A 546547-nucleotide genomic window follows, 5' to 3' on the forward strand; every position below is an offset into this window, starting at 1 on the left:
TCTCTGCCACTGCCCTGCTGGCTGTCTGCTCACCGCTCTCGCAGGGCCTCTCCACCAGACACCCTGCTTGCTGCTCATTGTGCCTCTCTGCCATGCCAGCCACTCAGTCACCAGCTATCAGACCTCTGCACATCAGTCTTAGTAAATTTCAGCTCTTTATAGGCTTGGCAGGAACAGTGGCCCCCCTCTTATGTGATTTCAGCTCTCCATGATTTTTAGCTTAGCAGGCAGGGCAAAATCAGTCCTACCACAACTGATTTCAGCTCTGATTAGCCATTTAACATAACAAAGGCTCCTAATAAAGCCTATTTAGCTCTAGTCTTTGAACAATGGGGAAGAACAGGTTAAACCAGTCTAGGAAAGACCCTTGAGGGTCTACAGCCTCCTAGCCAGAGATCTCTGTCCTCACCCCTCCTAATAGCACAGAGCTGTGACATTTGAGCCCCTGGCTTAATGAGGTTCTTTCAGCTGAGGGTGGCCCCTTCATTTGGGACCAGTTAAGCACAGTCTTGCTTTCCTATATTCCTACAATAATTACAACATTGGCAACCATATTTCACTACCTCTGCATTCAGTAGTCAGGTGATTTGTACCTAATGCCCACCAAAATTGATGACTTTAACACTGCTGTATCTGATGAATATGTAAATAGAGCAGGAGCAAACTGTATATACATAAACAGCCCCAAGTCTCTCCCACTCCCAGCTAGCTGCCAGGGAAGCATTCATTCAGACTCAGCTTACAGACGTTCTAAAATCCTGGCCCATAGCTAACAGAAATACTCACTCCTTTGTATTCCAGTGGCTCTCAATAGCAGGAGCTGGATCTTGTTCCTTCTTGTGCATCATCAACAGCACCTTGTTTAATGTGTTCCTGTGACGAGGCGTGAGAAGGAACAGCAGGGTTTGAGCTTCAGAGCAAAGTTCAATTTGTGGGACTGACAGGTTAGGGAAATAACCATTGTTCAATGAAAGGCTTGAACCTGTGAGCTGCTGAGCAGCCTCTACTCACATGTGCCCAGTGTAAGTTGAGTGTGCTCAGAGCCGTGCATGATCAACCCCAAAAGGAAGACACTTGGGGGCCCAATCCTGCAAATATTGGCACACACAAGTAACTTCTGCAAGCCAGGAACCTACATATGAAAATTACCGTGAGGCAACAAGCCCTGGAATCCCAGGCGCTCACTTGGAGCGTGTCACTTTTCAAACCAGAATTGCACTTTCAGGAATTAAAAGACATACAGAAACTCTGAGCAACTGGATTTTCTCAGAGAAGGGCAGGATGGGGGAAGAATTGCAAGATACTTATTATTTATTCAAAACCTCAACTTAAGATAATGGGGCTACTCCAGAACTAGCCTACAGCACACAAAGTTACATTTCTGGAGTAATCTTTGAACAGCATCTGAAACATGCTAGACCCTGGACAAAAGCTGAGAATGATTATTAAAACCATATTACTTCAGAGAACTAGAACAAGTCAATGTTACATTCTGCTTAGACTGGAATCTCTTTAGGGCAAGGGCCTTGCCTGCATATGTGTGCAAGCAGCGCCCAGCACAATGCAGCTCTGTAAGCATGCGGACTCACCCCTGCAGCACCTCCTGCTGGTCTCTCAGGGAATTAGCTCAATTTCCAGCCCAGAGCACCCTCTGCAGGCTGGTGATCCACTACCGCTTGGCCCCTGGGTCCTTCTCTGAACTCTGGTGCCCTGTTAGCTGGGTTGCTTCCCCTAGCAGTAACTCCTTTCTCTTTGGGTCTCCCCTTCTCAGGAACCCCCCACCCACTATCCCCACCTCACCTCAGTATAAGGCAACTGCCAATCATCATCTAGCCCCCAAGCCCTGGTGCAGACTGCAGTATCAGCCTACTCATCACTGGCAAGGTTGGGTTTGGACCTGCTGCCTTTGCCTACCCCTGGGCTGCCCTCTGCAACCCCCAGTACCTGTTGGCCTTATGCTAGGCCACCGCCTAGGGCTTTCCAGGCTGGAGCTCCCCTGCCTTTCCCCAGCCCTGCTCCAGTCAGGTGCCGTGCCGTGCCGTGCCGTGCCGTGCCGTGCCGTGCCGTGCCGTGCCGTGCCGTGCCGTGCCGTGCCTCTAGCTCCCTGCAGCCAGGCCCTTCTGCCTGTACAGGCAGAGGGACACTGTTTGGATGCCTTGCTCCCAACCTTTTTATACAGGCCAGCTGTGGTCTGATTGGGGCATGGCCCAGCTGTGGCTGCTTCCCCAATCAGCCCAGCTTTTAGAGCTGCAGCCCTCTTCAGGGCTGCTTTTTAAACCCCTCAGGGCAGGAGCGGGTAACCACCTGGCTACCGGCTCTGATGCCAGTCTGGGCCTCTGGGTGATACTGTAACACAAAATAATAATAAAATAAAAATAATTAGGCCAAACACCAAAGTGAAGCCTGGTGCCTTGCTGCTCAAAGTGAATGTTAATTTTGTTTTTTATTGAATGTTTTCTTAGGACATGTCTTCAAAAACTATCCAGCCGCTGACATTCACTGTTCAAGAGACAGCGTGCCTGGTATCAGAGAAACATGACGTCAACCAGTGTGAATTCAAAGAAGATGGGGTTGTCATAAACAGATAGCTAAGGGTTAATGTCTCTTTCGCCTGGAAAGGAGTAACCTGAAACACCTGACCAGAGGACCAATCAGGAAACAAGACTTTTTCAAATCTGGGTGGAGGGAAGTTTGTGTGTGAGTTCTTTGTTCTTTGTCTTGTGTCTGACCCTCTCAGCTATGAGAGTGATTTTTCTATCTCCAGTTTTCTAATCTTCTGTTTCCAAGTTGTAAGTACAAAGATAGGAAGACCATAGTTTTGGTTTTTTTTTGTATTTACATGTGTGTAGTTGCTGGAATGTGTTAAATTGTATTCTTTGTGGATAAGGCTGTTTATTCATATTTCTTTTAAGCAATTGACCCTGTATTTGTCACCTTAATACAGAGAGACCATTTTTATGTATTTTTCTTTCTTCTTATAAAGCTTTCTTTTTTAGACCTGTTGGAGTTTTTCTTTAGTGGGAATTCCAGGGAATTAAGTCTGCAACTCACCAAGGAATTGGTGGGAGGAGGAAGTCAGGGGGAAAATCTCTTTGTGTTAGATTTACTAAGCCTGACTTTGCATACCCTCTGGGTGAAGAGGGAAGTACTTGTGTTTCCAGGACTGGAAACAGGGAGAGTGGAGTCCCTCTGTTTAGATTCACGGAGCTTGCTTCTGTGTATCTCTCCAGGAACCCAGGGAGGGAATACCTGGAAGGGAGAAGGGGGGGGGGGGGAAATGGTTTATTCCCCTTTGTTGTAAGACTCAAAGAATTTGGGTCTTTGGGGTCCCCAGGGAAGGTTTTTGGGGGGACCAGAGTGCCCCAAAACACTCTAATTTTTTGGGTGGTGGCAACTTTACCAGGTCCAAGCTGGTAACTAAGCTTGGAGGTTTTCATGCTAACACCCAAATATTTCCCAGATTTGAAATATGTTATGACAGAGGTAAGGCTCACCTGCTGCAGGGAGACATCTCCGTCCCTAGGCAGCGAGTTATATGGGCCCGTGGTGCCTGTGCTCCACCACCAATGTTTGGGCTTATATTTTCAGAGCTGGCCCATCCATAGGACGGACCGTGGCAATTTTGGGAGGCACCACATTTCATGGGGATGCAGGATCCAGGGCGGCCTGGGGGATTAGCCGGGGGCCTGGCACTGGCAGCAGCAACCCGACCCCAGCCCGCCCTGCTCTGACCTGCCTCTTCCCCCCTGCTCCACCCTCTCCCTGCCCCCATTCCACCCCTTCCTCAAATTCCCGACCCACCTCTTTCTGGCTTCCGTCCCCTCCCCCGAGCGACGCCAGGAGCTGGCGGTGTGGCACGGAGCGGAGAGGAGCAAGGCGGGCTGGGACCAGGTTGTTCACTGCTGCTGGAGCCATGCCCCCTGCTAACATCCCAGGCCATGCTGGAACCTGCATCCCCCTGAAGCATGGGGCCCCTCAAAGTGCAGGGCCCAGGGCGGTTGCCCCAGTCTGCCCTATGGATGGGATGGCTCTGCTTGCATCCATTCTGGGCACCACCAAAAATTATACAAACCTGGCACCCAGGTCTCCATCTGCTCTTTTATCTCACTGATCACCCAGCTGCACCTTGAGTTGACCAATAGTATCTCTCAGGTCCCCAAGCCTCAAAGAAAATGTATATTTCAACCAGAGACATAAGGAAGGAATGGGGCTATGAGACAGTGCCTTTTCTGCTGTAGCCTGCTTACTGAATCATACATACATGTTGTCACGGAGTCCCCGGGCGATGCTCTGGAACTGCTCCCCACCAAGCCAGTCAGGACTTGGGGAGCCTCCTCTCCCTTGGAGCAGACTTGTTCAGGGCAAGAAGCTCACACGTCTTCACCTCCTGGGTCTCTCCTTGGAGCATTCAGCATCCTCTGCCCCTCCGTGCGCTTCCCACAGCGAGTCCACCCCAGCGGGGTCCTGGGGAAGCCACCGGGTCCTGCACCCCGACTTTGCAGTCAGACGTGACTCTTAGCCAGCCAGTAAAACAGAGGTTTATTCAATGACAGGAGCAGGGTCTAAAACAGAGTTTGTAGATACAGCGAACCGTTCCCCTCGGCTGGGTCCATTCTGGGGGCCAGTGAGCCAGACCCCCAGGTCTGGCCTCCACCCTTGACCCCAGCCAGCTCCAGACTAACCACCCCTCCCAGCCCCTCCTCTCTGCTCAGCCCCTTTCCCGGGCCAGGAAGTCACCTGATCCCTTTGTCTCCAACACCTTCAGCTGGCACCTTTGCAGAGGAGGGGCCCAGGCCATCAGTTGCTAGGAGACAGAGTGCCAGGCATTTAGGTGCACTGGCCCTTTGCTCTGGCAGATACTTAAGAACTGCCATGGGGACACTGAGGCACCAACACAGTATTCAGAGCAAACATTAAGAACATTCCCAGTTCGTCACACATGTCACGGACAAAATACATTCATTCATCCAACCTCTAATTATAGGTCTGCATGGTTTTTAAACTCTGGTTTGCTATTGTCAGCTGGAGCACTGTTCTACCGGGAAACCCTCACTGAAGTCAAAAGAAGAGCAGGAAGAACCTCATGTATAACATTACTTTCTACACTAGCACTTTGACAACTCTAATGAGATCAGGGACCCCGGTGCCAGGTGCTCCACAGACACAGTCAGACAGTCCCTGCCCCAAAGTGTTCACCATCTAAATAAACCAGACAGGCAAAGGCTGGCCAAGAGGGAGCGCTCTTATCCCCGGGTCACTGGTGGGTGATGTGACTCACTCAAGGTCACACACCAGGTCAGTAGCAAAGTGGAGAATTCGACCCCACTCTCCCTATTCTCAGCCCAGCGCTGTAACTGCAAGACCCTGCTTCCAGTTCCGTAAGCATGCTCTGCCCTAACAGCAATCCAGCCTCGCTTGGCTCAACTGAGTGTAGATTTTGGCCCATTCTCTCCCTGTCTGTATCTACATTTACCCATATGCTGTTCTCTGTGGGGCCCTCTCACTCAGCTGGAGTAGACAAGGAATCCCACAGACCACATAGTGACAGCTCACAAAGTCAGGTGGTATTGAACACGAGCCAGAGTTACACAGATTGTGAGCCCCTTGGGGCAGGGACCTTCCTCTGTACAGCACCTCACATAACGGGGTCCTGATCCACTGTGATGTCCAAACCAGGCTGGAGGCTGGGCCTCTCAACCTTCTGCTGAACTTTGTGACCAACCCACATTGGGAAGCAGGTCTCCACACGCGAGTGGCCTGAGCGGTAGTGCTCCCGGACAGTAAGATGCTGAGGTCTCTTTGACCAGCTGCAAGGGAGAGAAAAGACTGCTCTGGATTCTTCTCCACTGAACAGGACCCCCCTTCCATCATTATCAAATGTGAGGTGGCGTCTGAGGAGGTGAGTGGCCTAGATGGCCTCCTCTCTGCTCACGGCTGGGCTGATGCAGGGTTAAGGGTTTCCCTCGCTGAGATCCTGGCCAGGTATTTCACACTGACCAAGTGTTCCCAGAACAAGTGTCCAGCTCATCTGCTGGCAGCGAGTTGGCAAAGGCCTCCTGCCCCGTGAGCCTGGAGGTGGAACCTACAGCCGCCAGCAGAACCGTAGGGAGCAAATTCTAATCTCACTGGGATACGTAAGAAAACTAAAGCTCTATACAGTGCCTGGGAGTGCGGCAAGGGCTGTGGGGCTGGGGAGGCTCCTCACCACCTGCCTTTGTCCAACAGTAACATTTACATACGTTGTACGATGCAGACACTGAATGGCCTCTGGTCCCACACACCAGGCAAAGGCCCCGGCATGGCCCCTCCTTCTTATCCTAGAACAGGGACCTGCCCAAGGTGGGCGTAAGGGTTACAGACAGCAAAGGGGGAGGGGATAAGAGTTGTTTATAATCCTGCACCTTCAATGACACACCTCTAGCATGCTGTTCCTCCAGCAAGCAAGCTCCTGCCTCTTCCTGAGCCACAGAGCGATGTCACCCTCTGCCCAAGAGCTCGTTGGCAACACTCACTCCTGAAGGCTACACTTCTCCCCAAGTAGCCACCTAGGCCTTCAGTGACACTGGTCGGATGCTCTCTGTTGTTCTAAGGAGGCCACGTGCTACAGGGGAGCGGGCACTGGGCTGGGACTCAGCAGCTCAGGGCGCTACTCTTTGCCCTGCCACTGAACAGCTATGGGACCTCAGGCATGTCACGCTGTTACCGTCCCACCCTTTGCCCACGTTTATCTTGAGTGTAATCCCCTTGGGGCAGAGATGGTCTCTCAGTGTGTGTGTACAGTAACAACTGTAGCCCTGATCAAAGGTGGGGCCTCTAGTCATTGCTAACCAACGATATACAAAAGAGAACAAACGAACGTTCTCTGAGCTGCAGGAGCCAGTATCAGTCTGTGTGGAGATGGTAACCCCTGACCTCTTTTCCCTCTAGCCTAATGTCATCGTACAGGGCCGCAGAGGAAATATTAGTAGGTTTATTCATCGAAACGCCTGGAAGCTTATTCAAATCGGTCTTGCCCATACCAGCTAAGAAGATCCAGAAAGAGAGGAGATGAAAGCGAGCTGATGCTACCAGACCCAGCTGTGGCTCCATTTCTCCTCCACTGGAAGCACCGTTGGAAGCAAGGCTCATAACAATCTGAACAGCTTCAGAGTATCTGCTGCTACATACCGCATAGCACCTGTTTCAGTGCTGCTCTACGGGGCTCCTCTGCATAATAAACTGCCATGCTGCAAACCTATACTGTTGTCCTCTTCTTCCATATTCTAGGAGGAGATTAGGGATGTGAACCAGAGTGAGTCACCTCACTGTGCTACTGGCCAATGCAAACCCTGAACTAGGAGTCACACGCCATCCTCATTAAAGAGAACCAACTCCTGCTCTATTGCAACAAAGATCCAGACACTAAGGCCCAACTCATTAATAGTGATGAGCAATATTGGGTGCTCAACACAGATGGCCTCAAAGAAAGTTTTCAGAGAGTAGTGAGCCTCCACCATCTGAAAACGAGGCCCCTTCAATATCTCTCTTGTTGGGCATCCAAATTTTGCGCCATCCAAAACCAACAGTCACTTGAGAAAATTTAGGGCCCAAGGTATGTAATACTTTAGACTGGGACTTTCATTCATCTACCACTAGATGGCACCAGGTGGCCTCAGGTACAGTAGAGGGAATGGGTGTAATTAGCACACACATCACTGGGGATCTTAACTGGGTTAAGAGTCACATCCATCGTGGATTCCCTCAGCCTCCCTGATTTACTGCAGGTTCCAGCCAGACAGTGGGTAACACCCTCTGCCCTACTAGTTTTATGACCCAGGTAGCCTCATAACCCCCAAAGAAATCACTCCCTGCGGGTTCAGTACACTCCAGCAAGGAGGGACTGACAATGTCCTGTGTTAAAGGCTTGATGGTCACAGGTCCCTTTGCAGACCCTCTGCCATGGGGGCAATTTTTCCCTAAAAAACAAGATGGGGCTGCTCCAAGGTTTCTCCCAACCAGGCACACCCATAGAGAGTTCAGGCTCCCAGCACAGCTTTCAGCATGGTGTTGATAATGAAAGAGGACTCCACAGCTCCCTTCCCACCTTCCTGTACACCAACCCACAGGGACAAAATCCCAAAGCAGGGTCATTAAAGGTGCAAATTCCATCGGACTGAAAACCCTCCAGCTCTTTGGTGTGACAACAAACCTGATTCTGCCGCCCTTATGCTCTAGCCTTAAAAATCTATCAGCTGAAGTCATGAATGATATGAAGTCTCATGAGAGGCAATATGGCTGCATCAGGCACTCTTTAGTGACCTGAACATTATAAAGTGAAAACATGGACAAATTGCTATGGATGAGTAGAAAACAACCCAAGAACATAGGAAAAAACCAGGAAGGCTAAGACACAAAAGTTGTTACACTTAGCAAGGGACATACCAGGCAATAAGAAGAGGTTCTATAAATACATTAGGAGCAAGGATAAGGGGAAGGAAAATGCAGGTCTGCTATGTAGGAGGGAAAGGGAGCTAATAACAAAGGACATCAAGAAGGCTGAAGAGTTGGATGCCTATTTTACATCAGTCTTCACTAAAGGGGTTGATTGTGATCAGATGCTAGGGGAAGGAACACAAGCCAGACTAGGGAAAACAGATTAAAAAATATTTAAATAAATTAGATGCTTTTAAGTTGGCAAGGCCGGATGCTATTCACTCTAGGGTACTTGAGGAACTAGCTGAAGCAATCTTTGAACCAGTAGTGATTATCTTCCAGAACTCCTGGAGGACGGGTGGGGTCCCAGAGGACTACAGAAGGGAAAACATGGTACAGTACCTCTCTAAAAAAGGGAACAAAGAGGACCTGAGGAATTACAGACCAGTCAGCCTAACTTCGATAGCTGGAAAGTTACTGAAATATTTATTAAATGATCTATTTATAAATGCCTAAAGTAGAACAGAAAAATAAGTAGTAGACAAAATGGACTGGTCAAGAACAAATCATGCCAAATCAGCTTAATTTCTTTTTTGGTTACACTACAGGCCCATCGCGTGGCGTGAAGCAGTAGATGTGCTATATCTTGATTTTAGGAAAGCTTTTAACACAGTCCCACATGACATTTGCAAAAACAAATGAGAGAAATGTGGTGAAGATGAAATGTGTGCAACACTGGTTGAAAATATAGTAATGAATGTTCACTGTCAAACCGGGAGGATGTATTTAGTGAGGTTGTCCAGGGATCTGTCCTGAGTTTGGCACTATTCAATATTTTCACTAATGATGTGGCTAATGGAGTGCAGAGTATGCTTACAAAATCTGCAGAGGACACCGAGCTGAGAGGGGTTGCAAGCACTTTGGAGGTCAGACTAGATGATCATAATGGTCCCTTCTGACCTTAAAGTCTATGAGTCTACGAGGATTAGAATTCAAAATCACCTTGATAAATTGGAGAATTTGCTGTAAGTGAGAGTTAGGTTAGATATTAGAAAATACTTTAACTATAAGGATAGTTAAGCTCTGGAATGGTTTCAGCATTAACTTTTGATACCCTTCCCCCATCACCCTAGTTCCTGGGCACCCACAATTTACGCACACACTAAACATTCCAGGAAGCACCCACCAGTCTTATGGGGTCCCTGCCAGGCCAAAGACTTTCTAACACTTCCACGAAGGTTGCGCCCCCCTTGGGCAGAAGGCCCTGTCCGTTTGCTGGATCAGAATCCGTGTCAGTTTAAACTCAGTCTATTTATACCAAAAGCCCTTTCTCTGATTGTCTCTGGAAACCCCAGTTTGAATCAATCTATTGAAACCAATCCAGGAGCATGTGCCTCTCTAGAAGGGTTCAGTTTTAGTGACTCACCTTAATCACCCCCCGAATCTTTGTAGTTCTGGGAGGAGGTCTGGTACCCCTTCCCCAGGGAGTAGGAAACTATCACACTGAAGCCATTCCTAGGTTTAACACATTGGTCCCCAAAGATCTTGCAGGGGGTCGCAGTAGCTGTCACATGCAGTTCTTCTCCCTCAGCTCAGCATCTGCTGCTGAGGAGTAAATGTGATGGCTGCCGTGGCCACAGTCAGACACCAAGAGGACCATGAGGCCTCTCCCCATCCAGTGCTGAGAAGGGACGTCATGTCACCCCACTAGCACACCCCTGATTGTCACTCTGACCTTGGGGGATTTATTGTTTGTACATTTGGGTTTTCCCAAAAGCTGCTGTTCCCTTGAGTAGGAAACATCTGTTGGCAAATGTGCTGGGCAAGCAGAGATGGGAACTCAAATCAGCTCGGATTGTGGGATTAGGCTGCACACCCCACGCTCAGAAGAGTGTACGACTTTCACTCTCCTGAGGTCAAGAGCCCTTGTGGCTCCGTCAGTGATACTCCCCACCAGGGAGATATCTGACTGCTCCCACTCTGCTAGTGATCCTGCTGGGACAAATGTACCTGCATCTCTAGGCACCCAGGTTATAATCACTGGAAACCTCACCTGATGTAAATAAGCACAACTCCATTAATTCAATAGATCAAGAGGCACTGTTCCCAGCAGGGAATTTATCCCAGAGGTAGGGTATGATTTTTTCCCATTGTTCATGAAGGAATGTCTGCCTTGTGAGATTGTGTGTACAGAGCGTGTGTGTGAGTGTGTTGGGCGAGGGGGACAAGACTGAGAACTATGAGCATACATTTGAGACTCCTAGACACACTTCGGTGCAACACTCGCTTGTCATTATATGACTAAACTCCTCAATGAGTTTGACATGTGAGAGGAACTGGGACCAAGTGAATTTGGAATTTTCATGCAAAATATCATCTGATGGACAGAGAGGAGCAAGAAATCTCGTCCAAATGATAGAAGCTGCAGAGAAGAAGGTTCTTTCGCTAACAATGATGTGATTGTAAGAAGGGGAAGAGATGAGAGAGCTTCCAAGCTGTCACTGAGAAAGGAATTTGGAACCCCATCAAACATGTAACTGAAGCATTGCTGCCGACCTTCATAGCTTTCCTACAGTCATAGTGAAGGCCAGCAAGGACCATTGTGGTCATCTAGTCTGACCTGCTGCAGAACACAGATCAGGCCAAAGAACCACAGCCAGTCATTTCTGCATCAAGCCTGTAACTTCCATTTCTGTGAAAGCATCTCTTTTGAAAGGAAATCAAATCCTGACTGAAAGCCTGCAAGTGATGGAGAATCCAGCATATCCCCAGATAAGTGGTTCCTGTGGTCAATTATCTTCACTATTTAAAAAAACGCACCATATTTTTGGCCCCAAATCTGCAGTTGTACCAAAGGACAGACCCCTGTGCACACATGGACCCCACTGAAATCATGGGGTGCCACACAGGTACCAGGGTCTGTCTGTCTGCACAATATTGTGGAATTAGGGTTTTACATAGCACAGCAAAGAAATGGACAAGAAACCCTATTCCAGTGAGCAAACCACTGCGCATCTTACCCAACTAACTTCTGTTTCCTGCATTTGCAAAAGAAATACCATCACGTTTGGGAAACAAACCTGCAACTGCCATAACGTTCCAGTGCTGTGTAGGTGAGGGTGAGAGAGAGACCCATTCGGAATAACCTCAGCACTTAGCTCATTCAGGTCGGAGTTCTTTACTCTAATAGCAGAATTTATATTACATTTTACATATTCAGACATTGTCTAATTAACCCTCCGAACACAGCAGAGACCTAGGTCTAGATAAATATTACAAACTGCATTTCAGGGAGTTATGCCACTTACCTTTGTCTCCTCTAACGAGAGCATAACGCGAGAAAGGAAAGGCACTTTAGTTCTGTGTAGGCTGAATCACAGACTGTCCAACACAACAGGACACAACACACACGTGTAAGGTACTATGGGTATGTAGTGTTCTGGGATATTTGTATCGTGTGTGTGATGGGCACAGGGTGTTTGAAATCCCCAAAGAGCCATTTCTAGGGGAAAATGCATGGCAAAATTATTTATCATCAGTGATTTGCATCACAGCAGCCCCTGTTCAGGGCCAGCATCAGAGTCCCGTTGTGCCAAGCACCGTACCCAGGAATGAAGCCTGGAGTTGGCTGGTAGCCTCCATTGATGAGGACAGTCTTTAAGGCCAGCCAGTACTGAGATGGCCCCACGGTCCCCTTTAAACCAACGTGTCTTAAAAGCACTTCATGCAGACTAGGGGTCTCATTAGCTGAAGGCTTCAGGAGGACACACAAAACTCTATGGAAACAAGTGGGGATTCTGAGGCTTCGATCTCTGTGCTCTGGATCCTCCGAACTTTGGAAAGGGAGTACAAGGCCTGTAGGTGCAGCTCCCTTGCTCTTCCAGGGAAGACAGCTGGGGAGTTGTGGAGGAGCCTGCAGCATGGCACGGTTGTGGGGACCATATGAGCAGTGAGGATTTTATTGGCATCAATACAGGCTGTCCCTGGAGGGAAAGGCTGGATTCCAGGATCTGGAGAGTGGGGACACAGGGAAAATGTGCTGGCCAGCTATGTAAAAGGCACCTGCCCTCCAGCTCTGTCAGACTGGGGATACAGGGAAGATATGCCAGCGAGATCTGGAGAAAGAGGCTGCTTGAGGGACCTGGACTGCCATGAGGGATAAATGCTGGTCAGTTTCCTAAGGGCAGGTTGTGCTGCAGACGGAGGAGGCTGTGCTCCACAGGACAAACCAAGAGGAACCCCCCCAATTTCAATTAAGCTGGAGTCTTGTTATAAACAGGGGTCAGTGCTCTAGTTTGTCCTGGACAGCTGCACGGAGAAAGCACAGACACCCGACAGCTACAAAAGTAACATCTTGTTACAGATGCACCTGCAAGAATGAGATTGCAAATGTTTGTGTAACCCACACACCTCCTGGGTGTGGTGTTCTGGCCCATCTAGTGGCACTCAGGAGGTGTGTGGGTTACATGTGCAGGCCTCTTGGCTGAGCAGTGCTAAACCTTCGGGCTGTGACGGAGCTGCAGTGGGACTCTCAGAGCAACTACTATTCAATAAAAGCAGCAAAGAGTCCTGTGGCACCTTATAGACTAACAGACGGAGCTGCAGTGGGACGGAGCTGCAGTGGGACTCTCAGAGCAACTACTATTCAATAAAAGCAGCAAAGAGTCCTGTGGCACCTTATAGACTAACAGACGTTTTGGAGCATGAGCTTTCGTGGGTGAATACCCACTTCGTCAGATGCATCTGACGAAGTGGGTATTCACCCACAAAAGCTCATGCTCCAAAACGTCTGTTAGTCTATAAGGTGCCACAGGACTCTTTGCTGCTTTTACAGATCCAGACTAACACGGCTACCCCTCTGATACTTGACACTATTCAATAGAGCATCAGAAATTAAAGACTGGGGGCTGAATTCTTCACTGCCATGTGCCTCAGTCTTCTTTCATATGACACTAGCACCTACACATACAAACCAAGATCTATGATGCTAGCAGCTGTACACACACATAGCACAGGAGAATCATTGCCCTTACGAGCGTTCAATCTAAACAGGCCATACAGACGAAGAGTGGGAGAAAGAAAGGGCCATGAGTACAGAAGGGGAACTGAGGCCAGAGAGATAGAGTAACTTGCCAAAAGTCACACACAGACTCGACAGACTTTGCAAACTATTCTCCAGATTCAATCATCAACATCCAAACTTTGAATCAAATACAATGCTGCATTTAACCTATACCCCAGGGGGGCACATGCAAGAAGCACTCCTTAGACTGAGAGGGAAAATTCGGCTGGGCAAAACATGATTTTGGGATTAAGGTGTTACAATAATAATAATAAGACTCAAGTATCAGTCAAGTTAATAGGGGAGTATTAAAGGACACTTCAAGAATTTCTAGCATTTCAGCAACTGACTGATAAAGAAGTAAGTGGTCCGAGCGCACTGCCACCCAACCCCACGTGGCACAGCACCAGCTTTAATTCACATACCACACAGGGAGGGATGGAATTGTCAGTTACAAACCCCGTCCGTCCTGCCTGGATTACAAAACCGTCGCTAAACGGTCAGCCAGAATGTGCAAGAAATGAGCTGAAGAAAGAATCCTGAGACTTCCTGTTCTCATCCCGCAGCAGAATCCTGATGAAGGGGGCTTCACAGCCAGCAATACCGGCCACACTGTTCACTGTGTTTTGTGTAGGAGGGCCCCACTCAGGGGACACACAGAACGTGCTCTAATCACACAGAAGAGATCTGATAGTTTGCTGTGCTTAACAGAACTGCAGGACCAGTGGATGAAGATGGGATGGGAAGTGGTCGATGGGATACTACTGGCTCTTGGTAACACGTTTGAGACAGTGTCTCATGAAATCTGATTCTTAAAATTAATTGAAATTGGCTTGGGTAGGGACACAGCTATGTGCACTGAAATTGGCCAATGTAAATATAGAATAAGGAAAAAATGGTAGCAGCCTACAGAAGAATCAACCCAAAGAGAGGAGGATTGGTTTGGAAAGGGGGCTATGGGGTATGATTAGGAGCAATGGGATAACATAAGAAGGAATAGGTTAGGCTAACTCATAGGAAGACTTCATGATAGTGAGATGTCTCCAGCTTTGGAACAGGGTCCTCCTCTTGGACAAGGGGCAGCTCCACTGCTAGGGATACAAAAGAACCGGTTGGCCTGTCAGGAGCAGTCCGGTGTGTGATTATCCATTGTCGATGAACTGTATGTTCCTCTTGGATTTAGCCAAAACAACGACCTATGCCTACTGAATGGCTCTAGGGGAATGCTTGCTGTGTGATTTCTGGACTGAGAGCTGTGGGGTAAAGCTCTGGTTGTCTGGACTTTAGGGTAGAGCTGTTTTCTTGATAAAAGTCAGTGTAGATAGAGCAATGGCAACTTATAGCAGCTGAGGTTCTGGCCCAACACATCCTCAGCTGGTTTAACTTGCCCTAGCTCCATTGGCTTTCATGGATCTATGCTGACTTACACCAAGAGAGGTACAGGTACCTTAGCCTTTCCCAATACAGGGGCCCCCAGCCACCCCCCGCCATGGTTTGTTTAGCAATTAGTGCACACGATTTCAGCAATTTTTTAGAAAAAATCCTCCTTTTCTCCTGACCAACCTCCCTCTCTGCCCGCCCCAGCAGGGTGGCCAATGGAAACATCCTGCAGATGGATGGGGAAAAGTCACTGGTTAAGGGAGGACCAAAGCAGGCAGCCAATGAGGCACTAGCCCACACGGAGGAGGCAGTGTATAAAAGGGCTTCCCCCAGGGAGAGACTGGGCTGCCCACCCAGCTCTCACTGAATGCCACAGGGCACAGGATGGAGACCTGCCTGAAAGTCCTGCTGCTCGTCGGGGTGGTCACAGCAGCCTCCACACCACCATCATCCCCTCAGCTAACCCACGAGGATGCGGTTTTAGCTGCAGTTCAGATCTACAACCAAGAGCCAGGCACAACACTGGCCTATCGGCTCCTGGAAGCTGAGCCGCAGCCAGACTGGGTGAGTGACCTGGGGAATCGCGTTGTGGCCTGTGTATATTCGATGCTGCTTGAGCTCGTAGAGCATGTCAATGGAAATCGCTGCCTCTGATGCTAGACTCCTGTACCTACAGATGGTATTTGCACCCTCGTTATTATCCAGGGCTGATTTCTGGTGGTGCCATGAAAGACAGTTTCTGTTCACAATCCAAGTAGGCAGAGGATGGGGAAGGGGAACAACAGGGAATTTATCGACAAGCCAGCTGGAGTCACTGAAAGCAGCGTGGCCAAAATTGGTTCTAAAGAGGGAGCGAAATATGTGCAGGGACGGGTAGCAGCCAGACAGCGATTTCCCTGTATTACCAAACAGCAGCTTCCTGGTCCCAGGGCACATGAAGGGCCTGAGAGCAGCAGTTCATTCAGATTCAGCAGGCAGAGAAGGTTTCCTTTTGAATGATACTGTGAGTAATTCAGGGCAGGGACCATCTTATTCTGTGTTTGCACAGCACCTGGCCCAAAGGCGGTGGCCAGCCACACGTGTTCAAAGAGAATGAGCAAACATTCAATTTGGGGACATAATCATACTTTTAATGAAAGTTTTGATCCCGTGAGCTACTGAGCACCCTCTGCTCACAGCGAGGTCAGTGGAAGTTGAGGGGGCTCAGACCACACCAAAGTGCTCAGAGTGTTTCATGATCAGGCCCAAAAGGAGGACACTTGGGCTCCGATCCTGCAAACACCTGCACATACAAGTAACTTCTGCAAGACAGGAACCTACATACAGAAGTGACAGTGAGGCAATAAGACCTTGTCATTTCAGACCAGAATCGCACTTTCAGGAATTAAAACACATGCAGAAACACTGAGTGACTGGATTTTCTAAGAGAAGGGCAGAGGACCAGGGTGGGGGGGAAGAGAATTGCAAGATACTAGTTATTCGTTCATGCAGTAGAAACATGGGCCAGAGCCTCATCTGGTGCAAATCAGCCCATTTGAGACAATGGAGCTACATCAGAGTTAGGCCACAATATATGAATTTACTTTCCGGGATTTAGGTTTGAACAGCATTTGAAAAATTCAAGGCCCTAGATTACTGCTGAGAATGATTATTAATAACTCTTTACTTCAGTAGAATTGAACAAGTCAATACTTACATTCTCCTTAGGGCAAGGGCCTTCCCTGGGTATGTGTGTGAACAACACCTCACACAGTGCAGCTCTGATGCCAATCTGGGTCTCTGGGCGATACTATAACATCAAAGAAAAATATTTACAAGGCCAAAGTGGGGCCTGGTGCCTTGATGCTCACTGTGAATGTTAATTTTCCTTATTCGTTGAACTTCTTTTTAGGACGTGTCTTCTAAAACTATCCAATCGCTGAAATTCACTGTGAAAGAGACAGTGTGCCCGGTATCAGGGAACCGCGACCCCAACCAGTGTGAATTCAAAGAAGACGGGGTAAGGATCACGCCCTGCACGGAGACACCTCCCTCTGCTCTTCTGTCTCACTGATCACACAGATGCCCAACAACATCTTTAAAGCAGAGACATAAAGGAAGGAAGGGGGCTACGGTACAGTGCCTCTTCTGCTGTATCCTATTACTGATCCTTACATCAAGGTCACAGAAAACATATATTCATTCATCCAACCCCTGATTATAGGACTACATGGCTTTTAATCTCTGGTTTGCTGTTGTCAGCTGGGGCACTGTTCTACCTGGGAACTATCCTTGAAGGCAAAAGGAGAAGGGGATGCAGCTTGTGTAAAATATTATTCGTGGTACACTGGCACTTTGACATCCCATATGAGATCAGGGCCTCATGGTGTCAGGTCCTGCACAGACAGTCTCTGCCTTGCCCCAAAGTGTTCACGATCTAAACAGACCAGACCGAGAAAGCCTGGCTGAGAGGGAGTGCTCTTATCCCCGGGTCATCAGTGGGTGACGTGGCTCGCTCAAGGTCACACACCAGGACAGTGGCAGAGTGGAGAATTCAACCCAAGTTTCTCTAATCTCAGCCCAGCGCTGTAACTGCCAGACCCTGCTTCTCATTCCGTAAACATGCTTTGCCCTAATAGCAATCCAGCCTCGCTTGGCTCAGCTGAGTGTAGATTTTGGCTCATTCTCTCCTTGTCTGTATCTACAATTTACCCATATGCTGTTCTCTGTGGGCCCCTCTCACTCAGCTGGAGTAGACAAGGAATCCCAGACACCACATAGTAACAGCTCACAAAGTCAGATGCTATTGAACGCAAGCCAGGGTTACATAGATTGTCAACCCCTCAGGGCAGGGACCATCTTTCTAGTCTCTCTGCAGCACCTCACATAACGGGGTCCTGATCCACCGTGATGTCTAAACCAGGCCCAAGATTGAGCCTCCCAACCACCTGCTGAACTTGTGACCAACCCACATCGGGAAGCAGGTCTCCACACGCGAGTGGCCTGAGCAGTAGCGCTCCTGGACAGTAAGATGCTGAGGTCTCTTTTCTCTCCCTTGCAGCTGGTCAAAGACTGCTCTGGATTCTTCTCCACTCAACAGGACCCCCCTTCCATCATTATCAAATGTGAGGAGGCGTCTGAGGAGGTGAGTGGCTTAGACAGCCTCCTGTCTGCTCACGGCTGGGCTGACGCAGGGTTAAGGGTTTCTCTTGCTGAGATCTTGGCCAGGTATTTCACACTGACCAAGTGTCCCCAGAACAAGTGTCCAGCTCCACCTACTGGCAGTGAGCTGGCAAAGGCCTCCTGCCCCACAAGCCTGGAGGTGGAACCTACAGCCGCCAGCAGAACCGCAGGGAGCAAATTCTAATCTCATTGGGATATGTAAGAAACTTAAAGCTCCATACGATGCCTGGGAGCGGGGCAAGGACATGGGGGCTGGGGAGACTCCTCACCACTTGCCTTTGTCTGGCAGCGACATTTACAAACGTTGTACGATGCAGACACTGAATGGCCCCTGGTCCCACACACCAGACAAAGGCCCCAGCATGGCCCCTCCTTCTTATCCTAGAACAGGGACCTGCCAAAGGTTTGCGTAAGGGTTACAAACAGCAAAGGGGGAGGGGATAATGGCTGAGTTTATAATCCTGTGCCTTCAATGACATGGCCCTTGCACCCTGTCCCTCCAGCAGGCAAGCTCCTGCCCCTCCTTCAGAGACACCGAGCGATGTCACCCTCTGTCAAAGAGCCCAGCAGTTACACTCACTCCTGAGGGCTACTCCTCTCCCCCACTAGCCACCTAGGCCCACAGTGACACTGGTCGGATGCCCTGTGCTGCTCCACAGAGGCCATGTGCTCCTGGGGAGAGGGCACTGGATTGGGACTCAGGAGACCTGGGCTCTACTTCCTGCTCTGCTACTGACCAGCCGTGTGACCCCAGGCATGTCACACTGTCACCCCCTCACCCTTTACCCCTCTGTCTATCTAGACTGTAAGCCCCTTGTGGCAGAGACTGTCTCCCACTGTGCATGTGTACAGCGATTACCACAGCCCTGATCTAAGTTAGGGCCTCTAGTCATTGCTAATAACAAACAAAACACAAGAGAGAACAAAGTAACAGTCCCTGAGCTGCAGGAGACGGGTTCAGTCTGAGTGGAGATTCTAATCCTGACCCCTTTTCTCTCTAGCCTAATGTCGTCACACGGGGCCGCTGGAAAAGATTCTGGAAAGGACGTGGTGGGGGCATTGTTGCTGCTGCTCTCAAAATCATTGGCTAAGAAGATCCAGAAATAGAGAAGATGAAAGTGAGCCGATGCTGCCAGATCCATCTGTGCCACCATTTCTCCTCCACCGGAAGCACCATTTGAAGCAAGGCTTAAAACAATCTGAACAGCTTCAAAGCATCTGCTTCTACCTACTGCTTAGCCACTCTTGCAGTGCTGCTCACCAGGGCTCCTCTGCATAATAAATTGCCATTCTGCAAACCTATACTGTAGCCCTCTGCTTCCATATTGTGAGAGGAGATTGGGGACATGAACCGGAGTGAATCACTTGGCAGTTCTGCTGGCCAATGAAAGACCCAGAGTAAGAGTCACATGCCATCCTCCTTAAAGAGATCCATCCCCTGCCCAATTGCAGCTGAGATCCAGACACTAAGGCCCAACTTGTTAAAAAGGGACTACCAATTTTGGGTGCCCAACACAGGATGTCCCCAAAGGGGCCTGGTTTTCAGAAAGTGCTGAGCAACTTCCCTCCAAAAATGTGGCCCCTTCAAGATCTCTCTAAATTTGCAGACACCCAAAATCAATGGTCACTTTGGAAAATTTAGGATTCAGGGCATGTAATGCTTTAGAAACCCTACGGGAATGGGTTTAAATAGCACATGCAAGCCATGGCTTCAGCCACTAAGGATCTTAATTGGGTTAACAGCCATAGAGAAGGAATACCTGGCCATGGTGTAGGCCCTTAAAAAACTGCAGCCATATCTGTTGGGTGGCGCTTTACTGTGTACACTGATCATCCGCCCCTGACGTGGCTTCACCAGATAAAAAGGGGCTAATGCTAAGCTCTTGAGATGGAGCCTGCTCCTCCAGGGTTATGACATGGCGGTTGTCCATGTGAGGGGGAGTGCCAATGTTATAGCCGATGCTTTATCACCGGGCGGGAGCCCTCAACCTCTCCAGGTCACTGACTAAGAAGGGCTGGTTCTAGGCACCAGCGTCCCAAGCCTGTGCTCGGGATGGCCCTTTTCAAGGGGTGGCACCCCGGCTGTTTGGGGGCAGCACTTTTCAAGGGACGGCATTCCGCTTCTTTTGGGTGCTGTTGCTGCTTCAGCGGTGGCACTCAGGCTTTTTCTTTTTTTTTTTGCTTGAGGCAGCAAAAACCTGGAGCCGGCCCTGTGGCTAAGTGACCCCGCTCAGTTCAGACTCAAAGGCGGGGGGAGATGTGACGAAGCAGGGGGGTTTCTTGTTGTTTTCAATGATTTGCATGCAGAGGGCGTGGGACTCAGTTTCCCTGGGTATTACTGGTTTAATGAGATGGTGGGAGAGGGAGTTTGTTGTTACAGACGGCCAGCGAATGGCCTGGAGAATGGATACCCCAGCAACTGGTGACCAGGAGGCCCAGCTTGGGAGTCACAGCCGGTTCTGGCCAGTGCGAGGACAATGGACTGTGGAGAGAGGACCCCGGTGACCTGACCTGACCAGAGAGGGAACAAAGGATGGATGAGAGGAGCAGCTGAGAGAAGAGGACGACCAGGATGCCTCTTTTCCTGGGACAGAAAACAAAGGACAGAGATGAGACTTGGGGGACGGTGATATCAGATGCCCAGCTGGAAGGACGGGGTTCTGGGCTGGGAGGAGAGAGCAGCCAGAGCCCACCTGAGGCAGGAGTAACCTAGATGTATTGTGCTGAAGGGTTCTAGGCCTGCGGCCCTGAGAGTTTCCTATGCTGTGTTTAGATGCTCAATAAACTGTTCTGTTTTATGCTGGCTGAGAGTCACTCCAGTCTAGAGATCAGGGTTGCATTATTCACTCTGAGTGTGGAGGCCCCAGAGGTCCAGAGTGAGTAGACTCCCTGAGGGGGCCCATGGCAAAAGGCAGGCATGCTGCTGAGGACTCAGAGAGGTGCAGTTCCAGGAGGCGGAGGGGCCTACGGCTTAACCCCAGAGGGAAAGTGGACCCCTGAGAAAGGCTGTCACACTGAAGGGGGTTCCTGCCAAGGACCATACAGAGCCAAGAGAGAGCATGAGTCCTTTGAGTTCATGACAAGAGGCCAATATGGCTGGATCAGGTGCTCTTTAGTGACCTGAAAAATCATAAAGTGGAATCATGGACAAATTGCTAAGGATGAGAAGAAAAGAACAACCCAAGTATGTAGGGACAAAACCAGGAAGGCTAAGACACAAAATATGTCACAGCTAGCAAGGGAAGTGCAGGTCTGCTATTTAAGAGGGAAGGAGAGCTAATAATAGACAACGCCAAAATGACTGAGGATTCTGATGCTTTTTTTACTTCACTCTTCACTAAAGGAGTTGATTGTGACAAGATGCTTAGCAAGAAGAGGGGAAGGAACACAAGCCAGAATAGGGAAAACAGATTAAATAGTTAAATAAGTTAGATGTATTCACATTGACAAGGCTGGTCGCCATTCACCCTAAGGTATTAAGGAACTAGCTGAAGCAATCTTTGTACCAGTAGTGACTGTCTTCCAGAACTCACGCAGGGCAGGTGGGGTCCCAGAGGACTACAGAAGGGAAAACATCGTATCTCTCTTTAAAAAAAGGGAACAAAGAGGAGCTGAGGAATCACAGACAGTCAGCCTCACTTCCACACCTGGATACTCAAACAGACCATTAAACAATCCATGTGTAAGTGCCTAGAGTATAGAGAATAGCATAATGAGTAGTAAACAAAATGGATTTGTCAAGAACTAATCATCATGCCAAATCAACGTAATTTCTTTTTTTGTTAGGCTATTGGCCAGTGCGTGAGGTGAAGCAGTAGATATGCTATATCTTGATTTTAGTAAAGCTTTTGACACAGTCCAACATGACATTTCATAGAATCATAGAAGATTAGGGTTGGAACAGACCTTAGGAGGTCATCTAGTCCAACCACCTGCTCAAAGCAGGACCAACACCATCTAAATCATCCCAGCCAGGGCTTTGTCAAGCCGGGCCTTTAAAACCTCTAAGGAAGGAGATTCCGCCACCAGGGGCAGCTCTAGACATTTCGCCGCCCCAAGTCGCAGGGGGCGCTCTGCCGGTCCCGCGGCTCCGGTGGACCTCCACCGAAGCCGCGGGGCCAGCGGACCCTCCGCAGGCACGCCTGCGGGAGGTCCACTGGAGCCCTGCCTGCCGCCCTCCCGGCGACCGGCAGAGTGCCCCCCACGGCATGCTGCCCCAAGTACGCGCTTGGCATGCTGGGGCCTGGAGCCTCTCCTGTCCACCACCTCCCTTGGTAACCCATTCCAGTGCTTCACCACGCTCCTAGTGAAATAGTGTTTCCTAATATCCAACCTAGACCTCTCCCACTGCAACTTGAGACCATTGATCCTTGTTCTGTCATCTGCCACCACTGAGAACAGCCTAGTGCCATCCTCTTTGGAACCCCCCTTCAGGCAGTTGAAGGCTGTTATCAAATCCCCTCTCACTCTTCTCTTCTGTGGACTAAACAAGCCCAGTTCCCTCAGCCTCTCCTCATAAGTCATGTGCCCCAGCCCCCTGATCATTTTCGTTGCCCTCCACTGGACTCTCCAATTTGTCCAAATCCTTTCTAGAGTGGGGGGCCCAGAACTGGATGAAATACTGTGACGAACTGGGAATGTTCTTAAGGTTTGCTCTGAATATTGTGTTGGTGCCTCAGTGTCCCCTATGCAGCGTTTAAGTATCTAGGTGGTGGAATAAGGGTGTGTGATTGCTGCAGAGGAAGTGGCCAGTGCACCTATATGCCTGGCCCTCTGTCTCCTATCAACTGATGGCCTGGGCCCCTCCTCTGCAAAGATGCCAGCTGAAGGTGTTGGAGACAAAGAGGTCAGGTGACCTCCTGGCCCGGGAAAGGGGCTGAGCAGACAGACGGGGCTGGAGGGGGTTATTAGTCTGGAGCTGGCTGGGGACAAGGAGTGAAGTGCAGACATGGGGGTCTGGCTCCCTGCCCCCCAGAATGGACTCGGCCGAGGGGTCCGGTTCACTGTATCTACAAGCTCTGTTTTAGACCCTGTTCCTGTCATCGAATAAACCTCTGTTTTACTGGTTAGCTGAGAGTCACGTCAGACTGCAAAGTGGGGGTGCAGGACCCTGTGGCTTTCCCTAGGACCCTGCTGGGGCGGGCTCGCTGTGGGAAGTGCACGGAGGGGCAGAGGATGCTGAATGCTCCAAGGAGAGACCCAGGAGGTGAAGACTTGCCCTGAACAAGTCTTCTCCAAGGGAGAGGAGGCTCCCCAAAGTCCTGACTGGCTTGGTGGGGAGCAGTTCCAGAGCATCGCCCGGTGACTCCGTGACGAATACTCCAGATGTGGCCTCACCAGTTCTGAATAGAGGGGAATTATCACTTCCCTCGATCTGCTGGCAATGCTCCTACTAATGCAGCCCAATATGCCATTAGCCATCTTGGCAACAAGGGCACACTAGTGACTCATATCCAGCTTTTCGTCCACTGTAATCCCCAGGTCCTTTTCTGCAGAACTGCTGCTTAGCCAGTTGGTCCCCAGTCTGCAGCAGTGCATGGGATTCTTCTGTCCTAAGGGCAGGACTCTGCACTTGTCCTTGTTGAATCTCATCAGATTTCTTTTGGCCCAATCCTTCAATTTGTCTAGGTCACCTTGGGCCCTATCCCTACCCTCCAGCATATCTACCTCTCCCTCCAGCTTAGTGTCATCTGCAAACTTGCTGAGGGTGCAATCCATCCCATCATCCAGATCATTAATAAAGATGTTGAACAAAACAGGCCACAGAACCAACCCCTGGGGCACTTGGCTACATATCAGCTGCCAACTAGATATCAAGCCGTTGATAACTACCCATTGAGCCTGACAATCTAGCCAGCTTTCTGTCCACTTTATAGTCCATTCATCCAATCCATACTTTTTTAAACTTGCTGGCAAGATTAATGTTGGAGACCGTATCAAAAACTTTGCTAAAATCATGATATATCACGTCCACTGCTTTCCCCATATCTACAAAGCCAGTTATCTCATCATAGAAGGCAATCAGGTTGGTCAGGCATGACTTGCCCTTGGTGAACCCATGCTGACTGTTCCTGATCACCTTCCTCTCCTCCAAGTGCTTCAAAATAGTTTCCTTGAGGACTTGCTCCATTATTTTTCCAGTGACTAAGGTGAGGCCGACTCGTCTGTAGTTTCCTGGATTCTCCTTCCCTTTTTTAAAGATGGGCACTATATTTGCCTTTTTCCAACCATATGGGCCCTCCCCCCATCACCGTGAGGCTTGCATAAGCAAACGAGAGGAATGTGGTTTAGATGAAATACTAAAAGGTGCGTGCAACGCTGGTTGAAAAAACACACTCAAAAAGTAGTTATGAATGTTCACGGTCAAACTGGGAGCGTGTATTTAATGGTGTCCTCCAGTGGTCTGTCCTGGGTCCATTACTATTCAATATTTTCATTAATAAGATGGATAATGGAGTGGAGAGTATGCTTATAAAATCTGCAGAGGAGACCCAGCTGAGAGGGGTTGCAAGTACTTTGCAGGCCAGCATTCAAATTCAAAATCACCTTGATAAATTGGAGAACTTTTCTGAGATCAACAAAATAATATTCAGTAAAGACAAGGGCACAGTACAACACCAAAGAAGGAAAAATCAAATGCACAAATACATAATGGGGAATGACTGGCTAGCTGGCAATACTGCAGAAATGGATCTGGGGTTACAGTAGATCACAAACTGAATATGAGCCAATGACGGAATGTTATTTTGAAAAAGCTGAATATCATTCTGGGATGTCTTAAGAGATATGTCATATGTAAGACCCAGGAGGTAATTGTTGCATTCTACTGGACACCGGAGAGACCCCAGCGGGAGTGCTGTGTCTGGTTGTGGGTGCCACACTTTAAAAAATACATGAACAACTTGGAGAGACACCAGAGGAGAGCAACGAAAGTGATAAAAGGTCTAGAAAACCTGACCTATGAGGAAAGGGGAAAAAACTGGGCATGTTTAGTCTTGAGAAAAGAAGACTGAGGGGGAACCGATAACAGTCTTCAGATGTGTTAAGGGCCGTTGTAAAGAGGATGGTGATCAATGTTCTCCATGGACACTGAAGGTAGGACACGAAGCAATTGGCTTCATCCGCAACTAGGGAAAGTTAGGTTAGATATTAGGAAATATTTTCTAACTATAAGGATAGTTAAGCTCTGGAATAGTTTCAGCATTAACTGCACTTTTGATACCCTTCCCTCTCCGACCTCGTTCCTTGGCACCCATAATTTACGCACACACTAAAGATTCCAGGAATCACTCACCAGTCTTGTGGGGTTCCTGCTATGCCAAAGTCTTTCTAACACTTCTGTAAAAGTTGGGGCCCCCCTTGGACAGAAGGCCCTGTCCGTTTGCTGGATCAGAATCCGTGTCAGTTTAAACTCAGCCTATTTATATCAAAAGCCCTTTCTTTGCTTGTCTCTGGAAACCCCAGTTTGAACCAATCTATTGAAACCAATCCAGAGGCAGATACCTCTCTAGAATGGTTCTGTTTTAGTGACTCACCTTAATCAACCCGTGAATCTTTGTAGTTCTGGGAGGAGGTCTGGTCCCCTCCCCCAGGGAGCAGGACACAATCACACCGAAGCCATTTCTAGGTTTAATGCACTGATCTCCAAAGATCCTGCAGGGGGTCGCAGTAGCTGTCACACGCAGTTCTTCTCCCTCAGCTCAGGGTCTGCTGCCGAGCAGTGAATGTGGTAGCTACCGTTGCCACAGTGACCCACCAACAGGACCATGCCACCTCTCCCCATCCAGTGCTGGGAAGGGACGTCATATCTCCCCACTAGGATACCCCTAAATGTCACTCTGACCTTGGAGGATTTGTTGTTTGTGCACGTGAGGTTTCCCAAAAGCTGCTGCTTCTTTTGCAGGAAATATCTGTTGGCAAATGTGCCAGGATAGCAGAGCTGGGGACTCAAATCAGCTGGAATCATGGGGTTAGGTGCACACCCCACATTCACAAGAGTGTACGGCTTTCAGTGTCCGGAGGGCAACAGCCCTTGCAGCTCTCTGTCAGGAAAACCCACTGCCAGGGAGATATCTCACTGCATCCACTCTGCTAGTGATCCTCCTGGGACAAATGTAACTGCACCTCTAGGCACCCAGGTTATAATCAATGGAAACCTCACCTGATGGTAACAGGCATAACTCCATTAAATTCAACAGATCAAAAGGCACTATTTCCAGCAAGGAATTTATCCCACAGGTAGGGTATGATTTTTTCCATTGTGTGTGATGGCATGTCTGCCTTGGGAGACTGTGTGTACAGAGAGAGAGAGAGAGAGAGAGAGAGAGAATGTGAAGGTGTATTGTGGAGGACATACTGACAACTTTGTGCACACATTATAGACTGCTAGACACACTTCTGGGCAACACTCGCTTGTCATTAGATGACTAAACTCTTCATTGAGTTTGACATGTGAGAGGCACTGGTAAAGCACAGGGACCGACTGGATTTGGAATTTTTATACAAAATATCATCTGACGGATAGATGCTTGGTCCAATTGACAGGAGCTGCAGAGAAGCAGGTTCTTGTGCTAACAATGATGCCATTGTAAGAAGAGGCAGAGATGAGGGAGCTTCCAAGAGGCAGAGATGAGGGAGCTTCTTTTGCTGAGAAAGGAATTTGGAACCACATAAAATATGTAACTGAAGAGTTGCTGCCGACCTTCATAGCTTTCATAGTCATAGTTGTTAAGGCCACCAGGGACCATTGTGGGCGTCTAGTCTGACCTGCTGCAGAAAATAGGACAGGCCCAAGAACCACAGCCAGTCATTTCTGCCTCAACTCTGTAGCTTCCATTTGAGCGAGAGCAGCTCTTTTAGAAAGAGATCCAGTCCTGATTGAAAGCCTGCAAGTGATGGAGGATCCAGAACATCCCGAGGTAAATTGTTCCCATGGTCGATTACCTTCACTATTCAAAAATGCCCCATATTTCTGCTCTGAACAGTACAAGTGCTCCAACTTTTAAGCCTCAAATCTGCAGTTATTCTAAAGGACAGAATGCTGCACCACATGGACCGCAATGTAGACACAATGGGGTGCCACATGGGTGCCAGGATCTGTCTGTCTGCACAATACTGTGGAATTGGGGTTTTACTTAGCACAGCAAAAAAAAGGACTAGAAACCCTATTCCAGTGAGCAAACCACTGCGGGTGTTACCCAACTAACTTCTATTTCCTGCATTCGCAAAAGAAATACCATCGCATTTGGGAAACAAACCTGCAACTGCCATAACATTCCAGTGCTGTGTAGGTGAGGGTGAGAGAGAGACCCGTTCTGAATAACCTCAGCACTTAGCTCGTTCAGGTCAAAGTACTTTGCTCTAAAAGCAGAATTTGTATTACATTTTATGTACTCAGGCATTGTCTAATTAACCCTCCCAGCACTCCTGAGACACTGGGTCTAGAGAAATATTATAATCTCCATTGCAGGGAGTTCCAGGCACAGTTATGCCATTTATCTTTGTTTTCTCTAACAAAAGTATAACCCGAGAAAGGAAAGGCGCTATAGTTCTGTGTAGGGTAAATCACAGACTGTTCAACACAACAGGACACAACACACACGTGTAAGTCACGATGGGTGTGTAGTGATCTAGGATATTTCTATTGTGTGTGTGATGGGCACAGGTGTTTGAAATCCCCAAACAGCCATTTCTAGGGGAAAATTCATGGCAAAATTATTTATTATCAGTGATTTGCATCACAGCAGTCCCTGTTCAGGGCCGGTATCAGAGTCCCATTGCGCCAAGCACCATAACCAGGAATGAAGCCTGGAGTTGGCTGGTAGCCACCATTGATGAGGACAGTCTTTAAGGCCAGCCTGTACTGAGATGGCCCCAGGGTCCTCTTTAAACTAACCTGTCTTAAAAGCACTCCATGCAAACTAGGGGTCTCTCATTAGCTGAAGGCTTCAGGAGGGCACACAAAGCTCTATGAAAACAAGTGGGATTCTTGAAATCTGAGGCTTCGATCTCTGTGCTCTGGATCCTCCAAACTTTGGAAAGGGAGTTCAAGGCATGTAGGTGCAGCTTCCTCGCTCTTCCGGGGCCGAGAGCTGGGGAGTTGTGGAGGAGCCTGCAGCATGGCATGGTTGTGGGGACCATATGAGCAGGGAGGATTGCGTTGAAATCAGTACTGGCTGGTCCTGGAAGGAGGGGCTGGATTCCAGAATCCGGGGAGTGGGAGACACAAAGAAGTTGTGCTGGCTGGCTATGAAAACGGCAGCTTCCCTCCAGATCTGGGAGACTGGGCGTACAGGGAAGATATGTCAGTGAGATCTGGAGAAAGAGCTGCTTGAAGGACTTGTACTGCCACGAGGAATAAATGTGAGTCAGTTTCTCAAGGCCAGATTGTGTTTCAGACAGAGGAGCCTGTGCTCCGTGCTCGGAGGATTTCATTGTAGTGCAGACACACTGGTCACCAGGGCTGTCTCCAGGCACCAGCTCAGCAAGCAGGTGCTTGGGGCGGCCAAGGGGAAGGGGCGTCACGTCGGGCTCTTCAGCAGCAGGTCCCTCAATCCCTCTTGGAAGGAAGGACCTGCCGCCGAATTGCCACCGAAGAAGAAAGCGGCACAGTGGAGCTGCCGCCGATGGTGATCATGGCTCTCCCCCTCCCCCGCCCGCTGCCTGGGACGGCAAAAACCCTGGAGCCGGCCCTGCTTGTAACACAGGGCAAACCAAGAAGAACCTCCCAAATTTCAATTAAGCAGGAGTGTTGGGATAAGCAGGGTTCAGTGGTCAGGTTTGTGGTAGAGAGCTGCACGGAGAAAGCACAGAGACATCGGACAGATACAAGAGAACATCTTGTTACAGATGCACTTTCAAGAAGGAGACTGCAAATGTTTGCAGGCCCCTTGGCTGAGCAGTGCTAGACCTTAGGACTGCAACAGAGCTGCAGTGGGACTCTCAGAGCAACCGCTATTCAATAGAGCATCAGAAACTAAAGACTGGGGGCTGAATTCTTCACTGCCATGAGCCTCAGGCTTCTTATTTCATATGACACTAGCACCTACACATACCAACCAAGATCAGTTATGCTAAGAGCTGTACATGCACGTAGGACAGGAGAATCATTGCCCTTATGAGTGTTCACTCTAAACAGGCCATACGGATGAAGAGTGGGATCCCTAGTCAGAGATGGGGAACTGAGCCTCAGACAGATAAAGTGACTTGCTGGAAGTCACACATGCAGTTGACAGAGTTTGCAAACTAATGGCCAAATTCAGTCATCAAAATCCAAACTGTGACCAAGTACCAGTCTGCATCAAGCTATACCCCAGGGGGGCACATGCAAGAGGCTGAGAGGGAAATTTCAGCTGGACAAAATATGATTTTGTGATTACGGTTTTACAATCATTATAATAAGTACATTAAATTTTATCAAGGTACAAGGATCAGATGAGCTAACAGGGGAGTGTTATAAGACACTTCAAGAATTTCTAGCATTTCAGCAACTGGCTGATAAAGAAGCAAGTGGTCCGAGCTCACTGCCACCCAACCCCGCATGGCACAGCACCAGCTTTAATTCACATACCGCACAGGGAGAGATGGAATTGTCAGTTACAAACCCCGTCCGTCCTGCCTGGATTACAAAACCGTAGCTAAACGGTCAGCCAGCATGTGCAAGAAATGAGCTGAAGAAAGAATCCTGAGACTTCCTGTTCTCATCCTGTAGCAGAATCCCGATGAAGAGGGCTTCACAGCCAGCAATACTGTCCACGCTGTTTACTGTATTTTATGTAGGAGGGAAAGTATTGCGAGGGCCCCACTCGGGACACAGAGAACGTGCTCTAATCCCATAAAAAGAAGAGGTCTGACTCTTTGATTGTTGTGCTTGACAGAACTGCAGGACCAGTGGATGAAGAGAAAGTGGTCGATGGGATATAACTGGCTTTTGGTAACACATTTAAGACAGCGTCTCATAAAATCTGACTCTCAAAATTAATTCAACTTTTCCTGGGCAGGGACACAGCCACATGCAGTAAAATTGGCCATCTGTGAATACAGGATAAGGAAAACATGGCAGTAGCCTACAAAGGACTTAACCCATGAGAGGGGGATACATTTCTAAAGGGGGCTAGGAGTATGACTAGGAGCAATGGAATAACATTAAGAAGGGACGGGTTAGGCTGACTCATAGGAAGATTTCATGATAGCAAAATCTCTCAGGCTTTATAACAGAGTCTTCCTAATGGACATGGGGGAGCCACATTGCTAGGGATACAAAAGAGCAGGCTGGCCTCCCAGGAGCAGTCCGGTCTGTGGTCATCCACTGTCGATGAACTGTACGTTCCCCTTGGATTTAGTGGTGGCACCATCAAAACCAATTACCTGGACCTACTGACTGGCTCTAGGGGAATGCATGTTGTGCGATTTCTGGACTGAGAGCTGTGGGGTAAAGCTCTGGTTGTCTGGACCTTAGGGGACAGGTCTTCTAGTGGTGTAAATCAGCATAGAACCATAGCCACCACCAGAGCTTGTTTTGAAATTGGTGCACATGATTTCAGCAAATCCTCCTTTTCCTCTGACCGACCTCCTCCCTGTTCCTGCCTTGGAGGGTGGCCAATGGAAACGTCCTGCAGATGGACGGAGAAAAGCCACCCGTTAAGGGAGGACCGAAGCAGGTAGCCAATGAGGCACTAGCCCACACGGAGGAGGCAGTGTATAAAAGGGCTTCCCCCAGGGAGAGACTGGGCTGCCCACCCAGCTCTCACTGAATGCCACAGGGCACAGGATGGAGACCAGCCTGAAAGTCCTGCTGCTCGTCGGGGTGGTCACAGCAGCCTCCACACCACCATCATCCCCTCTGCCAAGCCACGAGGTTGCGGTTTTAGCTGCAGTTCAGATCTACAACCAAGAGCCAGGCACAACACTGGCCTATCGGCTCCTGGAAGCTGAGCCGCAGCCAGACTGGGTGAGTGACCTGGGGAATCGCTTTGTGGCCTGTGCATATATGATGCCGCTTGAGCTCGTGGAGCAGGTCAATGGAAATCGCTGCCTCTGATGCTAGACTCCTGTACCTACAGATGGTATTTGCAGCCTCGTCGTTATCCAGGGCTGATTTCTGGTGGTGCCATGAAAGACAGTTTCTGTTCACAATCCAAGTAGGCAGAAGATGGGGAAGGGGAACAACAGGGAATTTATCGACAAGCCAGCTGGAGTCACTGAAAGCAGCATGGCCAAAATTGATTATAAAGAGGGAGTGAAATATGTGCAGGGACGGGTAGCAGCCAGACAGCGATTTCCCTGTATGACCACACAGCAGCTTCCTGGTCCCATTGCAGAGGAAGGGCCTGACACCAGCAGTTCATTCAGATTCAGCAGGCAGGGAAGGTTTCCATTTGAATTATACTCTGAGCAATTCAGGGCAAGGACCATCTTAATCTGTATTTGTACAGCACCTGGCACAAAGGGGGTGACCAGCCAGAAGTGTTCAAAGAGAATGAGTCTGCCCTGAAAAAATCATGGGATTGGCTTACAGTTCTTGAATTTTCTTAAAGTAATACTTTTGTTTTTCCTGTCTGAGTTCTGAGCCTTTACAAATAAATACTGATTGATCATTGAAGGCTTGGATTTCTGAAGCTTTAAAAAGACTTCAGAGGAGAAATTCTTTGAATTCAGTGCCCTCCCGGGGTCTCCGTGCGCAGAGAATTCAAATTTAGCAGTAGAAGCAGGTTTATAGACATTTGATAGTCCCTTAGTGTCATTATTTATTAAGTGGTAACAAAGTGCTGGCACTGTTCTTCCCGGAGAGACCTAATTGAGATATTATTTATATCCCAGTAGCATTAGAGTTCAAGCCAAGACCACGGCCCTTTTGTGCTAGGTGCTGTGCAAATACATAGCAAGAGACAGTTCCTGCCTAGAACTTTGCAATCTAAATAGATAAGGCAAAGGGTGGAGAAAAGATGTATTATTATCTGCATTTTAGAAGGGGAAACTGAGACACAGAGCAATACCTGGCAATCAAAATAAGCATACACTATCCTATCTTCTAATGTATGTAATTTTTAATTAATGCCCTGTTTACTGACACCTATGCTGACTGGAAAAGTTGCCTGAGTTACTGTTTATGTTCAGTTCAAGCTTATGTTCCTTTTTACCTGCTCTGAAACATGAGTGTGCCCCAAATTGGCATCCCCTTGCTCAGCAGAGCTGCTCCCTCTGCGTATGCAATCAGAGCTGTTGGCCAAGGGCTTTGAAAGCGAAAAGTGATTTCAGGTGCCCAATTTGAAACACTATTTAAGCGTCTGATTTCCAGAACATGCTGAGCACCTGCCCTCTGAGCATCAGGCCCCATTCAGGATCTCAAATCGGGCGCCCACTTACAAGGCACATAAACTCACCAGCCACGCTCTAAAATCCTGGCCCATGGCTAACAGAAATGCTCTCTCCTTTGTACTCCAGCTGGCTCTGCGGAGCAGGAGCTGGATTCTGTTCCTTTTCTTGCATCATCAACAGCAGCTTGTTTACTGCGTTCCCACGCTGAGGCAGGAGAAGGAAAAGCACGGCCTGAGCTTCAGAGCAAAGTTCGGTTTGCAGGACTGACAGCTAGGGAAATGACCATCGTTTAATGACAGGCTTGTTCCGCTCTGGTCGCAGTGAGGTCAGTGGAAGTTGAGGGCACTCAGCCCCACACAGGAGTGCTCAGAGTGGTACCCGATCAGGCCCAAAAGGAGGACACTTTGGGGCCCAATCCTGCAAACATTGGCACATGCAAGTAACTTCTGCAAAACAGGAACCTACATATGAAAATTACCGTGAGGCAATAAGCCCTGGAATCCCAGAACCTCACTTGGACCATGTCATTTCTCACCAGAATCGCACTTTCAGGAATTAGAGCACATAGAAAATCCCGTCACTCAGTGTTTGTGTAAGAGAAAGGCAGGAGATGGGGGAAGAATTGGAAGATTCCAATGATTTGTTCTGAACCTACTGATGGAGAGACATGAGCCAGACCTGCATCTGGTGCACATCGGCTTCACTTGCGACAATGGAGCTGCACCAGATCTAGCCCATGGCATATAAAGTTGCCTTCCTGCATTAACGTTTCAACTGCATTTGAAATATGTAAGGCCCTAGACAGGAGCTGAGAATGATTATCAATAACTGATGGCCTCAGTAGACTAGAGGAACGGTTCTCAAAAGACGGGGTGGGCCTCGCAAGGGAGGCATGGGAATTCGTCAAGGGAGGCAGGAGTTGGGTGCTTTTTTGGAAGAGCTCTGGCTGTTAGCCCTGACGGATAGGGCTCAAGAGGGGAGAAAGGGAACAGATGGAGTCCTGCCACTCTGGGGCTGACAGCCAGAGCCCCGCCTCCCCGGGGCAGTCACCATCATTTTCCTGCCGCCGGGCAATACTGTAATACAAGATTAATAGAATTACAAGGCCAAAGTGGAGCCTGGTGCCTTGCTGCTCACAGTGAAAGTTTATTTTGTTCTTTCATTGAATTCTTCTTAGGACGTGTCTTCAAAAACTATCCAGTCGCTGACCTTCACTGTGAAAGAGACAGTGTGCCTGGTATCAGAGAAACGCGACCCCAGCCAGTGTGAATTCAAAGAAGACGGGGTAAGGATCATCTGCTGCAGGGAGACACCTCCCTCTGCACCTTAAGCTGACCAATAGCATCTGTCAGGTCTCAAAGCCTCACAGAAAATGTGTGTTTCCAGCAGAGACATAAAGGAAGGAATGGGGCCAGGGGCCAGGGCCCTTTCTGCAGTAGTCTGTTTACTGATCCTTACATCAATTCACAAACAACATCCATCCATTCATCCAACCCCTACTTATAGGACTGGATGATTTTTAATCTCTGGTTTGCTGTTGTCAATGGGGGCACTGTTCTACCGGGAAACCCTCACTGAAGGCACAAGGAGAAGGGGATGCAGCTTGTGTAAAATCTTATCCATGGTACACTAGCATTTTGATGTCCCTAATGAGATCAGGGCCCCATGGTGTCAGGTGCTGCACAAACACAAACAGTCCCTGTCCCGCTCCAAAGTGTTCACAATCTAAATAGACCAGACCGAGAAAGGCTGGCCAGGGGGGAGTGCTCTTATCCCCGGGTCACCAGTGGGTGACGTGACTCGCTCAAGGTCACATACCAGGACAGTGGCAGAGAGGAGAATTCAACCCAGGTCTCCTGAATGGCCCCTCTCACGCAGCTGGAGTACACAAGGAATCGCACAGTGACTGCTTGCAAAGTAAAGAACTATTCAATATGAGCAAAGGCTACTTACAATGAAAGCTTCTCAGGGCAGGAACCTTCTTTCTGGTCTGTGTTTGTACAGCTCCTCGCACAACGGGGTCCTGATCCACTGTGATGTCCAAACCAGGCTGGAGGCTGAGCCTCCCAACCTCCTGCTGAACTTGTGACCAACCCACATCGGGAAGCAGGTCTCCACACGCGAGTGGCCTGAGCGGTAGCGCTCCCGGACAGTACCTGAGGTCTCTTTTCTCTCCCTTGCAGCTGGTCAAAGACTGCTCTGGATTCTTCTCCACTGAACAGGACCCCCCTTCCATCATTATTAAATGTGAGGAGGCATCTGAGGAGGTGAGTGGCCTAGACGGCCTCCTCTCTGCTCACGGCTGGGCTGAGGCAGGGTTAAGGGTTTCCCTTGCTGAGATCCTGGCCAGGTATTTCACAGTGACCAAGTGTCCCCAGAACAAGTGTCCAGCTCATCTGCTGGCAGCGAGTTGGCAAAGGCCTCCTGCCCCACGAGCCTGGAGATGGAACCTTCAGCCGCCAGCAGAACCGCAGGGAGCAAATTATAATCTCACTGGGATAAGTAAGAAACCTAAAGCTCCATATGGTGCCTGGGAGCGGGGCAAGGGCAGGTGGGCTGGGGAGGCTCCTTACCACCTGGCTTCATCTGGCAGTGACATTTACATACGTTGTACGATGCAGACACTGAATGGCCCCTTGTCCCACACTCCAGATAAAAGGCCCCAGCATGGCCCCTCCTTCTTATCCTAGAACAGGGACCTGCCCAAGGTGGGCGTAAGGGTAACAGACAGCAAAGAGGGAGGGAATAATGGCCGAGTTTATAATCCTGTGCCTTCAATGGCATGGCCCTTGCACCCTGTCCCTGCAGCAGGCAAGCTCCTGCCCCTCCCTCAGAGTCACCGAACAATGTCACCCTCTGTCAAAGAGCCCTTACTCTCTTACACTCTCTTACACTTACAGGGGTTACACTCACCCCTGAGGGCTACTCCTCTCCCCCACTAGCCACCTAGGCCCACAGTGACACTGGTCGGATGCCCTGTGCTGCTCCACAGAGGCCATGTGCTCCTGGGGAGAGGACACTGGATTGGGACTCAGGAGACCTGGGCTCTACTTCCTGCTCTGCTACTGACCAGCTGTGTGACCCCAGGCATGTCACACTGTCACCTCCTCACCCTTTACCCCTCTGTCTATCTAGACTGTAAGCCCCTTGGGGCAGAGACTGTCTCCCACTGTGCATGTGTACAGCGATTACCACAGCCCTGATCAAAGTTGGGGCCTCTAATCATTGCTAATAACAAATGAAACACAAGAGAGAACAAAGTAACAGCCCCGGACCTGCAGGAGACGGGTTCAGTCTGAGTGGAGATTCTGACCCTGACCCCTTTTCTCTCTAGCCTAAAGTCGTCACACGCTGGGGAACTTGGGGGAGAAGCATTGTTAGTGGTTTATTTGGTTTCCTTGGCTAAGAAGATCCAAAGAGAGAGGAGATGAAAGTGAACCGATGCTGCCAGATCGAGCTGTGGCTCCGTTTCTCCTCCACTGGAAGCACCATCGGAAGCAAGGCTTAAAACAATCTGAACACCTTCAGAGTATCTGCTTCTATCAGCTGCTTAGCAGCTGTTGCAGTGCTGCTCCACAGGGCTCCTCTGCATAATAAATTGGCATTCTGCAAACCTATACTGTTGTCCTCTTTCTCCATATTGTGGGAGGAGATAGGGACATGAACTGGAGTGAGTCACCTGATTGTGCTACTGGCCAATGAACACCCTCGACTAGGAGTCACACACCATCCTCATTAAAGAGATCCAATGCCCAGGGCTGTCCGGAGGGAGGGGGGCAAGTGGGGCAATTTGCCCCAGGCACCGGGCCCCACAGGGGCCCTGTCATAGTATAATTCCCAAATCTGAACCTTAGCGTCTAAAATATGGGTACTGGCATGAATTCCCCTAAGCTTAATTACCAGCTTAAATCTGATAGGCTGCCACCAATCAGGACTTAAGTAGAGCGCCTGATAGACTCTGGTGTCCCCAAACCCTTCCCTGGGGATCCCCAAGATCCAGATTCCTTGAGTCTCACAACAAAGGGAAATAAACCATTCCCTTCCCACTCTTTACCTCCTCCCAGATTTTTCCCGCCCTGGGTACCCTGGGAGATCACCGTAATTCAAATCCTTGAATCACCACTCCCCCCTCCCTTCTTCCCTGGAGAGAGATACACAGATAAATGCCGAGAGCAGGTTTTTCTTCCCTTTTTTCCCAGAGGCAATACAGCTTCAAGTTCCGTGAATCTAACACAAAGAGGAAATTCACCTTTCCCTCCCTGCTCTTTTTCCCTTCCCCCCACCAATTCCCTGGTGAGTGCAGACTCCCTTTCTTCAAGCCTTAACTAGGAGAAAAAAAATCAGACAGGTCTTAAAGCAAAGCTTTTAATAAAAAAAGAAAGCAAAAAGTAAAAGGTTTATCTCTGCAATTTAGATGGTAAACAGTTACAGGGTCTTTTAGCTTATAGAAAATGGATAAACAGCCTTATCCAGAAAAGATACAATTTAAACTATTTCCAGCAGACTACACATTTGCAAATAAGAAAAACCATGTAAAAGCCTATTGTCTTTCTACCGTTGTACTTACAAATTGGAAACAGAAGATTAGGGAGCCTGGAGATTCTTGTGGTCCCTCTCAGAGCCAAGAGAGAGAACAGCCCAAGAACGAAGGACCCACCCTCAAACTTCCCTCCACCTGGATTTGAAAAAGTCTTGTTCCCTGATTGGTCCTCTGGTTAGGTGTTGTTTGTTAACCCTTTCCAGGTGAAAGAGACATTAACCCTTAGCTATCTGTTTATGACAGGCCCCCATGAAAATATAGTATTCTATAGTATTGCAACTTTTTTTTAATGGAAGGGGCCCCCAAAATTGCTTTGCCCCAAGGCCCCTGAATCCTCTGGGCAGCCCTGCCAACGCCTCCCCTGTTGCTACAGAGATCCAGACAGTAAGGGTCAACTTGTTAAAAGTGACTAGCCACTGTGGGTGCCCAACACATGATGTCCTCAAAGGGGCCTGGTTTTCAGAAAATGCTGAGCAGCTTCCCTCTGAAAATGTGGCCCCTTCAAAGCCTCTCTAAGTTTTGAGGCACTCAAAATCAATGGTCACTTTGGAAAATTTAGTACTCACGGCATGTAATGCTTTAGAAACTGGAATTTGCATTCATCCACCACAAGATGGCAAAATTGGCCTTGAGGCCCTAAAGGCATGGGTTTAAATAGCACATGCAAGCCCTGGATATAGTCACTGAGGATCTTAAATGGGTTAACAGTCACATCCATCGTGGATTCATTCCCTCAGCCTCCCTGATTTACTGCAGGTTCCAGCCAGAAAGTGGGTAACATCCTCTGTCCTACTGATTTTATGACCCAGGTAGCCCCAAAGAAATCACTCCCTGCTGGTTCAGTACACTCCAGCAAGGAGGGACTGACAATGTCCTGTGTTAAAGGCTTGATAGTGCTCAGGTCCCTTTGCAGACTCCCTGCCATGGGGGGAATTTTTCCCTAAAAAACAAGATGGGGCTGCTCCAAGGTTTCTCCCAACCAGGCACACCCGTACAGAGTTCAGGCTCCCAGCACAGCTTTCAGCATGGTGTTGATAATGAAAGAGGACTCCACAGCTCCCTTCCCACCTTCCTGTACACCAACCCACAGGGACAAAATCCCAAAGCAGGGTCATTAAAGGTACAAATTCCATCAGACTGAAAACCCTCCAGCTCTTTGATGTGACAACAAACCTGATTCTGCCACCCTTATGCTCTAACCTTAAAAATCTATCAGCTGAAGTCATCAAAATATGAAGTCTCAAGAGAGGCAAAATGGCTGCATCAGGCACTCTTTAGTGACCTGAATATTATAAAGTCGAAACATGGACAAATTGCTGAGGATGAGTAGAAAACAACAACCCAAGAACATAGGAAAAAAACAGGAATGCCTCTGGTATCTCTCTTTAACAAAGGGAACAAAGAGGACCTGCGGAATTACAGACAGTCAGCCTAACTTCCATACCTGGAAAGTTACTCAAACAGACCATTAAACAATCCCTGTGTAAGTGCCTAGGATATAACAGCATGATGAGTAGTAGACGAAATGGCTTGTCAAGAAGAAATCATGTCAAATCAACTTCATTCCTTTCTTTGTCAGGTTACTGGCCCAGTGGATAGGGTGAAGCAGGAGATGTGCTGTATCTTGATTTTAGTAAAGCTTTTGACACAGACCCACATGACATTTGCATAAGCAAATGAGAGAAATGTGGTGAAGATGAAATACTACAACATGGGTGCAACACCAGTTGAAAAAACATATTTAAAAAGTAGCTATGAATGTTCACAGCCAAACTGGGAGGGTGTATTTAATGGTGTCCTCCAGTGGTCTGTCCTGGGTCCATTACTATTCCATATTTTCATTAATGAGGTGGATAATGGACTGGAGAGTATGCTTAAGAAATTTGCAGAGGACACCAAGCTGAGAGGAGTTGCAAGTACTTTGCAGGACAGGATTAAAATTCAAAATCACCTTGGAGAACTTTTCTGAGATCAACAAAATAATACTCGGTAAAGACAAGTGCAAAGTTCTACACCAAGGAAGGAAAAACCAAATGCACAAATACGAAATGGGAAATGACTGGCTAGGTGGTAATACTGCAGAATATGAGCCAATGACAGGATGCTATTTTGAAAAAGCTGAATATCATTTTGGGGTGTCTGAAGAGATATGTCATATGTAAGACCCAGGAGGTAATTGTTCCGTTCTACTGGGCACCGGTGAGACCCCAGCGGGAGTGCTGTGTCTGGTTGTGGATGCCACACTTTAAAAAATACATGAACAAATTGGAGAAAGACCAGAGGAGAGCAACCAAAATGATAAAAGGTCCAGAAAACCTGGCCTATGAGGAAAGGGGAAAAAACTGGGCATGTTTAGTGTTGAGAAAAGAAGACTGAGGGGGACTCGATAACAGTCTTCAGATGTGTTAAGGGCCGTTGTAAAGAGGATGGTGATCAATTGTTCTCCATGAACACTGAAGATAGGACACGAAGCAATTGGCTTCATCCGCAACTAGGGAGAGTTAGGTTAGATATCAGGAAATACTTTCTAACTATAAGGATAGTTAAGCTCTGGAATAGTTTCAGCATTAACTGCACTTTTGATACCCTTGCCCCTCCGCCCTCGTTTGTTGGCACCCACAATTTACGTACACAATAAAGATTCCAGGAATCACTCAGCAGTCTTATGGGGTCCCTGCCAGGCCAAAGTCTTTCTAACACTTCTGCAAAGGTTGGGGCCCCCCTTGGGCAGAAGGCCCTGTCCATTTGCTGGATCAGAATCCGTGTCAGTTTAAACTCCAGTTATTTATACCAAAAGCCCTTTCTCTGCTTGTCTCTGGAAACCCCAGTTTGAACCAGTGCATGAAAACCTGTCCAGGGGCAGGTGCCTCTTTAGAATGGTTCAGTTTTAGTGACTCCCCTTAACTGAGAGTAGAATACCATAATCCCGAAGCTATTTCTAGGTTTAATACATTGGTCCCCAAAGATCCTGCAGGGGGTCGCAGTAGCTGTCACATGCAGTTCTTCTCCCTCAGCTCAGGGTCTGCTGCTGAGCAGTGAATGTGCTGGCTGCCGTGGTCACAGTGACCCACCAACAGGACCATGCCACCTCTCCTCATCCAGTGCTGGGAAGGGACGTCATGTTGCCCCACTAGGACACCCCAGATTGTCACTCTGACCTTGGGGGATTTGTTGTTTGTGAACTTGGGTTTTCCCAAAAGCTGTTGCTTCCCTTTGCAGGAAATATCTGTTGGCAAATGTGCCAGGACTAGCAGAGATGGGAACTCAGATCAGCTGGAATCATGGGGTTAGGCGCACACCCCACATTCACAAGAGTGTACGGCTTTCAGTGTCTGGAGTGCAACAGCCCTTGCGGCTCTCTGTCAGGGAAACCCACCGCCAGGGAGATATCTCACTACATCAACTCTGCTAGTGATCCTCCTGGGACAAATGTACCTGCATCTCTAGGCACCCAGGTTATAATCACTGGGAACTTCACCTGATGGTAGTAACTCCATTAAATTCTATAGATCAAGAGGCACTTTTACAATCAGGGAATTTAATCCATAGGTAGGATATGATTTGATCCACTGTGTGTGAAGGTGGGTCTGCCTTGGGAGACTTTAGATAAAAAATGTGTGTGTGTGTGTGTGTGTGTGTGTTGTGGTGGACAGACTGACAACTTTGTGCTCACATTTCAGACTGCTCGATGCACTTCGGCGCAACACTCACTTGTCTTTATCTGACTAAACTTCTCACTGCATTTGATATGTAAGAGGCACTGGTAAAGCCCAGGGACTGAGTGGATTTGGAATTTTCATGCAAAATATCATCTGATGGAGAGAGAGAAGCAAGAAGCCTGGTCCAAATGATAGAAGCTGCAGAGAAGCAGGTTCTTGTGCTAACAATGATGCAATTGTAAGGAGAGGCAAAGATGAGGGAGCTTCCAAGCTCTCCCTGAGAAAGGAATTTGGAAGCCAACAGATGTGTTACTGAAGTGTTGCTGCCGACCTTCATAGCTTTCATACAGTCACAGATGTTCAGGCCAGCAGGGACCCCTGTGATCATCTAGTCTGACCTGCTATGGAACACAGAACAGGCCAAAGAACCTCAGCCAACCATTTCTTCCTCAAGTCCGTAACTTCTGTTTGAGCGAGAGCAGCTCTTTTAGAAAGAGATCCAGTCCTGACTGAAAGCCTGCAAGTGATGGAGAATCCAGAACATCCCGAGGTATATTGTTCCTGTGGTCAATTATCTTCATTATTAAAAGATGCACCATATTTCTACTCTGAACATTGCAAGAGCTCCAACTTTTAGGCCCCAGATCTGCAGTCATTCCAGAGGACAGACCCCTGTGCACACAGGGACCCATAGAAAACAATGGGGTGCTAGATAGGTACCAGGTTCTGTCTGTCTGCACAATACTGTGGAATTGGGCTTTTACATAGCACAGCAAAGAAATGGACAAGAAACCCTATTCCAGTGAGCAAACCGCTGGGCATCTTATCCAACTAACTTCTGTTTCCTGCATTTGCAAAAGAAATACCATCCCATTTGGGAAACAAACCTGCAACTGCCATAACGTTCCAGTGCTGTGTAGGTGAGAGCAGGAGACCTGTTCTGAATAACCTCAGCACTTAGCTCATTCAGGTCGGAGTTCTTTACTCTAATAGCAGAATTTATATTACATTTTACATATTCAGACATTGTCTAATTAACCCTCCCAGCATTCCTGAAACACTGGGTCTAGAGAAATATTATAATCTCCATTGCAGGGAGTTCCAGGCACAGTTATGCCATTTATCTTTTGTTTCCTCTAACGAAAGCATAACCCGAGAAAGGAAAGGCGCTATAGTTCTGTGTAGGGTAAATCACAGACTGTCCAATACAACAGGAAACAACTCACACATAAGTCACTATGGGTATGTAGTGTTCTGAGATATTTGTATCATGTGTGTAACAGACACAGCATGTTTGAAAACCCCAAAGAGCCATTTCTAGGGAAAAATTCATGGCAAAATTATTTATTATCACTGATATACATCACAGCAGTCCTCGTCCAGGGCCTCAGTCAGGAATCAGAGTGGTGGTCAGGGATCGGGGCGGTTAGAGGGCGGGGAAAAGGGGGTTGAATGGGGGTAGGAGTTAGGGACAGGGGTCCCGGGAGAGCAGTCAGGGACAGGGAGAAGGGGTTGTTGGGTGGGGCAGGGATCCCAGGGGGTGAATCAGGAATGAGAAGAGGGGTTGGATTGGGCAGTGGGGGGAGGGCAGGGTTTCCGGGGGCGGGCAGGAGACAGGGAGAAGTGGATGGGGCAGGAGTCCCGGGAGGGCTGTCAGGGGACAAGAAGCGGGGGGATCGGATAGGTGGCAGGGTCGGGCCATGCCTGGCTGTTTGGGGAGGCACAACCTCCTCTAACTGGCCTCCATACAATTTCAGAAACCCAATGTGGCCCTCAGGCCAAAAAGTTTGCCCGTCCTGGTCTAGATAATACTTAGTCCTGCCATGAGTGCAGGGACTGGACTAGAGACTTCTCAGGGTCCCTTTCAGTCCTATAATTCCATGTTAACGCCACTTAACTTTGTCTCCAAATAAACCAGAGCCTGAAAAGTAGGGCCCTACCAAATTCACAGTCCAATTTTGGGCAGTTTCATGGTTATGGGATTTTAAAAATCATAAATTTCATGATTTCAGATATTTAAATTTCAAAATGTTGTAACTGTAGGAGTCCTGACTGAAAAAAGAGCAGTGGGGGGGGGCGTCACAGTTATTGCAGGGGATCGCAGTATTGTCACCTTTACTTCTGCTCTGTGGCTGATGGCAACAGGGGGAAGGATAGCTCAGTGGTTTGAGCACTGGCCTGCTAAACCCAGGGTTGTGTGCTCAATCCTTGAGGGGGCTATTTAGGGATCTGGGGTAAAAATCTGTGTGGGGATTGGTCCTGCTTTGAGCAGGGGTTTGGACTGGATGACCTGCTGAGGTTCCTCCCTTCCAACCCTGATATTTTATGATTCTGTGAACGCTGCCTTCAGAACTGGGTGGCTGGAGAGCAGCAGCTGCTAGCCAGGAGCCCAGCTCTGGTATGGTATTGCCACGCTCAGGGCCGGCACTTCCACTAGGCGACCCTAGGCGGTCACCTAGGGCAGCAGGATCTGGGGGGTGGCATTTTGCCACCCTCGGCGGAAATTCAGCAGCGGGGGTGGGCAGGGCCGGTGCAACCATTTAGGCAGACTAGGCGGTTGCCTAGGGCGCCAAGATCTGGGGGCACCAAAAAGCACCCCCCAATTTTTTTTAAGTGGTTGAGTGGCCGCTGCTGCTGGGATCGAGAGGGACTCGGAGCTGCCGGCAGCATCCGCAGCCGGCAGCCCAGGGTGTCCCCTGGCTCAGGGCGCCGCCGCAGCAGCCGGCTGCCCAGGGTTTATAGGGGGCAGGTTATGTCTGTTTGCGGTGCTCGAGCACCAGGAGTATTCAGGGCTGGAGGCCCTGCTCCAGCAATATTTGGAGCTGGTGCGCTCCCTCCTATCCCCAAACTCCCTCCCAGAGTGTGCACCACCTCCCCTTTCCCACACAGTCCTTCCCACCTCCAAAATCCCTCCCAGAGCCTGCACCCCTCACCCTTTCCTACACCCTCACCCCCAGCCTGCACCCAAACTCCATCCCAAAGCCTGCACCCCTCACCCCCTCCTGCACACCCACCTCCTACCCCAGCCCGGAGGCTGCACCCAGCACCCAAACTCCATCCCAAAGCCTGCACCCCTCCTGCACCCTAATCCCCAGCTCAGGGCCTGTACCCCAGAGCTCTCCCCCCAAACCCCTCCCAGAGCCTTAGACAAGTGGGGACGGAGTTTGGGGGGCAGGTTCTGGGCACCATCAAAATTTCTACAAGCTTGCCACCCATGCCTGGGTCAGCGTGCCACCGGCAGCCCAGGGGTTCCACTGCGCAGTTGCTACTTCACTTCTCCCGCCTCCCAGGCTTATGGCGCCAATCAGCTGTTTGGCGCCGCAAGCCTGGGAGGAGAATTAGAGCAGGACAGCGTGCTCGGGGAGGACGCAGAGCAGAGGTGAGCTGGGGTGGGGAGGTACTGCAGGGCTCCTCGGGCCAGGGGGAGGGGAGCTGCCACGGGGGTGGCGGGCACACTTCAGGGCGAGGAGCTGCTGCAGGGCTGGGGGGGCGCAAGATGGAAGTTTCGCCTAGGGCACGAAACTTCCTTGCACCGGCCCTGCAGGGGGGTCCTTCTGCTCCGGGTCTTCGGCAGAAATTCGGCGGCGGGTCCTTCACTCACTCTGGGACCTGCCGCCAAAGTGCCCAGAAGACACGGAGCAGAAGGACCCCTGCCGCCGAATGCTCAGAGGAGGAGTGCTGCCACCTAGGGCGGCAAAAACAGTGGCGCCACTCCTGGCCTTGCTACCCTTACTTCTGCCCTGCTGCCTGCACAGCTGAGCCTCAGCCAGCAGCCACCCCTCTCCGGCCACCCAGCTCTGAAGGCAGCAGCCCAGCAGTACGGGTGGCATGCATAGGCAGTGGGTATAACAGGCCATGGGAGGCTCTACCTCCCCCGGCACTGCTGCAGCCACAGGACCCCCAAGTTGTGGGTTTGGTGGTGAAGTTTTTACTTTATTATGCCCGATTCAGCTTCCAGGGTGGCTGAGAAGGCACATACCACCTCCTCGGCCACCCTGGAACCTGCATGGGGCATATCAAAAGTATCTTCTAACAAACACTTTTCCTTGGGGCAGGGAGACCCAGGCAGGGCTCCTCCAGGCAGGGGTGGGGGGGTGCTCATGGTTTCAGCCAGCCTGGGGCTCCTGTGGCCAAGGGGGGGGGTGTGGCGCCAGGCTTCTCCAGGTGGGGAGCTTGTGGCTCCGGCTGCAGGGGGGAGGAGGGGGTCTCAGGGCTCTAGCTGTGGGCGGAAGGGTCGGAGCCAGGGCTAGCCTCCCCAAAGGCTCTGAAGGAGGCAGCTGCCCTCCACATTCAGAGGACCTGTAGTGTGGCGAAGATATACCAGTGAAGTCTGAAGACAGGCTGCTTGAGGGACTAGGACTGCAATGAAGGATAAATGCTGGTCAGTCTCCTAAGCTGGAGGAGCCTGTGCTGCACGCTTGGAAATTCAGAATTTAGTGCAGACACCCTGTCAACCCAAGGCAAACCTAGAGGACGACACCCCCAAATTTCAGTTAAGCAGGAGTTCTAGGATAAGCAGGGGTCAGCAATCAGGTTTGCACTGGAGACCTGCAAGGAAAAAGCAGGGAGACATCTGACTGCTACAAAAGTAACATCTTGTTACAGATGCACCTGCAAGAAGGAGACTGCAAATATTTGCAGGCCCCTTTGCTGAGCAGTGCTAAACTTTAGGGCTGCAAGGAAGCTGCTAAGGGACTCTCAGAGCAACCACTATTCAGTAGAGCATCAGAGACTAAAGGCGGGGCCAGATTCTCCACCACAATGCATCTCATTCTTCTATTATTTTACATGACACAGCACCTACAGGTTTTAGGCAAGATCAGGGCCCTATTGCGCTAGGCGCAGTACATACAGATAGAAAGAGAACATACTTTTATGGGCATACAGTCTAAACAGGCAATTCAGATGAAAAGTGGGAGAAAAGAAGGATCATTATTTACAGATGGGGAACAGAGAGATAAAGTGACTTACCTGAAGTCAGAGAAGGAATCGACAGATTTTGCAAACCATTAGCCAAATTCAATGATCAACATCCAAACTGTGACTCAAGTATTATTCTGCATCTAACCTAAACCCCAGAGAGGCGCATGCAAGAGACACTCCCTGGGGCTGAGGGTGAAAGTTGGGCTAGAGAAAGGATGGTTTTGCGATTCAGGTGTTATAATAATACAAATCAGTAATAACAAGAAGAAGTGGATTAAAGAAAAGCATGACTCAGGGATCAGATAGGCTAATAGGGGAGTGTTATAAGACAGGTCCAAAACTTGTAGCATTTCAGCAACCGACTGATAGAGAAGCAAGTGGTATGAAGACACTGTTGCCCAGTTCTGTCTGGCACCAGTTTTAATATACGTATTACCCAGGGAAGGATGGAAATATCAGTTACAAACCCCGTCTGTCCTGCCTGGATTACAAAACCATAGCTAAACGATCAGCCAGAATGTGCAAGAAATGAGCTGAAGAAAGAATCCTGAGACTTCCTGTTCGTATCCCGCAGCAGAATCCTGATGAAGGGGGCTTCGCAGCCAGCAATACCGGCCACACTGTTCACTGTGTTTTGTGTAGGAGGGAAAGTATTGCGAGGGCCCCACTCAGGACACAGAGAACGTGCTCTAATCACACAGAAGAGATCTGATAGTTTGATTGCTGTGCTTGACCGAACTGCAGGAGCAGTGGATGAATAGGAAGTGGTCACTGTGATATAACTGGTTTTTGATAAAGCATTTGAAACTGTCTCAAGAAATCTGACTCTCAAAATTAATTCAGATTGGCCTGGGTAGGGATACAGCCATGTGCACTGAAAATTGGTCAACTGTAAATAAAGGATAAGGAAGAAATGGGGCATGAAGTTGTGGGTTCTGTCCAATGGGAAACGTTATGGTTTGATCCGAGGCTCAGACTTATTGTAGACAGTTTCATTAACGATCTGGAAGAGACAAAAAGAGCCAGTACACATTTGGGGATGTCTACGTGAAGCCATGATGTCAGAGCGCAGAGAGGTAACCATCCCTCCCTCAATGGCTTGACAGAAGCTTAGTTCATGAGTAACTTTGCTGACTTGAACAGACTTGGCGCTCAGTGGTTTGAACATGGGCCTGCTAAACCCAGGGTTATGAGCTCAATCCTTGAGGGGGCCACTTAGGGGTCTGGGGAAAAATCAGTCTGAGGATTGGTCCTGCCTTGAGCAGGAGGTTGGACCAGATGACCTCCTGAGGTCCCTTCCAACCCTGAGATTCTATTCTATGAAATAAGGGTCAGCAGGCTCAGGCCTTAGGATTCTGCTTTTGGCTCTGGGCACCTTGCCTCCAGAAAGGGACTGACCAACTTGGGAGGAATTCAGAGACCAGCAGTCAACCCGACCAGGGAGATAGAGGGATCAACCTGTGAGTAAAGATTAAAAGGGCTAACCATGGATTGCTAGCCTAAGGGATGGCTGAGAGAAGACATGATAGCAGCTGGCAGAGGGGTTCACACAAAGTGAAGAGGTGGGATATGGGGTATGACTGGCAGCAATGGCATAAAATAAAGAAAAGGAAAAGTTAGGCTGAATCACAGGAAAACCTCCTGATAGCGAGAGGCCTCAGGCTTTGGAACAATGCCCTCCAATGGTGACAGGGGAGCCCCATCGCTTGGGACACAAAGGGCATGAAACCCTGGAAAATGGCCTGTTGGGAGCAGCCCGGCGTGTGTTTATCCATTGTTCCTGCACTGTACATTCCCCTTAGATTTATGAGTGGCACCATCAGAAACAGCGTCGCGTGCCTGCCAATTGACTCTAGAGGAATTTCAGACAGAGTGGATGAGTAAAGCTCTGGCAATCTGGACTTCATAGATGTATTTCTGCAGTCGACATAAATCAGCACAAATCTGTGAAAGCCAATGGAGCTGTGGCAATTTATAGCAGCTGAGGATCTGGCCCAACAGAATGAAGACACGTACCCCAGCGTTCCCCAACAGAGGCCCGTGGCCACTACCCCCCGTTGTGCATTATTTAGCAATTGGTGCACACAATTTCAGCAATTTAAATTAAAAATCCCTCTTTTTCCTCTGACTGTCCTCCCCCTGTTCCTGCCCTGGAGGGTGGCTAATGGAAACGTCCTGCAGATGGAGGGAGAAAAGTCACCGGTTATGGGAGGACCAAAGCAGGTAGCCAATGAGGCACTAGCCCACCTGGAGAAGGCAGTGTATAAAAGGGCTTCTCCTGGGAGAGACAGGGCTACCCACCCAGCTCTCACTGAATGCCACAGGGCACAGGATGGAGACCTCCCTGAAAGTCCTGCTGCTCGTCGGGGTGGTCACAGCAGCCCCTGTGCCCTCATCGTCCCCTCTGCCAACCCACGAGGCTGCGGTTTTAGCTGCAGTTCAGATCTACAACCAAGAGCCAGGCACAACACTGGCCTATCGGCTCCTGGAAGCTGATCCTCAGCACGAGTTAGCAAGGGACTGATCCAAAGCCTGTTGAAATCAGTGGGAGTCTGGCCAGTGACTTTAATGAGCTTTAGCTCAATCCCCAAGACCGTGAAGGTTCAAATCCCCTGCAGTGTCCACATGGGGCAATTAGAAATGCGTCCACAGTCAGATCTGTGAGGGGAGCCCTTCCCAGTGCAGGGCTGTTGCCTTGGGTGAGAGGAGGATGGTAAATTATGCAGTGGCTGGGTTCAGGACAAGCATAGTGGATTAGGAAGAGGCTCAGAGGTGCATCCAACTGGGATAAAACTGAGCACAGGGTAATCTAGGTTAACATGTGGGAAAGAAATCTGAAGAGTGAAGTTCATTAGACTGGAGGTTTTTTGCAAAAAAAATTTGAAATGCTTCGGTTTGGTTTCTCAATATGGAATGAAAAAAAAACATACAAAACTTTGATTTTTGCGTAAATGCAATTCTAGTTTTCCAGTCAGTTTTAATTATTAACCTTCTTGTAGATAGGAAAGCCGAAGCCCAGAGGGATACCTTGCAATCGAAATGAGCTTATAATATCAAATGTTGGTATACTAATGTAATTTTTCATCAATGGCCTACTTGCTTGCCCTGACGTTGATTGCAAAAAAGTTTCCAGAGTCATTTTTTTATCTTCATTTCAAGTCTGTGTTCGCTTTAAAATGCTGCTTCTCCTTTGAAGAGTGAGCGCGCCCCAAAATAGCAACCCCTTGCTCAGCAGAGCGGCTCCCTCTCTGTAGGCTGTTGGCTTTGGGCCAAGATTTTGAAAGAGACGAGTGATTTCCTAGGCCCAACTTGTTGAGCTCCTGCCCTCTGAGAAACAGTTCCCTTTAAGGAGGCTCAGGACACCCAAAAACTCAAAGCACTCAAAATCATCAGCCACTTTCTAAAACCTTGGCCCATGGCTAACAAAAGTAGTTTCTATTTTTTACTCCTCTTAGCTCTTCAGAGACTGTAATCTCTTTAGGGCAGTGGTTCTCAAACTTTTGTCCTGGTGACCCCTTTCACATAGCAAGGCTCTGAGTACAATCCCCTTTATAAATTAAAAACACTTTTTTACATATTTATCACCATTATAAATGCTGGATGCAAAGCGAGGTTTGGGGTGGAGGCTGACAGCTCACGACCCCCCATGTAATAACCTGGCGACCCCCTGAGAGGTCCTGACTCCCAGTTTGAGAACCCCTGCTTTAGGGCAAGGACCTTCTCTTCGGATTTCAACAGTGCTTAGCACAATAAGGTTCTGATGCTGCTCAAGGCCTCCAGGATGATGATGTGCCATAAAATAAAGATAAATATAAAAGCCACACTGGAGCCTGGTGCCTTGTTGTTTACCACAAACATTTATTTTGTTTTTTCTTGAATTTCTTCTTAGGACGCATCTTCAAAAACTATCCAACCGCTGAAGTTCTCCGTTAAAGAGACAGTGTGCTTGGCATCAGAGAAACGCAACGTCAACCAATGTGAATTCAAACCAGATGGAGTATGGAACTCTGGGTGCATGGAGACATCTACACCTCTTGTCTGTCTCATCTAACGCACATCTACACCTTCAGGTGACCTATAGGATCTACTGGGTCTCCAAGCCCAATATGGGCACGAGTGAAATTGCATGAACTACAGTGCAACGATCATAGGCAAAGGGGCCAGCGTGACATCTGTGCATCCCAAAGTTCCACTTATGCCTTATTTTGAGTACTTTGATGGGGAGGGTCTTTGGGCTGGCCATCTGCACCAGGGTGCACGTCACCTGGCATGCTCCAAGTTTCCTAGGCATTGTACAGAGAAATATGGAGATAAGGACCCTGCACAGAACAGCTTATTCTAAACAGCCATTATAAAAGAGAGATGAAAGAAGGTAGGAATGAGATGCTGAAAGAGGCAAAAGTTGAATCATGTCCGACAAGTGTCTTGTAGCATCTTATCTTTTGTTTGATTTTTTGTTCCGGCTCTGTTTGGTCATCATTTAAACTGACATTTCATCAGGGTGAAACTACGGCTTATATATACCTCCTAGAAGATGCGAGTCTCAAGCAGAGACTGGAAGGAAAGAAGAAAAGCAAAGGCACAAAATGAACTCAAACTAGCTATGGGAATAAAGGGAAACAAGAAGACTTTTTATCAATACATTAGAAGCAAGAGGAAGACAAAGGACAGGGTAGGCCCACTGCTTAATGAGGAGGGGGAAACAGTAACGGGAGACTTGGAAATGGCAGACATGCTTAATGACTTCTTTGTTTCAGTCTTCACTGAGAAGTCTGAAGGAATGTCTAGTATAGTGAATGCTTACGGGAAGAGGGTAGGTTTAGAAGAGAAAATAAGAAAAGAGCAAGTAAAAAATCACTTAGAAAAGTTAGATGCCTGCAAGTCACCAGGGCCTGATGAAATGCATCCTAGAATACTCAAGGAGTTAATAGAAGAGGTATCTGAGCCTCTAGCTATTATCTTTGGGAAATCATGGGAGACGGGGGAGATTCCAGAAGACTGGAAGGGGGCAAATATAGTGCCCATCTATAAAAAGGGAAATAAAAATAACCCAGGAAACTACAGACCAGTTAGTTTAACTTCTGTGCCAGGGAAGATAATGGAGCAGGTAATCAAAGAAATCATCTGCAAACACTTGGAAGGTGGTAAAGTGATAGGGAATAGCCAGCATGGATTTGTAAAGAACAAATCGTGTCAAACTAATCTGATAGCGTTCTTTGATAGGATAACAAGCCTTGTGGATAAGGGAGAAGCGGTGGATGTGATATACCTAGACTTTAGTAAGGCATTTGATACAGTCTCGCATGATATTCTTATAGATAAACTAGGAAAGTACAATTTAGATGGGGCTACTATAAGGTGGGTGCATAACTGGCTGGATAACCGTACTCAGAGAGTAGTTGTTAATGGCTCCCAATCCTGCTGGAAAGGTATAACAAGTGGGGTTCCGCAGGGGTCTGTTTTGGGACCGGTTCTGTTCAATATCTTCATCAACGATTTAGATGTTGGCATAGAAAGTACGCTTATTAAGTTTGCGGACGATACCAAACTGGGAGGGATTGCAACTGCTTTGGAGGACAGGGTCAAAATTCAAAATGATCTGGACAAATTGGAGAAATGGTCTGAGGTAAACAGGATGAAGTTCAATAAAGATAAATGCAAAGTGCTCCACCTAGGAAGGAAAAGACGGTTACTCACCTTTGTAACTGTTGTTCTTCGAGATGTGTTGCTCACATCCATTCCAGTTAGGTGTGCGCGCCGCGCGTGCACGTTAGTCGGAAACTTTTTACCCTAGCAACTCCAGTGGGCCGGCAGGTCGCCCCCTGGAGTGGCGCCGCCATGGCGCCCAATATATATCCCTGCCAGCCCGCCCGCTCCTCAGTTCCTTCTTGCCGGCGACTCCGACAGTGGGGAAGGAGGGCGGGTGTGGAATGGATGTGAGCAACACATCTCGAAGAACAACAGTTACAAAGGTGAGTAACCGTCTTTTCTTCTTCGAGTGATTGCTCACATCCATTCCAGTTAGGTGAATCCCAAGCCATACCTCGGCGGTGGGGTCGGAGTGAGAAGTCGCGGCATGGAGCACTGCAGTTCCGAAGGCCGCATCCTCTCTTGACTGCTGGACCAGGGCATAGTGGGAAGCAAAGGTGTGGACCGATGACCAGGTCGCTGCCCGACAGATTTCCTGGATGGGCACACGGGCGAGGAAAGCCAGCGACGACGCCTGCGCCCTGGTAGAATGCGCAGTCACACGGCCCGTAGGGACATGGGCCAAGTCATAACAGGTCCTGATGCAGGACGTTACCCAAGAGGATAACCTCTGGGAGGAGATAGGAAGCCCTTTCATGCGGTCCGCTACCGCCACGAAAAGCTGGGGGGATTTGCGGAAGGGCTTGGTCCTCTCCACGTAGAACGCGAGAGCCCTACGGACATCAAGCGAGTGGAGCTGCTGCTCCCTGCCTGAGGAGTGAGGTTTCGGGAAAAAAAACGGGAGGAATATCTCTTGGTTGACGTGGAAGGCTGAGACCACCTTGGGGAGAAAGGCAGGGTGTGGTCTCAGCTGCACCTTATCTTTGTGGAAGACCGTATATGGGGGGTCTACCACAAGAGCCCGGAGTTCCGACACCCGTCTAGCTGAGGTGATAGCTACTAGAAAGGCAGTCTTCCAAGAGAGGTAAAGCAGGGAGCAAGTAGCTAACGGCTCAAAGGGTTGTCCCGGCTCATGGGACCCCACCAGGTTAAGATCCCAGGTTGGAGCAGGGGGACGGACGTTAGGGTATAAACGTTCCAGCCCCTTAAGGAATCTAGACACCGTTGGGTGAGAAGAAACAGAGCGACCATCCGCACCCGGGTGAAAGGTGGAGATAGCTGCCAGGTGGACTTGCAACGACGATATGGCCAGACCTTGCTGTTTGAGGGACCAAACGTAGTCTAGGATGTCGGCCACCGAAACTTCCATAGGGCGGAGATTTCTCTCCACGCACCAACAGGAGAAACGCTTCCACTTGGCCGAATATGTCGCTCTCGTGGACGGCTTCCTGCTGCCCAAGAGCACCTCCCTCACCGGCGTGGAGCAGCGCAGCTCGGAGCCAGTCAGCCACGCAGGAGCCACGCCGCTAGGTGCAGCGACTGCAGGTCCGGGTGACAGAGGGTCCTGTGCTCCTGGGTAATCAGGTCCGGATGAAGGGGCAGGGGAACTGGGTCGGCTATGGTCAGGTCCAGCAGCATGGGGTACCAGTGCTGTCTGGGCCATGCCGGGGCTACCATGATCACGTGAGCCCTGTCCCTGCGCACCTTCAGAAGGACCCTGTGGACCAGAGGGAACGGGGGAAACGCATAGTACAGGTGGGTCGACCACTGAATAAGGAAGGCATCCGCTATCGACCCGGGCTCCCTGCCCTGAAAGGAGCAGAACGCTTGGCACTTCCTGTTCCCCTTGGACGCGAAGAGGTCCACCCGGGGATAACCCCACCTCCGGAAGATGGAGAGGGCGACGTCCGGGCGAAGGGACCACTCGTGCGACAGGAAGGATCTGCTCAATCGATCCGCCAGCGTGTTCCGTACTCCGGGGAGGAAGGAAGCCATGAGGTGAATGGAGTGGGCTACACAAAAGTCCCAGAGTCGCATTGCCTCGTGGCACAGGGAGGAGGATCTGGTGCCTCCTTGCTTGTTGATATAATACATGGTCGTCGTGTTGTCGGTGAACACCGCGACACAGCGACCCTGAAGCTGATGACAGAACGTTTGACAAGCAAGGCGGACCGCTCTCAACTCCCGCATGTTGATGTGTAACCCCACCTCCTCCTGGGACCACAGGCCCTGCGTCCTCAGGGTCCCTAGGTGGGCCCCCCAGCCTAGATCCGAGGCATCTGTTGTTAGGGACACCGAGGGCTGAGGTGGGTGGAAAGGGAGACCCGCACATAACACGGACTGGTCTAGCCACCAGCCGAGAGAATCTAACACCCTCTGGGGGATTGTGATTAACATGTCTAGCGGCTGTCTTGACGGCCTGTAATGACTGATGAGCCACAACTGGAGGGGCCTCATGCGGAGCCGAGCGTAACCGGTCACAAAGGTGCAAGCCGCCATGTGGCCTAACAGGGTTAGACATGTCCGCACTGACGTCAAGGGGGCTGTCCGCAGTCGTTGAACGATCGCCGACAAGGCCTGGAACCGCTGCAATGGAAGCAAGGCCCTGCCCACAGTGGCGTCCAGGACGGCCCTGATGAATTCCACCCTCTGTGTGGGAATCAGGGTGGACTTGTCCGTGTTTATCAAGAGGCCCAGAGTGGCGAACATGCCGGTGATCACGCGGACATGGCTGCAGACTTGTTGTTCCGACGTGCCCCGAATCAACCAATCGTCCAGATAAGGAAACACGTGGATACGATTGCGCCGAAGATGCGCTACAACAACTGCCATGCATTTTGTAAACACCCTCGGGGCCGTGGACAGGCCAAATGGAAGGACTGCAAATTGATAATGAAGGGGGCCCACCACGAAGCGGAGGAAACGTCTGTGGTGTGGCCAAATGGCAATGTGAAAATACGCGTCCTGCATGTCGAGGGCGGCGTACCAGTCTCCCGGATCCAGGGATGGGATAATGGTCCCCAGGGATACCATGCGGAACTTCAACTTCACCAGGTATTTGTTGAGCTCTCGCAGGTCGAGGATAGGCCTGAGGCCCCCCTTGGCCTTGGGGATCAGAAAGTAGCGGGAATAAAACCCCTTGCCTTTCTCGTTTTCCGGAACCGCCTCTATAGCTCCTTTGCTGAGGAGCGTCTGCACCTCCTGTCGAAGGAATTGCTCGTGAGAGGGGTCCCTGAAGAGGGACGAGGAAGGGGGGCGGGAAGGAGGAAATGAAACAAACTGCAGGCGGTATCCCGTCTGCACCGTGCTTAAGACCCAGCGGTCCGATGTTATTTGGGACCACGCCGGGAGGAAAAACGAAAGGCGGTTGGAAAACGGGGGGGAAGGATTCATGGGGGAAACTGTTACTGCGCCCTCGGGCGCACCTTCAAAATGAAGGCTTAGGTCCAGGCGGGGGCTTAGAGGAGCCTTGGTTCTGCCCCCCTTGGTTCCCCGAATGCCTGCGCCTTCCATTCCTGCCGCGGCGCCTGTTAAGGTCCTGCCGCTGGCGGAATTGGGAATACGGCCTGCGCTGTTGTTGTTGCTGCGGCTGGAAGGGTCTGCGTTGCGTCCCCGGTGTGTGCATCCCGAGGGACCGCATAATGACTCGGTTATCTTTCAGGCTCTTAAGCCTGGGGTCTGTCTTTTCAGAGAACAGGCCCTGGCCTTCGAAAGGGAGGTCCTGTATGGTATGCTGGAGCTCCGGCGGAAGGCCAGAAACCTGCAGCCAGGAGATGCGACGCATTGTTACTCCCGACGCGAGGGTACGGGCAGCCGAGTCTGCAGCGTCCAAGGAGGCTTGCAAGGACGTGCGTGCAACCTTCTTGCCTTCATCCAAGATGGCTGCAAACTCTTGGCGAGCGTCTTGTGGCAGCAGCTCCTTGAATTTGTCTGCTGCCACCCAGGAGTTGAAGGCGTATCTGCTCAGCAGGGCTTGCTGGTTGGAGACCCTGAGCTGCAGCGCCCCAGCAGAGTACACCTTACGGCCGAGGAGGTCCATTCGCCTGGCCTCTCTGGATTTGGGGGCTGGAGCCTCCTGCCCATGACGCTCTTTATCGTTCACCGATTGAACCACCAGGGAACACGGTGTCGGGTGCACATGGAGGTACTCATAGCCTTTGGAAGGGGCCATGTACTTCCTCTCGACGCCTTTCGCAGTAGGAGGGATGGAGGCCGGAGACTGCCAGATGGTGTTGGCGTTGGCCTGGATGGTTCTTATGAAGGGTAGGGCGACCCTGGTGGGAGCATCTGCTGAGAGGATGGTGACGATTGGATCCTCTATTTCCGAGACCTCCTCGGCTTGCAGACTCAGATTTTGAGCTACTCGCCTGAGGAGGTCTTGGTGCGCCCTGAGATCCAGCGGGGGGGGGCTGTTGGAGGAGGTACCAGCCACCGCTTCATCCGGGGATGAGGATGAGGAGACCCCCGGCAAGAGAGTGTCTAACGGCGGGTCTCCTTCGGCCCTCGCTTCTGCCTCAGGAGCCAAAGCGGAGTCTTGTTGCTTGGACCCTTCCTCCCCATCCGGGGAGGGAGGGGGGCGAGATAATGAGGCTTCTGGTGCTCTGCGCTCCGCCGTCGCCGGCCTAGCAGGGAGCTGTTGGGGGCCCTGGGCCTGATGGTATGCCCAGGGTGTCCAGAATCCCCATTGCTGCGGGCCTTGGTCTTGTTGTGGCGGATCGCTAAACAGCGCCGCCTGCCGGTCGGTGCCCAGCGCATACCCACTGTCCGTTTGGGAAGATACGGACGGCTGTCTAGAGGGCCATGGTGGGGCTGACCCTGGATGGTAAGGGTCTGCGCGGGTCGGCACGGACGAACATCTCGGTGCCGGGGACCGGTGCCGGGAGTCATATCGGTGCCGGGATCGGGACCGGGACCGGGTTCTGTCACGGTGCCGGGATCTGGACCGGTACTGGGCGCCGCTTCGGTGCCGGGATCGGGACCTGCCACCAGCTCGGTGCCGGGAGGTCGACCGGGACCGGGACCTGCCACCAGCTCGGTGCCGGGAGGTCGACCGGTGCGGCGAGTAATGCCGGGACTGGCTCCTGGAGTCGCGGTGCCGGTATCGGCGGCTGGAGTCCGACCGCGATCGTCTTGATGTCGACCGGCGCCGCGAGTGCGACCGGTACTGCCGAGGGGAGCGGTGCCGGGACTGCGAGCGGCGGCGGGATCTGGAGCGACCGTGGCATCGGGACCTGGATCGTGAGCGTGAGTCCCGAGACGGTGCCAACATCATGGGCTTGCCTCTGGACACGACCCGTACCGGAGGTACCGGGGGAGGCAGCTGAGTGGACTCAGTCAGAGCTATGAGGTCCCGAGCCGAGGCGAAGGTCTCCGGTGTGGATGGGACCACTATCTCAACCCCAGATCTTATGGGGGAGCTTGGCGGCACCGGACTCGACGGACCCGCCGGGCCCGGAGTCGACGGTGCCGGAGGCGCCGCGGCCGATATTGAGGCCGGGCGCTCAAGTCGGGTCTGCCTGGCCGGAGTAGCAGACTTCGACGGCCTCGGCTCTGTCCCCGGTGCCGGAGAAGGTCGGTGCCGGGGAGTCTTTTCGGTGCCGGCGCGATCCGGTGCCGGCGCCGAGATCACGGCCTGCGAAGCCGCCGGGTCAAGTGCCGCCTCCATAAGGAGAGTTCGGAGTCTTTGATCCCTCTCCTTCTTTGTTCTTGGCTTAAAAGCCTTGCAGATGCGGCACTTGTCCGATCTGTGCGATTCCCCCAGGCACTTCAGGCACGCGTCGTGGGGGTCGCTGGTGGGCATAGGCTTCTTGCAGGCCGCACACTGCTTGAAGCCCGGCGAACCAGGCATGAGCCCGGTGCCGGGTGCCGGGAAGGGCTAAGCCCCCGGCGAAGAACTATTTACAACTTACTTAACTTAACTACTATTATCTACACTTAACAATCTAATTAACAACTATAATAGTACTAGAGATAATCGAGAGATAACGAGGAGAGCTAGGGACGTGGAGGACAGCTATGCCGCGCTCCACAGTTCCAACGACCGACACGGCGGTAAGAAGGAACTGAGGAGCGGGCGGGCCGGCAGGGATATATATTGGGCGCCATGGCGGCGCCACTCCAGGGGGCGACCTGCCGGCCCACTGGAGTTGCTAGGGTAAAAAGTTTCCGACGAACGTGCACGCACGGCGCGCACACCTAACTGGAATGGATGTGAGCAATCACTCGAAGAAGAACAATCAGTTTCACACATACAGAATGGGAAGAGACTGTCTAGGAAGGAGTATGGCAGAAAGAGATCTAGGGGTCATAGTAGACCACAAGCTTAATATGAGTCAACAGTGTGATACTGTTGCAAAAAAAGCAAACGTGATTCTGGGATGCATTAACAGGTGTGTTGTAAACAAGACACGAGAAGTCATTCTTCCGCTTTACTCTACGCTGGTTAGGCCTCAACTGGAGTATTGTGTCCAGTTCTGGGCACCGCATTTCAAGAAAGATGTGGAGAAATTGGAGAGGGTCCAGAGAAGAGCAACAAGAATGATTAAAGGTCTTGAGAACATATCCTATGAAGGAAGGCTGAAGGAATTGGGTTTGTTTAGTTTGGAAAAGAGAAGACTGAGAGGGGACATGATAGCAGTTTTCAGGTATCTAAAAGGGTGTCATCAGGAGGAGGGAGAAAACTTGTTCACCTTAGCCTCCAATGATAGAACAAGAAGCAATGGGCTTAAACTGCAGCAAGGGAGATTTAGGTTGGACATTAGGAAAAAGTTCCTAACTGTCAGGGTAGTTAAACACTGGAATAGATTGCCTAGGGAAGTTGTGGAATCTCCATCTCTGGAGATATTTAAGAGTAGGTTAGATAAACGTCTATTAGGGATGGGTAGACAGTATTTGGTCCTGCCATGAGGGCAGGGGACTGGACTCGATGACCTCTCGAGGTCCCTTCCAGTCCTAGAGTCTATGAGTCTATGAGATGGTATGGGACAGTGTCTTTCCTACTGTACTCTGATTACAGATCCTTACACCACACCTTGAATAGTGTGTGAAGTTCTGATTGCCCCATCTCAAAAAAAGATACTTTAGAAATGGCCAGATACAGAGAAGGGCAACAAAAATGATTAAGGGGATGGAACAGCTTCTATGAGGAGAGATTAGAAAGACAGGGATTGTTCAACTCAGAAAAAAAATGACTCTGAGGATATGAGAGAGGTCTGCAAAATCTTACTGGTGTTGAGAAAGTGAATAAGGAAGTGTTATTTATCCGTTCACATAACATAAGAACCAGGGGTAACTCAATGAAATTAATAAGCAGCAGGTTTAAAACAAACAAAAGGCAGTGCTTCTTCACACAACACACAGTCAACCTGTGAAACTCATTGCCAGGAGATGTTGTGAAGGCCAAACTACAACTGGATTAAAAAAAGAATTAGGTAAATTGATGGATGATAAGTCCATCAGTGGCTATTAGCCAAGACGGTCATGGATGCAGCCCCATGATCTTAAGCCTCTCACTGCCAGATGCTGGGGCTGGATCACTCAATAATTGCCCTGTTCTGTTCATTCCCTTTGAAGCATTTGGCACTGACCACTGTCAAAAGACAGAATACTGGGCTAGATGGACCATTAATCTGATCCAGTATGGCTGTTCTTTAGTTCTTACTCACGTCATAAACAATGTGCACTCGTTATAGCAGGAGGTGAATATCAGAAGTGGGGAAGGTCTGGCTGGGATCAGCTTCCCACAGTACAAATGCTGATCCAAAGTTACCAGAGTTTCTTTGCCATGGGAATCTCACCGAGAACAGTTTCCAGCAGTCCCTCGAGTTGTTCTACTGCTGAGGTCTCTTTTCTCTCCCTTGCAGCTGGTCAAAGACTGCTCTGGATTCTTCTCCACTGAACAGGACCCCCCTTCCATCATTATCAAATGTGAGGAGGCATCTGAGAAGATGAGTGGCCTAGATGGCTTCCTCTCTGCTCACGGTTGGGCTGACGCAGGGTTAAGGGTTTCCCTCGCTGAGATCCTGGCCAGGTATTTCACACTGCACAAGTGTCCCCAGAACAAGTGTCCAGCTCATCTGCTGGCAGCGAGTTGGCAAAGGCTTCCTGCCACACGAGCCTGGAGGTGGAACCTACAGCTGCCAGTAGAACCACAGGGAGCAAATTCTAATCTCACTGGGATACGTAAGAAACCTAAAGCTCCATACGGTGCGTGGGAGTGGGGCAAGGGCGGGGAGGCTCCTCACCACCTGCCTTTGTCTGGCAGTGACATTTACATACGTTGTACGATGCAGACACTGAATGGCCCCTGGTCCCACACACCAGATAAAAGGCCCCAGCATGGCCTCTCCTTCTTATCCTAGAACAGGGACCTGCCCAAGGTGGTATAAGGGTTACAGACAGCAAAGGGGGAGGGGATAATGGCTGAGTTTATAATCCTTTGCCTTCAATGACACGGCCCTTGCACCCTGTCACTCCAGCAGGCAAGCTCCTGCCCCTCCCTAAAAGCCACAGAGCGATGTCACCCTCCGTCCAGAGTCCACTCCTGAAGGCTACTCCTCTCCCTACCTAGGCCCACAATGATGTTGGCTGCTCTCTGGAGAGGCCACGTGCACCTGAGAATCAGAAGACCTGAGTTCTAATCCCTGCTCTGCCACTGACCTGCTGTGTGACCTTGGGCAAGTCACACTGTTGCATCTCTATCTAGACTTTAGCGCCTTAGTGCAGATACCCTCTGCTACTGTGTGTGTAGATACCGCACCTTGCATGATGAGGCCTCTAGGCATTAATAATATTAAATAAAGCACAAGAGAGGCACAACGAACTAACATTCCTTGAATGTATGGAGCCAGTATCAGCCTGCATGGAGATGCTTACCATTCTGTGCTCTTTTCCTTCTAGCCTAGACCCACTACAAGGTATAGAGCTAAAAAATTCTTTACAAAAGTTGTTAACTTTTTTTCATAACCAGAGCACGAAAACCGTACGGGCATGCTCTCCATAGCTGAGAAGATCCAGGGAGAGAAGATGTAAAAGTGACTTTGACCCTGATAGACCCAGCTGTGGCTCCATTTCTCCTCCTCTGGAAGCATCATCGGAAGCAAGGCCCATAATAATCTGAACAGCTTCAGAGCATCTGCTGCTACCTGCCGTGTAGCATCTGTTGCAGTGCTGCTCACCAGGGCTTCTCTGCACAATAAACTGCCATGCTGCAGACTTATACTGTTGTCCTCTTCTTCCGTATTGAGGGAGAAGATTAGAGACATGAACTGGAGTGAGTCACCTGACAGTGCTACTGGCCAAGGAAAGACCCCGACTAAGAGTCACATGCCATCTTTGTTAAGGAGAACCATCCCTGGCCCAATTGTAACCAAGATCCAGACACTAAGGCCTGGTCTGCACGAGAAGGAAAAGTCGATCTAAGCTATGCAATTTGAGTTACGTGAATAGCATAACTCAAATCAACGTAGCTTAGATCTACTTACCGCGGGGTCCACACTACGCAACATCAATGGGAGATGCTCTCCTGTCCACTCCCCTTATTCTTCTCGATCAGGTGGAGTACAGGAGTCGGTGGGAGAGCGATCAGCGGCCGAGTTAGCGGGTCTTCACTAGACCCACTAAATCGAACGCTGATGCATCGATCGCCACAGCGTTGATCCTCCGGTAAATGGAGACAAGCCCTAAGGTCCAACTTGTTAAAAGTTACTAGTAATTTTGGGTGCCCAACACAGGAAGTCCTCAAAGGGGCCTGGTTTTCAGAAAGTGCTGAGCCTCCACCCTCTGAAAATGAAGCTCCTTCAAGATCTCTCTATTTGGGCACCCAAATTTTGACCTACCTACAATCAACAGTCATTTTGGAAAATGTATGGCCCAGGGCATGTAATGATTTACAAACTGGGACTTTCATTCATCCACCACTATAGGGCACCAATTGGCCTCAGGTGCCCTAAGGGAATGGGCATAACTAGCACCCACAGCCCTGGCCTCAGTCACTGAGGAACTTGGTTGAGTTAACGGTCATGTCATCTCCACCGTGGACTCACTCAGCCTCCCTGATTCACCACAGGGAGAAAGTGGGTAACATCCCACACCCTGTTCGTTCACTGACATAGGTAGGCCATAACTCCTCGTCCCTAAAATAAATTAACCACATCTATGCTGATGACTAACAGATCCACCTCTCTGTTTGAAACTAAAATCTCCTTCTGTCCAAATTAAAATCTCGGCCTGTCTCTGTGACATCTCCTTGTGGACGTCCAGTCATCAGCTCAATCTGAACATGGTTAAAACAGAGCTCCTCATCTTTCCAGGACACTGAGCTAGATGGATCTTTGGTCTGACCAAGTCTGGCCATTCTTCTGTTCCCCACAAGCCTCCCCCGTTCCCCGGCACTCCGGCCCATACCTGGGCCGTCATCTTTGGGTAGGTGTACACTACCCACCGGATCGGCGGGTAGTGATCTATTTATTGGGGATCGATGTATCATGTCTCATGTAGATGTGATAAGTCGATCCCCAAACGTGCTCCCCATTGACTCCACCAGGGCAAGATGCAGAAGTGGAGTCGACGGGGGAGCGGAGGCTATTGATCCCGTGCCACGAGGACGCAAAGTACGTCAATCTAAGTCGATCTAAGATACATCGATTTCAGCTGCGTTATTCTTGTAGCTGAAGTTGCGTATCTTAGATCAATCCCCCACCCCAGTGTAGACCGGGTCTTTGACTCTGCCCTCTTGCTAGGTCCTCACATCCAATTCTAAACCTGTATAATGCCTCCAAGACATGGCCTTTCAGGTCCATCCACAGGGCTAAAAAACTCTTGGCCAAGTGCTCATCAGCTTGATTGCTGCCGCGTCCTTCTGTCTGGCCTTGATAAATGCGATCTTGCCCCACTAATATCTATGTAGATGCTGTGGCAAAGCTTGTTTTCCTAGCCTCTCTCTTTGACCGTGCTGCCCGCCTCTTTGAATCCCTTCACTGCCTCTCCCTTCTCTACCACTTCACACATGAGCTGCTTGTTTTCATTTTCAAGTCCCTTCACAGTTGATCCCCACCCTCCGTATCCTCTTCTCATTCGCTGCCAAGCTGTCGCTGCTCGCCTTTGGTGAGTCCATGTTGCTAGTCTCCATTGCCCACTCCTTTTCAAACAGGCACCTTCCTACATTCTCTCAGATTGCCCCAGGCACTCAAGAAATGGCCTGCATAAACATCTGCCAAGCCACCTCATTGTCCCTCTATAGCTCTCGCCTCAAAACTCTCCTTTGCCGGGTTGCCTACAAAAAACAGTAAGGCTGCCAAGGTGCTGAAACCTCCTCCTCTCCTGCTGACCAGCATTGTCTCATTGCTTCCTTGTCTGTCTGTCTCCAGCTGTTGTCCCTTGTCTTGCACTTAGACTGCAAGCTCCTTGGGGCAGGGACCATCTGGCTGTTCTGTGTTTGTACAGCCCCTAGCACAACAGGGTCCTGGTCCATGACTAGGACTCCTAGGTGCTGTGGCCATACAAATCATCATCATCATCATGAGCATGTAAAGAAATTACCAGCCCTGGGTTTAATGTACTCCAGCAAGGAAGGACTGATGGCATCGCATGTTAAAGGCTTGAGGATGCTCCGGGCCCTGTGCAGCCCCTCTGCCATGGGGTGAATTTCAGCCTAAAGAACAAGATGGAGCTGCCCCGAGGTTTCTCCCTACCAAACACACCCACTATAGCTCAGGCACCTAGCGCAGCTTTGAGCAAACCACACAGCTCCCTTCCCATCTACCCATACACAGAGATCAGCAAAAGGAACCAAATGCCACAGCAGGGTCATTAAAGATGCAAATTCCATCATATTGAAAACACTGAGGCTGTTCGGTCTGACACCAAAAATGATTCTGCCATCCTTTGGTTCTGGCCTTAAAGCCGTATGAATCTAGAGTCAGGATTGGGCCCTAGCATTGCAGACAGCCTGGAGAAATCACAATTTCAGTTCTTCGCACACTGACAAGGCTTCTGGGGGTGTCTTTCAAACCCAGAGCAGAGACAGCAGAAGCAGAGCGGGAGCTGGGCTCAGCATGAGCGGCAGCACTGAACATGCTCAGAGGCAGCAATTCCGAGGGGTGAGAGAAAAGCCCATCCTGCTGGTGAATTGCAGCTGCTGGACAAACACAACAGTGGGATCTGGAACATCGCTGCTCCCCAAAAGATTTTGTTTTGTTCTTTTGTATCACAGATATTTGTCTTTTCATTTACTATCTTAGGATGAAAACTCTCAAAGCACTTGGGAGCTGAACTTCCTCATTAAAGAGACTGTGTGTCTAGTGTCGGAGAAAGCTGTCACGGAGCAGTGCAACTTCAAAGGGGATGGGGTAAGGAATCACATGCTAGATGGAGAATTGTGATGTTTATAATGATTTGCATAACATTTGAATGTAGAAACCCCAATCAATAGCAGGGCTGCATTGTGCTCGGCACTGTACACACAGAGTGAGAATCAGTCCCTGCTCCAAAGAACTTACGGTCTAAACAAAGAGCAGGAGGTGAAACACATGAAGTGACTTGACTTGTCCAAACTCATACAGCAGTGCCAGGAATAAAGTCCTGATCTCCTGATTCCCAGCCCAGTGCCCTGTCGCTTCCCTATGAATTCATTGTTTCAATCTGATTTAACACTCAGGTCTCAAAAAATTCTGCAGATCACAGATCAGCTCAGACAAGGTTCTTCAGACCTTATACAAGGAACATTATCTCAGAGAGGTCCCCACCCAAAGCCCATGCCATCACTCCAGGTACAAATAACACAGAATGGTACTTTCCAATGGATTGGTCAGTGCAGTGCATGAAAAATTTCTGTTGACATTTTATGGTTATGAGTTTAAGTATCTAAGAGTTGGGTATCTGGGGGGTGGGAGGGAGAGTGACAATTTTCAGAGTAACGTTAACTTATCCAAATGACACCTATTGTGATGGGGCAAGGCCAGATGCCTACAGTAAAGTACTGAGAAACAGGTATGTTAGCCCCAGGCTAAACAAATCCCTAGGACCCTGGTAACCAAATGGTAGGTGCTCCAGGTTAATCAAGGCACCTGGGGCCAATTAAGATCTTTCTAGAAGGCAGTGGAGATAGCTACTTTAATTAGAACACCTGCAGCCAATCAAGGCAGGCTAATCAGGGCACCTGGGTTTAAAAAGTAGCTCACTTCAGTGAGGAGCCAGAGGAAAAGGAGTGTGTGAGAGGAGCTGAGAGTGAACTGCGGGAGGATTGAGGAGGACAAGCATTATCAGACACCAGGAGGAAGGTCCTGTGGTGAGCATAAAGAAGGTGTTTGGAGGAGGCCATGGGGAAGTAGCCCAGCGAGTCGTAGCTGTCATGCAGCTGTTACAGGAGGCACTATAGACAGCTGCAATCCACAGGGCCCTGGGCTGGAACCCGGAGTAGAGGGCGGGCCTGGATTCCCCCCCAAAACCTCCCAACTCCTGATCAGACACAGGAGGATCTGACCCAGACTATGGGTTCCACAAGAGGGGAAGATCACTGAGGTGAGCAAATCCACCAATAAGCGCAGGACCCACCAAGGTAGAGGAGGAACTTTATCACACTATCTATACAGTAATGTTTCTGATAAGTGGCAAATATAACATGACAGACTGTTAAATGCACAATGTTACACACACCATATTGAAGTCTAGCAGATTCAACATATATGTTGCATTTTCCTCATCCAGAGCTGCCAAAGCACTTCACAAATATTAATGAATTATTCCTAATTATGAGGGCAATTAACCATTGGAAGCACATCCCAAGCGCTGGGCCCTCCAGCACTTGGTGTCTTTATATCAGAACTAGATGTCTCTTTCTCAAAGTCTGCTTTAGTCAGCCCTGGGTTATTGGATTTGATGCAGCAATCACTGGGTGAAATTCTCTAGCCTGCATTATGCAAGAGGTCAGATTAGATGCTCACATTGTGGCCTCAAAATCTATTAATTTCATTGCGAGGCAGGTCAGTATTATCCTCATTTGCAGGTGGGTAAACTGAGGCACGGAGAGGGGAAACGACTGCAGAGCAGAAAGGTGTAAGGAGCTGTTACTAGATTGCAAACAGTGGTGCTCAGACTGCTGCCAGGTCTTTCTGTGCCCACAGGTGGGCACACATGGGGACAACGGCTCAGCAGCAGGAAAAATGTGATCTAGTGAGCTAAGGTTATGACTGAGAGCAAGAAACTCCCCTGATCAGCCCCTGACCCACTCAGCAGCCTTGGCCAAGTCCTCCAAAAAATCTGTGCCTCAGTTTCTCCATCTGTGACATGGGGATAAAAATATTCACATTCCTTCCTAAAAGTTGAGGGCTGTAGCTATAGCCAGATGGGGGCAGCAGTGCAGAGAAACATGAGGCCAAGAGACAGAAAGCACTGTAGCGGAAGGCGACAGAGACAGCAGACGCAAGAGCATGGAGTGAACTGGAGAGAGGCGAAATCAGAAGGAAGGGAATGGTGCTTTTCTGAGGGGGGAAAAAAGGGGGTTAAAGAGGGGAAAAGCCTAATGAAGCAGTAGTCTGGAGCTGGCCAGAATGTGCTGGACGTGCTGGAGAGGGAAAGGGGAGATTAAAGAAATGGAAGAAGGAAATAAGACAAGACACATTCACCTTCTAGGTGCCAGGGTTGTTTCTGCTCCTTTCTTGTAGATGGCCCCTAGCCCCATGCGTGTGAGCAGCTCCTCTTCTCCTGCTGCAAGCAGGCTGGTGGGAGCAGGAGGATCGCTCTTGTTGCTCCTCTGGTCAAGCAGTCGGGGCCTTGCGGGGTGGTTTGGGTGAGAAATCAGTGCTGCAGAGGCCGGCTATTTACTACCCTGTTTACAAAACGTACCCACGTTCCTGTGCCCCTAACCAGCAGTAGGAACAAAACCTCACGCAGGTCACTCCTTGCGGCAGAAATGCCAGGTCAGATAGGGCAGCCCCGTCCTAGGCAGCGGCAGTGTTTGCTCTGGCTTCTCGCCAAGTCTCCCTTGCTCATCCCAATCACTTAGCACACAGGACACAGACTTGTTCCAGCCCCTGTGTCTGGAAGTTAGTAGCTCCAGGCCCTCCCTCTGGCCGCATGGGCAGCTCTGGTTGTCAGCTGCCCGCTCTCTGCAGTCAAATCAGCTGTTATGCACCACAAGAGCCTGGGTTACTCCTACTGTTGGTTCCTGATCACTTCTGCATGCAAGACACCTGGGATGAGGGGCCATTAGCACCTTTCAGCATAGCGTTATGCCCAAGTTGTAACGTCCCTAGTTTAGCACCAGACCAGGAGGCAGTTAACAGGGACACAGCCTAGGAGGTACCAACAAACAGAATTTTGCTGCAGCTTCTCAGAGACCAAACTATCTGAACTCTGTGGAGCCAGGTCCACTTCCTGGCGTGTGCTACCGTCAAGGCACACTGCACTACAGGAGGATGCTGGCCGCCATGCGCTGGCTGATTTCCAGATATTTCAGAAGGGCGTGGGGCGGTCCCTGCTCCAGGGAAATCGGTCTGTACCTCAGCAGACCCACCCAGAGGCGCAAGGTCTGCTCCCAGCCCCAGGGCTGCGGAGATGAATGAACTGACCCTTGACTTCTTCTCTGCCTTTTTTGAGCTCTTATCACCTTCACTCCCTGGCAGCTGGCAAGAGACTATTCAGGATACATCTTCCCCGAGCAGCAGCCGGCCACCAACCTGATCACCTGCGACATAGTGGCTGAGGAGGTAAGGAAGGTTTCCACTCAGGTGACCAGCTGAGGGACCTGCATGGTCATCATAGGAGCCTGGCAGAGTCAGGGCATCCTTATCTAGCTGGGTTCCTGGCCACAGATTCCACATGGCATCAGCTTGGGGCATAGTCCCATCGGACAAACATCCACATGTGCCAAAGAAAAGTGCCATGCTAGGATCTACGGAGTTCACATGGGGCTGAGAGGTAGGCAGGAAAGGGGGGGTCTTGGGGCCCCTCTAGGCCACCTGCTTCTAGGTGGACCTGATGGGCTAGTGACTTTGGGAAGGTTATGGGATGAAGATCCTGATTATAGCAGGGGATGTTCCCATGCCCACTCAACAGCCCTGGCAAAGGTTCTTCTCTCTTCATATTCCCAGAGAGGTGGGGAGCAGCTGCAGTGTCTGGATCTTTACCTTTGGGCCAGTATGAAAGTTCTTCTCCAGAACATCAGCCCTTCCTCTCCCCATCCCTCACAGCACCCATAACGCATTGCCCTCTCCCAGCCAAGAGGGCAGGAGTCACACGCAGAGTCAGACCTCAGCTGGGGTGAAGGAGCAAAACTCCACGGAACTCTACAGAGCTGCAACGATTTACACCAGCTGAGGATTTACACCCTGATCCTGGGGCCTGCCCTCTTAAAAACTGCTCTATTCCCCAAAGGTGTGATTTCAACGGCAGGGTTTTCCCCCCACATCCCAGTGTGCAAGTATCATCTCCGGCAGGCCCCAGGATCAGGAGTGAAAAATCACTTGTGAAACTCAAGAGCTCCCTCTTAGGGCTGTGCAACGCACGTAGGGGCCGGCCAGTGCTGTTCTCAAAGGAGAACCCAGAAACCCCTAACGACATTCCCTCCCCCCTAGCTGATAAGTGCCAGAGAGAGGAGTGGAGTTCTCTGAGTGTCAGGTAGAGCGGCTCCCTGTTTTCCTGGAACCCCTTATGAATGTGCTTCTCTCTCTAGCCTACTTGTATCCAGCGGTCCTAGTTTGGAAGGTTTTTCAAAAAAGTGAGGAAGCAGCTCGGCGATGTTGTCCGCAACTCCTACATCACACTTGGAGGACGAATGAGATTCTCAGGCAGAACAGGGAGAAAGGCACAAACGTCCCAAACATCCCTACAGCCACTACTGCTTCTTGTATCTGAGCTGTGCGTCTGGCTTGGTCCTGTACCTTAGAGTCTCAATATAATAAATGGTCATTTTCAGTGGGTTGTAGGTCACTCGCCTCAGGGCCGGTGCAAGGAAGTTTCGCGCCCTAGGTGAAACTTCCACCTTGCGCCCCCCCAGCCCTGCAGCAGCTCCCTGCCTGCCCTAAAGTGTTCCACCCACTCCCGTGGCAGCTTCTCACCCCCTGGCCCGAGGAGCCCTGCGGTACCTCCCCACCCCAGCTCACCTCTGCTCCGCGTCCTCCCCGAGCACGCTGTCCTGCTCTAATTCTCCTCCCAGGCTTGCGGCACCAAACAGCTGATTGGCGCCGCAAGCCTGGGAGGCGAAAGAAGTGGAGCAGCGACTGCGCAGTGGAATCCCTGGGCTGCCAGCGGCGCACTAACCCAAGGGGACCCCCTGGGCTGCCGGCTGCTGTGGGGGCGTGCTGACCCAGGGGACCCCCAGGGCTGCCGGCTGCCGCTGCCAGCTCAGACTCCCTCTCCATCCCAGCAGCAGTGGCCACTCAACCACTTAAAAAAATTGAGGGGTGCTGCTTTTTGGCACCCCCAAATCTTGGTGTCCTAGGCAACAGCCTAGTCCACCTAAATGGTTGCCCCAGCCCTGAGTCGCCTTCTCGGTGTCCCAGCCCTCCTCCATGCCTCTCCTTTGTGTCACGTGAAGAGGCGGGGCAATGTGACCAGTGAGTCACCTGACCATGCTATTAGCCAATGGAAGGTACCAGCGAGGAGATGTCATGCTCTGGTCCCCACCCTTTCTAAGGGTAATACTCCAGGTCAGAAACTCAAGGCACATAATGGGTTTATCACCTGGCACTTCGACTACGACACCAGACTGGGAGAGCAACTGAGCTAAGTCAAGTACCAAGGGTTGATGGGGGACTAGGTGCAACTTCCATGTGCAGCTATTAATTGAGTCCAGGAGGATGAGAGTGACCCAGATGTGGTAGCCAGAGCTTGACTCACCAGCAGGTCCCACCCAGTAAGTGGCATCATCTGCATCCTAAACAACCAAATGCTGGCCAAGTTTATAATACCCCTAGCAATCTCTCCTCAAATGTCCATATGGGGAGTAGCTCCCTGCCTCATTGTGCATCAGCAACACAGGGCATGCGAGAACTCCACCCTCATCCCCACCTCCCCCCTTGCACAGGAAGAGAAATAAGAAGGAAAGGAGAAAGAAAAGAGACAGCTTGCGTGCAGTGACTCGTCCCCCCATAAATACATCCTCTGCACATACAACAGCTGACCACACATCTCGCTTGACGACAGAGCTGGCTTGGGAGCGGAGCGCACAATGGGTACATTGGGAGCGGAGCAGAGGGATGAGCACTGGGATTGGTGAAGCAGTCAGCTGGCAGGGAAGTGAACTACAGAGAGGGACTGTTAGACCTGTCCCCAGAGCTGCACATTCAAGAGGCTGAGATGTATCATTACAAGATAAAATTCACAGTAAATAAAGTTGCTCATCTCTGTTGTTGTTATAAACAACTCAAACAATTGTTAATGCCCTGGCTTTCCCTGCTGGAGCTAGCTGGGCCGTTTAGAAATTCAAAATGTACTCACCAATATGCATGCTGTGCTGTGTAGAGGTGTGCGACCAGGGCTTGACCCTCTCTGAGGGCGGAGGGGAGCCACACCGGCCCGCTACACTTGGTCGAGTCCAGCCCTCTGCTTCCGGGCTGAGCGACAATGCACAGTCAATTGGGAGCTCAGGCCTCTGTCTCAGGGCTGAGCAACAATACACAGTTAATTAGGGAGCTCAGGCCCCCTGTCTCAGTGCTGAGGAGCAAGGTATAGTCACTTAGGATAAAGCCCAGGCCCTTGTTCAGGGCGAGGCAACACTCGGCTCAGGCCCCTCAGGAGGGGCTGAGCAAACAACTAGTCTTAATGGCCTCCTCGGGCCAGGGAGAGGGGGAGTCTGCCACCCTTGGGAGGGTGGCGGGGGAACTCAGGCCCTCCCACTCCACTGCGTCCCAGCCCGGGGCCCTAGTAGCAGTTATCACCGCTGACGGTCAGTGGGGATCCTGACCGCAACACACTGACATAGGCAGCTTGACTGGGGTCGGCTGCCCCTGGGTTACTTCCAATTTCCCCCTCCGGGCCTACCTGGTCCGTAGTGTCACCTCCCGGGAAGTCCAGCAGCAGGGGCTCCTCGCGGCCGGGGCTGGGCGGTAGGTCCAGCAGCTCCTCCGGGAAATCCGGCCAGGCTGGGTCTGGGGGTTCCTCGGGGTAACAACAGGGACGGCGAGTCTCCGGCGGCTCCTCCGAATAGCGGGTGTGGGGAAGCTCCGGCGGCTCCTCCAAATAGCGGGTGTGGGGAAGCTCCGGCGGCTCCTCCAAATAGCGGGTGTGGGGAAGCTCCGGCGGCTCCTCCAAATAGCGGGCGCGGGGAAGCTCCGGCGGCTCCTCCAAATAGCGGGCGCGGGGAAGCTCCGGCGGCTCCTCCCGGCGGCGGGCGCGGGGAAGCTCCGGCGGCTCCTCCCGGCGGCGGGCGCGGGGAAGCTCCGGCGGCTCCTCCCGGCGGCGGGCGCGGGGAAGCTCCGGCGGCTCCTCCCGGCGGCGGGCGCGGGGAAGCTCCGGCGGCGGGCGCGGGGAAGCTCCGGCGGCTCCTCCCGGCGGCGGGCGCGGGGAAGCTCCGGCGGCTCCTCCGAATAGCGGGCGCGGGGAAGCTCCGGCGGCTCCTCCGAATAGCGGGCGCGGGGAAGCTCCGGCGGCTCCTCCGAATAGCGGGCGCGGGGAAGCTCCGGCGGCTCCTCCCGGCGGCGGGCGCGGGGAAGCTCCGGCCAGTCAGGGCGACTGCCCTGGGTCCCAGCTGCTTCCCAGTCCCGAGCTCCCTGTGGCAGGTCTGCTCCTGGCGGTGGCTGGGCTCTAACTGAGCTCTGACGGCCGGCTTTTATGCTTCCGGGTGGCCACCTGACCCTCTGAGGGGCGGGCTCATTGCTCCGTAGCTCCGCCCACTCAGGCGTCCAGCGGGGCTCGCCCTCTCCTGGGCAGGAGGGGAGCCACACTGGCTGCTACATGCTGTAACTGGCACTGTTTCAATTTTCCTGATGTCCCTAGAGAAAGCAGCTCCTGGAAACCTTCTGGCTCACTTTATGTCCCTAACGCTATTAAAATGGGATGTGCTTTTGGTGGATTTGCTGGGCACGTTGTTGGTTATGGTGAGGCAGGCTGGGTTTCTTTTCTTCTCAGTGGTTATAGAATAATGGGGCAGTCTGGTCACACTGGCATGCCGGGGGGAGAGTTACAGGCGTCTCGCTTCCTGGACCAAAAGTAGAAAAAAGAGCGTGTGTGACTGTAGTTAGACTTGGCTCTAACAGCAGCAATATCATAGCTCCTCAGCAATGATCCAACTCATTCATTGGGATCAGCTGCTTGGAAGCCACACTGAAAGGTTAGTAGCCACGCTGAAGGGTTAGTAGCCACGCTGAAGTCAGCCCATTATTTATTATTATTATGCAGGAGTGTGTTGGTGGTTGCCAGTGTCAGATCTATGAGCAATCACAGATCTCCTTGAAGCTGATGGGCGGGCTAGCCACCTTTCATCCAGTCTAAATGGAAGAAGCAATTCAGCTCCCTTAATGGAGTAAGAGAGCTGAAGCAATAGAAGCCACCACCCAAGCAATGGACCACACTGGAAGGCCTGAGCAAGAACTAATTCAGGGAGAATAAGAAAGGCTTCCCTGGGTCTGACTGCAAATGCGGAGGCTGGGCAACAGCTAAGCAGAGCGATCAGAGAGCCAGTAGCTACTTTCTGGTAGATACGGGATTTGCTTGGGATTTTTAAGCAAAGCTAATTGCTTCCCCATGCTAGTCAGGCCCAACAATGCCCTCCAATTCTCTCCTGGCCCCCACTGTTCTAAGCCCACTCCTGCTCCGAGAGCCCCAGAGCAGAAGTGAGGAGTTCAAGGAAACGCCTTCTGAATAGCAAAAAACCACCAAAACTTAGGGAACAACCTCTGATGGCACCACTCGGCGAGGGGGCAGCTGCTTGGCTCTGACTGAGCTTACGGTGTCCTGTGATACAGAGGGGAAACAAGACTATGGCTTCATTTAAACCCAGTGCCTTCTCCATCTCCTCAGTAACACACCAGGCCAATCTCAGCCCTGTGTGAAGGGGATGTGGTTTCTAAAGGCATACAAGCTGCAGCCTGTCTTCCCAGCCTGTGAAGGATGCACCGCTGTGCCTAGCATGTTCCAGGCCCTTCTTCCAGGGCAACTTTCTATTGGTTCAAACAAAAACTCACATGGGACCCATAGGCCTCCTTCCCTCTCTCTGCTCCATGGCTAATTGCAGAAGCCAAGCTCCCTCCTGTGGCTTTTCTCCCAGTTTGGTTCTCCACAGGCTGGATCCGCCTTTCCAGTCTTGCTCCAGGCCAGCAGCCTGTGGCCTGGCCTTCTCCAGAGCCTCCCATCTCTCCTGCCACCCTCTCCTTGCCAGGCCAGTCGCAGGAGCCAATCTCCCTCCTACAGCTCTCCTTCCGCAGCTGAGCTCTCTCAGCCTGGTAAGGAAATCCCCTCGCTCCTTCCCAGTTGGGTCTGAGAACTGACCCTGTGCCCGGTCGCCCAGGATCAGCTGTGGGGGCACTGATCTGTCACAGGCGCTGCTTCCTGTGCCAGGAGTCCTGCCCACTTACCTCAGGATTGAATTTGGCTCTCTTGACTCTGGCTCTTTTCCTCTGATTCTGTTACTCCTCCTCTCCTCCCACTTTTCCTTCTATCCTCCTGGAAACTTAGGACCCTACCTGCCCTCACTCACACCAGTTTGGCCCCAGTGTGTAATTCTGCTAGCTCCCAGTTGACATCATGTAAGTGAGAGGAAAACCGGGTCCTAGTTCCTGCTCAGTCTGCCTTCTCTCTGCTCTGGACCCACCCAACAAGAGACCATTTCTCTGTGCTCTCTTCCCTCCTGTCACTTTCCCTAGCTTGAGTATGCTAGATACAGGGCACCCTGAGTTCAGCAAAGTCTGTGCAGTGGTCACAGAAACTATCACATCAGACATTAATAATGATCCCCGGGCACTGGGGGCTGGATTTTGATCTCTTGTGGGCCTAGGAGAGAACTTGGCATGAGGCCACCTAGACAACAAGATTCCAGGATTGTCACTTGAGTGTCTGTTGAGTCAACGTCAAAGGATGGGAACAGCTACGAGCCCTTTTGGTTTAAAATAGCGCCAGGTTCAATCAGCACTGGGATTTCCTGTCTGGTGCCCTCCAGTTTTTAAATTCTCAGCTATTTTCCATGTTTTACATGTTATGAATTACACCCATATGGCAGCACATGGGCTAGTAGAAATAGTGATTTTTTGTAACTTCTGAAAGTGAAACACGAAGAGCAGAATTTCTAAATACGATAGCCCAGCACAGAACTGAAGGTCAGGGCAATTACTTCGGTGGGAGTTAGACACCTAGGTGCTTTCCAAAATCCCCCTAGACATCCATCTGAATTTTAAGGTGCCTAACTACGTTTAAAACTCTGACCTTACATGACCTCATGCTCTCTTCTGGCCTTAAAATCTACTAGCTCTGCAATGCTGCTGACAGCATGCAGACTCTGACTGTGAGAGGATTTGGTAACCGTGCAAGTTATCCATGGACATTAACAAGGTTTCGCTCCTGATATTGCAACAAATGAGAGTTTTGGTCAGCCGAAAGGGAGACAAAGAAAAGTTTAGGCAATAGCAGTTCAACGAGCAAAGCTCTTTCAGTAAATTTGCACAACTGACTTCTACTTTGTGCCTCTCCAAAAATCCCCCCACCCCCAAATGTAATATTGGGGGAACAAACCCCCAACTGAAAGAAAAACTATGTGTAGCTGAGAGCAGGAAATAACTCTGGATTCAGAGATTCTGAGCTTGTAGGGCCAGTGTGGGCTGCTCATCATCTAGTCTAGTCTTCTATGTAACACACGCCACAGGATTTCTCTGAAGAGATATCCAGGGATAGTGGGAAGGAAACGCCCAGGTGGAGCACAAAGTCTGTTACCTAAGCCACCACCTCACCCACTGCTCAGCCCCCTCACATGAACAGAGTAATTTGCTCTTTAATCTAAAAGAAGGATATTCTGCTATCAGCATTGACAGCAGGGTAAAACCAGTGATCGTAGGAGTGCAGATGTGCCAAGACTTTTAAAAAAAACAAAAACCAAAAAAATCATAGTGCAGTCATGATAAATTTAATAAACGTCATGAATTTAGTGACAGTCATGTGATTTTTTTTTTGATAAAAAAATACCCTGACAAACGGGGGGCACCAACCACCCTCCACAGCCCCCTTCGCTCTGCCCCACAACCCTAGTTCCCATCCATGTTGGGAGGAGACGTTGGGAAGGGTGCTGAAGGCAAGCCCATCCCGCACTCGACCTGGGAAGCAGCCCACTCCAGGCATTGTAACCTGGCGTACTGGGTTGCAGCACTGGCAGGTTTGGAGAGGCAGCTGAGCCAAGCCTGAGAGGCACTGCAATCCCGCATGCCTGGTCACAACTCTTGGAGAGGGCCACTGGACCCAGCCCCGCGGAAAAGAGCTGCAGGAGCTGCCACTGCGGAGTGAGTCACGGATGAAAAAAAAAAAAAAAAAAAAAAGAGAGAAATTCCTGGACAAACAGGAAAGTGACACTACCCAGGACTTTCTTCACCACCACAACAAACTTTGAGCCCGAACCGTCGTCAGTGGAGCTATTCCCGTGTGAACACTCAACAGTGACCACAAAGCGGGGATACGGTTATTTGGGTCTGGTAGGAGTTGAAATTTCCTTCTTCTCCAAGACACACTCACTCTCTTTCAGTGCGAGGATTCTAAAATGTTGGAGTCTGTTTATTATTGGGAGTGGGGTGGGCTAATTATCTAATTAGCAGCAATAATTAATTAATTATATGGTAAAGTCCACTGCCACCTCCACTTTGAAATCAAGAAATTCACTTATTTAGAGGTCATTATTAGCTGCCATTATTGTTACTACTTGTTTTCATAGATTTATAGATTCCAAGGCCAGAAGGGACAACGAGATCATCTAATCTGCCCTCCTATATAACACATGCCTGAGAATTTCACCCCATTTCCCTCATATTGAGCCCAGTAACTTGTGTTTGACTGAAGTCTCGTCCAGGAAGGCATCCAGGCTGGATCTGAAGACATGAAGAGATGGAGAATCCACCCTTTCCCTTTGTTTGTTGGAAGAGGGGAAGAAAGGAAGTGTTATCCCCATTTTACAGAGGGGAAACTGAGGCATGGAGCAACTAAGTGACATTCTCAAGGTCACACAAGGAGTCTGTACCAGAAATTGGAATTGAACCCAGGTCGCCTGATCCACTGCCTTAGCCACACACACACACCCACTCTCCCCCAAGTTTCCTTCCGTTTCTCTTTGCTGTAAAGGCCCCACAGTGCACTGACCAGAAGGGCACTGCTCCTTCCCAGCGTCCCCCCTTTCGGTCAGGTATAAACGCTGGGTTTAGACAGAGAATGAATAAAGCTGCTTTCCCTTCCAGGAACCAGGAAAACATGGGTGCTTGGGGCAGCAGCAAGTATTCTGTGTGATCAGAGAAGCAGCCAGTTTCAGAGAACCAAGGTCCCCCTCCACCAAACGCCGAAAAACAGCTCTTTACCTAGGAGAAGCCTTTTCCATTCACTGCACACACCCCTTCTACAACTTGCTTCACATTCCTCCTTCCATTTGTCTCTCGCTGGAAGAGGTTTTTAAAGGTCACAGGTAGTCCCAGGTCTCCATAATTATCTCGAGGTCACCTCTTTCCGTTCATAGGAAAGAAGGCTTCAACCATTCTAAGACTGATGCACAAGCCTCCAAGAACTGTCAGGTCGCAGACGCTGCGTCCTAATGCGATCCTGAGATGCTTAAACAGGGGAATCTCGAGTAGTAGAGAGATTATTTTGTCTCTGTATTTGGCACTGGTATGACCCACGGCTGGAATCCTGTGTCAAATTCTGGGGTGCACAATTCAAGAAGGATGTTGATAAATTAGGGAGGGTTCAGAGAAGAGCTCTGAGAATGATTAGAGGGTTAGAAAACCTGCCTTATAGCAATAGGCTCAAGGAGTTGCATCTATTTAGCTTAACAAAAAGGAAGTTTAGAGGTGACTTGATTCCAAGCTATAAGTACCTACACGGGGAACAAATATTTAATAACTGTCTGCTAGACTGAAGAGAAGGAGATGTAACATTATCCAGATGAATTTAGACAAATTCAGACTGGAAGTGTGGCAAGAATTTTTCAGAGTGAGAGTAATTAACCATTGGAACAATTTACCAAGGGTCATGGTAGATTCTGCATCCCTGACCATTTTTAAATCAATGTAAGAACATAACAACGGCCATACTGGGTCCATCTAGCCTAGTAACTTGTATTCCGACAATGGCCAGTGCCAGGTGCTTCAGAGGGAATGAACAGAATATTTCAAGTGATTCATCCCCTGTTGTCCAGTCCCAGCTTCTGGCAGTTGGAGGCTTAGGGACACCTGGAACATAGAATTGTGTCCCTGACCATCATAGTTACTAGCCATCGATGGACCTATCTTCCATGAACTTATCTAATTCTATTTGTAACCCAGTTATACTTCTAAGTATCTCCATGCATCTGAAGAAGTGGGTTTTTTAGAGACAAAAGCTGATGCCCAAATAAATCTGTTAGTCTTTCAGGTGCCACCAGACTCCTTGTTGTTTTTGTAGTTATACTTTTGGCCTTCACAACATCTCTTGGCAATGAGTTCCACAAGTTAACTGCACACTGTGTGAAGAAATACTTAGTTTTAAACCTGCTGCCTATTGATTACTGTGTTACATGCGGGGTAAATAACAATTCCTTATTCTCTTTCACCATCGCAAGACTGGATGTAATGCTAAGAGCTCTGCTGTGGGAATTATTTGGGCAAAGTTCTGTGGCCTGGGCTATACAGGAGGTCAGACTAGATGATCACACTGGTCCCTTCTGGCCCTAGAATCTCTGAATCTCTGACAGGCTCTGGGAAGGGTGAGCTGCTATCGGAGCCTTTCCCTGCAGGAAGGACCCTACACTACTGAAAATAGCAGTGTAGACATGGGAGGAACTGCTTGGGTGTGTCGAGAGCCATGTAGGCCAGTGGTTCTCAGCCAGGGGTCCGGGACCCCTAGGGGCCTCAAGCAGGTTACAGGGAGGGGGCCTCCGAGCAGCATTAGACTCGCTGGGGCCCAGGGCAGAAAGCCAAAGCCCCACTGCATAGGGCTGAAGCCTAGGTTCATGAGCCCCGCCACCCGGGGCTGAAGCCGAAGTCTAAGCAATGTAGCTTTGTGGGGGGCCCCTGTGGTATGGGGCCCCAGGCAACTGCCCTGATTGCTAACCTTAACGCCAGCCCTGGCTTTTATATGCAGAAAATCAGTTATTGCAGCACAGGTGGGCCATGGAGTTTTTATAGCATGTTGGGGAGGGGCTCAGAAAGAAGAAGGTTGAGAACCCCTGATGTAGACTACGTACCCTAAGGTTTCAGCTGGTCGTTACTCTAGTCACTAAGACGTGTCTCACTATCTACACTGCTATTTATAGCCGTGCGCGGGTGGCACGCAGTGCATGCATTCTACACGCCACCATGCCACGTGTGCAGTGTAGATGTACCCCTAGGGCACGGAGGCCTGTGCTTGCTTGCATAGGCTGGCAGGATTCCTATATCATGCTGCGCACAGAGGGATGGCAAGATGTCCTCCAGGACACATCCCCTAAGCCCTCTGTACTCCTTGTGCTAGTTCGAAGGGGAAGGGGGGTAGATTTAGTCCAGGCTGCACTTTGCACCAGTGCACACTATTGGCCAAAAGCCCTTTCATAAAACAAAATAGGTCAAAACTTGAAAAGGAGGCAATGACGTGATGTCAGAAAGCAAACTGCAGTGTACAGATGCTGACACGCAGAGGCCGTGGTTCTCTGCTCATTTATAGCAACATAGGAATTGCCACATGGGCTCAAACCAATGAACGATCTCTGGCGTCCTGGCTAAGGCAGCGCCAGATGTTTCAGAGAAAGGTACAAGAATGAGCAATTATGGAATAAACTGGCCAGAAGGGAATTTTCTTCTTGAACTTATACACCACTTTCTCCCCAGACCCCAACAGTGTTAACTCCTGATTCACACCAGCACAAGCGAGAGGAGAATCGGGCGCAGAAGGGGTTTAACTTTGCAACCTCGGATAGGGGTCGGGGCGTGCAAGGAAAATGGACTGAGTGAGCCGTGGAAAGAACAGCAGCATAGGGTTTTTAGAAGAAATATCGAAAGGAGCCAGATTACAAAAGCCTGAGGGCCGTTACCAGTAGGGTGGTCAACAGTAAGTCTAGTTTTTTTACACAACCACTCATCTGCAATAGTGTTGCAAGGTTATTTCTAAAGCAATCGGTTGTCAATATAATTACAGAACGTCAAAAGAAGGAACAGAGGGGAATTCTAGCCAACTGCCAAATAAACAGAGGGAAAACCAGACCAACTTCTTTCATTAGCTCAACTGACACTAACAAAAGAGAACTCTCCAGAGATGGCAATAGGAAGAGACTATCACCAGACAATGGGTAACACACTTGACAAAATCAGAAGCAAACACTGTGCTGAAGTCGAGCTGGAAACACTAATTTAAGAGAGAAGACCAAGGGCATACAGTGCATTTGTCAGATTCCTTCTTTTCCAACACCACATGCATTACCCCAAGATCGATTCCATTCTGCTATCATGAATGTTAGCTGGAGGAATGGGAGGTGAAAGAGAAGCCAACTGCAGTTAATGACACTGCACCACATCATGGACTTGGTAATTAAGAGTATGTCTACACAGCAATCAGACACCTGCAGCTGGCCCCTGCCAGCTGACTTGGGCTCGCAGGGCTCGGGCTAGGGGTCTGCTTCACTGCTGTGTCGGCTTCTGGCCTGGGACTAGAGCCCTGGTTCTAGGACTCTGGCAAATAAACTGTCAAAAAATGTCACCCAGTTCTATTCCCAACACTGTAGCAGATAAGCGCTGAGTGTCTAAGACAATATTTGGTACCAAAACTATGAATTAAGTCAGCTGTAGCAGACACCAGCAAAATCTGCGTTATTTCAACTCCAAAAGAGACATGAGGCAGCTGTGAAACTCGGACCCAGGCCATTAAAACAAACAGGAAACAAAATCAAATGCCATTGATGTTTGGGACAGAAAGAGGGCATCTGATAGAAAGCAAAAGGATAGTAACAGAATATGCCATTAGTTACTCCAAAGCAGTGTTTGTTGCCCTGTGGGGGGCATGCGTTATTGGTGGGCAGCTACGTAGCAAGGAGATTAGAGAGGACATGGACGGGAGATCTTCTAGGAAAACCCAGGTCCTCTAATAGGGATGATTCAATAGCTGGGGCTCTTCCCTGTAAGCTGCTGCTGGAGGTGGCATCTGTCAAACAAGATGCAACCTCCCTGTGGTCCTCCCACACAGGGCTATTATCTACCTCCGACACTTTGGGCAAGAATAGGGTAGTAGGCCCAACGTCCTGATTAAACTATAACTGGGTAATTAGTCGCTCTCCCTTAAATTCCCCTGTAGTTGTAGCTGGAGATGGAATTCTTCCCTTCTCCACTGCTGTGTTGTACTGTGCTCAAGAACTGCTGAAACCTACCCTAGGCTCTTCTCCCTTCTAGCTGCCAGCAATCGCTGTACATAGAATCATGGGACTGGAAGGGACCTCGAGAGCTCTCCTAGTCCAGTCCCCTGCACTCATGGCAGGACTAAGTATCATCTTACTACAGGGACTCAGTGTGTACTGCCAAATCCACTGGCTTTTCTCTCTGGACGCTGTTGCCAACACTCCCCTCCGTGCTGGTGCTGCCTTGTAACCTAGGGCTCCCACAGCACACAGAGACCTCCCCACACCGTGGGCCCGCTGCAGCAGGACGTGGCTGTGTCCGACGTTAATCCTGTGCTCGCTCTTCATTAACATGTATTCGACACAGCTGGAGCACGTGGGGTTATCTGTGTCCCCTATGCTAGAGCGTTTAATAGTCCAGCTGAGTAGTCAGGGTTCAGTGGAAAGCAGCCATACCCCTTCTCTCCTGGGTACATGAGATGGGAAGGGGGCCTGGAACTCTATTTTGTTGTTACATGGGATCACGGTCTGGAAAAGACTGGGATTTACAGGTCACTCATTTAGAAAGCAAACATATGCCCCACATGGCACAGAGATTAATCTGATTTCAAAAGCGCCGAGTCTCCTTGGAGTCAAACACATTCAATTTTATAATGAGAGTTGGTTGGGAAAGAAAGCATATTTAGCAAAACAAAATTCTCTAGATATTAACATTTTTGGTATAATTCAGTCTGGTGTCACTGGCAGCCTGGCCAGCGAGTGGCTGAAGGACTAGCCAGAACACAATAAATGATGTGTGATGATTTGTTCTGTCTCTCTGTAAGTGCTGATGGATCTATCGATCAAGGTATAATTCAATATTTTTTGTGAATTTGGGTCTTTCTTCCAACTAAAATGAAGTTTTGGGGCATTTTGAAAGTATTTGAAATTTTTCAAAATATTTAATTTTATTGAGGAAATCCCACTCCCTCCCTCCTCTTGTTTCCAGTGGGGGAAAAGTGAAAGAAAATTCCCAAAGGTACACACAAAATGAAACAAAATGGTCTTTACAAGAAATGAAATATTGAAATGTTTGTATTCAAAGTTTTGAAATGTTCATATCAAAAGTTTTCATCCCCCCAAAAATTTTGTTTTGCAATTTTTTGTCAAAACCAAAAACATTTTGACCAAACTGAATATTTTTCACAAGTATCTTTGCTTTGGTCAGAAGGATTTTTTCTGGCAAAAAGTAGGTTGACCAGTTCTAGTGATAACACCTGTCCCTTCCCTGCGTAACGTAGGACATTGTTCAAATTGGATTGAAAGCACCAGCCCGTAAATCAGCCTCCCATATTGCCCTTAACACCATGGCCTATTTCCTAACATATTTTTTATCAAATAAATAGAATTTGTCACAACATAAGAGAGTGATACCACAAACCCTTATGTGAATAGCTTGGTTGCCTGCAACAGAACTACCTGCGTGAGTAAAGACCACAGGATCATTGGCTTTAGACCAGTGGTTCTCAAACTAGAGCTGCCACTTGTTCAGGGAAAGGCCCTGGCAGGTCTGGCCAGTTAGTTTACCTGCCACAACCACAGATTCGGCCGATCGCAGCTCCCACTGACCGCAGTTTGCCTCTCCAGGCCTAGACATCCAATTTCTTTGTTGGTCTCTAGTTAGCAGGGGCGGCTCTAGGTATTTTGCTGCCCTAAGCACAGCAAGCAGGCTGCCTTCGGCGGCTTGCCTGCAGGAGGTCCCTGGTCCCGCAGATTCGGTGGCACGCCTGCGGGAGGTCCCGCGAAGCTTCGGGACCAGCGGACCCTCCGCAGGCATCCCGCCGAAGGCAGCCTGCCTGCCACCCTCGCGGCGACCGACAGAGCACGCCAGTGGCTTGCCGCCCCAGGCACGCACTTGGTGTGCTGGTGCCTGGAGCCGCCCCTGCTAGTCAGGTTATTCAGCAATAACCAGTTATTCACTCTTTATTTTTGTCACACTTCAAAATTAGATTATGTCACGCAGAGCTGTGAACAATTCCTTGCCCTGAGTGGTGTAGCAAGGTCAAACTCATCTCCGGTGCAGATGTGGCTAGGTCAAGGGAAGAATCCTTCCATCAACATAGCTGTCACCTCTCAGCGAGATAGTTTAACTACATAGACAGAAAAACTCTCTTCCATCAGTGTAGGAAGCAACCATACTACAGCCCTACAATGGCACCACTCAGCAGCTGTCGAGTAGACAGGCCCTTAGACAGCTATTCATATATGTCAGTGAACATGATTAGAATAGTGACTGTTAGCAAGTACAAGCCGGTCACCCCTGGTCCTCTGTCTTGCCATGTTCTTAGTAATGGAGGCAGCTCAAGCTGTGAGAGGCTGTCCGTTTTCTGGTTGCAGTTGTGGGGTGGGGGAGTGGGGTTTGTCTCCTCTCTTGGTATTTTTGCTCCCCTTATTGCACTGAGAGCTACAGGGTGAGCTTTCGAAGCCCCTCTCTTTGCAGGCACTGGCTCATTGGCTGACAACACTTTCCCGTGAGAGAAGGAGAAAGCCACAGCTTTGAGGAAGAGCTGCGCACAGACTGAATGAGCCAATCATTCCCCTTTGCACGAAGCTGCTGAAGAGGCAGTGTATATAAAGCACCCGGGCACTGCACTCCTACCTTACCTTGAAACAAAGAGGACCAAGGATGGCAAGCTGCTGGGCGGTCCTGCTGCTGCTGGTCACCGTGGCCGCCGCGGTCCCTGTGAAGACCCCTCAGCCCTACGAGAAGGCCATTGCCCGGGCCATCGCCTTCTACAACCAAGGACCAACGGTGAAATATGCCTTCCGCCTCCTTACAGCCACACCTCTGCCTGAAGTGGTGAGTACTGAAGGGTTCCCTTCGTCAGCTGCTGTTTGAAACCCAGGCACATACTCGGGGATACGTGATTCTCCCTGAACCTGGGCCCCCATCACCTCTCGCCCGGGTCACTCAGTGCCTGCTCCATAGCCCATGAAATAGACTCCAGCGGGGGTTGGATCAGACCCCTGGCCTTTCACTGTTCTAACACTGAGAGGCAGGGTGGGTCGGTGGCTGAAGCAGAGGCTTGGAACTGGGGGCACCTGGATTCTAAACCTGGCTCTGCCACTGACCTGCAGGGTGACCTTGGGCCTGTCCCATCCTTCAGCTGCCTTATGTAGTTAGATGATAAACTCCTTGGGGCTGAAATCTCTCTTTGTTTCTCACTACGTGCACGCACAGGGACTAGCTCAATGGCTCTCCGCCTTAGAGAAGGCTGTTAGATGCTAACAATAGTGACGATCCTCTCAACTTTGAGACTTCGCACTCCTCCAAATGTACAACTCAGCAGCAACCTCCTAAGGGCAACCGGTCCCACTCCACTTAGCAGCCTGTCCTCAATAAGAGTATCCAGCTCTTATCTAGAGCTTTGCATCAGTAGCTCTCAAAGGAGGCCAGTAACATCGTCCCCATTTTACAAATGGGGAAACTGAGGCACAGAGAGGGGACATGACTTGCCCAGTGGGCCAGTGGCACAGCCAGGAATAAATCCCAGCTTATTAGGCATTAACAAAGCTGGGATTGCTTCCTATCCCCAAAACAAAAGACACTGAAATAAAAATGCATTTCAGAAGGGTTAACCATGGCCGGTCGTGGTGGTGGGGATGCTGGTGGAAAAGGATTATCCTGACACACTGCACTCATGGAGACTTTGTACATATAGCATTATTGAAATATTCACAGCTGGCTGAATGGTGCAGTACTGTCCTACCAAATTCTCAGAGCTACATCTAAAGTAAATGCAACATTCACCTCACGCTGATGAACACCGTCGGATTGCTTCAATATGCATTTACCACAGTATTACTCAAACTGGGGATGCTGCTTGTGTAGGGAAAGCCCCTGGCAGGTCTGGACAATCGTGGCTCCCACTGGCCGCAGTTTGCAGGTCAATGGGAGCTGCTGCAAGCGGCACGGGCCGAGGGACTTACTGGCCACTGCTTCCAGCAGCCACCATTGGCCTGCAGCGGCGAACCGTGGCCAGTGGGAGCCGTGATCAGCTGGACGTGCGGACAGGGCAGGTAAACAAACCAGCTCAGCCCGCCAGGGGCTTTCCCCTTCCCAAGCAGCGACCCCAGTTTGAGAAACACTGATTTACCACATCACATCTCAGCTAAGGATTAGACACTGACATAGAGAATAGGAACAACATGAGTTATATAAATTGAGGTAAAATTGTATAAAGGGTACAACCACTACCTGCTGGAAGTTATGGACCCCCTTCCCCTATGGCAGGTTATTCTGTAATTGTCCAATAGGGGACTTTGATACCTTCCTCCAAAGTGTCTGGTACTGACCAATGTTGGAGACAGGAGACCAGAGTAGCTGGCTAACTGGTCTGATCCACCATGGAAATTCTCACAAGTGAGCTCACTGCAGAACATTGACACAAGGCTATCCCCTGCCTCCACCCGCCACCTCATTCCTTGCTTCATGCCAAGGGTTTCAGTGGGACTGCTCGTTTAAGAGTAGCAAGGTCTGGTCTCAAAGACTCAGGCTGCATTGGTACATGTCATGATCTGCTAAACAAATGCAGTGGTTGAGCCCGGCGTGACACTACTCGCCATGAGAAGGGTATCTCATTCCTTTACTGGTTCTCTCTTAGGCCCAGGGCACCATATCCAATGCTTTTCAGCTGAACTTCACCATCATGGAGACCACGTGCCCGGCGTCAGACAAAACCCCTGTGGAGCAATGCGCCTTCAAAGAGAATGGGGTAAGGAACAGCTCTGGGGGTGGAGATAGTGCCATGTTCTCTTGTTTGGCACACCTCTGCCGGGATGAGCAACAAGCTCTCCTGAGTCCCTGGGGGCTACAGTGGACACCTGGCAGGCTTTTACTGCCTTTGGCTTAACACTGTGATGTTATGAACTATAATGATCCAATGTGTCGTCACAGAACCTGCTGAGCCAGATTCACTGCTGTAAATGAAGCTGCAGGTTTCTTTTGCTTGTTCCACCAATGAACTTAGCCCTGTGTCCAGGGGGGATGGAACAGTTTGTATTGTGGGGGTGCTGACAGTCATTGACAAAAGTGTGTAATCCCTGCATATAATGGAAACCACTTTGAACTGGGGGAACAGCAACCCCCTCACCTCAGCACCCCTAGTTCCAGCACCTCTGCCAGTGTCATAATCACAACTCAGAAAGATCTGTTCTCAGCTTCACTCAGGCCTGTTAACCCACTAGCCCTAGCAGGGGAACAAATTACACCGAAGATCAGGAAAAAATGTGTGGCACAGTGTTTAGGGCTGTGACCCAAGACAAGAGATGGAAGCGCTGGTACTAGGGATTCTGAAAACGGGGCAGAACAGAGGGTTAGAAAAATTCCCACGCAGAACAAATGACGGGGAAAAGGAGCGAGTGACGTACAGGTTCTCTGCCACCTCTGCCCTCTGGGATATATGTGTGTCTGTTTCAGCTGAAGGGAAGGATGCAGGCTTCCAAGGTTCAGCAAATAATTTCACAGCCAGAATTTCATAAACGGCCTCTTGCTTTGGGGCACTCAGCTTCAGGCACATAGATGCCTGAAGTTAGGCACCTGCCATTCATCATTAGGCCCCTAACTAAGCTTTTGACTTTCAGAGGTGGCGAGCGCCCACTTGAAGCCCCAGTCAAAGTCAATGTGAGCTCAGCACCTCTGGGGGAAAAAGCACACCACCATAGACCCACCGTTCCTAACTTCCCTGAATGTCTTCAACAGCCCCCAGACTGAGTGAATATCAGAAGGGAAGGATCCAGGGAAGATCAAATAGAAACATATTAAAGAAGTCAGCAAAGAATCCTGTGGCACCTTATAGACTAACAGACGTTTTGGAGCATGAGCTTTCGTGGGTGAATACCCACTTCCTCAGATGCATGTAATGGAAATATCCAGGGGCAGGTATATATATTTGTGCTAGCAAGCAAGCTAGAGATAACGAGGTCAGTTCAATCAGGGAGGATGAGGCCCTGTTCTAGCAGTTGAGGTGTGAAAACCAAGAGAGGAGAAACTGGTTCTGTAATTGGCAAGCCATTCACAGTCTTTGTTCAATCCTGAGCTGATGGTGTCAAATTTGCTGATGAACTGAAGCTCAGCAGTTTCTCTTTGAAGTCTGGTCCTGAAGTTTTTTTGCTGCAGGATGGCCACCTTAAGGTCTGCTATAGTGTGGCCAGGGAGGTTGAAGTGCTCTCCTACAGGTTTTTGTATATTGCCATTCCTAATGTCTGATTTGTGTCCATTTATCCTTTTCCGTAGAGACTGTCCAGTTTGGCCGATGTACATAGCAGAGGGGCATTGCTGGCATATGATGGCGTATATTACATTGGTGGATGTGCAGGTGAATGAACCAGTGATGGTGTGGCTGATCTGGTTAGGCCCTGTGATGGTGTCGCTGTACTGGTTCACCAGTAACTGCACACCACACCATAATAACTCTAGCTCAGGTACCAATCCATGCAACAAACCTCGATGCCAACTCTGCCCACATATCTACACCAGCGACACCATCACAGGGCCTAACCAGATCAGCCACACCATCACTGGTTCATTCACCTGCACATCCACCAATGTAATATACGCCATCATATGCCAGCAATGCCCCTCTGCTATGTACATCGGCCAAACTGGACAGTCTCTACGGAAAAGGATAAATGGACACAAATCAGACATTAGGAATGGCAATATACAAAAACCTGTAGGAGAGCACTTCAACCTCCCTGGCCACACTATAGCAGACCTTAAGGTGGCCATCCTGCAGCAAAAAAACTTCAGGACCAGACTTCAAAGAGAAACTGCTGAGCTTCAGTTCATCAGCAAATTTGACACCATCAGCTCAGGATTGAACAAAGACTGTGAATGGCTTGCCAATTACAGAACCAGTTTCTCCTCTCTTGGTTTTCACACCTCAACTGCTAGAACAGGGCCTCATCCTCCCTGATTGAACTGACCTCGTTATCTCTAGCTTGCTTGCTAGCACAAATATATATACCTGCCCCTGGATATTTCCATTACATGCATCTGAGGAAGTGGGTATTCACCCACGAAAGCTCATGCTCCAAAACGTCTGTTAGTCTATAAGGTGCCACAGGATTCTTTGCTGCTTTTACAGATCCAGACTAACACGGCTACCCTCTGATACTTAAAGAAGTCAGTAAGTGATGCCAGCTGCTGACTGGATTTCACCTCAAATTGCAGCGGCTGCACAATCTAGTGGACAAGGCAGTGACATAGGGTGACCAGATAAAAAGTGTAAAACTGGGAGAGAGAGTGGGAGGTAATAGGCACCAATATAAGAAAAAGCCCCAAATTATCCGGACTGTCCCTATAAAATTGGGACATCTGGTCACTCTAAAGTGACAAGACACAGATTCAGCAATTTAGCACTACCGGAAGGGTGAGGTCTGATCCATACCTACCTGAACACCTGCTTCCAGATGTGAGCAGTGACGGGGGGATCCATCAGAAGAGAAGAGGAGACAGTTTTTTTCTGCTAAATGGATCTGTTTTGAGTTACTGCACCATGTGCTACAAGCCGAAAGAAGCACCCCCCTACTTCTTTCTGCTTTTCGCACAAGAAACAGTAAAAGAGATGAGCAGAAAAAAAGACCCTCCTGTCCTCCCATGGAAGCCCCCTGCCTCTAGGAGCAGGCATCCAGGAATGCGTAGATCTGACCTCAGCCCACCTGCGGAAGTCACCTGAGCTGCTGCAATGCTTCAGGGGACAGCAGTGATGGGCAACGTTCTCCTGTCGCTGTCGATAATCCCCCGCCCCAGGTAGGTGGAGGGAAGAATTCTTCCCTCGACCTAGCGCTGTCTGCACAGAGGGCTAGGTGGGTGCAGATACATCTCTCAGGAGTGCAGTGTTACCTTGAGAGATGTAGGAATGCCGCTGTAAATTTGTAGTGTAGACCAGCTCTCAGTCTACCTAGATCAAAGTGAGCTCGGCTGTCCCTACGTGAGCTGCAGCCACACCTCCCCAAGTGCCGTTTAGACAGACTGGAAACTATTGTCCCCTCCTCTCCCTCCCTTGCAGCTGGTCAGAGACTGCTCAGGACATTTCTCCACCCAGGAAACATGCTCTGTCGTCGCGATCACCTGTGACGTCGCCCCTCCGCAGGTGAGCTGTCCAACTTGATGATTCGGGGGGCGAGGGAGGGGAGAACTTATACCCTGAGCAAGAGGGGCTGGGGCAGCATCTCCCCAGGGTGAAAATGCCACTGGGGCATCTCCTTCTGCTTTGAGTGCATTCACCTGCAAACCCACCTCTGCCAAACTGAGAGAGGAGTCAAATCCTCCCCCTTTGTGGGACCAAGACACCCCAGGGAAGTCGGATGTGCAAGATGGCTCTTTGTCACTGCACGGCCGGGTCTAACAAAATGAGTGTCTGGGTTTCAGCAGAAGACTCCCTTAACCTCATGCTACAGACATTAGGCCCCAGGTTGGCTTCCCGGTCTCTCCCACGAAAGGATCTGCCTTGGCTGGGATGGGCCAATCCTCAGTCGAAGTCGTAGGGCCTTATCCAGACATCAAGTGAAACCCATGACAGTCTTTCCATTGAATTCAATGAGCTTTGTTTCAGACCTGGAGAGACAGTAGTACGTGATTTGGATCCCCATATGGAAGGGTTTCCCCAGAACATCAACCCTCCAGCTGGGAATCCCAGTTCCTCCCCGGCACAGACCCCATTAGTGTGGTGTCATCCAGCAGCCAGGAGAGCTGTCCTCCTGAAAGTGAGCCCTTCCCACATGTGCCCAGGAAGAGCCCCAGCTGCTATGGCAGATGCTTGTCCCGGGACGTAGAATTCCAGCCATCCCTTCCTGGCCATTCCCAACTCCTCTTGGTCTAGCTCCAGTCTCAGACTCCGCTCCCCAGAAGGGGCTGCGCAAAGCGTGTTAGAATAGGACTGTCCCCTGGTCCCCCAAACCAGCCCTCAGATATTTGACAAGGTGCAGATGATGAAGTTGAACATAAACACCATTAGAAGCCAGGTGAGTCTCCATGGAGACGCTAACACACTTCTTTCCCCCTCCATACAGCCCGTTCGCGTCACCAGGTGGTGGCCCCTTGTGAGGATAGGGGCAAAAATCGTCGGTCACGGCATTGACTACTACCGCAGAAGGGGTTAATCCAGAGATCGAGGAGGTTAACGCAAGCTTGGCAGACCTGCCCGTGCCCCACGCTGGAGGCTTACCAGGAATCACGCCGCAAGTCGGAACCACCCCAGGGATCGCACTTTTCCTCACGGCCTAGCTTCCCCCTTAGTCCAATTGCATCTGCCAGGGCTTCTCTGTACAATAAATGGCTGTTCACAGAGCCGTATGGTTGTGCATGATTCCTGCGCGCCCACGCACGTCCCCTCACCCCTCCCCTTCCCATGCTGGCCCCACCTGTGCTTGTGGTCAGTGAAAAGCCCCCATTAGGCACCCAGCTGCCCCTCTCCCCCGGCCCATTGCCAGGGAGGGCCAGAAGCCCAATGCCTGGAATGGCTTTAGCATCTGGACTTCAAGTCTAGCAGGGAGCTGAGTCAACGCATGAAGCCCAGGACGCGGGCAGAGCCAATGTAAGAGGCCCGTACCCTGGACTCACCCAGCTTAGTGACATGGACTGTGGGTGCCTCTGGCTTCCATCACTGCAGCTCCAATGGGGCAACCAGCCAGTCCAGGGCCCACAAAGTTATGGGGGCCCAACCAGGATATGATTTCAAATGCAGGAGTCCCAGGCTGGAGGTGTCTGGGGATTGCACCCCTGACAGGTTCGCATAGATAGGACTCAGGCATCTGGAAGCCTGTATACCCACTGCCTGAAGGTGTAGCCAGAACATAGATAGATAGAACCCAAGCGTCCGGTGATCTGCTGTGGGGGTGGGGGGCTTTCTGTGCTGGTGCTGCAGGGGGCTGCTCTCCATGGAGGGCTCCTGGATCTAGCCCACGTGTTCCTGCCACTACCAGACCCCCAGAAGCTGAGCCACAATGCTCTGCAATGGAGAGGGGCCCCAGAGGAGAGCAGAATCCGCCAGTCCTGCAGGGCAAAGGGAGTGGCTAGAATGAGGGGTGGCTCTGTTTGGAGTGGCTCCAGGCTTGAGCAGCCAGCAAGGACACACAGGGGAGGCACGGTGGCATTGCAGCGCTGGGGACACACGGGGGGCACAGCAGGCAGAGACAAGGGACATGGGGGCCCCTAGAGATGAAACACAAGGTAAAAGCATTGGCTCCTTTGTATGGGGTGGGGGTGGAATAGGGGAGGGGGAACTAGGTCGGAGCCAGAGGGGGACAGGGAGAGCAGCGGGAGCAGAACTGAGGGGCTGGAGTTGCTCAGGCTGGGGAAGGGGACGAGTGGAGCTCAGGGCATCTGGATCGGAGCTGGGGCCAACGCGGAATTGGAGTAGCTGAAGGTGTCTGAGGGGAGGAGCTGGGGGAGGGCTTGTGGGGGCTTGAACCAAGGCTGGGGGGTGGATCAGGGAAGATGGGATCAGGGCTGGACTGATGGAGGCTAGAGAGGGGTTGAGGGAGAGCTGGGGCAGGGATTGGAGCTGTGGCGGAGCGAACCAGGAGCTGGGGGGCTGAAGGATGATTATTAGTTACTTGTACCGCCTTTGCACCAGAGGCCTCCGGTGACATCAGAGCCCCAAGGTGCTACGTGCTGTACAAACCCAGTGTGAGCAACTGGCCCTGCTCAGAAGAACTGACAGGCTGAATGGCTGAGACAGACAAAGGGTGGGGGAAAGGAGGGGTCATTAGCCCCAGTTTACAGAGTGGGAGCTGAGGCTCCAGGCCAGACAGGGAATCTGGGACCTAGACCTCCTGATTCCCAGCTGTGTGCCTTAGCCCCAAGACCAGCCTTCCTTTCCTAAAGGCTGGAGGAGCTAAGGGTCTGCAAACTGACTCCTAATTGGGGTGGTGGTACAGGGGGAGTCTCCCTCCTTTTGGCATGTTACTACTGGCGTTCCAGAGGCAGCCTTTGAGGTTGAGTCTGTGACTGGCCCTCCATCACTGACCTGTCATTGCCCCAGGCCTCAGACTGGCCCCTCTCTCGCCCCAGTCTCAGCTGCCGTCAGGCCGAATGACTCTCCCCGCCTGCCTGGGGTCATACGGCTGTGAAGCCAGCAGTCGAAGGGTCTGGTTCCCTGCCTGTGCTGCCCCATCGTGTCAGAGCTCCGTGGAGGTGTGCAAAGGGACTGCCACCAGCTGGGATGAGCGGAGTGAAACGGGGGTGGGGGGGAACAGCTCGCGCTGGCCCAGCCAAAGGGGATTGGGAGCTGGGGGGGCAGCAAAGGGGAGTTCCCTGATGAGTTTAATCCCTGCCTGGAGGCCCCTGTGAAAGTGCTCCAAGCTTTCAACCCCCCATTGTGCCTTCCAGGCAGCCCCGCCTCAAAGGATGGCCAACCCGATGCTACTTTGGAGAACAGGCTGTATAAGTAGGGGCATTGCCAGCAGATCGAGGGACGTGATCATCCCCCTCTATTCAACATTGGTGAGGTCTCATCTGGAGTACTGTGTCCAGTTTTGGGCCCCACACTACAAGAAGGATGTGGACAAAACTGGAAAGAGTCCAGTGGAGGGCAACAAAAATGATTAGGGGGCTGGAGCACATGACTTATGAGGAGAGGCTGAGGGAACTGGGATTGTTCAATCTCTGCCCCAGCTCTCCCTCAACCCCTCTCCAGCCTCCATCAGTTCAGCCCTGATCCCACCTTCCCTGATCCACCCCCCAGCCTTGGTTCAAGCCCCCACAAGCCCTCCCCCAGCTCCTCCCCTCAGACACCTTCAGCTACTCCAATTCCGCATTGGCCCCAGCTCCGATCCAGATGCCCTGAGCTCCACTCGTCCCCTTCCCCAGCCTGAGCAACTCCAGCCCCTCAGTTCTGCTCCCGCTGCTCTCCCTGTCCCCCTCTGGCTCCGATCTAGTTCCCCCTCCCCTATTCCACCCCCACCCCATACAAAGGAGCCGATGCTTTACCTTGTGTTTCATCTCTAGGGGCTCCCATGTCCCTTGTCTCTGCCTGCTGTGCCCCCCGTGTGTCCCCAGCGCTGCAATGCCACCGTGCCTCCCCTGTGTGTCCTTGCTGGCTACTCAAACCTGGAGCCACTCCAAACAGAGCCGCCCCCCATTCTAGCCACTCCCTTTGCCCTGCAGGACTGGCGGATCCTGCTCTCCTCTGGGGCCCCTCTCCATTGCGGAGCATTGTGGCTCAACTTCTGGGGGTCTGGTAGTGGCAGGAACACGTGGGCTAGATCCAGGAGCCCTCCATGGCCAGCAGCCCCCTGCAGCACCAGCACAGAAAGCCCCCCCCCACAGCAGATCACCGGATGCTTGGGTTCTATCTATCTATGTTTTGGCTACACCTTCAGGCAGTGGGTATACAGGCTTCCAGATGCCTGAGTCCTATCTATACGAACCTGTCAGGGGTGCAATCCCCAGACACCTCCAGCCTGGGACTCCTGCATTTGAAATCATACCCTGGTTGGGCCCCCATAACTTTGTGGGCCCTGGACTGGCTGGTTGCCCCATTGGAGCTTCAGTGATGGAAGCCAGAGGTGCCCACAGTCCATGTTACTAAGCTGGGTGAGTCCAGGGTACGGGCCTCTTACATTGGCTCTGCCCGCTTGCTGGGCTTTGCGTGTTGACTCAGCTCCCAGCTAGACTTGAAGTCCATATGCTAAAGCCAATCCAGGCATTGAGCTTCTGGCCCTTCCTGGCAATGGGCCGGGGGAGAGGGGCAGCTGGGTGCCTAATGGGGGCTTTTCACTGACCACAAGCACAGGTGGGGGCAGCATGGGAAGGTGAGGGGTGAGGGGACGTGCGCGGGCGCGCAGGAAACATGCACAACCATACGGCTCTGCGAACAGCCATTTATTGTACAGAGAAGCCCTGGCAGATGCAATTGGACTAAGGGGGAAGCTAGGCCGTGAGGAAAGGTGCGATCCCTGGGGTGGTTCCGACTTGCGGCGTGATTCCTGGTAAGCTTCCAGCGTGGGGCACGGGCAGGTCTTCCAAACTTGCATTACCCTCCTCGATCTCTGGATTAACCCCTTCTGCGGTAGTAGTCAATGCCGTGACCGACGATTTTTGCGCCTATCCTCACAAGGGGCCACCATCTGGTGACGCGAACGGGCTGTATGGAGGGGGAAAGAAGTGTGTTAGCGTCTCCATGGAGACTCACCTGGCTTCTAATGGTGTTTATGTTCAACTTCATCATCTGCACCTTGTCAAATATCTGAGGGCTGGTTTGGGGGACCAGGGGACAGTCCTATTCTAACACGCTTTGCGCAGCCCCTTCTGGGGAGCGGAGTCTGAGACTGGAGCTAGACCAAGAGGAGTTGGGAATGGCCAGGAAGGGATGGCTGGAATTCTACGTCCCGGGACAAGCGTCTGCCATAGCAGCTGGGGCTCTTCCTGGGCACGTGTGGCAAGGGCTCACTTTCAGGAGGACAGCTCTCCTGGCTGCTGGACGACACCACACTAATGGGGTCTGTGCCAGGGAGGAACTGGGATTCCCAGCTGCAGGGTTGATGTTCTGGGGAAACCCTTTCATATGGGGATCCAAATCACATACTTCTGTCTCTCCGGGTCTGAAACAAAGCTCATTGAATTCAATGGAAAGACTGTCATGGGTTTCACTTGATGTCTGGATGAGGCCCTACGACTTCAACTGAGGGTTGACCCATCCCAGCCAAGGCAGATCCTTTCGTGGGAGAGACCGGGAAGCCAACCTGGGGCCTAATGTCTGTAGCATGAGGTTACAGGTGTCTTCTGCCAAAACTCAGACATTTGTTTTGTTAGACCCGGCCGTGCAGTGACAAAGAGCCATCTCGGACATTCGCCTTCCCTGGGTTGTCTAGGTCCCACATAGGGGGAGGATTTGACTCCTCTCTCTATTTGGCAGAGGTGGGTTTGCAGGTGAATGCACCGAAAGCAGAAGGAGATGCCCCAGTGGCATTTTCACCCTGGGGAGATGCTGCCCCAGCCCCTCTTGTTCAGGGTATATATTCTCCCCTCCCTCGCCCTCCGAGTCATCGGGTTGGACAGCTCACCTGTGGAGGGGCGACGTCACAGGTGATCGCGAAGACAGGGCATGTTTCCTGGGTGGAGAAGTGTCCTGAGCAGTCTCTGACCAGCTGCAAGGGAGGGAGAGGAGGGGACAATAGCTTCTAGTCTGTCTAAACAGCACTTGGGGAGGTGTGGCTGCAGCTCACGTAGGGACAGCCCAGTTCACTTTGATCTAGGTAGACTGAGGTCTACACTACAAATTTACAGCGGCGTAGCTACGTCTCTCAGGATAATGCTGCACCCCTGAGAGATGTATCTGTGCCCACCTAGCCCTCCGTGCAGACAGCACTAGGTCGAGGGAAGAATTCTTCCCTCCACCTACCTGGGGCGGTGGATTATCAACAGCGACAGGAGAACCCTGCCCGTCACTGCTGTCCCCCGAAGCATTGCAGCAGCTCAGGTGACTTCCGCAGGTGGGTTGAGGTCAGATCTACGCATTCCTGGATGTCTGCCCCTAGATGCAGGGGGCTTCCATGGGGGGAGAGGAGGGTCTTTTTTCTGCTCATCTCTTTTACTGTTTCTTGTGCGAAAAGCAGAAAGAAGTAGGGGGGTGCTTCTTTCGGCTTCTGGCACATGGTGCAGTAACTCAAAACAGATCCATTTAGCAGAAAAAAACAGTCTCCTCTTCTCTCTTGATGGACCCCCCCCCCACCGCTCACATCTGGAAGCAGGTGTTCGGGCAGGTATGGATCAGACCTCACCCTTCCTGTAGTGCTAAATCGCTGAATCTGTGTCTTGTCACTTTAGGGTGACCAGATGTCCCAATTTTATAGGGACAGTCCTGATAATTTGGGGCTTTTTCTTATATTGGTGCCTATTACCTCCCACTCTCTGTCCCAGTTTTTCACACTTTCTATCTGGTCACCCTATGTCACTGCCTTGTCCACTAGATCGTGCAGCCGCTGCAATTTGAGGTGAAATCCGGTCAGCAGCTGGCATCACTTACTGACTTCTTTAATATGTTTCTATTTGATCTTCCCTGGATCTTTCCCTTTGTTCTGATATTCACTCAGTCTGGGGGCTGTTGAAGACATTCAGGGAAGTTAGGAACGGTGGGTCTATGGTGGTGTGCTTTTTCCCTCAGAGGTGCTGAGCTCACATTGACTTCGACTGGGGCTTCAAGTGGGCGCTCGCCACCTCTGAAAGTCAAAAGCTTAGTTAGGGGCCTAACGATGAATGGCAGGTGCCTAACTTCAGGCATCTATGTACCTGAAGCTGAGTGCCCCAAAGCAAGAGGCCGTTTATGAAATTCTGGCTGTGAAATTATTTGCTGAACCTTGGAAGCCTGCATCCTTCCCTTCAGCTGAAACAGACACACATATATCCCAGAGGGCAGAGGTGGCAGAGAACCTGTACGTCACTCGCTCCTTTTCCCCGTCATTTGTTCTGCGTGGGAATTTTTCTAACCCTCTGTTCTGCCCCGTTTTCAGAATCCCTAGTACCAGCGCTTCCATCTCTTGTCTTGGGTCACAGCCCTAAACACTGTGCCACACATTTTTTCCTGATCTTCGGTGTAATTTGTTCCCCTGCTAGGGCTAGTGGGTTAACAGGCCTGAGTGAAGCTGAGAACAGATCTTTCTGAGTTGTGATTATGACACTGGCAGAGGTGCTGGAACTAGGGGTGCTGAGGTGGGGGGGTTGCTGTTCCCCCAGTTCAAAGTGGTTTCCATTATATGCAGGGATTACACAGTTTTGTCAATGACTGTCAGCACCCCCACAATACAAACTGTTCCATCCCCCCTGGACACAGGGCTAAGTTCATTGGTGGAACAAGCAAAAGAAACCAGCAGCTTCATTTACAGCAGTGAATCTGGCTCAGCAGGTTCTGTGACGACACATTGGATCATTATAGTTTGTAGCATCACAGTGTTAAGCCAAAGGCAGTAAAAGCCTGCCAGGTGTCCACTGTAGCCCCCAGGGACTCAGGAGAGCTTGTTGCTCATCCCGGCAGAGGTGTGCCAAACAAGAGAACATGGCACTATCTCCACCCCCAGAGCTGTTCCTTACCCCATTCTCTTTGAAGGCGCATTGCTCCACAGGGGTTTTGTCTGACGCCGGGCACGTGGTCTCCATGATGGTGAAGTTCAGCTGAAAAGCATTGGATATGGTGCCCTGGGCCTAAGAGAGAACCAGTAAAGGAATGAGATGCCCTTCTCATGGCGAGTAGCTTCACGCCGGGCTCAACCACTGCATTTGTTTAGCAGATCATGACATGTACCAATGCAGCCTGAGTCTTTGAGACCAGACCTTGCTACCCTTAAACGAGCAGTCCCACTGAAACCCTTGGCATGAAGCAAGGAATGAGGTGGCGGGTGGAGGCAGGAGATAGCCTTGTGTCAATGTTCTGCAGTGAGCTCACTTGTGAGAATTTCCATGGTGGATCAGACCAGTTAGCCAGCTACTCTGGTCTCCTGTCTCCAACATTGGTCAGTACTAGACACCTTGGAGGGAGGTATCAAAGTCCCCTACTGGACAATTACAGAATAACCTGCCATAGGGGAAGGGGGTCCATAACTTCCAGCAGGTAGTGGTTGTACCCTTTATACAATTTTACCTCAATTTATATAACTCATGTTGTTCCTATTCTCTATGTCAGTGTCTAATCCTTAGCTGAGATGTGATGTGGTAAATCAGTGTTTCTCAAACTGGGGTCGCTGCTTGTGTAGGGAAAGCCCCTGGTGGGCTTGGCCGGTTATTTACCCGCCCCGTCTGCACATCTGGCTGATTACGGCTCCCACTGGCCGCGGTTCGCCGCTGCAGGCCAATGGTGGCTGCTGGAAGCGGTGGCCAGTAAGTCCCTCGGCCCGTGCTGCTTCCAGCAGCTCCCATTGACCTGCAAACTGCGGCCAGTGGGAGCCACGATTGTCCAGACCTGTCAGGGGCTTTCCCTACACAAGCAGCGTCCCCAGTTTGAGAAACACTGTGGTAAATGCATATTGAAGCAATCCGACGGTGTTCATCAGCGTGAGGTGAATGTTGCATTTACTTTAGATGTAGCTCTGAGAATTTGGTAGGACAGCACTGCACAATTCACCCAGCTGTGAATATTTCAATAATGCTATATGTACAAAGTCTCCATGAGTGTGTCAGGCTAATCCTGTTCCACCAGCATCCCCACCACCACGACCGGCCATGCTTTACCCTTCTGAAATGCATTTTTATTTCAGTGTCTTTTGTTTTGGGGATAGGAAGCAATCCCAGTTTTGTTAATGCCTAATAAGCTGGGATTTATTCCTGGCTGTGCCACTGGCCCACTGGGCAAGTCATGTCCCCTCTCTGTGCCTCAGTTTCCCCATTTGTAAAATGGGGACGATGTTACTGGCCTCCTTTGAGAGCTACTGATAAGAGCTGGGTGTTCTTACTGAGGACAGGCTGCTTACTGGAGTGGGACCGGTTGCCCTTAGGAGGTTGCTGCTGAGTTGTACATTTGGAGGAGTGTGAAGCCTCGAAGTTGAGAGGATCGTCACTGTTGTTAGCATCTAACAGCCTCCTCTAAGGCAGGGGGCCCATTGAGCTAATCCCTGTGAGCGCACATAGTGAGAAACAAACAAACAAACAGAGATTTCTGCCCCCAGGAGTTTATCATCTAACTACATCAGGCAGCTGAAGGATGAGACAGGCCCAAGGTCACCCTGCAGGTCAGTAGCAGAGCCAGGTTTAGAATCCAGGTGCCCCCAGTTCCAAGCCTCTGCTTCAGCCACCGACCCACCCTGCCTCTCAGTGTTAGAACAGTGAAAGGTCAGGGGTCTGATCCAACCCCCGCTGAAGTCTATTTCATGGGCTATGGAGCAGGCACTGAGTGACCCGGGCAAGAGGTGATGGGGGCCCAGGTTCAGGGAGAATCACGTATCCCCGAGTATGTGCCTGGGTTTCAAACAGCAGCTAACGAAGGGAACCCTTCAGTACTCACCACTTCAGGCGGAGGTGTGGCTGTAAGGAGGCGGAAGGCATATTTCACCGTTGGTCCTTGGTTGTAGAAGGCGATGGCCCGGGCAATGGCCTTCTCGTAGGGCTGAGGGGTCTTCACGGGGACCGCGGCGGCCACGGTGACCAGCAGCAGCAGGACCGCCCAGCAGCTTGCCATCCTTGGTCCTCTTTGTTTCAAGGTAAGGTAGGAGTGCAGTGCCCGGGTGCTTTATATACACTGCCTCTTCAGCAGCTTCGTGCAAAGGGGAATGATTGGCTCATTCAGTCTGTGCGCAGCTCTTCCTCAAAGCTGTGGCTTTCTCCTTCTCTCACGGGAAAGTGTTGTCAGCCAATGAGCCAGTGCCTGCAAAGAGAGGGGCTTTGAAACCTCACCCTATAGCTCTCAGTACGATAAGGGGAGCAAAAATACCAAGAGAGGAGACAAACCCCACTCCCCCACCCCACAGCTGCAACCAGAAAACGGACAGCCTCTCACAGCTTGAGCTGCCTCCATTACTAAGAACATGGCAAGACAGAGGACCAGGGGTGACCGGCTTGTACTTGCTAACAGTCACTATTCTAATCACGTTCACTGACATATATGAATAGCTGTCTAAGGGTCTGTCTACTCGACAGCTGCTGAGTGGTGCCATTGTAGGGCTGTAGTATGGATGCTTCCTACATTGATGTAAGAGAGTTTTTCTGTCTATGTAGTTAAACTATCTCGCTGAGAGGTGACAGCTATGTTGATGGAAGGATTCTTCCCTTGACCTAGCCACGTCTGCACCGGGGATGAGGCTGACCTTACTACACCACTCAGGGCAAGGAATTGTTCACAGCTCTGCGTGACATAATCTAATTTTTAAGTGTAGATCAAGCCTAAGACAAAAATAAAGAGTGAATAACTGGTTATTGCTGAATAACCTGACTAGCAGGGGCGGCTCCAGGCACCAGCACGCCAAGCATGTGCCTGAGGCAGCAAGCCACCGGGGGTGCTCTGTCGGTCGCCGCGAGGGCGGCAGGCAGGCTGCCTTCGGCGGGATGCCTGCGAAGGGTCCCCTGGTCCCGAAGCTTCAGCGGACCTCTCACAGGCGTGCCGCCGAATCTGTGGGACCAGGGTCCTCCCGCAGGCAAGCCACCGAAGGCAGCCTACCTCCTGTGCTTGAGGCAGGAAAATACCTAGAGCCACCCCTGCAAACTAGAGACCAGCAAAGAAATTGGATGCCTTGGCCTGGAGAGGCGAACCGCGGTCAGTGGGAGCTGCGATCGGCCGAACCTGTGGTTGTGGCAGGTAAACTAACTGGCCAGACCTGCCAGGGCCTTTCCCTGAACAAGTGGCAGCTCTAGTTTGAGACCCACTGGTCTAAAGCCAATGATCCTGTGGTCTTTACTCACGCAGGTAGTTCTGTTGCAGGCAACCAACCTATTCACATAAGGGTTTGTGGGATCCCTCTCTTATGTTGTGACAAATTCTGTTTATTTGGTAAAAAATATCTTAGGAAATAGGCCGTGGAATTGAGGGCAATATGGGAGGCTGATTTACAGGCTAGTGCTTTCAATTCAATTTGAACAATGTCCTACGTTACGCAGGGAAGTGACAGGTGTTATCACTAGAACTGGTCAACCTACTTTTTGCCAGAAGATATCCTTCTAACCAAAGCAAAGATACTTGTGAAAAATATTCAATTTGGTCAAAATGTTTCTGGATTTGACTACAAATTGCAAAACAAAAGTTTTGGGGGGATGAAAACTTTTGATATGAACATTTCAAAACTTTGGATACAAACATTTCAATATTTCATTTTTTGTAAAGACCATTTTGTTTCATTTCATGTGTACGTGTGGGAATTTTCTTTCACTTTTCCCCCACTGGAAACAAGAGGAAGGAGGGAGTGGGATTTCCTCAATAAAATTAAATATTTTGAAAAATTTCAAATACTTCCAAAATCCCCCCAAACTTCATTTTAGTTGGAAGAAAGACCCAAATTCACAAAAAATATTGAATTATACCTTGATCGATAGATCCATCAGCACTTACAGAGAGACAGAACCAATCATCACACATCATTTATGGTGTTCTGGCTAGTCCTTCAGCCACTCGCTGGCCAGGCTCCCAGTGACACTAGACTGAATTATACCAAAAATGTTAATATCTAGAGAATTTTGTTTTGCTAAATATGCTTTCTTTCCCAACCAACTCTCATTATAAAATTGGATGTGTTTGACTCCAAGGAGACTCGGCGCTTTTGAAATCAGATTAATCTCTGTGCCATGTGGGGCATATGTTTGCTTTCTAAATGAGTGACCTGTAAATCCCAGTCTTTTCCAGACCGTGATCCCATGTAACAACAGAATAGAGTTCCAGGCCCCCTTCCCATCTCATGTACCCAGGAGAGAAGAGGTATAGCTGCTTCTCACTGAACCCTGACTACTCAGCTGGACTATTAAACGCTCTAGCATAGGGGACACAGATAACCCCACGTGCTCCAGCTGTGTCGAATGCATGTTAATGAAGAGCAAGCACAGGATTAACGTCGGACACAGCCACGTCCTGTTGCAGCGGGCCCACGGTGTGGGGAGGTGTCTGTGCGCTGCAGGAGCCCTAGGTTACAAGGCAGCACCAGCATGGAGGGGAGTGTTGGCAACAGCGTCCAGAGAGAAAAGCCAGTGGATTTGGCAGTACACACTGAGTCCCTGTAGTAAGATGATACTTAGTCCTGCCATGAGTGCAGGGGACTGGACTAGGAGAGCTCTCGAGGTCCCTTCCAGTCCCATGATTCTATGTACAGCGATTGCTGGCAGCTAGAAGGAAGAAGAGCCTAGGGCAGGTTGCAGCAGTTCTTGAGCACAGTACAACACAGCAGTGGGGAAGGGAAGAATTCCATCTCCAGCTACAACTACAGGGGAATTTAAGGGAGAGTGACTAATTACCCAGTTATAGTTTAATCAGGACATTGGGCCTACTACCCTATTCTTGCCCAAAGTGTCGGAGGTAGATAATAGCCCTGTGTGGGAGGACCACAGGGAGGTTGCATCTTGTTTGACAGATGCCACCTCCAGCAGCAGCTTACAGGGAAGAGCCCCAGGTATTGAATCATCCCTATTAGAGGATCTGGGTTTTCCTAAAAGATCTCCTGTCCACGTCCTCTCTAATCTCCTTGCTACGTAGCTGCCCACCAATAACGCGTGCCCCTCACAGAGCAACAAACACTGCTTTGGAGTAACTAATGGCATATTCTGTTACTATCCTCTTGCTTTCATTCAGATGCCCTCTTTCTGTCCCAAACATCAATGGCATTTGATTTTGTTTCCTGTTTGTTTTAATGGCCCGGGTACGAGTTTCGCAGCTGGCTCATGTCTCTTTTGGAGTTTGAACAACGCAGATTTTGCTGGTGTCTGGTACAGCTGACTTAATTCATAGTTTTGGTACCAAATATTGTCTTAGACACTCAGCGCTTATCTGCTACAGTGTTGGGAATAGAACTGGGTGACATTTTTTGACAGTTTATTTGCCAGAGTCCTAGGACCAGGGGTCTAGCCCCAGCCCAGAAGCCGACACAGCAGTGAAGCAGACCTCTAGCCCGAGCCCTGCGAGCCCAAGTCAGCTGGCAGGGGCCAGCTGCAGGTGTCTGATTGCTGTGTAGACATACTCTTAATTACCAAGTCTGTGATGTAGGGCAGTGTCATTAACTGCAGTTGGCTTCTATTTCACCTCCCATTCCTCCAGCTAACATTCATAATAGCAGAATGGAATTGATCTTGGGATAATGCATGTGGTGTTGAAAAAGAAGGAATCTGACAAATGCACTGTACGCCCTTGGTCTTCTCTCTTAAATTAGTGTTTCCAGCTCGAGTTCAGTACAGTGTTTGCTTCTGATTTTGTCAAGTGTGTTACCCATTGTCTGGTGATAGTCTCTTCCTATTGCCATCTGTGGAGAGTTCTCTTTTGTTAGTGTCAGTTGAGCTAATGAAAGAAGTTGGTCTGGTTTTCCCTCTGTTTATTTGGCAGTTGCTAGAATTCCTCTCTGTTCCTTCTTTTGATGTTCTGTAATTATATTGACAACCGATTGCTTTAGAAATAACCTTGCAACACTATTGCAGATGAGTGGTTGTGTAAAAACACTAGACTTACTGTTGACCACCCTACTGGTAACGGCCCTCAGACTTTTGTAATCTGGCTCCTTTCAATATTTCTTGGAAAAACCCTACGCTGCTGCTTTTTCCATTTTCCTTGCATGCCCACAACCCCCATCCGAGATTGCAAAGTTAAACCCCTTCTGTGCCCGATTCTCCTCTCGCTTGTGCTGGTGTGAATCAGGAGTTAACACTGTTGGGGTCTGGGGAGAAAGTGGTGTATAAGTTCAAGAAGAAAATTCCCTTCTGGCCAGTTTATTCCATAATTGCTCATTCTTGTACCTTTCTCTGAAACATCTGGCTCTGCCTTAGCCAGGATGCCAGAAATTGTTCATTGGTTTGAGCCCATGTGGCAATTCCTATGTTGCTATAAACGAGCAGAGAACCACGGCCTCTGCATGTCAGCATCTGTACACTGCAGTTTGCTTTCTGACATCACGTCATTGCCTCCTTTTCAAGTTTTGACCTATTTTGTTTTATGAAAGGGCTTTTGGCCAATAGTGTGCACTGGTGCAAAGTGCAGCCTGGACTAAATCTTCCCCCCTTTCCCTTTGAACTAGCACAAGGAGTACAGAGGGCTTAGGGGATGTTGTGTCCTGGAGGACATCTTGCCATCCCTCTGTGCGCAGCATGATATAGGAATCCTGCCAGCCTATGCAAGCAAGCACAGGCCTCAGTGCCCTAGGGGTACATCTACACTGCACACGTGGCATGGTGGCGAGTAGAATGCATACACTGCATGCCACCCGCGCACGGCTATAAATAGCAGTGTAGATAGTGAGACGCGTCTTAGGTGAGTAGAGTAACGACCAGCTGAAACCTTAGGGTATGTACTCTACATCAGGGGTTCTCAACCTTCTTCTTTCTGAACCCCCGCCCCCCCCGCAACATGCCATAAAAACTCCATGGCCCACCTGTGCTGCAATAACTGATATTCTGCATATAAAAGCCAGGGCCGGCGTAGCAAGCAGAGCAGTTGTCTGGGGCCCCATGCCACAGGGGCCCCCCACAAAGCTACATTGCTTAGACTTCGGCTTCAGCCCCGGGTGGCGGGGCTCATGAACCTAGGCTTCAGCCCCATGCAGTGGGGCTTTGGCTTTCCGCCCTGGGCCCCAGCGAGTCTAATGCTGCTCGGAGGCCCCCTCCCTGTAACCTGCTTGAGGCCCCTAGGGGTCCCGGACCCCTGGCTGAGAACCACTGGCCTACATGGCTCTCGACACACCCAAGCAGTTCCTCCCATGTCTACACTGCTATTTTCAGTAGTGTAGGGTCCTTCCTGCAGGGAAAGGCTCCGATAGCAGCTCACCCTTGCCAGAGCCTGTCAGAGATTCAGAGATTCTAGGGCCAGAAGGGACCAGTGTGATCATCTAGTCTGACCTCCTGTATAGCCCAGGCCACAGAACTTTGCCCAAATAATTCCCACAGCAGAGCTCTTAGCATTACATCCAGTCTTGGGATGGTGAAAGAGAATAAGGAATTGTTATTTACCCCTGCACGTAACACAGTAATCAATAGGCAGCAGGTTTAAAACTAAGTATTTCTTCACACAGTGTGTAGTTAACCTGTGGAACTCATTGCCAAGAGATGTTGTGAAGGCCAAAAGTATAACTACAAAAACAACAAGGAGTCTGGTGGCACCTTAAAGACTAACAGATTTATTTGAGCATCAGCTTTTATCTCTAAAAACCCCACTTCTTCAGATGCATGGAGATACTTAGAAGTATAACTGGGTTACAAAAAGAATTAGATAAGTTCATGGAGGATAGGTCCATCTATGGCTAGTAACTATGATGGTCAGGAACACAATTCTATGTTCCAGGTGTCCCTAAGCCTCCAACTGCCAGAAGCTGGGACTGGACAACAGGGGATGAATCACTTGAAATATTCTGTTCATTCCCTCTGAAGCACCTGGCACTGGCCACTGTCGGAATACAGGATACTGGGCTAAATGGACCCAGTATGGCCGTTGTTATGTTCTTACATTGATTTAAAAATGGTCAGGGATGCAGAATCTACCATGACCCTTGGTAAATTGTTCCAATGGTTAATTACTCTCACTCTGAAAAATTCTTGTCTTACTTCCAGTCTGAATTTGTCTAACTTCATCTGGATAATTTTACATCTCTTTCTCTTCAGTCTAGCAGACGGTTGTTAAATATTTGTTCCCCGTGTAGGTACTTATAGCTTGGAATCAAGTCACCCTTTATCTTCCTTTTTGTTAAGCTAGACGAAACTCCTTGAGCCTATTGCTTTAAGCAGGTTTTCTAACCCTCTAATTATTCTCGGGGCTCTTCTCTGAACCCTTCCTAATTTATCAACATCCTTCTTGAATTGTACACCCCAGAATTTGACACAGGATTCCAGCCGTGGGTCATACCAGTGCCAAATACAGAGACAAAATAATCTCTCTACTACTCGAGATTCCTCTGTTTATGCATCCCAGGATCGCATTAGGATGCAGCGTCTGCGACCTGACAGTTCTTGGAGGCTTGTGCATCGGTCTTAGAATGGTTGAAGCCTTCTTTCCTATGAGCTGAAAGAGGTGACCTCGAGTTAATTATGGAGACCTGGGACTACCTGTGACCTTTAAAAACCTCTTCCAGCGAGAGACAAATGGAAGGAGGAATGTGAAGCAAGTTGTAGAAGGGGTGTGTGCAGTGAATGGAAAAGGCTTCTCCTAGGTAAAGAGCTGTTTTTTGGCATTTGGTGGAGGAGGACCTTGGTTCTCTGAAACTGGCTGCTTCTCTGATCACACAGAATACTTGCTGCTGCCCGAAGCACCCATGTGTTCCTGGAAGGAAAAGCAGCTTTATTCATTCTTTGTCTAAACCCAGCATTTATACCTGACCGAAAGGGGGGACGCTGGGAAGGAGCAGTGTCCTTCTGGTCAGTGCAATGTGGGGCCTTTACAGCAAAGAGAAACGGAAGAGGTGTGTGTGTGTGTGTGTGTGTGTGTGTGTGTGTGTGTGTGTGTGTGTGTGTGTGTGTGTGTGTGTGTGTGTGTGTGTGTGTGTGTGTGTGTGTGTGTGTGTGTGTGTGTGTGTGTGTGTGTGTGTGTGTGTGTGTGTGTGTGTGTGTGTGTGTGTGTGTGTGTGTGTGTAAGGCAGTGGAGCAGGCGACCTGGGTTCAATTCCAATCTCTGGTACAGACGCCTTGTGTGACCTTGAGAATGTCACTTAGTTGCTCCATGCCTCAGTTTCCCCTCTGTAAAATGGGGATAACACTTCATCTCTTCCAACAAACAAAGGGAAGGGGTGGATTCTCCATCTCTTCAGATCCAGCCTGGATGTCTTCCTGGACGAGGCTTTAGTCAAAGACAAGTTACTGGGCTCAATATGAGGGAAATGGGGTGAAATTCTCAGGCATGTGTTATACAGGAGGGCAGGTTAGATGATCTCGTTGTCCCTTGTGGCCTTGGAATCTATAACTCTATGAAAACAAGTAGTAATAATAATGGCAGCTAATAATGACCTCTAAATAAGTGAATTGCTTGATTTCAAAGTGGAGGTGGCAGTGGACTTTCCCATATAATTAATTAATTATTGCTGCTAATTAGATATTTAGCCCACCCCACTCCCAATAATAAACAGACTCCAACATTTTAGAATCCTCGCACTGAAAGAGAGTGAGCGTGTCTTGGGGGAGAGGGAAATTTCACGTCTTACCAGACCCAAATAACCGTATCCCCGCTTTGTGGTCACTGTTGAGTGTTCACACGGGAATAGCTCCACAGACGACGGTTCGGGCTCAAGGTTTGTCATGGTGGCGAAGAAAGTCCTGGGTAGTGTCACTTTCCTGTTTGTCCAGGAATAATTATTTTTTTTTGCATCTGTGACTCACTCTGCACTGGCAGCTCCTGCAGCTCTTTTCCGCGGGGCTGGGTCCAGCGGCCCTCTCCAGGCGTTGTGACCAGGCATGCGGGGTTGCAGTGCTTTTTTTCTGATTCTTTTATTTCACCAAATTTTTTATTAAAAAATTTGCTTTGGGACAACTCAGGAAAAAAATGGGATCCAGCCACTGAACTGACAAATCGGTGATTTGCACAACTCTAGAGATGAGCTCACAGTTTAACAGCCAGTGTTTCTAGTTCAGACATAATTCTTTACTTGGAGTGTGAGGCCTGCTCTTCGGGGCAGGAATTGTCCTTTGCGATATGTCTGTCCAGCTCTTGGCACGATGGGGCCCTGGCCTCAGTTAGGGTGTTCTGTATTAGTGTTGTTTAGTATGTATTCACCATGATTATTACTGTCACTGGAGGCTTCCTCTGAGTTGAAAACGATTGCAAAACTGCACTTCCATGAAGCTTTGAAACGCGGCTCCTCAGATACCCTCTTGGAAGTATTTCTCCCTTCCAGAGACGGCCATTCTCACAGGGCCTCCTCTGCTTGAGTTCCCAAAAGAAAGAAACCAACAGAACTCCACTGGCCATCACATACAGCCCCCAGCTAAAACCCCTCCAACGCATCATCAAGGATCTACAACCCATCCTGGACAATGATCCCACACTTTCACAGGCCTTGGGTGGCAGGCTAGTCCTTGCCCACAGACAACCTGCCAACCTGAAACATATTCTCACCAGTAACTGCACACCGCACCATAATAACTCTAGCTCAGGAACCAATCCATGCAACAAACCTCGATGCCAACTCTGCCCACATATCTACACCAGCGACACCATCACAGGACCTAACCAGATCAGCCACACCATCACCGGTTCATTCACCTGCACATCCACCAATGTAATATACGCCATCATATGCCAGCAATGCCCCTCTGCTATGTACATCGGCCAAACTGGACAATCTCTACGGAAAAGGATAAATGGACACAAATCAGACATTAGGAATGGCAATATACAAAAACCTGTAGGAGAGCACTTCAACCTCCCTGGCCACACTATAGCAGACCTTAAGGTGGCCATCCTGCAGCAAAAAAACTTCAGGACCAGACTTCAAAGAGAAACTGCTGAGCTTCAGTTCATCTGCAAATTTGACACCATCAGCTCAGGATTGAACAAAGACTGTGAATGGTTTGCCAACTACAGAACCAGTTTCTCCTCTCTTGGTTTTCACACCTCAACTGCTAGAACAGGGCCTCATCCTCCCTGATTGAACTGATCTCATTATCTCTAGCTTGCTTGCTAGCATATATTTACCTGCCTCTGGAAATTTCCACTACATGCATCTGAGGAAGTGGGTATTCACCCACAAAAGCTCATGCTCCAAAACATCTGTTAGTCTATAAGGTGCCACAGGAGTCTTTGCTGCTTTTACAGATCCAGACTAACACTGCTACCCCTCTGATACTTGACAAAAGATTTAGGCGTTTTGGTGCCTTCATTTTCAGGTGCCAAATCTGAGATCCTTTAACGGGGCCTGATTTTCTGCAGGTGCTGAGCAGCTGCCTTCTGGAAGCCAGGCCTGTTTTAATTGCTAGACACTTTTGAAAACCTTGGCCTTAATTGAATTCTGAGCTTGTGACTAAAGAGGTGACATGTGAGACTGCTGGGAAGAGATGGAGCTTCATGTGAGGTGCGCCAGTCCTACCAAAGGCTCCACTCACAAGGTAGGGATCCTGGTGATGGTTACTCCCACGGTTACTGGCCAACTCTCGCAGTCTTGTTGCAAGTGTCATAACAGCTGGTGCTTTTCTTATAGACCCAGCTCATGGAAGCATCTGATGATGTGAGAATTGGGTTTTTCATTTTAAATCTATAAAAGCAGGTTTCTAGCCCTTGTGGGTGGGAGAAAAAAGCTTGAAATCGTAGTGCCCTGAGGCTCAGAAATCAAAAGGTTAATAAAAGAACTGCAAGGACAGTAGCTTTAAAACCTTATGATTTGCTAAGTCCATTTCATGATTGTCAGGGCCTTGACCTATGGTTTTGGAACGCTTGGGGCTGGCAATAGAGAGTCAAGGATTTCCTCAGGTAGCACTCCTAGATGATAAGCAGAGGGGAAACGCAAGACAGAATCCAATGCCCCCAAACCCCTCATCCCCAGCCAGAGCCCTCATCCCCCTGCACCCTTATCCTCTGCCCCAGCCAGAGCCCTCATCCTCCCGCACCCTAATCCTCTTCCCCAGCCCTGAGCCCCCTCCTGCATCAGGAACCCCTCATCCTCAGCCCCAACCCTCATCCTTCCGCACCCTGATCCTCTGCCCCTGTTCTGAGCCCCCCCGCAGCATGAACCCCTCATCCTCAGCCCTCACCCCTGCACTCCCTCCTATCTCCAAACTCCCTCCCAAAGGGTGCACTCCCTCCCCTTCCCATACACCCCTTCCCACCCCCAAACTCCCTCCCAGAACCTGCACCCCTCACCCCTCCTGCACCCTAATCCCCAGCCCAGGATCTGCACCCCAGACCTCCTCCCCTAAACCCCCTCCCAGAGCCTTAGGCAGGTGGGGGCGGAGTTGGGGGGCAGGTTCTGGGCACCACCAAAATTTCTACAAACTTGCCACCCATGGCAGGGGGTTGGCCTGAAAAACACCCAGTGATAGCAGTGCTAGGGTAAAGCCTTTTGGATGCAGCACAATGTTGTTCTGTTCTGGGGCCCTGAGAGGCCCCAACCAAGAACAGTGTCCCGTGGTGATAGGTGATGTACAGACACATAGTAAGAGTCCCTGCCCCGAAGAGCTTAAAGTCTACAGAAGACAAAGGGCAGGAGGGGAAACAGAGGTGTAAGCAGAGTCAGGATGAGCTCTACCCTGACAGTTGGTGGTGAATTATGGGGAGAGTGGAAAGGAATTTCAGGTATTTGCATTGGCACACCCACTCCACCTAGCATAGCCCACGACTGCCTGGGATGGTTTTGACAGCTCTGGGATCCCCAGTTTCTTTGTTATTAGGGCAGGAGGAATAAAGTGTTGTCACCCTAATTATGTGAATGAGGAACTATGAGACTGCTTTATGACAGAGATGACTCAAACTCAAATAAGTAGTACTTGCTAGACAAGGGACACGGGTTCCAAAACCCAGTGAATTGAGAGAGGTTGGGGATTGGTGTGTGTACCTGATAGTACAGGCTCCCTTTTGAGAGCCTGGAACACAAATTGCACATCCTCCTCTCTCCACTGTTGAAGAGCAGAGCTAATTTTGATTCCATTAAGAGTTCATCTAGAGGCTGCTGAGCTGAATTCACGTTGGGCCAATGGTGCAGCAGCACTGGGGCTCCCCTACTACAAGCTGAAATCACTAAGAGCTGAAATCACTGAGTGCTGTGTTAACTAGTGGTGGAGCCTGAAGACCTATCGCTAAGCGGCTGGCAGAGCGGAGCAGTTTGCAGCGTGTTGGAGCAGCCCATGGAACAGTGAGCGGAGTGGAGCGGTTTGCGGGAACGGCTGGAGTGGCTCAGGGGTCGGCTGGAGGAGTGGCACAGCTGGTGAGGTGGAGCGGGTCGTGGTGAAGGCTGCAGCAGAACTCCACAGAGAGGCGGAGCAGTTAGCCCTGGCCCACGTAAGGTGCCGCTTAACACCCTGTGTGTCCCCCCCCCCATTTCCACCCAGGCTGGGGGGGTAAAACTCTGCAGATAAACTTTTGAACTCTGGGGTGGCACTGACCAGAGACCTTCAGGTTGTTGGACTTTGGAGTGATTGGACTTAAGACCCTAAGGGGGAAAGGACATTGCCAAATGTACTTGGAAGTGGTTTTTTGCTTACAGTTTGTGTTATAATCCTGTTTGTGGTGTTTCTCCAATGTGATGCCGCATTATTTCCCTCCTTTATTAAAAGGATTTTGCTACACTCATACTCCATGCTTGCGAGAGGGAAAGTATTGCCTCCTAGAGGCACCCGGGAGGGTGGAATGTAAGTGTCCCAGGTCACTAGGTGGGGGCTCAAGCCTGTTTTACGTTGTGTTATTGAAACGGAACCCCTGGATACTGAACCCGGCCCTTGTTGCTGCCAACTCAGAGGGGCAGAAGCGTTACAGAGGCAAAGAGAAGATCAGTAGCTGAGCCGGCAACAGACCCCAGTTTCTCTGGCTATTAGTCCAGCGCTCTATCCCCTGGACCATTCTGCCTTCCAAGAGCTGGTCTAGTCTGTCTTTCCTCCATAGCAGGGGGCTTCAGAGCTCATTGGTACTCAGCTGTTCGACATGCTGGAACTGAACGCTATGCGGACATCCCAGGTCAGCCGGTGCTGCTCCAAGCGAAACTAGCTCACTGATGTTTGAGCTGGTCTCCAAGACAGCAGCAGACACCGCGTGTGGGCTCAGCCTCTTTCCTGGCGTTGGGGCTTGTCTGAATGATGCCAGCTGTGGTGAGATGCAGGGAGCAGGGCTGATGCAGGTGTCCCAGTGGAGACCTGGGTGGGAGGATGCCAGCAGGGGAGGTACAGATGAGCTGGAAACAGCAGCAACCAACAGTAGGAAGGCAATGGCTCCAGTCAGGCATGCTAAGAATTCGGGCTGGTTCACCATTGTGCAATGAATCACTCTCCCAGGAACATTTCTGGGGCAGTGCAAGGCTCCTTGTCAGCCTCTCTGACGAACACCAGGCAGGGTGAACTTACCTGGGATCCCATCCCGTTACTGACACAGGAGGACATTGCACTTTCCAGATGAGGACAAGACACACTCCTGGGGCTTTCGATTTCAATCTAAACACTCATTAATTACTCTTAAGGTCACACCCAGAGGTCCCATTCAGGATCCAGGTCTCATTGGACTAGCCCTGTTCACACGCCAAGTAAAAGACAGGACCGGCCGTGAAGAGACTAGTGCTATAGTAAAAAATGATCCATGCATACAGATAGGATAATTATATTCAGCAAATCATAACTTTTTCAATGACATCTCACATGACTTATCTTGCATAAAATGCATTATAATTATGTCATAAGCCTATCATAATAATATCACTGTGAAGAATATGGGTTGCAGTGTCACACCAGCCACCCGCGAAATAATTCTCTGGAGTAACTCAGAGGCCTTCCCCTCTAGTGTCCTGTCTCCGGCCATTGGAGATATTTGCCAGTGCCGGCTCTAGGCACCAGCGTTCCAAGCATGTGCTTGGGGCAGCACTTTTCAAGGTGCAGCACTCCGGAAGGGGGGTGGGGGGAGTTTCGGTGGCAGCACTCCCCTCCCCTCCTTTTTTATTTTTTTGCTTGAGGTTGCAAAAAACCTGGAGCCAGTCCTGATATTTGCTACTATTTGCCGTCGCAGATCAGCTATATGCCACTGGAGGCAATCTAATCGTACCACGTGGTTTGTTATGTTTGTTACAATAAAGGATGGTGGCATTTTAATTTATAATGTATTTGCCGTTGTTTCTTTACATCCCAGCACCGAGCTGTGGCTTTCCCGTCTGCGCTGGGGAGGGATAGATGACACACCCAGGTGAGGAATTGAACCTAAGGAAGGTACCTATCAGTATTAGCAAATGAAAAACACTAGGCAGGATCGGTCTCCATTCCTCACCCTCACCGAGGTTGCTAGGGGCTAGGAGTTCTCCTGCTGAGCTAAGAGCAATGGAGTTGCTGATTAGACCAGTGCACGCGCTGCAGCAAAGAAAAAGGAGGCCCATCCTTTTTGAAAGGGAAAAGACAAGGTGCATTGGTGAGCGCACGTGAGCGTAATCAAAGGTGTGTTGGTGAGCGCACACGAGCATAACCAAAAGGGTGTTGGTGAGGGTGCAAGTCACCAGGCTGACATTATAGCTCACAGCTAATCACACACACAACACAGCCGATATCTTTATTACAACACAAAGCTGCCCCAACACAAGCACCGGCAATGCGTTTTGCAATACATTAAATCAGACAAGACACAGATGGGGGCAAATTTTCAACAGCGCCTAAGCCACTGGCTGACACCAAGTCTTAGACTCCCAAGGGTACGTCTACACTACCCGCTGTATCAGTGGGTAGCGATCGATTGCTCGGGGATCGATATATCGTGTCTCATCTAGACGCCATATATCGATCCCTGAATGTGCTCCTGTCGACTCCGGAACTCCACCAGCGCGAACGGTGGTAGTGGAGTCGACAGGGGGAGCCACGGACGTCGATCCCGCGCCTTGAGGACCCGAGCTAAATCAATCTAAGATACTTCAACTTCAGCTATGCTATTCACGTAGCTGAAGTTGCATCTCTTAGATCGATTCCTGCCCCCCCTCCCCCAGTGTAGACCAGCCCTAACTCTCTTGAAAATGGGACTTGGACGCTTTTGAAAATTTTGCCCTGGATCTTCAATATCGGCAGCGATTACATTCTCTGGGGGCAAACTCAGGGCTGATTATATGCTGTGATCAAGGAATGCAATTGATTGTCTATGAATTGGTGCTTATTTCTATAGAGGATCGTGAGATTGCGCAGAAGCAGGCTTAAAACTAGTGTTAAATTGAGTGTTTTGCTGACAAAGGGAAGTGTTACAAGGGGAGGGCAGTTCCAAACTAGAGCACTAGGTGGCACTCTTTACTATAGCTCCGCATGGACCAGCAGCCCCACTGGAGCAGGTGCGAGGCCAGAGAAGCTGACCTGGGAACGTATGTAGCCAGCAGCATATGCTGGAGTAGCAGCAAGGGCATGGGGCAGAGAAGGAGGGAGATTGAGCCCTTCAACCTGACTGGAAGCCTTTTCCCCTTTACAGATTAAGCTGTTGGACAGCCAGAGAAGCCGAATCCAAAAGAGACGCGGGGCAAAGCAAAGCTGGAAAGGGCTGTCAGAGAAGGCAGCCCTGCCATGGGGAGTTACTGGGGCAGCAGGAGAAACCACAGCGGGTGGTTTCAGTCTTATTGGAATGAAGTTCTGCTCAGCTCCTCATACAAGTATTTCTGGCTCTGCCTATTCCCCTCAGCCTTCCCATCAGGACAGTTCCATGCAGCACGTCTCTTCCCTGCAGAGCCTCTGGTTCTGCAAGATTCTGCCTTGCGTTTCCCCTCTGTGTATCATCTCGGAGTGGTACCTGAGGAAACCCTTGACTCCCTATTGCCAGCCTCAAGCGTTCCAAAACCATAGGTCAAGGGTCCTGACAATCATGAAATGGACTTAGCAAATTATAAGGTTTTGAAGCTACTGTCCTTGCAGTTCTTTTATTAACCTTTTGATTTGAGCCTCAGAGCACCACGATTTCAAGCTTTTTTCTCCCACCGACAAGGGCTAGAAACTTGCTTTTATAGATTTAAAATGAAAAACCCCGATTCTCACATCATCAGATGACTCCAGGAGCTGGGTCTGTAAGAAAAGCACCAGCTGTCATGACACTTGCAACAGGACTGCGAGAGTTGGCCAGTAACCGTGGGAGTAACCATCACCAGGATCCCTACCTTGTGAGTGGAGCCTTTGGTAGGACTGGTGCACCTCACAAGAAGCTCCATCTCTTCCCAGCAATCTCATGTGTCACCCCTTTAGTCACAGGCTCAGAATTCAATTAAGGCCAAGGTTTTCAAAAATGTCTAGCAATTAAAACAGGCCTGGCTTCCAGAAGGCAGCTGCTCCGCACCTGCAGAAAATCAGGCCCCGTTAAAGGATCTCAGATTTGGCACCTGAACATGAAGGCACCAAAATGCCTAAATCTTTGGCAACTCAAGCAGAGGAGGCCCTGTGAGAATGGCCGTCTCTGGAAGGGAACGTGGCCGGGATGGATATAATGTGTGTGAGGTCTGCAAGCGAGGGGCAACTCAGCCACACACTTCAGTCCTTATTGCGACTTAGAGAATATCAAACCGAAAAGGCTTCCCCCATTTTGCAAGGGCTTTTTCACGCCTGCTTCTCAGTCATCCCAAAGCAAAGCAAAGCAAACCACTGAAAGAGACTAGCCAAGAATAACATGGACCCAAAAGCTCTCAAATTATCTGTTGGCTGAGATGGTGGCGTGGCAGGAAAGCAAACAGGCCATTTGAAGACGATGGCAGCACCCTAATTCGACGTCAGGCAGGCTGTGTTTTAGTCTTCTGGTATTGTCAGGGCCGCGGTAGAGAAGGACGACGGGAAGTACTCTACAGTCACTTTGGGGACGGTCTGGGCCTTGGGTTTTGGTTTCTTGCTGGGTTTTTTCGCCCGCTGGAATTCGAAGGAATCAGAAGCATCAATATTTCCCTCCCAAGGTCCAGTTTCTATTTCATAGTCTTCAACCAAACCATCCATCTACCCAGTTAGCTCATGATTGCCTCCTGCTGGAATGAATGGCAAATAATTTCCCAGGCCCTTGCTCAATCCTGAATGGGTCCTGGATTGAAACTAATTCTACCGCTGGCCTCACCTCTGGGGCTGCAGCTACCTCTCTGAAAACTGGACAGGGTCATTCCTCTTAACCCCGATTCTACCCCTTCCAGCCATGGTCAGAGTGAAGGACGGAGGAGCCTATGGTGACTCATTCCTCCATTTCCCTCCCTTCTCGCACCAGAGAAAGGAAAACCCAGTCCCACAGGGACATGTGCTGCCATCAAAGTTCGTGAGCATCTTCCACTGATGCCCACAGGAGCTGCAGATTGAGAGCAGAATATTGGTCTCTGTCTTGGGAGAGACTAAGATCCAGACACCTGGTGGGCCCACAATGCAGCTACACATCTCTACATGGGCCAACACTGAAGGCCTTAGATCTAGCAGCACCATGTGTAACCATGGGGACCGCCATGGCCTCCTCCTTCTGGTGGCCCCATATGTTTAAAGAAGAGTTTCCATGTAGGTTTGTCCAAGGATGAGATGACCAATAGCCAGCCAAGGAAAACATGGACTGATTCCCTCACTGACCCGTGTTGGTTCTGTATCAATTTCCTCTAGGGACAGTCAAGGGGCAACACAAGGCACTGTAACTTCATTACCATGGGGGCAGATTGTACCTGGCTCCATGACCCCAATGGAGCGCGCCTACCTAGAAAGGTAACAGCTCACCTGCTGCTGGGTGCATTTCACAGATGTCAAAGGTGCCTCTTGTACGAAGTCAAGAACTGACACGTCGGCGGAACAATCCCTTGTTATCTGGGGAGAGAACGAGGGAGAAGCACTTTAAAGAGGGTATCTGAGGAGCCCCTGTTTCAAAGCTTCATGGAAGTGCAGTTTAGCAATCGTTTTCAACTCACAGGAAGCCTCCAGTGACAGTAATAATCACGGTGAATACACACTAAATAACACTAATACAGAACACCCTAACTGAGGCCAGGGCCCCATCGTGTCAAGAGCTGGACAGACATATCGCAAAGGACAATTCCTGCCCCGAAGAGCAGGCCTCACACTCTAAGTAAAGAATTATGTCTGAACTAGAAACACTGGCTGTTAAACTGTGAGCTCATCTCTAGAGTTGTGCAAATCACCGATTTGTCAGTTCAGCGGCTGAATCCCCTTTTTTTCCTGAGTTGTCCCAAAGCAAATTTAAAAAAAAAAAAATGTGGTGAAATAAAAGAATCAGAAAAACTGTGCATCAGGTCAAATGAAGCATTTTGTTTGAGTTTTTAACCTGGTTCAATAAAAATGAAGTAAAATTCAAACCAAAAGGTTGTTTAGGATCATAAATAAAAAAAAAAAGTCAAAATATTTTGTAATTGCTTTTTCCCCCGACTGACTCCATTTGGTGAATTCGACACAAAGTGTTTCACTCGACCCAAATGTGTGTGAATAAAGTTCCTTTAGAAAAATGTTACCCAACTCTGCTGTCCTCAGCCTCCGTTCTAGCAGCGTTACCTTACCACTCCACTCTCCTGCTGAAACAGTTCTAAGCTCTCCCTTCCACTATTTCACTATATTCACCGTCATCAATAGAGACCTTGTCTACCTCAGCTGAAGCAGCCATTTCACAGAGCAAACACCTTGGAATTCAGCCCCTGTTCAGAAGCTGATTTTCCAAGGTTGCTGAGCAGTTGGTTTTATTATCTAAGGAACGTAAATTATCTGACCACAAATGGGACAATGCTGGTGTTTTGTTTATTAAAATGGGAACTATGTTTTTTGGAGTCCTGTTGTACCTTGGGTGACCAGATGTCCAAATTTTCTAGGGACACTTCTGATATTTGGGGCTTTTTCTTATATAGTTGCCAATTATCCACCCCCCACCCCCGTCCCGATTTTTCACACTTGCTATCTGGTCACCCTAGTTCTACCTCATACTGCTGGAGATGGAGCCTTCTTGCCTGAATTGTTAATTTCTTTGCAACAACATTTAAGATGGTTCAATTCGTTTTACTCCTTGCAGTAACTGGTGATTCGAATGCCTTGTAGCTTGGGACAATAGAGCCTTTGCAAAGCAACGTCTTCTTGAGGCCACTAGAGAGGCTGGAACATCTGGCTTAAACACGTCACTCGTTTTAAGTTCTGTGGCAGGTGTAATTCTCTGGCAATGCCACGCAGCCCCTGGCAGGTGTTGTTCTGAGTCAGGTTTGAGTACAGCAGGGGTAGTCAATTATTTTTTGTCACGGTCCAAATTCCTTGGTCAAGGTGTAGTTAAAGTCCAGACTCCAGAGAAGAAAATAACAATAATGATTTTGGAGTCTGTTCAAAAGCATCTGGTGGTTGGGATTTGGCCTATTAACTACCCCAGGATATACAGGATCCGAAACAGTCCACAGCTCAAAAATAAAGGGCAGGCGGCTTTGACAGTGAATACACTCCCAGCTCAGCACCACTGTCCATTGAGGATACAAAAACTTCACATGCCCAAAAGAAAGGTTCTGCAGCACCAGTGGATTCAACCGTGTTCCCTAGAGGTGACCACAAAAAAGGGGGGAAAAAGAAAAAACCACAACACCTACCCCTGGAATAGGCAACCTTGCAGACACAAGCCAATGGTTGAAGAGGGCTGGACACCAATTTCCTCCTTCCTTCGTTGGCACAATGTGCAGAGGGTCAAGAGAACAGGCTTCTCTTCTGCCACTGCTGGGCTGGGTGACCATGGGCCAGTCACGACCTCTCTCTGTCTGTTTGCCCTGCTATCCTTTCTCTGTCTTAGCTTCTTACATTGCAAGCTCTTGGGGGCAGAGACGTACTTTATGTACAGCACCTAGCACACTGGGGCCCCGATCTCGGCTGGGGCCTCCAGATAGCACCATAGTACAAAGAAACTCACCAGCCCATTCACTTACTTACCAAAATAACAGCAGGACTAGAAAGTCTGGGGAGGAGACCCTCTTGTACGTGCAAATAAGAACACAGGCCTGGGAGGGCGAATCATAGAAGGTTAAGGTTGGACAGGGCCGCCTGGGGGAGGGGCAAGTGGGGCAATTTGCCCCAGGCCCCGGGCCCCGCAGAGGCCCCCATGAGAGTTTTTTGGGGGCCCTGGAGTGGGATCCTTCACTCGCTCTGAGGGCCCTGGAAAACTCTCATGGGGCCAGGCCCCCCGGAGCTTATTCCGGTCCAGGTCTTTGGCAGCAGGGGCCCCCCACCGCCGAAGACCCCAGGCCCCCTGAATCCTCTGGGCGTCCCTGAGGTTGGGAGGGACCTCAGGAGGTATCTAGTTCAACCCCTTGCTCAAAGCAGGACCAACACCAACTAAATCATCCCAGCCAGGGCTTTGCCTAGCCAGGCCTTAAAAATCTCTAAGGAAGGAGACTCCACCACCTCCCTAGATAACCCATTCCAGTGCTTCACCACCCTCCTAGTGATGTGTTCCCATGCCACATCAATCCGCTTGGGTCAAAGCCCTGGGTCCATCATCGTGCAGCAGTACCAGCCCCACACACTTCGCCTCTGAGGTTGTTTTAACAAGACATGAAGATGGCACCTGGCCATGCAGAACGCTTTACAGGGCTGTTTTACATACAACAACTGCAGCCACTGGCATACAAACACCTCCCCGGCCTCCTAAAATGGGGAGGAGAATCAGGATGTGGCATGATGGATGTGGTGAGGCACGAACATCTCACCATGACTGGAGCCACGTGAAGCACGGGCAGGTTTGGTTTGCAGGGAGCTGTGCCCAGATTTTCCCTCTGAACTTCTGATTTGATCAAATGCTGCTGAACCTGCCTAAGTTCCCATCCAACAAAACCCACTCATTGTCCCCGATTCCCCTGTCATGTGACCCAGGCGCGCTGGACAGCGTGCAGACAGCTAGGAACAGATCTGTGCCCAGTGAAACCTGAAACTCGATGATTTGCCCCAATTTCATCCGTAGGAGTTTAGCAAAACTCTAGGCGTGATGTAATGCCAGGTCAGCAAGGGTGGCAGATTGGTGTGAAACTCCATGGCTGAGGCTGTACTGAAAGCTCCTTTCACCTTCAAAGCTTTCTGAGTTATAGCAACAGCCACAATGATAACTTGTGTGTATATGCCTAGCTCAGATGAGCAAGGGCGCCCCAACTAGAACAGGGAAAACTGGAACAAAATGAATGGTACAGAGGGGCAATCGGGAACTTTTTTCTCCCAGTCCCATGACAGAAAAGCAAGGACACATTCAATGACACTTTAAAGGGAGCACAAGGGAATGCATTGTTTCACCCTCACACAAAAGCCTGTGGAACTCACTGCCACAAGACGTCCCTGAGGCCAAGAGCTTAGCAGGATTCAAAAAGAGGGAACAGACATTTATATGCGTAATGAGGATCTCCAGAGTGATAGTGTTAAAAACAAACATGAGTTCTGGAAGGGATAGGAACCCTCATGAGTCAGGGCTCAAGCCAATTTCTGCTGGGGGTCAGGAGGACACTTCCACTGGGGGGCTTTGTGCACTTTTCTCTGAATCAGCTGGCACCTGCCACTGCTGAAGACAGGACTAGACAGACCAGGGGTCTGAGCCAGGCTGGCAGCTACTATGTCCAAGTGGTGCAAAGCTCCTAGCAAGAAAGGGGACAGTTTCAACAGACATGCCAAACCTGTCAGAAAAACGCAGAAATTGGGCTTGGTTTTGGCTTAATTGGCTTGGGAATTGCTGGTTGGCTAGTTTTTGGCTTGTAGCTTTTTTTTTTCCAGCTCCTGGGAAGCAGGGGCAAGGGGCAAGCGGGGTGGGGGGAGAGTCAGGGGTGCACAGCGGGCCCACCACAGTCCCAGACTGCACGCTGGGGGGATCTAGTTGCATGGAGTGTTGGGGTTCTCAGGGACTGGCTTGTTTTGAAATGGGATTAGCTTGAGTTTTGGCATATTGTGAAGGTCGGGGGGCTTATTTACCGTGTGAAAGTTGGCAGCTGTGTTTCACACCTACCCCGTTTGGCTGATATCTGCAGTCCTCGAGGCGGTAGCTAGCCGCGCTTTTCCGGCAGTTCGTCTCTTTGATGGTGAAGTTGATGCTGAAGTGCGTGCCCCAGTCAAATTGCTACAAGTACAAGGACAAATCTTTTAATGGCGTCACAAAGCGATGCCTCGTGCACAAGCCAGGGCTCCCCCGGCATCCGCTACACCTGCTCGTGTCAAGGAAGCCGCTTGCTTTTCGAGGAGCATGGCAACCCCACAGGGGGCTTTAAGGAGACCAATAGCTACTTGTGCGCGCATCCTGTTTGCAGTCAGGCATCTGTTAGGCACTGATCTCTGGGCGCATGTCTAATGGTGCACGCTCGTGCTCTTATGCCAAGGTGGTAGTATAGAGACCTGCACCACACACTCCCCTTGTTCACCAGCCATCCCTGCTTTCCCATCTGTTGCTGTGCCTGATTCCTGTCACAGTGGGTCAAGATGGGTGGAATTCCCTCACTACCAGGTGCATGCACACGGGGGGAGAGGGCAAGTAAGGGCACCCCCCAAAAAATAATCATCAGGGGCACAGAACTCTCCAGCCATGAACAGGGGGTGGGGAAGGGGGGCGGGAGAGCAAGCGCCTTCGAGCCCAGGTCTTGGTGGGGAAACAGAACCTGCCTGCCCAAAAGGAGTCTCTCACAAACTCCTCTGCATGCCTCTGCTCGCTGCCCTTCCTCCCCCGGCACCTCTTGGTGTCCTGTGATGTGTGCTGGGACCTGGGTCAGGCCAGGCCACCACAGAGCCACACAGACTGGTGGAAGACGCTAGGGAGCAGCAGCAAGACATCCACCGAAGGTGAAATTCACCAGGGAGCTGAGTGCCCACACCGGCATCTGTGCCACTTGGGTCCTGCCCAAACCTATTTTGAGGATTTCAATCAGGGGGCTCGAGGGCCACATCTGGGTATGGAAATTGTATGGCGGCTCATGAATGCTCATGGAATTGGGGTTGGGGTGCAGAAGGGGGTGAGGGCTTTGGAGTGGGGCCAGAAATGAAGAGTTCAGGGTGCAGGAGGGGGCTCCAGACTGGCGCAGGAGGTTGGGGGGGTGAGGGCTCCGGCTGGGGGTGCAGGCTGTGGGGTGGGGCAGGGATGAAGGGCTTGGGGTGCAGGAGGATGCTCCAGGCTGGGACTAAGGGGTTCAGAGGGCAGGAGGTTGGGGCATGGAGGAGGCTTAGGGTGCATGCTCCAGGTGGTGCTTACTTCAAGCACCTCCCAGAAGCACGTACCCTCTCCAGCCCCTATGCAGAGGCACGGCCAGGGGGCAGGCACTGCCCCACATCTCCCATTGGCTGTGGTTCCTGGCCAGTGGGAGCTGTGAGGGCAGCACTTGGGGCGGGGGCAGTGTGTGGAGCTCCCTGGCTGCCCCTATGCATAGGAGCTGGGGTGGGGGGGCATGCTGCTGCTTCCAGGAGCCGCATGGAGCTCGAGGGACAGATTAAAACATCTGAGGGGCCGGATGCAGCCTGTAGTTTGCCCACCCCTGATTTAAATGGTGCATAGGTCTCTGCCCAGGGGTGAACTTCAGCCAGCAGCAGGAGAGGCACTTGCAGGCAGCTGGCACATTGGGGCAGGGGGATTGTTGTGGGCATGGAGAGATGGGGAAAGAAACGAATGGCACCTGGCTCATTCTGATTCACATAGGGCCCTGCCAAAACTGGGACTGGCCCTAGCTGGGAGTGTAAATGATCCCATCCTCCAGCGGCTGTGGGTCGATTTACTTGAGTTTCCTCCAGTAAAATAACCCTTGGTCAAACAGCAACATTCAAGAGAGGTGTAACAAACATTTCACCGCTGAAGGAGGCTGTCCCCCTGCCCACACATTATCATTTTTCCTCTCACTCCCAGCTCTGCTGGCCCCTCCCCAAGCTGGTTCTGCAGCAGCCCGCGGCTAGGCGTGACCAGCAAAAAGGGACGCCGGCAGAGGCTGACCGGGCCCAAAAGGAAATGGGTGCAAAACGTAAGCAAACATTTGGCACTTCCAAGCAGCTCTGTTTACACTGGCAGCATAGGCAGAGCAAGGGCCTGGAAGTCAGGACTCCCGGATCCCGCCCCAGCCCCTTCGCTCGTTCTGTGACTGAGGCTGTTTCATGCCAGGGCCTTGGTTTATGCATTTGTAAAATAGGGATGGTACGTACAGGAGTCAGACATACAGTAAAGTTCTGCGCTGAAGAGTGTCTGTGTGACAACGACAGCTCCCGCCCCCCTTCAGAGTCACGGCTGCTGTGACGGAAATACCTCTTCCTTACTCCTGACACAGCTAATGGGGGAGGGAGCGGCAGTCTGCTCCTCCTCAGAGGGGTCTCGGGCTGCGTCAGGTCCACTCGGCCACATCTGGGCAAGCCTTTTGGAGCCCATGGGGCTTGAGTGGGTGGCACAGAGGGCCAAACGGTGGCTTACGGGATCTGTTACAGGTCACACGGAAGAAGGAAAGCCACCAGCTTGACTCTCAGAACTCTCGTTTGTAAAGAGAGCACTCTAACCAGTAGGGGGCGGTGTTCTGAACTGACGCGATAAGGAGAGGCAGCAGCAATCTAGAGGGCAAATTATGTTTCATCTCAATTAGTTGGGATCAAGTAGAAATCAGTTAAGTGGGGAAGAATCACAAGGAAACCAGAGGGAGTTATTTTAGCAGGAACCACCACTTAGGCTCCCACGGTGAATTACTGTTATCTGCTGGAGAGGAGTTATTATCTTAATTAAACTCACTTTATAGCTAACCTCCATTTGTGAAATAAACAGAAGCCTGAATTGGAACAAACAATGCTCTGGAACATAACCTCCACCGTTCTCTGTTCCCTTGTCAGTTTCCATCCTCTGTAAGCTCTGAGTTTGGAGGAAAAGTTCTGCAGTGGTTTAGTCAGATCTTGAGCAATCCTCTTGTGCAATCTTTCTTTGCAGTTGATGGAATGTGTTGGCTATTTTCCCTCCTGTCCTTTCTGGCTTACAGGCCCTGAGCTCTCTGACGCTTTCTCTATTCCTGTCACTTCGCCTTGTTTGCCTTACTGTGCTCTCTGGCTGTTTTGGATTTGTCATTTTCTTCCTTTTGCGACAGCTCCCTTCCCCACCACTGGCTCCCCACATACTGTGTCCCTTCTTTTCCAGTGCCTGTTGGTGCCTCGCCTACTACTGGCCTCTCCCCGCACCCAGCTCTGGGCAGCCTCCCTCCGGACTCCACCAGCTGTTTCCACGGCTCTGCTTAGCCTACTAACAACAGTGCTCTGTGTTGGGGGGTGAAAGGGGCTGTTGCCTGCTCTTCCCTGCTGGTTTTGATCCCCACCCTGCCTCAATGAACCAAAAAAGACATTCCAAGAATCAAGTGCGCCTAGGGTGACCAGATGTCCCGATTTTATAGGGACAGTCCCAACTATTTCTCCTATTACCCCCCACTCCCTGTCCTGATTTTTCATGCTTGCTATCTGGTCACCCTAAGTGCACCCCACTTCAATGGCTCCAGAATCTCTGGAGTTCTCTAGGTCCCCATTAAAACAAAACAAAACAAAATCCTTTCTGAACATCAGGAGGCTGCTCAGAAGCAGCCAACTTGCGCAGTTCCCATGGCTTATTTGACCCACCGGCCTCCAGCACACTTGGGGATTTGAAGCCCCCTTGATCTGGAGTCCAGGAGAGAGTGAATGCAGAGCCCTGAGAATCCTCTGCCCAGTCCCTCTTCCCAGCAGGGCCACAGAGAACTGGTTTGTCCAGCACTTTGCTAGAGAAGGAGGGCAGCCGAGTTCCCTAGGAGACGAGGAGTCACTAAGTCTCCACGGGAAAGTTGCACCAGTTTAAAGGGAATTTTGAAACCAATTCGGTGAACGTGGTGCAAACCCACACGGAGACATTTCCATTTCAAGGTGGCTTATTTCCATTTAGATTAAATCCCTTTCCGGTCTACTTAAAGCTACACTGAAATAAGTGCCCCCCATCCTGGCTTAAATTCACATCTTCCATTAAACCAGTTCAGCTCCCATGTAGACAAGCTTTGCCCATGGGGAGAATTCAGCAGGAAATCTGGCTTTATATAGGATTTGATTTATAGGCTTGCCTATATCACGCTCCTCATTGTATCTTCAGCACTTACATTCCTGCCTCCGTTCAGTTCCTGGAGTTCTTCCTGCTATTATACAAATACTGTAAAAACCCTCACCTCCCTCCCCCACCATCTCCCCCCCCCCACACTATGGGCTAACATCTATGGGGAAAAGGAGAATCCAAAACCAATGCATTCTTACTGTTTTGTGGAAGCTTTTGAGCTTAAACAGCCTGAACACTGCCTGCGTTCCAGTTTCTTGATTATAGGCCTCGACCGCAGAACGAGCCACATCTCGGGGGGACAGCAGCTGAGCCTCCAAAAGGGGACTGGCAGTAACGGACACCCCGAGAGACGCCAGCAGGGCCACCAGGAATAGCACCACCGCCATGGCTGCTGCCGCTCCACTGACTCCGGTGGGCGGAATACGCCGACAAAGCACTTCATTCCCAGGCTTAAAGACAGCGAGGCTAATGGGTCAGAGTCACTGAACTTACTGCATCAGACTTGGCAAGACGCATCCCTTTCAAAAACAAACCCAAGCCTTAGCGGCGCTCTCCAAGCTAGGCTTCGGGATGGTGCAACATATTTCAATGGGATTGATGCTGACTTCTCGGAATCCTAACTCTAAACAGCGATTTCCCAGGATCTGAGCCCAGGAGCACTTAAAGGGGGGTATTTATGCAGCTGGAAATAATTCTGGCCTTGGCTAAAGATAAAACGCTGCCAAACCCTGCGATGTTTGTTGACGTGCAGCAAAGTTTGTAGGGCTCCGTTTTTCTCCCCTTCCCTCCCCCCCAGCAAGAGAGAAGGTTCCCAGCTGGCCCAAAGCAGACTGGCCAGGAGGCACTGGAAACTCAGACCTTTGGGTGAAATCATTCCTGTACTGACAGAATAACCATGCTTTATGCAGATTAATATTCGGCTGGGAGGGCTGAGTAGAAAGTAGGAGCTTCATCTCCATTGGTCCGAGAGTCAGAACCACAAAGCTGCGCTGAGTGATGGCCAAACTCGCCTGGCAATCATGGGAGAGAAAACTTTGTAAGGGGTTTAGAGAAGCATGTGAGGTTTTTGAAGGCGTGTTCCCCTGCTGAAACCACCATGGAACATTCCACCTGGAGCTAAAACCACCTTTGCTAGCTAATGAGGTAGTGCGGGTTAGTGGATGGACCACAGGGCTGGGGGCCTGGAGTTCCACCACTCAGTTACTGTGGGGACAGGAATAGGCCCCATAATCTCAGGGCGCCTATTTTCCTGTCTTGAAAAACTGAGAGCATGCTTACAAGTCTCTGTTGTGAGTGGGTCCGTTAGTTAATGATCGCACGGGCCATTGGAGATGCAGGTGCTACAAGAACCTATTGCAAAGCCAATTAACTTCAGTTGTCTTTGAATCAGACTCCAGAAGGTGAGAGGTGCTAGATATTAATCTGAGTTCTCCAGCATACACAGCCAGGCAGGGGAAGGCTCCACAGTGCTAGCACATCAGGACAGCTGAGGCGGTCACAAGTGCTAGTAATTTTTTTGACCTTGCACCGAAAGGTTCAAAGACTAAACAGAGCATCCAAAGTGAGGGCCGATCCAGAGCACTGCCCAAACCCTCTTATCAAAGTCACGTCTACAACGCACCCAGAATCAGTGCACCCGACCGGCCCACTCCTCAGGGATGCCGCACAATCTGTGCACTTGAAACAGAGAATCCCAGCAGTGTAGGACTGGAAGGCACCTCAGTAGGTCATCTAGTCCAGTCCCCTGCACTTAAGGCAGGACTAAGACCATTCCTGACAGGTGTTTGTCTAACTTGTTCTTTCCAAAGATCATCACCTGCCTCTGAATTACAATTCACTGAGAAAGTTTGTTCCGTCCCCCCCATCCCCATTCCTTGCAGCAAAATCCCCCAAGATCCATTGTGGTAAGATCACTAGTTTCCCATTGTTCATCACCTGCTTCAAAAGGAACACCACCTCTGCCTTGTATGGTTCCCGAAGAAGAGAGTCAGCAGTTAACACTAGTGATGAGATACATGGGTTAAGTAGGGACTTCAGACATTTCAGCCCTTGCCCTACTCCCACCACCAGCTACTTGGCTGCCATATGCCCCAACGCTCTCCTAAATGCTTCAACTCTGGAATGGCCACGGATTGAAAGCCTGGACTGCTGGGATTATTTTATATGCAGGTGGCACTTTACAACAGCAACGGGCTCTTCCTCCTCAGCCTGCGAAGGACAAGGAAGGTCCTCTCCATCATACATGGACACTTCTAGGGGTCACCAAATGAAATGAATGGGCAGCAGGTTTAAAACAAATAAAAGGAAGTTCTTCTTCACACAGCGCACAGTCAACTTGTGGAACTCCTTGCCTGAGGAAGTTGGGGGAGGCTAGGACTATAACAGGGTTTAAAAGAGAACTGGATATATTCATGGAAGTTAAGTCCATTAATGGCTATTAGCCAGGATAGATAAGAAATGGCATCCCTAGCTTCTGTTTGTCAGAGGATGGAGATGGATGGCAGGAGAGGGATCACTTGATCATTGCCTGTTAGGTTCACTCCCTCTGGGGCACTTGGTATTGGTCATGTTGGTAGACAAGATACTGGGCTGGATGGACCTTTGGTCTGACCCAGTATGGCAGCTCTTACGTTCTTATATTATATGTTCTTATTTGTACACGGGGGTGCTTTATGGAAGTCACTGAGCTCTAGATTTTCACCCTAGGGGACAAATGGCATGAAGTGTCTATGGTGCCTTTTGACAAATGGAAACAGAGTGCAACAAGAGAAAAAGTGCAGATAGTTCCAGGAAGGGGAACATATGCACAGCATTTTCAATTCCAGTCTCGTTCCAGGCAGTGGACCCACTGAACGACTCTAGACTAAGATAGTGCAGAGGTCCCAAACTTTTCATTGCGTACCCCTTCCTGATCTACCAGCTGCCCCCATACCCTCACCCTTCTCACCATGGATACTTTGTGTGATACTACCTGTCTTTAGCCATCTGTCCACATTTCATGGTTACGTACACTTATAGTTACAGTGCAACGTATATCACCAAAAAAAACCCTTAAGTTCCGAGTTCTTTTAGACTGGATAGTTGCTAGGCAACTGAATCCGCCCTGTATGGTGACTGGAGGTGAGAGCTCTGTACATTAGTATCTGTATCTGTGTTCTCATTGGTACATCTTGAAATAAATTAGCTGCTGCAATTTTATATAACAAAGTCCCAAAATTTTAAAGCTTCAACTGAGTAGTCTATTAGGAAAATGAAATGAATAAATACATACATGAAATCAACCTTTACACAATTTCTCCCGTATACCCCCACATCCAGCGTGGGAACTGAAGCTAATGTAAGCCCACTGATTTCGGCCATGAATTTGGCCCCACTGTTTTCCTCCTCAGACTTTCCCGGACAAGGGCCTAATGAATCCACTGGTCTATTTTATTATCATATCCTGTTGCTTTGCACTAGGAGCCTTAGAGGGGCAGGAAGTTAACGAAGGCTGGTCTGAAATCCACATCCAGATACAGCGGCACACTTCCGCATGAGGATGGACTGGATGTTGGAGAACTTCCATACCCTGACTTTGGTGGGGGAGGCAGGAGGAAGGGATAAGGTGGGAACATGAATCAGTCCAAGGGAAAGGGATCGGCTGGATTTTCAGTTTGTGATTACACCTTGCTTCACAAGGGTGATAGGATTAATATCACTGGGTAAAGCAGAGTACAGGAGAAGCTTCTACCAGGGAGAGAAGCTTCTCCAATGCAGTTCAGTCCCATCTGCAATTGCAGGGTGGGTTCCTCCTCAGCCCCAGGCTCTGACATTTCACTTTACTCCTACAGCAAAGGAGGAGTATTCCCCATCACTGAGCAAAGACTGGGACCCAACTGTGCTGGAAATGGTATTAGTGTGTGTGGTGCTATGCAGGAATATGGACTTTGAGGAGAGAAACTCACCTTATACACCAAGCAGGATCTGACCCCAGGTCTCCACTGGTAAAATGCCAACACACGAACTCCCATCCCCTGCCTAAATCGTTGTTTTGTTTGCCTTCCACCTTCTTGACACACAAGATCTTCCAACCCCCACCACATTGTACAAGTCCAGGTCTCCCCTTGGAAGGCAATTTCTCAAACTGCATCCCCATGTGCTTCCAAATTAAAGTTAAAATCATAGAATATCAGGGTTGGAATAGACCTCAGGAGGTCATCTAGTCCAACCCCCTGCTCAAAGCAGACCCAATCCCCAGATTTTGCCCCAGATGCCTAATTGACCCCCTCAAGGATTGAACTTACAACCCTGGGTTTAGCAGGCAAATGCTCAAATCACTGAGCTATCCCTCCCTCTCATGCCAGCTAAATCAGTTTCTAAGTTAGGTCAGGCAGTGTAGATGGGGCCAAGCCAAATGGGAACCACAGTTCAGTCTAGGGTTTTAAACAACATTCTAAAGCCATCTGGTCACAACGACTGCCCCAGGACTGTGAACTGCCTTAGCTGGAGCCATGTTTAAGACCAACTCTTTAAGTGTTTAATCCTAGACAAGGCCACAGTTTGTGCTGCACTCAGGTTTACAATATATCCCCCGCCCTCCCGAGATCAGGTTTAATATATACGTCACTTCCGGGTGGAAAACCTCCTCCTTTCCATGTGATCGCTAGGGTAGAGCATGTTTCACGACTAAGATGACACTTGCAATATAGACACGTGGAACTGTCATATAGAACAGTTGGACATCACAACAGTCGGGCAGACTAAACATTTCTACTATTTTTTAATATAAAAAAAGGATGAAGTTACCATAAAAGTGCCCTTTTCACATATACACAACAGAGAACATGATTAGCCACGTGGGAGGGGAATTGGATCTTTGTGCATCAAAAAATACAATCAAAGCAATTCACGTTTCTATCGCTCTGCCACGCGATGACAATAAGTAGAAGCTGCAGAACCGGGGGTGGGATGTGCTTTTTTTTTTTTTAAAGCAAATTTTAAAATTATAAAAAAGTTTTGGTTTTCTTTAACTTAAAGTCATGATTATAGTACAATGCATTGAAACAAAAGGGATGTACAAGGTGAAAATGGCACCATTCCCACGCAGTTTACATCCCACTGGCTTCCTTAATGTTCATTTTCCAGAATCAAACATTTTTAAGTTCTCCTCATCCCACAGAGAATTTTCTCTGGTATTGAAGAACCCAGCTACAAAGGCCTGTTGGAGAATCAGGGGCTCAGTACGTGCTTGCATAGATAGTACCAAACTATGCTTCAGCCATCTTCCCAAACTCATTCAAAACAAACTCAATTCTTCTTTGAATAGTGAGTAAACCTCTCACTAGAGTAGTACACCTGCCACCTAAAACATGCACAAAGACTAGGATCATACTTGTCTTCAAAGAACAAGGTAACCTTGGTTCTCATTTCTCTTTTGTTCAGGAACACGGACCAACCATTCACAAAGACGACAGTCTCAAGCACAGGGAGCAGACTGACATACCACAAGGGGAATCCTTGGAGGGCTTCTTTTCCACTATAGCCTATGGGGATGTGGCCAGCCTGGTGGAAACAAGGCCCAGATCCCCTCTTCTCCTATCTGGTCTGCAGAGCTTTGGAACCAGACAGAAAGGCTAGGTAGTGGCTGCAGATCTGCTAGGTCTGGCAGATTCTTAGAAGAAAGGATTGGGTAGTGGTGGTCCTATTGGCATCCAGCAGGGGTGGATGGCATCCAGCAGCACTTCTAAAGGGCCTCCCCCCAGCCTAAGGGGAGGACCTACAGGTCTGGGACACCAAGTAATCACGGGGGACAACTAATGAAAAAACAGGATCGGGAGTGAGGTCATAGGGCTAAACGAAGGGAACCTGATGGGGACACCGAGCAGAGAACCCCGGACAAGGCCCACTGCTCCTCGAAGGCGTCAAGGGAGCCAGTGGACGCCGCCCATAGGAACTCTGCCCGGATGCGTGAACAGACGGAGGAACGGAAATAGGCCCTACAGTCGCAGGAAATCCCGTCAGCCAACCTCCTCTCCCTGGTGTTGGGTAGTGGTGGTGGTGGGGAGATACTAGGCTAAGACATTGCTAACCCAGAGGAGGGAGATTGCATATTGAAGACCATTTTGTGGACCCTGTTTATACCTTGGAAGAGCAGGAGGCATTAGACACTTCATTTCTCCTTTGAGAATGGGCGACTTGCACTACTGGGAAACAAAAGCCCCCCTCCAATACCACACAAGAGATGGGACCTGCAACACCTCTGCCACAGGCAGAATGCATGGTACATCGTCGGTACTTCACTAATGGTGTCAGAGCTGACACTGCCAGACACGTGCTCTCATGCCTGTTGAAAGCTGAAGCTGCAGAACTGAGCTGACTCCGTTATTTGCTGTAGCTCAAGGCAGCTGGTATGGATAGATAAGAACATAAAAGATTTGTCAAATCAGATCAGATCAATAGCCAATCAAGCCCAGCATCCCACCTCCTGCTGTGGCCATTAAAATTTAGACATAAAATGTTTTGATCAGGGTGAATCATCGCCAAAAACAGAGCCCTTGGTCACCCATCTAGTCCTATCATTTTAGCAGTTAATATTCAACCAACCTTCAATAGCTCAAGAAACCCTAATCAGATCATGTGTACAAAAAGGAGGAGTCAAAAGGCCTGGCTTAAGTCTTCTGTCCTGCCGCATGGACGTACACCCAGGTGAGCTTGTGTAGGCAAAGATTGAGAATGTCAAAGGAAAGGTGGCATTTACTATCATTTCCAAGAGTTGTTACAACTGGACACAGTTATCACATTAACAAATCTCCCAACTTCTTTGAAGCAAACCCCTTCCCACCAGCTGCTCTGAGACTTGGAGCAAAATATGCATTAGCTTGGCTGAATTCATAATCTTGATGCTTGTCAGCTCTGATGCTAACCAACCATGACAGGGTTTAGATTAATCCAATAAAGAAAAATCAAAGAGCCAGATTCTCAAATATTGGTTATCAGATAACAGTGAAAAAGCCCCCGCTGTCTTATACAAGTGGCCTCACATAAATACTTCCATATGCTTTTCTGCATTGTAACAGTCCTTCTGTTATCGAACACATCCGACTGCCAAAGAGGAAGCAAAAAGCATTTTGTAAAACAGAAGGCAAGTACGTCCCACATTTGCATGCCACTTGGATTAAGAAGTGGACTACACCAGCAGGAAATCATGAGGTCATGCGAGCCTTGCTTTAGAACTCCCCAACCCAGCTGTCTGGGCATTGCTTTGGGGAGGTACCACAACTGTACGAAGTGTGCTAAAAGCCTAGAGAAAACGCTCAGCAAGATCTGTAACACTGTTATGCCACGTCAGGCTCTAGGAAGAGCCTAGTCAAAAAATTTGAGTGGCCCGAATGTCTCAAACCCATTGGAAGCTTAAGAGTTGATTTAGCAACTTCATCCCTCCCAGGTTGTCACAGGCACACCCCATCCATTGGATAACTGATTCGAATATTAAATTTGTAAATACTATTAGTTTTCCATTAGTAACCAATCAGCAAGAGACCTAACTCTGCACTGTTCCATGCTAGCTAATGGGTCAACAGCCTCCTAATCACCATATTTGGGTATATATGGGCATATACACTCTTCTACCAGCTCCTCGGCGTGCAGTTCAAGGATGCTCAGAGCCAGATTCTCAGCTGGTGTAAGTGCGCCCTGCTCTACGGACTTCAATGCTTTGATCAATGGCTCTTCTACATGTATTTGAATAGAATGGTGACCAGACAGGCTACCTACCAGTTAGGCCTCACAAGTTCAGGGCTGTGCATTTCCCTTGCAGCAGCTGGTGCTATCCCAGACACCAGGCCAGAGGGACAGCACTCCTTCCACAGCTTTGGGGGCTAGGGAGACCCTCAACTGTAGGCGACCAAGAAACAAATGTGAACTCAAGTCTTGGTGAGAAGAGGAAGAAGTAATTTTCAAGGACTTTGCTTTACAAATGTACTATTGTGATTTCATTCTGCTGTGGATTTGGGATTTTAAAACCAGGCTGGTTCTCCTTCCTTGCCGCTTGTAACAGTGACCCGAAAAAGGAAGCAGTATGATCTAGTGGCTAGGGCACTGCACTGGGAGTCAGGAGACCTGGGGTCTGTTCCTGGCTCTGACACGGACTGGCTGTGTGACCTTGTGGACTCTGTGCCTCAGTTAACCCTCTCACCATTTAGATAGGAAACTCTCTGAGGCAGGGACTATCTTTTACCAGACACCTGTCCAGCACCCAGCACAAGGGGCCCTGATCCAGGCTGTTAACTGTAACACAAATACATTGTAAAGAGAGGATGCTGCTCACTTTGTGGGGAATAATGTTATAAGATATTCAAACTTCTGGGTGCACTCTGCATAACCTGTGTCCGAAGAGGTGGGAATGCAGGCAGCCAGAGAGCCCCTAGCAACATTTCCCGCCCGACCCTCCAAAGTGTTCTCTTTGCTACAGCTTGTTGGTTCAGCTAGCCAGGAAGTGAGTCTTGAATATGAGTCTTTAACTGTCCCTAAATCATAGCTGTAGTGGATGAGGATTCCTGCAACCCTATGGCATTAAAGACATTATTAAAGATGTGTTTGGAATACTTACTATCCAGATCACTCCTGTTCTAGCTAATCCTCAGAACTGCTCTGAACACGGTCAGGAATCTGTTCTCTGCAAACAGGCATAAGATTGACTCGGAAAAAGCACAAAGCTTCCCTAATTAGCAAACAGGCTGCTGGAGTAACCATTAGCCCACCAGCTGTTTATGGGCATGAAACAGGGTTTGGTCAGGCATTCCCAGTCCACTAGAACCATGCCAATCTCCCTGCCAAGTGAACTCTTGGAATGACCATTCAAGGCAAGGCTAATGGAGATGGCTTGAGAAACTATGAGAACTATCCCAAAGCGATTTGAGATTACCCAAAACACAAGGAGTTTAATTCCTCTAGGACTCCCTTGTTCGGTATATCTAATTCATTCCTGACAAGGCACATTCATTTACTCATCATGGTACAAGCAGATCTACCCCAAGTAGGTTCAGTGGAACTCTAGAACTGCACCTACCAATCATTCTGCATATTGGGGGGCAGTAAAGTTCATCCTTAAGCAAAGAAAAAGAGTCACAAGGGTAAAAGCAGTTTTGAAAGAGTTCTCCTTCTCCACACCCCTTGGGTTACTTCTGATGGGCCTGCAGGATATTTACATACTCAGTGATGCAAATACATTCTCGCTGAGGGGAAAAAATTGGGATGATGGATTAATAAAGAGGCAGGAGACAAATGATCCTCTCCCCTAGGAGAGCAACCCCATGACAATCACCACGGTTGCTGTATGGAAGTGGGCACCAAATGACTCGACAGCTGCTGAGCCAACGCAACGCCCCTGCTAAGAAAGACACAGAAACTCCAGTATTAACAGCAAGGGCGGCTCTAGGTATTTCGCCGCCCCAAGCACAGCAAGCAGTCTGCCTTCGGCAGCTTGCATGTGGGAGGCCCCCGGTCCCGCGAATTCGGCAGCACCCCTGCGGGAGGTCCACCAAAGCTGCAGGACCAGCGGACTCTCTGCAGGCATGCGGCTGAAGGCAACCTGCCTGCCGCCCTCGTGGCGACTGGCGGAGCGCCCCGGTGGCTTGCCGCCCCAGGCATGCGCTTGGTGTGCTGGTGCCTGGAGCCGCCCCGTAATAGACAGGGTCCATGGGCCCCTAAAGAAATGTGCACACTCAGACCCCTGCTAGTGAGGCTTGGCTGAGAGTGGAAAACACAAGTTGGGAAGATGAACAGAATGAAATTGCTGATTCCTTCCTTGCCACACACTTTACTTTCAAATGCAAATAAACCAAAAATCCCCCCTCCCCCAGCCACACACACTCACTCCTTCCCCAAGATACACAGTTTAAAAGCCTTGCAGCTAGTGGCAAACAACAATTTTATTTTTCTACCATCTTTCAGTTCATGGCCCGAAAACCACCTTAGTCTTGATGCCAATGTTTAAAAAAAAAAAAAAAAAAGTCTTAGCAGCATGGAAATGCCAAACGAATGTTTATCCTCAAGCACGATCCATTGGCTGGTAAATGTATACAAACAGGAAATAGATATTGATCCCTAGACAAACCACTCACATTTAGAACCACACATGCTCATATTATACATCTACAATACATGGTACCTGAAAACAGAGACGTCCACATCCACACCCAATGAAAAAAATCCAAGCAGCATTGAGGTTTTTTATATGAACAAAAACAAAACAAAAAACTCATGACGACGCGCAGAAATTCAGACTCAGGACTCTGTTTGAAGAGATGCAGAGCATGCTCAGCTCCCACTGAGTGACCAAAATTAGGGTGCTCAAGGTCTCACAGGATCTGGCCCTTGCAGAGGAAGATGCAAACATAAAAAAGCATACACGAAAAGGAATGGACTTAGATTTATCATTTCCCCATGTCCCTTTGTGTCAATGGAAGAGATTAGTGTTGGAATACAGCGTCCTTCCCTTCCCAGCTGCTCATCTCATCAGAAGCCTGTGCTGGCATTCTCACAGACTGACCAGGTCTTCACTAAAGGAGCATACAGGAGGAAGTAGGCTAAGAAGGAAGCCCTAGATTAGTGACAGATCATATTCATGCAGTGAAATACTGAAGAGCTAATAAATACATTTCACATCATTTTATAACATTATCCCCAAGTTCAAAGGGGTCTCTCCCAGGCCATGCTGTCCTTCCCTCATCCTGCTGCGTCTAGATATTGCACACCACACAGGCTGTCAGTGTCATGCGCTACTCTAACCCCTCTGTGATGGAAGTTAAGCAGAGTGCTGGCTTCATGCTTGGACTGACTAACGCAGTCATAGACCTACTTGGATTTTGAAAACGTTGTTGCTTCTTGATTTAGCACAAAAGAAGGTTTCAAAGAATTGTCCCCCTCTCAGACGTGAGAGAACTCTGATGACTTGTCCACAACCATACCATGTGCTGGCCACTCACATTTACCTCAACCAAATCATCATGGGATGATCTGCTTTCAAAAAAGGGGTAAAGTTTGTAACCTTGAGGCATTTAAAAAAAAAAAATCATTGTAAAGCCGGATCTCGGTGCCTGAAGTAGCTAGATGGGCAGCAATGTAGGACAAGACTCAGACTTGGACCCAGCCATCCACTCTTCAGGTCTACAAAGGTTAACAGGCAACATAAAGGCATCTGACATGTCTCCAGGGCACAGGTGCAAACGCGGACACTCCAAAGCATCTCTTTGTCAAGTGGCACGTGCCACTGCAGTTGCAGTAAGAACACAAGGATCCACATGTCCTTCCATTTGCAATCGTTACAGAAGAGGAGAAACAGGGATACTAAAAAGGCAAAGAACCAAGGAAGAAGGGGAAGAGAATGCCTTATCTTCTGCCAGTATAGGGCTACATGATAGGAAAACAACAGTGGGGAACATATGGGCACGGACTCCTGGGGAAAGACCAGACTGATAGCTTGGTCGCTAATAGTCTTTCACATTCATCTCTCCTTTAAGTGAAGGATGTGCACAATTTCACACTTTCGCAACGGTCATTGTTTGGCTGTAAAAAAATGGCTGCATGGCTAGGTTAACAGAGCATCAACCAAGCGTGCTGTAAAGATCTTTCCAGTGTAGCTAAACAGAAAAAGCTAGACACTGATTTAACAAAACCTTCAGCTGCGCTGAAAGTTTGTGCATGTTGTGATTTTCCCGGGGCCCAAGTTACGTCCCTTGCACAAACCCTTATTGTCTTTACCTATGCATTATCTCTCTGTTAAGGACTAGTCTGTATTTGAGCTTTCTTAAGTGAAAGACAGTTGTCAAACAGACCAACAATAGATGTAAGAGCTCAGAACACAGCAGGCCAAGTGCGTATTTCAAAACCCACAAAACATTTTTGTGAAATCAAAAACATCTGAATGCACAGCAGGAACTTTCCAAAACAAAGAACATGTGAGATGCTACATTTTCATCTCTGCGCAAAAGATCAAAAGGACAGATCTTGACCATACTGCAATCGAGCTGTTTCTAATATGTATTTTGGAAACCAATGCCTAAGTTTTGTGAAAGGAAAAAAGATTTAAAACAGATTTAATTGAAAAAAAAGATATCTGTATAATTAACATTTTGGCACTTTTCCTATTTAAATATAAGTTTGCTGCTAGTATCATTTATATTCAATTTTTTTCTCAGCAGTCTTTTAGTACTGTTAGATGTTTTAATCTATTTTTTTGGAGAATGTGAAAGGGGAAAACATTTGTCATCCTCTTAATGGTTACATCCAATTTTCCTGATCCAGCAGAATAAAGTAAATTACATTCAAAAGACGTAAATGAAACACACTGGTCATAGGGATAGATCCTCCGAAATTAAGGAAGCTACACATCTCCAAGGATTACCCACTCATGGGCTTCTAAGAACCAATACTGGTGAGAAACAAAACAGGAGGGGCTAAGAGTGGGTAAAATCCAAAGTGCCTGGTAATGAAACAGAATGAACAGGACTGTTTGCTATATTCAAGCTCCTGCAGTTAACAATAAACTGAATCGTGGCATTAGGGTCTTTTGCCCGGAACATACTGCATACATACTCTCACCCACTGATCTGGCCAATATTAGTTTATACAGGGTCAAACCAACATATAGACTCCACCACTGCTTCCCAACAGCATAACCAGAAGTAGACCACGTCTGGATCAACGCAGTACCTGAAGCAAAGGCTAGGAGAAGGAAGCATCTGCCTAGCCTTAGATCCACATAATGACCAAAGTGTGGGGGAAGGGAAGGGAGTAGGTTACACGCGCATGATCTGAACGGTGAATTATTCATCTGTTGTGGAGCCTCAGCCCAAAAAAATCGCAGGGCGACTTTCTTTTGAACCGTTTGTGTTCGCGAATGACACTTGAGCACCTAGAATGTACCTCTTGATATATCACATCATAAAACCCTCGCCAAACCTCTCCAGGGATTGTTGCTTGAAGACGGCCACCAATACTTCCTGTTCAGATGGTGAGGAGCGGTATGCACCCCACACCAACCCCTCCCTCGTGACACACCATAGGAGCCATGAATGTCCAGCGGTTGGTTTCTGGGTCGTACATCTCCACTGAGCTCAGGTTGGACTGTCCGTCATAGCCACCCACACAATACAGGCGGCCACAGTTGGCTACCAGGGAGACGCGGCTCCGTCGAGTGTTCATTGGGACAATCAGGTACCACTGATCCGCCATGGAGCTGTACACCTCGGCGATGCTGAGGAAGCCAGACCCATCGTAGCCGCCACAGACGAACATCTTGCTGCCCAGGGAGGCGGCTCCATGCCGACAACGTTTGTTCAGCATGCTTGCGACGGGGTGCCACGTGGCTGTGTGATGGTTGTAGTACTCCACCTGCAGTTAAGAGTGTCGACACATTGAGTGAGTTCTGGCATTAGTACCCCTGCATTGTGCATTGCACACGGACAAGAAATGATACCTGCCCTTGAGTCCAGGTAAGTATATGTCACTAAGATAATTACAGGCAGACTAGGAAATTTTTATCATGACTTCATAGATTTAGAGTTTAAGGCAGAAAGGGACCATCAATTCATCTAGTCTGGCCCCCTGTTTAACACAGGCCACTAAATTATACTCAGTTATACCTGTATAAAGGTATACAATAACTTGCACTTGGCTAAAGCATCTTCCAGAAAGGTAGCCAATCTTTGTTTGGAGATATGGTGGTGGTGATTCCAACACCTCCCTCAGTAGGTGGCGCCAATGGTTAATCACACTCAGTTTTAAAATAGCATGTCTAATTTTTAATTTGAATTTGTCTGGCTTCAGCTTTCAGCCAGCCATTCTTGCTAACCTTTCATATGGCTTATAGAGGCATAGAATCGTAGGGCTGGAACAGGAAATCGAATCCAACCTTGACATGCTAGAGGCAGGACTGAGTAAACCTAGACCATCCCTGACAGGTGTTTGCCTAACCTCTTTCTTAAAAAACTCCAATGATAGGGATGGGACTCTATTCCAGTGCCTAAGTATCCTTATAGTTGGAAAGGTTTCCTAATATGTAACCTAAATCTTCCTTGCGCAGATTAAATCCATTACTTCTTGTTCTCCATGTCTGCCAAAGGCAGGACAATTGATTCCCGTCCTCTTTATAATGGCCCGTAACAATCTGAGGACTTATGAGAAGACCCCTCCCAAGCACACACACCATCTCCTTTTCACAAGAAGAAACATGCCCAGTGTTATTCAATCTTTCCTCATAACCTTACGTCAGGTTTTTTAAACCTTTTATCAGTTTTGTTGCTCTCCTCTGGATTCTCTCATTTGTCCACATCTTTCTTAAAGTGTGGTGCCTAAAACTGGACAATACTACAGCTGAAGCCTCACCAGCACTGGGAAAATCACTTCTGGTGTCTTACATACAACACTCCTATTAATGCCATCCAGAATGATATTTGCCTTTTTTGCAACTCGGTCACATTGTTGGTTCCTATTCAATTTGTAATCCCCTATAGCCCCCAGCTCCTTTTCTGCAGTACAACTGCCTAGCCAGTTACTCCCCATTTTGTAATCGTGCCTTTGATTTTTCCTTCCTAAGTATATTACTTTGCACTTGTCTTTACTGAACTACATTGTGTTGTTTTCAGATAATTCACCAGTTTATTAAGTTGATTTTGAATTCTAATATTGTCCTCCAAAGTGCCTGCACCCCCTCCCAGCTTGGTGCCATCGGCAAATTTTATAAGCATGCTTCCTACTCCGTTATTCAAGTCATAAAAAAAATATGGAATAGTACCAGACCCAGGACAGACTCCTGCTGTCTAGCTATGTCCTCCCAGACTGACAGCGAACATTCATAATTACTCTTCGAGTATGGTTTTTCAACCAGTTGTGCACTCCCACCTTGTAATAATTTTATCTAGACTTGTACAAGGAAAACTTGGATCTCAAAATGGTTTTTCAACAAGAAAATACAGTCATCAGAATGTACCTGTGGTAGTTCTGGAGTGCATGGTCAGTCATCCCTCTTCTTGAATAGCAGCAATAGACCTAACTGGTGGAGCTCAAGGAGGAATATGGCAAAGCTGTGGTCCAGGCAGGCTGCTATGTTAGCCCAGATTCAGCTTTTTGGCATCCCAGGCTGACAGACAATAGGATTTTTTCCTAGTCTGCTAGGGAAGGCAGTAATAGTCAATATTACAGCCCGGTCTGAAGGCTGGACCTCCAGTTGACAAGCTAATGTTCCAAGAGCACTTAATGGGTGGCAAGACTAATTCAGATACAACAAACCGCACTTCTGTGCCCAGTAGGGCAGAAGAGAACCCCCATAACAGACTTTTCTGAATAAAAAAATAAGGAAGTCTATAAATTAGGACTGAGACTGCAATCACACTAGGAACAGCAGCTCTGCCCTGCACGGTCAACTCCCGCTGCATTCTGAATTTGTTTAAAGGGTCACAATAGTTTCTGAAACAACATCCCACAAACAGGCAAAGAAAGCAGATAGAATGATCGTGGCCACCTGGGAGTTTTAATGGTGCTAGAAACACGAAGGACCAAAGACACGAGGCTAAAATGATTTACTAAGCGAAGAGGGAGGAACTGGTGAGAACCAAGTCGACTAGTGCAGCAGTCTCACTTCTCGGCTCAGGCCACAAGAGAGCAGGATTTGCACTGTCTCAGGCTAGCCCCTAGTGGGTATTTGGGTGGCTCAGTTAGCAGTCCCTGCTCAGGAACCATCCAGGACTAGATCAACAGGTGCCGTTAAAGATCAGGACTAAAGAGCTGTGTGCTTAGATTAGGGAGCTGTGTAAGCTTTCCCACCTGCCCTTTTACCGATCTCTGGTCAGTATTCTTACTCCAACTTCATCAGCACAAAGTTACAAGAACTCAACGTGGTACAGAACGGGCTCTGAGATTCAGACTTACACTGCTGAAAATTTGTAAACCGTCGTGTCCTCCAGACACATAGATCCTGCCTTCGAACACGGTGACTCCAGCCGCGCTGCGATTCGAACTCATGGGAGTCGCTACCGTCCACCTTGCCAAGAGAAGCAAATAGCAGAAGTGCAAGAGTCTCTTCCTTCCAAAGGCAGAGCTCATGTAGCTCCACATAAAACACATTCAATGAGCTGCTCCATCGATTATACAAATGTTTCAGAAGACCCAGAAGCCTTTCAGATACTGAGTTTCCAGTATTTTTCACTCAACCATCTATAAGCTCTGGACAAGGCCCTTCATTCTCAGATTTTATTTTGTTTAAATAAACAAAAAAATTCCCTAGAATTTATCAGTGTTTATTACAAAGATTCATAATTGGGTGAATATCAGCACAATAAATTAACTTCACCAATTTCTGGGTAAATACTGGAGATAATATTGGGGAACGGAAGGATGGAAAAAAGCAACAATAGGGAAAAGTAAGAGTATTGAAAGTAAAAATAACGTAATGCTGTGGTTTATTTCATGAACTGGATGTTAACAGGATGTACACATGTGTCTTTGACTACGTCACCGTACTTTAACAGTCTTGTATTTACACTTCAACTATTTGGATATTAACAAACAGATCTCTCTCATGTAACGTACTGAATTTTCTTAAGACAAATCAGTATTTCCATGTACCTGAATGTAGGGAGGGCGGGAAATCAGTAAAACTGAAAACGAAGGGCCTTAGCTCTGTATCAAAACTTTACTCTATTCACTTCTCTCGAGCGAGTGCGCATGGTTTGAAGCCAAATATAGTGCTATACAGGAAATAAAAGGTTTTCCAGCATATCGTAGCTCATTGGTTTTAAAAACAGCACTCTCAACTATTATTTCTATGCTTCAGGATGTGGGTAGAGCCCAGTGGGAGAAGCAGTAGTACATTCAGAAGCTTACTTGTCTGTTTCTGGTGAGTACGTTTCCACGGAGTTGAGGGATGAGTTTCCATCATACCCACCGCATACATAGATCTGCCCATCCAGCACTACTGTTCCCATTGCACTGCAATGAAGTGCACAACACCAGGTTAGATTGCTTTGGGCAAACGATACATGTTGAATTACAAAACACACTTTTTCAACATATCTTGGCTGACACCTGGCGGATAAAACAGCTTAACGTGGAAATGGGAGTTTGACAATCAGGTCGATAGATACAGTACTGAACTACATATTTATGTAGCCTGCATGACCATAGCATCTGGCTAACACTGAGATGTTCATGAATAAAGTCTACTGCAGCCAATCAGAAAACAGCATGAGAGATGTAGAGAAATTGTTTATAACATTCTGCAAATGCGCCTCGATCCTGCCCTGAAAGAACCAACTCTAGGGTGCGTAATGTTTAGTCTTTGCTCCTTTTTAACTCTATCAACTGTGGCCACCCATGGAGCTGACTGGTGGCGGAGGTTCAGCAAGCTAGGAAGTGGTCTGAGATGGTCAACTCAACCAAGCACACTTTGGTCACTATTGACCTAATATGGAATCAACCAACCAGCCTAGGAGGGAAAGGCTCAGTATCCCATCACCAGTGTGCTAAACCACCTGTCTGGCCCCAAAACTGGTTTCACAGTAACAGACCTTTCTACATTAAGTCCCCATACAAATGTCCCCTTTTGTTCCCCTACCCCTTCCAACTCCCAACCCAAGAAGAGGTTTGGCCCTGAAAAGGGAGACATGCCATAGACTCTGTAGCGGGGTGAGCACCCGCTCTGACCTTGGAGGGGTTGGAAAAACCCTGCAGAGGGCTGGGGCTGGGCAAGGTAAAACCTTGGCTGATTGGGGGAAGTGGATGCAGCTGGGGCCACGCCCCAAACTGAGCCACAGGGCTTTATAAGGCGGCCAGGGAACCCAGAAGCAGCAGTCTCCCTCTGCCTGTAGAGGGAGAAGGGCCTGGCTGCAGGGAGCTAGAGGCAGGGTACCTGAGTGGAGCAGGGCTGGGGAAAGGCAGAGGAGCTGGGGAGCTCCAGCCTGGAAAGCCCCAGGCTGCGGATTAGCATAAAGCCAAGAGGTACTGCGGGTTGCAGGGGACAACCCAAGGGGTAGGCAAAGGCAGCAGGTCCAAACCACTTTGCCTATGATGAGTGGCTGATATTGCAGTCTGCCCCAGTGAATGGGGGCTAGATGGAAACTGGGCAGTAGCCAAAACTGAGGTGAAGTGGGGATAGTGGGTTGGAGGTTCCCCAGGGAGGGGAGACCTAGATTGGTGGGATACTGCCGGGGGCAGCATCCCAGGCAAAAGGGCACTGGGGTCCCGGGAAGGGACACAAGGGCCAAGAGGATAGGCAGATCACTGGCCTGCAGAGGGCGCTCCTTGCTGGAAAAAGAGCTAATTCCCGAAGACAACCAGCAGGAGGCGCCGCAGGGGTGAGTCCGCATGTCTACAGACTCCATGAAGTCCACTAGGGATTTTGCTCTTGCTGTTGATTTTGTGTGGAAGATGGTGATGGGCTTCAGTACAAAACCCTTATATAGACAGCAATTGCTTTACTGTACCAATGTCAACTCCATTAAGCTGATCAGCTCTCCATTGTATTTGACAGGTTAAACATTTGGCTCACAATGCACGTTAAGGAATGAGACAATGGGATTCCACCTTCAAATTAAACCTGCAGCTTCACATTTATGTTCTCCTCTTAAAGCGCCCCCCCCTTTCCTCTCAGCACTCATCATGCAATGAGAAAACCATTATAGACTGCAAAAGCCAAGCTCTTGGATACAATCCTTCAGGTGCACTCTGCTCTGTGTAAAACACCCTCTTATGGACACCCACTCTGCTTGGATTCAAAGGACTAAGTTTTAGCGAGGATGGAACGACAACACTCTCATGATGCACGCTTCAGTGAAGTGCGAGCAGAACAGGATCCTCGTGGCAGGGTTGCAGCCCAGAATGTTGTTTAGGGGATTAGCAAACTCAGCTGCTTTGTTCCTAATGCAAAGAGCAGAATAAGTCAGCTACGGAAGAAAAGCGGTCGTCTTACTGTGGGAAAAGCTCCATACAAGGAACCTCATAGCTATGCAAAAACAGAGTTTTCCTACTAGAGATTATGATATGCGTGGAAATGGTTTCAGGACTTTACACTCAAGATCGCCCCTGGAGCCAGACCTAAAGCCTTGGCCAGCTACCAGTCTGAACAGGGCTTACTTGGCACAACCTGCTTAACTCCCGGACTGCACACTACAGACTTTAGATTGTATTTGCTTGAACAGAGCAGCTAACCACTCTGAACGAGTGTAATCCCAGCAGAATCGCACTGATGCCACCAAGCATCTGGGTTACACACAGAATTTCAAGTAACAAGATACACGCAGTACGCTCTTCCCAAGCGATTAGCATTTGAAACCACATTAAAATAAGGCGCACAAACGACTATGGGGAAAACATGCTGCAAAGCTAGCAGAAGTGGGCAATTTAAGAACTCAGTGACCAAGGAGCAGGAAAAAGAAACCAGAGTAAAAACACTGAAAGCCACAAACACATTTAAATTTGGAAGGAGATAAACGAGCCACAGGCTGCTGCAGAAGGAGAGAAAGTGCTGCCAGGAGAGTTAATAGGTGGGTTTTCAATATTGTTGGCCACATAACGCTGTGCGCCTCTCCAAGTGCCACCACAACATAATTCCTAGGTTGGTGTGAAATGCATCAGCTTCCCCTTGCTCAGCATATAAACCACCAGCTCTTCCGCTCAGCCATAAGATCACTCAGGACTCATTCTGCAAAGCCTGGACTGCAAGCCCTGCATTGTGTGAACTGGCAATGCTTTCTAGTGGAGGAGTCTATATGCTCAGTGATGCATGAGTGCACCAGAGACACAGAAGACCCATGTGTTCATCACCTTGCCTGCCAGTGGATGAGCGTTCCCTACAACACATTTTCCACTGCTTTATCGAGTCTAGTTTTAAAAAGGTCCCAAGCAACATGGCTTCTGCTACTTCCTTTGGGAATCTATTCCACATCCTTGCATATCTACCAGCAATTCTTTCTGATATTCAGCCTGTCATCCCTGTCTCAATTTCATCTTATTTTTCCTTGTGCCACCACAAATAATTCTCCCTCCAGCACTTACACCAACAGAGTTCTGTCCCCGCCCTTGGTCACTGCGTAGCCACACCATACATATGTAGCTTTTCATCTTTTCTCGTACATCAATCCCTCTAGACTTGCACTGATGTCCCTCCGGTGAATCATTTTGGTAAAGAGGAGGCCAGAACACACATTCCAAGTGTGCTTGCACCAGAGCTATGTAAAGCGCAACCATTCCCTTCCTGTTCCATTCCTTTGTGCACGCAGCCCAAAACGTGTATTGATCTTTCTCCTATTGTACTGCACTGCAAACTCTGATCTCCCAGGTCGCCTCAGCCATTTTCAGCACTTCCTAGATTTTTCCCTGCCATTGTGAACATTTCATCTCTTCCCCGCTCAAATTCTTTGTACAGAATGGAGTGTATGTCTCACGTACCTTCGTTTGCTGTTCATGCTTCCCACTTTGGACCAAGAATCCATCTCTGGGTTGTAAACTTCCACTGTACTCAGTCTTAACTGGCCATCATATCCACCAATGGCATACAAGAGTCCATTCACCACAGCAACACCCACTCGGCTACGTGCCGTCGTCATCGGCTGGCACTTCTCCCAGCGATTTGCAATGGGGTCAAAGACTTCTACCACGTTCAGTGAATCACCTGCATAAAAATTTGCTACTCAAATTAAAAAAAGTGATAGGTTTTGGGTTTCTTTTTTTTCTGGTGTCTCTGCTGAACAGGGGGCAGAAGCAGAAAGTGATGGACTTTTCCCATCTGTTCATCCATGCATGGAAGGATAATGGCGATACAGGGTTTGCGCTCTGAGCATTAAGGGCAAAACCTGGACTCAGTGCCTTGAGTATCTGTAGGAATGGCCTGTGCAGGCAGCAGTAGAGAAGAGATCCTGCCCCCCAGGCTATGGAATGGTAGTGGAGCCTGTAAACGGTCCCTATTCGAGTCTCTGGGTTGGTGCAGCCTCCTCAGCCCCCGCATCTCCACATTCCTACATAAACGTCAGCAGGTGCAAGAAGACCCCATCAGCACATCGGCCCCATCTGCACCTAACCCCGATGGGGAACTGCTCAACACTGGAGGGAGTTCCTGTAAAACTGGGCTCCACAATCATTGCAGACTCCTGATATCCTGTCCCTGCCCAGCCCCTGCAATCAAACCACAGGCAGGACGCTCAGAGTGGGTAGCCGGGTTTGAGACTTAACAATTAACATAGCAGGGGCCAGGCAACTCCCTGGAATCACAGCAACAACATTCCTGCATGGCTGACTTCATTCTTCTAGGGTAGGGAATCCAGGTCTCAGGAAGCAGCCCTGTAGTAGCTGTGTGTTCATTGGATAATAGGATAAATGCCATGCAGCAGCCCATTTTAAAAGCTATTGTAAGTTTCTTGGGTTTAAGCAGGTTGACCGTGGGCCTAAAGAACTAGTGTGGACTCCAGTTTATCCGAAATCCCACTTGCTGAACCTGCGCTTTATCAAATCCCTTCCTTGTCCCACAAGGATCTTATGCTGGGGGAACAAGGCAGGGAGGCTCAGATAATAGAGCAGAGACTCCCGTCCAGGACTGCGAGGAAGACGAGTCCCCGGCCACAGGGGAGGCAACCCTCCTGCTGAATGGCTCCTGTGGCAGTGCGGGGAACCCTCTGCAGCTGGGTAGTCATGGGAAGGAACGAGTAGGGTAGTAACAGCAGGGCTGCAGAGGGCTCCTTCCACTGCCGCTGGGCCGCTGACATCTGATCCCTGCAGGCACAAGGTTCAGGGATGGCTGCGGTCCTGGAGGGGCAGAGTCCTGGTCAGGGGCGTTTGTGTCCGAAGGGATTGGGTGTCAATGGCTCTGTGGCAGCACAGCGAGTTCTCTGCATCCCCAGTGTCAGGGGAGCAAATGAGCAGGGCAGCGCAGAGACCCCTGGCCAGGACTGCGGGGAAGAGGCTCCTGTCCTGTCCATCATCCAAACTCCTGATTATTTGGACAAAACTTGTGTGCGCCCTGCTAATCAGATACTGGGGAGCACCGTCCTTGGAGTGACTCCATGTGTGCCTAAATCAAAGAGAAACTGAACAACTGATACGTGCTCTTGTTCCCATGATGAAGCTTTGCGTGGCACGAGCCACGTTTTCATGGTCAAGGTACAACAGAAAGGTTCATAATGGAAATGGAAACAGCCTTTACTACACAGGCTTTGCTTCTTTGAAAGAGACCAAAGAGCACTGCAATTATTTTACCTGTTGTATGCTTGAATGCAATGCATGATCCTGCCAATCGGGGCGGCTCTAGGGATTTTGCTGCCCCAAGCATGGGAGGCAGGCTGCCTTCGGTGGCTTGCCTGCGGATGGTCCACTGGTCCCGCAGCTTTGGTGGACCTCCCACAGGCATGCCTGCGGAGGGTCCGCTGGTCCCGCGGCTTCGGACCTCCTGCAGGCACGCCTGCAGGAGGTCCACCGAAGCCGCGGGACCAGTGGACTCTCCGCAGGCAAGCCGCAGAAGGCAGCCTGCCTGCCGCCCTCGCGACGACCGGCACAGCGCCCCTCGCGGCTTGCCGCCCCAAGCACGCGTTTGGCATGCTAGGGCCTCGAGTAGCCCCTGCTGCCAATATGTTCTTCTATTACTGCCTTCAGGGTTCTCCACACTTCCATTGGACCCCATGATTTTAAAGAGATGCATGCAACAGCTTTTTGTTCAGTGCAATTTCACAAAAACTGGAAACAACACCTCTGAGCCATCCAGCCAGCACTCCTAGAGTGATAAAGGTTCAACAATTGGCAACAGCCCCCTTCAGCATTTTATTGGCTAGATGGCATGAGTGTCAACCCAGGGCTGCAGAAAAAGGGAAGGGCAGGAGAGACTGCTCACCATTGTATGGGTGAAGAATGAAGTTTACAGTCTGATGCCGTTACTCAATAGACACATCACTGTGTAGTTGTGGGAAGTGGATATGCAAGGTACCTGCTGAATTAAGACCTCCAACAGCATAAATCAATCCTGCGATTGACGTGCAGCACCGGGGACGTGTTTTGAATGCCGGGAGGTGCGGCCGACGTTCTGGCATTAGGTGATAGTCTTTTGCTTCATCCACCAGGTCCCTGAAAATAAGACCAAACGTTAGAACGATAGTTTGGTGGGTCTTGGGACCACCGTTCAAACTGGCCCCTCTGCTGAATCTGCCAATGATTATGTCAACTGATCTCTTCTCTACTCTACAGAGCAAATCCTTCTAGGTGATGGTTTAGCCACATCAGCAGGGCAGCATGAGGGAATCGCTCTTCTGCTACATGTTCCCATTTCATGGAGAGAGGATTTCAGTCTCTGGGACAGCCAATCCAACACACTATCAGCAGGGAGGCCGAAACACACTGGACAACTCCTGAACAGCTCACCGGCATTTGTGGCAGCAGCGGACAAGGTCATCCTGTTGCACACGGTCAGTGAGGAACTGAGGTCGACAAAGGGGCAGTCGGATTTTGGACAGTAGCTCAGGTAAGCAGGGTTCCCTCTGATCTCGGTCGTACCGCACCCAGGCTAACGCAGCTTCGAATACCTGCCAGAAGAGAGAGGAGCCATTTCTTTGCTAGGTCTCTGCGCCTGGGGGAGACATGAGATTTTGTTTTCTCTGTCCTGAAGCAGCTCACAAAAGGAGGGATGAGGATAAACTTGAACAGATGGACTGTAATAAAAGGAACGTCTTGCCAAGGTGCACAGGAAAACAGAAGTTACTCAAGGGATCTAGCCCAGGGGTCGGCAACCTTTCAGAAGTGGCATGCTGAGTCTTCATTTATTCACTCTAATTTAAGGTTTTGCATACCAGTAATACATTTTAATGTTTTTAGAAGGTCTCTTTCCATAAGTCTATAATATATAACTAAACTATTGTTGTATGTAAAGTAAATAAGGTTTTTAAAATGCTTACGAAGCTTCATTTAAAATTAAATTAAAATGCAGAGCCCCCCGGACCGGTGGCCAGGATCCAGGCAGTGTGAGTGCCACAGAAAATCAGCTTGCGTGCTGCCTTCCACACACGTGCCATAGGTTGCTTACCCCGATCTAGAGCAAAGATAGTTACACTTTGCCACTCAGAGTACAGCATGTCTCAGCTGACATCCAGCTCATCACATGATTCCTTCCCCATTCTTAGCATACACCTTTCAATCACAGAGGCCATCAATGCCATTCCTGAATCCACCAGAGGGGTCCATTATAACGCAGGGCACTCTTCATAAGGGCCCAGATTTGGAATCAATTCCCCACCCATTTGTCTGAAATAGCCCCAACATGTTGACCTTCTGGGTGTGCAGCTGAGAATTTCCATTTCAGGGGGCACTGTTCCACTGGTCTAACCAGGCTACTGCCACTGCACCCAGAGATCCTGCTGGGCTGATCAGCAGCAGAAAAGAATTTAAACCGAGGTCTCCACAATACTCATGTGGAACAGCATTAATGCCTTTAAGGCCAACAGTTTACAGGGTTCGGCCCCTCTTCTCCCAAGAACTGAACTAAGAGTACCAGAAAAAGTTTTGCTTTGTGAACATCTGATTATTGGCATTTGTGGTTACTGCTGCCACCATGTGGTACAATCTTGCCACTGAAACAGGCCACTAACCATCATGCACACTTGCTAAATATTGAGTTGTCATGGAGAAAATTTGGATAGCCACACACATCAAACCAAAGTTTCCAAGCCTTTCATTTTATACTGGACAAAGCCAGAACCTCCCACTTCCGTTCTCTAGAGGGTTCTAGCAAAGTATTTCTCCAACAAATCAGCTGGTAGTCATATCTTTAAATGCAACTTGCACCCCAGAAGACCCTAAAACGTTGTACAGTAGAACCTCAGCGTTACGAACACCCCGGGATTGGAGGTCGTTCGTAATTCTGAACAAAATGTTATGGTTGTTCTTTCATAGATTAATAGACTCTAGGACTGGAAGGGACCTCGAGAGGTCATCGAGTCCAGTCCCCTGCCCTAATGGCAGGACCAAATACTGTCTAGAAAATCCCTGATAGACTTTCAAAATAAAAAAAGAAACTTTCAAAAGTTTACAGCTGAACACTGGACTTAAATACAGCTTGAAACTTTACAATGCAAAAAAAAAATGCTGTTTTAACCATCTTAGTTTAAGTGAAACAAGCACAGAAACCATTTCCTTACATTATCAAATCTTTTTTTAAAAAAACTTTCCCTGTATTTTTAGTAGGTTATATTTAAAACAATACTGTACTGCATTTGTTTTTTTTTTTGTCTCTGTTGCTCTCTGACTGTGTACTTCCGGTTCCAAACGAGGTGTGTGGTTGACCAGTTGGTTCCTAACTCTGGTGTTCGTAACTCTGAGGTTCAACTGTAAAACCAACTGCACGCTGCACCGCACTAAAATGCAACCAGCTCAGAGGTGGAGGGTGGCGGCCAGCCTGCTGCACAACAGTTAGAAGGGAAATGGTCACCAAGGACAGGGACAGAGTCCGCCCCTCACAAGGAGAGTCCTGGAATCATAACTGCTTCAGGCAGCGGGGAGGATCTCTCATTTTAAATTCCTACAAAAGATACAAAGCCTGTGCTAAAGTTTACCTGCCTCAAAAGAAGGCAGCTTGCTCTGAGCATGCCTGAAATTTGAACAAGAGGTTCTAAGGAGATAAGACGTTTCAGACCTGATGCTTATACCCCTAACCAGGGCCCTCTTTTTCCAACCCGGACTTTCTAGAAGTCTGATTTCTCTCTCTAGGAATAAGCCCCTAGCATCACCACAGGGGATGCGATGGCTTGAGCACTGGCAGCAGGATGCTGAGCCTTTCAGCTGCAGATCTCCAGTTCAGATTGGGATTGCTGCTGCTACGGATCAAAGTGGTGACGGTTATTTATAATGGCCTGTGTGAAGTGACTTGGTGTTGTTCAGTCCAGTTCCTTGTACAAAGGCCTGCATATTATGTAAGCCATCAACCTGACCGACCATCTCATTGGCCATTTCAGGAGGAAGATTCATTACAAAATGCTGTAGAGAATCTCAATCCTCGAAGGAATCCCTCCAGAATAAGGCTGAAACACTGTTTATTCTGTAGTTCTAGAGACTGCCTCCAGAGCAGAGATCCTGGCACCTTTCACCAGAACTGAAGTCACTCATTAAAGCAAGAGGCACAATCACTAGAGTTCAAGATGTCAAGGTTTCTCTGCCATGAACATTTCAGCACAGTTCAGTGCCATGCTTGGCAAATAATAGATGCTCCCCAGAACAGTGTTCTGATAACTAAGCTGAGAGAAGCCCCAATTCTTACAAGTTATGTACAGAATGAAAGAGTTGGAGCACCACTATTCTAGCCAAGGGCATACACCCACCATCCACAAGACCATCTTCTCAGCTTTGATCATTGAATGGACCAGTTCAACAACTTCTCACCCAGACGTGCTGTGCGACTGCCCCAGTGGTTTCAAATCCTCTGGTGGCAAAAGGTGCCTCTGCTATAACATATACCAGGTGGTGCACATACCTGCTCCTCAGACTTGACGTTGAGCTCTTCCCTTGAAACCAGCTCCAGCACGTCTTCGAAGGGTAGAGCAAGGAACTCTTCAGACATGGACACCTCCACAAAGTGCTGGTGGATGAAGCTATTGGCAGATTCGTAGAGCACGGCACACATCATGGTTTCTGCAAACTGACGTACACCCAGGCAGTTCTTAGGATGAAGCCTTGCGGGGGGGATACAAATTAACATTATTTTAATAGAGGAGTTAGCAATTTACACGGTTTTAATGCAGTCCAAAGAAGCAGTGAATGTGAAACTGAACCAAGGAAAAATGTAACCTTGTGAAACTGATGGATGCGCCACATTGGAGAACTCACCCTTCCAACAGACACCAGTTCGCAGGTTAAACTGGCCAATGTATGCACAGTCATGGACTGACACATGCCAAATTAAGAGGAAGGGGAATCGCACCATACGGACAATAAGCTCCCTTGCTGACATTCTCTGAACTACCAAAGACTGACTGGACCTAGAGACTGATGTACACTCCCCGGGTGGGTCTCCTAAAGTCAAGGCTGTAACCTGTAGGAGTAGCAGTGCAAGAGTCTACACAATGCTATTCCGTGCATAAGTCTGATTTCAGATTCCAGGAATGAAACCTGTTGGTTTGACAGCAAGGATAAGTGTGTTCTTCAGAAACTTACAAACCTTGTTTGTTTTCACCAGGCACTTTTGCTAATTACTGAAGTGAGATGTCGGCCACCTCTTCTTACTTGATTTTCCTGGCCAACAAAGCTTTATTGAGGATGTCTTTTAGCAATTAAAGGTCAGAATGCAGGAACAATCCCTGCAGAAATGAACTAGTGATCAGACCAGCTGAACAGGTGCTGCTGCATGCTATCATAAAGCAGCACAAAAGCACTGAAAATGTATTGCTTTAAACAACAGTGCGGTGCAAGGAGTTATCAGCACAGATGTTTCCTAAAACTTGCAAAAATGCTGAAAATCAAGTCCACGCTATGGGAGATTTGGAAACTCCCATCTAAGGGAGAAATTCTGTCACCAGATCTGTGCATCTCTATTCAACAAGAGATGACCATTCTGGTTGTTTCACAGTATTTACGGGTCATATAACTATGAGACATGTCAGAATACCATTGTTTGTTTCTCTTATTCTAACCCAAATGAAAATAGTTTGTGGAAACATTTGGTACCACTCTTGCCTCACCATTAAACTAGGCCTACAATGCCCAGAATCAGACTGACAGAGATGCCTCAACTTTGCCTAACTGGGGACCCACAAAGTCACCCGTACCACAGCAGGGCAAACTCAGTGGTTTGAGCCAAGACCATTCACTACAGCAGCAGCAAACAGAATGCTCTGTCAAGATGGAGCCATGCATGGTTGGCATTTCCAGGGACCACATCTCCATATTTAAGAGCTTACTGGCTGTGTGTTACCATTCAAAGACTCCATAAACTGCCTGTAGCCCAAAGGTCAAACTTTGGGCACCTTCCTTTTATGCTCCTTCCTCCTCCTTTCAGTCCTGATGCCTGAATGGAAATAAACCCTAGGCACAAGTTTCCGTAGTCTTCAGAAGGGGTCAAGGGGAGATCCACCACAAGGAAGTTGCCTTTTTGGATTTGATCCTTTGAAGAGAGAATCTTCATGGTTGCTTTCAAACTTTAGATAACCAATTCTGAGCATCCAAGAAATGACCACGGAGAGGATGGGTACAGAACCCTGAAGGTCTGGCAATGCCCAGCTCTTACAGGGCATAAAGATCCAAACATTTAAAACAACACTGTGGCACGTTTAATAATGGAGTGAACCAAGAGTACTTTACAACACAAAGAGTTAGATATTGTGAGTGGAGGGAAAGAGCAGCCTTTGCCTGCCAAGCAAAGGTTTACACAACCTTGGACTTTACCTCCTCACAAGCTGTGAGGTCACCAACACCCAGAAAATCCCCAGGAACACATAGTAAAATCAAAGTAGAAAACCGCACAGTCATCATATCCTTCCTGTAAAAACTGGAACTAGACATGCATGTTCTGGCTATTCCTGAGGCATGTGATCAGAACCCACTGGATTTCAAATGTATCTCATTATACATAAAAACCTTAACTATACCTCTTAAAATCATATTTAGGAGCTCAGTAAGAGTGGCCCGCCATTCAAACGTGCTCAGCATAAGCAACTCCCATTAACTTTAGGTGGAGCTGCGGCAGCTCAGAACCTTTGAGAAAAAAATCAGGCCACTTTCATTTAGGTGCCTAAAATGGATTTGAGTTTCTAAGCTTGGCCCCAGCACTTCACCAGTGCAATCCAGTTCTCTCCGTTTGGTACCAAGCCCAGTGTGCAAAAATTTATTTTTTTGCCAGGAAAAACCAAGTATGTAATGATTTGACTAACTATTTGAGCTAAGTATCTATGTTTTACACATAATAGAGAACCCCTGGGTTCACACGGAAACATCTGAAACAGGGCCAAAGTACTTTTCTTCTCTGAATTATGCATTTTAGGATAAGTCCATGTAGAATGAAAAAAACTGGTCGAGATGTTGCATTTATTAAGTATGTTTGGTGCAATATCATGGAATGAATGGAGGAGCTGTGGAAGAACATGGCATAGTAACACATAGAAACTAAGTTTATCTGACATTACCAATGGTGAACGTATGGCATATTTCCAGACACACAGAGTGCAGTAAAACATGTCAGTTTAGCATTTCCATTTTTGAGTCTGAGTGATCGGGATGTTTCACCTTTGTTTCAGAGAGTAACTCGTGCCCATCTAAGGTCTCATAGCCTGCCCCACCACCCACAGGTGGGCAACCAGTTCTACTGAGACATAGAACGAAGATACAGAGTCCTCCACCCTTCTCCTAAAGGACCAAAGGATATTTAACTTTTTCCTGAGCCCACCACAAGCAACTGGAAGGAAGGAACACAGTTTAGCACCTTGTCCTCTAATAGCACAATCCAACCACCCTGTTCCACAGCAAGACCAGAACCCATGACCCCACGTTCCAAGGGACCAGTCAAAGGCACAGGACACAGGGTACCCTTACCTCTCTCTAAGAAAGGTACAGCAGGCGTCTTTGATATTTTGCAGCTGAAGGAAACTTGCCCCCATCAGCAAAGACTGAACATTCTGCTGATCAATTGCTAGGTGTCCGTTGTAAGCAAAGTTGATCAGAGCCTCTAGTGCACTAAAAAGGGTGGAGAAGAACAGAAAAAGGGTCAGTTGCGTTCAGCTCTATTAGATTATTTCAACTTAATAACAATCAAAGATGCTAGTAGCAACATAAATTTATTTAAAAATGTGATTTATCTTAACCCTTTTAAGGCATGTTTCTAAACCGACACACTTGCATTTGTCTGCAGATATAGGCCAAAACACCATTGACAAGCCGTGTTGGCTGTGGTCCCTTGGCTGTCCCAGGGAGTTACCTTGGATCCATTCCTTGCATGACAATCTCATCCTGTTTGCATTCCATCATGTCATTTGTAAACATGGCATGAAAATAAGGGATGGAAGCTGCTAGCACGATCCGGTGGGCGCTGAATTTGTGGTCCCCTACCTATGAACAGACAGAAGGTGAACAAGGCAGTCAGCATAACTATTGGTCCAGATGATCCACTTCAGGGCGTTGACACCTTTCGGGGTAACCAGGGGGTTAAAAAGGCTGTGCAAAAATTCTCTAACTTGACCTCTAGAATTCGGCACTTAAATTAGTGCCTCATTTTTAGAGGCGCTGACCACCTACAACTGCAGCTAAAGTCATTGAAAGCTGCACGTGCTCAGCATCTCTGGAAAAAAAATCAAATCACTTCTATTTAGATGCCTACACGTGGAAATAAGTTTCTAACCGTACACACCAAAGCACACCTCCCTCCTATCCCAGTCTAATGTTTGGAACATTTTCAGTCTCCTTTATCAGCCAGTGTGACTGCCTGTTGTTTGGCATCTGCTGGACCCTGTTGTAGATTAACAGCAGGGTCATCTCTGGATTGTTAATAATCAACAACCAAGGTTGGTAGAGTCAGTTTAGCTACAATAACTCATTGGTTCAATAGTATGCAACTTCTCTAGTCCCAGATCTGTCTCCCTCACCTGCTTCAGTACAGGAAATACCAAGCTGTCTGAGGAAACTGTTATAATCATAATTTTTCATATCATCCATCTGCTGTCAGGGCACCTACGCCAGGAAAACAGTCAGGTCAGTTAGATCTGACATGAATCATGGATTCCAGTCATTCCACAGAATTCAAAGCTGGGCTAATCAATTCATTAGTTTTCTCTTCCCTCAGCCACCCATTCCTAGCTGCTCGTCAACTTAAATCCACATCTTTATTTTAGGGTTTACATTCTGTGATTTCAGCCTCTGCCATTTCCTTCATCATGGTCATTATACCCCAATGCCTCATCTGTTCATTTACCTTCATTCCCACATAAACTCACTTCCCCACCCCTAATATATCTGCTCATATTTATGTTCTCTGTACAGCCCTTAACCACACTTTATGCTCTGCCATATGCATTAGCGAAATGGTTCTGTGGTTACACCATATCAACACAACCTCGCTTCGCAGGCAGTTGGACGACTGGCTACAAAGAAGAGCCATCAAACTTAGCACTCATGTGATGAGCGCATTATAAATGCAGTCAAACAAACTGGGGAAGAGTCACACAATATACATAATTATCTGTAATCTATGCTTATTTGTCTTTAAAAAACAAATACTCTTACCTATGTCATTAGCAGAGGGCTAGAGATTTTAAAAGCTTATTTTCGCCACTAAGTTGCTTACCGCATCTCAACTTGTACAATAAAAGTTTCACTTTAGACTTTTGTCATCAACAATCAATTATAGAGATGTGAATTAGGTTTGTTACAAAGGATAAACATTTCCACACAAACAACATTTTCCACCTCTCACCTACTGATATAACCTTATTAAAACTGCAAATAATCAAGCAGGCCTCTAGACCAGGGGTGGGCAACCTTTTTGGCCCGAGGGCCACATCTGGGTATGGAAATTGAATGCTCATGAAATTGAGGCTTGGGGTGCGGGAGAAGTTGAGGGCTCTGGCTGGGGATGTGGGCTCTGGGGTGGGGCCATAAATGAGGAGTTCAAGCTGCGGGAGGGGGATCAGAGCTGGGGCAGAGGGTTGGGTCATGGAAGGGGGTCGGGATGCAGGCTCCGGGTGGCACTTACCTCAAGCACCTCCCAGAAGCAGTGGCATGTCCTCCCTCTGGCTCTTATGTGGAGGCATGACCAGGTGGCTCTGTGTGCTGCCCCGTCCACAGGCAGCACCCCTGCAGCTCCCACTGGCTGTGGTTGCTGGACAGCGGGAGCTGCGGGGCCAGTGGTTGCGGCAAAGGCAGCATGCGGAGTCCCCTGGCTGCCCCTATGCATAGGAGCCGGAGGAAGGAACATGCCTCTGCTTCTGGGAGCCAGACAGAGCCAGGGCATGCATGGAGTGGGGCAAGCCCCGGACCCTGCTCCCTGGCAGGAGCTCGAGTGCCAGATTAAAACAACTGAAGGGCCGGATACGGCTCCAGGACGTAGTTTGCCCATCCCTGCTCTAGACAGTAACATCACAAATAATTAGGAAGGTGAACTCTATAGTGTAAAGGTATTTCCCTATTATTTTTCTGTCTATAAATCGTGTTAAGTCATATGTATGCCATGTGTCACTTTCTAGTTCTACTGTATTATTATTTATACACATTTCCTGCTGTAGCAGGGTGGTTACCCTGCTTCTGCCTGGAAGGGCTTAAAGCAGCCTGGGAGAGGGCTGTGGCAGAGAAAAGCTGGGCTGATCTGGAAAGCAGCCACAGCTGTACCCAGTGTAATCAGGGCCCAGCTGGCCCTTATAAGAGGGCAGTGGGCCAGAAGCACAAATAGTCTCTCTCTGCGTTCAGAGAGGGAGAGGGACCTGGCTGCTGGGAAGTTTAGGGTACCTAGAGTGAGGCAGGGCTGGGGAATGGCCAGAGGGGCTATGGAGCCGCAGGCTGGCAACTCCCCAGGCTGCAGGGCCTTGTCCAAGGCCCCATATAGGTACTGGGTTGCAGAGAAAGGCAGCAGGTCCAAACCCCCCTTGCCTGTGATGAATGGCTTATACTGAAGTCTGCCCCAGGGAATAGGGGCTAGTTGGTGACTGGCAGTAGCCTCTGACTGAGGCAAGGTGGGGATAGGGGCTGGTGGTTCCCTGGGGAGGGGAGACCCTGAGACTGAGGGGTGCACTGCCAGGAGGCAGCACCCCAGATAACAGGGCACCGCGTCTGGGACATGGGCCAAGCGGCAGCAGGACACCGGCCTGCAGAGGGCGCTTCGGAGGCTGTATGAGCTAATTCCCTGAGAAGACCAGCAGGAGGCGCCACAGGGGTGAGTCTCACATTGCTACACCTGCCCTTCAGAGCTTACGCTGAACAAAACACCAGTCACTAGACAAGAGTTCAAAGGAGACCGAGTGTGGAGGAGAAAGAGGAAAGGCTGCTTGAGGAAGAAGGGAATTAGAAGTGGCTGACACAGGAGAGCCAGGAGAGTGGTCCAGGAGTAAGGGCAGCCTGAGAACATACAGGAAGCAGAGAGTGGGAAGAGTTTAGGAAGGGGGAAGTAGGAAATGAGAACAGACAGGTTGGGGAGGCGGTAAGATTATGCCAAGCAAGAACAGCGAACTTGAATCAAACTTGGGAGAAGACAGAAAGCCGATGAAGAGACCTGAGTAGGCATGTGGGTTGGCGTGACTTGGTTGAAAAGGGAAGAGGAAGCTTATTTAGCAACTGCACTTTGAACAGATTGGGCAGGGGGAGAGTTGAGAGGCAGTGAGGAAAGGTTACAATAATCAAAGCAAACATGGAGACAGTGAGGAAAGGACTGGTTTTGGAGGTATTAAAGCAAAAGGACATAGTAAGACAGCAGCTCGCACAGTTCTGCTGTGTTTGGGTTGCAGCCACAATACAGATTTCCACATACTTCTACAGTACCCACGTGCCTCACAAACTTCACCACAGATGTCCTGTAATGGGGCACAGGGTGATAAGTGACTTGCCCAAGGTCAGACAAGAAGCCTGTGGCAGGGCAGGAAACTGAATGTGAATCTCCTGAGTTGCAGGCTAGTTCCTCAGTCTTATTTAAACCCCAAAGATCTTTTTCTGTGGATGCTAAGGAGACCAGAAGGGTTCCTACTAAGGGTTTTATGAAGCCACTTTTGCTTAAAAGTGAACTCAAATCTTGCACTGAGCCTACCTGAGAGAACCCATTGAACACACACAAGTACACAACACAAAGAGGAAGGACATTTTCAGTTAAAGAGCCTCTGCACCTCAGGAAGCTAATGAGCATAACAGGCTCCTACTATGCAAATATTCTTTTATTGCATTTCCTTTTCCATCACAGTGAATTACCGAGCTCTGTGTCTAGATGTTGGAAGAGATTTTGCTTTTGCATAATCACTTCCATGTGGGTGAACAAATCCCGCCACAAGCATCAGGCTGTGGAATTACGCAGCGCACAACGAAGAGCAGTCAGAGTGGAAATGAGACAGCCACTAAGCCAGCTTTCAGGTGAGATACCGTTATCTATTGGTCTGAATGCATGACTGGGATGTGGGATCAGTTAGGCCAGGGGTTGGCAACCTTTCAGAAGTGGTGTGCCAAGTCTTCATTTCTTCACTCTAATTTAAGGTTTGGCATGCCAGTAATACATTTTTAGAAGGTCTTTCTACAAGGCTATAATATATAACTAAACTATTTGTTGTATGTAAAGTAAATAAGGTTTTTAAAATATTTAAGAAGCTTCACTTAAAATTAAATTAAAATGCAGAGTTCCCCGGACCAGTGGCCAGGACCTGGGCAGTGTGAGTGCCACTGAAAATCAGCTTTTGTGCCGCCTTCGGCACGCATGCCATAGTTTGCCTACCCCTGAGCTAGGCTCTATTCTCAACCTGTTCACAGATGACTTTGGCCAAATCGCTGCACATACTGTGCCTCAGTTTCCCTCACCTATATGACTGAGTTGAGCATCAATCACCTCCCAGAACCATTGAAGGTAAGTGTTTCTACGATAGTTTGAAGGTGTAAAATGTATTAAAAGTAGATCAAGAGTCAGAAGTGGTGGAAAGCAAGAAAAGTATCAGTTCCATGGGGTTTTGGTAAAACACGATTTCTCTAAAAACAACACCCAACATGATGGCTCTGATTCTCCAAAGCCAGCGGTCCCTGTGGTGCCACAGCAGGAGCCAGTGTTCTTTGAACTACTGCACATTTAGTACATGTAGCCACAGTAAAGTGGTTATTGCCACCCCTATCCTCTTAACTCAGCCCCTTTGTGCTGAAGCAGTAACGAACATATGATCCATCCCATGTCACAGGATGCCCTGTTATGCAAATGATCCCCTGTCCCCAGTAACACGTGTTTCCATCCACCTACCTATGTGGACCCCATTTGTTTTACTGACTCCAATAATCCATGTACAGGCCACCACTTTATAACAGCATCCCTGGTCAGATTACCTGTAGGATCCCATTATAGCCTGGATTCAGCTGAGTTTTGCTCGATTCTCTGTACCTATTTCACACACCTGCCTGCACAGCACTTCACCTGCAAGAATGTTAGTGACACACTGATAGCAGAAGACTGCAACTAGACTAGGTTTCCACCACACAACTTTTTCTAGAATAGGAAAGGAACCTGCTTATAATGCAACAACCTGTACAAGCACTGTAATTAAATCAGAACACACTGCCTCGTCAGTGTCCAGTTACACCTTGTGAGACTTTAGAACAAAACCTCTGAACTGAGCAGTAGTTTTGCTGGTGAAGGATTTAGAAAGAAACAACAGCAGGGTTGGCTGCCAGAGGTAACCTGGCTGTTGTTCAGCTAGTCTAGATTCCAGACCAGATGTCAGAGATGCCAGGCCTGTTCAGCGGGTTCGGCATTCTTCTGTGCCCATCCTACACTGCATTTGAATGTATGCTAGCAACAGTCATTTAAACAGCTGTTGCTAGCCCAGGACTCCAGATCAGTGCGGGAAGGAATAATTTTTATGTGAAACACATTCTAACAACAGCACCCACCATACCAGGACATCAGATACCAAGAGATCAAGCAGTTCTGGTATTGGTGACATCTCCAAATGATGGAACCTTATCTATCTACAGTACTTACGTGGCTCCCCACTATCACAGCATCTGAGCACCTCATAATCTTCAGTGAGGGACAGAAGTACCATTATGCCCATTTTACACACGGGAACTACAACATAAGGGATGTACCTTGCCCAAGGTCACACAGGAAGTCTGTAACAGAGCAGAGACTAGAATCCAGGTCTTCCAAGTCTAAGTCTTGTGCCCTTGCTGCTGGACCATACTTACTCTAATCTCCTATTCCTGCCTCCCCCCAAGGTCAGCTGGCTTATGCCCTGCTCCTACAAACCATGCCCGTTATCAAAGTGGCACTTCTTAGGGGCTGCCTCAATCAAATGAGGCACTCAATGGCCTGGGCTCAGAGTGTCTAGAAGATTCCCTAGCCCTTCGGGATAAAGACTAGTCAACAATTCCACTCCCCTGGCACAAGACACCTCTCTACGGTAAGGGTAAAGCTTGTCTGTGCAAGAGACAGGGCTTTCTCAGGTGCCCGTCTGAGACTTTGGAATGTACTCCCACAGGAACTAGGGACCATCACAAAACTCTTCCTCTCCAAGTCCTCCTTAGTACTTACCATCTCTAACAAACATAGCAACGTTGGTGTGTGCATTGTATATATAAAAATAAACTCCACTGGACCCACTTCTGCCCCCTGTGGGGAGGAGCAGAGAACACATGTGACAGTCATGCTGCTCAATGCACTACTAGATGACATTCAGATACTACAGTAATGAACACAGGATAAGCACCAATATAGAAGTGCTCCAGGATAGGCAGTGGTTCCTTCACAAACGCTTTTATCAAACACATTCTTTTGCAGAAATTGCACAGTGATCTTACCCCAAAACCACGTGGTCTCATTAAAACAAGTTGTCTGCAGTGTTGGTCCCAGGATATTAGAGACACCAGATGAGTGAGGTGCTCTGTCTAGCTCAAAAAAGTGTCTCTCTCACTAACAAAAATTGGTCCAATAAGAGTACCTCACTCATCTGGTCTCTCAGTAAAATGAGGTTTATTAGCGAGAGAACTGGACTATAATAAAAGTAATGGTCTGCATATCATATCAATTCTTGTTCATAACAAGAAATGGAGACTAATTTTTCCTGCACAAGAGTTCTTTTGATGATAGATGCATGCAACAGTCTCTCAATCGACCTTTACATCTCATCCAAATAATCATTCCCACCTCTAAGGGCAGTCTGCTCCTCTCTTTGTTTGGCCCTAACAAACATGGGTTTGCATGATAGTTATCAGCCTGGAAGAAACAACATGGACTGATCTGGCTTCAATGTTAAAGATACAGGATTTATAACATTCTTACAATTCATTCTTAACATTAATTCTGCTGTATCAAATATAAATTACAGATGGATCAAAGGCTATCGGACAAGCATCTCTAGCGAAACCAGAAGTGTCAGCAGATTTTGTTGAAGATAAAAAACCAACACCCCTCGATCCCCCTAGTTTAGGGTTCAGTAAAGCCATGTGAATGCCCCACAATTAGTGTGAGTGGTCAATACATGTTATTGGGGCCATTCAGTTTCTGTTTTGACTTTGTAGGGCATGGTTAACACAACAGTGCCATTTTTGGAATTGACCATTATGCCCAGCCTTTATCAGGGCATCTCACTGAGCCCAGTTTATATGCAGGCAAAGAGGAAAGGCATTTTCTTTTTGTTGTACATTTAAACAAACCAATAAATTGTAGACATTCGCTGAACAGAGCACTCCCTGGACTGAACGCATCCAAAGGGAAAAGGAATTAGATGGGCAGCTCAGCTGAAGTTAAAACAGTTGTTTCCAAAGAAAGTAAGAAGTGGCTAAATCTAAAGGTCTGGCGTTTTGCATAGTAGCACCCCAAAACGGGATTTCACCGGGCAATTGCTCTCACAAGGCAAACGGAAGCATTCTACTTCAAAACATCTACACTGTTGTGCCTTTTCAGTATCCGCTGTCCTTTGTTCCATGTTACTAAGTGATATTTCCCTAAAACAAGGTGCAACATAGGCAGGCCAGATGCCAGCCCTTGCCCAGGCTGCAGGCATTAGCTAAGAATTAACAAACTCATAGCTGCAGACTGGCCAGTTCACCTATACATTTGTTTTGCTCGAAACAGGCATCGGTCTTATAAGAATGCATCCAGTGTTTAGACTACGAAATGCTTACATGCATTCATCTCATGTAACGTGTGTATTTCACGCTATAAGAAAATATGTCAATTTTGCTTTATAACTTTGAAAATGTTTGTTCTAAAGTTGTGAACCTAGCCACTGGAATCATCCCCACACCCATCCAAAAGGACTACCAAAATCAGATCGGCCATCAAGGAACATCCCAATATAGAGTACTGGTTACTGGCCCTGTTGCACCATGGAAATGCTATGGACAAGGAAGCTTGTCCTGTGGACTTGGAAGCTGAATGAAGGAAATAAAACTAAGTCACAGGAAATTTTTTCCATCTTTTTTGACTGTTTGAACTCTGACAAGGCTAGAGACAAACTGAAGCCAGAGATCCTGGGTCCGTCCTGAGACACACTTTGAATTGACAGATCACTACAACTCTGTCACTCTTAGGATTTAGATAACTCGCTTGCGTGTGTATGTTTGCTTGCTTTAACCTGTAAATAACATTTCTTTTTCCCAGTTAATAAATCTTTAGAGAGTTTATTACAGGATTGGCTACAGGTGTTGTCTTTGATGTAAGATCAAGAGTACCAGCTGATTTGGGGCAAGTGACTGGTCTCTTGGGACTGGAAGCAACCTGAACATTTGGTGTAAGTGACCATTTATCAGTACGCCCAGTTTGTCTGGGTGGCAAGATGGACTGGAGAGTCTAAGAGGACTGTCTGTGAATCCATGATAAGACTGTTTTAGTGATCCAGAAGAGACACTTGTTACTGGCTTGGTGAAATAAAATTATAGAGCACACCACCAGTTCAGGGTGTCTGCCCTGTTTTTGACAGTCTGCCCGGAGGTAGGCACTCAGTCGTGAGCCACTCCAGACAGCGTGACACAAGGATCTTTTAAGATTTCACCCATACTTTACGTCAGAAGCTTCTATCTGCAATGACCTAATCTGTGTTGTGGGAACATCTGAGAGGTCATAAAAACACAGGCACTCATGTGAGTTCATACAGATTAGTACATTCACCTTTCACTTTTACAGACTAGAGTTCAAGTCGGTCTTCAGGCACAAACGAAATGCCAGGGCCTAAAGTGCTGTTGACAGGAGCCCCAGGAATAGACAGAACAGGGCACTACTGGTCAGGATTGGTAGAGCTGTTTGAGACTGCTCTGTACGTCGCTTGCGTGCTCAAATTAGCTCTTCTAACCCTTCCATTTCCTGAGCAAAAATATTAGTACTAAAGGGCAAGAAGTCTGGGAAGAGTTGACAGAAGGATAAAACTATTTTTAGAAATATTTTACAATCCATATTTACAAGTGTCTTGAAGTTTCCTGGAGAAAGACACAGTTTACAGGGACTCAGCGGAACCCATTACAGGCAGAATCACCCATGCAGTTTATTCCACTTCTGACACAGGATGTTATGCAATGCTCTTTTACTAGGAGTACTAGACTAATGAAAAATCATTCTCCCACACGCTTAAAATATTAATTAGTTCCAACACATAACGGAGCCTTCTTCATAGAAAAACACGGTAGGTGTAATAAAAAGAACTATTGTTTTCATTAAATAAGGAGGCTGCATAGCTGAGAAGCCATTAGTAAACCCCTTGGTGCAAAGATCTCCTTTTTGGGGGTGGGGGGGAAATGGGGAGACATCTTTAGGAGCCTTTGTTAACAGGACCACAGCTACCTAACATGACACTAGGACCTCTTTTTGCTATGATTTCTGGGGCTATTACATTCTGAAGGGAAAAGTCAAAGGGAAAAAAGACCAAGCAGTCAATTCTAGTGAAAATTAGAGCGGTGGTCTCCAAAGTAGGGTGCACGCACCCCAGGGGGTGCATAAGAGGATCCTTGGGGGTAAGTGGCAGGAGGAGTGCTTTTTTTTTTTTTTTCCCTTTCGTCTGTTCGTGTGGGAATCTGAGCAGCTTTATTTTTTTGCTCCAGCAAAAATGGTAGAGCCAGTGTGGCAGGGGGTGCATGCTCAAAATTTTTTTACTGATGGGGGTGCGTGATCAAAAAAGTTTGGAGAGCACTGAATTAGAGAGTCAGAAACAGCATAAGCTTAGGGCAAGTCTATGCTATCACGCTACATAGGCGCAGCTGTAGCACGTCTGATAAAGATGTACTATGCTGATGGGAGAGTGCTTGTCTGTCGGCATAATTACTCCACCTCAAGGAGAGGCAGAAGCTATGTCAGTGGGAGAGCATCTCTCACTGACACAGCGCAGTGTGGACCCCGCTTTAAGTCGATATAACTTACTTCGCTCAGGGGGGTGGCTTTTTCACACTCCTGAGCAACGTAAGTTACATCAATTTAAGTGGTAGTGTAGACAAGCCTGCAAACAGGAGGAAGGTAATCAAACATCCCAGTTTAGGGTATTGTCATATGTCATCATTCAGCCAATCACTATGTATAAAAAGATCCCCTCATGTGCGATCCAGGATAAAAGTAGTTAGACATAAAAAAAAATCCTCCATCGAACCCAATCGCCAGCAAAGACTCCATAAAGCATTGCATGCCTCTAATCTAGAGCAACAGAAGGAAAAACGGCTTATGGGAATTAGTAAGGCCAACTGATAGCTTTAAAACAGAGGGAACATGGCATCAACAATAAATTTAAATGGAACACACAGTGGTATTGTGCTTTAAACTCAGAGGAGACAGGTGGATTTTTTGGATTCCAATTTCTTAGATTCCTTTAGCTTTTCAAGGTATTATCTGCTGTGGATTGCCTCCAGCCTGGCATACGTGCAATTTTCCTGGATGGCCAGTGAAAAGGAATGCTGTTGATTAGTTCAAACTATGCAGAGAACTATGCCCCACTCATAACCTTTACTGCAAGATCCAAGGAAGATCTAAACCAGAGGTCGGCAACCTTTCAGAAGTGCTGTGCCGAGTCTTCATTTATTCACTCTAAATAAGGTTTTGCATGCCAGTAATACATTTTAACGTTTGTAGAAGGTCTCTCGCTGTCTATATTATATAACTAAACTATTGTTGTATGTAAAGAAAACAAGGTTTTCAAAATGTTTAAGAAGTTTCATTTAAAATTAAATTAAAATGCTGATCTTACGCCGCTGGCCCGCTCAGCCCGCTGCCGACCTGGGATTCTGTTCACCTAGGCTGGCAGCAGGCTGAGTAGGACTGGCTGCCGAGACCCCCAGACCGGCAGTGGGCTGAGCGGCTCAGCCTGCTGACACTCAGGGGTCCTGGCCCTGCCCACACAGAGTGGGTATCTACCTTCTTCCTGAGCTCATTCTCTTCCTCTCTGCACTGAGCTGAGGGTGAGAGTGCACTGACCACAGGGCTGGGAGTGAAGGAACAGGCTGGGGGTTGGGGTGCAGTGCCTGGCCAGGAGCTAGAAGGGGCTCAGAGTTGGGGCAGAAGATTTGGGTGTGGAGTGCTTACCCGGGCCGCTCCCATTTGGTGTGAGGGGTGCAGGTGGGAATGTGTGTGGGGGGGGGCAATGCAGGAGCTCCCATTTGGTGCTCAGGGTGGGGATGTGGGGGGGTGCAAGAGTCAGGGCATGGGGTGTGTGGGGGCTGGGTATGTGTGGGGGTGCTAGAGTCAGGGCTGGGGTCATGGGAGGTGCAGGGGTCAGGGCAGAGAACACAGGGTGTGTGTGAGGGGGATGCAGGGGTCAGGGCAGAAGGCTGGAGGATGTGGGGGGTGCAGGGGTCAGGGCAGGGGCTTGAGGGGGCGTATGGGGGCGGGGCAGGGATCGGGGTGGGAGCTGGGACTCCTGGGCTCCGGGAAGGGGCTGGTGTCTGAGGCTCGGGGAAGGAGTGCTGGGAGCAAGGACTCTGGATTCCTAGGTTTCCAGCTGGGCTCTAGTTGTTTGAGGGGGTGGGGGACAGATGGAGACTAGGGCTCCAGACTCCTGGGTTCTGCCCTCAATGCTGGAGGTGAGTGGAGTCTAGGGACCTGGGGTGGAGAAAGAGGCGTGACCCAGCTGTTCCCAGGGTCCAGCAAGCAGAGAGCTGCAGCCCCACAGGCTTGGGTTTGGGCTGTGGGACACGGCCTACCCTAGTACAGAGCTGAGCTCATCCCGGCACCGAGGATCCAATGCCAGGGCAGCCTGCCTGAGTCCAGGGAGCGGGGCCGGCCATGCTCGGGGCGGGCAGGTGCACGGTGCAGCTGGGACCCAGGACCCTTCCCCACTTACAGGCCTCGCAGGCGCTGCGACTCCTGTGGGGCTGGGTCCCTCTTCTTGCCCCTGCCGATGGGGCCGCTCAGACTCCACGGACATCAGATAGCAGTATGGACACGCAAACCCGGAAACACAACCTCCCGCTGGAAGTGACAGAGGTCAGGAAAGCATGTGCAAATGCCAGCGGGAGGGGCAGAGAAGAGCGGGCCAGGCAGGATTTTTAATGGCAAACTGCTGCCTGTTGGGGTCCCGGCCGCCGGCCCCGCTCAGCCTGCTGCTGGCCTCCGTTCAGCAGCGGTCTGAGAGGTGCCGGTGGCCGGGACCCCAGCAGGCAGCAGCTTGCCATTAAAAGTCAGCTCGTGTGCCGCCTTTGGCACGCGTGCCATAGGTTGCCGACCCCTGATCTAAACCGTGAGCTCTACTTCCTGTCTGCCTGTGAGGGTTTATATGAGGCAAGCTTATATCGACAAAACGCCTTGCTGCTAGTATACAGCTGAGCTATTGTTCGAAGTGGGTTGATTCCAAAGATGAAAACAGACTACCCATGTAATTCCTCTTAAGAACATGTAGAGAGAGACAGCCTAAAAATACTAGTTTCAGATGAATTCGAGAATCACCTGTTAAGTCTATTTGCCGTAGGTAAACAATGATAAGATACCCCAGGAGGACAGAAGTACATTGCTTCTGGTGATGCCACAGATTTAAATTCAAGGCAAAGTAGACCAAGTGTTCATCTCAGTGTTTGGGGGAAGAGTGCCTAGCTGAGATTAAAAAATAAATCTGATTACAGTCTCAAACAGCTGTAACTGGATCGGGGACATTTTTATAGTATTGCTTCTCTGAAGATATAATTCAGCCAACGTTCTTCCTCTTGGTTCTTAGCTTCCAAGTGTGAGGCCACCAGAATTCCTACAAATCCTTAAGAATGTTGACACTGGAGGGCAGCTGTAATAGGGTAGTAAGAACCAGGACACTGTGTGCCACCACATCCCCATGGCATATAAACACTGCCCTTAACACATTCTAGTGAGTCTTCAAAGACAGTCCTGTTGTCCATGGACCTCTCTGGCACTCTCGCTCTTCTACTGTGCCTTCCCCTTTTTGATCACCGCGGTAGGTTTCAATTGCAACATCTTTGCCTGAGCACTCTCGTGCCTTTTCTTAATGTTTCAGAATTTGTTCTGCTCCAGTTTTGGACTTTAATTCTGCCACTACAGTGACACTGATCTCCAATCATCCCTTCCTTTGTTCCTTTCATATCCAGGGCCCCATTCTACAAACCTGTATTTACATGATTATGGGTCTGCAGAATCAGGCTTATACAATGTAAGATTTGTTAAAGTGCTTGGATCAAAAAATTAAAAAATTGAGACTTGACTGTAAGCATCTGAAATTTGCAAAAGCCAAGGTAATGTAATGTAATTGTAACGTTAACATCAACTTCGTTTTTCTAGGGATTTGTTTTAAATGTATTGGGAGGTGTAGGTTATGGCGGAGGTTGGCTAATCCTTGAATGAATTGTTATTTTAAATTGTGAGGGTGACTCGAGCTGGAGATAATTGGGGGCTGGGGGAAGTTCTGTTAAGGACACTGGAACAAATCTGCATTGTTAAGAAAAGTTGCAATGATCTTTAGCGGCTGCAGAGAGCACACAGGGGCAGGATTGTGTTGTTGGGGTTGGGTTTTTTTAAGTCTCATCTGAAATTATACACATAATAAACTGCATGGAATTCCATTTATCTACCGTGGAAGGATGAAGGAGAGTTCTGATATCTTTATGAGTCTGTTTTCTAACATGCTCCACAACTATAGACAATCAGATCTGTGCATTTATTGATGTGAAACCCTTCTAACACTGACATAGCTGACTTTGGGATAAGCATGATTAGGATTGTCTGAACCACTGGAGCAGAGCCAGCAAGTCTATTTGCAGTCAATTTAATCTGGAGACATTTCCGATAAAGACTTTATTCTAGCAAGGTTACACATCAAGTGAAGGTGTATCATTTGAGTGCAGCATAAGAGTGGGATATCCTGCCAGACCTGTACACTTTCAAATATTCTAATCAGCCATATGTAATTAGTAGTAATCTGAATGAGGCCTTTCTACTGTTCCAGTCCAGGTGACAAACAGCAACAACAGAAATTAACTCTGGTAGAACTAACTAGTGTTACAGTGGTGGGAGGGGGGCATCGTTTCTGAAGGAGATATAGTTATAAAGAGCACATGTTCGGGCATGCTATTCTTCAGTCTTGCTCTGTCTCAGCTTGGAGATCGAGAGAGAGAGATTGGGACCTGTAACTTTTGCAAGACAGACTTCTGCAATAACAATGACTGCTGCTATGATTGGCTCCATTGTATATAAATTGGGTGCAGTCCTTGGGCTTCCAGCAATATGCTAATATGGCCCACGGACATATTTGAACCTAGGAACAAAGGAAAAAAGCAAGCTGTAGAAAGCAGACAAGTACAGATGACGTTTATGCTAACAAGGCATCTGCATCCGAAAAGGCTCAGTAAGAGTGCAAACCCTTGTCAATTGGTTTTGATTTGACTTAAAAGTCCACTGGGTCTCTCAAGCAGAGCTGAGCAAGAATGGAGTCTAACCTCATCGTAATAGCTAATTTCCCCAGTTAACTGTAATTCTTGGCACCTCCATAGCACTTTTCATTTGAGGATCTCAAAAACACCATTAGTAAAGCTTCAAATGCCCCTGTGAGAGATGAGCAAGAACGACCACTCTCATATTACTGATGAGAAAAACTGGAACAGTGAGATGAAGTAAACTGGCCAAAATCTCTCCAAGCACAGCATTTCTAATCTCTCAATTCATCCACAAGGCAAATCAATAGCAGAGCTATGGGACTAGAACACACCATCACTGGTTCCCAGTCCCCTGCTTTTACCATTAGACCACATTTTCTCTGTCCACTGTTCTTCCAAACAAACTGCCCCAGCAAGAACCACACTGCCAATACTACAACACGCCCACCAGCTTGAGAAATGAATTTAGAACACCAAGATCTCCTTCCTCTAGGGAACTGCTCCTAACATCACATGACCACCCAATAAAACTGTTTTTATACCCAGTTCCTGTACAGAACCAGATGGCCCCGCATACCAGAAAAATCAAATCATTAGGTTTCTGTTTAAAAAACATCACAGCTGTAACTAAAGAATTATTCAATCTTATCTGACTCAATGGGTTATAATCCCTGAAGACCTCAGTACTGCAGAGTTTGTGCTGTGCTTCTGAAGTTACTAGGCCATGCCATCTTTTGCTTAGCGGTGGGCTAAATGTATGAATTGCATCACTCCTAAACCTTTCCAAAGCCTCTAAAGAAGTTTAAAGTATCCAAATACTGTTCATTTTCCTGTACCTCTGCACTCTCTAGAAAGCAAGAGAAAAGCTGCACCTGTTGTAGCTGCAGACCAACCTGGAACACCTCATCTTACAAGATATCTAGATTGAACCTAATTTGCAGATAAGAAGTTTAAAGTAAGCACTAATTCTCAAACCATCCGGGGCACCCAGATACATGACAGTCAGGGCAGTATAAATGCCTCACAGTAGTCAATGGCAAAACAGCCGTCAGTTTCCAGATAGTGACATTCCTGGTAGTTGTACTTTATTCTTGGAGGCAGTCAAAAAAGCCTCTAGAAACCCTGAACTCAGAAAAAAAGAGCCCCTCTTTGCATCTGGTGATTCTCTGGTGTAAAGTCAACTGATCTACTTCACTGACAGTACTAATATTGGAAACCTAGGACATATCTTATCTGTTAGGAAACTTGCCCCAGTGTAACTAAAATTGATCTAGAATAGTTACAGTGGTGCAAGATTTCTAACAGACAAGGCTACAGAATAAAACAGAAACAAAGAACAAAGCAACCTGAAGAGATAAGAGCAGTGGGAGATGAAGGGACTAGGAAAGATTTGGTTCTATTACACATAAATCCCCATATATGGGAAAGAGAAGTTAACAGCACTGTGATAGCCAGGGAATACATCCAAGCAGCCACGCTCCAGTTGATTTTCTTTTGTCTCCTTAAAGACATGCTAAAATTTTTCTTCATGGAACCAAGTAACTTAGTTGCCCCAGGGAAGTACAGTAACGCCTCACTTACCAATATTTCGTTATGTTGCTGATCTATTAGGGAACATACTCATGTAAGTTGTGCAATGTTCACTTATAATGTCATTTTGCGGGTGGGGACTTGGAACTAGGGTAGGCTGCAAGCCCCCCATTAGCTCCCCTCCGCCCCCCCCAGCACCTCCCGCCTGTGAGGCCCATGGATCAGAACCTCCCCCATCCTGAACGCAGCAGTTTCGTCATGTTCAGGAGGCTCTGGGGGCAGAGGGGAGCGGAGTGAGGATGCGGCACACAGACTCCCCACCCCCCGCCTCGCTGCGCACCTCCTGCTCGCAGCAATCAGCTGTTTTGCCACACTCGGGAGGCGCGGGGGAGGCACTGATCCACGGGGCCTGCTGTGGGGTAGGAGACACTGGGGGATGGGTGGCGGGGAGCTGACAGAGGGGCTGGGCCAGCCCACCCTGGTTCCAAGCCATCACCTGCTAGATCTGATGGGCTGCTCTTCCAGAGAATCCCGCAAATAGTGGACAAAGTACTGTATTAGCAGGCAGAGAAAAAAACATCCCTGGAACCTAACTCCCCTACTTACATTAATTCAGTGGCTCTCAAATTTTTATACTTGTGACCCCTTTCACATAGCAAGCCTCTAAGTGTGACACCCCCCCTTACAAATTAAAAACACTTTTAAAATATATTTAACACCATTATACATGCTGGAGGCAAAGCGGGATGGAGGTTGACAGCTCGTAACCCTCAATGCAATAACCTCACGACCCCATGAGGGGTCCCAACCCCCATTTCGAGAAGCCCTGCATTAATACTTCTAGGGCAATTGGATTCGATTACCATCGTTTCGCTTAAAATCACATTTTTCAAGAATATGACTACAACGTTAAGCAAGGAGTTACTGTAATGGAACGGGCTGGGAGGAGAGGTGCCTAGCTTAAGGTGGGATCCACAATCTGGAACAGTTTGAGAAAGACTGGACTAAGGAATGGTGTTACAAGCCCCTGATCTTAGCAACCCAGACAAACCCTTTACGTTGGCGCAGAAATGCAAGAGCATGAGCCCTCAATGGGCACCTTGTACCCTAGCAGGGTGCGCTTCGGCCAGACACGCAGCTTAACTTCTGCCCCAGAAACCTTGTGTTCACAGAGATGATCATGAGGAGCAGCGACAGACTTCCCCAAACCCAGTTTAGAATAATCAGAGATTTGACAGATCCAGTCAAATCAGCATTTCTTTGTCTAATCGCAACTAAACCAAGCTGCCAGCTGCTGAAACAGCACCATGGTCTATTGAGCAATCTGAATTGCAGCGGCAGTGATTCTCAGATGAGAAACAAGTTGGAAGAGAAATGCTGGTACAATGTTAAAGTTATCTTACAGGTTTCTTTCGGCAATGATCATTTGAATATTGCTGTTTGTTAATTGTGCACTTTTCCATTAGTCAAGTAGAGGTGTCAAATACCCGGCCCATTTATGTGGCTTTAATGACACATTCAGATTCTTTCATTTTAAAATTCAAGTTTCTAGACACCATGGTTGTGAAGTATCAGAGGAGTAGCCATGTTAGTCTGGATCTGTAAAAGCAGCAAAGAATCCTGTGGCACCTTATAGACTAACAGACGTTTTGGAGCATGAGCTTTCGTGGGTGAATACCCACTTCCTCAGATGCAGGCTCGACACAAGCCTCCCAGAACCGTTTAGCCACCTTCCCACAGTAGTTTCCACACGAGTCTGGCGCAGCTCTTACAGCATAGTTCTCCCGGAGAGAGGAGACAGGGCTGGAAGGAACTATGCTGTAAGAGCTGCGCCAGACTCGTGTGTGGAAACTACTGTGGGAAGGTGGCTAAAAAGTTCTGGGAGGCTTGTGTCGAGCCTGCATCTTAGGAAGTGGGTATTCACCCACGAAAGCTCATGCTCCAAAACGTCTGTTAGTCTATAAGGTGCCACAGGATTCTTTGCTGCGTGGTTGTGAAGTTATTTTTTCAAACATGAGCCAATTGTAAACTGATGTAGTGTTGTCGGCCTGAGGCCACGTCTACACTACAAAATTAAGCTGACCTAACTTATGTCCGCATTCAGCCGCCGCAGTAATTACACAGCTTGTACGTGTCTACACTTTGCTTCTTGTGTTGGAGGTGTATGTCCTCACCAGGAATGCCTATATTGATCGTCAGCATGGGACAGCTCCTGAAAGCCAGTAACAGTCGACGTAAGCAACGCAGTGCCTACAATGACACCGCGTCGACCTAACCACATTGACCTTGACTCTATGCCTCTCGTGGAGGTTGAGTTATTAAGTTGGCATAGCGGGGCCGTTACGTCACCAGAAACCAAATTTAAGGTTGACACTTCCATAGAAGCAAGGCAGCTTACATCAACCTAACTCTGAAGTGCAGACCAGGCCTGAGTATGCAAGCAGATAAGAGGATGTCTGAAAGCTGAGAACTCCTCATGTCCCCTGACCTATTCATCTTATTGAGGTGTTGACTTTAGAACGACACAGTCAGCTAAGTAGTCAGAAAAGAAGAGGAGCAAAAAACAGAAGTGGTCCCAAAGATTAGCACAATTAATGAGCCAAGTGAGATACAGGAACTTTAATAACAATGTACAAACTTCCTATTGATGTCTACAGATCCAGAGTAAGGTTTTGTCCTAGATTCGTACCTCAGGCCCACAGACTACTGTTACATATTGAATTCAGCCTTTCACATAGGAGTTAAGACACTCCAAGGCTAATTCATTGTAATCCAAATAATAAAGAGAATAGTAAACCCAGAACACTTACATCACATTAAATTAGCTCCTCCTTCAGTTATGGCCTTAACACTCATTTTTGTCACTGATTTTATCCCTTCTATCTCTACTTACAGGAAGCAGAAAGTTAGGTACAGCTAATACCACTAAACCATTTAGGTCCTGTCCACCCAGCAACCACTATCATATGCTAGGGGAATCCCATTTACAGCCATTGTCCTCCAACATGGTTAAAGCACTGATCAACATCCGAGAAGAGACCATTATTCAACTGATCTGTACTATGGCCCACAACATTGTTTATTCCTGCTTCCCTTGAAAGATGGAATAGTGCTTTAATCACACCAGGGCCAGTTTTGGAAATCGGTCTGCAACACAATGTTTTTATTGTGCAGATAGTACCTTTTAGGTGCTGTCTCCATTACATCTGAAGTCAGCAAACCATAGTAAGCAACAACTGTTAAAATGGTGAAACGTGTACTAACATCCACCACCCAAGGGAACCCAATGACTAAAGCCTCCTCATGTTGTTTCTTCCATAGTTTGATGCTTGACACCCTCTCTGCTAGACATGCTATTTTGCAGGCCCTTTGTGCGGTTAACACATTTCACTGAATTTAAAGTTTCATCAATACATGTTAAAAAAGTGTTCTGTACAAGATCAGTGAACAAGTACATTTCATGTCAGCTATATTGAAGTGGCTGCTACCTCTATTTGAAAAACACACTCAAAGTTGATAAAATTTGCTTCCATAACACCCAGTACTGCATAATGAATAAAGCTGGAAAAGGCATCTTGCATTGAATGATCAGGAAGAAAGATTTGGCTTGAAGAGAATGAGGGTACATCTACACTACAAGATAAATTCGAATTAGCTTAAATCGATTTTATAAAACAGATATTATAAAGTCGATTGTGTGCGTCCACACTAGGCACATTAATTCGGTGGTGTGCGTCCGTGGTTCGAGGCTAGCGTCGATTTCTGGAGCGGTGCACTGTGGGTAGCTACTGTAAAAGAATGAGGCCAATAACGTCGATTTGCGTCCACACTAACCCTAAATCGATATAGTAATATCGATTTTAGCGTTACTCCTCTCGTTTTGTACGAGTACAGAAATCGATTTAAAGAGCCCTTTAAATTGATATAAAGAGCAATGTAGTGTGGACGGGTGCAGCGTTAAATCGATTTAACGCTGTTAAAATCGGTTTAACAGCGTAGTGTGGACCAGGCCTGAGAATGTCAACTCAGCTGCTAAGGGACGTGCAGGTCAGTGCTGAAAAGTGAGTTGGCAGCCGGAGGAAGTGGCAGAGAAGTAGGATATTTCACTATCATGATTAATTACATTGAGACATACTCTTAAAGAGAACATAGTGTTAATGAAATAGTCAAAGTCCTTTATTGACACAAAAGCTATTTCACAAGTATTGGCACTTCAAACTTCATCTCCTCCCCCTATGTATCAAAAGTGAGCTTGGGAGGACCGCTCAAGTCTCTGCCACAAAGACCACCAAGGGTCCCAACCGTGATAGTGGAATCTGTGATCTAGCTTAGGCAGATGTAATGCTATAGTGTCTAGACACAAAGGAATGCAGAACTGGACTAGTTTCATATAGGTTAAAGACACATCAGGTAGCAACTACTTTAGATGCTACTAACATCGCAGGGGTGAGAGGCTCCCCATCTCCATCAGACATCCACACATGCTGGGACACATAACACTATACAGATAGCGATCAACACTCCCTAAGAAACTTCCAAGCATGATCATCTAAGTTGTGGAGGGGATTCTCTGATTACGGCTAGCAAGCCTATCCCAAACATTTTATCTTAGACAGCACAACTTTGCTCATGGCCACCACACAGACAATGCACTGGCGAACACTGCTTAACCAAATATTCTTGTGAATTTTTCATTTAGATGTATCCAACCCGCACTACTCAGTGTAAGGAATGCAAAGTCTATTTATTTATGTAATCTTTTTCTAAGGCAGAGGTAAATAGGTGAAGAGTCTCAACCTGTGCAGACTGGGGAACGTTTCAGCGTTTCATTCAATAGTACAACGTTGTACTCACTGGACTCGTCACATGCCTTGGGCACGGCAATAGCAGCACTGTATATATCTAAAAACTCCTATTCTGTTATTAACCTTTACAGGGATTCTAGCATTTTTCTCTGAAGAATCTGCTATGGGCCACACTCAGATACTGATGTAGAGTGACCACTCTGTGGGAATTAGGGAGTACAGTGTCCATGATTCAGTCAGTGCTTGGACTCTTGACTGAGAGCGTCAAAAGGGGTGCCAATTGCAGCTGTAGATTTTTGTGATGTGGACACATCCACCAGACACTGGGCTGAAACCAAACCCATTTTGCTTAGGCCACTAAAAGAATTGTAACAATTTTTTGCTATCACCATCCTGGGCTACCTCTGAATTAGCAGCCTACAAACAACTGTATTGGTCTTCCACTATCTAATCTCTCTATGGCTCACATACTTGTTGTTATAACCTTAGTCCCAGATTTGGACCTTAGCGTCCAAAATATGGGGGTTAGCATGAAAACCTCCAAGCTTAGTTACCAGCTTGGACCTGGTACCTGCTGCCACCACCCAAAAAATTAGAGTGTTTTGGGGCACTCTGGTCCCCCTGAAAAACCTTTCCTGGGGACCCCAAGACCCAAATCCCTTGAGTCTCACAACAAAGGGAAATAATCCTTTTTCCCTTCCCCCCTCCAGGTGCTCCTGGAGAGATACACAGACACAAGCTCTGTGAATCCAAACAGAGTGAATCTCCCTCTCTGTTCCCAATCCTGGAAACAAAAAGTACTTTCCTCTTCACCCAGAGGGAATGCAAAATCAGGCTAGCCACTTCAACACACACAGATCTCCCCTGATTTCTTCCTCCCACCAATTCCCTGGTGAGTACAGACTCAATTTCCCTGAAGTAAAGAAAAACTCCAACAGGTCTTAAAAGAAAGCTTTATATAAAAAGAAAGAAAAATAAGTACAAATGTTCTCTCTGTATTTAGATGATACAACACAGGGTCAATTGCTTAAAAGAATATTGAATAAACAGCCTTATTCAAAAAGAATACAAATCAAAGCACTCCAGCACTTATATTCATGCAAATACCAAAGAAAAGAAACCATATAACTTACTATCTGATCTCTTTGTCCTTACACTTGGAAACAGAAGACTAGAAAATAGAACTACTTCTCCAAAGCTCAGAGAAAGCAGGCAGGCAGACAAAGACTGAAACACTCAATTCCCTCCACCCAAAGTTGAAAAAATCCGGTTTCCTGATTGGTCCTCTGGTCAGGTGCTTCAGGTGAAAGAGACATTAACCCTTAGCTATCTGTTTATGACACTTGTAGCATTAAAGAGTCAATCCTATGCCAACCCATTACCCTGATTTACAGGTTTAAATCAGTCTCTCTATTATAACCACCTCTACATTTTGTGTGTGTACAGATCCCTGACTGTGGGACCTAGAAGCTACTATAACACAATAAATAATATCGCCAAGCAGCAAAAACATAAGCTCCCTGAACAATATTAACTTGTAGCATGACTATTTTAATTAAGTTTCCTGCTTCACAACAGTGCTCGCATTAGAGAGAAATGCAAGACTGATAGCAGTGGGAACATCTCAAATTAACAAATATTTCCTATGGCACCTCAATGGAGAACACAAAACTATTTATGGGGCCACTCCTGGCATGCAAGGATGACTAGTGGCAAGTCATCTCAACAAATACTTAGGGTGAGGAGAGCTGGGCTAGATGACTCACTGGATGCCCCTTTCCACTCAAAGGCATATGACGTGAATGGAGATTAGCAAACTGTGGCAGGGTTGGATTTCAGCTCCCTTTTGTATGTGATACAATCTCTAGCCTGGGCAACTATTTATACAGAGCTGCTGCTTCTGCCTCCTGTGGGGATGAAGGCACATGGGATTGGAACGACCAGCTGTCACAGGCCAGTGCCTACAGGTATCATACACCTTCACCCAAGCTGCACATTGGTGCTGGGGTGCGCACCAGTCTCAGTCATCCAAGACAGATGAGCTCCACCAAGCCAGGAGAGGTCCAGGGGGTGCATGGAGGGTGCAGCCCCAACTCCAAAGTCTCCCCAAACTTCACTCACCATGGCACAGAAACCAACCAGGGCAGATGGGTCCCCTGGCTCTGCACCAAGGGGCAGAGCCCAACGCTGTGGGGGGGGGGGAGAGGAGGTTAAACCCCCAACATGCTGCATAAGGTCAGGGAGAAGGGCCCCCATAGAAGACAGCTCTGGTGGTGCAGACACAGGCAGGAGCTAGATAGTGGGTGTGGTGAGGGGTTAAGGAGAGCCACACCACCCCATGTCACCCCCCCAGCCCGGGGCTCCCCAGCCCATGTCACCCCCCCACCCCCCAGCCCGGGGCTCCCCAGCCCATGTCACCCCTCCCCACCCCACCCCCCAGCCCGGGGCTCCCCAGCCCATGTCACCCCTCCCCACCCCACCCCCCAGCCCGGGGCTCCCCAGCCCATGTCACCCCTCCCCACCCCACCCCCCAGCCCGGGGCTCCCCAGCCCATGTCACCCCTCCCCACCCCACCCCCCAGCCCGGGGCTCCCCAGCCCATGTCACCCCTCCCCACCCCCCCCCCCAGCCCGGGGCTCCCCAGCCCATGTCACCCCTCCCCACCCCACCCCCCAGCCCGGGGCTCCCCAGCCCATGTCACCCCTCCCCACCCCCCAGCCCGGGGCTCCCCAGCCCATGTCACCCCTCCCCACCCCCCAGCCCGGGGCTCCCCAGCCCATGTCACCCCTCCCCACCCCCCAGCCCGGGGCTCCCCAGCCCATGTCACCCCTCCCCACCCCACCCCCCAGCCCGGGGCTCCCCAGCCCATGTCACCCCCCCACCCCACCCCCCAGCCCGGGGCTCCCCAGCCCATGTCACCCCCCCCACCCCCCGCCCAGCCCGGGGCTCCCCAGCCCATGTCACCCCCCCACCCCCAGCTCGGGGCTCCCCAGCCCATGCCCCCCCCGTACCTTGAGGGTCACGTCGCAGAGCTTGCCCTGCCTCCGGATCTCGCCCATCACCCCGTAGCCCCGGCTGGGCAGGTCCCCCACCGAGAAATGCACCAGGTCCTCGGGGTCCAGCTCCGGCTCGGCCGCCGCCTCCAGCATCTTCCCCGGGCCGCGGCCGCCGCGCTCGCCGCAGGGAGGGCAACGCGGGAGCAGAGAGACGCCTCCGTCCGACCCAGCTCCACGCTGGCCCCTCCCGGCCGCCGTAACCAACCAGAGCCCTCGGGCCCCCGCCGGAAACGGACTCCCCTCGCTTCCGCATTCCCTCGGAGCACTTCCGGACGCGGCAGGAAGTGGCGGTAGTCATGGTAACGGTGTGTACACCCATCTGCCTCAGCTCGCCCCGGTGCCTGCGGCGTTGGGGACCTGCAGCGACAGGAGCAGGCGGCGGCGGCGGCGGGAAGAGCAGCTGCTCCCGGTCAGTACCGGGCCCTGGCCCCTTCCCGCCTCCCGGCGCCCCTGTCCCCCGCCCCCGGGCCCCTTCCCGCCTCCCGGCGCCCCCGTCCCCCGCCCCCGCCCCCGGGCCCCTTCCCGCCTCCCGGCGCCCCCGTCCCCCGCCCCCGTCCCCGGGCCCCTTCCCGCCTCCCAGCGCCCCGGGCCCCCGCCCCCGGGCTCCTTCCCGCCTCCCAGCGCCCCGGGCCCCCGCCCCCGCCCCAGGGCCCCTTCCCGCCTCCCGGCGCCCCCGTCCCCCGTCCCCGGGCCCCTTCCCGCCTCCCGGCGCCCCCGTCCCCCGTCCCCGGGCCCCTTCCCGCCTCCCGGCGCCCCCGTCCCCGGGCCCCTTCCCGCCTCCCAGCGCCCCGGGCCCCCGCCCCCGTCCCCTTCCCGCCTCCCGGCGCCCTGGTCCCCCGCCTCCGTCCCCGGGCCCCTTCCCGCCTCCCGGCGCCCTGGTCCCCCGCCTCCGTCCCCGGGCCCCTTCCCGCCTCCCGGCGCCCCGGTCCCCCGCCTCCGTCCCCGGGCCCCTTCCCGCCTCCCAGCATCCCCATCCTCCTGTCTCCCTCATCCCCATCGCCTGTCTCCGTCCCTGTTCTCATCCCCATCTCTCTGTCCCCGTCCCCATCCCTGTCCCCATGTCGCCGTCCCCATCTCCCAGACATCCTCATCTCTCTGTGACAATCCTCATCTCGTCCCCACCCCTCAGCCACCCCCATCTCTCAGCCATCACAATTACTGCCTCCACTTCCCCACTGTCCCCATCTTCGTCTCCACATCCCAACCATCTCCCTATCACCACCACCATCCCCGCTTCCCACCCATCCCTGTATTGCCACTGTTTTCCCCCTCACCCCAGCCATCCCTGTGCTGCCACTGTCCGCGCATCTCATTGTCTCTGCATGACCACCACCATCCACACATCCCAACCAACCCCTCATCGGCACCTCCTCCACCCTCACTAGCTGGATCACACCGTCCTCTTCCCCATGTCCCAGCCATCTCCTGTCTCATTGCCATTGCTCCCATCTCACCACCATCCTCATCCCTGTATCATCTCTGCCTCCATCCCCAATGTCCCAGCTGTCCCTGATCTCACATTGCCAAGGCTCCTGCACCCCATGTTCTCACCCCTGCATCACCTCCATTTCTGTACCCACATCCTAACGATCCTCATGCCATCTCTAATCCCACAGCCCTGTGACACCGTTGGCTTTGTAACCACGTCCCAGGCATTTAAAAAATCTGGTTGACTGCATGGCTTGGGAGATTGGTAATGGGCTATGGAGCCTTGCACTTCTAGGCTACTGGTTAAAAGCCTGTCTGAGTGATTGCTGGCAAAGTTGAAAGGCTATTTGGTGGCCTGTGTGGAATGACTTTGGTGGATCTCAATCAGTGGATAGGTGCCCATGTGACAAAAACAACCATCACAACTGACACTAATTGGCGTCCTTGTTGCAGTCACAGCAGAAAGGCCAAGGACTGAATGGGCTGTGGAGTCTGAACTCCCTTTCTTATCTGTAGCTGTGAACCTTCTGTCAATGGTAAAGAGTCACAGGAGTCACTTTCTTCTAACACTGAACAAGGAATTTTATTACAATAAGAAAAACTTCATTAGCCCCAAGGCTATTCTCTCCCTCTCTGTGCTTCACCTTAGAACTTCTGTTTAGAATCTTCTCCAGCTCCCTCTTCCTGTCTGGCTTCTTGCTACAACTTTAAAGAAATAGTGCACCTATCCTCACAATCTTCTTGTCAAGGTAGAAACTTATTGCTGTGGTACTGTGAAAGATTACAGTATCACTACCTCAGCGGTTCTCAAACTTTTGTACTGGTGACCCCTTTCACATAGCAAGCCTCTGAGTGTGACCCCCCCCTTATAAATTAAAATCACTTTTTTATATATTTAACACAGGGGTAGGCAACCTATGGCACATGTGCTGAAGGCGGCATGCAAGCTGATTTTCAGTGGCACTCACACTGCCCAGGTCCTGGCCACCGGTCTAGGGGGCTCTGCGTTTTAATATAATTTTAAATGAAGCTTGTTAAACATTTTAAAAAACTTATTTACTTTACATACAACAATAGTTTAGTTATATATTATAGACTTATAGAAAGAGACCTTCTAAAAACATTAAAATGTATTACTGGCACATGAAACCTTAAATTAGAGTGAATAAATGAAGACTTGGTACACCACTTCTGAAAGGTTGCCAGCCCCTGATTTAACACCATTATAAATGCTGGGGGCAAAGTGGGGTTTAGGTTTGAGGCGGACAGCTCACAAGCCCCGTGTACTAACCTTGTGACCCCTTGAGGGGTCCCGACCCCCAGTTTAAGAACCTTTGCACTACCTGAACTGTACCTGTTCTTTGTATAAAGAAAGGACTTCATTCTCTAGGACCATCAGTCGTTCGCTAGCACTAAATACATTTTAAAGTAATAACATAGAAACTGCATATTCATGTGTATCTGTTTCATCTTCTCCAGGTTTCCCCACAGGCCATTATCTGTATTAGTTGGTGAGTACTATGAGTCTGATGAGATGGTGAGAATTTTCCAATCTAAGGGTCTAATCCTGCAAATCCTTAGTTGGCGAAACTGTCATTGAGTCCTGTGGGAGTTTTGTGCATCTCAGGCTCACAAGATTGTATCCTAAATTCGATTAACAGTGTGAATTAGACACAGTGCCTGACATACCACCAGACAATGGTCATATGTCAATGCCATAATCCTCTTTGCTGGAGTGTTGATAAAGAAGGAAATCTTGAGGTGTTTGGATCCAGATTATGCTAGGAGTTTGGGATCTAAACTGAACTGGGTTTGGATTGGGTCATTTTAAATTCTTGAATATCAGCTGTTCGTGTGAGATTTTCAATGTCTTGGGCTAAAATTTGACAAAAATAACGTTTTTCATGAATTTCTGCCATGTTTAAACCAGAGTCAGAGAACACACCTGCCATTCTTTCTGGGATCCAGTTTGGAACCACGGTTGTAGTGGTGCATTTGGATCCGATCCCCATTCCAGAAAATCCTATTGGATTTGAGTTCAGGGTGCCAGGTTTGGGCCTCATTTAGTTTTAAGGAGGAATCTGAATGAAAAGAATATTGTCATTTGGTGCATTAAGAAAGGGTTAATTTAAACTAGAATTTGACCTTCCAGATTTCCTCTATTTTAGGAATGCACACCAAAAGCATTTGCATCCAACCATTACTGAACTCTGGGGAAAGAGAACCAGGGTGCAGAATATGCGAAACCAAAGAGCCAAGGAAAATGACAAGGGAATCATTAGGTACAATTAAAGAGAAATCCCCCTCATATGAAATGAATACATATCCATGCCCTGGGTTGTGTTTCTTGAGCCATTCAGATTGTTTGTAAAGTGCTTTGAGAGCCTCACATGAAAGGTGCTTTTCTGTGATCATGAGACACAGAAATGTCTATATTTTATTATTCATTTAAAAAATGAATCAGATGGATAATAAACCACCTAAAGCAGTGTAAGGAATGCAGAGCCTTGTTCTACGTGGTATCCGTAATGTCTCAAGTCATTTGATCGTAGGTGAACAATAAACAAATGATCACCCTAGAAAGCTGATATGCTAACATACAACACCCTAGGGGTATTCACTCTGTGTAATGGCCACTTTATCCAATCTATGCCCTTGGGAGGTGCAGAGCCCCTACCAAGGGGGTGTTCTGGAGTGGTCCATGAATAGATAGGGCCAGGCAGGAGGAGGTGTGGCCAGAGCATTCCTAGTTATTCTGAATTATTCCCTTTTGCTCAAGGCCCACAGTGCCCATACTAGTTGCACAAGTTAAGGCAACTCTCAGATTGCAGGCTCCTTGGGGAAGGACCACATTCCTCTCTCTGTCTGTATAGTGCTTAGCACAAAGTGGCCATAATCTTAATCAGAGAATCTGGGTGTCATAGTGAAATAATAATAATGATTAATAATGAATTGTCCATGGATCAGAAAATCCTATGTCTGACGTAAAACATTTTCATTAAAAGTTTGTGGCTAAATTGTTGCTGCTGTAGCACTGCGCCTTCAACACATCCTCCTGTTACTGTAAGAATTACATGGCTGGGTCTTTGCATTTATACTCTCTTGGTGACTTCCAGTGTTCTGTTTATAGGCAAAAAGATTATTTTTCCACCTTTCAGCATCACTTATTCATGCTGGGATCTGAAAATCAAGCTGGTCTCTCCCTGCCTCTCAATTCACCAGTGATCAAAAGTTTGCTGATAGAACCTACGGCCAAATTCTGCACTCAGGTACACCATTGTAAAGATGGCCTAACTGCATCAATGTCAATGGTTTTCTACCAGATTTGTATCAGAGAGCAGAATCTGGCTGTTAGCTGAGAGTTGCATTAATGATGCATGAGACAGAATAGAATCCATCTCATTCTCCTGTAGCTGTTTTGTTCTGCAGGACTAGCAGGAAGAGAAGCTCATTTGTGTCAGTAAACAACTAGGACTCAGATGCACAAGAAGAAATTGTAATGACTAAGAAGGTTTTTGCATGTTCTATTTTTACATGTTCACTTTAAAAATTTCCCTGCTTAGGCTTGATATGTGCCTATAGTTCCTCTTAATAAACCATGGTTAGAAACTACAGCTTAACATTTGTAAACAGTTTATTTTAAAAATTGATGGCACTGCAGCCTACCTTTTGCTGATGACAGCCTTTAAACTGTATTTTAGAGAACACAGTATTTTCTTGTAAATCTGATTTTTCCCTTTTTCCCCTTCTTTTAGTTACAATGAGTGCAAAAGAAAGGAAAGTACATGCATTTGTGCGAGTCAAGCCAACAGCTAATTTTCCTCAAGACATGATCAAGTATGGGCCAGACAACAAGGTAAAGGAACAAGAGACATCAGGAGCGTAATGGATCTAGACTCTGATTTAAGTTATGGTAGCAGAAATGAGGAGTAACCCTGTTGCAGTTACACCAGGGATGAATTTGGCCCAATATCTCTTGTAGCACATCAACATTCTTCATCTCTGTCTTTTTAGAGCATAGATATTTACATCAGGAGAGATGTTAAGAAAGGAGTCATCAATAACAAGCAGACTGATTGGTCCTTTAAACTGGATGGTGTTCTTCACAATGCCTCACAGGATTCGGTTTATGATGCAGTAGCTAGGGATTTGGTATCCCAAGCTCTGGATGGCTATAATGGTAATTTTTTAATTGATATTTGTGTTATTTTAAGAAATACCCATCTGAGGATAAGATCCCTTTGATGTTACATTGGAGAAATTAATGAGTTCTACTGAATTTATTCTTTTGCTTTAAAACTTTTCTAGGCACTATAATGTGCTATGGGCAAACAGGAGCTGGTAAAACATACACCATGACAGGAGCAACTGAAAACTACAAGCATAGAGGAATCATACCCCGAGCTATACAGCAGGTACTGAAGATTTGAATTAGAAAGGAGAGGAAGAAGGAGAAACTAGTACATCTATCTTATCATCTGTTGTCCTCCCAGTCCTGAGAAATTTGTTGACCGCCCCAAACCTGGGCTACAAGGTCACCACCAATCATTTTAACAGGAGATGGATGTTATATGGTCCTTAAAGAAGTTGTGGGACAATAAAACATCATTATGTTGCACCGTGATGTTCCATCGTGATTTTTCATTGTAACACTGTGACCTTGTGCCATGAGAGAGGTGACATTTCAGTGCAGTGGGATGACGTTGCATTGCGACATGCGGACTAGTCATCCTGTTGCAACATAAACATGATGTCATGACGTGCAACTTCCTTAACCTCTCAAAAGGGCACACTGTTGGGTGAAGATTCTTGTGTGCCTGCCCACAGAAGCACAGCTGAAAAGCAGAGTGTAGGGCTGACATAACCTGCACAAACCAAAGCTGGAAGGTGTTCTGCAACAGAACGTTTTATTGTTTGTTTCCAGTAGCTACTGTGTTAGGTGTTTTCCAAGCATAAAAAAGAACGAATTCCTGCATCCAAGAGCTGATCTCATTAGCTCATTGTTATATTGTCCTTAACTCCCGCCCGAATAATTTCTTACTAGTTATATTCCTTGGTGGTAGTGTAAGTGCTGTTCATGCAAATAGAAAAAAGCAATTCAGCCAGCAAATGGAATGTTCCTTATTGTTTAGAGAAATCACAGACAACTCTTGTTTTAGGCTTCCTACCCTTGACAGTGTCCCTTTAAAGGTATAATATTTTCAAAACCAGAATAATTTTGAAACTCTTATTAGAGCCGCCACAGTCCTGCTGAGAGTTTGCCATATACTGACTGACTGCTTTATAGTGAGTCACATCCTGAAAAGCCACAAATTGATAGGAACCTTGTTTGTGAACAGACTGTCATTGACAAGCATATGATCTGTGCAGGTGTTCAGGGCAGTTGAAGAACGCATCGATCAGTCCATCACTGTCCGAATGTCCTACCTGGAAATCTACAACGAGACTCTCTTTGACCTTCTCTCCACTATGCCTCATGACATGTCGGGTGACACTCACATGGCTGTAGTGGAGTACCCACAGGGTGTCTTTGTGAAGGGCTTATCTATGCATCCAGCCAGCCACGAGGAAGATGCTTTAAATCTCCTGTTTGAGGCAAGTTAAACAATGACTCGCTATTATTTCTCATAAACAATGACTCCTTATTTTTTATGTTCATTTTTGCTGATTTAGCTGAGGAAAGAAAAGTTGTCTGGGGTTAAAGCAGAAGATGGGAAGCATGGGTTCCCCTGGTGCAGATACTGTGGAAAACAGCATATGACTGCTGTCCGAGAACCCCTTTGCAAGTCCTGGTATATGGGCAGCGCAGGGGTGAAGCTGGAGGTGGAAGGGGTGTGTCTGGGATGGGACTGCATCACACAGTGGTGTGAAGATTCCAGGCAGCACTAGGGCCCAGAGGACAGGCCAGGGAAGCTGCTGTAACAGACAGGGCCCAGGGTTGTCTAAATTATGCTGGGGGCCTCTCTAGCCTTGGAGCAGGCCAGGATTGGGAGTGCAAGCTGGCTTGTTTCCAGTGCACTGGTGATCACATTTAGGAAGTCAATGAGCAGCTTAAACAGAGTGCAAAGGATAGTCTGTAAGGTATCCTAGTTAGCAGAACCATTGTCTGAACTGTGTTGTCTTTCCTTTTTGAAAAACTGCTTGCCAGCTGTCCTGGCTGGGTCAACACTCTCCCATACCAAGCGAATACACCTACCATTGACACTTTCTAAGACAGATGGGGTAGTCATGGCATGCCTACATCTAGTCAGTCATACAGAGGGGACACTCAGACAGCTGGGCAAGTGAAACTAGGAGTCATCCATACATCTGCACCAATTTCTCACATAGGTGCCTTAGCTTGGATGAGAGGAAGTTGAATAGTTAGCTCCCTATCTAGAAAGCATGTTTCACCAATAACTGACAAGCCCTTTTAAACCCTTCCTTTTTTTGCTTTCTAATTGCTGAGCCTATGTTCAGGTGTTCTGATAAAGCTCAGGCTGGGTAACTAATAACAATCATTCTTGACTTCTAGAATGGGAGACATATCATAGAATATCAAGGTTGGAAGGGACCTCAGGAGGTATCTAGTCCAACCCCCTGCTCAAAGCAGGACCAATCCCCAGAGAGATTTTTGCCCCAGATCCCTAAGTGGCCCCTTCAAGAATTGAGCTCATAACGCTGGCTTTAGCAGGCCAATGTTCAAACCACTGAACAAGACCTGAGAATCAGGAGAAATGCCAGAGCAGTTTTTGGAAATAACTAGGCACATAGACATCAAAATGATCTAAACAGCACCACAGTGATTTGTGTCTGCAAATTGTGGCTGCAAGAAGGGAAGCTGAGTTTTGAAAAATTTGTCCTTTGAGCTCTGTGCTTCCATTTCCTCATCTGTAAAACAGGGTAAGAATGACAGAGTCCTGTGGCACCTTATAGACTAACGGAAATATTGGAGCGTGAGCTTTTGTGGGTGAATACCCACTTTGTCAGACGCTGCGTCTGACGAAGTGGGTATTCACCCACAAAAGCTTATGCTCCAATACTTCCATTAGTCTATAAGGTGCCACAGGACTCTTCGTCACTTTTTACAGATCCGGACTAACATGGCTACCCCTCTGAAACTTGAGAGATAAAAACACTTCTCTAAAGACACCAACTTGACTGGGTTCCTGTTTTGGGGTGTTGACTCCTTACCATGAGGCAGGGGGTAACTCCTCTAGTTCTCAAAGGCTTTGAGACACAGGTAGGCCAGCTGCCTTTTGAGACCCACTACAGGTGCCTTAGTGGTGCCCTCTAGAACTTCAGTTCCTTTCTAACCATGCTCCACTGTGACGCTCCCTGTCAGAACTGCAGCCATCACAGACTGTCACAGCATCATTTTCAGTGACTGATTCATTTTCTTGTGGTTTCTTCCTATCCTATAAGTAATCTTGGGTGTCTGTTACATTTAGGGGAGATCTTTGCCTCATGCTTATCAAGGAATGGAAGCAGGCATGGACGCACTAAGTCTAGCCTGCCTGTTCCTCAAAGGGCCACATTTTTTGAGGGTTAGGGGAGCTCTGGCCCCTTTCACACTAGGAACCTGAGCCCCAAGGATGGGAATCCAGTTAATATGGAATATTCAGAGAAGCAGTATGACAGATAGTTAGTGATCCCTTACCTGTCTTCATGAGCGGAATATTTGTAATGTGCTTTGAGAGCCATGCTAGAAATGCCTACCACAGACAGATGTTGGGAGCGCCTCAGATAGAAGGCTGTGGATAAATGGCCAATTTTATTATGATCTCTACATATTAAAGATACAAGCATTGTTTATTTAACTGTGACTTTAATAGTCTTCCTTTCACATTTATTCTACTAGTATTTATTTTATTTTTTAATAAAAATAATGTCCTCAATTTTGACTTCATTTTCAGGGTGAGACCAACAGAATAATAGGTGAACATACTCTGAATAAAAATTCATCCAGGTCCCATTGCATATTCACTATCTATATTGAGGTAGGTCCGCTGGCAGGTTTCCTGAGGGCTCAGAAGTCTAGGGGTCTTTAGAATTTAAATGTGTACTCTCCTTCAGTTGTGTGTAATGTTAAATACAATGTTTTTCTCAGTCTCATTCCAGAATTTTATCAGATGCCAAATACACTGCTTCAAAAATTAACCTAGTGGATCTGGCAGGTTCAGAGAGACTGGGGAAGACTGGGGTAAGCAGATGAGAAAAAATGTTTGCTCTCTAAGAGATAAGTCCAGTTGTTAGAGTGATGCCTGTGGAGTCAGAGGACTTTCCCACTACAGTTAATGGAAACAGCAAAACTGAATTCCCTTTCTGCCACATTGAACATTTACCTCTAAAGGAGGCTGATAGTGAACAATAGTGAACAGAATTTATATTTCTGCTTTAGCCAACAGAATTTTATTCTAGCTTGTTTCTGGGAATCTGGTGTCAGGGACGAGAAGGGGCTTGATTCTGGTGTTGGATATACTCTTCAGTTGTGAATCCTTAAGTTTGTGTCAGCATCCCCTTACCACAGTTTTCAAAATCTGTGCTTGACACAGGGATCAACCCCCTGGTCAGTAGATAGGAAGAACCATGACAAAGCTCAACCCCACGGAAGCATCAGAGGATGCTTGGTTATCTTCAGTAGCTGTAATATCTTTTTATCAAGTCCAAATGTGCAAACGTCATCCTCCATGCAACTGTCTCCTGCTCGATCATTCCTTCCAACAATGTCATTGCTCAGTCGAGGCAAGAGCCTGAGCCATCCGCCTTTTTGGGAACTCTTTGTAATTCAGCTTCATTCTGCAACTGCACTGAAAGCAAAAATCCTTCTGCTTCTGGTGATACTATGGAGACTGATGCAATCGCCTTTCTGGAAGAATAGGGAACAACTTAAACCTTCAGTGCTCCCCTGTGATATACAACTATATTGTGCTGAGCAAGAAATCCCCAGGCAGCCTTGTGACAAAGGGAAGATTTCCCCTTTCAGAACTAGGAAAGCCAATATTCTGGCAGACTTGTTATTGCCAAATCACAGCCCTGAAGAACTTGCTCTCAAATTGTAGAAAGCCCTTCAGGATCTAGAATCTCATAGTTAGTCTGTGTTGGACTCATCATCTCATTTATCCTCCACTTCAATCAGAGCTGTAAGCCCAGTCAGGGACACACTCTATTTCGCAGTTCAACCAGAAAGATGCATGTGGAAACTTTTTGCCTTTTGGTCTTTCTTGCAGTCTGAGGGGCAGGTTCTGAAAGAAGCCACATATATCAACAAATCGTTGTCATTCCTTGAGCAAGCGATCATTGCATTGGCTGATCGTAAGAGAGACCATGTCCCCTTCCGGCAGAGCAAGCTCACCCATGCCCTTAAAGATTCATTAGGTAAGGACCTGGAATCGGAACAGAGGGACAAGAAAATATCTTGGGTTTCAGTTCTCATGGGGAGATGACGCCACGACCAAACACGCTCAGTCTATCTGATGCCTTGTCTACACAGTGATTTCATACATGGCCAGCCAGAGTGTGAATCTACAGTGCACTAGCTTGCTGTGACTAACACACTAACAGTTCCACAGTGCACTTTGACCTCCTATCATTTCAAACAAGCTAAACCAAGGCAAAGTGATTTCCAGATCACTCAACATCTCAATGATGCGCACCCACGTCAAACAGCAGTATGTCAAAGCACACTACTGAACTTACAGTGTGCTGTAGCGTTGTCCATATGGCCAGTTAGTGCGCGGCATGATAGATTCATGCCCTGGCTGGCCATGCACTAAATCACTGTGGAGACAAGCCCTCGGTTAATAGTCTAACATGAAAAATTAGCAGTGGTTTCTGTTTTTCTTACCCTAATGAAACATCAGGCATATGTACACACAAGCCTCACACTGATCAAGCGAGTAGAAACTTTACTAAATTTTTCTCAGCTGAGAATACTTTAAAAACACACCACAGTTGTTTCAAAGTTCTGATCCTGCAGGTGCTATCAACTCTCATTGAATCCTGCAGGAGTTGAGGATGATCAGGACCTGGGCAAACATGACAAATGAAAAAATTGTATTACATCTGGAATCTGTAGGACAGGTATCCACTTTAACAACACTGTGTGACACGGTCTGAATAGAGAAAGTAACTGAAGACAGGCTGTAGATGTCAGCAGTAAGGAACTGAAATCATACAAATTTAGGTTGGAATTTCAAAGCTGTCAGCATTGGCCCAATCCTGCTCCTCCCTCTGATTTCATTGGATTAAAGGCCAACACTGAGCACTTTTAAAATCCTATCTTTCAGCTTTTACTCCACTCTAACCATTTACAGTTTGCATTGCCGCATACTTCACACTAACTCAGAAGGCTGGAGCCAGAACATTGGCTATTCCCTTAACTCATTCCATACCACCATGCTTATGAACATTATCTTTCATGGTCACTACTGATAACCCTTCCTGTTTCCTTGGAGGAAAAATTACAAACTAGCTATGTTCATTGTAGTCGTGCTGTGTCTTTCATTCTTTACTCACTACAGAATGTAAAATTCTCCAGGAAGGAACCTAACACAGAGGAAGTCACATTCCTCCCCCTTGCTGCCTTTTTCAGGGGGAAACTGCAATACAGTCCTGGTGGCAAATATCTATGGTGAAGCTGCTCAGATAGAGGAGACTGTAAGTAGAGAAACAATGAGGAGTCCTTGTGGCACCTTAGAGACTGACAAATTGATTTGGGCATAAGCTTTCATGGACTAGAACCTACTTCATCAGATGCATGCAGTCAAAAATACGGTAGCAGGTGTGTGTGTGTGTGTATATATATACACACACACACACACACACACACACACACACACACACACACACACACACACACACACACACACACACACACACACACACACACACACACACACACACACACACACACACACACAATACATGAAAAGATGGGAGTTGCCTTACCAAGTAGGGAGTCAGTTTTTGCTACCACTCTGAAACCTGTAAGTGGAGAGAGTTCCTTCAGAAATGATGTCCTTCATTTAAAGATATTTCGGTCCTGTCTGCGCTACAGTCAGAATCATGCTAGCAATAACCATGATTAAATTGTAGCATGCACAGCACTGTAGTTTGAGGTCCAAGGAAGTATCATGTCGAAGTCAACAAAATCACTTGACATTGCATCAAATGCAGCATGGTGGGAACTATATGGGGCTGGTTTTTCCAGTCTGCTAAAGCCACTTTGTGGCCACATAAGCCATCGAGGATGCTAATCTCCCAAGAGGAAAATGAGACTCGCCCAGATAAATACTCAAGGCCAAATTCAGCCTGGATCTAAGCATGCATAGTTTCATTACGTGTTATTGTTATTTGTACCTTTCCAACAATGGGTGTGGAACTGTACAGCACACAGTGAAGTCAATAGTTATACTTAAGGCCCTGTGATAATCTGAGATCTTTTTTTGAAAATGCCCAGTAGTGCCACGCATGAAGTGTTGATTTTCATAGAATATGCCTGGCAACCGAGTCCCTTGTGAAGTGCTGCAATTTTTCCAATGGTGTGGAGGCAGAAGTGTGCATCTCTGCACGCCAGTCTTGTGCTCAGTGCAACTGATAGTGTGCAGCAGCATCACATTGGAAGAGCAGTGGGGTGCGGGGGCATGTGAGGCACAGTAGCCGGCGCTGCCACCACTTGAAACAAAAGCAGCTGTGGCCTCAGTGGGGAGGAAGAAATGGGCATTTGTGCTCTGGTCTTATGCTCAGTATGGTGCCTGGCACATGTCAATGTCATGTCAGAGCAGCTGCTGGGGGGACGTGGCAGCTGGTTTTATGTGATGCACAGTAGCCAGTGTGGCCACTGCTTGGAACATGCCCTACAAGCCACACACAGCACAAGTCTGGCATGCACGGATGCCTGCTTTCACCTCCCCACTGAGGTCGCAGTTATTCATGTTCCAAATGGCAGTGGCGCTGGCTACTGTGCCTCACATAAAGCTGGCTGCCACGTCCCCCCGAACTGCTGCTCCAATGGGACGCTGCCACCCACTGTGAGCCACACAATGCACAAGACCAGCACGCAGATGCCTGCTTCCATCTCCCCACTGATGGAAAAATCACATTAATGGGCTAATTTTGTGATTTCCGCTCAGTCTGTGAAATTGTGATTTCCATAGGGCCTTAACTATCCCACTCTACGCCAGGGCTGAATTTGGTCCTTGGTAGCAACTACACAAACAATTTGCTATGTTAGTACCAGCAATAACCTCCTCATGGTGAGATCACTTAGGCTTTGGAATAATTCTCCACAGGAAGTTGGTGGTAGCCTCATTGCTGGAGTCATTTAAAATTGGGCCGAACAAAACACTACCGTTTACCAGGGAAGGAGTTAACTAGCAGACGTTTTTGAAACTAAATGACCTGTCATACAATTTTCTCTGCTATTGGGCATCATTATTGTTATTTATTACTTGTGCTGTGGTGACACCTAGAGGCCCCAGTCCCATTGTACACACACATAACAGAAAGGACAGTCCCCACCCCAAAGAATTTACCATCTAGAGTCATCATCTAAAGATGAATAATCATCTAGAAGCAACCGGGCACTAGAAGACCTACTCCCGGAATAAGGATAGTGTAGAATGGTGGTCTACAATGATACAGCTTTTCCATATCTAGCTTCTGGGATCTTATAGTATTAAAATAGCAAAGGTTTTTGAGTCTGGTCTGGTGACCCAAACTCGCGTCCTGATTCATAGGCAAACTGTAATGTTTTTCAGCTGTCCTCTCTCCGTTTTGCTACCAGAATGAAATGGGTCACAACGGAGCCAGCCATCAATGAGAAATACGACCCAGAGGTATGTATATTTTTGAGGGGAAATGGAAGGAAGGAGGTTCTTTTTCTCACATCCAGGAAAAATTAAGACAACACTTCCCAAGCTTCGTCATCATGTGTATCACTGCTTAACAGAGAAACTCTCTCATGGACACCTTCCCTCCCACTGCGAGGATCATCTCCAGTCCTATCTGAGACCCTGCAGACCACCTCCTTTCCCACGGCTGGTCACACAACATCCCTGCAACAACTACAGCAATTATTTACATGGAAAAGTAACGTTAGAAAAATAATTGATATCTTTTAGCTTCTTTTAATGCACTTTAAAATAGGAGGAGACTTGGCATTTTGTGTCCAACTAGTTCTCAAACCACCAGCAAGTGCTTCTATGGACCACACTATGGGAACCACTGCTGCACAACGCACATGGCAGGAGAAAACCTTGCTGTACTGTACTGTCCGATTTCACGTGTCTGTGTACAGTAGGTGGAAGCAGAGAACCATGTAGTGCAGCTTCCGCCAAGAGTTTTCAGACGAGGCTGTGGACTGTGCAACAAACAGTCTTTTCCCCTTCAGCTCCCTTTCTTTTGCTGTGTGATGAACTGAGTGGAAACAAACTGAAATGTATTTAATGAGACTATTACATGTGGATGCTAAGTGGGAGCTTTGCAAAGGCACAAAGGGCAGTTTGGCAATTAATTCCCACTGAGTTTCAATGGGAATTGCCCCCTCAATAGCCAAAGCTTTAAAATAGTCCAGATTAGGGAGACATGCAGGTTTCAAGTATGCTGTGTGAATCCGCTAGCATAATGCATTCCTGTTAAAGTCAGTGGCGAAACTGGCATTGCCTTCAGTGAAAGCAGCACTGGGGCTCTGTGCCTTCTGTTTTCAAAATAATGCCATGTAATCCAGAAAGACCCCGGTATGGGGGCATCAGATCGGCGAAGCACTGACTAGATAAACAGGTGACTTTCCCTTCGAAAGCTTAATGTGACTTTACAGAGGGTGGCTCCAAGACACAGCAAACGAGGCTGCTGGAAGCTGTATTAAGGCCAAGTGATTTCCAGATCACTCACTCACCATTTCAGTGATGTAAGCCCAGCAGTGAATTCTCTGGGAGCTGCTACACAGCTGAGATTTTATTCAGCAGCCGTAGGTTTAGTTTGACGTCTACATTTGTGGGGGACAGCTCCAGTCAAGCCAATGGGGAGGCAAATTCCATGCCTGCCTTAGGCTTGGGGCAACGCCTCCCCAGCCCCCCACCAAACTACACACATGCCAGCAGCCAATCTGAAGTGGCTTTGGACAGTTCTTTCTCTAGTAGCACTTGGTCACTTGGCATCTTTTTGTTTTCCTGCTAGCGGATGGTCAAGAATCTGGAGAAGGAGATTATTCTTCTGAAGCAGGAACTAGCCATGCATGACAGCTTGGTAAGGAACAGGCTGCAGCCGTTAATTGCTGCCTGTGCTTTCTCTCTAAGCCATCTTGCTGGGGATCTTAGTGGGTGCTTTATCTTGATTTTAATTTATCTCTAGGATCAGTTATATCCATGCTTGTCAAGCTTTTGCTTTCCCACTGTGTCCCTGTGGAGTCCTTTGAGTTTAGACAGAGTTCTGAGGGATCCCCACCAGTTTTCCCTCTTGTTAATTTCCCATTCCACAAGGTTCCATGTCATAGTCATTAACCCACAGAGTCCTGGATGCCAGACAGCATAGCCTTTCAAAACCCATCAGTACCTGTCCTTAATTTGCTCAGAAGGGAGAGGCAGGGAGTGCACCACTCCCAGCCAACTCCAGAGTCTAGTGCCCAGCCAGTCTACAGGATGAGAAAAAAAGAATTAAACCTGCCATGACAAGGCAGAGCACAGCCAGGTGACCGTCAGGCTAGCATTTGCCCAGCTCATTGTAAATTGTTGCAGTTCAGCTGTTCACCTTTTCATCCCTAGGTCAACCGCTGTCTGGTGAATTATGACCCTCTGAATGAAATCCAGATAGCAGAGATTAACTCTCAAGTCCGCAGGTACCTAGAAGGAGCCACAGACGATATTGATGTGAGTAGCTACCTAACTGGCAGGGGCTTGTACAAATTGTTCAGCTGGTTATATTTGGCTGGATGCCAGGCTCTTTCAGCTAGAGGGAATGAAATCAGTTTGTGGAGGAAATGAATTTAGAATTAAAGGTGGCACTAACTTTTTGAACACTTCCCTGGTATTTACAGGAAAACTCTGGACACCTGCCTTCTCCTCTCATTCTTTTCTCCCCTTAAGTGAGTAGGAAGCTCTAGGAGGCTTCCACCTGACCTCAAACTCAGTGGGATGGTCTGCTTTGAACTTCCTTAAAAAGACAGTGTCAGAATTCTCCATCTGGGTAAAACCATGTCATAAGAACATAAGAGCAACCACACTGGGTCAGACCATCTAGCTCAGTACCCTGTCTTCCAACAGTGGCCAATGCCAGGTGCCCCAGAGGAAATGAACAGAACAGGTAATCATCAAGTGATCCATCCCCATCATCCACTCCCAGTTTCTGGCAAAGAGATGTGTTCCCAAAGTATTGTTCAAAAAGTGTTCCACCTTTTCTGGGAGAGGGGAACTTCTGGGGCACTACAGTCCCGTCTCTCTACTCTTTGCTTTTCTCCCATCCTCAAAGGTCCCAGATAATTTTCCTGCAGCTGATGGGGGTTGAGGAGAGTTGGCTTTTGTGGAATCCAGTGAATCTTTTAGGGTTAGGGATGGTCAGTCTAAGTAGGAGCAGGGAAGGACTAAGGAGTTTCTCATAGGGAAACATGTCCTTAATGGGGTCATGGAATCTTTTAGCAGGAAGGATGCATCTCTGGGAGTGGGGAGAATGTATTTCAAGACTTCCTAGAGAGGAAGGATGGTCCAGTGGTTAGACCACTCGCCTTGGACTTGGGAGATCTAAGTCCCAGACTCTATGTATGACCCCATGTAAGTGCCTTAAGCCCAGATCCGCAAAGGCATTTAAGCTCCTAACTTCTATTGATTGATCTGGGCCTTAGTCTGTACAATGGGGATAATAGCACTGCATTAAAGCTTGTGAGGGGCTCAGATACTCTGGCGCTGGGAACCAGATACGTACTTTAGATAGACTTAGCAGTGTGTGAGTGATGAGAGAGCAGCATGGCCTGCCTCCTGCGTAATGTTGTGTGTTACACTTTGGCTGATAATTGGCTAACAGTTCCTGACCTCTGGGGTCGTACAGGATACCTACACAGCTGGCACCTGCCTCAGCCTATTGGATAGACTCCTCTGTTCTTAAAGCCCACTCAAGAAGCATGAACAATGAGTGATGGTCATAGCCACATGGGGTCTGATTTTCCCGGTACAGGATTCAAGGGTTGAGTTATCTGTATCCTAAGGCTAGAGAATAGGGCCCTGGGATTCTAAGTATATGAACCAGCCTTATAAAGCAAGTTTTTTAAACATTGCACAGTGAATGTGACCACAGTGAATGTGACCTATCTCCCATTATATCTTCAATGTATGTATCTCTTCCTCAGATAATGAACATCAGGCAAATCCAAGAGGTATTTAACCAGTTCAAAGTGATTTTAAGGTAAGATATTGTAGCCAGGGTGTGTGCATTGGATAAGATTTAGAAACTCTCCACCAAGCAAGTGTCTGTCTGTGACAGCACAGCACGGTGTCATGACACCGCTGGTGATGTCATAGAATATGCAGAGAATAAGTTGTAGTTGTGAGACACTCAGCCCAACTCCTGATGGCTCGGTCAGGGGGAAGCTGCTGCTGGCTAACCCAGTGGCACCTATAGATCATGAGGCTGGTCTTTGGATGATGGGCTCCATGAGTTGGTTAAGTGTGCTCTGGTGTCTGATCAGGAGGGGTCAGATGCTACAGTTACAAAAGTAACATGATGTCACTGCAGGAAGATTTGGGCTTTGAGGAGGGAAGTGGCAAGTCTGTGGTATGTCACCGGGTGAGCATTCCTGTTCCACAGGAATCCAGACTGGTCCAGATCCATGTGTTGGTGTTTTGCATGGATTTTGTGCCTCAGGGAATCCTTTTATGGGGCTAAAATAAAGCATGAAGATCAGGTCTTATGGTGGTTCCACCCTCCAGGGATAAACTACTGTGGAGTCGTGTTATTTGGGCCATAAAAAAGGCTCCCTAAAGTATTTCAAAAGCTAGTGAAATGTATGCGTGTCTTAATAGAGGAGATTTCCAGGCCTAAGGGACAGCGTGGGAAAAGGGTGGGAAGAAGAAAATAGGAGGTCCGAACAGGTGCATGAAGGAGAGCGGCTTAGGAAGAATGCAGGAAGCAGGAAGGGGAGTAGGAGGAAAGGAGTGCAGAGGTAGACATAGGGGTGATATTAGACACTGCTTTCTTTTGAAGTAAGACACATTTACAAGTTTGGGGCTGTATGAAATTTTCTCTTGAGCACAATGAAAAGGGTGGTTATCTCTCCCCAGCCAACAGGAACAGGAAGTGGAAGCCAGACTACGAAACAAATACACCCTGATAGACAAAAGTGACTTTGCAGCCATTACTGCTGCTCAGAAGGTAGGGCTCTGGGACTTGACCTTCTGCCTCAAATTCTTCCTACGCTACTTGAGAGGAACCATTTAAATCCAAGGCCCTGAGCTACCATGGTGATGGGGATGACAGAAGAACAGAGCTGCTACAAGTCAGTAGAGCTGCACCAGTTAAGCAGATTTCGGTGCTGAACGGGCCATTTAGCCATGCTGTTGAGTCACTGACAGAAATCAGATTTTACTTATGAAATCCTCTTGCAAACTCCTCCTTCGTTGAATGAAGATAACCCAGAGTGTGTCATTCTCTGATATTATTAGTGATACCATGATTACAGTGAGATTTCTGGTATTTGTGAGGTGTCAGAATGAAGCATTCTAGGATACCATCAAAGAAACAGAAAATACAGTAGGATTTAATAAAGGCGTGAGGACAAAATTTTAAACGTTAGTTTAAACCTATTTCTGTGACGTAAGTCCGTACTTTCTCCAAACCTAGTTAGTGGGAACACTCAGCACATGAATCTGAAAATAATTCCAAGGGCTTTTTTGCTTCTCAGTTCACCTTTAAGATGATTTTTTCCGCCAAAATGCCATGAGGTGAATCTGGACTTAGATTAAGGAATTAGACAGACTTACCCCTCTGAGCAGAGTATTTAGTTCTCACAAGCTGGACATCGGCAGGGCTAATACTTCTGTATTCACATCTTCAGCCTCCTCTGTTTTCAGGCAGGCCTGGTTGATGCAGAGGGCCATCTAGTGGGGGAAGTGGATGGACAGGGCTTTGGGATTGGAGTTGTTCCTTTATCCAAACCCGGCGGGAAGAAAGTTAAAGCCAGGAAAGCCAAAGAGCAGCTTAGGTGAGTTGACATATAAAACAGCTGTTCCCTCTCCTTTAGTCAGGTGTCTTTCTCCATTCATGAAAATCTTCCCTATGGCAGTGACATAACAAGGGATTTATGGGCTGCTTTGCACCTACAGGGGTGAGTAGCTGCCCAAGGGAGAAGGCTGTGGAGAAACAGCCCCAATAGCCTTCGTGATATTCTGTGTTTGTTTCAATGGGGAGGTCCTGGCCTACTAGGATTGGTGTTGATACATGGTTGTGGCCTGATCACAAAGACGATGGGCAGTGGGTGAAGCTTCCCCTAGGGGAGGCTAGACCCTGCCCCACCCCTTCTGGCCAAGGCTGCGTCCCCACTTGCTGCTCTCAGCCCCTCCCCACAATGGCCATGGCTAGGGTGAGTGCGAAGGGGGCTGAGAGCTCCACCCTGGCCGGAGTTCCAGGCCCTGAGCCTCTTCCCCATTCTACCTCTTCTGCCCAGGGCCCCACCATAATCTGACCCCCTTCCCCCCAGGCCCTGCCCCCATTCCACCCTCACTCCGCCTCTTCCCCCCAGGCCCTGCCCCCACTCGCTCCTTCCCTCAAGCTGCCTGAAGACCAGAAAAGCTCTGTGCCCCTGCCACGGCCCCAGGGCCACAACAGGGAGTGAGAGCGCCTCTTGCCCTGTGGCTGTGGCAGGAGATTTTTCTGGGGGCCTCAAATCCACTGCTGCCCCACTGGTAGCATGAGATTTGGGCCTCCATTACATACCGCCCATGACAAAGACCAAACCTGCCCCTCAGAATGCATCTTTGCACAGTCAGTGTCAGACTCAAATCCGTTTGGTTTTGTGAAAGTCTGGTATTTGCAGGATTTACTGCAAACGACTTCTCATGTTTATTACAAGTGGCACCGAAGGACAAACCAAGAATGGGGCCCCACTGTGCTAGGTGCTGTACAGACTCAGAGTAGTAGATAGTCCCTCCCCCAGGCAGGCACAGAATGGGGAAGGGATAGAACACACCAGCAGAGTGACCAATGTGATGGCAGCACATGGCATGTTAGTGGCATGGTTTTGTTGTTGGGTGGGTTTAGTTAGAAGGTGATCAGCAAAATGGGAAGGGAAGGGGGTGAGAGGGACAAGGGAGGGGAAGCAGAGAGTAAGAGGAGCAGATGTGGAGTGAACCTGAGCTAAAGAGACTAGAGGGAGGGTTGGTGCAAACAGCCCATCAGCACAGGGCAGAGAAGGTCCAGTCAGAACAGTAAAACGTTCTCTGAATGTCCAGAGGCCCCTGTTCTGGCTGCTTCTGCTCCTGCTGGCTGGAGTCTCGGGCTGGTTTCTCCTTGCAGTTGTTCCCCAAGACCACATGGGGGAAGGAGGCACCACCTCAGTCCTAGTACCCCTGAGTGGGGAGCATCTCCCCTGCACGTTTTTGGGTCCAGGAGGGGTGCTGGGGTGTGCTGCCCTGGTTGATGCTAGAGTGCTTCCCCGCACTAACATGCAGCGTCCATTGTCATCTCTTTCATCTCACACTGGGTGTCCCTTGCTGAACAAACTCACGGAGGCCAGTTTAAGGAGACTCTTCACTCCTCTTCCTTAAACTGGACTGGGGGCTAAGCCAGGTCTTCTGGACTCTGCTACGGGGCTCCCTTGAGGGTAGATGGGTGTCCAGTGCCTGCTGCTTGCTCCAAGCAGACACTTGTATATTCAGTCTCTTAATGTGCCCTAGCCAGGCCCGTGTAACCTGTGCATGCGAATGGACTTCTTGAGAACCTTCACAAGAAGTTGATCCTGCGTGTGCTGCTATTCCTACAGATTTTATATTCAGAGAGGTCCCTCTAGGTTTGCAAGTAGGGAGCTGTGACAATAGAGACAATGGCTCCTGGCCCACTGAAGTTGGCAGAACTTTCACTGTTAACTTCAGAGGAGAAGGCTCAGACCTCCAGTTCTTGAATCAGAACTGGTTTCTGCAGTGTAGTTTTACTATCAGTATTTTGTCATATGCCGGAAATTAACCATCTCTTTCCTCTTAGCCCCACTACCAGGAAGGAAGGATTAGGAAGCCCTGTTTTGGGGAAAGATCTGGATTCTGTTTCCCCATCAAGGAGTCAGCTGGTAAGTTCCACAAAGGATTTGGATGTGAAGGAGGGACTACTACGGGAGCAGGATGCAGCTAGTATTGAAACACATCGCTCAGAGTCAGTGCCCAAGGAGGAGTCCCACCGACCGAGGTAACCTTTCTCCTTAATGAGGCACTTTCCATTTGCAAAGCTAAACAGGTGGGGTCATCCAGGCTGCAAAGCCAGACAGAGTGCCCAGTCGCTGAGCTGGGTCTGAGGAGGCTTGGTCTGTGATGGGGACAGGGGGACAGGGCCAAGGCTGAGGAAATAGTTCCGTTTAGCAAAAGGGATGCGGGTGTTAGCTGTCCTCACTCCATGGTATTTTGGCCTAGGTTTCCTGCTCTCACACCTTGCTGTTTGCAGTGGTGCTGTAATGGGGCACCATGCACATACATGGGGAGTGGCTTGTGTGTGCATTTCAGTGCAGTAATACATCATTGTGGTGTGTCTCCTGGTTTTGGTTCTCTTGGATTTGGCATTCCTGTCACTTGCCACCTGGGAATTGACATTCCATCCCCGCTTTGGATCCAGCTCCCACTAGCTTCAAAGTGAGCTGCAGGGTAAATTCCAGCCATTGCACCCAGCATCCACCCTGTTTCTGCTCTCTGCTGTTGAAAACACGTCCCTGCTGCCAGCAAAGGAAGCAGTCCCCTTGGACATGTTTTTCAGTAAGCGGTAGCAGCCCTAACATTTTGTTCTGAACTACTAAAATGTGACCATTGCTCAGTAACAGAGCTGATGCTGCTTTGGGGCTTTAGATTCACAAACGCTTAACACACATTAACTAATTAAGCCTCACATCCCCCTTGTGAGGTAAGGCTGTATTATCACCATTCTCATGATGGGGATATGAAGGCATCTGTCTAGCTGTGTCGCAATTTCTAGGGGATCAATACAGGGTAGGCTCCTTTAAGGTAAGAGATAAATAACTTGCCCCTGTCAGAAGAGTTCTCTGAAGGTGAACCATTATTTCCATGGATTCACACTCCTCACCCCTCTTGTAGGTTCGCCCAAGGGCATGGCTCCCTAGAGGAGACCGTGGGAGGTTAGCCCAAGGGCGTGGCTCCCTAGCGGAGACGGTGGGAGGTTAACCGAAGATGTAGATCCATAAAAAATACCAGCACAATCTTAGATCTTTGCTGACCACTTTCTGGTTCTCCTCCCCTGGGTTCCCAGACTGGCCTCAGAGGCAATAAGACTCAGAAGTTTGGATCCATAAGATCCAACATTCTGGGATGATTCAACTGAGACAGCTGCTAGGGAACTTTGCTTCTGCATAAGTAACCCTTCTTGGTGTGGTCGGGCTTGTCTACACTTAAAAGGCTACGCCTTTGCAGCTGCACTGCTGCAGTGTGTCAGTGAAGACGCTGTGTGTGCCAATGGGAGGGCTTCTGCCGTCAGCGAAGGTATGCCACCTTTGCAAGAGGTGGTAGCTATTCGACAGGAGAGGCCATCCCACTGACATAACACCATCTCCACTGGGAGTTAGGTAGGTGTAACTGCGGCGCTCAAGGGTGTGGAAGAGCGATGGAGTCATACCAGCATAAATTGCTTGTATAGGCCAAGCCATCCCGGGAGAGAAGGAGGCCTGAAGGTTAGCACAGTGAGCGCACCGTGAGGCTGCAAGTTCAATAGGTTCTGAAAGTGCCCCTGAGGTGTAATTTGCAGACACTGATTATCAGTCCACTCAGGTGCAATAAGTAACCCTGAAGCTGGAGCAACTGACCCTTCCTGTATTTTCTCCTTCTTTGAACCTTGGTGCAGTTCCCCTCCCTCTAAGCTGGTGGCATTTGAGGAGTTTAAAAACGAGCGAGGGAGTGAGATCAACCGGATCTTTAAGGAGAACAAAGCCATCCTCAGCGACAGGAAGAAGAAAGCGAGCGAGATCACCCGCAGACTGAATCTAATAAAACAGGAGATGGACATCACCAAAGAGGCCCTCGGGGCCCAGAAGAAGGAGAGGGAGGAGCAGGGTAAGTGGCATACAGAATGGATCGGACAACACAGATCTGAGAAGGGAGAGCTTGTTTCATTTCTCTGAGCTGTAACTGTTGGAACACGTTACAGGACACCACTGCTGTGCCACAGGCTGGAGTGGCAGCCAGAGGGGTCTGTGCTGTACCTCTGCATCCTGGCCTTGGGTTCAGCAGCCAAATCCACTGCCTCATCTCCTTGCACTTCAACCACACGGAGCCCAGTCACTCAGGCTTTCTGCAGCCGAAGTGAGTTTCAGCCAGACTGAATACAAAGATATAAGGTCTAATTCTCCACATGGACTTCAGCGGAGTTATGCTGGCATAAAATCGGTGTAATGAAATGGAGAATTAGGCCAATTCACTGTAAAACCTATTAGATGCAGGGTAGACATCATTCTATTTGATTTGATGGGTCTGGCTCAGTCCCTGACATATGAAACACCACGCTCCCCGTTTGCGTGAGAATGCCTCAGGCGTTAAACGCTCTAAAACAAAACAAATGGAAAGAAGACTCGAAACGGCACCAAATTCTAAGAGTCGTCAATTCTTTCAGGCCCTGATCCTGCAGCTTCTTGCTCGTATGTGTACTGCTACACCTGCACACTGTCATGCAGGTTCCTAGAGTCAGAGATTCTAAGTCCAGCAGAGACCACTGTGATCATCTAGTCTGACCTCCTGTATAATACAGGCCAGAGAACGTCCCCAAAACAATTCCTGGAGCAGAGCTTTTAGAAAAACATCCAATTTTGATTTAAAAATTGTCAGCGATGGAGAATCCACTATGACCCTTGGTAAATTGTTCCAACAGTTAATGACTCTCGTCATTAAAAATATACACCTTATTTCCAGTCTCAGTTTGTCTAGCTTCAGCTTCCAGCCATTGGATCATTATACCTCTCTCTGCTAGATTGAAGAGCTCATTATTAAGTATTTGTTTCCCATGTAGCTACTGACAGACTAATCAAGTCAACCCTTAACCTTCTCTTTGTTAAGCTAACTAGATTGAACTCCTTGAGTCTATCACTATCAGGCATGTTTTCTAATCCTTTAATCATTCTCATGGCTCTTCTCTGAACCCCCTGAATTTATCAACGTCCTTCTTGAATTGTGGACACCAGAACTGGACACGGGATTCCACCAGCAATGAGACCACTGATTTTTGCCCAATCATTATAGCAACTTTTTTACCAGGAGCATCTTCATGTAGGGTCCAGTTCTGCAAAGTGCTTAGCTCTCTTGGCTAGCTAATGAGCAAACTCTGCTCCTGTTGAAGTCAGAATGAAGTGAGGGTGTTTAGAACCTCCTAAGATCAGTCCCTTAGTTTAGTGACTTGGGTCTTTACTCTTGTATTTCATATCTACAAACTGGTGGGTTTATTCTGGAAGCTGGAAATCACTAAAGTAACATAATCAGAGGCAAACATTAGAGAGACAACTGCAAACTCTCCAGATGCAAAGGCAAGACAGGAAGAGTAGTAAAAGGCCAATATGGCTCCATCAGGAGCTCTTTAATGACCTGACAATCAAAAAGGAATCTCACAAAAAGTGGAAACATGGACAAATTGGTAAGGAGGAGCACAGAAGAATAGCACAAGCATGTAGAGGGGAAATCAGAAAGGCTAAGTTACAAATGAGTTACACTTAGCAAGGAACGTAAAAGAAAATAAGTTATTTAAATACATTAGGAGGAAGAGAAAGAGGAAGGAAAGTGCAGGTCCACTACCTAGCAGGGAAGGAATACAAATAACTGATGACATCAAAGCAGCAAAGAATCCTGTGGCACCTTATAGACTAACAGACGTTTTGGAGCATGAGCTTTCGTGGGTGAATACCCACTTCCTCAGATGACATCAAGAAACCTGAGGTGTTTAATGTCTGTTTTGCTTGTTTTTACTAAAAAGGTTAATGGGACCAGATACTCAACACAATATAAACAAGGGGGAAGGAACACAAGCCAAACTAGGAAAAGAAAAGTTTAAAGAATAGTTAGATCAGTTAGATGTGTTCAGGTCAGCAGGGCCTGATGAAATTCATCCTAGGGTACTTAAGGAAGTAGCTGAAGCAGTCTGAACAGTCAGTGATTATCTTTGGGAACCCCTGGGGGACAGGTGAGGTCCCAGAGGACTGGAGAAGGGCAAACATAGTACAGTAAAAGCTGTGTTATCCGGCACTTTGTCAAGCTGTATTAACCAGCATTTCTGATATGTCCCAGTACAAATCTTTGGTCTAGTAACTGGGACTGGTATACTGCCCAGGAGGTTATTTTCTGCACTCTACTTTTCTGTAAAAGAGGAAGAAGACAAGCAAGCAAGCTGATATCAAGGATTTATTCAAAAAAGCAGCTTCCAGGGGGTGTCATTGGGCTGACTCTGTAATGACCCTATCTCCTGTACCGTCTACATCTACAATAATTGCTGTTGATAATGATGACCCTGAGGCACTGCAAGATCCTGAAGTGCCTTCTGAATCATCAAAGAAAGATTAAAGTATGTTCAGTATAGTTTTAGTATTAACTGTATTTTTAGTCATCTGGGTGTACACCATGCGCTGCCCATAGTGATATGTAGTGTCATAAAATAACCTGCCGTAGAGAAAACTTTACCTGTATACACCTAAGTGCTTTGAGAAACCAACCACTCTGCAGTGCAGTACGACTACTGGATTGGTGAGTACCTGTAAATTATTTTGTACTTTATTCATGTTATCGTGTTCTAATTCTTTGAAAATTGGTTCCATTGGTAAGTATAACCAAAATTTTTGATTAACCGGCACCCCCCATTTCCCCAACATGCCAGATAACAAAGTTTTTACTGTATCTATCTTTAAAAAGGGGAACAAATTGGACCCAGACAATTATGGAACAGTCAGCCTAACTTTGATACCTGGAAAGATACTGGAATAAATTAAACAATCAGTTTGTAAGCACCTACATAGATGATAGAGTTATAAGATTAGCCAGCATGGATTTGTCAAGAACAAATCATGCCAAGCCAATCTAATTTCCTTCGTTGACAGGATTACTGATCTAGTGGCTGGGGGGAAAGCAGTAGATACGATGTGTATTTTGATTTTAGTAAGACTTTTGACAGAGTCCCACATGACAGTCTCAAAAGCAAATTAGGGAAATGTGGTCTAGATGAAATTACTGAAAGGTGGGTGCACAACTGGTTGAAAGATCCTAAGCAAAGAGTAGTTATCAGTGGTTTGCTGTCAGACTGGGAAGGCATCTCTAGTGGGGTCCCGCAGTGGTCAGTCCTGAGTCTGGTACTATTCAATATTTTCATGAATGACTTGGATAATGGAGTGGAGAGTATACTTATAAAAATTTGCAGATGACACTAAACTGGGAGGGGTTGCAGCACTTTGGAAGACAGGCTTAGAATTCAAAACAGCCTTGACAAATCAGAGAATTAATCTGAAATCAACAAGATGAAATTCAGTAAAGATAATTGTATTTAAGAAGAAAAAAATCAAATTGACAGCCAAAATGGGGACTAACTGGCTGGGCAATAGTACTGCAGAAAAGGATCTGGGGGTTATAGTGGGTCACAAATTGAACATGAATCAACAATGTGATGCAGTTGTGAAAAAGGCTGATCTCATTCTGGGGTGTATTAACAGGAGTGTCGTATGTAAGACACGGGAGGTAATTGTCCTGCTCTACTCAGCATTGGTGAGGCCTCAGCTGGAGTACTGTGTCCAATTGTGGGTACCACACTTTTGGAAAGATGTGGACAAATTGGAAAGAGTCCATAGGAGAGCCACAAAAATGGTAAAAGGTTTAAAAAAATCCAACCTATGAGGAAAGGTTAAAAAAAACTGGGCATGTTTAGTTTGAGGGGGGACCTGATAACTGTCTTCAACTATATTAAGGGCTGTTATAAAGAGTGTGGTGATCAGTTGTTCTCCATGGCCACTGAAGGCAGGACAAGAAGCAATGGGTTTAATCTGCAGCAAGGGAGATTTAGGTTAGATATTAGGAAAAAAATTCTAACAATAAAGATAGTTAAATTCTGGGCTAAGCTTCTAAGGGAGGTTGTGGAATCCCCATCATTGGTGGTTTTTAAGAACTGGTTGGACAACCGCCTGTCAGAGATGATTTCGATTTATTTGGTCGTGTCTCAGCTCAGCGGACTGGACTTGATGACCTCTCGAGGTCCCTTCCAACCTGACATTTCTAGGATTCCATGGAACTATGAGCAAGGAGAGGTTTTCAATGTGGGAGGTAGCTGGATGCTAACGGTCTCTGGGGGGTGACTAGTTTATCTCCCATGTCTTGCCTTAACAGGCCAGTCCTGCTCTCAGTGACATCAGTGAGAGTTCTGCAATAGGAACAATGAGTGCAATCCCTAAGTGATACCTTCACACAGTCTGTCTTGCAAGAGTTATCAAGGCAACCCAATCGGCCCACTCTTAGTCATGTACCTCTTGGATTAGGGAGGTATCATAGAAGATTAGGGTTGGAAGAGGAACTGTGATCTCAGCTAGTTCAGTAACCACTCCATCCCCATGCCACTGGGAGTAGAACAGTGTATCTAAGGAAATGTCAGTTGTGTGGTCAACCTCCATGTATGATCCCTGTTCTTTGGCACTCTCCTTCCACTCGTGAGAACCTGTCATGTCCTTCTCACCTTGCAGGGGAGTATGTGAATGAGGAAGGACAGATCATAATTGACGAGGAGGAATTTTTACTGGTCATGAAACTTAAGGATCTGAAGAAACAGTACAGGTCTGATTTCGATGAACTGCGGGACCTGAAAGCAGAAGTCCAATACTGTCAGCATCTGGTGGATCAGTGCCGCAACAGACTAATCTCAGGTACTCATGTTGCTGGCCAGAGGTTTGGAAATGGCACGCACTTTTGCTGGTGCGTTCGATCACACTCAGATCTCTAAGCCCTGCACTGTGCTCACAGAACAGGTGGGCATATTTTTAAATGAAATAATTTGTCCCTGCAGAATTGGAAGCCTCTAAAATTCACGGACCCTTGAGTCCCAGGGACTCTTGAGTCCCAGTGACCCTGTAATGTGATTTTGTTAATCACCATTGCAGCTCATATTCTATAAGTGTTACCCAATTTCTAAGGAGGCACGTAGCTCCTACTGATTCTGTCCTCCCATGTTAACACAGTTACTTCTGGATCAGATGCCAAGATGCCACTAGTAATAATTGAATTCAGCGAGACCAGGATTTCACCCCTCATTTTGTTTGACACAGAGACTTGTGGTGCAGCACATCACTGGGCCAAGGCTTGAACGAGGTGCTCCAGTTTTTGCACCTTTCCGAAGCCCGTAAGAGCTCAGTGCGCCTCAAGTCCCAGTGTTGCAGGATGGGGCCCTGTGTCTGCGGGCTTTGGGCCATACATTTTAGCATGGGTCCCTCCCCATTCGGATAACACTTGTTTCTGGTATGAGTTAACTTGGGCAGATATGCAGCACCCCATCCCAGGCACCCAGTTTGGGCCTGGTTCTATACTTGGGTCCTGGATTTGACCCAGTATTTCTGATGACATTAGATGTATCCATATCAAAGTCCTCAGCATTTGGAAGCTGCTCCGTTTTCTACAAACATGCCAGGGCACAAGCTTGCATCTCTCAGGAGCAGCCCACACGGAAACAAATGCCTTGTGTTATTCAGGTACGTGCACATGGGACCAATTCCTAACCATTGGCTCAAGCGGGATCAGGATTTGGCCCATATTTGGAGCAGCTGATGTGCAAACAATGGTGTGACCATTCGTACGAACACACTTGGTGTTTTCATGGAATGCAGAGGTGACTTGTTTGGACCCGGGTATAAAGTCGGTGGTGTTATAGACATGTCAGTAGTGCCCAGGAAAAGCAGGGCTCCATGTTTGGCTTTCTTCATTCTTCCATGCTTTCCAGGACATAAAACAAACGCAGGACATTCCTGGGGGATTACTGTGCTTCTCAGGGCTTAATTCCCTCGGATTAGGCCCTAAAGCAGAGCATGCCAGAGGAACGAGGCTTTAGAGACGTGTGCCAGGAAAATGCATATTATATTAGTAATAAGAACACAGGTTCCAGCAACGCTGCTCTGCCTCTTGTGCATTCTCAGTTACTATTATGGGATGGCAAGGGGCTATGATGCTCGTTTAGCACTGGAGGCGAAGTCTGACCAAAAATGTGCTGACTGCTTAAAATTGCTTCTTCCAAGTTTCCAAATGTCAGACTGAAAACTGTTTTCATCTTTAGCAGTATAGGAAGAGCAACCTCTAGAGGCCACTCAGATTGTTCTGATCCGCACGTTCCCTATGGCTCTTGCAGGGGGCAGAGACTGTTTAGTGCCTGCTTCCTATTTAAAGGTGGAGGAGTATGACCAGCCCCTAAACAGAATATTTCAACTGATTGCGCCACTCGGGTCACCAACTATGGTACAGATTTAGATTGCTGTGGAGGTGCATGTCTAGTCATTGTGCAGCACGCCAGGAAAAATGCAAACCTGACCCCCTTTGTTACCACAGCCCTGGTTATTGTCACCCCCCCACCCCCCTTGTCTTACAGAATTTGAAATCTGGTACAATGAGTCCTTCCTTATCCCTGAGGATGTGCAGGAAGCGATAAAGCCTGGAGGCAACATCAGACCTGGAATGATTCCCATGAACAGAGTCCTGTGTCTGGTGAGCTGTGTTGGGGAGTCCTGCTTTCCTCCCTGCTTGACAGCGGTGTGTCATCTGTCGTCACAGGCATGACCAGTGCTTGGGGGAGGAGGGAGGTTTGCAGCTCTGGCCCTTTTGGGGGTCAGTGAGGTGTAGCACTGGAACGTCAGCCAGGAGAAGCAGACGGCAGCTCCTGGCACGTGTCTTGTTTTTATGGTATTGTTTTCTTTTATTCATGGTCACATGAACAAACCATCTATTGATCCAAGGGCATGACCATCCACTTGATGTCAACAACCAGGCACGTGGTCAAGAAGGCACAGGGAGTGACTGAGGGTTGGTTCTAGTCTCTATCATTAACTAAATTAAGAACATAAGAACAGCCATACCGGGTCAGACCAAAGGTCCATCTAGCCCAGTATCCTGTCTTCTGACTGTGGCCAATGCCAGGTGCCCCAGAGGGAATGAACAGAACAGGGAATCATCACATGATCCATCCCCTGTCGCCCATTCCCAGCTTCTGCCAAACAGACGCTCAGGACACCATCCCTGCCCATCCTGGCTAATAGCCATTGATGGACCTATCTTCCATGAACTTATCCAGTTCTTTTTTGAACCCTGTTAGTGCCTTGGCCTTCACAACATCCTCTGGCAAAGAGTTCCGCAGGTTGACGGTGCTGCATGAAGAAATATTCCCTTTTATATGTTTTAAACTTGCTGCCTATTAATTTCATTTGGTGACCCCTAGTTCTTGAATTGTCATGTCTCCACCTATTGGCCACTGCCACTTAGCCAGACTGCTGCAGAGAGATGCAATCCCTGAACTTTTCTCCTGCCTGAATATGGGCAGTTCTCCTAACAGTTCTCATTCTCCAACCCTTTTCTCATTAATATTGCTCTCCTCTGAACACACTCTCCATGCTTCTTCTTTTTTTAAATGTGAGATTCAAAACTATAATGCTGTTTGACATTGACCTGGGGCCACCAATCCCAGAGAAGCTCAAAACACTTCTCATTCTATAGCCATACGGAACCACTGAAATGCAGCTACCTCTGGGGTATACCATGACAGCTGAGACCCAAATAGTATTGAGAAGGGTGGAGTTAGTTTGTATTACATATTTGCATTATCCCTGCTTAATCCTGCAGATCCTGACCATAGCAAGGGGATCTGGCAGGTTTATTTTTTTAGAAGAAAAATTGAAAAGGAATGATTTTACCACCAAATGTTCCCTTATTTGGAATATAAAGCTCAGAGTTAAGCATTACCTCCCAAACTGCTCTAGAAAGACACATTAGAGGGTTTTTCAAGGGCAATCATGGTAAGTGCCTTCCCTCCCTATTGAATTACTCCATCTCCAGAGTATAAAGAGCAGGTATTAAGTGAGGGCAAATGAAGCAGGTTTGTTCTTAAAGTTATCGTTGAACTACAGACAAATACTTATACAAGGATCATGGTAGATTTAAAAAAAAAAAAAAAAGGAGTTAACTCTGTCCAGAACAGCCCAAAGGGGATAAACACTCAGAGTGAATGCACCTATTGAAGTCAATGGCAAAACTCCCATGATGCCAATGGGACTAGATTTCACTGTTCACATAGACGAGAAGACACATCAAAAGTAACTTCTATTAGAAGTAACGTAACCCTGTCTAGTTCTAGGACTATTCAGAAGTTGGACCAACCTCACCTCACCTAGTCTTGGTTCACCAGGAAGACAGTCTCTGGGCTTTTTTCCCAACACCTCTTAAAGGAGAAAACCAGCTAAGGTCATGCAGCCTAGACTCGGCAGTTCAGATGTCCTGGCTTCTCCTGTGCTGTTTACCATCTCAGAAGGTCCAGTCCACCAAACACCTCCTTAGAGTGTGTTTTCTAGCTCTGGGCTCCCAACTTTGAATCACAACCTTTCCCCACACAGGCTTCCTGAGTGGTTTCCAACCCTGGACTACTTGTCCTCCTTACGAGTCGGGCCCAAAAGGTGCGGAAAATGTGCCTCGCAGCTCCCTCTGACTTTTGATACTACAGGTTTACATCACAAGGTTGTCCCTGTTAATGCAACCCAGTGCAGCAGTTGCTTTGCATTGCGTTATTCTTTTCTATTCAGCAAGCCCCAGCTCTGGCTCTGTGGGAGCACCACCCAGGCCTGGGCCCTTTGGTTTATAGTGGTGTATTTGATCGTGTCGTCCTACTTTGAAACATTTTGCATTTGTCTGTATTGAATTTTAATTTAATGATTCCATGCCATTGCTCCAGTGCCCTGGAGCACCCCCTTCTGGGCAAGCATGCTTCTGCAGCACCCTATGTGCCTGTGTTTCCCCACAAATTAGGGTTTCCAAATTTGGATTACATCAGGATTATCAGCATTTATGCCCAATCCAAGTTTCTTTATTGGTACAGTGTCACCTTATCCCTCCCCCAAACAGGAGGATTTACCTTGTTCTAAAAGCCAGCATCCACGGACAACAGCAGTCTCTCCTCCTTACAATTCTCCCCATTCACCCATTCTCAGGGCTTGCTCCCTAGAGACCAGCTTCACCCCTAGCTCAGGAGTCAAACTATCTTTTAATATTATAGGTTCTGCCACCTTTTCCTTTTCCCTTTCCCAGCTGGAGCCCAGGACTCCAGGTGCCTTTTACCAGGCCCAAACACTCTCCTTACCCTTCTGCTGGAGGTTTCAGCAAGCAGCCCCTCACCCCTGCTGCTGTGTCCCTCTTGATAAGGCCGAGGTGCTTTCCATTTAGCCCAGTTGGGCAGCTGGTAATCAGTCACAGGTGCACTGGCCTCTCCCACTCCCTTTTAAAGGGCCAGTCACCCTCTGACATTCATACTGTAGATTTAAGCCCATTCTCCACCCAATTTCTGACCCTTCCCATTTTTATATTGTTCATGAACTTTACTCACGTTCTCCAAGCCGTTCATGAAAAGACAAAATATATTCCTGAGTGATCACGTGAGACCTGACCCCAATGCACTCCCAATCATTGTCAGATTTGGGTATCCTTCGAACGCACATTTCTCTTCAGTGTCCTCATGCCCTGCGTGCTGGCGTGCTGGACAAGGCGAGTTTCAAAGGTGGGCATTAAAGGAGAGGGCTGTTCGGATAAACGCAGCGGTGGGTGTCTGTCCAGCAGCTCCAGTTGAGTCAAAGCCCACCAGGCACGTGTGGCATTAGACTTTAGACTCTGCAGATTAGTCCTTTTTCTGCTCCAAGACGCCCCACGCCGTTCTTCTGGCCTGCAGCGGAGAACAGGGTGTCCTGGATGTAGCTAGCAATAGAGCGCAACTGTGAGAAGAGTTGCTCCTTGCCTACACCTGCTGGTGTGGCTGGCCAATAGAGAAATGACAGAACCGCCTGTCAGAGACTGCTCAGGGTTCCTTGTATATCCCAGGCACTGAAAGGGGAAGGGCTTTCATCTCCAGTCCATGTCTTTCTAGCCTCTTATGTGGCCCCCAAGATCATACTGTCCGAGTGCAGCATCACAGGAGACTAACTTCCATTCATGTGAAGAGCCTAGATTGCCCTTCATTGATGAGAGAATCAGCTCTTCCATTTGCAGTCGCAGATATCTCTGCAGCCTCCTGTGTAATCCCTCATTGTTCATATAGGGTTGGCATTATGGGGCGCATTCACCAGCAGAGCGTCCCCTCAGGTCAGGACACAGCACTGCAGGGACTTTTCCCACTCTGTCGCCCCCCTCCCCCCCTTTGTCAGCTGATCTGTTTCTGCAGTTATCTGTTCAGCCCTCTGGACAGTTCACAGGTAAAGCTCAATCCCATTCCAGGGTAACAAAAGTCTAACCAAAGAATCAAATTAAATGTCCAAACAATGATTCTTCTGCCCCTCTTAGGTTATGTTGCATTTCCCCTCCTCGCAGGCCCTGCAGCGTTCCTTCTCTGCTCCCGAGGCGGAGCACGGCCTCCCAGGGCATTCTCCCCAGAGGCCCTGCGTCTTAGCAGGTTTCCCCTCCCCGGGACATCCCTGATTCTCCCAACCCCGATCTCAGGGCTTCCCTGGGGTTCCGATCACTGGGTCTCTGACTGCGTTTCCTTGGGCCTTTTAGTTCTGGGGCCCAGGTGTTCACCCTGCTAACACCTGACCCCTTAGTCCCACCCCCTCAGGCCCGGATGCAGTTAGCTGCTGCACAGGTGGGGCTGGCCCTAATCCCCCTCCAAAGGGCCAGTCACCCTGTGACAGCTGGGATCTCGCCTTCTCTTCCTCCCAGGATGAAGATGAGCAGGAGCGGTTTGACCGGCTGCAGGGGGAAGTGCTGCCAGCCTGTCCAGATTCCACCTCTTTCTACAATGCCAAAATGAAGACTGATCAGAAGGTAGCGTGAGTCGGTGCCGGGCTAGTAGTGCAAACCTGTCCCAGGATTTTCTGTTGGGAGTAAACGCCCCCTGTGTGCAGGATGGGGCATTGGCAATACCCTCTGAAACGGCCCCGGTTCAGTTATCCAGCACAAGGAGCTGTTTGCAGCCCGTTCACCGCTCCCTCTCCCACCTCGGGTGCTGGCGCTTGGTGGTCATACACTCCAGGCTGAACTCTGAATTTCTGCCCGTCACCTCCGCTGATGACTCTAAGGGCCAGAGCCTCAGCCAGTGTAAATGGCTGTGACGACAGTGGCGCTACACTTATTTACCGCAGCTGAGGATTCGGCCACTGTGGCTTGGTCTCTAGTGCTCTGGCTCTGCTATGAGGCAGTCTCATAATAATGAGACGCTCGGGACTTCCCCTTCCATGCCTGGCAGGGGATGGGAGCACCTGGCAGTAGGATGCCCTTGACATGTTACTGTGGACGATGATTCTTGCTGTGACTTTTAACAAAGCCCGGGAAGGGACTTGGGATGTAGCTGTTCTCTGGCTCAATGGGGAAATTCTACATATTCAGCTCTGTGCTGGGGAGCAACTAGGAAACATGGTGAAAACATGGTGCCTGGCATAATCAGGTGGGGCATATCCTACAGTCAGTCACAGAGCAGGCTGACTTCGGGCTGATGTTCTCACCAAGGCAGCTAAGGCAGTGGGAGCAGAGAACCTGGGCTCTGCGAGCAGATCCACCTGCTTAATATTGTAGCAAACACGCACAATACTAGGTGCTTGAAAATATCACCAATTATTGCACGAGGCACAATTAGCCTGTGGAACTGATTGCCCCAGGGTATCACTGAGGCCAAGAGCTTAGCAGGATTCAAAAAGAACTGTATCTGTATGGGTGATTGTCACAGGGTGGCTGGCCACCCCGTGACTGAAACAGGTACAGCTCCCCTGTGCCAGAGCACGTGCTTCCCGCTAGCCAAAAGCAGGAGATGAGAGCAAGGGGGCGATAAAGGATCAGAGTGAGTTCAGTGAGGGCACAGCTAGAAAAGAAACTGCAGAGTGAAGTTGCAGGGAGAGAGGGTCTCATGTAGGGAGTTGGGGCCAGGCACTATAACCTAGCTGAAAGCTTTGTTTTTACTTTGGGAGAAGGCAAAGAAGACAGGCCCAGCCCTGCATCTGCTCAGGCAGCAGGAAGGGACAGTACCTCGTGGAGGAGGGGACATGCCCAGCTTAAGGTGGGGTGGAAGATGGGTTTTTGTGGTTGCGTTTAACAGCTTTGTGTTAATACAGAAACCAAACCCCAAGAAAGGCTGTGATTGGCCGAGAGGCTGTGTCGAGTTTGTTTAAGGAGCCCTGGAGAAGGGGAAACGGGGCAGAGCATGGCAGAGGCAGCCCTGGCCCCAAGGGCTGCTTGGGTGGTGGCCACTACATTACAGTAGTGGCCACATCCAGGCTTACTTAGTAAGGATTCTAAACCAAACACCCCCAAACCCAACCTTCAGCTGGGGACTGGTTATCCCATAACTGCCCACCAATTGGTTTCTTACCCCTTCTTCTGAATCAGGTGGGATAGGCCTCTGTTGGAGATAGGCTATGGACTAGGAGGGGTTCTGGCAGTTCCCATGTTCCTGATGAGGACGACTTTTCCAAATAAGCGTGATGCTGGTGAAAGTAATTTTATGCCGGCTCCCATAACCATCTCTGCATCTCAACTATAGGCCTGAAGAACCGACACCATTTTAATAACTAGATCTTGTTTTCTGTTATCAGCACAAGTACTTTAGAGCCATGGCCGCCCTCCAGCAAATGCGCAAGAAACCTGGACTCATCACAGCTACGGTGAAGAACAAACCCCCAGCGGCGCTCCATGTCATATAGCAGGTGCAGGGCAGAGCCATTTGCGTTGTGTTCTATACAAGGAAATGGACAAATTGACCTCAGAAAACTGTAAGCATTGATTTCCATGGGAGACTTCTCAACAAATAAAACTGGGCTAGTGACAAGCTGTTTTGGTTCACTAGAATGAAGGTTAGTGCTAGCTAAGGTAGAGGAGTCATCGGCCAGAGAGGAAGATAAAACACACGTTGGTTAATTGAACTAGGAGAACTTGTTTCCCTGACTGAAAAATTCAACGCCTTTGCATGGCAGGAGTGTGCATGTTACAGGTGAGCTGCAGAGGAAAGAAACCAGAGCTTGTGCCTCTTTGTGACAGGTGAAAAGGCCTGAAGGGTTGTTCTCTTTCTCGTATATTTTAACATTAGAAATACCAGGAGTGGCCAGGCCAGGCCCCTGGTGGGGTGGCCCCCTTTGGAGGACCCAGAGAATTCGGAGCTTGTCAGAATCTTACCCCCCACTCCAGCCCCTTGATGCCAGGTAAAGTGGCCAGAGTGACACAAAGGGGGTCTCAGCATCTGTCTACGTTGCACACTGAGCCCGGGTCTGTGGGAACTGGGCTTCTAGTGTTTCCAAGCCCATGTGTGAGTAGCCCGCTGCATTGCAAGCCTGGGGTTACGGTTACTGGACCAGGTCTCCCAGCGGTGCTAACACGTCCGTACTGTGCTACGCTGACCTTCTGACTCAGGTCTGCGGCTTGAGATACATCCACGCTGCATAACAACAGGGCTGGGACCCAAGTCACAGCAGGACTCGGGCTCTGCTAGCAGGGTCCTAGGAGCTGAGTGCCTGCTGACCTGAGTCAGACTCATTTGGGGAGGGGCTTGAGCTCAAACCTGAGTCAGAGCCCGGGCTTAGTGTGCAGTGTAGGTATACCCTAAAAGCCCTCAATCCAGCCAATGGAGAAGCTTTGTGAAAGAACGGAAGAATGCAGCCACAGGTGGTCCTATGAGGACCCCCTTCCTCTTGATCTTGAGGGCACAATATTAAGGGAGAAGAAAGAGTCAAAATCTAACAACCTAGTGCTGCTGGGGCACCTTCAGCTAGTACTAGGCAGATATCATGTTGGGCCAGGGTTTTAAACAATCTTTTGACTTTGTGCACAATTGCTTCTTGGTACAGCTAGTTCTAGGGCCTGCTCTCAGTTTAGTGCTGAATACATAAGAATGGCCATACTAGGTCAGACCAAAGGTCCATCAAGCCCAGTATCCCATCTTCTGACAGTGGCCAGGGCCAGGTGCCCCAGAGGGAATGAACAGAACAGGGAATCATCAAGTGATCCATCCCCTGTTACTCATTCCTAGCTTCTGGCAAACAGAGACTAGGGACACCATCCCTGGCAAACAGCAATTGATGACCCTATCCTCCATGATCTAGTTCCTTTTTGAACCCTGTTATCGTCTTGGCCTTGACAACATCAAATAGCAGAGTCCTTGGAAAACCTGCAGGAGGCGCTCTGTCAGATGCCCCAATGGAAGGGTGAGGGTTGCCCCTGCCTGTCCCCAGACATTGCCTATGTAATATGTCCAAGGCTTTAGCCTCGTTAAGGAACATCTGAGGTCCTGTCTACAGGCCAAATTGCAACCACATTGTAACTGCGTCTCCTGCCTGGTTGTACAAGTGGAGATGAGTCAGGTCTTTACTCATGTGTAGTCTTCTCCCTGAATAAATCTGCTCTGGGTTTTGTTCAGCCCTCTAATTACCTGCTCGATCTCTCTGCTTTGTAACCCTGTCTGTTAAAAGCTTTAGCTTTAGTTTTCCAGGGACCAGATTAGGGACCAAAATCTGTTCCCCTTTGTCATGCAGGGTGGCTCCCCCTCTAGGAAGGCAAGCAGGATTTGGCTTTAGCTCAACACTAAGGAGAAGGATCCACACCCTAGATCTCTAAAAGCCTTATGTGATCATCCCAAAGTGAGCGAGATCTTCTGAGGCAAGGCATGTCCGGGTGGTATGTGTATAGGCTTTCTTGGTGGCCTTGCCACATGCCCTCTGTCCTCCAGAAGCAAAGGCATGATTCCTCTATGACTCCCCTTTGCTCCAGGAGCATACCAACTTGCTGCTAATCCAAACCAACTATAAATTACTACTCCTGCGATGCTGGCTCAGCTGTGCTGGCTGGCCCTGTGCGGGTGGGAGCCATTCCCCACCCATCTACTCATTGCATGGGGTTGGGTCACCCCCTTATTCCTCTATACTCTATGCTCCACTTAGGAAGGAACAATCAGTTTCACACATACAGAATGGGGAGAGACTGTCTAGGAAGGAGTACGGCAGAAAGAGATCTGGGGTTATAGTGGACCACAAGCTAAATATGAGTCAACAGTGTGATGCTGTTGTAAAAAAAGCAAACGTGATTCTGGGATGCATTAATAGGTGTGTTGTGAGCAAGACACGAGAAGTCATTCTTCCGCTCTACTCTGCGCTGGTTAGGCCTCAACTGGAGTATTGTGTCCAGTTCTGGGCACCACATTTCAAGAAAGATGTGGAGAAATTGGAGAGGGTCCAGAAAAGAGCAACAAGAATGATTAAAGGTCTTGAGAACATGACCTGCGAAGGAAGGCTGAAAGAATTGGGTTTGTGTAGTTTGGAAAAGAGAAGACTGAGAGGGGACATGATAGCAGTTTTCAGGTATCTAAAAGGGTGTCATCAGGAGGAGGGAGAAAACTTGTTCACCTTAGCCTCCAATGATAGAACAAGAAGCAATGGGCTTAAACTGCAGCAAGGGAGATTTAGGTTGGACATTAGAAAAAAGTTCCTAACTGTCAGGGTAGTTAAACACTGGAATAGATTGCCTAGGGAGGTTGTGGAATCTCCATCTCTGGAAATATTTAAGAATAGGTTAGGCCATGGCTACACTTACAGTTCTGCAGCGCTGGTAGATACAGCGGGTTCGTACAGCTGTGTAGGGCCAGCGCTACAGTGTGGCCACACTGACAGCTACCAGCGCTGCAGTGTGGCCACATTTGCAGCGCTGTTGGGAGTGGTGCATTGTGGGCAGCTATCCCAGCATTCAAGTGGCTGCAACGTGCTTTTCAAAAGAGGGGGGTGGGGTGGAATGTGACAGGGAGCGTGGAGGAGACAGACAGAATGGATTTTTGGAGTTGACACTGTTCTCAGCTCCCTGCCTTGCAAGTTCTAACGACTGGAAGACACACAGTGCCTACCTTCAATCATTTTAAAAGTTCTGACCCCCTTCCCCCACCCCTCTCTCATTCACTAAATGCAAATTATGCACTCCTAAATAGCTGTCAGACCAGATAAGCATCTGCTCAACATGGACTTCCCCCTCCCCCTCTAACCGTGTGAGCGTGCTGTTTCTCTCTTCAAGCAAACAGCTGTGAACATTCCAAAGTAATTCCCCTGCCTGCCTCCGCTCGCTCAGCAAACAGGAGCTGTGTTTGTTTTTTAAATAAGCAGTTTGGCTGAACTCCGAGCTCTCCCTTTCTTCCGGTTTGTTGTGGACAGGAATTCTGGGATACCTCCTTATACCCCGGAGGTCAATAAAAGCGCTGGTGGGGTCCACACTTGCTGACCAGCGCTGGATCAGCAGCGCTGGAATCGCTACACCTGAGGCTCGACCGGGTGTACAGCCAGCGCTGCAACCAGGGAGTTGCAGCGCTGGCCATGCTTTGCAAGTGTGGCCACATCCTAAGTTGCAGTGCTGTAACCCCCTCACCAGCGCTGCAACTCTCTAGTGTAGCCATGGCCTTAGATAAACGTCTATCAGGGATGGTCTAGACAGTATTTGGTCCTGCCATGAGGGCAGGGGACTGGACTCGATGACCTCTCGAGGTACCTTCCAGTCCTAGAGTCTATGAATCTATACAAGGTCTGGGTAGCCTGTGCGGGGGCACAAAGGGATCTTGCTCTCCCTATCACCCCTGCGTGGGCCATGGACCAAGAGACAGTTGAGCCCAAGGTCTGTTTTGCACACACTCACACCCCAGCAGCTGAGAAGCAATTCTATTTACCTAGTTTATGTGTCACAGTATTGATTTAAAGCAGCATCCCCCTCAACGCTGAACCACCCCTTTCCCAGAGACCTTGGCACGATCTTTCCTGGAGGTTCTCCAGGCTCTCAGGAGGAAGGCTGACCGCCAGCAGCCTGGAAATGCCACAGCAGACAGTGTTATTCTCCCAGCCGGCTGTAATCATCTGCCACTGAGCAGAGCGTCTCGAAGGCCTGCTGGAAATCCTCCTCCTCGCAGCCATATCGCTAGTACCAGTGCAAGTAGGCGTTGGTCTTGTACATGGCCTCTGCTCTGGCCACCACCTGCTGCAGGAGTTCCGCTGAGCTAGTGTTGGTTGGCGCAGTCAGCGAGTGGCTGTGACATCCGGGCTCCACAATGTTGAGAGAGTCTGTGGGACGGAAAGTGATCTCTTCACCCAGACATATTAACCCTTCCCGAGAGGTCTTCTCCCACCCAGAAAGGGTTAAAAGGGACATATGGCACCTACCTCATTCCTGGCGGGGGAAAGCCCTCTGCATTCTAAACACCCAGCCTAGTTAAACTAAACTGAAGTTCTGTCTACCACTGCGCAGGTGTAACGTTGGTCTTGCAGCAAAGTGCAGAGCGGAGTTATACGAAAGCCTTATTTCTAATAATACGCACATGTGAAATCTTCCAGGGCCTTATCCCACTCCCCTGAAATAAACAGTCACCATGTGACCGGGTACAAGCAACTCCTCTACCTCCCTCTCTTTTAGGTGGGGATCATACTTCCCTCGTTGGAGTGGTGTGATGCTTCATTAATGGGTGTAAAGTAGGGAAGATCCTCCAGCGAAAGCTGCGGTGTAAATTGGCCCCTGAAACACAACTCCACTGGCACCAGCTCAGAGCCGAGGACAATCCAAGAGGAATCTCAGCATGAACACACCAGTGGGTTTAGCCTCTACTCGCTTCCCCTCAGTCGCTATCGGACAAGGGCCTCAAGAAGTGTATTGATTGCGCTGGGCCTGTTTCACACGCTTGGCTAACGTAACAAGGCAAAGGTGTGTGCAGCTTGCCGTTCTCTCCCTTAACCTGGGGTTACTGATTTTTGTGTCTATATGCAAAATTATGAATAAAAGGCTAATGACCCTACTTCTGAGCGTGCAATTCCCTGCTGGTTCTTTCCAGTGTCACACTGAGGGCAACTCTGTGTTTGTACAGCCCCTTGCACAATGGGTGCCTGGTCTGTGACTAGAGGCTACAGTAACACTACTAATAATGAACACATGGATTCAGAGGTTTCTGCGGCTGTCGTCCCTGCTGCTGGGTCTGCCTTTGTCCATCGGTTTTTGAAAGGCAAACAGCTGGGTCAGAAGGAAGGAGCCTTCCCCCACAAGGGTCACTGCAGCTCCTACCTGTTTTTGCTTTGTTTTGCTGCCTTTTCTCCCTCCTTTCCCATTTTGCCCCAATCTCTTACCCTGTCCCCTCTCTCCTTCATTTCTCCCTTCCAATCCCTCCCACAACTGCATCGTTTGGGTGCGAGGGGCCTGTGCACCTTCTAAATGGGGAGGTTTGAGGGATGAGCCAATGAATCTGAGATCACCTCTCTCCAAATGTGGGAGACTCAACAGTGCTCCCCGTGTCTCTGCTCAGCAGGGTCTCAGGACCGGACTAGTGAGGGTGCTGTGGCCAGGATGGGGCTGCCTTACAGTTACAGGAGAGAAGATCCCACAAAGCCAACAGCACCAGCTAGTTCTGTCAGTCTCTCCCTCCTGAGCACCTCACTATGGAATGGACCAAGGATCCAGAGTCCCCACGTTCTGAGGGAAGCTACAGAATGAACCAGAGAGCCCAACTTGCCCCCAGCTCTGGGAGAGCTGGAGGGGAGGTGTTGGTAGCACTGCTGAGTCAGTCATGATCTTGTGCTTCAGCACAGTGCTGGGGGCACCAGGAGCTAGAGACCCCTTCCTGCTGAGCCATAAAACAAGGCCTGAGCCACTCCTGCCTATTAACTCTTCGAGCCAGAAGGACACGTGGATTGAGTGGCAGTGAACTGCACAGCGAGACTCCCGAGGAATCTGAGGGCAAGTCTACACTACAAAGTGAAGTTGACCTAAGCGATGGTGCTAAACAGTCAGCCACCTGCAGTAATGAAATCGCTTTTGCATGTACATGCTATGCTCCCTGTGTCAGCGGCGCGCAGCCCCACCAGGTAGGGTGACCAGTTGTCCCGAGTTTATAGGGACAGTCCCAATTTTTGGGTCTTTTTCTTATATAGACTCCTATTACCCCCCACCCCCCGTCCCAATTTTTCACACTTGCTGTCTGGTCACCCTACCACCAGGAGACTGTCAGTGTGGGGCACTGCTGGACAGCTTCTGAAAAGCAGCAACAGAGGATATAAGCAACAGGTCACCAACCCGTCAATAGTGATCAACTGCTCAATCCTGGGCACTCTTCCAGTCGATCATGATCTCTGACCACGATGGTGCAGTGGGGCTGCCTGCCTCAGTCCCCTGCCACTCTCTGAAGTGGCCAGCACACCCCTGCAGCCAGGTGGTAGTGGGGCCACACGCTGCTCCTGCCTGCAAGCACCGCCCTCGCAGCTCCCATTGGCCGAGAACAGGGAACTGTGGCCAGTGAAAGCTTTGGGGGTGGTGCCTCCGGAGAGGGGCAGTGTGGGGAGCCACGTGCCTCCCCATCCTGGGGCAGCAGGGGCACATTAGCCCCTTCTGGGAGTGGCATGGGGCTGTGGCAGGCAGGGAGCCTGCCTGCCTTTGATTGGTGGAAGGCTAAGTGCTATCCAGGGGGAGGCCGCACCCCATCCCTGAGCCTCCTCCCACAGCCAGCACCCATACCCTCTCCTGCATCCCGAACCCCCTCCTGCACCTCAAGCCCCTGCCCCAGGGCTGATCCCCCTCCCGGAGCCAGCACCCCACACCCCCACCCGAACCCCCCCGCCAGAGCCCAGTGAAAGTGAGTGAGGGTGTGGGAGAGCAGGCGAGGGAGAGAGGAGGGGATGGAGTGAGTAGGGTGGGGTTTTGGGGAAGTGGGAGGGTGGATCCTGTGTTGCCCTTAAATTCAAAAACTGATCGTGGGCATGAAAAGGTTGGAGACCCTTGATCTAGAGTGAGACTGTGTTGACCTAACTACATTGACCAAAGCGCTACACCTCTCGCGGAGGTGGAGTTCAGTCAGCGTAGTGGGCGAGTTACGGCGGCGGGCGTGCCATTTGAGTGTAGACACTTACAGAGTTAGGCTGACGTGAGCTTCCTTGTGTCGACCTAAGGCTGTGGTGTAGACGAGGCAATACCCTACTCCTTCCTGCCTCGGCTCGCTCCAACCAGATATTGCCCACCCCACCTCACTCGCTGCCCCCTCCCTCTCTCCCCACCAAATCAGAGCCCTCTCACATATCTATCCCTCACCTCCACCCTTCCACCTGCAGAGACCCTTCCCCTCACTGCCAGCGTTCTGCCCCTCCCCTCAGCCTGAGCCCCTGCTGAAACCTGCTTCCCCAGGCTGGCTTCTAGCCACTCGGACACTGGCCAGTCCTCCCGGATCAAATAGCCCCTGGTTCCCTTAGAGCGAGTAGGGATATTAGCTGCAACCTGGCTCATTACATTCTGCCTTCCTACATAGCCCACCCAGCTAGGCTGGGCACAGTAGAGATTCTCAGGGTGTCTCCACAGCAGCGGGCCAGCCGCAGGTATCTAGTTGCTGTGTAGAGGTACCCACAGTGACCTCGACCTGAACTCAGTCCTGGGATACGTGGAGGCAGCTCCACTGAAGTCAATGTTTCTGCTTCCACCAGGCTTGAATTGGTTCCTCATGTACCAATAGAAAGGATGTCCTTGTGGTTAAGGCTTAGGATTCAGGAGACTTGGGCCCAGTTTCTGGCTCTGCCAGACTTCCTGTGGGACCTTGGACAAGTCACTTAATCTCCGTGGGTCTCCCTTCCCTTTCTGTAGAATGGAGAAGAACGGTCCTTCATTATGCGTCTGCCAGGATAAATTAAAGTGAGTTTCTGGGGGGCTCAGATGCTACGGTGGTGGGTGAGATGCAAGTGCTTAGACAAGACCAGCAGTGAGTTCAATGGACTTGGTGAAGTCTATGCAGGTTTTCAGACGCCTCCCCAACCTGTGACCTTTTCTCCAAAGCAAAGAAAACCTCTCTTGAGCACAAGGAATGTGACACGCTCTGGTCTGACCTTTGCAGACTGGCTGCATTTGTCAGCCTGCCCTATATCCCCAGCAGCCATATGCGCAGAAGAGGGCCCAGCGAGACTGACCTGTCCAGTGGTGGAGAGGGAAGGGGTTCCAAGGAACACAGCGGTAAGCTTGCTTCAGCTTCCTCAGCACCGAGTCACGGGACAGAAGAAAGGTGTCCTCTTGGTAGCTGCGGGCTACAGCGAGCACAGAGGTGCTATAATGCTGCAAACAAGGCAAGCTAAGGGCAAAGCAGATCCAGGGATGACCTTCAGAGCTCTCCCCCAGCTGGTGGGGAAGTGTTCTCCTGTCCCATCTTGAACACTTCCTGTCCTAGAGTTGCCAAGTGGGGTTTGACTCTGAGCGACATTTTGATCACAAATCTAGTTGTGTAGGAAGGGACTGTCAACAGACTTGTGTGGCCTGCTGGCTAGAGCAGTAGACTAGGACTCAGGAGACCAGGGTTCTATTCCTGGCTCTGCAAGTCATGTTCCCCTTTTGGTGTCCCAGTGGGATGGGGTGAAGGTGGTGTCTATACCACCACCTGTGCGATTCAATAATACTCCTTTCCTCCCGCACTCTGTCAGGCTAGACCGTCAGCTTCCCGGGACCTCCTCGGGGTCTGTCCAGTGCCTGGCATAACGGCCTCAGACTCAGTTGGGGCCCTCTAGATTAGAGGTTCTCAAAGTTCATTGCACCATGACCCCCTTCTGACAACAAAAGTTGCTACATGATGCCATGAGGGGGGACTGAAACCTGAGTCCGTCTGAACGCGCTGCCTCAGGCAGGAGGACCAGGGCCAAAGCAAGAGCCCCACCACTCTTTGCAGAGGGGCCAAATCCAAATCCCAAGGACTTCAGCCCTAGGAGGAGGGCCTGTAACCTGAGCCCCCCACACACTCAGGGGTGAAGCCTTTGGGCTCAGGCCCTGGATCCCAGCAAAGCTATTGCCAGCCCTTGGTGACCCCATTAAAATGGGGTCATGACCCACTTTAGGGTCCTAACTCACAGTTTGAGAACTGCTGCTCTAGCTGATACCCGTAATACAGACCACAATAGGTATGGGAGGGACAAGCTCACAACTCTACCTTCTCAGCAGATCATACTTTTAAAGAGACCAGTCCCCCAGGCAAACATCTGGGTGCCCAGAGGTCCCATCCTGGCCTGCATTTAAATCTAGAGGTTTCCAAATGTATTTCAAGGCAGATGAACAGAGGTAGGGTTCGTCCCTGCAGTTAGCTGGGATGTTTCGGAATGTGAAATCTTGATGACCCTGTATCTCATCTTGAAGGTTGCGAGGCATAAACTCGAAGCCAACTGGCTTAGCTTTCTCTCTTCGCCCTGCCCCAGCCAAGGGCCATGGAGCACTACTACAGGGCTTTCCAAGGGCCTGTTGGCTCAGGTCACAGGCAGGTAGAAGGGAACTTGTCTATCTGGTTGATGTTCTCTCCTTCCTCTACCCGAGTCGTCGGTTTCACTGAAAACTAGGGAGCAGAGCCTGAGCTTAGGCAAACTAAGGTAAATCTGTCGCCAGGCCTCCAATAAAAAAAGCACAAACAGCTGCATGGGTGCAATGTGACAGTAACACCAAAGCATCAGGGAACGCAGCAACGTGAACTCCCCCACACTGCATGGGGCTCAATCCCCTCTCACACAATCAAGCCGCCCAACAGGTACCACACAGGGGGAAGTGTCCAATGGCTGTGCGCTGGGTGCGCAGACAACATGGGTGCCATGCATGTGTGCAATCATGCCAAGAAGAACTTTATTGTTTGCATTTAATTTCCAAACAAAGGGGATAAAAGTGGCCCAAGCCCATTAGAAATTAAATGGGTCCCCACTCAGCCCTGACCTCACTTGAATGAGGTGGGGATGAAAAGCAGACCCCATGTGTCATTGACAACTGGTTGAGGGAGGGGCAGGGTCAAATCATTGCTGCTTTGATTCCCTGGGGGGTGAAAGGCATTTTCTGCCAAGCTGTGTTAGCTGGACAGCGGTGCACCTGCCGTTTCGCCAGCCCCAAGTGAGTGGGGGTCCGGCTGTGTCTCCCCTGCAGTGTGTGCAGGACCGGCGCCAGCGTTTCTGGCATCCTAGGTGCTGGGCCATTTCGCCACCCCGCGCGTGGGTCTTGCGGCTTCGGTGGAGCTGCTGCAGGCATTCCCGCAGAGGGTCCTCTGGTCCGCGGCTCCGGTGGAGCTGCCGCAGGCATGCCTGCAGCAGGTCCACCTGAGCCATGGGACCAGCAGACCGTCCGCAGGCACGACTGTGGCAGCTCCACTGGAGCCGCCTGCCGCTCCCCCCAGCAAAATGCCGCCCTCCCCCCATAATGCTGGCGCCCCAGGCGACTGCCTAAGTCGCCTAAATGAAAGCACCGGCCCTGAGCATGTGTCGGAAGAACTTACGCAGCTCAGGGCTGTGAATAAACCACCCCCCAGCCGACATAAGTGCCAGCGTGGACAGTACTCAGAAGCTCTCTCCCGTCGCCATGGCTACTGCCTCTCGCAGTGGTGGTTTAGTTATGCCGATGGCATAGAGCATCTTCACCAGACATGCTGCAGCAGCTTCGCTGTCATAGGCACCAACTTCACCTCTTTCCCCTGTGCGTGAGACCCCCCACTCTGCTCCTGGCCCCACCCCCACTCCACCCCTTCCATGAGGCCCTGTCCCCATTCCAACCCCTGCCCCAATCCCACTTCTTCCTCAAATCCGCGCCCCGGCTCCGCCTCCTCCCCTGACTGCTCCACGTTGCTGCTTCTCCCCCTCCCTCCCCAACCGTGCCAATGCTGCCAAACAGCTGTTTGGCAGTGGCTGGGTGGGAAATGCTGGGAGGTAGGCAGAGGAGCAGGGATGCTCAGGGGAAGGGGAGGAGGAGGTGAGGGGAGGTGAGGTGGAGGGGCGGGGCATGGAGCTTGGCTGCCAATGGGTGCAGAGCACCCACTCATTTTTCCCCATGGGTGCTCCAGCCCCAGAGCACCCACAGAGTCGGCCCCTATGACCACTGTACGTGTAGACAAGCCATCAAAAAAAAACAACAAAAGAGACTTTTTTAATCTCATGAATTTAAAGCTAAACAAATCATCAACATTGGCTTTTTCTTTGCCTGCTGTTTGAGCCCATAAGGTTCATATTTCCAAACTTTTCTCCAGAACCATGAGCCTAGCAATTTACCATTTCCAAGTCTGAAAACTGAGATTCTCCTACAACTACATGATGCCAGGAGGGGAGGCTTTCAGAATAACCCAGCTACCGCAAGACTCGTGATAAAATGGAGATGGCCTCTGCGGGCAGCAGCAACAGGAGCTTTTCATCTTCTGGAGGACTGTGCAGTGTGTGTTTGTAAGCGGCTTGCGGACAATCTCCCTCCTGCAAGCGGCCCACCATCCTCACAGGCCAGGCTCAGACACGGGGATGTCACAGGAGTTTCAGAGCAGCACGGGCTCTGCTTAAACCCACCGTGTGGGCTTCTGTACTTAAAATGTGGCCCACCATCAGGTTCGAGACTCCACAGGAGTCTTGTATTGGTCTCTTAAATTAGCTGCTGGGCTGCAGACTGACCTGGACAATTAGACTCATCTGAGAGGCTCGGAATCTCTTCGAGTGGTGGGACAGGCCCCATTCTTACCTCTTGCAGGCCTGAGCCATGTGAAGGAATTTCAGAGTCGGCGTGGGGCAGACAGACCTCAGCAGCTCCCAGGGTTCTGTCCCCATGCTGATCCCACTGAAAAGCAAGGGTGAGACATACAGTCATCTACCACCACCACCGTGATACTTCAGCAGCTACGGAGTAGTGCAGCCTTCTCTCTCTGAACCTCTTTACCGTCCCACTCAGACACAGCTAGGGTGACCAGATGTCCTGATTTTATAGGGACAGTCCTGATTTTTAGGTCTTTTTCTTATATAGGCTCCTATTACCCCCCACCCCCCATCCCAGCAAGGCAGGAAGCGACATAGCTGTTCATGGCGGAGAGGGAGACCTGGGGCTGCATGTCAGACACTGGCGCTTTCTTCCCAAGCAGGGCTCCCATCCTCCTCAGCACGGCATCGTTCTGGAACAGGAGGACGCTGTCGACATGTCTAGACAGACAAACTGGAGTCACTGTTCCTTTGGAGTTAGGATCTCAGCCACAAGTCCTTAGGAATCGCACGGAAGTTAGTGGAACTTCTGCTTGGATCAGGGCTGAGCAAGTCCTCACAGCTCGCCCCGGGGCTACATCAGATGACCATGTGAGTAAAACCCCTTTCGTTTATGTGTTAGAGGAGTGCTTACAGGTCCCAGCCAAGATCAGGGCCTCATTGTGCTAGGTGCTGTACAGACACACGGCGAGAGAAAGCCCCTGCTTGAAAGCTAAAGAGGCAGGACAAAGGGCTGGGGAAAGGTGGTGTGATTGAGATGACGTGACTTGCCCAAGGCCACTGAGGCAATCTGTAGGAGATGAGGGAACTGAACCAAGCGCTCCTAAGTGCCAGGCCAGCGCCTTACACCTGCGACCATCCCCCCATCTCAGCAGTAGTGCCAAAACTTCCCGCTCCTAATCGTACCAGTTACTCCAGCATCAGGGGCTGCAGGTCTCAAACCCTGGGCCACAGGGCCCTTAGAAAACGCTACGTTCCAACCTAGCACCCCGTGATCTGCTAGGAGTTGCCACAACTTGAAACTCAACTTTGGCAGAGGACTCCTGGGCTGGGCTCTGACTGGCAAAACCCTGAGGGTCCTGACTGGTCCCCTGCTACTATTTAAACCAAGCAGAGGAACAGGAAGTTGTCTGTGTAACTGGGTTTTCCCTGCTTAGAATGGCCGGCCTGCCCTGTGCTACCTGTTCCTGCTGCCTGACTCTGGCCTCCCGGTACCCTGACCCTCACTCCCAGCGTGTCCTCTGGCGCATCTCGGACTCTGACCTCCTGGTACCCTGACCCTCACTCCCAGCATGTCCTCTGGCCCATCTCAGACTCTGACCTCCCGGTACCCTGACCCTCACTCCCAGCGTGTCCTCTGGCGCATCTCGGACTCTGACCTCCTTGTACCCTGACCCTCACTCCCAGCGTGTCCTCTGGCCCATCTCGGACTCCTCTGACCTCCTGGTACCCTGACCCTCACTCTCAGCATGTCCTCTGGCCCATCTCAGACTCCTCTGACCTCCTGGTACCCTGATCCTCACTCCCAGCGTGTCCTCTGGCTCATCTCAGACTCTGACCTCCTGGTACCCTGACCCTCACTCCCAGCGTGTCCTCTGGCGCATCTCGGACTCCTCTGACCTCCTGGTACCCTGACCCTCACTCTCAGCATGTCCTCTGGCCCATCTCAGACTCCTCTGACCTCCTGGTACCCTGACCCTCACTCCCAGCGTGTCCTCTGGCGCATCTCGGACTCTGACCTCCTGGTACCCTGACCCTCACTCTCAGCGTGTCCTCTGGCGCATCTCGGACTCTGGCCTCCCGGTACCCTGACCCTCACTCCCAGCGTGTCCTCTGGCCCATCTCAGACTCCTCTGACCTCCCGGTACCCTGACCCTCACTCCCAGCGTGTCCTCTGGCCCATCTCAGACTCATCTGACCTCCCGGTACCCTGACCCTCACTCCCAGCGTGTCCTCTGGCCCATCTCAGACTCCTCTGACCTCCCGGTACCCTGACCCTCACTCCCAGCGTGTCCTCTGGCCCATCTCAGACTCATCTGACCTCCCGGTACCCTGACCCTCACTCCCAGCGTGTCCTCCGGCGCATCTCGGACTCTGGCCTCCCGGTACCCTGACCCTCACTCCCAGCGTGTCCTCCGGCGCATCTCGGACTCTGGCCTCCCGGTACCCTGACCCTCACTCCCAGCGTGTCCTCTGGCCCATCTCAGACTCTGACCTCCCGGTACCCTGACCCTCACTCCCAGCGTGACCTCTGGCGCATCTCGGACTCTGGCCTCCCGGTACCCTGACCCTCACTCCCAGCGTGACCTCTGGCGCATCTCGGACTCTGGCCTCCCGGTACCCTGACCCTCACTCCCAGCGTGTCCTCCGGCGCATCTCGGACTCTGACCTCCCGGTACCCTGACCCTCACTCCCAGCGTGTCCTCCGGCGCATCTCGGACTCTGGCCTCCGGGTACCCTGACCCTCACTCCCAGCGTGTCCTCCGGCGCATCTCGGACTCTGGCCTCCCGGTACCCTGACCCTCACTCCCAGCGTGTCCTCTGGCGCATCTCGGACTCTGGCCTCCCGGTACCCTGACCCTCACTCCCAGCGTGCCCTCTGGCCCATCTCGGACTCTGACCTCCTGGTATCCAGGCCCAGCCGACTTCTGCTCCACCCCCTTGGTCAGACAGCCCAGCCGTGACATCCAGTCATCGAGAGCGCTTGCCAGGAAAAGCCAGGTAACTTAGTGTATCTTATTCCATAGTAGCGTACTAGGCAATAGGTCTTCCACTCTCTATTTCTCAGGCAGCGAGCTCTTTGCAAGCAGAGAGTGGGCTTTTGCTCCACACTGTGGGAACCACCCTAGTGCACGGTGATCAGCGTCCGGCTCATAGTGTCACGCAGCCCCACAATTCACTGCTGACCTATTGTCACTGCCCAACTCCCCCAGCAACGTACCTCTGGAGCCACGAAAGGCACAGCAAGGAGTTGTAGTGCTGCAGAGGGCTCTCGCCAGCCTGGTGCAGGGCTACCATCACCGACAGGATCTGACCAGGGAGTACTCGTCTCGGATTGCTTCACACAGCCGGGAACTGAGGCCTATGGGATAAAGCCCCCAAACCTGTTCATCAACACGATCGGCCTGGCCTAGGGCAGAGGGCTCTGGCAATCGCAATGCTCGTCTCCTCCATGCATGCCTGAGAGGCAGTGTGTTCCAATGGGAACTGGGAGCCAGGAGCCCTGGACGCTAGTCCCAGCTCAGCTACTAACCCACTGTGTAACCCCAAGCCAGTCAATTCAGCTCTGTGCCTCAGTTTCCCTGCCCACCCTTCATTTGCCTTGTGTGTTTGGACTGTAAGCTGTTTGGGGTCAGGGACTGTCTCAGTAAAAGTATGTACAGTGCCTAGCCCAGCAGGCCCAGATTTGGACTGGGGTCTCTATGTGCAATAATAATACTCGCCAGTAGCCACAAGGAGGAGCTCACTGCATGGTGCTATTTAAGACCTGATTGTGTATTAGAATAGTAGCAACTATTATAGTTAAGGCGGTATAAGCATTTCCATTCCAACCCCCTGTTTTCAGTTGGGGGGGTGTGTATAAATAGAACTTTCACCTTTCCTGCTGAAATCTTCCAGGATTGTTCTCTTCCTGGCAGTGAATTTTTCTGGCAAGTTTGACCAATAATGGTCTAGGCCAGAGATGGGCAAACTATGGCCCATGGGCCACATCTGGCCCACGGGACCGTCCTGTCTGGCCCTTGAGCTCCCAGCAGGGAAGGCTAGCTCCCAGCCCCTCCCCTGCTGTCCCCCCTTCCCCGCAGCCTCAGAGCAACACCAGCGTGGGAGGGGGCTGCACTGCTGGGGCAGGGAAGAGCAGGAAGGGAGACTCACCTGCAGCCTCAGGGGAGCAGGCGGGCAGTGCGGGTGGCGGGAGCACGGGCGGAGGACTCAGGAGGCGCACCAGGTGGCTGCGCAGCTGGCTAGAGAGAAGCAGCGCTTTGAAGGGGAAAGCTCCGCTTCTCTCCAGCTGCACCTGCTCCTCCGCCCAGCCACATTCTGAAAGAGGCTTTAGAGGAGGGTTGGCTGGAGGTGGGGTTCCAGGGGAGCTGTGGATAGGGGTCGGGGCAGTCAGGGAGCAGGGGGGGTTGGATGGGGGTGGGGTCCCAAAGGGGTGGTTGGGGTGGGGGGTCCCAGGAGGGGGTGGTCAGGGGACAAGGAGTGGGGAGGTTGGATGGGTTGGAGGTTCTGAGGGGGGCAGGAAGTGGGACGGGGCGGATAGGATTAGGGTTTGGGGAGGTACAACCTTCCCTACCCAGCCCTCCATATATTAGTTTTGGAAACCTGATGTGGCCCTCAGGCCAAAAAGTTTGCCCACCCCTAGCCTAGCCACTTTTGAGTGAGAGGAGAGTGGGAAAAATACACTTTCCTAGTTATAAAAAAACTTCCTGAGATATCCTCTAGCTGATCTCACAAGGTGTTCTGCTGAGGCAGATTAAGCTGAGCACAAATGTCAAACTCACTGAGCTGTGCAGAGAAAAAAAAATGTAGTGAAAGCCTTCAGCAAATGAGGCAGGCTCTATCGGCGTTCCTGCCTTCTTCACTGCACCCCTTGCCAGTGCTGCACAGGGCCTCATAAGGAGATAGAAACCATCAGAATGGCCTAACCAAGCATCTCCATATTATAGATTTTTTTCCTATCCTTTTTCTGTAAATAAAAAACCTTAGAAATTCCATCAATAAACTATGTTAAAAATGTTAACGTTGCCTGTTAAACGCTCAACATCCAGGAAGTGACAGTTGCATATAGAATCTTAACTCTGCCCCCATGAGTGCTTGCCTAATTAAGGTTTACCTAATATTTCTCCAGTTATTTGTTCTAATTAATACCATTTTTCTTCTACAACCTTAGGTACATGTATGCAGCATCAGCTTGCAGTGGGTGGGGGGTTGCATGTCAGAGTCCTTTGGAAAACCACTTTCGTGAAAGGTACAGAGTACCAAATATGCTGCAAGCAACAATGAAACACCACAAGAGTAACAGTGAAAATGTGATGGCAAATGTAATCCAGATAAATCTGCTTCACAGTTACCTGCCATTTCTCTCTGATTGCACCTGTGGAAAGCAGGCTTCTGGCTGGAAGGAAGTTTGTACGATGCACATGGAGGGAAATGTGAAATAACCTGGCAGGACCTACTGAAAAAGATATGAGTTCTCTTGTTTTCCCATCACAACATCTACCCAGCCCTCCAGCCATGAAGTATCCGAGCACCTTCCACATAAAACCAATTGCAAGGGCAAAGTCCCTACACACCAGCTCCTGTACCACCACCGAGGCTATGGAAAAGCACCGTCCCACAGTAACAGTCTCTGCGCTCGACCTCCTTCCGCAGACTCTCCATCGTCCTTTCTAGGAGGTTCCTCTCGCTGGCTGAGTGCAGGCCGCGGTATCCTGTCAACATTAAACCAATTAGAGGCCAAGGTGAGCTCATCTTAGCCGTTGGTGCTCAGACAGATCCATGCTGCAGGGTCACACGACTTAAGAGGTTTTTTATGATTCAACACCTCATTCATCTCTGCACTGAGGGCATATTGTCTGCATCTGAATCCTTCTGCATGTCACTGGGTCTAAACTAATCTTAGCAGAGCAACAGCTGTTTCCAATGCAGGATGAGTGAAGGCCAGACAGCACACGCACACTTCAGGCTACTCTGGTTTTACACCAGGAGTTTACACACAGGAGTGCACTGGCCCCAGGATCAGGAGAGTCTAAAGCCACCCTAGCCTCCCACCCCTAATGCCAGGCCCCAAACAACACTCAGTGTGAGTGGATGGATTTATTTCCACACGTTCAGGAGGCTCAGCTCCAGCTACTTCCTAGCACGGTGAATCCAGATCCTGTATGCATGCATCAAGAGCATCCACTCTACTGCGGCCATGCAGCTCCAGGGACAGAATGGAAGACTGTCCCTCCCAAAACACAGGGCTGCCAGGATCAGGATGCAGAGGCACTACTGGAACACGAGCAGGAAGGGCTAGCTTTGACCGCAGATCTGTAGGTGGAGATGGGTGGGGCAAGGGGGCTGAAAGTCCAATACGGAGGCCTGCATTTAAAAAAGTGGGGGGCACTCTGTGAATTGTGGACGAGAGAGCAGAAGCAACCTCCAAGGAGGTAGAAGAAGGGCTGCTTTGTCTGTGGGCTGAAAAGGGCCTTTTTATTACTGTTTGTGATGGATGTGGGCATGGTGGGAATATTTTTGATGCCTAGGTGTGCCTCAGTTTCCCTCTGGGCTTTGCATTGCCATGTACTGAGTGTAAAGGGAAGGGGTGAAGGGTTGACTGAGCAGCCTGGCTGGAAACTAGAGTCATAATAAACTGAACAAAATTGGCACAGGTGAATGGAGGATCCAGAGAGAGACTGGAAACCCCAAGAGCCAGGACAATCACGTTTAGTGACCATGGCCAAACAGAAGCAGAGTCTCCCTCTGCCCATCCCCCCAGGAAGCTGAGCAAAGCCCCCCCGCCCCCGAGTGGGAGCACAAAGGGGGAAATGGTGTCAGGTGAGGGCATAAAGAGCTGAGCTCACAGAAATATCCCGTGCACAGTAGGAAACAGAGACAAAACAGAGAGAAAGAAAGAGACAGGGCAAAAATGGATTCTGCAGCAGTTTGCCTGGAAGAGCCTGATGCTGCCTTAGCCTTTGCTTCTCTAGGCTGACCTAAGGACTTTCCGAGTCTGTGGGCCAGGTGGCTAATGCTCCGTTACCTGGTTCTGAAAAGATTGCCTGGTGTCCCCACAAATACTCACTGGGAGCGTGGGAGGGGTACAGGACAAGCCCGCTGCTGGAGTCTGGCTTTGCTGGAGGGAGCCATGGAGAGGAGCATGGTTGGTTGGCACGCGATGGCCCAGTTTTGGAGTCCTGGAGGTCACAGGCCTGCACTGTGGAACTGTGTAGGTCCTTGGGGCCCAGCACACTAGAGGGGTCACTCCCAAGGGATCGGTGACTGGGGCCTAGAATGGACCCTGTGGATCTGTGACATTATTAAAGGCAAACAGTGCGACACACTGGATAACACAAGACTAGGAAAAGAGACACCTTAGCAATAGACATTGGGAAGTCACTGGAGCAGTGCTAACTAATATTGGGTGAGGATCTCACCCGTGTTGGTTTGCTGGTGGAGGATGTGGGATGACTGTCATTTTCTCAGAGAGCTAAAGGAGAATTTCCCTTAGCTAGCAGTAGTAGTAAGGCTTTTACGGTCTTATCATCATAACATGTAGGACCAAGACCCCATTGTGGTAGGCACCATGCAAACAGAACAAGACAGGAGCTCACAGCCGAAGTACAAGACAAGAGATCGACGCAGACAGATGGACATGGGAGTACAAGGAAGCAGTGACACACTGATAGGCTGTGGTCTCTGCACAGCAGCAGCCGAATCTGTTGAGCTGTAATGAGAGATGAGTAGCTTTCCTTGCCATTGCTTCCAGCGGAGCACAATGGCACACGTACATTGCAGCCACAGGTGTGAGGGAGGAGCTGCCTTTCCTCAGGAAGCAGGTGGCTAAGAGCTGCATTGCAAAGACATATTTTTTTCAAACCTTGATGGACATTGTCCACACCCAGAAATAGTTCATCTAGGGGGCTCTGAAAGATGGACACTCACCAAAAGCCCAGTTGTTGCCTCTTCCTCGCGTCCCCATGATAAGATTGTTCTCCCTGAAAGAGCTGGGAGAGGAGTTAGGATCTAGTCCAGGCCTGCACAACTCATAAAGTGGCGAGGGCCATATTACTCCAAAGAAAACAGCTGAGGGCCGAAACCCCCCAGCCCCTCCAAAATCCCCCCCCAGCGCCGCCCAGTCACACCGAAACACCCCCTTGAAGCACATCCCCCGCCCAACACAAACACAGGGGCCGCAGGGAGCCCGGGGGGGGGGGTGAGAGGAGAGAGAGACGGAGAGTGTGATAGGGGCTGGGAAGGGGGAAGGTCCCTGGACCCGGGAAGGGGGCAGCACAGTTGGGTCAGGGCAGGTGCACCCCCCCCCACACACACACACAGTTCAACACCCCCTCCTCCCCCCACCATCACTACAGAGGCCGCTCTGGGACTAACCAGCACAGTAGCCACCACGCCCCCAACCGAAGGAGGGGTCTCAGCCCAGCCCGAGCTGAGGCTCGAGCCCAGGCCAGGTGCCCCTTCCCTCCCTGGGCACTTACCAGCTCTGCCTCCTGCCCAGGGCTTCCTGCCTCAACGGGCCACGGAAGTGACGCACCTGCTGTACGCCAGGTGGGGGGAGCGGGAGACGAGACACGGCAGTTCTGGTCATTAGGGCGGTTGGAGCGTGAGGTGGGCCCCCCCAGGCACGGGGCAAACCCAGCAGCCCCATGCCGCCGCTTGCCCGCGGGCTGCACAGTGAGCCCACAGGGGCCACGTGCAGCCCGGGAGCCGCATGTGGTGCAGGCCTGGTCTAGCCTGTGCAGAGGACAGTCACACTGAGTATTTCACACATGACTCTTGAGCAGTTTTACCAACGTGACAAGGGGGAGCCCAGAAGATTCTCTTGCGAGGCAGGGGGAAGCAAACAGAGGCCTTGACTCCCCTTGGCTCCTTGCCCCAGGGACATACTAGGTAGGTGGGTGTGGGTGTGTGTTGCTCCCACCAAGCACACGTCATCTAAAGGGGGCAGGAAAGGCAGCCCGTGCACTGTGCATTCAGCCTGGGTTTCAAATGAATGAGACAAATCACTGTTCTCCTATCCTCTCGTGACTCCTTTCTGCAGCTTCCTCCCCACTTTTGGTTCACTGTCCACGCAGACAGTGCTTAGCTTTCCAGCGGGGGAGCAGAAAGGATATCTGAAAAGGACACGAGCTGTGTGTATGGGAAGCCCTCTTCCCTGAAGCCTGATCTGGACTCCACCTAGCAGGGTGCTCAGCACAGGAGTTCAAGATCATCCATTCCTGAAGGCGACTGGGTAAATACACTGCAAGGGGGCTCCCAACAACTCTGATCCTCATAGCAAATCCTTCCTGAACTCGGGGAACAGTCCAGCCCTGCCCTACCCTGGGAAGATGAGCTGGATGACTTATTAGACCTTCTCCAGCTCTCCTTTCTAGGCAGCTGTTACTTCTCAGTTACTCCTGAGGGCATTCTGCACCAAAACATTAAAAATTCTGCAAAGTTCTGCAAATTTTATTTGTTAAATAAATGTGGAGGCTCCAGCATAGCAGTGAGGAACACAGGCCACTGGCTGCACAGAGGTGGGAGATCACTCTGCAGCTCCCGCCCTGGTACACAGACTCAGTGGTGAGGGGGCACCTAACCCTGACATTGCGCAAGGACTGTGCCTGCCCTGGAAATGCCCCTGGGCCTGCTCCTGGGCCAGATGCCCCAGGTGTGGGCAGGCAGGCTCAGCAAGATAGGATCCAAGTGTGGAGGGGCTTAGTGTGGGGGATCCAGGTATGGGTTGAGAGGATTCTGTGTGGGGCAATCTGGGTGCAGCTCAGAGGGAGATCTGGGTGCTGGGGGGGATCTGGATGCACAGGGCCTTGTTGGGGGCTTCTGGGTGCAATGGCAGTGGGACTCTGCGGGGGGGGGGGGTCCAGGTGAAGGTGGTTGGGGCTCAGCAGGAGGTGGTCTGGGTGTGAGGGGGGATAGAGCTCAGCAGAGGGGTCTGAGTGTGGGGTGTTCAGTGGGGGGTCCAGAGGCTGGGGGAGTGGGGCTCAGTGGGGTGAGGATCTGGGTGACAGTGGCTCATCGGGGTGGTCCAGGTACAGGGGGAATGGGACTCATCAGGGGGATTCTGAGTGCAGGGGGGTGATGCTCAGTGGAAGGATCTGGGTATGAGGGGGTCTGGATGCACAGGGTTGGGCAGATGGGGAAAACATCTCCCTGTACAGGTATCTCTCCCCCTGCAGCTGAGGAGTGATGAGTACAGGAAGCTGGGGACGGAGTTTGCAGAGCTTCCTGCTGCTGGGGGAGAAATCTAGGAGTGAGTCTGACATGGTCCTGGATGCTGTGCAGGGGAAGAAGAAGTCCTGTCCTCCCCTGCCCAGCCAGGACTAGCAGTTGAGCCTGGCGCGGGATAGGAGCAACCAGCTGGGTCTTCCCCTGTCCCGCCCTGAGTCTGCCCCACAGTGATTTACCTCTCTGCCAGCTTCCCTGGGCACCTGAAACATACTACTGGGGAGGACTGAATGACTGCTCTTGTGGCTCCCCTTTGGCTCCCCATCAGAAAGTCATTTTTCTGTGGGGAAGCAAAGACATCTGCGGGAGTCATAAATTCTGCACATGCGCAGTGGTGCAAAATTCCCCCAGGAGTACTCACTGTAGTTCCAGGGGTATTTCCCTCCAAGGGTAGAAACAGTTACATTTGTTCATATTTATATTGGAATTTGGACTCTAAACCCAGAGTTTTACATACCTTTCCCTTGGCTCAACCATGCTGGCAGGGGGAATGCCTGCCTTTGATCAGAGGCCAGCAAGGGAAGGTTTTGATCAACACCATTAATCCTTCTGCCCCATCTTGCAGCGTGCTTGTGTTTAAAATGGTCTGTAGAAAGTGAACTGGAACAATGATCTTATTGTTATCAGAAATCTAAAGCTATGAGCGCTCTACAAGGCTGCATGTGGCCTTGTGGTAGGACTGCCAGCTGCACAGAGACTGCAGGAGAACTCCTACAATTGCCCTCTGTTAAGAGCAGGGGTGGATCACTTAACTAATTTCACTCCATGTACTAGCAGGCATAGGTTCATGAGTAGCTTAAAACTGGTTCCTTCCTTAGAACCGCAGAGGTACCATACCTATCAGCCTCTGCATGCAGCACATTCTCACTGGTTAGGATCTGCCACCACTGCTCGCCAATCTGATTGCCACATTGGCCAACGTGCAGCCACACAGCAGACATTGCCCTGAGAGCAGAAATACACACACAAAAATGTAGGCTGTACTTACTTTAAAGAGTCAATGTCAAGTCCTTAAACTCAATTTCTGACCTGTCAAGAATGTATTATAATCTAATACAGCGGTTCTCAAACTGGGGGTCAGGACCCCAAAGTGGGTTGCAACCCTGTTTTAATGGGGTCACCAGGGCTGGTTTAGACTTGCTGGGGCCCGGGGCTGAAGCTGAAGCCTGTGCCCCAGTGCCCTTGGCTGAAGCCAACACTTGAGGGCTTCGGCTTGGCCATGAATGGTGGGACTCAGGTTAAAGGCCTTCCGCTCTCCCCCACCTGGTGTGGTGAGACTGGGGCAGGCTCAGGCCTCCTGGGGTCATGTAATAATTTTTATTGTCAGAAGGGGGTTGCAGTGCACTGAAGTTTCAGAACCCCTGATTGGATACACTGCTGCCAAGAACTAAACAATATACACAAACTACCAGTTCTGCGGACCCTATGATAGCCCCATGTTTTGTGCTTCTTCTGCAGGGGCAATGAACTAGCAAACAGAGAACTGTGTGCGACACTAACTGATGAGGCTGGGCCAAAAGAAAGTATAGGCCAGAACCTCAGGTGGTGTAAATGGATGTTGTTCCAGTGAGGAGCAGACACAATATATTTCATGCCTCCAAAGACTAAAAGGACGGTGGTTCACAGGAGAGCCACTGACTTCAGCCAGGGTTTGTGGGGGTTCTGAAAAATAATCAGGCCTAAAAGAAATGTGAGTTGTTGTTAACTAAACAGTCATCATCCAAACGGACTCTATGCTCCTCCCCTTGGAAACACAGGGATGGGGCAGCAGAGGAGGAATCGACATTTGCAAAATGGCAAATGCTACAATGAACAGGAAATAATAATTTTCAAATTCTCTCTCAGGGCCAGAGCCACAGGTCTTTGGCGCAGGTCATTGCCTGTCCATAGCCATAGGGGACAGAATCAAAGCTGCCTGGATGGCTGATGAAAGACTAGCCCCCACCTTCCAGACACCCCCTTGGTTTTATTCTGCCTCAGGTAGCTACTGGCAGGGTAGTGGAATCCAGCACCTACCGCGATAGGCAGAATGTTCATTAGTAATGCGGATAACATTTGGTCTAATTTGGACATATTGGTCACCCTAAAAAGGGGGTGGGAGGAAGAGTTAAGAGGTTGTGTCTCTCCTGCCTGGAATCACCATAGTGCAACCCACACTCCCAGATGGCAGAGAAAGGTCTAAGGAGGAGACCAAGGCTGTGTCCCTTCCACTCTGTTCCCCTGCCAGAAGGTGCAGGAGGAGAGGTTTGCACCTTATGCACTCCGGCCTTCTCATCCGCTGGGACTGGGGAGGATCTGCTTTGGGCCCCTTCTCTGACCTAGATGTCAGCTCCACAGGTGCTCCCCACCTGTGGGGAGTCTGACAACCAGACTGAGGCTGTCTGGAAGGATGATGGGAAAAAGAAGAGAGCCACCAGCCACTGGAGGCGCCTGCACCAGAGGACGGGCCTGGTGTGGGGAAAAGCACAAGCAGGAGTGGGCGAATCCATCACAGACGGAGCACAGATCTCATCATCTCCTCCCCTCCCCCGGCCCTTTCCCTGCTAGGCAGTTCAGTCTCCATCCCTTAGGAAGTCAGGAATTATGCATGGACCTCCCAGACTTCCTGCTCAGGGCAACAAGGAAACCAAACCACCAAGCACGATTCAAAAAGCAGTACTGGGCTGTTTAGCCCTGAGGGTGCTCTGCAGTTGGGTTGCTGGAAACCCCTTTGGATACGGAGGTCCTTGGCAGCTTGGAACATAGCATGTCTGGGCAGGCCCCCTCTGGCAGAACACTTCACGGGCAATCTGAGGAATAGAAAGGTTGGCAGGAATGGGGAGCGGAGGAAACCTAGGCTAACCAGACCCCACTTAAGCTGCAGTCAGCCATTCCACAGCTGCCAGGCTAACAGAACCCTGCTCACTGACGGTCAACCAAGTTCCGTGGAGCCAGCCTTGGAGGGCTGAGAGAGAGGGTTGAGAAGGAGGGCAGCCCAGAGGTGGAGGAACAAGCAGGGGGCAAGGGGATCTCTGGCCCACCACTTATTTCTGACTACATTTATCTGCCTGCTTTAATCAGGTGTGAGTCAGCCCTCCTAGAAGCCCGAGCGAGAAAAGGGATAGCCAGCCTTACTACAAGCCACAGTATCCTTCTCATGGCTACTTCTCGAAGCACAGAAAGCGAGGCTACAGCAAAAGCAGATGAAACAAGTCTAAGCCAGAAAGGGAAGAAATCTTCTTTCCTTAATGCAGATTCCAACACTAGAAGTAACCCCTGACTGCGGTCAGGAGAGGTCCAACAAGCCACTCCCAGGGGAAAGGGGGAAGGGGAGGATACTAAAATGCAAGGACCAGTGGCCTCTCTCAATGGTGGATAGATGGGTCCCGGATGTGGTTCGACCAAGGAATGGCAAACTTTTCAAAGAGTCCGAACCATCCTTTTCTCCCTTCTCCACTCAAATCTGCAGAAGATGCAGAATGCCACAGACAATCATTTGCAAATAGATATAATAGAGAGAGTTCCTGAGCCGGAGGAGATGTTTTCCAGCCATTACTCAATCCTATTTCTGGTACCCAAGAGATCCGGGAGGCTAGAGCGGTGTTAGACTTAACACCTGAACAACTTCATAAGGAGGACCAGATTCAAGATGGAGACCTTGAAGTCGATACCGGCGGCCATTTGCCAGTCAACTCGAGGGACGCTTTCCTTCATGTTCCAAATCACTAGGCGCACAATGATAATCAAAGGACATGGTAATAAGAGGGTACGAAAATACATAGGAATGAGAGTAGGTCATGCTGGCAGGGGAGTGGCACTATATGTGAAAGAAAGCAGAGAGTCAAATATAATAAAAAATCTTCAGTTAAACTGTACCATAGAATCTCTATGGATAGAAATTCCATGCTTGAATAATAAGAGTATAGCAGTAGGAATATGCTACTGACCACCTGACCAAAATGGTGATGGTGACTGTGAAATTCTCAAAAAAAAAATTAGAGAGGCTACAAAAACACACCTAGCTAACATGACACCAATTTTTTTTCAATAGACTCCAGACGCAATCCAGGCAAATTGTGAAGACAAGGCCTCTATCAGTTTTAATTCACATACTTTGTTATTTCAGTGCACATCTGGATATGGACATTTATTTTGGAATAAAAGTTCTCCATTTCCAATTTTGCTCAAGACATTTACCATGAGTTTAACTGGAGTTTAAGAACATGTCCAGAGGGTACTCCTTACAACTGTGATAGTAGCTGTACTGCAGGTATAGATTTGGAGGGAGCTTTGCTCTAAGACATGGAGATAAGAGATCAGATCACAAAGGGTCAAGGTCCCAAGGCACAACTTATGAGACATTTTCATAGAGGAGGCCATTAGTTCTCCCTGTCATTCTACTAAGGACCTGCTTTCTTTTCCAATAGGTTTCTGGGAGTGGCATGCTTTCAGAAAGGTGGGAGGTCACTTAGGGCTGATGGTCAGAGTTTTGCTTTAGCAGCAAAGTGCTGGTAGAACTTGGCTAAGTTGGTAGCAAGGGCAATGCAATTTCAGGCATTGCCAGGATGTTACTGAGTGCATTGGCGGAGAGTGGTGGTGGATCAAGCCAGAGTCCTTCTCTGCCAAGATGAAGGCCAGTTCCCCAGAGATAGAAGACCTTCACCTCATCGGCTAAGAATGCTGGTAATATTCCTACATAGGAACTGCAAGTCCTCTATCAGGGAAATGAGATGGCTCAGGTACTTCCTTTGGGATATCCTCCAATTCAGATCTATCAGAATCCGTGTCCTATGCCAGTTTGGGGCACCCTATCATCACCTCAAATGACGAAAGTGGGAAGATGGAGCTAAAACTCTTAGCAATGCCCATCAGGCCTTCATAATGTGTGTCCACGGCATTAAAGAGAATGTTATTAGAGGTTGCATGAGCCAAGATAGCGTGACCTTGGATGGCAAGCTAACAACAGATGCTTTCTTACATGATGCAGCTGGCGTGCTTATCTTAAGAACGAGAGGAAGATATGAAGGCCCTTCCTTCAGTCAAAGTTTTACTTATGAAAGAAATATGATTAGGAATAAAAGACATTGGAAGGCATCGGATGAAGAAATAGCCAGGGTGAGATTTCCTCCCTTTTTAACAGGATGACTGCTGCTGAGAAAGCTCTGTCTGGGCTTCCAGACACTGAAGACTTGTGAGTAACAGAAGCCTTACAGAGCATCTTGGATGACAGAGTCCTGTGAACATGAGACAAACTGACCTGCAAACAGCACATCAGGGAGGTTCCCAGCAAGATAACCAGATTCAACTTCCCCCTAAGTTCTTCAGCCTTTTCAGTCACATTTACAAACAGTTCATTGTTTGCTATTTACACAGAAGGAGCAGATGTGGGATTCTGTGACTCAGTGAAGTAGAGTAAGACTGGAGAACTCTGAAGATACAGGGTACGACCTTGAGTTTGTTGATTCTGCCTATGTCACCATCAGCCTAACCACTCCAGAAAGGTGAAGTGGAGCTGCAGAATTCCATGCTTGTCATGATTTGTTTTGCTGCCTTGAGGCTTCCACTTATTGACAACACCCTTTTAAAGAAAGCGAAGATTGATTATTTATTTATTTTGCAGCTGTGGTATGAAAAAAAAGAGACCAGAATGGGAAACTGCCTTCCACTTATCAATTACAAAAATGCTTTAGTTCAAGACTTATATAATTATGAGAGCAGCAAAGAGTCTGTGGCACCTTATAGACTAACAGACGTATTGGAGCATGAGCTTTCATGGCTGAATACTCACTTTGTCGGATGCAGAAAAACCCACAAGCTCTTTCAGCTAGCCCAGTTCTTGTAATACTTTCTCAAGAAGCCACACTGTACCTGAGGGCACTGGACATTTATGCCCTACAGAGAGTTTGGAGGTTATTTTTAAACTCAAAGAAGCTACAAGAGAAGTCAGCTCAGGTGCACCATACTCCAACCGTATAGACCTGTCATTTACATGAACAGCAGAAACACCTGAAGCAGTGCAAGGCGCCACCTTTGCCATCCACTCTGTTTTAACATAGACGTAGCCCTTTAAAAGTCACGATGAGTGGCAGCATCTCAGCACTCAGTGGTGGTTTACTCGTGAGTCATGCTGACATTTTCTCATCTCCCTCTTCTCGGTTGCATTCAGTCAATTACAGCTTTTCAGTATTAAATGGAGATGGTGATTCAATAATACATTTCCCCTTTGCAGCAACTGGCCTGCACTATTTGTTTCCTGCTACTTTAAACACTTTGAAAAGCATCTATGGATGTGAGTCCCTTAATGGACAATTGGGCACTAATGAGACTCTTCAAAGGGCTTTGGATCAGGGCCTTGCATGCCAAAGGAAGCAGTATCTTCCCAATCTGGGCAGTAAGAGGTCAGCGTATGTTCTGAAATACAAGGGTTTATAGTCCTTGTAGATTTTTATCCTAATGTAGCTGCAGATTTTCTTGTTATTCATATAGCCTCCGATCCAGCAAAAACACATGCTTAACTTTAAATCTCATTGCCTTTGATGGAACTACTCATGTGCTTAAAGTTAAGCACATCTTTAAGAGCTTTGCTGGTTCAAAACTAGCAAATGTCTAGATAGAAAATGGACCATTCTTTATCACTGATCTTACCAGGGACTCTCAAATTCTCTGCCTAGTGTGGAGCACATCTTAAAGGGCATTAACTTATGGACACTTCCCTCTTGTTTATGATCACATAAGCCACCTCCACTCCCATTAGTAATCGAATAACATCCCTTTGGCAACTATGGCAATTGCTTCCATGGAAAAGGACTATTAGGAAGGTATTTAATGTATTTTTAGCTGCCCTTCCATGCAATTAAGTAGCTGGAAACAAGGATCAGAGATAGCACTACGTGACCAAGTGGTGTTCAGTACACAACCGCACTTCAGGCACTTATGTTTTAACCAATGACTGATCCATGTCAGTACTTTACTTCTCACTCCTATGTCTCTACTCAGTTTAACAACCTCTGAGGATGCAATTTATCCAAGGCATTTCAGAAGTCCAAACAAATTAGACCTCCCAGTTCTCCTTTATCTGACTCTCTTGCAAAAGCCCAACTAGGATGGAGAGGTATATTTAACTACATTCAGTATAATATAAACATTTTCTGCACATCTACCCACCCAGGAAAGCTTTTGTTCAGATAGAACATCTGGTATCCAGAGAGGTTTTTTTGTTTTTTAAACTTCACTTTCCAACTGAATTGCACAAGGCAATGAAGTGACTGATTCAAGGCCATAATAACTAAAAGCAGTTGAATGGGTATTTCACTTTATTACCCCCTTTGAAATCACCACCAGGTCATGGTGTCAGGCAGCTTTTGCAATACTATGTAAAGAAAAAAACCCCTTGTAAAGGGAAGTTCACCAGATACAATCCAACAGCTGAGTCTAGTCACAAATTAGGAGGTAAAATTGTTTGCCAGTTGTGAGAGGTAATCCCAGCTGCTAGTTCTCTTAGATCTTCCAGCCTCCCATCTTTGACCATGATGTGCTGTTCAGTAATGATGGGGAAGCTGTGGTATTTGATTTCATAAAATAAACTTAAAAGGAAAGATGGAAAAAACCAAAGTCTAAGTAAGCCATCATCTGGGCCCTCTAGCAAGGGACTATGCTCAAGTGCTGAGTGAAAGACATTATTAGGGCCAAGTAGTTGTCCCTGCAAGTGGCAGAGTTTTCTGATGGGAATCAAAAAGAGAACCCTGTGGTGATAATCTGCAGCAGGACACCGTTTGACGTGCCATCAGAGCTATAGGAAAGGGTAGCAAGGTGGGTTTCCTCTCACCTGTAGTGCAGGTAGGTAAACAAACCACCCAAATACTGTTCTTCCCTTGATGTGGGGTTTCATCTTGTTTTAGAAGGATTCTTCCAGCCAGCCCCTTCCTGTCTCCAGAGTACAAGCAGAAACAACAACCCCCCACTACACTGTACCCTGGAAAGGGAGAACTAACAGAACTCACCCATCAGGTCCAGTTCACCACTGCCCAGCCCCTTGTGCAGTTTGTCCCCATGCAAAGTAAGTATAAAAACACCATTCTGATTTGGTAGCATTTTACACACACTATGCACTGGGGTAAATACTGCACAAGGTGCAGGGCAGTGGGGAATCAGGACCAGAGAATTCTCATTGTTTGAGAGTGCAAGCTGGGCCAGCCAGTCTCCCTCTTCAGGCTAAGGCCTGGTCTATACCTAAAACTTAGGTCAACCTAGCTATGTTCCTCAGGGTTGTGAAAAATTCTCTCTCCTGAGTGACGTAGTTAAACCTAAACCCGGGTGTAGATACCACTAAGCTGATGGAGGAATTCTTCTGTTAACCTAGCTACTGCCTCTCAAAAGGGTGGGTTTATTACAGCGACAGAAAAACCCCTCCTGTCACTGGAGCAAGTGTCTACATGACAGCAGTGGCTGAGCCCTAGGAATGCTTGTAGGCAGGCCTGGATTACGCAATAGGCAGACTAAGCATGTGCTTAGGGCACCAGCAAAGCAAGGGGCACCAAAAAGAGAATGGAAATTTCTTGGGATTGTTGGAGCTTGTGGCTCAGTTTGACTCATTTTTAGCAGGTCATATCTCAAAATATGGGAACGCTGGCAAAGGTAACCCATCATACTTATCCAAGACAATATGTGATGAACTTATTGGTGTAATGAGTGACAAAGTTTGTTCAGCTATTGTGAATAAAATAAGTACTGCTGGGTATTTCATTTTATCTGTTGACTCTGCACCTGATCTTTCACATATTGATCAATTGAGTATTGTTCTAAGATATGTGTCTCCCACAGATGGAAAACCAGTTGAATGATTTATAACATTCCTCAATTTGAAAAGCCACACTGGTGAAGAAATGGCAAATCAAGTACTGCATTATCTGTGCCACGTTTGCAAAATAGATTTCTCAAAGTGCAGAGGTCAATCTTATGACAATGCTGCCAACATGTCAGGGCGTTATCAAGGAATGCAGAAGAAGCTTTTAGAACAGAACAAATACGTCATATTCACACCATGTGCTGCACACTCTCAATCTTGTTGGCCGCAGTGCTGTTGATTGTTGTCCAGTGGCAGTAAGGTTTTCCTCAACAGTCCAGTTACTTTACACATTTTTCTCTGCCTCAACACACCGATGGGCAGTTCTTAAAACATATTTGGGCAATGATCATGTGTTGAAATCTCTTTCTAATACTCGCTGGGAGGCACATGCAGTGGCAGCAAGTGCAATTCTGGAGTCCTACTCAGAGTGTGGATGCATTAGAAAGTATAGCTGAAGACCGATCACAAAAAGGGAGAAACTATACGAGAGGCAGAAAACATTGCAAACAAGATGCAAGAACTAGAGTTTGTATTCATGTTGACCACGTGGAATGAAATTTTACAAGCCTTTTACCACACAAGTCAAGCTCTCCAAGAAAAAGAATTGGATTTGAAAACATGTGCAGACCTCTGTCAATCATTAGCAGACCACTTACACACTTGAGGAATGATTTCGAAAGATCTGAAGACATATCAAAAGAGATCTTGCCTGATACTAACTACAAAGAAGCCCAGTCCTGCAAGCGAATCAGGAAAAAACAAGCAAACGATAGCAGTGCAACAGAAACAGCATTGAACCCTAAAGACAAATTTCGTGTATCTACTAACTATGCTATAATTGATACACTTGAAGCTCCTATGAAGAGGAAAGGTGAAAAGTACAAAGAAGCATCAAGTAGATTTTCTTTTCTAAACAATATGGACTTATCTGACGAACAATATTCACAAGGCTCCCAAAAGCTAGTTGACTCATACCCTGTTGACTTGAACATGAATCTCTGTGGAGAAGTATGGCAGTTCCACTGTTATAGGCACACAAAGTTTAATGAAACAGGAAAAATGAAATTCAGTCACACTGATCTTCATGACACAATATTGAAAGACAGAATACAATGTGTATTTCCATATGTAGAGATCGCACTACATATTTTTCTAACATTGATGATTACTAACTGCTCCGCAGACCGCTCTTTTTCTCAGCTGAAAAGAATAAAAAACCCTCAGAGAACGTGTCAGGACAGACCTGATTCACTTTCCCTGTTGTGTATGGAAGCGGACATGCTTCGTCGAGTCAGCTTCGATAAACTTATCCAGAATTTTGCAATCAGAAAATCTAGAAAGAAGCTATTTTAATTTCAGCATACATGTACGTTTTGTGTCATTTTAAAAAATAAAGTTTTATTTTACGGTATAGTATTGTTTTTATTTTGAATTACGTATTGGGGGAGCCATCATAATCTTTTCAGTGCTTAGGGCCTCTAAAGGTCTTAATCCAGCCTTGCTTGTAGGGTTGGCATACCCTGAGACTAGCATTTCCCATCATCCAAACCTTTCCTAGTCCTCCTTTTTTATAGTGCGCACTGGACACTAACGTAAATGAGACCCACCTACATCAGTTCTCCAGCCATTTGGCCCCTTCCAGAGCTGGCTCCTGATAAGCACATATGTAAGTCCTGGCACTAACTGTATGCACTTTGAATACAGCCACTGAAATCAATGTGATTACCTGCAGTGCTTAAAGCACATGGGTAAGTCTTTGCAGGACTGGGGCTCTGATAGGAAAACTAGGCAGTGAGGTTTGGCCCTACCTGGGCAGTGTTGCACCAAATGACTGAGGGCCCCCTGAGAGCCAGATGGCTAGCATACCTGGCCACTGAAAGTCAAACTGAGGGGCAAAGGGGAGTTTCACCATTGACTTCAATGGGAGACGGACCAGAATTAGGGTAGCCAAAACTAGAAAAAAACCTTTGTTGTCAGTGGGAAGAGCATAACCAGTGAGCGATCAACTACTGGGAACCTGGCATATTTAATTAATGTCAGTACAGTGCTTTGAACACGTTTCAAGCCCAATAGGAATACTATTATTAATAATTATTAACCCATTAAGGCTTATGGTTAATTACTACATTTCAGATTGGTGTAATTAACTATGCAAATATGCTGATTGCAACAGTATTATTAGAAAAACGGGGCCAAATTTGTCAGTGACGTTACATCAGGGATGACACTGGCAGATTCTCTTTTCAACAGTTGTTAAGCAACTAGCATTTGATAAGTGAAAGTTGCAGAATGTTACATAGATGTGGCAAGATGAACCTACACTGAGGCTTAATTGACGAGAAGATGTTTGCTTGAACATGATGTCATAATGTCTCCACCCTAAATTCTTCCAGTCCTTCTGCTTCCATTGTAAATCCCTTGTGGAGGGACCGTGCAGCACAGTAAGCAGGGATATAAGTGGTAATGTAAGTTGGTCAGCAAATAGGTGCTAGGGATAGGCCTTTCATCGTCTATCCCCTCCCGACTCATCTCCCATTTGTTATCAAGATGTCAACCCCTGCCTCCAGTTGGCCCAGGATACCTGCCTCCATCACCCACTTGTTTCAAACATGCACCTTTGTGCTTTCTTCAGTGCTGCCCCTCCCACTTGGGAGGAACTCCCCATAAACATTTGCAAAACTAACTCGTGATCCTCCTTCAAACCCTCCTCAAACTTCTCCTTTGCTGTAATGTCCACAAAACACTTGAATGGGTAGGATGCTGGTGTGCTGAGACCATAGCCCATCATATTGACCAATATGGTCTCATTGCTTCCTTGTATTTCCCTGTAGGTCTGTCACCATCTGTTCTCTCTTGGGGATCTTTGGGGAACGGCCAGTCTTATTGTTCTGTGTTTGTTCAGGTCCGGGTCTATAACTAGGCTGCTAGGCAGTAAGGTAATAAAAATAGTAAATAATAATAGTAGTCTAGGACTAGTACAGGTCTGAACTTCAGTGGGTGTTGTAAATTAGCATAATTTATGTAGATTTGATAGTCTTTGGGACTAAATCCAGTTCTTGGTATAAGCAGTTCCCATTGAATGGCAGATGTTACACAAGACTAAATTTGGATCTCAGATTGTTAGACATGGTCACAGTGGAACTCATTTGGGGCTTGCATTATCCTAAACTATTTTGTTAATTCTTTTCTTGCTCTAATCCCTTAGCACAGAGTGGACAAACTATGGCCCGTGGGCCACATCTGGCCAGCGGGACCGTCCTGCCTGGCCCCTGAGCTCCCAGCCCGGGAGGTTAGCCCCCAGCCCCTCCCCTGCTGTCCCCTCTCCCCTGCAGCCTCACCTCACATTGCTGCACAACCAGGCTCTGGGCAGCAGGGCTGGCTCCGGCTGGACCACACGGCTGTGAGCTCCTGCCACTTTGAGCAGCATGGTAAGGGGGCAAGGAGCGGGGCGGGGGGGGGCTTGGAGAAGGGGCAGGAGGTCCTGGGGGGCAGTCAGAAGACAGGGAGCAGGGGGAAGTTGGATGGGGGAACAGTCGGGGATGGGGAGCAAGGGAGGTTGGACAGGTGTGGGATTTGGGGAGGGGCTGTCAGAAGGCAGAGGTGTGGACAGAGGTTAGGGCAATCAGAGGACAGGGAGCAGGGGGGTTTGGATAGGGGGTGGAGTCCTGGGAGGGGGTGGTCAGGGGACAAGGAGCAGGAGGGGTTGGATGGGTCGGAGGTTCTGAGGGCAGCAGTCATGGGTGGATGGGGGCAGAGGCCAGGCTGTTTGGGGAGGCACAGCCTTCCCTACCTGGCCCGCCATACAGATTCGCAACCCAAATGTGGCCCTCTGGCCAAAAAGTTTGCCGACTCCTGCCTTAGCACATCAATTACACTCCTTTTGCACCCCCACAGAATGCCATGTTAGTACAAGTTGCACTAGGTCATTTACACACCTATCTTTTCACCAATTTACTCACATTGCTTACTCCAAGCTGCCCATCAGAGCCAAACACACTGCCAGCACTCCACAAACAACAGAGCTGTCAATTCTTCATGTTGTATCAGGACAGGCAGTGCTGTTAAGCTTCTGCAATATATCTCATATGAGCTTAACCATTAGGGTGACCAGACAGCAAGTGTGAAAAATTGAGACGGGGGTGGGGTGGGGTGAGGGGTAATAGGAGTCTATATAAGAAAAAGACCCAAAAATCGGTACTGTCCCTATAAACTTGGGACATCTGGTCACCCTATTAACCATCCAGTTCTGCTCTTTGTCTCTCTCATTTCCTCATTCCACAGGAAATCAAGAATGGCTGAAACAGTAATAACTTACAAGTTAAGCAAATGATTTCCTAGATGTTCCCCTAACATAAGTTAATCACAATGTAAAGGAGCACGCAAGCTCTTCAGAAATCATTAGGGGAAAAAAAATTCTTTAAAGACAAGAAACACCCCAGCCCAATATCTAAGTTGGCTTTTGGAAGGTGCCAGAATGTACAAAGGTCACAAGATGTGGCCCAAGATATCTGAAGACTCCATAATGAATCATGATCTTAGTCTTGTCTTATGTATCTTTCAAAACAGTCTTAAAGAGGGAGCTGCCTTTCCACCTTGTCCCATGCAAAAAGTGAGATAGGAGTTTCATTACTGACCTGGTTAGTCAGGACAGATGACACTCTTATCTTAAAGAACTGGGGTGACCAGGTGTCCGGTTTTCGACCGGAACACCTGGGCTAAAAGGGACTCTGGTGGCTCTGGTCAGCACCACCGACCAAGCCACTAAAAGTCCAGTTGGCAGTGCTGGGGAGCTAAGGCAGGCTAGTCCCTACCTGTCCTGGTTCCGTGCCTCGGAAGTGGCCAGCAGGTCCAGCTCCTGGGTTGGGGGGACACACACACCACGGGGTTCCGCACGCTGCCCCTGCCCCAAGCACCGGCTCTGCACTCCCATTGGCCAGGAACCATGGCCAATGGAAGCTGTGGAGGCGGTGCCTGGGGGCAAGAGCAGCGTGCAGAGTTGCCTGCCACACCTCTGCCTAGGAGTCGGATGCTTCCAGGGCACAGTGCAGAGTTAGGCCAGGCAGGAAGCCTGCCTTAGCCCACCCACTGGTCTGCTGACTGGGAGCCACCAGAGGTAATCCCATGCCCCAACCCCCTGCCCCAGCCCTGAGCCCCTTCCTGCACCCAAACCCCTCATCCTTGACCCCACCCCAGAGCCTGCACCCCCGGACAGTGCCCTCACTGCCCCACCCCAGAGCCTCCTCACACACCCTCAGATGGAGCTCTCACCCCCCCACCCCAGAGCCCCCTCATACACCATGAACCCCTCTACCCCAGCCTGTAGCCCCCTCCTGCACCCCAATCCCCTCATCCCTGGCCCCACCCCAGAGCCCGCATCCCCAGAGAGTGCGCTCACTGCCCCAGCCTGGAGCCCCTTCCCACATCCTGAACCGCTCATTTCTGGCCCCACCTGGGAGCCTGAACCCCCTCCCCCTGACCCTGACCCAGCCCAGTGAAAGTGAGTGCTAGTGGGGGAGAGGTAGAATAGGACCTGTGACTCAGGATTCTGATCGTTTTATTCTGTAACTAGGTAGTAAATATAAACTGCAGGAAGAGACTTTTTCCTTTCACCTGGAAAGCTGGTGTGTTGTCCCCCACGCTGATCATGGGCCTTCCAAGACCAGCATAATCAAAACCCCAGTTAACTGAACAAGGACACCTTTGTGCACGAACAGCTCTCTTACTGCAGCAGAAGTCACACCTTGACCTTTTCTTCGTATATCAGAGTGTGGCCAAAGTCACTTTTTCCTTGACAATGCCTTCATGTTCCCATTTATCATTTTCAGATAAAGGCAGTGGATTCAAGATATTGCTGGAGGAGGAGTCACTGAGTCAAATGCAAAGGGAACAAGATTACAGCCCAACCATGATGAAGAAGAGGAAGAGAGTGGCACTTGGAAAATTTCTATTTGACAGGAAAAATAATCATTTTTAAGATTATGTATAACATGGGCCTCCTGCAAGCACGTACAGGGGGATCTGCAGAGTGGGTGAAACAGGTGGTGTTCCTCTTTTTGTTTCTTTATGATATAGAAGAAAGGACGGGATTAATTTTAAATCTGCATGCTTTTATACAGTTGCTTGCTGACTGGAAGAAGAGCTCTGTGTAAGCTTGTCTCTCTTACCAATAGAACTTGATCCGTTAAGAGAGGGATTACCTCATCCACTTTCTATCTGCTTTCACATTACAAATGCAGCTCGACTGCACTGTTGGGTTTTTGTGCGTGTGTTTTGGTTTTTCATTCCCCCCCCGAAAGATTTAAGGACAATTGGACAAGTGGCACAATTTTGAGATTGGAAGAACCAAGGAAGTGAAAGCTGAGCAAATGAGAGTGAAAGGGATTTTCATTAAGATGGTTTTAAAAAATCCTTTGTTTGTGGTAATGCTGATGCATAAATTAATCACAGAATTTCAAAAATGTTGGGCAGGAAGGGACCTTGGGAGGTCGGCTAGTTCAGTCCCCACCGCTGAGGCAGGACGAAGTAAACCTAGACCATCCTGGCAGGGGTTTGTCCCAGCCTGGGCTTAAAAAACGTCTAATGGTGATTCCATAACCTCCCTTGGAAGCCTATTCCAGAGCTCAACTATCTTTACAGTTAGAAAGGTTTTTCCTAATATCTAACCTAAATCTTCCTTGCTGCAGATTAAGCTGATTGTTTTTTGTCCTACCTTCAGCAGACATAAGAACGGCTGTACTGGGTCATCTAGCCCAGTGTCCTGTCTACCGACAGTGGCCAATGCCAGGTGCCCCAGAGGGAGTGAACCTAACGGGCAATGATCAAGTGATCTCTCCCCTGCCATCCATCTCCATCCTCTGACAAACAGAGGTAGGGACACCATTCCTTATCCATCCTGACTAATAGCCATCTATGGACTTACCCACCATGAATTTATCCAGTTCCCTTTTAAATGCTGTTATAGTCCCAGCCTTCACAACCTCCTCAGGCAAGGAGTTCCACAAGTTGACTGTGCGCTGTGTGAAGAAGAAATTCCTTTTATTTGTTTTAAACCTGCTGCCCATTAATTTCATTCGGTGGCCCCTAGTTCTTGTATTATGGGAATAAGTAAATAACTTTTCCTTATCCACTTTCTCCACATCACTCATGATTTTATATACCTCTGTCATATCCCCCTTAGTCTCCTCTTTTCCAAGCTGAAGAGTCCTAGCCTCATGGAGAACAACTGATGACAGTCCTCTTATAGCAGCCTTTAACATACTTGGAAGCCTGTCATCAGGTCCCCTCCTCAATCTTCTTTTCTCAAGATTAAGCAGCCCAGTTCTTTTAATCTTTTCTCAGACATCAGGTTTTTTAAACCTTTTGCCATTTTTATTGCTCTTCTCTGGACTTTCTCCAATTTGCTCACATCTGTCCTTAAGTGTGGGAGACACAATTGGACACAGTATTTCAGCTGAGGCCTCACCAGTGCCAAGCAGAGCAGGACAATTACCTCCTGTTAATACACCCCAGAATGATACTAGCCTTTTTTGCAACTCCTCTCCATTCCATTATTGCCTCATAGTCAATCTGTGATCCACTATACTCTCCAGCTCCTTTTCAGTAGTGCTCCCATCTAGCCACTTATTCCCCATTTTGTAGATGTGCATTTGATTTTTCCTTCCTGAGCTAAGTACTTTACAGTTGTCTTTACTGAATTTCAGATTGTTGATTTCAGACTAATTCTCTAATTTGTCAGGATCATTTTGAATTCTAAGCCTGGTCTCCAAAATGCTTGCAACTCCTCTCAGTGTAGTGTCATCCACAAATTTCAGAAGTGTACTCTCCAGTCCATTATTCATATTATTAATAAAAATATTGAATATTACTGGACCCAAGACAGACACCTGTGGGACCCAATTAGACACATCCCCCCAGTTTGACTGTTGATAACTACTCTTTGAGTATAGTCTTTCAACTAGTTGTGCACCCACCTTATAGTAATTTCATCTAGATGACATTCTAATAAACAAACTAGGGAAATGTGATGTGGAATGGCATCAAAAACCTTACTAAAAATCAAGACTATCATGCCTACAGCTTCTGTCCTAGCCAGTAGATCAGTAACCCCAGAAAAGAAGAAAATTAGGTTAGTTTGGCATGATGTGTTTTTTTACAAACATGTTCGCTATTCCTTATAACCCCATTATCCTCTGGGTGTTTACAAATGGATTGTTTAACAATGTTCCAGTATCTTTCCAGATATTGAAGTTAGGCTGACTGGTGTCCATAGTTTCCAGGTCCCCTTTGATCCCATTTTTAAAGATAAGTACTATGCTTATCCTTCTCCAGTCTTCTGGGACCTCATCCATCCTTCACTAGTCCTTGCAAATAATCGCTGACAGTTCCGAGATTGCTTCAGCTAGTTCCGTAAGTATACTAGGGTGAATTGTGTCAGGTCCTGCTGACTTGACTACACCTAACTTATCTAAATATTCTTTAATCTGCTCTTTCCCTATTTTGGCTTGCATTCTTTCCCCCTAATATCTGAGAGAAAAGATCCATTTGTTGAAGATTCAACACCCTTTCTATTAAGAACTAAGAAAACTGCAGCTCCAGTTCTCTGGACTTCCAAAGTGTTCTCCAGCGGACAGTTCTAAGGTTTAAAAAAAAAAATAAAAAAAAAACCCCAACACACAAATCCTAGCAGGAAACAAAAATGAACAAAACCCTTCCAAATCTTCTGTATACATTAAAAGAAGTGGAAAAAAAGAGGGCACAAATCCATTTTATCATCCTCTATGGTTCTCAGCAGTGGTTCTCAAATTTTTGTACTGGTGACCCCTTTCACGTAGCAAGCCTCTGAGTGTGACTCCCCTTATAAATTAAAAACACTTTTTAATATATTTAACACCATTATAAATGCTGGAGGCAAAGCAGGGTTTGGGGTGGAGGCTGACAGTTCATGACCCCCTCTATAATAACCTCGCGACCCCCTGAGGGGTCCCAACCCCCAGTTTGAGAACCACTGCTCTACAGGTCATCTTTAGACTACCCCTCAGTTGTATGTTCCCAGGCTTAACTCATATAAAACAGTGGAAGTCTGTTTGCAGTTCTAGCAGAGGATTTTCAGCTGCATTCTGTGTTGGCCCCAATCTGCTGCCATGGAGTCAGTGGTAAAAGTCCCACTGGCTTCACTAGGAGCAGAATTAGACTAAGGCAGGGTGTATTTTTTAAAATGCCACCCTTCAAGCTTTGATGAAATAACCTATTTTGAGAAGTGCACACATTAAACTTGCTGTTACTCTGATTCTCTCTATAACCAATACCCAAGTACAATATTATCCTAACACTTCCTATCTCAACCAGGCCAAATCACCACCTTTGTTTCCTCTATCAATAGTATTTTAACTGTAGTTCATTATACTTCAGTCTGAACTCCCCCTGCCAATTTACTCCTCATTCCCCTCCACTGCTGAGAAGGAGGCTATGTTCTTCCGCCTTGGAGAAATGGGGGGGAGGGTGTGGTAAGGGGATGTCACTAGGCACACTTCCACTCACCAATGGCACAGGTGTCCAGCACCACCCCATTTTGCTGTTTGCTTCTTCTTGGACCAATTGGCACTTCCAACAGTCATAGGACTTTCTGGTCCAACGTTTTTCCATCTCCATTTAAGGAAGGACACCACCCTAAGTGTTTCTCTCGGTTTAAAACTCTCTAGCTTCAGAAAAGACTCCCCCTATCCCCATTTCCAATCAATGAGAGGCTAATCTACATTACAGCTGAATATAAGGACAGCCAAGAAACTGGATGTTCACATCATCTTTCGGTATATTAATTAGCTAAAGCTGTTAATTTAGTGTACTGTGGCACAATCACATTATAATAGTGTTATTTGCTTACTACAACCACTATAGTTAATAGCCTGTAAATGAGCCTTTCCTTTATAATAATCCATTTCCAAAGGTTTATTATTTTGCTGTAAAAATTCAATCCACACTGAATCTTTACAGTTAAGATCTCAGCTTGGGAAAAGCTTCTTTACACACTGTCATACATATCCCTTTGGGGCTTTGAGTTATTGCATGAAAAAAAAATTGATCTTATTTTGTGCTTCCAACTCAGCTGTTGCCACTAAGATTCTTACCAAATTTGGTGGGATATTTTAGTCTAGAAAAGTGCCACTCTGCATTTAACAAGCAAAGAGCGACTTCAACATTAAACAACCACTGAAAGCCAAAAAAAATTCAAATATGTAGTGACCAATAGTTATCCCCAACTGATGATGGTTCAATTTTTTATATGCTGTAACTTGGTGGCTTCACCCTAGTTCCAGCTCGACTGGTATCCACAGGCACAAAAAAGCTGGGTACCTTATTGACAGAGATCAGTTGAATTGCCTTCTACCAGATGGACCATGGAGCCCAAACTACTGTTTTACTGCTTGTGATGGAGTCCACTCACCACAGCAGCACCTCCTGCTGGTCATCACAGGGATTAACTCTGCTAGCCAGTACTCACTCTGGTGGTGCCTCTCCCGTCATCTTCTCCGCCTGCAGACCTCACTCAGTCCAAGTACCATAGTGTCTGCTTCATGGCTCAGCCCTCCGGCCATGTCACCATCTACGGTTATTCCCTTCCAGGAGGAGGGGAATTAGTACCACAGTCCAAATTGTGCCACTTCCCCAGTGGTGAGTGGGCGGGGGGCCCAGGAGGAATTGGGCCTGCCCACTACTCTGGGTCTCTGCCCAAGAACCCTGTGGATAGCAGCCTCCTGCTGCATCTCTTTAACCTCAGTCTCTGCTGTTTCAATTCCCTGGGCCACTTCCCCACGGCCCCAGCACCTTCTTCACCCTTATCCCAGGGCATTCAGCCAGCAAGTTCCAGCAGCCAGCCAGGAGCTCCCTTTGGTTCCCCCAGGCCCTGGCAGCAAGTGCTTTCTCCAAGGTGCTACCAATTCTCTCAGCCCCTCAGGGACACAGTCCTCACATCCTGAGCCTCCAGCAGCCACTAAACCTACTCTGCCCTGCAACTCCCTTTTATGTGAGCCCGCTGGGCCCTGATAGGTTGCTTCTTTCACAGCCTCCCTAGGCTGCTTGGAGGACTCACCTTCACTGCTCCTTTCTGGGTCGGGGTGGCAGGCCCATGAGGTCTCCATTAACTCTTTCTTCTCCAGTGTGGGTTGAACACCCCATCACGCTCCTACTGATGCTCCCTCCAGAACATGGTTAAGGCACATTGCCAGTGTCTTTCAAATGCTCTTCACTGTCAAGTTGTGGTGGGTGAGGGCCCTCTTGAGTCCCCACTAGATCACAATTTGGGCTGCTCAGAGAGTCCTTCCCTGCTTGTGGCATACAAGGGATTCTTCAAACAAAAAGGTTCCGTCCCCTCTCCATCCACTGGAAGAGGCAGAATCAGAGTAAAGGGAAAAAGGCAAAAGGGGATCAGTCTTTTGGTCACCCCTTTGGGGTTCATCTTATTTGCAGACTCTAGTGTCCTTGATCAGGGTTAAGGTTTGCCTCCAGCCCCTCTTTTTGGTCACCCCCATTTTATACTTCGTCCATGAAGTCTCAGGGGCAGCAGGTCTGCAACTGTCTTCCTCTTCGCTGCTCTATCCCTGTCCCCAGCTGTCTCTGAGGCACAGCATTCTTCCCCTAGCTGCCCCTCTTGTGGTGGCATGCTTTCCTTTTCCTCCCTCCAGGCACAGCAACCTTTGCAGATGTATCTGGTTGGTGCTGGCTGAGCCCATAAGAGCTCGTTAACCTCCTCTGAGAGTGTCCCCTCACAAACCGTACCCCTCAAGTTGGAAAGGCCGTCTTAAGGCTGGTCATCTTCGTCTCCAATTTCCTGCTGAAAGAAAAATCAGTACAAGTATGGTCCTTTCCCTCCCAGTGTTGCACTCTGAGACTATAGGGTTGCAGTACAAGGTACTATCGCATTATACACAGGTTTATGTCTTTTATGGTACGGAGCCAGCATGTGGGGGCTTGATCTGTGGTCAAGGAGACGGGGCTATTCAGCAGCTAATAACTGAGGGAATCCACCGCCCACTCATTTGCTAGTGCCTCCTCTTCAATAATTGAGTAGGCTTTTTCCGTTGGGAATAGCTTCCTGCTCAGGCATAGGATTGGGTATTCCTCCCCCTTGAAGTCCTGTGAAAGCATGGCACTGGGACAGACACCTGAGGCATCTATGTGTGATATGAATTCATTGGGCGGGAGGAAGGGGGAATCAGGGTTGAAGAGCATGGGCATCCGGCACAGTGGTGTTTGCAGCTTGTTAAAAGCTTCCTCACTGTTCCCATTGTATTGGATCTTCTCTGAGTTGTTACCTTCTATGACGTCTGTCAGGAGGGCTGTGAATGAGGCGAAGGGCTGTGAATGTCAGGCCAAGAAAATGCCTCACTTGCCTGGGAAACTGGACATCCGTTAGGGCCTGTACCGTGTCGATCACTGGTTTCATAAGGGTGCCCCCTACGTGGTACCCCAAATAGATTACTTCAGTCATGGTTATTCAACATTTTGCGGGGTTGGCTGCAAGACCTGTGTCTCGAAGGGCTTTTAACCCTGCTTTTAAGTACTGTAGATGATCTCCCCAAGTAGGACTGTAAATAACATCATCTAGGTAGGCCACAGCATACTGATGATGCAGACTGGGGATCCTATTCATAAGTTGGAAAGTTGCAGCAGCCCCATGGAGGTTGTAAGGCCTAGTGTCGAATTGGAAATACCTGAAGGAGTTTGCGAAAGCAGTTTTCTTGTGTGAGGATGGGAACAGAGGGATCTGCCAATAACCTTTCATCAGGTCAATAGTGCTCAGGGACTTTGCTGGTCCTAGCTGCTGTAATAACTCCTCTACGCTTGGTATTGGGTAAGCATCAAATGTCGAAATGGAATGAAGCTTCCTGAAATCTATGCAAAATCAAAGCATCCAGTTTGGGAATTAGAACTATAGGGATCCTCCATTCACTTCTGGACTCCCTAATTACCCTCATCTCCAGCATTGCTCACACTTCTCAGAATGTGTCCCACATCCTGCGTAGGAATGGCAGATGCTTCTCTCTGACTAGCTGGCCTGAGGTGATCTCAAGGTGGCATTGGACTGCGTTCTCCCACGGAGGGCGAGGGGGAGGAAGAAATACAGTCCCAAAGTCATTAGTCAATTGGAGAAGTTTCTTCTTCTGTGCAGGCGTACTGCCACTGGTGTTGGTTCTTGGCTGCTGCATACTTGGGGCCCTAATTCGGGCTCTGTAAGGGAGGGAATTATCAGCAAGGCCTCTTGCATCTTCCAAGGTTTAAGAAGATTCATGTGATAAATTTTAGTTTCCTTCTTTCCACCTAGCAGTTTTGTCTCATAGTCCAATAGTCTAACAACTTCAAACGGACCCTGCCACCGGGCCATTAATTTTGACTCAGCTGAGAAAGCTGTTGAAGGATCCAGTCATCAAGGTAGGTCTGTAGTTGTGCCCCTTAATTATAATTTTGTTCCTGAGTAGGTTGGTCCTTTCTCAAATTCTCTCTTGCAAATACCCCTAGGTCCCCGAGTCATTCCCTGAATTGTAAGACATATTGGGCTGCACGTAAGGCGCCTATGCCCTGTTCCTCTCAGCCTTCTCATAACAAGGCCAAGAATTCCCTGTGGTTGGCAGCCATAGAGTAACTTGAAGGGACAGAACCCTGTGGAGGCCTGCAGGACCTTCCTTAGGAAAATCAGGAGTGGCAGGAATAGCTTGTCCTAGTGCTTGGGGTATTTACTAACGACGTGTCTCAACATTCCCTTCAGAGTCTCATTAAATTGCTCCACTAGGCCACCTGTCTGGAGGTGGAACACTGAGGTTTTCAGGGACATGATCTTCAGAAGGGAGCCTAATTTGCACATCAACTGGGAGACAAACCTTACTTGTTTACAGCCCTTAGCCTCCTCTAAGTCCAGGCTACGGTAGGCCTGCCTGTGCCAGATCAGTCAAGTGTGGAACTAAAAAGCCCACTGCTCAGAGGGCCACAGAGATGCTAGTGCCACTCTCTCAAATGTAACTAAAAAGACCTCAGGATTATCGTCTGGTGCCATCTCGGTTAGCTTCACAGATACAGGTGGGGGACCCGCCTCAGTGGAAGCGTATCCCATTGGCCTTCTGTGGGAGTATAGGGCTAACGCTATCTCTTGTATCATTTCCTTGAGTAACTCCTGCTGCTGGGTCTTCAGTCCCCACAGCAGCTGTTGCGTGGTTTGAACTTGCTGTCAGGTAGCCTACGGCTGCAGCAATTGCTGGAGCTGTCATTGCTGAGCCCTGTGCTGCTGTCGCATGTCCGCTAACCATTTACACTACTGCTCAGGTTCCATCTTGCTCAGAACTGCTAAGCTCAGTATACACCCTGGTATCAGGTGTTATGCCCGCATTCTCCACCCCTTGAGGTGGGTGAGGGACCCTTTGGGCTGCTCACAGAGTCCTTCCCTGCTTGTGGCATACAAGGGATTGTCCAAACAAAAAGTTTCTTTCCAATCTTTTGGTCACCCCTTTGAGGTTCAACTTATCTGCAGCTTTTAGTGTCCTTGATTAGGGTTAGGGTTGCCTCCAGCCCCTCTTTTTGGTACCCCCAACTTTATACCTGGTCCATGAAGTCTCAGGGGAAGAAGGGTCTGCAAATGTCTTCCTCTTTGCTGCTCTATCCTTGTAGGCCATTTTCTCCAAGCCCTCTGCCCTAGTCATTCCCTAGTTTTCTCCTAGTCACATCCCCTTCCTGTGGTAGGTGTTCCCTTTTTAAGATTCCTCCTTCCGGGCACAGCAAGTCTTACAGGTGTGTCTGGATAGTGCTGGCTGAGCCCATAAGAGCTCGCTGGCCTCCTCTCTACTAGAATGTGGGCGCGCTGCCTCACGCATGTCCTGTGGAGTACCTGTTCTGTGATAGACAGAAAGCTTCAGTTCAAGGCTGTCTCTCTGGTTGCTTTTGTCAGGCAGCTGTGTTTCTTAAAAGAGTATATATGAACATGAGTATGGTGACTAAATACGCTTCAAAAATACAGTTAAAACACATATATACAAAATCAGAGCAAAGCAGCAACTGCCTCTTTCAGGACCCCGGGACCTTCCATTCTAAGCGTGTCACAAGTTTCAAACAGTTCAGCTCTGGTTGGTATCATTGCCACCTATATGATTTTTGTGTCTGCTTTAATTTGCCATTTTCTCGCACAGGGCAACTACCTCAGCACCATTAGTATGTCACATAACACCATATTCTGATGGTTGTGAAGAACCACAGGCTGACTAAAGCGTGGGGGCACTGTGGGACAAAGTACAGACAGGGCTTGCAAATGTCAGGGACAGGGCGGTCTTGAGAAGGAACAAAATGAATAAAGACACTGGGCCAAAAGGGTATAGAGCAGAGAGAGACAGAAATACAGGCAGCTCTGTGCCACACACTATAATTTAGTATTCTTGGTGTTGACCAAATAAGGTGCTTGGTGCTGCACAGCACACAGAAAGAAGGAGAGCCTGCCCCAAGGAATTTATAGTCCAAGGCCTCAATCCTGCTAACACTCATTCATGTGCTTAACTTTAAACATGTGAAGAGCCTAAGTGATGTCTCATATGCTTAAAGTTACTACCACCTCTCCTGATGTTCTAAATCTCAGAACATTTGGTGTTTTTCTTAAGGCCCCAGTTCCTGGGAATAAAGAAAATCTGAGCTTTATTTAAATTATTTATTTATTGGGTTAAGAATTTTTCAGCCCTCTTGATTGTGGAGAAAAGCTTGAAAAAGTGAAACCTACAGGCTCAAAAAACAGAAAGCAATTCAAAAGAACCTCAGACTGTTTTTTAATAATCTCATGATTTTTGAATATTTGGTGTTGGCAATACTGAATTAAGCACATGCATAAGTGTTTGCAGAGCTTATCAGAAGATGAGGCACACTAGGAAATTCAGAGGTAAACATGACTTTTTTTTAACTAAATCTACGTCTTGTGGTTAAATACTAATCCCAATATTATGTTTATTCACCACACAAAATCTTGCTGCACCATTTTTCCATGTGCACAAGAGACTGACAGGAGAATCATGAGAACAAAGTGTTATCCTATGAATACATTTTAAAACGCTGTATTCATTTTTTTATTGATAAAGTTTTTAGGAGTCCAATATTAACCCACGAGTACGATCAACTGGACACAACAGTAACTGCTATCTCCTGCATGTCATCAACTCTGCTTATTTTATTGCAACTAACACATGATAATTGGTGTTAATCTAAAAGCCCTTGCTTCCCAAGTCACACGAATATACGAGACCCTCAGCTGTCATGGTTGCAGAAAAGAACTTGAAAATGTGACTGAAGTGCAACCTAAGGACTAAAAAAACTGAAGAATATGGAGAATCCAATTGTTTTTTTAAATCTCATGATTTTTAAGTCAATCTAATGACTAGGGTTTGACTCATGATTTTTAAATCTCTGGGGTTGGCAGCACTGCTCCTATTATGCAAGCACATATGGTTTCAAAGTTCAATAAAAATCTGTCTAATAATACCAGTGACTACACAGTACAGTTAGGACAACAGCCCTACGCTGGCCATACCTCAGCAGCTTGTCTGGTAGATGTTGCCTTTAGTGAATATTGTTTAATTCATTTTGGATAAGGCATCTAATGGCCTTCAGGCACAGAGCGCTAGGGTAACTGTGTGAGCTGATTCCTGATGCCCATGCAAAGCCCTGTTGAAGTCTATGGGATTCCACATGGATGCAGGATTCGGCAAACACAGGGCTCATTGGGGGATTGATGCCTAAAATATTAAAAAGTCGAGTTAACAAAGTAACAGATAATGATGTTCTAATTACAGCCCAGCCAAACTGACAACAATAAATTCCCTTATGTACTGGCTTAATGGTTTGCAGGAGCAGAATATACATGCACACAGGATCAAGCTCTTAATAATTATTGCTGGTTAAATAGTAGTAAAAATATTATCAGATGTTGACAAATGTTATTTATTAAGTAAACTATTCATATTAAATCAGCTATAAAGATGACCAAATACTTCAAAAAGTGAGTTGTCAAATATCAACAAATACCAGCATCAAGTCATATATTTGAGCAGCTGCCTATGATTCCAACTCTGCAAACACACATATGCTTAACTTTAAGTACACAAGTAGCACCTATTAGGGGGCCTAATGGTGATGTTATACAGACCAGAGAAAAACATAGTTTAACTAGCAGATCCCAGGCTGGGTTCTTCACACTAAATGAAGAAACAACTTTTCATTCATAAATTGAATACATTTCATCTAGAAATTGTTGAGACATTAACTACAGAAGCCCATAATTCCTTTTTCAAGAGTCACTTTTCAGAATGAGTTGACTAACTTATAAGGAAAAGCTTTGTTAGTGACACCACACAAGTGAAAGATAGTACTATATCATCCTAGAAAAGAATGATGCAAAGTCTTTTCTCATGCATGAGCCTATTTCAAAGAAGCAACACCTAAACGCTTTACTGCTTAGCCTAAATGAACCTGCTGGCTTACCTCAGACTTCCTTTTTATCACCCCACAGATATTAGAGGCAGACCCTGGGCAGAACACAGGTGGTGACTTACCTCAGCTTCTTGTTAGTCCCAATAAAAGGAGAGAGCAGCCAGCCTCCCTCCCCCTAGGGAAATCAAAGACCCAGCTGTACTAGCACAGCAATAGGGCATATACTGAGGGAATGCTACATCAGGTAAGAGGATTAATAAATTCCACTGTATGGATTTATTTTAGAAAAATAATGTATTAAAAGTTAGGGTTACTTTCATACCCCCATAACCACCAATGGGGGATTTAAAAATGCATCCTCTTAAACCTGATTGAAAAGTCCCTTAATTTAAGAGATTCCCAAAGGTAAAATACAGTTGACCTAAAACATTTGAATTGGATAGGTTCAAACACAGTGTAGTCTACTGGGAATATAGACAGCCTAAAACAGCATAGGCTAAAGTCCCTTTTGGTGGCAAATCCACTGTCCTTGACACACTTTGCTTGCTCCTGCTTCTTAACAAAACCAGTATCCAGGACTCTTTTCAGCTCTGCTCTTGTATAACTACTATCATGGCTAGTGTTTAAGTGGCTAGACAGTAGTAGGGTGACCAGAAGTTGTGATTTTATAGGGACAACCCTGATATTTGGGGCTTTTTTTATATGGGCCCCTATTACCTCCCACCCCATCCCATTTTTCTCACTTGCTATCTGGGCACCCTAGACAGTAGACACCAGAACAGATACAGTCAATTGAGCTGCCTATGGGTAGATGATTTGGTGCCAAACATGCAAATGTTTATGCATGAATGTGGGACTATGCACGTGTACTAATCAGTTCAGTAGGATTGCTCATGTGGATAGTTACTTGCATGCATATGTGCATACAAAATTAGGACCTTGTTGCTTTCTATATATTATTTGGATCTTCCCTGACATGACCTCATATCAAGAAAACTAATATGGGAAACTCCCTCTAGCCAAGCCCCTTGTAGCTGGGCTGAGCTTGTAAACTATGAACATTGTTCTGTGTGTGTTACAATTACTTTCTCTGCTTAATCATTCTTTTTGGCTGCTATCCCTAACAAACCATACTCAACCATGTATTATCTACATACTAACAGTCACCACACAATAGCATATTAAGTAATTGATGTGGATTATTTAATTAATTTTATACAATATCCAATTAATAACTAACAATAGACACCACTGAATGCTATCTGACAAGTGTACCGAACAGATTGTGTGTTGTATTGAATATCGTATCGCATATTGCAGCACTTTCAGCTGGATCAAATCCCAAATTTGGAGGTTGTTTTAAAAAAAAGTTTTCATGCAAATTTAAATTTCAGCCAATAATATTGTAATTTGAACAACCCCCTGCCCCTGCTACAGCCCAAATAAATTTGTTAGTCTCTAAGTTGCCACAAGGACTCCTCATTTTTTTTGCTAAATAATATTATCACTAGAAAATGCAAATATACAAGGGAAAGTAAGTAAAAACTAGAGAGAAAGTAGAGCAAGATTAGTTTGAAAAGTTCTTTGTTCTAAGAATTTCAGATGCTAAGGCAGAAGTAAAGATAAGTTTATCTTTAATAAATTATTATTTCTAATATTTTTATTAATAAAAGTTAAATTACATCTTCTGGCTTTTGCAGGGCATCCTATCTTCTCTGCCTATGTTTTAGGCCTTAATCCAGTGAGTTGCTTCACATGGGTTCTCTTTACATTGACTTAAATGCCTTTTACCCCAATCCTGCACAAATTCACATGCATGTTTAACTGTAAGAATTATGCCCTAACACTGCCATGAGTTTCATGTATGGTGGCTCTTCACTTAAATCAACATGACTATGTGTGCGCACAGGTCTTCCATGCAGAATTCACTGCAGGTAATGGTGTAAGACTCATTGTAGTAAAGTTAAGCATGTGTGTAAGTGTTTGCAGAATTGGGCCCTATGTGTGTAAATATTAAGCATATGTGTAAGTGTTCATGGGATCAGGGCCTTAGGCCACAAACTTGCAACTTGTTACGTACAGGCGAACCTTTGTACTCATGTGGAGATCCAGTGAAGTCAACAAAGGCACAGCGGTTCTGTCTGGGTTCAGAGCATTGCCCTGCAAACTTATTAGGAGGCGACTGTCTGTACAGTACAGAGAATGATGTTGTTACTTAACAATTAATTGATGATGGCTATGGCTGTATCCCTTTCATGATGCATTCAGAGGTAACTGTCCCTTGTACTGTAGATCTTTTATATTGACTAAACAACATTCATTATTTCTTGCTGTTTTTAAAGTAGTTATTGATGAATAAAATTATTTTATTGTGCCTAAGTAGCAGGTTTTATTTTACTGTTGCTGTAAAAAATGAGGGATAAAATCAAAGAAAAATTTCCAGCCCTTTAATTTATGAAATTCTAATTATGATATTTTTCAATTGCATCACCAAAATGTGTATGATTATCAATCAGCTTTGGGTGTCTATCTTACTTGAGAGACTCCACTTTGCATCTTACACAAAATTTCATCATCCACAAATCTCTGCTGGAGGTTTAAAAAACTGACTGGCTAATATCCCATTTAAGGTTAGCTTGTATATGTGAATATACAATATCTGTTCAGTAACAATAAACTCCTTTTCAAAGATTCTCTTGCAAATGCCTCTCAAAACCACATTTCAAGATTAAGGCCCCAGTTCAGAAGTCAGCTCTGTGGGAGCTAGGTCCTTGCACCGACAACCATGCAGATATAATGGCAGAACTGGAACCTTAATTTTGTAACTTCTTAAGATACTACCAGGTACTTTAGGGTCAAGATTTAATTATTGATTTTTTCCCCACAAAATTAATAGAAATGTTTTAATTATTTTGTTCAGACCTCAGTGAAAACTGTTTGCCCCTGATCCTGCAAGCTGTTCCACATGCGTGGACCTTTGGGACACCTCTAGTCCCATTGACTTCAGTGGAACTCTGTGCAGGTGCAGAGATCTGATCAGCTGGTAGGATCATGGCATGTTTGGATTTAAACTTTTTATGGCAGTGTCTACAATATAAACATTGCAGTTGCTAGGCAAGTGCAGGAGAACCAGCAAGCAAAAATGACTCATCTGCTTTTATTATCCAAGCTGATTGAAATGCAAAACCTAAACAAACATAAATGGTGAGAAATAAGACCTCGATTCTGCAATAAACTCCATGGAGCTGCAATGGGGCTATGTCAGGGTATGAGAGTCTCCCCATCCATTCATAGCTTTGTGGAATTTAACTCAAGAAGGGACAATTATGATAACTTAATCCGATCTCCATTTTATACAGACCATAAGATTTCACCAAGTGATTCCTTCATCAAGCCCATAACTCCTGGTTGTGCTAGAGCATATCTTTTAGAAAAACATCCAGTCTTGACATGTGGCGCTCATTGTGGGATAGGGATCTAATTTAAATTCCTTCTGTTTTAAGAATCAGAGACCAATATGGTTCAATGGTTCATGCCAGAGATCAGGAAATTCTGAATAGTACTGCTGGCTTTCCCACTAGATTCATGACTGATGTGTCCAGCTCAACTAGAAGTTACAGTCTTGAGGCAGGAATTACTGGGTGAAATTCAATAGCCTGTGATATGCAGGATATCAGACAAAATGAGCATAATGATCCCTTCTGGCCTTAGATTCTGACATATCATTGAATCTCTCTACCCCAACTTCCCAGTCTGTAAAATTGGAATAATACATGCCTCTCTGGTGTGCTGAGGATTGATTAATGTTTGTAATCATGTTGAACATAATGTGTTATGTATCAGAGGGGTAACTGTCTTAGTCTGGATCTGTAAAAAGCGACAGAGTCCTGTGGCACCTTATAGACTAACAGATGTATTGGAGCATGAGCTTTAACAGGTGAATACCCACTTTGTCAGATGTATGTTTTACATGCATCTGACTCTTCGTCATGATGTGTTATGCAAGTACTAAGTATTTTTTATTAATAAGAAGCTAAGATGCTAACATAGGTAAAGAAATGTACTTGATAAAAATAGTAGACAAGGTGGGTGAGGTATAATATCTTTTATTGGAGCAACTTCTGTTGGTGGCAGACACAAGGTCTCAAGCTTACACAGAGCTCTGAAAGCTTGTCTTTCTCACCACCTTGTGTGTCTAATATCCTGGGACCAACTCGGCTACAACAACACTTGAGAAAAATGTTTTTTTTAACCTGTGTCCTGTGGTGCCACTTGACTCCGCATGGGAGGACTACTGTGTCCACTGACTAATAAGTCCACCCACAGGAGTGACTTGTAGTATCACAGCCTTCAAATGCACCAGTCTACCTTGTCCTGTAAACTGGAGGCAAGCTGTGCAATGGCTACTCCAGAGGAGAGAAATCAAGTAAAAGTACCAACGCTGTGGATGGAGGTAAATAAAGTGCTGTAATGATTATGCAAATTCTCAGAAAATCTACAGAAGACAAAAATACAGCCCTTGGGCTGGGGAAATTACTGAATGTTTATATCCATGGAACAGGTACTTGAAGGGGGAGAGGGCAATGCTTCTAGTTCCCATTGTAATAAAAAAAAAAGGCTGTAAACTACTCATCTGGGAAGAAAAACCTCATCGTCAATGCAAGCCCCAAACCAACAAAACAGACATGTCTCCTTTAATAGTGAGCTTCCTGCTCCATGTTTGTTTCCGACATGAAATTGCTTCTTTACCTTGCCGAGAAGGAGCAGCAGCTTGCATTTATGCCAGTTGCTTGCTTTGGGGCCTTGTCGCTGTTTCTCTCGCGCTCTGTATTTTCTGTTACTCTCTTAGTAGGAAGTAGATGAGTTACAGTTTCCGTTTGTGTTTCAGAGCAGGAGGAGGAGGGAGCGAGGAAGAAGCCTTTAAGCTCAGCCACCGCTGAAGAGCAAAAATACAGGATAAGGGGAAGGGGAGAGCTGTTAAAATATATAATCCACTTTTAACTCCCAGAACTACATCATAAGGGGCTCTGAACCCCCCACCCCTTCCTCCAGGGAATCGGATCGAACACCTAGAGCAGAAGAGGAGCAGAAACCGAATCAGCGCCGGGGGAGACACGTTCGTCCACGTCTAAACTTGAGGATTTACAGTTACTGAGGGAAGGAGGTTTCAGTTGGGTTGATTTTTTTATTGTATTGCTTGGCTGGATTATTTCATTGGGAAGAAGAGTGGCTCCTTTTTGGGGTGGGGCCTGGATCTCCGTGGAGGACACAGCCCACCCCGCTCCCTCCACCACCCCGGCAAGGCGATCGCTTTTGGAGGGAGAGGATTATTGCTAATTATAAATCGGCTTCTTTCTGCCCCTTCCCCCCGCGGGATGGAGGGGAGCCCCATGGCCTGGGCGGCAGCAGCGGCAGGTTCCTGGTCCTGAGGCTGATTTCTGTGCATGGGAAGCGTTTCGTGGGCTGCAAGGGGGTGGCCGGAGGAGAATCAGCGCTGAGACACCCTCCTACCCCCAGAAACTCCTCGCCGCCGGGACAGTCCCTGGTGCCCCTTGTGGTGTCCCCATCCCCGGGGAGGATGTGAAGGCGGCAGCCGGGGCAGGAGAGCGCGCACCCCCGATCCCCCCAGCCCGGAGGTGGTTTGGTGTCTCTGGTGCCCGGGGACCCGGAGGAGCGGAGCGGGGGGGGTTGTCTGACACCCTCCCCTCTCTCTCTATGCGGGGCGGGGGCTGCTGGGATCCTCGCTGCTGCTGCTGCTGATAGCGGGGGAGGCCGAAGATGGGGGATTTTTATGATCCGGAACATCCCACCCCTGAGTAAGTATTGAATTTCCCCACCCCTCGCCGCAGGCCGGCTGGGGGGGGGCACCCACACACCTGAATTGGCCTGCGGGGGGGGGCCCCCCCCCGGACCAGGCCTGCTCGTGGGATTACCCCCCCCCAGGGGCCAGGCCTGCTCGTGGGCCCCCCCCGGGCCAGGCCTGCTCGTGGGATTACCCCCCCCCCGGGCCAGGCCTGCTCGTGGGATTACCCCCCCAGGGGACAGGCCGGGTTTTTTAACCCCCGGCTGGGGGGAGGCAAAATGGTTCCCTGAGCGGGCTGGGGCCGGGCTGTGGGGCCTGGCGCGGGAAGGGCACCCGAGGCGGCGGCGGCGGCGGCGCGGGCAGGTGCGCGCGGGGCTTGTGGGCCTGTGGGAGCCGGCGGGAGGGGTAGGCCGCGCATCCGCGGCCTCGAGTGAGAGCCCGGCCCGGGAAAGCAACGGCTGAGCCGGGGAGGGGCGCAGTGTGGGGGCGGCGAGGCGCCGCTTGTGGGGAGGGAGCAGGGCGGGTCATTCTCCTTGTCAGCCCCCGAGGGTGTACGTTGGGGGGGGGCTGGGGGTCACTCTCCCCGCCCCCCCCCCCGCCCAGGGGTCTGTTTGGAGGGGGTCACTCCTCCACCCCCCGTCTCTGGGGGAAGGCAGGGTGGGTCTCTCTCCCTGCCAGCCCCTGAGAGTGTATGGGGGGGGGATTGTTCTCCCTGTCAGCCCCCAGGTGTGAAGGGGGCAGGCTAGGGGTGGTCACTCTCCCTGCCACTTACAGCTCTCCCAGTGAGGCTCTTGCTCCACTTTTTTGTGTGTGGATGATTAAATGGCTCCTCTCCCTGCCTGCTCCTTTGTGGATCGTCCCCAGTTCCCTTAGGGATGGGTAACAGGTTGGGACTCAGGCTCTGGCCAGGTAGGTGAACATGGTATTCTCAGAGAAGTTGAACTAAAGCCATGTTGTGCCCCTGCCCCATTTTCTAGCTGAAGGGAAAAACGGTCAATGAGGTACAAGCCTGAGGAGGGGACAGACTAATGGCTGATGTTTGTTTGTTTTTCTCTCTGCCAGGGATTTTCACCAAAACATACACACACAACAAGCAGCATGGCAGGGCTGCTGCTTTCATCGCCTCTTGGAGAAGGTGGTTCAGTAGCTAATAGTGTTTTTCATCTTCTTCCTCAACAGTCTAACAGTTAGCTGCTGGTCCTGAATAATATTTTGTGTTTATAGCATGCTTTGCATCCTGAAGGATCCCAGAGTGCTTCATAAACTTTATGCATGCAGCATCACTGAAATGCAGTCACCTCTGGGATGGAAGGAGGCAGACAACTGGCACATAGCACTCTACCAGTGCAATAGTTGGATGAGTGTGAAGGGCAAAAAGGGGTATTTTGAACAACAGTGCAAACCTTTTAAGCGAAGCCTTTTAAGCCACAAGATCTCTAATGTTCAAGGAGAGCAGATGGGATTTATGTTTCAACCAAAATGAGGTTTTGCTGAATGATGCTTACATCTGATGCTTCTAAAATTAGTAAAATGCCAAGGATTTTGGTTTGAATTCAGGTTCTGTTTTACTAAGCCTAGATCATAGAGTCTCTTATTTCTTCTAGCAAATGATGAATAGTTGTATGTAGAAGTGGTTATTCATAACAGATAACCCTAATTGTTGGTGTAATTTTTGGCATTCCAGGTCATTTCAGTATTAAAATAAGTAGCTCATATTAAGCTCATACATGTTAAAAAACCTATTTATCATCTTGCATAGTCACCAGTCACTTAGAACAATCTCCAAACATATCGTAAACCCGATTTATAAAAATTCATATTGGCTTTATTTAACAACTTTTAGTTACAAATATTTCTTTAATATTTTATCACAACGGGTTTATTATCTCTTAATAAATTTATTAAGGGATGGGATTTTGAAAAATCTTCAGACAAAAGTTATGTTAGAGAAGCCTTTTGAAGTGTGGTCATGTAAAGAATCCATAGAGAAGCTGTCTTCCTACTCGCCCTCCTGTGTACTAGATCCTGGAACCTTGCTCTTATATATCTGATCAGTGTTTCCCACTCTGTTAAAGCAAGTGTTACGTCTTATTCAGGCACATGTTCTTCTTTAAAGCAAAAGGTGCATATGCTTTATAAAGTAGATCAGTCATGGCATCTTCTTTAGAGGCAGGAATGCTTTGTCTTTAATAATCTCCTTCCCCTTTCTCAAATGTCACATTTTAAAAAATGCAGTGCATAGCATGTTCCAGTAGCCAGTTGAGTATTTTCAAAGCACAGTTGTCTGTCATGTTGGAGGACACAGGTTAAACACAAATCATGATAGCTGCAGGATATTTTATGCTGCTATAGAAGATGGCTTCCTCCAAATATGGTACCCGCGCAGGGTACAAATTATCAGCCTGTATGCAGACTTGTCAGTAACAGATTTCTTACTCTGTTGCTCCAGAATTTCTGTTCGTCCCCCTTTGATGGGAGATTAAATGAAATACTTGCTACTTATCCCTGTAGCTAATGCAATTAATGACCTGTCTGAACATTCATGGATTTCTTGTACTGTTTAGGTATAGTCGCTGTGAAAAGAAAGAGGAGATACATTTTCATATTTTGAAAAAGCAGGATTTGTAACTTTTAATGTCTGAAATGTATAAATAAATACTGGTGTTTTGGAGAGTGACAGTAATGGCTAGAAGAACAAGAGTACTTGTGGCACCTTAGAGACTAACAAATTTATTTCAGCTTGAGCTTTCGTGAGCTACAGCTCACTTCTTCAGATGCACAGAATGGAACACACAGACAGGAGATATTTATACATACATCTGAAGAAGTGAGCTGTAGCTCACAAAAGCTCATACTGAAATAAATTTGTTAGTCTCTAAGGTGCCACAAGTACTCTTGTTCTTTTTTGCGGATACAGACTAACACGGCTGCTACTCTGAAACCTGTCAGTAATGGCTAGATGACTTGAACCCTTAACTGGAGACCAGTAAATCAATAGGCTTGTACCTAGTGCAGTGGTTTTTCTTCATGGCACTATTGCTGAGTAAATTTTGCACTAGATATATTAGACTGAAGGGAGCTGCTTAATCACATGGTTGGATGTTATATTTGTAAGTGCCAAAATATTGAACTTGAGTGTACAGTGATGATGCCACTGACTTGAGTTTCCTTGTAAGGAATTAAAGTCCCTTTACACTTTCACCTGCTTATGTTTTATGGTACATGTTCCTCTCAACAGTAAAACTTAGAATTTTTGTGGAATTCACAGTATAAGAAAGCCAATTCATGTTGCCTTTGTGTGAAATAGAACTTGCCGTATATCTGGATAACTGCCTTATAGAGAATCTTTCCTAATTTTTGTGTCCAGATTCAAAGTCACATTCATTGTAAATCTGTCTGGTTTTCTCTTGTAAATTTGCATAGTATTGACTTTGATTTAGCAGTGATATTTGACAAATTAGTTATTTTTTGTTTGTTTTGAATTTGGGTGGGCTAAAGTGGGAGGAAACGTAATCTGTATGTGAGTAAAGTTACTAGTGAGCATATAGGGCTGCTAGTGGTGCAATTAAATGCTGGACAAACTATTTTCTTAGAGAAGAAATTCAGTTTATTTTTCAGTTCAGATTATGTATGTATTAAAATACCCAGTGAATTGAAAATGCAAAAACATCTTAAATCTTCCAAATCAAAGCTGACACTTTTGTGGCACTAGATATTTGTTCACTGTGAGACAAATTCAGAGAAAAATTTTGTAGTTTACTTTCAGATATTTGTAAACCATTTATTACACCTGGAAACTAGAATACACCACCAAGAATTACCTGCAACAAAAAAGCAGTATGAATTAACACATTTGAACGGTATAAGGCTGAAATCTGCACTTGTTTCTTGTTTTGCTCTCTGCTGCAGGTTATAGCTTGGCTGTATCTTCTTCAACTTTACTGCCAAAGGCCCCAGACCTAGATGGGTGACACTGCCCATCCACACATAAAGGTCTGGCTATATGGATCACTCTACAGCAGAAGTTCCCAAACTTTTTTTTGCTGCACCCCACCTTTGGAGATTCATGAGGGGAATCCGGATGGTGCAGAGTTTGGAGGGAGTGGGGGGAATCCCCGAACGACCAGCATGTACAGGGAGGAGGCTTGTATACCTTGTTTGAATCCCAGCTGCCCAGAACAGTTACTCATGCATGCTCAGCGGTTCCACCCCCTCTGTGAATGCATGCGCACGCCAAAGTGTGAGGTTTTTGTTGTGGGGCCAGGACATGTCTGCAGTGCCATGGTTATGTTGATTCTGAGTGCAGCCACTAGGGCTGGCGGGGTGAGTGTTTGAGAGAGGAGGAAGGTGTGGGTTCTTGGGAGGGTTCTTGAGAAGCTGGCTGGCACTAGAATGGCAGTATGGCACTGAGTATACTGGGTAATGGTTCATTTTTAACCAGTCAGGTCCTTGTCTCCTCCGATAACCTCAGTGTATCCCTCAGTGGGGCATGCCCCACAATTTAAAAACCAGTGCCCTTCAGGATCAGGGCCTAAAACTATGGTATTCAAAATTATTGATAGCTTTTTAAAATATTTTAAGGAAATGTTTAGTCTAAAATTTGAGCTTTATAGTGGTTGCCATGACTTTATTATTTTTCAAAACTTACTGCTATTTTAAAGACTCCTGGGCAATTTAGTACTGTTTGTGGGTAGTGTCACTTTGGGATTTGATTACTTTTTTCTTGTTGGCAGCTGAATTCTATTTTCTTTTCCCCAAGAGTAAATTATCGGTAGCTTAGTGCCCTCAACACAAGGTAGGCGCTCCTGGCAAACACATTGTAGGTGGATATAGTTAAATCAGAAAGGTAGTTCCCTCAATTATGTTGTTATAATGCATCAGGGAGACACTAATGCAACTGAAAAAGACTTATTTTACAGCTGCATCTCCCTTTGATCACTCTTCCTTATTAGAGAGACTAATGGTCTCCCAGGGCATAAAACTGAGGGAGGAAACTTGGCTGTCGTGGCATGTGAATTTTTTTTAACTACATTCTTGATATTACTGCACTGTGTCACTTGCTTCTCTAAGAAAGAGCTTTTTAAAGAAAAAAATGACAATTATATGATGCATGTACAACTTAGATTTTGAGCCTAATATCCATAAAAACAGATAATTTGTAGCTTGCAGGTCCAAGTTTGTATACATCTTTTTATTAAAACATCTCAATGTTGTTCAGTAAATAAATTGAAACCAGGCAGAAAACTGTCAGTGCCCTAGATTTCTGCTTACACCACTTATAATTGGAGTGCTGTGAATAATTTTCAGTCCTTTTTTATTCTCTCAGGCAAGTCAGTCTTAAAGAATGAAAGCATCCAAAGTGTATTTTCAAATGTATGTAGCATTTCTGTTAAATTATGCAATTAATGTACCCATTGTTTTCTATTTCTAGAATCTGTATATATGCAGTCTGTAATTTTATGACAACTATTCCGTTTTTCAGAACTTTGAAACATAAATTTCTGCAGGCACAAATTGTATTGGGCAACACTACTTTGGTACATCTTTCCTATTTTCAATATTTTTTTCTCTACAGGAAGGGATACACAATGAATAATAATAGACTTGAACCTCCAGTTTTGTCCCCAAAATGTTTGCTATAAATTCAATGCAGTTCTCTTGTGCTCCTGAAATGTACATTGTGAATCTTGTAATTGCATTGATAGCTGGACTACATTGAAGTGGCTAATCACACCACTTGAAGGCTTAATGAGGAATCAGTTGAATCCAGTACATTTATTCCCATTTTGAATGTAAATACTTACAGCCAAAACTTTCAAACTTGGATGCCTAAAGTTAGGCACCTCTATCTCTGTTTAAACACCTTAAGAAGTGGCCTAACTTTCACTGGACACCACAGTTCCAGCTGAAGTAAGATATGCCAAACATCTGCAGCTTTCACTGAAAATCAAGCCACCTATATTTTGGTCTCTGAATATGGATTTTAGGTGCTTAGGTTTAGGCAGCCAAGTTTGAAAATTATTCCTATGTGTCTGAGAGAACAATAGTGTCTAACCCTTCAGTTACTTACTACATAGTGTAGTGCTTGCTTCAATGGGACTACTCTCAGCAGTTGAGTCTGCACCTAATCGTAAATGTTTTCAGGGTCAGCTCCATAATTTAAATTAGATATAATTGTCCCACCCAGTTTGAACATACTTTGAGGTAATGTAGAACTGAACAGTGCACAGTGCCCAGTTGTGGGAAAATAGCTTACTGACTTGTTCACATAAGCAGGTTAAGTTATTTGAATAATTCATTAATTATCTGCAGAGTATTCATGTGGTAATTGTATGTTGAGTTCCCAACTAGAGCTATACTTTATGCAATCATCCTGTATAGCTTAAATTATACAGGTGTTACGGTTCTCTAACTGGAAACCCCCCTTCTGGATTTTACAAAAATTGATCCTATTCTCTGGACTTTGGTAGAGAACTAGTTGAGTGGAATTACATGAGGCGGTTTGCTGATCACTTTGCACTTATAATAGGACAACAAGCTTATTGTGTGTAAAATGGTCCTGTATAATTTACGTTCTGTCATGCTCTAACCTAATTTTTCTTTTTCCAACTTCGTGTTCTCCAACAGTTAATTTTCTTTCTTTGAAAAATAAAAAATCTGTTGTTTACAAATCAGAGCTGGACTTTTCTTTCCTGTATTAAGAATTCTCTTTCCTTTTCTGTTCTTGGATATCTAACTTTGAGCTCCCTCGCTTTTTTTGGCCGATGGAGAGGGATTTCTTGCTCTGCGCTTTCTCCCCTCCATTGCTTTTCTTATTTCTCTTCTTATTTCTCACACAGCTTCCACCTTAGTCATCTCCCTTGTATCACTCTTCCTCTTCCATATGTTTATGTCTCAAGAAACATGGCAAATCTACCCTGCCATGCTGCATACAGTGTCTTGAAGGAACACAGTCAACCTGAAATTAAGTTAATTGAAAGAGTATAAATTACACTACATTTCAGATACTTCATCTACCACTGAGTTCCTGTGCCAATTTCTGTAGTTTTACAATTTTCCCTCTGTTTTCATAAGGCTCTTTGTTTTCTGCTTCTGGTGTAAAAGATTCTTACAAAAAGGAAAACTGACAGAAAAATGCTGTCAAATGCACGAAGTTAACAAACTAGGACTGGACAAATACTTTCCCCCCTAGCTTCCAGTGATAGTAATTCTAGGTGTGTGGTGATAATAGACAGAAGTGATCTAGACTGAGTGTGTCCCTTTGACATGGGATAGTTCTAGAAAGTGGAAGGAAGGGAATGGAAGAAAGAGGTGAAATGGCATCTAGCGAGTAGTTGCATAATTAGGTGTTCAATTTGATTGTTGTTTTCTTAAAAGGTGTGTCCTCTAAATGTAGCAGCTTTTGAGCACTTCAAAATAGTTATTTTGAACACCGAATAGTGTTTAATATTTGCAGTGACTTGTGTATTTGCATTGACATCGTAACTGCTCCATGCTAAATGGCATGACCAAGTCAGTAACGCTTTTTTCTTTTTAACTACTGTAGATGTTATGGATGGATGAAAAATAACAAAAGCAGGAGTTAAGGTTGCTAGTATATCCTAGCTGTTGCTAGGTATTGTAGCACGTACAATATGTTTTCAGGCCTCTGATTAGCTGGACAAACCATTATGAGACAGATGCTAAAATCTGAAGCAGGTAAAAAAACCTTTTTCTGCCTGGCTTTATTATCTTGTGAAGTCCTGTCCCATTGTGGACAGAAACAGTTAGCATAGTATTTTAATTCTTCAATATTAAATACTTTCTAGTTTTATAGGTCTAACATGTCAGTAACAAGTTAGACTTCAGAAGTATAAAGGGCAGAACTTTTAAGTAGCTTTAAGTATACATGTATTGAGGGTATATATATGTTTCTATAAGATATACATGTAGTATCCTAACTAGTAACGAAAAGTGCTGCCTCTGCAACAGGGATGTACTAACAGTACAATGAGAAATTTAAGTGTAATTTCCTGAGTTGTATGGTCGTATGTGTAAACTTAATGCTGCATTAAAAATAGGTTGTTTGCATTTAATTATGCTTAATTTAAAAGAAAAAAATGGATCCTGGTTGTATTAGTGGAATTGTGCAACTTCTGTTTGGTCACTTCATAGATATTAAAGTTGACTAGTCTATTAGTTACTGACTGACACTCAGTACCTACTGGGTACACTGGACAGTTATGCAGCTGGTTCTTGTAACTCTGTAATTCCATAGGCATTACTTTTACTATCCATGGTCAAGCCCATTTTTAATTGCTTGTATCTTGTTAATTTTCAGTGTATGCTGATGGGACCCAGCATTCCTCACTGAGAACCAATCACATGTGAAACGTAAAGTCTAGTTCAATTACCTGAGCTGTTTGTTCTTTTTTTAAAAGTTTTGGAGTAGAAGAATCGCCTTGTCCCACATATATTACTCATAAATATCTAATAGATTTTTCTATTTTCCCCCCAAAATATCCCATTTGAGACTAAACAGGGAAGGTTTTGCAGTTGACAAGGAGAAATTGACAGTTCTGAGCAGAAATAGTGTTAGTCAGACATGCCGAACCTGCAAAAATACAGCAGAAATTAGGCTTCTTTTTGGATTAATTGTCTTATGAGTTGCTTGTTGGCTAGTGTTTGGCTTGTAGCATGTTGCTTGTAGCTTGTTTTTTTTTTTTTTTTTTTTTATCAGCTCCCGGCAAACAGCAGCAAGGGGCAAAGTGGTGAGAGAGGCAGGGGTGTACAGTGGGCCCACAACAGTCCCAGACTGCATGCCAGGGGGATCTAGACACACAGAATGTTGGGGTTCTTGGGGATTAGCTTGTTTTGGCCTTGTTTTGAATTGGGATTTGCTTGATTTTTGGCTTATTGTGAAAGTCTGGGTACTTATTTAACCATGTGAAAGTTGGTAACTCTGGTTACAGTAAAAGTAGTGAAGCACTTGCAGTTGTACTTATAATACCCTTTAATAGCAGTGCTGATACCTTGCAGAAAATTCTGAAGACCAGTGTTTAGAAACCTACATAGCCTATTTTCATTTTCACTTCCTTTATTTGTTATATTTGCATAAAAACAGGATATGTTAAATTTCTACCACTACTGTAGTTTGCCCACCTGAAATCAGCTTCTATTGAGTGTTGCCACAGCAACCAAACCAGGATGTTGGGAACTGTACCTGTCTGCGGGCAATAATACACTTCATATGTTTGCCCAGAGTGTTTAACTGTGTTTTCAATAACTTGTTTCTCCCCCTCCTGCAGTGGTGGGCTTTACCAAGTAATTTATTTCAGACAATCCAATTGTTTAAAAAGTAATGCCTAGAGTTTAGATTATTTTTAAATTTGTAGCCCCTTGTGTTGGAGGGGAGGGAAGAGTGATTTTCAAGATGTGTTGTTGCTCACTGAACCTAGTTGGCAAGTTTTGTAATATAAGCTTAAACTTTATTTATCACATAAGAAACAACAATGTAAAACAAGGATTTTGGATTCTGTACTGAAGCAGTGACCTGGATAAAAATCTGGCTGGGGTGGTACATAGTTCATAAATGGCAGCAAAGGAGTAAGTGATGTCCCTCGGGGCTCTATATAGTGGCTAATCTCAATTTTATCTGTAAAACCAAAAACATGCTGCTAAACTTGCTGATGCCTACATTGGATCTGTCGTAAATACTGTGGAAATACAGATTCGCAGAAGGATCTGCGAAGATAAGTGGCGAAGGCAGTCGTCTTATAAAATGTAAGGACTGGCATTTGATGAGATGAGGTGTAGTAGGTAGTGAATGGGTAACATTCTAGAATTGGAATTTAGAAAGACCCTAAGTATGTTAGTAAGTATTGAACTGTATGATACTGCAGGGAAAGCAAATGGTGTTTGTATGCACTGGGTTATAAAGGAAGGGACTAAGGATTCTGCTGCAGAAGATGCTTGAGACCACATCTAGAATATCAAATGGAGGACTGATTTTTTTTGAGGACATCCATGCATTGGAAGACATACAGGGGAAAACATTGATTAATTTGGGGTACAAATGTAAAGCCATGTGAAGATAGGCTTCAAGAACTAAACATGGTCAGACTTGAGATAAGTTTCCTTAGTGAGATCTTAAATTATCCAAAAACTCATGGGTGTCAGATCAGAACCTACGTAAAAATCTCTTCTTGATCTGTTAACAGCATTGATAAACCAGGGAATGATTTAAATTAGACTTTAGTTTTTTTCAGCCAGAGATCAGTGAGCCTAGGAATCTAATTAATGATGGGTGTTATTAAACTATTGAAAAATTTATTCTAAGGTGTGTGTGTCTGTGTGTGTGTGCGTGTGTGTGTATATATATATATATATATATATATATATATATATATATATACACACATACACACACACACGTGTGTGTGTGTGTATATATGTAAAATTTATATGGCAATCTGATGAATTCTCAGTACTGAAAAATACAGTGAAAACATTCTAAAAGTAAATGCTCTTAATTTTAAGTTTGACATGGAAAAATCTTGGAATATATATGAAAGGTGTGTGCTGGTTGGATGGCAGAGGACATGATTAGTTGAGTCCTTAGTTCTCCTTTTGGGAGGAAATAATGGGAACAAGGGCTTAATTATCAACTTTAATGATAAGTGTGTCTAATACCTACCACAGATAGTGTGAGTTTACACCTTGATATGTCAGTGCTTTGTCTATTTTGAACAATCTGGATTTTTCCTTCATCTTTGGTTCCTGACCTTTTTTACAGTTTGATAGCATTTGTTTTGTCATGTAGGTCTAGAGTAACGATGAACATAAAAACTTTTTAACTTTTATTAGAGACTAAGTAATGCATGTATAACACCGACAGACCCTGGTTGTCGGCGAGCGGGATCGAACCTGGGACTTTTGAAGCTTAGTGCATGCACCTCTACTGCATGAACTAAAAGCCACATGGCTCTTAGCTAATGCTGTAGTAAACTTGTTAATCTCTGGAATGGTCTAGGTGCTACTAGAGGGGAACAGAGCGCCACGTCAAGCAGGCATAGGTTACACATGCAAACTGTATTTGTTAAAGTAAGGGGCGGGGGAATTATGACAGGTGGGAATGATGTATATGGCTATAATTTCCTGGCCTATCAGACTAATTTTTTTCATGGTGCAAGATGGGTGAGGTAATATGTTTTATTGGACCAACTTCTGTTGGTAAAAGAGACAAGCTTTTGAGCTGCACAGAGCTCTTCTTCAGCTCCATGACTTTTCATGGTTAGACAGCTTGATTGCCTTTAGCTGTGAATCTTATTTCTTGCCTGTCACTTAAAATGTTTCCTAGACAGGCAGTTTTGACCCCCTGAATATCTTTAATATATGGAGGAGTGGACTTTGCTTTCACTGGCTGACGGAGAACCTTCAGAACAGTGAAGAAGCATTGAGAAAGGAGACGGAACATGTTGGCTCAATCTGGAGGAATACTGTACTTGTCCAGCCCTCAGAGGAGGTTGCAAATGTATATAATAGAACCCTTCAGCTAGAAGGAGAGCTGCAGGGAGGACCCAGTTGTTTTCTTCAAAACAGAGAGGAAAACAAATTGCAGGTGACACATCAGAGCTGCACGCTGTTATTAGGCTTGTCTAGTTGATACGTTTGTTTTGCGGGGTCCTTGAGATTCGTTAAATTTAATGGCCAAAACATGCTCTCTGAAGCCATTAATGCCAAAGCGTTTAAAAGTATCACCATTGATTATTCTGTGTTTCAAAGGCCAGCTTGAAAAGGGCTAGCTTTTGCGGGGAGGGTGTTGGTATGTATATTCATTCATCAGATTTGCAGTCTAAATCCTAACTGTTTATGGAACCCAGGAAATCTGAAAGATCTTGCCCAGAAATGTTCAGCGTGAATCCATTTTTGAATCTTTTAACAAAGTTACTTTAAGCCTAAGACTAGTCTTATTTCTTAGTTTATGTTAAGAGCATTAAAATGACTTTCCTTCAAGTGGCACAGACAAGTCTAGTTTTCCTTCCAGTTAGCAAAAAGTCTGTCTACATATGGCAAACATTCCTTGACATTGTGGCAGCCAAAGTTTGTTACAGCATGGTCTAGCTCGCTGCTGTTGCTGTGTCCTTACTATTTTTCAGAGAACTGCCCATCATTCCATTGGCACATCTCTGCTGATAACAATGATGAGGGAGCCTTAGTTGGTTTTAACCACTGTGACTTGTGGTACTTTGTCTCCTGTTGCTCCCACCATTGCTAGCAGGGAATATTTTAGAAAAATTGCTAATATAGTTAGGTCCAAACAGCATTATCACTGGTTATGAAACCAGGTGGAGGTACAGCCCTGGTTTAGAGCATGCATCTTAAAATTGTTTATTGATATTGATCTTGTTTATTGTATTGAGAGCATTTTTTTTAACCTGGTCATAACACAATTTTGCTCAGTCCACACTAATAGACCAAACTTTTAGTATAACCAGTTTGTTACTACAATGTGTAAACTCGGCTTATACCGGATGGTTCACTGTTTTCTTTTTGCTCTGTGTAGGAGGGAGTGGAAGGAAAAAGAAGCATGTTCCTTTAGTACCTTTTGCCTCCATACCAAGAAATGGTATCAACACATTGCCCACGTAACTGTTTACGTAGAGCTTTGGTGATTACATGAAACTGTCAGGGTGAGTTTTGAAATGGAAGAAGTTATGAGCAAAAAGCCAGTTGGTGGCAGCTCAGACACTTAGATGAAACACTGGAGCAGTTTACAAATAGCCGCCATTTGTTCATTAATGAAATTGAAGGGGAAAACACCGTACTACTAGCAATGTAAGTCCTCACAAGAGTGTGTTTGAGAAGTTCTCTGCATATCCATGTGTGGAAAGTAATCTTTAGTTTGCATAATCATTGCCCTTTGTGGTATAATGTTGTATTTTTTCTTAGAATTGTGTTACTTCCTCTGGTTAAGTGTCAGTTTTGTGGCCATGAGGGTTTTTCTTTGCAACTTTTCTGAGCTCTCACAGGTTTGCATCTGAGATAAATAAGATTCTCATATAGTGTCATCATTTTAGGAAAGCTATTCTGCCCTAGGGTATCCTTATTTTTTTTATTTTTAAAATGAATCAAAAGACAAAGTAGAGTTTACATTATGAAAAATATGTACCAACCCCTTCCTTATGGTATTTCAAGCAATTGTTTGCACAAACAGGAGATTAAATGAACTTTCAAAAATATTTCCAAATTGAAAAGCTGAAATGGTTTTCATATTAAAATAAGGACATAAAAGGACATTTATGATTATTTCCGAGATCAACATTTGACCTAATTTTTGTCTTTATCTGTCTTTGCAAAATTCAGGTAATTCTTCATGGCCTTCATTTTAATTATTTTCTGCTATATATGCTCAATAACAAAAAGCTCAGTGTTTAGGAATAATCCTATAGCAATAAACAGGGTGTGCCCAATGGAGGAAATCTTTTTATTTTTTGTTTGTATTAAAGTAGTGCCGTGAGTCCTAAACCAATATCAGGGCCTCATTGTGCTAGGCGCTGAGCATAGAAATAGTAAGAGACAGTCCCAACCTGAAGTGCTTTCTTTATAAATAGACAAGACAAAGGATGAGAGAAAGGGATAGAACATACAAGCATAATATTGGGAACAGGGGTAGGGAGATTGAGTGAGTTGCCCAAAGCCACACAGGGTGTCTGTGGCAGAGCTGGGAACTGAACCAAGATTTCCAACATCCCAGTCCAGGCCTTAGCCATTGGATGTAGTTTTTAATTTCAAGCTTCCAAGGAGTTTTAAAAACATTTAAAAGGGCAAAGTGAAAAGTACTAGGAATGTCATGTATTTGCTGTATCTTTGTAAGTACCACCTTACTTTGATTAGGAGTATGTCACTGTCTTTTTAATGTTACACTTGATTTTATAGCTCTTCTTCTTGTGACTTTGTATCGTAAAGGAAAGATTTGAAAACAGTCACTTTAGTGTGTCATCAGGGAATGTTTAACATAAGAACAGCCTTACTGGTTCAGACTAGTAGTACATTCAGGTTAGTATCCTGTCTCTGATAGTAGTGGCGCAGAGGGAATGAACAGAGTGGGTCAATTTCAAGTGATCTGACTTCTAGTCCCAGGTTCAAGAAATTGGAGGGTTCGGGACACCAAGAGCATGGGTTTGCATCATGACCATCTTGGCCAATAGCCATTGATAGACCTATCCTCTATCAACTTAGGATTCTTTTTTGAACCTAGTTATACTTTGGCCTTCACAGAATCCACCAGCAATGAGTTCCACAGGTTGACTGTGTGTTGTGTGAAGAAATACTTCCTTATGTTTGTTTTAAACCTGCTGCCTATTAATTTCATTGGGTATCTTGTTATCTGAAGGGGTAATTAATACTTCTCTATTCCATTCATGATTTTATAGCCCTCTGTCCTATACCCCCTCTTAATCATCTCTCTTCTAAACTGTACAGTCCCAGTCCTTTTACACTCCTCTGATATGGAAGTTGTTCCATTCTCCTAATCATTTCCATTGCTCTTCTCTGCACCTTTTCCAATTGTATCTTTGTTGGAGGGGGCGACCAGAACTGTGTGCAGTTTTCAAGGTGTAGGCAAACTGTGGATTTACATAGTGGCATCATGATATTTTGTGCTCTATTAGCTAACCCTTTCCTAGTGGATCCTAACCTGTTAACTTTTTTTAACTGCCGCTGCATGTTGAGTGGATGTTTTCAGAGAACTAACCATGATGACTCCAAGATCTCTTTCTTGAGTGGTAACAGCAAATTTAGATCCCATCATTTTGTATGTATAGTTGGGATTATTTTTTCCAATGTGCATTCCTTTGTACTTATGAACATTGAATTTCATCTGCCATTTTGTTGCTCAGTCACCCAATTTATTGTGATCCATTTGTAACTTTCTGCCGTCAGCTTTGTATTAAATGATCTTGAGTAACTTTGTATCGTCTGCAGATATTGCCACCTCACTGTTCATCCCCTTTTCCAGGTCATTTATTAATATATTGAATAGCACAGGTCCCAATAGGATCCTTGGGTGACCCTGCTATTTACCTCCCTCCTTTGTGAGAACTGACAATTTATTCCTATCCTTCAATTCCCATCTCTTAACCTGTTACTGATCTGTGAGAAGACCTTCCCTCTTATCCCATCACTGCTTAGTTTGCTTAAGCTTCTGTGGCTTCAGTCAAGTTCTATATCTTTTTCTGTCTCACCTGCAGGTGGACTCATGATGCCGAATAGATAGCTGTGGATTATTTGTTGTAGTGATGTCAGTGTACACAACACATTAGATGTGGAAAAGGCAAGGTCCCTGCCATGAGGCACCTACAACCTACCATGGACTACATGGAAGATGGGAGTAGCAATGCAAACACATTAAGGAGTGAAGATGTTAGAGTTGGAAGATTAATTTTCAGTGGCTCTTCTGATACCTTGCAGTCGGTATTTCATAACCATGTGTGCTGTTTTATGATGGGGGGGTATGAGGAGGCAGAATTCTGGTACCAGGGTTTACAGGAAGAGAGATGAAATTTAAACCAATCACTGGCATTTAACAAGCAGTAAAGGCAGAATGGTGAGTCCCCAGCTCTTATACCCTCTAAGAGCTACAAATAAAAAATCCTCTGATATCTAGAGGAGGATGGATGGGGAGAGGACATTCCAAGGAAGTTATGGACTACCCATGCTGTGTCTGAAACATTACCAGACTAGAAGTCTTCATTTAAGATTATGTTGTGGATTTGTGGCTAACTAATTTTGATTTTATAAATTGATTTTAATATCTTTTTCTTGCCTTTACACGCTGTCTCAGCTGGACTGTATTGGTGTCTTTTCCTTCTCCACCTTTGTTTAGTCATTGTACATGCAATCATTAATTTACTTGCAGTGTTCTCAGTAATCCTGTGCATGGTTGCTATGGCAACGACATTGCTTATGATGATTCCTGTCATGGTTTAAAAATTAAGCACTCATTTGGTTTCTTATTTAGACATCTCCTGGTGCTGAACAAAAGGGGGAGAGAGGGTGAGTTGAAAAGAATTATCTTTAACAGTCCAGAGATATTTTTGATTGTTTAAGGGGAAGTAGTGGGTGCATGTATTCTCTATTAGGACAAAAGACTGGAAGCCGCTAAAAGCTGGTGGTATAATTCTGACCGAGCCTCCTGCTTCCTAGAGCAAAGTATCCTAGATGCTCAACAATTGTAATCTTTTAATATAAAAATGTACAAATAGCAACTAATACATTTAGCTTTTGGGGAAATTACTGCAATTTTTCACGTGCTTGCTTTCTTTGACCCACTTTCTGTTTGTGTGTCTTCTCAGAGTAGCAATGAAAGGCAAATGCTTTTCATAACATGGCCATGTATCCATTTTTCATCTTCTCCTAGGGCTTCAACTGCTTCCTACCAAATCAGCTCAGACCTTTATCATGGCAGTCATCCTTCACCCACTCACCTCCCCCTACCACTCCATTTCCCTGACACACCTCCTCTGGAACCAGAGGCAGCATTTAATGGTTGCTAGGGTAGAGTTTTCTCTGTTACCGCAGCTTTGAGGATGCCAGTTGGCCAAGAAAAGACATTTTAGCTCATGCCAGTATCAAGCGTATATTCCCTCCAGCTGTGAAAGAACTGAGTTTGAATGATCACAGTAAAAAAAAATTAGAGCTATAATTTTTCCATATTGTGCTATGATGCCTATTGGATCTGTTCTTAATGGCTCATATCCATGTAGGGATACTGTGCATGTCTAAATTGGAAGCTGTGTCCATTTAGGTTCTTAATTATTTTAATATCTAGCATTTGAATGGACAGTATCAATTTGTGTGGCTCAAAAGTTGATCTGCCTCTTTCTCAGGGCTTGTCTACATCACAAAGTTGCAGCGTTGGTGAGGAGGTTACAGCGCTGCAACTTAGGAGGTGTACACATCTGCAGGGCATCACCAGCGCTGCAACTCCCTGTTTGCAGCGCTGGCCGTACTCCCGTTTTGTCTCGGGTGTAGAGGATCCAGCGCTGGTGATCCAGCGCTGGTAATCAAGTGTAGACACTTACCAGCGCTTTTCTTGACCTCCGTGGAATAAGCAGGTATCCCAGCATACCTGAGGAAGCCTCTCTGGTAATCAAGCAGGTCTCCTTCCCCAGTTTGCTCTCGCGTTCCCCGAACCCCCGAGCAAGCAGGTCTCCTTCCCTGCGGTTTACAGGGGGGTTCGGGGAACGCGAGAGCAAACCACGGGGAAGCTGGTCTCCTTCCTTGGTTTGCTCTCGCGTTCCCCGAACCCCTGTGCAAGCAGGTCTCCTTCCCTGCGGTTTGCAGGGGGGTTCGGGGAAGGCGAGAGCAAACCGCAGGGAAGCTGGTCTCCTTCCCTGGTTTGCTCTCGCGTTCCCCGATCCCCCCTTGAAGCCACCCAACAGCGCTGCAGTGTGGCCACATCTAACACCACTTGCAGTGCTGGTTGCTGTAAGTGTGGCCACTCTGCAGCGCTGGCCCTATACAGCTGTACTAATACAGCTGTAACAACCAGCGCTGCAAAATTGTAGATGTAGACATACCCTCAGTTTGCAAAGTTCAGCATTTTGTGTATTAAGAGACAAACATTAACTCGGGGGATTGCTGGGATAATCTGTGCCAGTAGCTCAGCATGTGTTAGGAATTCTACACTGACATTCCAGTGACAATGCACGATGCCACTGAGCACTGATGTAGGATTATTATAGGCCTGGCTAAAACATGAAGTTAAACATCCTGAAAATGTCAAGTACTGTACAAGTAAAGTATTTAGATAATGCTTTCCTTCAAAGTGTTCTTCGCCAAAATGTATGTTGAGCAACAGATCTTAGTTTCCAGCTCTGAATGTTAGAGCCTGATTAAGTGAGGAAAGGAGAAGGCAGGGTTGAAACTAAAGCCTTATCTACACTTGACATTTGCCCTGATTACTGCCATTGATAACGGGCCCCTGGTATACCTGCATCAGTAGAAAATCTGTGTAGACCCAGTATATGCACAAGTGGAGCTTACCACTGTGTGACACTGGGATAAACTGCAGCAGTGCAAGTTATAGCTTACAGCCGTTTGTCTTGTCCACCCTAGGGGTTTGTGCTGATACCATTATATCAGTGGCAGGGCACAAATTGTTGTAACCAGGCAGATTTCCATTGTGGACAAAGCCTTAGAAATTAGGAATGCCCCCCCCACCCCCGTCTAAAATCTCTGTTAATAACTTCCTTAGGAAGCAGGCATTTTGTTATGAAAGTGCCTGTCACAGCTCTGAAGTTAGGGCTGAGCTGATAAACAGGGGTGTGTTAATGATGACCGTTGTATGTTGTTTATGTAGCTGGGAGACAAGGGGCTGGTACAACAACCTGAAAGCAGAGTTACAATCAAGGTCAGGTATTTTGTTTTCTAAATGGAAAAAAAATGTGCACATACCTATAGTGACATATACACAATAGTTTTTAAGGTATCCTCATGTAGGGGATTTAACTAGGGGCTTGTCTACACTACCAGTCGGATCAATGGGCAGCAATCGATCCAGCGGAGGTTGATTTATTTTTGTCGAGTATAGACGTCATAAATCGACCACCCGATTGCTCTAGCGTCGACTCCAGTACTCCACCTCAGTGAGAAGCACCAGGAGAATCGATGGGAGAGTGTCTCCCGTCAACACAATGCAGTGAAGACAGGGCCGTAAGTAGATCTAAGTCTGTTGTTGTTCACATAGCTGAAATTGCGTAACTTAGATTGATATCTCCCCCTCCCCCCATAGTGTAGACCAGCCCTAGAAAAACACTGGTCTTTTATTTTATCTTCCCAGGAAGATCAGCTCAGATACAGTGCTCAGTTTTAGTGAAGCTCCTTGGTTTTAAAAAGATGCTCTTTGTTTGAAGGAGGGTAGGTTGATGTACTGGACTGAGTTGTGTAAACCAGAACAAAAGAGGAAAAAGTGGGAAAAAAAACTCCCTTCAAGCTTCAATAGAAATGAGTACTCAGCATCAAAACACTCGTCCAGGCACAAGTTGTATTTTGCCCCTACTGTTGCATCCTCTTCATCCCGCCCCTCTTGGATACTAACCTTACTCCCTCAACTTCAGCTTCCAGAATACTGCCACTCAACTCTGAGGGAGAGGACTGGTTTTTAAAGGGAGCTTTATGTAATCCAGTGTCTTGAAAATCACTGCACATTGTTATTTAAGGTCTCCGTTCATGGTATTAGCAAATTATGACCATCAGAGATGGGGAGACAGGAAGCCATACCAGCCTTATGATACAAATTTATGGCTCTTGTGCCTCTTTCTCCTTAATCTGACCAGGGATTGCTTTGTGCCTAACAAAGCATCTCCTCCAGCAGGAGCATCTGTCGTTCCCTATACAAGATTGTTCAGCGACATCCCAGCCCAGCAATGATAGCTCTAAAATCACATTTCTGTCTAAAATGTGATAGCACTATTGTTACGAGTAGCCCCTAAGATTCCTGTAAATGAAAGATTAAAGAAAAAATGAGTTATTTCTTTTGATATACTTTTTGCATTTGATAGAAATGTGTGTACAGTAAACTATGCTGTTTTCCTGGCACAGTCAGTCAGTTATCCCTGTTTGTGGGTTTTTTTCACAAAGCAACAAAGGAGAAACACTTTTAAAATAGGAAAATCTATTATAGAACCACAAACATTGACCATGGTAGAGAGTGGGGATGGATTGGAGGGAGGGGATTGATTCAGGGACACGTGTATACTTGAAACTCATTTAACTCCCGTTCGGACACTGAGTTTAGTTTTTGTTTTAAATAGGGGTCTTGACACTGTTGCTGTATGTCTTAGCCCTCCTATTCTATGCCAGTTGTTGGGAGGAGGGAAAAAGGTACTGGATTGTCTGTTACTTCACGGCTGTTCTCACAGTAGTATAATCCAGTGGTAGTTATCAAGGACATTCTTATGGACTAGAAGTACATTATTATTATCTGTGAAACTGCTCACAGTAATGTAGCACAACATTTATTAAATGTATTCATTGAAACTGGTACTAATTTGTATGATTGTTTTAAATCTCCAGGCACATTAGGGATTAATTAACCAAACACTTGATAAAACCTGAGTTTTCTAAACTTTTGGGTTTTTTTTACTATTAGTTACATTTGTTAGTGAGTGAGTGACAGAAATAAAAATTAATAATTGTGAATTGGGCATTTGTATTGCTTCTAAGCATGAATAATACCCTTCATTTATTATGTCCAGCAGCTCTGTAGTGGCTTGCCCTGATATAGATTCTATAATTTTAAGTGATGTGATATTGTTTCACGCTGAAAATAAATGTTATGGAAACTGGGTGAGTTGAATTGAGCAATAAAATAGAAATTCGTTCATGTCTGGATTGTTGGTTCAGATTCAGCCTAGGACAGTAATGACTGACAGGTGTTGCTGGGCAATGCTGATTCAGTGGTCTAGGTGAAATTGAGGGGTTCTCCTATTCCCAATGTACAGCTGTTCATATCACAAAATTTACCATGTCTACAGGCACTAACAGGCATTCTTGCTGGCAATGACGTCAGTCCCACCAGGTCAAGATTGACCACCGGAAGTATGAGGAAGGCTGTATTTCTGCTGCTCAAATTAGGGTCCAAGATTATAAATATTTATGGTCCCAAACTTGGATTTTTTTTTTATAAAGTGTTTGTGAAGAAGCACTCAAAAAAATTGCAGTATTCCCCTATTATTTGCAGTATGCCTTTCTTGTATAGTGTGGACTGCATATCTGCAGGGAAAAGAAAGTGAAGTCCTTGTTGTATCTCTCTCTTCTTTTACTTCTATTTCCCAGTGCAATATTGTTAACACTTAATTCTTGAATATGCTGTATGGCTGAGAATAGCCGGAAAAAAGTGCAAGGTACCTTTTCTTGAGGCTGAAGAGTTCTGTTTTGATGTTGCATTGTTTACTGTTTTGAATCTGTTTTCCTCCTGTAGAAGCCACATAGCAAAGAGAGAGAACTTTTTCTTCAAACTTGGATCTTTTCTTTCTCAATGAGGACCGTATAAAACAAGTCAAATTTGCAATTTCTAGTTTCAGATGTCTTCTGCAAATTTAAAAAAATAAATAATCAGTATGTTTTCACTCACAGAACTCAAGAAACCTGCATGTTTGTTTAAGTGATAAAAATGCTGGAAACCCCCAGAACCCGGTTCTATTAGTGGTTCTATCACCATCAGGATTTTTTTGGTAACATTGTCTAGTTTAGATAAAGCTTATAAGTAAATGACACTTGTGAGGTGGCATACAATAGAGGCAAAAGAAAGCTTTCATACCAAGTTGATAAATACATTAGAAATGCCTGAGATGCTGTACATTTGGGTAGGGGGGAAGACCTTCCTTTGTATTAACATGCCCATGACAACCTGGAATGGCTAAGATGTTCCTTATTATGTAGTAGTTAGGATTTATATTTACTCTTAGTGTCAGAGTCAGACCCGTGCGGCTTGTGTGTATATGTACATTTACAAATCTCACTGTCACCTAACTGGATAAAAGTATTTTTCACTGTTGTGTAACTGCGACAGGCTGTCAAAATTGTGAATGTGGTTCTTTATTTTAATTTGTCTTGATTAAAAAAAAAATTTTATGCTAACACTTGTAGTATTTTATACAGGATTGCAGAAGGCATATAATGGATAGTATGATTGGGCAAATTGCATCGATCAGAATTCCACCCATCAGTTCATAGCTGTCTTCAATTTAAAATGTGATTTCTACTTTAGGTTTTAAAATCCTCTTTTTCTAAGAAAAACCTTACAAAACTAAACTACCAAGCGGTCTCTGAGAAAAGGAAAAGTGTCTGATTTAAATATAAACGTGTTTTCTTTTATACCTGAAGTTTAATAAAATGCAAAACAGGAAAACTTTAAGCAAGGTTGCTAGAAACATAGTCCATTAACATGCCATCACTAAACCATTGTAGTTGTGTTGTGGTTATAATGAAGTCATCAGGCTAATACCTTTTTGTTGTGCTTGTTCCTCTTTCATAAAGTTTACTACAATGCTCGTACTTAATATGTAGCAATATGGAATTTTCAAATAACTTTAAATCCAGTGTAGCCGGAATCTCTCAAACAGATTTCAAGCTAAAACCAGTGCAGCTGGTAACATTAAGAAGCCCATGCACATTTTTTATATGCACCAGAGGAGATGGTTTTAAATTTAACTTGCTATTGTTGATAGCATGTGTCACATCTTCTCCTTCTTAAAAATATCCTTCAGGAGAACAGCAGCAGCAGGGTGAAACTAATGCAATCCGTGCAACCCTGGTCAGTTTAAAGCTGTAGGTAATGCTGGGTTATGGAGAAAGTGCTTTGAGCAGCAAATTTCAGTTCTGTGCTACTGACTGAAGTACTATGCGAGGGAGAAGATATTTCTTATGGTCTCCCTTCAGTCTGAATTAATTTTTTCAGAAAAGATTTGGCTATTATACAAGATGCATTACAAAATTAGTTATATGTACAGCATTCCTTTTACCTATTTATATTCTATCCAAAACCAAATTTATCTTGCATGATTTGTTCCCACCTGTATTGCTCTATTCTGCTAATATACTTCGATTCCCTAATAAAATTCAGTGAGTTAAATTTAATGAACTGTAATTACTAGATCAGGATCCTTCTTTTTTTTGGAGTCATTACCTATTTTGCTTTCTCCTGCTCTCTCATAATCCTCAGACACCTCCCCAGTTTCCATCTAGAACAGTAGATTCTAAAGTAAGTGCATGCTCTTTGTGAGGAGGGGAGTGGGAGCCCATCCTCCCAGACAGAGTGAAATGAAATACCTGAACTGTCTAGTTCACCTCTGCCAAAGAAATTGGTATAAACTATAGACATATGGAAAAATTTCTCTTTTCAAATGCTAGTGTTTTTCACTTGGAAGACTTGGAGACTTGGAAATGGCAGAGATGCTTAATGACTTCTTTGTTTCAGTCTTCACTGAGAAGTCTGAAGGAATGTCTAGTATAGTGAATGCTTACGGGAAGAGGGTAGGTTTAGAAGAGAAAATAAGGAAAGAGCAAGTAAAAAATCACTTAGAAAAGTTAGATGCCTGCAAGTCACCAGGGCCTGATGAAATGCATCCTCGAATACTCAAGGAGTTAATAGAAGAGGTATCTGAGCCTCTAGCTATTATCTTTGGGAAATCATGGGAGACGGGGGAGATTCCAGAAGACTGGAAGGGGGCAAATATAGTGCCCATCTATAAAAAGGGAAATAAAAACAACCCAGGAAACTACAGACCAGTTAGTTTAACTTCTGTGCCAGGGAAGATAATGGAGCAGGTAATTAAAGAAAACATCTGTAAACACTTGGAAGGTGGTAAGGTGATAGGGAATAGCCAGCATGGATTTGTAAAGAACAAATCGTGTCAAACTAATCTGATAACATTCTTTGATAGGATAACGAGCCTTGTGGATAAGGGAGAAGCGGTGGATGTGATATATCTAGACTTCAGTAAGGCATTTGATACAGTCTCACATGATATTCTTATAGATGAGCTAGGAAAGTACAATTTAGATGGGGCTACTATAAGGTGGGTGCATAACTGGCTGGATAACCGTACTCAGAGAGTAGTTGTTAATGGCTCCCAATCCTGCTGGAAAGGTATAACAAGTGGGGTTCTGCAGGGGTCTGTTTTGGGACCGGTTCTGTTCAATATCTTCATCAACGATTTAGATGTTGGCATAGAAAGTACGCTTATTAAGTTTGCGGACGATACCAAACTGGGAGGGATTGCAACTGCTTTGGAGGACAGGGTCATAATTCAAAATGATCTGGACAAGTTGGAGAAATGGTCTGAGGTAAACAGGATGAAGTTCAATAAAGATAAATGCAAAGTGCTCCACTTAGGAAGGAACAATCAGTTTCACACATATAGAATGGGAAGAGACTGTCTAGGAAGGAGTATGGCAGAAAGAGATCTAGGGGTCATAGTGGACCAGAAGCTTAATATAAGTCAACAGTGTGATACTGTTGCAAAAAAAGCAAACGTGATTCTGGGATGCATTAACAGGTGTGTTGTAAACAAGATACGAGAAGTCATTCTTCCGCTTTACTCTGCGCTGGTTAGGCCTCAACTGGAGTATTGTGTCCAGTTCTGGGCACCGCATTTCAAGAAAGATGTGGAGAAATTGGAGAGGGTCCAGAGAAGAGCAACAAGAATGATTAAAGGTCTTGAGAACATGACCTATGAAGGAAGGCTGAAGGAATTGGGTTTGTTTAGTTTGGAAAAGAGAAGACTAAGAGGGGACATGATAGCAGTTTTCAGGTATCTAAAAGGGTGTCATCAGGAGGAGGGAGAAAACTTGTTCACCTTACCCTCCAATGATAGAACAAGAAGCAATGGGCTTAAACTGCAGCAAGGGAGATTTAGGTTGGACATTAGGAAAAAGTTCCTAACTGTCAGGGTAGTTAAACACTGGAATAGATTGCCTAGGGAGGTTGTGGAATCTCCATCTTTGGAGATATTTAAGAGTAGGTTAGATAAATGTCTATCAGAGATGGTTTAGACAGTATTTGGTCCTGCCATGAGGGCAGGGGACTGGACTCGATGACCTCTCGAGGTCCCTTCCAGTCCTAGAGTCTATGAGTCTATGAGATTGTGATCATATCATTAAAAATGGTTGTTCTGATAATGTTTTATTTTTAGAGAACCAAATGGTTTGGGTAAAAAAAAATTGTGGGAAAACAGTTGGTAGTTGAGGGAAGGCGTTTTGCAGTAGCAACGTGTTCATTTCCTAGTTCTTTGGTGGTTTCTTCCCCCACTAAATGTTCAGTGGGCGTTTGAAGGATTACAGTTCATTGTTTTTAATGGATGCACATACATGGTGACTGATTTGTTTAAGCTGACTAAATTCCAGAGACCCTATCAGGGAATTTGGTACAATACAGTAACATACCAGAACATGTGTTTAAATCAGATTTTGATTTGCCAAAAAGTATATAAGGTGATAATTGTGGAGGTGGTTGCCACCAACATTCCAGGAGAATATAGGTGAATTTACATTTTTTTTTTGGTCAGGCAGATGTGTATGATGAATTGTGATATTGTATTGGAAGTAGGAACAAATTAGATATTATCATTCATGATTACTGTTGCCAAAACAGCTGCCATCTACTCTTTTTCTTTAAGACTCTGAATATGTGTGCCAAATCTCCATCCCAGTCAGTCCCCCATATTCTGAAGCATTACTGGGGCAGTGAGGTCTGGTGGCTAGAGTATAGCAGTGGGGGTCAATTACTTAATGGCCTTGTGCCTCAGTGTACCTCCCAGAAGTATTGAGGCTTAGGGTAAAATGTTATGAGCATAAGTCTCTCTTTCACCAATGACCGTGATTAAGGAACCTTAAGAGTATATATGTTCTGTAATCACAGAGTGTGATTACAGCTTATGTTGATATATAGCGCCCTGCTTGGATACAAAATTTGTATCCGCGTCCAATCCGCAAATATGGTCTGCGGATATGCACATCTGTGAATGCAGATATCCACAGATGTAAAGCGGAAATCCGCAGATGTGCAGAGCTCTAGTGATGTACCCTACCTAGTTTGGGTCCCAGAGCAATACATTTGCAGCAGCTCAAGCTCTGCTAGCCCCATGAGTAATTTGAATAGTTATCCAAGGTTCTAGGCAGGCTTGTGCAGCCTAGACTGAAGCATGCACTGCTCTAGCACCCGAGATACCCAAGCTATAGATCGAGCAATGTCCGCTTGAACTGTAACCACAACCAGTGATTCTGAGATAGATGTACCTTAAAGCCTGGTATACACTAGAGTTAAGCCGGTGTAAGGTGCCTTATGTCTAATTGTCAGTGTCTACACTACATCCTTGCTCCTGCCGATGTAAGTGCCCTACTACACCGTCATAAGCCCTACACCTCTCATGGAGGTGGAGTTATGTCGGTGGAGTTACGGTGACACAGTGTCTATGTAGCCACTGTTACTTACATAGGCTGTTAATTCAGGCCTCTGCTGCACTGGGCTCACAGCTGGGCGGTTAAATTGACAAGAAAGGCTGGTAGGGTCCCTTCTATGAAATTGAGCCCAGCACCAGGCTCACAGCTCCTCCCTCCCCCAACTGTCAGCCAGGTGACTGGCTCACAGCTGGAGCCCTTGCCCCCCACCCCAGGGGACAGCTTCAGCTGTGAGACTCAATTATCCCCAGTATCCCCCAAGTTCAGTTATCCCCATATTGACTGGGTACATGTCACCTTAGGATGGGATGCGGAGAGAAAGTTTCTTGACTCCTTAAATGACTGCTTCTTGGAGCAGCTGGTCCTGGAAGCCCACCAGAGGAGAGGCAATTCTTGATTTAGTCCTGTGTGGAGCACAGGATCTGGTCCAAGAGGTGAATATAGCTGGACCGCTTGGTAATAGTGACCACAATATAATTACATTTAATATCCCTGTGGCAGGAAAAACACCACAGCAGCCAACACTATAGCATTTAATTTCAGAAAGGCGAACTACACAAAAATGAGGAGGCTAGTTAAACAGAAATTAAAAGGTACAGTGCTAAAAGGGAAATCTCTGCAAGCTGCATGGAAACTTTTTAAAGACACCATAATAGAGGCTCAACTTAAATGTATACCCCAATTTAAAAAACATAGAGAACCAAAAAAGAGTCACCGTGGTTAAACAACAAAGTAAAGGAAGCAGTGAGAGGCAAAAAGGCATTCGTTAAAAAGTGAAAAGTAAAAGTTAAATCCTAGTGAGGAAAATAGAAAGGAGCATAAACAGTGGCACATGAAATGTAAAAATATAATTAGGAAGGCCGAAAAAGAATTTGAGGAACAATTAGCCAAAGACTCAAAACAAATTGATAAATTAAACCGCAGTAAGTCACCAGGACCAGATGGTATTCACCCAAGAGTTCTGAAGGAACTCAAATGTGAAATTGCAGAACTACTATGTGTAATCTGTAACTATCATTTAAATCTGCTTCTGTACCAGATGACTGGAGGATAGCTAATGTGACGCCAGTTTTTAAAAAGGGCTCCAGAGGTGATCCTGACAATTACAGGCCTGTAAGCCTGACATCAATACCAGGCAAACTGGTTGAAAGTATAATAAAGAACAATATTGTCAGACAAATAGATGAACGTAATTTGTTGAGGAAGAGTCAGCGTGGTTTTAGTAAAGGGAAATTATGCCTCACCAATCTACTAGAATTCTTTGGGGCGGGTCAAGAAGTATGTGGACCAAGAGGCTCTAGTGGCTATAGTGTACTTAAATTTTCAGAAAGCCTTTGTCCCTCACCAAAGGCTATTACACAAAGTAAGCTGCCACCTGATAAGAGGGAAGGTGCTCTCATGGATTGGCAACTGGTTAAAAGATAGAAACAAAGGGTAGGTATAAATGGTCAGTTTTCAGAACCATAGAATATCAGGGTTGGAAGGGACCTCAGGAGGTCATCATCTAGTCTAACCCCCTGCTCAAAGCAGGACCAATCCCCAGGCAGATTTTTGCCCCAAACGGCTCCATCAAGGATTGAACTCATAACCCTGGGTTTATCAAGCCAGTGCTCAAACCACTGAGCTATCCCTCCTCACTGGTTTCCTGTATACAAGAGATGGCTTCATTTTTCAGTGCACTAAATATTTTATTTCAGATAGGACATGTTTTAGGAATGAAAAACAGATCTGATAAAGATTTCAGGTAATTCATCTTGACTTGTAATTTAAAAAAAAAAAAGTCATGATGGAGTTCTTAAATGGTTCCCAGGAGTTTTTTTCTTCAGTAGAGACATGCACTATAACAATCTTTTAATCATATATTTATAGACAGTATGTCATCTAATGGTTAGAGCAGGAGCTTGAAGCTAGGACTCCTGGATTTTGCTTCTAGCTCTGTCATTGATCTCTGTGTTGCTTTAGGCAAGTCACTTTGTGTATCACAGTTGATCTAACTGTAAAATACTGTCCAGAATTTGGGTGTAACAAAGCCCACTTAATTTTGTGATGTGTTTTGCAAGTCTCAAATAAATGCCCAAATATTACGGTGATGGGCAGCATAGAAAACCCTGATTAGAAGACAACAGAATAAAATAAAGTGCCAAGCAATCTGAATATGGAGATTTCAAGTATGTCAGTCTTGAAATAAGCAAATCTCAATGACCTTTTTCATACTTCCGACCTCTCCCTGATATTCAGGTCTGTCCATGATTTTTCTTTTAAAAGTCTCCTTCAAGGACTGAACATATGTCAAATACTGCCGGGCACTAAAAGATAGGAGACATTGATTTTCTGAGTCTCTAGGCTTGATTCTCCATTTACTTTCATCTTCCATATATAGTTACCTGTAAGCACAGGCTGCAGATCTGGTAGTTTCTTGTAGACAGTGCAGTAATAGTGGGTCTTGAGAAGAGAGTAAGTTTATAGACTGGTTCAGAGAGGACAGTCCAGTCATATGGCCAACATGAAAGAAGGCATGGATAATGGCATAGAGAGTTTTACTTTACAGTTATAAATGGAGAGGTAAATAGTGGTGTCCCCTGGGCGTCTGTTCTCAGACCTGTCCTATTCAACATATTCATAAATGATTTGGAAAAAGGGGTAAACTAAAAAAGGTGGCAAAATTTGTAGATACAGAATTACTCAAGATAGTTCACACAGGCAGATTGAAGAGCTTCAAAAGGATCTCTTAAAACTGGGTGACTGGGCAACAAAATGGCAGATGAAAATTTAATGTTGATAAATGCAAAGTAATGTACATTGAAAAGCATAATCTCAATTATACATATAAAATGATTGGGTCTAAATTAGCTGTTACCACTCAAGAAAGAGATCTTGGAGTCATTGTGGATAGTTCTCTGAAAACATCCAGTCAGTGTGCAGTGGTAGTCAAAAAAGTGAACAGAATGCTGGGAATAATTAAGAAAGGAATAGATAATAGGACAGAAAATATCATGTTGTCTCTATATAAATCCATGGTACACCCACATCTTGAACACTGTGTGCAGATGTAGATTCATAGATTCTAGGGTCAGAAGGGACCAATGTGATCATCTAGTCTGATCCCCTGCACAAAACAGGCCACAGAACCCTACCCATCCACTTCTATAACAAACCCCTAACCTATGCCTGAGTTATTGAAGTCTTCAAATTGTGGTCTGAAGACCTCAAGCTGCAGAGAATCCACCAGCAAGTGACCCATGCCCCACGCTGCAGAGGAAGGCGAAAAACCTCCAGGGCCTCTGCCAATCTGCCCTGGAGGAAAATTCCTTCCCGACCCCAAATATGGCGATCAGCTAAACCCTGAACATGTGGGCAAGACTCACCAGCCAGCACTCAGGAAAGAATTCTCTGCAGTAACTCAGATCCCATCCCATCCAACATCCCATCACCGACCACTGGGCATACTTATCTGGCGATTATCAAAGATCAATTGCCAAAATTAGGCTCTCCCATCATACCATCCCTTCCATAAACTTATCAAGCTTAATCTTAAAGCCAGATATGTCTTTTGCCCCCACTACTCCCCTTGGAAGGCTGTTCCAGAACTTCACTCCTCTAATGGTTAGAAACCTTCGTCTAATTTCAAGTCTAAACTTCCTAGTGTCCAGTTTATACCCATTTGTTCTTGTATCTACATTGGTACTAAGCTTAAATAATTCCTCTCCCTCCCTAATATTAATCACTCTAATATATTTATAAAGAGCAAGCATATCCCCCCTCAGCCTTCTTTTGGCTAGACTAAACAAGCCAAGCTCTTTGAGTCTCCTTTCATATGACAGGTTTTCCATTCCTTGGATCATCCTAGTAGCCCGTCTCTGAACCTGTTCCAGTTTGAATTCATTCTTCTTAAACGTGGGAGACCAGAACTGCACACAGTATTCCAGGTGGGGTCTCACCAGTGCCTTATATAACGGTACTAACACCTCCTTATCTTTGCTGGAAATACCTCGCCTAATGCATCCTAAAACCGCTTTAGCTTTTTTAACGGCCATATCACATTGGCGGCTCATAGTCATCCTGTGATGTGGTCGCTGCATCTCAATAAAGATATATTGGAATTGGAAAAGGTTCAGAAAAGGGCAACAAAAATGATTAGGGGTATGGAACGGCTTCCATATGAGGAGAGATTAATAAGACAGGGACTTTTCAGCTTGGAAAAGAGACGGCTAAGGGAAGATATGATTGAGGTCTATAAAATGCTGACTGGTGTAGAGAAAGTAGATAAGGAAGTGTTGTTTACTACTCATAACACAAGAACTAGGGGTCACCAAATGAAACTAATAGGCAGCAGGTTCAAAACAAATGCAAGGAAGTATTTCTTCACACAGCGCATAGTCAGCCTGTGAAACTCCTTGCCAGAAGATGTGAAGGCCAAGACCATAACAGCGTTCAAAAAAGAGCTAGACAACTTCATGGAGGGTAGGTCCATCAATCGCTGTTAGCCAGGATGGGCAGGGAGGGTGTCCCTAGCCTCTGTTTGCCAGAATCTGGGAATGGGCAATGGGATGAATCACCTGATGATTCTCGGTTCTGTTCATTCCCTCTGGGGCACCTCGCACTGGCCACTGTCAGAAAACATAATACTGGGCTAGATGGACCTTTGGTCTGACCCAGTAGGGCCATTATTATGTAGGACTCAATTTCACAGCGGGGAGTCTACCTGCTTTGTCAGTTTCACAGCTTCAGCTGTGAGCTCCCCTGCTGCTCTGAGTCTGAGGCAGCCCTGAAATTGACAGTAAAGGCTAGTAGGCTCCCAGTTGTGAACCCCTTGTGGGCTCAGAGCTCAGGCAGCCATCCAGGTGCAGGTGGGGGGCTCCAGCTGCCACCTGGGTTCTCTGCTCCCTGTTTCCGTCAGAGCTCACTAGGTGGAGCCTGGCTGCTGTCCAGGCTCTCAGCCAGACTCCAGATAGTTTAGCTCTGTGAGGAGCGAGCAGCTGAGAGCCTGGGCAGCAGCCCCTCATGCTGCTCCTCTTAAGTTGGTGCAAGAGCTCCTATTGAGGACATGCACCGCTGACAGAAGGAGGGTAGAGAGGACATGAAAAACCTGAGTAATGACTGCAGTAGCTATATGTCGACGTAACTTAGGGCATGTCTACACTACAAACTTAAGTCGACTTAAGTCACATTCAATCTTTTTTGTCACTCCTAAGTGCCCAAGTCACTTTGAAAATGGGAAATGACTTAGGTGCTTTGAAATTTTTATCCTGAATGTTTATAATCACTTGGAGATCCTCAGGTGATAGAAGCTATATGTATATGCCATTATTTTAGATTAATTTTGCTTTACATTACGTTGCGGGCCTTAAAACACTGAATAATTCTTCTTGGCTGCAAGTAGAAGATTGCTGTAACAGACGAAAAGACCTGAGTGTTTGTTACCTGCAAACAGATTATACGTTTTGAAAATCCAGTGTTTAGTAGACAGCTGCTTACTTTAGTTTTATTTTTAAGTATTTGACTTACGGGGAAAACCTTCTTATTTCTTTCTGCAACCATTTGTTCTTATTGTATGGCAGCACTGTGTTGCTCCATAAGAGGCACTCTCTTTAACATGTATTTATAGACGGCTCACATGTTGGTGGTCAGCTGTATCTAATCTCACTGTGAGTTTTCAACCCCAGAAACACTTCCTTTTAATATGTGAAATATATGACTCAAGGATGGCGGTTTTCTGTTGTTGTATTTCACTGTCTGGACTTGAAAATGAAACCTACTTTTAAATGCTAACTCAAGAAGGATGTTGATAAATTGGAGAGTGTTCAGAAAAGAGCCACAAGAATGATTAAAGGATTAGAAAACATGCCTTATAGTGATAAATTCAAGGACCTCCATCTCTTTAGCTTAACAAAGGAAAGATTAAGGGGTGACTTGATTACACTCTATATGTACCTAAATGGGGAACAAATGGGCTGTTCAGTCTAACAGAGAAAGGTATAACACATTCAGACTGGAAATAAGGCATAAATCTTTAACAGTGAGTAATTAAGCACTGGAACAGTTTATCAAGAGTCACAGTATATTCTCCATCACTAACCATTTTTAAGTCAAGATTTGATGTTTTTTCTAAAAGATTTGCTCTAGTATTTTTTTGTGGTTGTTCTCTGGCCTTATTTATACAGGAGGTCAGACTAGATGACCATAATAGTGCCTTTTGTCCTTGTAATCTATGTTAAAATACTTTTCTTAAGGGGCTTCAGGCTTCTTGCACATAGATGACATACAGAACTCAAGTCTTTCACAACCCCATTAAATTTTGTTTACATCCTTTGTGAAGCCCATTGGTTGCTTAAACTCACTGGTCATGTTTTCTTCATAAAAACACACAGCCTAATATTTATATTGTAAAAGTAACTTATGAATGATGCTTTCTGGGAGCACCAAAATAGATCTGAAGAAGGAATGAGTTAGGATTAACTAATAAATACTAAATGTCACCGACTAAACATTCACAATTTATCCCAACCCCCAGATCCCTCTTGGGCACGTTCCCTGGCAGACGATTCAGAAAAGCAATAGCATATTATCTGTGGTGATAATTTTTTTCCTCTAGCATGTTCCTATCTGTGTTGAGACATTTATTTAGGAGGGGAAGTGTCCAGTCAGGTCTTTGCTCCCATCTGTAGGAGTTGCTGCATGCTCAGTACAGAAAGTGAAAGCTGGCTTTCTGTTCTGAAAATTGTTACCTCCCAGGAAGCCTCAGGATTGGAAGTCAGTGGTAAAACGTCCAGGCCCTCTCTGCATGAGCACTTCCACCATTGCTGCCAATGGTTGAGCTGCACCAGTGGTGAATTTAGTCTGAATCTAATGTAAACAAGGGCCTGGATTTGTTTCTTTTCCTAGTCCGAGAGAGAGAAATATCCCCACTCTTGTGCAATTAGCTGGGAAACCATCTTTTGTTTATAAGATTTACATATAAAAGGACACGTGTGCATGTCCGTAAAGGCCAGAATGTTTGGAGCACTTTTAAACAACAAATGACTGAGGAAGGACATGACTGATGAAGATTAATGGCTAGTTTATATATAAAACTGAACTTTCACAATAACCTCTGGTGATAGAAATATCTGAGCTTTTTATATCTATCCATCAATGCAGTATTTGAGCAACTCCCAAGTATTTAAAAACAAATAGCAATAAAAATCATCTTCTTTTCTTGTTGTAGAAGAAATCACTTATTTTTGTATATAGTATGTGTGTGAAGAACTTAATGAAGGAAAGCTAAGTCAGAAATGAGTGTTGCACTTAGTTCTGAATGCTAGAAGGTTAGTTATAATTAGCTTAACACTTGCAATCATTTAGTGCTCAAAAGGCGAGAATATTTAAAGTTCCTGTCTCCTTGGCATTGAAGTGCTGTATAGAATTTAAGTAATGGAGTCCATAACATAAAATGAGAGTGTTTCTCTTGGTTTCCCTGGAAAATAATAGCAAGCTATAAAAAATAAGTTGTAAATATTTTATTTTTGGTAGTGATGGAGTGGGAACTCTCTGGAAAAGGACAGGTGTTGTGATCTTTTCATGGCATTATTAAAAGTCATTTGACAAAACTGGAAGGAAAAAATGACCAAAATTTCTCAAGTTTATTTTTCATGATTTCATAACTGGAAGCCTGCAGTATGCTATCATATGGTCTTACTCATTGAAAGAGGCAGTTTATTAATTCTTAAAGCATCAGAAAAAGGGCATCTGCTTAATTCTCTGTTTTAACAAGGCTTTTACCCTGTCAGTGTCCTTGACTATTGAAGCCAGGGGAAATGACTGACTTTTTAAAAAACAAAGATTTGTTGCCTCTTCTCTTTTAGAGGTAGTTGGCATATGTGATTTGCTGCATGCTAAGAAAGTTAGTGCTCATAGGGAGAGACTCTGGCACCCTTACTCTGCAAGTAGCCTCATTCATTGCAGTGGGACTGTTTGGAGAGCAATATGCTACTCAGTGTGAATAAAGGTTTCAGAATCTGGCTCATAGGGTTTTTTCTTTTTAATTTAAAGACTATTACTAGGTCTATTGTTTCGGCAAGATATTTACACTTTCTTTCTGTGTTTTCTTTTGCATGCTTTCTCGGCTGGATTGCAATAGAGAAGAAGAAAATGAGGTGAGTGTCCTAATTAATTGTTCACCTTTTGAGAAATGCTTTAGCAGAACAGTGGGGAGAAGCTAAAGCATTAGTAGTTTGTTCTGCATTAGAGTGCCTGAAAAAAAGGAATATTGAGACATCAAATATAAAGAAAACCTGATCAGACAATATTGGCATTGGAGATATCGAAAGTAATAAGATTTAAAAAATTATTCTGTGGCCCCTCTAGTCCAGTGGTTCTCAAACTGGGGCCTCCGCTTGTGTAGGGAAAGCCCCTGGCGCAATGGGGGCTGTGGGAAGCGGCAGGCAGCAAATCCCTTGTCCTGTACTAAAGATCTTTGCTTACTCTTGTTATGAACATCCTCAGAAATACCAGTGGTAACAGAATAGCAGAAGGCTTTGAACCTCTGAATATCTAATTATATTGACTGCTTTCTAACCAAGCTTGTGTTTCATAATTACGAGATTATATAAGGACTTCAGATTCAAGAAACTGTGTGTGTGTGTGGGTGGGGGGGAGGGCGGTGGAATCTTTTACAAGCTAAACATATTCTGTAAATTCCCAGACCAGGAGGGATATTTCAAATTTATAATTTTTGACGCATTACAGCCACAGATTGTTTCCACTGTTGTGGTTTAGATATCATCACAAGTGTCCACATTTCCTACTCTTGTGGCAAGCAGGAAATCAGATTAATTTAAACAAGATCTTATTCATTCCTACTCAATTCACTCTACACCTCCAGCAGTCAATCAGCACTGCAACACAGGCCAGGCAGGCTGATCTTTTATCAGTTTTGTCATGTTTGCCCTCAGAATGTTGCTCTGTGTATTTTGCAAATACAAATGTTTTCTGTAATGCAAGATTAACCCCTTTGTTTTAAGTGTTTTCTACATTAAATTTCACTTTATGGATGGCAGAATTTGTAATGTTCCTTTCTGTAATTTTTTTGAAAATGTGGCTCTCACATTATTTAACCTTTGTATTTTCAGAAGAGGGAGGAAAAAAATCTGTGAAAGAGCTAACTTGTGAGGTGGCTGACGCACCTCAACTCCAGACTTTAATGCTAAATAAACTATTAAAAACTGGAGGAACAAGATGTAGTTTACATGTTGTTTTTCTTATTTTACAAGTCTTGCACCTTATTTTATGTATAAATAGACCCAAACTACAAGGTTCAGGTCTGAGTTCAGATTCAAAACCCCTCACCCCCAAAGTTCAGAAGTTTTTTATCTGAGGTTTTGATTTGGGCCTATCCCTAACTCTGTTAAATTGTTTCATTAAATAAATTCATAGACTGTTCAGTCCAGGAAGAATCCAGAATTTTGCTATTTTATATTATTCCAAAATTGAGGCAGTCCAGACATCCTACACTTAGTACAACATGAAATACAAACATTGTGGGCAAAACTTTGAAAATATGTTCTTGTTCCATGGGGGTATTAAGTATCTTAAAAATAACTTTGTAAACTATTCAATATGCAGTGTTTAGAAAATAAGCAAACTCACAAAACACTTTTTGCCTGAACCTTTGTAGGCTAATTCCATACTCTGGTGTAGGCACATTATTGTGATGTCGTTAGCATTCCACTTCCTGGAAATTGTCACAGACAGAAGCTGATGGTTTGGGACTTCGGCAGAACTGTGAGAAGAAAATAGTGGTTTGAAATTATTTATGGGGTGAATTCACCTTTCATGCTTATGGAGAGAATTTGGCTTGTAAGCCTATAGTTCATCTTTTAAAAAAAAATTCTTGCATCTCACCTACAAGAAAAAAGGAACATTGCATATAAATCCTGAGAAACAAATCTGCTAACGTTTTCTATGTCTTTATTAGAGTATCCTTCCCAAAGATGATCATGAGACACACGTGCTCTAATCTTGTATCTTACAGTTGAACAGGCACAGGGGCCTACATTTTCAGAAGTGACTAGTGATGTTGGGTCTCAATTTTTGGATGCTCAAATTTGAGATATCTTAAAGGAGCGTGACTTTCAGAAGCTAGCATGTGCTCTACCTTTCCTGAAAATCAAGCCGCTTTACATGTCCCAGGTTGGGCACTCAAAATTACTAGTCGTGTCTGAAGTTCCAGGTCATCATCTTTAAATTAGACCTACTGTATTTTGCTATTTGTAAAAATACTATGGAGGATATTATATTTATGAAAACTGGTTACTGTGTATAGCAAGTAGGTGAAATGCAATGGTGTTTCAATGCCACTGAAGTCTATTTAATTATTTACCATAGTGCCTCTTTCCTTAGCAACTAGGCCTGTTTTGCAAAGGTTGAGCAATAACAAAGAACATAAGTGATTCACAGTGAAGTGCAGGAAACAGTTGCTGTTGCCAAGGATGGAATAGTGTTCATGGAATAGTTATGAAACTAAGGCTTGGTCAATACAATTTTTGTACTGCTATAACTCTTTCGGTTAAGGGTGTGATTATTTTAATGAGTTAGTTATACCAGTACAACACCTAATTTGGATTTATGGGAATAAGCTATATTGGCATAAGCCCCTCTTTATACCAGTGTGGTATCCACAGTAGAGGATTCAGGGCCGGCTTTAGGTTGATCCCCCCGAATCGGGCCCTGAGCCCTAAAGAAGAGCGCCTAACTTAGGTGCCTTTTTAATTTTTACTCACCTGGCGGTGCTCCGGGTCTTTGGCAGCACGGCGGTGGTGGGTCCTTCAGTGCTGCAGAAGACCTGGAGTGCTGCTGGGTAAGTCATCCCTGCTGGGGCCCTGTTGAAACTTCGAATCGGGACCCACAGTTCCTAAAGTCGACCCTGAGGGGATTGTATTGTTTGTATACCAGAATAGTTAAAGCGATACAATTTGTGTGTGTAGATAAGCTTGAAGTTTAAAGATGGATGTCCAAAAACCAAATAAGCCCACTTTGGTTCATGCACCGAACACTGCTGATTTCAGATTCTGATGGACTGAGAAGGAAAGTGAATTTCAAAGAGGAAGAGGCTCTTTACTGATAAAGTTTTATTGCCAGTCTCTGAGTTCTGTTTCTTTTCTATCATAAGAGCGTTCCAATTTTATCTGAGGAGACGGAGGTAGTCGCTCAGATAACCAGGTCCCAGACAATTCAGTAAGCTCCTCTCACACTTGAAATGTGTCTGAAAACCAGTGGAATTGGTGGAAAAATACTAGCACCCTCTTTGGATTTTATCCAAAATCACAAGTTAGACAGCTGCCTGGAGGTGACAATAGTCTGAATGACTGATTGATTGTTAATGGAGCTTCTTTAAGGCAGTTATGTTAGAATAATTCCATTCACTAACACCCACCTCATTAGAAATTACGTATGAATGATGTAAGATCATTGGAGAAAACTAACTTTTGTGAGTTTGTCAGAAATTTCACTTGCAGTCTGACTTGTTCTGAAAAATTACTGCATTACAGTACATAGTCTTCTATGAAGTGAAAACAAATGGACATAATCTTGGCAATCCTGTATAGTTTTTCTGAAGTCAGAACAGGGGGCTGTGCAACTGTTGAAATAGTTTAATATACTAAATCTGTTACCTCCAAGAGAAATGGATTAACATTTTGAATGGGTCCTGTCTAGGTCCTAAAAGACATTTTGTTCAAACTTCAAAATTACTGTGTAATTGATTCTGTATAGAAGAGACCCAGTTCTGGAAGGTAGTGTGGTCACACTATCTCTGACTTCAGCCAAGCTTATCTGTTGTTACTTTTATCATCATTAAAAATGTATGCGTTAAAGGGTTATTGTTTAATACTGTATGCAGAGTGCAGTTATTCCTTTACCTGCCTGTCTTTTTATTGCAGGGCAAGACTGGAAATGTGCAGAAAGCTGGTGTTGTCAAAGGCCCAGTGTTCAAAGGTGTTGCTTCTAGCCGCTTTTTACCCAAAGGCACCAAGACAAAGGTTAACCTTGAGGAACAGGGAAGACAGAAGGTGTCTTTCAGCTTTAGTTTAACAAAGAAAACCTTGCAGAATAGATTTCTGACTGCTCTTGGAAATGAAAAACAAAATGAAACTCAGAACTCCCCAGCTACACCCCTCCCAACTGACTTTGCCCCCAAAATTAAAATGGACCTTGGTGATACCTCTGGTTCAGCAGAAGAATCTTCACCACCAAAACCAAAGGTGGAATTGGGCAAGATCCATTTTAAAAAGCATCTGCTCAGTGTAACAGCAAAGCCACTGTCAGCTGCTGTAGCACCACCACCATCGCTAGCAGCTGTAGCACCAGCAGAAATACCAGCAGCAGCAGAATTGCCATTGACATCACCTCCACTGCTCTCCCAAACAGCATCTCCACCAGCACCAGTGCTAACAGCAGTAGCTTTTCCACAACCGCCTATAGCAGTATCAGTGACAGCAGCACCGCTTCTGCTACCACCTGTAGAATCAGAAGTCCAAACTTCAAAAGAGCTATCAAATGCAGTAGCGAAAGACACTTTAGAACTGGATGTTAAACAGGATTCTGCATCTAACAGTTCCGAAGAACATGTAACTCAAAATGTGTCTGAGCAAATGGAAATAACTTCACAGCAGGAAGATTCCCATATTGGGAAGGAGGAAGAAATTTCAAACAGCTCAAGAAGTGTTTCTCTGTGCTCCAAAAAGCAGGGTTCTAAGAGGAAATTTTCTCAATCTGATGCCACGCTACTGGGTTCTGAATCTGATGAAGATTCTATAAGGACTTCTTCAAGTCAGAGATCACATGAATTAAAAATATCAACAAGTACAGAAAAGGAAAGAGATCCAAAAAAGAGTTCAACTTCTCTCAAAAGTGAAGATTCATTGAAATCTTCCTCACGATCTAAATCGGACAGAGATGAGAAACATTCTAGCCACTCAAAACCAGAGAGAGACTCTAGGTATATGTCCTCCCGGTCTAGGTCAGACAGGGACAGAAGACGGAGCAGATCTCATTCTCGTTCTAGGTCTGACAGAGGTTCTAGAACCAGCTCATCCTATTCAAGATCAGAACGCTCTCATTATTATGAATCTGACCGAAGATACCATAGAAGCTCCCCTTACAGAGAGAGGACAAGGTATTCACGTTCTTACACAGATAATAGGACAAGAGAGAGTTCTGATTCAGAAGATGAGTATAGGAGGACCCATTCCAAGTCTAGTGACTCAAGGCGTACGTCATCTCATTCTTCCTCATACAGGGATTCTAGAACTTCTTCCTACTCTAAATCAGACCGGGACAACAAAACAGAGTCTTCTTATGCTGAAACAGAGAGGAGAGGAAAGTCTTCAAAATCAGATAGAGAATCAAAAAGGACTTCAGAAAGTGAAGTATCCAAAAGATGTTCTCCCTTTAATGAGCTGGGTTATCGAAGGGGGTCATCCCATTCTAAACCTGATAGTAATGTGAACTCTTCCCATTATAAGTACACCCCTACAAAGACTTCTGCACCAAAGTCTGATAAGTCTAAAAGTTCTTTCTGTTGTACAGAATCAGTTGAAGAAGTCAAACAGCAGTCTAATTCTTTAGATTTAGAGACATCTTGTCTAAAAAGCAATGAGTTGAGAATGACTATTATAAAAAAGTTTGAAAGGGAAAAGACTGTTTCTCCATTCAGTCAATTAAATGATTCACCTACTTTTAAAAAGCTAGATGAGTCAAAAGATGGTTCTCCTAATTTGAAGTCTGAACTTATAGGAAATGATTGCCATGACAGTATTAAGGAACCAGAAAATTTAATAAAGGTAAAACGCGATCAATTAAGAACTTATTGTCCCATAGAACTGAATATAAATGGGTCCCCAGAGGGCAGATCTGATGACTTGGCAACTTTCTGTGTCTCCAAACCAGAGGATATTGCAATGTCTTCTGATGATAGTCTAGGTAGATCAGAGGAATCACCGCTGATAAAAAGTAATAAATTTTATGTGTTGCCATCTAATGGATTTCAAAGTGTATATAAATCTAAAGAACAAGGTTTGGATGATTCTCATATACAGTCTAATGAATTCAACAGCTCATTTAAAGAAGGAGAGGCTCCAGTTCCTTCAGAGCAAGATGAAGTTATTTCTTCTCCTGTTACGAATGTAGATCATTCTGAAATGTTAGTTAAAAAATTGGATGATCTGGCAACTCCTTGTAACAGAACCAAAGATTCAGACTTTTGCTACATTTCAGATGATACTAGTCCTTCTTTGTATCATTCAGAAGTTGAAATTGAAGTTGAGCCCACTGATATAAAAGTTACTCAAGAAACTTTAATGGACATTCATGTAGAGCCACAAACAGTTACATGTGATTATAAAAACACGGAGGATCAAAATTCAACTAAGTCTGCATGTGAAGATGAACAATATGATATTAGTTCCTCCCATGAGCCAAGCCTAACAGTAGATAGTTTAAGCAGAGATTCTTCCCAAGAAGAATGCTCCCTCGAAATCAAATTAGACAATGAAATTATTACACCACAACCAGAGGAAAACCTTGCTTCCAGATGGGATAGAGCCGTGCAGAATGAAATTGAAGAATGCTTGCAACATTCTGAAACTGAGATGATAATTGAATTAGATGCCCAGCAAATTGGTCCTGATTTAGAAAAAGGAAAACCATCATTTAAAAATGAGCATTCATATTATTTAGAAGTACCAGTAGAACACTTAGAAAAAGAGAAACCAGCTGAGGAAAGTTCTATCACCTTCACTGAAAAAATCAGGTCTAATTTTAAGGACCAGTCTCTGGAAGTCTCAGTTGGCAAGGATGAAGAAAATGAGACAGTGGTGGTTTCTGCTTTTTCAGAGGCTTTGTTTCCATCTTGTGATGTCATTGTGACTGCAGAAGAAACAGAAACTGTAGTTCAAGCTGCCACGTGTGATAGTAGTGGCAATACTTCTGAATTCATTTCTACTCATAACGATGATTATTCTGATACAGCAGAAAGTGAGAGTGAGCAGGACAGTGAAGAAAGCGATACAGAGGATTCTGATTCTGATGACAGTGTTCCAAGGAACCGTCTTCAGTCAGTTGTGGTGGTTCCTAAGAATTCCACTCTAAGTATGGAAGAAAGTAGTCCTTGTTCATCTCGGAGCAGCCAAGATAATACACGTTACTCTGATAATTGGGAAGACGATAGGCCAGAGTCCAGCAAACCTTACTATGAAGAAAGATCAGAGAATACAGCAAATAAAAATGGTCCACATATTGAGAACAAGTGTTCTCCTTCTAGGGGAATGGACAGGAGTCTAGCTACATCTACTGAGCTGAATAGAAAGGAAGCTGAAGATCTCCAGCCTGATATTACTCAGCCTCAGAGTGATGGAGTTGATAGTACAAGTCAGACAGACCTAACACCAAATTCTAATGGCAAACCAAATCCCGATGAAAGAATATTGAAAGAATTGATGTTCATAGCTAGACCGCTTGGCAGACAGCAAGACGAGCAGCCATTTTGTTTTTCTGAGAGCTTTGAAAGTGCTGAAAATAAATCTAGGCACCAGACAAATTCTTCCAAGCCAGACAGCAGGCAAGGAAAGAGTGGGTTCAGTAATGTATCTGGTACAGGAGAGTTCTCCAAATTGGATGGTTTTCATTCAACAGAGGACTTGGGTAGCCTGGGGTGGGACTTCTCTCAACCAGAGAAACCCAGTAGCACATACCAGCAGCCCGACAGCAGCTATGGAATGTACTCGGGTTATGTTTGCCAGCAGGGTTCAGGATCATACAGTGGCTCACAGAATTACTGGCAAGGCAATGGTTATTGGGACCCAAGGTCTGGTAGTAGGCCATCTGGAATTAATTATGAACGAATACAAGGGCAGGTACCAGATTCCCTAACAGAGGACCACGAAGAGTATGAACAGGATGACAATTGGGATGATGATTGCAAAGCTCACTTTCCTAGCCAGGCAAGTAAATTTTATTCTCTCAGTGATAAAGAAAAGGGTTCTGTGCAGGCACATGAGATAAGCAGTAATTCGGCAAAGGAACCAACAGTTGTAAATGAGAAAAACGAGCAGACAAACGTTTTGGAAAAAAATGATGTGAAAGAGCGAGGACCACCAAAGAAAAGAAGGCAAGAATTAGAGAGTGACTCTGAGAGCGATGGAGACCCAAGAGAGAGAAAGAAAGTAAAAACAGATGGAGAGGGGGAGCAGTCAGAGTCCTTGCCTCAGGGTTCAGTAGTGGTTCGCCCACTGTGTATCATGGAAGAGTTCAGAGACCCGCAACGTTGGAAGGAGTGTGCCAAGCAAGGAAAAATGCCCTGCTACTTTGACCTTATTGAGGAAAATGTGTATTTAACAGAAAGGTAACTAATGGATTTTCACCTGTTTGCTTCTAATAGTTTACATTTCAGTTTATCATTTGATAGGGAATTTAGAAAGATATAACAATCTTTTCCAAGCAGTAGGAGAGGGATGAGAGAGAGGGAATATCACATTTTCACCACCTAAGAAAGCTTTTCATAGAGAAGAGGAAGGATTAGCCATGAGAGGTGTGGAGAGAGAAGGTCAAGATTATCAGATTCACTGGCAGTCCATAGAAACATCTAAGAGCAAAATGTAGCCAAATGGAGGGGTAATAGTCATAAGTGCTTGGAGGAATTTAGCTCCTGCTAGTATTAATTGGCTATGCTGGTTTAATTTTCACATGCAGTGCTAAAAAAAAAAAAAAAAAAAAAGGTTGTCTTTGCTGTTGAGTAGCCTGATAAGCTGAAGATTGAAAATCATGGGTGCATTTGAGGCTGCTCAAGTCCATGCTAGTTAGCACTTATTATTGTCATACATCTCCGTGTACCCATGGCAGTTCGTAAGGATGGTTTTCATTATTTTACCTCCCTTTTTGTTGTATACCATTCATCTGAACTTCATGTGAGTATACAGGAGCCTGGAGCATATAGCAACTTCTCTTCAGGGCTTGACATATCCATTTGCCTGTGGCCCCAGGCAACAGATTTTTTTTCTCAAGACAGGTGAATGGCTATCTTGACTGCAGGAAGAGAGGTTTTGCACTGTCAGTGTGGAGTTTTAAATGTTACATATGTAACCAATTGTAAATAAAGAATATAATTTTAACACTCCCAGAATTGCAATCTGAATGTTTAAAAGATGACAACTAATTGCAAATTATTTTATTTCCTGTTGCATAGGAATATTTGATGTATTTTACTGTATCTTATCACTGAACCATACATTCTGGTTTCCACGCTCTGGGAATGGCTAATAACATGATGCTTCAGAGCCAGACAACCCTTCCCTCTCAGAAATGTACCCACACAATTGTCTAGTGCTGTAAAGGAATGGATATAGAAGTACTCTGGTGGCCCTCATGGCAATGAACTTAAACTCTGAATTATTTGATTATAGTTAATTTATGCTATATGTAAACATTAATAATTTTGCCCTTTTGAAATCTAGCTGGGGTATGTAACTCAGCAGGTTTACTGTATGATCTGCGAAATACTTAATTTCTTTTAAATTTAATGGCCTGTATTTTCATCAAGTGATTCCTTGTTCTCATACGATTGGATGAGGTAATAAGTAATACTTGATCATTCTTTTCATAGGTTTGAATACCTCAGCCAAGTTCTGTCCACTTGTTATCCTTTTTAGGACCCCCCCCCCCCCCCAAAAGGCCCCATTTATGACACTATTTACGATTAGCGCCCTACAAGCTGTGTGTCTTGCACTGTGATGCGAGAAACACAAATTTGATTCCCAGTCCTGCTCTCTGGTTCTCTAGGCTGCTGAAGGATAGCATGAACCCAGGGCAGAAAGGCTGTTTTGCCCCTGAAATACAGGTACAATCTTTCTGAAGACTTCCCCACATATCTCTTCTCCATAAATTGTGGCAACTTAGAATGGTCTCTGCCTATCATTTGTGCCAGCCTAGCTCAGGCTAATTTCTATAAAGATTTTAAGATTTATTCCTTTGAAAATTCTATTCTTACCCTGCACTGAAAAAACTAAGCTAGAGTTTTACCATTACTCAGCGTGTAGCTGCAATGAAATTAAAATAGGACTGTGCGTTAACAAGAGGTGGAGAATACTTAAATTGCATTAACATCTTGATAGTCTTTTCTGAATAGCGCATCTGGTCATGAACTTACCAAAAAATAATGCTCCTGACTGCTCTTACATCATGTTGATGTAAACTGAATAGTTGAACAGTGATTTCTAAAGGGCAAATCAATTTTAGTCCAGTAGCAAATGATGAAGATTGAGTTAATTTTAGATGGAGTGATTTTTGTCTATATGAGTATGTTATAATGCTGCCTGAACCTCCCCCAGGAAGAAGAACAAATCCCATCGTGATATCAAGCGAATGCAGTGTGAATGTCCACCTCTTTCCAAAGAAGAGAGAGCTCAAGGGGAGGTAGCTTGTGGTGAAGATTGTCTCAATCGCCTGCTCATGATAGAATGGTAAGTAGTCTTTGGTGAGATGTCAAAACTGAGCTGTTTCCCTGGCATCGAGTATCAGAAGACACTAAGTTTGTCTTTGTGTTGCTGTTTGCAGTGACGTATATTCATACGTTGGCCTTTCTTTTTGGAGATCAGAATTTAAATACTAATGTTGGGCTTGTGAATCAGTGTAGTAGTCTCATACTCATCTCTGAGCCTATCACAAAAGCACTGAAGTGTCTGCCCAGGAGGCTCAATGCACTGCAGCCTAGGCTTGAGGGAGGCAGGAATGTGGGAGGTGTAACTTTCCAGGCCGCTGCCTTGTTTTTCAGTTTTTTCTTCCGTTGCCTACCTCTCCTCTCTCACTAGGCTTTTATCAGGCTCTTTCCTTCCCCTTTATCTTGAGTCCTCTTGCTCGGAAGAAAGAGGCAGCAGGGCTGAGACAGCTGCTGCTCCTCCATTTTCAGTTGGCAGGAGGCAAAGAACTGGGCAAAAGGAGCTGCACTAACAGCTGATTGGCAATCAGATTTGCTTCTTGATAGGTGGAGACATAATGATTGTTACCAAGTAAGATGGGAGAAGAGGGATGAATGATATGGACTCTGTAGTATCTAAGACCCTGGATCTCTGATCAGCCGGATCTCTGATCAGCCCAATCTCTAGAGCAGGGGCAGGCAAACTTTCTGCCACATCGGGTTTCGGAAATTGCATGGGAGGCTGTGCCTCCCCAGACAGCCAGGCGTGGCCCGGCCCTGCCCCCTATCGGATCCCCCCCCTGCTGCTTGTCCTCTGACGTCCCCCTCCCCCTCAGACTCCTGCCCCATCCACCCTCCCCCCTGGTTCCCTGACAGCCCCCCTCCCCTCCCAGGACCCTTGCCCCATCTACCCCCCCACTCCCTGTCCCCTGACTGCCACCCCCTCATCCAACCCCCCCTTCTTGACTCCCCCCCCGCCAGTACCCGTGCCCCCATTCAGCCCCATTCCCCACTCTCTGACTGCCCTGACTCTTATCCACACCTCTGCCCTCTATCCAACCCCATTTGCTCCCTGCCCCCTTACCACACTGCCTGGAGCACCAGCAGCTGGCAGTGCTACAGCCGTGCCGCCCAGCTGGCGCCAGCCACGCCAGCGCACAGCTCAGAGCACCGGGTCAGACTGGGATCTGCAGCTGCACTGACCCAGGAGCTTGCAGCCCCGCCACCCAAAGTATTGCGCTGGTGGCACAGTGAGCTGAGGCTGCGGGGGAGGGGCCGGGGGCTAGCCTCCTGGGCCAGGAGGGTCCCGCAGACTGTAGTTTGCCCAGCTCTGCTCTAGAGGCAGGGAAGGGGGCAGACTCTTAGGAAGAAGCCATATAAAATATACAGGGCAGATGCCAGTATGTTGGTTTAATCACAGTAACACTGCAGATCTAAAAAAAGCTTAGTCTAAATATAAACCGTTCAAAATTGAACATTGCTTGTCAGGTGGTTATACTTCTTTGTAGTGAAATGTTGGTGGGTTTTGCACTGAACTTATTATTTATTGATTCATGTTGATTTCCCAGCTATTTCCCAAGCTGCTTCTGTTGTCACTGCCAACCCACTGGGAGTTGATTGTTCTGTTTCCTCTACTTAGTTCTTCCAGGTGCCCAAATGGGGACTACTGTTCCAACAGGCGGTTCCAGAGGAAACAGCATGCAGATGTTGAAGTGATCCTAACTGAGAAAAAAGGCTGGGGACTGAGAGCTGCCAAAGATCTCCCATCGTAAGGCTTTCCTCTTCATATGACCTTTAATTGAGTTATTTCTCAACAAATAGCTAGATACTATAGCCAGTACTCCATTCTTGTCCTCCTTGGCCTCTGTTTCTCCTACTGTTTGTCACATACTCCTTGAAATCTTGTGCTCTCTTTTTGTGACTCTGTTTCCTACTATCTCACCTCCCCTCTGATCACTACTTTGGTTACTTTGTTGGTTCTTCGTCCTCCCCCCCCTTGTCTGTGGGGGCGTCACCACAGGAATTGGCTCTTGGTCCTCTCCCCTCTTTCCTTTATAAGCCTATTTCTGGGTAATCCAATCTGCTCACGTGCTTTTAACTACCATTTTTACACTGATGATTCAGGAGTCTGACTTTCCATGCTTAACTTGTCTCCCTCTAGCTAATCCCACATCACAGCCTGCTTGACATTTAAACTTAAAGTGGCCAAAACTGAACTCCTGATCTGTCCACTGAAATCCTCTCTATTCCCCTTAATTTTCTGACTGTAACTACACCACCGTCGTTTGTGGCTGAGGCCAATTACATTGGAGACATCTTTGACTTCTCTCGCTGAACTGATCTGTAAGGCCGCAGTCATATTACATCCTTCATATCTCCCCTGCACACCCAGCTCTGCTGTAATGCTTTTGAGAAATCAGCCATTTAATGATGGCAGATGGGGATATTGCTGGTACTCATTTGTTGTAAATCTACATTTATTTTGACTATATCCGTCTCTCCCCTCTCCCCAGCCAACACACACACGCCCCTTGTTACTTCTTTAAGTTTGGAAGCTCTGTGGGGCAAAGGCCATGGATTCATGTGTTTGTACAGTGCCTAGTGCAAAAGGGCTCGAGTCCTTATCAGGGCCTACAGGCATGATTGTAATACAAATCTATTATAATAGTGCCAAGAGACCCCCAATTAGTATTGAAGCCACGTTGTAAAAGATGCTGTACAGAGTTACAGGCCCTGCCCTGAAGAGCTTGCATTCACAGGCATAACAGCTGGGTGTAACAAAGTATGATACTCAGAAGAAAGACAAGGAGAAGAGTAATGGGAGGAATATGCTTTTATATAAGTGAAATATGCACAGCTAGGTGGTTTCAGGCAAGTTAAATTTTCTTAAAATGTATCTGAGACGTCCCTACTGGCCCTCTACCGACTTAGAAGTTGGCTGTTTCCCACAAGCACAGTAGAAAGGAGTTGGGGGGTGGAGGGGCACTAACGTGAGGACAGGGTAGTGTCTGCGTAGACTAGTTTAGGGCAGGTACTCCATGCAAAAGAGGCAGTTTGGAAGAAGTTGCAAGGGTACTTATGGGGGAAGCAGACAAAATGGTCTGTGAAGGAGGCAGAGGGAGACTTCATTAGAGACAAAAATGGGTAAGTAGGGAGAGGCTAAGTTGTGATGGCCTTAAAGGTAAATGCTGTACTTAAATACTTGGATACATTTTCCTGACTGCTTATTTGGTTTAGACAGCATCATTCCCCCCTTCCCCCCAATATATTTCATATCCTTTCAGAATCTAAAGAGAAAATTCAAGTGTTTCTCTATAGAATGTGTTAGGTAGATTTTCTCCTGCAAAACCTTTTGTAGTTGCACACTTGGTTGTCTGAAGAGCCAGTGTTGTGCATTGGCAATTGCATCAGGCTCTGAAATTTGTGATTCAAAAGTCCGTGAAAGGGAGCAGTAAATCTGTTTTCTGTCTCAAGTGCATGTGACTTGGGAAGTTTTAGATGACTGTGTCTTGTATTTTGCTATGCAAGAATCTTCTGGTGTCTTGGAGTTTTTAGTATGTTCCCTTGGAAATTCTGGTTCTTTGCTAGTTTTTAACAAGAGGGCACATTTGGTCTTGTAGCAGCTAGAAATATTGCTGTCCTCTCAATTATATGAGCTTTTGCATGAGGAAGACAGAGGGAGAGTTTTAATGTGAAGCTGTCCTTCACAAATGAAGCACAATAGTGCTTAAAATGTCGCTAAAGCTGAGCATATTTAAAGCAATATCAGAGGGTAGCCGTGTTAGTCTGGATCTGTAAAAGCAGCAAAGAATCCTGTGGCACCTTATAGACTAACAGACGTTTTGGATGCATCTGAGGAAGTGGGTATTCACCCACGAAAGCTCATGCTCCAAAACGTCTGTTAGTCTATAAGGTGCCACAGGATTCTTTGCTGCTTTTAAAGCAATATGTTTACCTGGCGACCTCTGTACTGAAAGTCCATGTGAAAGGTAAATAATCAGTCTTTCAAAGCTATGGTTATCTTATCTATTGATTATTAAGAGTAGTCACAATCTACTCCTCACTTGTACAGAGCTCTGATAAGGATGAGCTTGAGAGGTGTGACAGTGGCTAGCAAATCAGTTGCGAGGTTGCAGTGTGATATAGTATCAAAAATAATTTTGATTGATTCTGGCCTGGATATGCAAAGGCATCACAGTTTAGACTCTCACAGCTGTCCCAGAGGTTTGTGTCTCTACATCTTTGGGAATAGTGGATTTGGTACTGGGCTCCTCCATATCAGAGAATGGATGTAAATTGGGGAGGAGTTCAGAGAGGAGCAGCAAAATATTGAGGAGACAGGACTGACTTGAGAGGAAAAATGTAAAGAAAGTCTGTATAGTTTGGCACGGTAACACTGAAGGTGAAAGGGACATAAACCCAGGAGCTGGGTTGGCCCAGCCTGGTTTGCAGCTGTTTTTAGAGCAGGCACTCTTTTAGCTCAGTGCTGATTGTTTTTCTCCTCGCTGTGCTCCCATGCCCTGATGGTAGCACTGCTGCCACATCCTAGAGTCAATGATGCTGAGTTCAGAGTTGTGCTGAAGCATAAAAGCCCAACAGAAAGTGCAGTCAGGACTGTAGAAGGTAAAAGAGCCAGCTGGAGCAATAGAGGGTCCATCTGAAAACTGCTACCAACTTCCCAGGGGGCTGAGTTCTGCCTCATTGCACCCACCCATGACAGAGGCAAGGAAAAACCCAGCTACTTCATGAGAGAATCATGTGATGGTGTCTAGGTGATCTCAGTTGTGGAATATGGGAGTTGGGGCTTTCTGAGGTGCCAGGGCCTGGTTTATTGGATAAATGGGGCAGAGGAGATGGAATAGAGGAGCCTGACTTATGAACACAGGCTCTTAGAAGAGATGGGTAACAGATGTGAGTTGAGATATAGATGGTCTAGACCACAGATTACAGGAGTTTAGGGAAAATGGGGTGCATAGGGTCCATGCTTTGGTGTAGCAAGTGAGGAATGTTCAGTTCAAGTGGAGCTCAAGAGGGTACCATCACTTCCTCCCCACTGTCCCTCTCTTCATGATCTATCCTTTGATGTTTGCAGGCGATGAAACTCTAGGGAGTGAAAGGAATTTTTTAGGATGTGATGAGAAAGTGTAACGGGGATTAATGGGATGATGTTAAGAAAAGGAAAATTAAGGGAAATATGAGGAAAAAATTCTCGACAGTGCAACCTACTAGCCAGAGGAAGTGTGGAAAGCCTGAAGCATTTCAAGCCAGATTGGTTAAAGGTTGTAGTTAAAGTTAAAGCCAGTTTTCTGCTTGGAACTTGATTTTTCTAAGTGCTCTAAAACCTATACAGTTACTCAGATTGACTTGAAATTTGATGTGCCTCATGAGGGGCACCAGGTTCTCTTACTGATCCTAATTTGGAGACCATTTTGGAGATCAAGGCACTCCTGATATACAGTGCCCCCCCCCACCTCCCAAAATTCCAGCTTACTTAAAGTGGAGAGAATTTGGCAACCTTTTTTGCTTACAGATCGAGATGAAACCAAGGCTTACATCATTGCACCAGGGTCTCCAGCACTCGAGGGTTGCCCCAATAGAGTGCCTAGCACCCACCAGCCCTTTGAGGGAAATCAAATTAAAACATTAGTTGAAAGAGTTTGCTTCTCTTTTTCAGCTTATTGCAAGACTCGCGACTTGTGCTTATTCTCACTCCTAATAGACTACACAGAGCAGGCCCAGACAGAGGCGTTAAGAGGATTGTTAGCCTTCAAAATTTCACACTAGCGGGCTAGCTCAAGAGAATAAGCAGTCCTTTGAATCTGACCTATCTAGTGCCTGTTTGAGTCCCACTTTGATCAGAAATCTGGAAAAGATTGGGAAGCATATTGCTAAAATCTTTCTCTGCCAGGGTTTTTTATTTTGTGGAAACGTAATCAAAGTTTGTTTGTTTTTTTTTTTGGGGGGGGGGAGCGGAATAGGACAAAAAACTCCACACTAGCCATAGGGAGAGGCATTTTAGGAGGTGGAGGGTGTCCTACCCCGCTGCAGGGGCCTGAGCCCCTGTCCCTGCCCACTGTGTGTTCTGGGATCTGGGGGACCCTGTTCCACTTGGGGTGTCTGAACCCCTCTCCCTACCCCTCTGTGTGGGCTGGGATCAGTAGTGGGAGTGGTGAAGGTAATGCATATTTAAATATCTGAAATCCAGGAAATGAATAGGTCAGATACATATCACTAGAATGTGTGGAGTTGGGACCTGGTTTGGAGGAGGGATGGACTGGGTGGACCTGGGGCATGGCTGAGGAAGCCTGGCTGAAGCAGCAGCAGGAGTCCCAGGCTGGAGGTAGGCAGTGAGAGTGAGGGACCCAGCTGAGTTTGCAGCTCGGGCTACATAACCAAGATAGCGTGTGGCCCTCCAGTAAGCTGCTGCCTCTGATACAAGCAGCATAGGACAGGAGACAGCAAAGAGAAACGTCTTACATATTAATGGCTTTTACAGTGCCAGCTAATGGCTTAATGGGATGGGAAGGGATAGCTGGAAATGTTGGGAGGGCTACGTGTTGTGGGGAGTGATGGGGCAGGAGATAGAGGAGAGAGAGGCATCATTCTTCTCTCATGCTTAAAATTACAGTAACAATCGTGTAATAAAACTGTCAAGGTTTTGGGACGTAGACCATGGAGGAGATTTCTCTTACAGGACCTGTCAGCAGCCACATGCTGCAAACATTTCAGAGCACGGCCGTTATCGCCATTCTACTACAACAAAAGGTAGAAGAGTGGGGAGGATTATTGTGGAATCATGTAGCAATTATGTGGTCTAGTGGCAAGACCTCTGGACTGAGACTATTCCTAGGCATGCTACTGGCCTGCTGGGTGACCTGGGGCATGTCACTTTGCCTCTCTGCACTCAATTTCCCGTTTGTAAAATGGAGGTAATGATCTACATTTCTTTGAGATTTACTGGTTAAAAAAAGGCCTGTACAAAATCTAGGTCTTTTGATTATTACCTAGCCATAGTAGCATGTCCGCTGCAAACCTTGGCTCGAACTATAACTGCTTAAATGACCACTAACTGCTACCAAAAAAAAATTCTCTTTTCAACAAAGCCAGGAAATTAAATGGGAAAAAACTTTTAACGCAAAGTTAAAGTTGCCTGGTGATAGCTTATGCCCTTCCAGAACATTGAGTTCAGAAAACACAACGCTTACACAGTTGTAACTCTGTCCTCTTTGAGCAACAGCAATGCTAACACACACACTGCCACTCAGCCTTTTCACTGTACTGGACAGGCACTGCCTGCACGTGCTCTATGCTCAAACACAACCGATTCCCCCTGTCAGAATACCACACTCTGTGAAATTTTGCAACCACTTCATACCCTTTTACAACCCCTGCACACTTGCACACAGAATACCTCCTAAGCCTATACTTTCTTCTACCTACCCATCATTAAATCACAGATTGCTCTCATATTCTACCTCGCTACTGACAATACCCATGGCAAGAAGTCCCCAGTGCCCTGCAACTGACACATTTACAATTCTGTACTGAAATGATAGAGACTGAAACCTCAAGGTATTTATGTATCTCTTTCCTCTGATACCACACATGGCGGGAAGGAGAGGCTCAGAACAGATCTCCTCAGATCACAATCACAGCTCTTTCAAACTGCTCCAAATTTTTCCTCCACCATTCAGTAGAGCTACACCTAACTCATTGAATACAACTTGAGCGAATGCAGATAATTCTCAGTAGCTATTACCAGCTGCAGTGGGGCAGAGTTGTGGTTGCATGGGCATTTACCTTAACTGTATATCAGGAGTTTTAGCATTGCAGAATTTGATGCTCTGGAATGGCTCAGGCTATCACCAAGCAATCATAATGCTGTGCTAATGAAGTTTTTTTGCCATTTAATGTACTCTATGGCGTGATCCTGTGATGACTCTGAGGGAGATGGAGCAGATGACCTAATAAGTCTCTTCCTTCTCTAATTTTGGGTTCATCTTTTCCTAAAAATACAGAGGATACTTAGTCCCCTCTTCATCCCTGCCCACAAGGTCAACGAGGTACAAAATGAGGCCATCACAGCTTTTCATGGTTTTTTCCCCAAATCTGACGATGCACATTCTGCTAAAACTCCTTATAGTCTTCGTATCAAAGAACTTCCTCAGTAAAATATAATATGCTTATATGATAGACTCAACTTAGCAAGGAACTTGTAGTCTTCTCTGAAGTGCTTTCATGTTGCTTTGTAAATAATTGTGATAACGTTAGTTTAAAAAAAATCCTAATTGCCCAAGTTATAATGCACTTAAAACTGTTTGTTTCAATACAAAAATCTAAGCCATATTGACAGCTCTAACAATAACTTTCATGCTTGGTATTTAACTTGGTTTGCTCCTAAGCAGATAATGATGCTTTTCCTCCTGGGGTCTTGCAGTAACACGTTTGTGCTGGAATATTGTGGAGAAGTGCTGGATCACAAAGAGTTCAAAGCCCGAGTGAAAGAGTATGCCCGAAGTAAGAACATTCACTACTACTTCATGGCACTGAAAAATGATGAGGTGAGTGGCAGTGTATACACATTTGTAGGAGAGAATATCGTGTGTGTGTGTGTGTACAGCTCTAGGTAAATACAATTTTACTTGAATGTGGTATGCACAAATAGCAGGTTTTTTTCTCGAAGTCCCAAATCCCTGTTTTTCATTTAAGCCCTTTTACCTGACAGGAGCTATATCAAACAGTGTTAATGGCTACTTATAGCTAATTTAAGCTATTGATATACCAGTAGTTCTTCTTTCGTTGTCTTCTGTAAATTGCTGCTCTTGGAGTTTAAATCCCTAACTGGATCTGGAATAGTTACAAGCCTAAGCAAGATTCATGGGCCCTAAGGCTCTGAGGGGACCATGTCTGTAAAAATACATTTGAATATTTTCCTTTTCCACGTAAGCAATTTCTGTAGTTGGCCATGGGGTGGTTATGTGGTCACAAATTTGTGGGGAGAGGGTGCAGTAGAATAGTGTGCACATTTGTGAATGGATGGGCAACATGGTACATGAGATAATCTTCGTATTAAAACATGATCTATGTGACAAAAACATTTCAGATCTCCTGGTGTGGACATTGCTGGGGGCTGCATGGGTGGGAAATAATTGTTAAGATTTAAAATATAATAATAACCCCAGAACCAAGGAGAAATACGATGCATACTGTCTTAATACTATGGATAACAATGTAAATCAAATAAGTGTCTTGTTTTCTCATACACAATTTTTATTACGAAACCTTTTTTCTCCAAAGCTATTACGGCTGATGCACAAAACAGGAAAAAATTATTAAAATTCTTATTGAAGTTTTCACCTTCACCTTGCTACATACGCATGCTGACTTTTGCTTCTGCCATAGCACAGAGGAGAGGAAGAGAGTGCTTTTTGCTATAATTACTTTTCACTTTCAGATAATAGATGCAACCCAGAAAGGAAACTGCTCCCGTTTCATGAACCACAGCTGTGAACCAAATTGTGAGACACAAAAGGTGAGCTTCAAAGAAAACCTCCTGCTGCTTTGTTTTCAGTTTTGTCTCTGAGTTTTAACATGCTCAGTAGAAAATTCATTTGCCATTGACCTTTGCCTCTCTATCATTCAATCACTGCTATTCAAAGTAAATATACCTTGGAAACCGGCTAATGCAGACACTTCAGTTTGGGATTTTAAGATCCTTCAGAGATGTTTTCTGCCTCTTGGAGGGTTAGCAATGTCTCTTGCCAGAGTTCCTTCATTTAATATAGAAACGGGGGGGGTCAAGCCTGGGTATTGTAATAATCAATATTGTCATCTATTTTTTTCCTGCTGTAGTGGACTGTGAATGGACAGCTAAGGGTTGGCTTTTTCACCACCAAACTAGTTCCATCAGGCTCAGAGCTAACATTCGACTACCAGTTCCAGAGATATGGGTAGGTATTTTCTCTGTCTGTCTGCTTCAGTGTTATGCGTGAGTCTCCCTGAGTGCTCATACAATTAAGAAATTGTGCTGCAAAACTGACCAGTGAAAAGACATCCAAATGTATGTGAACAGTAGAAATCAAATTGGAGGTTAGAGATGAAAAAGGTAATAGGATAATCTAGTCAATGTCCCGTCTAATGTAGGTTTATTCCTGTAGATTTTATAGTATTTCTTTCAATCTGCCTTTAAATGTCCCAAGTCTGGGGGCTTCCCGCATTTCCCTTGGGAGACTATCCCACTGTCCGTAATATGGGAGTTTTCCAGATAATGATTTTATATACTCCTTCTCCTAATTTCATCCCCTTGCTAGCTATCCTAGCTGCACCCCTGTTTTACATAATTCCTGTTTTCCACTTCTGCACCTTTAGTATTTTACAGCTTTGCAAATATTTGTAGACAAATACCATGTTCCTCCTCCCCTTACACACACTCCTCGTCACTCACACTCACTATCCTCCTCCTCCCCGATGCTTAGACAAGCTACAGCATACCTATTTAACTCTTTCCTTGTAGATCGGTTACTTTATCCTAGTTGTTACTTTTATCTGAAAGTCCTCTAACTTGGAAAGCTAGATGTACTGTTCCAGTTCTTACCCTGGGTTTACAGCGAGATGCTTTTTTCTCCCTGCTTCATACTGTGATATCGCTGCATTCTGCTATGTCATGTTTGATACATGAATGAGGCACTCAGCTTAAACAGAGTTGAATTGTAGAGAAATTTATACTCAATGAAAATTCCAACTAATACCATTTTAAAATATCTTGCCATTTGTTTTAATGAATAGTCCACTCTTACAGACACCATGCCATGTCAGAAGATACTGTATATTTAGAATTTGAGAGCTGGAAATAATTTAGTTTGAGTTTAAATAAATAAATAAATAAATAAAAATAAAAAACCACCTGTTCCAAAATGTCAATTATTCTCACATGGTCACCCATTCCAAGTAGTAACCAAGCTCAAACCTTTCCAGACTTCAGAAGGCAGACCATCTGAGGCCTGTCCACCTACGAGGAGAGTCAGTCTTCAAGCATTCCTATTGATTTCCACTTTTGTTCTAACATACTGTAACTCCCACGATGCATCTCTACATCAGATTAGTATTTGTGTAATGTACTACTAACTTAATTTTATAAACTGCTGTCCCAGATGAAAATATAGGAGTGTTACTGTGGTAGGAAAATGTTAAGCATTTGTATGAAGTATGCGAACTATTATGAAGACACATGAACTTGCTTTGACATGTAACAAATATCTACTCAACCCTCTGCAGTCACTTGCAGCGGGGTGTATTGCATCAATGAGCGTGTAGAATATTGCACATAGGGAAGAGTTCCTGAAGTTAAGGAAACAAATTTACTGCTCATTTTAAAATCCATAACCTTATTTCATATGCAAATTATTTCAAACTATTCGAAAGTGTTTGTTTTTATTCTGGACAAATAGTTACAGCCTGAGTTGAGTCCTCGCAATGGACAGTCACCATTTTGCTGTCCTATACCCAACCTGGATCTCAGATGTCCACAAGCCCACTGGGTCTGGGCAGCATCCAGACACTATTTGTAGCTGTGATCTCTGTCTCACTCCCAGAGTGCAGACTCCCTGACTAGCACCCTTCTGTGGTACAGTGGATCCTGCAGTCCTGCTGCCCTAGACCCCAAGACCAGTGATGAACCCTTCAGATCTCCTCAGAGGTCTATGCATGCTATCACCATAGGCCACCCTTATGGGTACTCTGGTGTGTAGTAGAACTCTTCAGGGACATGTGGCAGATAAAGTAAGGAATACTGAGGCTTTGCAACGGAACCTTTTGAACATATATACGTTTCACTTAGAGTCAGCACAGGAGGTTTACAGATCTATGTACAAATGGCAATACACTTCCCCACCCTCTGAGACTATGCTCACCCCTTCTGTGTGTCCTTAGGCCCAGTGTGTGTGAGGTGGGGCTCTTCCTCATGCAGGCCTTCTGCTTCCTGGTGGTGATCTCCAGTGGGAGAGAGGATCTGGGGCAGACCCTGCCCTTAATTAAAGTTGGTCTCCTCTGTCAGGTGATTCACTGGCTGGCTTTAAAGCCCTAATCTTGTGGCTAAATTCCCGGCCCGCCAGCCCCTCCTATTCCCTCCCTCCCCCAACCAGCTTCCCTGAGGTCCTCCTTTTTAGCAAACCCATTGTTCTAATAGGAGAGTGTTATTCAAAGTTGGTAGCCCCTTGATGTGCCTCATATTCAGGCACCAGGCTCCATAACATGAGTGATGATGCAGTCCAACGTGACTGTTACAGTCCATAGTGAAGGGCATAAACAAGTTCACACTCAAAATAGAAGCTGAAATACAACATAATTTTCACAAAATCAGACTGGGGACCCAGACAACCCCTCGAATTGTCACTGTTATCTGCAATTTGAAGTTTTAAATTGGTCATTTTTGAGTTCTCTAAATACTAAAAATCTGAACGTGTGAATTGATGAAGAAAGCTTTTTTTCTCCTGCCCCCATTCGGTGAAACCAAGCATGAGACTTTCCTCTTCAGAGTAACTTATTGAGAAAGTTATTTTGTGACATGGATTTTAGAATTGTTCTGCCATGACAACCTTAACTGTGTAGTGTCTCAGCCATAATGATAAAGCTCTTGTTTATATTGGGGCTTGCAGGCACTGCTTAGTCAGTGATCAGGCTCCAGTTGTGTTGAGCAGTGTACAAAGGAGTGAAACAAAGACAGGCCCTGAGAAACAGGTAGAAAAACAGAAGCACTATAGTTAGCTAAAAACAGCCAGGAAAATGAATGAACTCTTGCTTTCTGTCTGTTAGATCTTGGCGCAGCCTGGAGTTGAGTTTCCATAAGTGTTTGCCCAACTTCTTGTTAAGGAGATATGGAAATACGCTAGCCATAAAGAAACTGCAGAGGTTTGTTTGAGTTTGGGAGAGATTGCCTTAGCCAGAACTGAAAGGACCTGCCACATACAGTGGTTTATAACCTTATAGACTGCTTTCTTGTGCAGGAGGGAAATGGTGTGAAACATTCCATTTAGAAACCATTTGGTTTATATGTTCGATGTAGCAGCTCTTAATTTTTTAGAACAAAATGGAGGAGAAAAAAATACAAAGAATCACATGACAAACAGAATTGTCTTAAGAATGTTTGTTCAAAATTTTCTAATAGTTCTTCAGTAGCCATTTGAAATAACAGCTTAATAGAAAAAAGAAAGGATAAGGAGTGATTATATAACACTGTAATTGTTCTTCCAGGACAGTAAAATTAAAATGCATTTAGTATTTAGGAAAAAAACCCCGCTGTGAATGCCATCAGTCTCTTACTAACCTCTGCAAACTAACTTCACGTGTCACTCATACCCCTTGAACAGCAAAGAGGCTCAGAAATGCTTCTGTGGCTCAACTAACTGCCGGGGTTACCTGGGAGGAGAGAACAGGGTCAGCATCAGAGCAGCAGGAGGAAAAATGAAAAAGGAACGCTCTCGTAAGAAAGACTCGGTGAGTGTGACCCTTCCTTGTTTGCTTTGTACAATCTGCTTTCCATAAAGGGTGACCCAAGAGGTGATCTTTCTTATCAAAGTCTCAAAAGGCAGCCTTAAGAAGGGGACAGATCTCTTCTGGGATCAAAAAAGTTTAGTGTGACCCAAAGGTTTCATCAAAATATTGCCAACCGCAAACATATTTTACACACCTGTAAAAACGCAAGCAAACGCAGCACACTTAAGGCCAGCTTAGGATAGAATAGTTTATTAATATATAATGCATGCTCATGTGACTTCTTCGCAAGCTCCCTTGCTTCTAGGCCAAGGCGATTACAAATTCAAATCTCTCACTACAGCTTCAGGGCTCACCTACTGCAGGAAATATCTGCACTGGTTCAAATGCAGTCGTTTGGTTGAGATGTTGAACCAGTGAGGCTGTTCCTTGCTTTCTTGCTGTCGGTGAGCCCTGAAGGTGTGGTGTTAGATACGAACTTGCATTCACCTTGGCTTAAAGGCCAATGTGGATATGCATTATATCTGCTTTGACATCAGTTTTAATTGTTGTATTTGCTGCTCCATGTGATCCATTTCATTTATACAGAACTAGAGCCTTTCCTAGCTTTCTTCCATCAGGCCTTCTACCATTTCCAACAAATAACTTTGATCAAAGTATTTATCTGAATTCAATCCTTTGATTGGATTGTAGTGGGGAACTTGCAGTGACAATGACAAGCCCCACAGGAAACTCTCATGAGAAGCACAATTTAGAGAAAGAAAGAAAGAGAGAAAAAGGAGGGGGAGGGAATAAAGCTTTATCCTGATTACAAGTTTCCTCTAATAAACTGGGAGAATCCTTTTCACTGTCTGTAAAATGTAGCTGTTTTTTGGCTTATGGGAATACTAATTACCCTCCTTGAAAACTGCTTTTACATGTATGTACCCTTTTGGAAGGGGACTGTCTTCTGAAGCTAGCAGCCTCATTTTGATCGACCGTTTCTCTGTTTGGGTGGTCGGGGAATTAAACTTCTTAAAATTGACCTCTTATATTTTACATTTTCCCAGAAAAGTGTTTTCCTACTTGTCTTCCTAAAAATAGGTTATAAATTACATTTGAATGATATGCTTCTCTCCAGCAAACTTCATATTTAGGTATTCACAGGATGTTGCAATTCTCTGCATTGAATAAGATATTGTTAAAAGTGAAAGTTATTTGATCTTGAGAACAGATATCCAGGTCTTTGCATCCTTGGATCAGAGAATGCAATCACATTGATTTAAGACAAGACCACTGTCTTCCTATGTTTCAAATTTCCTTGAGGACTTTCCATTAGGGACATAACCGCCTTTAGTACAGAGCAAGCCAAGGCTTCCATATTCTACCTGCTTAAGAAGACTGCCTGGTCAAATCCTACACTTCATTATCACTTATAAAGTAGAGTTAAAATATTAATTACTTCCACATTAGATCAAGAATATTTGTCCCAGGTTATTTTTTTTGTTCATACAAACTTTAGAGTGAACATTTGCTTATTACTGCCCCAGTGTTCGTCTTGGATACAGAGAAACCTCTGTTCTGTGGGGTCATAAATTGAAGCAGCCATGTTTTAAATAGCATCTCCTGTTTTCATATATGAAAAGGTAAATTTAAAACCAGCGTATCTTGCTAAATAATACAGCCAGAGTTTCCTTTGCAGAGCGTTCTGCACGTGTTGAATGCACACGACTAAGGACGTAGGCGCTGCGTATGATTGCAATGTGTGGCACAAGCTAAAGCTTCAGGTCTAGATGGAAGATGCTATGTTGCACACATTTTTGCTCCCAAGAACACAATCAGATTTTCTCTCCCCCCCCGCCCCCAAGCCCTACCCATTTTACTGGTCTAAGCCTCTATCTTGAGAGAGAAGCACAGCGTGTGAAATATTTACATATTATATTCAAAGTCTTTATTCAAGGAATGACTGAAAGAATCAGAGGAGGACTATGGGGTGGCAAAAAAAAAAAAAAGTACAAATGAAATCAGCTATACCTAAAACTAGATTTTCTTCCCTTTCAGTGTATGAGATTTGGTCATGGAGAGACTTCTTATGGAACCTCAGAGCCAGAGAATAAATTCTCTTAACAGCTGGTTAAGTGGTACCTTGTGAGTTTGATGGGGTGTTTTGTGAGTTGTATAATCATTTTCCTTTGACGTGGTAGGTGGATGGGGAATTGGAAGCGCTGTTGGAGAATGGAGAGGGGCTTTCAGATAAGAACCAAGTTCTCAGTTTATCCCGGTTGATGGTTCGGATTGAGACTTTGGAGCAGAAACTCACCTGCCTCAAACTCATACAGGTGAGGAGATCCCAACCTGATTGAAGAAGGAGGGAAGTAAAATTATGTGAAGTATTCTTATTTTAAATAATGTGTTTAAAGGCTAGTGAGGAAGAAGGAGAAAATGGAAAATAGGTTTTACGGTTATGCCAAAACAGAAACTGGAGGGAAGAGCTACTCTATTTAGTGTGGCAAAGGGGTAAGTTTGCAGCCATACTCAAAGAATTTGTAGACCCTTTGTAGCTCCAACCTTTAGCCAGAGTGTTTTGCCTTTTGGAGGACTAGAAAGGTGACGTACACAGTCCTTTCTAGGTGTTAACTTCAAAGGGTCATTTTGACAAAATCATCCAAAAGCAGTGGTTAATTTTGCTGAGATGAGAATAATGATTACCAATATATTAAGATGTCTGATAAAATAAAATTTAAAAGGAAATGAATGTAGAGGGAGTAACCTGCACATCTTAGAATGAATATATTTACAATTCTCTTCTAAAGCCATCCTTAATTTTTGTCTCTGACTTAGTGGAAAAGATTATTAGTTACTGCCAATTATCTGCTCACTCTAACTTCCTGTTAAGTTTTTATGCTGTAATACCAGCTGGCTACCAGGGAGACTTATTTACTTTCTGCATGCACTATTGCACTGAAAACAGCTGTTCCTGTTCACTTTAAAGTTACTGTAGACTTTTGATGATGCTGTTAGATATTGGCACATGTCTAGGCTCGACTCTCTGCATTGTGCATTTTTAGTAGCATTGTGTTTTGTCAGTAATGTGTACATAGTTCAGTAGTTAACAATGTCAGGATGTAGAAATTAGGTTTTAGTCTCTGAGGAAGGTGCTGACTGTTTCCATGGATTCTCTGTTAACTGTCTCATCTAGAACACACACTCGCAAGCCTGCCTGAAGTCCTTCCTGGAATGTCATGGCTTGTCTCTCCTCTGGATCTGGATGGCTGAGCTGGGTGATGGACGGGGAAACACTGTGAACAACTTGAAGCTCCAGCTAGAGGTCAGTAATTGTCTCAGGATTTCCAGGTCACTCTATTTGTACACGAAGCTTTCAAAGCAGCTGTAGTAATTGCTGAGAAGAGGGAACATATATGAATAAAAATATGATGCATTAATTCCAAGGCCAGAAGGGACCATTGTGGCCATCTGATCTGAACCTCGTGGATAACACAGGCCAGAGAACTGCCCCAAAAAATTCCTAGAGCAGATCTTTTAGAAAAACTTGAAATCTTGATTTAAAATTTTTCAGTGAAAGAGAATCCACCACGACCTTCGGTAAGTTGTTCCAATGGTTAATTACTCTCACTGGTAAAAATGTGTATGGCTTATTTCTAGGCTGAATTTGTAATATCTTTCTCTGCTAGATTGAAGAGCTCTTTATTAAATATTTGTTCCCCTTGAAAATACTTATACACAGTAATAAAGTCACCCCTTAACCTTCTTTTTGTGAAGCTAAATGAGCTCCTTGAGTCTGTCACTATAAGGCAGGTTTTCTAATCCTTTAATCATTCTTGTTGCTCTTCTCTGAACCTTCTTCAATTTGTCGACCTACTTCTTGAGTTAATGTTAAAAGTAGGTTTCATTTTGCAGTCCACAGACAGTGAAGTACAGTACATAAAGTGTTAATGAAAGTCATATGTGGTACTTTACCTTGACATGAAGTACAGATAAACCCATAACTTTTTTTCTTTAAGTACATTAGTTCATATACAGAGAGCTTGAAATACCTGGAAGGAATTTGCCTTTGTGATTTTCCTTAAACTTAAGTAACAGATGCTAAGCTTTAAAAAAGGGCACTGCCATGACTGGCTGTTCAGGAGTGGGGGACTGGCTGGAGGATCCAGAGTTTGCTCTGACGATATCTAGCATTGAAATTATTTTCTTCTGCTGTTTTCTATATGTACTTGTCTGCTGAATCAACATCCCTTCCCCAACTGACTTAATGCTTCAGCTTGAGCTTGCTATCTGAGGAGAGACTCATCAGGTTGTGTGGGTTACCTAAAAGACCTCTCTAAGGCTGAATCCTGGGCCTGGGGAGGAAGATCACAATTCCTGCTGTGACAGCCATCCTCTCTGGAGTATCAGAGCTACTCTTTATAAACTTCCATGGACTCCAAAGCAGAGACTATGAGCTAGCTTAAGAATTCCCTTCTGCCATGGCACCATCTTCTTTTGGGTGGATGGAACAGAGTGGATGGTAACACCCACGTTTCTATCTTGCCAGTCTCTTAAGTAATGGAGCACAAGTACATGTACCATGTGTCCTCAGATGTCCATGCTGCTGAGGGAGTCTTCAGATTGAAGGAGTCGGGGAGCCGTGTAGCCATTTCTGTTCTTCACTCCTGAGATTTGACTGACTTGACATTACCCTCCTTGTTGTCACTGGGGAATTCTCAGTTTTCATCTGTCCACCTGTGAAGAAATTTCTTCAGGGAATGATGCATGCCTGTCTTTCTGCACGACAACCGCTAGCTTCTTCATAGACTTAAATGTACTTTCTTCTCTTAGAAGGCATATCACTTACAATGGGTCCGGTGTGCATAGTTTTTGGCAACTGTTTTTTATTCTTTTGTTTTCTGTCATTTGCTTGTAAAATGAACTGGTAATTAGAGGCGCGAGGGGCCTGAGATCAGGAATTGCTGCCTTCTCATGAGTTGGTTTAGTGATCTCAGAAGACTAAAACGATAGGAGTTCCTGCAAGTTAGGTGCTGAGAACCTAAAACCATGAGTGGGAATTTAATTCTTATACAGAAGGTATGTGAAGTGATTTTTATTTTATTTAGTCACTCAAGATGCAAATCATGCAGTAAATAGTCTAATTTTTGTAAGATTTTTGCATGTATATGCATCATAGTACAATCTAGCTAGGAACACGTCTTGAATTTTTTAGCTTTCTTTAAAACTTAGATTTTCAAACTAGCAGCAACCTGAAAAAAAAATGCACATTTCTGTAGTATTATTTGTCTTTATTTTCTGTAGGCTTCAGAAATCTACATGATCATAGAATGATCCATGATCATGGATGTTACAGATGGAAATGTAAAGCTATCCAGCCTCTCTCTTTGCCAGTGCAGGATTGTTGTCCATATTACTTTTCTGTAGTGTCTTGTCCAGTCTAGTTTTAAGTCACAAACAGTGATTAAACACGTGCTAGCAGTGGTGACATTCCACCCAGGAGAATGATGTCAGGGTCTTCCTTCAGCTAATGTATATAATTCTGGGACATCCAGTGGATGTTTAAATACTGCTGTTTAGTGAAAAAAGAACTTTTCAAATATTGCTATATTAGTAAGTTGAGATCTTCCTACTGTTGATCTATCTTGGTTTATTTATCAATCAGTTTCTATTAACCTCTTCCATTAATATAGTTACAAATTATATAATCACTGCAGCATTTACAAAGAGGAAAATCTGATCCAAAACATGTAGTATGCAATCAGTCAATTTAGAGAGAGATCAACTTAACCATATAAAAGTGTGATTTCTATACCAAAGCCTAAGTTAAAAGGTTAACCATTTAAATCAACACATTTTTATTTGAGCTATTCTACCTTGAGTTTGTTTACATGGAAACTCAAGATATGCATGTTCAGCTGTAAGTGTCTGAGCCCCCTGAACTCATTGCAGTTGTGACCTGAATACTTTGTCTTTTTTTCCATCCATATATTTTATTTGGTGTCTGTAGAAGTCAGCAAAAGTTCACTACCGCCCCTACAGCAAATGCATCTCTGCTAACTTGTGTCAGTATGAGTGTGGCTCTGGCAAATACTAAAGAACTCAGTTCGTCTTGGAAGAAATATCTATTGCCAAGTCAGAGGTATAAAAAACTAGTGCAAAGTGACAATTTTAAATGTAACTGCTGTGGTTTTGTGTTTGTAACCAGATTATGAAGACTCTGGAGCTCTTGCCTATACCCAATAAAAACATGTTGGAAGAGAGCAAGGTGCTTCCAATTATCCAGCGCTGGGCTCAGACCAAGACTGCAGTCCCACAGCTCAGTGAGGGAGATGGTTATTCCAGTGAGAACACGTCACGGGCTCATACGCCACTCAACACGCCAGATCCTTCCATCAAGCAGAGCGCAGAAGGCGACACAGACACCCCGAAGAAGCTTGTCTTTCGAAGGCTTAAAATTATAAGTGAAAACAGCATGGACAGTGCAATCTCTGATACCACCAGTGAGCTGGAGGGAAAGGAGGGCAAAGAAGACCTAGACCAGCTGGACAATGCGCCGGCAGAGGTGGCAGAGGAGCAGCCGCAACAGGAAATCAAAGCTGCCATTGATGCTCCAGTGGACAGCAGCAAACCTCAGGCTACTGAGCTGGAGGTTGAGCCTGAAGCAGAGGCCAAAGAGAGCAATGGCACAAAGCTAGAAGAGCCCATTGCAATGGAAACACCATCTCAAGATGAAGAGGAGGGTGTGTCTGATGTAGAGAGTGAGAGGAGCCAAGAACAGACTGACAAAATAGTGGATATGAGTGACTTGGCTACCAAGCTTCTGGACTGCTGGAAAGACCTAAAGGTAAGAGGAACAGTAGCTCATAGAAGCTTTGACAGTTGTATTATAAAGGAAAAACGTAATTGTTTGCAGTTGAACATAAATAAAACTAAGTTGTTGCCTTGTTTGCAAATGTTTTTGCCAAACAAATAGGAACGCCTTCTCTAAGTGAGGGATTTCAGCCAAAAAACACACCTCCGAGTACTTTCTGTGATTTCCCTTTGTTGCAAATTATACCCTATGGAATGTAAGCTAGTTTGCTAGGTATCCGTATGTTATTCATTGATCAAAGATGAATCAGTCCATCTTGACCACTGAGATGACGGCTTATTCATCCAGTTGAGTTTAGTTTATTTTTTTAAAAGCTGTTTATTGATGATTTGGTCTTTGCTTAGCTGGTGCTAACTCGCAGGCCTGTTTTCTAAACCAGCCAGAAAATAGCAGGGCAAAAATAGTGCAGTGAGCAATTCTGGCTCAACAGCTTCAGCATCCGTCTGAATGTTATACCAAATGTCTGATCTAGATTTAAATTGTTATCTCGAGACGGTCAATGTGGCTGTCCTATAAATGTTTGCTTTTCATCTGCAATTTTATGTAGCATTAGGAGACTGTTGTTTTCTGGCAACTTTCTGTTCTGTTGACATTATTGCTAGTGTTAAGCTCCAAAGATCTGAAGATTTATGTTCGGATCAGCTAAACATCAAAACATCTGGATGCTAATTTGAAATTTTAAAGCCTGCCACTGGGCAGTGGGGGCTGTGATACTCCATACATGCTTTCCAGTCCCTGTACCTTACCTGCGGTGTTGTCTTGGCAGGTTAGGGAGGTGGTGGCTGGCAGGCTGCTTCCTTCTTCCAGCATCAGGCTGACCTCTCCTCTGAGCAACTGAGTGGCCTTCTCTGGTAATAAATCTTTTCCGTGAGCAGCCTACTCTGGCCCAGTGGGACCCAGTGAGTCCTAACAGTCTGCCGCTTGAAAATTTAAAACACCTCAATCATCTGTCCTATAGTTCTCTATGGTACAGTTAAAAACCCTCACCCCATCCTCATAAAATGAGCATTTCTTGCAGGAATGGAAGGGTGGGAAGTTAGCTTTAAATTTGAAAGTGGCATTTCATTGTGACCCTGCAGAGATGTTACAAGCCACTGCACTGGAGTGAAAGAGTTGCTCCTGAAGGGGAGGTGCTGAACAGAGGATTGCAAGGCTTAAGTATACGCTTGTCCATCATACTCCCCAGCCAGGATAACAAAAGCAAGTAATGGGGAGGGACTCTAGGTTGACCTCTCCCAGTGGCCTCCTTGTGAGAGAGATGGAAAATGCAGTCCTGAAACTTTCTTGTACTTCCAAAAGGGTTTATTTTTGGTTAGGTTAGTTAAGGTACAGGTAGCCTTCATTTTAAGAAAAGAGTTTGCCCTGCCTTAATAAATTCTCTTGTAGTGTACATTCCTATCAGACAACACACCATAAAGCCTTTGATGGTAGTATTTTGCCCCTTAAAATGATCAATTCTTGATGTTTCAAAAGAGTCTGGTAAAGAAAATTGATAATGCACCTCATGGGGCAGTGCTATACATGAATGGAGATATTCCTTCCTGGTCTTTGCTGGAGATCAGTTTAGGTGTGAATTCATGAGACTATTTCCTATGACTCTGTTAGCTTCCATAGCCACCAATGTTAATGGTCATAAAATTATCCATTTTTTGGTAGGAAAGAGAAATTCTTATCTTACAGGTGTACTATTCAGAATAATCCCTAATTTGTGTGCATTTACAGAGTTTTGACTATAATTATGTTGTAAACCTAATAGGAGAAAAGATGTGATCTTTGTAAGTTACAAATTATGCACTAAAATATGTTGATATATGCAAATAAGGTTGTATGTATTTTTCCCCTTTTTTAATCCTGTGTATCTACAGTATATTGGTTAACAGCTTTAGTCTGCAGTTTGTTTAATCAGGGTTGAAAATTTTTTCACTTCAAGGGACACTGTCAGGTTAAATATATATAAACCAAAATGCATTTTCCTTATATAATTAATACCATGTATTATTAACACTGAAAAGTTTAAAAAAAATTATTCTTCACTTTATGCTGTTTTGTTCTTGAATTTTTCTCACCTTGGACAGTCATGGATTATTCAGCTACCTTTTTGGTTATACTCCTTCCAGCTACTTTCGTTTTCAGGATCTCATGCTGTATTGTTTGAGTTGCAAACACTATAGGGGAAAAATTGTTTAAAAAAAAAATTTTATTGAAGCTTTTAAGGAAAATCTTAGATTCTAATGATAAGTTTATAAAACTTTATTTTGGGGCCAGATTTGACCTGACAGTGTGATTTTAACACCAAGTGCTGACTCTCAGCACGCTTTCAGTTTCTGCTGAATTTAGAGTAGCCCTGACTTCAGCTACGTAAACCCACTGGCTCAAACCTGTGGTCAGCTATGGGATCATTACCAATCAAATTTGCCATTTGAGATGTGGATTCACTTCCTCCCTATGGGGTCTGCCCTGTTGCAACTTACCTGATATAATTCTGAAGACACTAATAACCTTATGTAACGTGGTTTAAAGTTCTGATCTTGGGTACATGGGTATATTTGCCCAAGAACTGGTTTTGTGGTACTTGAATTATAATGTACCATGTATCTGAAATCAGAATCAAGCCTTAAGTCTGTGAAAACCTTTTTATCTTGCCAAGTGTGCTTGGGGAACTGTGACCCTCTGGATGTATTCCGTCCTGTGTTTTATCATGGCACTAAGAGTTAACTGCTTCTGTCCAACTTTCACCTGTTAGAGTATTGCATATTGTCTTTTGGGCTAACTGTCAGGCCAAGATACTACAGCTCTGAAATGGCTGATAAGTCTTAAGATTTTTAGGCTACAGGAAGGCACCTAGTAAAGTACCATATTCTAGATTAAAGAGGGACGCATAGTTAGCCTGTCTCCTGATCCTTTAGACTTTCTGTGGGAGCTGGGTCTGTCTTCCCATCAACTTTGTCCCATCACCAAAGTAGGAAGACAGCAAGGTGAATTTTCAGGTATTTCCAAGCTCTCTAAAGCTGTTTTTTCATTGAGTTGTGGAACTTGAGTCATCTGCAATAATAGTGTCATAGGAGGGGTGGGTGGGAGGTTATGAAATCTCGTAACTTAAGCTATGTCCTCCCCGATCTTGATGATGACCCCCTTGTAATTTCAACCATTTCCATCCAGCTTCTCAGGGCAGCAAGGAGCTTGTTAACATCACCAGCTGACCATGTGTCTCCTTTTCTCAACTCCGTGCTGAAGAAGGGAGAGAACGTAGCGTGCATACTGTGAAGAAACAGGAAGATGGTTGGGAAGCTGGATGATGCATGAGAAATATAATAGGTGAAAAGAGGACAGAGGTGGTTAACTCATTGATGCCGACGTTATTTTGGTGCGTCCATTGCCGGCAATGGACGTCGCTCCGGGAAAATCCCTACTCCTGGCATGAAAGGATTAAGTGAGCTATCTTTTTATATACCTCTATACACAGGACAGCTGCCTTGGGTTGCAAGGCCTTGTACGTTTTGACTCTTGAACCCATGAGGAATATTGGCTGATAATACATACCTCACTGCAACACAAACATTCACAATATCCAGTGGGGTAAATTTTCAGCATAGGCTTTTGCACACAGTTCCTGTTGGAAGAGGAAATGGTGCATATATCTCCTGATGCTGAAAATGTACCGTAAAAGTCGGTGAACACACAGTAGGTAACAGGTGGTGGTTAAATTCAGTACTTATATGCTCTTTAGCCTGTGCAAGAACCTGGACTGTGCTGTTGTACAACAAGATTCATAGGAAACAGGTAAGGCCCCTGTGGGACTGATGAGTACCTAGTGACATTTATTTTGAATACTGCATGGTGTGTGATGGCTAATGATTCCAGTGCTTTTCACCTAGTGGTATCTGAGGGGGCTGATGTTCTTGACCATTAACGCTAATTTGTGGAGTGTTTTCACACTCATTAACACCCATTAAAAGCATATGGTGTTAGGAGGTTCACAATAATATATAGGAAAGGGTTGAGCTTTCCTCAACAGGTTCTTTTGATCTTGGTGGTCTTCCTTAATCTTTCATAAAATAAAGACTTATAATTATTACTTTAAGTTTAGTTGTATCATTTTAACAGTGCTGATATTTTGAAGACAGTCTAGCTGTTGAGGATTTGTAGCTGAAATTTGTAGCTGGGTTTGAACTCAGCAGCCTTGAAGTATTAGAAATAATTAGTTTCAATTTATTTGTATATTGTTTCTTTCATACAAAGGCTTTACATAGAGAATTTAGTTACTTTAACAGAAATGGCAATAGCAACTCAATTTGTGGTGTTGCAATAAAGTTAGCATCATATACACACTTCCCTGGGGCTGGTGGTGCTAAAGTCTTCTGGCATCTTTCTTCACAATACTTTTGGGTGTGCAGATGATCTCATAACCTTCTTGATGAGAGGTCAGAAGCATTAGGTTGTAGCTGTTAGCTAGGCTTCCTAGAGCATGCACTTAAATTATTGCATACTCATTTTTTAATAGTATTTTTCTGAGTACCTTTCTGAACTGGGTATCTCATGGGATTAGTAAAGGTTAAATAAGCTTTGAACTCTGGGTCACAGTTGCAAATATTTCTAGGGTCAGCAGTGGTTAAGTAATTGTCCTAGTTTGGCCTAGTGAGATGGATTTGGTCTCTGTTGCAGTCTGCTTCCCAGTATCAGATAAAAGAGCCCCTGTCCGTTTAGAACAAAATCACAAATAGCATGATTGTGAGCAGCCTGAACAGAGATGGGAAGGATTGACTAGCTCGTGCAGACTGAACCTATCCTCTCGCCCCTAGAAGTGGTCTTTCCAAGTCATAACTGAGGCACATGGGTAGAGCAATGTTGAGAAACTTTACAAGTACAATTTCTCAGGCTATACCTATTCTATAGATAACAGACTTCATCTCCCAGGATGGCTGTCTTGCAGCTTATACAAATACCAAGCTCAAATTAAGAAAAATATGAATTATGAAAATATAGTTGCTGCTTAGTAGCTAATCTAACTCAACCAACCGTCTTTGCATTTATTTAGCCTTCACTGCCCACACCTCCTTGCATAGTTTTTCTTTCCCCTCTCAGTAGCTCTTGCAATAACAAATGTTACTTTGTAGCTCATGGCATCCACAGAATGACTAGAGGAGAAAGGGGAGAGTTGTTCATGGAAAAGGAGAGCAACATATGATACAGACAAGCAGGGAAGAGGAAAGTGGAATGTGGAGAGAAGGGAGGGGAGTTATGACTGGGATGGAGAAAGGATTCAGAATAAATAAGGGAAGATGGAAGGGAAGAGAACACAATAGCAATTAGATCTGTTTCAGTGGCTGTAAAAGAAGCCAGTGTTTTCAGTGAAATAGGCTAAGCCCTGGGCTACATTAGTGGAAGGGTTCGAACTAAGATATAGCTGAAGTCAAAGTATCTTAGTTTGACTTACCTGGCCATCCTCATGGCGGCGAGTCAACCACCACGGCTCCCCCATCGACTCAGCTTACTCCTGCTGAGGTGGAGTACGGACATCGATTCGGGGATTGATTTATCGTGTCTAGACTAGATGCAATAAATTGATCCCTGATACAGCGAACACTACCAGTATAGACGTACCCTTAGAGAATAAGCAAAACAAGGTAGAGAGGATGAGGAGAAACAATAGGAAGAGGAGAGAGGGACAGAAATGGAAATGATAAATGCGATGCCATGCATTGCATGTAGGTTAGTGGAATTATATGTGCATATATTATTTCCTGTATTTTATTGTGTTCCTCTGGAGAGCATCTGCTAGCTCTGTTTTGGCACTGAAGAGCGGAAAGCAGTGACCAAATATTGTTGATGAAACTTAAGTTTCTTCTTCTTCAGCTTGTAGTTAGGCATAGACAGATCTTTAAGAAGTCCAAGCAACTGATAATTTCCACCCTTAATTTACAAACTTTGCCAAGTGACACAAGTTCCAGAGAAGTGTTTGTGTGATTCTGTAGCTGCACAAACTGCCATGCAATGGATTTGTAGGCATGAAAGTGACTGTACCCAGTTTTATTGATGAGTTTCAAATACACAGATCTTTCATAATCAAAAGATGGAAAAAGTTCAAAATAGTCAAATGAGCAGTTCCTCTGCTGCAGTCTTCTAGCATGCTGAGATACCTGTGTGGATAAATGATTACCTTTTTACCGTTCTCCCCACATAGTAACATTTGTTCATCCATGTTCATTATGCTAGATGAGCTTTCTCCCTTGATTTGTTGAGTTGTACTCTTTCCTTGTTGTGCTGTAACTTTCATGCATTCATATTCATTGTCTTAATTGTCCAGTGTCCTTTCTTCATCCGTGTTCTATCCTGCTAAATGGAAAAAAAAATTAAACTCTATATTGGCGAGACATTAAAAGAAAATTCCATTAAATTTGATACTCCTTCCCTAGAGCTGCAGAATGATCTCAAATATGCTACCTTACCTAGACCCAATAGGGTTATTTAGGGGCAGACTGGCAGTCTTAACTCTCGCTTTTCCTTTAGTTTATATTAGACCTTTAAGGTTCATATTTTTTTGTATTTAATTTTCTGTGTATCCTGTTAAACAAAAATTGTTCTGAAAGAGGGTAGAAAAGTGTTTGGACATTGTTATGGTGCTTGCATTGATTCAGTCATTATGTGTATGCAAGTTAGACACTTAAGTTTCAAAAAATGAAATCGGCCTTTCACTGGCATTCTATCTGGTTTGCATCTCCTTTGATCGCCAGGTGGTTTTCATAGAATAATTTTGATCCATCACTTTGTATAGCATGTGTCTGTGTGCTAGACCACTCGACCGGTGGATCCTTCAAAATCTGATGGACCCTGACATGCAGACTTGGAAAGAGGCCCTGGAGCATCTTGTTCATTGCCATGTGCTAGTTCAGGATTGTCTTCTGCCTTAAACTTTTAAGTTGTTAAACAAGGATATAAGATTTGCTGTATCAGATTAGATCATTGATCCATCAGGTCTGCTATTCTGCCTATAACAGGGGCCAATATCTTTTGCTTCAGAGGAAGATGTACCAACAAGCTAATTGTGCTATGTTGTGCATGGGGAGGTCAAGCACCTTCCTGACCCCTTGCAGCACAACCTTCTTCACACCCTGAACCATGAGGCTAGATTATCTTTATTTTGGTCTGCAAAGCTGAAAATATTTTTAATACTCATAAAATACCCATCTGTTTTAAAGTACAGCCATAGAACTTGGATACATGATGACCTGCAGCGGTAAATTGCATAAACTGCCAATATACTGCGTGAAGCCATATTCCCTTAATTTGTTGTAAATTTATTGGTGCTGTTTTTATTAAGTGAGCCCTTGTTCTTGTCATAGTCATTGTAGCTCTAGAAGGCCTCTAGTAACCATGTTTCTGTAACAAGAGCCCTGCACAGATACAAAAATTTGGATTCACATCAGATCTGCAAAGATGGTAAACAGTACAACCACAGATGCAGATACACACAGATATAAAGTGGATATCTGCAGATTTGCAGGGCTCTATCAGTAACCTGCCTTGGCAAAGTCCATTATCTAATTGGCCTAATGGTTTGTGGGGCTTGGGGAATCCAATTCCTAGAGTCTAACCTACTTCTTCCCTCTTACTTTCAGGCTGTTTCTATTTTAGCCACTAGATGGCTCATTTTGGGTACTGGAGTTTTTTATGGTTATTCTACCCAATTTTTTGTGTTTCCTGAGAGCTGCATGTGTTAAGTGTCAATAAGACCATTGTATTACAAATCTTATTATGTAAGTTCCCTTGGAAATTGATAGGATGTAGTGTAACATGCAGTATAGACTAACTCTTCCCCATACATGACCCAAGTAAATGGGCTTCTTCTGGGCAACAGTATGATGGTGGTGACGGGGGGGTGCTGAAATTGTTGGCAGTGCACACAGCTGCTGCTACTCCAGTTGCTGGCACTGGATCTACATAAATAGTGTCCTTAAGCCTACCACTCCTTCCAATGTGAAGAGGCATAGACGAAAAGCCTGGCATTGCATCTCCCCAGTATCCTTGGTGATGGAGAGAGAGGACATGGGCATCATCTAGCCTCTCTGCAGTGTCTTTATCGTTCAGAGTTGCTCCCTTTATACTCTGGTGGCCAACAGATTTATATATTCTTCACAAGCTTCCTGCTTCTGTTACACTTAATGAATTTCTTCTGTGCAGTCTTGTGATTTCTTTGTGTAGTGTAAAGAATGAGGAGTACTTGTGGCACTTTAGAGACTATAAAAAATTTATTTGGGCATAAGCTTTCGTGGGCTAAAACCCACTTCATCGATGCATGCAGTGGAAAATACTGTAGGAAGACGCGCACGCGCACACGCACACACAGAGAAATGGGTGTTGCTGTACCACTCTAACAAGACTAATCAATTAAGGTGGGCTATTAGCAGCAGGAGAAAAAAAATTTGTAGTGATAATCAGGATTGCACATTTCAAACAGTTGCCAACAAGGTATGAGTAACAGTAGGGGAAAAATTAGCATGGGAAATAGTTTTTACTTTGTGTAATGACCCATCCACTCCCAGTCTTTATTCAAGCCTAATTTAATGGTGTCCAGTTTGCAAATTAGTTCCAGTCCTGCAGTTTCTCGTTGGACTCTGTTTTTTAGGTTTTTTGGTGAAGAATTGCGACTTTTAGGTCTGAGTGACCAGGGAGGTTGAAGTGTTCTCCGAGTGGTTTTTTAGTGTTATAATTCTTGACGTCTGATTTGTGTCCATTTATTCTTTTGCATAGAGACTGTCCGATTTGGCCAATGTACATAGCAGAGGGGCATTGCTGGCACATGATGGCATATATTACATTGGTAGATGTGCGGGTGAACAAGCCTCTGATAGTGTGGCTGATGGGATTAGGTCCTATGGTGGTGTCCCCTGAATAGATACGTGGACAGAGTTGGCAATGGGCTTTGTTGCAAGGATAGGTTCCTGGGTTAGTGTTTTTGTTGTGTGGTCTGTGGTTGCTGGTGAGTATTTGCTTCAGGTTGGGGGGCTGTCTGCAAGCGAGGACTGGCCTGTCTCTCATGGCCTGTGAGAGTGAGGGATCATCTTTCAGGATAGGTTGTAGTTCCTTGATGATGCGCTGGAGAGGTTTTAGTTGGGGGCTGAAGGTGACGGATAGTGGTGGTCTGTTACTTTATTTGTTGGGCCTGTCCTGGAGCAGGTGATTTCTGGGTATTCTTTTGGCTCTGTCAGTCTGTTTCTTCACTTTAGCAAGTGAGTATTGTAGTTTTAAGAACGCTTGATAAAGATCTTGTAGGTGTTTGCCTCTGTCTGAGAGATTGGAGCAAATGCAGTTGCTTGGCTGTAGACAGTGGATTGTGTGGTGTGGTCTGGATGAAAGCTGGAGGCATGTAGGTAAGTATAGCGGTCAGTAGGTTTCCGATATAGTGTGGTGTTTGTGACCATCCCTTATTAGCACTGTAGTGTCCAGGAAGTGGATCTCTTGTGTGGACTGGTCCAGGCTGAGGTTGATGGTGGGATGGAGCCATTTCAGATGTCGTTCTTCTTGATCTTTTGTTAACTTCAAATTACATATCTCGCCATGGTGCAAAAATAGGGCGAGGACAGACTTAGCATTTTAATAATGTTCTTACCACAGGAAGTTCCCTGTGATTTTTTTTCTATAAACACAATCATAAACCCAGCACAGGTTTTTTGATCCACAAATACATGATAGCAATACGTGAATAAGAGCATATGAAAAAGTATTTAGACTTTTCTGTGGCTCTTCTCATTGTACTAGGTGAGCATCAAAAACATCACTGAATTTATCCTAACCACCTGTATAAGGAAGGCAAGTAATATTGGCCCCAATCTACACGTAAGGAACTCAAAGGGCTCGTCTTTACTGCATTGTTAGCTGGAGATATAACTTGAGTTTTGCCCCTGTGTGACTCTCATTCACACACACATCTCTAGATCAAGTGAAGTTGTGCTCTTAAATTCAAGCTAGCTAGTCCATCGGGACTAATAATGCATGCTGTTAACACTGGAGCTAACAATGCAGTTGGGATTTAGTAGCTGGAGTTAGACCTCTTCAGCAGCTAATCCAATCACTCTGCTAATATAATCTGTATGTACTGCTGATCAGATCACTCTGTGTAGCTCGTGTTGTTTCACAGTGTGCTTGCACTCCCAGGGCAGATCTACACTTAAAAAGCTGCATTAGTGCCACTGTACCGGTGCAGTTGCGTTGCTGCAGTGCTTAAGTGAAGACACTCAGATGCTGATGGGAGGGCTTTTCCTGTCCGCGTAGCTAATCCGCCTCTGTGAGAGGCAGTAGCTATGTTGACGGGAGGAGCCCTCCTGCGGACATAGCACTGTCTACATCGGAGGTTAGACTGGTATAACTGCATTGCTCAAAGGTGTGGATTTTTCACACCCCTGAGTGACATAGTTATACCAATAGAAGCCTGTAGTGTAGATCTTGCCTCGCACAAGCATCTAGCTCAAGCGGAGAAACTTGGCTGTGCTATCTTGAGCTCTCTACACTGGGGGCTAGGTTGGTTTAACTGCATCACTCTGGAATGTGGATTTGTCACACCCCTAAGCTATGTAGTGATACCAACCTAATTTCCTAGTGTAGACCAGGCCTAAGACTTAAAATATATCCAGAGTACCACAACTAGTCTACCTTGAATCTTAATATCTTGCAAAATGAAATATTATTCTCATTAAAGCAAAAATACTTTCGACAAAACATTTTTTTTTCTCCATTTACAGGCAAATCTCATCTTACACAGGGGTTCCGTTCCGCCGTTATCACGTAAAGCAAAAACTGCGTATACTCAAAATTATATCCTCAAGCCCTTTAAACCCCACCCGCAGCTCCAGCGGCCAGGCCGGGGTGGGGGGGGGACATTTAAAGGGCTCCCCGGAGGAGCCCTTTAAATGCTGGCCCTGGCCTCGCTGCTGGAGCTGCGGGCGGAATTTAAAGGGCTCCGCCAGGCTTTATTCTTTATTTTCCACAGCTTGTGCCCCAGGACCTTTAAATCTTGAGGCCATGCCCCCCTCCGCTTGAGGCCATGCCCCCCCAACTCTGGTCATACGCGTAAAGTTGAAATCGCGCATGTTAAATGCGCGTAAGTTGCAACAGACCTGTACAATTCAAATGGGAACATTTTATATAGAATTAATACTTCAAAAATGGTATCAAAGCCAATAAATCAGTATTCAAATATTTTTTGCTGAGTTTGACAATTACTGTTTCAAGCACTGTTATAAATTCTATGTAAAAACAAAAATAAGGATTATATTTTCCCTTATAAAAAGAGGCTAACACTAAAACCAAACCAAGTAACTAAAACTATCTGAAACCCACTCTGTTTTTGGACCTGCAATAGCACTTGCGTAGTTATCCGGTAGTTACTCTTTGCACTAATGCACTGCAAGATTTCATTTTAAGCAGAGTGAGTTGTTTTTCTTTAGGATTTCTTAAACATTGATTTAACTCATTGAAAGGAAATTTGTGCACATAGCCGAATAGGACAAAAAGCATTTTCTTCCCATCAATAAAATAGCAAAATGTGGTTTTTAACGGCTATTGGGTTTTCTAAGTCTAGTGCTGGAGATAAACACCTTGCCAAAAATTGTCATTTTGTGACACTGGGAAGTCCAGTGGAAAAGGCTGTAAATCAATTTCTGATCAGCTTTAAATAATAAAAACTTTGTTTAGTATTTTAAAATAAACATTTTGTTGAAGTATTTATTAGTTTTACTTCTGACCCTAAACCATTAAAGCAGGCTGAAAGCTAGGTTAATCAGTGCATTCAGACACTCACGGACAGCATCTCAAATGACATCACTTTTGAGCAAGATGGCTGCACCAGGCTTTAAATGGGGAAATGAATAATGAAATGTTTAAACCTTTTGAAGAATATGAACTTATTTTTATTTATGTTGACAAGCACTTGTTCTCTGAACGCTTAGACTGCTGAGGTGAGTAGTGCAGCCTCCCTTTTAAATTAAGTTTTGTATTGAACCTTAAAAAAAATGAAACTGACTTAGAGTTGAGATTTTGAAGGCAGAGGTTAAGCAGCGATTAGCTTTTTTAATGTTTAAGTGCAGCTGAGTTATAGACATACAAAAGAAACTGCCAGCACTCAATCACAGTGGCAGGAAAGCCTCATCATATTATTTTGTGTAGACATCACGTTGTTAGCCATCAGTTTAGTCTTTCCCGCCTTTGGATTCAAAAGATTTTCTTTAATGCTATGTTGAAAATAGTGCATTACTTTGATTGGGACATGATTACTGAAGTACTGACAGTACACTGTGTCCGTACGACACCCAGTGGAAAGACCTGTTCAGAGGAGCTGGCAGTTTCAGGGTAAGGACCATTGTGCTGTGCAGAGTACTGTTGACTTCACTGAGGTTCCAGCTGGGTACTTGTGTAGATCCATTAGCAGAATCTAGCCCTATGTAAAAAAAATCAAACACAAATCCATGGAGTCCCAGCAGATTATGCTAACCTAGTTTCTTTTGTATGATGTGGTGATGACCATTTACTGATGTGACTTAGCATTTGTGGACCTGAAAGAGGACATGTTTTATTGGAGGCATTTTTAATAGAGGGGTCCAGATGCTTAGGAATACTCTGAATTGGCCTACATTTATAGCCCTCACGCTTTATGGAAGCATCCCCCATAACAGTCTGCCTCTGTTACTTTCCAATAGGTCAGTTTTCTTTCCCAGTATGAATGCTATTGTATCTTTTCACTTGACTTTCAGTATTATGCAGACAGAAAATGGCTAGTTCATCACATATTCCACTTCCACAGAGTATTAAATTAGTTTCTAGTCTTGGTAATTAACCTTAATCAGTCTGGGAAGGGCATGGATTGGAGATGCTCTCCATTAGCTATTCCAGTTAGCCCTGTAGGTAGCAGCAGTGTCTTGGTCTGAGTTGAAACTAAAATAATAGGAGAAAATTACAAAGAAAACATCACTGATCCAGAATGCAGCTCCACAAACTGACTCATATGCAAGTTGTTACACATATTATAGGATCATTATCGTGAAATGCATATTTTATTACACGTAATGAGTGCAATAAGAACAAACATTTACATTTAAATAGTATACAATTTAAAACATGGGTGATTATGAAAGGTGTTTCACAATCCATAATGCTATACAATTGGTTAATATTTCATTTAAATAATTATTACTAAACATATCCAGAGGTACTTGACAAGAACACTTAGATCACTAATCACAATTGCAGTCCAAAACTCTAATCCTGCCAACTCTTATGCATGTGCTTAACTTTAATCACATAAGTAGTCCCATTAACCTTAATTACTCATGTGAATAAAACTAAATGTGTATACATGTTTACAAGCTCAGGGCCCAAAATATAATGCACAGAACTAATTAATAGAAAATATATAGATGTTTTAACTGCTCAAGCATAGAAAGATTCCTATTATTACATTAACTGCTTTGGTACATAGATATAACAGTGGCATACTTATTAGAAATCTTCTAAGATAAGGATGAAAGTAGTGCTATGCGTAAAAGGCGTTTCACAGACCATCCTATTGACACCAAAAATGAAAATGTAGCACCAACAATGTACTATGCATTAGCCACATGAGACAGAAAATCCGTGCCCTAAAGAGCTTAACATTTGAAGAAATGTGCATGTGTGTGTAATGTATATTCAAGATAAGTAAAATGCCCACACACACAATCAGTTTGTTCTGAGTTCTGTCTCCTAAACTGGCTTTCTCCCCTTTGTTCCTGCAGCGATGTCTTCATCTGACATTACAAACAAAGCATTATTGTGGATGTTATTGTGGGAGGTCATAAATGCATTGCTTAGGATTTGGCTGGAGCCTCAGAGAAAGTGATTTATTTTAATAATCATTTGTACAGTGTTTTTCAAGTGCAAACTATGAAGTAAATAATTACATAGCACCTTTTAATAATACTCTGCAGTGCTGTAGTACCTTTAATTCAGAAACCCAAAAATACTTTACAGACATTAACCTCGACATCTCTGAAGTAAATAAGGGTTATTGGTTTCACTTCACCTACCAATGAAACCAGCTCTGGGCATGGAATCAAGTTATAGCACACAATGAACACCAAACAATAGCATAGGCCAGGAAGTAAAGAAAAATATCAAGTCATCTGGACAAGGGAAAATTGTATTCTTATAAAATGTAATTACATGAGATGGTATTTGGTTAGAATCAGAGACCTAACACATCTACCATTGTAAAAATTGCCCTGGGATTTTTAATGACCACAAATGGACCTCTTTTATATCTCATCTGAGAGGCAGCACATCCACCAGCACAAAACTCTTAACACTATGCTTTGACATTGGCTCATGCCTCAGAGAAGTATGACTCCTTAGCACTCATGGCCAAGTACTGGCCAGGCCCAGTCCTGATTAACTTGAGATCTGATAAGTTCACAAACCCTGGTAAAATGGCTGGAGGTGAGAGGCTCTGTGTAAGCAATGAACTCCTTGCTAAACAAGTGTTGGGTAAAGAGTTAAAGTAGCAAGGAGAATTTTGGTAAATAAAATGGGGTTATTTGATTTTAGCTTCAAGGATCCACTGGATAATTAAGTTTGAAACTTGAACAACCCTTAAAATAATGAAAATATGTAGAGAACATTTATGCTTTTAAAAAAATTACACTGTAATCAATAATCGTATCGGTGTTCAGACCACTGGTGGACAGTGCTGAGGAATGGCTCGTTATCTCAAGACTCATGTGAAGTAAATGGTTACTTGCATTTTACTTATGGGGAAACTGAGGCACAGCAGTTGCAATTGACCTGAGCATTCATGGTACTGGATGCACTACACCTGTCTCTCACCTTTCCAGATGACTGTACTCCTTTCAGGAGTCTGATTTGTCTTGTGTACCCCCAGGCTTCCTCACTTAAACTACTTGCCTACAAAATCAGGCATAAAAATACAAAAGTGTCCCAGCACACAAGTACTGAAAAATAGCTGACTTTCTCATTTTTACCATATAATTATAAAATAAATCAATTGGAATATAAATATTGTGCTTACATTTCAATGTATAGTATATACAACAGTGCAAACAAGTTATTGTATGAAATTTTAGTTTTTATTGACTTCACTAGTGCTTTTCATGTAGCTTATTGTAAAACTAGGCAAATATCTAGATGAGTTGATGTACCCCTTGGAAGACCTCTGCATGCCCCCAGGGGTATATGTGCCCCTGGTTGAGAACCACTGCACTAGACCATGTAGTCTCTGAGTTTAATAACTTGTTATGGTAGGCTTCCATAGATTTTGCACTCCTTTTAATGAGGCATCAGCCCCAAATACTGTCCCAAGAGCTATATTGGCGTTTGCAACATTCTTATTTTAGGTACTTGTGGCCCCACATTGCCATAGTATTTGAGCGTCTCACAATCTCTAATTGGTTTATCCTCATACACACCCTGTCAGGTAGGGAAGTGCTACTATCACCATTGTACAGATGGGGAAATAAGGCCCAGAGACACTGACTTTCTCAAGATCATAGAAGAAGTTTGTGGCAGAGCAGAGAATTGACGTTTGGTCTCCCAAGCCCCAGCCTGGTGCCCTAAACACGGGACCATCCTTCTGCTATACAAAGATATTCCGGCACGATCCGTGCTAGAGAAATTACCAGAACAAGGTGGCTAACGTCACCTGTGTTAGAAATACCAAAGACAAGCAAGTTTTGCCACAGAATAATATTGTGATAAGAAAATGAATTTATTTTTAATCTGCGAAGCAGGTATTCAGTGGACAGTAAAGGCAAGAAATGTTCTACTTTCCCAGTGTCTTCACTGTGAAATCCTCATTATTCATTTTTGTCTTAATGTAGCAGTAGTCAGAAATATGATAAAAATGTCACCTTACCCATGGTAACTGGTTATGTAGGGGAAAGTGAGCTGCTTCAGTAGCTCTAGAACAGTGCAGAAATGCCCCTCAAGGTATTCAGAACCTTCCGTTATCTCAGGCACATTTGCAAGCATCATCAGGCAAGACAATGAGACTTACTGTGGCAGAAGTTTGCAGTGTTGTAATAGACCTGTTGGTCCCAGACTATTAGAGACGCACGGGGAGTGACAGGCCTGCCGACAGGGGGAAGGGGTCAATTGCCCAGGGGCCCAGCGATTTAAAAGGCGGATGGGATAGATACATATTTTTAAATTACAGTTTAGAAAAAGAGAGCGATCTGTTTCCTGCTGTTCTGTACAGAGCGCCTTCCCTCATTGTGCCAGTAAGTTTTTCAGAGCGCTGCTGCACCTGCTGTTCTGGCAGAGCATTCACAACAGCAGCCTGGGAACCATGGAGCTTGCTGTCTCCTCTGGTGGTTTGGGAGCTGCTGTGCCTGCCATGCTGGCTTTCCAGCTGCAGGGGTGAGGACAGGGAGACTTGAAAGAGGAACAAGCTCCCTGTGCTCTACCAGATTTCCTTCCCCAGGGCTGCAACTCATCGCCAGACACAAGCCAGCAAATTCAACCACCCAGCTGAACCACCTTAGGTTTACTGAGAGGCAGGTGGGTCCAGCCCCTCCCTCGCTGCCGCTAGCACTGGCTGACAAGCCGTTATGACAGAGGCTCTCAAACGGGGGGTCGCGAGCTGTCAACCTCCACCCCAAACCCCGCATTGCCTCCAGCATTTATATTGATGTTAAATATATGCACAAGTATTTTTAATATATAATGGGGGTCACACTCAGATGCTTATTATGTGAAAGGGGTCATCAATACAAAAGTCTGAGAACCCCTTCGCTATCAGGAGCACAGGATAATGGGCCACCTCCACCGCTAAGCCAGAGAATGAGTGGGTTTTCCCTCTGCCTTATCCCCTGGCTGCCTCCTTGGAGAATTCCTGGTAGATGTGGCGCACCGTGCCTACCATCTGCTCATTGCTCTGGGCATTGATGTCCCAGAGCACCAAATGCACCAGTATTGTATTGTGTATTTCAACCTGGTTGGGCATATTCAGTTACATCTTGTATATCAGTTTTTTCCTTGTCTTTAGATTATACATGAATGACGATTAGGTGTTTAATTAGCCTACTTGATACTGTAGGTGTTTTCTTACTTTGTGCTGCTTTAAATGTTTTATATATTAATTAATTTTATTCCATAATGTATTTATTTAATTTAAATATATAACTCAAAATAACAAATTCTACATCTTATATTTAGGCTCAAAATTTGTTTAATACTGGTGTTGTAACTGGGAGAAAATGTTAACTAGATCAAGCAATGTCGCAATTTACACACAGTGGGTTGTAATGTGTTACCAATAACATAAAAAGTAGGGTCATAAACCTCAGCCATTCTTTTTTTTTGTGTGTGTGGGGGGGGGCATTGACTATTCTGCCCTGGGGCCCGGAATTGCTTTCAGCAGGGCTGGTGAGTGAAGTAGTATCTTTTATTGGACCAGTTTCGGTGGGTGAGTGAGATAAGCTTTTGAGCTTTTGCAGAGCTCTTCTTCAGGTCTGGGAAACTTACTCAGAGTGTAACGGCTAAATACAAGGTGGAACAGATTGTTCAGCATAAGTAGTACTAATGCTGGGGAATCTTTTCCACCTTGTATTTAGCTGTGATGCTCTGAGTAAGTTTTCCAGACCTGGAGAAGAGCTCTGCAAAAGCTCAAAAGCTTATCTCACTCACCCACCGAAATTGGTCCAATAAAAGATATTACTTTACCCACCTTGTCCCTGTGTGAACAGTTGAACAGTGTTGACTGCTGATGAGTTCCCTGAGCTCCTGCGTGTAGGTCAAGGAGCAGTAGTGAGTGTTGGTAGCCAACCTCTACAGTGCAAATCAGATCTCTTCACCCAGTGCATGGTCTTATTCAAGCATCAGGGCTAGCTCCATTCAAAGAGAATGCTGAGAGTGTGCTTAGTCATCCAATTTCCTCGTCAAATTCCTTTCCCAGTAGCTGCCAGTGGGATAAAGCTGGACTTCATAGGTCAGGTCAGCAATACAGAGAGATCAGCTTACATCAGTGGTTCCCAAACTGGGGTTCACAAAATGTTACAGGAGGATCTTGGGGAAAAAATTCCCTAATGGCAGACAGAGCTGTCCCTAGGGACCACGGGCAGCACAAAACCACCAGCTCGGAGCCCCTGGACTTCCAAGAGCTAAGCAGATCAAAGCAAGCATATCTATCACAGTGAGGAGATTTCAATTTCCAGACTCCTTATAAGAAATGGAAAGGGAGGTGGATTTTTTTGCTGTTTTTGAAATTAAATAGGCAACTAGTGTTGTTTTTGAAATTATTATGAAGAACAAGTTTAAGCTCTGTTGTAATGTGTGTTGTTTGCCTAGACTGCTCAAGACCTGAATGCTTGTGTAGGAGGAACTCTTTGAGTTGGCTTCTTAAATACCTTCATGCTGTTTCACATCCCATGCTCCTTGATGAAACATAGGAGCCTTGTCTTATAACAGACTTATTCAAAACAATACAAGCTATGAAAGTGAGATCTTGGAAGAGTATTGCTGTTTTCGTAATGTAATAAAAACACTGGAATGATAAATTATTATTAATAATAGTGTGTAATAAGCATGTTATAAAAATAAATTTCCAAGATCACAGCTTTTATAATTTATATTCAGGTAAAGGAGAAAATCCCTGAAAATACTCATTTTTAGGAGAGGGTTCGTGAGACTTGACATTTTAGTGAAAGGGGTTCACAGGTTGTTAAAGTTTGGGAACCACTGGATTACGTGTTAGCATTTCCACCTTGCTCAATGCTAGGCAATCCAGCTTTGAGACTTTAATGCTTGAAAACATAGCAGCCCAAATCGCAAAGCAGATTTCCTTTCATCACTATGTCCAATGAGGCTGTTGGCTTTTCGGCATGGCATAAGAAATCCCAGATCCTAAAATATCTATCTTGAGAAACACCCCTGAGCTTTGTGCCAGCAGCTGAGATGTGGAATAGCTGCTTGTATTTTCCTGGAGTGTGCTGATTGAACCACAATTGTGTAAAGTGAAAGGTATGACCATGCATAGTTGATGCACCTTTTCCTGGAAAAGCCTACTGGGCGGATGTGCCGAAACTGTTTGTTACGAGAGGGCCAGCTAAACATGTTCAGTCCCAGTTTCACAAACATAGTTCTGGGGCTCAGGAAGGCACTTAAGCGTATGCTTAAGCACCTTTTCTACATAGGAATTCTTTCCTGGTAAATATTCTAGCTGTTAGCCCTCTAGAGCCAGTGCACTTGTTGAAGAGTGAATTGGATCCTGTACTGGCTTCTGCATAATCCGTTGTACTCCACTTCCCCAAGAGGCCTAGTGCTAAGGAAATCGACGCTTGGTGATCAATGCATCAGCAATCAATTTAGCGGGTCTGGTGAAGGCTCACTAAATTGACCACAGATTGCTCTCCCATTGACTCCTGTACTCCACTGGGTAGAGAAGAGCAAGGGGAGCTGACTACATTGCGTAGTGTGGATCCCGCAGTAAGAAGATCTAAGTTATGTTCACTTGAGTTATACTATTCACGTAACTCAAATTGCATAGCTTAGATGGACTTTTCCCTTTAGTGTAGACAAGGGCTACATGGAGACTTAGGTCAGTTTAACAATGCTGCTCAGAGAGTGTGGATTTTCACACTTTTGACATAGTAAATCCAACCTAATTTTCTAGTATAGACTTGATTACCTGGGAAAGGTAATCGGTGTCACAGCTAAATATAAGGTGGAACAGATTTAAGTATAGGAGTTAATGCATTGCAAGGGACCACTCAAAATTAACACCTCTGCAGTCATAAGACAAAGGAGTGTTAGTGAGTTACAGATTGTTGTAAAGAGACATAAAACCAGTATCCTTATGGAGTCCATGACTTTTAGTGTCTACCAAAGTAATGACTGTAGGTTCCCAGGCTTATCTTTTGAAGATGTTGTGTGGGTTTCCTTTGAGGACGAGGACTGAGAGGTCATGTACAGAGTGATCATTTTGTGAAAAGTGCTTGCCCGCAGATGATAGCGTGTTTTTGTCTTTAATAATTTTTTCATTTTTGAGATCATAGTGATTGTCTGGTTTTACCTTCTTAGCTGTTGTGTGGCATTTGATGCACTGTTCTGAGGTGCACCACATGTTGTGATAGGTATATGTGGATCTTTAAAGGTGTGCTGTTGGGAGGGTGAGGGCATTGATCATCATAGCAGTAGAGATATGTCTGTGGGTTTTGCATCTCTTACAGCAGGGTCTAGTGCTGCAGTGCCAACTTTGAGAGATCAAAAATCATGAGATTGGCCCAACAATCATGACATTTAAAAAAAAAAAAAAAAGATTATATTGTGTTTTTAGGTCAGTTCCTTGATTTTTTTTGAACTCCACCTGCCCATCCCCAGGGTGTGTGCATGGGACAACTATTGTTCACTCTCCCACAGATATTGGATAAGGTGATTTTGGCCCCTGCTGCAGGAAATATCACCGCCACATCTGCCCAATTAATCCTGTCCCCGTAGTTCCCCCGTCAGTTCTGTTCCTATCCAACCCCCCTCAGTTCAGTCCCCCAGCTGCTCTCTTCTGCCTGTCAGTTCAGCACCTCCCCATCACCTCCCACCATTCCCAGAACTCATCCCATCTGCTCAGAATCCACCATCAATACAGCCCCCGACCTCATCAGCATCCACCCCGGTCACTTCAGCCCCCTGCAGTCCCCAGGCCATAATCCAGCTCTCCCAGCCTCTGCTCCTCATAGGGTTCTTTGCCCTCCCCAGGTCTGGGAGCTGCAATAGAGTCCCCTCTCCCACTTCCCAGACTGGCAGGGGAGCCATCATTCCTGAGGTGACCCTGACAGCAGGAACCCTTGCCGCACCCGGGTCTGATGGGATTTCCAAGTAAAATTCGCCTCACTTCCTGAACTCTCAAATGTCAGGATGTTTTTTTCTGTTTGTTTATTTGTTTTTTCAGCTGTGAATCCTGACATTTGAGAGTTTTCTCACAAGATCATGAGTGAGGCTTAATTTTACTCAGAAATCACATCTCTTGCGATCTGATTATGAAAGTTGGCATATCTGGTGCTGCTTTGAGTTGGTGTGTCCTGGTCTGCGAGGAGCTTGCATCTGATGATGATGAGCTCTCAAATGAGCTCACCTAGGGTGTTTGTCTTTGTTAGCATTTTCTATCACCCATGGGCAAAAACTTTTCACAAAACGATCACACCATATCTGACCTCTCCCACCAACCTGCCCATCTTCAAGAGCTTCCCCTACCAATATAGCTGCCGCCGCTCGTTGGAGGTGGGTTAATTATGTCAACAGGAGAGCTCTCTCCCGTCTGCCTACAGTGGCTACACGAAAGTTCTATCTTGGTAGTGCAGCTGTACCAGTGTAAGGGCTTGGCTGCACTTGCAGATGTAGAGCCCAGGGAGTTAAACCAGCCTTTGGAGACCACAGCAGGGAAAACGCTGCCCTGTGTTTACACTGTCAGCTGCAAGCGCACTGGTGGGGCCACATGAGCAGCTCTCGCAGCACCGCAAAGAGCAGTGTGTTGTGGTAGCTATCCCTATGTGCAAGTGGCTTCAACGTGCTTTTCAAATGGTGTGTGTGTAGTATGACAGGGAGTGTGTTGTGTATATGTGGGGGGAGAGACAGTGTGTTTTGGGGGGCTGAGTATGTGTCAGCATGCTGTCTTGTAAGTTCAGACAGCAGCAGACCCCACACACAGCAGCATTCCACACTAATGGTTTTCTTTGTCCTGGAGCAGATAAGCAGCCCGCTGTCAGAAATGGAGCTTTGAAAGGGGATATTCCCACGCCTGCAGCAGAGTTCAAAACAATGGCCACTTGACTTCAGGGGATCATGGGATGTTTCTGGAGGCCAGTCACAGTGCAGTAATGCAACACGTCATCCATACTGACGCCCAAGTGTTTAGCTAGGGTGCAGCAAGCCTTATGCTTTTCGTGGAAGTGTATTACCGGGAGCGCTCCAGCTGCAGAGTCCAGGCGCTCTAGGTGCCTTGCCAGTATGGACTCCTCAGGAGTTAGGGCACCTGGGGCTGCTTTAATGCGCTCTAACTTGCTAATGTAGCCAAGCCCTAAGGTTTCCGGTGTGGACAGGGCTTACCTTCTTTTGTCCTATGACCGCAGAGGTGTTAATGGACCACTTCATTTTGAATGGTCCCTTGCAACAGAGTTAACTCCTAGGCTTCCCAATCTATTCCACATTGTATTTAGCTGTAACACTCTGATTGCCTTTCTCAGACTTGAAGAGCTCTGCTTAGCTCGAATGCTTGTCTTGGCCAGGTCGATCACATCATATCTGACCTCTCCTGCTGACATAGCTACCACTACTCATTGGGAGTGGATTAATTACACTGAAAGGAGAGTTCTGTCTGTCCCCTTAGGGCTAGTCTATACTGGCAACGTTAAAACTCTAAAAAAACCCCACCTCCACGAGGGGCGTAGTGCGGCTCCCAGCCCTGGTGCGCTATCTACACTGGTGCTTTACGGCACTGAAACTTGCTGCACTTGGGTGTCTGGGTGTTTTTTCACACCCCTGAGCGAGAAAATTGCAGTGCTGTAATGTGCCAGTGTAGACAAGCCCTTAGAGTGGCTACATGAGAGCTTGCAGCTGCACCACTGTGAGCTCTCTTGTGTAAACATGGCCTTAAGAGGCAGAAAGAGAATGATTTAATTCAGGTCAGAGTTGGTTTACCATTAGAAAAGGCATCCTTTGATTTTTATTTCAGTACATCTCCAACTCTGTATATTTATAGTAAACAGGAAAGATGGCAACTGTAGATCCTGCTGGCTTAAATCCTCTGCTGACATACTTGGATTGCTGACACAGAGTGACTGTAGCACTTGAAATGGTTGTATAAACTGAACAGATTTGATATACAGGTTATTGAGAGAAAATAAAATGGAGACCACCACAATGCCATGTTTTAGGACTATATGTGCACTTTAAGAGATCTGGACCTTTTTGTTCTGTTTACAAACTTGTGGGACTTACGTGATCCTTCCCACCCCACAGTTATATCAGCAGTGGTCTCAAATGTCCAGCTGAAAATTTGATTGTTTGTCTGGCTTGCTTTGCAGGAGGTGTATCGAATCCCAAAGAAGAGTCAAGCAGAAAAGGAAAGTAGTGGTATGTAGCTAAGGAATCTTTCAAGTAGCAGCTGAAACTAATTTCCTCCAGAGAGGATTCATTTTCCTTCTGTCTAAAGTTGAATGCTTATCAGAGAGGCTGCGCGCGCACACACACACACACACACACACACACTTTTTTATTATATGTATTACAGTGGAACCTAAGGGATCCTTGTGGTTGATGCTGTACATACACATTGTTCAAGACGGTTTCTGCCCTAAACCGTTTACAGTCAAGGTAGACAGTACAGGCGAATGTTGGGAGAAAGGAAGTATTGCTATTTTCATTTTAAGATGGGGAACTGCAGCACAGAGTAAAGGACTTGCTCAAAGTCACTTAGTCTATGGTAGAGCTAAGAGTTTAACGCCCATCTCCTGAATCCCAGCCCAGTGTCTTAACCATGAGTCCACTGTTCCTCTCTACAGCTAATACATAATCCGATAACAGTAAGGACATTCGGAGTGGGATGTACAGAGGCTTCTCGCTACATGGACAGAGGGGGCTTTAAACTCAGAGGCTTCTCTCTGTGCCTACTGGTATTGGACTCCATACAGTGCATCTCCCGTTAACTGAGTATCTTCCTTTTGTGGGTCCCCAGCTTCAGGTGTCGTACGCACCAGGTCTTAAGTCATGTTTGCTGAACCCGCTTAAAACCACTTTTCATAGACTCTAGGACTGGAAGGGACCTCGAGAGGTCATCGAGTCCAGTCCCCTGCCCTCATGGCAGGACCAAATACTGTCTAGACCATCCCTAATAGACATTTATCTAAGCTACTCTTAAATATCTCCAGAGATGGAGATTCCACAACTTCCCTAGGCAATCTATTCCAGTGTTTAACTACCCTGACAGTTAGGAACTTTTTCCTAATGTCCAATCTAAATCTCCCTTGCTGCAGTTTAAGCCCATTGTTTCTTGTTCTATCATTGGAGGCTAAGGTGAACAGTTTTCTCCCTCCTCCTGATGACACCCTTTTAGATACCTGAAAACTGCTATCATGTCCCCTCTCAGTCTTCTCTTTTCCAAACTAAACAAACCCAATTCCTTCAGCCTTCCTTCATAGGTCATGTTCTCAAGACCTTTAATCATTCTTGTTGCTCTTCTCTGGACCCTCTCCAATTTCTCCACATCTTTCTTGAAATGCGGTGCCCAGAACTGGACACAATACTCCAGTTGAGGCCTAACCAGCGCAGAGTAAAGCGGAAGAATGACTTCTCGTGTCTTGTTTACACACCTGTTAATGCATCCCAGAATCATGTTTGCTTTTTTTTGCAACAGTATCACACTGTTGACTCATATTAAGCTTAAGCGTATCAGCAGACCAATGTGAGTGGATGTAAAAAGTGTTCAAACCTACTTTGAGACTGGTACCATAGCCTGGATAAAAGGCAAGATTAGAACATTGTTTCCAAGCTCAGTTTACAAATCAGTAGCTCTTTTGTACCTGGGTCCAAGGATCTCCATGCATACTGGGGTTCGATATAAACAAGAAACAGAAGCAGTTTGTACCCCTGGGTTGCAATTCTGTCTCACCAGGTCACTGATTTGTAACTTTAGCTCGGACTGTGTGTTTGCACCTTTTACTCACTGTTTCATGAGGAGAGGGGGAACTCAAATCTGGTGTGTAGTGCTTGTTACTTTTTATCTATGCACAGCCCTACAAGAACAAAATCAATTAAAACAAGATGTTAAATTACATCTAGTGCTACGTGACATGGGGGCATTTGTGGAAAGTGACTTACATGCCCTGGGCACCTTATGTTGCCCATTTGCAGGGACTTAAGGGCCTGTTATTTATTTATTTATTTATTTATTTATTTTTCCTTATGTAAAAAAGATTGGAGCTAAAGAGGTTGTTCTCAAGCACTGCAGAAAGAGCGACTCTACTGCTCTTCACAAACAGCAATTCATGCTAGTTTTACATTGATTGGATGACCTTTGACAAATTAATTGAATTGTGCTAGCGACGGAAAATACTCTGCTGTACCCTGAAGAATTAATGGCATTCTTGAGATGTGTTGGATATATTAGACAATTGCACAACCCAAGTCCTTGCAAATTTTCAGCTTTGCAATGATTCAGATATGAGCACTCAAGGAATTAACTATTAATACAGTACAGCACCATGGTATGTTATATGTGCACTCATACTGTGACAATACATTCACTTCAGAGTTCTCTTGTGGTATAATGCTGTGGCTTTCAGAAGTGGGACATTTTTTAAAATCAAGCTCTTCTTTTGGAGCATCTTCACTTCTCTTTCCCCTTTCTATGCCTTTCCATTTGGCAGCCGTACAGGTGACATTAATATTAAGACACTATTAATGAGATAAAAAGAAATAGGATACTGTTAAAGAAATATAAAAAAAATTAAATGATAAATAAATTTAAATAAATTAAAAATAAATATAAATTTAAATAAAATAAAGAAATTCTCTTAATGTGATAGGTGTAACTGATTATGAAATCTGCAGATTGTATCCATGCCGTTCGTTCATAGCTCAGAGAGAAGTTGTAGGCTAGGTGTAGAAATTATCAGATGGGCTTCAATAGTCTTAAATTCTGATTCTATAAAATTTCTTCACAGCTTGTAGAAGGCTCTTATTTTATGGGGCCAAATGTCCCTGTTTCCTGCTGTCCTTCCTCTCCAGGTCACTTGACCGTTCTTTCCTTCTGCATGTTTGGTACCTCTGTAATTTTGTTTGTGCTTAATTCCTCTTTCCCCACCCACCCTTGACTAAGATAGGAATCAGGATATAAGTAAGTGTTGGGGTTTGAAAAATCTCTGGCCTTTATGAAAAGCATCCTAGACTGTGCTTACAGGTAGCAGAAGGCATCACTCCTTGCAGACTGACAAGTGCTTCATCAGTGTGACACTATTTTGCAGACAGACAGCGTATGCGCTGGAGATCACTATTGAAGAATCACTGATAACAGCGCAAAATATCATGACCTGTCTCACTGCAAGTGTCTTATAATTGTGACAGTTCCTTGATAGGTATAGTAACATGTCAGTGCTGCAAATTCGGGGTGCACAGATCAATTGTGAAAAATGACAGTAGTGTAAAAGATAAAGTGCCAAAAAGTTGAAGGAATATATTGTGTTGTGTCAACATGTCTAAACACTGAGTAGGACCTGTTTCTTGTTTTAAAGGGTTTTACGGAAGCAATTATGTTCAAACTGTACATGAAAGAGGCCGTAGTGTCAAAACGTGTCCCTAGTGATTGATACAAAGTCACACTCCGCCAGTGCGCTTCGTCACCTGGGCTGATTATCTGGAGACAAAATTCAAGTTTTACCACACACATTATGTGCTTCCCCTTGTTAAAAACTCCTAGAGTTCTAGGCCAGATGCTTTTCAAGTCTAATAAAATATGTAATCAATGTTGAAGACTATGCGCATGCCAAGTTTTTTATATCCAAACTTTTCAAGTGCAAAAATGCATCTAATAACCTATATTAAGGTCTGAAGACCTCATTTTTCACTCTGATTAAATTTTTTTCAAATTCAGTTGGAGGAGGAGGGGGGAATTCCCATGGGGTCTAAGAATAAGCATGATAAATTTCGATCTGTTACGTAATGTCCCAGGAAAGAGAGAAGTCACTAAAAATAGAGTGTTAAAAAGAAAGTATTGTCTCGTCCATAACTACAGTGTAGTGCTAATAGGAGGCATCCTGTATTTCATTTGAGTGATTGGGCCAAAAAATACACGTACGACAACAGCAGCAAAGGTGAAAGGAGAAACCTACTGAAATCTAAAGACTACTTCCTTTTATCCATCTTGCTTAACAGGAGACCGGGGGAGGGATGCAGTTGGTCATAGGGATCAAACTGCTACCCCAAAGAATCCAAACCAGAGCAGAGAGAGAGACCCTGAGAGGCAGAGCCAGAGTAAAGAGAAGAAGAAACGGAGAGAGTCATTGTCCCCACCATCTTCGGCCTATGAGCGAGGAACCAAGAGGCCGGATGACAGGCAAGTTGTCTTACTGTACCATTTCCATCAAGGATGCTCATGCTGAGGGTTCTGATGATCCCATGTCAGTCCAGCAGGGGAAAGTTGAGTTTATTTAGCCTTTTCAAACTAAAGTTGCCAAAGTTGATTTTTTGTGACCTTCTGAAAATAAATAGGAAAAAGGAAATTTTCTATTAAATGAATATACTGTGTGGTCATTGATAATGGACATGGAAGCAAGTCTTTCATTTCTAGATGACTGCTTCAAATGTAGTCCGCTTCAGCTAGGGTAGCTTGGAGTTGTGTAGCTACAACTGAGAAGAGCTGAACAGACCATTGCAAATACCCTTAGTGCCTCCCATCAACTTCTCAGTGCTGCTTGAGAATGAATTATGCTGGTGGTGTTTTGGTGATGGAAGCCGTATCCAGTTCTCATTCAGAAATGACCATGAAAGTGGGAAAGTTTAGAAGGGAAGTCAGAGGGTACCAACCTGGACTCTGAAGACTTCCCCTTAGCCTATCCAGGAAATACTCTATTTAATTTTAAATTACTTTGCACTAGGACCTGCCTGCACACTGCAGATAATAAAAGTGCAAAGCCAAAAAAGAAATAACTTCCCTGGATACATAGAAAATCCTCAAAAGCACCTTTTTATATATAAAAAATTGAAATTATTCAGTGGCTATCCAGCAAAAAAAATAACGCAAGGAAATGCATCATCAGGCAGCTATTTCTCTCCCATTACCCTTCCTTCCCCTTTCTCCACAAACAGTTTCATCAGGCTGCATTTGCTCAGGTAAAGTGACTTTTAGAAACCTATAAAAACAATTAAAATGGCGCCACACGATGGTGGTTCTTCCTGAGCAATCTGTTGGCCGTCTCCCCTGCACAGTTTCTTCACAGCTTAGCTTTGCCAGCACGTGAGAGGTTAGTGAAGTGCTGCTATTTCCGTCTTGTATACTACTTGTATATCACTTCTTGTCTTTAGATAATCTGAAAAGAACTTTAATTAGCCCTTTAAAAATATCCTATGAGGTAGGTAAGCAGTATCTTCATATTACATATAGGCAAACTTTAAATAAGAGGTTAGAGATGCCCTCACCTTGAAATCTAATTAATTTTTTTAATTAGTTTAAAGTAGCTTCAGTTACTGCACCTGTCCCTGAGACCCTTTGCAAATTTTTGTTTTTTTTTTAAATCAAACTATCTATTTTAAAAATACTTTCTGTGAAACATCCAGACAAAGGGGAGAACTGGCTAATTACCTATGGGAAACAGTGAAACTGACAATGCACAAAAACAATTCAGAAGTGATTTCATTTTGGTTTGTATTACATTAGTAGCAAGAGGCCCTAACCAAGATCCGAGGTTCCATTGTGTTAGTTGCAGGACATACACAGAGTAAGAGACAGTCCCTGTCTAAATAGACAAGATGGACAAAGGTTGGGAGGAAAGAGGTAGTATCCCCATTTTTCAGATGGGAAACTGAGAGAAAGAGAGTTCGTGACTTGGCCAGGATCACCCAGGAAGTCTGACAGAACTAGGTATTGGACTCAGATCTGCTGAGTGAGCTTCAACCCCCAGTCCAAGAGGGACTTGTCACAGACCATGCAGGAAGGTAGGATTAGAATTTGAGAACCTTCTGGCTCCTAGTCCTGTGGTCCAACCACTTCTGTGTGCCTGCCATTAAACTGCTTACAACGTTAAAGTCAGAATATGTGCACATTTTCATTATTCTGATGTCATTAATACAACTCAATGGAAGCAAATGGAATAGTGGACAATTAGAGGAGAAATTGACATACAGAAAGTTGATTGGGAACAGTGTGGGAACCTACTGAAATTTAATAGTTATGGTCCACATTTAATATAATATATAATCCTTCTGCAGGATTAGCAAACGCCGCCGTGTATGGAGGGAGAGAAGTCCTGTTAAATATAACAAATGGCTAAAAGTATGTCCCAAGTATTGAGCATGAGCCATATCTGTACGTTAACAATGTCAAATCACACTACTGAATATCATTTCGTTTTCATATGGACCCTTAAACTGCCCAGTCTAGCAACTCATGTCATCTGGATGGTTATTTTTCAAGTGCTGTATGAGCGTGTGGAATTGTGTAGAGTCTAAAGGAAACAAAATGGCCCCTGCTCAGAGAGCCAAGATACTGCATGTTCATTGTGATCCAGTGCTGACGACTGGAGAGACGAATGTGACAACTGGTGGAGCGGGTTGGGCAAATGAAGCAGAGTCGGTTGAGCTGGTCCCAGAAAACAAGGAGTCGATAATTCTGAATAAGCTATGCTTAGAGATGATGAAAGGCAGCAGAGATTAGTGGAGTTAGTAAACGCTACATTAAGTATGTGGGATTCTTGGGGGCAAGACAGAACTCTTGTTCTGACTATCTAAAATGCAACACACATCCTTGTTAAAGCCAGTACTGAGCCAGTCAAGGTCTGCTATATGGACTTCAGAAAAGCTGAGAGAGAATAATTGATTACAAAAAAGTCACATTTTTCAAATAACACAGCATTCCATTGTCCTCATGTTATTCTCTATTAAGCACGTTTGAAAGGCCAGCATAAAAATTGGAATATAAATCCACAAAAAATATCCATTTGCAGAACAAAAACCAAACAAATGACTGTAGGCAGAAGTAGAGCTGGATGAAATTACTAACATCTATTAAGAGAGATAAAAATGGCAAAAAGCACAGGAAACATGAGACAAGGTAAACTTCGTGGCAGAAAAGTTCTCATTACAGCAAGGGGAAGATTAGAAAAACAGAAAATACTCACTAGCAAATGATTGAGCATGAGTGGTCTCTGGTGATAGAGATCAGGAAGCCCTTTCTTTGCATGTTCTTCCCAGATGCACCCTCGCTGTGTAAACAGTGACTTTGTGTAGGAGGAAAATATGCAAAATGTAGCATGGCAAAAATGAAGCTCGGAGAATGAGGGGATGACTGCCCTTAGAGGCATCCTAATAATCGTTAATCTGACCCCATCTTGTAATATGGGCCAATCAGTCCGCAGCTAGGGCACTTTGGATAGTACTTTATTCCAAAAAACTGTATGAAATCCTTATAGTGGAGGTGAGCAGAACAGATGAAGTCAAAGCGGTGGAGAACTCCAGAGGTGTTCTCAGAACACTGGAGGATTTGGAGGTATGCTGGCATGCCCTTGGCACACTTCCTTGCCCTTGCTGCTTCTCTGGAGTGGAGATTCTCCTAGAGGAGATGGGCCCTTGGATGAATGGAGGAACTATTATGACACACACTTAACGTCATGACTGAATCACTTGCCTTTTTTTGTATTTATTCCCTTGTGTGAGTTGTCTCTTAATACAAGTTCTTTGGATAAGTGCAGAAAAATACTGACTTTTTCGTTTAATTATTTAAATTGGATTCTCACTACCAACAAGATTCACATAAATACAAGTATTTGAACTGGACTGAAGAAACAAAAGGGCATCTTAACTAATGTACTTGTAGCAATATCCAGCAAACTGGATGCGTGAATAAAAAGTTGATGTATATATGAATATATTGGCTGCTTTGTAGAACCCACTATAGTTAATGCTGTAAAGCATTTTCACTTGTAACCCCTGTTTTCATGCACTCATAACTTTCAAAAATATCCACCTTTTCATCTTTAATTTTCCATGCTTTGTGTCTGACCTAAGCTATCTTTTTTTTACCCTTGGAAAATCTTGTCAGCAGTTTTGTGTTTCAGGAAGAAAAATATTACTCCTATTTAAATAAATAAATAAATGGAAAAAGTCAAACCACATTTTTTTTAGGCAGATCTGTGGTCCAGTAAATAGCACAACTCTAAATGGAAGTCGATTGTTTATAATTCCATTGTTCTTAAATAACATTTGCAAATTAAGATGGAGACTAGTATTCAGAAATAATTAAAAGGTTCCAAAAGGTCTCAGTGGTTGAATGTCAATTATTGAGTTATGCATGCAAAGAAGTCTTAATCTTCTTGTGCCAGAAACGTTTGAATGTTTTTCACCCTTGCGTAGCTCCAGATCAATGAATATATTTCATTCCCTTTATCAAAAAAATTGAGAGTCATGAAGCATGGAAAATATCAGCCAAAACAGATATATTTTGAGAAATTTATAAGCCTATGAAAAGGCAACTATAAGGAAATATCAGTGTAATGTTATCTGCTATCATGTTGACCACTAGGAAAAGTTATAATGCAATAGATATATTTAAATTATCCAGCTCAATTTCTCTTGGGTTGCATTGCTTAAACTTGAGGGCATAAAGGCACATAAAATGTATCTTACACGGAGACAGCATAATTACCTGTGTTGCTCTGCTAAAATCCTTAAATGCTCTGACAGACCCAGAGCCATGATACAGCTGTGAAGAGGGAAATCCTCCAGGGGAATGAACATTACAGGAGTGGGAGAACAGTGACATGAGGTTCCTCAGTATTTTTGGATGCTACTCAATGTCAATGTCTTAATTCACAATTAAGACTTGCCATTGTAAACATACAATAGTTAGGGAATTCTAAGGTTTAGGTTCCCACTGGAAATATCATTTGCCCAAACTCCTTTTGCTTATACATTATATTGCAACACGGCAGAGGCTACCCAGCTGTTGTCCAAACCGCTGTTGGCTCGCAAAAGACTGGCTAATCCAAGGTTCTGGCTTCTTCATGTTCCAGTTGCTAAAAGTGTATTAAAAACCCTAGAAGTATTCTTTTCCTAATATTTTTCCAAAAGGCCATTACTGTACTGACCACAGAGATGTTATGTTAATGGAAAGAGAGGGAACCAACTAACTTAAGACGTGGACCATGCTATGAAAATTTTTGGGATTGCCTCTATTACTGGATAGTATGTTACATTTACCCCACGTATAACAAGTTATGTTAACGTTTACTTATGCAAATACAGCTTGAGGGAGCCCAGAAAGGGAACATGTAAACTATAGCTGTCTGCTGGTCTGAATAAACTTTCACTGGATTTTTTAAATCTGGTGTGGTACTGGATACTTCGTTTGGGGTTCTTCCAGTAGTATGGTTTTCTTTCCTCCACCAAAAGGTTAAGTTTCAGGATTAGATCTGCCTGTGATAATATGAACAAGATCTTCTTTTGCATTATTTTGAATGGGCTTTTTAGAAAAGTAAATGCTTTACACGTGTGTGTGTGTGTGTGTGTGTGAATGTCTTTCGCACACGTGCAGAGAATATGAGTCTGTGTATGAAGTGGAGAAAATGTCCAAACCTAGTGAGTTGTTTTTCTTTTGCAGTCTATTTCAGGCAATCTTTTCTTCAAAGGAATTTTAAAATTCACTCTAGAGCGAAGAAACGTGTTCCAAGGTTCAATTTGGAGCGATAAATGTTCTGTTATGACTCCTATCTTCCCTCTCCATTTGGTTTTTAATGCATTTATTGATTGGCCTTTATCTATAAATAGCATCCAAGGGTGCCCCTATAATCTGTGTAACTCTGGGGCAGAAGTTATGAAGTGGTTCTCTTTTTCAGGTATGACACACCCGCTTCTAAGAAGAAAGTGCGGCTCAAGGATCGCAACAAGCTGTCCACAGAAGAACGCAGGAAGCTGTTTGAACAGGAAGTAGCTCAGCGGGAGGCTCAGAAACAACAGCAGCAACTACAGAACCTAGGAATGACTTCCCCACTTCCATACGATTCCATGGGCTACAGCGCACCCCACCACAGCTTTATTGGCTATCCCCCTGGCTATCCCATGCAGGCTTATGTGGATCCCAGCAATCCCAATGCTGGGAAGGTGCTACTACCCACGCCGAGCCTGGATCCCATGTGCTCTCCTGCAGCCTATGAGCATCCCCAGACTTTGGTTGGGCACACAGTCGAACCACCCATGACAACTCCTCAGCCGGTACCAGTAGTACAACATGTAGCAACAACGATGGAGGTTTCTGCTCCTCAATACGTAGCACAAAGTGACACCGTGGTCCATCAGGAACCTAATGTAGCTGTCTTGCCACTGCCTGCCCCGGGTCCAGTGCAGGGGCAGAGTTATGGAGTATGGGATTCCAGTCAGCAGACTGTAGCTGTGCAACAGCAGTACTCTCCAGCTCAGTCTCAACCAACCATATATTACCCAGGACAGACGTGTCAGACTGTTTATGGTGTGACGTCACCTTATTCTCAGACGACTCCACCAATTGTACAGGTAACTCTCTATTAGAAAATGCATAATGAACCCTTCAAACTCAGCTTGTTGATAAGCACCAGACAATGAAAGGAGTTATTTGTCTTTCAACTAGCAATCTTTTTCTACAGTTAACACTTCTAGCTCTAGTATCTGATGAGTCTGGAGCATTGGGGCAGTTTAATCCTGTGAGCCTGCCTTGTGGGGTCTGAGTGAAGCAGACTCTTCTAATTTATTAAGATTGTTTTTTTTTTTCTTTAATGTGCACAGTGAAGAATTTCTTAGTCACTGGGACTGCGTGCTTAGCAGTTGGAGAGAGATTTTTCCTACTCTATATATGTTTTATCCATTACTTTTTCTGTTGTTAATGTCTGTTTTTGTGAACAGATGCTTCTGGGCAAGGGATTATACTCTTACATAGTATGTTATAGAGGGTACGTCTGCACTACAGGATTATTCCCATTTTACATAAACCGGTTTTGTAAAACAGATTGTATAAAGTCAAGAGCACGCGGCCACACAAAGCACAATAAGTCGGTGGTGTGCGTCCATGTACCAAGGCTAGCATAGATTTCTGGAGTGTTGCACTGTGGGTAGCTATCCCGTAGCTATCCCATAGTTCCCACAGTCTCCCCTGCCCATTGGAATTCTGGGTTGAGATCCCAATGCATGATGGTTCAAAAACAGTGTCGCAGGTGATTCTGGGTAAATGTCGTCACTCATTCCTTCCTCCGTGAAAGCAACGGCAGACAATCATTTTGCACCCTTTTTCCCTGGATTGCCCTGGCAGACACCATAGCATGGCATCCATGGAGCCCGTTTTGCCTTTTGTCACTCACCGTATGTGTACTGGATGCTGCTGACAGAGGTGGTACTGCAGCGCTACACAGCAGCATTCATTTGCCTTTGCAAGGTAGCAGAGACGGTCACCAGTCGTTCTGTACCGTCTGCTGTGCCGTTGTAAATTGGTGATGAGATGACGGTTATCAGTCGTTCTGTACCGTCTGCTGCTGTCATGGGTGCTCTTGGCTGACCTTCGCTGAGGTCGGCTGGGGGTGCAAAGACAAAAATGGGAATGACCCCCCAGGGCATTCCCTCCTTTATGTTGTATCTAAAAATAGAGTCAGTCCTGCCTAGAATATGGGGCAGGTGTACTAGAGAACCAGTGTATCAGAGAACCAGAGAGCACAGCCGCTCTGTGTCAGATCCCACAGAAATGATGAGCTGCATGCCATTCTAGGGGATGTCCCTGCAACAACCCTACCGGTTGCTTCCCTCCTCCCCCAACCCTTCTGGGCTACCGTTGCAGGGTCCCCCATTTGTGTGATGAAGTAATAAAGAATGCAGGAATAAGAAACACTGACTTGTTAGTGAGATAAAATGAGGGGGAGGCAGCCTCCAGCTGCTATAATAGTCCAGGCAGGACATTAAACGGTGTAGGGGAGAGGAGCGCAGCATCCCGCTGCTATGATAGTCCAGGCAGTGCAGAATCTTTTCTTTAGACATGAAAGGGGTGGGGGCTGATGGAACTCAGCCCCCAGTTGCTATGATGAGGACAGTTACCAGCTGTTCTGTACCATCTGCCGGGAATAACTGGGAGTCATTCCTATTTTTACCCAGGCGCCCCCGGCTGACCTCACCTGAGGCCAGCCAGGAGCACTCACAGGCTGATGATGATGGCTATCAGTCCTTCTGCACTGTATTGTCTTCCACCTGGGAAGGGAGGGGAGAGGATGCTACTGTTCATTGCCCCAGCACCGTGTCTACCAGCAGCATGCAGTAGACATACGGTGACATTGAAAAAAGTCAAGAAACAATTTTTTTCCCTTTTCTTTCACAGGGAGGTGAGGGGGAGTAAGTTGACGAGATATACCCTGAACCACCCCGGACAATGTGTTTGACCCTACAGGCATTGGGAGCTCAGCCAAGAATGCAAATGCTTTTCTGAGACTGCGGGGACTGTGGGATAGCTGGAGTCCTCAGTACCCCCTCCCTCCCTCCATGAGCGTCCATTTGATTCTTTGGCTTTCCATTAGGCTTGTCACACAGCACTGTGCTGTGGACTTTGTATCATAGTCTGGAGATTTTTTTTCAAATGCTTTGGCATTTCGCCTTCTGTAACGGAGCTCTGATAGAACAGATTTGTCTCCCCATATAGCGATCAGATCCAGTATCTCCCGTTCAATCCATGCTGGAGCTCTTTTTGAATTTGGGACTGCATCGCCACCTGCGCTGATCAGAGCTCCACACTGGGCAAACAGGAAATGCAATTTAAAATTTTGCGGGGCTTTTCCTGTCTACCTGGCCAGTGCATCAGAGTTCAGATTGCTTTCCAGAGCGGTCACAGTGGTGCACTGTGGAATAGCGCCCGGAGGCTAATACTGTTGATTTGCGGCCACACTAACCCTAATCCAACATGGTAATACCGATTTCAGCACTACTCCTCTCATCGGGGAGGAGTACAGAAACCGGTTTAAAGAGCACTTTGTATCGATATAAAGGGCCTTGTTGTGTGGACGAGGGCAGCGTCAAATTGGTTTAACGCTGCTAAAATCGGTATAAACGCGTAGTGTAGACCAGGCCGGAGGCAGTAAAACATGCAGGTGTGCAGTCATTTAACATTCCTAAACCGTGAGTGGATTTTTAGAAACATGGTCGGGGCTCTAAGGTTCTCTGTAACGTATATGGAATGCAGTACCTGTGCACCCTAGAGAGTTACTGCAATTCTGAAGTAGAAGACAGTGTTGGGATAACATACAATTAAATCTATCCCTTCAGGGATTCTGCTGACCTGAATTGAGAGTTGAGAGAGTAGATTATGATGATGCTAGAACTCCATGATACTGATGCTGTGCAATTTACTGCAATCCATCAGTGGTGTTAGGGGTTTTGTTTGAAACCAGATCTTGAAATAACTACGAAAAATGTAGTATTCCGTACTCACTCTCTTTTGATTCCCTAACCAATTTGGTTAAACTCAGTCTGGCACTCTGAAAAATCAAGCTTGGACGACTCCTGCCTATTAATAAAAATTCTGCTATTTGATCTTAGGTAACAACTGTGTTGCTGATTCAGATTTCCTTCAAATGCAGCACATGGGGTAACTGGATGGCTCTGAAGATTGCTAATAGGACAAATGTTCCTTCATTTTTAGGTCCCTGATTTGAATTCAGCACAGATCAGTGATTATCACCATTTTATGTTGGTATTTACCACCCGTTTGGTGGGCTGTGTGAAATGATTTGACTAGTCAAGTCAATTCCTCGTGGGCAGATGTCCATCACAAAAAACATGCCCACCACTAATTTGTTCCGTGTTGGCATTCTCAACAGATCAACCAGGACTGACTGGGCCATGGAGACTGAAGCCTTCTCTTGCAACACACACACACATTCATCACTAGAGGTAGTCCCATTAGGCCAGTATTGAGCATTGGGAGATGGATTTCCCTGCTGTAGACTTTCTGCAGACAATTTTTCTAGTATCCGTCTGGCTCCTTCTAGAAGCACTAAATCCACTCTCAGGTCTATTTTTTGCATTTTCCAAATACAATAAAGATATTAAGTTGGCTCTGTTACGATGGTAGGGAGAACTCGCCAAGAGCATAAAAATTCATCCCTCTACTATACGTATCAGCAAACATGCATCTTAATATTCAAATAGGAGCATGCACAGTAAGAGAAGAACAAAACACTCTCACTTTCTTGATCATCAATTCAAGGGAGAAGGCATAAAAAACAAACAGGACTTCAGTTATCAGCTTTATGTTGTTGCTTGCTGAGTTCCACATAATTTTCCTTTTCCACATGTAATTGCCGTGGGCTGATTCTAGCATAATTTTTGTCTGTCCCAGGCATATCTAGGCTATGATACAGACTTTAAATGCACAGATGTGTAGTACCATTACTGGAGGGATTGTGATTAGATATAGGGGATTGGGACCCAGGAGTCCTACATTCTCTTCTCTACTCTATTGCTTTATCACTGGCCTTGAACAAGTCACTTCACATTTCTGTGCCTCAGTTTATCAAGCTGTAAAATCCACACAATATTTCAAATCACTGATGAGAATTCATTAGCTTTTAGCTACTTTAACCTCCTCAGACATGAATAGAAAGTAGTCTTAATTGCTTAATATTGAAAAATATAGTGATAATGAAGGCACATAAGTGCATCTGAGGGTGACATAAGTGTATTCATTCACTCTTCATGAATCATTTTTGTGTAATGCCAACTTAACAAAAATAGCCAGTTCACATCCCTTATTTAAAGACTATTTGCTGCTGATGAGCAACCAAAACTGAGAGCTTAATACAGGAATTTCGGTAACAGAGAGGTCAGTCACTAGTTGAAGTGGGAGGTGGGAGAGATTATGGGGCTAGAAAGGACCATTGTGAACATTTGGTTAGACTTCCTGCATAACACAGGCCATAGGACTCCCCTCACTTAATTCCTCTTTGAACTAGAGCACAACTTTTAGAAAAACATCCAATCTTGCTTTTAAAACTCCCAGTGATGGAGAATGCACCTTGGTATATTGTTCTGTTGGTTAATTACGCTCACTGTTAATGATGTACATCTTTTCTGAGTCTAAATTTGTCTAGCTTCAACTTCCAGCTATTGGATCTTGTTATACCTTTGTCTGCTAGACCGAAGGGCCCTCTTACCTATTTTTTATTCCTTGTGTGTGAGTACTTAGAGTCTGATCAGTCACCCTCAGGGCTGGCTCCAGGGGTTTGGCCGCCCTAAGCAGCCAAAAAAAAAAAAAAAAAAGTTGCGATCTGCGGCAGTTCAGCGGGAGGTCCTTCGCTCCAAGCGGGAGTGAGGGACTCTCCGCCGAATTGCCACCGAATACATGAAAGTGCCGCCCCTCCCTGGAGTTGCCGCCCCAAGCATCTGCTTGATAAGCTGCTGCCTGGAGCTGGACCTGGTCACCCCTGAACCTTCTCTTTGATAAACTAGATAGACTGAGCTCCTTGAGTCTATTATTATGGGTAGGGCTTCCGATTTTAGGTTTTAACTAATAAACATCCCCAACCCGCGCACACATTTTCTCTCTCTCTCAAAAATGAAATCGGTGTTTACTGGATTAACATAAGAAAGACAGGAAGTGGTTACTTGTATCTAAGGGCTTGTCTATACAGAGCAGTAATGCAGATTATATGGATGTGATTTCTAAAGTGCATAGATTTGTTGAGCATTAATTGGTCCATTTAGACCTTGTTGGTTCTTACTAAAGATTCCCTAGTGTGCTTTAACATTGTGCAGTTTGAAACAGTACTGTGTTAAAGCCCACTAAGGAATGTTACAAAGAGATTATTAATTAATATGATACCGTAATTGTATATATTACACATTAAAGTATATAGAAAGAGAGATCCCTGAAAAAAATCAGATTTTTGTACATCTGATAACTCAAAAATTGCTTTAAAAAAATCCCCAAAAGTGAAATCAATAAACCCCAAAACCCAGAAGCCATAACTGTAAGATATGTTTTCCAGTCCTTTAATGATTCACATGACTCTTCTCTGAATCCTCTCTAATTTATCATCATCCTTCCTGAATTCTAAATACTAGACCTGGATACAGTATTCCAGTAGTAGTTGCATCAGTGCCAAATACAGAGGCAATATAACACCTCTGCTCCAACGCATAGGAGTAGAGGTGTTATACTGAGCGCAGGGGACTGGACTAGAAGACCTTTTGAGGTTGCTTTCAGTCCTACAATTCTATGATTCCCCCGTTTATATATCTGTGGGTCACATTATCCCTTGTGGATACAGCCTATGTACAGTACTCAAGTCTAAGGAAGCTTTGTTTTATTCAGAACTGGTCCATTATTTCTTTTCGAAACAGTTGTTCTTCATCTTAGTTAACAAGTACAGATTTCACCTAGAGCTGTAATGGACAATATTTACTTAAAGGTGATTATTGCAGCAGAATGAAGGATTTCAGAATATTTGATTTTTTTTTTAAATTTTTTTAAATATTCTGTCCCAGAACATTTTGCTCACACTTTACTTGGTAACAGTATGTCTGAGTCTTTTTACTGAGGGACTCTTGCCCTGTTGCAAGGGGGATCCAGCGGACGTATTGTACTTAGATTTCCAGAAAGCCCTTGACAAGGTTCTTCACCAAAGGCTTTTACGTAAATTTAGTTGTCATGGGATAAGAGGGAAGATCCTTTCATGGATTGAGAGTTGGTTAAAAGACAGGGAACAAAGGGTAGGAATAAGTGGTAAATTTTCAGAATGGAGAGGGGTAACTAGTGGTGTTACCCAAGGGTCAGTCCTAGAACCAATCCTATTCAACTTATTCATAAATGATCTGGAGAAAGAGTTAAACAGTGAGGTGGCAAAGTTTGCAGATAATACTAAACTGCTTAAGATAGTTAAGACAAAAGCAGACTGTTAAGAACTTCAAAAAGATCTCACAAAACTAAGTGATTGGACAACAAAACGGCAAATGAAATTTAATGTGGATAAATGTAAAGTAATGCACATTGGAAAAAATAACCCCAACTATAAATACAATATGATGGGGGCTAATTTAGCTACAAGTAATCAGGAAAGAGATCTTGGAGTCATCGTGGATAGTTCTCTGAAGATGTCCACGCAGTATGCCGCGGTAGTCAAAAAAGCAAACCGGATGTTAGGAATCATTAAAAAAAGGATAGAGAATAAGATGGAGAATATCTTATTGCCCTTAAATAAATCAGTGGTACTCCTGCATCTTGAATACTGCATAGAGATGTGATCTCCCCATCTCAAAAACAATATACTGGCATTAGAAAAGGTTCAGAGAAGGGCAACTAAAATGATTAGGGGTTTGGAACAGGTCCTATATGAGGAGAGATTAAAGAGGCTAGGACTCTTCAGCTTGGAAAAGAAGAGACTAAGTGGGGATATGATAGAAGTATATAAAATCATGAGTGGTGTGGAGAAAGTAGATAAGGAAAGGTTATTTACTTGTTCCCATAATATAAGAACATTGGGGCCACCAAATGAAATTAATGGGCAGCAGGTTTAAAACAAATAAAAGAAAGTTATTCACACAGCACACAGTCAACCTGTGGAATTCCTTGCCTGAGGAGGTTGTGGAGGCCAGGACTATAACAGGGTTTAAAAGAGAACTAGATAAATTCATGGAGGTTAAGTCCATTAATGGCTATTAACCAGGATGAGTAAGGAATGGTGTCCCTAGCCTCAATTTGTCAAAGGATGGAGCTGGATGGCAGGAGATTACCTGTTAGGTTCACTCCCTCTGGGGCACCTGACATTGGCCACTGTCAGCAGACAGGATACTGGGCTGGATGGACCTTTGGTCTGACCCAGTATGACCGTTCTTATGTCTTCTCAGTCTACAGATACAGATTATACCTAGACCCTTTTCAGTGATAGAACTTTATAAAATCATGAATGGTGAGGAGGACGTGAATAAGGAAGTGCTATTTACCCCTTTATATAACACAGGAACCAAGATCACCCAATGAAGATGATAGGCAGCAGGTTTAAAAAAACATAAGGAAGTACTGCTTTACACAGTGCACAGTCAGCCCTTTGGAACTCATTGCCAGGGGTGGTTGTGAAGGCAAAAACTATAACTGGATTTTTTTTAAGATTAGGTAACTTCATAGAGGATGTGGCCATCAATGGCTATTAGCCAAGAAGGGATGCACCCCAATGTTTTAGGTGTCCCAGAAGGTGGGACTGGATGATTAGGGATGAATCACTCGATAATTGCCCTGTTCTGTTCATTCCCTCTGAAGCATCTAGCACTGGCCACTGTTAAGACAGGATACTGGGCTAGATAGACCATTGTTCTGACCCAGTTTGGTCATTCTTATGTTCAGTTATCCCGCTAAAGAGGTTCAATGTCCAAAAGCTTCTGTCCAGTGGAAGAACAAGGTGTCATTCCTTTAAGTATCAGTATTGTGCTGGAAAACTTGTATTTCGTAGGTTATATGTGTGGTATCTGAAGTAGTACTGGCAGTGAGTTTTGCTCAACATAATAGCTATTTTATACTGGAGAGAGATCCAAGACGTCCCTTCTTTGGATAATAATTGATCTTCAGTGACAAGATACATGCAGTACATGTGTGCCCTTTATGGCAGACATTGATATCTGTTTTCAGCAAGATGACTGCCAACAGTTGGAGGCTCCAAAATGCCATCTACTTTAAAATGCATTGCAGGTTCTATTCATGGTGAACCTGTTCCTTGACCTAAGCATGTTCATAACTGCATCCATTTTGCTCAGCCTTGCAGTTTTCTTCTAGTACTGACAGAATGGCCGTTCTTAATGCCAAGAAATAGAATATTTTACATATTTTTTTAAACTTAAGTTTCCTTTGAAGAACAAAGATCTGTCAAATTTATGTAAAACATTTTATGAATTTAAAAATGCATTAAAGAATCCTGTGGCACCTTATAGACTAACAGACGTTTTGGAGCATGAGCTTTCGTGGGTGAATACCCACTTCTTCAGATGCAAGATGCATTGATACATATTCCTGCTCCAGAACAGTTGTACAACAGAAACAGTATATTCCACTCTCCACTGCATCTTGAAATAAACCAGTTTTACCCTGTTTCTGTGTTCCACCTTTGATCACAGAAGTAACAAAAGATTTTCAATAAAGGAACTGATTTCCCAGTTTCTGTTGCTTTGTTTCAGAGTTACGCACAGCCAGGTCTTCAGTATATCCAAGGGCAACAGATTTACACAGCTCATCCACAGGGAGTGGTGGTGCAGCCGACGACAGCAGTAACAACGATCGTAGCAGCCGGACAGCCTCAGCCCATACAGCAGGTGAGGCCTGGAGCATTACAGTCCCCTGGTAACATGCCAGAAATTATGGGGTGCAATTTTTTTCATGACCCATGTGAGAGAATGGTTTGATGTATATCCCATTTGGTGTATCCTTCCCCTGTTTCCCTTTTATGTTGGGGAGGACAATATCCTCTCCATATCCCCTAAACTGTAACTAGAAAGCCAGTGGATTTACTGTCAAAAGGGTAGTTAAAACCTAGAGTTGATTTTTTGCAAATAACATCCCTTCCCTTGCTCTGCTGTCTGGCATTGTGAGAAGGGCTGGTTGATTTCATATCCACCGTTCTCGTCTCCCACTCAGTAGCATTTGTAAACATAGTACTCTCATAAGCTATCTTAAAATGGCATGTCCTTTTCTCTTCCCTCTCTCCCTGTGTGGACTTTGCTGTGAATGATTCCTAAGCTTGATCCTCTGTCCTGAGAAAAGAGAATCACTTGTGTTATGTTTGGTGATCTGGCCTCAACGCTCTGTGTAAGGGAAATATCTCTGCCTCCCTACCAGCCTCCTGTCTCCCCACTGTATAGGAAAGGTGATTAGGTTCTGTAGTAGCCTTGGTTTCAGACTGAATTCACTGTACTAGGCATTTATCACTTGAAAAGGGCTGTTGGTGCTGTTCTTGTTGGCCACCTCACAGAATGATGTAGATTCCTCTTGAGGCTGCCTAAAGTTATGTCTACATGACAGACATCTGCTGGCATAGCTACATCAGTCAGGATGTGATCCTTGGCCAACATAACTGTAGCATCAGAAGCCCTGAGTATATATGCAGTTATACCAGCAAATCTGTGCTTTTACCAGTATAGCTCGTTCTTCTTCGAGTGATTGCTCACATCCATTCCAGTTAGGTGTGCGCGCCGTGCGTGCACGCTCGTCGGAAACTTTTTACCCTAGCAACTCCAGTGGGCCGGCAGGTCGCCCCCTAGAGTGGCGCCACCATGGCACCCGATATATACCCCTGCCGGCCCACCCGCTCCTCAGTTCCTTCTTACCGCCGTGTCGGTCGTTGGAACTGTGGAGCGCGGCATAGCTGTCCTCCACGTCCCTAGCTCTCCTTGTTCTACGGTTGATAGTTAGTGGTTCAGTGTAGTTAGTTATATAGTTAATAGTGTAAATAATATTGTAGATAGTTGTTAGCCGGTTTGGGCCGTAGCCCTTCCCGGCACCCGGCACCGGGCTCATGCCTGGTTCGCCGGGCTTTAAGCAATGTGCGGCCTGTAAGAAGCCTATGCCGACCAGCGACCCTCACGACGCGTGTCTAAAGTGCCTGGGGGAATCACACAGGTCGGACAAGTGCCGCATTTGCAAGGCTTTTAAGCCCAGAACAAAGAAGGAGAGAGACCAGAGACTTAGGACTCTCCTAATGGAAGCGGCACTTGACCCAGCAGCTTCACAGACTGTCATCTCTACACCGGCACCGGATCGCACCGGCACCGGAAAGACTCCCCGGCACCGGGTGCAGAAGCAAGACCCTCGAAGTCTGCAACTCCATCCAGGCAGACTCGAGTGGAGCGCCCGGCATCGACATCTGCCGCGGCGTTACCGGCACCGTCGACTCCGGGCCCGGTGGGTCCGTCAAGTCCGGTCCCGCCGAGCTCCCCCATAAGATCTGGGGTTGAGCTATTGGTCCCATCGACTCCAGAGACCTTCGCCTCGGCACGGGACCTCATTGCCCTGACTGAGTCAACTCAGCCTCCACCCCCAGTCCCTCCGTTGCGGGTGGCGTCCAGGGGCAAACCCATGATGACGGCGCCGTCTCGGGACTCACGCTCGCGGTCGAGGTCCTGACACCACGGTCGCTCAAGATCCCGCCGCTGCTCGCAGTCCCGGCACCGCTCCCCTCGGCGGTACCGGTCGTACTCGCGGCACCGATCGGCCTCCAGACGGTCACGGTCTGGTTCCAGCCGCCGATACCGGCACCGGGACTCTAGGAGCCAGTCCCGCCGTCGATCAGCGCACCGGTCGACCTCCCGGCACCGAGCTGGTGGCAGGTCCCGGTCCCGGTCGACCTCCCGACACCGCGTCGGTGGCAGGTCCCGGTCCTGATCCCGGCACCGAGGCAGCGGCCGGTACCGGTCCAGATCCCGGCACCGAGACAGAACCCGGTCCCGATCCCGGCACCGGTATGACTCCCGGTACCGGTCCCCGGCACCGAGAACATCTTCGGTGCCGGACCGCGGAGACTCTTACCAGCCGCGGTCGGCCCCTCCATGGCCTTCCAGACAGCCGTCGGTGTCATCACAGGCGGACAGCGTACACGCGCTGGGCACCGACAGACAAGCGGCTCTTTTCCAAGACCCTCCGCAACAGGACCAGGATCCGCAGCAGTGGGGGTTCTGGACACCCTGGGCGTACCATCAAGCCCAGGGCCCCCAACAGCTTCCTCCTAGGCCTGCAACGGCAGAGCACAGGGCGCCGGAGGCGTCGTTGTCTCGCCCCCCTCCCTCCCCGGACGGGGAGGACGGATCGAAGCAACAAGACCCTGGTCTCCCTCCTGAGCCAGAGGCGAGGGCTGAGGCGGACCCCCCGCTGGACACTTTCTTGCCAGGGGTCTCCTCATCCTCTTCTCCTCACGAAGCGGTGGCTGGCACTTCCTCCAATAGCCCTCCTCCACTAGATCTCAGGGCACATCAGGACCTCCTCAGGCGCGTAGCACAGAATCTGAGCCTGCAAGCTGAGAAGGTCTCTGAGATCGAGGACCCCATCGTCAGCATCCTCTCCTCCGATGCTCCCACCAGGGTCGCCCTACCCTTCATTAGGACGATCCAGGCCAACGCCAATACAATCTGGCAGTCACCGGCCTCCATCCCCCCTACTGCGAGGGGCGTCGAAAGGAAGTACATGGCCCCCTCCAAGGGCTATGAGTACCTCCACATTCACCCGACACCATGTTCCCTGGTGGTGCAGTCGGTGAACGAGAGGGAGCGTCACGGACAGGAAGCCCCAGCTCCCAAATCCATGGAAGCCAGGCGTATGGACCTCCTTGGCTGCAAGGTCTATTCGGCTGGGGCCCTTCAGCTCAGGGTTTCCAATCAACAAGCCCTTCTTAGCCGCTACGCATTTAACTCTTGGGTGGCAGCGGACAAGTTCAAAGAGCTGCTGCCACAAGAGGCTCGTCAAGAATTTGCGGCGATTCTTGACGAGGGCAAGAAGGTTGCACGAACCTCGTTGCAGGCCTCCTTGGACGCTGCAGACTCGGCTGCCCGTACCCTCGCCTCGGGGGTAACGATGTGCCGCATCTCCTGGCTTCAGGTTTCTGGCCTTCCACCGGAGCTCCAATACACCATCCAGGACCTCCCGTTCGAAGGCCAGGGCCTGTTCTCGGAGAAGACAGACCCCAGACTGAAAAGTCTTAAGGACAATCGGGTCATTATGCGCTCCCTTGGGATGCACACGCCTGGGACGCAACGCAGACCCTTCCGGCCGCAGCAACAGCAGCAGCGTCGGCCATACCCCCAGTTCCGCCAGCGGCAGGACCTTAATAGGCGCCGCGGCAGAAATGGAAGGCGCAGACAGTCGGGGAACCAAGGGGGGCAGAATCAGAGCTCCTTCTAAGCCCCGCCTGGACCCAAACCTTCGTTTTGAAGGTGCGCCCGAGGGCGCAGTACCAGTTTCCCCCACGGATCCTTCCCCCCCGTTTTCCAACCGCCTTTCGTTTTTCCTCCAGGCGTGGACCCAAATAACATCCGACCGCTGGGTCTTACGCACGGTGCAGACGGGATACCGTCTGCAGTTTGTATCATTTCCTCCCTCCCGCCCCCCTTCCTCGTCCCTCTTCAGGGACCCCTCTCACGAGCAATTCCTTCGACAGGAGGTACAGACGCTCCTCAACAAAGGAGCTATAGAGGCGGTTCCGGAAAACGAGAAAGGCAAGGGGTTTTATTCCCGCTACTTTCTGATCCCCAAGGCCAAGGGAGGCCTCAGGCCTATCCTCGACCTGCGAGAGCTCAACAAATACCTAGTGAAGTTGAAGTTCCGCATGGTATCCCTGGGGACCATTATCCCATCCCTGGATCCGGGAGACTGGTACGCTGCCCTCGACATGCAGGACGCTTATTTTCATATTGCCATATGGCCACACCACAGACGTTTCCTTCGATTCGTGGTGGGCCGCCTTCACTACCAATTTGCAGTCCTCCCATTTGGCCTTTCTACGGCTCCGAGGTTATTCACAAAATGCATGGCCGTCGTTGTGGCACATCTTCGGCGCAGTCGCATTCACGTGTTCCCTTACCTCGACGATTGGTTAATTCGGGGCACGTCGGAGCTGCAGGTCTGCAGCCACGTCTGCAGGATCACCGGCCTGTTTGCCACCTTGGGCCTCATGATCAACGTGGACAAGTCCACCCTGCTCCCCTCGCAGAGGGTGGAGTTCATTGGGGCCGTCCTGGACTCCACCGTGGCCAGGGCCCTTCTGCCGTTGCCAAGGTTCCAGGCGTTGTCGGCGATCGTTCAGCGCTTGCTGACAGCCCCCTTGACATCGATACGGACATGTCTAACCCTGTTAGGCCATATGGCAGCCTGCACATTTGTGACCGGGTACGCACGGCTCCGCATGAGGCCCCTCCAGTCGTGGCTCATCGCACATTACCGGCCGGCAAGGCAACCACTAGACATGCTGATCACAATCCCCCAGGGGGTGTTGGATTCTCTCAGCTGGTGGCTAGACCAGTCCGTAGTGTGTGCGGGGCTCCCATTCCACCCGCCCCAGCCCTCGGTGTCCCTAACGACGGATGCCTCAGATCTCGGCTGGGGGGCCCACCTGGGAACCCTGAGAACACAGGGCCTGTGGTCCCCACAGGAGGTGAAGCTACACATCAACATGCGGGAGTTGAGAGCGGTCCGCCTTGCTTGTCAAACGTTCTGTCACCAGCTTCGGGGTCGTTGTGTCGCGGTATTTACCGACAACACGACGACCATGTACTATATCAACAAGCAGGGCGGCACCAGATCCTCTCCCCTATGTCACGAGGCGATGCGACTCTGGGACTTTTGTATAGCCCACTCCATTCACCTCACGGCTTCCTTCCTCCCCGGAGTATGGAACACGCTGGCGGACCGCCTGAGCAGATCCTTCCTCTCGCACGAGTGGTCCCTTCGCCCGGACGTCGCCCTCTCGATCTTCCAGAGGTGGGGTTGTCCCCGTGTGGACCTCTTCGCGTCCAGGGGGAACAGGAAATGCCAGGCGTTCTGCTCCTTTCAGGGCCGGGAACCCGGGTCTATAGCGGACTCCTTCCTTATTCCGTGGACGACCCTCTTATTCTACGCGTTCCCCCCGTTCCCGCTGGTCCACAGGGTCCTTCTGAAGGTGCGCAGGGACAGGGCCCGCGTGATCATGGTAGCCCCGGCGTGGCCCAGGCAACATTGGTACCCCATGTTGCTGGACCTGGCCATAGCCGACCCAGTTCCCCTGCCCCTTCACCCGGACCTGATCACCCAGGACCACGGAACTCTCTGTCACCCGGACCTCCAGTCGCTGCACCTAGCAGCATGGCTCCTGCATGGCTGACCAGTTCCGAGTTGCGCTGCTCCATCCCGGTACGTGAGGTACTCTTGGGCAGCAGGAAGCCTTCCACTAGAGCGACATACTCGGCAAAGTGGAAGCGTTTCTCCTGTTGGTGCGTGGAGAAAGGTCTCCTCCCGATGGAAATTTCGGTGGCCAATATTTTGGACTATATTTGGTCCCTCAAGCAGCAGGGCCTGGCGATCTCGTCCCTGCGGGTCCACCTGGCGGCTATCTCCACCTTTCACCCGGGTGGGGATGGCCGCTCCGTTTTCTCTCACCCGACTGTGACTAGATTCCTGAAGGGGCTGGAACGTCTATACCCTAACGTCCGACCCCCTGCCTCTACCTGGCATCTTAACCTGGTGTTGTCTCGGCTCATGGGGCCCCCCTTCGAGCCGTTAGCTACTTGCTCCCTACTCTATCTTTTTTGGAAGACTGCCTTTCTAGTAGCTATTACCTCAGCTAGACGGGTGTCAGAACTCCGGGCTCTCACGGTAGATCCCCCATATACAGTCTTCCATAAAGATAAGGTGCAGCTGAGGCCGCACCCTGCCTTTCTCCCCAAGGTGGTCTCAGCCTTCCACGTCAACCAAGAGAGATTCCTCCCGGTTTTTTTCCCGAAACCTCATTCTTCACGCAGGGAGCAACAGCTCCACTCGCTTGATGTCCGTAGGGCTCTCACGTTCTATGTGGAGAGGACCAAACCGTTCCGCAAATCCCCCCAGCTTTTCGTGGCAGTAGCGGACTGCATGAAGGGGCTTCCCATTTCCTCGCAGAGGTTATCCTCGTGGGTAACATCCTGTATCAGGACCTGCTATGAGCTGGCCCACGTTCCTACGGGCCGTGTGACTGCGCATTCTACCAGGGCGCAGGCGTCGTCGCTGGCTTTCCTCGCCCGTGTGCCCATCCAGGAAATCTGTCGGGCAGCGACCTGGTCATCGGTCCACACCTTTGCTTCCCACTACGCCCTGGTCCAGCAGTCCAGAGAGGACGCGGCCTTCGGATCTGCAGTGCTCCATGCCGCGACTTCTCACTCCGACCCCACCGCCTAGGTATGGCTTGGGATTCACCTAACTGGAATGGATGTGAGCAATCACTCGAAGAAGAAAAGACGGTTACTCACCTTTGTAATTGTTGTTCTTCGAGATGTGTTGCTCATATCCATTCCACACCCGCCCTCCTTCCCCACTGTCGGAGTAGCCGGCAAGAAGGAACTGAGGAGCGGGTGGGCCGGCAGGGGTATATATCGGGTGCCATGGCGGCGCCACTCTAGGGGGCGACCTGCCGGCCCACTGGAGTTGCTAGGGTAAAAAGTTTCCGACAAGCGTGCACGCGCGGCGCGCACACCTAACTGGAATGGATGTGAGCAACACATCTCGAAGAACAACAGTTACAAAGGTGAGTAACCGTCTTTTTCACTCATCTTTGCGGGTATAGCTGTGTCCGCACTAGGAGCACTTTGCTGGGGTAGTATGCCAATTTTCCAATACATATTAGGCACTCCTAGTGTAGACATGGTCTTAAACTCGCTAAGTTAATCAGAAGCATCACAGTGAAAGTGAAGAGTGGTCCACTTGACTACTGCTTTATGAATGGACTTGGTCAGGTATCCTTTACTTTCTTATGCACTGTAGCTTTGTATTAAAAACTTTGTAATATTGTCGTTCTTTGCTCAACTTTCTCTCTTTGCTGTCGTTGGGGTATTTTTAGCCAGAGCTGGTAGTGACCAACAATCTTCTGGATCTACCACCACCATCTCCTCCAAAACCCAAAACCATTGTCCTCCCTCCCAACTGGAAAACCGCCCGCGATCCAGAGGGGAAGATCTATTATTACCATGTGATCACAAGGTAAATGCTCACTTATGTATTTAGTGCTGGTGTTCTTATTCATGTGTAAAAACTGCACCCTTATTCTATGTTGGCGGTATTCCAAACTACTGTGCAATGTATTGTACTGTCTCTACAATGCCACAGCAAGGTGCTGCAGGAGGTAGTGCTGGGGATTCGTTTAGCAGTGTCCCCCATGTCAGCACTGAGCCGATAACCCAGAATGATGATAGGTGTGCTCTCCTTGAGTACCGCTTCACACCCCCACAGTCAGACTATGAAACTCCATTGCCAAAGGATGTTGTGAAGGCCAAAAGTAAAACTGGGTTGGAAAAAGGATTAGATAAGTTGATGGAGGATAGGACCATGTCTATTAGCCAAGATAGTCAGGGATGCAACCTTGTGCTCTGCGTGTCTCTAAACCTGTGGCTGTTAGAAGCTGGGACTGGGTGATAGGGGATGGGTCCCTCAATACATTTCCCTGTTTTGTTCACTCCCACTGAAGCATTTGTCACTGGCCACTGTCAAAAGACAGGATACTGGGCTAGATGGACCATTGGTCTGACCCAATATGGCCATTCTTCTGTTCTTATGCTTTATGTGGTTAAGGTTTTTCATGGTTAATATAAGTCAGAAAAGAGGTTTGGATGGGAATTCAGTTTCTTAAGACTTGTCTGGATTGAGTGGTGATCGATCCAGCAGGGGTCGATTTATTGCGTCTAGTCTAGACACAATCGACGGCAGAGCGCTCTCCTGTCAACTCAGTACTCCACCAGGGCGAGAGGCGCCAGCGGAGTTGACAGGAGAGCGTCAGCTGTTGACTTACCACAGTGAAGACACCGCAGTAAGTAGATCTAAGTACGTCGACTTCAGGCACGTTGTTCATGTAGCTGAAGTTGTGTAACTTAGATCGACATCTCTTTTCCCTCCCCCCTGCCCCAGTGTAGACTAGGCCTTATTTTAAGGAGAGCTAGTGTGAATAGTTCCATTTTTTAAAAAAACCCTGACTCTGTTGTTGATTTGTGCTATCCCTATTTGTACTAGGATTTATGAGCCCCATGTAGTACCAACATAAGGAGCATTTCAGAACACCAGGCAATGGGAAGACCTTACTGATTGCCTAACAGCAATTAACATTACATGTCTGGGGAGTCTACATATGAAAGGAATGACATGCAATTCAGCCTTCAGCTGTTGGTATTGATACCAACGAATCCTCCACGAGTTGCTTTGGAAACTGCTGACTGAACATTTTTAGACTTAAACTCATAGCAGTCTTACCCCCTGGAGATGTTTTGTAAGCACTTGTTTTAAGTAGCAGCATTCCAAGGCTGATTCAGTAGAGTCAGACTGCATGACTACTCAGTTTCCCCACCTTTTACTTATCAGTCCATTTTTCCCTATGAGGCAGACATTAGTTTAATATTATGGTTTATGTTGTGATGTAATAAAATTCAGCTGCCCACCATTAAGTAGGATTTAAAAATAGCATCTTGGGTTTGCAGGACATGTGGTCCACTTTAAACAAGCATATTGATTTTCCCCACAGTCCTCCCATAGACTCTTTAACGTCAGAAGGGACCATCATGATCATCTAGTCTGACCTGAACATTGCAGGCCAGAGAACCTCACCCACCCACTCCTGTAATAGACCCCTAAGCTCTGGCTGAGTTTACTGAAGTCTTCAAATCAAGGTTCAAAGACTTCAAGTTACAGAGAATCCATCATTTACTCTCCTCCTTGACCCCACTCCAAAAATAAGTTTGGATTGTGTTTGTCTGGGGACTTCCACTGATGAATCAAAACCAGAACCTTCAAACCAGATAGTCCCTTTTCTTCAGGGTTTCAGATTTTGTCCATAGTATACAGACAGCTATAAGTCCAGGCCATGTTTGGAATCAAAACATGATGGAAAAGACCTGTAGCATTTGGTCATTTAGTCTGTCTGCCAGGGCCCAGTGCAGAATAGTTCTCTTTGTTGTCCCCTTCAGGATTTTGATTAGTCTAATTTTAAATGATTCCAGTGATGGGATGGGGCTTCCAAAACTACTCCTGGGAGACCATTCCACAATCAAATAGCATTTTTAAGACATCTTTCCTGATAGCCTAAATTTTCCATTGCGCCCTTTCATCCCATTACTTGTACTTAGCCCATCTTGGATCACACTAAACAATTTCTCTCCCTTGTTGATGGATATACCCTTTTAGCTGGCAATTATATCTCATTTGTCATCATTTAGCCAAGCTTTTCCATATTAAATTAATTATTCATCAGTCAATCGATCTCTCCAGTCCTTTGTTCGTTCTTGTTGCACTTCTTATGAAATCTTCCCTGTATGTCTGCATCTTTCCAGTAATGAAATGCTTGAACTGAACGCTTGATTCCAGGTGTGGTCTGACCTCATTTCTGTAGAGAAAAGACTACTACCCTCAGGCTCTCTGATGTGACGTCTCTGTACAGGCAAACCAAAACCACACTGTTTCTGCTTACTACCATGTTGCTTTGTAAATTCATGTAATCCCTACACCTTTCAGCATTAGTTTCTCGGGTATATGATGATTTCCCCAGATGCACTAGCTTGGATATTTTTGGATTGAACCTCATTTTATTTCATAGACATGTCTACAGTGCATAATTCTCTGTCTTCACTGGCAGTCATAACTACCCTATTTGGTATCATCTGTGTATGTTATTATTGTGCTATTAGTCATTGATCTGGAAGAAGGGCAACATCAAGATTAAGTCTGCCCCTAATCCAGTGCCATGCTCATTGATGCCCCAACATGAAATGAATTGCTGTTTATTGTTGTTTTGTTTATAATACTTTCAATGCATGTGACGCTGTTCATATCCCTGTCAATTCAAAATATTCTTTTCAGGAAGTTTTTGTGAGGCACTGGTTATATGCAATCAAAGCTGAGAGTCCTGTCCCCAGTCAGTTATTTGCAAGAAGGCAATCAGGGCTGGCTTCCAGGTGTCCAGAATAGAGGACATGATGGTAATTTCATGTGTGTGCTTCCATTACTCCAAGATATGAGTGAGACCGTTCCCTTCTTTCTCTAGGCAAACCCAATGGGATCCTCCTACTTGGGACAGCCCCGGAGATGATGCCAGCCTCGAACATGAAGCTGAGATGGACCTTGGGACTCCAACGTACGATGAAAACCCAATGAAGGTAAGTGTGCAATCAGCAGGTGAAACATCTCCTCTTTCACAGCTTCTTTAAATGGAGAGTGGAAAATTTGTGTTGTTTCATAAGTCCTGTGGCCAAATAGTCTACTGTGTGGCAAATACAAGCATGCGAGAAAGTTTAAATTGTTGAAGGGGTGGATGACAATATCTTATATAGACTGAGTATGAACAGAAGATAGAGGTGTTCTTTTAAATGTGGACGGAAAAGCACAAATTAATGGTCTGGCTGGATGTTTCTGAAAGCTGTGTTAATAAATCATTAAACAAGGTTTTCCTTGACACTTTGACATAGGAAATAGGTGACTCTTTCCAATAAAAAAATATATTAGTAGAGTGTTGGCTCCCTCTAGCTCTAGAGAACACTAGTTCCACCCGTTCTGTCCCATAGCTGCTGAAGAAGTTTCTCTTCATTATCTGGAACTCCTCTTGCTGGAGCTAGGAGGAGCCCTGGTAGACTCCCTCTCAGACATGATAACTTGTTTGTTAGAAGTCTTCCTGATGTTCCAGCTCCCCATTCCTCCACCAAATAAATAAATACCCATATAGGGTTATTATTGACTCTGACCCTAGCTCTTTTACAAAGTCAGTGTCATGGATACAGTGTTTGAGTCTGGCTGAGCAAAGAGAATTATCTTGTGTTATTGGTCTGGAAATAATGTTTGTATGTCCATATAGAGGTCATACTCTTAAAGCGGGGCATCAGCATTGCCCAGTGTGGAATCCCATTTCTGGAATTGGGATTCGAGTGCAACTTGAGAGAGAAAAGCTTACTGTTCTTCTTCGAGTGTTTGCACATGTCCATTCCACGCTCGGGGTGTAAGCACCTTGAGCACAGTTGCCAGAAATTTTTCCCTCAATGGTACCTGTCAGATTGGCTCCAGTGCCTCCTGGTGCTGCATGCTCACAGTGCTGGTATAAAGGGGCCAGCCAACCCCACACTCCATCAGTTCCTTCTTACTGCCCGTGATGGATGCCGGAACTGCTCACTTCCCCTGTTTGTTTCTTCTGGTTATTTATTTTTCATTTGGACTGTAAATAGTTCTTGTACATAGTTTAGTTGAAGATACTGCCTTATTAGTGAATTTTCTTCTGCCCCCTGTACCTCCTGCAGCAAGCCTCTGCCTTTGAGTGACGCACATGCCAGTTGCTTAAAGTGCTTGGGTGAGGCTCATGTCCGGGACCGTTGTCATATCTGCTGGGAATTCAAGCCTCATATGAAGGACCAGGAGACCATATGGAAGTTCCTATTTATGGAAGAGGCACTCAGATACTCTGCAGAGCCGAGCTGGTCAGACTCAGTACTGAGTACTTTAGCATCAGTGAGGACTGCTGTTCCCGCTGTCAGGGACTCTCACCATTCTCTGGTGTTGAAAAGGAAACATAAGCAGTTGGCTGACAGGGGGCGTTCTCCTCCATTGAGTCCAGTACCAGACCAGCCTGTGCCAGAGGGACAATGAGGGTCCAGTGCGATTGTGGTTCCATCTGCCCTGGAGGTGTTTGCAGCGGCAAGAGACTTGCTGGAGTTATTGGTACCACCATCAATCCAAGAGCAGGTGTCAGCGGTGCAGGTGGATAGAAAGGAGCATGTCACCCCAAGCTGCCCTGTGTACCGTCTAGCAGGGAACCATTCCTGCTACCCTCAATGCAGGCCTCCCTGTCTCAGCGCTGATCTCCAGAACCGATGAGTACCGCACCTCCATGGTCCCAGGAGAAGGGCTTGATGTCTTGAGTTGGAAGTGGGGTCATATACCTAGCAGAGTGGTTGCTGTTGGTACTCCCCGGTCAGCCCTTTGGTGGTGGTGGACCCAGGCTCAGATACCCCTAAGCGCTTGGCCCAGTGTGCACTGGCCTATGCCAATGCAATGGCCATTTTGGAACCCTTGGAGTTTTCCCCCAATGTCAGGGGCACATTCCAGACACTCATATTTGGTGGCCATGGAGAGGACTTCTCCATCCCATCATGCAGCACCTGACCTGGACTCCGGTACCAAATCCAGTACTGATCCTTAGGATCTAGACCTGCAGGACCTAGTTGCTGCAGAAAGAGACGAGGAGGACCCCTTGCTGGTGATGACTTCAAAGCTCATCAGGAGCTGTTGAATCACGTGGCCTCCAACTTAGGGCTGCAACTGGAGATAGTCAAAGAATCCTCCCACAGCCTCGTCGACATCTTGGTTGCAGCGAAGCCGACTACGGTGGCTCTGCCTCTCAATGAGGCTATCATGGGACCAGTTAAATCCTTGTGGTAAAACTCGTACTCCCTGCCACCCACCTGTGGAGAGCTAAGAAGCAGTACTTTGTTCCCACCCAAGGGTATGAGTACTTGTACTCCCACCTCCAACCGGGGTCTCTGGTGGTCTCAGGGGCCACTGAAAGAGAGACTGGCTGCATGGAGTGACCCTTAAGACAAAGGACTCAAAGAAGCTAGAGCTATTTAGTAGAAAGGTTTATTTTACAGAAGGTTTACAGCTCCACTTGTCCAACCAACAGGTGTTGTTCGGGAGATACAATTTTAATGTCTGGGACTCCATGTCAGAGTTCAGAGACTTGCTTCCTCAGGAGTCCAGGCAGGAGGTCCCATCTTCTACCAGTGTGGAGAAGTCACTAGCCAGGGCCTTCCTGCAGGCCACCTTGGACATGGCAGTCTCAGTGGCTGAATCTCTGGCCATGCACAGGTGTTCTTGTCTGCAGTCGTTGGGCCTGCCAATGGAGGTCCAGCAGTCTCTCCAGGACCTTCTGTTTGAAGGGGCCTTGCTCTTCTTAGACAAGACAGATGCAAAGCTCCATGGACTGAAGGACTCCAGAGCTCTACCCTCAGTCCCTGCGCCTTTACACCCCAGCGCCCTTGAGGGAACATTTCAAGCATCAGCAAAGTGCCCATTTCTCCACCCGGCCATCCCAACCTACAAAAGAAATGAAGCTGGGGTTTTAGCCACAGACAGCCACCTCCATCCACCTCAACATCTGTACCCACCCTACCCAGATACTCGGGGGTGGGAGGAAACGGATGGGGACACGACCTCTAAGCAGAGCTTTTGACGGGATGTCCAAGGGCATTATATCAGTTCCCATAATGCTGGATCCTGCCTTTCCACTGTTTTCAGACTGCCTGTCCCACTTCAGCTGAGCAGGATCTCATATAACCACAGACTGTTGGGTGCTGAGTACTGTGGAGATGGGTTATACTCTCCAGCTTGTTCCTACCCCTCCATCCTACCCTCCCTCCCTCCCTGTCCCTCTCCAGGGACATTCTCACAAGCAACTCTTAGCCCCAGAGGTGCACGCCCTCCTCCGAGTGGGAGCCGTGGAGGAGGTTCCTCAGAATTTAGGGGGAAGATATTTACTTTTATTTGCTAATTCCCAAAGCCAAAGGTATGTCAGGCCTGTCTTAGACCTGCACCTTCTCAACGGCTATCTCAAAAGGCTAAAGTTCTGCATAGTCTCCGTGGCCACCATCATTCCCTCCCTGGATTCGAGGGACTGGTATGCTGCTGTCCATTGAGAAGCGCCTATTTCCACATCAGTTTTCCAAGGACCCAGGTTACTCAAGTTCGTTCTGAATCCAGCCCACTGTCAATTTGCTGTTCTTCCATTTGGCCTGTTGGCAGCCCCATGGATTTTTATGAAATGCATGGCAATACTGGCGGTCGTCTTGAGAAGGCATGGGGTACAAGTGTACCTGTATCTCAACAACTCGCTAGTCCAGCAGTGTCCAGCCTGAGCCTGAGAAGGAGCCAGAATTTATCAATGTACAGTAACTCCTCACTTAACGTAGTAGTTATGTTCCTGAACAATGCAACTTGAAACGAAATGATGATAAGCGAATCCAATTTCCCCATAAGAATTAATGTAAATGGGGGGGTTAGGTTCCAGGGAAATTTTTTTCCCCAGACAAAAAACTATATACACACACATTATATGTTTTAAACAAACAATTTAATACTGTTCACAGCTATGATGATTGTGAAGCTTGGTTGAGGTGGTGAAGTTAGAGGGTGGGATATTTCCCAGGGAATGCCTTGCTGCTAAATCAGTGGTTCTCAAACTTTTGTGACCCCATTCACATAGGAAGCCTCTGAGTGCGGACCCCCCCCCATATAAATTAAAAATACTTTTTTATATATTTAACACCATTATAAATGCTGGAGGCAAAGCAGGGTTTGGGGTGGAGGCTGACAACCCACGACCCCCCATGTAGTAACCTCATGACCCCCTGAGGGGTCCCGACCCCCAATTTGAGAATCCCTGTGCTAAATGCTGAGCCCTCAAGGGCAGCAGGAATGGAAGGGAGGGGAGACAGCATAGCAGACAGAAACAGACACACAGCTTGTGTGTGGAGGAGAGAGAGAAATGCACACTGCCCCTTTAAGTAAGCTGACCCTATCATAAAGAGATAGTTAAAATGTCCCTTTTAAGTGGATCAGGAAGTTGAGAGAGCAGCTGCTGCCCCAGGCTCTGTCTGATTCTGTGTCCCTACCCTGCTCTATGTGGAGAAGAAGGGTAAGCGGGGTGTACGAGCAGGGGGGAAGGGGACACCCTGACATTAGTCCCCCCCCTCACCTCCCACAGCAAGCAGGAGGCTCAGGGAGCAGCTCCAAAGCAGAGAGCAGGAGCAGCACATGGCAGTGGGGGGAGGGATAGCCTGCTGGCAGCTGCAGCACAGGGAACTTAGGTGGGCTGCCAATCCACCCTGGTTCCAAGCCCCTACCAGCTAGCTGCAACAGGCTGCTCTTCCTGCAAGCAGCGAACAAAGCATTTAAAGTTGTGCAGTGCTCCCTTCTAATGAACATGTTCCCTAATTGATCATCATCGTAACCACATGAACCGGGATGACTTTAAGTGAGGAGTTACTGTACATTGCTAAAGAGCCACAGTAATATGTCAGCAGCCCCCCATCAGCTCCCCCACTCCGCTCCCAGTGCCTCCCACTGGCAGCCCCGGTCAGCTGTTTTGGGTGGCATGCAGGAGGCTCTGTGGGGAGTAGGGGCAGGGTTGAGCACCAAGCTCCCCCAGCACATTGGAAAGTTGGAAACTGTAGCTCCAGCCCCAGAGTCGGTGCCTATACAAAGAGCCGCATATTAACTTCTGAAGAGCCACATGTGGGTCCAAGGCCCAGCGTCTGCCTCATTCAGTCAACCTTTCAGGGGTTGGGCCTGCTGTTAAACAGAAGTCTACCCTCACCCCGGTGCAGAGGATAGAGTTTATTGGAGCAGTGCTCAGCTCCAGCCAGACCAAGGCCTTCCTCCTAGAAACCCGCTTCCAGATGATAGCACCATTGATAGCACAGGTCCAGGCCCACCCTCTCACAATGGCACTGCCTCAAACTTCTATGGCCTTTTGCACATACATAGCGCGGTATGCAAAGCTACACCTCTGACCTTTTCAAGCTTGGCTGGCCGCAGTGTTCTCACCAAGCTGCCACCACTGGGACTCCGTGCTCACTGTACCTCCCCTGGTCCTCGCCCCCTCCCGATTGGTGACGGGACCCTCTGACGGTCTGTACAGACGTTCCCTTCATCAGGCTCCAGCCTTCGTTATCCCTAGTCTTGGATGCGTCAGAGCTAGGATGGGGGGGGGCTCACCTGTGGCACCTCAGGACCCCATGGCCTTGGGCCCAGGAAGAGCTATCATTACATATCAGTGTCAGAGACCTGAGAGTGATCTGCCTAGTTGGTCAGGTGTTCCTACTGCACATCGCAAACAAGAGCGTGCTAGTGCTCACGGACAACACAGTAGCCATGTACTACCTCAGCCGGTAGGGTGGGGCTCACTCGTCTCCCCTGTGCTGGGAAACTATTCGCTTATGGGAGTTTTGCATAATACACTCAATCCAACTTGAAGCTCCTCACCTTCGGGGGGCCCAGAACGAACTCTCAGGTCACCTTAGCAGATCTTTCCCCAGTCACCATGAGTGCTTCCTCCATCCCGACAGTCGTTTTCCAGCAGTGAGGGACTACCCATATAGTCCTGTTTGTGACCAGACACAACAAGAAATGTCGCTAGTTTTGTTCCCTGCAAGGCGCGGGCTTGCACATGGATGCTTTCTTGCTCCCTTGGACGGAGCATCTTGTTTACACTCCCCTCCCCCCCACCTTCCACTTATGCACAAGGCCCCATTAGCACTGGTTTGCCACACTGCTAGGTCATTTAGAAGTGACTCCAATACCACTTCCTCTCCTCCTGAACCTGATCCCACAGGACCATGGTTTAATGCTCCATCCAAACCTCAGCACCCTCCACCTGACAGCTTGGAAGCTCCATGGCTGAATCCCGTGGAGTTGGCCTGTTCAGAGTAAGTCCGCCAGGTCCTTTCAGGTAGCAGGAAACCCTCTACCAGAGCTATATACCTCACCAAGTGGAAGTGCTTTTCCATTTGGACTTCCCAGCACACGATCGTCTCTGGAGACTGTTCCTGGAGGATCTGCAACATCTAAAACAGCAAGGTCTGGCAATATCATCAGTTAAAGTACACCTTGCAGTGATCTCGGTGTTCCACCATCCGATGGATAGCTGATTAGTTTTCTTGCATGAAATGTCCGTCTGCTTCCTGAAGGCCTAGAAAGACTATACTCACAGATTCTGAAGCCCATTCCCTTGGGGGACCTAAACCCCATCTGGTCAAAACTCATGGGTCCCCCATTTTGAGCTGCTGGCAACGTGTCCCCTATAATACTTTTCCTGGAAAGTGGCCTTTCTGGTGGCTATTACATTGGCCAGAAGGGTCTCAGAGATTTGGGCCCTTGCATCAGAACCCCCCATACACAGTCTTCTTTAAGGACAAGATACAGCTTCGCCCTCACCCCGGATTCCACCCAAAGATAGTGTTGCAGTTTCCCAGTAATCAGGCAATTTTCCGACTGGTTTTCTTTCGGAAACCTCACGCAAACAGGGAGGAACAAAATGTCCAGACACTGGATGTTAAATGTGCCCTAGTGCTCTGTATAAAGAGGACAGAACCATTCCATAGATCCACTGAGGGGAAAATTTCTGGTGACTGTGCTCAAAGCACGCCCACACCTAACATGGAATGGACATGTGCCACACATCTTGAAGAACAAAAGTTACAAAAGGTGCTGGTGGGAGGGGGGAGTTGGCTTATAAACGAACCAGCTTATGATCGAGTACATACAGTACTTTCCGGGTTTCACTGAGCCCACCTTACTGGCCCATCTAGACTTTTTTAAAAGCTGCTATTTAGCTTTACAGTTAAGCACTTTTCTATGGATACATAGTTTGACTTCTCTTACTTCAAACGCTGATGGTTTAACTCTCTCAAAGGAGCTATTATTGCCTGTATTGTTAGTGCATTAAGGGATTGTAAATCCAAGGATTGTCTGTCATATATGTAGCTTAGTGTTTAAAATGTGCAGCAAAATCCCACTGAGAAAGTAACTTCATTTGCAAAGCAAACGAAGAGTGGAACAGGCTTTGTTTTTCTAACATCCAGTGGCCTCTGTCCAAGGTCTCAGTGAGGATCTGAAATCATCACTTTTTTCTTTTCTTGCACTTCTACAAGTTAAACAAATGAGGGTAAAAAGGAGACCTGTGTCAAAGTGCACCGGAGAAAGTGTTTTATTGGGTTATAGCATCATAAAATCATAAGACTGGAAGGGACCTTGAGAGGTCATCTAGTCCAGTCCCTCGCACTCATGGCAGGACTAAGTTATAACTTCCTGGAAATGGTTTACTATGGACATAGCAAGATTCTAATGTCAACAGGTTTAGGGACTATATTTTCAAAACAACTCAGCACCCAGAAGCTTTTTGAAAACGCAACAAAACTGATCAACTTCCATCTTTCCAGCCCCACCACAATCCTGAAAACTCACAGGCTAACCTCCTTCTCAGACTATTCCCTCTCTCTACCCCCTGCTAGCCTCCTTTCTATCTCCCATGGTAGTGCACTACTAGTCAACCCATCTTCTTCCTTCTAGTTGCCCACACAGTGCTCAAGTCACGAGCTCTCAGATACAGGGGAAGCACCAGGTGAATTTCAGTGAGTGCTTCTGTTGCTTATATTACCGAGACATCCAGGATTGGACCCTGTTGTTCTAGGTGCTGTACGAACATAGAGATAGATGTTGTACCTGCCATGAAGAGCTCTGCTCTAAGCAGGAATATCCTTGTCCCACTTCACTCCTAAAATGGGAGGCTTTTCTCAGCCTCATGTACAAATGTCCATAGGGCTCTCCTAAAAGCCCTTGAAAACGTCCAGTTCCTAGGTGTTGCCACCTGGAAAGAAGCCAGGCTCCTAGGGGTTAATAAAATCCATGTGTGTTTTTTTTCCTCCAGGTATAACATTCAGCATTCTGTTATAAATATCTAATTTGCAAATGTTTACTCCCTTGCAAAAAAAGACCACAAAAATAATGAGCAAGAACTTGGTATACAGCTGCTCGGCTGTGGAAGCAGTTAGTTTTGCAAATTGTCAAAAAAATCCATCAGGTCATTTTAACTACTTTGCTGTTAGTTCTGTATCCCATCCACTGCATCTGCTTCCCACTGGAATCCATGGAATGTCAAGACATTGCTGGTATGACAGGCAGCAGTCATGTCCCTTAAAATAGATGAGTCGTGAAGATACACACAGCTTGTTGTTTCTGGTTCACTTTTGCCTGTGTAGTTTTTTTAAAAAGGCAGCTGAGTACATTTTCAGTGCAGTGAGTTTCCAGTGTGACTTAGCTAACTCCCTACGCCACGCCATTTTGAAAATGTCTCCCTTTAAAGTAATTAATGTGATGGAGAAAAGGATTAAAAATTCTATAAATTAATTTCCTTTATGAATGCTCTTGATTTTTAAAAGTGAAAGAAATGTTAAATTTTTACTTTTCACCATTTATATAGTTGCATTTAACTCAGCCTGAAAAAAGTAAGAAATCGAGTCAATTTACCTTTTGCTTTTAATCCACTTCTGGTCAATTTTATTTTCTTGTTTACCTGTACTAACCCAGTCCTGCTTTGTGTAGGTTGCAAACAGCACAGGGAAATTGTTGCATACAAACCAAAAGCACGCTTTTTCCATCTAAACTTAAAAGGACATTTCAATTAAGTTTTGTAAAACATTTATATCTTAGACCTTCCTTAATGTCCTTTTAATTAGAATACGTTAGTTTGTCTACTTGAAAATAAAGGCTTCACTCTTCCTGGGAATGATAAATGAATTGGAAAAAGTGGTTGTTTTTTGTTCTGAGCAATCAAACTCTGGAATCTGTTATGTCTGAATCTTGCCTTTAGGTAGTAACTTAATGGTGCCTGGACTAACAATGGTAGGGATACTTCCTGTTGTAAATGGAGGAGGACCTGATCTGCATTAATTTGTATTAGGAATGGGTTCTTCTGTAAATCCAGATGTTTCGTTTGGGTCAGAGACAGTCATCATTTTATAGGATTGATAACTTTTAGTCTCTGTATTTAAATGTATAGTGACTAGATTACACTTTATTTTCAAGTACAGTATGATAAAATACACTTATGTGCTGTTGGTAAAAGATAACCATTAGAAATGGGGAAATGGTCATAAAAAAGATATACAAAGTTTTGGAATATATAATCAATAGACTAGATGGTGTTGAAAGGACACCAACTTAAAAATCATATCTGTTTTGCTTTACCTAGTAGGGATGCCTTAAATTACAGTAACAAAGTTTGAGGAGGAAGGGAATGTTTTTCTGTATTTTCCAATTTTTCTGTGCATTTGGCAGGAAAATTTTGCATGGTCAGTTTCACTTTTTCTCCTGCACAGTCAGTTTTTACTGTTAGTGTGGGTCTTTCATGCATCAACAGGAGTACCCCTTTCCCACAAAAAAGCAACCCCAACATTTTTTTTTAAATATAGGACAATTAAATTGTAATGCCACAGAAACTGGTTGGGAGACTCTGGGCAGCTGGAAGTACTGTTAATTTGCATCTTGAAAATATATGGAGATATACCTATCTCAGAGAACTGGAAGGGACTCTGAAATGTCATTGAGTCCAGCCCCCTGCCTTCACTAGCAGGACCAAGTACTGATTTTGCCCTAGATCCCTAAGTGGCCCCCTCAAGGATTGAACTCTCAACTCTGGGTTTAGCAGGGCAATGCTCAACCCACCGAGCTATCCCTTCTCCAAATTGATTAGGTTTCAGGTTGATTGTATCTCATTAAAACTTTCAGCATTTTGTGCCTTGAGATCTCACCAAATTAGACACTTTTCCTGCTGTTAGAGAACTTTGCTGTAAAATCAAAGACTTCATGCCATGTTTCAGGCTGATACTGCTTCGGCATCCCACTGACATCATGATGCATTATCAGTGCTGAGATGTGGCTTGTCGGTATTTTACTTTTGCCTTTATGAACGGCTGCAGCTGTAAAAGATGGGCTAAATTTTACTTTATGCACTTTGAATACCAAACTGTTTGGATTATTTGTAGTAATATTACTAATGCTGACTTCAGTTGAAATCAGTGTGGGTATGATGCTTGTTTCTCTGGGAATTTCACTGTAACTTAGATCAGGTTTGCCAGTGTACATGAAAGTGAGCACAGAGGAGTGGTACAACCACTGATATAATTAAGCTCCACCTACTCTTGGTGAATTCATCAAAATTAAATCAAGATCTTAGTTGTTTTAGTAGATTCTTTTTAGTTATGATTATTAGACGTAATTGGAGGAAATCTTCTAGAGTTCATTCATGTTGATATCAGATTTAGAATTCACTTAGATTTATTTAAAAAAAACAAACAAACTTCTGTTATGCATCTAGTGCAAAATATGCAACATTTGTCACCTGTCTAAAGACATGAAATTGCACTGTCCTAAGGAACTGAATGTTGTAATTAAAATCAAGGTAAATTTCATGAGGGCTGGAAAATGGGAACTATGTGTTTTAATATAGTATTTTTATGGGTAACTGCCCTTCCTCTGCCAGGACTTTTGAAGAGTTCTGTGAAGTTCATTTTTAGTACCCATTTTATTGTAGGTACAGTATGTGAAATCTCAGAGAGAGACCTTACGTGGGGCTATGGGATCCAGTGTCATCCATATGCTGATGACGCTCTGCTCAACATCTCCTTTTCATTGGACCGAGACAGATGTTCCCTTGCTCTGTATCTGACAGATATGGACTTGGGTGCTCAATGTGGAGAAGACCAAAGTGATACTGGTTGCCAGAGGGAAGCATTCTGAGCATCTGGAAAAGTCTGACTGCTCCTTCAGTTGAAGGAACTTGCATCCTTGTAAAGGTAGTTAGCAATCTTGAACTCTTTCTTGAACACTCTATACTCTGAATATTGGCCAGAAAAACCTTCTGTTGTTTATAATTAGCCAAGAAGGTAAGTCCCTTGCTCTCAGGGGTGGAACTTGCTACAGTCAAATACTCCATGGATCTAAATTATTGCCCCACACTATGCCTTGGCTAACCTTAAGCCACTTTTTGTTTTATGACAAAGTATTGTTTAGTCACTAGCAAGTGTTTAATTTTTTCCTTTTACAGGCATGCCTTTTTGTTGTCTGTACTAGAAATAGCAATGTGTTTACAAATATTCAAACCAAATGCTGTCTGGTTGTTGCTTAAGACGCAGGCTGTCCACATTCAACAACAGGCTTTCAGAAGAAGACAAATTCCCACTTACTTTGTTTTTGTACCTTTTGGGGTAGGAACCAGGATCAAATTTCAGACACCATTCAGGCTCTTCCTAATCTAGATCCAGTGCTCTTTCTGTTGAGGTGTAGTATTGCTGCAGTCCTTGGTCTGATTAGCCTGTTTCCCAGCATCACTGCTCTGCCACGTGGTGATATGCGGAGGCACAATTCTGGAATATTGGCAGTAATGTATGTGTCGTTGATGACAGATGGTCTTCACCAATGGTTATTTCCCCTCTTTGATTCTTTCGACCCACAAAAAAAGGCTTGACCTGATTGTCTCTCTACTCATTTTGTTGTTAAACCCAGAGCCCAAAGGTAGCTGCATTTCAGTGGTGAGCAAAGCAAACCCTCTGTGTAGTTGACATATCAATTTAAGTGCTTTATCCTTGGGTGAAAGATGCTGTAGTTGCATTAAAGCATGATTATTATCATTACTACCATTCATCTTTCATAAAAAATGATTTTGAAGTCTGCTGTGTTGCTCCCACCTCTTTCATTCTCTTCTAAGAAGCAGGAGTCTAGGACTGGTTTCTTGCTTGCTTTAAAGAATGAGTTTGTGCCTTTGGGAAGTAGCAGTTAAAATACCTAGGATTTTTATTTATTTATTTATTTATTTATTTATTTATTTTTAGCTGTTTAAGTCTGAATTTAATACACCAATCCTTTTATTTCCAGCTCCCTATATTAATGTCTCCTATAGTTACACTTCTAGAAGGCTACCCAATAGTTGCAGTAACATGGTGGTTCCTTCTGCTGTCTTGTTTGCCCCGTCTTCCTGTAAAAGAAGGTGGAGAACATCAACAGGCATGGGATCCCCCTTCTGACTTCCTTGGTGCATTTGGTGCTCCTGCCTTCCAATTTCCCAGTATCTCTCTTTCAACTGACCGTGTTGACCTTGTCCTGCCCTCACAGGCTAGTCTCTTCCATTTCATTGCCTCTTCATTTACAACCCTGACCTTCCTCCTCCTGCTATTTCCTTCTCTCCGGTTCCCAACTGCCATCTTCTTTGCCCCTCTTGCTCCTCAGGGCCAGCTAGTGCTGTTAACTCAGCTCTGCAGCATTTCCATTTAACGCATCACCCACTGATACAAGATCAAGGAATCTGGATATCGTCAGAGTGCTCTTTTTTCATATTACTGATATATTATGCAGCACTGGAATGAGCACGCTCTCTATTTTCCTGCTAGGCAGGAATCCAATCAAGGCAGAGCTTACTTGTCAATTAGGAAGACCTTGGAGTGATGTAAACAACAAATCCCGTGTCCTGTGCTGAAATACAAGCCTCTGATACTGTTTCTAATACAACTGTGATTCTCGCATTTCAGTTACTGTCTGCAACATCCTTCTCTCTGGCCTTGACAAAGGCAGCTTTGCCCTGCTGAGATCCATTCAGAATGCCGCTGCGAAGACCATTTTCCTAGCCCGCTGCAAAGACCATGTCACCTTCTCTTTGCATACCTTCACTGGCTCCCTCTTCTCTATTGTATCAGACATAAGCTGCTTATCTTCACTTTCAAGACTATTCACGACCTATCCTCACCCTCACTAGTATTTTTCATTCAGTGTCGAAAGATCAGCTCCCCCTCTGATAGGCCCATGATGCTAGCCTCCATTGCGATCTTGTTAGATTTTCAAATAAGCCCCTTTGTGCTTTCTCCCATGCGGCCTCTCACTCCTGGGAGAACTTCCCCACCAACATCTTCAGCACCTTCCTCAGAACTCTCCTTTGCCATGAAGCCTATCAGAAAACTGACGACAGCTAGGCTGCTAGTGTGAAGAGACCACTACCTATTCTACTGACCAATATTGTCTCATTTCCTTGTACTCCCATGTGGGCCTGTCTGTCTGTCCACCTGTTTGTTGTCTTGTGTAGATTGTAAGCTCCTTGGGACAGTGTTTGTGTTCTGTTTGTACAGCCCATAACAGTGGAGTTATGATGTGTCTAGGATTCCTAGGTACTTTTACAATAAAAATAAACACTAAGCAACTTTCTATACAGAAAAAAAATACACTGAGATTAAAAATAATTTTACTTCCCACAGCTCACAGCTTGAGATTTTTTCTTTCTGATTTGATTCTTTCATTTGATGAGCACTAACTTCAATCCATCCTGCGTGTTCCAAAACCAGCTGCAGTTAACCAAGATGATCACGTTTTAACTTCAGTTTATGTATCATTTTTGATATGCCAAATCTGGAACCTGTGCCATAGTCCCTTCACCCGCACAGTTCTGGGGAATAGTATTTGCTAGCTTGCCGCTCCTAGAGAGCCACAGGGTTGCAAAATATTTATCTGTAGATTTGAAACAAAACAAAAGTAGCTCATGTTGATCTTAATTTCTTGGCAACGGGATAGTAGATTTAAGAGTATTTTGATCCTTAAATTGTAATTTTAAATTTTCATAGTGAAAAGACAGCCTATAATTTAATGTAAGGCAAGAAGTGGGTGAAGCCACCAATAGAAAGGAGTTGGGGGGATGGAGAGTGTAATGAAACAGTGCGTTCACCTAAGGCCTTCTGTGCACAGCGGAATTATTTCTTATTGGTTAAGACCATTGTCAAGTTGGGTTCATCCGTGTGACTAAAGTACTTGTCAGTGTTCATTTAATAATCCCCTGCTGTGCTGCTTTGAAGAAGAGACTCTTTTCCTCCTTGCCTCAATCTTCATTTCAGAAGAGGGCAGGTACTAAGAATAGCCTTGGCATGTCCCTTCCATAATGCCAGCCAACGCCAGCTCTCACAAGCAAAACAGCTTGCTCTCATCTTGTGCAGAAAAGGCTCATGTTGGAGGCACAGGAGCCATGAATGATTCTCTGGAGAAGAATCCAAGATTCCACTGCAGGGAGCTCTGAGTGGGTTTCAGCTACAAATCTTTATTTTCTTTGGTTTAAACAAACAAACAAAACTCATCTCTGCTCTGCATGTTCCTTCCCTTCCTTCCTTCCTTTTCAACTGGGTCCTGTCTGTGCTACAAATTGAGTCTGTAACCAGGTAGGGTTATAGCTGGTTTTGAACATGGTTTGTGTCCACATACAACATGATTAATACTTTGTTAGTATCCGTGGCAGCTAAATGTTTCACCCTTCCCACAGGTTTAGGCTGGTGCATGGTTGTCTACCTGTAATTGGTTTCACACACTGTGTTTTGAAGTGCACACAGGACCCATGGATTGTACCTAGGCAATTGCTTTGGCCAATCCTGCTACCGTAGGGAGAACTGGGAGGAAGGACACTGTAAAATATATTGCTGTGTGTGATTTCTGGTGCTACTCTGCATGCATGTCTTCTAGAACCTGTCCTCTAATGAGGCTGTGAGACAGCTGCACCGAGTTTTTCCCCCTGTGCAGCGATGCAGACACAGGTAAGAGATCAGGCTTAGAACAAATAGGGTTGACACATTTGTGGCATGGGAAAACTATGTAACTGGGTCAGAGTGTCATTTATTGGTTTGAAAAACACATTCCTATCTGTAGTATAAATAGGATCTAAGATTGCAACATGAACATTTAAGCAGAACGGGTCAAAATTTTCCAAATTTTGAATTATTGACAAAACTTTACATTGAAATTTTGATCTTAAAAAAGGGGTGATTAAAGATCAAAATTTCAATGACAAATTCATCCTGTTTTCTAGTCAGCTTCACAACTGGTTGAAAAAAAAATTAAATTTAAAGTTTTGGTTAAACGCAGAGAAGTTTTTTTCTGAAAAATGTTCGTATTTTCCAAACCGCTCTCCCATTAAGCCAATCCATTAATGCTCAAAATGTCACTTTCCCAACCCAAAACCGAACTTGGATCCTATTTTTGCATAGTAGTGAGTGTAGAAAGTGACCTTTTCTATATGCTCTCTGCAGAGAAGCCCTCTCAGTAAATTAGACAATCGATTGGCCGACCAAGAGTAGGGCCTCCATGTGCCTTAGGAGTTTTGCAGTAGTTCAGTGTTCTTACTAATGTGTGTGAGTGGAAATGGTCAGATCAGCTAAGAGTCAGACTCAAAGAACAGATGCAGTCTGCATATCTTGTCATGTTGGACTGCAGACCAGCAACAGACAAAGCTTGTGGGAGACAACTGCACCAAGCTTTGCTTTTTCACTTTCTCCTGGTGGTCCCTGGTCTCGTCTTTAACCTCTCATTGATTCTGTTCCTATGTAGTTACAAAGCTTTATCCCTATACAGCATTGGCCTACTGCAATAATTGCCATTCCAGTCTCAAGGTTCTTTTGCTTCCTGTCATTCCCATAGAATCAAAGAAGTGTGGGACTGAAGGGACCTCAGTAGGTCACCTAGTCTAGTCCCCTGCACTCCAGGCAGGACTAAGTAATAACTAGACCATTCCTGAAAGTGTTTGCAAATGCACTTCGTTCTTCACCTGTGACACCATGATTCTAGTCCTCGTTCTCATCTTGCCCAGCCCAGTGATGAAGCTAATGCATCTTACTTGACCGGCAGTAACAGCTTAGTGTTCCAGTCCTGGGCACCTCTTCAACAGAGACTGTCAACTGTCTAGTGGGCTTTTTGTTTCTGACAATATGTCATTAGCAGCTAAGACATGACTGTCGAACTTGTGATCTAACCTCAGCTCCCTAGGTGTGAAAAGCAACTTCATGAACTGTCCAGCTGGAGATTTCTAAAGCAGTTGTCTTTGGACACTAAGCAAAAGAAGGATGACAACTTATTTTAACTTGAATTTTTCAAGCACCTCTGTGACTTAATGTAGGTATTTCTTCCAGCCACACCACCAACTATTGTGTGATTTAGAGCATATCTATACTGAAGATCTCTGTACTGGTATGGTTATCCTAGTGCAAACCCTCCAGTGTAGATGCATGGGGTTGCATTGGTTTTGAACAAGGGTAAGTTACGCCAGGGTAAGCGTTGTGTGGCACAGCTATGCTGGGTGTGTGTTCTAAGATAGCTACACCAGTACGAATATCCCCATGATAGATGAGCCCTTCATCATGAAAACTTGCCACTACTGAATGTAGCTGCTGTAATTAGAACCAGAATAAGATCTGTGGATGTTATCTCCTCCTGAAGGGAGTTCTAGAGTCTTGGACCAGCTGCCAAGAAAGTTCTGTCCTCCCTTTTCCGCCCCCCAAATTTAACTCTTAAGGATGTCAGTTTCCTAGTTCAAAGCTGTCAGAGTAAATAACACATTGCCCAAAATCTTTATTCCTGGTCTCTTGCACTTACACACCCATGTGGTTAAAAACTCATCCCAACTCCCTGCTTCATATAATATCACCTCTGTAAAAGGCCTTGGTCTTCCAATGCATTTTGTGTATAGCATCTCAACTAAGATATTTTTAGAAAAAAATCCCCCCACCTTTGTTTTTCCCCCCAGGATCCATTAATGTCTCAAGATGGAAGCATAGAGGGTACACCAAATGCTTATAAGGTATTGCTTGCTTTTTCTGTCTATTTCCGTACACATACTCTGTGCATGTGCTTGTATTTATACATTTTCTACACCATGCTAAGCGGGTCTATCATAGGAGACATCTGTGGTTGCTCTTCATGCCTGCTGTCAGTAAGGACTGGGGTGATAAACAAGGCTGGTCTTGTGGTTAACAAGGGCTGGGAGCAAAGGAGTTCTGGGTTGTATTTATAACTGATTTTGGCCAAGTCACTTAACCTCAGAGTGTCAGTTTCCCCATCTGTAAAAAGGAGCTATTACCTACCTCCCAGGAGGGTGGTGAGGCTTAATTCATGAATGTTAGAGAAGTACCATGAGAACCCTACATAAAAGGCTCTGTAGAAACATGAAGCATTTTCTGATTGGTTACTGGCTCCAGTGGCTTTCCATTTTCTCCAAGCCAAGATCAGTGGAAGCTTCTTTCAACGCTGTTGCTTTGAGGAGCTGTTTGTTCCAGTGTTAAACATAACTACTAGATAATTGCATTTAAATTCTGCTAATGTTCAGCCTCAGATGGTTTTCTGTCCTTGTGTGCAGAACACTGAAGAAAAAATACTCATTTTCAGGATACTAAGGGATTAAACACACCTTAGAGAAATAACAAAGGGGCAAAAGGTTGTTCTTAGAGTTCATAATCAGAGCAAACAGTTACCTGTTGGTTGTTCGTTGGGCCATATCATGCGAGTCCTTGGAACGAAGGATACTGTATCTCGTTTAACTTGCCATTCAAAGAACCTTCTCTGGAAGCTTTATTGCTTTTGCATTGTACTCCGCACCACACTCCTCCCTTAAAGTCATTAAAATAGGCAGCTGCATGTCAAAAATAGACTGAGCTGGAAATATGCAAAAAATGAACTGTGCAGGCCGGTAATAGAAATGTAAGGGTTTTCTTCCGTTAGTGAGAGGTCCCCAGTATCACTTTTCACAAAAGGAAAGCAGTCTCGGCAATCCTAAGCGTACAAAAATCATGAGCCATAGCCCGCAGAATTATGAGTGCCTTAAAAGCGTGAGATTTTTAAAATGACCATTCTGGACTTATTTTCTTTGTCATCCGGTGTCTGAGCTTGTAGTGCTGACTTGGGTCACATTTTCAGGCTTTCTGTGCAATCATAAGGGCTAGAAATGTCTCTTTAAATGAAAGTTGAGGTTCTCAGGTAATCATTTGACTCCAGAGGCTGGATCTTTAAGAAAAACACCAAATATCATGAGATTTGTCATAAAACTGAGAATTGGCAGCACCGGGAAAACAGCAGGGCCTGCAAAGCACACGTATTTAATTTACAGTGCAAAAGGTACATTCATGTGAAAATGCACAGATTTTGAGCAAACCACATGTTCCTAATTCACGTTTGCTCTTTGTAGCATATTATTTATTCTCTTGTTTATATTAAATTGCATTTCCCCATTCAAGGACTCTTCTACAGTGTGTCTAGGGGAAAACATTTACAAATAATTTTAGGAAGGTTGTATAAGGTGTATTATTTTGGGGGAGTAGTGGAGACGTGAAGGGTGGGAGAAGCTACTATAAAAGATTAAATTCATAGTTTCACTTAGAATCATTTAAACTTTATAATAGAGATTCTCGACTATTTTTGGACCACAATCCACAACAAAATGGCCAAAGATTTGTTCTGGTGCCCCCTGTATCCCATAGTCCTTTGTGGCTGCAAAGATTGTGGATGTGGGATCAATTTTCAGCCATGTGTGGTGAGGCAGTGATTTTCCAAAGGGCTGGGGAACCACCATTGCTTCCCCTGCCCTGAGCTCCGTGGCAGGGAGGAACTCGGAGAAACTGCTCTGGGGCTGGCTGATGGGCACTGGTGGCAGAGACAGTATCACAAGATCCACATCAGAAGGGATCAAGAAATGAGCTGGTCCTCCTCTACTGTCCCCGGGTTCCCTTTAGGCCTTAGCAACCACAGTGTTATGGTGCTCTCACTTGGTGGGGTGTGCAGCACAACTGGGCCGTGCTCTACCTATTATAGAAAGAAAATGCATCTTTTCAAAAGGTTGCTCAGTTTTTACTCTGGACTCCTCATTCCAAGACAGACTGCTGGATGTACCCGTTTGAAAACCCTCTGTCCAAAGAGAAGTAACACAGAAGTAATGGTTTAAAATCACCCCTGCCCGCCACTCACAAGATGGGTCATAGTGTCACGTCAGGGAGGCATTTATTAATAAATAAATCTCATATGCCCATGACATAACCCATTGATTTTTAGGCAAGGGGCTATTAACCACTTCACTGTTGTCAGCCATTTGGTTCAATTTTTCTGCAGTGCTCCAGTTGATAGCACTGAGGTGGGTTTCAGGTGAGCTAGGTTTGCTTCCCCCACTTGATTACTCACCTGTGTCTTTGGGCAAGGGGCTTCCTCTCCGTGCCTGTTTCCCTATCTGTAACATGGTGTTGATGATATTTGCACTCTTTTTGTGGAGCCTTTTGAGATCTGTAGCTAAAAGCACAGTCGAAGAGCTAAGTGTTGCATGTCAGACCTTCACACACATTGTGAGGCAGGGATTCACATGCACATCCACTCCTGTGTGTGTGCTCGTTGGGCTTTGGGTATGTGCTGTACACTTTGGAACATGTGGGCCTCCGAGCCTGTATAGGCAGAATGCAGCTGCTGTGTTGCTGAGTGTGTCAGGTGCATTCTGATATTCCATTGCTTTCAGCGGGATGCTAATGGATGACAGCAGCCCAGCAAGTTGCACTGGTGGGAACCAGCAACGAAGTGGTTACCATTGGCATTGTGACTAATACTTTTACCCTACCAGAGAGAATAACACACACGTGTATTAGGACATAGTAAATGTTTCTCTTGGGTATTGAAGAAAAAATGTTAGCTTGGATCCTTCTTTTTGTACTGTACAGATTTAAAGTATATACATTATTTCCCTTACGCACTTCAACATGCCATTGGCTACTAGCAGGTTAGACATCCATAGGGCAAAAATCATATCATCTAGCTGCTACCCTGCAGACAGCCCCAGTGGCACACAGCCAATGGTCAGCTGGAGCTGGCTGCTAAACAAAACTAAGATCCTGCAGTGCTTGTAGTTTCCCTTTGTAAGTAAGTTCCCTTGTAAGGTGCTTGATACAGAGGACGCTAACTGCTCTTTTTTCTCTGCATAAAGTGTTGAAGGATTACAGAGGGAAACTCGCTAGGATGCATGTCAGAATTTTAACATTGCAGTTTAGAGCAGACCACTGAAATACCTGACAATAATTATTTGTTCATGTCTGATAGCTATAGGATTTCAGGGTATAATAATGGAGCTTGTCTTAAAATAGAAGAGTTCTGCTCCACTCCCCAACTAGTCTCTTCTAAATATTACTTTGCAGTTGAAAAGACATACCCTTGTTCACTTCTTAAAATCTAAGGATAAATACCATTTATTATCTTCATACGTGTAAGGTGTCACAGTTGTTCAATTTACTGTTGCACCAAAGTCTGATATAAAAATGTTGGAATGCTACAGGCCAAATTCTGTTGTCATTCGCCGTGACACAACTATAGTGACTCTAGAATTTACACGTAAGGGTGAGAGCATCATTTGGCCCTGTGGATCTTAAAATGTTACTGTTACAACACACGGCCCCAAAACATTCCCCAGTGTTAAGCCACGTGATTGTATTTTGGCTGCGGCAGTATCTTCTGTATCACCAAATGCAGAATCTTAACCACTGCACTTGGGCTTAGTTCTTTAAAGGATGCATTTTATTGGAACCACTTGTACCCCACTAAATCAAGTTGTGGCGCATACTGGCTGGAGTCTGTAATTGCGTGTTATTTGAGAAGCTTTGCTGGCTCTGGAGGGTAACAACCAGCCTTAGCTTGGCACGGCAGACTTCAAATTTGGCTTTAATTATTAATTCTCAGTTCATAAAAGTGCCCATCAAAGAGGCTCTGGTTGCATTAGTTTGAACATGATGTTGAGTTGCCATGTGGGGGGAAAATAGGGTGAATTCTGTACCAAGAGAGTTGGCTTGAAGCCAGTTTTAGCAGCAGGGTATGGAAGTAATTTGCACTTCGGGATTTGTCTTTTTGGCAGCAATATAACCTCCTGCCTGTGTTTACTGACACAATCAGATACCTAGATGCAAGTAGGTTTTTCCAAACATACAAAGACTCCGTTTTGAAATCTGACTATACTCTGTTCTCTGGATTTTCTCTGTGGTATCTCATTTACCTTTTGTGCTGTGTAGAGGATCAAAATTAACTCATCTGCTCTTCATTATTAACCCTTTGATCTGGGTACCATAGATGAGGGAAATGATTGAGCTTTGATGTTCAGCCAGCAAGTAGAATAAACTAACACTAATTCACTTTAAGAAAGCCCTCAACAATAAAACTTAAAAGCCCATAACTGCCTCACTTCTATGTGAAAATATTATTAAAACCCAGCATTCGTTTTATTACAAAACACTTATGTCTCGTTTCTGAATTTAAAATCCCACCTCCTTGCAAATGCGTACACATTCTTTTAGTAAGTTCAAAACACTTTTGGTTTGAGGGAGAAAAGTTGTATTTGCTTTGATTCTAAAAAGAACACCTGCATTGGTACAGTGGGTTCGGGTACTGGACTTAGGAGGCAGGAGAATGGAGGTGCTATTCCTGCCTTGCCATTCACCTGCTGGATGACCTTGGGTAAGTCACGTCCCCGCCCTGTGCCTCGGTTTACCCATCTGTAAAAAGCGGACAGTAGTAGTCGTACACTGAGGTTTACGGAGAAGTGCTAAGTATTGTTCACCATTTTTCATTTCATTAGGCTCTACCAAACATCCAGAATGTTAACTATGAGACACTCCTGTAAGAGATTGCGTTTCAAGGACCAGTGCGCTGCTTGCTGTAGACAAGAATAAATATTCAGATTTGCTGTTAGCCCTTGTTCAAAATAGCCAGGAATACCTGTGGAATGTATTTCTCAATCTTTATTTTAATCCACCCCTCTCTGTAAGTGTCGTTTTAAAGCTTGCCACCATGTTAGCCTGCTCGCTCCAAAATGGTGTATGCAGTGTCCTGTGTAAGCTTCCAACTGCTGGCCTGTAGCACTAATTAACAAGCCATGGCTATGCAGTTATACTTTGCGGAGGGGGAAGAGAAGGACATAGGGCATACCATCCCTCCGATGAAGGCATAGGTCATCCAGCACTAAATATACACAGAGGCAGCAGTTCAGAAATGTTCTACCATTCCTTCCTGTGTGACGTACAAGCTGATTTTTCACTTAACATGCTTACAAATCTATTAAAAGACAGGGATGTGCTGGTGCTGGTGGGCATTGTAGGAAAGGGTGCGCTGAGCAAGAGAAAATGTTAGTCATTTACTAGCAGGAGAAATTAAGGCTGAAGTATTTGACTGTCTATTTATTATTCCCTGAGCTCACCTCCACTGTTGTGTAATTCAGACGGTAAACTGTGTTGTCAGCATAACATCTGCGCAACATGGAGGTAGGATTGTGTAGTCAGACCTGCTGGTTCTCCAGTATCTATATGGCCCTTGCCAAAATGGGGTGAGTCTCATGTTTGTAATAATCTGCTTACGCTCAGAAGAATGATCCCAGGCAAGGGAACTGCTGCAGGCCTAAGAGTTACTCACATGTAGAGCAAGATTGGCAGGAGCAGTGGTTTTTGTTGCCTTCCGTGTGGAGTAGATATTAATATTGCATTGCATTACTTTCACAGCTGGGTGCGTCAGCAAGGGACTGGAGGAGACCAGTGGCTTTTGGTCACTGTTTGACAGCATGGCCTGCTCAGAAACTGCCTTAATTACTGCACTGTAATGTAAAGAACAGTATACTGGGTGGTGATTCAGTCTGGCTGGCTGGCTCCCTCCCTCTTTTCACATCAGAATACTCTTAGGGTATGGCTATGCTCGAAACTTCAAAGCGCTGCCACGGCAACGCTTTGAAGCGTGAGTGTAGTCGCAGCGCCAGTGCTGGGAGAGAACTCTCCCAGCTCTGTACGTACTCCACCTGCTCATGGGGTTTAGCTTGCAGCGCTGGGAGCCGTGCTCCCAGCGCTGCGGCACTGTTTACATTGGTGCTTTACAGCGCTGTATCTTGCAGCGCTCGGGGGGGTATTTTTTTTCACACCCCTGAGCGAGAAAGTTGCAGCGCTGTAAAGCGCCAGTGTAGCCATGGCCTTAGAAATGTCAAATCAATATCTTCAGGGCTGTGGTGATTCTTGTCTTGTTTATCTTTGTTCTTCCATCAAGCAAGCAGTGTTCATGCATCTAAGAAATAAAATCATAGAAATATAGGACAGGAAGAGACCTTGAGATGTCACCAAATCCAGCTTTCTGCACTGAGGTAGGACAAGTAAATCTCAACCATCCCTGATAGGTGTTTGTCCAACCTGTTGTTGAAAACTTCCACTAAGGGGGATTCCACAACTTCCCTTGGAAGCTTGTTCCAGTGCTGAATTACCCTTATAGACAGAAATCTTTTCCTAATATCTAACCTAAATCTCTGTTGCTACAGATTACGCCCATTATTCTTGCCCTCTCCTTAGTAGGATCACTGTCCTCTTTATAACTGCCCTTAACATAGCTGAAGACTGTCATCAGGTCCCCCTCAATCTTTTCTCAAGACTAAACATGTCCATTTTTTCCCTCTTTCCTCATAGGTCAGGTTTTCCAAACCTGTCATTTTAGTTGCTCTTCTCTGGACTCTCTTCAGTTTGTCCACATCTTTCCTTAAATGTGATGCCCAGAATTGTACACTACTCCAGCTGAGGCCCCACTAGTGCCAAGTGCAGAGCAGGACAGTTGCCTCCATGTCTTGCATATGACGCTCCTATTAATACACTGCAGAATATCAGCCTTTTTCACAATTGCCTTGCATTGTTGCTTCGTATTCAATTTGTGATCCATTACAACTCCCAGATGCTTTTCAGCTGTTAGTTATATTCCCGATTTTGTAGCTGTGCATTTGATTTTTTTTCCCCTTTCCAAGTAAGGTATTTTGAAGTTGTCTTTGAAGTTCATCTTGTTTTCAGACCAGTTCTCTAATTTATCATGGTCATTTTGAATTCTAATCCTGTCATCCAAAGTGCTTGCAACCTCTCCCAATTTGGTGTCATCCACAAACTTCATAAGCATACTCTCTACTCCATTATCCAAGTCATTAATGAAAATATTGAATAATATCAGACTCAAGATTGACCCCCCCACAAGACCTTCCTAGATACACCCTCCCAGTTTGACAGCAAACTATTGATAACTACTCCTTGAGTACAGTCTTGCAACCAGTTGTGCACCACCTTACAGTTATTTCATCTAGACTGCATTTCCCTGGTTTGCTTATGACAATGTCATGTGCGTCTGTGTCAAAAACCTTACTAAAATCAAAATATATCACGTCTACTGCTTCCCTTTCATGCTCCTCTCCCTGCCAATCCACGAGGCCAGAACTCTGTCAAAGAAGGAAATTGGGTTAGTTTGGCATGATTTGTTTTTGACAATCCATGCTGGCTACTCCTTATAACCTGTTATTCTCTAGATTCTTACAAATGGGTTGTTAGTAATTTGTTCCAGTATTTTTCCAGGTATCAAAGTTAGGCTGACTGGTCTGTAATTCCTCTTAGTTCCCCTTTTTAAAGATGGGTCCTATTTTTGCCCTTCTCCCATCCGCTAGGACCTCAACAGTCCTCCATGAGTTCTCAAAGATCATTGCTAATGGTTTTGAGATTGCTTCAACTAGTTCCATAAGTACCCTAGGATGAATTTCACCAGGCCCTGCCAATTTAAATATATTTAGCTAATCTGAATATTCTTCATTTTGTTCTCTCTTTGTTTTGTCTTGCATCCCCTCCCCTTTGTTCTTAGTATTAATTTTTTGAGTATCTGATCACCATTAACCATGAAAACTGAAGCAAAACAGGCATTTAAAACCTCAACCTCATCACTTATTAGTTCAAATAGGTAATGGGATAGTGTCCACTGGAACTTGCCAAATGCAACTGTAGCTACATCTTTGAATTTCAACAAATCTGAGTCTTATAGTATTGTATATGACGGACAGGACCAGTTTGCATTATGTACTACTTAAACTGATTAAAGCAGTGCATGGGTTATTAAAAACTTACCTGTTTCTTGCTTCTGTCATCTAAATTTTAATTGGCAGGAGATCCCAGACTAAAACCAGCAAGTGTTACTTTTTAAGGAAATAGAGAGGAACAGATGCAACTGAAGGTAAAGATCTGCTCCAAAGCTCTGATTTTTATCATTAGGCCATATTAACTTTACAGGACCGTTAATTAAACTCATCTGAAAATCCTATTTTGCTTTTGAGTGATTAACTAGTCCTGATGATGTCCATGTCGAATGTAAAATCAAGAAGATTTAGCTAGGCCCTTTCCGAAGGTATTTTTGGCACTACTTTGCTAATAAATGACTGGCAGCTACTGTCTAATATCCTGGTTTGGTTAGAAGAGTGGATAAAGCTGGACTTTGACCGAACAGACCCAAAGCAAACTAGACTCCAGCACCCCATGTATTTAAAAAAAAAGAAAAGAAAAGAAAAAAACTGCGGAGATAAAACGTGCTTGTTACATACTGCATCTCCTTTACTTCTCTTTCCGGGTGATTCACAACTCCCTCAAGGCCAGCTCTGTCTCAGCACATCAGATTTACGGGGATGTAAAATGAAATGAAAATGGCCCTGCCAAATGTCTGAGAGCGCGCCAGTCTGACTTCCCATGTCTTTGTGCGAGCGCTGATATAAAATGCAGTATAAGCTGGCTGTGTGCCATACCCATTAATATTGGATCCTGGTGCTGCAATGAAATGTGATTTTTCCATATGGCAGCCTGATATTTCAGACTGTGAGCTCTCATTTTTAAGTTTTTAAGAGCTTATGTCAACAGATTGATTGTCCCTTCACAGACTAGAAGGGAGAAAACAGGTGGAGTCAAAGAACTCCTTGTGTAGCATTTCAGGACACATTGCTCCAATTTGGTCCAGTTTGTTTTGCTTGCCTATGAGCCACCAGCCTCTCCCATCCCCCAAAGTGCCACAATGCAAACTAAAATGTCTCACATTTTCCACAAAGCATCCTTCTGTCACCAGTTTGTTGCACGTGAGGAACTGAGCATGTCTGAGACGCTCCCGGCTCCCACTGCTTTGTGAGCCCAGAGTTCAAACTCTACCCTTCGTTTACAACTGAGTTGCACCATTGAGTTGGCTTAAAAGCATTCACCACTCTCCAGTCAGATATCACACACTTTCAGATGTATTTATATAGTGAGAGTAAACAAGTACATATGATACTCCTGGATCTACTCTAGCTATTCCTAGCACAGGATTTCTAGTGAGCCATCTGGGTGGGATTCTGAGCATGCCAGAGTGAAGCTGGGAACTCCTATCCTGAATTAGGAATGTAAGAAAATGCATATTAATCTGGGTGCCCTGGTCAAATTCCAGCTGGAGAAATCTCTCTCCCTAAATGACCCTGGCAATTTCAACTGAGTACCCCATTCTTCATCACCATCTCCCCTAGACTGTTGGGTAGCGTTGCCTTGTGCAGTTACAGCTGCTGCATTTTATCCCTGTGGTAGCTGCCCTTTGGTAATGGGTGGGGTGATTCTTGTGTATCTAGTTTGCATTTCAGCTTTTTTAGATTTCAGTGGGGTGAGAGTATCATAGAATCATAGAAGATCGGGGTTGGAAGGGACCTCAGGAGGTCATCAAGTCCAGCCCCCTGCTCAAAGCAGGACCAATCCCCAACTAAATCATCCCAGACAGGGCTTTGTCAAGCCGGGCCTTAAAAACTTCAAAGGAAGGAGATTCCACCACTTCCCTAGGTAACCCATTCCAGTGCTTCACCACCCTCCTAGTGAAAGTGTTTCCTAATATCCAACCTAGACCTCCCCCACCTCAACTTGAGACCATTGCTCCTTGTTCTGTCATCTGCCACCACTGAGACTAGCCAAGCTCCATCCTCTTTGTATCCCCCTTTCAAGTAGTTGAAAGCAGCTATCAAATCCCCGCTCATTCTTCTCTTCTGCAGACTAAACAATCCCAGTTCCCTCAGCCTCTCCTCATAAGTCACGTGCTCCAGCCCCCTAATCATTTTTGTTGCCTGCCGCTGGACTCTCCAGTTTTTCCACATCCTTCTTGTAGTGTGGAGCCCAAAACTGGACACAGTACTCCAGATGAGGCCTCACCAATGTCGAATAGAGGGGAATGATCACGTCCCTTGATCTGCTGGCAGTGCCCCTGCTTATATAGCCCAAAATGTCTTTGGCCTTCTTGGCAACAAGGGCACACTGTTGACTCATATCCAGCTTCTTGTCCACTGTAATCCCAGGTCCTTTTCTGCAGAACTGCTGACCGAGTGACTAGGCAGAGGCCCCGGGTTAACTGCAGGATGTCTGCAGTGCCCATAATGACGCCATAATTTCTGATAACCGCTAACTTTAAAACAAAAGAAACCTCCCAAAAACCGAACAACCTGGTAATCGAACCTCCATGAGGGATGAGCATGACCAGTCCAAATAACCATGTGGTCTTATTGCTGTATAATCCTCACCCTTCCCTGCCCCATTCCTCACTACTGTTTGTTGTCCCTACTTGGTTGTGTCAAGCACCTGCAAACCTCCAAGCAGGCACTGGGTTCTCTCCCTGTATTATGAAGAGCCTAGCACACCTGGTCCTATAAAATAATAAATAGTTTTTCTTCCTGGTAGTGTCATGCACAGAATGATGCCACTTGTTTGAAAATATAATGCATGAGAGTTGAGTGCTACATAAAGTATTTAAGGCAGCTGGAGGTTGTATTAAACCTGGGCAGTTTAGATGTAGTTTACATGCCATCTAATCCATTTCTTCAGTCCTTTTTCTAAGATAGCGTTAGGTAGTGTCTCAATGAATAGTTCCATTGATTTCAAAGGGAGAGCCATGTGAGCATTTGTATAACATAACATCCCTTTAAAAACAAAACTTCAGAAACATTTATCATAAGATAATGCACCCTACAGATTTGTGTAGTTTGCAGATTGTAAGCCAGTGCTGTCTAATAGCTTCACGTATTAACATCTCTCCCTTCCACAGAAATATGGGGTGAAGTATTTAAGAAGTGGGGCAGACCCATCCTGGAAACAATGAGAAGAGCTTTAAGCACCAGAAACGAAAGGAGCCATGGTGCTGAAGGTTAAGGGGAAGAAAGTTACAGAATCATTATTGCATTCGTAACAGCACGTTAACACGAATGAAATAAAATGAGGAAAAAACCTCCCATTTCCTCCTGCTATTCTCTAGATAAACCTACTTGAGCACTAATAATGCCAACTGCAGTAATCCATAGATAACCTGAATTAGGACTCCTTGAATTAACCAGTTGTTTTCAAGTAGCCAGGCTTGCAAATTTTAGCTTTTTCCATGGAGAATGTGAGCTTGTCTACATGGGATATTGGTGTGTGGGAAACCCAGGTGTGAATCTACAGTGCTTTAGCCTGTCACGCAGCTGTAGCAGTGTCCACATGGGATGCAATGCACTGAAAGTACTTCAGTATACTTTGATGTACTGCTGTTGTGAAACTGGAGTGCCTCGAAGTGCACTATAGAACTTGTAGTGCACTTTAGCAGTGTCCACATGGGACGTTACGGCTAGTGCGCTGTAGGGTCACACGCTGGCTTGCTGCACTCTAATGTCCCGTGTAGACAAACCTTGGTTTGTGGGAGTGGGAGGATTTTCTCCCGAGCCTTCTCTGCTCTGTTACTCATTGCTGCCTTTTCCCTCCAACACAGCAAAGCATTTCCAAAGTTCCAGTGCCACTGCAACAGAGGAGTTTGCATAGAATCAGCGTGTCCTGCACGGATTTTCTTAATAGCAGACTTGAACCTGGCATGCTTCACCAATGCAACAGCAATCGTAGGCTCCTCTTGCTACTTGAAAGTAATCCATTAGCGGGGAAACCAGGTTCACATTCCACTGAAAAATGTATGCCATAAGGGGCATGTGGTTTCCTGGAGTTTTCTGGTCCAGTCTTCAATTCCCTATGGATATTTCCACTACTGTGTCTCCTGGGTGTCCTGTAGTACGAAAGGCAATACTGAAAACTGTTGCCTCAGATTGTACAGAAGGGGACTTCCAAGCTGTTAACAGAATGAATATATGTGTGTGCTCCTGAGCACAAGACCCTTTGAAACAGGGCAGTATTTCCCCTTGGAATCATAGTGATGTTCATTGTTAGTGTAATAGATCTGCCATTTATTACAGGCAGAGTGCTAGCTGTTCCTAAAGTTCAGGTTGGCTAACATTGTTATAAGACCCTGTTTTCAGTTGTTTATAACTTTTGCCAACCTTTAACTGTTTGAGATGAAGCTTTCAGTGCTGAGTGACTGCTATAGGCTGAATTATTTTTGAAAGTTTCAGCTAAGATGGTTCAGCCACTTCTGAAAACGAGAAAAGAGAAAATGTGGTGTTCTTCTTTGAGTGCTTGCTAGTGTCCATTCCGTGTTAGGTGTGTGTGCTTGCCACATGCACCGGTGCTGGAAGCTTTTCCCTCAGCAGTATCCATAGAGGACCAGCTCTGGTGCCTTCTAGAGTCGCATGCCCATGCACTGGTATAAGGGGTGCAGCCAGCACCTCCTCCCTTCAGTTCCTTTTTAACTCCAGTAACGGTGCTGGAATGTTCTCTTGGCAAGCAAATCTACCAGTGGTTCTCTCTTTTCTGTTTAAGTGTACATAGTTGTCAGAAGTAGTTCTTGTAGTTCTTAGTTTTCTTAGAGTAGTTAGAGAGAGAGGTTAGTTAGTCCCTTAAGGGACTTAGCCCTGGGATGGGGCATGCCCCGGTCCCTGGGCTTCATACATTGTGAGTGCTGCAAGAAACCTATGCCCAACAGCAATCCCTGTCAGAGTTGCTTAAAGTGTCTGGGGGGAACCCATGTCTGCAACAAGTTTCGCATCTGTAAAAGCTTCCAGCTGCGAACCAAGAGGAAACGGGACATAAGTTTAACAGCGTTCCTCATGAGGCCAGCCCATTTGGACTCGGTGCCAAGCACCAGCATCCGTGCGAAGTGCGCCATCGGCACCGACGTCTGCCCGGCACCGATCTCCATTCCCGGGGACTGCTAAGAAGCAGAGAAGGCACACCGGGAGAGGGTGCTCCCCGATGCCCTGTAAGGGAAGGGGGAGTCTGGAGAAGAGCAAAGACCAGCACAGGGCAGCTTGTCATCTCTGGAGCTCAGCCAGGCACCAGCATCGCTGTTCAGACTATCGAGCACCCTCCGGGACCCACCTGCCATGCTGGGCAGTAGTGCTGGTCCCTGGCACCTGATGCCTTCCAGGCGGCCAAAGAAATTTTGTCTCTGCTAGTGCTGCCGATGCCTAAAGAAGATATTGTTCTTCTTCGAGCGATTGCTCATGTGTATTTAGTTTGACCAGACGTCCCGATTTCATCGGGACTGTCCCAATATTTGCTTGTTTGTCCCACATCCTAACCAATGTTAGGTCGGGACACTGGACAAACAAAGGCTCCGGAGCCCAGAAGGGCTCGTGCCCTCCCCCTCCGTCCCCCATTGGCTCCCTCCCCAAATCCCCGCCTCTTGCCAAGCACTCCTTGCCCAGGAGACTCAGGGGAGCGCGGGGCCGGGGTGAGTGTGAGTCCGGCCTGGCCCCGAGCAGGCAGGACTCAGGCGCGGTACCTGGAGGGAGAGTAGGGGGTGGCCCGTGGGGCCAGGCGGCAGCTGTTCTCCCCACCTGGGCAGCAGGACTCGGGAGCAGCCGCAGCTCCCACTGCAGCAGGGGAAGGAAGTGGCCAAGCACGTGGTGCTCGGTGGCTGCGGCTTTGGCGCCCGGGCCAGAACCGCCCGGGTCTGCTGCGGAGACCCAGCAGCGCGTACGCTGCTCCCAGCCCCTGGCCAGTTGCGTCTGGGCTGGCTGCCCAGCTGGTGCAATCCCACGGCAGAGGCATTGGCAGCCCAGCCCCGTTCGTTCCCCTGCGGGACCCGAGCGGGATGGGGGGAGCTGGGGCCTGCTGCCCCCACTCCGGGGCCGCCCGTGGGATTGCACCAGCTCGGCAGCCAGCTCAGATGCGACTGGCCAGGGGCTGGGTGCAGCTTGCGCGCTGGGTCCCTGCAGCAGGCCCAGGTTTGGGCCCGGGCACCAGAGCCGCAGCCACTGAGCTTGGCCAGCAGCCGCTTCCTCCCCGTGTGGCAGTGAGAGCTGCAGCAGCGGCTGTTCCCGAGTCCTGCTGCCCAGGTGGGGAGAACAGCGCCGCCTGGCCCCGCAGGCCACCCCCTACTCTCCCTCCAGGTACCGTGCCCGAGTTCTGCCTGTTTGGGGCCAGGCCGAACTCACACTCACCCCGGCCCCGCACTCCCCTGAGTCTCCCAGGCCTCCCTCCAGCGCTTGCGGATGGAGGAGGAATCAAGGGTGAGGCGGGTTTTTTTTTTTGTTTTTTGTTTTTTTGCTCTGCTGCCATTTTATTTCCCTTCTTCTCCCCCCCCCCCCCCCCCCCCCCCCCCCCCCGCGTCCCCAATATTTGACCTGGGTGATCTGGTCACCCTATGTATATTCCACAGTAGGTGCATGTGCTCTCTACATGCACCGGTGCCAGAAGTTTTTCCCTTAGCAGTCCCCGTACTGGGGGAGCACCGCTGCGACCCCTGGAATGGCGCCTCTATATCACGCTATAAGGGGAGCTGCGTGCTCCCCCCACCCTGAGGTCCTCCTTGCTGCCAGTGAAGGTGGTCGGAACTTTGTGCTTCAGCTCTGCTGCAGCCTGTCTAATTGACCTTAGTGGTACCGTTTGCTAGAGTTAGTAGTTTTCAGTTGTTAGAGTGGGCTCAGAGCATGCCTTGTGCCCCAGGTTTCAAGTCGTGCGACTCCTGTCGCCGTTCCATGCCAAGGAGTGATCCGCATGCTGAGTGTCTCCGCTGCTAGGGCGAAACTCACGTGAGTGAACGCTGCAAGATCTGCAGGTCATTCAAACCGCAGACTAAGAAGGAGAGGGACATCAGGCTTCAAGCTCTCCTTATGGAATCGGCGCTAGCCCCAACTCCGGCACGCCGAGCGGACTCGGTGCTCGGTACCGCGTCACCGGTGCACAGTGAGGCCCCCTCCCCCAGTCGGCACCGCTCCCCTTCCAAGAAGCAGGGGAAGGGCTCCACCTTGCAGCAGTGCCAAGAGAAGGAAAGGGGAGAGGCTGGTCTTCTCCCATACTATGACCTCCCGCTTCCTGAGAGACCTTGACCATTCATTCCCTTATGCTAGACTCCCTGTGCCACAATGGGACCTAAACCTGGTGGTGTCCTGCCTCCCAGGGCCTCCCTTTAAACCCTTGGCCATATGTTCCTGGTCTGACCTCTCATGGAAGGTAGCCTTCCTTGTAGCAATCACTTTGGCCCGTCGTGTCTCTGAATTCAGAGCCCTGACCTCGGAACCCCCATATATGGTCTTCCACATGGATAAAGTCCAGCTTCAACCACATCCGGCATTTCTCCCAAAGGTAGTGTCCACCTTTCATATGGAACAGAACATCTTTCTTCCCATGCTCTGTCGTAAGCCCCGTTCCTCCAACGAGGAATGCCACCTCCACAGGCTCAATGTGCGTAGGGCACTGGCTTTTTATCTGGATTGGACCAAGCCGTTCCGGAAATCCTCACAACTTTTTGTTGCCTTGGCCGAGTGTGTGAAGGAGCAACCAATGTCCACCCAGCGTCTTTCCCCCTGGATCACCTTGTGCATACGTATGTGCTATGATCTGGCAGGGGTTCCCTTACCACCGATCATCAGGGTGCACTCAATGAGGGCTTAGGCCTCATCGGCTACCTACGTAGCTCATGTCCCTATCCAAGACATCTGTAGGGCGGCCATGTGGGCCTCAGCTCACACGTTTACTTCACTTTATACAATCATCTCCCAAACTAGGGATGACGCCAGGTTCGGCAGAGCAGTACTGCGTCCTGGGAACTCGTAACTCACTGCTCACTGCCAACAGATATAGCTTGGAATCACCTACTGTGGAATACACATGAGCAAGCACTCGAAGAATAAAAGACAGTTACTTGTTCCATAACTGGCATTCTTCGAGATGTGTTGCCTATGTCTATTCCACAGCCTGCCCTCCTTCCCCTCTGTCAGAGTTGTCCAGCAAGAAGGAACCGAGGGTGGGGGGAGCATGCAGCTCCCCTTATAGCGTGCTATAGAGGCACCACTCCAGGGGTTGCAGCAGTGCTCCCCCAGTACGGGTCCTGCTAGGGGAAAAACTTCCGGCACCGGTGCCCGTGGCGAGCACGCACACCTACTGTGGAATAGACATGAGCAACACATCTCGAAGAACGCCAGTGACGGAACAGGTAACTCTCTTTTCCCTTGAGAGGGAATACAAAGAGCAGATTTGGCCTCTGAAGTTATTTATGAACGTCGGGAAAAATCTTGGTTTTCATGTGCTCTGCAGAGATTTCAGTTTGGCAGTCAATGGTGTCTGCACTGAGCATGCTGAACTTGCTGCGGCTGCTGTGGCACTGGGCACCAGAACTGAAAGCAGTGTGTCTGTGCTCCTGTTGCTGGCGCACAGGCAGCATGGAAGAGGAGGAGGAGGAAACATCCTGACTCAAATGCAGAGGGAGACTAGAAGCAGCAGGTTGCAGAAGCCAGAGGGTGAGGAGAACGGGTTGGAATAGGAGCAGAGGCAGAGGATCTATGGGGGTGAGAGGCAAGCTAGTGACAAATGGCTGTGAAACTGACTGGCAAAGTGTCTCTCTCATCCACCTGCCTGACCCACATAGAAGTTAACCACCTACTACTGCTACCAGTTATTCTGTTCACTCAAATGGTAGAGGACTATGCTGCGGATCTAATGATCTGAACCTTGCCAATGACTCGAGTTGGGGGTCAATATGGTTCCACGCAATAAACAGAAATTTTGTTTTGTTTTGTTTAAGTCGGAAATTACAAAATTGTTAAAAACATTGAAGTTGCAAAGTCAAGCCCGCATGAGTCAGGAAATGCCAGAATTAAGGAAAAAGTTTGTGATCATGTAATTAGACTGTACCATAATGTACATGCAAGGGGGCCAAATGAAGGTCGTCTGTGCCGTGTTGATTCAGTCACCTTGTGCATATATGTTATAGTACCATTTTTAATTACCTGATCACGTACTCTCTTTTCCTTAATTCCTTCATTTACAGACTTTCAAGTGCTTGACTCTGCAACCTTAATGTTCTCTTCGCTTTTGGGCGGTAATTATTTATATAGCACCCTGGAGAAAAGAGAAAATCAGTTTCCTGGCTTGAGGAGCTCATATGCTGAGTTAGAGCACATCAGAACAGGACATGGAGGAGGGGAAGCTGGGCAAATAAATGGGTAGGAGGAAATGAGCTATTTGCAAGGATCATCCATTTTATTACGATTTTGTGCTTTCTTGTTTTCAGTGTGGTCAGGCACGAGTGAGAGAACAACTAGCTCCGAAGCCAAGAATAGCGATGGAAAGTGAGCCAGCAGCAGTGAGTCTTGAGATCTCTGGAGAAGAGTAGGATGTTTATCGGCAGTGAATTGCAAGTGGGTGAAAGAAAAGAGCCTGAGGGCTTGTCTACGTAGCGGACTTACACCAGCAGAGCCGTACTGGAGTAAATAATGTGCTGTAGCTACGCCAGTCAATTTCCCTGTGTAGACAAGCCCTCTAAGAGGAGTGGCCAAGGCTTAGGGTAGAGGGCAAGGAGAGCTGAGGTGCAGGCTGATACAGAGCCTTGCAGATGAGCACAAGGAGTCTTAATGCAGAAGCAGAGCAGGCTTCTAACTCTCAAAAGACATGCGGGCTCAGTCGTGTGCTCCAGGAATGATGAGTGACTTCTACGGTACGTGATAACCCTCCCTTGTCCTCGGAATTCTTACTCTTCAAAATTACTTGGAAGTGAGGCTGTTGGGCTAGCCCCACATTCTTGTCATGTCAGCAGTGGGAATGGGGAAATGTCTCTCGTGTTGCAGCAGCGTGGGACCATCTCGGTTTGGTTTGTATTTTGTGTTTATAAACCAGAAAGTGACAGTTCAACTTCTTTCTCCCCCACAGTCTTCCAAAAAACCCAAAACAGCAGAAGCTGACACTTCGAGTGAGCTGGCTAAGAAGAGCAAAGAAGTGTTCAGGAAAGAGGTAAGGGTTTTGAGACAGGCTTTCTAGAGCCAGGGGCTGGAGGTCAGCAGACTGTCCTGTCCTTTGCGGAAGACCTGAGTCTGAGTCTTTACTTGGGCTCATAATTCAATAATCTCTTAGACCAGCTACTATACACGCAGTCTTGGAGCCTTAAGAGTCCCCAGAGGGAAGTGCTAGACCCACTGAAGCCAATGAGGAAGCTGACAATGACTTAAATGGGATAGGATTTCAGCGCAATGTGTCTCTCTCAGGAAGGGAGGGTCGCTTTATAGCACCCCAGTGGAATTCACCCTTCAGGGCAGGCAGAGTGAAGGACCCAGGACAGTAGAACACTCCCTGCCTAAGGTTCTTCTTGGGGCATAAAGGTGGCTCAGAGCTGTGGGAAGGGGAGTCTCATGAGATGGACTCGCTGCAGCTGAGCAGGAGCAGAGGAGCCGTTTCCCATGCAGTATGGTAAGGTAGGCCGCACTTCTGGAAGTGACTGTGTCATGATCGAATGAGACTCCTCTGTCTGCAGGCTGAATACCTGTCAATAGCCCTGAGTTACCGTATTAAAGGAAAAACCCAGCGCCCATCCTGCAGGACAGGTGGGATGTAAAGTCTCCGGGACTGTAGATACTCATAACCCTGCAGGTCGCATACAGAGGGCCCATCCTGTCCACCTTATTCAGCCTGAACTCTTACAGAAGGAAAGGGAGCTTTGCCTGGGGACGGAGTCCAGGATTGGGTCCATGGTTACATTTCTGTGTAATAACGTGAGTTGGTTGCTTTTCAAAAGCTAGCTCACTGTTCTAGCTGGGCTTCTGCGTGTGCTTATCGTGCGTGGAGCATGCGTGTTGAGCGAGGAATAGCTATAAGAAGAAAATATAGGTGGCCTTAGGGAAATGGTGTAACAATTACTCAGCAAGAGAGTATGTAACCCACTGCTGTTGGTGTGGCTTAGGCCCTCTTCTGTGCCCGCATGCAGAGGATATGAGTTGTTACAGAGCCATAGCCCTTTGCCTTGAGCTATAGGCTTTTAGCTGTGAAGGTCCCTGGTCAATCCACCCAGTCTGTCAGCGAAAGATGGCAGCTGCCACAAATCTACAACATGACTGAGCGCACTGAAACTTGGTCTTTTCTTAGTCGCTGCTGGTGTGAGTGGGAGGTGGGATCTGTCCCTTAGTCTCCACCAAGAAGCTTTAACTTTAACACTAGCTTGGAGCTCTATTGACAGTTGCCTTTAAATTCACTATTGTGAAAGCACAAATGTCGTGTGGGAGGAGGTTTGGAGGGATGGGTTTTACCCCTTCCGGCAAATGTTCCTGGGCACAGAACTGTCAGGAGCTAATCGGCAGTGGCATGAAGCGCTCCCGTTTACCAGTGTGTCTCCTTCCCATCTCCAGATGTCTCAGTTCATCGTGCAGTGCCTGAACCCCTACCGCAAACCTGACTGCAAAGTAGGAAGGATAACCACAACGGAGGACTTCAAACACTTAGCACGCAAGGTACCTTGGCTTTATTACAGCATCTCTGCACACGGGGTTAAAACAAACACAGGAATGGTTTTCCACTCAGTAACCCCAAAGAAGCTGTCGTTCCTGGTGCTGTGCTTGGAAGGCCCAACATGTTCTGGGGGAGCTAATGCAGAGATGGATGTGGTTTTCTAACAACCTTTGGGGCTTAACCTGCCTGCACCCTCTGGGCCTTCTCTGCTCCTAGGTGGCTGGATCACAAATGCCTAGCTTCACCCACACCTGCACCCAGTCCACAAGCATGTGACAAGCAAACATGCTGCTGGAAAGGGATGCTCAGGGCACTTCCTTTCAGTCACTTCCTGGGTTGCCAAAGCACCATGCCACACCTGAAGATAGGAGTAGAACTGTGGTGCGTCTGGCCTGCAAGCCTGTCTGACAGTGGCCAGCAGTGCCAGCTGCTTGAGGAAGGAGAAAATGCTGTTTTGGTCAGTTGTCTGACAACTTTCCAGGAGGGGAAGTTTCTTCCTAGCTCCCCTCAGTGGCTCAGTTGGTTCTAGGGCAGCGAGGGGGTTTTGTTCTGTCTAATGTAATTGCAGATATTCTCCTTACCCATGTTCATATGTAATCCTTTTGGAATCCCACTATGCTATTGGACTCACTTATATCTAGTGGCAAGGAGTTCCACAGGTGAATTATTCATTGTGTAAGAGAGGATTTCTTTCTAGCTTAAACTTTTGCAGCCTTTCAATTTCACTGGATTTTCCCTTGTTCTTTTATGATGAGGGAGGGTAGATCGGAGCAGTATTTCCGGAGTGCCAGCTCATTCCATTACCCCATTAGATAGCAGAATAGCTTGTCCAAAAATCACTGCTTCCACTCATAGGAAAGTCCCCCTTTCCATATCAGCCATCCCCACGTGTATGAAATCCTTCCAGGTGCCTTCCAGCTTCCTAGATCAGTGAATAACCTTTGTATTTCTTGCTTCCTTTCCAGCTGACTCATGGTGTGATGAACAAGGAGCTGAAATACTGCAAGAACCCAGAGGATCTGGAGTGCAATGAGAACGTGAAGCACAAAACTAAGGAGTACATTAAGAAATACATGCAGAAGTTTGGGGCAGTTTACAAGCCCAAAGAGGACACGGATTTAGAATAACCACCTCTAACCTTTGGAAGGAGCGATCCAGCCTTTTTGGACCTGATGAGAAGGAATCCTCCCCGCTAACCTTGGAGGCTGTTGGCTTGGACGGGACTCTCTCAGTTCTGACCCGACCCTGCCTATTCTTTGACAGAAATGTCCCTGTTTCTGTATGAAATGAAGCAGTTGCCCGCTGTTTGGGAGTGAGGAGGGCGACGCGGAGTGGAGACAGCTCCTTCCATCCTCTTCCTCTTCGCAGGCAAACCCGGGTCTCAAATCTGGCGGTGCTGTTTGGCGCACTGACCCATGCGCACATCTTGTGTCCCCGAGATCTGTATTATATTTTAACGTATATGTGAATATATTGATAATTTTTTTTTTGCTTTTAGCCCGACACGTGCTGATATCACGGGAACACTTTGTAAGGATAGTTTTGGTTTGTTTTTTTTTGTTCTCCTGCAAGGTTAATCTGTTGTCATGTAAATATTCAGGAACAGGCAGCCTCTGGGTTTCTGGCAGGCCTTGTGCTATGTTGATAAGATTGATTTTACTGCTTAAATCATTTTACTTTATCCAATTTTTACTGAACTTTTTATGTAAAAAAAATTTAAAAAAATAAAATGAAATGAAATGAAAGCATGTCCTTGGCCTGCAAGTCGCTTGTGAGCCAAGCCAGGGGAATGGCCAAAGCTCTCCCAATCCTTCTGAATGTAACTAGACAGCGGTGGGACTGGTGACAGACACCACTACCGGGACTTCAGCTTCTCTCGGTAACTGGTGTCATCCTCCATGTCCAAGAGAGGACAAAATTAGTACTGTGGAGCGCTCCCAGCAGAGATCCCGGCCCCACTGTGCTAGGCTCTGTACAGTGACAGGCAGTGCCCGCCCCAAAGAGCTTACAGTGGAAACAGAGATACTGAATGGGAGGGGCACAGGGTGCTGCTGTGCCTTGCGGCTGGTCAGTGTGGAGCCAGGAACACAACACAGCTCTCCTGATCCCGAGTCGGGTGCCTTGCTCACTAGCCCCCCGGCACAGCAGCAGAGTTGGAAGAAGAAGGCAAGTTTTTTCATGATCATCATGGCGAAGGGGAGTGGATTTTGTGCTTGGGATAGTCTTTTTTTTCATGACTGTTGTGTGGCAAGGAGCTTCACGCTTCCCATTGACTACAAAGGGATTTCTCTGGCGGCACAGGTATCTGCCAGTGCAGGAGTCCCTGCAGGACTGGAGCCCGCAGCTTTTGAATGGCTGGCAACAATTGCACTGAAATGGCCAGCATATTTCTCAGCCAGCATATTTCAGTGGCAGTGTGGAAACCCCCCGAGAGCCAACGTGCTTCCCCGTAAGTAAGGCAGAAAGAGGATATAGATTTCATACCAGTTAATAACACTTACAGTTCTCATCCAAGGATCCCAGAGTGTTTACAAGCAAGCAGGGGCTCATCATCTGCTTTGCATGTGGGGAAACTGAGGCAGAGTAACTGACTTTCCATAGTCTCATGGTGACTTGGTGGCAGAACCAGGAAATAGAACGCAAGCCTCCTGACATCCTGGCCAGTGCCCTCTCCCTCAGATCACACCGTCTCCCCCGCTCTTGTAGTCCTTAGACAGCCACCTATTCATTGCCTTGGGGTGGAGTCCTGGGCCTTGTGTGGACTGCAGCATTGACCCAAGTAGCCTCGTTTTCATATTCTAGATTTCCCACTGACTGTGGGGGCAGAGAGGACTGCTGCTGTCTAGCGAGTGAGGGACCTCGTGACCCAAAACAACTGCCACACATCTGTCCTTACGCTCCAGGGGAAGGGGAGAGGCTGGATACAAACGTAGAATCCAAAGCCCATATGCTGCCCCCTCACTAGTGCCCCTGAGCCTGGAATACTGCACCTCAGTCTGGCAATCAGGAGCCCAGTTTGGTCAAAGGCAACGAATAGGATCAGAACGCCAAGGGATGGATTTCTGAGGGATAGCAGCGCATGTGGATAGCTGTGTAAGCTGGGACCACAACAGTGACCAGGATGTAGGGGCCAAGAAGGGAGCAGGAATCATTTGGGGAGGCAGAAGTGGGTGGAATGGGATGATTTGGGTTCTGTAGCAGGGAGAATGAGTTACCACTGAGCCGTATGAGGCTGGAACCGCCAGCTGTGGGGAGGAGTAGAAGGCTACCGCTCAGGAGTGCTGGACACTAGAAAACATCCCATAGGGAAGAATTCTGCATTTACAGAGAGCTGGGTTGAATACGCTACTGGCTCTTCCCCTCTCGAACCGCAGATTCTTGCTGCCAACAGTAGCTGACTGTTGGGCTGAGCTATAAAGGGAAATCTCTGTTAACCATCGCATGGAGCCAGCTCCATGCTGGTGAGTCAGTGTTTTGGCTTAAGGCAAGCAGAGATCATTCAACCCTCCCCTCAGCTCTGCACTGACACTCTGCACTTCCAACCGGGGCAGGAATTCACCTCTGTGGATTAGAAGTGAATCTGGCTTCAGACAACAACTTTCAGACCTTGAGGCCCTGACCTGGCGAAGCATGTGCTGAATCAGGGCCTGAGTATCCTTAAATGCTTTACATTGGATCCAGTCCAGCAATGGTTTGAGGTAAATGCTGCTCCCTTGGCATCAGATATTAGAACCTGATTCCTTGAGTGTGGAAATGGCCAACAGGAAAATGAAACTGAAACAAAGGAAAGAGCAGCCAGGTGACCTGGGTCATCTTTGGCGCCTCTGGATGTATGTGCCATGGATTCTGTGTGAAAATTTGAATACTGTTAAACCCTTAAAGTCTGTGTCATGTGGCAGTGAGTCCCACAGGCTAATTGTATGTTAGGTTAAAAATTATTTCCTTGGATCAGTTTTAAACTTGCTGCCTGCCTTTCAATTCCACTGACCTTGGTCTGTCTTGTATTATAAGAGATTGGGAACTTCCAGGTACTCTGTCTTCTCTGTCCCATTTGTTGTTCTGAGTACCTTCTGCCTGCCCCCTTGCTAAATTAAACAGCCTCCATTTTCTTTTCATATGGAAGCTTTTAATCTCTAACCCGTTCCCCCAGCACTGCCGCCTGTCCCATTGCGTCGCTGGATTCTCAACCTTGGGGGAAGGTCAGGATGGTGGAGAACCAGGGTCGTCCTTACCCATATGCAAAGTACGCAGCTGCTCCAGCCCCTGCTCCAGCTCTTCCCCAGGGCCCCTGCCCAGCCTCGCCCCCACTTCCCTGAGGAGTGCAGCAGCACCGGGGTGCACTCACCGGCGGCAGGAATGCAGCGGCCTGGCCCCAGCTGCTGGTGAATGCTTGGAGGTGTTTCTCCCCGCCCCCAAGCCAGACCCCCCCCAATTCCCTCCCGCAGAGGCCTGGGGCCTACACACACACCCCGCTGAGGGGGGTAGCGTAGGGCCCCAGAATAGCTAGGACGGCCCTGTGGAGAACAATGATCCTTGAAAATGACTTTATTAAAGCTTTTGATACTCTCTCATATGACCTTCTCATAAACAAATGAGGGAAATGCAACCTAGATGGTGCTGCTATAAGGTGAGTGCAAAACTGGTTGGAAAACCATTCCCAGAGAGTAGTTATCAGTGCTTCACAGTCCTGCTGGAAGGACATAACGAGTGGAGTTCCACAGGGATCAGTTCTGGGTCCGGTTCTGTTCAATATCTTCATCAGTGATTTAGATAATGGCATAGAGAAGACACTTAGAAAGTTTGTGGACGATACTAAGCTGGGAGGGGCTGCAAGTGCTTTGGAGGATAGGATTAAAATACAAAATGATCTGGACAAACTGGAGAAATGGTCTGAAGTAAACAGGATGAAATTCAATAAGGACAAATGCAAAGTGCTCCACTTCAGAAGGAACAACCAATTGCGCACATACAAAATGGGAAATGGCTGCCTAGGAAGGAGTCCTGTGGAAAGGGATCTGGGGATCATAGTGGATCACAAGCTAAATATGGGTCAACATTTAAAAAACAAACATACATACATACATACATACATCATTCTGGGCTGTATTAGCAGGAGTGTTGTAAGCAAGACATGAGAAGTCATTCTTCTGCTCTGCTCTGCTCTGATTAGGCCTCAACTGGAGTATTGTGTCCAGTTCTGGGTGCTACATTTCAGGAAAGATGTGGACAAATTGGAGAAGTCCAGAGAAGAGCAACAAAAATGACTGAAGGTCTAGAAAACATGACCTATGAGAGAAGATTGAAAGAATTGTGTGTGTTTGGGCTGGAGAAGAGAAGACTGAGAGGGGACATGATAGCAGTTTTCAAGTACCTAAAAGATTGTTACAAGGAGGAAGGAGAAGAATTATTGTTCTTAATCTCTGAGGATAGGACACAGAGCAATGGGCTTGAATTGCAGCAAGGGAGGTTTAGGTTCGACATTAGGAAAAACTTACTAACTGTCAGGGTGGTTAAGCACTGGAATAAACTGCCTAGGAAGGTTGTGGAATCTCCAGCTTTGGGGATTTTTAAGAGCAGGTTGGACAAACCCCTGCCAGGGATGGTCGAGATAATTAGTCCTGCCACAAGTGCAGGGGACTGGACTAGATGACCTCTCGAGGTGCCTCCCAGTTCTACGATTCTATGAAATGAGCAGCCCAGAAGGTGAAGTATTGTCCCCTGAGCTCCTCAGTGACAGCACCATGTGACTGGTGACTTAACTCCCAAGTATCAGGGCGACAGGGCCTGGGATCTCCAAGCAGCTGTTTAAAGCATCAAACAAGGTGGATGGAATGAGAAAGCAGTGAATGACGGAGCTGTGACCACGAGGGGGTAGTGCTGAGTCATACCGCAGGGGCCCTCCAGTTGCGTGTCCGGTTGAGGGACACAGAAGGTCTCATAACGGGAGTGGGGGAAGAGATGGTAAATCCAGTTATCTGGGCATTCCTTCCCCAGCACTGAATTTAAAGCAGTTTCCTCGCTAAGGGGGACTCTGGTCGATGGGGCCTGTGAATGCTTCTGGCTGGAGAGGTCTCAAATGCCTGGGCACGTTTTTGCCTCTGAATTCCTGTGTGCTGGACAGACGGCCGGAGCCACTCACGGCCTCTGTCCGCTCGTAGGACAAATACAGTCTGTGCAGCAGCAGGGCGCGGTTTGCTATCACACCATGCAGGCCCGGTCTCTGGGGGAGGGCAGATTCCTGTGTGCCTGGCTCCTCGGGCAGCGGGGACAGGCTCAGACCCATCCAACTCCCGTCACAAACGGCCCAGTTGATGGGAACTGTGTCTGGGCTGAGCCGGGCAGCAATAGGCACCATGGTCCATTCCCATCTCTCGTCTCACCTGGATCTCCTGTGCTGTGCTGACGGCGGGGGATGGTTCCAGCTCATTATCGGGGGCGGGGGGTTAGACTCTCCCTGCAGCCAGCAAGGTGGGGGCGGCACCGCAGGGAGGCCCAGCCGAGCCCACAGCTTCTCACTACATACATGGCTGCTTGCCCGGGGTCACAGCCCAGCCACGCCTAGTGGAGTCCGTCCCTCTCTGCTGCCACCCCTCAGCAACAGCTCCGCGCCCAAGAGAAGCCGGGGCCATGAGCGTGGGAGAGGGGGTGGCAAGCGGCCACCTTGGCCCCAGTGCTGAGCGGGCCAGGCCGAGTTTGCCTTCCGGGAAGCCGAGTCAGGGACATGCAGGGTAGAAGGGGGCAGGAAGCCTGATTAGGAGGCACTTTATGGGTTGAAGGCTATGAGGGGAGGGGGAGTGGTTCCCACCACTCAAAATTATTGTCTCTATCTCCCTCGCGCCCCCTCCAGCCACCAACTTCCTAACCCCATCGATGTGCCCTTCAGGCCCGGTCATCCTCCCCCAGCCTCTGTCCTCAGGGGCATTCCCCTCCCAGCCCCACTAGGGCCATGCACCCCTCCACCTAGCCCACCTTCTCCTCGGGGCAGGAGTACCAGCCCCCCTGCTCCTCCCAGCCCATCCCTCCCCACCCCAGGAATCTGGTCCCTCCCCTAAAGCAATTCTCCTGTAACTCAGAAACAAGCCCCAGCATAAAATACTCCGGCATTCCTGGACTCTTGAAAGGGATTCCTGCGCGGCAGATGGGAGCCTTAATCCTCAGTGACGGACAGAGCGGGCCCACCAGATTAACTCGGAAATGTGAGACTTTGCAGGCAGAGCGTGACTGCCCCCACCCACCCCCGGCCAGCAGCCGCACCATCCCAGGGCACCAGTCTACAGCCCCCCCCGGCCGCACGACAGCAGATGGCATGGCCTGAGCGTTAGTTTACACATACAACGTCTCTGTTTACACTCTACGCCCAGTCCTGGAACAGGTGGGGCTCACAAACGAGACAAGCAATCGCCTCACTCAGGAACCGCAGCCTAAACACCAGTGCCCGGTTCCCGGGAAGCAGCTCTGCCCTCGTTACAGAGATGGAGGCAGAGAGCGAACTCCCTGCTGCTTGCTACAGCTCTCAGCCAAACCGCCCATCACAACGCTACCAATAGGCCATTTCCTGCGCGGCTGTCGCTGCTAGGGCCACTGTAACAGCGCCACTTAGTGCCTTCTGCTATCACACGTGAGAATCCTCCCCCACAGCTCCTGTGCTCGCTCCAAAGAGCCCAGATAGCAACAGGTGCCAAGTCGACTCAGGGCGATTGTTCTCCTCTCAAATCCTGAGCCTGGTGATGGGGCAGAGACCCACAGGTCTAGTGTCCTGCGCACAGGCCCCAGAGCCAGAACTCCTGAGTTGTACCCCCAGCTCTGACGACAATTGACTCTGTGATCTCCAACAGGTGGCTGCCCAAGCTGGGAGCCGAGCATTGGCAGTCGGCTCCAGCTGGGACTGGCCAAGAGGGGTAGCCATTTGGATGGGCTCCCCAGGAGTCTGCAGCTGTCCTACGGCGTCACTTCCGCTGCCATGAGCATCGCTGACCCACCAGTCGCGTCCCGCAGCTAACCCAGGTCTGGGGCCCCTTCCTGCTCACAGCTGGATGCAATCGACCCATGCACCTGCACGCCCCAGCTAACAGACCTGCGGCCTTGCCGTCGGCTGGACTGATGCCGACCGGCTTCGCTCTGTGATGTCCAGGCCTGGGACAGACGCTCTGTCGTTCCTTCTCAGAAGCCTGGTGCCTTCAACTCCCGTGGGCACGGCGGGTGTCCGGCCCCTTCCAGGATGGGGGCCCTGAGCGAGGCCCCGGCCTGTGCCAGGGGAGATTCTCTTGGCTCACAGCCACCTTGGCCATCAGCAAAGAGACTGACGGGGGGTTGGGGGAGCAAGGATCCAGGTGGAGCCCCTCAGGGCTTCCGGTGCTTCAGCTGCACCATGAGGCTGTTGATGGTCGCTGGAGAGCAGCCATGGCTGTGTACAGCTCAGTTATCGCTGCAGCACGCAGGCCAATGCCCGCCCTTCGTGGGGGCTGGCTGGCTAACACCGCAGCCGCAGGGAAAGCCTCCTCCACGTCGCCCACTGCCACACCGGCCGGGCACCCAGATCCCTCGCTAGCCTTGGCACCAGACTGTCAGCTGAGTGGACACAGCCCCTGGCCCTGTGAGCAGGGCAGAGCATTCAGCCATGGCTGGGTTTGATCGGGCAGGCGTCAGCACCGGGCCCCCGTTCATTCCCTCCCTGCATCGTCTGTAGACAAAAGGGGGCTGCTGCCCAGCCCCTCAAAGTCACTGGGAAGACTCCCTTTGGCTTTGGATCACACCCCAGCAGCACAGATACCTCCCCAGCCTGTGGCCAACTTAACGGGCTGCTCTGCGGGGCTGGTGGAACCAAGCTGTTCCCAGCCTTAAGCGTCTGGCCTGCGGGCACCTTCTCAGCTGTGGGCGGTTGCCGGATGCCTCTGCTGCCTTTGCAAGCAACATGATCCTGCCTTGAGGTGTAATGTAACCCTGGGAGCCATGGGGCCCACTGGCTGTCCCCTCTACTATAACCTCCTGGAGCCTTAAACAACTGCTGTGATCCCCCTGCCCCACCCCAGAGGTGGCTGCACTGCAGTGCTAGGTGAGGGTTTTGTTGAGTGTGTACAGCAGTTCCAGGGGCTCTGCAAAGCTCTGTTCCTGTCGGCCTCAACAGCAGCCCTGGCTGACTCTCAAGGGAAGAGACTCGCCCAGTCCTGCCCCTCCCCCACCCGTTGCCATCGGCCTGGGATCCACTTTCCCAGCCTGGCTTCCATTAGCACCAGCTGCTCAGCATCTAGCTTTGATCGGCCAGGCCCGGGCCGCAGGCACTTCCGCAGCGAGAGCTTGCAGGCCCGTGCGTGGCATTCAAGGTGGCCGGCCAGGCCTGGCTCTGCGGGCTGGGCGCCTGCACACTCCAGAGAAAGCCTGTGCCCCGGCAGAAAGGCAGGGGGGACGGGACGGGGGCAGGGTGGCCCAGTGGTTAGAGAAATGCGCTGCGGCTTGGGAGACCTGCTTCTAGCCCCCGGCCTAGCACAGTAGGCTGACCTGCTGCACCCCCGGGCAAGGCCCTGTCTCTGGCCCATTTCCCCTCCCCAGCCTTTAGCTAGTCAGACGGGGAGTGCTTCAGGGCAGGGCTGGGCTCTGCCTATGTTCGAGACAGCGCCTAATGCTGCTAGGCTAAATGTGCTACTGGAATACACCCAATAACGTGCAGGGGCTGCAGTAGGCTCCAGCCAGCAGGGCACGAGCCCTGCAAGTTTTGTGGGGGGAGCCATGAACGGTCCTGGGGAAGGGACCCTGGGGGACACCCTTCCCCTATGCCAGCCTACACTGCGTCTCCACTGCCGCAGCTCCGCAGCCGGGCTTTTTGCAAGCCCCCCGATGCATGGCCCCTAGTGGGCACAGGGGCTTCTCCACTGGCTCTGTTGTACCCGGGGTCAGGGCACAGAAGACACAGCACGCAGGCATTGCCCAGCCTCTGGGGCTGGGGGACTTAGACCCATTAGCATCCCTGCTACCTTCACGGTCCACGGCCCCATGTGGGACTTGCCCTGAGAGCTTTCCCTGAGGCGCGGGGCCATTGGGACAGGAACTGGGGCAGCTGCATGGTCCATTGGAGCTGCTGCATCCCTCAGCGACACTCTTCTCCTGCTAGCCAGGGGCACAAAACCCCCGCTGGAGCTACCGCCAGCTGCTGAGTGTGGATGGGCAGGCCAGCTTGAGCGAGGACGCGTTCCCAGGGGGAGCCTAGACAGTGCACCCCTTAAACAATCCCCCCCCACCATTGCCTTTGGTGTCTGGGTCAGCACCAGGGTTTGGATCCAGGCCCTTCGCCTCCATGGCACCACTTGAGCTGACGGACCGACTCCATCAGCCAGCAGTAGTAGTAGGCTGTTATCCTCTAGGAACAGGTGCTATTGGACATAACTAGACTCCTGGGGCAATTTAAGGAGGAAGAAGCCAGTGATCACAGGTGGCTGGGGCACTGGGGGTGATCCTAGGGCCCCTGCGGCACCCTCCCATCGGAGACTCAAATGAGGGGGCTCTGGGGGCTTTCGCCACTGCTGAGCTCTTACCCTGTGGAAGCTGGGGACACAGTGAGGTGCTGATTAGGCCTGCTCAGCCCTTGGCCCCAGGACCGCGAGGGTGGCACCCCGTCCCCCAGGCGCACCCAGCCTCTGGCCCTGCTCTGTCCAGAAGTGGCTGGACCTGGGAATGCTGGCAGCCTCACCAGGCAGGATGAAGGGCAAAGAGGGGTGGGGACCTGGGCAGCAGCCCCGTCTGCGTCAGAGCAGTGCCTGTGCCAGGAAACTGCTGGCCTGGGAGCATCCTCAGCTCCGATGCCTGCCTGCACCCAGGGACACCCCTAGCAGGGATGGCAACCCACACCTGGGGGAGGGGCCCTGGCCCCAACTGCACCCAAAGGAGGCCCCTGATGCCCACCTGGACTTTGGGAGGTACCTCTGATACCTGCCCTGCAGCCAGGGGAGGCCCCTGCCATGGCCCCACCTAATGATTATCACATGCCAGAGCTCGAGGGGACCTCACAGGCAAATCTAAAGCCTAGCTCCCGGGCGGGCGGGAGCCATCAGTGTGCTGAGGACTGATGGGCGAGCCCGCGTGAGAGGCCCCTTGTAGGGGGTGGTGGGGCGGAGGCTGGCCCACCAGGCTCCTGCCTTTGGGGCCCAAATCTACAGCATCTCGGCCCATTCCCAGCCGGCTGCGCCATAGCTGCCATGCAGAGGAGACGGCAGCACCAGGAGGGAGGCTGGCATGGGGCAGGGTTGTTTGTTGGGGGGAGCTGCCCGTGGGCTGTGGGCAGCCAGGGCTTGCTGCCCCCGTTCACGCTCACAGGTGCCCCCTAGTCAGCTCCTGCTGCACAGCTGGGATGGAGGCAGCTGCAGGGGCCAGGGAAGCAGCGTTTTCGGGCTGCCTGTGGGAGGCGCTGCTGGGCAGTGGGGTGCTGGCATCTGGGCAGCAGTTACCATTAGAGCCCAGTGCAACCAGGCCAGGGCACCAATCTGCTCCTGCAACACCAGGCCCATGCCAGTAAACCCGAGCAGCTAGTCCCCCTGCCAGCGCCACCTAGAAAGGTGGGGGGGGGAAGCCTTTCCAAAAGCTAATTGCTTGGCCTGTATGTACAAGCAACACCACCTCAGCAAGGGCCATGTGGGTCACCAGCTCAGCCGCACCTCCAGGCCGTGCACCGTGCTAAAGCTAAAGCATTTCCATGGGTGCAGCCTGTCGCTGGTTGGTCTAACCCAGGGGAAGGTGGTGCTGTTATGTTCAGGCTTCAGGGCTTAAACCAACTGCACCTATTCAGGGTCAGGAGGAAAAGTTCCCCAGGGACAGGTTATTCCATAACTGCCTTCGCCAGGGCTTCATACACCTTTTTCTGAAGCATCTGCTGCTGGCCTAGCTGAGCCACTGGTCTGCTCCTACTCACCCACTGCCCTGCCCAAAAGCCCAGCTCCCAAAGGCCACAGGTCAACTGATGGCGCTTTTAATGCAATTGTTTTGTAACACGTGAGCATTACACCCATGTCATCAGGCACGGCAGTGTCCCACACAACGAGCGGGCGAACAGTACAAACACGAGAGCAGGCAGAGACGTCAAGTACAAGAAAAACCGTCCTAAACCGAAGAAGAAAAGAAGCCGAGCGCGTCGATTACAGTTAAAGCTGATGTGCATTCACGTGCTACTTAGCCCTTCCCAAAGGTCCCATTAGCCCAGCCCTGCTGCAGCTGCATGTGTGGTAGGGGGTCCTCGAGAGCCTGCACCCTCCCTGCCCTGAGTCTCCAAAGTACATAGCAGAGGTATTGAACTGGAAGAGCCCATTGCACGCCCAGCATGGATTGTAGCAGGGCTCTCACTAGAGAGTGAACCTAGGACAACCTGTGGCCCCAGCGTGGGGCAGCTACTGCTTGAGGTACAGCGGTCTGGCCCCAGCAGGCTTTTAAAGTCACTAGCAGGAGCCAGGCTCTCACTGACTCAGTCAGCCTCTGGCCACGGGCTGAGCCCAGGAAACCGAGGCTGGGACGGGCCAGCCATTGGGGAACCTGGCGCGCTTTTGGGGCCGTGGTTGCTCTGGCAGGCGGGTTCCATTCCCCGGTGAGGCGCAGCGCTGCAGCTGCTCTCCCACGGCGGTTCAGCACGGCTGGGTTCACGCTGCTCTCCCACGGAGGTTCAGCACGGCTGGGTTCACGCGGCACCCGTGAGGGACAGAAACACTTTGCCAAGCACCGCAGACCTGGGGGGTCAGTTTCATGCCTCTACTGCAGGGGAGGGGAGAAGGTCTTATTGTAGGGGAGCCATTTGTGGAAACGGCTGATCACAGGCCTCCGTCAGCGATGGTAGATCTGCACCCAGCTGGCCCATGGGCAGGGGGGCAATCAGCTCTTCCCTTCTGCTGCGCTGAAACGGCCCAGCTCGGTGCACACATGGCGCTTGCGGCCGTGCCAGGTGGCCGGGCTGAGGCTGCAGTGGTTGGCGCAAGGGGGCGGCTGGGACCCAGGGTGGTGTGCCAAGCAGCGTAGCACAGGGCAGTCCCAGAGCAGAGTTCGGTCCAGGGGCAGGCGGGCATGGCCAACTCAGCAGGCATTCTGTGGGGCAGGGCACGTGGCACGACGTGGGCACCTTGGGGCAAATGCCAAACTACAATGGCCTGTGTCTGGTGCCGGGCTCAGCCAGCACTTGCCAGCATCGGGGGGCTGAATCTCATGTGTGGATGTGGGTGGGGGGGGCAGTAATGTCCCACAGCACTGTCTGGGGGCAGCAGGGCCAAACAAGCAGCTGGCTGGTTCCCCCACCCGTTCCCCTCTCTGGCTGAAGGCAGGGGGGTGTTGCTTGGTCACTTGGAAGTCCCCCTATGCCAATCCCTGGCAGCAACTGGGCCCAAGGGCAAAGGGCCGAACCCCTGCAAGGGCTACAGGCAACGGCCATGAGGCCCCAGCCCTAGGCCGGCACCCTAAAGGGTTCTGGGAACTGTCCTTAGTGAGCAAGCCCTAGGCATGGAGAGAGAGGATGGGAGGGGGGTGTTAGCTGAGGGGGAGGGGACTGGCTGCAAGGAGTGGGGGGTACAGTCTGAAAACCAACTCCCACCCCCAAACAAACCAGCCGGTGGGGAAGAGATGCTGAGTCAGGGACTGTTCCTTGGAGCCAGGAGGACCCCAGGTCAGTCCCTGCCTGGCACAGGCGTTTCTCTGTGCGTAGTGGGGGTAGGGTGGGGGCAGACACAGTTTGGGGATGGTGCAGTTGGTTGTGGGGGGAGGTGCTGACTGGGGGTGGTGCAGGGCATGGGCTGGAGGGGTGACAGAGGAGGGCGGGGGCTAGAACGAGTTAGACAGCAGAGCCCTACGCCCGTGCCCGGTGATGTGTCCCTTCACCCCCTGGCCTGGCCTGGGGGCCGGAGTCCACCGGGGAGGGTGAATGGCTTGGCCCTGGCAGGTCCGTAGGGCTGAGGGCTCTTCCAGAGGGGGCACAGGGAAGCGGAAAGCCTGTCGTTAATCCCCATGGGTTACAATGGCACGTGACAGAAGGAACCCACACAACGCGGCCAGCTGGGATCCCCAGACAGGGTGGGCACAGGGACGGCGTCAAAGGGGCAGAGAACCTGTCCCCCCAGACGCTCCTCACTCTCCATCAATGCCAGCCGCTCTCCCTGCCACCCGCTCACCTCAGGGGCTGGCTCTCTCCCAGGCCCATGGGCAAGCAGGGAGAGGACCCAGAGCCTTCGGCTCCAGAATCCCAGGTCTCATTGCACCCGCAGGCCCGGTCACCGCCGGTAGGGACGGCGCATGGCACCCGCAGGCCTGGTTACCACTGCTAGGGACGGTGCATGGCGCCTGCAGGCCTGATTGCCATCAATTGGGGACAGCGTGTGGCACCCGCAGGCCCGGTCACCACCGGTAGGGACAGCGTTTGGCGCCCGTAGGCCCGGTCACCACTGGTAGAGACGGCGTGTGGCGCCCGTAGGCCCGGTCACCACTGGTAGAGACGGCGTGTGGCGCCCGTAGGCCCGGTCACCACTGGTAGGGACGGCGTGTGGCGCCCGTAGGCCCGGTCACCACTGGTAGAGACGGCGTGTGGCGCCCGTAGGCCCGGTCACCACCGGTAGGGACGGCGTGTGGCGCCCGTAGGCCCAGTCGCCGCTGGTATGGACAGCGCGTGGCGCCCGCAGGCCTGATCGCCATCAATTGGGGACAGCACGTGGCGCCCGCAGGCCCAGTCGCCGCTGGTAGGAGACGGTGGGCTCACGCGCCAGTCACATCATGGTGCTGCACCTTGTCCTGCCAAAGGCCGCTGCTCTGTGGCTTTTTTGTTTGTTTCGTTGCTTTTTTTTTTTTTAAAGTTCCCTTATAATTAACAAAATTTGTTCCCCTCCCCCCTTTTCCTTTTTTGTTGCCATTTAAAACTCCTAGCGAGTCCCGGTCTCGCGGGGTGCGCGTCCCCCTGCTGGCTTGCCCATGCCATTACACCACCGAGCTGGCCTCAGCTGGGCCAGTCAAGTTCTCCACCACGTCTGGCCGCTCGATGCCGGCCAGGGCTGCGCACAGGGCCTCCAGCGTGGCCCCCTCTTTGGCAGCCCAGTCGGAGAGCAGAGTGTGGGCGGGGGCTTCGCCCCGGCCGAAGGTGTCGATGGCTTCTTCCTCGTAGCCCAGCTGGCTGGCCAGGCAGCGCCAGTCCTTGCCATGGCTGGAGATCTCCAGCAGCTGCTCCACCTCCTCCTGCTTGTGGGGTGGCAGGGAGCTGTACAGCCGGGGCTCAGCCTTGTGTGCTGCGAAGGGACAGGCAGAAAGAGAGAGTCAGAGCCGTGTTACCCTGCATCCCTACACAAGCGCTGCTGAAAGAGAAGCCACCGCTCTCCTGTTCCAGTCACCGCCCCGGCAGGTCACGGCACAACATGCCCCTGGGGCTGGGGCTGATGGGCTAAGCTGAGCAGTACTTGGCTACGAGACCCCCCCGGTGCTAAAGGCAGCGCTCCTGGTGATTTAGTGCGTACCCCTCCCCTTGAGTCACCCTGCATGCCAAAGGGGGCCACGTCTCTTAGCTAAATCACAAAACAGAGCCTGTCCCACAGTCGGCATTAAAGCCGCCTTTCCCGGAGTGCTTTAGGACACAACAGGGACACGCGCCCTGCTGCTCTGGTGCTGGGCCGGGGCTGGGCACAAAATGGCCGTTCTCAGTGTGTTGGTGGCATAGTTTAAGTGTGCATCGCAAATATTCGCCCTGTAGTTTTTTTTTGGGGGGGGGGGGGTACACGGTGTCCAGTTCGAGCTGCACTGTTTTAGAGGGTTTTTTGTATCTCTTTGCCTGTGAGCTCAGGTGTCTTTGCTCCGACAGGCTCGAGTTCCGTTTAGGCACCAAAACGAGTGTCTGGGTTTTCAAAAGCACACGTGGCCACAAACCCGAATATCCTTGCCCCGCCTCCTGTCCCGCCCCTTCCCTGAGACCCCCCCCCCACTCACCCCATTCCCCCCCCGTCGCTCGCTCTCCCACATCCTCATTCACTTTCACTGGGCTGGGGCAGAAGGATGGGGTGTGTGGGGGGGGTGAGGGCTACTGCTGAGGTTGCAGGCTCTGGGGTGGGGATGAGGGGTTTGGGGTGCAAGAGGGGGCTCCGGGCTGGGGCAGGGAGTTGGGGTGCAGGAGGGGGTTCGGGGTGTGGGCTCTAGGAGGGAGTTTGGGTGTGGGATGGGGCTCAGGGCTGGGGCAGGGGGTTGAGGTGCAGGAGGGGGTTCGGGGTGTGGGCTCTAGGAGGGAGTTTGGGTGTGGGTGCGGCTCAGGGCTGGAGCAGGGGATTGAGGTGCAGGAGGGGGTGAGGGGTGTGGGCTCTAGGAGGGAGTTTGGGTGTGGGTGCGGCTCAGGGCTGGAGCAGGGGATTGAGGTGCAGGAGGGGGTGAGGGGTGTGGGCTCTGGCCGGGTGGCACTTACCTCGGGTGGCTCCTAGCGACTGGCATGTCCGGCTGCTAGGCTCAGGAGCAGCCAGGCGGCTCTGCGCGCTGCCCCTGCCTGCAGGCACCGCCCCCGCAACTCCCATTGGTCAGAATCCCTGCCAATGGGAGCTGTGAAGTTAGGGCTTGGGGTGGGGGCAGCGCACAGATACCCCCTGACTGCCCCTGCCCCTAGGAGCTGGTCATGCCATCCGCTTCCGGGAGCCACACGGAACCAGGACAGGCAGGGAGCCTGCCTTAGCCCTGCAGCCCCACTGACTGGACTATTAACGGCCTATTGAAATCTCCCAGATTGCTTTCAATAGCCACCGGGAGATCGAGGCCTTTCCCGGTAGACTCCTGGCCAAGCCGGAAAGGTTGGCAACCCTAGGCCACTGGGTCCAACTGTATGCAGGGCAGCGGGAAACATGCATTAAAATGAGCCAACACACATGGGCAGGCATTTCAGGTTTAACTGCACAGAGCCTTCCGGGGCTAGCAGCAAGCGTGGGGCATTCTAATGGGAAGCTGGACACTGACCCTTTCCAGTGGAGGAAAGCTGCCATTTCTAGCCCCCTAGAGGTGCAAGATGCCAGCCCTTACACCTGTCATTGGTCCAGGCTTGATATCGGCCAGCCAAGGCCTCCTGCAGAGATCATTCGGGATGGGGAAGGACCCCACAGTTTGGGGGAAAGCAGGGAACGTTTCTCAGGTGAGCTGCTTACTGCTGGTGGCCAAATTATAACCATTTGTTCTTGTGCCCACACTGGTGTTTAACTTAACTAACCATAATAGGTGTGGTTTCCCTTTAAGGAACTAGGACCCGATGTCAGAGCACTGAGCATCTCTTGCTGCGGCAGGCTGGCTGGAGCAGGTCCCCAGGGTGAGAAAGCCAGAGAAGCTGCAATTTTTAGCTGCTGGGGGGAGAGGGGAGGGCTCCAAAAAGAGCCACTCGAACCCATTATCCACCCAGATAAGCACCAGGCCTGGGTCCATTCCTGGTCTGGGTCCCTGTATTCATCCCACAGCGCCCCTTCTGGCTGACTTATGCAGCCGCGCCAGCCAGTGCCTACTTTGTCATCCTCACCTGGAGAGATGGTGGCCCCAGACTAAGGATCTACAGTGAGAGGGGACCCCCAGGGGGCCCATAAGGGCATCTATCAGGCAGCCCACTTTGCCACAGCAGCCACCCCACCTGCAATGGCATGGTCCCAGCCTCCGTCATGGGCAGACTGTAGATCAAATGCTGCCTCTGTTCTTTGCTCCCCAGTGAATATTTTCAGCTGTGGGGGACCCATAAATTGCTAAGGCCCAGACTTCCTGGGCGGACCTGGAAACGGGTCCATCATACTCCCTGGGGACATAGAAACCACCAATGCCCACAACCCTGGGGCGACATAGAAACCACCAATACCCATATCCCTGGGGGACACAGAAACCACCAATGACCACATCCCTGGGGGGACATAGAAACCACCAATACCCATATCCCTGGGGGAACATAGAAACAGCCAACACTCCTTGGGGGACCCCAGAAACCGACAAGGCCCCTAGCCTCATGGGACTGGAAGCTACCAAGAACTCCTGTGCGGGGAAGAGGCACCCTCCCTGGGGTGGGGTGGGATGTGAGGCCCAGCTGAGGCAGCGGCTGAGACGCCCTTACCCTTGTTGAGCGGGTGGTGCTCCTGCAGGCTGTGCGTGTCGAGGAAGACGCCGCTGTCGCTGTGCAGCTTCTCGCCCTCGGGGGAGGCCCCCAGCTCCCCAGCCCTGGCTTTGGCCAGCTGCTGCTTCTGTTTGCAGGTGTTCCAGCTGCAGCGGGGAAGGGGGAGAGCGGCTGGGCTCAGTAACGTGCTAGCAGTGGGACGGGGGAGAGCGGCTGGACTCAGTAACGTGCTAGCAGTGGGAAGGGGGATCCTTGTACGCACACGTGCCCCCTTCACACCTCCAGAGTTTAGCAGCATCTCAGCTGAGCGCCTGCACTTGAAGGGCCCCGTTGAAACACCTGGCTCCTTCCCCCCCACACCCCGCGACCGCAGGGTTTGAGCTGGCCCAGCCCAGCGCACGGTGCCTCGGCAGGGAAGGGCTTTTGGGCTCAGCCGTGTTTTCTCTGTGGGCTCCCAAATACCAGGATAATCCCCCCGCCCGGTCCCCTGCAGAGCCCTGGCACAGATGGCTCAGCCGGGGCTGGCTGCTGGAGAAACGTCAAACTGACTGGGGAGGAGATGGGGGTCCTCCTGCCATCTCTGTCTCTCTGCCCCTAGCCAGCCTCCACTCTCTGGCTTCCCTCCTCCTCCCTCACTCCATCCCTTTGTCCAGTGCCGCCCCCATCCTCCCTGCCAATGTACGGAGGAGCCCAGTTTGCAAACATCTTCATGCACCTTGCACCCCCGGCTCCCGTCCCCAGCCAGAGAGCAGGGGCAAATGCCTGTGGCTAGTGCTAGTCCTGTAGCGCTGGTCTGTGCCTGGGAGTATGTGTCTAGTACAACAAGGAGAGCACTGGTGAAAGGTCTCATAGGGCATGAGGAGGCCGCACCGGGTCCGGTCCTGGGACTTGGGACACCTGGTTTCTATCCCTGCCTCCATCTTGTGTGTGTTTAAGCCCTACTCTCTCGCGGGCAGGGCTGTCTCTGACGATGTGTGTACCGCCCTCCCAGTAGCGCCTAGGGCTGGCGGCCGGGCTCTGGGCCCCACTGTGCCAGGTGCTGTACACGCAGGACAAAAAGACGCTCTCCCCCCCCTAGAGCTCAGAATCGAACCAGGGCCCCATGCTCAGCTGGAACCAGATGCTGCTATGCTACAGACACCGTAGGCAGCCAGGGCCTGATCCTGGGAGGTGCTGCCCGCCCCCTGCCTGCCTGGTTGGCATTAGCAGGAGGTCAGACATTCAGCAGCTCCCAGGGGACTGGCCCCCAGCGAGTGACCACAGAGAGGAGAACAGGGGGTGCAAGGCAGCGGGCAGCAAGGGGGGACTATATTTAGGCAGAAGAGGCATCGCAGAGGGGCGAGCGGCGGAGAGGTGACTGTGAGGAATGTACAGGCCTGATCTGTACATGCCCTTAGCCTGACACTGTTTGGGGCAGGGACCGTGTGTTGGGTCTGTGTTTCTACAGCACCTGGCACTATGGGGTCCCGGCCCAGGCCTGGAGGCCCTACATATACACTGCTCCAGCTGAGTCCGGCATCGGAACGTGGCCCTCGGTGCTCAGGTGACTTGCCCAAGGTCACCCAGAGCCTGGAGCAGAGCCAGGAATCGGACTCGGAGCTGCTGGGTCCCAGCCCGGTGCTTTAGCGGCCGAATGCCAGCAGAGCCACAGTCCTCCGTGGGCTGCCCAGCAAACACAATCAGTGCAAATCGCCACCGGTCCCAGCACTCACAGCAGGATCTGCAGGTCTGTGCTCTATGATCTATACGGCAGGAGGAGCAACGGGGTCTATGATCTATATGGCAGGAGGAAGGACAGGGGGTCTATATGGGAGGAGGTGGGATGGGGGGGTCTATGTTCTATATGGCAGGAGGAGGGATGGGGGGTCTACGATCTATATGGGAGGAGGAGGGACAGGCAGGAGGAGGGATGGGGTCTACGATCTATATGGGAGGAGGAGGGACGGGGTCTACGATCTATATGGGAAGAGGTGGGACAGGGTCTATGATCTATATGGGAAGAAGTGGGACAGGGTCTATGATCTATATGGCAGGAGGAGGGATGGGGTCTACGATCTATATGGCAGGAGGGGGGACGGGGGGGTCTATGATCTATATGGCAGGAGGAGGGACGGGGGGTCTATGATCTATATGGGAGGAGGCGGGACAGGGTCTACGATCTATATGGGAGGAGGAGGGACAGGTCTATGAACTATACAGGAGGAGGAGGGACGGGATCTACGATCTATATGGCAGGAGGAGGAATGGGTAGGTCTATGATCTATATGGGAGGAGGCGGGACGGGGGGGGTCTATGATCTACATGGGAGGACGCGGGACAGGGTCTATGATCTATATGGGAGGAGAAGGGATGGGGGGGTCTCAATCTATATAGGAGGAGGAGGGACGGGGGGTCTATGATCTATATGGGAGGAGAAGGGACGGGGTCTATGATCTATATGGCGGGAGGAGGGATGGGTAGGTCTATGATCTATATGGGAGGAGGAGGGACGGGGGGTCTCGATCTATATGGGAGGAGAAGGGACGGGGTCTATGATCTATATGGCAGGAGGAGGGATGGGTAGGTCTACGATCTATATGGCAGGAGGCGGGACAGGGTCTATGATCTAAGTGGCAGGAGGAGGGATGGGTAGGTCTATGATCTATATGGCAGGAGGAGGGACGGGGGGTCTATGATCTATATGGGAGGAGAAGGGACAGGGGTCTATGATCTATATGGCAGGAGGAGGGACGGGGGGTCTACGATCTATATGGGAGGAGGAGGGACAGGGGGTCTACGATCTACATGGCAGGAGGAGGGATGGGGGGTCTATGATCTATATGGGAGGAGAAGGGACAGGGGTCTATGATCTATATGGCAGGAGGAGGGACGGGGGGTCTATGATCAATATGGCAGGAGGAGGGATGGGTAGGTCTATGATCTACATGGCAGGAGGAGGGATGGGGGGTCTATGATCTATATGGGAGGAGAAGGGACAGGGGTCTATGATCTATATGGCAGGAGGAGGGATGGGTAGGTCTATGATCTATGTGGCAGGAGGAGGGACGGGGGTCTATGATCTATATGGCAGGAGGAGGGATGGGTAGGTCTATGATCTATATGGCAGGAGGAGGGATGGGAGGTCTATGATCTATATGGGAGGAGAAGGGACAGGGGTCTATGATCTATATGGCAGGAGGAGGGACGGGGGGTCTATGATCTATATGGCAGGAGGAGGGATGGGTAGGTCTATGATCTACATGGCAGGAGGAGGGACGGGGGGTCTATGATCTATATGGCAGGAGGAGGGATGGGTAGGTCTATGATCTATATGGCAGGAGAAGTGACGGGTAGGTCTATGATCTATATGGGAGGAGAAGTGACAGGGGTCTATGATTATATGGCAGGAGGAGGGACGGGGGTTCTACGATCTATATGGCAGGAGGAGGGATGGGGGGTCTATAATCTATATGGGAGGAGAAGGGACAGGGGTCTATGATCTATATGGCAGGAGGAGGGATGGGTAGGTCTATGATCTATATGGGAGGAGAAGTGACAGGGGTCTATGATCTATATGGCAGGAGGAGGGACGGGGGGTCTATGATCTACATGGCAGGAGGAGGGATGGGGGTCTATGATCTATATGGGAGGAGAAGGGACAGGGGTCTATGATCTATATGGCAGGAGGAGGGACGGGGGTTCTATGATCTACATGGCAGGAGGAGGGATGGGGGGTCTATGATCTATATGGCAGGAGGAGGGACGGGGGGTCTATGATCTATATGGCAGGAGGAGGGACGGGGGGTGTACGATCTACATGGCAGGAGGAGGGACGGGAGGTCTATGATCTATATGGCAGGAGGAGGGATGGGGGTCTATGATCTATATGGGAGGAGAAGGGAGAGGGGTCTATGATTATATGGCAGGAGGAGGGACGGGGGTTCTATGATCTATATGGCAGGAGGAGGGATGGGGTCTATGATCTATATGGGAGGAGAAGGGACAGGGGTCTATGATCTATATGGCAGGAGGAGGGATGGGTAGGTCTATGATCTATATGGGAGGAGAAGTGACAGGGGTCTATGATCTATATGGCAGGAGGAGGGACGGGGGGTCTATGATCTACATGGCAGGAGGAGGGACGGGGGGTCTATGATCTATATGGCAGGAGGAGGGATGGGGGTCTATGATCTATATGGGAGGAGAAGGGACAGGGGTCTATGATCTATATGGCAGGAGGAGGGATGGGTAGGTCTACGATCTATATGGTAGGAGGAGGGACAGGGGGTCTATGATCTATATGGCAGGAGGAGGGACGGGGGGGTCTATGATCTATATGGCAGGAGGAGGGATGAGAGGGTCTATGATCTATATGGGAGGAGAAGGGACAGGGGTCTATGATCTATATGGCAGGAGGAGGGACGGGGGGTCTATGATCTATATGGGAGGAGGAGGGACCCGCTCGGCTCTGGAGTCTCTCAATGTGAGTGGAATATAAAGAATGTAAACAAGCGGGAAGGGGAGCAGGGCGGCTCGAACACCACGGAGGGAAATAAATCCCCAAACACAGGCACAAAGAGCTGGGTGGGGGTTGGATTTGCACTTCCCAATAGAGCAGCCAGCAGTTTGAAATCCTTTCAGCAGGGTTCCCATTAATCTACCGCCCGCTCCTCCGGTCTCCCCAGCAGAGCCTGGGTACAGAGGGAGAGAAGGATATAATCTGGCCCCCAAAAAGAGGTTTAATCCTATTCAGCCACTGGGCCCCTGCAGCGCGCCTGATGCAGTGCGGGACACGGTCCCTTCTGTGGGTCGGCCCTGCCCCGAAGGGAATAACGACGCTCTGCCTGTCCTGTGCCCCAGCTGAACACCTGTGCGCCCAGCAGGCGGGACACGAGGGCCGGAGGGCAAATCCCTCCCTCCAGAACTGGCTGCAACTGAGTCATCCCTGGCTGTGCTGCACCCCAAATGGACTTGGCCCAGTGGCCTCAATGCAGCTGCACCCAGGATCCATTTGGCACACTGAGTCCGGCCAAACCGTCCTAATACTTTGTGCCTTCCAAATGCCTTACAAACACCCCCTAGTTCATCACTGCACCCCGCCTGCCCTCTGCACGGTAGGAGGTCCCTCCAGATCCTAGCCAGGAAAAGCAAGGCAGAGGAGGGCTAAGGGACATGCACAAGGTCACAGAGGCAGTCAGTGTCAGAGCCAGGATTAGAAACCCAGGAGTTTCCAGCTCCCAGTCCTGTGCTGAGCCCCTAAACATTAATCTTTCTCCTCCTTCCTGCCATAGGACAAGCCCTGCCCTTGACTGGATGTCCCTCCTATTGCTGTCAAGTATCAGAGGGATAGCCGTGTTAGTCTGGATCTGTAAAAGCAGCAAAAAGTCCTGTGGCACTTTATAGACTAACAGACATTTTGGAGCATGAGCTTTCATGAGTGAATACCCACTTCATGGGATGCACCTATTGCTTTTATACAGTATGTTTTTTTCAAAGCCCAGGGAGCTCACTTGTGAAGGGGAAGCATGGTCAAGTGCTTAGCTCACAGGTCTGGGAGTCAGGACTCCTGAGTTCTCCTCCTGGCTGTGCCACTGACTTGCTGCATGACCTGGGTCTAGTCATGTCACCTCTCTGTGCCTCAGTTTCCCATCTGTGACATGGGGATAATGATATTTTTCTGGCTCCTGGGGGTGAGTGGGAGCCCTAGTGCATCAGTGAGAGGAGCACTCACATGCAAAGCGCAGGAGGAGATGAACGTCCACACCATGAGGGATGGGCAAAGTGGGACAGATCCCAGTGCTCACAGAAATGGGCCTAAGCCCTGGACTTTGGACCCAAAACTGAACTTTCCCAGAGTTTCAAGGGGTTCACTATTCTGGTTCCGGCCCGTTACAGCGCTAGGGTCAGATGGGAACGTCCCCAGAGCTCAGGGTTTGGAGCTGGGGTCCTGGTGTGGGTCCAGGTCCGGTAGGACCCAAAGGGCTTTGCCAGGCACCAATGGGGTACAACAGGCGACAGGTCCCCCCGAGAGGAGGAACAGACAGGCCAGGAGCGAGGTCAGCTAGCCCGGGAGGGCAGCCCAGTCAGCGTGGCTGTGGAGAGCACCTGGTTTGCTGGCTGGTGCCCCGCATGGGAGCCGGCCTCTGATGAGTGGCACCATTCCTTGTGACTCCACTGTGGGGATTCTCCCGACACCCCATCCCCTGAGCTGGAGCAGCCCCGTGAGTGAGGCCACACGTACCATTTGAAAGCCACATAGGCCAGGAGCCCCACCACCACCGCGGCCAGGATAGAGCAGTAGACGGGGATGATGTTCTTGCTGTTGTCTGGCAGCGGGGGGAGGAACTCAGAGGAGTTGCTGGGGGAGGCGCTGCCCTCTGACTCAGACAGCGGGGGCTTCTTGGGGTGCTCCTTGCGGGGGTCCCCCTCCGTGCGCTTCAGGATCTGCAGCTCTCTATCTGTAAGCAAACACACCAACAACATGAGATGCTTAAAAGAGAGTGAGACCCGTGCTTACCCCTTGCTCCCCAGGCACTTCCATTTTGGGGGCCTCGTGTGAGATATTGGGCCCTTTCCCAAATCAGCAGGCGGGGCTGTTCCCCGCGGTACCTCAATTTTCTCCCTTCTGGTGGAAAGTTTTTCATCATAACTTCTTTTCAGCAGAAAATGGCTTTTTTTTTAGCACAACAGCAATACATTTTTTTTCAGGCAAAAGTTCTGTTTTCATTAAAGATCTTCGAGTTTGCCTTAAAACCGCCTCAGCGTTGGTTTTTTTTTTTCAGTTTGCAGCAACCAAAAGCCGACTTTTGAGGGGTTTAAACTGAAAACGGTTTAATTCTGGGGCTATCAGAAACCAATACACAGGGGAGGGGAGGGGTTTTGACAAAAACGTTCAACAGACATTTTTGACAAAAATGTTTTTGCTGGGGGAGGAGGGAGGAGGCGACTAAAGGATTTCTGAGAGAATAGCTGACTCCCAAGTGGGTTTTGTGGGTTAATAGATGTATGCAAAGCGGATGGCTAAAGATCAGTCTTGTGGTGAGCTGTATGGAATTACTATGAGGAAGAAAAGTAACTTGTCCAGAGCAGTGTTTTGCACACTTCGGGTCGCGACCCAGTAGTGTGGTGCCAGCACTGGGTCGCGGCGGCTCTGGGCAGCACCGCCGACTGGGCCGTTAAAAGTCCCGTTGGCGGCGCTGCCTGGGTAAAGCAGGCTAGACCCTACCTGTTCTGACACTGCCCTGCGGCCTGCAGCAGGTCCGGCTCTTAGGCGGGGGTCACGGGGCTCCGTGCGCTGTCCCTGCCCCGAGCACCGGCTCCTCATTGGGGGCAGGAGCAGTGCCGGCAGGTGAGAGCTGTGCGGAGCTGCTTGCGCGCCTCTACCTAGGAGCTGGACTCGCTGCTGGCCGCTTCCAGGGCGTTAGGCCAATAAAAGAGATTACCTCTCCCACCTCGTCACGCTAATATCCTGGGGCCCACACGGCTACCCCAACACCGCCAACATGGGGATGGGGGGGCAATCGAAACAGACAAGGCAGAGTCATCCTCCCCATTTTACCCAAGGCCATACAGGGAGTGATGGGCAGCACTGGCAAATGAATACAGCTCTCCTGTGTCCCTCGTCTAGTGCCTGAGCCACAAGACCTGCCTCCTACTTGCTAAAAGTTCCCCTCACCCGCTACCATCCGAGACAGAAATAACCCTGGAAGCTGGCCCAGCACAGCATCGGGGAGGGGGCCACCCCTCCTCTAGAGCAGCCCAAAGGTCTGGTCCTTGCTGGAGGGGCAGCCGTCCATCTGCCCCCTGCTGAGCGTGTGACGGCTGCCGGTGCCCTGATCTCATTCTCCGGGCACGGCAGGAGCTGAAGGCCCAGGCAGCCAATAAGGAAAGAGACCGGAGTGGGGCTGCGCTCTCCCAGCGAGGCCCTCAGCTCCAGGGCTTGAAAACTACCCTGCAGCTCCCCTTCTCCATCCTCCCCGTCTGGCCCAGCTAGACCCACGCTCCCTCCCCCCGCCTCCCGCCCCCTTGCATGGCTACATCAAAGTCTCCAAAATAGACTGCGGCTGGGGATTGCTCCAGTGCCTGCAAGGAGCATCTGGTCTGTCTGCTGGAAAGTGATGACAAGTTACGGGCGGGGGCGGGATGGGGGGAGAGGCCTTGTCTATGGAGGAACAGCTGGAGAGGGAACCGTTTGCAGGGTCCCTCATGCCTTTGAAGCTGCAAAGCGGGGTCCGTGAACTCGTTCTGCTTCACCCCCGAATGGAGCTGGCTGCCCCTGATGTGCAGGGAGCGGGGCCAGCAGGAGGCTGGCTGAACTTGCGAGCTGGCAGGGAGCTAGCCTTTTCCACCAGGCCTCTTTCCCAGCTGCAGGGTCTGAGCTCAGCTGGTGCAAGGCAGGCTCCAGAGAATTTCAATTAGATTCTCTCTGCCTCCGGTTTCGTGGGAGATTCAGGGGAGCCCTCCGCAGAGCTGTCTAATCCTTGCAGGTCCCCTGGAACTCTAGGGAAGTTTAAGCTCCAATGGAGGATGTGAAGTCACCAGTTTTTCTTGGTACCTTGGGCCTGGACCCCTCACTGCTTGGGGGAAGCTCTCTTCCAAACAGGAGTGGATGGGTGAGGTTCTGTTGCCTGTGATGTGCAGGAGGTCAGACTAGATGGTCCCTTCTGACCTTAAAGTCTATGCGTCTATAAAGCAGGGAGCTTGGGTCCTTCTCTAACCTCAACATCCTCCAGCTGCAATAGCTAAAGCAGAGATGAAAGTGGCATGTAAGTGTGAGCGTGTATGCGTGTGTATGGGGGATACATGAGAATGGCGTGTTGGTGTGTGAAAGTTCTGGGTGGCAGGGACATTTCTGGTTATGTATGTACAGCACCTGGCACAGTATGGCTCTGATTGGGGCCTGCGTGAGTTAATGAGATCATAAGAGGAAGTGCCTCGTTTTCCACTGCTTGTGTCAGCGGTGCAGAGTAAGAAGTGGATGCTAAGAACGACTGGCTGGACATTTTTTTTGAAAAATTTTCAGTGGAAGATGCCATTTCAATTAAACTGATTTTTTGTGTGTGCAGAACTATCACTTTTGATGCAATTTCATTTAGAAATGGAAAAAAAGCTGTTCTGAGAAAATATCAAGATGACATTTTTGGAAGACAAAGTTTTGAATTTTCATTTCGAAATTTACTCTGATGTTTGACACATTTTTAAATGTTAAAAAGGTCAAGGTCCAAATGAATCTTTCGAACTCGTCAAAACAAAACATTTCGATTGCAGCCAGGCTGACTTTTTCTGCAGAATTTCGTTTCACAGAAGTGTTTAAAGCGGAGGCTTTTCGTTCCAATGTCAAAGCTCACATTTTTTTTGCAAGACAGAAAAGCCATTTTCTGACCAGTTCTAACGCTAAGCTGACCTGGCGGTGTGTGTGACGCCCATGCTACACAGCCTCATGCCTTCCTATGGCGGTTGAGTGTGTGGAGGGGTCAGTGCGTGTGTTCAGTGCGTTGGTGTGAACGCACCTGGAGTGTGTATCAGGCAGCCAGAACTCGCCCAGTCACGTGTAAACCAACAGAAGGGCTGGGCTCATGTTCCATGCAAAGACCAGAGGCAGCTGCTACTTTCCCTTAATGGTAACACTAGGAATACGGTCTGAGCAGAGAAGGGGGAAGCTGCATGGTTCTATCTGAAACCCCCACAAGCCCAGGCAGATGAGAGCTGTCTAGCTAACACTCACCCACTGTGCAGTATAACCCCCCCCAAACACACACACACACACACACACACACACACTCTCTCTCTCTCTCTCTCTCTCTCTCTCTCTCTCCCCCTTACGTAGCTGCGCTCTCCACTGGCCTACCCGTCCCAGGGGACTCTCAGACCCAGTGGGCCCAGCCTGAGGGGGCTGCGGCTGGGGATTCATTTCCCGGAGTGGGTGGTCCTTGTGAGATGGGCGGATGAATTTGAGCAGGTGGGAAGCGCTGGCTGTGCACGAATTCCCTCTGTGAATCAGAGGAGGCGTTTCCTGTTTAAGGAGCCGGGAGGACCAGTGGGAAAGTTAAGCGGTTAGGGTGCAAGTGGCAAGCAGTGAGACACGTATGGCCTAGCTCGCTGGGCCTGGCTGCTAAGAAAAACTCGTTTGTCCGATTGTATCACTAATGCCCTTCTCTGAACGCCGTGGGCAACCCCCCCTGCTAGGAAGGGGCTAACGACTCCTGCTAGTCCCTGTGGTATTGGGGGAATCCACGCATACAGGATCAGAGCAGGATCCACTCACTGACAGCTGCTTCGGAGGCAGGTGCATGAATCTCTGCAGGGGGCAGTTCTGGGATGACCTGCCCCAGGGGAAAGGTGCCTCTTAGCTTCTGTTAGACAGCAGTGGGCTTAAGCCCTGAAGTATTAGGGTTTATCCCTTCCAAAGCCCTTGGGTGTTTTAAATCCCTGCTACTAGAACTCTGGAGGTTCCTCTCCTCCATAAAAATGCCTTCAGTCCCTTCCAAAATCCTACTAAGCTCTTGTCCTTAGGGATCTCCTGTGGGCATGAGTTCCACAGGCCATTCCTCCCTCCACCCACCCTTGAATTCCCAAAGGATTCCTGGGGGTGGCTTACTAACCAGAAGGGCAGTAAGGATCTGCCCCTATCGAGTCCCGTTATGGTTGGGCCACAAAACGGTGTTTCTAGGCTCACAGAGGCTGGTCGGTAGATCTGTGTGAGTCAAATATAACTTCCACCCAACCTAGCCACAATGTATTCACCTCCCACAACAAGGGGAGACATTTCCTCCTTAGCTTGTTTCCACTGCCTCAGTGTACCCACTTACGCCCCATCGGAATTCAGTGCACCCGCTTGACTTCAGTGCACCCTGAATTTGCTGCATTGGGCTGAGAGCTGAACTGACATACGTGGCTGGTTTCCATGTTAACGTAGCAGGGGCGAATGGCGCCTGGCTGACACAGATCACCTGCTTACTCATGGAGCCAAGCATCCCACTGCCCAGCCAGCCTAGGAGAGAGAACAGTTTTCCTGGCCTGCTGCTCGTCTCTCCTAGGCCCCTGTGCTGAGACCGATGACAGGGCAGGTATATTTTGTGATGATCAAGACCTGGGCACCACCCAACTTATTACACCTGGAGCAATGACTGTCTTCCAGTGTTCACTGACCTTGGCTGGATTTGAAGCAAAACTCCAGCCCATTAGCACTCCCCAGCCGTCTCATTTCCCAGCAATGTGCCTTTTGTAACATGTCAGACCCTTGCTGTAGGGGTCTTTATTGTACAGGGGAAATTGCCAGAGTCCGCTCTGTGTGGCCAAATACTGCCCAGAAGCCAGGTGCCCTGCTGGGCTCCTTTAGGTGTTTATATCAGAACAGGAGGGGTTTTTCCCCTGGATTGTCTGGTTTGTTTTTTTTAACTTTTCAAGCTGGGGACTGCTCTGCCCTGGCAGACATCGGGCAAGCTAGTGAGTGAAGTCAAGACATCACACAGCACTGAAATCTGAGCCATTGGGAGAGGGAAGGGATTTTTCATTGGTATGTTCAAAAGTCTGGTTTTCGTGACCACCTATTTCACTCTAATGCCTAATGAACACTTGGGAGAAAGGGCACATCTGTTAAAGAGTAAACCATCCGGCCCTATCAATTAAGGCAAAGAGCTCACAATAAACATCTTTGAGACCTCCCAGAAGATCTCTGGCAAAACCAAGGAAGAGAAGAATTGATATTTCGGATATTTCTCAGGATAAAACAATGGCAGAACACAAAACAACCCCCCTCCCCCCAGAATAACCTTTCAGACTGTCTTCCTCCATCGTATGAGCGAAAAAAGGCCCAAGCCTGATGTTTTCAGTCTCCTTTGCAGGTCACCTTTCACCCTGCCACGCCCTGGACAGCTCCCATTTCTCCAAGCGGAGTTCATTCCAGCTATGCTTCTGCAAGCCTGGTCGCCGTCCTGCAAACGTGCCTCGCCTTCCCCTCCCTCCCCCAGCCCCTCTCATTCAAACCGACAGGCGCATCTGAGTTTGGTCTTTTCTCCCCCTGTGCGGTGTGGTGTTTGGGGGGAGGGGGAGGACTTTAATTATCTACTAACTAGAAAAGGACAAGCATTGTCATTTCAGAGGTCAGAGGTTGTGACCCTTCCCCTCCCAGGGGCTCGGCTCCTCCCAGGTTAACTGTGTTCCGGAATTCAAGAGAAACCGGAGATGAAAAAGCTTTCTTAAGCCAGTAACAATATCTGAGCCCAAGGGCCAGCCCAGTCCGTTTTCCAGGTGTTTAATCCAGGCTAGTGTAAAGGACAGGGACTTCTCCACAGGCTCAGAGGACGTCTACCCTAGACCTGGAAGGCGCAATTTCCCGCTCCACTAGATGTCAAGTGAGCACGTTAAAACTAGCCAGCTAGCCGCAGCCGAGTGAGCTGCCCTGAGTATGTACGAGGCTCTCAGCTGGGGCTGGGCTTGGGGTGATCAGCACTTTTTAGAGCACTAGCTCGATCGGAGCTAGCCCGGGTATTTCTCCTCAAGCTGAAAATGACACGGAGCAGTTCTCTCCGCTGGGACGTTTCCTTCTCACCTTGATTTCATCCCATCACTTGCAATTCAACCCACTCGTCCCTCCCTGAAACACCCCTCCTTCGCCCCTTCTGAGACACCTGACATCTGCTCCAAGGCCTGAGCCACTGAAGTCAGTGGGAAGATGCCCTCTGATTACAGGTGAGGGAACTAGGGGTGCAGCACCCCCCGGTTTTACACAGAGCTCCGCTACCTGCGCCCGAGGCTCTGTTGCTACCCCCGCCCTCCGGGGTCCCAGCTGTCAGCCCTCTTACCCCTGTCCATGTCCCCTCCCGTCCTGGAGACATGGCCCTACTCCTGGACCCAGCTCTAGGGGGAAGGGAGAAAGGAGTAAGGGGGCCAGCTGTCAGCACCCTGCCCTGATTGCAATGGATCAGGCATTTAGTGCTGAGCCCTGGGCCTCAGTCCCCCTCCAGCTCTGCACATCTCCAGCATGTCAGTCGCTCTCTGCCAATGACTGAATATGTGGCTGCAGATATCACCGCAGCAGAGACTCCCTGTGACCCTTGAAGAGCCCTGAGGCATAGGCGTCGACTCTGTGGGGGCTGGAGCACCCATGGAAAAAAATTGGTGGGTGCTGCAGCACCCTGAGGCCCCACCCCCCTGCTTCAGCTCACCTCCACCTCTGCCTCCTCTGCCAGCGCGCCGCCACGTTCTGCTTCTCCCCCTTCCCTCCCAGCCCTTGTGCTGCGAAACAGCTGAGAGGGGGAACAAGGTGCGCTGGGGGAAGAGGTGGGGCCAGGGTGGGGATTTGGGGAAGGGATCCAATAGGGGCAGGGAGGGGGCGGGGTTAGGGCGGGGATTTTGGGGATGGGGTTGGAATGGGGGTGGGGCCGGGGATGGGGTGCAGTCGGGGCAGGGCCAGGGGCGGGGTGGGGGCAGGCACGGGCGCCTATGGCCTTGGCGACGGAGGAGATGGAAGAAATCTGGCAGGTTAACCCTTTGCGAAGAACCTCTCAGCCATGGGATCCTGGCCCCCGGTGCCTAGTAGGGTGACCAGACAGCAAGCGTGAAAGATCGGGACGGGGGTGGGGGGTAATAGGAGCCTATATAAGGAAAAGACCCCAAAATTGGGACTGTCCCTATAAAATCAGTGCCTAGCAATGGCAGATCGCACCGGCGCCGTCCCCGTCCCAATAACACAGCAGCTCAGGGAAAGTCAGCAGAATGATTTATATTACAGCAGGGCCTAAAGGCTGCCTCTGAGATTGGGGCGCCTTGCTGCTGTGCCGAAGGGACAGCCCTTCCTCCACAGGCCCAGCCCCACAAAGGTCTTTAAGAGCCATTGCAATCAATGGAAGTGAGGTGCCCACGTGCATTGGAGGATCCAGGCCCTGTGGTCCAAAGACACATAGAAGGTGGGAGTCTGAGCACAGAGCCTGGCTGAAGGTCACCCGGCAGGAAAATGGCAAAGGCAGGATTTGAACCGATGCCTCCTCAGGCCCAGCACGAGATTCTGCTGCCTTCACATGCAGTCGCTTGCCAGCCAACTGCTGTGGATGTTTGATGAGTTGGAAAGGCCGTTTCTACATTGCTTCCTGCAGGTCCCTGGTGGGTCACTCAGGGATCAGCAGGCGGTAGCACCAGCTCCCAGACTGGCGCTGGAGGAGGAGAGCCAGACCCCAACCAGCCTGGTGCCCCCTCCTCTTGGACCCCAGTCCTGCAATGCACAGGGGCTGGGGTTCACTCGCACAACGTAGGGTGACCAGATAGCAACTGTGAAAAAATGGGACAGGGGGTGGGAGGTAATAGGTGCCTATATAAGGAAAAGTCCCAAAAAATGGGACTGTCCCTTTAAAAACAGGACATCTGGTCACTCTATCACAAAGGACCTTGGTCATTTCAAGCAGTGTGCAAAGCAGCCAGCCACCTCTCCCCTGAGTCCCTGCTGCTCTGACAGAAGTTTCTTCTTCCCGATCACTAGCCTACACCTGGAAACCTGTGTCCCGGGGCCGCCAAGCACTGCTAGCCCTGGAGGATTATGGGACATGAAAAGCCATGCCATGCTGATTCCCAGCTGGCCTTTCACCCTACACAATTTTAGCAGCCGGCGGCCCACAATACTTTGCATGTACATAGCCCCTGTGAGCCAAAGAGCTCAAAGCACTTTTCTTTCATCCCCATTTCCTAGATAGGGAAACTGAGGTACAGAGTGGGTAGGTGACATCCCGGAGGTCACGTACGAAGGCCCTCATCCAAAAATCTTTGGCTCAGGCCCCAAGACAGTGTAAGGATCCAGTCCAGGTCTGCTCGAACCACTACCCCATGCTCCCTCTGCTATCCAGCGTTCCATGTGAGGCCCGGGGTACAGAGATCAGTGCCGTACACCATTCGAAATCCAAAGCAGCAGAACGCACTGGCTTGTTGCCCTGCCGGTTCTCAAGATATAGCAAGCCCTGAACCTTGGACCAGCATCGATTTCAATCCTGATCCCATAATATCATTGACCGGAGATGGCTCCCCCGCTGTTCTATTATGGGACAAGCCTCTCCCCACGAATGCCCGCCCTGCCCCTTAAGAAGTGAACAGGGCCCAAGGATGCTGTCTCCTTCCAGCAGAGCTGCCCCCTCCCGCGCTTGGAATGACAATGCCCCTTTGCCGGATCCTTTCAAAAGCAGCGAGGACGAGATCACACGGAGGCTGGAGGCAAAGACCGGGGAGACAATGAAGTCTTAAGGGATTGGCGCTGCCCCCTCGGCATGGCGCTGCCACCCAGCCCTTTAATACACTCTGCTTCAGAGAGTTTCATTAACAAGCCCACATACTCACCCCGCAACAGCCAAGCAGGATTAAAGACGCAGCGACCGGGACAAAGGGGAGATTAAGGGCAACCTAAGGAGACTCTGTCCTCGCAGACAAAAAAGCAACTGTGTCTCTAAAACAAAACCCGAGGGGGAGGACGATGGAAAAAGAGAGAGTGGGAGTGTTTTGCTGGATTCAATCCGCTCTGGCCTCCCATTCCGATTCTGGCCCTGATCCTCTTCCCCGGAACATGCTTTTCCTTCTTCAGACAGATGAACAAGAGTGCGTGTGGGGGGCTAGATAGATAGATAGACAGCCAGCCAGTGTCTATATGAGGCTAGCCAGCCAGCCAGGGTGTCTGGGGTTAGACAGACAGACAGACAGTGTGTGTGGGGCTAGATAGACGGACAGACAGGCAAAGATTTTCAGAAGTGACTAGTGATTTGGATGCTCAATCTGAGACCCCTTACAGGATCCTGATTTTCAGAGAGTGCTGAGCACCTGCTGGCTGAGAATCAGGGCTTTTTTAGGGGACTCGAGTTGGCCATCCACAAACGGAGGCCCCAGATATGTTCCTTGCCCAAGGAGTATTCTCCCCATTGACAGTATAGCTCTAGGGAATGGCAGAAGAGGTGGGATGGGGCAGCTCCAGGGAATGATGATGTGGGAAATGCGTTTCATCCCAGCCTCGCTCAGCTCAGTGCTCTCCAAATGCCTGCCCGGGGCTCTCTGTCGCCGGTTCAAATCCAGCCCAGCTTGGTACTGACCTATCTGGTGGTGGGCACTGACATGAATTTGTCAGGTCTCAAGCAGACACCAGCCTAGCAAAGCTAATGACAGCAGTGGTAATCACACCCTTTGACAAGGACCAAATGAGCTACAGAGGCTGAAGGCCCCTTTTCAACCCTATCCGTGGTTTGCTCAGGCCAGGGTTGGTGTGATGGGGGCCAGCCCTGCTGCTTTCTGTTCTCTGGGGAGAGGACTCCAGTTTCCAGATCTACCAACCCGGCACCTTTCACCAGCAGGAAATGCACAAGCAAAACTGAGAACAAGACAGAGGGGAATGAAAAAGGAAAACAGGTCTCAAGAGGACACCTAGGACAGTCTAGGTCAAATCCTACCTGGGCCCCTTGCCAAGCTCCCGTCGATCTAAACTGGGCAAGGGCCTGGTCCGATCTGCACACATGGCTTTGTTCCAGTTCCAAGACCTTCTGGGAAGGGTAGGGGGAATGAACCCCTGATGGGACATTGTCTCCCTGTTATCCCTGCAAGCTGGGCTATCCCAATGCAACACACCAAGCCAGTCTCAAGCTAAAGACAAGAGAGCTAGATTCTGCCCCCAGCAATGTGCAAAGGACAGGTCTCATCCTAACCAGAGCGGATCACAAAAGGCGGCAGGGGGGTGGGGATAGGGAGAAATGTGCTAAAAGCATCAAGGTGATTTTCCTTCTACAGATCACAAACCAGGCAATGGGACAGGGTTTTTTTGCTTCATTTGAAGCTCATAATGAAAATTTTCTTTCTTTCTTTCTTTCAGTTATTTTTAAAAGGTGGGAGGGAAAGGGGAAAATGATAAACCACCAAAGTCCAAAAACCAACCCACCGAAACAAACAAAAAAATATACATTTTAAATCTTCCAATTTCATCCGATCCCATCCCCATCCCCACGACATTTTCTTTTTAAATCCCAACCAAAATTTCTAATTTTTAATGCAATTTTTCAACAACAACAAGGCTCAAATTCGTTCATAAGGTGTCAGCCAGCTGGTCAGCTGGGGTGGGTCAGGTGATAGTTGGTCCCTATAGAGGCCAGCCAGAGCTCTGAGCTGGAGAACGGCAGGAAGTTTGCTGCAGAAGTGCTTGGACGCAGAGGGGCCGAGAGAGGGGAGGGATGAACAGCTGGGATCTGCAGTCTGGGTTGGGCAGAGAAAATTCCTTCGTTTGGTATTTAGTTAAGTTTTCTGTTCACCCAATAAATTGTGCCCTGAAACCGACTCTGGCCTGACATCCGTCCTTCCTGGGCTGCTGAGCCAGCTTACACAGCTGTCATAACACCACACTGTTCCCCTGTGGCTGCGGGGGGACACACACAGCTTAGTCTGTCAGGTCTTTGGGGCAGGGACACTCTGTGTCTGGACAGCGCCTGGCCCAAAGGCGTCCTGGCCTATGGCTGTGGATCCGAGACACAATGGTACCAGTCGCAGAGCTTACTTCTCAGCTGCTTTGCACACCCCGGCTGCCAGGGTTGTCACGACTCAGGGACAGGCGGGAGAGGGGCCCCGCTGGGCTGAGTCGCCCCTTGTACCACTCAACACACAACGCCCCCACTGCAACTCACACACCCAAAAAAGTCAGCACACGCCCCTCGCTCGCCACCTGCACAGATCCCCCCACCCCATGCTTGCCCGCCTTCTCCAATACAGCCAGCCACGCCTGCCAGAGCGGCCAGCGCGGTACATACCCATGCACAGCGTGTCCGACACGGGGCTGCAAGCCCGGATCATCACCTCGTCCTCGTGGCACTCCAGCCGGCAGGGCAGGCACGGCGCCGAGTCGCTCTTCTCCTCCGAGTAAAAGCCCTCCGGGCACCTTTGACAGACGGTGTTGTCCATAGGCCCGCACGGCGTCGCTGCCCCGTAGCCTTGCCCGCACACCTGGCAAGGCAGGCATTGGCTGCTGCTCCCGTTCTCCACGTGCAGGTAGTGGCTGGGGGCACACTGGGGGGCGCACACAGTGTCGCGGGTGGGGGTGCACGCCTCTGCCACCGGGCACCGTGAGCATGGCTGGCACGGCTCGGTGGCACTGCTGGTGGAGGAGAACGTCCCATCTGCCATGGAAAGAGACATTGAGCTCAGAATCTGCTTCTGGTGTAAACAGCCACTAGCAACCGAGCACCTACCTGTTAGCAACCTAACCACAAGCATCCGCCACTTCAGTCAGAGGAGTAACTCCATCCGCTGCAGGTAGCAGGTTATTATAGTTACAGGCTCCAGCCACTGAGGGGAGACAGGCTCATGTCTGAACTCAGCCACCGAATTACCATTGCACAAAGCATTGTGGGTAAAGGCGGCCAAACCCTCTAGTACAGGGGTTCTCAAATTTTTGTATTGGTGACCCCTTTCACACAGCAAGCCTCTGAGTGCAACCCCCCTTATGAATTAAAAACATGTTTTTAAATATTTAACACCATTATAAATGCTGGATGCAAAGCGGGGATCGGGGTGGAGACTGACAGCTCACACCCCCCATGTAATAACCTCACAACCCCCTGAGTGGTCCTGACCCCCAGTTTGAGAACCCCTGCTCTAGTAGGGTGCGTCAATGTTAACCAGCTTGCATTGATACAGCCCAAAGCATTTTTCAAACGGACTGATGAACTATACGCTGGGGTGTCTTTATCAGCTGATGAAATGCAGCCACCTCTGAGCTGGAACATAACAGCTGTTCAACAGCTCACAGCAACAGCCCTCCACCCCTCTGGATTGTTTAGAATACGAAGCAAAAAGCTGCAGGGGGATTTAAAGAGACAGGATGTGATTATCTGAGTTGGGACCTTCAATGACCACAGGTGGTCAGGACCTTGGTTTCACGTCTCACTCAAAAGGCAGCACAGTGCTAGTAACTGACTCGAAGGGCGGAGTGCCACCCACACCACCTCTCCTATTGACTGCAGAGGCTCTGTCCAGGCACTGGCCCCAGCTGTCCCAGTCGGGTTTGTGGGAGGGGGTGCGGTTTGCTCAGCTGAGCCAGTCCCAGACATGGCTTGTCTATTTAGCGAGTGACCCAAGCAGCGCGTCTGGATGGACAGGCCAGTTGATGCTGGAAGGCGGCTTCCTTTAGATCAGCACGGCGTCCAATCAGCTTCAAAATGCCTCTCGCTGGGTGAACATCCTCTCCAGGGGGAATAACCCTAACCTGGGCTCCCTGGCCTGGCTCAGGTCATGTGGGGATTGAGTTGGGCCGGTTCTCAGCCGCCTGGTCCACATCACGCAGCCACAAGATGGCTGACAAGCTGTGCTTAGGGGTGGGTGGGTGGCTCTGGCTCAGAGCAGCTGCAGGGCAGAAGTGCCGGGTTTGGGTGGGGTGGGGGGTGGGCGCCGGCCAGGAACAGCAGGTGGGAACTGAGGGGTGCGGGCCGAGGGGTGGCTGGGGAATCACGCAGACCCCTGGCCCAGCTACCTCTGCTCTAACGAGCGCTAACAGAACAAAAGCCTCCATTTAGACGAGGCAAAAGAAGATGGGCCAGACTTGCGGAGCAATGAGATCTCCGCAGGGCCAGCTTACAGCGCTCGTGCGTCGAGTCCCCGTTCCTTACCAGGCCAGGAGGGAGAGGACATGGCCGGGAGCAGGAGGGCACTAGACGTCCCTTCCGGTGCTGCACTCTGCTCACCCTATAAGCCCCTCTCCTTGTACCCTCTCCCTCTCTACATGGGCCCATCCCTCCCCCCATCTCTCCCTATCGCTTTCCTCCCCAGCACCCCCCCTTCACTCCAGAGCTCCCCCAATATCCCCTTGCCCGCCCCATCCCAGGACCCCTCCCCACACGCCCCCCCCCCATCCTGCCCTTCTCTCTCTCACGCGTTAGGTCCTCCAGTGACCCTAGGCCTGCCGATCAGGCCAAGCCACCCACACACGGCAGCACCTGTGGGGCCAGTGGGATGCAATGAGATGAGGAGGGTGCCCGTCGAGGGGTTTGTCCCATGCCCCGCGGCATGGGGTGCACTGGGCAGGCTGCCGTGAGCAGAGTGAGATGGGTCTCAGACGGGGGAAAAGAGGATCTCTATGGCAACCGGGCGACCACTGGGGTGGGTTTCTGCACCTCCCTGTCACTGCTGGCCCTGGGCACGGCTGGAGGCGAGATACTGGCCAAAAGGGATTCCCAGGCCCAGCCGTTAGCCTGCGCTCCCCTCCCCGGGGTCCCCTCTACTCACTCTCTCTGCAGGGCTCGCACTCCGTGTTGGAGCTGCCGCACGGGACAGCCACCCCATAGCCCTGGGGGCAGAGGGCACAGCAATCCCCAAGGGAGGTGAAGCGTCCGCTCTTGCAGCCTTGGCGGGCTGAAACCTGCAGGGGCGAAGGGTGAAAAAGAGGATGAACGAGGCAGGGCCCGAGCTGGCTGGAGCACAGCGTGTAGGGGTGGGGTTGCAGACAGAGACCCTCTGTGAGCATGGGGCTGAGATCCGCCCGGCCTTCAGGGAACCAGAAGGGGAGAAACAATATTTCCCATCAGCTGCTGCAGCCCAGACGGCTCGCCTTGTTCTTTGGCATAGGAGTATCAGATGAAGATCCCCCTCTGTTTCCCGGGGGTCTCTAAGCACCATTGCATGGTGACACCTTTCGCTGACTACCAATCTGGGCTGATCTCAAGCCATCCAGCCTTCCTGCATCGCTCTAGGATAGCCCAAACAGCCCACCAGGGTCATTAGAGGTTCAAGGAAACTGAAGGATTTGTCAGCGCGTGCTCAAGCCATACATGCAGTACTTCAAAGACACAAAGTGGCATTGTGGTCACAAGACCGGGTCCAGTCACCGGTTTTCCCTGGGTGACCTTGGTCAAGTCCTTTCATCGCTCTGGGCCTCAGTTTGCCCAGCTGTAAAATGGGGACTTTGTCCATCTTGCCTCTTTAAACTCTTATGCCTTCAGGGCAGCATGTGTTCGTACAGCCCCTAACATAATGGGGCCCTGATCTGGGCTGGGATCTCTAGGCGCTGGTGGAATAGAAATAATAATAATGCGACTGCAGCCACAGACCGCAAAGTGCTATGCCACCATATGGTTGCACAGCTTAGGCCCATGCTTTATGGGGGAGTCCGACTACATATCAGGCTTCCCTCCTTGCCACTGAATCTATGGCAGGGGTAGGCAAACTTTTTGGCCTGAGGGCCACATTGGGGTTGCAAAACTGTATGGAGGGCCAGATAGGGAAGGCTGCGCCCCTCCAAACAGCCCCTTCCTACTTCCCACCCCCTGACTGCCCCCTTCAGAACCTCCGACCCATCCAACCGCCCTTGCTCCTTGTCCCCTAACTGCACCCTCCTGGGACCCCCACCCCTAACTGCCCCTCAGGACGCCACCCACATTCAACCCCCCTGCTCCCAGTCACCCGATCTCTATCCTCATCCCCGCCCCGACAAGCCCCCTAGGACCCCATCCCCATCCAACCCCCATGCTCCCAGTCACTCGATCTCTATCCTCACCCCCGCCCCTGACGGCCCCCCCCCCCGGACCTGACACCTATTTAACCTCCTTGTTTCCTGTTCCCTGACCCCTATCCACACACTCGCCCCCTGACAGGCCCACCGGGCCCCCACGCTTATCCAACCCTCCCATTCCCCATCCCCTGATCCCCCCCTCCCCACAGAACCTCCGCCCCATCCAACTGCCCCCTGCTCCCTGTCCCCTGACTGTCCCCCGGGAGGCCCTGCCCCTTATCGGAACCCCACCCCGGCCCTGGCCCCAGACCCCTTACCATGCCGCTCAGAGCAGCATGTCTGGCAGCCGCGCTGGAGCTAGACACGCTGCCAGAGGGCTGGCGGTGTGGCTGCGGTGGAGGTGCCAGGGGCTAGCCTCCCCAGCCGGAGCTCAAGGGCTGGGCAGGATGGTCCCGTGGGCCGTAGTTTGCCCACCTCTGATCAATGGACCCTGCCCCAGCCTGCAGCTGGAAGCTCAATTCTCCACCCCTTCTACCGGTGCCACCACCCAGTTTGTTTCCCTTTTCCATTCCCAAGCTTGTGCCCCCTTCCATGTCACCCACATGGAGCTCCCACTGCACTAGCTCCTTCCCCCATTCCACTCCTTCCTGCCGCCTGGCCTACACGCTGGCCTTAGCCCATCGTGCGCTCATGGCCCATCTCTTCCCCTGGGCCGCGCAGTGCATGGGCCCTGATCTGTGTCTGCCATGTAGCCTGCGAGCTCCTCAGAGCAGGAGATGGCTTGATCTATGTTTTGGCCCTTACTTAAAAGTACCATGTTGCCCTCACTTACAGATGGGGACACTGAGGCACGGAGTGGCAAAGCAACATGACCACAGTCCCAGGGCAAGTCAGTGGCAGAGTCCGGAGCAGAACCCAAGTCTCCTGACTAGACCCAGATACTTGGTACTAACTATGTTGGCTGTTCACACCTCATCCTGTGTTTGAACGCAAGGTAGCCCAAGTACCTGAAAGAATCTGGGCTTCTCTCCTCATCAGTCTTCCCCTGCCCACCCTCCTCTCTCCTCTTCCTTCCCCCTCTCCTTTCTTGGGCCCTTCCTCCTTCTCTCGTTCAGGGCCTACCCAAGTGGGGGTCTCCTCCCAGCAGATGGGCTCTGACACCTGTGTGAAGCCTGGGAAGTCATAAAGCAGTTTCCATATCAGAGCAGAAATCTGAGGAATGACAAGAGGCCTTAAAACCAGAGAGGGCCCTGGGGTGGGGTAGTAGAATCCTCTTCTAACAATGCCTGTTTGTTCCTTTCAGATCTTCACAGTGGGGGATCAGGGGTGGGCAAGTCACACTCCCCCCTTTGACATGTCTCTGCGAATATTCACATACTGATTCATCCCCACCACAAACACAGCGGTGGGCTCAGGTTAAACATAAACGCAATATAGCACAAGAGGCTCTCATCTCTCTGATTAATATCATCTTGCCGGAAACAGCAAATGATTCCAGAGTAAAGGGCTGAAAGCCAGGCCAGGAGGCTCATTTAACAAGCCCCGGGGACAAAAGCCTAAGGGGCAAACTTCAAAAGCTTTGGGGAAGCAGCTCTGTGCAGGTTCAGAAAACACAGGTGTGGTGCACAGGAAAATAGGGTTGTGTTCCTTTAAATAGATTGAGAGCACTGACTGGTGCTCACTGTGTTCTGTGTTTTAGCTACCGATCAGAGCATAACTGTGTAAGCAGCTAGTAGAGCTTGGGGAAATTTCTCACACAAAACTATTTTGGGGGTGAAAAATGCAGAATCAGCCACACTGAAACGTTTGGCAAATTTGATCTTCGACAAATTGTGGTGGTTAAAAGAAAATCTTTAAAAATTCAAAACGTTTCAATTTTTTTCAGTTCAAAACGACTTTTTGTTTCAAAATTTCCTTTATTTACTAAACAGTCACAAATGTCAAGATGCTTGAAATGGAAACAAAACATTTCTTTTGACTCAAAACGAAATGTTTTCCTAGTTTCCCAGTGTGCTGAAAATTTCCAAAAAATAAAGATCAGTTTTGGTTTGATCTGAATTCTTTCCACCTGATTTTTTGGACTTGCCAGAGAACCAAAAATCCGTTATTCACCCAGCTCCAGCAGCTAGGCCTTGCACTGACTTGTATATTTCGTTAACACAGAATGGGAACCAAATGTGCCAAAGTCGTTTCTGCCTAGTTTCTTGGCTGTGCAAAGAGCAAAGGATACAACAAACAATGGGTGAAACCAGGTGGGGAAATGAGTCAGAGACATAGTTAGCTTGGGAGTCAGCACCAAAAGTACCCTCTGGCCCGTATACACAGCACTCATATCTGTGCATGCACATTCAGCGTGGAAATGAGGCATACTGGATCTCACAAGGTACACAGGTACCTCTTTCCTTTGATCATATGCACAGGGGTTGCAGAGAAAGGCTCACACGCACACACCCAGAGGAGCACAGCCATCCAGTTCCCTTATACCACAATCAGACCTCTTCCTAGGTGCACCAGCTAATGCCTCCACCATTCAGTACAGCTACACCTCACTCAGTGACTGCAGATCAGTACATGCAGGTAATCCCAGGGACTTACTGCCATCTCCAAGGGGGCAGAGTTAAGATGCATTTGTATAGACACACATACACTGTCTGAATTATAGGTGGAGCTGGCAGTTAAGATCCTGTTTACAGTTTCTTACAACTTTGCCAAACTTCAGCCATGTGGATTACCTATAATATTTAAAAAAACCAAAGGATATTAAGGGTACCCTTAAAAGTCCAGCAACACCCTGGTAACCCTAACTCTGCTCCCATTACACAATGGGAATGAAAATGATTAGGGGTATGGGACAGCTTCCATACACAGAGAGATTAAAAGACTGAGACTGTTCAGCTAAGAAAAGAGAAAGCTAATGGGGGTATGACAGAGGTCTATATAATCATGATTGGAGTGGAGAAAGTGACTAGGGAAGTATTATTTACCCCTTCTCATAACACAAGAACTAAGGGGTCACCCAATGAAATTAATAGGCAGCAGTTTTAAAACAAACAAAAGGAAGTGCTTCTTCACACAACACAGTCACCCTGTGGCACTTGCTGCCGTGGTATGTTGTGAAAGCCAAAATTATAACTGGTTTCAAAACCAAATTAGATAAATTCATGCAGGTTAGGTCCATCAATGGCTGTTAGCCAAGATGGTCGGGGATGCAGCCCCATGCTCTGGATATCCCTAAAACCTCCAACTGTCAGAATCTGGGACTGGACAATGGGGATGGATCACTCAAAATTTCACTGTTTTGTTCATTCACTCTGAAGCATCTGGCACAAGCATGACACTGGGCTAGATGGAGCATTTGTCTAATTCAGTATGGCCGTTCTCATGTTCTTATGTGCTTTGCATCACAATTGTTACACTCTTCCAAGCATGATCACATGCAACACCCTAGAGCTAGGCATAATTTTTCAGCCCAAACTGTTTTTCATCAAAAATGGCTGTTTAGGTTGATGGAAACATTTCACAGATTTGTGGCACATTTGCCAAATTGTTTTATTAAAAAAAATCCACTAAAATAATTCTGAAAAAATGGAAATATTTTGATTTCTTGATTCAAAATGACCCTTCATTTTGAAATTCACTTCGATGTTATTAAAAAGAGTATGTAAAAACCTTTTTTAAAAAAGTTAAAAAACGAAACAAAATATTTCATTTCCAGTCAAACAAAATGTTTCATTCAACCCAAAATGATTTTTTTTTTAACTTTTCAGGTCACTGAACGTTTTTTAAAAAATGTGTTTTGGATGGATCTAAAATGATTCCTCACCCTCATCCCTGATTTTACAGTAATTGCCAGTGTCATAAACAGATAGCTAAGGGTTAATGTCTCTTTCACCTGAAGCACCTGACCAGAGGACCAATCAGGAAACCGGATTTTTTCAACTTTGGGTGGAGGGAATTTAGGGTCTGAGTCTTTTGTCGTCTGCCTGCTTTCTCTGAGCTTTGGAGAAGTAGTTCTACTTTCTAATCTTCTGTTTCTAAGTGTAAGGACAAAGAGATCAGATAGTAAGTTCTATGGTTTCTTTTCTTTGGTATTTGCATGAATATAAGTGCTGGAGTGCTTTGATTTGTATTCTTTTTGAATAAGGCTGTTTATTCAATATTCTGTTAAGCAATTGACCCTGTATTGTATCATCTTAATACAGAGAGACATTTGGATGTATTTTTCTTTCTTTTTATATAAAGCTTTCTTTTAAGACCTGTTGGAGTTTTTCTTTACTTCAGGGAAATTGAGTCTGTACTCACCAGGGAATTGGTGGGAGGAAGAAGTCAAGGGGAGATCTGTGTGTTGGATTGCTAGCCTGATTTTGCATTCCCTCTGGGGGAATAGGAAAGTACTTTTTGTTTTCAGGATTGGGAACAGAGAGGGGGAGTCTCTCTATGTAGTTTCACAGAGCTTGTGTCTGTGTATCTCTCCAGGAGCACCTGGAGGGGGGAAGGGAAAAAGGATTATTTCCCTTTGTTGTGAGACTCAAGGGATTTGGGTCTTGGGGTCCCCAGGGAAGGTTTTTCAGAGGGACCAGAGTGCCCCAAAACACTCTAATTTTTTTGGGTGGTGGCAGCAGGTACCAGGTCCAAGCAGGTAACTAAGCTTGGAGGTTTTCATGCTAACCCCCATATTTGGACGCTAAGGTCCAAATCTGGGACTAGGTTATTACAGCCAGCAAACCAAAAATCTAGTTCTTTGCACAGCTCTAGCCTTGGCCTCATTCAACGTGCTGTGGCAAGCTATGCTGATGAGCACAGTCTCTCTGATGCTGCTGATATTACAGGTAGTGACTGTGCAGTGAAAGCTGCTCTCATGGCACTGTGGTGATTATAGAAACTTCTGTTGTTAAGAGACAGGCCTGGTCACGGTGTTTGGCCTAATGGCTCCCTAAGTTAAAACCGAAAGATTTTCCAGATGATTCAGACTCCTGAAGAACCCTTGGGGGACCGTAAATCACACCTGTTTGAAAACGCTGCCCACACAGAAGTCTATTGTGTGTTACCAGTGTTTCTGACACTGTTTGCCCACAGGTGGCTGCAGGAATTTTAGAGCAGAGCTGGTCACGCTGTCCAGCTTGCAAACCGACCCAGTGTAGAGGCTAGATGCAGGGGAGGCCGCTTGCCACCATCCTTGCTTGACTGAAAAAGAGGTCTCGCTTTACAGGCACAGCCCACCTTGTGGTCCCAACACTAGAGCTGGGAGGGCAAGCTGGGGGCTGGCAGGCAAATAGCCCCTTGCTCGCTCAGCTAACTTGTCCCACAGCTTTACAGACAGGAGGCAGAGGGGGTCTCCTCCCACCATAGGAGTGGTGGTGATCTGTAGAGTCCAAATTTAGCCTGGGCATAAAAAGGTGCAGAGACCCTGGAGGATTAGAACATGGGACTCCAGTGGGTCTGGCCATCAATGCTTCTGCCTCACCATCAGAAACTCAGGGTGCTGGGGGGGGGGGGGGGGGTTCTGCTGGGAGGCTGTGGAAGCTAGACACTGCCGGAAGTATGGTCCAGCAGGGCCTGATTGGTGGCCCCTCACAGCCCATTGATTGGCTCATACCAGTATATAAACCAGGAAGCCAGCATGAGGAGCTGTCTGAGCAATGATGCAGACACTGCCCGCTTGTTTCTGCTCCAGGCCTTGCCTTGCGGTGGATTTAAGACTCTGGTTCCTGGCCCCCGTTTATCCCTGACTCTGCTAGTCGCCTCCTGACTGTAAATGATAACTGATTGGTGCCCGCCGGCTGCCCACGGCCTGGCCCTCACAGATCCTTGCAAAAGGAGTGGATGGAGAAGGAGGAATGGAGGGGACAGGATCACACGACTAAGCGATTTTCTCCCTTCCTTGTTGTTAGATGCAGATTTCACCTCAGGCCCTAAACCCCTGTCTATGACCCTTTTCAAATCCACAGGCCGACTGCCCCCCGCCCCACAAACATCTCCTAGTGTAAAGCAACAGCCACAGTTTATGCAGGACCTCATATAAACCACAACTGTACTCTGGTGCCCACCCCACACTGCCAGTGCTTAACTGACAAACTGTGTTTGGGAAGTGCACCCACATACCACCTTAATGTCAAGTTCCATTTGACGGATCAGCATCCAGACAAATATCACCCTCAGGCCACGTCTACACTAACAAGCTGGCACAGCTTTACCAATCCAGCCATGCCACTGTAAGATCCCTTGCGTAGCTGGCAAGAGCTCTTCTGTTGACATCATAAAACCAGCTCAACGAGCATGGCAGGAGGGTGTCTCCCTCCAACAGAGCGCTGTGCACACAAGCATTCAGGCCGGCAAAACTTCTGTCGCTCAGAGGTGTGAATAAAACACCCAGCGAGTGATAAAAATCTTGCCGACATAAATGGTCATGCAGACATGGCCGAAGCTGTCAGGACAGAAATGTAGTTTATAAGGTCCCGAGGGAGTATTTCAACCAAGGGGGAACGATTTAAAGCATTTTGGGGGGGGGGACTGGGATCCTATATGGAATGATATGAACGCTGTGATTCCCTTCCCTAAGTAAGTGTGTCCTTCAGTCACTTCCTCCCTTCAGTTCCCATGTTAAAGCCTTTCCCGCTTGCCTTAGCTAATGAGAGTCTAAATGTCATTCAGCGCTCCCTTCTCCCCTCGGACAGAGCCGGTGTTTATTCCAGGTATTGGAAAGGGACAGTAATGTGGGGAAACATGCTGGATGAACAGCCCTTCAGATGGGGTCTCTCCAGCCATCGACGGGGGTAGGTATATGGGTTGCTTGCACCTAACACACTAGCATGTCAATGGGTTCCTCGCTGACCCGGAGAGAAGGGCGTACAGGGCAGTTCAGTTTTATTCATGGATTTTCAAGGCCAGAAGGGTTGGACAAGCTCTAGATCAGGCACAGGGGTCTGGGCTTGATGCAGGAAACACGGGTGGTCGTCTAGATTAGGGCTGGAAGAGACCTCAGGAGGTCGTCTAGTCCAACCCCCTGCTCAAAGCAGGACCAACATCAACTAAATCATCTCAGCCAGGGCTTTGTCAAGCTGGGCCTTAAAAATCTCTAGGGATGGAGACTCCACCACCTCCCTAGATAACCTGGGTAACTTGAAGACACAGGTTGGAGAATTCCACCACATTTTCTGCATCAAGCCCAGCAACCTGTGGATGAACTACAGTGTATCTTTTGGGAGGATGGCCAAGTCATGGTTTAAATGCTTCCAGTGATGGTGAATCCACCACGTTGCTCAGTGATCCCTGCCAATTGTGGATCACCCTCCCTGTTACCAACCTACTGCCACTTGGAAAGTTGACTTCAACTTGCAGCCCTTGGTCCTCGTTCGTCCTGTTTTCATCTGCTCGATTAAAGAGCCTTTTAGTATCAAATATAGTTATGTGGCATCGGAACTTAAAGGTTGTGATCAAGTCACTTCTTGACCTCCTTTTTGGGTTTCCTCTCACACTGCAGACTTCCAGCCATTCTTGTAGCTCTCCTCTGATCTCTCTCCCGCCCCAGGCAGATTGTTGGGAATGCCCAGAGCACGCACTGCATAGGAGCACGTCCTCGCAGCTTGCCTTTGTTTTAAAGGCCTTTCATGGCACCGCACCTTCCTTCTTTGCACATATCTGTCTCCCATCACCATAGTATCTGAGCCTCATGATCTCAGATGTATTTAGTCTCACCACCTCAGTGAGCTAGTGCCATGCTGCGATCGTCGTTTTACGTGGACCCTGAGGCACAAGGGAGGCTGAACAGGGAGGTTGTAGCAGAACAGAGATGTTAACCCAGGTCTCCTAAGTGCTCAGGTACTGCCCTAACCACAGCGACATCCGTCCTCTCTTCCTATCTGCTCACTCTCCTCTCTCGTTGCTGGGCTCCCCACCCTTTCTGCTGTGCCATCTCTCACCTGCTCGACACCTCAGCCACCCTCTGCTCGACAACTTCTTCCACAACCCTCTAAGCCTCACGCCCTCCCTGAACTGGGCCATAAAGCTGCTCCCGTCTCCTTCTCTGCAAGATCACCTCTGCGGTGACGCCTACAAGACATTGGCCAGAGGTGGCTCAAGGTTTGGAGGGGGATGAATGTGCTTTAAAAGTTGTGTATATTTTGGTGTTTCCTTCTTCCCCCGCTCTTTGAAGATCACTTGTTTCTTTCGATGGTGAGCTCTTCAGGTCAGGAGCCAGCAGAGCCGGTCTCCAGGCAACGTACCAAGCACAGCGGCCTGTAGTAGGTCGCCTGACATTCACCCATGGCTGCGATAGCTCCTGCCCCGGCCTTGGACCCAGCCTCACTTGTCTCTCTCCCTCCATCTTCCACTCTTTTCCCTCTCCCTCTCTCAGCCACACTCCTTCATCCTCGGTGCCTTGCCTCCCTCCTCTTTTCTTCTCTCACCTCACAGTCCTCAATGCAGGGGAGGTGATGAGAGAAGGGGACGCCTGGGCCATATCCACTCGTGGGGTGACGAACGGGGTAATCTCTGCTGCATTGCGGCTCACTACTAAGAGTTTCTTCCCCTGCCCGTATGGACCTGCCTCTGCTTGTGTGTCTGTATGGCCGGGCGATGGCGGCGGGGGGGGGATGATTTATCTAGGTACTTATCTGATTCCCACCACTGCAGAATTGGAGCAACTGTGTCTGTAGGTGTAGCCATGTGACCACTGGGAGTGCCATCTGTGTACCGGGCCTGTCCATTTCTAAGGAGACTGCCTGTCTCCTTCCTTAGAGGTTTTTAAGGCCTGGCTTGACAAAGCCCTGACTGGGATGATTTAGTTGGTGTTGGTCCTGCTTTGAGCAGGGGGTTGGACTAGAGGACCTCCTGAGGTCCCTTCCAGCCCTGATATTCTATGATTCTATGCTTGCTTGAAGCAAAGATGAGGCAGCATGTTACACAGGAGAAATGCCCGTGCTCCCTCCTGGGGCTTTTCGTTCTTTCTCGATTTCACATTTTCACTTAAAAAAAAAAATCACTCTGGCTTGAGGGGTGTGGGAACATAAGAACGGCCACACTGGGTCAGATCAAAGGTCCACCTAGCCCAGTATCCTGTCTTCCAACTGTGGCCAATGCCAGCTGCTTTAGAGGGAATGAATAAAACAGGTAATCATCAAGTGATCCATCCCTGTCACTCATTCCCAGTTTCTGGGAAACAGAGGCTACGGAGAACCTATCTTCCATGAATTTATCTAGTTCCTTTTTGAACCCTGTTATAGTCTTGGCCTTCACAACATCCTCTGGCAAAGAGTTCCACAGGCTGACTGTGAGCTGTGTGAAGAAATACTTCCTTTTGTTTGTTTTAAATCTGCTGCCTATTAATTTCATTAGGAGACCCCTAGTTCTTGTGTTATGAGAAGGAGTAAATAACACTCCCTGATTTATTTCGCCTGGCGGACCTGCAGGCAGGTGTGTACACACGTTCCATGCCTATAAGCATCTGTGTGCGTCTGTAGCTCCCTCTCTGCGTGTGCACTTGTCTTCATGAGAAGCTGAGTGTGCGTGAATCTAGTCAACTCTCATGACTTTATCACAAGCCTTGTGGTGAAATTCAGGGTGCTAAGCTGGTGTCGCTGTGCTCCAAGAATATGATAAGATTTGCAATAGTCATTCAATAGAGAAAAAAAGTATTTTTTCTGGCTCTCATGTCACAGAGAAAAGCTGGAAAATGTGACCCAAGCATGATTCTGAAGGCTCAGAAACTAGAAGGCAAAGAAAAAGAAACCACTTTATTATTGTTTTAAATCTCATGATTTTTAAACCAGTTTCAGGATTAGGGGGGAAAGGGCAGATTCCTGATCTGTAGCTGCTCAAGGCTGGCAGCATTGCACACACAAATAATAACTTGAGATATACCTATCTCATAGAACTAGAAGGGCCCCTGAAAGGTCACCAAGTCCAGCCCCTGATTTTGCCCCAGATCCCTAAGTGGCCTCCTCAAGGATTGAACTCACAACCCTGGGTTTCAGCAGACCAATGCTCAAACCACTGAGCTATCTGTGCATATGGAGCACTGTCTGCATACACGTTGGTGAGTGTGTAAACATGCCTACCTTTGCAGGGGTTGTCTGAACATAACTGCAGGATGAAAAGGAAACTCCTCAAATGCAGAAGGGACAAACTAGGGAGCTTTAAAGAGAGATATTCCCTGGCCCTCAGCAACCCCTCTGTGTCCCCATCCCCCTGCAGAAGACTCACCTCTCCCATTACAGTTCAGAAGGGCTAAATGACACCCTTGTTCTTCCTCCACCCCACAGCTCCCCCCTGAAGCATCTATATCAGGGGTCGGTAACCCTTCAGAAGTGGTGTGCTGAGTCTTCATTTATTCACTCTAATTTAAGGTTTCGTGTGCCAGTAATACACGTTAACGTTCTTAGAAGGTCTCTTTCTAAAAGTCTATGATATACAACTAAACTATTGTTGTATGTAAAGTAAATAAGGTTTTTAAAATGTTTAAGAAGCTTCATTTAAAATTAAATTAAAATGAAGAGCCCCCTGGAGCAGAGGCCAGGACCCGGGCAGGGCAAGTGCCACTGGAAATAAGCTCGCGCACCACCTTCTGCACACGTGCCATAGGTTGCCTACTCCTGGTCTATATTAACAGCAGTCAGAGTATGGGCATGTGAATTGCCTAGAAACAGTAACTGTCTCTAAAACGGACCTCTTTCCTTCCCCAAAAAGGAGCTCGGCTAAGAACCAGGAAGGTGGGCACAAAGTGAGACTCCACGGCTGGATAGATCCCAGCTGAGGGGACAAAACTACACTGTTCTGAGTGGTGCAACACTGGCTGTTTCCCCTCTCGGAGTCAAAGCCTGTTCTAATTAAGCCAAAACCTTTCTCCTCTGCCCTCCCCCACCCCCTTTCTTATGGGAGGATCATATTACAATGACTTGATCCATATTTGCTACAGAAACTCGGCTGGCTGCATCTTTCAAGAGGCGCCGGGCCTTTAAATATTTTTCCTCTGAATCCAAGAACAAAGAAATTAATTGGCACCATGCATCTGGAGACAGTTAATTATCATAAGACCATCTTAAAGGCACAGTGCCTAAATAAAGCAAGAAAGGAGAGGGAGGAGGGCTGGGCTGGGCTTTCCAAGGGAGAGAATCCAGAGGGCAGTGGATTTACTTTAATATAAATTTGTCAGCATCCATGTGTTTGGGAATGTTCAAACAGAAGGCAGCCCTATTACAGCAACAGAGCCCCCAACATCTAACTGCCCCTCCTGTTTACAAAGGCCCTTCTGGTTACATCCAGGTGTTCAGATTTTCGGTTAACTCTTTGCCTGCTGGTCCTCCTCCACTGCGGAGTGCGATGGAGCACTAAGTGGTACCTAAGAAGCGGCTCTGTTTTACAATTCAGCTTTCAAATGGAAGAAGCAGCAAGCATGGCTCAGTGGCTAGGGGCGCTAACCTGAGACATGGGGTCATTTCCCAGCTCTGCCACAGATTTCCAGTGTGACCTTGGGCAAGTCACTTAGCCGCTGTGTCTCTCAGCTCATCTTTACAATGGGGTTAATAGTCCCGTCTGGCCCCACAGGGGGCACTGTGGGGTTAAATACATTAACAATTGTGAAGTGCCCAGCTATTAGATTCATAGACTTTAAGGTCAGAAGGGACCATTATGATCATCTAGCCTGACCTCCTGCACAATGCAGGCCACAGAATCTCACCCACCCACCCCTGCAACAAACCCCTAAACTATGTCTGAGTTATTGAAGTCCTCAAATCGTGGTTTAAAGACCTCAAGGTGCAGAGAATCATCCTGCAAGTGACCCGTGCCCCAAGCTGCAGAGGAAGGCGAAAAACCTCCAGGGCCTCTGCCAATCTGCCCTGGAGGAAAATTCCTTCCCGACCCCAAATATGGCCATCAGTTAAACCTCACAGCAATGGGGGCCAGATAAACATCAAAGGGAGATCGGCACAGCCCTAGAGGGACCAGCACCACCTACTCAATCTTTCACCCCACTTGCCACAGCAGTCTGGGTTTTCCCTACAGGTCTCCCCTTTGAGTACCAGCCCGGCTTAATTGAGGAGACCTGACCAGATCCCAGCTAGATGTGGATACAACTGCAGGCCTTGGCATCTATGGACCCAAAGAACCTCTGTTCTGAAGCGGCATCTGGTCCTGAGTAAAGCTCTGCTTTTCGGATTGACTCAATTTTCTAGCTAGACTGGATGAGGCACAAGGAGATCAAGTGACTCTGGCTGGAGGTCAGGGCTGGGATTAGAGTCTCTTGAATTCTCTGTGTTGCACTCGAACTCCTGGTTAATGCAACCCTCTGCCACCCGCTGCAGACCTGAACAGATGGGGCCGATCAGCAGGACATGTGCCTAACAGAATAGAGATGCAAGACCTGCGGGGGCTTGAACTCCTCAGGCCGCAGCTGCAGCGGATGTAAATCAGCCCAGCTGCATTGAAGTCAACGCAAGTTATGACCATTTACACCAACTGAGGCCTTGGCCCCTTGGTGACCTGGGTGCTGTCTCTTTAAAGCTGAACACCCCCCATCACCACCACCACCGCACCCCAGTCTCTCTTAAAGAGGCGGCGCTTGTAATTTTTTTTAAAACCTCCTTGCCAGCCCCTGCAGCTTTTCCTGAGCTGAGAAAAAGTGTTAAGCACGAGGAGGATTTGAAATAAATAGAACAGCAGTTGAAGCAAGAGATTGTCTCATTTGGTGAGTTAACCCCCCTCAGCAATGGCGTGGGCAGAGGTGTTCTGCAAAATGAGCATTCGCATAAAGTGGGAATTATATTAATCATTTATACAGCCTGGCACTGCTGCGGGGCTTTGTTTCTAATTGCTGGCCTTGGGCCCTTTGTTTTTTTACATCCCTGTGATGGATATAGCAGACAGAGGATCCCCCCCAGCTCACTACTTGTTTCTTACACTGAGGCCTTGTCTATTTAAGTCTTTCCCGGGTGTTTCTATGTGCAGCTGGAGAACAAGGAACAGATTTTCCTTGGAACACAGACCTGGAACGGACCTTCTGGGTCATTGAGTCCAGCCCCCTGCTAGTGCCGGCCACTCCATGGTATCGTCTCGCTCATACATTTTTCAACCTCCCTCTTCAAACTAGGGAGGGCGTTTGCCCCACAACTCCTCTTCCAAACCCTCGCTCCTCAGCTGGCTTTACAAAGAGCTGGGCTCCTTAGGGGCCCTGCGCCTATGAACATCTGACCCTGATTGTGGGGGCTGAGTACTTGAACAATCTGTTCCAAACCCGGCCTGTAGCATCCCAGTGAAAGAGTCTGGATTTTGGATACTGGCTAAGACTCCAATCTTGCAAACAATTTCTGCACATGCCTCAGGGCCGCCCAACAAAGCGGGACAGCTGGCCCCAGCCCCCCTACCTCCTATTTGAGAGGGTCCCCACGCAGAGCGACACCCAGGGTTACAGCACTGCTTGGGTTTGGCTCAGCTGCCCTCCCATCCTGACGGGGCAGCTGGGCCAAACCTGAGTGGCAATGTGACCCCATGCACCAGGTCACAGTGCCTGGAGCAGGGAGCCAGAACTGCCTATGCAGAATGAGGCTAGGGTTGGCTTGTTTGCAACCCCTACCTTCTGATTGGTCGGGTTTTTATTTTGGGGAGGGGAGGGGTCAGTTTCCAATTTCACCCTAGGTCCCCCCAACACCTCTGTGCGGCCTGCTAACGTTAAGGCAGGGGAACAGTCCCACCGACGGCAAGCTCCTCCTGGCCTTCAAGTGAAGCTTGTGCGTAAATGTTTGCCTAAGCGAGACCAAAAGGGGCTGGAGGAAAAGCTGTTCTCAGAGCTATTCCCCATGAACTCTGCAAAGCTGAGCACTGGAGATTTCCCTCCTGTTGCTGTGATTAAGGGCAGAAATGGTCAAGATCCAGACGAAACTGCCCTGTGAAATTCCAGTGATGTTCACTCAATGCTGTTCATTTCAAATCAGCCCCATTTCCAAGCAAACGTGGGGCATCTCACAGCAAAATTTTGAAATCCAAAACAAGTGGCCCGTATTGTGGCCTGGTGTACACAGGCGCAGCACTGACGGAGCTGAGCTGGTTGGCCCCAGCTGAGGATCTGGCCCTTGGTTTGGACCCAGCTCAGCGCCCACATTTGAATATGCAAGATTTTGGCGTTTACATATGGCGGGTAGGAAAAAAGAAACGGTTAACATGGGGGCGGGGGGAACATTTAGCAAGTGGAAAATATCCTGAAAAGGAATTGTGAAAATTGTCACTGGTGTTCCTGATCTCACATTCCTGATCTCCACGCACAGGCTCGTACCAAGTGTTCCTGTCCTGACGTCCACGCGCACACGCCCCGAGCGTTCCTGACCTCCATGCACACACGCTCCAAGTGTTCCCGATTTCCACGTGCACACGCCCTGAGAGTTCCCGACCTCCACACGCACATGCCCCGAGCATTCCTGATCTCCATGCGCACATGCCATGAACGTTCCTGACCTCCACGAGCGCACGCGCCCCGAGCGTTCCCGACCTCCACGCGCACACGCCCTGAGCATTCCCAATCTCCATGCACGTGCTCGTACCAAGTGTTCCTGATTTCCATGCACGCTCACCTAGGTTTCCTGATCTCCACACGCACACGCCCGACCATTCCTGATCGCCAGGCATGCCCATACTGAGTGTTCCAGATCTCGATGCGTGCGCGCACATCACACGTTCCTGATCTCCAGGTGCACGCACAGAGTATTGCACAGCCCCTGTGAGCGCTCATGGTCCCCACCCTTTCCCATGGCTCTTTCTTTCTTAGCAGGCCCCCAACAGGTGTGATTGGCAGGCGCAAGAATAGCGGAGTGGGGAAGCTTCTCTCAGAGGAACAGCCGAGTAACAAGAAGGGTTCGACCGGCAAAGAGAGGGGACCCCCAGCAGAACCGCCCAGGTACATGCTATTCCCACCCGACCTGTTACATGGCTGGCGCCCCCCTCCCCATGCCAGTCGCACTCAACTTGCTATTTGCCTGTTCCACTGCTAATACCTTGTCCCTCCACTGCTCACAGCCTCACACCCAAGCGGCTAAGCCCGGTAAGCACCCCCGCAGCCGTCCACACTACGCCGGTAACATGCCTGAGCCATAAATAGCGCACACCTCCCACCCGCCAGTCTCATCCAATCTGTTATAAGGATCTTCCAGGAGTAGCACCTCCACCCACCCCAGTCAATCCTGCCCAACCGGTTAGATGGGCTGTTCCACTGACAGCACCCCCCCCCACTCCTATGCTATTCACACCCACCTGGGTGCTCCATTCACAGCAGCCCCCCCACATCCCTACGCTTCTCAATGAACTCCCCATCCAGTCCTCCAGAACACTCTGCTGCTGCAAGGAGAGGAGAGAGAATACGACCTCCCGGTCACATCGCTTATCCTCGGGGCGTGTCTACACTGTGTTGGTCTCACCAGGCTGGCCTCACCCTCTGTAGTGTAGACGCAGCCCAACAGAAGGGGTTTCTTTGTCGACCGGATCCATACAGCTGCGTCTAGGCTGGAGGAGAGGTCGGCATACGTCTGGCACTCAGGAGTGTGCTTTTTTCACAGCTACTCTGACTTGACTTTCCCGTGCCCCCTAAGCCCTAGGTATTGTGGTGACCAAGGACAGAATAAAAACCTGCTCCGAACAGGCTAGAACAGCTGTGGAACGAGCAGCAGGCTCTTTCAGAGCGGTATACAACTCCAACCCCTCTCGTTTTTGCTGCCCAAAAGTGATTAACGCTCAGGTTTGGGGTGTTCCGGGAATAACGAAGCCAGGAGGCCATCAATACCCAGCACACGTTTATTACGTATTCCTACAGCAGTGCTTGGAGACCACGCCCCTTACTGGAGGCTCCTTGTCCATGCCATGCTCCAAGGGGCTTGCAGACTAAATAAACAAGCCAGAGGGTAGAAGGAGAAGTGACTTGCCCAGGGTCAAAAACACATCAGTGGCAGAGCCAGGCAAAGCCCCCAGCTCTGCTATGTCGCTGTCCAGTGATCATCTTGCCTAGCTCCTACTGACTCAAAGGTGTCACCAATTGTTGGCCATGCGCAGTTCGTTCCTAAAAATGCTCAAGAGAACAAATAACGGAATTTAGCCACACTGACTGTCCAAAGACAAAGCCGCATGATATGAAAAGGAAACACACAGACCCCCTCCTTCCAGGAAGCAGCTTGTACTGGGGCAGAACATTCATGTTTTGTGCCAAATTTCCTATTTTCGGACTTGATTTTTGCAAAGTGTTGTGAATACCTGACATGGGTGAACAGAACTGTGGTGAAGGAACATAATGCATTCAGGTAACATAGCTTCTCAACACTTAGATAAATCATATATGATATATTAATAGCATGCCTCTAATAGCTATCAGTGTGTATACTATGCCTAACATAGGTATTGGCTAACAGCCAGAAACTGAAGGAAAACCCACAGCCTGGATCCTGACAGCCCCAAGATTTGCAGAAAGTTTCAGAACCAGATCTCAATCCAGATTGTACAACTTGAGGCTGTTTGCGCATTAGGGGCATTGCCCCCTTTTAGCATTCACACATCACTAGCATAAGTGTTAATAAGCGGATAATCTAGCAACATCAATGGGCAAATTACTAACCGGGACAGTCCAGGCTTTCTGTTTTCCCCAAATTTCCCGCTGTTACCACCCCTGGTGGAGCTGAACTGGTGGGAGCAGCAGTGGGAAACAGGGCCAAAAGGCCTGCTGTAGACACAGAGAATGAGATGTGAGATCTACTGGTCTGCAGACCGAAACTGCTGCAGAACCAAGCAGTAGGAGAGGACTCTGGAAGTGGGGGATGGAGAGGCTGGCTCATGAGAAACAGTGCTGTCCAGTGGCTAGCACACTGGGCTAGGGTTTGGGAGACCTGCTAGCCACCACTGTAATAAACACAACTCACTACGCTGCCCGCAGAATGAAACAGCAGGAGAGCGAGCTTGTGGGGTGTTCTTTACTGGCAGTGTTGTCTGGTGGCTTATGTCAGAGAACACCTGGCTTCTATTCTTGGCTCAGCCACAGACACCTGCTACAGCCTTAGGCTGCTCAAACACTCCATGCCTCGGTTTCCCCTACGCAGTGGGAACAGCACTTTCCACCGGCCTCCCAGGTGGGCCGTGAGCATACATTCACTTTGACAGCCCCAGATAAAAGGGCTAAGTATTAGTAAGATATTAATTTTAACCCAGCCCAGGACTGTTTAACACAAGGGATTCAGAGCAGACCATGCCTCTCTCCTTGAGTCTAGAAAGCCAGCCTGCTTTTCACCCCCTCTTCCTCAAAGTCACTGGTCCAGACCTCATCCTCCTGAGGTCGATTATTATATTATGGCAGCTGTCAAGGACCCCAGCAAGGATCGATACCCCATTGTGCTGAGCGCTGTGCAACAGACATAGAGAGACAGCCACTGTCCGGCATCTAGGCGAGCTCCATATCATTTATTGGAGGGAGACATTCCATCGCTCTGCAGGGATATTAACAAAATCAGGGCTACATCCCTCAGAGCAAAGGTTTCCCTCAGCTAAAGCCAGCTCTTTGCCCTGCACCTCAGAAGTGGCTGCATTCCGGGAGCGCTGCGTGTACATTGCACGAAAGGTTCTGTATGGACGTCATGTACCTATTCGGACTCTGCCGAACCCAGTCTGCTCTCTCCCGCTTTAGGATTTCCAGTCCGGACAGTACAAAACTTCACCCGGCATCCTTCCCCCATCTTCATTTCAGCGTGGGTACCAGCATCGAAGCGGCAAGGTAGAATTGCAGTGGCAGAGAAGTCAGAGATCGAGCCAATCTACCTCGGAGCCTGGTGCAGCATGGGTCTCTTACACCTCCCATGCTAACAATGTGCCCTCTCCTTTAAAAAAACCTCAGTTAATCAGGCTTGCCTCAGTTCCCCTTGGAAATCTAACTGCACTCATTGTCAGTAAGTGCTGCTTAAGACAGCCTTAAATTCATCCCATTGTACACACACACACCCCCTTCCTATACTCACTACATCCGCCTAAATAACCCTCTTCTGGATTTGCAGCCTGGATATATTGCTAGCCAGTTGGCATGTCTCCCGCATGTCAACCAAGCTAGACATATTGGGCCTGATCCACAGATCAGTGAAATCAATGGAAAGACTCCCCTGGACTTCCAAGGCCATTCAACTTTCTGCATGAGGCCAGGTCTTGCTGACCTTCTCTGAGGTCTGTCCAGTGTGATTCCTCCTGCTTCAGGGTTCTGATTACTAGAGGTCAGGAGGAGACCTCATGTGGGAGACAGATGGCCCACATCTGCTACTGTGGGGTTCTTACACCTTCCTCTGAACTGTCCGGTGCTGGTTCCTGCCAGAGACATGGTATTGGACTATGCACCTCGGGTCTGATCCAGTCTGGTGGCGTCTATGTTCCTGTGTTGATTCCATTTTAGGATATACGCAAGGCCTTACTTCCAGAGGGTCCTACATTCTATGAATAGGAAAATGTCACTCCCCGCAATAAAGGAAGTGAGTTCTGGAATACAAATATGAGTTCGGACTGGGGTGTCATGTGTGCCTGTGCATGCGATTGTGTGAGGGGCAGTGTTTGTGTGAGTGGGATGCATATGTGTGTGTGTGTGCGTGTGTGTGTGTGTGTGTGTGTGTTGTGTAAATTGTCATGCTCTGCCGAAGGAAATCACATTAGGGATTAAACAGTGGTGGTTGCCCAGACTCTCTGGCAAATTACAGGCTACTGCAAGGATTGAGTTTCGTTTACCCTCTGAAAAAGAAATTACAGGCCAAGAAAGAAGAAAATATACTCTTTATATGGGGCAGCAAAGCTTTTACAAGTGCGGAGGGGGACGGGCCGTGAGCTCATACGCCTGCGGCAGGAAATCATTATCTCCCCAGAAAAGGAGCCGTTTTGTTGGGAGCCTGAAAACAACCTCAGTGTTTCTTTGTACAGAGCTTTGTGAGTGTGTATATACACATTGCGTGTGTGTACAGACCCTCGGCAGGTGTCGATCGGCCTAGCTCTGTTCAGTGGAGTTCTGCAATTTGTACCAGCCCTGGGCCTGGCCCACTATCCTCTTTGCTAGCAGCACGGGTGTGTTTGTGTCAGGCTCTTTGTGCAACTAGGCTATGTTTGTCCAGGCCGGTGGTGGTGTCGCACGGACTGTGTGCGTGCCTGCGTCAGTGTGTGTTGATGTGCACGGCCAGGCCATCTGTTTTAGGAGACGCATTTTCCAAAAAGCTCCAGGCTCAGCACTCACCAACAGGGCCAGATTTTCACATCCTCTGCTTGCATGAGAAGTGCAGAATCCAGCTGCACTGTCAGCCAGCTGGCTGGGATCTGGGTCCCTCTTTCACTGTGTGTGTGTGTGGGTTGGGGTGGGTCGCTGGATGATATGGGTCTCTGGCATGTGCTTTTTGGGGCGTGGCCTGTCACTCACTCTGTGCACCTACAGCACCTAGCAGAATGGGGCTCTGCTCTCAGTTAGGACTTGGGGAGAATGGGGGGACCCTGGTATGAGGGAAGAGGGCACACAGAGCCCCTGACATGAGGGACCTTGGTGTGGGAGGAGGAGCAGAAATGGGGTTCCCTAGAGCTCCTGGCATGGCAGGGGTGGGCAGGGAGTCCCCGAAACAGAGAGGGATGGGAGGGTGACACATCGGGAGCTCGTGGGGTGTGCACTAGGCCTATAGAAGCAACAAAGTGTGCAGCACTCTGGTGATGATAACAAAGTGTGTGTGTGTGTGTGTGTGTGTGTGTGTTACCCATTGCACCAGTCTTTAGGCCAGGATGCTAACAGCTGTTGCCAGTGGTGGGAGCCTGACAGCAAGTGCCCGCCACTCTGTGGCCAGACTGCCAAGGTGTAAGCCAGGTGCGGGTGGTTTACCTCATTCCAAAGTGGGGCTTTACAGGGCGCTCTTATAAAGCCCCCTGCCTGCATCCTGCCTTGAGTCCCTGCTGCTCACCCGAACCTTTGAGAGGTCTTTTTAAACAGAAGCAAGAGGAAAGTCCTGACCCTACCTCCACCCACAAAACTCGCTCATTTGTTTTCTGTCCACATTGACAGCAAGAGATCCACCATCAGGCAAAGATGGGCTATAAAAAGAATCCCTTGGTGTACTGCAGGCGAGAGTCCCCCCAGGTGGTTACTGGCAGAACCTTTGAGCTCACCCCGCTGGGCTTGAGGCTTTCCTGTGTGGATCAAACTGGGTTTACTGGAGGCCAGTGACAAGCCAAGCTGGGAACACCACTCCTGGCATCCGGCCCCTAGTAAAGTCCTCAGGACAAGCTTGGTGTCTTATGAGTGTGTGCAACTCCGTGACACCTCCAGTGACTGTATGGGCCTGATCCCAAATTCCCATTACAGTCTTTGGGAGGGGAGTCTTTCCATTGCCTCTACTGGGAGTTTGAGTCATAGGCTCCAATTCTCCACTGGTGTCAACAGCCAAATGCCACCCAAGTCAAGGAAGCATTCACACCAGCAGAGAATTTGGCCCACAGTTTTCAAGAGACCACTATGATCATCTCTGGCCTTTGCATAACACAGGTCAGAGAATATTGATAAGAAAGAAAGAAAGAAAGAAAGAAAGAAAGAAAAGGATAGATAGATAGATGAGGTGTATGGGGATAGATAGATAGATAGATGGGATGTATGGGGATAGATAGATGGGATGTATGGGGATAGATAGATAGATAGGATGTATGGGGATATATAGATAGATAGATAGTGTGTATGGGGATAGATAGATAGATAGATGGGATGTATGGGGATAGATAGATGGGATGTATGGGGATAGATAGATAGATAGATGGGATGTATGGGGATAGATAGATAGATGGGATGTGTGGGGATAGATACATGGGATGTAAGGGGATAGATAGATAGATAGATGGGATGTATGGGGATAGATACATGGGATGTAAGGGGATAGATAGATAGATAGATGGGATGTATGGGGATAGATAGATGAGGTGTATGGGGATAGATAGATAGATAGATAGATAGGTAGATAGATAGATAGGATATATGGGGATGGATAGATAGATAGGATGTATGGGGATAGATAGATAGATAGGATGTATGGGGATAGATAGGTAGATGGGATATATAGGGATAGATAGATAGATAGATGGGATGTATGGGGATAGATAGATGGGATGTATGGGGATAGATAGATAGATAGATAGATAGATAGATAGGATATATGGGGATGGATAGATAGATAGGATGTATGGGGATAGATAGGTAGATGGGATGTATGGGGATAGATAGATAGATGGGATGTATGGGGATAGATAGATAGATAGATGGGATGTATGGGGATAGATAGATAGATAGATAGATAGATAGATAGATAGATAGATAGGGTGTATGGGGATAGATAGATAGATAGATAGATGGGATGTATGGGGATAGATAGATGGGATGTATGGGGATAGATAGATAGATAGATAGGATGTATGGGGATATATAGATAGATAGATAGATAGTGTGTATGGGGATAGATAGATAGATAGATGGGATGTATGGGGATAGATAGATGGGATGTATGGGGATAGATAGATAGATAGATAGATAGATAGATAGGATATATGGGGATGGATAGATAGATAGGATGTATGGGGATAGATAGGTAGATGGGATGTATGGGGATAGATAGATAGATGGGATGTATGGGGATAGATAGATAGATAGATGGGATGTATGGGGATAGATAGATAGATAGATAGATAGATAGATAGATAGATAGATAGATAGATAGATAGATAGATAGATAGATAGATAGATAGATAGATAGGGTGTATGGGGATAGATAGATAGATAGATAGATGGGATGTATGGGGATAGATAGATGGGATGTATGGGGATAGATAGATAGATAGATAGGATGTATGGGGATATATAGATAGATAGATAGATAGTGTGTATGGGGATAGATAGATAGATAGATGGGATGTATGGGGATAGATAGATGGGATGTATGGGGATAGATAGATAGATAGATAGATAGATAGATAGGATATATGGGGATGGATAGATAGATAGGATGTATGGGGATAGATAGGTAGATGGGATGTATGGGGATAGATAGATAGATGGGATGTATGGGGATAGATAGATAGATAGATGGGATGTATGGGGATAGATAGATAGATAGATAGATAGATAGATAGATAGATAGATAGATAGATAGATAGGGTGTATGGGGATAGATAGATAGATAGATAGATGGGATGTATGGGGATAGATAGATGGGATGTATGGGGATAGATAGATAGATAGATAGGATGTATGGGGATATATAGATAGATAGATAGATAGTGTGTATGGGGATAGATAGATAGATAGATGGGATGTATGGGGATAGATAGATGGGATGTATGGGGATAGATAGATGGGATGTATGGGGATAGATAGATAGATAGATAGATGGGATGTATGGGGATAGATAGATGGGATGTATGGGGATAGATAGATAGATGGGATGTGTGGGATAGATACATGGGATGTAAGGGGATAGATAGATAGATAGATGGGATGTATGGGGATAGATAGATGAGGTGTATGGGGATAGATAGATAGATAGATAGATAGATAGATAGATAGATAGATAGATAGATAGATAGATAGGATATATGGGGATGGATAGATAGATAGGATGTATGGGGATAGATAGATAGATGGGATGTATGGGGATAGATAGGTAGATGGGATGTATGGGGATAGATAGATAGATAGATGGGATGTATGGGGATAGATAGATGGGATGTATGGGGATAGATAGGTAGATAGTTGGGTGTATGGGGATAGATAGATAGATAGATAGATAGATAGATAGATAGATAGGATACATGGGGATGGATAGATAGATAGGATGTATGGGGATAGATAGATAGATAGGATGTATGGGGATAGATAGGTAGATGGGATGTATGGGGATAGATAGATGGGATGTATGGGGATAGATAGATGGGATGTATGGGGATAGATAGATAGATAGATAGATAGATAGATAGATAGATAGATAGATAGATAGATAGATAGATAGATAGGATGTATGGGGATAGGTTGATTGATTGATGTAATGAAAAATCTCTCACTACCTGTTGGTAAAAATTAACAGGCCAAATTCATCCCTGTGTAACCTGTTGACTGGCCCAGTATTTACATCCTTCTACGAACTGAATAATGGCTCAACTGACACCCTCTCATCCCAATCTCACCCAGCCTATACAGTAGGACAGAGATGTGATTCTGCTGAGTTTTCCCCAAGTGTATCAAAGCAGCCCTTCCGAAACCAGTCTGAGCACTGATCTGAAAAAAAAACAACACAAGTTCCCTGAGGGACTTGAGTTCCCTAAGAGAAGTCTAACTAAAACCCCAGCCCCACTTCACAGTCACTCCTGCACCAAGCAGTTTCTCCCCGAAGAATGGTTTAAAACTGCATCCATTATTTTATTTATTTTATGCAGCCCACAGTCCCCACCCAGCAACAGCCCCTCCTCAACTAAACGAAAAATCTCCCGAGTCACAACTAATAAGAATAGAAAAATGAAGCCATGCAATGTTAATTACCTTCTCAGGATATAGGAGGATAAATGCAGCTTTTATATGGGCTGACCGCATAATTACAGAGAGTGGCTGCACAAAAATGTTAATTCCAGACCAGGAAAATGTGTTCCACATTAAACCTGACATGAAATTTACTGGAAAGAATGAATGAGGGACTCGCATTGCTTTTCTCTCTCTCTCTCTCTCTCTCTCTCTCTCACACACACACACACACACACAGGGCTGGATTCTGCTCTCACTCCCAGTCCCAATGAGGGGAAAGCAAAGCAGCTGTTAATGAATCTACATCGGGGAGATGGAGAGTCAGCCTCAGTGTCTTGCCCACCTGTGAGATCTCTAGATTGTCCAGTACAAAAACAAGACACAGCTAACCACAGGCCACCGATGCAAACAAAAGGCTGGTTCTGGTCCTGGTTCTGGTGAAGCAGCTTGACTCTGCTCTCATAGACACCAGGGCAGTTTGAGTTTAGCTGAAGTGTGCGGGGAGGTAAGTGACAGCCGAGCCCAGACCCAAACCTCTCCCCCTTCTCCAGTGAGGTCGGTGGCAAAATCCCTTCGATCTACTTCAAAATGAAAGGACTGGAGGGGTGGGACGCACCCACTCCGCTCCGTGCGAACCGACACAGACTCTGAGGCTAAGGAGTTTCACGCAAAATCCAGGGGCTGCGCCTGGTCGTATCCTCACACCCCCCCTTAAAATGCAAACCGATTTTACTCACCGTTACTGCCCCGATCAGAGAACCTGGGAAACTTTGACCTCTCTGAAGCAAGGGGTGGGGGTAGGGCGCTTCAGAGGACTCGCAGGGGAAGGCAAAAATCCCCGTCCCCTTCCTCTAGTGTTCACGGCACTCCTTCCTTGCACGCGGGGTGAGTGGGTGTGTGTGGGCGTGCAAGGGGGGGCGTGTGTGAAACCTGGATTCCAAAGGCTGCAGCTCGATTCCCACTGGCCAGGTCCGTGTCTACCCCCAAGCCCTGATACTGGAAAGTACACGATCCTCTCCAGGCTGGCAACTGCCTGGGGTCTCACTGGTCAGCGGGCGGGGGGGCGAGGAGCCGGGCACTCACCTTGCCAGGGAACAGCTGGCTGAGCAGCAGGAGGCAGAGAGGAGCCCTGGTCAGTTGCATCTCGGCTTCTCCACCGTCCGTCCGTCTGTCCCGGTCGCCTCGCCCTCTTTTGCAATTAATAAGCAAATACAGGGCTCGTGCGGGGGGGGATCGTCCTTTGATCCAGCGGATCTGTTGTTCGGGGGGGGGGCGCTGATGCAAAGTTAAGAGAAACCCCGCCGCATCAAGCAGTCCGGGGAGGAGGGAGAGAGAGAGAGAGAGAGAGAGAGTGTTGTGTGTGTGTGTGTGTGTGTGTGTGTGTGTGTGTGTGTGTGTGTGTGTGTGTGTGTGTGTGTGTGTGTGTGTGTGTGTGTGTGTGTGTGTAAATAAAAAAAGACCCCAAAACGTTCCAGGAACGGCGATCTGCTAAAAAAATAAACTCCAAAACAAAGCAGCCGCCGCAGGAGGAGTTGTTGTGTCTGGCATCAGCCCCTACCCTGAAGCGAGACGTATCCAGATGCTCCAGCCACGGATCCTAAACCCAAGGCTGGTCGGTAAAGGAGCCGAGGGATTCAGTCCAGGGCGAGCTTTGGCACAAGCTCGGGCCGGGGAGACCCAGGGTCTGAACCCTCCTCTCCAAGGGGAACCGAGGAAGTTCTCTTGCCAGAAGGGAACTGGGGAAGTTTGCTTTGCTTTGCTAGCAGCAGCCGCGGCGGCTGGAAATGCCTCTGTGTGTGTGTGTGTGTGTGTGCGAGGCGGGCTGGGATGTGAGTCTCCTTGGCCCTACCCCTCCAGCCTTCTCCCCTCCCAGGATCTGTGCCTCCTGCTACCTCCTCCCACTCCTCTCCGTGTCTGTCTCCTCTCTTTTCCATGCAGAGATGAAAAAGCGAAGGGACCCAGGATGAAAGAGGGGAGGGGAGGGAGGGAGCAGGGAGGGGGGGAGGAGAGAAGAGAGCGATCATACATTTTTAAAAGTTATAGGGGGGAGGGGACGGGTTTCAACCCTTTGATTGGCTACAGAGCAGGTTTCTGCGCTGGGAGTGGCCGAGAGCAAGAAGGGGTCGTAAATCTTCCCAGCGAGTCTGGTGGGGAGGAAGGGAGCTGACAGCTTCCCAATTTCTGGAGCCGAAAAGCACCGCCAGACCCGATCACCACCCGCCTTTATTGTGTAATCGACGCCCTGGCCTTCCTGGTCCCGCCTGGGGAGAGGTGGGCTCCTCTTCCCCAGAGCTAAGGCTCCCCAACTTTGGATCGCCCTAGGTTTGTGTGTGCCTGTTACACACAGACCCCCCCCCAGGCATACAGCTGCACAGAAACACTCTCTCACACACATACCATCTACAGTTTTTAATGCACAGGAAGATTCTCCACGAATGCCCATTGCTTACTTGGCAAAGAGGTGGAACTCTTCATTAACTCCAAGCAATCTTGCGTGGTACTTTAAAGCAGCATTTCCCAAGGACCGGGCCCTGGACCGGTGCTGGTCCCTGAGATCTCCCGGACACAGTTTCAGAAGGCAGCGAGCCCGGCCTGGTATCAGAAAGGTGGAGAAAAGCTGCTGTGAAGTCCTGCTTCAAACCCCACTGCTGCTCACAGCACAGTGGGCCCTGTAAATACTTCCTTAGCCTCAGGAGCTTTGCAAAGGTTGCCAACCCGTTGGGGAAAGAGAGCGCGGGCACTGCACTGCGTAGCCACCGGCCACCCATGCTGGGCTGTGCAAACAGACACAGGGGTCTGACGCCGAGTGCAGTGTGGAGCCCGAGCACAGGGCTGCGTTGTATCGGCCCGTGTCAGCCACCTCCAACAGCAGAGACACGGCTTTTGTTGGTGGTGATGTGACGTTCACGCCCAGACGATCCAGCTGGGACTGGGGCCCTGGTTGTGCCAGATGTGACACAAGCACATAGGAAGAGATGGGAAGTGCCCTGCCCACTGGACCGCACAGCCATCGCCCTAGCCTGGAGCTAGTCTCATTGAGCTGGCCTGAACGGAGTGCGAGACCTCCCTTGTCTATCAGAGGGAGCTGCAGCCTCTTGGGTCTGCAGAGTCCGTTTGCCGTCACTGCAGCCCATCCCTGATGTGGTGGTGGATCGCAGGGAGATCCCAGGCCTCCCACTGCAGCCTCTCGCCTCGTCCCCCAGAGTCACTGTCATTCTCTCTTGGTTCGGATCATAAAATTCTGGTCATTTCTGATCGTCACAGCACTACCTGGAGGGAAGCAGCCGGGCAAAGCCCATAGTGCAGAGGGCTGGGACTCTGGAGATGGGGGGTCTATTTCTGACACTGAACTCGGGCCAGCCATGTCACGTTGCCCACTTGATCTGTCTTGCCTATCATAGACTGCAAGCTCTTTAGGGCGGAGGCTGCCCCTTGCTATGTGTATAGACAGCATCTAGTCCAGCAGGGTCCCAATTTCAGAAGGGGCCTGAAGGTACCACTGAGCTTTCTTCCGAGCCATTTCAGACATCCGAGTAGGAAGTCCAAAGAAAGGGCAGAAAGCAAAGGGACGGGAGCCAATCCGCTAGAATGCCAGGGGATAGAGTAAGAAGGTGGCTTTTCTGCTAAAACCATAGCTGCTCTGCATGGATTTCTCTCATATTTAATCATGTTGCTCTTGTCTACTCTTTCAGGCAGCATAAGGATGGGTTTTCCCCCCCCAAATCCTGGTGTTATAATTATCCCATTGGAGATGTCATTCTGAGATCTACTCTCCCATCACCGGGTAGATACTCTGGGGGGCAGAGGGATCCAGAGCACTGAGGCTCTCTAATTAGCCAGAGGAAAGGAACAGCACAGGAAACTGTGCAGCAACCTACCCCAAGCTAGCAGGAGCTTCCTCTCCTAGTCCTACCCATCTAGGTACAGGTGCATCCCCCACTGCACGAGCGTTAACACAGTGATCTCCATTTTACAGATGGGAGCGCCAGGCCAGAGCCTCGCCGGTTGTGAGGTGCCCATCTCCCATTGAAATCTGGGCCAAGGAGCTAAGGGACTGGCCCAGGGTCACACAGGGCGATTGTGGCGGAGAACAGACTTGAAATGTGGGTTTCCTGAGACATAGGCTAGTGCCGTAGCCACCGGACTGTTCTTCCTCTTCCAAAGCCTCTCATTCTTAGTCAGCCCAGTACTTGGCTGTTCAGTTAAGCCTGCCAGTTGTGGTGTTAGTGGGTTAATGGATTTGGAGACTGTCCACTGGGGATATGCCAGAGACCCACCAAACTCACTCCACGCATGGCCCTGAACAGCTGTCAGATGGGCACAGCTTTGGATGACTTGAGGTGGAATTCTCATAAGAACGGCCAGACTGGGTCAGACCAAAGGTCCACCTAGCCCAGAATCCTGTCTGCTGACAGAGACCAATGCCAGATGCTTCAGAGGGAATGAACAGAATAGGGTAACTGTTGAGTGATCCATCCCATCGTCCAGTCTCACCTTCTGACAGTCAGAGGCTAACATTCTGTTCACTTTTTTGACTGCGGCTGCACACTGATTGGATGTTTTCAGAGAACTATCCACAATGACTCTGAGAGCTTTTTCTTGAGCGGTAACAGCTACTTCAGACCCAATCATTTTGCATGTATAGTTGGGATTATGTTTCCCAATGTGTGTTATTTTTCATTCATCAACACTGAATTTCATCTGCCATTTTGTCCCCAGTTACCCAGTTTGGTGAGATCCTCTTGTAACTCTTCACAGTTTGCTTTGGACTTAACTATCTTGAATAGTTTTGTATCGTCTGCAAACTTTGCCACCTTGCTGTTTATCCCTTTCTCCAGACCATTTATGAATATGTTGAACAGCCCTGGTCCCAGCACAGATCCCCTGGGGACCCTGCTATTTACCCTTCTCCACTGTGAGAACTGACCATTTATTCCTACCCTCTGTTTCCTGACTTTCAACCAGTTACTGATCCAAGAAAGGACCTTCCCCCTTATCCCATGACTGCTTACTTTGCTTAAGAGCCTTTGGTCAAGGACCTTGTCAAAGGCTTTCTGAAAGTCCAAGTATGGTATATCCACTGGATCAGCTTTGTTCACATGTTTGCTGAGCCCCCTCAAAAAATTCTAATAGATTGGTGAGGCATGATTTCCCTTTACAAAAGCTGTGTTGATTCTTTGCCAACAAATTGTGTTCATCTATGTGTCTGGTCATTCTTTTCTTTACTATAGTTAAACCAGTCTGCCTGGTACTGAAGTCAGGATTACCAGCCTGTAATTGCCAGGATCACCTCTGGAGCCTTTTTTAAAAATCAGCATCACATTAGCTATCTTCCAGCCATCTGGGTCCAGAGGGTGATTTAAATGAAAGGTTTCATACCATAGTTAGTAGTTCTGCAATTTCATATTTGAAATCTCACCCCAGCAATGCAGCGGAGAAAGTTTCCAGGCCCTGAACCAGCCCAGTTCCCTTGCCCCTGGCCTTTATTTCCCATAGATGTTTCCATCCTGCTGTTGGAGAGGCGCTAACAAAGGGAGGGCCTTTCCCACTGGTCTTCTTCTCTACAACCTGAGTGTGAAAAGAAATCCCGTATGGATGTAACTCTGTGACTTCAACAGTAGAAACGCTCTGGAGCCAACAACACCTCAAACCTTGGCTGTGGATTCAGATCCTGGCTTTGTTATTTGTAGTGTTGTAGCACCCAAGAGCCTTAGTCATGGACCAGGATCCTATTGCACTGGGCGCTGCTCAAACACAGAACAAAAAGACAGTCCCTGCTGCAAGAAGCTTATAATCTAAGTATTAGACAAGGGACAACAGATGGAGACAGAGCAATTGAGGGGCAGCACACGGAAACAACGAGACAATATTCATTAGCGTGACAGGCAGTGGACTCTGCATGCCAGCAGCCTAACAGCTGTTAAGTGTTTTGCAGGCATCTCGGCAGAGGAGGGTTTTAAGGAGAGATTTGAAGGAGGATAACGAGCTAGCCTCATGGATGATTACCAGGAGCTCCTCCCAAGAACAAGGCGCAATGTGGGAGAAGGCATGAGGCTCTACGGCTCACAGCCAAACAACGAGGGGTTAAATCCCAGCTCTGAGACCCACTTTCATCCCCGCATCTGCTACCAACCAAAAACAAGAGAGAGAGGAAAGGGGGAATTAATAAAATGTAAAGCAAACAAACCATCAACTCCCTACCCCAAGTTGAGCTATGATCCCCCCTGAAAAAGAGAAGTGCAGCAGATGCCATTAAATCCCCTAAAGGACTTTGCTATTGCTATAGATTTTTATGAGTCAGGGGCCCAGAGACTAGGGTGATGGGCAGCAGGCTAAAAAGAAAGATCGATACAAGAGTTTTGGTTTTTTTTAAATCAGGGTTTCATTGAGCTCACTCCATCCCAATAGCTCACACTTAACATTTAGCCCTTTCCAGGTGAGGCTCTCAAAGCACCGGGCAAACAAGAATGATCAACAAGCATGGTGCTCTTAGAGGTAAGCTCTGTTGGGGAAACTGAGGCACCACCAGGCTCAGCAATTTGGCCATGGTGTGGGCTTGGCAACGTCCAGGCAGCTGGTGCGCTGGGGCTACTGCTCAGTACACTCATCAGAACGCCTGTTACTTCAGGTTGGTCTCTTTGCCTTGTTGTAGCCACCTTTTGTCTCCCATTCTGGGCTGCTCACCCCACAAACTTGCCCTCAAACCACAAAAAGTGTGGCAGGTTCAATCATGTGTTCAATGTACTTAAAACATCTCCGTGCAGGGACGCAGCTGAACAGGGGCCCTGAGCTGCATAGAGAGAATAAGCTGCCCTCGTTCATTAGGGGAGGCACAACCCACAACGCTGAGTAATGGGCTTCCCAGGGAAAGCCTCCGAGCCCGAATCCTGACGGTGCATCCTTCCAGCCACTAATCACGGAGCCCCCGCTCATTATGCCCAAGGAATTCCAGCGGTTCCTCCCCGTGTGCTGCAGGCGTGTTACACCGGGGTGCTGCTGCTGGGGAATACACAGCATTGCTGAAAGGCAGAACTGCCTGCCTCCGCTTCCCCAGACTGCCCAGACAGCTGTGCATGGGGGCTTGTCCTGTCCACACTGGCCCACGCCTGATCACAGTGAGTCTCTGACCAGCTCTGCCTCCTAAGAACACAGGAGACATTCATCTGGCTTGCGACAGGCTGTCAGGTTAAGCTGCTGCTGCTTCCCCATCATCACTGCCAGCTCCCTGCTCCTCCTCCAGCCCCATCGCCTCCTTTCCACCACCCTGCAGGCCTGACTCTGAGCTCACACCAGTGCTGATCAGGAGTGACTCCACTGGCGTGACCTCATGGAGATCTGAATCAGGCCCTAGGTACCTAACATCAGCCCCAGTCCAAGCTCTCCTGCTCCGAGCCCTGTACCTCAGAACCACACTCCCAGCCACAGCTTCCCATCCCCATGTGTGTGGCAGACCAGCCTATTGTACCAGCCATCTCGTTCCTTCCCTCCTTGAATCTCACTCTGGAACGTGGGATCCCCATAGCAGAACACAGTTCGTCCAGTGTACCCCAATCTGTGGTAGGCCCCGATACCGAAGGATTCTCTGGCAGCACCATCATAATACCCCCTATGCGGTGCTGTAAGGAGCAGAGGAGTAATTTCTTCCTGACTCCCCCTCCCCCGCTGGTGCTTATCTCCTGCCCTGAAGCATGGCATTTAATGGGTCATTTTTGCATTCCAGATTTACCAGTCCTGTGACTTTTCCCTCTTCCTCTTGGCAATTAGCGGTGCTGAAGCTGGCTAAGCCTTTGCCATGGAATAAGGCAGAAAAACAAAGCCAGAGTGATAGGTTTCAGAGTGGTAGCCATCTGTAGTGGTTAGTCTGTATCAGCAAAAAGAACAAGGAGTCCTTGTGGCACCTTAGAGACTAACAAATTTGTTTGGGCAGAAGCTTTTGTGGGTAAAAAACCCACTTCATCTGATGCATGCAGTGGAAAATACAGTAGGAAGATATATATATATACACACATACAGAGAACATGAAAAAAATGGGTATTGCCATACCAACTCTAACGAGAGTTATCAATTAAGGTGGGCTATCATCAGCAGGAGAAAAAAAAACTTTTGTAGAGATAATCAGGATTGCCCATTTCAAATAGTTGACAAGAAGGTGTGAGTAACAATAGGGGAAAAATTAGCTCGGGGAAATAGTTTTTACTTTGTGCAATGACCCATCCACTCCCAGTCTTTATTCAAGCCTAATTTAATGGTGTCCAGTTTGCAAATTAATTCCAATTCTGCAGTTTCTCACTGGAGTCTGTTTCTGAAGTTTTTTTGTTGGAGAATTGCAACAGGGTGGTTTTGGTTTACGTGCACGGAGGAAATGGCCAACATTACCGGGACTATACTTATAACGGGAGGGAGTATTATCTAGTGCGTAGAGCAGAGAACTGGGAGCTGGAATGACTAGGTTCTATTCCCAGCTGTGACACCTGGGAAAAGCCACTAAACCACTCTGTGCCTCAGTTTCCCCTTTTACAAAATGGAGATATGTGTCCTAACCCAGGGAGAGGGTTTGTGAGTCTTAAACCACGACGACTGTTAAGTGCTTTGACCTCCCAGAAGGCAGTTGAGGCACTGGAAGGAACTCAGAAACGATGGGCACACATGATTCAGGAGCTAAAGAGATTACTTTAGGGTGGGGAAACGTTAACAGAGCTAAAGGCCTGAAGCTTACTGGTGCTGAGCGCTGGCTGCTCCTCTTGAAGTCACTGGGAGCATCAGCTGCTCAAGCCCTCCCAGGATCAGGCCCTACATTGCTTAAGCTTGTGAGCTCTTTGGGACATGACCCATCTTTTCCTGTCTTATACACAGCACCTCGTGCTGGGACCTCCTGGTGCACCTGTAATTCAAATGGCAGTTCTAATCCACATGTGCAACTTGGCCAAATGCTGCGTGTGGTTTTTCAGAACCCTAATACCTAGCAATCAGGTAGCAATGTCCGTCTGTAGCTAGGAAGCTGCTTGACTAAGGGAAACTGAGGCGCACTGCGGGAAAGTGCCTTGCTCAATGTCCCACACAGAGCGAGTCAATGGGAAACGGAACTCAGGCAGCCTGAAGCCTGGAAAGGAAAGCAGAGGGCATGTGGGTAGCTATAAGTATTTGACAGTTGTAGGGAGGGCAGGGCCGGCCTTACGGGTGGGCAACCACCAGGGCACCTTGGTTGGGGGTGCTGTCCAAGCACCGCAAGTTGGCAGACCTGGGCTGCCAGAGCGGGGCTGAGTGCAAGCCAGCCCGGGGCTGCAGCACATGGCCAGCCAGGCCGGGGATGGGAGCTGCCAGCTTGGCGGAGAGGTGCAGGCAGCAAGGCCAGCCCCTGGGTCCCTCCCTTCTGCGGGCACAGTGGTCGGGGGTATTTGGCTGGGGCAGCTCCTGGGCTCTGAAACTCCTCCCTGTGTAGCCCTTCTCATGGGCAATGGGGGTGGGGAGCCTTCAGGGGCCAGGGGTGCCAAAATACAAGTTTGCCCAGGGTGCCGTTTTCCCTAAGGCTGGCCGTACGTCTAGGCTATGGGGATCTGTAGGGGGCTTGCTACAGTGCTGTGGTTATGCCAGCAGAACGCTGTAGTGTAGACGCAGCCTGCAGGAATGGAAGGGATTTCCCCATCACTGTAGGAACTCCACTTCCCCGAGGGAGGGTAGCTGGTCCATGGAAGTGTTCTCCCATAGCCCTAGCCGCGTTTACACGGAGTGTGTGTGTGTGTGTGGGGGGTCAGGGCGGGCTGACTGCCTGTGCAGGAGAGTGGCTTTTTCACACCTTCAGCCCCCTAGCTATGTAGACCAGGCCCCAGCCCCCCTCCTCCCACAGCTGAACTGAAAGTTGTTGAGTGAATTAGTGCAATTGCCTTGCAGGGGAATCTTGCTTCCTGCTCTTCAACCCCAGCAGGGCAGGGAGGGAGATCAAAGGCTGCTGCTACTGTCCGTCTGGCAGGATTAATGTCCTTGGTCCTGGGGACGCCTCCCTTTGGTGTGTGGGGAATCGCAGGGGAGGGGCAGATGGGAGGGAAATGCAGGCGCTTCTCTTTGTCCAGAGGAGCAGGAGTTAGCCAGCTGGCTGGCTGCAGAAAGCCCCCTCCCCACCCCCCCGGCAGCTCCCATGGGCACCACCCAGCGTCCTGGCTGCTCTGGCATGCGGGCAAAGGATTCTGCTGGGCACCGGTGTCGGCTAAGCCTGGCAGGCCAGGTCTGGACGCTGCAGGGGTGAGGGGGCATGGCCTTTCCTAGAGCCGATGGCATGCCTGGGGCCTGTGGAAACGGGTAGACAAGCTGGGGGACCATGCACACAGGGGAGGGGATTCAGTGACTGGATCTAGGGGCATCATGAGCCAGTGTCTAGACAGTCGGTGAGGGGGTGTAAGACAGGAGGGAGGACTGTTTCCTGGGCTGTGTCTGCGGCTGTACAGCCGTCTCACGTGCTGGGCCCTTGCCCTGCCAAAGGAACCCCGGGGAGATAGGGGAGGGGGGAGGACACGGGTCGGGGGGAAATGTTGCAATTGGGAAATCTATTCTAACTGGGGGGTGCGGCTGAGTCAGGGTGCTCAGCTGGCCCTGTGGAACCCCTGCGCCCCACCGCCAGTAACACCCCGGAGCCGCTGTCCTGGAGCTTCCCTCCAGATACGCTCCCTCCCAGCCTTCCCCTCCAGAACCAGCGGAGCACTCAGACCTCCAAGCTCTGCCTGGTCTCAGTCAGATCCTCCTCTCCTGTGGCGGGCAGGGGTTCCAGGAACACACACTCCAATGCCACCCAGCAGCATTGGAATCTGCTCCCGAGAATCACTCTGAGTGCTCCTTGAAACCCTCCCAACAGGAGAGCCCCCCCCTCCTTTTGGTACAGGCCTCTCCTTCTCCCCCAGCACCCTGAGCTCCAGCTCCAGCGATGCTTTTCCACACACAAAACTCAGAAGGAGCCAATTACCCAGATCCTCTACATGGCAGAACCAGTCCTGCCCACCCCCACCTCAAAAATAACCCCACCCATCCCCCTTCTCATTGCCCTACCTCCCCCCCTCAGAGTCCGAGGCCCCTGCCCCCTCACTCTGGGGCTTCTCGAGTTCAGGAGTCTCCTTTCCTTGCCTGCTCGAGCCCTGGTGGCTTGGAAGACGTCTCCTACTGTCCTAGTAATACTTTGCATTTGAACGGGGCATGGGGAGAGCCATTATTAACCCCATATTACAGGCGGGGAAACTGAGGCAGAGACTCTCATCAAGTATGGGCACCATGACCTTAAACCAGGGGACACAAAGCACAGAGCAAACCCAGAGTGAAATGACCATGCAGCAGCAGGACGTTCTGCTCCAGTGTGAGAAGGAAATTGGCTCTGATTCGCTGACATGATGACCATTATTAATGATCACAGCAGCACTGGCAGGCCGCTGTTTGTTGGGATCAGAGCCCCATGGCGCAAGGCACTGTACGTATGTGTTGTGAGGGAGCATCCCTAGCCCAAACTGTTTACAGTTCAAGTAGGCGGGGCAGAGGAAGGGTGGGGAGGGACAGAGGCTCAGAGATGGGAAGGGTAGCCAGGGTCCAGGCAGAGTGCCTGGCATATTGAATACAATGGGGCAGCCCTGTGGAACTGAGCTGTGTGTGTCCCTAATGCAGACACCGCACAGGGACAGCTCTCAGACAAGGGCGGCCCTTTGATTTCAGCCTGAGGCTAAGAAACTCACACATCCTGTCCCCCCAAGGGCCCCTTGTTGCCAAGCTCACCCTGACATTGTTCTGACATTCAGGAGCTGGTTGTAAAGCTGTGGATTGCAGGCTCTGGCTCCTGCCCCCCTGCAGGCCCTTTGTCTCCCTGTTGCAATCACTCCCTGGGAGAAGATGGCAATGCAGACAAGGCCTTGGGGGTGGGGCGGGGCTGGGGAGACAGGGGACGGAAGATCAAGAGATGGAGAAGACCAGTTAGCGCCAACCTTGTCCCTTGGGGCCATTGCAAGTTCTTCACTGCCCTCTCCAGTGCTGTACGTAACTCACTTCCCTCTTCCTTGGAAAGAAAGAATTAGATATGTTCATGGACGATAAGCCCATCGGTGGCTATTAGCCCAGATGGCTAAGCCTCTGACTGCCAGATGCTGGGACTGGACAACAGCTGATGGGCCACTCAATAATTGCCCTGTTCTGTTCATTCCCTCTGGAGCATCTGGCACTGGCCACTGTTGGCAGACAGGACACTGGGCTAGCTGGCCCAGTGGTATGACCCAGTATAGCCGTTCTGATGGTTTAAAACTACACCCTCGTCCGTCAGCTCTGCCCCTACCTGTATCGCTGATCTCTGCTTGTATCTCCTGCCTGCCAATGATTCCGGCCCCACCCTCCCAAACCTGCCTTCTCCTTTGCTGCCTGGCAGTCGGAGCCGCGCGGAGAAAGGCATTTTGCTGAGCACAGCATGACCCGACTGGCCCACTGATGCGCGAGGCGTGGTGCTCGGACCAGCCAGCGGGCGGCGCTGCGTGTAACGGTGCGCACCTGTACAACTATGTACGCCCGAAGAATGAAGGGAGAACTCAAACCTCTTCAAACAGCCCCCTCCCGGGCAGCAAGGGACATTTGGGTTAGAGATTGGGCAAAACTTTCAAACTACGATAGTTAAAACATGGGACCAGCTTACCGAATCCACGTCACTGGAGGTTTTCCAGATCGGGTTAGGTGAACACCTGGCAGAGATGGTCTACGTATATATTTTCTCGCAGACTAGATGACCTCCCGAGGTCCCTTCCAGCCATAGGATTCTCTAGGTTCACCTTGATGACTGCACATGGCTTCAGGCAGAGACTGTCAGGCGTTACGTCTTACACACAAAGACTCACAATGTGCCTATGGGGAAAGGAGCGTGATTTTCTCTTTGGCAGAGGGGTTAAGGGACTTGGCCATGGTCAGCGTCAGAGCTGGGATTAGAACCCTGAAGTTCCTGGCTCCCAGTTCTGTGCTCTAGAAAAACACATCCTCCAGAAGTGATTCTCCAGAGCTAGACAATGGTGCTTTAAGCACCTCGTGGGGAGCCTGTTTGTCAGGCAGGGTTCAGCTCATGGTCCGTTCCTCCTTCAGACAAAGCATGGCTGGATCCTGGGCTCTCCTGCCGCCCCCTCTCCCAGCCCCTCTGACACTGGCTTGAACTGCAAAGAAATTGGGATGAGGCTTCTCCGGCTGAGAGCTGTTAGCTGCGGTGAGCCGCAGGGACATTTTAATCAGCTACTAATACACGCATGGGCCCGAGTGTGCCATACGTTCTATTAGATCTCCATCTCCGGGGTGGGGTGTCCCCTGGCTTGAGCGTGTCAAACCCAGTTATCTACCTGCTCTATCCACTGAGACACCCAGCCACCCCTGCAGGTGCGCACACATTCCTGCAGCGTCTATAGGACCCAACTGAGATCAGAGCCCCCTGGGGCTAGGTGCTGGAGAGAGACCAGCCCTGCCCCAAAGAGTTTCGAGTCTAAACAGATAAAGGGGGTGGAGGAACAAGGCACAGAAAGGGCCCCAAGGGCCAACAGCAGTAAGAGACCCAAAGGCCCAGGCCAGCGCACTAGCCCGTACTGCCTCTGCTGGTCCTAGCCCTGCACACATTTCTGGGGGTGTGCATGCTGAAATCGACGGCAGCTGCACCTGCTGACAGGAGGGCTGGATTGGGTGCTGTGCCTGGACATGTTTATCAGTAGGGCTGGCCAGATTCAGCCCTCAATTATATCCCACTGACCATACGAGGGACACCGAGGTCAGCATCCGGCCCAGTACGGGGTCCTTTGGCAGTACCCCTATTCCCTCTCTCAGGCAGCCACTGTTTCCGCCTCTCCACCTTGTCTCCCTAAGACTGGGAGAACTTTTCCCCTTATGGTCCAGCAGGAATCCATTTACTATGGTACTCCCGGCCTCACTCCAGTGCAGCTTTGGAGTCTGCACAGCAACACAGAAAAGGCTTCTCTGCCTCAGTTTCTCCCCAGCCACTCAGATCACCAAACTACAATCACTTGGCTTTCACACACATCATGCAGACCCTGGTTTCAGTGTGTCGGCACTAGAGCCAAGATGCTGACCCCAGTTAAACCAATGTTAGTCCAGTCTGGCTCCAGTGACCACATGGCACTCTGGTCTCAACATAAGCAGCAGGCTTCAACCCTAATTCTATATTCTGTACATCCCCGGCCTACACAGAGAGAGTTAGAAACAAAACTTGAATATGCCTGCTGAAAGGTGACCATGTATCTTAGACCCCAGCACTCCAAAATACAACAACCAAATTCAGAGAGAGACAAAGCAGGCTGCACCCACAAATCACTCCGCTTTACTCCAGGCTGGCTCTTTGCAGACTAATAGATGCAGATTGTATTTGCATGTTTCCCTCCCTATAGAGCCCCCCTAGTCTGCAAGAAGGACCAGGACACCCAGGAGAACTTAGTGATAGCTTGTCATTTTAACACAGTTTGTAGTACACCCCAGTAAGAGTTTCTTGGGGCTTTGTGCATTGGAGTGTAGCAAGGTCCGGGTTACTGTGAAGTTCCTGGACAGGAAACTACAGTGTTTGAGCTGGATGTGCACTGAGGGGCACATCTCAATGGAGAGATCATCAAGACAGCAGGTCGAGAAACATTTTGTTCCTTTTTTTTGGTTGAAATTTGATGTTTCCGTGGCAAATGGCATCAAAATATCCCGTGCTGAAACTTTCCCTAGCTCCCTTTGTCCAGCAGGTGCCTCTCAGCCCATTCCCGCGTACACAGGCCCTCCTCCTCTCCAGCATGCAGTTGCACAGTGTCCCGGTGGAGACTACAGCGATTAATTCCATGGGCAGGAGACAGCAGGAAGGTAGGTAGCCGTAGCCACCTTTTCACATGCTTAGCAACTTGGAAATGAAGAGCCAGCCGGGTGTGACCAGCTCTTTGCGCTTCACCAGCAAGGGCTCTGCGGACCCTCAGCCCTGCAGAGAGCTGATGAAAACAAGACTGGAGAGGACACCCTGGGTCTGTTTTCACTGCAGAATTAACCAGACTCTTACCCAGCTGTTGCCTCCCCAACCATCACCCCCCATACAGACCTCTCACCCCAGTTGTTTACTGGTGCTTTTGACCTGCGCTAGCTGGCCAGGCAGGGGGTGAGTTAGAATCCAGGGGCTGCTTTCACTGGCCTGCTAACCCGCCTGCTTTGCAATGAGGATGCAGGTTTAACCACATGAGGGCTGAGAGGGCTCCGATGCCTTCCCCAGAATTCCCCCTGCCCCATGTAGAAGGACAGACCGTTCTCCTATGATGCACTGGGAAAGACCAGAGCGCAGCTCAGTTTAGTGCGGCACAAAGAAACATGGGATGTGCCCCCTGTCGCCCTAGTGACACGCACGGAGGAACTCCCACGGGGACACAGTAACTCTGGTAGGGCTTTGCAGTGGGGCTGCTCGGACCCAGGCCAGGCTAATCAGGGTGCCTAGCCTCTGGGGTTGCTCTAGAGTGAAGGTAGACCCTAGCAGAGGCACTCGTGGGAATGAACTTGCCCTGGCAGGCAAGGGACTGATGGTCTCTAAGAAGCCGTCTCCAGTTTCCATCATATGCAGGGTTTACAGTTTGGTTCAAAGGCTCTCAGCACCCCAGGGCCCTGCAGTGTTGCTGATGACTCTAAGCTAGCCCGTTTTTATAATGCACCTGTGCCCATGGCAGCTGGCTCTCCCCAACCCCCCGACTTAGGCCAATGAACTTCTCAGCTGCCCCTGGTCTGTGGGGGTCTGTTCATTTCATGTAGCACCGTCTCACTGGCCAGCCGAGCCCTCGCCACTCGCACTGGGCCTGTTCGGCTTCCAAACTAACAAATGGTGGATCCCGAGGATGGTGAGCAGGGAGGCAAGAGGAGGCGGAGAGGGACTTCAAAGGAGGGAAGATCAGAGAGTGGCAAACTGTAACCAAATGTCCCCCCACTGAGCCGGAGAGGGCAATAGAATTTTATGACCCAATGCCTGGATCCCTTTCAAGGGCTGGGATCTTCTCACTCTTCCCATCCCCTGCCTATCTGCCTAATTGGAGTTCCCTGGGGCCGCCTGCTAATCTCCCCGACTCTTTGTTATCAGGAAGGAGCAGCGAGTTTTATTGCCAAAGCTCCCCCACCCCCCCCAGGTCAAAATGTTATGAGACCTGCTGTGGTTTCAAAGGCAGGGGCAGCCTGGCAGGCTTCCTGACTCCGGCAGCACTGGGCTGAAATGACTTGACAGGCCCGTGCTATGTGAGATCACTGGATGGCAGCTTTGGCCAGTGGCTAGGGTGACCAGACAGCAAATGTGAAAAATTGGGATGGGATTGGGGGGTAATAGGAACCTATATAAGAAAAAGACCCAAAAATAGGGACTGTCCCTATAAAATCGGGACATCTGGTCACCCTACCAGTGGCTAATGCATTTTGGTGCCTAACTCCTCGCTCTGGCTTTGAGGATCTGGGCCTTGCCTTCTCTGTGCCCAGGTTTCCCCTCCCAAATACTTCAGGCCCAGGGCCGGGGCTCCCTCTGTTCACACAGCACCTACCCCTTAGTAGGGTGACCAGATGTCCCGATTTTATAGGGACAGTTCCGATTTTTGGATCTTTTTCTTATATAGGCTCCTATTACCCCCCACCCCCTGTCCCAATTTTTCACATGTGCTGTCTGGTCACCCTACCCCCTAGGCACTACTGCAGTGCAAATAATATACACCAGCAGGGCCAGATTAACCTTTTGTGGGTCAGGCACCAAATATATTTGTGGGCCCCTTGGGGGCAATGGTGCATGGCAGGGGGAGATTGGTCCACGGAGTGAGGGGCCAGCCAGGGGCATGGTATGGCGGGTGGTCCCATTCCGCCCGGCCCAGTGCAAGGGCACTATTTACAAACTGGCCGTTGCCAGACACACAGTGTCCTGCCCGACCCTGTGCTGCCAGCTTGCCCCTTCCCCTCGGGGGTGGGCCTATGCCTCGCCACACAGCCCCCCCCCAACACTGGAACTCCTCTCCGATTCCCTATGGCCAGAGCCCCCCTGGATTCGCTATGCTCAACACCTACCCCCAGACCCCTCAAAATTCACAGAGCCCTTCACAAGACCACCTAGCCCAGCACCCCCTGCCCACAGCCCCACCACACCTGCCCCGCACTCCACACACAGCCCCCACTCCCTAATGCCCCAACACACACAGATCTTCCCTGCCCCCTCACAGCCCAGCACTCCCCCCATACGCCCCACAGACCCACTCCCCCAAGCCCTGCCTCCGGGGTGCACTCACCCGCCCTGCTGGGAGGTGACTGTGTCTGCCGGGCTGAGCCGGTAGCGCAGCCACGGGAATTGCTCCGGCCCCTCGGGAGTGACGCGATCAGCCAGGCCAGGGCCTGCCCCAGCCGGGCTCCCTCAGGACCCAGTTGCCTGGAGGGGCCCAGCCAAGCCCCCCACACTGCCCCCCCTGACTTCTGAGACTGGCCAGGCTTCTGCACCAGGCCCAGGCAGCTCTGCTCCGGGGAGACAGACAGGGCTCCACAGGTGGTGGGAAGCAGAGACTGCCTGGAGCTGGAGGTGCACTGGGGCCAGGAACCAGAGAGACGCAAGTAATGGGTGGGGTGGGGGGAGCCAGCGGGCTGGTGGGGTCTCAGCACAGTGCAAGTGGAGCAGCTTGAGGCCCCTTCTGAGCATGGGCCCGGCTCCATGGTGCCACTGGAGCCATTGTAAACCTGGCACTGCCGGTATCTAGTTAAGACACCCACTCTCAAAGATGGGGAGGCCGAGGAAATGCAGCCAGAGGGCACCTGACAGCTCAAGAGACTGGAATCTGCTGTCCCCGTATTATTATATATTCGTTGTGTTACCATAGCACCTAGCAGCCCTAGTCATGCCCCATTGTGCTAGGTGCTGTACAAACACAGAACAGCCAGACAGTCCCTGCCCCAAGGTGCTGAGAATCTAAGTCATTCAGCCCAGATAGCATATGGACACAGAGGCAACTCATAAGAACATAAGAATGGCCATAGTGGATCAGACCAAAGATCCATCTAGCCCAGTATCCTGTCTACTGACAGTGGCAGTGCCAGGAGCCCCAGAGGGAATGAACAGAACAGGTAGTGATCACGTGATCTCTGTCCTGCCATCCATCTCCACCCTCTGACAAACAGAGCCTAGGGACACCATTCCTTACCCATCCTGGCTAATAGCCATCAATGGACTTAACCTCCATGAATTTATCCAGTTCTCTTTTAAACGCTGTTATACTCCCAGCCTTGACAACTTCCTCAGGCAAGGAGTTCCACAGGTTGACTGTGTGCTGTGTGAAGAAGAACTTACTTTTATTTGTTTTAAACCTGCTGCCCATTAATTTCATTTGGTGGCCCATAGTTCTTGTATTATGGGAATAAGTAAATAACTTTTCCTTATCTACTTTCTCCACATCACTCATGATTTTATATACCTCTATCATATCCCCCCTTAGTCTCCTCTTTTCCAAGCTGAAGAGTCCTAGCCTCTTTAGTCTTTTCTCATATGGGACCCTCTCCAAACCCCTAATCATTTTAGTTGCCTTTCTCTGAACCTTTTCTAGTGCCAGTATATCTTTTTTGAGATGAGGAGACCACATCTCTACGCAGTCTTCAAGATGCGGGAGTACCTTCGATTTATATAAGGGCAATAAGATATTCTCCATGTTATTCTCTATCACCTTTTTAATGATTCCTAACATCCTGTTTGCTTTTTTGACTGCCTCTGCACGCTGTGTGGACGTCTTCAGAGAACTATCCACAATGACTCCAAGCTCTTTTTCCTGATTAATTTTAGCTAAATTAGCCCCTATCATATTGTATGTATAGTTGGGGTTATTTTTTCAAATGCGCATTACTTTACATTTATCCACATTAAATTTCGTTTATCATTTTGTTGCCCAATCACTTAGTTTTGTGAGATCTTTTTGAAGTTCTTCATAGTCTGCTTTGGTCTTAACTATCTTGAGCAGTTTAGTATCATCTGCAAACTTTTTCACCTCACTGTTTACCCCTTTCTCCAGATTATTTATGAATAAGTTGAATAGGATTGGCCCTAGGACTGACCCTTGGGGAACACCACTAGTTACCCCTCTCCAGTCTGAGAATTTACCATTAATTCCTACCCTTTGTTCCCTGTCTTTTAACCAGTTCTCAATCCATGAAAGGACCTTCCCTTTTATCCCTTTTAACTCCAACTTGGTCTGCTAGGATCAGGTGTTGGGGTGGCTCCACCCATTCAGGTTCTGTGACCCAATCAATCTGTGGCCTCCCTCCAGGGATTTCCAGCAATGCTGGGATGGGTTTTGTGATGGTGACACAGGGAACTGGACTGAGATTTTGATGTCAGAGGGGACCCGCTTGACACTAGCATGGCCAAGCGCAGAATTTGATCCCTCCACCTGTCAGTAAGGGTTTGAAGGCGAGTGGGAGGGTGTTCTGCAAAGGGTGGGTCCCTGAGGTGTAACTGGGATAAAACTGAGTGAAGGAGAATTTAGGCAGAAATCAGTGGCAGAGTCTGGATATATTCTAGATGGAACTTGCTTTATTTACACACATAGACCAGTCCTGAAATGGAGAGGCTGGCATTTCACCCAAGACTAAAAACTTGCTCACAAGCCAAGAACTTGGAAGACTGTGTGCACCAGCGCCCCCTGGTGAATTACAGCAGCACCAGGGGTCAGGGCCCCATTGTGCTGGATGCTGAATAGATAGGCAGCAAAAGACAATCCCTGCCCCTGAGTGCAGCTTCCCCGCACCACAGATTGAGGGCCAGGCTGGTGGGGAGCTTCACCCAAGGTACCTGGCTCTGCTGCTATGCCCAGGGCTCTCCACTGGCCCAGCAGGATGCGGCTTGAATGGCATCCCGTCTGCCCCGCTGCATGGTGTTTGAAGAGCCACGTTAAGAGGCTCCACCTCACTGGGCTGGGGTAGGAGGCCAGGGCCCTGGCCCAGCTCAGAAGCTTCCATCCCTGCTTCCATCAGAAGATGTAGTTCCTGGGGTGGGACTTCGCCCATGTCAGTCACGGGGTGACTGTGGGTCAGGGTGGAGCCAGTGCCAGACACAGGACGTTTCACACCTGCCTTCTGGAGCCTACGGAGACAAAACAGACACAACCTCCTACCTCGTGTGGTAAGATCCATAGCAGGGTCTAGCTGCCTCTCACTCAGCCCCCAGGACCATGGTAGCTGGTCCCCTCACAGTCTAGGTATTTATCTTCCCAGCCCCTCTGCGAGGCAGGCCGGTGCAGTGATCCCCATTGTATAGATGGGAAACTGAGGCACAGAGAGGCTGAGGCACATGCCCTGATTCACACAAGGAAGCTGCAGAGGAGCAGGGACTAGGATCCAGGTCTCTCAAATCCAAGGTTAGTGCTCTAATCTATGTGCCAACTTGCTGCTCCAGGTGTGTGAATCCTTGGGGATTAAGTGACTCATCCAAGGAAGAGTGTGGCCTAGAAAACTGAGCAGGGGATTGGGACTTTGGTAAACCTGGGTTCTATTCCCGCCTCTGCCACTAGCCTCCCGTGCCTCAGTTTCCCCCATCTGTAAAATGGGGATAAAGCACTTTGTGATCCTCTAATGAGAAGCCCTGTATAAGAGCTGGGAATTCTCAGTCTCTCCCAAGGTCCAGGCTGCTGCCTTTCCCCATTGGAAGCTTCAAAAGACAGTCCGGCATTTACTGAGGTGTCTCACATATGAATAGACTCCTTAGAAGCCAGTGACTCTTCCCACCCTCAGATGCTGCTGACAGGCTGGAGGCTCCGGGGGAGGGAGGAAACACATTGCAGACTCTGAAACCATCTCGAAACGAAGCCTGGAGAATATCAGCCCTGCAAAATCTTAATTTGAGTGAGACGTCTCCCATAAATAACAATGCAGCCCAGGCCTGTGGAATGCCGACATACTCCTGGCCCAAAGCCAGCCCCACCTTTCCCCCTCAAGGATTGTACCATCCCTGTTTCCTGGCTCCCACGGGCCTGGGGACCACCAGCTTGCAAGGGCTCAGCAATCACAAAGGGAGAATCAGAACCTGCAATGGCAGCTGAGCATCATGCTCTAAGAGTGGCTGCTTGCAACTCCGCGAGGCCCTGGATGCCAGCTCTACTGTTGCCCCTTTTCCCTGGAGATGGGACACAGGAACCTCCCCTCACCCAGCCCAGCCCAATCTCCCAGCACCCAACAGGATGCCGACGGCCTTCAGAGCCTCACCCTGGGATCCAGCCCAGGATGGTTACTGAGCACTGGCTCCAGGACAATCAGAACCTGAGGAGTTCCACAGCTTTAGAGATGACCAGATCCGCGGCCTGGGGGCGGTACGGCCGAGAGGTGTTGGGAAGTGAAGCCTGGCCTGCGAGCAGCTTCATTTCAGTCCGTGGCCTTCACAGAACTGCTCCGGCTGGACATGTGAATTCAGCACCTCCAGGCCCTTCTCAGGGGCCATAGGCGCAGGAACAAGAGGTGCAGGGGGTGCTGCATGGGGCTCTGCTCCCAACCCCATGCCCGGGGTCCCAGCTGGCACCCCATGCCCGGGGCTCTGGCTGCTGCCCAGCGCCTGGAATCCTGGCTGCCACCCCATGCCCAGGGCTCCACTCTTGGTCCCACACTTGCCTCCAGCTGTGGCCCCAGCCTCAGCCCCCTTATCCTTGTCTGGGTCCCCCGCTCCTGGACCCATGACCCTGCTCCCAGCCCCAGCTCATGGGGTGGGTGGGGGGCGCAGACAGGAGTAAGAGGGCTGGCTTTCAGCCAGGGCCACCCGGGGGGGGCAAGTGGGGCAGTTTGCCCCAGGTCTCGGGCCCTGCAGGGGCCCCATGAGGCCTGGCCCTGCGGCGGTCCAGGTCTTCGATGGTGGTGGGTGCTTCAGTGCTGCCAAAGATGCGGAGCGACTGATGGGCCCCCTGCCACCGAAATGCCGCCGAAGACCCAGACTGCTGCCGAGTGAGCACAAGCACCGCAGCTCCCCCACTTTGCTCCAGGCCCCCTGAATCCTCTGGGCGGCCCTGCTTTCAGACCTCCACTATTAGAAGTGTTCCAGTGCCACTGCCTGGTGCCACATCTGGGCTCCTCTTGGCCGGTGGGGGTTCAAAGTGGCACGTTTGTGAGAGTTTTCAGTAGCTGATCCAAGCCCCAGCTAACACGCGTTGACTAAAGAATCCAGCTCCTGGGAGACGAGCTAGGCGACAAAGCCCTGGAGCGCTGGAGAGAGATGCGGGCTGAAGGACTGACCTTAATGGGTATGTCTACACAGGCTTCCAAACCTGGGTTTGCAGGACCTGGCTTGTGGACTCGGTGTGTCCAAGTCTGTGCTTGAGCAGCCCGCTGCATTGTAAACCTGGGATTACAACTGCTGGATCTGGGCCTTACAGCCGTGCTAATGCGCCCGTACAGCTATGCAGACCTCCTGACGCGGGTCTGGGCCTTGAGCTGCATCCGCGCTGCATAATGACCCGTGTATCAGCAGAGACCCTCGGTAGGTCCTAGAACCCAGGTCCTGAGCGGTTGCTCACTGAAATCAGACAGATGTGTGTGCGGCTGGGAGGAGGCAGGACTCGCATCTGAGCCGTGGGTTTGCAATATGGTGTCGACATACCCAATGGGTCCCACTAGTCAGGAGACATGTGCGAGAGCAGCGCTGACACTGCCTGTCCAGTAGAGGGAAGTAGCAGTACACCCAGACGCACACCTGTGCATGCGAAGTACCTGCCAGGTCTGTCCAGATGTGCTAGGCACATACCCGGAAAGGTGCCAACATGTAGGCAGTGTCAAAAGACGGACGCAGCTGGTGGGGGAAGCTGGGCGCCTGGCAAAGAAGCTGGCCCAGCCGGTGCAGGAAGTTGGGTTGATGACCATTGATGTCCATGCTTATGGCCCAATGCGCTTACCCCAGGAGATAGTGGAAGGCCATTTGGTCGATGACATCTACCTCCTCCCTGTTGCATGTCTAACTCGGCTTGTCACCACCTCTGCGGCATGCCCTGGTCTCAGCTCACCCCAGCCTCCAGCTCTCCACTAGTCAAACCACATCCCTTGTCTGTGGGCAAGTCCCAGGCAGCTGCCCAGTCTGTGTTAGAGCTGGTTGCCTACCTACTCCCACATCCAGCTCCTGCAACATCGAACCACTGCATTGGCACCTCTGTCAGCCCTCTTCTTTTTAACCTCCTCCACGCTGGCTCTGGCCAACTTCCCACACTTTGGCTGCTCCTCTATCGCTGCTGCTTTGTCGTCCTTTCACACAACCCCACCATCGAGGTGAGAGAGCCTTCTCCTGTGCAGTCTGAACCAGACCACTCAGCTCATTCCAAACCTCCGCCAGTGACACTTTCTCTCTCTCTGTTACTCTCCCACCCAGTCGGCACATTTTTATTATGTTTATATTAATAATGTTGCTACAGAACCAGGTTTAACCGTAGGCAGGGTCCTGACCCCACAAGCGAGGAAGGGGTTAACGCACGTCTGGAGTTGGAAGAACGGTCCTAGGGGCTAATTCTTCTCCTCTGCCCCATTAGTGACCCGATTTCCCTTCACCCCCCACTCACCTTCCTTAATCCGTAGTATTGCTCCAACCCAGTCCCTCTCTCAGGCAGGGCTAGAGCCCTGCAGCTCCTGCTAATGTGAGTAAGCGCAGGGGAAGGTTGAGGGCCCTAATATTGTGTGTACAGGAGGCTAGATACCTGTGAATCGCAGCACAGCTTTGTTGCATTTTTTCCAAGCCGGCCCCGTCCTTGCAATAGCATGCAGGGAACATCCCCTCCCCAGAGCCCTTCCTGTCCCCTGGGGAATGATGTCAGAATGGGAGCATCTGGCAGACATTCCTTCCTGGAGGGAGAACTCAGCCAGGGAGGGAGAGATTCATGCACACCCAGCGGCCACCACTGATGTGGTTTTACCAAAGCCATGCAACAAAGCACCCGCCTCCCCATCCCGCTCCCCTTTCACGGTCTCCAAGCAGCCCAGCCGCCGCCTTCTTTTTCACGCCCATCCCAGAATGTGTGCGTGTGTGTGTGTATCTCTTTAAGATCTGACCTTACCGAGTTCAGCATGGAGTCAGGGTTAGGCCTAGTGTCTTGGTCAAAACAGCCCATGCAGTGTGTTACGTTGCAGTTAGTTGCCATGCTCCACCCCAGAGTGGGCTGCATTTCAGGGATGGCATACGTATAGCGTGAGGAGCCTTGGAAACCTTCAGCATGGAAGCCTCGATGGGTCTGATGTTCAGACAGCACCTACTAATCTAGCTGAAGTCAATAGGAGCTGCAGCTGCTCAGCAGTGCTGGCCCAGTCAGAGCCTGGCTAGACAGAGTGGCTAACGTCCACTGGAATGAGCACAGGGCTGAGCATCATGGCTCTGCCACTGTCCTGTTGTGTGGCCTTGGGCATGCCACTTCACTGTGCTGTGCCTCAGTTTCCCCTTCTGTCAGTGGAGAGGCAACTTCTCAGCTTTCGGTTGCAAAGTAGTAGAGGTGCCAAGCACCTCATGGAAAGATTCTTTTAAGTAATTTACAGGGGGCAACATGTTAATAATAAAAAAAGAGAAAAATGTTTTAAATGTTATCCATTTTTTTTGTGTGCCAAAATTTTGAAACTTCAGCATTTTAATTTCAAACTGCAAATCAATTTCAGCCCTCTTCGTCGCTGGTTAAAACACAAAAGAAATGGAGATTTTGTCCAACATTTCCCTGATTTTTATTTCAAATTTCTAAATTTGAAAAATTCTGATCCATAGGTGCTGACTAGAGCACGCCAGAAAAAAAACCAGTGGGTGCTCAGCACCCATCAGCCAGAGCTGTTTGGCAGCTGGGGGAGGCGCTTGGGGGGAAGGTGGAGAGCAGTGAGTGGTGGGTGGACAGGGCCTCGGGGGAGGAGTTGGAGCAGGGGCAGAAAGAGGTGGACCGAGACCAGGGCCTCAGAGGGGGGCAGAATGGGGGCAGGGCCTTGGGACAGACTGGGGGATAGAGCACCCCAGGGGAAAAAAGCTCAGCACCTATGTTTTGCTCAACCCCCATCCGAGTGACCCCTCTTAGCCAGTTGCTCTCCTTCTCCACCCTGTCTCTGGTTCTGCTCCTTTGCACCCTGCGTGTCCCTCTCTCAAAGCAGAAACACCCACACTCCAAAAGAAGAGCCTCAGAGCATCTCTGTGTCGGAGCCTGAGCTGGATCTCAATGGTGGCTCAGAACACTGCTCCTAGTCACCACAAAGCCTTTCCTTAAAGGGCCACTGGCTAGAACTATTTCCTTTCCTGGACAGGAGGAGGACATTGAAGAGGTGTGGAAAGCTGGAGACGTGGCGACCATTTTGAACTGGCTTCAGATTCCAAACCCATCCAAAGTCTACGGGTGGGGGTTGGAGCCTTCATTTTGGTGGCACCGCTCTCTCCTGACACGGCACAAGAGCCAGCGGCTGGAAGTTGAAGTCAGACCCATTCCAATTAGAAATTGGGCACCATTTTTTTTTAAAAATCTGTGAATGTGATTAAACATTGGAACAAAGTCAACTGGCGGATCTTCCACCTTGATGCCTTCAGATCTAGGCTAGATTCCTTTTTGGAAGATGCTTTCATCAACCACAAGTTATTGGGCTCAATACAGGATAATGCAGGAGGTCAGACTGCTGAGCCAATGGGCCCTTCTGGCCTTAAACTCTATACATATTTGAAAACTGACAGAACTGCTACCCTGAGTCTGCTGCCCAAAGCACCACCAGTCCATGCAGCCCAAGAGACTAAGGGCTTGTCTACACTTGCAAAGCTACAGCACCTCAGAGTACACACTCGCTACTGGGGTTTCCTGGCCGCATAGTTAATCCGCATCCCCCCAAAAAGTAGGTAGTTTGACAGAAGACTTCTCCTGTTCACATAGTGCTGTCTACACCAGGGCTTAGGTTGGCTTAACTACATGGCTCAGGGGTGTGGATTTTTCATACCTATGAGCGATATAGCTGGGTCAACTTAACTTTTTAGTGTAGACCTGGCCCAGGGAATATCCCCAGACAAACACTCAATCCCCAGTGACCTAAAGAAAATGCTGTTTGCAGGCCGGGAAATATTTTGTACTCATGGCCCGGGTTTCTGGCCAGTACCAAAGATTGGTTGTGCTGTCCAAATAACCCTCCTTTGGCTACATGCACAAAAGAGTCCCGGCTGGGGGAGAGCTCACATGTGTGCCCAGGTGGTTGCTTTGAATCTTCTTCCCCACGTGCTGTTCCCCGGCAACTGCGAAGGAATTTCCCTACGCTTTCCAAGGACAGCGTACTTGTGATAATGGCAGCTCTTGCGAGGAAATCCCTGGGAAGGGACAATGAGCAGTGCTCCACGAGGTTCTGCTGAGACATATGGAGTTCAGATCCTGCCGCACGACCCAGGACTTCCCTGCCCATGACCGTCCCTAGGCAGCACCTGAAAGGAACAGGGCCAAGCCCTACCAAGTCCCTGTCTGAGCTGAACTCCTGCAGAGGACTTCTCCTTCTAGAGATCCATGTAGGAAACAGGGCCCGCTCTGTATCCACTCCTCCATCCCTGTTTGACACCCCTGGCTCGCCACGTTATCACAAGATAAGCTCCAAACCCCACTGCCAGCCCCGGAGCTGTCCTGTCGCCACCCATGCGGGTTAGCAGGATATAAACTGATGGTTGCTTGGACGTGCCGTAGCTGCCTCTCAAGCCTGGTGTCTCAGCTGGGCCAGGCCCGAACAGAGCATGGTGCCGTTGTCTGAACGGTGAATCCAGCCTCCCCCTGGATCAGCCGTGATAGTCCCGGAAGGAACGTGGCTGCCAGGAGGGCTCCTGGGCAGGCAGAGGGTCACATGCAGACTAGGCACCCAGGACAGGGTAGGCTAGGCTCTCGGCCCCTGGTGAGGCCCTAAACCGCAGGTGGAAGGAACATCTGGGTTAGCGCAGCCAGGAGTGTAGCCCCATTGCCAACAAACTGAGGCCAGGGGGAAGGAGGCAGCAGGGGCGGGGCTGCTGCCTGCTCTCTCCCCCCACCCCAGAAGTGGCTGCATTTCAGTGCTGGGTGGAGCAAGCTTGGTAGGACCCGCTAGCCAACAGTTAAGGTCACACCGGGCCCGGGCCTGCTAGGCCCCAGAGATCTCACCAGTCTGCAAAGCACCCCAGGGACAAAATGGGGCTTCCCCATCTCAGGGGGAGGCCCAAGATACGTGGATCCAGCTGCACTAGGAGCCGCCAGGGCCCTGTCCTGCCTTTGCCCCTGCTATCTGTCTCTCTCCCCAGCGGGGGGGAGGCTGTCTGGGACCCTTCCCCCTCCCCTAGATCTCTCTCCCCTATCATGAGGTTTTCATTCCTCCTCCTGGGTCTTGTGGTCTCCCTGGCGCCTCTCCAGCCCCCCCCGATACCCCCCAGGGCTGCGCTGCTGCCTCCTCACAGCCCACGTGTCTTTCATTAGGCCCCTGCCGTAGTGTTGTGTTGCCAGGATGGTTCTGTGCACAGCCAGCCAGACCCTGTGCATCTCCGTCCCCTGCCCCACCCTCCACAGCCCCAGGCGGGCAGTGTGGGTAACCCTAGGAACAGGAAAGGAGAGGGCCCTGCTTGGCACCAGCCTGGCATCAGCTCCCTCTGAGCCCCCCCCCCGAGCCTATTCTTCCTCCTCTGGCACCCTCAGCCTCCCCATCCTTTCTTCTCTGCCTTCTTCTCACATCCCCGTCCCTGTCCCCCTTCCCACAGACGGCTCGCTGTGCCTCTCACCCCTGTGCCCCACTGTCTCGCTCACTTTCATCCCTCCCCGCGCACACTAAGGCCTGGTCTACACCTAAAACTTAGGTTGACGTAGCCACGTTGCTCAGGGCTGGGAAAAATTCACCCCTGGAGGGGACTCATACAGCGCCCGCGGTACGATTGATAGCCTTCCCCATCCCTCGTGCCACACGGGACATCAGGGTTTGCGCCTAGGGTCACCCATGCTCCAAGGTTGGCTGCATCTAGCCCCCGGGCATCTGGAGAGCTTTGCACCCAGCAAATAATCTATGATTCTATGATCTAAATCCAGCTCAGCTTGACAGGGCCCAGGGGCTGTCTGAGAGCCTGTGGAAAACTATGATGCAGGGACCAGGGCTTAGCACAGGGGCGGGCAAACTGTTTGGCCTGAGGGCCGCAGCGGGTTTTGTAACTTGTATGGAGGGTCGGGGAGGAGAGGAGCTTGAGGGCCGGCCCCCACGTCCTATCTGCCCCCCCCCCGGACTCCTGTCCCATCCAACCCCCCCCGTTCCTTGACAGCCTCTCTGGGACCCCTACCCCATCCACACACCCCTGCTCCCTGTCTCCTGACTGCCTCCGGACTCCCGCCGCCCCATTCAACACCTCTCATTCCTGACGGCCCCCCCGGGACCCCTGCCCCATCCATCCACCCACCCACCCCTTCTCCCTGTCCTCTGACTGGCCCCGAAACCCCTGCTCCCGACTGGCCCCTGCCGCCCCATCCAACCCATCCTCTCCTTCCTAATTGCCCCCCCCGGGACTCCTGCCCCCACTCAATCCCATTTCCCCCGATCACCATCTACACACTTGACCACCACCCCAAACTCCCCTGCCCTCTATCCCCTCTGCTCCCTGCCCCCTTACTGTGCCACCTGGAGCACCGGTGGCTGGAGCTGGGCCACGCTGCTGCCACTGCACAGCACAGAGACTGGGTCAGGCTGGCTCTGCAGCTGCACTATGGCCCCAGGAGCTCACAGCCCCACCGCCCAGAGCACTGCGCCTACGGTGACCAGATGTTCCGATTTAATAGGGGCTTTGTTTTATATAGACTCCTATTACCCCCACACCCTGTTCCAACTTTTCATACTTGCTATCTGGTCACCCAATTGCGCTGGCTGTGGAGCGAGCAAGCTGAGGCAGCGGGGGAGGGGCAAGCCTCCCGGGCCAGGAGCTCGGGGGCCGGGCAGGACGGTCCCATGGGCTGGATGTGGCCCACGGGCCGTAGTTTGCCAACCCCTGGCTTAGCCCCACCAAGCCCAGGACCAAACTTGGCATGAAGTGGAGGGGCCGCAGCAGAGAAAACGGCAGCAGGTTTAACTGTCCTTTAACTGGCAGAGGCAAGTCCCTGGAGGTCGGAGTGGAATCCCATCTGCAGTCTGCCTGTTGCTTCGGGAGGACTTCAGTCCTCCTCCCCCACCGCTACAGCCAGTCGGCTCCTCGGCGGGTGAAAATCCCCCAGCGGGGCTGAGCTGCGCCAGGTCACACCAGCCGAGGACCCAGCTTATGAATCCTTTCCAGACTCTTCACAAACCTCTCCAGTGCCGGCACAGCTCTCTGACTTCGCCTTCTCAGCTACAAATGCAGAGCAAGGGGTTTATTTAAAACCCCAAACCCACCACCCTAAAACCCGAAGGAAACAAGACACTCCACTGCCCACCGGGGAGCGGCTGAGAGAACATGCAGGCCTGATGGGGAGTCACGGTGCTAAATGCACACATGGAAGGTGCCCAGATACTACAGTGATGGGCATGAGATGAGAACCTGCACAGAATAGAATCGACCGGGCTATTTTCAGCACGGTACTGCCACTCACTAATTTCTTTTCTCGCACTCTGTACCACTGCCACACTGCATGGGCTCTCCCACGGCGGCAGTCTGCTCTGGTTCAACACAGTTGCAAGCAAGGCCTTCTGGGAACAGACCCTGTCAGGGTTTATACTGCACCTCACCTTCAGAATTAGTGCCAGCCAGAGCAAGGGGGTGAGGGGTGGCCAGGGGGTGCCTGGGAACCTGGAGAGTCACCCCGAGCTGCCTCATCTTCCCCATCCAGTGAGCAACATTCCAACACAATTTGCTCCCGGATGCAAAACCCACCCTTCACCCCTGGCTTTGTTCAGGGACAAAAGGGCCCAGCTGGGAGCTTTCCAAACAGCAGGCGTTTCACAGGCAGCGGTTCACCTGAAGCTTTGGTTTTCTAGAATCGGGGCGGGGGGGGGGTGTGTTAGGCTAGCTGCTAGCCCCCCTGGGGAGCAGAGTGGGGGTGGGAGCAGCAGCTCAGGAAATGACCCCACCTCCAGGGAGTTTTATTGCCCCTGCTGCAGGAGAGTAGCATTTATAGCCTGTTAACCGGTTGCACTTCAAGGGCATTTTTGGTTTTTATTGGAGTCCACAGGGTGCTGCAGAAGGGGAGGGAGAGGGGCCGGGGCAGGCCGGGCTTCAGAGAGACACTCATACAGCTTGGGTCCAGTGGCAGGGTGACCCAGGAATGTGGCCAGTAGGAGGGAAACTTGTCCAGAATGGACAGCCCGCAGCAGAAGGACTTTGCCTGAGGGGAATAGAGGGGGCTGAATGTGCATTAGTTGGAGGAAATAAAGCCGATACCCTGAGCAAAGTCTGGACCCCTTGCTCCGTCCCGGCCTGGGGGACAGGCCAGCAGGTAGAAGGGCAGGGTCTCCCCAGGAGATGTTACGCCTCTGGTGACAATTCCAGTGGAGATAAAGCCACCTTAGTCCTTGCGCACCTGGCTGGAGCCTTTGCCAGCCACTTCGGGCCAATGGGCGAGAGCAGCTGCCGAAAAACAAGCTCTCAAAGAGCGGCTGGGATTAGAATGGGCTTGACTCAAGGGGCGTCTTCCCCAGCCTTATTTCAATGCAGGGTTCACCAGCCTGGCCTGGAGGGGGTTAAGGGTGGGGGGAGGGAGGATGCTCACTGAAGTCAATGGCGTTCCCCTAGGCTTGATGCCAGCCCGTCGTGGCTTGAATGCCCACAGCAGACCAATGCCTGTGTCTTTGCTAGCCTGGCAGAGCGTGTGCTCCAATTTCACAGCGGTGACTGGAGCAGTGCCGCGGGGGACGTGGTTTACCAGGGAGGGTTATGCTCTGGCAGAGCGTGGGTTTGGCCTGTGTGAGAGGAACAGGACGGGCACACACATCCTCTCTCCTGGACAAGGGAGGCTGTGGATACCCTTGCTGACACCACCCACCGCTGTGCATCAGCGGCTCTTTGGCTCTCTTTCGGTGCCCTCTCTGAGCCCGGCATCTACGTTGCCTTGCATCACAGCTCTGCTGCCACGCCGAGCAGACCAGGGCAGTACGTGGATGGGAGATCTCTGGGAAGCACAGTCCTCCTTTGGGTTAGTACTGAACCACTGATCCTAGGGGGCGCAGGCTGCTGTTGGCTTTCCACAAAATCAAGCTGGTTACCGTTTGTTATCCCAGGCCATATTTTATATGCGACTGGGGTGCTCCCGACCCCACGGCCTGTTGTGATTGCAATTTGGGCTACACCGCTCTGCCTTCCAGTCCCTACCATGCAGGGGCGGCTCCAGGCCCCAGCACGCCAAGCGCGTGCTTAGGGCGGCATGCTGCGGGGGGTGCTCTGCCGGTCGCCAGGAGGGCAGCAGGCAGGCTGCCTTCGGTGGTATACCTGCAGAGGGTCTGCTGGTCCCGCGGCTCCGGTGGACCTCCTGCAGGTGTGCCTGCAGAGGGTCTGCTGGTCTCGCAGCTTCGGTGGAGCCGCGGGACCAGCGGACCCTCCGCAGGCATGCCTGCGGGAGGTCCACCGTAGCCGCGGGACCAGCGACCGGCAGAGCGCCCCCATGGCATGACGCCGTGCTTGGGGCGGCGAAATATCTAGAGCTGCCCCTGCTACCCTCCAGCTGGATTCTTCTTTGCTTTGTCCCAAACTGCGGTGTCAGCTTGCTGGGCAGTTTCACCTAGAGGTGGCTGCAGTTCAGAGGCGGGGGATGAGATCCCTGCATCTTTCGTATAATTTCATGGGATTTTGGATGACTTCAGAAATATAGGGCTGTCATAGCATTCCCTCTCAGATCTGAACCTTAGAGTTCAGAAAATGAGATACTAGCACCTGAATCCTCTAAGCTTAATTACCAGCTTAGATTTGATAGCACTGCCACCACCCAAAATATAGTGTTTTGGGGCACTCTGACCTCCCCAACCTTCTCTGGGGACCCCAAGAACCCAGATCCCTTGGGTTCTTAAAACAAGGAGAAATAAACCATTCCCCCACCTTTCCCCCTCCCAGAATTTCCCTCCCTGGGCTATCCTGAGAGATACTGATCCAACCTCTTAAATCACCATACAGAGAAGCATCTCCCTTCCCTTCCACAAAGAGGCAAACAGATTCAAGGAAAACAGAGAGAGATTCTATCTCTCCCCCCTCCCGTCTCCCCCAGGTCCTGGTGAGTTATCCCAATCCCCTGGAATAAAACAAGGGAAACAAGAAAAAAAATCAATCAGGTTCTCTAAAAAGAAATCTTTTAATAAAAGAAAGGAAAAAGTAAAGAATTATCTCTGTAACTTCAAGATGTAAATATTACAGGGTCCTATAGCTTACAGACACCAGAAGGAGACTTTCCCCCCAGTACCAATACAAATCAAAATTCCCAGCAACTACACATATAAGTTAACCAGCCAGATCCCACAATTGCAAATAGAGTAAAACAATCAAAAAGCCTAAACCGCCTGTTTTTACTTACTATTTGAAAAGAAACTTAGAGAGCCTGTAGTAATGTCTGGTCTCTCTCAGACCCTCCGAGAGAAGAACACACAACGGACAAAGAACACACACAAAAGCTTCCCTCCACCCAAATTTAAAAGTATCTTGTCTTCTGATTGGTCTTCTGGTCAGGTGTCCAGTTCCCTGCTTGTAACCCTTTACAGGTAGAAGAGACATTAACCCTTAACAATCTGTTTATGACAAGGGCTGGCTGAATTCCAGCCATCAAAACAATCCAACAGCCCATATGCAAGAGCCCCTAATGCGCAGGTGAGCAGTGACCGTCTCACATACAGATGCACAGTTTGGAGGCTAGAAGTAAGCACCTCACCTGTAATACACCTCGTACCTTACCCTAGGCTCCTGCCCGTGCCTCTCTCTAAAGCCCAGTCATTATTGCGAACCAAAGGCAAGAGCTCGAAAACCTGTGCAGCACATGGACCCCAGGGGCCATTTCCTGGTTGCTACTCCTGCCCTAACACGGTCCAGCCACATACACCTTGTTGCTCTCTGTATGGGGAACAGATCCAGGAAGCCACAGCAGGACCCAGGTCCTGCCCCCGATGCGGCAAAGTGTCTATTCAGACATGGGCAGGGACTCCCTCTGCCTCTTCTGAAAGACAATGGAGACACTCACATCTCTGAGAACCAGAGTCATCGATTCTAAGGACCACTGTGGTCACCTAGTCTGATCTCGTGTCTAACACGACCCATGGGACCGCCCTGAGTTAATTCCTGTTTGTACTAGAGCCGATCTTGTAGAAAAACATCTCAGCTCGATTTAAAAAATGTCCAGCTATGGAGAATCCCCCAGGACCCTTGGAAAGCTGCCCCAATGGTTAATTCCCCTCACTGTTAAAAAAAATTGCATCTATTTCTAGTCTGAATTTGTCTAGCTTCAATTTCCAGCCACTGGCTAGATTGAAGAGCCTCTTATTAAATTTCTGTTCCCCATGTGGTCCCTAGAGACTGTGGTCAAATCACCCCTTAACCTTCTCTTCGTTAAGCTCAATCGATGTTGCTCCTGGAGTCTCCCCCTATAAGGCAGGTTTTCCAGTTCTTCAATCAATCATTCTCTTGGCTGTTCCCTGAATCCCCTTCTATATATCAGTGTCCTCCTTGAACAGTGCACACCAGAGCTGGATGCACCATTCCAGCAGCAATCGCACCCATGCCAAATACAGAGTAATATAAACAGGGACCCTGCCAACTCCTCCTGCTTGCTAGGTCCCTACCATTCTCCCCCCCGCAGGATTAACCTCCTTGTGGCTGGCTTGGCATAGAGTCCGAGGCCCGAATGGCCATGGACATGAACTTCCCTCTTGCTCTTGAAAAGGTCCCTTCCAAGTAGGGCTCAGGCACAACAACGGGGTGGAGGCGGGAAAGGCAGTGGCTGTTCTGTGGTGAGCAGACTCCAGGGTCTGGGATTGTGAGGTCAGCACCAAATTTGCATCTAAGAAACCACAGTCCCAACTTGCCAGGTCAGCGTCACAAGTGAGCGGCGCTAGTGTGCATCCTGCAGAGCGATGGATGTACCCCGGCTTCTTGGAGAGGGACATGACGCAGCCCGGCATAGGCGCCTGCTCACCCTCCCCTGAAGAGGGGTCCCGGCAGAACCACGTCACAGCAGCTGCCTTCCTGCTTCTGCACCAGGGTTCCTGGAGTAATCCCTTGTATTTACAGAACGGTGAACTACTGTAAATAGAACCTAGCGTTAGACTAAACACAGGCGGGTCGGGGAGGCTGAGTCGTTGTCTTATTGGATGAGGAGCTTGCCAAGCCAAGATTGCAGCAGTTTCATCGGCAAAGTGCAGAGCCCTCAAACCACCGTCCAGTCTGGGAAGAGGGCAGACCACAGCCGCATGTGGGTTTGCCCGGATTTTCTCAACCATTCTGTCTGTAGCTTCCTCCCAACAGATGTGTGGAGGAGTGAGGTGGCTTAACACGGGGAGCACGGTGCTGGTGTGGGTCGAACCATCCCAGTAATGATGAGCCTGGTTGAGTGTAGTTGTGTGTTAACCAACTTGACATGAGACGGATGGAGCCAGACCGGAGCACAATATTCTGCTGCAGAGTAACAGAGCGCTAGACGGGATGAGCGTGGAGTTCGAGTGTTTGTGCCACATGAAGTCCTGGCCTGTTTGCGTAGGAGGCTGTTACGTGTCCTCAGCGTAGCTGCAGTTTTCCTCAGGTGGTTGATATGTGAGAGATCTATCCAGGGTTACTCCAGGTAGACTGGGCGAGATTCGTGGTTCAAGTGATGTCCATTGAGAAAGATATTCAGCTCTAGGTATGTTCTGGTGTTGTGAGGATGGAACACATTCAAAACTGTCTTGGTTACACATGGTTGCAAATACCACTGACTACCGTATTCAGCCATCTTAGTCAAATCAGCATTTCGGGTGCCTTTGAGTTCTGGGAATGACCGTGCTTGGACTCCTGAGCAAATGTCATCTGCCTACATGAATGTGCAGGACTGGGAGAGCCAGAGGTCATTTGCGCAGAGATTGGAATGTGACAGTGCCAGCAGAGAGCTTGGGGGTAGACCATGGGTTTGTTTTCTCCATGTACTGACTCAATCTCCCGCATGCACTTGGAAATCTCTGTGGTGGAGAAGGAGGCCAACAATGCTGACTGCCCATGCTGGGAGTGTTCGACAATTTGACTAAGAGCCCCATGTGCCAGACCCTGGGGGTCATGCCACTGTCCAGTCCAGAAACAAGGTGAGCGAAAGGGATGAATGACATGGGGTGGGGAAGGGAGGGAGAAATGCTTTCAGGCCAAAGGCCTTCCATTGTGATCAGCCTTCATCCATGCCCGGGGGTGGGGAGCTGCCTGGGAGAGTGAAGCACAGAGCATGGCCAGGACGCTTGCCGGACACACACCATTGCAGCCGGTTGGCCTCTCCCCGGCAGAGTCAAGCGGGCTGCCCAGCGAGGCCCAGCACCTCAGCCTGCTCTGATCGGGGCAGAGAAGACTGGAGAGGGAGGGAGTTCGGGATCAGACTTCGCTGACTGAGCTCTGAGAGGCTGGTCCCATTGCTCTCCCCCCCTCGTGACCAGCGCGTATGCTGGCTTGGAAAGAGAGAGGTGCTCGCGTAGCGTCTGAACCCCATCCCCCACATTCCGGATGGGCCCATGTAAATGTCTGCCTCGGCCCCTCTCACCATGGCCCCGATCCAGCAAAGCACTTCGGCTTCGATCCCAATCCCACGGGAGCCAACGGGAACTTTGCCGCCGCCGTCCTTGGGGCAGGGCTAAGCTGTTCAGCACGTGCTTAAGTGCTTTGCTGGAAGCGGCTCAGCCAAATCCCCTCTCCGGCTCAACACCCCATAACCTGGGAGCGATTCGACTCCAGAGCAGGACTTTATGGCTTGGAACCGAGGGTGGAACCAGCAGCCTCTGGAGAGCACGTGTTCCCCTTGCGAGTCCCTAGACGCTGAGTGCTACAGGGCAGTCCCTTCTGACACGGGTCAGGCCACGATTTAACCACGTTCCCACACTGTGCAGGAGACCCGTGGTGGTAACAGCACAGCCTGACCTCCTGGGGTGACCAGGCAGCCCAGCCGTACAAGGCTGGGAAGTGCTCAGCTAGGGTTGCCAACTTTCTAATCACACAAAACCGAAACCCCTGCCCTGCCCCTTCTCTGAGGCCCCGCCCATGCCCCGCCCCTTCTCTGAGGCCCCACCCCTGCTCACTCCATCTCCCCTCCCTCCATCACTCACTCACTTTCACCGGGCTGGGGCAGGGGATTAGGGTGTGGGAGGTGGTGAGGGCTCTGGCTGGGGTTGGGGCTGGGGATGAGGGGTTTGGGTGTGAGAGGGGGCTCCAGGCTGGGGCAGGGGATTGGGGTGTGGAAGGTGGTGAAGGCTCTGGCTGGGGGTGGGGCCAAGGATGAGGGGTTTGGGTGTGGGAGGGGATTAGGAGGCTGGTGGGGGGACAGAGGCCCGGCGGCACTTACCACGGCTCTGAGGTCCTTGTGGCCGCTAGGCGCATGGGTGGCCAGGCAGCTCTGCACGGTGTGTGCCACCTTCATGCCCGCAGATGTCACCCCTGCCCCCAGCTCCCATTGTTCGTGGTTCCCAGACAATGGGAGCTGTGGAGCCGGCACTGGGGGCAGCATACAGATCCTAGGGGCTGCAGGGACATGCTAGCTGCTTCCGGGAGCCACTTGGAGCTAGGGCTCGCCGAGAGCCTACCTTAGCCCCAGGCCCCCGCTATGCTGCTGACTGGACTTTTAATGGCCTGACTGGTGGTGGAGCTGCCAGGGTGCCTTTTCGAGTAGGCATTCTGGTCGAAAACCGGACACCTGGCAGCCCTCTGCTCAGCCACTCTGGTGATGGGGGGCCAGCTAAGTACCTAAGCTACATAGCTGGTCTTGGAACATGGCTAAAACCCAGCATGGTGCCTTCTCCACCCTCAGTCCTCACTGCCTGGCACCCCAGAGCTCACTGACCACCAGGCCTTAACGGCCTGCTGGGGCCTGAAGGCAGTGGGATCGAGGCTGATTTGCACCCACTGAGGATCGGGCCTTTCACATTAAATTTGACAAGCCAGTGGTTTCAATTAAGGGAGAGGAGATAAAGTTTAGCAGAGGCAGGGCCCTCAGTCCCCTGCACCCCTGCACCCCGCCAAGTTAAACAACCCAGGCTGTCCCCCATCCCCTCGGCTGCATGTAGATCTCTTGCTATGCTGGCCGAACCCACCCGTATGCACCATAGACACAGGCTGGAAACCACCCCCACGTGCTCCCTAGCAGCTCACAACAGCTAGGGCTACGTAGGCTTTGAAGGCTCTGGCTCCAAGCCCAGGGATGGTGGTGCAGTGCTAGCAGAAGGCCCATCACCAAGTTAGGGGACTGACCAATCGCCCGTGTCCTCAGCCAAGAGCCGGCCTGGGAATTTGCACGTCAGGGCACCAGTTTGCCCAACACCAAGTGGCAGAGCAGAGAGGGGAGGAGATGGGAAAGCCCCAGCAGATCCTGTTTGGAGTATCGATCCTCCTAGGCGCCAGCCATGCCAGGGAGGGCAAGTTGTCAAGGGCACCTGTCCGTCCTGCACCCTCGAGGTTAAATGCCTCCCACTAGAGAGGGGAACAGGACTGTCTCACTGCAGGAGTTTTAACCCTTCTGCTGCCTGGCTTCTTCCTCCAGCCAGGCCCCCACCCTCTTGGTTTGAGCCCCTCACCCCATGGGTGCAAAGCTGCCCTCCGGTTTCCTTGCCAATGCAGCAGAAATGCCAGCTCCTGCTGAGGCATCTCTGGTGGCACCTTTTCCAAGTGCCCCCTCCTGCCTTTGCCAAAACAAACCGCAACTGTTCTGAGCAGATCCGCCTGGAGCAAACACCCATGTGTCCACCACAAACAAACCTCACGGCCTCTCTGGAGTCGTGTGTGGTTCCCAGGCTGGTAGGGAGAGAGCAGCGGGGGGAGCGAGCCTCTGGGCAGCTCCCAGCACTGTGCCTGGATTAAGCCTGCAGCCCTGCTCCAAAAGCCACAGCCACTTCCCACTCATGTGACAGCCTAGGGTCCAGGGCCAAGATAAACCTGCCGGATGCCAGAACCTGGCTGGGCATCTCCCACAATTGGTCACCCCGCGACCACAGGGGGCTGCATCACGACTGCCTCCCCTCAAACGCCTGGGCTTGGCAACTGCAAACCATGGGTGCAAAGCGCTCTGGGAGTCTGGCCAACGGGCCGTTCCCATCTCCTGCAGCCAGGCAGGGTGAGTGCACAGGGTCATACCAGGTCAGCCTGTCCTGTGAGCCAGCGAGAGGCTGGATGGTGTTGCAGAGAAGCAGCTGGCCCATGCCGTTGGCTAGGAGGGGAAGTGGGAAGCCCTAGGTGCTGTGGCAGGGCCTTGCACGGCCGGAGGCAGCGACTCGGAGCATCGAGCTGAATCAGCGCCCTTGACTGCCGCCTGTGAGCTCCCGCAGCCCAAGTTCCTGGGACCCTCACGTGGAAGCGGCAGGCTGGCCTTGTGGTCACAGCACTGGACTGGGACTCAGGAGATCTGTGTTCAAGTCATCACTCAGCTGCAGCCTCCCTGTGCGCCTCTGAGCAGGTCATTGAATGTGCCTGGGCCTTGGTTCTCCATCTGTACAATGGGGATAATCAACCTGCCTTTCTTCCAGCCTTTGGCTGTTCTTGCTGGTTAGCCTGTATGTTCTGCCAAGCAGGGGCTGCCCTTGCCATGTGTACATGCAGCGCCTAGCACAATGGGCCCCCAATCTGCAGCTCAGAGTCTCAGAGCCCAGGGCAGCTGACTTGGGCTGGAGCTGCAGGGCTAAAAACAGCAACGTAGACATTGGGGCTCCGAGACCCTCCCTCCCACTGGTTTTCAGAGCCCAGGCTCCAGCTCTACCAAAGTGGGGTCACTGTTATCATCTATTGGGGGTGGGGGGAGCAGGAGAGAAGTGGGAAACTGAGGCACAGCTGGGGTTCATTTGAGGCCAGTCAACCAGTCTCAGAGCAGCAAACACCCTCCTGGGGGAAAGGAATGGGGAAGCAAGACTCTCTTAAACTAGCAGGTGCTGTGCAAGTGTCTCCACATACTGCTCTGCTAGGGAACCCTAACTGGATCTGCAGCACCCTCTGGGCTCCCAATCCTGGACCACCCCCCACAGCACTGCAGGACCCCACCAGTCCAGCGCCGGGATCCTCCTGGCCCTGCTGCTGCACCTGTCTCCCGGCCTGCAGCACCCCACCAGTCCAGCCCTGGGAGCCCCCCTGCCCTGCCGCTGCACCTCGCTTCTGCCCTGCAGCACCCCACCAGTCCAGCCCCAGGATCCCCCTGGCCCTGCCACTGCACCTGGCTCCTGCCCTGCAGCACCCGACCAGTCCAGCCCTGGGATCCCCCCAGCCCAGCCGCTGCACCTCACTCCTGCCTGGGGCATGCACGCAATGGGGAGAGCTGCCTCAGGGTCTGAACTACTCTCCCCAGTGCACTTCCCTCTGCAGTGCTCAGCTCCTTCCCAGCATGGCTCAGGCCCCCAGCTGAGCTTCTGAGTCACCCAGGGCTTTACACACTCAGCCAGGTATGTAAACAGGCCCCAGTTCAGAGCAGATTCCTGGCAGGAGATGAGATCATGGAGCTGGTAATCGGGCACAGCTGGGCTCAGGGAGTCCTTCCAGGGCACAATCCTCTGGGGAGTCAGCAGGGGTGTGTGTGTGTGTGTGTGTGTGGGGGGGGGCAGCAATCGAGGCATCTCCCCCAATACCCCTCCCTGGGACTGCGTAACTTCAGTGCCCAGCAGTGGGCCAAGAACATCCCACAAAGGGCTTGTAGGCGGCTCCCCAGGGCCTGGAGCAAGGAAGGGCTTGGAGGACTCATCCGGGCTTCCCACTCTCTGTGGGCACCGCCTGCAGCCCCCAGCCCTCGGCATCTTTGAGAGCCCCTGGGAAAAGGGAGAGCGACCCTAGTTCAACGCCCCCCCAACCCCATTCATCCTATCACCAGGCAGTCAGTCCCCAAGGGTCCCCACTCATCTGGTATGAGCTCGAGTTAGGAGGAGGCCCTAGGTGTTAGAGACCCCCCAACCCCTGACCTTGTATTACCCCAGTGCTGGGCTCCCCGCTTTCCCCTCCCCCTCGAGGCCTGGGCTCCCCCACTTTCCTCCACCCATCCCTCATGCCCCGCATGGCTGCAAGGGTCAGGGGCAGCTGGCCAGAGCTGGAGCTGCTGGGCGGGTAGGCAGTGCAGAGGACCACGGAGAGAAGCGTCCGCTGTCTCATCTGCCTGCGCGACAGCAGGCGGGGCCTAAGAGATGTGGGGGCAGCCCCCTAAAAAGCCCCAGCAGACTGGGAGGGCAGAAGGGAGATCGCCCCCTGCTGGAACCAAGGCCTCTCTCTCAGCACATAGCAGGTCCAGAACAAAGGGAGCAGCAATTCCTCTGGTGAGCCCCTACCACTGCTGACGGGAAGAGGCAGGGCCATAACTGAGGAGAGAACCATTTCTAGCCTCATGCAGCCAGAGCAGGGACAATCTACCTACCTAGCTACGTCTAGGGCTCCTGGCAGCGCAGCATCGGGGCTCGTTAATAGCTGGATTTATTCCCACCTCCCCCCGTATCATCTCCCCATTGCACAAGTTGGGAAATCGAGGCAGAGAGTGGCTAAGGGGCATGCCCAAGGCTGCCCAGGGAGAGTGTGGAACCCCAGGGCTCCCAAGGGCCATGCCGGCGCAGTAACTGCAAGGCCCTCCCCCAGCCGGGGTTGTAGCACGTTACTGAAGAATTCACCTGCCTCGGAAGCAGCCCTGGGAAGCGGCCGATGCCAGAGGCTGGGCATCCTGGGATTTGACAGCCCAAAGCCAAGGCGGCCTCCTTCCCCCAGCTGGAGCAGCCTTCCCCACCCAGCCAAACCCTGCAACCAGCAGTTCCCACACCAGCTGGAGCCTGCAGCAATTCTTCGCCCCCTTCTCTGCTGCCCCCGCCTCTGCTTCACAGTTGGGTGATTAAAGGCAGTAAAGGCCTGGAATGTGCTGCCCCCCCGCCCCCTCATGCCACTTCCTGTCTGCAACTAATTTAACATCCTCAGAAACATCTGACGGAAATATTCCCGTATGAACTGGGCAGGAGCGATGGGCAGCGGCCACAGCGCTCCCCCACCCCTGCGGCAGATTGGCTCCTGGGCGCCTCCTGGAGCCCAGAGGAGAGAGTGCGCAAGGGCAAACAGAGGCAAAAAGGGACCGTAACCCCCGCCCAATGAGTTGGTTGATGCAGCTCAATGCAGGGGGAAGGTTGGCAGCACAAGCCCCAGGCCCCCCTCAGTGGTAGAGAAACAAATTTCTCCGCTCTTACCAACACCTCGTAGGCTGCTGGAGCTGAAGGTTGTGAGGCCTGGGCCCCTCCACTGAGACTATGCCAGTGCCTGACTGGGGCACTAACGCTCCTCGAAGGAACAGCCCAGGAGGGGGCACTCGGCAGGGTTGGGGCGTCCCTGCCCCCAGACCCCCCCCCAAAATGCTGCTGAGCCGGGGACTCCCATGTCTGCCGTTCTCGCACTCCAGGTTCAGCTCCACCTGGGAGGGCTTAGCCTAGGCCACCTGGAAAGCTGGCAGGGGGTTGCCCAGGGCTGTGCTCAGCTCCGACTTGTCCAAGGGCAGTGGGCGATGGTGAGGAGCCGGGCCTCGGCCAGCGTGGATACCACAATGCCCTGGCGCCTCTCCCCCGTCAGGAGGTCCCCGGCTCACCTGCAGGGCAAGCACAGAACCAAGAGCCAGAGGCCAGGCAAGGAGAGCAGGGCTAGGGGCAGGCAGATCTGGGGGGCACCCAGAGGCAGGGGGAAGGGAGATCCAAGGGGCACCCAACACCCAGCCCAAACACCATCCCACTTCTGGTGTCAGTTAAGGGAGCTGTCCCTCTAGTCCAAGTGGCAGAGGTCTGGGCTGCCGGTCCAGGGTTCAAACGGCCTGCAAAGAGGAAGAGAGATGCCCCACTGCGTGCAGATGTTGTCCGACAGAGGGGGACGTGCTCTGGTTCTCATTAGAGGCTGAAACCCAAACAGATGGGCAGGAGGCCCCAGCACTGACCCTGGCTGAGGACCTGGCAGGAGGCAGGCCAGGTCCGAGCTCTGTGAACACCTCACCCGGGGGCTGGAGCTTTAGCCAAGATGCCCACATCCCTGCCACAAGAGAGGGCCAGCTCGGGCTGGCTCCCAGGGAAGATCCTTAGTAGCCCACCGACGAGGCTCTAGAGAAATGCCTCAGGGCCCATCCACGCTAGGGATCGTAGCTAGACAGACATTCAGAAGCCAGACAAGTAAAATGGAGGCAAGCCCAGTGCAGAAAAGTGCTCATGCTCCCACATCCCCTCCTGCTTGCTGAGATAAGATGAGATCCAGGCTGGGCGGGGCCCTCCCCCGCACCAAAGGAAGAGTCAGTCTCTGCCCCCCGGGGATGGCTGCCCACTTCCCCGAGTTTTGATTCCAGCTTGGGGCAACTTGTTTGCCATGCATGTGACTTCCATAACTGCAGTCCTGCAGGAGGCCCTGCCGCCTGCCCCAGTGGAAGAGTTTGGACGTGAGGGCAAACAGGTGTAAGCCCACTGCCGTCAGCACCGCACCAGGGCTGAACGGGAGCCCAAGTTCCTCTCTCAGGGCTGTTCCCCGTAGGACAGCGGGAGAGCATGGAACCGGAACCCTAACTGGCAGGCAGAGGAACGTTCATCCAACTTCCAGGCTTCGCTGCGGCTCCAGGGACCCTCCAGCCTATGGGGGAAGCGGGGGCTTTGATGGGCCCCTGGGAATGCAGTGTGCCCGGAGTCCGGTGGCTACAAGCTCCCAGGGGATCGCTGCTCTTGTCCTGGACATTGCTCTAGGAGCAGGCAGAAGCCTGCCAGCCCAGGTAGTGCCAATAGGAGGCAGCAAGTGCCCGCCACGCAACAAGGAGGGCACAATCATGTGCAGATGCAAGCAGACCGAACTCCCGCTGTAGTGAGCGAGTGGGAGAGAGCCAAGCTGCTCCTGCACAAAAGCATGGTACATCTCACGCTGGCCTGGTGATTCAAGGAGCTGCAGAAGTCACTCCAGAACGCAGCTAGCCAGCATCCCACTCCAGCCTCAAAGTAGAGGCTGTACGTGGCTGGTCACGGAGTTTATAGGACAGGAACCACTTGGGAAGGGAGCTTTTTCCAGTATCTGACCTCACTAAATGGAGAAGTACAACTCCGGCAGAAAAGCCAGTCCCAGACCTAGGCACCACTTCATGCCGACCTTGGGGGCTCAAGCAGTGCCAAGGGCTCATGCTGGCTCATTGGTTGGGGCACCTGTGGGGACTGAACCCCTGATCTGTGTCTAGAAGAACACAAATCTCTACAGCTTCAGCTAATGCACAAGCTACACTGAGACCCGTGTGAAAGTTTTAGACAAGGAAGGTTTAAAGAAATGCAGATGTTAAGTCCTCACAGCAACCTCAACCCAGCCCTGTTGCACTCCTGGCATCATTTCTCTTGCATAGTTCAATGTATTTGTAGGTTTTCAGAAATGATCACGAAGCGCCATCTGCCTGCACACACAGAAGGCAGGGCCCTAAATGTGTAAGACATACACACAATATCCACTGTGTCGATATGGATGAGATTACACTGCTGCAGGAAACCCCAAAAAAATTACCCATGCAACTTAGTGATGGCCATGAGGAAGAACTGTGCTGGGAACCAGGACAACTGGGTTCGGCGCCCCGCTCCACCACAGACTTGGGGTACAACCTTGGGCAAGTCATCAAAATTCCCAAGACAGAAAGATCCCATATTGCAGATGGGTAAATCAAGTCTTCATTTACAGCTGTCAAGCATTTTGAGGTCCTCTTATGAAAAATGCTAAAGAAATGCAAAGTTTTATCACACAATAAGCGGGGGCAGTGGGGGGAGGGGGAGGGAAGGTCAAGGAGTGTATTCCTTTATAAAGTTTATTAAAGATCACATACACCGGACGTTGCTAGCAAACAGGACAACCCATCCCCCTACAGAATGAGACCATGCTCCTCTTCCAGTTTAAGGCATACAAGTTTTATCATCGGATTGTGCTTTATTTTGCTTTTGGAAAGAATCCGTAGACAAAGCTACACTAGAAATACATTTTTTCGAGCACCAAAAGCACACCCCTTGTGTGGATTTGTCATTCACCCTTCTCCTCCCTGCTGGACAGTGGGGACTGGAGTGTGAGTGAAAGACCTGGCCGGTCCATTTCTCCTCACAGCTGGTTCTAAAGGAAAAGCATAGGCAATGGTCCCATAAACCCTTGGTCAGAGACGGGGAGTCTGAATTCCTGGGTTGGCTCTCAGCTATCAACCTGTCCCTTCAAATTCTTTGCCAGTCTCCACAAGCAAACCCTGCTCCATTCCGTAGAGGAATGAGAACTGCCTTCAGGACTGAGTGGGATACAATCTGGCACAAGGATGGCGGATTTGTTAACACCCCTCCACTCCAAGATTCAGGATCCTGGGAGATCAGTATATAGCACAACTGATTGGCACGGAGGCTCCAACACTACATGCGGCAGGCCAGAGAGCTGGGAGTACCAGTGGTGCTACCCTGGTCAAACCACTTTCATGAATTCACTCCGCAAAAGGCAGATCCACCATGAGCTATTCACTTCCCAAAAGAGGTAGAGAAGTAGGGCTCCCACATAACCACCCCACAGTCATACCACTGCACACAGGGATCAGGCACGGGGGCCAGTTTTTTTTTGTTTTCCAAATTTGGGTGCTTACGTTAGCTTGACCAACCGGACCCTGTAATGTAGACACTCAAGATTGAAGTCCAGGTTTCACATGGTTATTCCAGGGGTGGGTGGAGCAGGAAGGAATCTTGCAGGGTCAGAAGGAAACCATTCCCTTTGAAGGGGAGCATCCCAAGCCTGCCAGACCCTTCCCCACACAGAAGTCTCAGAGATCTGGCCCAAGCATTCCTGTCTGAAGAAGACTGGAGTAGGAAGAGCCCTCAGCAAGTTGCATCCTGACTCCATAAAACCAGAGAAGGTACAAGCCAAGTTAAAGGAGGGAAAGAAAAACCTCTTCAAGTAGACAAACATGGGAGAGGCCAACCAGAGAGCAGGTACCCCTGGAATTCAAGCATCTTCACAACAGGGCCAGCAATGACCCCTTGAATTTCCCCTGGCCCAAGCAATTCTAAGAAGGATGACAGACAAATCCATGGTGAGGCTTGTAGGTCCCTTGGTGCTCTATAAAAGCCAGCAAGATTCTGGGAAGCTCCAAATACTTACCACCCCATTTTTTGGGGAAAAAAAAAAGTAGTAGAAATCTTTAGATTTACATCATTCAAAAAAGTTACAAAAACTATATATATATTGTATTATATACACACAAACCTCAATACAGCACACGTGCTAAAAAAACTTCTTCTCTACAAGTTGCAAATATTGCACTGTTGGTGGTTAAACCTTGATCACCCAGGGAATGAAGTTGAGAGCATTGCTTGAGCCTCTTGCCCAGTGTTGGTGGTTCTTGCCTTTTTTTGTTTTTCTTTGTGAAGAGAATTGAGGCGCTGTTCAGTGCAGAGTGTGATCTAACCAGCCACCCATCACAACATCACTTCCAGACCAGTAGCAACCTCCGCAACAGGGTTCGGTGGCTAACAGTGCATTTGGAGAGCCTCTCTCCCCTTACTAGTGGCATTTACAGTTCAGCATCTGCAGATGATTGTCCCAGGCCTATGGTAGATGTTTCCTCCAGCGTGAGCCACAATGGACCCACGTCCTCTCCTCTCAGCCCTTGATGGAAAGAAGCTACCGAATGACAGTGTCCCAAGGTAGAGACTGTCCCTTTTTTGGTCAGGAGCCGTCATGGCGTGGAAGGTCCAAACAATCTGTAAACATCGTCTGTAGTAGTTTGACGGAAAGGGACCCTGGAGGACCGACGGAAGAAAGTTGCGAGGATGGAAGGTGCCGCAGCTTTAACGACCCATCATTATGAATAATAAAAGCAAAGCACATCGCTCGTTGCTTTGAGCCCCTCAAGAATCGCACTCAGATCCTAACGTACCTTGACCATCTCTTTGTGTTTCACACCGTCTGCCCTGCATCCCTCCCACAGATCTTCACCAGGCACCTGCGACTTCTAGGAGAAATCCCTGAACATGGAGAAACAGCCTGTCTCCATATTGTGGCATTAGTAACACGGCAAAAAATACCTAGAGTATATGGGGGCAGGGGAGAGATCCATTTCCTAGAGCCAGGGAATGGGTTCGGGGGGAGGGGAAAGGACAGACTGCTCTTCAACCCACACCCCACCTGACTACAACCTCTCCTGACTCTAGGACTGTGAAGTTTCATGTGGTTCTGCAGAGAGATGGGACTGAGCTATGAGCTTTGGATCCAGAACCCAATCTCCCCTCCTCCCATCTCTGGGAAGTTCGTATCCAGCTGTTTATGGAGAACAGGGGCCCCGGTTATGAAGCTCAAGCCAAGATACCAACATCTCCAGAGTTCGAGGGGGGATTGGAGTCAGGCGTGAATTCCCAGCAGCTTCAAGCTAGTCACTGCCCTCTCTCTCCAAACCAAAGCCCGGCCCAGCAATGGGCAGTCACTGGCGCAGGGACAGCTGACTGGCATCAGGGCACTGGTTATTGCAAGCATCAACATGATGCAGAAAGGCTGTGGGTTCCACAGCTCTGTGCCTAGACGCATCTGGAACATGGCCAGAGTAAAGCTCCACCAGCCTCTTCCACTCCTGGCTTACCTGACGGCAGGAGAGTTTTTAAATCAGGGAGAGGAAGTGTGGGGAACAACATGGCAGCTCCCTTCACCTTCCAGCTAAGTGAGAGTAACCATGTCCTACAAGGACCGATCCATCGCCCCTTGTTTGGGGGCCATTCGCTCCCAGACGCTCTGGGGATGGGCTCATGCCCTGCATCGTAAACATGGACTGTTCCATTTTCATGGGGACCACTGGGCTCCCTGCACGAGCTATGTCTGAATGGGGAGATGCCCAAGGCACAAGCATCTACTAGCCTCAGACAGCTGCTTCTAGCCTAATGCAACCCCCACTCCCCCGTTCCGCTCGCGAGCAACAAACAGATCAGAGCAGAGATCAGAACCTCAGAGAAGGTGCCAGCGTGGGTTCAAATCTCACCATGACCAGGGATGGAAAGTCTGTAGACTGGAGCCCCCGCAAACCCACCCAGTTGGTTAAAAGCAGTGAAGGGTTGGCCGCTGGCTGCAAAAATAAGCCTCTTTCTGGGCGAATTCCTATTTACTGTGGCCACTTCAGTATCAGAAACAGACAGACTGACGGAGGGACAGATGGGCCTATCTGGAGGGGGAGGGGCATTTGCAGATGGGATCAACATTGGGCCCAGACTGTGAAGGAGACAAAATCACCGTATTGCTTCATCTCTACTGCTGGAGCTTTCTTACTTCTGTTGCGATCTCTCTAACATTGACCTCCACAGGTTTTGACCGAGCCCTTCGAAGCTTCAGAAGGGCTCAGCTTTTGCTCCAGGAGCCCTTATGGAGATGCCATGTTTCGAAAGCTGCTCTGCTGGGGAAGGGGCGGTGCGTGCTCTCTTACTAAGATCCGCGCTCGTTGGGAGAGGCAAACCCTGACCCCTCTTGCACCTGCGCTGGCCTGATCCTCTCCTGGTTGGGCGAGAAGAACTCTCCTTCCTGCTACAAGCAGGAGTATCCAGTGCGCAGCCAGAGAGGAGTTTCGCTACAGCCCCGGAGCTGCAGGATGAAGGCAAAGCTAACGAACGGCAGGGTTTTATTGCTGGTGAAGTCATCCAATGAGCCCTGCTGGCTCGTGCTCCATGGAACAGACCAGTCTTGGGAGACAAGAAGATTGTGCACATTTATTTTGTTTTGTTTTGTTTTTTAAAAAAAACGTATAAATCAATAGGAAAGTTAGAAGAGGCCCAACCAGCAAATGACTGGGGCCCTGGGAGGTGCTGAATTTGAGTGCCCCTGTTGGAAGAAGCAGACAAACCATTCTGAAGAATCCCAATGAAAGCGCAACACCCTTCTTTGCCAGCACGGGGTCTATACACATCTCGGCTTTGGGGCTGGCTTGAGACAATCAGTAGGTATCTTTCTGGGTCCCTGGTATTTGTTGCCCTCCGAAATTCAACCCCTGGGAGGAAAACAGAACAGGCTCTTGCCAGTCTCATCACATTAAAGCTTTTCTGCAGCAGACTGGCCTCCTGCCGAAAGCAGTCCTTGGTTTTGGTACAAATTCTCTACGTAGTGCAACAGGCTCTAGTTAAGGCCACCCAAGGACTGAGAATGCAGCGATGGTCATCGTCTCGCATTTATTGCGACATTTCCCCGCTGGGCGGCAGGGGGCACTGGCTGCTGGTTTCCCGGCCTCTCCGTCCAGTGAGAAAGTCACAAAGAATAATACAAAAACATTTTCCATTTCAAGCTCTGCAGGAAACGAGATGGGCTGGGGGATGCCAGATCGTCCCACGCGCATCCTGGCTTGGCAAGCCAGAGAGTCACTGGTGCAGGCCCCTGGTTTGGAACAGGATCCTGAGCTCTGCACCCTCGGAGAATGAGTGGTCGAGAGCCCCAGTCACAGCGATTGCCATGTTCCCAGGGGAAGTGCAGATACCTCCGAGTGGCGAGGCTGGACCGGCCCCCTCCGCCACCTCTCAGAGACCTCCTGCTGCAGGACATCTCTGCCCAGTAATGCTCTGGGGACAGGTCACCTCACATCAAGCCTGTCACTTGGACTCGGGTGGGTTGTACTCGGTCTCTCCGGAGGAGACCTGGGAGATTCGGCGCGTGGAACGCCACAGCCGTCTGTGGAACTGCCCAGTGCGCACCTGGGGAGAGAGCGGAATGAAAGGGCAGGGCTGAGGAGCGACGTGGAGGTGCTTTGCGGAGAGGGATGGGGTCGCTCGGTGGAAGCAGGGCCGTAGTCTGTCTTGGCTATGTTACAGACCTGTCTTCTGTAAAGGGGACCACCCTGCATCACGGAGCCCCTCCCTCCAGGCCAGGGTCTCATCACACAGCTGGGCTGTGCAATCGCCCAGCCCCCAGGACGCCCAGCACCTCGAGGGTTGGAGGCCATCCTCTGGCACAGATGAGCCGTCTCACTAAAGAGAGCAGGGTGGAGCAGACAGAACCTCTGTCCTAAGGGTTCGTGCCAAGGCTTGGCTGATCCCAGCCATTTCACGCTCTGGAGAGGGGCCTGATTTCGAGCATTCTGCTGTGGAAAATCCAGCCCTGCCATCATGCTGTCCACGAAGAGTCAATCCCTCAGTCTGCAGACAGCGGCTCGGATTTCACTCATGGCTATGGGCCCCTCTTGGCGCCTACCTGGGCTGGCCGGGAGTGCAGTGCCTTCCCAGTTTCATGCTCCTGCCAGCAAGGTGCACCCTGCCCCTCCAATCATGCAACTACTTCTATGGTGCTTCCAGCAAGGTGCACCCGCTCCCACCCACCCCCACCAAACCACGAGGAGGGGGCGGTCTCCATTTACCTCCGAGGGCTGGCCCGCTCCCACCACAATCAGCTTCCCATCCTCCAGCCCCACCAGGATGTGGCTCTTCTCCTTGGTCACAGAGACGCTGTGAACCGGGACCTTCATGGGCATTGGCAACACCGCTGCTTGGAGGCTGAAATGGCAAGGGGGTGGCATTTAAACAGTGGGGAGAGCTGCTGGGGACTCAGAACGGACTGTGGAAAGGGACAGATGGGCAGGGGGCCCTGCCAGAGACCCCCCAAACTCACCCCCTCTCCAAGATCTTTAAATCAGGGGTCTCTCAAAGCGCCCTGCTCATGCAGCAAATCGGCTCCCGGCTGCACTCCAAGCCAGATCTGGGGATTTTACTGCATTTCACGCCTGCTCGCCCTGCCAAGCTGACGCAGTTCCTGGACAGGGAGCTGGGTCTCAGTCTGGCTCCTGCATCAGTCAACTAGCTGGCTAAGTCCCACTTGCAGGGAGAAATGCCACACTGGGACAACTGGCTTGTGCGGGCATCTGAGGGCAGAGTTTTATTCCACAGACCCTTTGGGACGGGGGCGACGCGTGAAAAGGAGAAAGCCAAGTTTGACTCTCAGATCCCAGGCTGGTGGGTAGGAAAACCAAACCATTTTACTTCGCAAACAAGAGTCAATCTGATCTGGAATTCCTGCCATGCAGAATCTCACACAGGGCTGCCTGGTGGGGAGGAGGGGACAAATGGGGCAATTTGCCCCAGGCCCTGCAGGGGCCTCCATGAGAGTTTTTCGGGGCCCCTGGAGCGGGGTCCTTCACTCGCGCTGGGGGCCCTGGAAAAAACTCTTGTGGGGGTGGGACCCCCGGAGCTTCTGCTCCGGGTTTTTGGCGGTGGGGGGGTCCTTCTGCCCCGGGACCTGCCGCCGAAGAGCCCTGAAGACCAGCAGCGGGGGTCCTTCCATCCTGGGACCTGCCGCTGAAGACCCCAGGTCCCCTGAATCCTCTGGGCGGCGCTAATCCCACAAGGCCAGCAGGGGGAACCACCCATGTTTTCAGGGGTTGATAAATCCAGTTTTAAGTGCCATCCAGCAGCCCAGCCCTGCGCAGACAGTTACAATGGGTGATTCTCTTTCACCCACAAGAGCCGGCAAGACCAGATCAAACTGGACAGGGCCACAGGCAGGTTTGCCCCAACCTGCTGGGGAAGCGGAAAAAAGTGCAGACATCTTAGTCCTTTAGGAAGAGCAAGAGTCGGGCTAACTCTGCCAGCTAATAACGCGAGATGGCCAGGCAGGGCCTGGGTGCGTGGAAAAGAACCGTAAGAGAGAGTGTTTTGATCCTGTGATAGATAAGAATGGAACGCAGACTCCAGCAAGAACTGAGAAAAGTAAGAAAGGAATATGTACAAACAAAATGCAGTTGTGGATCATTACTGTGTGTAACAGAAGGTATAAACGCTTGCCCTAATTGTTTAGCTTTTGGCAGACCTGCCATTGTGCACTCTCCCCCTTGCAATATTGCTTGAGAATAAACTGCCTCTGACATGTTGCAACCAACACAAGCGTGAAAGTCTGTGTTATTCTTCCACACTGCTAATGTCAGCTTCCTAATCTCTGCAAGGAGCCCTAACAGACACTTCATCAGTACGGATTCTATGGGCCTGGGAAACCAGCAGAGTATTTCAATTTAAACCCCAAAGAATAATTTCCACTCCCATTCATGGACTTTATGGCCAGAAAGGACCATTGTGATCATCTAGTCTGACCTCCTGTAGGACACAGGCCGGAGAACATATTCACCTCACCCCCAGATGGGACATGAACCCACAACCCCGCTTAAGAGGCAAGTGCCTTACCCATTAGTACATTTCATCTCCTGTGCGACTGAGCATAAGGTACCAGCCACGCCCTAACCTCACCCTGAATAAAACAGGATGTTAATGGCTGCATGAGTATAGCTTGTCTGCGTGGGGAGCTCCTCCAGAAGACTGTAGGCTACCCTGAGGTAAAGAGAGGTGCAGATGCAAGACCCACACGCTATGTTATCGACCCACACGCTGGGTGGTTTTAGAGAGACAGCGACTGAGGAAGAGCGTTCGCCGGAAGCGATCATGGCTGTGACACACTTGGGACCGTCGTCCCCTGCACGGGAGTGACACCAGCGCTGGTGGTGGGCCCAGGAAACCAACGAGGGGACATTTACCTCTGAAGATCCAAGATCTGGAGAGAACACTGCATGGTCCCCAGAACCACGAACTCCTCGGTGACACACAGGACTGTGACCTGCTCCTCCAGTGGGACGGAGGAGAGATGCTTGCCATTGATGGAATAAAGGTGCAGGGCAAATTTATCCTTCAAGAGAAACGAGAAGGGAGTTGGGGAACAACTGATGATGGGTTGAAAACTTTCCAAGCACATCTCTATTCTAGGACGCGACTGGGCAAACAGCCTTCGGCGTGGCTGCGGAACCATCTCTCCATGACTCCCCATTCAAATGGGCCTGGTTCTTACCATCACCAGCCATAAAGGTTCTGCAGGCCGAGCTATACCATCAGCAACACCTCCCCACTGCCTGCAACAGGCACAACTGGAACTCGCTACCCCATTCCGCTGGTGATCATAGAATCATAGACTATCAGGGATGGAAGGGACCTCAGGAGGTCATCTAGTCCAACCCCCTGCTCCAAGCAGCACCAATTCCCAACTAAATCAGTGATGCGCATAAAGAAGTAAGGGGGGGGACAGCGCCTCCTGCTGGGTGGTGGATGGGTTGTTCCTAGACAGGGATAAGTCTCCAGCTACGTTTATTTGGGATCGGAATCTAGCTGCTGCTGATTGCTCCGAGGCACAGTGCCATCACCACAGCAGGGTGGAGTTACTGTCCCTTCCCTGCTGGGTTTCAGAGCGTGTCCGAGACGCCCGTCCTTGCCCACAGCATCCCATAGGGAAAGGCCATGTTTGCCCCCGCCTTGCTGCTGGGCCCGCAGGTCCTGGCCCACTCACCTTCAAGGAGGATCTCCCCGCTACGGTGGTCTGGACGATGATCTGGCCCTCCAGGCCCACGGCGAGGTTCGAGACAGTGGCGGGCAGCGAGCTCTCACAGGGTGGCTTGATGGACTTCATGAACTGTCCCCGGCGGATGGTGTGGACGATGATGGTGCCATCCTACCACAACGACAAGGCCTTTCGGCTGTCACCAGGGCAACTGGGTGCTTTGCTCTCATTTACCATCAATGGGCCCTCAATGTCTAATTCCCATAGGTCTCTCAAAACCCTAGTCTTTTTCTCCACCTGCCCTGAGTCTTTCATGAGGTCAGCTACTAAAAAAACAAAGGAAAAGCAGCATTTTTCTTCTGCATAGTAAAGTTTCAAGGCTGCATTAAGTCAATGTTCAGCTGTAAACTTTTGAAAGAACCGTGTTTGGTTCAGAGTTATGAACATTTCAGAGTTACGAGCAACCTCCATTCCCGAGGTGTTCGGAACTCTGAGGTTCTGCTGTACATCTCTGTGTGTGGACAGGGGCTCTTGTTCTGTTGTGTCCCTAGCCTCTGTTTGTCAGAGGGTGGAGCTGGATGGCAGGAGAGAGATCACTTCATCATTGCCTGTTAGGTTCACTCCTCTGGGGCACCTGGCCTTGGCCACTGTTGGCAGACAGGACACTGGGTTGGATGGACCTTTGGTCTGACCCAATGTGGCCGTTCTTATATTCTAAACAACATGAAATGCTTATGTACAATCAAAGACCCTATAAAGTACGTCCATCAAACCTGGAAGATTTTTTGGTGTTCATCGTTAATAACTGACACTAGAAAGAGAGAGCCCAGGTGGGTTGAGGAGATATGCTTCTATAGGGACCAACTCTATTGGGGGGACGGCACAAGGTCTGTTGTAGTCGAAGCTTGTCCCACTAACAAAACAGAAGCTGGCTCACCCCCCACCCCCCCCCCACCCCCCCCCCCCCATACAAAGGGACATTGCCTCCCACACCTTCTCTATCTAAAATCTGGGACCCACATGGGTACCACCACACCACAGCCTAGAAATAACAGCAGCTGTCTGGCACCAAAAGAAGGAATGTTGAAAGATATAAACACAGGAATAAGTTTGCATTATCCACAGAAATGGCTTAAAAAGGGAGGATTTCCAGTTAATAACGAGGGCTAAGCTGAGATGGGATCCCGGAAAAAAGCAAACCATAAAGCCTCAGGACAGGGAAAGGACTGAAGAAATTGTGTAGGCAGTGCCATTACTGGAGGACTGATGAAGTTGTCGAGAAACAAGCGAAATTCTGAGACCAGCTGTCTGACCTAGAAATCAGAGGGTGGTTCCCCATAAGGGAGCCTGAAATCAGAGATATAATAGCTTGACGGGTAACTACACGGGACCCCCAGAGTGGACTGAAACAATGAGGAAGAGTCTGAATCCCAGTTGCAATGGACGCCAGGACTCGGTTGGTGGGCAGTCTCCATATGCCCAGCATTAAAAGGAATAAGAAACTGCAATGGGGAGATTTATTTCCGACTGAATTCCCCTTCTGCTCTTGAATATAAGCAATCAAAGGCCCATTCTCTAAGGCAGGGGTCCCCAATGTGGGCGGCTGTGGGTACCAGGCACCGCCAGGGGCATCCATGTGCGCCCGGCCCTTACCGCGCTGCACAAGCATGCCACAAATGCACGAGAAGTGCCAACGTCAAGAAGCGATGCCTCTTGATGACGCTCCTTCACGGGGCATTCAGGCAATGCTTCTTGACGTGCCATTCATGGTGGCATTTCGGCGGCTCTGCTGTCCAATGGCCCACGGTCCTCGGCATTAGTTCATCCGGCATCCAGCCCCATGGAAAAGGTTGGGGCCAATTGCTCTAGAGAGACTCCTGTAACCATAGTTTAAGGAAAAAAAACGTTGAATTCATGCTAGACGCTGCTCTCCTGCAAAGGCAGGCAACTGCCCAAGAGAGAGTTGAATGAACTTAAACCAACTGCTTTTGATATTTAAACGTGTACGTTTTGCAACCAATCCATCCAAACAGCAGGGACTACGAACTGCCTTACAGAGAAGTGCACCCCACTCCCTGGGAGTAACACTGAGGGCGATGCATGTTAGGTACTGAAAATGATGCTCGTAGTAATGTAATAAAAAACCTTGCTGGTTTTTTAACTGCTGAGTTGAACCCGGTCTTTGACAATTGCTGCAAGACTGTGTTGGTGTGTGTGCTTAGTACACGAGCACTGGGTGCACCTAATTGAGTGGTGAAATGCTGTGGATATTAATCTGGTCGGATCAATTAATACAGTGCTATTGGTTGTGTGTCCTGACTTGAGAGATATGCCAAGTGGAGTGGATCTTGAAAAGAGTCACAGCATTAAATTAGACAGTGACACTCGCTGGACTCCGATACTGGCGTACAGCATTTAGCCAACTGGCAAATCAAGGTTGGCGGAGTTCAGCTAAAATCTAAATGGCACATCAGCAAATCCTAACATTGGGAACCTTCGCCCCCGTGCACGCATGACACCATCCTCACCTTGACCCTGAACGGCCATGTCCAGCTCGGTGCTGATGGCGACGCATGTATCAGTCACCTCGGCGTCGTGCCCGTTACAGGACTGGACAGGTTTGGGAGCCAGGCCCACTGGGAAAAAACCCACCTGGAGAGAGAAACCAGGGTCAGTGGGCCAGATCCGAGCCAGTCTTGGCCCGCAGCCCCTCCAAAGTTCAGTGGAGCGTATCGGACGCTTAGAGCAGCGGAGGATCTTGGCCTGGGAAAGTCCCAGAGGAAACTGAGCTGAGCGGACAGAGCTGCAGCCAGATGCTGGGGATTGGGAAGCATTTGGAATCCACCGTGCGACGCCAACATGCTGTACCTGCAAACCCCCAGGGGTGAGTGAGGTCTGGAGGAAAAACTAAGCCACACCCCCAGATGCTCAAGAGAAGCCCCAGCCACGTGGCAGCGAGCGCTGACACGTAGGGGAGCAGAGCTCGAACTTCAGGCAGCGCGGGGCTGAATCCGGGTAAGTTCCTATCCTCGTCTCCAGAAGGCAACCGGCCCCAGCACAGAACTGCCACAGAAGCTAGTGCTGGAGCAATCTGCTGCTCGGGACAAGGCTGGGACCAGGAGTGTGGGACTGGCATTGGGTAGAGCTGGGTGTGGCGGGCCAAAGGCTGGTGCTGTGGGCCAGGAGGGAGGGTGCACGCAGAGCTGAGTGGGGAGGGGCCAAGGGTTGGCAGAGGAGGGTACTGGACCCAGGGCTGGATGGCCGGCGGTGCGGGCCAGGAAGTCGAGGGCACTGGCAGAGCTGGGTGTGGGGGTTGCAGTACACTCCCACCAGCCAATCAGTAATCCGTCAACCAAATGAACGCAAAAGAAAACCTTGAAGGAGGCATCGGGGTAGCCTGCTGCCAGCATGCCTCGGACCTACAGAATGGTGCTACTAGCCAGGAGCGACACATGCTGCGGGGATCTGCTTCTCCCTGCAAAACTCAAAAGTCACGCGAGTGCCTTGTCAGGAAGTCTCAAACCACCCAAGAAGCCTCCTCGGGACCCAGACCTGAGCTACTCAGCGGAGGCACACCCAGCCGGAGCCTGGTCTTCTCTCTCCACCTGCTGCAGGGACTGCCAGACCATGCAGGTGGTATACCGGGAGCCCGAAATGAGGTAGATTCCGCACAGATCGAGCGCCAGGCAGGTGACCACATCTGTAACGCAGGGGAAGAGGAGACGTTGCTTCCGAGACGCCGACACCAGCGCCCCACCGATGACGATCCCACCGTTTTCTGGGGTCTGAGTTGGGGCAGAGCCCACCAGGCACTCTGGAGGGAGGTGGAAGTTAGTGACCGCCAGGGTTGAGCAGCATGGCTCATTTAAAACCCCACCTGTCATACGGGCAGGGGTAACTCCTCCCCCCAAAGAACCAGGTCACAGAGGACGAGCCACAAAGAGCAAGGGTGGCTCCAGGGCCTGGCTGACCCGATAGCGTGACGAGTTTGCCAGTGTCTTCATAGCGCCCCTGCAGATTCATGCCAGAGGTTGATCAGGGGCCCGGGGTGGAAAAAGCTTTGGAGGGCTGCAGGCAAGAGTGAGGTGCATTGGAGGGATGGGCCTAGACCGTGATGGCAGGATGTGAGTCCCTCGGCCACGCGCCCCACATCAGGTTACCCCCCACCAAGCCCGTCTGGGCCCCCATTCCTATGTGCCTGGTGAATGTGCCCGAGACCTTCCCTTTGCTCAGCGACATTAAACGCAGGCGTTGTCCCAGGGCCCCCGCCTGAAGAGAGCTTCCCATCGGGAGAGACGTTCATTGTCTCGAGGCACATCCACCCCGGGGCAAGGGGGCCAGACAGGAAGCGCTGGGGCTCTGGCGGGAGGAGACAAGAGCGGCATGGCTACGGAGCTATCACAGAGATCCGCCAACCCTTTGGTACGGGAACTCCCCATCATGTGCAGCAGATTGCAATGGAGCCACGTGGGTTGGCGGGGTCCTGGAGACGACAGAGGGCTGGGCCTGCGGGAGAGGGGGCAATGGGACACTGGCTGGCACAGGCAGGGTGGAGGGTACAAGCAGGGACCCGGAAGGGGCAGTTGATCCACCTGCAATCCTGTGTCCAAGAGAGGCTTGGGGCCTGGCCCCTTCAGAGGCAATTCCCCATGTCCCAGAGCAGGGAGGTGACCCCATCCAAGGCACTCTGCCGGGGTGCCCTCGGCCAGAAGATTTCTCTGTCCCTCCATTAGACTAAGAGCAACAGGAAACTGGCAACGGGGCTACGAGAGGACTGGCCCTTGGGGGGGCGAAGCAGGGAGATGGAATGGACAGCTGGCTGGGATCAGGGAGCGGGGGAATTTGGAGCAAGTCCTCCAGGGGGCAGGTGGAAGAAGCGGGATAGCGCATGTGAAAAGGACGCCCGTTAGGGTGACACCTGGAGGAACGTGCCTACTGGACGGGGCAGGGGTGGAGGCCTCCATGGTTGCGCCACCTAGAACCCGACGGACAAAGCCTTCGGGGACTCGGCGTTGGGGCCGATTCCCACAGGCACTGAATGGCAGGAGCCCGGGAGGGATCCGGTAACGGGGCTCCTCGCCCAAGATGGCCCCGGCCCAGACTCACTTTGCATTGGAGATGGTTGGGTCTTGGTGAAGCTAAAGTAGTTGGAGATGTTTTTGTCGTAGGGCACAGCTGTGGGTTCCCAACAGGCCGTTGGCGCCACCGTGGACCTAGGCAAGGAGAGGGAGGCTAGCAGGAGAATGTAGAGTGCGCAGCCCCCAACGTTACAGCCCGCTCTTGGGAAAGTGCCACCGGGCACGGGAAGGCCCTGGCCGGTCAGGACCTCGGTTTTATGACTGTTCGAAAGGGTGCCCCACCCCTCCCCCAACCCCCTGCAGCACAAAGATGGCAGCGGTATGCGCCACCCTACACACTGAGTGATTTCCGGGGTGTCAGAGCCAAATATCAACTGGGCCTGACCCTACCTTGCTATTGCAACCGAGGCAACATCACCGCACCCGGCGGGATGCGTGCAGGACAGATCCCATTCTCTCCATAATAAGCCAGAGGTTAGCTAGTGCTCTCGGGAAAGCCAGAGCCGACGCCTGCTCGGCCCTCGTGCCTCCATCGTCAGCTGCAGGCGGGAGCTTTAGTTTCCCCAGCAAGTGCTGGAAGTTGGGAAGGCCGTGGCTTGTGGTTAAGGCCCCAGGCTGGGACAGGGGGGACCTGGTGGCCAGTTTGCCACTGACCCAACCATATGGCCTTAGGCAAGTCACTTCAATGGTCTGTGCCTCAAACTCCGGCCCTGGGAACTGGCAATCAGCTGCCCTGAGTGCACGGGGGCTGGGAGGATAAAATGAACAGATAGCAGAGGTGCTCCGATGGGGGGAATACAGACGCACCGAGCTTAGAGCACCCGAATTCCCAGCAACAAGCCATGCCATGGCCCCAAGGGCACTCACCAACACGCTGGGGAACCTGCGTGATGAAGGGAATGGGCATGGTTCTGGGGACCACAGCCCTGCACCAGCGGGACCCCGTCACTGATCCCCTGCGGAGAGAGAGAGAAGAGGGAGCTCTGGTGCTGCTGCCAGCAGCTCGGGGGCTGCAGCAGCCCCGCCAGCACGCGCACGTTCCGTCAGACGCCAGGCATTATCGGTGTTTGTAGCGCCTCGGCACCCCAGTCACAGACGGATAAGGTCGTGCCAGGCGCTGGACAGACACACCGGAGAGTACCTGCCCCAAAGAGCTAGGTAACCGCACACCTCTCTGGAACCCGTGTCCTCCCTCACCCCGTATCGCCTCCTCTGGCCACTGTCAACCCATCACTCTCCCTCCCTCCCCCCACGCCCCCCCAAAGCATCCCTCCCTCCACACCATGTGGGAGGATTTCCTCGTAAGCTCTCCCAGGCAGGGCCTGCAGCTCTGGCCAGCCCCACCCTCGGAGCCCAGCGGCGAGGAGAGCTTTAACCTCGACGAAGAAGGACTTGAGCTGGTTGAGGTTCTCGAAGACGTTTGGGGAGTATGTGTCGAGCCGGGCCAGTCTTCTGGTGGCGTTTTCGGCCGAGAGCCGCACTGGGTGAGGTCCTGCGGGGGGAAGACACCAGCGAGTTGGGAGGTGCAGATCCTTGCCCCGAGCGAGATCTGAGAGCCCAGCCTCCCAGGAACAGAGAGGAAGCAGAGGGCAAAAGACCCAGGACTGGGGGGGTGGCCATATATGGAACCAAAAGTCCTGGCTGGGGGAGTGGAGCTCTGCTCTCAGGGCCTTCCCCTCCCTGGGAGTTAGCCCGGACATGCCCTCTCCGGCTCCCGATACCTGAGCAGCTGGCAGGGGGTCTGCCCCAAAGTTGCTGATGATGCCTTCCAAAGCCTTCTCTGCGTCTCGTCGGCAATGGCATCCAGGTCCACAGCCCCTGGGTGTACGGTAACATGGATTTGGGGACAAAATTGTTTTGTCCTTTATAGTAAAGTTACTTGATGAAATGTTTTAATGTAGTTTATACATTAAGGTTTTATACAATTTAGTAATATTGGAGATTGCTCTGTTCTGCCTTTTAAAGGATTGTTTTGTTCTGTGAAAAGTTGGTGTTTGAAATTATTGTGCTGTTCTGTGTGTGAATTAAATGTGGGTGAATGTAAATAAATAAATAAAAAACAAGCCAGTGAACTACAAAAGAGGGGTGAAGAAACAAGCTGCCAGCATCATCATCCTGAGACCCTGATGGCTGGAGAGAGTGCAGAGCGGACAAACCCTAAAGTGCAAAGGCATCTGCCCTGAATTAAGAACAGGATACGAAATACGGAAATGGAAAATAGCTGTGAAACCACATGCTAATGATGAAAAAAGAAACTGCGAAAACAACTAGTTTGTGATCAATAATTCAAGCACGGACACAGCAAGGTTCACAGGCTTACATGAGGATTTGTTGCTATAAAAGATAGGTGAGAATTGAGGAGCTTTGGGTTCGTCCTGCCAAGTCTTCCCCGGAGCATCACGTTGTGACAGACAGAAACCCAGCTCCTCCTTACCTGTGATCAATCTAGCTCAGGGGTAGGCGGTAACCTTTCAGAAGTGGTGTGCCGAGTCTTCATTTACTCACTCTAATTTAAGGTATTGCGTGCCAGTCATACATTTTAATGTTTTTAGAAGGTCTCTTTCTATAAGTCTAGAATATCTAACTAAACTATTGTTGTTATGTAAAGTAAACAAGGTTTTAAAAGGTTAAGAAGCTTCATTTAAAATTAATTAAAATGTGCAAAGGCCCAGGGACTGGTGGCCAGGACCCAGGCAGTGTGAGTGCACTGAAAATCAGCTCGCATGCCGCCTTTGGCACGCATGCCATAGGTTGCCTACCCCTGATCTAGCTGGTCAGTAGATGAATCCAGACCTGGACTGTAACGAGAACATCGACTGGCAGGGCAGTGTGTGTGTTATGTGAGCACATGCTAGCTGCTTCCTACTGTTATTTCATAAACATGTGGTGTGACTACAACCTAAAAAAGATCCTGTGTGCTTCTTATAAGCTAACCTGGGGAGCGAGAGACGGGGGTGCCATGAGTGACAGGCACCCTGCCCGCTCCTGGCCTCAGCCCCGGCGCTTTACCCTCGTACGTGCAGTAATAGAAGACATTGAAGCGCCTCCACGGCAGCCGGGCCCTCTGCTTGTACCCGAAGATCAGTCGATCCAATCATGGAGGTGGGCAGACACGTGCTCGACTCCTGTTCCAGGGAGAGAACAGGGACGTTCAGTGCCACGGGGGACACGCCAGGCTGGGGACGCCCCAATGGGTCTGGGCCGCCTCTTAGGGAAACCCCAGGCCCCCGCCCTACAAGCTGGGGAAGCAGTGAGTTTGGCAGGCCAGGTGACGGCTTGCGGGATGGCCAGAGCCCCTGCCCACTTACCAGCGCTTCCTGTGCTTGTGGATGAAATCCTCTGGGATCTTGGCCCACTTCGGGAGGACGACATCGTTCACCTGGTAGTTCGACATCTGCAGGCAGCCCAGGTCGAACCCTAGGGAGGGTGATACAGCAGGGCGGCTCACCATCCCCCTCCGCCGCAACCCGGCACGGGGTCTGATCAACGGCCCCCCAGCCCCGGGGCCAACACCGGCTCGTGCTGGATGCTATAAAGAGCAGGAGATCATGCGCCAGCCATGGCACGTCTGACCGGGCATCAGCTCCATGCAGGGCAGAATTAGCTCCTCTGCGCCAGGAGCTCAGCCTGCATCCCAGCTCTGTCTGGAGCCCAGTAACGATGCGCACAGAGCTCTGGGGCATCAAACATGCTCCAACCCCCGCCGCTTGGGCATACACCCTGCATGAGCCAGCATGCCAGTGGCTAGAGACAAAGGATGAGAGTCTCTGTGACAATTGTGAGAGATCAACGGAAGTGGAAGCCAGAGTACAGAACGCATCCATGCCCCTTCAATGGAGGCCCAAGTAAGCACAGGGGCCGGCTTTAGGAAGTGAGGGGCCCAATCGAACACTTTTGGCGGGGCCTGGCAGGGATCACTTAAAAAGAAAGAAGTGTAAAAAAAAGCCTTCCATCTCTTCCATGTATTATTTACTTTCCATAACATATAAATAATAAAATTGTATATTATATAGATTGCATCATATATGCTGTTAATTGGTTATTAATGACTGCCTTTTCACATGTGTGGGTCCCCGCCATCCCTGGGGGTGTGCACATGTGTGGGGTTCCCGCTGCTTCCTGCCCCCTCATTGAAGCAGGTGTGCAGGTTACTGGCCAGGGAACTGCAGGGCAGCAGTGGACATGGGGCTGGTTCGAGGCCAGTGCGGGGGCTGACTGGAGAGGTTAGGGTCTGGCTGCAGGCAGGCAAGGGGGTGCGGGGCTGGCTGGAGACAGGGGAGTGTGGGGCGGGTGGCTTCAGGCAGGCCACAGGGGGTAATGCAGGGTGGCAGGGCTGGAGAAGGAGTATGGGACTGGCTGGCTTCAGGCAGGGGGGTGCAGCAGGGGTTGGCTGGAGTCAGGGCAGGGCGGGCAGTGCAGGGTGGGCGGACAGGGGTGTGTGGCAGGGGTTGGTGGTGACAGGGCAGGGGGTTTGGTAGGGGCTGGCTGTGGGCAGCGGGGGTGCAGAGCTGGCTGCAGCAGCGGGGGGCGGGGCTGGTGCGGGCAGGGCAGGGGGTGCAGCAGAGGCAGCTCGAGACATGGCCCTTTCAAAAGCCTCCAAGCCCCCCCGCTATCCCAGGGCTCTGGGGGCTATTTAAAGGGCCGGGACTCCCCTGCTGCTACCCGGGCCCAGACCTTTTAAACAGCCTTGGGAGCCCTGGGGAAGGCATGGGGGCGGCAGGTCTCCGGCGGCTATTTAAAGGACCGGGGTGGCGGCAGAGGCAGCTGGAGCCCTGGCTTAAATAGCCCCAGAGCCCGCTGCTACCCAGGGCTCTGGGGGCTATTTAAAGGGCCCGGAGCCTCCAGCCGGGGCCGCGGGGGCTCGTCCGCGCTCCGCCAGAGCGCCTAGCCGGGAGGCCGAGGGGTCGTCGCGCTCCGGCAAGAGCTCCAGCGGGCCGGCGGGGCTCGTCGCGCTCCGGCCAGAGCTCCAGCCGGCGGCCGCGGGGCTCGTCGCGCTCAGACAGAGCTCCAGCCAGGAGAGCGGGGCCGGCCCGAGGCTCGTCGCGCTCTGGCCAGAGCTCCAGCCAGGAGAGCGGGGCACGCGGGGCTTGCGGTGCTCTGGTCAGAGCTCCAGATGAGAGAGAGGGGCCGCGGGAGCTCGTCGTGCATACTGGCCAGAGCTCCAGCAAGGAGAGCTGGCCGCGGGGGCTTGCAGCACTCTGGTCAGAGCTCCACTGAGTGGGAGAGCGTGGGCTGTGGGGCAGCCACGCTCCCGCCGGCGCTTTGGTCAGGGGAGCGGGGCCATGGAAAGACCCGGAGCAGACCGCAGCGGGGTAAGTGAAAAAAATTAAAAGGTGCCTAAAGCTCAGGGGCCCTCTTAGGCGCGGGGCCCGATTCCCAGAATTGGGCGAAATCGGTCTAAAGCCGGCCCTGAGTAGGCACCTCCCCATGCTAACCC

General features: G+C 48.4%; 11 protein-coding genes and 1 pseudogene across 30 annotated transcripts in view; 6 read left to right on the forward strand and 6 right to left on the reverse strand.

The window, feature by feature from the left end:
- The window catches only part of LOC127046012 (antimicrobial protein CAP18-like), a 6748-nt gene extending 1631 nt beyond the window's left edge, over positions 1-5117 (forward strand). The window contains exons 3-5 of the mRNA XM_050942908.1: positions 2463-2587; positions 3832-3980; positions 4930-5117. Of these exons, the coding sequence (XP_050798865.1) occupies positions 2463-2587; positions 3832-3980; positions 4930-5117 (462 nt within the window). The remainder of the gene's footprint in view (positions 1-2462; positions 2588-3831; positions 3981-4929) is intronic.
- A 10095-nt stretch (positions 5118-15212) lies between these two features.
- On the forward strand, positions 15213-19318 carry LOC127045938 (cathelicidin-2-like). The gene is made up of 4 exons (XM_050942834.1): positions 15213-15418; positions 16746-16853; positions 17895-17978; positions 19018-19318. The coding sequence occupies exons 1-4, from the start codon at positions 15239-15241 to the stop codon at positions 19105-19107; spliced, it is 462 nt and encodes a 153-aa protein (XP_050798791.1). The 5' UTR covers positions 15213-15238; the 3' UTR covers positions 19108-19318.
- An 11467-nt stretch (positions 19319-30785) lies between these two features.
- Positions 30786-66780, forward strand: LOC127046013 (cathelicidin-related peptide Oh-Cath-like). The gene is made up of 4 exons (XM_050942909.1): positions 30786-30965; positions 33510-33617; positions 58906-59023; positions 66638-66780. Exons 1-4 carry the CDS (start codon positions 30786-30788, stop codon positions 66778-66780), a joined length of 549 nt encoding a protein of 182 aa, XP_050798866.1.
- A 15378-nt stretch (positions 66781-82158) lies between these two features.
- On the forward strand, positions 82159-88637 carry LOC127045940 (cathelicidin-3-like). Its single transcript, XM_050942837.1, has 4 exons — positions 82159-82332; positions 84137-84247; positions 87545-87628; positions 88548-88637. The coding sequence occupies exons 1-4, from the start codon at positions 82159-82161 to the stop codon at positions 88635-88637; spliced, it is 459 nt and encodes a 152-aa protein (XP_050798794.1).
- A 3823-nt stretch (positions 88638-92460) lies between these two features.
- Positions 92461-97642, reverse strand: LOC127045939 (cathelicidin-3-like). Its single transcript, XM_050942836.1, has 4 exons — positions 97469-97642; positions 95566-95676; positions 93543-93626; positions 92461-92623 (listed from the first exon to the last, which is right to left on the reverse strand). Exons 1-4 carry the CDS (start codon positions 97640-97642, stop codon positions 92534-92536), a joined length of 459 nt encoding a protein of 152 aa, XP_050798793.1. The 3' UTR covers positions 92461-92533.
- Positions 97643-111397: 13755 nt separating this feature from the next.
- Positions 111398-123153, reverse strand: LOC127045937 (cathelicidin-2-like). The gene is made up of 4 exons (XM_050942833.1): positions 122917-123153; positions 118658-118768; positions 114424-114510; positions 111398-113592 (listed from the first exon to the last, which is right to left on the reverse strand). Exons 1-4 carry the CDS (start codon positions 123103-123105, stop codon positions 113476-113478), a joined length of 504 nt encoding a protein of 167 aa, XP_050798790.1. The 5' UTR covers positions 123106-123153; the 3' UTR covers positions 111398-113475.
- A 9454-nt stretch (positions 123154-132607) lies between these two features.
- KLHL18 (kelch like family member 18) lies at positions 132608-176753 on the reverse strand. 2 transcript variants are annotated; one of them, XM_050942726.1, is made up of 10 exons: positions 176498-176753; positions 152622-152752; positions 152240-152380; positions 149190-149388; positions 146093-146253; positions 145662-145798; positions 143141-143363; positions 139580-139684; positions 138626-138737; positions 132608-136090 (listed from the first exon to the last, which is right to left on the reverse strand). In XM_050942726.1, the coding sequence occupies exons 1-10, from the start codon at positions 176633-176635 to the stop codon at positions 135704-135706; spliced, it is 1734 nt and encodes a 577-aa protein (XP_050798683.1). In that variant the 5' UTR covers positions 176636-176753; the 3' UTR covers positions 132608-135703. The 2 variants fall into 2 exon arrangements, with proteins under 2 accessions (XP_050798683.1, XP_050798682.1); XM_050942725.1 differs by having other exon boundaries at positions 143141-143378.
- A 76-nt stretch (positions 176754-176829) lies between these two features.
- On the forward strand, positions 176830-214719 carry KIF9 (kinesin family member 9). 5 transcript variants are annotated; one of them, XM_050942494.1, is made up of 21 exons: positions 176832-176951; positions 181726-181826; positions 181985-182150; positions 182279-182385; positions 183341-183565; positions 185866-185949; positions 186060-186152; positions 187180-187327; positions 188544-188608; positions 190711-190788; positions 192128-192196; positions 192712-192816; positions 194286-194341; positions 195217-195307; positions 196006-196136; positions 198131-198328; positions 199982-200190; positions 204831-205010; positions 206717-206832; positions 211033-211137; positions 212898-214719. In XM_050942494.1, exons 2-21 carry the CDS (start codon positions 181731-181733, stop codon positions 213003-213005), a joined length of 2430 nt encoding a protein of 809 aa, XP_050798451.1. In that variant the 5' UTR covers positions 176832-176951; positions 181726-181730; the 3' UTR covers positions 213006-214719. The 5 variants fall into 5 exon arrangements, 4 of the variants coding, with proteins under 4 accessions (XP_050798453.1, XP_050798451.1, XP_050798452.1 ...); XM_050942493.1 differs by lacking the exon at positions 176832-176951 and adding an exon at positions 181110-181239 and having other exon boundaries at positions 188490-188608; XM_050942495.1 differs by lacking the exons at positions 187180-187327; positions 188544-188608.
- A 2251-nt stretch (positions 214720-216970) lies between these two features.
- LOC127046014 (tubulin beta-8 chain-like) lies at positions 216971-260308 on the reverse strand (annotated as a pseudogene).
- A 4906-nt stretch (positions 260309-265214) lies between these two features.
- Positions 265215-422480, forward strand: SETD2 (SET domain containing 2, histone lysine methyltransferase). Of its 8 annotated transcripts, XM_050942380.1 has the most exons (24): positions 265215-265459; positions 265895-266822; positions 300870-300885; positions 304669-309128; positions 311110-311241; positions 312835-312963; positions 319633-319756; positions 320650-320727; positions 321048-321145; positions 324560-324686; positions 326867-327001; positions 327862-327990; positions 330874-331512; positions 354594-354642; positions 358438-358618; positions 364110-364782; positions 373438-373572; positions 380808-380947; positions 383991-384102; positions 401082-401135; positions 418535-418606; positions 419170-419250; positions 420636-420737; positions 421701-422480. In XM_050942380.1, the coding sequence occupies exons 2-24, from the start codon at positions 266785-266787 to the stop codon at positions 421860-421862; spliced, it is 7866 nt and encodes a 2621-aa protein (XP_050798337.1). In that variant the 5' UTR covers positions 265215-265459; positions 265895-266784; the 3' UTR covers positions 421863-422480. The 8 variants fall into 8 exon arrangements, 7 of the variants coding, with proteins under 7 accessions (XP_050798337.1, XP_050798342.1, XP_050798343.1 ...); XM_050942382.1 differs by lacking the exons at positions 265215-265459; positions 418535-418606 and having other exon boundaries at positions 265573-266822; XM_050942381.1 differs by lacking the exons at positions 265215-265459; positions 401082-401135 and having other exon boundaries at positions 265573-266822.
- Positions 422481-435317: 12837 nt separating this feature from the next.
- On the reverse strand, positions 435318-484885 carry LOC127045897 (tumor necrosis factor receptor superfamily member 16-like). The gene is made up of 6 exons (XM_050942738.1): positions 484798-484885; positions 458984-459116; positions 456514-456879; positions 445002-445218; positions 438782-438927; positions 435318-435962 (listed from the first exon to the last, which is right to left on the reverse strand). The coding sequence occupies exons 1-6, from the start codon at positions 484855-484857 to the stop codon at positions 435658-435660; spliced, it is 1227 nt and encodes a 408-aa protein (XP_050798695.1). The 5' UTR covers positions 484858-484885; the 3' UTR covers positions 435318-435657.
- Positions 484886-531430: 46545 nt separating this feature from the next.
- Positions 531431-546547, reverse strand: part of NBEAL2 (neurobeachin like 2) — a 198360-nt gene continuing 183243 nt past the window's right edge. For all 8 annotated transcript variants that reach the window (XM_050942379.1, XM_050942375.1, XM_050942372.1 and 5 more), the window contains 4 exons: positions 536042-536203; positions 535242-535390; positions 533082-533217; positions 531431-532422 (listed from right to left, as the gene is read on the reverse strand). In XM_050942379.1, the coding sequence (XP_050798336.1) occupies positions 532321-532422; positions 533082-533217; positions 535242-535390; positions 536042-536203 (549 nt within the window). In that variant the 3' untranslated portion in view covers positions 531431-532320. The remainder of the gene's footprint in view (positions 532423-533081; positions 533218-535241; positions 535391-536041; positions 536204-546547) is intronic.

Source organism: Gopherus flavomarginatus, chromosome 2 (genome assembly GCF_025201925.1).
Source record: "Gopherus flavomarginatus isolate rGopFla2 chromosome 2, rGopFla2.mat.asm, whole genome shotgun sequence".
Lineage (NCBI taxonomy): Eukaryota > Metazoa > Chordata > Testudines > Testudinidae > Gopherus > Gopherus flavomarginatus.

Coding starts and splice junctions, on each gene's coding strand:
- LOC127045938 (XM_050942834.1), top strand. CDS start 15,239: ATGGAGACCTGCCTGAAAGTCCTGCTGCTCGTCGGGGTGGTCACAGCA. Junction 16,854..17,894: donor GTGAATTCAAAGAAGACGGG/GTAAGGATCACG, acceptor TCTCCCTTGCAG/CTGGTCAAAGACTGCTCTGG. Junction 17,979..19,017: donor GTGAGGAGGCGTCTGAGGAG/GTGAGTGGCTTA, acceptor TTTTCTCTCTAG/CCTAATGTCGTCACACGGGG.
- KLHL18 (XM_050942725.1), bottom strand. CDS start 176,635: ATGCTGGAGGCGGCGGCCGAGCCGGAGCTGGACCCCGAGGACCTGGTG. Junction 152,381..152,621: donor ATGCAAGGAATGGATCCAAG/GTAACTCCCTGG, acceptor CACCCTTTTTAG/TGCACTAGAGGCTCTGATCA. Junction 145,799..146,092: donor CGCTGCTGCCACAAATGCCG/GTGAGCTGTTCA, acceptor TCTTATTTTCAG/GGACCTGGTGGATGAAGCAA.
- LOC127046013 (XM_050942909.1), top strand. CDS start 30,786: ATGGAGACCAGCCTGAAAGTCCTGCTGCTCGTCGGGGTGGTCACAGCA. Junction 33,618..58,905: donor GTGAATTCAAAGAAGACGGG/GTAAGGATCATC, acceptor TCTCCCTTGCAG/CTGGTCAAAGACTGCTCTGG. Junction 59,024..66,637: donor TGGCTTCCTCTCTGCTCACG/GTTGGGCTGACG, acceptor GCCTTTTTTGAG/CTCTTATCACCTTCACTCCC.
- LOC127045897 (XM_050942738.1), bottom strand. CDS start 484,857: ATGCAACTGACCAGGGCTCCTCTCTGCCTCCTGCTGCTCAGCCAGCTG. Junction 445,219..456,513: donor GTCGGACACGCTGTGCATGG/GTATGTACCGCG, acceptor GTTTGCTTACAG/ATAGAGAGCTGCAGATCCTG. Junction 435,963..438,781: donor GCACCACCCGCTCAACAAGG/GTAAGGGCGTCT, acceptor GTCCCTTCGCAG/CACACAAGGCTGAGCCCCGG.
- LOC127045939 (XM_050942836.1), bottom strand. CDS start 97,642: ATGGCAAGCTGCTGGGCGGTCCTGCTGCTGCTGGTCACCGTGGCCGCC. Junction 93,627..95,565: donor GCGCCTTCAAAGAGAATGGG/GTAAGGAACAGC, acceptor CCTCCCTTGCAG/CTGGTCAGAGACTGCTCAGG. Junction 92,624..93,542: donor GTGACGTCGCCCCTCCACAG/GTGAGCTGTCCA, acceptor CCCTCCATACAG/CCCGTTCGCGTCACCAGATG.
- KIF9 (XM_050942493.1), top strand. CDS start 181,731: ATGAGTGCAAAAGAAAGGAAAGTACATGCATTTGTGCGAGTCAAGCCA. Junction 183,566..185,865: donor CTTTAAATCTCCTGTTTGAG/GCAAGTTAAACA, acceptor CTTCATTTTCAG/GGTGAGACCAACAGAATAAT. Junction 187,328..188,489: donor TGCCCTTAAAGATTCATTAG/GTAAGGACCTGG, acceptor AAAATTCTCCAG/GAAGGAACCTAACACAGAGG.
- SETD2 (XM_050942380.1), top strand. CDS start 266,785: ATGGGGGATTTTTATGATCCGGAACATCCCACCCCTGA. Junction 311,242..312,834: donor CGCCTGCTCATGATAGAATG/GTAAGTAGTCTT, acceptor TCCTCTACTTAG/TTCTTCCAGGTGCCCAAATG. Junction 401,136..418,534: donor GTACACCAAATGCTTATAAG/GTATTGCTTGCT, acceptor TCTTGTTTTCAG/TGTGGTCAGGCACGAGTGAG.
- LOC127045940 (XM_050942837.1), top strand. CDS start 82,159: ATGGCAAGCTGCTGGGCGGTCCTGCTGCTGCTGGTCACCGTGGCCGCC. Junction 82,333..84,136: donor CCACACCTCTGCCTGAAGTG/GTGAGTACTGAA, acceptor GTTCTCTCTTAG/GCCCAGGGCACCATATCCAA. Junction 84,248..87,544: donor GCGCCTTCAAAGAGAATGGG/GTAAGGAACAGC, acceptor CCTCCCTTGCAG/CTGGTCAGAGACTGCTCAGG.
- LOC127045937 (XM_050942833.1), bottom strand. CDS start 123,105: ATGGCGGTGGTGCTATTCCTGGTGGCCCTGCTGGCGTCTCTCGGGGTG. Junction 114,511..118,657: donor GCAGATATCAGCCAAACGGG/GTAGGTGTGAAA, acceptor TTCTCTCCCCAG/ATAACAAGGGATTGTTCCGC. Junction 113,593..114,423: donor TGAAATGCACCCAGCAGCAG/GTGAGCTGTTAC, acceptor TTCGAATTCCAG/CGGGCGAAAAAACCCAGCAA.